This window comes from Cynocephalus volans, chromosome 4 (assembly GCF_027409185.1).
Source record: "Cynocephalus volans isolate mCynVol1 chromosome 4, mCynVol1.pri, whole genome shotgun sequence".
NCBI lineage: Eukaryota > Metazoa > Chordata > Mammalia > Dermoptera > Cynocephalidae > Cynocephalus > Cynocephalus volans.
Genome location: NC_084463.1, coordinates 28,569,716 through 29,057,302, shown reverse-complemented (window position 1 = coordinate 29,057,302; position 487,587 = coordinate 28,569,716). Strand labels below are relative to the sequence as shown.

Here is a 487,587-nt window from a genome sequence, read left to right as displayed (position 1 = left end):
AGCCATGATCTGCATCGAAATCCTTTGGCCAGTGTCTACAGAAGTGCTGCACATGTGAGAGCTAGTTAATCTCGCCTATTCACTTTCATTAGAGAGACCGAGATCCCCCCACCTTCAGCAGTTCAGAAACACAGGGAGGCGTAACACCAGTGGAGCCAAGATCTGTGAGGCTTGGCCAGACTATTCCAGACCCTGCTGCCAGGAAGAAGTTGGGGTATCTGGCAGAAGGGTACACAGAAAGGTGAAGTCAATAATCTTTTCTCAGTTTCGCTGGTACCAGTGGGAAATGACATTTTTCCTTTCCAAATGCTCCTGTCTCTTCCCAGGTGGAACTGACCCCTGAAGACTCATGTACAGTGATTGGACCTCTTTTCTGTTGCTCAATGAATCTTCAGCTACTTATTTAATTCCCAGAATCAATCAGACCAAGTTAGAATCATGTGAATATTATTTTGTATTTAAATTTACCTTTCCTCTTAATTTGTGGCTAGTGGTGAGGTTCAGGGGGTGCAGGCATGAAGGGAAGAGTCTCCAAAACTCTGGTCGATGGGATTTGGGATTGGGATTATTTAATACCACAGTGTTTCAAGCTTTACTGCCTTCCAGAAATAATCAGACCTAAAAGCCTGATCCCTACCTGGACTTTTCATTTTTCCCACATTATGAGGTAAGCTGTCTGGAACACAAGCGGGACACTGGTGGCCGCAGCCAGGGCCTCCTGCAGACATTGAAGATGCAGCCCTGATCGGACCCACCCGATCTTGCTTCTGTGCGAAGGATGACCCTTCTGTTTGTCATCAGAGCACTCCTGCAGAAAGACGCGCCACCCAGGAGGGGTCTACGGTCCGTCCCCCTCCCTGTTCTTCAAACCTGAGCCAGGAGGCTCTGCTGCCTTCTCCCGCTGCAGAAGGAGTGCGACACCAGGTGAGAGGGACACGGAACACTTTTTAATGTCAAGTCAGAGACAACCCCTCCCTCCCCTATCCCCCAACCCCACTTTCCCTCATCACATCCAGGACCCTCCCCGAGCCCTCTCTTCAGGTTCCCAGACTTCAGGGGAGGAAAGAAAAGGTTACCTAAAAACTGCGTTTTCTTCTCTTTCATACACACTCACACAAAGGTGGGAAATTAAATAAAATAAACCAAGAGGACTAAATTCTCCAGTGGTCACAAAGGCATCAGAGATTCCCACAATGGGCTAAAGCAAGTGTTACTGACGGTTTAGTCTGTTCAGTCGCTTGCTGTCTGTTAATGCGCGGGGCGTGCTGGGGAGGCCTGGCCGGTGGCACGGCCTTGCGCTCGGAGAGCCACACCTGGAAAGACGCTGCGCCTGGTATTAGTTTTTTTTTTTTTTTTTCTTTTTCACTTTTTATAAATGTCTCTGACATGTAAATAACCCAAGAAAATAAAAAGGCAGGAGCTGATTACACAATTACCAGTAAACTCTATCATCTTTTAGATCAACACACAGCTAACGCCATATACAGCATGCAGTAATGTCTGAGAGAGGACCCTGCTGAGAAATAAAATGGCTAGAACTCTAACAAAAAAAATATATGTATATATATACTGTATAATATATGTCATCAAAAGAAGGATAGCCAGCAAACCCAAGACACAGTGCAGATCACCCTTCCATCTCTAGACAGCATGTGGATAGCACAGTACCGTCTGCATGAAATGCCAGAACAGGGAGCAACCGTCGTGCTGGTGGAGATGTCAGTTAAATTGGATGTACCGTCTGGTGGAAATGCCAGATCCTCACAGGGCGGTTAATGCCCGGTGTGTGGTCCACCAGTTGTAAACCCAGTTAAGAAGTACACTATTCATTTTTAAGGTTTAACAAACATACTTCTCTTCACCCCTTTCATTTGTGTGTTTTTTAGTTTTGTCTTGTTTTTGCACTAAGTTCTAGACTCATATCAGAAAATATAATTAATAAAATTAATAATGAATCAGAATCCCTTATTATCCATGATGTCCATGTAGTAAAATGAAAAAAAAAAAAAAAAAAAAAAAAGAAGAAGTGTAACAATATCTTTTGTGACTGTCATGTGGGATTGTTGTTGCTGTTGGGCTGTCCTGTTTTGTTTCCTTTTTCTTGCTGTACTTTTTACTTTCACATCTCATAACACACACAATGGTGGCACAGTCTCCCAAGGGCCTGCAGTGGCACCTCTGGGCCCGCACGTCTCACTCTATGTTCATCTCTATTGACTGATTGTATTTGGGATGGACGACTTAAGAATGTTCCGTGGTGGGGGCACTTCAGTGGGCAGGTGGCGGAGCCCTCGCCCACGCTGGCATCAGAGGTCACACAATGCAGCTTGCGGGTTGGTCCAAGCCAGGTGTGCGTTCTTCCCATTTGGGAAAGGAAAGAAAACTCAGCTGTGACTAAATCTCTGCAAGGCAATTTTCAATTTCCTTTTTTAGACTCTTTTTTTCCCCCAAAGTATTCTTGGTTCCCCTCCCTCGAATTTCTGTCCCATTAGGCTTTGTGTCTCCAAATTTCGTTGGAACATGTCGTATTTGTTGCTGTCGGTGTTGCCGTTGCTGTTGTGTGGGTGGTGCGGGGGCGGCAGCTGTCCCCGGTGGGGAAGTGACACTCACATCAAAATTTGAGGAGCAGGTGCAAGACCAGAAGAGGGAGCAGCCAGATGCAGCCCGCCCTCCTCAACGTGCCGTTGCTCACCTCGCTGACCACGCCGGGGCCTGTAGAGAGAACACACTCGTCATGGGCCTCCTGGACAAATGGCCTGGTCTGCTGCCATCAGGCCTTGCCCTGGGGAGGCAGTCCTCTAAGGCGTTTCATCTCCAGCATTAGAAATGAACTTTCTATGGCTTTGATCCAAGGATGCACACTATATAAAGGGAAGCTTCCCCTTGCAAAAAGAGAACATGAGGCTCAGGTCAAAGTGTCCTGGTGGCCATTATCCCTTTACTGCATCCGTAACATGCTAAGGCCATGCTTAGGGTCAAATTCAAGAAGGTGGCAAGCTAATTAATATCCTACATAGAGCCTCAGTAAAGTGAGACCCAGCCTTGTCTGCACGATCACCCAACCACTTCTGAGCACTGCCTGCCTGAAGCCTGCACATAACCCTCCAGCTGCTCAACCTGTTTTTCAGGAAAGGACCTGTTGGACTTAGCAATCTGTCTGCCTGCTGCTACTGCTGCATCAGCTACAGTCCATTTGGTCATTCACTCTATCTCAGGGCAGGGTGCTGGGGTTCCACCTGGAGCACTGGGCTCTTCCCCATCTGGATGAGGTAACAGCAAAGCTCAAGTATCATGTGCCTGAAAGGCCAAAACCAGCCCATGTGAAGTGTAAGGTAGGATCAACTAAAGAAACAGGAGGTCTTGGCTGTGTATGTGGATGTAACTGGAGAGGTACTGGACACTGAGCTGTGGAACCTGCCCCACTGTACATCTGCGGGTAGGAGATAGAGGTGTATTTCCCTGTGAGGCACACAGCAACCTGGCCTGCGAACAGAAACTCTGAGATGGAGCAAAACACAGGAGGCAAGAGAACTACAAGGGCATGAAATTCCCAGCATCTTTCCTATTGTTTTGAAACGAGCTTTCCAGCTACTGCAGCCCTTGTGGCCAAGAACCCCTTAACAGATGGAGATATGATTCACGAACAGTACCTGAGTTTGGATGCCCAGATGAATTAGATACCTAAGGAACCAGGGCACCCTCTCAGATTGGACCTGCTCTGGCATGCTATTTGCATGGAATTTAATGGAGGTATTTAAGACTCGTGGCCTCACTAAGTTCATGTCCACACAAGGTCGGGAATAAAGAACAAAGCCAGAGCCTGCTCGCCTGACTTGGATGCTCAGCATTGGAGACAATTCTAGCTAAAGCAGATTGGAATCAAATCAGGCTTCTTGATCTCATATGGGATTATTCCATCAAGTCCTAGAACTCCTGGCCTGGAGGCACTGTACATATGATTTTATTTCTTAGCCCTCTGGGATACACCTCTGATAGTCACAAGTTTGATATACAACAAGTCGTCCACCCTCATGCTTCTGTGATGTCTGGTTTATAGTCCTTCCAAGGCCAGAATTTCCTGGCAGTGCAAGTCCCTGAGCGGAGAAGCCCCAGGAATAGCTATTCTGCTCCCTACCCTGCAGGGAGGGGACCTGCTGGGCAATACAAAACTGAAGGCATCTATGCTGGGACAAGGGTGACAAAGAAGCATTCCTGTCAGCTACCGAGAATGACATTTCAACTGCAGAGAGGCTTGTCCTTTAGGATCAATTGCTAATTGGTCGTGTCTTCTAGAATCTAACTGCTCTGTTTCTATAAGCCACCATCAGGAGTTCTGCTGTCTATACAGCACATTCTTTGGAACCAAAGGAGAGAAGCTGCTCCCTGGGCCCTTCAAGAGTGAGAGGTTATGTGTCTCTCCTCTGAGGAAGTCCTTCCTGACTGGACCATTCTAAGACCCTTCCTTCCAAGACCCTTCGTGTGCCTGAGGCTGAGGACTCTAACATGCAGGTTGTTTCTGAGTTCCACTGGCCTGCTGGGAGCTGAGTTCCATGCTTCTCCTAGGCAGAGTTAGTGCTCACATTCCATCTGCACGTGTGTGCATTGCACAGGATGATTCCAAAGTCGTCCTGCAACTCACACACTCCGCTCCTGCAGGGCACACAGCTGTCAGCACACAGCTCTTTTTCCCTCTCATCCTGTCGCTACCCTGAACACACACACACACAGCTTTGAAGCCCACACCCCATTCATTCCTACGCCCTCCCACCACCTCCTCCCTGCCTGCTCCCTGTCCCTGGCTAGGAAGATGCCGTGTGGTAAATTCATGGGGAACAAACACCATTCCCTGCATTTGGATGCTCTCTCCTCTCCTGCATTGCTCCTTCCAGGGCTGACCAGCCTGCGGAACTCTCCAGGGAGGACACAGCCAGGTATACAGTCCAGCAGAGGCCTGGCTTGGTCACCATGTGAGAAAAGGCTGGAAACCTTGTTTGCAGGCTGGGGACTGTGCTGCTGGGGAGGCGCCATGAGCTGGCACATGCCTCCTGTGGAGCATCACAATGGCCCAGCGGCTTTGCCAGGTGCTGCTCTGGTAACCCGTGGTAGGTCTCATTGCTATGTCCCTCACAGTTCCTTTGTGGCTCTGCTGCCTGCTGGGAAGCACCACAGAGAGCCTGGAGGGCCGGGTCCCGACCCACTGTGTCAGAAAACTGTTCCTACAGAAGACAGAAGAAGGCCACCGAGAGCCTGACAGCGCATACTCGTGCTTGCAGCATGTCCTAGAACGGCTCAGGGCCTTCTGCTGGGCCTCCTACTCAGGCCCGAGGAGGGGCTGGAATGTCTGCGGGTGACCATGTCCAGCCTGCCTGTTGCCCCCCCGACACACACACACTATCTCGCCTCCCATGACCCCGTCTGTCTCTTCGGCACATCTAGGAAACCTGATCTTGGCAAAGCTGGACAGAAGGAGAAGGAACAGGGATAGCCCCTGAGGCAAGGGACCACCCCCCACTTCTCAAAGGAGACAGCCTGCATCATCTCACTTTTCAGTTCCCAAACAGCTCACAAACTGCACCTTGCCACCGGCAGCCTTGACCCTTTGAATTATTCTTTATGCTTATTCCTGGGTAATGTTCCTACACTTCCAAACTTATCATGCTACTGATCTATTTGAATACTCCATCCTTAACAAAAATCCCAACTTCTTGGTGGAACATGCACTACATTTCACAAGCTGCCTGCTAGCTGCCTCCTAGACTCTTCCTGCTGCACCTTCTCAGTGTCTCCCACCCTGTGTAACACAGGCACGTGCATTCACACAGACACACATGCGCGCATGCAGGCACCCTCTAGCTGTATTCTTTTTCCCCACCCTCACACACTCCACCCCTCTGCCTGAAATGTTCTTCATCCATCTCACTCCCATTCCTTGTTCCAGCTTCTGTTTCAGCCTCAGTCACCTCCTCCAGGCAGCCTTCCTGGACTTGCTCAGGTTTGCTTGCTCAGCACCACACATATCCTGCTATTAAAATACTCATTGCCCTGTATTATAATTCTCTGCATTTGCCTAACGTATGTATTTCCTCCTCTATGCTGGAAGCTCCTTAAGGGCAGCGTCTGTGTCTCCCTGGACCATGGCAGGTGCTTAATAAAAGTTTGTTGAAGGAAGGACGGAACACTGGTTCATGCTGTCATGTCCATGTTTACTTTGTCTTTGTGTTTTTCTTTCTCTTAAGATTATACTTCGCAAAACAAAACAAAACTAAAATAAACCAAACCAAATACAAAACAAAAAAACTCTTCCTACCTTTCCTTCTGCTTTACCTCAATTACCTCTTCCAAATCCCCATCCTCCTTTACTTCAATTACATCTGATAAAAGTCAGTGAAAATTCCTGTGCCTGAGCAGATGTCCCCACAGAAGCCATGTGGATTAGGACTTCAGATAGCGAGTTTGCAGCTGGACAGGTATCACAGCATGTCGGTGGCATTCACGTAGGAAATGAGGACTACTATCTCCCTTTCTCCTATGTGGAAACTTAAGTTCCGAGAGTTTAAGTGACCTTCCCGAGGTCCCTTGACTTCTGTCTCCAAATGCAATTTTCTTCCTCCTACCTCAGAGCTACCTCTTCGTGTAACTCATGCATCTTCAGAGAACAAAGAGAAGAGGCAGCAAGGCCACAGGGCTGCCCCAGCTGGGCACTGGGAAGGTGGGACTGCAGAATGCGGCTGGCCTGCCCCACACGGGCCAGCCCACAATGAGTGCACGCCACGACACGAAGACCTTCTGTCCAGGCAGCCATGATCACAGCGTCCTGGGCACAAGGCCCTCTCAGAGCCGGTCTGGCCAGGGTGACATTTCAGCCCATCTGCCTGGTGACACAGGCCACACAGATGAGTCTCTGTTCCCCCATCCAGCCACGCCTCTGCTCCACATTGGATGCCTTTATTGCCTCCATCTCATCAGAGAGCTGTGGAAGCCTAAAGAGACTAATTACCAGGACAGTTAGGGTCCCAGAGAGCTGTGATGAGTGTCAATTATCCATCGGAAACATCTGGCAGGAATGAAAGCCTCAAATAAGATGCATTTTATTTGTAGTCAAGTGACTCACCCAAGAACCTCCCCTTTCCTCCCAACTCCCCTCCCTCCTGCCACCTCCAGCTCTGAGTTAAAGGAGGGGGGAGAGAGAGAGTGAGATGGGGCAAGCAAAGGCAGCATGCAAGGCCAAAGTCTAGGAAGATCATCTTGTGAGGGCGTCGTGTGCAAGGAGAGAGGCAGCCTGGTGCAGGAGCCCAGAGCTGGGCTATTCTAGGCACTGACAGGTGCTCATTAGTGCCGCCAGCAAAGAGAAGTTAGACTTCTGTAAGTGGAAGCTACCTAGGAGGACGGGATGTCCTTGGGGACAGGGTTAATCTAAATTGACACAGAGACGGCTCAAGGTCAGGGGAGGGATCCCTCTGGGCTGCTTGCTGGGGTTAGCTTAGAAAAGAAGGCATCTTGGAGGAAGGCAAAGAGTTTTACACTGCACATCCCCACCAAGGCAGCAGCTGCTGGAAAATAAACATACCGACCTTTCCAAGGGGTCAGGGCTGTAGTTTTCACTTCTACAAGAAATGAAAAACAAGCCGCCGTTAAGGGAGAAAACAGTCGGAGGCCCTCGCTTTGCCCTCATGCAGTTTCGGGAAGGAGCCTGCTCCTGGCCCAGGAGCATACCTGGGCCTCTTACACTAGTCCCCTCTTGTCCTGACAGCAGACAAATCCTCAGAAGGGACCCTGATGGTTTTCTGGGTCAGCCAGTTGCCACAAAAGCTGAGTTTGGGGCTGGGAGAGGTTATGAATGACTGTCAGACTGCACCACAGACTGATGCAAAGCCTAGTATTGGAAGAACAACTTTTCTCCTTTGGTCCTCAGACTATCTCCTAATTAGTTGTGGAGTCTGTAGGCCTTAAGTATAATTTGGCTAATACAGATGGATTTATACTATAGCCATTTGAATGTCAGTGCCCATGCTATGTCTGAAACAGAGAAGTATGACCTGCATTTAGCTGCACCTTTTAGAAACATGGGTGAGTTGGCTCTCACATGCCAGAGGAGCCCAGGCCTTTGCTCTTTGACTTCTCCTGAAGAGTCAGAAAATAGCAAGCCAGCCCCACAGGGCTTCATCTCTATGGGGCAACCCGAAGCTGCCATGTCACTCTTGCTGGGACTTCCCTGTAGAAATGCTGGGATGCTAGCTCCTCTCCACAGACTAGACCATGTAAGATCCACATTTCACCAGGTTCCAGCTCTCAGAATGATCCGCAGAACCTCCCCACCACTTCTGCTCATAGTAGATGTCTTCTCTGGCCTAAATTTGTAATGACGTCTACTCTTTTGCTTCCCTTGTTAGCTACAGGCCTCTGCAGTTGTTCACCCTGGATACAGACAGAGTGGAAATGTCATTAAAGCCTTTACCACCAAAGTGATACCTCCTTCACAGTCTATGCTGTCTGAGCAAAGGTCATCAACTATAGAAAGAAAGACAATCTAGTTATGACTCATCCTAAACTCAACTGAAACATTCGCTCAAAGTCAGATGAATGCATACCTGTGCATTCAAGCCCTCAACCTGTTCTTGAAAGACACCTGACATATGATGTCCCTCTTGATTTAAGTGGACATTAGCAACCCTAAGGAGCCACCCTGAAGACATAAAAATGTGAGGGACAAATCACACGTTTTGTGCTTGAAGGACGATCTGATGTAAAACCAGAATGGTAGAAAAGAGCTGGCAGCGACGACACCATGCTTCTGTGTGTTCAGCAAGAAGAGTCCCTTGGAGCACTCACTGGGCCCTAGAGACCAATCCAGAAGTTATGGAAGGGCTATCTTCATGAATTGTCGCGTTCAGGTAGCTCTGACTTATGAGTCTCTCTGTGGAAGAAGAAGGGTGATGAAGGGAGGAAGGGCAGTGTGAGGAAAGACTTGGAGAAACAAAGCAGCCATACGACTTTTACCCCAAACCACCAGCAATGCAAATATAAGGGATGTTTGCGGAAGGGTGGTCCACAGAGTGATGGTGGGTGCAGGTTCAGACCACGCTGGAGGAAGGACACTGGGAAGGACTCCATTTGGCAGTTGGGACTGTCAGAAAGACAAGTGCATTGAAAGCACGAGCTCCTGCTCTAGACAGCAGGAGACATATTCTGTAAGACAAAGGTCTGAAAACAACCTCAGCTTAATTGTTCACATCCAGCTATTTTTTTCTCTGAATCTTCAACGGGCAAGAAAGTCAACTCTATGTGTCAGCTCTATGCGTCCACATAGGTAAAGCACAATTTGACATTCATTCCTGAACTTAGCAAGAGCTCTGTGCCGGCCTTTTCTAGGTGCCAGTGTTTCAACCCTTCGGGTTAACTACAGCGTCCTTCCACCCTGCTTTCAATCCACCCTAGTGAGCTGGAATTGCAGCCAACATATTGTTTACATTTACTCTAAACACATCTAGCTGCACCCCAGCCCATCTCATTTGCTTTGGTACTAAGAAGAGATGTAGAAATGTTGACGCTGTCCTTAGCCAGGCCTGACATGCTATTGTCCAGCACGTGTTGGTCCAGCTTCCAGAATAGGCACCTTGCTTAAGCCTCCAAAGCCAGTGCTGCCCATAAGCTCAAGTCTTTGAGTGACACCTTGGCTATCAAAAAAAAAACAAACAACTCCAGAAAATCCAAGCATGCGCTTTCCTCACCAAGACCATCACTGAAATTTAATTGTTCTATTTGTTAATGATATTAACAAGAAGCCAGGCAGAGTGGGAAACTATGCTAAAAAGGAAGAAAAAGAAAAGAAAGGAAAGAAGGGAGTGAAGAAGGAAGGAAGGAAAGAAGAAAGTAAGAAGGGAGGGAGAAAGAAAAGAAAAAGAGGAAAAAAAAAAAAAAAAAAAGAATAGACTCACCCCTATGCCAAGTCTCCAAGACAATGTTCAATGTCTCTGCTTAATCCACAAAGCGATCTTTTTGCCAGCACAACCAATATTTGTAGCTGAATCCAAGCACCCCAGTAAGCACATTGTGGCTGGCAGATTCTAATGGGCAGAGGAGGGCTGGTTTCATGTGAGGATGGATATGCAAACCTTCTAGAAAGAGGGTGAGGACATTTTTTTTTTTTTTTTTTGCACCTTCTCTTATTTAGACACACATATGCCATAGAAACACTTACTGCTGGGTGGTTTGGCCTAATTAACTGTCTTTAATGCTTGGCAGGGAAGAACTGATCATCTCTTCTGCTGCAATTGTTTCTTTTTTATACACACAGTTTACTTTAGTCTCTCGTTCTTTAATAAATTGGTTTCATGGCCACTGTGAGGTTCATAGACATTAATCAGCCAACCTGTCCCAGCTTACTGATACCATCGGATCTGACTTAATGCCTAGGAGATAGAAGACGAAGGGCAGTGGACGGGAAATGAACGGCCATGGAGCTGCTGAGCTTGCCCATGAAGAAGTTCCATGAGGGATGGTGGCACATCCTGAGTCCTTATTTATCACTGCGGGAGTCCTGCACCACCAAATATTAATACGAGAGGGTGACATGCAATCTGTTGTGTTTGCAAAAGGGAAGCAGGAAATACTTCAGTGTAGCAGAAAATGCTGAGGAGGAATGAAATTCTCTTATCGAAATCCTACGAGCCCATCCAGATATTGGTTAGCAAAATAGCTTTGAACTTCTCTTAAAGCCAAGTGTTCCCTGTCAGTGGAAATCCATGCATTTGTATAAATATTTCCTGGTATTTTTGAGATAAGATGAACATAACTTGGGCGTATTCCCTGGGAAAATAGGTAGCTCTCTATTCTGTTGGAGACTAGCAAAGGAGAGAGAAGAGTGAAATCAGATGAATGAGGCAAATGTGCCCAGGTGCAAGGTCTGATCCTCAAAAATATTTCCGGTTGTACAAAAGACTTTAGCAGCTATGCTGCAGACCACATGAATCCAGCTGTCAGAATATTCCAATCTGCAATGCACAACTGCTGCCCTGCCCCAGTCCCCAGCTACCAATGAGAAGGTTGCTGGAGTGATGGGCAAAGCACATCCAGAGAATCAGAGTAGAAAGCTGGCAGAGGGATCCTGTCACCCCATCTCATCAGTTCATAAAAGGGGGAGTGGGGCAGCCCAGCTTTGTCTCAGCAGGTGGAGCCTGACCAGAAAGCCTCCTGCTCCCAGCCCCAGGCCCAGAGACCAGGTGACCTGATCTGCGTGTTTCATTTTGTTTCTGGTTGGTTTTGTTGTTGGCTTTGGTGTGGGAGATGTCCCCTCTATCGGCCGGGTACGCCTTTAATTGAATGCTAGCTTGTTAGAAACTGCTACCTGAGTTGTAAAAGCTCCTATTTCCTCTCAGAGTGAAGATTGCAGCGGTCGGATTTGCTCAGCACCTTCTGAAAGTACCTGCCTACCATCATCTGTCTTAGCTCCGGTCTCTCTCACTTCCCATTACCACCTATGCTGGCCCCCTTCCTCATGCAATCTACTTTAGATCTGTGCCTGCACCTCACAAGGGGTTCAGTAAACACAAGTTGAATCCTATGTCACATCTGAGTACTTCCATTGACTTCACTTTTCCTCTGTTTCTTTGTTTCATGGCTCTTCACCCTGGTACTACACGTCACTAAGGTGAATAATGCAGGCCTGACTCTTCATGATAAAAGTATTACTCCTCGTCTGTCAAATGGCTCGCGGTATAATTCATTGCTTTCTCTCTCCTCCTCCACCTCCCAAGTCGAATGCCACCCTCCGGCGGATGACAGTTTGCACAGCCAGAATGGATGAACAGGACGGCTGTGGGTGAGGTGGGAAGAGGGAGGCCGGGGTTGGGGTAGAAGGTGGGGAAGCCTGTCTCTCACTGTCTCCGCAGCTGCCTTCCTGCTGGGCTGGGGTCTGGCCAGGGCTGTGGCGGGTGCCGTCTGCAGGAGACAGCAGCACACAGGGCACACGTTTCATGCTGTCACTGGGCCCACGTGCTCCATCACGGCCTCAGTGAATCCCTCACACTAGGCTAGTGGATGTCGAGAGACTTGGAAGATGTGCAGAGAGGCCAGAGAGGCCAGAGCTGGGCATGCAAAAGGGCTTGGTGTGGTGGATGCAGAGGTCTGGGGAGCAGGGTTGAGCAATGAGTTTAATGAACCTGTGACATTGCACTGAGAGGAGCCCCTGCCTTTTGGCTCACATCTGGAGATCCAAAATGCACCTAACAGTGTGCAAAGCCTTTTAAACATGCTTTCTCAGCTGGAACGACTCGGTGACGCAGGTAAGGCAGATCAGTTACATTTTATAGAAGAGCAAATGGAGTCTAAGTAAAGTTTAGTGACTTGCCCCTACAGACACCTACCAACCGTCACTCTAAACTAGAACCCAGAGGCGACCCCTCAAGAGCACCGCTGTGGGCAACCTTGCACACCACACAGTGCCTGCCTTCCTCTCTTGGAGCACCCCGTGTGGACCAGTGGATGCATCTGATGGAGACTGTGAGTCATCACTACATGGCGTCTGACTCTGGGGCTGACTCTTGTTATGAAAACTGCTCAGTTGGCTGGAGTTGTCTTCCTGTGGGTTCAGAGTCACTCTCTTAGCCTCTTGTCCTCCTGCTGATCTCTGGGCTTTGAGATTTTAATGACATGTTCTTCTTTCTCCTCCCAGCCTTCCTGGGGAAGTGTGGGCAAGGGACCAACAGAGAAAAGGGAGCTCTCCCTGGAGTTTCACCAGCTCCCAGTGACTGCATTAAATAGCCTTCCACAGAGCAGCCTTCTGCTAAGCAACTTTACAGACAGGAGCCTCCGGTAATGCACAGCGGGGAAAGCAGGGGGAAACAGGGTGCTGGGTTAGAGGAGAGGGGAGGGAAACAGACAGCAAGGAGGATACTGACCTTGCAACAAAGCTGAGCTTGTGGGCTCATTTAGTTCTAAATCGGGTGAGGGACACACAGGAGAGAAAAATGAAAACAAACACATATATTATATACAGTAGCTATATATTTGTCATATATAGTTTGTATACTGCCCCTTACAAACATTGCTGGAGGAATGGATAAATCAAAGAAGACACACAAACGAAAGATGGTAGGATGAGGTGCAGCAAGAGAAACATTAAATGCTTCATGTTTCTGTACTTGGATGCAATGTTAGGAAGTACAGAGGTGGCCACTCCCTACATTTTCCAGTGCAGATGCCTTCACTCTTAGTTTGTGCTGGGCTGGGGTACTGGTCTGATAACCAAGGACAAAATCCCCTTTCCAGATGAGGTGTCACGCTCACATCCCCAATCCTATTGATTCACCTTGGGAGGTGAGGTTCAGGAATTTCTGACCCCATGGCACCGTGGTAGAAACAAGATCCCCTGGAACCACATGAGTCAAGAGTATGGGAACAGAACTCTCAGAGTCTCCTGCAGGTCCTGCAGTCTTAGAGATCAGGTGCTCAGAGCCCTGTTGGTTTGTGATGGGAAGGACTACCCTATCCCTATTTGGCTTAAGTACTCCCAAAGATACTGACCTTGCGAGTCTCCTGCATCAGAATTTCTCAGTTTTTAATGTCTAGGATGCATGGAGAGGGGGTTCAGTTTATGCACAAGTTGATGGCAAAATAATGATAATGGAGCTGGCTTTCTGTAATGCTATAGGACAAAGAAGTTCACCTAGACGTTTGTATATTGACATAAAGTAAACATTGCTTTCCAATCTGCCCTTAATGGAAAATCCCCCAATGAATTTGTATTTGTCAAAAGGCCTCATCGACGGTGAGCCTCTGTAATGAGCTGAGGAGCCACGATAACATCTGGACTAGCCTTGGCTGGAGCCAGTCGGTTGGAAACTCTTGTCTCACACATTGTTGGGATTTTACTAGCTCCACGGAGCTGGGGCACCCGTGCAGCATTTCTGTGATGGGCTTCTCAGGAACGGCCTTTCAACTGAGACTGAATAACTGAACTGGTTTCTGATTGACCACATTTGGAAAATGCTGCAAACTTTATCTCGCTCTTAGAGATTTAGCATGCTAAGGCTCTGAGACCTCCTGCATTAAAGAACATCCCCGCATGAGCTCCACTTAAACTCATTTGAATACATACTATCCCTTTCAGTGTGCTTTGTATTTAGAGTACTCTGGACTGTAGAGAGCTGGCAGGATGCACAGGGTGAATGCTGACATTCCCGGGCGATGGGGAGGGTGGCTGGGGGGAAACGGGAGGTCTAATTGCCATGCCTGGGACTGCTGAAAAGAGCCTATTTATAACACATGCTTCACTGTCACGAACACCAGCTATTTCACTCTTAAAAAAAGTTTTCTGCTTTTCCCTATTCTCCTCTTGAGATGGCTTAAGGGGAAGAGGTCAGGGAATCAGACGGTAGTGACAAAGCTGGTGGCAAAGCCATTTCATGCGTCCAGATCAGAAGAGAGAAGAGGTCAGAGCAGGAGGAAGACTCTGCGACAGGGAGGAGTGTTCTGGGAGGAGGCAGGACTTGGGAGGAGGTGGAGAGGAAGGTGCGGGAGAGCCTGAGGCTTGCGAGGCGAGGGACACGGGGGGCGTTCCTTTCTAGTCCTGGCCCTCTTGTCCTACAGACAGATACCTGCCAGAAAGCCGAAAAGGCCTGATAAATGTGAGGGGCACTTAGAACCATCCCTGAGTGACAGATGCCAGACAGATCAATCACTCTAATCACAGCTCTGCCCCTTCTGAGCTGCCAGCTCCAGGATCAAGGGCAGCCTTCCCCTTCCCAACCTGTCTGGATAAAGCTGGACTTTATTTTATGTGCTGGGCAGAAGGTGGGAGGATGTGATTTGGAAGCAGAGGTGGCACACCGGAGCAGTGCACAACCCTGCATGGAGCAGGGGTGAGGCTGGGGCCCTGGTGGCTGTGGGATTATCTGAGAGTACTCAGAATAAGGGAATTTATGTTCTTGCCAATTGCCTGCCTCATTCTCCCCTGTCCTCCCACCACGTGCAAGAGTGCTTGCTGACATTGGGGACTGGGAGAACTGATTTGAAACATGGTGGGGTATGGAGGGATTTGCCCAAAGGGCAAACAGAAATTAATCCTGTGGCCTCTGATCTGCATCCGCCAAGGGACGGCAGCCATGGATGGATGCCTGGAGTCCCACCTGATGGAACAGTGGGGAACACAGGCTCACAGAGAGGCAGGAGGCTGGGGGTCTGCAAGGGAGCTTGTGTACTTGCTTCTGGCACCAATACTGCAGCCAGATATGTAATAAAGGGATGACGTCTTCATGTCCCAGTAGCTGCAGGAAGTTTCAGAAAAGGGTATATGTTATGCTAAACCAGTGAACAAAGTATTAAAACAGTAAACATCCCTCTTTGGGCTCTTAACTATTTTACCAAATTATAATCCCCATCGTCAGTTTAAGAGATATCACTGAGGAAAAAAAAATAATAAATGTCATTTTCAGCCTCCCAAAGTCCTTTTCTCCAGTCTCAGTATTTTTCCCATTATAGAGTGAAACACGAACAATCTTTTTCATTTTCCTCTCCCCCCCATATCTACTTACTTTCATACACGCACTAGTTTTCTGTCTCTCTGTCCCCCTCGCAGTCCATCTGACTCTCTTCACTTACCCCTGCCTAACTCCCCACCCTCCTCCCAGCTCCTCCCCTCCACGTGACCCGTCCCCTCTTCACACACGCTGTCCCTTCACGGCCCAGCTCAGGACACCGTCTCACCAAATAGTGTGATGCTGGCATTGGTGTGGCCCAACTTGTTGGAGGCCACACAAGTGTAGTTCCCATAGTCGTGTTCAGAGACATTGAAGAAGATAAGTTTCGAGAGGAAAGGTCTATTTTCCACTTTGACCCCCTTCTTTCCTTCAATCAGTCTGAGACAAACGAGAGACAAAAAAGGAGAAAAAAGGGGATGGTTATGTTTCTCTCACAGGAAGACCAGACTGCAATCAAAGGTCTTCTACTTGGCCCCTCCTGACGTCACTATGGCCACTGATTGTCCCACTCCACCGCACCATAAGCTCACACACAATGTCCAGGCTAGCTGTGTTTCTGTTTTTATGAGTGTGCCTAGAGACACCCCGTCCGCATGTGCCATGTCCCCGCACCAGTGCTGAAGTTCTCTGAAGGCAGGTGCAGCCTCTTCTACTGGCTTTGTGGACCTGTCAGTCATACCACAACGGATATACCGTGCCAGCTGTGTGACATTCAGAACAAAATTATTCTCTTAGTTGGTGCTCCCCAGTGTGGACCTGTTTGATTCTGATGATGGTGGTAATGAAGACGGCAATGGTGACAGTGGTGACAACCATGAGAATGCAAACTTGAGCTTCAACGAGAAGGGCAGCCTGAGGGGTTTGGAAAAACAAGGTTTTTCAAGCACCTAGGTAACAAAATTTCTCCTTAAGCATTCTGAAGATGATACTTAATTTTTGAGTACTTGAGGCATTCTACAGATGATACTTAATTTTTTGACTGTGAAAGGAGAAAATAATCAGGGATCATTTTCATATCACGGGACTCTGAAAGGCCAGTCCGGTCTCCCTGAGGAATCCATCAGGGCAGCCCAATATGCCACAAGGGCTCGTGTTGGTCATAGGAGCCACTGAAGAAGTGGCAGAGAGTGGGCAAACGTTAGATATACTTATTAGAGCCATGGATGCTGTTACGAGGCAGAGAGAGGGCAAGGGGAAAGTTGCTGTTGGGGTTGGGAGGGCCATTTGCTCTGACTTAGGAGGTTGCTAGAGCAGTTCCTCTTATAGCTGTGGGTCTAACAGAAATGTGAGGCCAGCTTTCTTCTTCTGAAAACTCTGAAATTTCCTATGTCAGAAAATGAGCTTTAAGTCAACCTTTTACTTTCCCAGAAACAGTTTGTATTCCTTGCCCAGAAGCCGATTCGACCCTATAGGAAAGATACTTATTATTGGGATAAAAAGCCCTTCTTAATGAAGGATCTCAGGGCCTGCTGGAGCAGGACTGGCTGCGAGTAAAGAATGTCAGGGTGGACACGTACTGGAAGAGGCTTGGGGACGTGGATTGGGGCAAGTGGCTGGTGTTGGAGTCACCAAGCCCAGAAAGACAGTATTCGAGGAAGACAGAGAAAGTGGAGCCCAGCAAGACAACGATGAGAAAACGCCTTGTAGACGATCTAATGTTATTCACTATAATGCACCTCTGTGGAGTTAGACACAGAGGGCCCCTGCCTGTCCCCGGGCCACATTGTGTTTCTGGCATCAACGGCAGCTGCTCTGTCATCACCCAATGTCTTTGTCTCAGTGGGTTACGGAGTGATTCTCTCCACTCCCAAATTTACAATAACCTTGATCAGAAGAGAGAGACAGGTCCTGGCTTACATTGTCACCGATGTGTGTCTTCAAGTGTCAGAAGCTGGATGGGAGGGACCTGCCTTATTTCTCATTATGTGGATTTTCCTCTGGGAGCTTTCCTCTCTCAAAGGCTAGGGGCGATACACTGACTGGAGTCCATGGACTTCATTAAAATGCTAACACTGCCTAAACAGGATGAGGCGTCCAGATGTGCAGCCAGAAGCCCCTTTTGTATTTCCAGCTTGTTATGTGAATATTCATCCTCTAGGGGGTGCTCTCCAGAGAAGTCTATACATGCCAGCCACCGGGAGGCTTCTGGGAGCTAGTCAGTGTATTGACCCCATCTGCCCTTCTGAAGACATTCCTGGGATGGGGAGGAAGCCTTCACATCAGAACCATGCTGTGAATTGGATTTCATCTCTGTAGTGGGGAGATACTTACCAGAGGCAGGTTCCTGCTGGACAGATCCAAATATCTTTAGCTAAAAACAGTGGAAGGGGACCAGCAGCTCCTGGAATGACACACCCCCGCATCCTGCACTGCTACTGGGCTTCAGTTTCTTAAAGAAGCTGTAGGCTTTTCATTGGCTAATGTCCCTGCTGGGCATGTGGCCCTTATTAAGCGTAGCATTTCATTTCCTCTCCCCTGGATTGATAAGATACAGCTGCATGCATTGACTGGCATCAGTATGTTGCCAAAAGATTTCTACCCTAAATTTTGAGAAACCTGCCTGTCCCCACCAGGTAGACTCCTTTAATTTGTCATGGAGGTCTGCTCATCTCATGAAGACGGGAGATGGGTTAGAGCTGTCCTCCACCCAGGCAGAGCAATGTGACCCCAGAGACCTGCTTGTCAGAGGTTGCCTGGCAGCCTTGGTGACACATTACATTGTCACCGACGTGACAAGGACCTCAGAGGCAGAGATGTTCTTGTCAAGCCAGGTACCAGGAGAAAAGACAACTCCGCTCAATGGGAGAATGCTGGAAATAAATGAATGAGGTGAAAATGGAAAGCTGACCAAAGTCAATTGAAAGAGGAAAAAAGAAGGAGCCCCGAGAACTCAGACAAAGGAGGCAAGCAGTCTTCCTGAGCCAGGCCCTCTGAAAAGCACCTGGCGACGCGATCTCCCCTTGTCCTGCTGGGGGATGGCAGCACGGATGGCTGCCCTCCTGCCGCAGTGGCTACGCGGGGGAGCATGCCCTTCCCTTCCGCCACCGCTGTCCGCTGTGCTCTACCTTCCTCTGTACATCCTCAGATCCTTCCCCTATAATTTGTTCCTATTTCTGTCCCATGAAGAATTAGGATAACAGGATGTATCGATGACATCTCTAAGACCTAGACGATTCGATTGAAAGCTCAGGAACTGACCCTGCAGCGCTCGATAGTTTTTTTGTTTTGTTGTGGTTTTGGTTTTCTGATGTGGGACCTTCATGCTTCAGTTTTCCTCTTAGTATGATAAGAAGGGCTGGGCAGGGGAAGAAAGGCAAGTTGTCTAAGAAAGGTAACCATGTTTATTTATTGGAAAAATGCCACTTCTTTCTGCTTGATTCTGAATTCTTGAGGGAAGGGCGAACGCCAGATCTATTCCTTATTTCTTTGTCAGTTTGTTTTTCCGCCTTCTGCCTCAGTACTTTCATCTATAAAACGGGCTGGATGAATACAGTACATCTCACCAAACACCGCTGAAATGTGTCCTTAAAAATCAAAAACCACTGCTTCTCATTTGGAAGGCTGATGATAAGACACAATGAATCTGTGACTAAGTGACCTGGTTCTAAGTGCAGGCCAGTTACTGATGCCGAGACTGGAAGAGCTTTTGGTGCCACATGGGAAAGAAGGCAGAGGTTCTGGGGGGTGCGGGCACCAGCTCGCTCCCTCCCGGCCTGGGATTTCTCGCCCCGCTCTCCCTCTTGGAACTGCCCTCTGTCGTTTTCCTTTCTCAGCCTCAGTCATGCCTTCCTCCTCTTCCACCCCATACACCTCCGGGTTTTTCTGCCTCCCCTGCACCCTACCCCCATTTTTATGAAAATGTTATGAACACAGACAGCTCTCGCACATTTATTTGTTGTTCATCCACCTCAAAATAGCTCTTAGATAACAGTAATTGCCGTGTTGCCTGGCTGTGCTGAGCCGCTGCTCCTGCACTGACATGCCACTTGATAACTCCTCGAAATGATCATCTTCAGCAACTCACAACAAATATCCCCATGATGGCTGCAACAAAGGGAAGGAAGGGAAGAGTCCCCTCTCTTTTCTTCTATAGTGAAAGAATAATCTGGACACAAAGGGAGGGCTAAATTGGGTCATGGACTCTTATACACCACTGCAGATCACGTCTGGAAGGATGTGGAGACCCGCCAGCTACAGCTAACTTGTTAGCCACTCCCAGAGCCCCGTGAGCATTTCTAACGCCTTAATGCAAGCCTGAGAATGTGTTAAAAATAGCTTCAGGCAGCACACGTTATTTTCTTGGCCTATAAAAAATTTAGGGGCCTTACAATGCTCCTGGTAGACTTTCCTTTGCAATTTTGCTTACCTAAGGAAATATAATCATTCAGGCCTGTTGATTGGCGAACGATAATTCTGCATGGTGACATTAAAAACCTAGTTGAAATCTATTAATATCAAGGAAAGACCTGTTTGCATATTATTCTCTGGTATAGGTAGGAGGAATTCAGAGGGGATTTTACAGGAGTTCATTTGCAACCATCTAAAGTCAGACACCCAGAGGAAAAGCTTTCTCCTTCTGCAGGTGGGGCGTTTACCTTCTGTCATCCTTGTACCACTGGAATTCTGCCGAGGGAACTGCTGAGGCTTCACACTGCAGTGTCCCCTTTTGTCCCACGGGGACACCTGTACCCTTAGCTTCTGAAATGTACGGTGGATCTGCAGAGAGAGGATGTCCCATAGCATTATAAAATGCACTTTGAAACGAGGGAGGCTGCCTCATGCGCGGAGTTTGGTTTCCACTCCCTGCCCTAGCTCTGCTTGCTTGCACTGTCAAATTGCTATACAAATTGTGCCAGAGAATGAAAATATCTTCAACACAGTTCTGGGGAAATGCTTGGTCTTCCTGGCATGTACCGTTTTTGTTCTTCTCTGTACAGAGGCAGAATGACCAGGTATTCAGGCATATTTCCTGTTTAAACTTTTTAACTTTCATAAGATGATGCCAACCCATCAACTCTACACTTCATGGGTCGACAGTCCACTCCTTTAATCAGCCTTATAGAACTGCTGCACACCAGGTTCTTGCCAAAGCATATAACCCCTAACTATTCAATTCCCATCAAAAGCTCAGTTGCAAGAAATAATATTCATGGAGAATTGCCTGAAGGATACACAGTAAAGATCAGTCATTCTTCCGAGTATTCTAAAATGGGTCCCTGAATCCAGACAGGCTGAACTAGACCTATATACTTGGTCTGCATTCACTTGAAGTCTTCACCAAACCACCCTTGACATCCCAACAGTTTGCATGGAAGGGACTTCTGAAAAACATCAAGTTTGCTGCTCTACTTAATGCAGAAAAATTGTACATGGTGGTGTTGACTGTGTCTCACAGTGCTCTATTTGTGGACACCCTGAAGAGAATTTTCTCTGGGGTCTCAATACCAGGAAAAGCAGTGTTTCTCCCAAGCAATTGATTGGCTTTTATCTTACGGACAACATAAATTTTAAAGCACATGATGTTTTCCATCTTTCCTTTAGCAATGTGAAGCCCAGTTCAGGACCTGCACCTAGCAAACTTGCGGTATGCATTTTATGTGCTGTTTTTTCTCGAGCTTTCACTTGTTTTCCTAAATATATTTTTCCTTTGCTTCCATCTCTTCACTTTTTAGGCTTATCTTCATAAAATGTAAATTATTTTAAGTCCTTTTTAAAAAAAAAACTGTGCAAGGTTAAAGAAAAAAGTGGTAACATTGTTATACCTATTTCCTTGCTTCTTAAAGTGCTTCACACCAACTAGGTTCGTATTATAACAGAAATCAAAACACGAAAGTAACGAGTGTGTGTTTGCCCATACACAATATCCTTCCCTTACCTCCACCCCTACCCAAATTTTGAAAGGGAAAGGCTTCTTGTTGGCTGGTTTAGTTCTTGGGTTCTATTCTGTCATAAGACTTCCTTGAGTGTACACAGCAGAGAAAACCTTCAGAATGTCATAGTGAACTGAGACAATGTACATAATGAAGAACTGGGAGGGAAAGGGTGAAAGAGAGATAGAACATTTGGGTAGGATCAGTGTCTGAGAGCATCAGTGGCCTCCAAACTTTTTGGCTTCTGTACCTGTGGAGTATACTAATATTTATAAAGCAAACATATTTCACAGGGCCTGGTTTCCAAAGCCCTACAGTTTCAGGTATAACCTAACTTTTAAAATTACATATAGAAATGTTAAGCTTTCAAAAGACTGGAAACTTTCCCCAGGCTAAATCTCTGTTGTAGATAAAGAATTGTAACACAGCAAAATTGCTGGCTGAAGGACAGATGCCCTTGGAGCAGGTTAACCTAAAGTTACTTTATTGATATGTAAACATACTGAGGAAACTCCTGTAAGAAAAGACAGTACTTGCTAAGAACAAGCTTTTGTTGGTGGATCAGTTTAACCTTTTGCAAATTGCATTATGGAATGTCACTTTGTTATTTCACTGATGTTATCAGCCACTACTGTTAAACTATACTTAGCCATAACTCCCCCTATGTTCCTTTTCTGTAACTTTCTGGCCTGGAGAATAAATACTGAGACAGAACTCCAGTCCTGTGTTAATTTCCCGAGGAGGAATGCCTCTCTCTTGAGGGTTCCAGGAAATTAACACCTTTGGGGTTTCTCACCACTCAGAAGTAATGGGCTTTGAGTAATCCTTTGCATCTCCGTCACCCAGGGGAAGAGAGGTGACAGAGAGTGCAGCATGTACCTCTATTAGTAAAAGTCAAATTTTAAGATACACCCCCTGATATCTGTATGTGTATCTATTTGTATTTAAATTATGTATGTATACCATGTATATCAACATCTATAATTGCAGAAGGATGAGATACAGTAAACACACCATGAACAGAAGTTCTACTGTTTCCTTCATGCACTCTAGCACATGGTCTGGTTTAGAGAGTATGAGGCCCCAGGACAACTGCATCGTGTGAGCAAGTCATGGAAATGCTGGGACTTAAAGATGCATTTATACAAATTACGCATTAAATGCCATTTAATGATCTCCCAGCCACATAAGTCAATGTTAGTATTGTATTAAGTTACTTTTAGCTTTATTTTATTTTATTTTTTTTTTTTTACTGTAACCATTATACCTTGAGGTGTCAAAAACTAGAGTTTGGAATTGAATAAGGCATGCTGCATTATTTCCTGTCCTGAGCCAGCAGATGGCTCTGCTAACTGGCTCTCTGTTGTGGCCATGCTGGCAGGCTGGCCCCTGTACACAGGAGGGTGTGGCGAGACCACTTACAGTTCACGGTGACCTTCACTCTTCGTACCACTGGCGCGGCCACATCATTGGAGGCGCTGCACTCGTAGTCCCCTGACTGCTCCCGGGTGATGCCTTGGATTTCCAAGTATTCGTCTTCACTCACAAAGCCAACCGCTGCAGGAGAAGCAGAAGGTGTGGGGAAAGAGGAGAAAAAAGACCAAAGGCATAAACTCAGAGCATAAAGTATACAATGGTTATGCCTGTAGAGAACTGTGCTACTTGATGTTCAGATGCTCGGGAACTATGCGGGCTCTCCCCCTCCATCTCTTCTAGCCCTTCCACCGCCAACTTTTCCTTGGCTCCCCAATGGACCAGTGGAATGTTTGCGGTCCTAACTGACCTGAGTGTAATGCCTAGAGAATTACTGGACCTTGATAAGTGATTAATAATTTTGATATTTACACTGCCTGAATCATACTGAGCAGTCCAGCTCTGGGATCTGAGTTAGGCCCCTTAACTCATTCTATCTCAAGGTATCATATACACGGAGCCTTGAATGTCGAGTTGATGACTGCAGCCCTGAAGAGGAATCAAATAAAATGCCACACACACACACACGCACTCAGAAACACATATACGCACCTTCCACAAAGGCAGTGGAAACAGTAATACAATATATGTCGTGTTCTGTTTTTAGATTTAAACAATCATTTGTATAGGCAAAAATCAATTTTCTAAACTTTGATCTGCTAGACCTCTTAGACTGTAAAGACAGCCCAACAATGGGACCCCCACTTGAAGCCTAACCATAAGCACAGCAGAAAGCAAAGACTAAGAAGACATGACTGTGAATCCTACTCTGTCACTTAATCATCCTGAGACTCAACTTCTCTAGTGAAAAATTATGAATAATAATAACAACCCTCTACCTACTGGACTCCATACCTGATGTCTGGCCGTGAGCGTTCAGTTATGGAAAGACAAAAACATTTCAGCCTAGAAGACAGATTTCAGAGTTCTCTCCCAGAGCCACCCTGAGCCTTAGCTTCCTTGCTAACTGCTTTCGTCCTGGGTCTATCCTCCGTCATCTGCTAAATGAGGATGATGGGGATGACAATATCACAAACTGGGATCCTTTTAAGAATAAAAGGGGTACGATTAATAATTATCATGGGACAACAAGCATGTGTTGAGACTGTCCCTAGAAACTGAGATACATTTTCCCAGGCATAATATGTATAGCGTCCCAATACCTCACAGGGTTATTTGGAGCAAATGAAAAAGATATATAGATATAGATATAGATAGATAGATACACACACACACACACACACACACACACACACACACACATATGAGAGCACTTTGAAAACGCTCATCTACAGCACACCAGTTGGTTAAGTTACTAATCCTGTAACCTGCCTGGAGGCACAGATTTGGGTAGAGTGAAGCTGTAATAACCTGAGGGGCCCCAGAAAGGGAAGGAAGGGACATTTCTTTCCAGGTCATAAAACCCTCCATAATGCCACATGTTTCTGTTGATCCAGAGCCAGAAAATGATAACTATAAGAATCTAACATAATGCAAATAATGATACATGTGGTATGTAAGTTAGGGTTGTATTTGTTCCAGTCACCATTTTTGTCAAGATAACAACAGTAACAATAGCAATAGCACCAACCACAAAACTACTGTCTGGTAAAGAAGGGCCACTACCTTGTCCACCTCTGCTGCCACTTCTTGGTCATGATAAGTCTTTGCCACCATCCAATAATAGGTCCAGCCTGAGTATTTCCTCATGTATGTTCATGCCATACAGAGCCTATGCTATCTGTGTTCAGAAACTCTCTTGCCGCTATTACCTACAGAAAAGAACAGCCTATATCTATTGTAACAAGCAAGCAAGAAATAACAAATTCATGAGAAGATACAGAAATGTGTTAATAAGTAGAAAACAGGTCCAAAAGTCCAGGATATAAAGAAGACAATCAACATTAATCCACATAGACTCATAATTCCAACCAGTGAGAAACTTCTAATTGTCGCAGTGGCCTTAATTATTATCGTTACTTTATAAGCATCTTTAGGGGAAAAACGTACTAACTTTGATTCAAGGAAGTGTGGTGGAAATGAGGAGAAAAGGTTTAAATAAAGAATTTGTGGTTCTTCTTATGTTGTCGTTGTTTATTTGCTACCAGCCACAGGCCTACATTTGTCAGATCTTCCTCTCTAGAATGCTATAATTACCATGTACAGCATTTCGGAGACCAATGTCACACTTAATATTCCCATTAATTTTAAATGGTAGTCCTTGGTACATATGTGTGGCAATTGGTGTCATATTTTAATTAGGCTTGCCCTACACCATCTGAAATTAATAATAGCTCGAATTACCAATGTAATTTATAAATTAACAGTGCTGCAGCATTAGGAAATAAATTAGCTCTGGACAGCTGTTTTGGATTGAGCTCCAGTGTTGGAGCAGTGACTGGTAGGACCTTGGGTCTCCTGGGAGGCTGTGTATTACACTGCCAGAGCACAGGAACAAAAAAGACATAGGGTTCTCTGGGTCTCTTGTTCTTCACTCCATCTGAAGTCCATGCATCTGTTTTAATTCTACCATCCAAATATGCTCTTGTGTGGCCACGGTGAGATTTACAGGGACCGACCTTTGATGAGTTTGTTGTATGGACACCCAAATGGAGGAGTGAGTTGGGATTACAGACTGAAATGCAAGCACGCAAAATTAAGGTAACCAAAACCAATAACTCTTCAAGAGTTCTGTGGGGACATTGGTGTACTGAGGTAGGTGTAATCTTGTATAGTCCTGTCAGGTGATCTCCTGTAGGGAAGGAAGTTGGATGATCCAGATTTCTGTCACCAGAGGGAGGGGATTTATATCCAAGTCATCTGCAAAAACCGATGAGGCTTGATCTTACTATCTCTGTTCCCCAGGCCAAGTGTAGAATTATACCACAATGACAGCTTTGCTCACCAGTTATAGTGTTAGATGTATACTTTCTGATTAAACAGGGTAATCTGCGTATAATAAAATGAGCATCTCCTCATTTCATCAGCTTTCGTCTTCATTATTTTTGCCTTTGTCTTCACACACTTGGTTCTCTACTAGAGGAATATGTGGCAAAAGCAGACGGACGACCAGTATGTGCACAGCAAACTAAACTCAGAACCACCAGGTTCTGGTGGTTCCTTCCTACAGGGCTGCTTCAAATAAACAGACAAAAAACAAACCCAATAAAAAAAAAAACTAAACTGATATCTCAATTTCTGGAGTTAATGAATCAAGGAAATGTTTCATTTAACAGCATTTGTGCTCTGGCTATGAAATGATCAATGCGTTATCAGTAGTATGAAGAATTTATGAAGAACATTCAGACAAAAATACCCAGATCAAGTGCTAGAGGAAATTCTTGGTTAAGAGACACCAGTGGGGAAGAGGCAAACCACTTGATAAAACCCAATGAAAAGAAACTCTCCACGGTCCATGGCTTCTCACTTATAAGTCTGCTTTTCTTTTTCTAAAGAAAATGCATCCTTGGGTGGAAATGACACTCATTTTCCTAAAATACCCACTTCATCACGATACTGCTCTTCAGATGCTGAAAATGGCTCCCTATTTTCTGTAACATCAAATGCCAGCTCCACTGTCTTATTATCAAAACCTTCCGCAAAGTAGCCCCCATCTATTCACCCAAGTTCATCTTGCATTAGTGCTGTGGAGAAGGCAACGGATCATCATTGCAAAGAGCAAAAGGTTGGGATCAGATAAATCCAATTCTCTACCTTCTAGCTTCACAACATGGTAAGCTACCTCACTCCTCTGTACCACCATTTCTGCACCTGCATGACTCAGTGTAACATTACCTAATTCTAGGGTTTCTGTGAAATACAACACACGGAACTCAGCGGGCACAGTGAGAGGCACATGGCACATTCTCTGTACGCGTAAGCAACTATAACCATTATTATCATCACTACTGCCATGACCACAACCCATAAGCCAGGCCTAGCTATTTTTCACCTTAGACAAACATGATGATTCCTTCTTCACAGGCTGTTTTTATCACTTAGAAAGCTATGTTTTTTCTGTCAACCTAAGCAAACACCACCTTTTAAAAAAATTTACTTCTCCATGAAGACTCCCTATGATGGGTTAAATAGTGTCCTCCAAAAAAGACATGTTGAGGGCCTAGTCATTAGTACCACAGAATATGACCATATTTGGAAACAGGGTCTTTATAAAGGTAATCAAGTAAAAATGAAGTATTAGGAAGGGCCCTATTCCAATATGACTAGTGTCTTTGTAAAAAGGGACACAGAAATGCACAGAGAGAAGGGAGTGTGAAGACCTACAGGGAGAAGACAGCCACGTGACTGGAGTGATGCACCTACAAGCCAAGAAACGTGAAGGACTGCCAGCAAACAGGAGCTAGGAGAGGCAAGGGAGGACTCTCCCCTACAGTTGTCAGCGATTGTGGACCAACCAACATCTTGATTTTCAACTTCTAGCCTCTGGAGCTGTGAAACAATACATTCTTGTTGTTCTAAGCCACACGGTTTTTTGAAGCTTGTTACAGCAGCTCTGGGGCACTAATACATTCCCTCTACCTCCTAACTCTGGGGACCTCTGGGGATTCCTGTCCGGCACTCTAGGTGCATGCTGCATTCATGTAGTCTTTAAAATAATAAAAGAAATAAACTAAAGAGATTAAAGGGACATGAGTGGTTACATAATTCACAGTTGCTATGCTAGGACATAGTCTGACTGCAGTGAAATTCACTAGAATAATTGCTTATGATTTCTAGGTTTCACCCGTACCTACCAAACTAGAATTTTCTGAGTTGGGGAGTGCTCATAATCCTATCAGGAAATTCTCATGTATAGGCATTTTTTTCAAATTAGCAATTGAGCTGGATCTTCAAATTTTTCGTGTGGGCAACTGAGGCTTAGAGGAGTCTGTGGTCGCACGTCTGGTTAGGGACAGAGCACATCAGGTCTCTCGATGTCCAAACCACTTCTCACGCAATAGTAATAGTGTTTCTAATAGCTGTTTTGTGGTATATGCACTGAAGCCCTTTGACAGCAAGAACAAGGTCTTGGACATCTCTGGTTCTCAAGGCACCTAGGAAAGTAGTTGACATAATTTGAAATTTGTGAACTTCTTACTGATCAACTGATGGACTGACAGACCCAAAACACAAGGTTCAATTCAATCCAAAAAAGTCAGAACCTCCATGCTGCTCACCTTCTATGCTTCTGTTCCCAAAACAATACCACTTTGGTCATGTTTCTTAGCATAATATTTGTATTTCCTGACTTCAAAAAAATATCATCACTATTAGTGTCCTAACAGAAAAGATTTTCTTTAAATATGTGAATTTAAAAGGTTTATTGAATGTTTAATTTAATTTATATTAAGTCTTTGGGCCAATTATTTCCTCAGGGGAATGAATCCTTAATTTAAAAACGTAGATCATGAGGAAGTATGATTTATCTAATGGAAATTTGCTTTACAGCCAACTTTTTAAGAACACAGCCATTTCATTAAGTGGAATATGACAACCAAAGCAGTGAAATGAAGCAAGCTGGATACGTGATTACACCTGCCCCAAATCCCCACAGGATATTTGTATTGGCCATAGTGTTGAACTCAGCAGTTTATAACTAATCAAAGGACAAAAACTACCCTGTGTAAGTAACACGTCTACGGAAGAGACAACCCCACATTTCCGAGTTCATAGATTGGGCATTAAAAATCTTTATTACTGAAAATAATAATAGCCACAATTATCATTTTTATCACACCCAAGGAAAAGCTTGTCAGGAGAACAGCTGTAGCTGTTGGAGAGGAGAGGACACAGCTGTCTCCTTGCTTAATATTTTTATGGCATGTATACCAGCTGAGATAAAAATTACTGGACCTCAGAAACTGAAAAAAAAAAAAAATGCAGAACATAGAATCCCAGAATTTGACAGTTGGAAGGAATAATTTTAAAATTTAGCTGGCTAGTTAGGTCAGTTGGTTAGAGCACAGTCTCATAACACCAAAGGCACAGGTTCAGATCCCTGTACAGGCCAGCAGCAAAAAAAAAAAAAAAAAAAAATTAGCCCGAACACTGTGACTAGCAGTACCAGTTCAGTGCTAGACTAGGACTCTAGCCTCTGTCCCCTCTCTCCCTCTCAGTCTGCATCAGGGCATTTTTGGGAAACCCAGACTGAGCTACAGGGACACCTGTTTGCAGGGCAGGTCAGCTGGTGTCCCTCCCGGTGCCTTTATGATAGCTGATGATCAAGAGATGTTTTGTGTTTTGATTGGAGGAAGGTGTAGTTTTGTTCCTGCTGGGAGATAAGGTGGACCAAACCAACACACTAGAGGTGTGATTACTGTTCCTGAGCACCAGCTCCTGAAGGACTGAAGGACCAGTTTTGAGGTCTGATGAAGAAAGCGCTTAGGGCGAGAAACTAAAGATGTTTTCGTGAAAGACTTTAGAGGTGGATGGTGCTGCTGTGAGATCTGGAGTCAATGCCTGCCAATGAACTGGGGAAGGTCTTTCTCACCCAGGCCACCTGAGGACTCAGTGAAGTCCTGAAACCCTGAGCTCACGGACCAACACCGTTCAAACACAGCCTCATTCCCTCTCTGGCAGCAGAGGCCACGGTGAGGAGCTTCATTGAGGGGGATAACATGAGACGTCTTATATTTAAACCCATAATAGGGACTCTAAGAAATAACGGGAGGAAGCTCTGAGGGAAAGCTGAGGGTCTCCAGGCCAGCAGACAGTCTCTAATAGCCACTGTAACATGGTGTTGGCACAATCCTTGAGCAGCTAGGCTGAATCAGAATGGGGGCAGGTGGGCACATACATCATCCAAACAGCAGTATCTGCTGCAACAGGTGACGCTATCAGTGTTAGAAAGTATTTCCATAGTATGATGTTACTGTTAAGTGATCTGCATAGAATAGCTTCTGAGGGTCTGATATCAGCCAGGAGCAAAACGGTGGAAGCACTGGCGGTGGTCATGAGCTCCACTCCCACGGCTGCACAGTGCGGCAGTGACAAGCTCCAGTCCCCCGCAGCTGCACAGTGCGGCAGTGACGAGCTCCAGTCCCTGCACCTCGGCCCTGGGGACTGTACTGGCTGACATTCCCTTCCCTCTGCCTCATACTCCTCCTCTGTAAAATGGGGAACAGAATTCCACCTTACAGGATTATCGCGAGTACTGAATGAGAAAACATGTGTAAAGTCCTTAGAACATAGTAAGCTCTTTAATAGATGGTAGCTATCATGACCATCATTTTTACTGAAGCCCAACTAATTTGAGCACATTTTAATATACGAGATCCTTAATCCGAGAACATCTCAACTCAGAAATGAAGGAATAATCATATCTCTTCTTTGATAGTAGAAACTTAATAATAAACTTTACAAAGGATTCATCACAGATCCTTTAACTAGAAAGCTCTACTATTCACTTAAAATAGGATTTGATTTACAAGAAATACAATTGCTCATGATCCTTTCTTCTGAAAAAGCAGGTGTAGCTTCGTAACCCAGGTGAGACCTGCTGAGGGCTTCAGAAATGTCTCTAACTCCACAACTAAGAATAAAAGGATATAAAAAGATTGTATGCCCACACTCACACATTTCTCCTTGACTTTCCTTTGGATACAGACAGCATGGATGGAAGAAGGAAAAGTCTGATAATCTCTCTAAGAATGGGCAAAATTAAAAGGTGTCTTTCGTAGAAAAAGTTCTGGAGGGCCCAAACCCACTTTTGCCTGTTCTACCACTTAAGTACACAGCTCAAGCAGTTGATGAGAAAATTACTTTTGGCATCAAACATAGGGACCCTCCTTGGGAAGCGGGACAGGCTGACTTGTTCTAAGCCATTGGTTGCCTTTATCTCAGAGGGTCCTTCCTTAAACAGGTCAGTGCTGGTTTCTGGTGAACAAGAAGCTAAACTTGCAGAGTGGGTGTGTAGTGATGTCCCCACCCCGCCACCTACGTGTCAGGCTCAGATTCCTATCTATTTCATAGGACTTTTCTCATAGCTGGGAAATTTGCCTCATTGTTTCTCTCAGAACGTTCTTTCTGTTGGATACATAAGCACTGCTGTTACTGAGCACCTCGTCTTGCAGCAGCTTCTTTTGCACCACGCCCTACACACAGAGGGAAACAACCTCGACATGCACTACACCCTCTGCGTGGGATAGAAATGCAAACTGATAATTTAAAAATAAATCCATTAACCAGATTCTATCATAAAGCAATAATATAGATCCAATAAAAGTATTACAAACTGGTGCCAACTATAAATTGCATGTACATACACATACTTGCATATATATGTATGTATGCTTAGATATGTGTGTGTGTGTGTGTGTGTGTGTGTGTGTGTGTGTGTGTGTGTGTGTGTGTGTGTGTATCAGCAAAACACTTAGCATAGATCCTGGCATATATTAAGAACTCATTTGATAGTTGGAACTCAATATACATACATGTTTCAATAAGTATCAATATGCATATATAAAATGTAATATTTTATAGATAAATAGAAGGAAAAATTCTCTTCATTTTTTGATTAGGGAATTTTCTGGGAATAATAATTAGTCTCACATTAAAGAGAAATTGCAACCGAAAATGTAATTATATGAAAATGAATACTTTGTACTCTATGGAGCCGGGCCCTATGTATTTCGGAGGCCTATCCCTTCCCTGATGACATGGCACTAGCGTTCTTTGCAGATTAGCCTTCAGAGGCTGCTTGGCCTGGGAGGCCAGTCTCTCCACTGTGTGCCTCCCTGAGGCCTGCCAGCTCAGTTGCGCATGCAGACCCTCTGTTACGGGGGGATAATATCAAAGTCAGAAAGCACACAGCTGGATGTTTGGAGTTTGCAGCTTGATGTCTGGAACCTGGGTATTTGCAGCAGTGCAGCTGATGGCTGCTAAAAAAAATAAAAAATAAATAAGTCAGCTTTTGATTTGTAAACTCAGCCAATCTGATCTGAAAGACATTGATGGGGATAAATATAGAACTCCGCAGTGTCATATTACCTCAGTATCTTGGCTGTTTGCTTTCTCTTTTTCTAAATCTCTAGAGACAGAAGCCAGTATTGAGTGCTAAAAAATGTGAAGGATTTAATTGCTTTGAAATATCTTGGCTAGGTTAATTTAAGGGAATCCTGTCTATTTAAGAGGATCCTAAAGGGTTGAAGTTCTCCTGACACGGTCATGTCCATGCTCAGATAAGAAGTCCACTTCCAGCGAGTCGCCCTAACTACCTGGATCCCAGCAGCCTTAGGGAAGTAGGGCAGTCTGCACACAATCTACGATTTAGCCACGAAGACACTTTGAGAGCAGGGCTTTTAAATCTGAGAACTGTGGAACTCTAACCCCAGGGGCTCTGAACCTCAGGAAATGATATTATGCTTGAGTGTGTGTGTGTTTTCTAAGGAGATAATCTATAGATTTCTGAGAAAGGGTCTGAAAGGAGCCTCGGATACAAAAAGATTGATATCCACTTTGCCATGGTCCTTTGAATCCTCCCCAGTGATGGCACAGAACCGAATCTATGTCAACCCACACCTCCACAGAGAAAAAAAAACTCAAAATACTCATACAGTTAATGATAGGAAGAACAACATACCTATGGGGACAATCACAGCCTTTTGTATGTTTCGTTAAATATTTTGTTAGGATGGGAAGTGAAGTAACTTATAAATAATCCTTCTGAAGAACAGACATGCAGATCTGGGGAGTTCTCTTTTCACTAGAAAACTTAGGTTGCCTTAGGTTGAAAGGCACCGAGTGTGCAGGGCTCTGCCCACTCCCAGGGAGGCTCCCGCCCACCGGGTGTTGAACCACAGGACTTTGTACACAGAGGAAGGAGGGAGGCAAGACTTGCTCTTCACAGCAGCATCCTCAGATGTAGAGCAGAGTGGAGGCTTTCCTGGAGAAGTTCATTTATCAGTGACTGTACCAAGCAAGCACTCAATGACAAGATGACCAAGGGAGAGAGTAGAAAAGTTGGGGTCAGGTCAAATCTGTAGTTAAGATAATTTAATAAATACATTCAGATCAGATCCCAAGAGAAAACTACAAGGTGCCATCGAAACTAGAGATGGAAATACCATCTGTGTATTTCCAGTTGGCATGGAGAGGACATGAACCAGCCCATGTGTGGAAGAGACTAGCTGGAGAAACCTCACAGCAATACCTGCAAAAGAGCAGGAAGCCTGTTGGAGCAAGACAGTTTGGGCCTGAAGAAAAAGGGAGACATGACTGAAAACTTTTATATTTGTCATATTTAATTATAGCCTTCAATGAAAAAAATGGAACCTTTGTAAATAGTTCTTGAAACCTATGCACCACCATAGCTACTTCCTACCAAATTGCACTGCCTGAAACACACGTGTGGGCCCTGCCCGCGTGCCTATGATGCTTCGCCTTGTGTTCTCAGTGCTCTGCTGTACACAGGTGGAATTTCTACCTGCATGGAATTTACAAAGAAAGAGAGTGCAGAAAGGAAAAGAGGAGCAGATTCACTTTCACCGGACACACTACTTCTCTTCAGGACACATAAAGTCTCAGTGTAGCCAGTGCACACCTGGGGTCCTGCACAGGCCGCAATGCATTCAAACAAGACAAGGATGGTGTTTCTCAATCCTGATTATGGCTGTTTCTATTAGGAATTAGGTAACCTTGAGTAAATTACTGAGCCTCAGTTCCATCCCTTGTAAAATGTAAATACATTTTTATTACTCATAGGTTGGATCTGAGAACTTTATGGAGAATTTGTGACAATGCATAGAAGAACGATTGACACGTGGGAGATGCTCAATTAATGTCAGAAGGAACATACTACAGGAGTCGTGTGGGATATTCAACCCTTAAATATCGGCATCTCATAAGGCCTGCTCTGCTAATACTTCCACACCCTCTCCTGGGTTCAGCTAGACTGTTAAATGCCATTCCTACATTGTGAATTCCCAGCTGTGCTCATGATTCCCACATCTGCTTCCCATCCCAGGAGCATGCGCCAAGCTCCAGGCCCATCCCTCCCAACTGATGCTGCATCTGGACACTCTCCAGTCACCTCGTGCTGAGTTCACCATCCTGCCCCCAAATCTGTGTTCAGCCCCTGCCTCTGCTCATCTCTGTTGCTGGCCCTGCCGTCTCCCTGTCCTCCTCAGACAAGAAAGAGAACCGCATTTGGTTGCTCGTTCTCTCGCTCCTCACCTTCAGTCCACAAAAAGGATGTTTCTACCCCGTTTGCGCTTTCAAATCCATTTTATTCTTTTCCTCATCATGGCTACTATCTTAGCTCAGGCCCTCATAATCTACTCTGGATTATTACAATATCCTCTTTACAAGTCACCATGCTTCCAGCCTATTCTTTTAATAAAATATTGCCAAAATAACTGCCAAAAATAAGAGTCAATGTCCCTTCTGCTCAAGTCCTTTTGCGGCTCCACGTTGCCCCTTGGTGTGGCATGTGAAGGCTCTGCACCAGCAGGCTCTTGCCCAACTCTCCAGATGCTTTTGTCACCGACTGTCTTCTCCCACACCAACTGGATGCACCAGCCAGGTTCCTAAAACACTGGACGGTTTATCACCTGTGCCTTTGTAACTTGTCCTCCTTTGTCTGGGATTAACACCCCCTTGGTTCACTTTCACGTGTCTTATGCAGCCTTCAAAACCATCTTAGGTATCATTGCTCTGGGAACCCCTTTTTGACACTCAAACTTCCTTGCCCCTTCCCTATCCAGTTTAACTTTGTGTTTGTTTCTAGTGCTACACTAATCACACTGTACCGTTAGGTATTTACATATATTTACCCCATTGGACTCTAATTTGCAAAAGACAAGGGAGTCCTCTATGATCTATCTCCAATATCTACAGTAGTGCTCAGCACATAGGAGGCAGCAAATAATTACACAGTCAAAGACCAAATAAGGGAACTGGCTGACTATAGTTTTGATGGCCATTCTAGCTATCATAATGAACTATTTAGAACATTCTTTGATGACTCTAAAAATAACAATAGATATCTACCTTTTAAGGTTTTTCTTTCTTTTGTGTGTTTGTGATAAAGGGCTGGACATATAAAGAGATCTCTCAAAATCTCCTAAGGTAGAGAGTTTTATTGCACATTCCCTAAGGGGGATGAAAGAAGCCATCATCAGGCTGGGCCTGGAGTGAATAAGAAAAGAAGCAGGTTTGGCTATCTCCACAAATATCCTTAGTCAAAAGCTCTTGCAGCTGATGTCCCTGCTTCCTCTGGAAGAGTTAGGACGCAGCATGCCCTAATCAGAAGTGTCTCAGAGAGCTTTTTTATGTCATCATCAATTTGGCTGAATTTTTTCCAAGTGGAATCAGCATGGTGATTCAGCTTTGTCTACACGTAATTAGTAGTGGGATGATTGCAGGGGATGTGATTAGGCTCTCTACCTTCCTGGGACAGGCAGGGGAAAATGCTGCCATCAGCACAACACGGGCCTCTACAGAACAAGGGGTGACCTCTGCAGTAGAAATCCCTACGACAAGCAGTACAATAAGCAGCACCAAAGCCAGGGCCTGGGGAGGGGTGCAGACAGCTGCAGCTTCCCATGGGAAGACACGGCACCGGCCCAGCAGGACACCATGCTGCAGTGTCAGCCCCAATCATGAGTGCTCCAGTCACCTGCCTCAAGAGGTTTGGAAACTACAATGCACAGAGACCAAACGGCCAGCTTCTCACACATGTGCTCCTGTGACCTTCCCACCCCTGCTTCCACCACCGACAGCGCCCTGTCCTTTCTGCCTCCACCCACCCACAAGTGCTCTATCCCAACTGCACGAGCCCCACTCCGCTGGTCTTCTTCAAACCCGGAAACTCTCCTTCCCCCGCTATGTCAAGAAACGGGATCAAGGGACATTTTACTTAATTACTACTCAAAATGTTATTGGTCCTTGAAGTGAAAAAACTAACAACCTTAACTGATGGCTCTGAAGTTATTTATTTATTTTTTATTTCTGTTCTAATTCTCAGCTTCAGGAGACTAATTGCCACATCTGAGGCTTGACTAGAACGTCCCAGGAGCCAGAGATGAGAGAGGCAAGAGGACACAGGTGGGTAATAACATTACACGCCAAGCAATGCAGGCAAGCAGGATACAAGTGGCTGCTTAAGGCCATTTACCCAGCTGCTGAGGTAGACCAGAAGCTCACTCCCATGACAGCCGTGTTCTCTTCTGAGCTCAAAGCCATTGCCACCCTCTGGGAGCAGGGAGCCACAAGCATTGCATGTGAAGCCTTTGGGAACAGCTAGCCCGAACAACACTGTAGCTTCCTCTGATGCTGTGAAGACCCCGTGTTAGCTCGGGCAAGCTCTCTCCTCCAAGAGACCATCCTAACCTCTAGAACAGGCTCAGTGAAACCAAATAGTAACTTCTTTAGGCATTGCAGGCTGTGCAGCCTCTGCAGCAACTATGGAACTCTGTCGCCGCAGCACAAAAGCAGCCCTAGAGAAGATGGAAATGAGTGACAGTGGCTGCGTTCCAATAAAGCTTTATTCGTGGATGAAGAAATTTCACTCATATCATTTTAATGTGTTACAAAGCAGTATTCTTCTTCTGATTGAAGTTCAACTATTTAAAAATGTAAAAGGCATTTAGCTTGCAGGCCATACAAAAAGTAGGCAGGAGGCTAAAGTTGGCATGCAGGCTGAAGTCTGGGGAACCCTGCTCTAGAAGCCTAAATCTCTTCAGTCACCTCCTCTTCCCCAGAGTGTCATGTCCCACTGTTCCACACAGCCCTATATCTGGCTCTCTCTCCTCTCAAAATCTGTTCATTCTGCATGCAGGAACCTCTGCTGCGTGAGCAGTGGCTCCCTCATGTCCTCCAGCTCTTCCGGAGAGACACCCCCCCCCACCTCACTATCACACTGACACATGGATAGCACGGATGCCCCTGCAGACCCTCCTGTCATGTGGGGACTACTGGTTTTCAAACACCACACATTTTTCTTGTTAGTTGGTGTCTTTGCTTTTCAATGAAACTTCAAGACTCCACCTTTTTATTTATTTTATTCAAAAATATTTTAACACTTACTCGTACAAATTTGTGGGGTACAGTGTTGTTTCAGTACATGCATATACTACTGCACAAGGATTCACTTCGGGTGGATAGCATAGTTTTGTACCCACTAGTCCACCACTTCTCCCCCCACCCCACCTCCTCACCTTTGGAAATCATTATTTTACTCTATTTCTATGAGAACCACTCATTATTTTTTTTTTTAAGATTCCATGAGTGAGATCACGTGGTATCTGTCTTTCTGTGCCTGACTTTACTTCACTCAGCATGATGGTTATATACCACAGTTCTTTTTGCCCACTCATCCGTTGAGGGACATTTAGGTTGATTCCATCTCTTGGCTATTTTGAATGGTGCTGCAATGAACATGGGAGTGCAGGTGTCTTTTTGATAGATTGATTTCATTTCCTTTGAAATCAATCGTGTAGTGGGATATAGGTGGATTGTAAGGTAGATCTACTTTTAGTTCTCTGAGGAACTAAAAACTCCATACTGTTTTCCATAGTGGCTGCACCAATTCACATTCCCACCAGCAAGTGTAGGAGAGTTCCTTTTTCTCTGCATCCTCGCCAGCATTTGTTATTTTTTGCCTTGTTGATAACAGTCACTTTAACTGGAATGAGATGACATCTCATTGTGGTTTTAATTTGCATATCTCTGATGATTAGTGATGTTGAATGTTTTTTCACTTACCTGTTGGCCATTTATATGTCTTCTTTTGAGAAATGTCTGTTCAGGTCCTTTGCCCATTTTTAGATTGGACAGGTTTTTGTTTGTTTGTTTTTTGCTGCTGAGTTGTTTGAGTTCCTCTTATATTCTGGATGTTGGTCTCTTTTCTGATGTATAGTTTGCAAACACTTTCTCCCATTCTTAAGCTGTCTCTTCACTTTGCGGATAGTGTCCCTTGCTGTGCAGAAGTTTGATGTAGTCCTATTTATGTATTTTTGCTTTAGTTGCCTGTGCCTTTGCAGTCTCACTCAAAAAAGTGCTGCCCACTCCCATTTAGTGTAGCATTTCCGCTACGTTTTCTTCTAGTAGTTTCATAGTTTTGGGTCTTAAATTTAGGTCTTTAATCCATTTTGAGTTGATTTTTGTGTATGGTGAGAGATAGGTGTCTGGTCTAAAACCGTGCACCTTTGAGGCTCATATCATCTAAATAATTACATAGCCCCTTCCTCTTCCATCCTATTTCTGTTCTCCACTGACCTCTGGTCACTTCTTCCCATTCACTGAACACCCTGCTCAGAGTCCTCATCCCCCTCTCAGCTCCTATCATTATACTCAGTGACCTTGTCCAGCAATATAATCTATCAAAAACCTGACTCTCACACTCTTGATCTCCTTATCTCTGTAACTTTTCCCTCTGTTTTCTTCAGGGACCTACTCCACTCTCACTCTGGAACTTGTCAGAAACTGGACCATCTGTGAAGTTATGGATTTGAGCATCCCACTCTACCCGCAAGTTCCTATCTTTCCAAAACTATGGCTCAGTGGCTCAGTGGAAATGATGATTTTACTACACTGAGGCCTCAAGTGCACGGACTCAACTCAACACTTTTCAGTCTTTTCTACTTGCACATCTCTTTTGATAACTTTCATGATCCATCACTGCAGTTTCTCACAGGAGGATACCCTCGACTCCTTCACTCCTGTTCCTGTGCTGCACTCGCTGTGCAGTAGACAACGGTCTACCCCTGCTGTCCAAAAGCCATTGCCTCCTTCACTCTATGCATCCCTTCTCTTCTCACCTCTCGAGGACTCACTCCATCACTTACTCTCCTGTCTCCTGCATCGTCACCTGCTCTTGAGTCCCTGGATCGCCGCATGGATGTTCTTCTCTCACCTTTAAGTGTCTGCTTTCCACCACCCCTGTTTTCACAGCCAAAAGTGCTGTCTCAAATTCTTTACCTCGTACTCCTGCCTCAACCAGTTGCGCCTCTCCACTGAGCCCACTCATACCAAGGTCACTGAATAATTGCCAAGTCTCTAAATTCATTGCTCACATTTTAGTATTTTCTTAAGAGACTTAGCAGCTGCAACATACACAGTTGACAACTAACTCCTTTAAATGATCTTCTCTTGGTTCTATAATGTCATAATCTCCTAATTGTCTATCTATCTCTCCAGATACTCCTTCATAATCTTCTTTACTGGCTTCTCCTATTCTATCCAACTTCTATGTACTAGGATTCTTCAGAGATAGGTCCTAGGCATTGTTTTCTTTCCTCAGTGTTCAATCACGTCCCAGGCAATATCATTTGTTCTGTGGCTTTGAACATCCAGGCACATGGCAATAACACACAAATGTGTATCTCCATCCTATTTCTCTTGCAAGAGCCCTAAATTCGTACATGCAAAGGCCTACCTAACATGGCCACTTGGAAGTCTCATAGGCATCCCAAATTTGACATGTCCAGCATGGAGTGCTTGGTTTTCCTCTTCAAACCCCTTTCTTGAGTTTTTCCTTTATTAATAAATGGCACCTTTATTGACCCCATTTCTCAAACCCACATTCTATAAGTTACTCTTAACACTACCTCTCCCTGACTCCAGTAACACATCCATCACCAAGTCTTACTGATTCTGCCTCTAAAATATGTTGTGAATCTATCCTCTTCTCTTTGTTTCCACCTCTATCATCTTATACTTGAGGGACTGGAACAGCCAGCTGGACTTTCTAATTTACAAAACTTGTTTACAGATATTATCTATTTATATTTTTTCAATAATAATATTAGGTAGGTATCAACATCTGATCTAGTCATCCCCTACTCAGCATAAATTACAAGAAGTCCCATCATGATTGAACCCCTGTTTATTTCTTTATCATTCCTCCTTCGTGTGTCTCCATACTTGGTTCAGGTCTGACTGAAGTAACTTATAATTCCACAAGAATGTCATCTTCTCTTTTTCCCTTGGGTTACTCATACTATCACCAGAAAACACCCTCTCTCTCAGGTTGACTCTTACACTTTTCTTTCAGGATACAGCTTAGATTTTTATCTCTTATGGGAATCTTTTCCTAACCTCTTAGATTCCCTGGGATTAACCGTGCCCCCCTCACTGTACGTCCTAACCACTTCATACATTTTCCTATGGTCTGGTTATTTATCTCTCTCCGCCTTCAGGCTAAAGATTCATTATGATCAGATAATATTTATGTATCTATACTATATAGTTATACACAATAATATATAGTGTTTGAATGAGTAAGTGAATGAATGCATAAAAGTAAAGCTGATATGTTCCCTGCTCTCAATAAATTTCTAGTTTACTAGGTCAAAATTAATTCTCTGTCTGTGCTTTTATAGACAGGGTCTATTAAAGCTATCCATTCAATACCCAAATGCAAATTCCAAAGTTCAAAACTAAGGACACCATCCTTATTAAATTCTGTGATAAGCCATGGCACACATACCTGACTCTGTTTTCCCAATTCCTGTTTCTCCCACTTGCCCTATATCAGTGGTTTACCAAGGGTAGGGTAGCGGAGGATGTCTGATCTCTGACAGGGTTTAAATTGCATGTGTTTGGTGATAATAATAATAAAAAAAATCAGAATGACTTTTAGTCAGTTTTGCTATTATTATTTTTAACTCTCTACAGGACTTGCAGTCACAGTTAAGACAGAGTAAGCACACCTTGTCTCAACTCTCCCACTCATTACAACTGACAAAATATATAAAAAAAAATGATCTGAGGGCTCTGAAAAGTAATAGCAGGCAGATTATGGAGGGAAAGAAAACTTGAAGAAAGAACAATGTAGTGGTAAGTTTCCTGTTTGTTTTTTCCTACTACCTGTCCTGGCTTAAACTCAGAGCTACCAGAATCCTGAAACTGTACAGCAGATGCCAAGAGAAAAGAAAACTCCAAGATAAATTCTTTTTGATTTAAGGAAGGGGAAAGGGAAACCTTGCAAGATGGTGAGCATGGGGGACACACCGTTTGTCTCTTTCTCTTGGGCCTGGCCTGACATAAGCTTCAGTCCTGCAGCAGCAGTGGTAGCAGGTGCAGTGGCCACGCAGACACCTAAAACTTGAAAAAGAGTCTTTCCTCATGATCAGAGGAACTGTGGGAAGGGGTCCCTGTAAAATGTGGAGCAATACCCATTACATTTTCCTCCCCTTTCTTCTCTTCACTTTCCCCTGGATTTGGACTCATTCACAAGAAATTAGTAACATCAAGTTTGGGAGAGGGATGAGACTCTTGCCTTCTAGGCAGAGGGCATGGAGAGTTGAGAGAAGTCACAGAGATCAGGAAGCTCAAGCAAGGTTCTCATAATGCAGTGTGTAAAGTCTCAGGTTCACCCGTGAACATGTGTAGAACTGACCCAAAGAGTATCCCAAAGGGTTTGAGAGTCAACGCTTGTGTATTCCACCACCTGAGTCCTAGTTGGACAACAATGCAAAGACTCTGGAAATGGAACTGGTATCAGAATCACAGCCAGTGGCAGGAGAGTTAGAAACTGTGGCCTGAACCTAACTGGAGTAACTAGCTGCTAAAACAGCCAATTCTACCTCTGGATAAATTCTCAGAAGGTTCTAACAGGATCTAGAGCCTAATAATATAATCTTCAAAATGTGCATGAAATAATCCAAATATATCATACAAAGAACAAGCAGAAGCTAAACAACTCCAGGGGAAAAGACAATTAACAAATACCAACCCTGAGAAGACTAACTAGTAAAACTATGCCCTATGATGTAAAGGTGAACACTCTTGAAATGAAAGTGATTACAGAAATTCTCAGTACAGAACTAGAAGCTGTAAACAAGAAACAAGTAAAAAAAAAAAAAGAATTGAGTTTTAGATATTAATTGGATGGGCATTCATAATAGGAGAAGGGAGATGACAGAATAAAAAGTCAGTGAACTTGCAGATAAATAGAAATGATCCAATCTGAACAAAGTTAAGAGAAAGGTGAGGGTTTGACTACAAAGGGGCAGCAGAAGAACTATTTCAGGGTGATGAAACTGTGTGCATTCCACTCAGTACTAGTGGTATGTACACAGCAATCTATGCATGTGCTAAAACATGCATAAAATTGTGCATTAAAAAAGTAACTAAGTTTACTAGTTAACAGTATACGGTACATCATAGATGCCAACCAAGTTGTGTTTCTATGTCAGAATCTCAGATTTCCCCAAGTTTTACAGCTTCTTAAGGTCTACCTGTCCTTTACTTTTAAGTAAATCTTCTATAGTCTTCAGTGCACTGAGAAACTCTATGTTCCTCCCAATAATTTGGAGCATCTTGGTGAGCTCATATCTGTCTTGGCTCCCCTGGCTCTTGGTTCTGTATTCCACTGGAATCATATTCTCCACTATGTGCCCTGTGCTCTGTGTCCTGTTTCCCCCATACTGGTTGATAGAATAGTCTGCTTCAATCCCCAGAGGAAACACTTATCCTAGGCTCTGTGTACAGCAACTAATGCTAAAGGTTTTGGTCAAAAGAGTTTATATTTCACAAAGCATATAAATTAAAATTTAACTTTTAACCATTCTTGTCTACAGGGAAAATATATATTTTCCCTTTCAGTCACATAAATGTTTACTGAATGAATACCCTCAGTTGTGCCTCAATAGTCTTAAAAATGGACACATACACACCAAACAAATCCTCAGCACACTGTTTTTCCTTTTATTCACACACACCCGTGCACTCTATTCAGACACGGATAGAGACCCAAAATTAAGCTCATTAAATTGTAAGGTTTTTTGAGACACACTCACATGCATGCTCACCCATGCACACATGTTAGCACAATTATTTCTTTCTCTACTTAGCAGAGTACTTAGATTTGCCATTTATTTCAAGTTTAAATCTATTTTTCATATGTTCTATATTGGGAAACATTCATGCAGTCACAAGTTCAGTCTCCCAGATCCCTTTCCCAAGCCTTGTTAGTGTTTTTTCATGTATTCCGCCCCCCCAAGAATTCACAGAACTTCAACCTCAAATGGTGTGACACATCACAGCTCACGGTCCTCTGCTCAGTCACATGCACATTCAGTGGAACACACAGGCCCAGTGCTGAATAAAGGAACGCTCCTCTCAAATCACTAGCAGTAAACGTACCCAGACAGAACATCTGGATCACGAGCTCCATGTTCCTTCCGTTATTCATTCTATGCATACTCCGCTTACCACAATCATGATTCTGATTACAACCATCATTACTTCACCATTATTTGTGCATGAGGAAAGCACTTAGCTCTGCACCCAACAGGACTGACACAGGCCTTACCTAAAAGGCGAAAAATTGGTTAGACAGATCTGACAAGACGTGACTGAGGAGTATTGGATAGCATTCTGTCATCGACAGCCTGAGGGGCCTCAAATGGTCTAGAAAATACTTTGAGGAATAAATATACACTAAGGAAGAATTTATAGGAGGAAGTCCTTGTGAATGTATCAGGGAAAGGAATTTCCACGGTTGAGTCATTTCAACAGACAGAAGTACACAGCACCAAAGAAGAAAAGCATCTCAAAGGAACCATCAACAAGCAGAGGCACCCGGAAAAGTGGAGCAGACCGGGTTCTCCGGGAGCCCGTGAGCAATGGGAGCACTTCCTGAATTGGATGTGCCCCTGTGGTTTGGGTTCCTGCTGGAGACACTGGGTGCATGGTGCTCAGGGGATTCCAGCACTGGTGGGGCTGCCTGCATGGTGCTGCTGTTCAGCATTCCAAGCCTCATCCGCTGGAGGCCAGTAAACCAACAGTGCCCTCGGACACATTCACGTATCCCCTAGCCACGATGCCCCGTTGAGAACCACTGAGTATCAAGGTTCTTCAGGCATAACGATGGAGCATGGAAAGTTCTAGTAGCAACCGCACAGCCAAGAGGCAAAAATAAGGGGGCCAAAATTGTTCACGAGGGTGGTGGTGGTGGGGATGTAAGGTGTGTGTGATTTTGTGTCCTCTCTCTGGCTCTTCCTCTAGTGGCACTTCTGTGTGACTGCACCAGGAAGCTAAATCTTCCTTCGCATCCCCTTCCAACCCTACATCCAAGACCTTCTTCCAAGAAAGGACCAGAAACACAATCCCATTTGAGAAGAACTACTAATAGTTCCAAACACTTCTCTTGAAGTGGCAGCCCGCGGTAACAGACAGAAATAGCGCGTGCTGTCATAGCTAGTTTAAGTTTTAGCTTGTCACTGTGTTATCTTGAGCAAGTTACTTATGTTCCCTTTAAAGTGAGAAGGGAACAGAACTTCATCTACTATGAAGTTTATAGACCAGTGTAAATACTTTAAATACGTGAGAGCATTCTACAAATTGTATTCTACCATGTAGATATGAAAAGCTATTACTTCACAGAAACCAGAGACTCAAACTAAAGGTACTAATGGTCAAATGTCAGCCAGCAGCCAAGTTCTCTCATCCAGTATTTGGGGTGATGGGTCTTCCTTGCTGCTGGAAACTCTCAGGTTGCAGACGTCTGCTGACACTGGCTGCCTAGGAAGCCAGCCCCAAGCATAGCTCCAGTGCCTCATGAGGCAGTGGATAAGCTAGAGTGGTCACATTAACAAGACTACCATCTACAAGAGAGTGGACTATGGCCGCAATTCTAAAGACCCTGGTGCAGAGACTCATCTGTCAAGGCAGGACAGAGGTAGGCCACTTGGGGGTCTGGCAGCAAGTAGGGCTGTAAGGAGAGATGGAGAAGATTCCCTTATTCCCTGAGCAAGAGGGAGTGATGTCAAGATAAATGATCTCTTGTGTGTCCTTTGGTCCCAAGAGCTAAACTTATTTTGCAAATGTGATGTCAGGGGACCACTGTACACATGTCTCAAGGAGAAGCAGAGGTCAGCATGCTGGGTGGTGCCAGGCCATACGGCAAGCTGGGTCACCAGCCTGGCCACATCCAGGTTCTCCTGAGCAGCAGGAGTGTGCCCAGGGCCTACAGGGCCATGGACACGACAGGGCGAGGGGAGAGCCGGCGGGGCTAGGGCTGCCGAGGAGCACAGTCAGGGAAAGGGAGTTGGCCGGGCCAGGAAGCTTCCGTCCCTCTTTCCTGGAGATGGCGTGACAATTTAAAAAAAGAAGCTAGAAGGGAGTGGTGCAGAGAGCGCTCCCGCTGGCGGTGGCCGTGAGTGCACAGGGCGCAGAGGACGGCTGGCGCCGGTCCCTGCGGGCCTCCCCTCCCCTCGGCCTCGCCAGGGCGCGGGCTCCTCACCTGCCCTGGAGCCGAGCTCCGCTCACTACCCACTACCGTTCTCAGCACGAGCCTCCTCACGGCCAGTGGACGGAAGGGTCGTGGGCTCCCCTGGGAGCTGGAGGAGGCAGAGGTGCAGTGACAGCGAGTTAAGGACTGAATTGTGCCCCAATCTCAAGTTCATACGTTGAAGTCCCAACCCCTAGTACCTCGGTGTGGGGCATTTGGAGATGGGGACTTTAAAGAAGCAAGATTAAATGAGGTCATCTAGGTGGGCCTTCGTTCAATATGACTGGTGTCCTATAAGAAGAAGGAATCAGGACACAGACACACACAGAGGAAGGACCACGTGAAGACAGGGGAGAAGACGGCACCTACATGCCAAGGAGACCCTCCAAAGAAATCGACCTTGTCAATACCTTTATCTCAGACTGCCAGCCTCCAGGACTGTAAGGCAACAAGTTCCTGTTGTCCAAGCCCCCAGTCTGCAGCCCGAGCCAGCTGATACACTGAGTGTTCACAGGCTGTTCCTCGGGGAGAGAGAAAGCCAAGAGAAACAGGAGGCCTCGCCTTTTGAGGGCCTACTGTGTGCCAAATATTTCACAGTCATCTTCTGCAGGCCCTGGGAGGTTAAATCAGTCCTGTGGAAGGGGGGCGGGGCTGGTCCCCTGGCTGAGAAGCCATCACTTTCTACCCACACTGGGCACCTGCCCCAAAGAGAGGAAGGAGGGGAAAGGGAGGAGATGATGGAAATGGCATCTCCGGAGTGATGACAGGACAGGGGTTTGCAACAGGATGTGGGCAAGAGCTGAGTGTTTCATTTGCAGCCACATTATTGGCAGGAAAATTTCCACTTTCCCTCAGAAGCCCCTCATTTTACAGGAAAGGTCCTTTTTAGCCTTGCCCATCTTGGCCTCCCCTTCTAGGCCTCTTCACTAAAAGCACTGTCAGTCCCTGAGACCCAGAACAGGCGCTATGAAGAATAGCCTAGAGAAGAGATTTAAGCTACTGCAAGAAGAATTGGATGTTTCTTTTCGTTCTTTCTTTTTTTCATCCTGTAGGAATATAACCATGATGCAAATGTTTTTTAAAATGTCAAATTTTCCACCCAAATTGATACTCAAGCAGTAACAGGCATCACATTTTGCTCATCTTCCAAGCTCTTTGATCTCTGATAAGAACGCTGTCATAATTGCCTTTCTTTACAAAGGCGACAAGGCACTAAGCCCTGCACGAGGACAGTAAATCTGTGTCTCTCCAAAAGGTGGGGCCAATTATCTTCAGCCATTCGCCTAGAATCACATGGCTGGCTAAAATGGGTTACGACTTTACCAACTTGGAAACAATTAGGAATTAAGAATTCACTGGAAGTTTAGCTTATACACTATATAATAGGAATTGCCCCTGGTTAATTTTTTCCAAGTACATAAAATTATATGAACACATGTTGACAGTTATGTAGCAATATATCTATTCAAAAACTCCGTTAAAAATGGCATATAAATTCACACACACACACATATCATTTGTACTTAAGAAGTGAGCATTCAGGCATTCACAGGTAGTAGAAATTCATGTGAGTGTAGATTATATTTCTCTTTTGAATGGCCTAAATTTCAATTTATCATTTTACTTGTCCTAATTATTTTAAACCATCTTTTTCTTTTCACTGTATGCACAAAGAAAAAATTCATTCCAATTGAGTTTAAACCTCCCAAATTTCTAATTAGTCTATTTGGAGTTAATGATGTTTCATTGTTTTGGCAATGAAATGTTTTTTGCAAAACGAGATTCTCAAGATATAAGCTGATCATGAAGCATATTTCTGCTCAGGGAGTTGTTTTAGACAAAAATCCTCTATTTGGGGGTGGGGGTTGGGGCTGTCATCTAAAAGCTCCTAGTGATCAGCATTATCCATCACCATAAAAATGTGTCTTTGTGTAAACTTGGAAACTAAACAATTTATAGCTATTTCAAGTTACCCACTCGCTTCCAGACACAAGCTATTCCCCAAACAGCTCTAGCTCAGCTACTCTGACAAGAGAATTTCTGAAGAATATTTCATGGAGATTTTTAAAAATGTTTACAACAATGCAAATATTGATGTCTCAGACCAGTCAATATCACAATTTATTGTCCTTCAATATAAACATTGAGCCAAGCTCCCTATTGGTCAATATTTGCACTCAGGTAAATAAATCTTTATAGTGACTTTAGCAGATGTCAATAGCTACTTATTCCAGATAAGTAAAAGTAAAAACAGGAAGCATTATTTATTTTTTGAGATAAAATAGCAACTAGTTACATAAAAACCCTGTGGCATTTCTGAAATATCAATATGTAGTTACTTTTGGCAATAAAACATAAGAGTTAAGATGTGGGCTTAAAGCACCCTGGTTGAAATTTTGGAAGTAGGAGTTAATAAAAATAAATTTCATCTATGTTATTAATATCACAACACATGTTTTAAGACTTGAAAGAATTCTCAGATATCTTGTTCTTTTCATCATGTGTGAGATTCATTTTTTATATTACCCACAACTGTGAGAACTCACAGGGCTCTATTCCTGAATGTTTCCTGGATTATGTGATTAACCCTCGTTCCAAACCTAAAAGAAAAATATGGCCATGCTTGACCTGTATGTGATGTGAAACTTACTGTCTAGTCATGCTTTGGGTTTCATGTTTCATGCTTGAGAATCAGACTTCAGGGACTATTTCTGGGCATTGAGCTTCTATATTTCTAGATGTCTACTCTTATAAACTGGGATTCTGTTGATGAAAGAAGGTTCTCCCGCAGTCACTGCCTGTGGGTGGACTAGGACCCCGGTCATCTATTAGCACACAATAAACAGCCCCAGTTGAAGGTAAACAAATGTTTCTGTTATTTGCATTAGTAGAATTGTGAAAAACATATTTTATAAATATATATATATTTAACTCTATTTCTTTTGGGAGGCACATTGTACATCTGTATGCATAGAATTTATTTACCTAGATACTGTCAGATATTTACTTGTAAAAATGATAACGTACTAAGAAGAGTAGCAATGTTATTTCCCTTTAAGAAAAATCCCTGCAACATTCATGCTTATAATTATTCTTCACTCATTGGTGCGTAGACTAACTAAGTGGACTAACAGAAAATTAACCAGTCAACAAGTAAATGTTAAAACAAACACAAAAAAGAAATTCTATCTAAAAAAGAAGTACAAATGGATTTCTAATGTAGGTGGCCGTAAAGTTCTGACAGGGCAGATGTGCATTCAGTAATGTGTCAACTTAAGTATAATTTAAGAATGTCAGCTAAAAAGAAATTAGTTCATAAGTAATGCAGCATAACTGAAGAGCAGTTTTCCCCATAATCATAACTTTTAAGATGGTAACCTTATGAAAGCATCTTTCCTTAGTCTCATTCTTCCAGGTTCTCAAAGCAAAGAGCTATAGTTTATCATGGGCTGCTGTGGTGTCTGCCATGTGCAGATGGGTTGGAGCTGGAGTTAAGAGCATATCAAGAGTAAAGAGATCTGGAGTTAGAAAATAATAACGTTTTGTAATTTGCAAGCATGATAGAAGCTTTTTTAAAGAATCCCACTCATTGCATTGTTGGATTAACCACAGTTCTTTCATCTCTCTATTAATAAAAAAAAAAAGTCTTGCTAATATCCAGAGCATGCTGAATACTCATGGAAAGCTGGTGCAACCAAGCCCTACTGAATCCACCAGTTAAATTATATGTTTACCCATAGACTAAGTTAGTTGTATTAAACCACACAAAATTAAAAAAAAAAAAAAAAAAAAAGCAACCATTGGTCACACTCAGGGTTGTTCCTTTCTAACTGTTGGCAGAACTCAGTTACTAAGCATGTGATACTCAGTGTCAACATGGCACTTGTAAAACAGCATATGTCAGATAAAATTAAATGAAGATGTATGCCCATTATAAAAATGTCTGCAATGCAATAAGGAATGAAAAGAGAAAATGAGGTTTTAAAAAAGATAAAAGCTGCTAATAATGAGAGAATGTTACTTGCCTGTAGTGTGATTTTTCTTCCAAAAGCTTCATAGTCCAACTACCTGCCCTGGGGGCATTGACAGCAGACTTTACAGGATGGCCATAGGAAGAGCTCATGTTTGTTGCTTTGAAATCTGGGTGGGATCTACAACAAGAAGCCAATGGAAGCAATTCCCAGAACCTACGAGGAGAAGACTATGATGCCAGCATGAGGCCTGGGAGATTTCCCAGCTATTCTCTGGGGTGCTCAGGCTAGTGTTGACATGTGTCTGATGGAGAGACCTGGACTTTCATGAGGTTACATTGCTCTTTTTCCTTTGGGATATGCATGTCAACACCCTTCAAGATAAATCAAGGCAGCTTTGCTAGCAAACCTTAAATTTGCTTCCTTAAATTTACGCAAATTCGTAAATAACAATTCCTACTTTATATATACAGAAGGATTTCTCTAATGACCTTAGTTGACATCCACGAAGGGGCGTCTTCTCTCCTCAGCTGTTTAACAGCACTTGGCACCTTCTGTAGTCCATAGTTTATTTATTTAAAAACCAAACACAGATGTTCTGAATACCTGCCATGACCTAGGAAAGGCAATAAGTGAAGTCCTGTTTACATGGCACCCTGCTCCAACAACGACTGGCACATAGCAGTAGTGACTGGTCATTATTCACCATTACAGAGGCAGAGTCCTCACCATTGAGAGGCTTGCAGACTACAGAGAGTTATGTAATACAACTATTATAACACAATGCAGCATTTTATGTTGGAGGTATGTAGAGGAAATAATGTGGAGTGTTAAGTCCACAAATCCACAGTGTTTGTAATTTTGGTGGATATGCATATGTGTGGGGGTGGAGGGTGTTACTTATCAGAGAAATATTCATAGAAAAGGTAGCACTTAAACTTTGATTTTAAAAGGCTAAATACAAACAAATGTTTGGAAAATAAAGGAGAGAGAATTCTAGTCAAGTGGAATAGATGTGCAAAGGCTTGAAGGCATAAAGAAATGTGTTTTCAGAGTTATTTATGTGTAATTTGTTGAGCCTGGGGTTTAAGGTGCAGTAGTGGAAATCATGGTGAGCATTAAGTGTGGACATGTGGGCAGGTATCTAAATGCAACAAACAAAAGGGCATTAGGATATTCCTGAGAATCATGGTGGGCCATTTGCAAGATTTGAGCAAGACAGTAACTTGGACAGATCCATGTGCTGCACAGCGCCCTCTAGCTGCAGAATGGAGGGTGGAGTGGAGAGAAACAAGTCTAAAGAATCACATTAATGTTAAAGATAAATTTTAAAAAGACAAATGGATTAGGAAGAGAAATAGTGCAATGATCCTAGTAGGAGAAGCAGTGGCAGTGCGCATGGAGAGAAATTGATATATTGAAAGAAAGTTTAGAAGAGTTGACTGACAAGACTTGGAAACTGATTGAAAAGATATGTGGGAAGAAAAGAAGAAATCTAGGATCACTCACAATTTCTGTTCGGAGCAAGAGGACAGCGGAGCTGTTCTCTATAATAAGGAATACAGAAAGAATATAACGTGGAGAATGTAGAAAACAAATGACAAATGCCATTTGCATAATGTAAGTCTAAAGTGGCTGTAGAGCATTTGAAAGGGGGTGTCTTGTAAACAGATATTTGTATTTAGAGCTCAGGAGGCAAGTCTGAGCTATACACATCTGCTGTTACACATTAATTGCAGCTACATACTTGTGATAGTTTTGGCTGGGGGCTTAAATGAGATAAAAGGAGAGAGGATAGAGTGAAAAAGAAAAGGATTCATGTCAGAGTCACCCTGGAGATAATTCACACTTGAGCAGCATGTAGAGACAGAGCCCAAACTAGACTTAAGAAGGAAATTTCAGAGAGGGAGAATCATAAAGCAGCATGGTGAGGCTAAGACTGTGTTTCCTAAAGATCTCTGGACATCTCCCATACCACATTGACTTTGACAGTTCTCCCATTGAGAGGCAGCGTCTGTGATCTTTCCCCTTTGTATCTAGGTGGGATTGTAATATAGTTCCCACCTGCTCTAGGAACCCAGCCACCTTGCTATAAAGAAGCCCAAGCAAGGCCATGCAGAGAGACTACCTGGAGAGACCATGAGGGGTATTCTGACTGGCAGACTAGCAGAGGTCTTCGCTGACGGCCATTACAAGCAATCAGGTGAGTGAAGTTACCTCCAGATGATTCCAGCCCCTGTTGTCAACTCACCCCCAGCCTCCAGGTCTTCCCAGCTGAGGCCCTAGACATTGTGGAGCAGAGACAAGCTGATCCTGCTATGTCTGACACAAATTCCTGACCCAAAGTGTCCCTGAGCATGATAAAATGGGTGGTTTACACCCCTACGCTTGATGGTGGTTTCTTACACAGCATTAGCTAAGTGGAACAGGGACCAAGCAAACAGAGCCCTCAGGAAACAGATGGAGTCTGTCTTCAGAGTAAGAGGAGGCAGAGAGTTCAAGTAAAATAAAGTGTCTATTGGATTTGGCAACTAGAAGGTCATGGTCATCCAAGTATCTCAGTGCAGTGGTGGGCTTCAAGGTCAGACTGTAGTGACTTAAGCAGTACATGTGGCCCAAGGACAATGAGACAATAAAAGTATACTGTTTTTTTCTACAAACATTTCTCTTATCTTTCAATGAATGTTTAATGATTTGTCACTACCAATCACTACCTTTTATAATTCTCAATAACCTGTTATAAAATATTAATTGGCAAACATGCTTTTAATTTCTTACAACTGAGAAAATAAAAGTCCCCAAATCAGAATTTAACTTTGTTGCAGAATTCTAGCAAAAGAGATTGATTTTTTAAAAGATTTTTTTTAGTATGATGTACATAGCACACAACTTTTCCGATTATCAATATTCTGACATTCTCATTTTAGTTATTGCTGTTGTTTGCTGAAATATTTTAAAGAAAATCTCATACATAATATTTTACATGGAAAAATTTTGGAATATATCTCTAAAAAGTAATGTTTTTGATATTGTATTACCAAATATAATTATGCCATCCAAAAAATTAATAATAATCCTTAATATTGGCTGACTTTTGATTCAAGTATTCTAAAAAGTTTTATTTTTTGAGCACCTACTATGTTACACATTGGGCTAGGAACTAAAAGATAATATAAGTGAAGAAGGAAAGAGGGAAGTTAAAGGAAAAACTGCAAGAGATGTCAAGTAGTTCTTTAGATACCACAATGTTACCTTTCAGCTCGTTTTATCCTCGTCAGTAAAGACTTTCTCTTTCATCATTAACTGGTTCTTACACAGTATGTATTATGGTCTTATCTCTTGTTTTGGGGGGAATCTGCTCTTAGAAAAATATCAAGCAATGGGAAAGTCATTAAGTTGATAAAATAAATACTAAACTAATAATGAGAGAATGAATGATTTCATCTTAGGCAAAAGATGAAGCAAAAAATGTACACGGTCACCACTTCCAATCAATAGAAGTCCCAACTAGGGCAATAAATCAGGAAACAGAAATAAAAGAGACTACAGATTACGAAGGAAGAAGTAAAACTGTCTTTACTTGGAGATGACATGATTATCTATGAGGGCATTTCAAAAAGTTCACGGGAAAACAGAATTAAAAGATACTATGAATTTTTCCATGAACTTTTTGAAATACTTTCACATGCAGAAAACATAAGAAATTTACAAAGCACTGGTCGGACTCATAAGTGAATGTAGTAAGATCCCAGAATTCAAGGTCAACATACAACACAAAGTCAACTGTATTTCTTTATTATACTAGTAACAACGTATCAGAATAAAATAATTCAATAGTGTGTTAAAGCTTCCTAAGATCACACCCACATTTCAGAGATTCACTAGAAAGACTCAAAGGACTCAGCATATACATAGCATATCTCATGGCCAAGACACATTATAATGGTGTAATAGGGATATACGGCTGGGTCATAAAGGATAATGACACAGAAGTCTAAAGGAATCTATGCACAGGCTTCCCTATGTTCTTTCCCTCACATGTGGGGTCACACAGAGCACACTTTTCCCAACAACAAAAATGCAGCAATACGTGTGTGATGTTCCTGCCCAAAGAAGCCTTAGAGACTCAGTGGGAACTGTTTTAATTGGGGGGTGGTCACATAGGCAGCCTCTGCCCAGTATGTAACAAAAATTCCAGATTCCCAGGAGGAAAGCAGGTGTGTAGCATAAACCACATTATTTGTACAGTCTAAGCACAGTGAGCCAACCTTGTCAATTAGGTAAAGTTTTATGTAAGAGTAGGGAACTGTTTACCAATCAAGCTCCCAGACACCCACTGAAGGGCCAACCTTGCATGCAGTGCTCTCTAGAGACAGCAATCTCAGCTCTACTGTTATCAACTTTTTCAGAACAAATACAAGTAACAACCACGGTAGCTTTTTAAAAAAGAGCTTGACAAACTTACTCTAAAATATATATGTAAAAGTGACATACATTGAATAGGCAAAAAATTAAAAAAGAGGAATCAAGTTGGAGGATTTATACTATTTAATGTAAGGCTTACTATAAAGTTACAGTAATCAACATGTTGTGGTATTATAGACATATAGATTGATGGATAGGAAAAATTAGTGCCCAAATATCCACACATGTATGGTCAATTATTCCTTGACAAGTCACCAATGTAATTCAATTGGTGAAAGGATAGTCTCTTCAACAAATGTTCTGGAATAGCTGGATGTCCATATCACAAAAGTGAAAATCTCAGTCCCTCCTTACATTACATAAAAAATTAACTCAGATGGATTGTATATATATCTAAACATAAAAGCTAAAATTATAAAATATCCTGAAGGCAACATAGAATACCTTCATGACCTTGAGGTAGCCAAAATCCTTATCCTGGCCACAAAAAAAGATAACTACATAACAAAAAATTGATAATTTGGGTTTCATCAAAAGTAAAATTTTTAGTTTTTCAAAAGACAGCTTAAGAAAATGAAAAGGTAAGCCAAACAATGAAAGAAAATATTTGCAATACATATATATCTGGCAAACAACTTGTATCCCCAATATATAATATTCCTGTAACTCATTAATAACAATATGAATTTTATTTAAAAATGGGAAAAATCTTGTATGAGAAAATATACAAATGGCTCATAAAAATATGAAAAGATATTCAACATCATTCATCAACAGAAAAACATAAAGTAACACCACCATGAAATTGGACTGGCTAAAATTTTATTAGACTGACATAGAACACTCCACCCAACAATAGCACTCTACACATCCTTCTGAAGTGTACGTGGCACATTCTCCAAGATATACCATATTCTAGGCTATAAAACAAGCCTCGATAAGTTTAAAAGGATTGAAATCATACAAAGTATGTTCTCTATCCACAATGAATTGAAATTAGAAATAAAAAATATAAAGAAACTTGGAAAATTCATACATATGTGAACATGACAATTAACTCCTAAATAACCACTGGGCTAAAGTGAAATTAGAAAATACATTGAGATAAATGAAAATGAAGATACAATATATTAAAAGTTATGGGATACAGCTAAAATGGTACTTAAAAGGATATTTATAATTGCAAGTGCCTGTATTAAAAAAAAAAAAAAAAAAGAGCAAGGACTCAAATCAATAACCTAAACTTCTAAACTTCCACCTTGACACTGGATAGAGTAAACTAAATCTAAACCAGGCAGAGAAAGAAAGTAATAAATAGTATATAGACATTAATGAAGGAGATAATAGAAACAATACAGAAAATCCAAGAAAATCAAAAGTTGGTTTTTCACAAGCCTTTATCAAGACTGACTGAGGAAAAAACAGAAGAGACATGACTCAAATTATTAAAATCAGGAATCAAAGAGAAAACATTATTGCCAAACTTAGGGGAAGAAAAGATCATAAAAGCACACTGAAATAATTGTATGTCCATAAACTAGATTACTTAGATGAAATGAAAAAATTCACAGAAAGACACAAACTACAGAAAGTAAGGAGAAATAAAAAAAATCTGAATAGACTAATAAAAAATAAATATATTGAATTAATCAAAATTTGATCACAGAGAAAGCCTAGGTCCAGATGGCTTCAATGGTAAATTCTACCAAACGTTTAAAAAGAATTAATACGAATTCTTCACAATTTTAAAAAATAGTAGAGAACTCCTCTCAACTTATTGTATGAGGCCAGTATTACCTTAATTCCAAAACCAGGCAAAGACATTAAAAGAAAAGAAAACTACAGAGCAACATCTCTTACAAATATAGGGTGAAAATCCTCAACAAAGGTACTAGCAAACAAAATCCAGCAACATGTAAAAATGATTATATACTATGACCAAATGGGATTTATATCAGAAATTCAAGATTGGTTCAACATATGAAAATCGACTAATGTAATACACCATTTCAATAGAATAAAGTACATAAACCATATATATATATGATCATCTCAACAGATGCAGAAAAAGCATTTGACAAAATCCAGCATTCCTTCATGATAAAAATACTCAGCAAACTAGGAATAGGAGACAACTTCCTAAATCTGATAAGGGGATCTACAAAAAAACAAAGCAACAAACAAACAAACAAACAAACAAAAACCCCCTGAAAAAAACTCCACACATAGCAATTCCACTCCTAGATATATAATTAAGAGAAATGAAAACATATGTCCACACAAAAACTTGTACACAAATGTTCACAGCAGCATTATTCACAATAGCGAAGAAGTGGAAACAACTCAAAAATGTTCATCAACTGATGAATAAAAGAATGAAACTGGACTTGCACCTCTCTCGATATACCAAAATCAACTCAAAATGGATTAAAGCCTTAAATATAAGACCTGAAACCATAAAATTACCAAAGGAAAACATAGGGGAAACACTCCATGAAATTGGACTGGGCAAAGACTTTATAAATAAGACCCCAAAAACATAAGCAACAAAAGAAAAAATAAACAAATGGGACTATATCAAATTTAAAAACTTCTGCACAGCAAAGGAAACAATCGACAGAGCAGAAAGACAACCTATGGAATGGAAGAAAATATTTGCAAACTATACATCTGACAAGGGATTAATATCCAGAATATATAAAGAACTCAAACAACTGTACAGTCAAAAAAAATAATCTAATTAAAAATTAGGCAAAGGAGATGAATAGACATTTTTCAAAGGAAGAACATACAAAGGGCCAACAGGTACATAAAAAATGCTCAACATCACTAGTCATCAGAGAAATGCAAACCAAAAACACATTGAGATATTATCCAATCCCTGTTAGACTGGTCATTATTAAAAAGACCAAGAACAACAAATGCTGGCAAAGATGTGGGGAAAGGGGAACTCTTCTACACTGTTGGTTGGACGGTAAATTAGCACAGCCATTATGGAAAACAGTATGGAGCTTCCTCAAACAATTACAGATAGAACTACCATATGATCCAGCAATTCCACTGCTGGGCATATATCCAAAGGGATGGAAATCCTCATGTCAAAGGGATACCTGCACTCCCATGTTCACCGCAGTTCTAAATAGCCAAAATATGGAACTAACCTAAGTGGCCATCAATGGACAACTGGATAAGGAAAATGTGGTACATACACACAATGGAATACTACTCAGCTGTAAAAAATAATGAAATACTGAAATTCTGCCATTTTCAGCAATATGGATGAGTCTGGAGAAAATTATGTGAAGTGAAATAAGCCAGACAAGGAAAGAGAAATACTGCATGTTCTCACTTATAACTGGGTGGGGGGGGGGAGAGAAAGTGAGAGAGAGAGAGAGAGAGAGGATCAAAAACAATACGTTGAACTTTCAGAAAACAAACCTAAGGATACTGGAGATGGGAGGAAGTGGGCTGGAGGGTTTGGGGAGGGATAAGTTGGGTAAAGGGCGTAAAGAAAAATCATGATTTGTAATAATAATATGCTTATAATTAAACACTACATACCTGATAGTTTTTCTGTCTTTTAAAAAATGTGTTTATGGGAGTTGTTTATATTTAGATACTAGTACTTTGTTTTATATATACAAATAAAGTATCAAAAAGTGAAACCACCAAAGTACACCACTATCTCAGTCAATAAATGGGAATTTATGTTAAAAAAAATGTGGTATATCCACACAATGGAATATTATTCAGCCATAAAAAGGAACACAGAACTGATATATGCTACAAAAGGAATGAACCTTAAGAACACTATGCTAAGTAAATGAAGGCAGTGGCTAGAGACCCATATTGCATGAAATGTCCCAAACAGGCAATTCTGCAAGGTCAGGAAGTAGATTAGTGGTTTCCTGGGGCTTAGTGAGGGTAATAGCGTGGGAATGAAATAAAAAGAGACTTCCAAAAAGCATATGGATTTCTTTAGGGGATGACATAATTTTTCTAAAATTGACTGTATCACATAGCAAAAAACTGGTAGTTGTACAAGTCTGTAAATATATACCAAAAAGCACTGAATTATTTATTTTCAAATGAGTGAATTATAAGCTACTTTAATCTCAATAATGCTAACAACTGCATTTATTTATTTTCACTTATTAAATTATAATTAAGTAATCAATTAATTAATTGTAACATACACACAAAAACACTCAATTCCAAAGAGCAAGGATGTGGAACAAATGGAAGGCTCATATATTTTTGGTGGTTAACAGGCTCAACCACTTTTGAAAAGTGTCCTGTTATAGCATGTAAAATGTAACATACCCATAACAGGTGACACAGCCATTCCTAATCCTTGGTGTTTACCCAAAATAAATAAAAACGTATATCCATAAAAAGACATGTACACAAATGTTCATTAACAGTTTTATTCATAATAGCCTGTAAGTAGAAATAACCTAAATTTCCTTTGACAAATGGATGGATTGTAAAAATTACGGTGTACTAATGCAATGTAAACTACATGCAACATGATTAAAACTCACAGAAATTATCTAGGTGAAACAAGCCTGTACAATCCTATCTATAGTTATAGAAATCACATCAGTGGTTGCCGGAGCTGGGTGCTAAGGAGAGAGAGTGACTGTGAAGGGGCAGGAAAGAATGTTCTCACTAGATGGCAAGGTTTTACATCTTGATTAAGGTGGTGGTTACATGACTGTATACAATTTGTCAAAAGCCATTAGGCTTAAAATGTTTGAATTTCTTTGCATGTAAATTATAGCTCAGTAAAGTTGATTTAAAAAAACAACAAGTCAACTTGATGAGGTAAATGACACATCTCTTGGATGTGTTTGCAGAGTTGCTTCAGGAGTCATGAGATTTCCAGAACATTTTTAAATTGTTGGCTTGCCAGGACCCTCCAATCACACAGTGACTATGCTTTTCCACCTTCCTGCTCAGCAGCAGTTTTGTGGTCATTCTTAGTAGAGTACCATGCAATGCAGAGGATACTAAATAGGAAGCCAGAGGTTTTAATTCCAATCCTGGCTGCATTGTTTATGGGCTATGCAATTGTGGTATAAATCCTGGCCTGTAAAATACCTATTCTCCAGCCTGTTGCATATAGATCAAAGCACATAAGACCTATATAATCATCTGTCACATTAGACAGGATTGTTATTACTAAGTATTTTATTAACACGAGTCTCCATAGAGAAGTACTATACTCCAGTGAAATATTTGCACTTTTTTTGTGGGGATAGATGGCACAGAGGTCTAGCCCAGCAAGTGTAACATCCAGCCACTTAGAGCTTGTCTCATTCTGTTTCCACTGAAACACAAAGGGAAGATTTGATTACCTTTTGTCACTAATTAAAAAACAAAACACTAGTATTGCCTTCTCCCTCTTTCCCTCCAGATATCGAAATCTGCAATGGAATGTAAGTCTAAATGGAAGACAAATTCCCCAGCACACGAGGCAGACTGTAGTTTTCCCTCATTTTCTTTTCTTGTTCTATTGTATGTCCTTGGCTTTCCTGCTTCAAAGCAACATCATGTCCTTCGTCCTCAGTTTTCTCCTCTGCCTCACACCACAGCCATTCCTACATTTAATTAAACTGGACACATGGAGTCTGCCTGCAGATTCAATTTTATTTTTCTGTCCTCCTTTGTGCCTGCTTTTGCTCTGGAATACAGGGACTAAAGGCATTAGGGGGAGCAGGGATTCAGATGATCCTTGATTATGTCTGAGGATGAGACTTCATGACTGACCACATCTGGGTGATCAGTTGGGTCACTCAGAAACAAGCCATCATCCTCTGACCTGTGACAGACTGCCCACAGAGACCCACCACTCTTTCTCTTCTGCTAGAGACAGCGATGTCAATGTTACTGTCCTCACCACAAACTGAACTTTTCTTTGTTGAGTTACAGAATTAGCATTAGCCCAGCTCTACCTTTAAAAACGATGCAAATTTATTCTAAATTCATTTCTCCATTCCAAACACACACACATACACACACACACACACACGCACAAACACACTTGAATTAGTAATCACACCCATCAGCCAGTCCCAAACATATGGACAGCTTGTTCTCTCACCAAACAAGATCTTATGCCAAACTTCTAAAACAAAAATAAAACAAGATGCAGAAGGTGTTTGATGATTATATGTGTGCTGCTAAATTTTTATTGAACTATTCGTGGAGTCTGAATTCCTCATATGAAAAATAAGGATGATGTCTACTTTGCATGGTTGCGATATAGATTAAAATAAAATAATACTGTATATGTAGCTAGCACAGTGCCTGGAAAAAAGAAACACTTAACACGTTTTTCTTTTTTTAAATTCACACAGACCTGAGGCTGAGACACTATGATTTAAGATTTGAAGATAGTAAGAAAAATGTAGGATTCTAGAAGTTTACCTTTCAAGGCAAACCTTGTGGAACTTGGCTCTGAGTAGTCGGTATAGGCTGGAAGGTGTGAACCAGGCCTTTTCTGTATATGCAGCTCCTACTCCACACGGGCGCACGACTTTGCCCATTTGTAAGTGCTCAATAAATATTTGTTAAATCCATGGTTTCCTAATGCTCTCGGTGTGAACACTTGGGTTAACACTGAGATCCAGTCCCTGACTTCTGAAAGCCTCATGCCTAACAAAAACAAGAACAAAGTGTTTGTGGTGATGTGTTTGACCATCGTTTCTTCATGCTGTTTTTTTCCCCGAATGTTGAAGAAAACACCCAGTTGTACTTCACTGCGGAAGCTTCATAAATAAGGTATGATTTTCAATGTGTTTTTGAGTAAAGAAAAATAGGTATCTGAAAACAGATAGGAAATGTCTAAGATGAGGGCTTGGGTGTAGATTTGAAACCCATTGACTGTGGGTAAAGAAAGTGTGAGAGTGGGATTATGCAAATTCTAGTAGATTCAAAGAGAGTCATGCAACTAAAGAGTGAGAAACGTGTATATCTAAATAATAGCATGTCTGCCAATGAGCTTTACAATATTTCAGCAGCAGCATCTCTGAACAACCAGCTATAATATATAACACTGTGTTTTTCAAATTAATTGATTTTGCACTCGTAGACTGCATTTCTGGTCCTTCATCTATTGAACCTTTGCTAGAAGACTAAATGAGCTCTCAGAAAGAAAACTACTTTGATCCAGCTACTCCAGGGAACGGGAGTACGGTATATATGTGTAACATGTTGTTTGTCCTTATTACAGGGTGCAAGCACCACAAAAGAATGGCAAATAGTGGGTGCCCTTCCGTCTCTCCCCTGGGTTACCTGAGCATCAGTGCTGGTTGTTTTGCAATCTGATATGCCCATCTTCCCTGATGAGGACTAACAGCCTTGCGTGCTCCAGAAAGTATATCTGGTTTCACACAAAACATTCACAGTCTACTAGTGGCCTTCTCTGGTTCAGGTGTTAACTAAGTCATCCACCCATTACATGTGGTTATTCCAAAACAGGTAGCCAAAATCCACGCACACACATACATCCACAGCTTTCTTCTCTGTAACTCTTCCCACCCAACCCAAAATGGTAAACACATATTAGATCTGTATTATCCACAAAAGTCATTAATTCAGAAAGATCTAAGTTACCTGGATTCTCTTTCTCACCACCATGTCTAAAGAGCTGTAAAATCTCATTCAAATCACAGAATCCTTCTAGCTCTCAAGTTCTCTGTCTTTAGAACTTAGATCATGCTACTATCTCAAAGGAAGAGATTACAAGCTTCTCTCTTCATTACACATGGCTTCTGTTTGGCTGAGAACAGAGTGGTCTTCATATAGAACAGTATTTGGTTGGAAGATGTGACTCTGTTTCTGCCTCGCCCCAGGTTGCTCCAGATGCCTACCGTGCGTTTATGCTGCAGTGGCCTCAGTCAAGGCTTGCACTGCTGTGCGGCCACAACAAAAAAGCCTGGGTGAACACTACCGGCACAGACCCAGGAGCCCAGGCTGGCGAGAAGATGGATGGCTCTGTCTGTGCCCTGGCTGGATTCACATCAGGGAGGCTGTGACTGCCTAGGAGACTGAATAACACAGCCAGACATTTGGGGAGTTAATGCCCCTCAGGGTGAGCTTCTAAGAAAAAGAGACCGGAGATGGGGCAAAGACAGTTGACCAATTCTTGTCCCTCTTCCCCACAAGAGACTATCCTGAAGAGCGGTTGTTTCCTATGATTCTCCTGAGTCATCCAGAGACCAAGCAAGCAGGTACGTTACCGTGCACCTGTAACCAGCTCTGGCACGGCGGACCCTTGCACTTGCCTGCTTCTCCTCTGTCTCGCTTCACGCATCCCCTCATTCTTCCTTCCTGGGATTGCACCCCTCCATAAACAGTTAGCAGATACAATTACAGCGTAAGGTCTGTTTTCTAGGAACCCTGAGCCAGGACAGGTGGAGAATCCTGACAGTGTTCTTTGTGGTGAAGAGCCGCAGAAGAGATGAGAATCCCAGCTCTGCCTCTTGCTGGGTGCATTCCTCTGGGCTTTTAACTTTACCCCTCTGTCTCCGTTCCTTCACCTATAAAATGGGGGGAATAATTTTATGTATCTTATTTGGGTTGTTATTAGAACTGAATGAGTGAATGCATGAAATGTTTAGAAAAGTGCCCAATGCACAATTACACTCTATGTCAGTGGCTGGTGTCCTTGTCATTGCTGTTGTCATCATCAGCAGCAGCATCACAATTTTTATTTCTGTGATGTCTTCTTACTGTCCTCCTCAGCTCTCATGTTTCTTGTTTTTGGCCCAGCTTTGCATGAATTCTGTGAGCCCCCAGATTCCTGACAATACATTCCTTTCAGCTTACATGAAAGTCAGCGCTGGTTTTTTGCAAGCAAAGAATCCCAACTGGTACATCACACCTGTTAGTTTGGGGTTCAGGAAGCAATCGAGAGATTGGGTGCTTCATGGAATGAACTCAGAGCAGATCTGATGTGTCTGCTCTGACCCAGGAAAGAACGTTAGCCTGTCAGAGAAGTTAAGTAACTCACCCAAGATCACATAGTCAGAAAAGAGGTAGGTTTGCCCACAAAACCAGGTTTACCTACAAAAATCACCCCCTTTCAACCACACTAGAGGTTTCTGAAGTTTTTTATTTTTATTTTTTGAATAAAAGTGCCTGGCTTTTCTTGAATGTTAATGATATTTAAAATGCTTGAGATGCATAATTTTCTTTAGTTCACAGAACGACCCTAGGAGCCGACAGTAGATTCTCAGGTCATAGTACTTAAAACACAAACACTGTGAGGCACCTGAGCTTTCCTTGCCCAAAGTCTGCAGAGCTAGTACACTGTGGGGCCCAGTTCAGCCCTCAAGACCCAGCTCCTCCCCTCCACGTGGATCATTCGAACACTGAACCTGTTCCCTAGACTTCGGGATGTAGGCAGTGAAGTGCAGGCAACTTGGACTGAGCGGGGAAGAAGTTTCTCCCCTCCCTACTCTCCCATCTCATGTGCTGTCTCTTAGCCACCCACTCAGAGCAGCATTCAGAAACCTCCTGCCACCGCACGCTGCCTTCCATCTTGGGGGCGAAATAGTTAAAAACTGTGAACACCAGGACAAACACTGCCAAGGAGGATCTGTGACCTTCCACAATTAAAGGGGCAGCAGGTGTCTCTGTCCCCCTCCTGCACCTGTGTCTACATGCTAGTGATCTGCCAGGGCACTCTGAGGGGCAGTCAGGCACTGCGGGGCAAGGCTGTGGCCCCAAAGTCACCAACCTAAAGAAGACTGCACATTCCTCCGGGGGTGGAAGCAGAAGGAATGGAGGTAAACACCGGAACAGCTGCTTGACGTTGCCTTTGGCAGAGTCTCTCCCTTGGATACATTGTAAGACCTCAGTAATGAGATAATAAAGATGAAAATATTCGGGAAGTAAAAGTGGTATGTAAATATAAGATACTACTGTCTCCACATGTGACATGCCTGGGAGGAACTCTTCTTATTTTAAGTCATTCTTTTGTTTATACTTTGCCTTTATTTTTTAAGGGATTTAAGATGGATTACAAAAATATACAACACGGTGTATGCTTGTATGCAAGCCTGCCTGTGCAGAACGTGAAATGCCGAAGCTATAAAGGAGAAGATTGACAGATTTTTATTACAGACAAATCTAAAACTGTTGCATGACAAATTGTACTATAAAATAAAGTAAAAGACAAGAGTCTGACTGTGAGGAGTATCTGCAACATTCACAGCAGAGGGTTAACACCTATAATGTATACAGCACTTCCACAGATCAATTTTAAAAATGATAAACACCCCAATAGAAAAATGGATGAACAAGCAATTCACAGAAGAAACACAAATACCCAATAAACATACAAAACAGGAAAATATGTGCATGATAACTTCCCTAGTGACTGGAATACACAAATTAAAATAGGTGCAATTTCCTGCTTATCACCTTGACAGAAATGTAAACTAGTGAGAGTATCTGTTATGGGCCAAGTAGTGTAAAAATTTGCACTCCTGTATGTTGGTGAGATTGCTAATTGGTACTGCCCTTTGGAGGGCAATCCAAATATAAACATTTAAAATAAACATACCCTGTGACCAAGTAATTTCATTGTAGAAATCCATCCTATGGAAATGTAACTTGTATATAAATAGAAATATTTGTACGTCTGAGGCTATTCTAGAAAGTACTCTTTGAAAAAGTAAAACATTAGAAATTATTATGTGTCTACCACAAAGTTTAATAAATTCCAATGTGGCCACATTATGAACTATGTGGCACTAAACCGAACGCCATCTAGCTATGTGAGTGTACACACAGAAAATTATATGATATATTGTTAAATTTAAAACATGTAGTTACAGAAAATTAAATACAATGTAATCCCATTTATGTGATCTAAGACTTACATGTTATATATGTATAAATGTACAGAAAAATTCTTAGGATAGTCATTGAACTATAAATAAGAGTGAATGAGGGTTTTCATTAATTAAAGAAATATTAACTGAGCACTTATTATGTGTCAAATGCTGTACTAGGCATTGGGAATAGAGTAGAGAAACTGGTACTGAGAATTGGGTGATGCTGTAATAAATACCTAAAAATGTGGAAAGATCTTTAGAACTAGGTGAGAGTTAGAGGCTAGAAGAGTTTTAATGTGCATTGTAGAAAACACCAAATATTACCCCAAAGGGACTACTAAAGTCAGGGCAAAAAAAAAAAAAAAAAAAAAAGAGAGCTGGAGAGAAACCTTCCATCTTCTTAGGGAACACATAAATGATCATGTGTATAATGTTGGTGAAGGAATGAATGGCAAAGGTCACTCTGATGAGGTCTCAAAAATGAAGAACATGTTATTAGAAATTAGAGGATAAGCAATCTTTGCCATAAAATGGCAAAGAACCTCATTCAATTGTTTCATGTTCTAGTGTTTTGTGGAAGGAAGAGCTTGTGCAGGATGCAACTGGAAATTGAGCTGAGGATATTTCTAAGAAAAATGTTGAAGGAGCAGACTGGTTCCTCCTGATCGCTTACAGTAAATTGTAAGAAAGGAGAAATGAAATGAAGACACAATTGTTCAGCAAAAAAGAACCAGAAAGTAAAGATTTGAAAAATTCTCAGCTGGTCTATATTACAGAAAGTGAGACAAATTGAGAAAGGACATGGCAGACTAACCTCATGATACAAAGGTTAGTATGGGTTTGAACCACTGACACAGTCATCTACCCCAGCAGGAAAACTGCCAGTGTGAACTGAAGAGGATAAAATAAGGGAAGGTTGTCTGATTTCTTGGATTTTACAGGACAAGAACATAGAGCTGTTTAGTTGTGAATGTGTGCTATTCTTCAAGACAAGGGAGGGATGACCCTAAAGGTGATTCAGAGATCATCTGGTCTGGCTCTTCAGTTTTAAATGAGGGCCAGATGGTGTCCATGAAAATTCTTATAGGTGGGACTGCTCAGGGCCATGGAGGTGCAACTGCTGCCCCGCAGAGCTGTGTGGGAGCAGAACCAGCACCCCACTGCACAAGAGGATTATTCTTAAGCCTTAAGACCTCATGGAATTTACCTTATATCTTGGATTTGCTTGGGACCCATCTCCTTTTTCTTTTGATTTTTCTCTCTCCATGTGAGGATGCAGCAAGAAGGTGGCCACCTGCAAGCTAGGAAGGGCACCCTCTACCAGTCTCTGAATCTGTTGGCACCTTGATCTTGAACTCTGCAACCTCCACAACTGTCAGCAATACATGTTTGATGTTGAAGCCACTCAGTCTATGGTATTTTGTTATAGCAGCCCATGCTAACTCTATCAAATAGTGAACACAACAGAAGGAAGCCTCAGGGAACTTATACCTCAATGGGGTGATAGAAACAAATAAAACAATTAAATCAACATGTAGTATACAGATAGTTGTAAGTGCTTAGTAGGAGAAAAGCAGGAGATAGGCATTGTGGAATGGGAGGATGAATTGCTATCAGAAACTCAGGGAAGTTTCACTGAAGTAATTTTTGAGCAAAAATCTGAAGAAAAGGAGGGAGTGAGCCATGTCTGGGGAAGGAATGTTCCAAGAAGATATAATAAAAGCATGTGCAAAGGCTCCAAGGCAGGAGGCTGCATGGCACATTTGGGGAATGGGCAGGAAGGCAGTGTGGCTGGAGCAGAACATTCAAAGGGAAGAGATGGAGAAAATGAGGTCAGAGAGCACAGGCTTGTTCCATGAGTGAAATGGGAAAGCACTGCAGGACGTTATGCAGTGCAGAAACAAGATCCAGCTTTCATATGATTACTGTGGGTTCTGTGCCACAAACAGGCTGAAGTAGGGCTAGGGTTCAGGAGGGCAAGTTTAATTAGTATGTTATTGCAAAAATCCAGACAAGAAGAAAAAGCGGCTTAGACCACATAGGTATTCAGTAAATATCAGCTCCCCAGCCCTTAAGAGGATATCTTGCTCTCTCTCACTTCATTCTACAGGATCCCTACTGGCCCATGTCACTGTGCTTCTACCACACAATGTAAGAAAACCCTGTTAGAATAAACTCCATCTTCTGATTAGCGGTGGCATCTAGAAGGGGCAGACATGGACTCTGCATTAGCATGAGCCTCTTTTCTGACATGCTGGGATGGGAGGGTGGTAGAGCTGATAAGAGTGACAGACAAGGCCAGGGCAGAAGGGGCACCTCTGGAAGGAGTTTGCAATCACAGGTTAAGTCCCAAAGTAGGGGTGGCAACCTAGGGGACATCCAGATGGAGCAGTGGAAGAATGACAGGAAATGGAGCTTTTGAAGGGGAAAGAACAGCAGCTCTAAAGCTGGGATGCTCTCTGGGCCATCTGGCCACCAGGACTGGGAATGCAGGAAGCAGAGTTATGGCCTCAGCACAGTGATGGACACATGCTGCTTCCCCTGAGGCTTCAGACCAATAGAGAAATCCTAGGGACCAGGCACACAGAGGAGAAGGGGACAAGGGGCCTGGGTAGGTGGTAGATTTGCACATGTGGGGGAAAATCAGGAAGCTGCTTACAAAGACTGCTGCCAGGCTATGGTGGTGGGGCTGCTGCCCTGGAGGGACTCCTGAAGGGAATTATTTCTGAACACTTGGCCAGCAAGGTACCAGCTGCTGGGTGACACTCTGCCCCCAGGGTTCCCTGGGTTCCATATAGGGGCAAGAGGCCACTGAAGTAGATAGCTGAATGCTCATTGCATCATTAGTGGGGTGGGCTTAGATGTGGGGCAGGACCCACCATTTGGAGTCCTCTGCATCCAGCTGGAACCTCGTTAATAGGTGCCCATGGAGCAAGCCCCGGACTGGCAGCTGTCAGTGCACTCAGCCCTGTCACCTGCCTCAGCACTCCAAGTTTGAGTTTTGGTTTAAAGTTCTTGAAAATTTCCTCCACTGTGACTCATCAGACATGATCTGTCTACTTTCTCCCTTCCTCTATTCACAATATTTACACTCATTTCTTTTATCGAGATCTATCTGCTGCTGTTCTGTTAAAACGGCTTGACTGGCAGCTCCTATTCTACCGAGCCTGCAGCCCACTCCTTCCCCGACAATGAGGAACAGGCTTCCCCTCTCTCCTGTGCACCGTGGCTTCAATCTTAAAAGGAACCTCAGAGACGCCTCCATCTCAACTGGCCCCGGAACCAGGGCCGTCTGAACTACCAATTCTGCATTGAACCACTTCTGACCAAAGAAAGAGCTCCCAAATCTTCCCTCTGCCCACTCTTCAAATACAATGACCTGAGCAGAAGGAAAGGGGTGGGGGGCTGGTGTTCCTGCAGTGACAGTGCCCAGCCCAGGTGTGCCAGGGCCCAGGTGTGCCAGGGTCCAGGTGTACTGCCGCCTGCATTACAGTGCAGCCCCAGCACTTCCCCGTCCTCTTACTGCAGTCCTCCTCCCCACTGGGAGGCAGGGTGTCATGACCACCTGATTTTAACAATGAGACCGAGGCTGGAGAGATCAGGTAATAGGTGAAGGCTCTGGAGAGCTTGTTTGGAAGTTCTGGCAGGGAAGGAAGCTACCTGTACTCATTTGGCCAAAGAAAGCTTCTCTCTGTGCAAAGTCCAGGTGAGGAAGGGAGCAGTGGCGCACTGCCGCGGGCCAACCCTAAATGAAATGAATGACCTGTTTCACCTTTACATCTAGATCACAGACGCACCCAACACCAAGCAGCTAAATGAGGAGCAGTGGCCAGCACACCCATGTCTTCTGACTCCTCCGTACCCTCTTCCCTGACACTGCTTGCATAGAAGCTGCAAAGGGCTCCTGCCTTCCTCTGCTAAGGACGTGGGCCTGCAAGTGGTGCTTAGGAGAAAATGACGGCAAGATGCCTATAAACGTTTTTCCAAACTAGGCTGAGGTTTGTGACTTAATGGTTTGGGGTACACTGGAAAAGAAGGTTCCCTGATGTTCCACTGCCAACACCTAAAAATTCAGCGGTGTTTCAGGCCATGCCCTGGGGATGAGGCTTTCTCATCTGGTGGCCCTCTTTTGCTATGGATCTTCAGCTCAAACAAGCCAGTTTGGCCAGATTGTGAATAAAACTATTTTTAAAAATATTTTACAACCTAGTTGTGCAAACTTACAGACAAGTCAAGCCTGAAGACACATATTTGTACTGAATTTTCAGCTTGACAGTGTTGAGTGCCACATTAATGATTTTTTATGAACATTTTTTACTCATCTTCTAGTTTTTCTAGCTTCTAATCCACATTTTGAAGCACCTTTGTCCAAAATAAAACAGCAGAACTTTTAAAATAACAAACAAAAATAAACATCCCCATGGCAATACAAAGAGAGGGCACAATGTTTTAGGAAGGCCATTACAATAAAAGTCAAACTCCCTGGTTTCTGGCCTTGCTTCTGCTACTAATTAGCTCTGTGACTTTGAGAAATTTACTTGACTTCTCTGAACCTGTATTCTCCCATCTTAAAAGAAAAAAAAATTAGGCTATGTGATTTTTTAGAGTACCTTTCAGAGTTAACATAATATTTGATTTACCTATGGACTCCCCTGGTAACTAAAGAAAGAGAGACTGCCTGTTTAACACAGGTTTTAAGTTTGAGTTTAGGGCCAGGCTGAGTTCTATGCTTATAAGAGAGCCATCAAATACAGCCAATGGTAGTCGCACTCCCTCCCTGGTTTCTCATTTACAAAATACCCTACATGTTTTTTGGGGGTACACCTTTCCTGTTCCCCATGGTAAATCCTTTCATCAACTGGTTCTACTCAAAACTTTTAAAACTATTGTAGTTGACTTATTAGTCATCAACTGAAAGACTGTGTGACAGCTTATCCTGCAGCAGCACCACTTTCTGATCTGCCTTTCTACAGTTCCTTTATTTTCTTATGCGCTTCTCTCAAGGTTTCTAGCTCTGCCCCAGGTCTTCTCTACCTTTTAAATTTGTACACTGGAACTTAAGTCTCTTTACTATATTGATGCCATCAAAACTTATATTCATATTTGTAGTGGATTGAATTCTGTCCCCCCAAAACTCATTGAAACTTGAATTGTATCCCACACATTTCATGTATTAGAAACTTAGCCCCCACTGTGACTATTAAGAGGGTGGGAAATCCTATTATGGTAATTGAAAGGTGGAGCCTTGAGAGGTGATTGGACTGTAGGACCATGCAGTAGTAAATGGGTTAAAAATGGTGGTGAGGGGCGTGGTTCTGAGGGCTCTAAAAGAAGAGGAGAGTCTGTCTCTCTCTCTTGCTCTCTCTGCTTCCACCATCTTGCAATGTGAGACCCCTGGGTCACTGTCACTACCACCAGGTGGACTTTGGACTTCACAGCCTCAGAAACTGTAAGCAATAAATGTCATTTTCTTTATAAATCACCCACTTGCAGGTATTTTGTTATAGCAACACAAAATGGAGTAATACAATATTTAAGATGGTAACTATTCTAAAGGCATGATCATACTAGAAAAATCATATACAAGGGCCCTTCAAAAAGTTCACGGAAAGATTTGTACTACATTTTAATTCCATTTTTCCACAAACTTTTTGAAGTACTCTGGTAGTTTGGGGGAGAGAGATTATAGATACGATAGTTGTATATATCATTTGCCTGCCCCCCACCAGCTGCCCTGTATAACAGCAATTCTCAGAACTGGAGGGGTGGGAGGTGGTCAATGTTCATTTTAAATTCACAAAGACATGATTACTATTCCTAGCAGTTAAATCAGGAGAAGCCTACAAACAGAAAACTTATGAATGAAGCACAGAAGACACTTCCAAAGAGAACTATTAGATGTTTACTGAACTGGACCGTTTTGACTGAATTCAGTTTGACTGTCACAGGCATGAAGGGCGTCTGTCACTGTCCTATGGATGCAAGGTCATTCGCTGCAATAATGTGCTTATGGATCTCTGACAGAGTCGTAAGTATTATTCTCTCTCCCGTGTGGCACCCTGTTTGCTTGTGTTGACTGAAGACGGTGGGCAGATGAAAGGCTCATCTGAGGTTGGTGGCCTCCTCACACTGTGGCCCTAGGCCTAGGGTTGTTTGCTCTCCCTTTTATGGCCAACAGTCTTTGGAAGATGGCCAAAGTCATATGAGCCCAAACACTTAAGAACTGTGAAGACAGAGCCCTAGGTTAGCAAATCACACTGCTGTAGCACAAGATGATGGTTACTTGACTGGGACCTACCCAGTTTTTAGAGTTTGCAAAAAGCAAAGACACTGCTTAGGGTGGCACATGCCGGCTGAAATGCAATGGCAGTACAACAACTGTCCAGACACTGGGCAACACTGAACAACCTCCTAGAGGACTATCAGAAAACTTAGCCTTTAAAATCAACGTCCAAAATATTTTATCCATGCCCAATCTAAACTTGAGGACAATGCATAATAACAGAGTATATTAACTCACAGATGAATACACAGAAACAGAAGATGACTAACAACTGAGATGAGGATGGAACGCAGAAAATTTTTCCCCCTTTCCTATGTCCTATGAGAGACCAAATACCCATCCAAGCATTTCCAGCTCCCAGCCCATAAGGCTGAATGTTCTGGCCTGGGTTTTAATTAGAGGTGGTCTGTGGATCACCCCCTCCTGGAAGATAGTAACATGCTGTCCCCAACCCAGATCTCTGCCATAGAAGGGCTGTATGAGAAATGCCCCAGCAGCTATCCATGTGTTGCTCCTGTCAGAAAGTACAAATGTGTCTGGTGGGCAAGGCTCCACAGTGAAACCCACAGCAAATGCCAGCTCCATTAATATGGCAGGTGAGCAATCAATTAGGAAATCGAAGGCCCCTCCCTCATTATAGGAAAATAAATGAGCTGTGTCTCATGGGGAGTAGAGAGACGGAGAAGAAATTCATTTATAAAGGGAGGCAATGTGCTTTGAAATCAGATGGTTGTAGTTTTGAATCCTGGCCCTGCCACATGCAAGTTGGATGGCCACAAGACTTCACTTTAAACTTTTTGAGTTTCCTCATCTGTATTATGGGTAAAAACATGTCCAATCTCATGGAAATGTGAGGATGGAAAGAGATCAAGTGCGAAGAAGAGTCAGGCCAGCAGGTGACCCGCAGTGAGGGTTTGGTAGCTTTAGTTCCACTCCCTTGTCTTGGCCAGTTTCTCCCTGCACTGTTTGGCAGGGTCAGGCCAGGCCCCAGCGTCTCCCCCACCCCATGCTGCTCCAGCTCTCCTCTCCGGAACGCTCCTCCCTCCCTCCCAGCTGAACCTGCCATGCTCTTGCCTCTGGTAGTGCCATGGAACTCAGGCTGTTTCCAAGCCTTTCCAAGTCCTTTTCTCCCTAACTCCCTTTCTACACCCAGGAGTGTTTGAGGATAGAGTCAAACCTTGGAGAGACTTAGACCCACCACAAGTTCTCCTTTCATTATTTCCTTCCTGCAAGGTGAGAGAGGACAACGTCTCAGAATGAAAGATTCTCCTCCATGCCCTCTCTCAGCAGAGGCCCTAATTCATTTTTCATGGCCCCTTGCAGTGACAAAAGCCGCTGCTTTCTTTCTTGTAAGCGTGCTCCATGCAATAAGTCAAAGCTGATGTGCATTTCCCCCCTGGGTGCCAGAGCACGCTTTGATTTAATTTGCCCTGTTGTTTGGCACAGAGCCTTTGCCGGCGAGTTCCTTCACAGACCTGGGGAGGCAGGGCCCTGCCAGCGGTGGGGTGCAGTGACAGATGGGGTTCAGTGGGTAGTGTTTAAATAATTTGCTGCAATGATAAAGGAAATGTTGGAGAGTGACAGATGCTCTTGCAGAAAGGCAAACACACTTCCTCTTGGTAGGAGCTGGGGCCCCTGATGGCGGGTCCATGGAGGGCAGGCCCACTCTCCTTCAGCTGGACTCTGCAGGGGGCACACGTAAGCCTGGGGCTTCAAAGACTGTGGCTGACAAGCTAACGATGGCCCCTCCCATGGGCACCGAACGCCAGCCGTCTGCAGGGCTCTGTGCAGAGGCAGGCATGCACGTGCACCATGTAGCCACTTTCAGTCCACCCCCGGAATGGGCACAGCCCAGAGAGAGATGTTGTGTTCAGCAAACATCTGACTTAAGAATGGCCTGGTGAAAAGTGACCTGGTGAGCGACAAGGGAGAAGACTGGCAACGAGAGTAAGAAGAAGCAGGCAAAGCTGTGTGGCTGAGAGGTGGAGAGCGGACACTGGCTCAGTCGGGGAGGCAAGGACACAGGGCACCACACGCCATCAGCGTGGCTCTGGTGCTGGCCCATGGGTGCCCCTGTAAATCCTGGCCAGCTTTCTCCTCCTGCCCCTTCTGGGATCACCAGAAGAGCCAAGGAAAGTGCCGGGCAAGGGGCGTTTCCCATTCCTGATGCCATAGCCATAGTTACGGTCGGGTAGCAGCACTGTCTTCACAAAAGAAGACACATGGGACAGCCACACTGGGATTTGGGAAACAATATGAAAAGGACGTTTGGCAAGTATGGTGATGGTCATGTTGGCGCCATAGCGTGTGTGTAAGAGAATGTCATGTGGAGAGATGGTTATCGAGAAGTCACCCCACCCGTGGCCTGGACCCGAGAGTCCACATGTGCCTTCTAGGAGGGCCCACGCACAGCTGTGGTGCAGGAGAGAAAGAAGATGGGGGGAGGCTCGTGGAGGGGAAGGCTCACTGGGTATGTCTGTTTGATTTCCTTTATTCTCTGGTTCTGATTTTATTTTTTTTTATTTTTTATTTTTTTTAGCAGATTTAGGAGTGAGATGATGCATTTGTGAGAGAAGCATGGCGAAGATGTGTAACCAGAGACCAGCTTGCTGGCTGCAGAGGTGAGCTGGAGAGAGATCTCAGAAGGAAAGTAAGAAGATGGTGCTGGAATAGGGGAGGGGGAGGCTGCTCGGACCGGAGATAGGCACCCAGGTGGGCTGCGGAGCTGAGCGAAGGCAGAGCAAAGAGGATTGGACTGTCTTCCAGCCAGGAGCTGGCAGCGGAAAGCCGCAGGTGACTGAGGAGGCATGGCGGAGGAGAGGAGCCCCGGTAGAGCCGAGTGTCTTTGCTGGCTCACCTGTTGCGAACTTAACAGCTGTGGATCGCACCACCCCCTTAGCACCCCTTTCCCTGACTGGGCAGTGAGCTTCATTCTGAAAGGTAATTGAGATTTGCCTCCTGGCATTTTCTGGATTTTGTTTTACAGCTAATCAAACAGGCATTAGCCACCTGGGAGCCCAGACGCTGTGTTCCCTGGAGCAGCTGAGTGACATCTTGACCTTTCTGAGGGTACAGAAGGAACACCATCAGAGCCCCTTCTGCAGGAATTATTTAAAGGGCCTCATCAGAGCCATCTTCAGCAGTCTGGGAATCGAGAGTGTCATATTGTCCTGTGAGAAAAGGTCTGGAATATGGTAAAAGAAGGCTAAAGAGAAGACACAGATAAAAAACTAAAAGAAGGGAGAAGAAAAGATAAGAGCAGAGTGAAAGAGAAAAAAATCAAAACGAAAAGGAAAGCTCAAAGCTCAAGTCTTCCAGACAAACACCTGTTTCTGTGCGTCCTCACTGGCCACTCCCCTGACCCCATCGCCTCCTTCCTGCTGTCCTCAGCACCTGGCTCCAGAAGCAAGGTTACAGGCTGTGGCACGGAGCTGTGCTTCCCAGCTGGGAGAGAGTTTGCACTCCAGGGGACATTTAGCAATGTCTGGAGACACTTTCAGTCATCACAACTGGGAGGAAACTGCTACTAGCATTCAGTGACTAGAGACCAGCAGTGCTGCTAAGCATCCCATAGTACCTAGGACAGCCTCCCACAACAAAGACTCATCCAATACAAGATATTAGCAGTGCCAAGAATGAGGAACACCAGTCTAGAGAATCCAAGCAGGTGTCAGAGGATACTGACCCCACTGGAAACCCATTCAAACCCATCCGAAAAAGAAGGCAGTTTCCTTTAACCCGCCAGCCATTATCATCTCCAGGCAATGGGGGTGCTCTGTTTTCCAGTAATAAGGAAAACAAAGTAGGTTAGGAGAGGTAAAGAGACTCCCATACAAAGGCAGAGGGATTGGGGAGAACATGCTGGAGAAGTTCAAACACAGAAAGAGATAAAAGAAAATGAGGCAATTACAAAGTAAAAAACCAAAAAACCCAATTTAAAAGTGGGCAAAGGAGCTGAATAGACATTTTTCTAAGGAAGACATACAAATGGCCAACAGGTACATAAAAAATGCTCAACATCATTAGTCATCAGAGAAATACAAATTAAAACTACATTGAGATATCACCTCACCCCAGTTAGACTGGCTATAATCAAAAAGACAGAGAATAACAAATGCTGGCAAGGATGTGGAGAGAAGGGAATGCTCCTACACTGTTGGTGGGTCTGTAAATTAGCACAACCACTATGGAAAACAGTATGGAGTTTCCTCAAACAACAACAGATAGATCTTCCATATGATCCAGCAATCCCACTGCTGGGTATATACCCAGAGGAATTTCCATTCATCAGTGGAATTTCCATTTTGACATCATCTTGTCAAAGGGATAGATACCTGCACTCCCATGTTTACTGAAGTTCTGTTTACAATAGGCAAGATATAGAATCAACCTAAATTCCATCAGTGGACAACTGGATACGGAAAATGTGGCATATACACACCATGGAATACTACTATGCCATAAAAAGAATGAAATTCTGCCATTCACAACAACATGGATGAGCCTGGAGAAACTTATGTTGAGTGAAATAAGCCAGGCACAGAGGGAAAAATACTGCATGTGCTCACTCATAAGTGGGAGCTAAGAGAGAAAGAAGGAAGGAAAGAAAGACCACAGTGGTGTGTTGGACTTGCAGAGGGAGAGAGGACACCTAGGGATACAAAGTGGAGTGGGGGGAATGGGGTATGGGGAGGGAGGTTGGGGATTAACTGGGTGGGGGACACAGGGTATAACTGCAATTTGTGGTAATGGGCATGTTGCCAGTATTGATCTGGCCATCACATCTTGTGCATGACTGGTGACAGTCAGTTTTATACCACATTAATATTAATAACCAAAAAAAAAAAAAAAAGAAAAGAAAATATGAGAAGAAAGAAAATGAAGCAAAAGTGGCCAAAGGAAGGAAGGTGGTAGAAGTAACTGAGAATGCTGCCAAGGGCAGGAGTGGGAAGAAACACGATCAGATGAACGATGAGCTTAGGAAAGAGAGAAAATCAAGTGTATTGACAGTTTTGTGTCCTAGAGATGTGCAGAAAATAAGACTGGTGTTCTAGGAAACATGGGAAAAGGTGAGATGAAAACAAAACAATGTTCTAGACACAGACACAAGGAAGAGAAAATAACAGGTAAAGCAACTGAGAGACAAGCGCTCACCTAGAAGGAGAATTAAGGAAGCAGAAGCAAAGGAAGGAAGGGGGAAAGATGCTGTGTGGGGCAGGACGAGGCAGGTGATGGCCTCAGTCTGTAGCCCTGGGCCGAGCACACAGCGTCTGTCCATCAGCAGTCTGAAGCTCATATCCAGTCACCCCCTGGAGACCATCGATGCCAATGTGAACACGGTTTCAGAAACAGTGGTGTACACAGACGCTCGACTTGCTTACCCAGCCAAATGTCAGTGACAAAAAGACCCAAGGTCCATATATCCAAGCCCATGAATCCTGTCGATAATTATGAAAGAGTATCCTAAAGCTGTAAGTTGTCTCTCTCTCCTTCTCTCATTCATAACCTCCTACCCACCCACCTCCCTGGCCTCATGTGCCCCATACAGCACCTCCTTCCAGGCTTCTGCGTGGAAAACGGATGCTCTGTGTCTGAGCACAGGCTCTCCTATTCCACCATTCACCCCTGCAGTTTTACTCCTCTCCCACTCCCACCCACTTCCTGGGAAGCCTCTGCTGTCAGGAGAGTGGGAGGTTGGACAGTCAGGGAAATCCAGGAGGACAAACTAGATTCTTGCATGAAGTCCTGACTTCAGCTTGCTGCTTTGCCTGTGGGCTATATCAGGCTCATCAGATTAAGAATTTGTTCCGTGATGCCTGTCAGAAAAAAATGACAAGAACCGAGGAGCAGGGGGAGGTGACAGGGAGATGAGTCGAGGGACTGATTGTAGATAAATTTCCAATTCTTCATAAGATGAGGAACAAATGTTAAAATAGAGATGAAGAAGAGAAGTCCAGAGTATTAGTCTGTTTTCTATCGTGTGTGACAGAATGCCTGAAACTAGGTAATTTGTAAAGAAACAAAATTTATTTCTTACAGTTTGGAGGCTGGGAAGTCCAAGGCCCAGGGGCACATCTGGTGAGGGCCTTCCTCCTGGTGGTGGCTCCCTACAGAGCCCCGTGCAGTGCAGGGTGTCACATGGCAAGGATGGCCTGGGCACTTTCACATGTGCCCCTCAGAAAGCCACCAGTCCCACGTGTGATAACCCACAACTCCATGAATGGATCAGTCCCGTCAAGAGAGCATAGTCCTCACAATCCAATCGCCTCTTAAAGGCCCCACCTTTCCACACTGCCGGACTGGCAATCAAGTTCCAATATGTGAACTTGGAGGGACACATTTAAACCACAGCAGCCTGCCAAGTAGAACAGACACTGAGTGGCCAGCCCTGGCTAAGAGTGGACAGAAGAGGGAGGGAGGCTGAAGGGCTTTGTGTGGCGGGGGAGGGCTCTGAGGAGAAACCTCTTGAAGACATTCCAGTGGGAAGGCCATGGCCCCCTCAGTTCACCTCTCTCTGGACTGGCAGAGTGCAGGGTAAGGCCAGCCCTCAGACTCAGGGGCATTCCTGGCTTTCATGATGCTCTGCTTTGTCACTTTTAACCATAAGTCTTCCTTCTCTTGGGTGGACCCAGAGATAGCAGAGGCCCCATCCCTACTCCTTACCCTAATTTTGCCCATTGGTCCTACCCTCTTTGAGAAGCCAGCCAATTCCAAGTCCGATACAGAAATATCCTTTCATTCCACAGATCACATTCATCTACACTGTCATGATCATGTAAGCTTTGTGATAACTTGTGAGTCTGGCAGCGCAGGCTACTGGTCTCACCATTTCACATCCAAGGAAATTGAAACTCAGAAAGGTACAAACTTTTTACAAAGGCAAATAGCCAGTGAGTGGCAGAGTGGATTCCACATACCCTGATCTTTCCGCATAAGTATACTTATCATCACACAGAGAAGTTTCAGTCTGTGGATGGAAAGGTGATGTGGGTTGTGGGTTAAGAAAAAACTGATCTTATTTCTGGAATGGACAGATTAGGTTATTCAGGTCAGCCCTCCCATTGAAAACTACTAAAAGAACTGGATAAGACATTTTATATCTTTTTTGAAAGCATCAAAGAGCTTCCTTCCTGGTACAGAATTATCAGAACCCAAATTAAAGAGAAAACAGGAACCAAGAGACAACCAGCCCCTGATCTGAGGGTATCTGCTGAGTCAGGAAAATTTGAGCCTTTGTTTGACAAACTCAAAAGACCAGGAGAACAGGAATCAAAGCCCAGGACCTTTTGAAGTGAGAGAGTCTAATAGGAGAACCTTTCTACAATAAGAGGAGACCTCAGAAGGTGGCATTCCTGAGATGAGAGTGAACCAAAAGCTGAACATCCTTTCAAGGAATTGTATTATGGTTCGAGTTACCTCAGCTATCTAGGGAACTATAAGTCCTTAATTTAGTTTAAAGTGGTTCTGAACAGAGAACCCCCACCCACCCTCTGTTATTTTGCAAACACAAACCATTTCTGAAGGAAGGTACTTGCATCCAAATTACTTCAATTAAAGAAAATTCAATGACCAACACAGAGCAAAAAAGTAACCAGGTGCACAAGAAAACAAGATACAAAGAGTGAAAACAACATAAATCGACAAAAAAGAGAAAACAAAAAACAGCTTCACAAATATGTCAGATAATGGAGTCATGAAACACAGACTATAAAACAACTATCTCTATATAAAGAAATAAATTAAAACTTGATAAATCTTCATGGAAAATAAAGCTATAAAGGACAACTAGCATATTTGAGGAAAAAATCGAAATAGAACCTTGTAGAAAAAATACAATGGCTGAGAATTTAAAACATTAGTAGAAAGATTTGAAAGAATATGAGATGTATCTACAGAAAGAATCAATTAACTGTAAGATAAGTACGAAAAAAAAATCCAGTAAGAAGAACGAAGAGACAAAAAAAATGTAGAATGCCAAAGAACGAGTAAGGGGCACAGATAGAGGCAGAAAGTCTAACCCACGTGTAGGAAGGAGCCCTAGAAGGAGAGGAGAGAGAAGGAAGGGAGAGCAGCAATATTTGAAAAAATAATGGCTGAGAATTTTACAGAACTAGTCAAAAATATCAATCCACGGATTCAAGAATACTAACAAATCCTATGAAAAATAAAAAAAAGAAAGAAATCTATACCTAGACAAAGCATAGTGAACTTGCAAAAAGCCAAAGGCAAAGGACAAAAATCTTAAAAGAAAAAGTATTATTGGAGATGGGGGAGAAAGATGCACAGAAGATGCAGACCATCTACTGCTACTCCATGGCCTCTCTCTAGGGCCTGTGGAGAGAAGGTGAGGTTCTTGGAAACCCCCCCAATTTAAGAGATGTAAATGGCCTTTTTTAGGGGTCAACTGTTTCAAATTTAAGGTTAAAGAAACACAGTGAGGTAGCCAGTGGTGGCTAAATTTTCATGGAAACAAAAATAAGATTGACAGCTGACTTCTTAATAACAGCAATGGGACTCAAAAGTTCCTTATGAAACTGGAAGAAAATAACTTCCAACTTAAAATTCTATACCCAGAAAAAGTATCTTTCAGGAATCAGGATGAAATAAGACATTTTAACTAAACAAAAACTGAGAAAATATGCCACCAGCAGAGCTACACTAGAGGGAATCCTAAAGAGGATACTTTAGGGAGAAGGGAATTAATCCCAGATGGAATGTCTGAGGTGCAGCAGGAATAAAGAGCAAAGAGTGTGCTAATTTTGCGATAAATGAAAATTGTATTAAACAACATCTTAAAAATGCATTGTTAGTTAATTAAGCTACATTCCCACAATGGCAAAGAAGTCAGAATGGAGATAGATGAAACTAAAATACCCTGACATCCTTCACTGTCAGAGAAGGCAAAGATATTGATTAAAATGATCCTTTGAAAAGTTAAAGAGAAAACCAAGGAAGTTCACCTGGCCAACGGTCATAACCTCTACCACTGCAGAGCTAGACATTCAGGAGCAAATCCCAGCTCCTGACTTCTCAGCCTCCCTCCTATCCTCACATTTCTATATGGTTTTAGCGATCATTTTCAATGTTTAAGGGAAGGGACAGTTCCAAAGAGAAGGGACTGAAGCAATGGCACCTAGGACTTAAAATCCAACCACCCGAAGGCTGGCTGGTTACTCAGCTGGTTAGAGCGGGGTGCTGATAACACCAAGGTCTAAGATTTCATCCTTGTACTGGCCAGCTGCTTCTTCCTGCTCCCCCCCCCCAAAAAAAAAATCCAACCACCTGACACAAGAGACCAGCTCTCCGAGAACTTCCTGTTGCCACCCGTCCTTTGGGCATCACAGAGAAGGAAACAACTCACTGTATCCAGGATAAAAACTTTGCCTATTTGCTGCAGGTGTGTGTGCCCCCAGCAGACCAGCTGAGCATGGGCAGGAGCTCCCCCTCTAGCTTGCAGCAGGGCTGCGCACCCCGCGAGAGTGGTGCTCTCCATCTCCATGAGGCTGGGACACACCTTCCCACTCACACCACACACTTGTGCACACACACACTATTCTCTAGCCTTTAGCCTTGTTCTGTGCCCAGTCTTTTATTGCCATGATGTCTTCCTTCATGAAGACCATTTAGAATAGGATTGCTTTGCCAATGCCATTTCAGAGGGGGCTCTGGAGAAAGCTTGGAGAGAAAAGACAAAGCCAAAATTGCTTTCAGAGGTACAGGTGCACACAGAACTAAACAGACACAGACACAGGAAATGTACAGAGAATTTTCCAGCAGAGGGATAACTAGCCAGCGCCCCAAACCAGCAGCTGAACATGCATGGCAGGGGCCGCTGTAGAATGTTGGTATGGGAAACACCAGTGTCAGATGCCTCCCTTCTGACTCCTAAAATAGCTGACATTTCCCTTGGGAAAGAAGCCCTGGCCATACTGTCTCATGGGCATTACCCATCCATCTGAGGCAGAGATGCACATGATGGGTGTGATTGGCAGCACAGCTGAGGAAAAGCTGGCACCCCAACAGCTGAACATCTCTGTGCCTGGTGGCTGACGAATGCTCCCCTCCTGGCATCTATGGGCACACTGAATTTACTGCATTCAGCTGAAAATACTTTATTTGGACCTGATGCCTGTTGGACCACTGAGGGCCACCAACTTGATGTGATGGTCATTTCAGAGGTAGGGGCATTTCCAGAGCTTGGCTTCTTACAAAAATGTCTTTGGGGAAAAACAAGGAAAAACACCAATGCTGATTTTTATGGCAGTACGGAAGGGAACTAGGTCTTGGCTTAGAACAGGGGCGAGTCTGGCCCAATCCTCCCTTTGTAAAGCGTGAAGCAGTTTCCCCTGCTCACACAGCCTCCTGGTGCCCCCAGTGAAAGGCCATTTTAAATAACAGTCATGTATTAAAGCAAGTGGAGAAGAAAGGGAAAAAACTGAAGGGCTGTAGCACTGCCACAGTTTTAAATTATAGTGTAGGGGGATAAAAATAAAAAAGAGAGAGAGGAAGACAGAGCAAGGGAAAAAAATTGCCATTGTTTTATGAAGCAGATGGGAAAGTTCAGGGGATCAGAAAAAGACTATTATTATCTCAACTCTGCAGTGACAAGCCAGGAGAAGGATGCACAGCTTCCCTCCATCGCTCCCTGGGAATGGGAACCTGGTGGCATTCATTCTGAATGCAGTGTAAGGGCAGGAGCTCTGAGCAATAAGGAGCAGAATTAAAGATTCTGCAGGCGTGCATATTTTAAGAGCACTTTCTCTTAATTTCTCCATTTTCTCCCATGTTTCAGATGCTTGGGGCTGTGACCATCTACTGCTACTCCATGGCCTCTCTCTAGGGCCTGTGGAGAGAAGGTGAGGTTCTTGGAAAACTCCCCAACTTAAGAGCTGTAAATGGCCTTTTTTAGGGGTCAACCGTTTCAAATTTAAGGTTAAAAAAACACAATGAGGTAGCCAGTGGTGGCTAAATTTTCAGGTCCAATAAATAAAAGGAATCAGAGAATGGAAAAAAGAGAACGGGAGAGAAAGAAGGAGAGACTGAGAGGGAAAGAGGGGGAGGACAGCAGTACAAGTGCGCAGAGGGTTCATCTCTTAGATGCGAGACCAAAGGACGCTCATCCCTAAATCCGGAATCCCTCCAAGTCCCACCTCCTCCTCGAAGACCTTGACCACCCTCGCTCCTGATGATCTTTCCCTTCTGAATCCCCAGTATAATTTGAGTCTGAACCAAACAATTTTGCACTTAATTACATATTTTTCTTATTCATTTATTAACTCAATAAACATTTATTAGAGAGAAGAGACTTTAAGGAGACCAGCATTTACTGAGCACTTATGTTAAGTATCTTTCTCCATTTTCTATTACATATACTTCCTATCTGATTTCTCACAAGCTGCCTCTGAGAAATTTATTATCTCTATCTTAGAGATGAGGAAACTGAGGCCTAAGCAGGTTATCTGGTTCAGCCAGAGTCTCACAGCCCACGAGTGGCAGTGCTGGGGTTGAACTCCAAATCTGTCTGAGGCCAATGCCTGTACTCTCTGGCTCTCAGCTGATGATGTGTTCAAAGATGGATGTTCTAAAGTCCTGCCACACCTCACTGTCTCTTCAGGGAGCTGGACATGCAAACAGATGACAAAGCACAGTGTGAAGAATGTTGGGGCTGAGGTGTGCGCATGTCACATTCATGGGGAGCCCAGGAAGGCTTCCCAAAGGAGAGGCCTTCCAACTGGCTCTGGAAGGCAGCGAGGGTGAGCACCAGGCCAGGGAAGGATAGGGGAGAGGGCAGTGTACTCCTGAACAGCACCTGTAAAAGGCTTAAACGTCTGGAGTCTGGCCCGGGAAGACTGTAGAACAGTGATGAGCCGAGACGGGGTGAAGCTTGGGGCCGGGCAGGGTGGCCAGGCCCGATGAGCAGCACTGCATCATGTTCTCAAGGCATCCAAAGCGATTAAGATGAGTAGGGATGTGATCGGTATGGGGAAGGACAGGCTAAGTAACACACGCTTATATATTTACATAATAAATATAATATAAAATATAAAAGTACCGTAAAACAGATGATTTTGTCCCTGGGTTATAAATGCTTGTGTTTAGGATGTCACTCGTTCACTTACTCATCTCTGACCACTTTACCGTCACAGCCCAGCTCATTTTCAGCTCCTTCCTCCCGACCCACTCCTCTCAGCAGGATTGTGCTTCAGAAACAAAATTATTTGAATATTATCCAAAGCAAAACAATTGGGAACCACACAGAGCAAGTCAAATATCAGTGACTGAGGGAGAGGAAGGATGCACAAGATTCCAAATCAGAACACACGGGGGGCTTCGTCCTGCCTCTACTGAGTTCAGCCCTGTGACCTTGCAGAGACCACTTAACCTCTGCTGTGCCCAGTTCCTTCACCACGTAAGAGGGGATCTCCACGGCTCTTTCACTGGGCTGTTGTGAGCTTTCACCGTAAGTAGCTGAGGTCGTAGACTGTTGGACTTTCGATGTGTGACCTTGTATATACAGGCAGACACGCTCCCTGGGCCCGTGGGCTGGCCTTCGAGGAGCCCCGCCTGGGCGGGGGTGCAGCTGGGCCTCTCTGCCTGAATCAGCGCTTGCGCTCTGGGAAAACAAAGTTGGCGTCTCCCAGGACTGGGATCCTCCTGCAGGGCACAGCCAGCTTCTCTCACAGTTGCTAAGAAGGCTGTGGCCCAAGGCCATGAAGCTCCACTTGCTAGTGCTCCTCTGCCTGCTGGCCTGTCATTGCCCTCCCGCGGGGGGCAGCTCTCTCCCCTAACCCTTACAGGACATGGAACCTGGCCACAGGGAGGAAAGGTCCTGGCACAGCCGCTGGGGTGACTAAGTCCAACAAGGCGCCCCAGATTCCTTCCTGTTTCTACCTCCCACCACTCTAGTGCCTTGGGGTGCTCCTGGCACTCTTGCGAGGACTGAACGTCCCAGCTCTGAAATCGGCCAGTACTGCAACTCCTAAGAAAGAGGAGAGAGGCATTTGGAGGGAAGGGCTAGTGGGAAGGGCTCAGCACAGGTAGGGGCATGGGAGGGAAGCAGAAAAGTAGGTTAGCGGGGCCAGTGGGCAGTAGGCAGCCCTTGTTCTTAGGACAGAGCCCCTGCCACTCCTCGTCTGCAGGCCACCAGCCATGAACACTCTCCTGACTGCTGGCGCCCCAGCCTGCCCATGCAACCCCCCATTGCGCTCTCCCTCCGTGCTTTATTGATGTGTTTAAAAAGGCCTGTGACAAACTATAGAAATGATCCTGCTGTCCCCCATATGTATGTATAATAAAAATAAAATAAAATAAAATAAAAAGGCCTGTGCATAACGTGCTCCTTTCGCTCCTTCTAATAGGATGCCTGACAGCCAGGCTCGTGGGTGCGCCCCCCTCAGGCCAGCTCGCTCCCCTGCAGTCCCCTCCCTCCTCACCCCTGCCACCCACTTCTCTTCCATACTTGAACTTCAGATCCACCTTCTCCTCCTGCTGACAGCTCTCGGTTGGCCCCAAGGTGCATGTTTTCCATTATTCCTGACCCCTCTGCCCTTCAACGCGTGTTGACCCCTCCTCTACCACAGTTCCGAGAGAACTCATGCCACCAAGTCCCACCTATGCCCCAGCAAACCTCTGTCCTCTGCCAGGCCTGGGAGGAGCCAGGGAACCTCTGCTAATCCAGCAGCCATTGCTTCAGTGCACTTAATATTCACGACAGATAGAACATTTCATGGCGAATTGGATGCACATTCAACTGGAAATGAAAATTTTATGACTGTTCTCACTTGGAGCCGCAGATTACACCAGCTGAGAAAACACGGGTGCAAACGTACAACCTGTGAACTGTAAAGTATATTAATAATGAAACCACAGCCTGGGAAATGAAGGCTTTATTCTGTTTATATTCTGCTCCATTAATAGAAGGCACTTCAGCTAGCTCCGCCCCATTAGCCAGCAATCTGTGCAGTGAACAGGCTGGGCTGGGGGCGCTGGGGGCTCCCTCCCAGACCACCGCACCATGCTTGCAGAACTCCCAGAGGTCACTGCTTCCTTCCTGCAACAGCCATGGGCCTGTGCACCTGGGCTGTGCATATAGCTCCATGTACAGAGAGGCTAGTGTGGCTTTAATCAGAAGGAATCTGCATTCCTATTTTAACAGCAAGGTTGAAAAGAGAATGTCCCCACCCCATCCAGAAAGAGGAGGATTAATTAGAGCCTCAGCCAGAGAGAGGTAAAGTGTAATCCAGTGTTCAGTAGTTCTTATAGTGGGGTATTGGATCACCACCCAAGAATAACCTGGGGTACAGGACACCTTAAAATGCAATCTTCTAGACCCTATCCCAGAACTAATGAATCAATCTATTGCATGACTTAACTAAATTTTGGAAGTGCTGTCCCAACTTCATCAAACTCCAGGTAAAATCATAACATCATCTTTCCCATCAGCAGCCTTCAATATCCAAACAGCAATAAAAAAGCTATGGGCAGAGACAGGACCAAAATTCTTCCTGTCAGGGTTGCATTGCCTGAGACCCAGCTGTAGGGTAAGCACGCACATGCAGGGCCATCCTGGGACAGAGCTGGACCCGGCATGGGTGACTGAGTGACCAGGCATGTCTCCCTTCTGTGTCCAAGCACTGACTGGGACACTGCCTTTGGGGCACTTGCTGTGGGGGTGGCAGGAGCCCCGAACTCAGCATGGCAGAGGGCCTGTCTCTCTCCCTGTCAGCCCCAGGCTGGGATGATTTACAGATCTGCAGTGTAATTAGTGACAACTGGAAAGAATTCAAGAATCTGATGAGCCCATCGTGGGAGCCCATGAGATGGGAAGGCAGATGGCAGAGAAAAAAATGAACCTAGGGACCCTTTGGTGAAGGAGGGTCTGAACCCTGGCAGCCTTCTTGTTCCTGTCTCCTGCCTCTGCTCTGGGCCTGGGAGGGCTTTGGGCCACACTGCAGGGCTGGGAGTGGGAGTGGATATGCCAGCTGCATAACTCTCCTCTGGACAAGAGCTTCCTTCTTCGTCTGACCCTCCGCCAGTGACCCAGGAATGATCAAAAATATGGGCAGATGGTCAGTCCTGGGCAGTAGTCAAAACACACTGTCCTAAGGTGCTTAGGTGCATTGGAAGGTCATCTCACTCCATTTTCTGCTTTCTGTTGGACTAAAGGAAGCCAGCAAAGGAAATAAGTTCCAGCTCCCATCCCCTGGTCCTGTGCTGCAATGATGGGCTAAAAGTGTGGGGAAACCCTCCCTGTCTCTATTCCCCTTTGATTTTGATTGTGTCATGGGACTCTGTGTGTGAGGATGGGAACAATTGCTGCAGAGTAACTCTGCTCACCCAGGCCACCCATGCAGAGAATTATGAAGAAATGCAAGAGTAGGGGAGGGACCCACTGGCGTGCAGGGCACACTGAATGCCACCCTCGGCCTCTGATGACGCCAAGCAGCCTGTGTGTGTCTGATAAGCACTTTTTGAATGACAAATTCAAACATTTTTGAAGCACATGGGGTTTGAACCCTTGTTATTTGTGAACTTAAATCCTCCAAGACAAATCAGGGTCTACTGACTTTTTCCCAAGCTCTTGCTGACTTTGCTTTGAATCCTGAACACAGATTTGAGCAGTGACTGGTTGGTAAGTGCCGTTCATTTGCACATGAAGAAATGGGAGCATTGGGAAGGGAGGCGACATGTTCCCCCTAAATTAGAAGCTGTTTACAACTGGATGTGGAGTGAACACCTTTACATCTTGAGGTAAGAACCCTGCAGCGCATCTCCTTAAAATTTGGGGGCACAAATGGATTTTTCTTGAAATTCAGCCCTTGTGTCTGAAGTCAAACTGCTGGAAAGCAATCCCTGTGTGTCTTCTCACATACAGCTGGGCTGCCTCTGCCACCCTCCCTGCCTTGCCAGTGCAAAATGCCACAGTTTATGCAAAGCACATCATGGCAGCTAGAATGAGCTGGAGCTCGATTCCTGTAGCTGAAACAACCTGATGTTGACAGAATGGGGACGCATTTCCAAGCTCAAAATTTTATAATAATACCTCAGGGGAGTCACTGGCAAAGTTTGGCCAAAGTATAATTAGTTTGCACAGCTATTAGAGACTGATAAAAGGTTTTAATTTGTGGAGTGATCTCACGAATCACAGATACTCGTATACGTAGCTGCTCTTGTTTTACGGTTAAACAGGGTTGCTCCTCGGCCACGTGAAACCCACGTCAAAGCCAGCGCAGCCCGACCGACCGCTGGCACGTGAGGGAGGACAACGGGAAGCAGGACGTCTTTGCTCTTTTGATAACCAGGCCGGAGGAAAGGCAAGTGAGACGCTCAAACGACATCCTCTTCTTTTTTGCTATTCTTTCTTTCTCACACTTGTGCCTACCCCCTCTTTTTAAGGAAGCAAAACCTTTTATAAATGTAACGTTTATCTTCACAAATTGAGAAGCCTGGAGAATTTACTCAGGATGACCCTTCATTTCCAGGCAAGCCAAAAGGAAGCTTCAGTCATTTTCTGATATGTTCTTTAATTGCTAAGATGGTGCTTCCTTGAGGGTGGATAAATAAAGGTAACGATGCAAATAAAGAAGGCTTGATTTCCAGAGAGTTCCCCAGGATGGTAAAGGCTGGACTAGTTGATCTGGGGCTAAGGACAAAGAGATCTGCCGACAGCTCCTGAATTCTGCCGATTAGCTGAGAGACAAACACACACGAGAAAAGTAGCCAAGGGGATGGCATCAAACTACCACAATCTCTGGTGCTGCTGCAAAACGTGCTTGAACAAAGGCTGGGATTGCATCTGATAGCATAATACAGCTTTTACCTGCAGCAATTTGCCTGTGAGTGAGGAGAAAACACAGCACACACATGCTGAGACCATCACAACAAAGGCTAGTTTACATTTTTCCCCCCAAAGCTGCTTCTTTACAGAGGATTCTACTGTGTAGGGGCATTTGGGCTTGATGAATGTGCTAGAAGTCAGGGAGCAGGGCGGGAGGGAGCATCCAGGCAGATTGATGGCTGTGAGGCTTATGTACAAACACATGCAAAATAATTGTATGTTTTTTCATGATAGCTTTCATGTAAGGCCCCAAAGATTGTCACCTCTATCACAGATATTCTGAATATTAGGAGTAGGAAACAATTCATTATCAGCCTCATTTTACAGGGCTACAAAGAGTAGGTCACGGCAAGAGGTGAAGACCCCTGGACAGAGCCAGTAACAAAAGGGTGTTGCTCGTGTCTTCAACTTTCAATTACTTTGATCTGTATCCCTGCACAACAGTCGGGACATCCATTAGTTAATGGTACTCACGTAACCAGACATCACTGAATGGTGTTGCTAGGAGGGGATGAGGGCTAAATAATGTTAAACTTAATTATACTTAGTACCCAACACATGGTAACTATTCAATAAAAAAATTAAAAAAAAAAAAAAAGAGCTGGAGGTGCAGCTGTATTGGAGACTCTCAAGAAGAATGTTATAGTCACCATTTCAAAATTATACCCAGTTTATACTCTTAGCTTTCTGCTTTATTTCCTTCTTTTATCTATGACTTAATAAAAATAATTATAGATAATCTTCCCAAAGAAAACGGCTTGCAGGACTGGGGGAAGAAGGAGACAACTAGAATATACCAAATGGTATCACAATATATTATTTATGCATTTACCTCTCCTGTTAAATTATAAAATCCCTGAGGGCAGAAACCATGTCTCATTCCTCTTTACTTTTCCAATCTATTTATTCTTCCAGCTTCACTGGAACCTAGTAGATTCTAAGTAAATGTCTGTGGACGGAAGGATGAGCAACTGAATCAGGAAAGATGTAATGCTCCCAAACCCTACAAATGCTATCCAAACAGTGGTGGGATCGTTTGGTAGACAATGGGAAATTACATTAGTGATGTTGTTTTTCTTTAATTATAATTAAATTTTAAAAGGGAAATTATTGTTATTCTAGTGCTCTAAAGAATGTAACACACACATATGGGCATGCACAAACACACATTATACTTCATATGTATGCCCTGAAATAAAAATAATAATAATAATATGTCTTCAAGATGGATGCCATAAAAAGCTTTGGTATGAAACATGTGCTATAAAAGATAGTTTCAATTTATACTGTCTGCCATTTTCTGTTGCTCCCAAGATTACCTATTAAATCACCAAGACCTTCTCTCTCTCTCTCTCTCTCTCTCTCTCTCAGTAAAATTCAGTGGTGAGGCTTGGGAAGATGGACAGAAGTAAACTGGGACAGGCTTTGAGAAGCATGACAACTCCACTCTTGCTTTTAAAAAAAGAACTCTAGAATTTTCTAGGGAACAATTTTGTTAATTTCTATTCTGATTACATGGACTGGATATATGGGATGATTGCTTAAGTTTCAAATTTATTTAGGCTGTGTAGAGAGATTTTTCAAAATCAGGAAAATAGGTGATTTGGGGAAACTGACAAGTGGTGTAGCAGAGAAGAGATTTCTTTCTAGAGAAGATTAGATTGGGTTTCAAATGTCCAGAGCTATATTCAAGCCCTTTTGGTTCTTTCTCAATTGGTAATATAAAAGTAATTTCTTAGGACACTTCAGGACCACAGTGCTCTCCACCCTAAAAACTGAAAGCACCAATTTATGGCAGTATCCGTGATCTCTATTGTACTTGGGAGATTCTTTCTGAGAATTTTTTTTGTGCCTTGCTCACCCCAGGGCTTGTATGGAGGTAGCCAGCATTTCATGGAGCAAAAGGAACACATTTCCCTTCTCCCAGCTCTGAAACGGAGACTGTGCTGCTGTTTTGTTAGACTGCTCTGAACATGCTCTTGCACAAGCCAGTGCAGACATTTCTTAGAGATGCTGGGCTACTTCTGCTAGAATAGGCAAGTCCTCCCTGCTCATAGTGTGGTGGGACGGTGGATCTGCAGCATCAGCATCCCTTACAGCAGGTTAAAGATGTAGACTTCCAGCCCCACCCCAGACCTGCTGAACCCCAATCTCTTGTACACACACCCATGGGCGTGGCCTCGCTCGCCCTTGCTCCTCTCTCACCTCTCCCCCTCCGCTCCCACTCCTTCTCAAAGGAGGTCTCCCATCCTCACTGATTAAGTGCACATCAAAAACAGTGGCAGATTTACAAGTTTAGAATGATTTAGTGGAGTGCACTGCAGCCAAATTAATGCTGGTGATAATGTAGTTTACCTCATTAAACAATGCGCACCAAGACCCTGGCTGCTGTAAAACAATTGGTCTCTGAAGCCCAGTATTCATCTTCCAGGGTTGCTGGGAGATAATAAATGGGTAATATTCCGGTGATAATGGTAATGGAGTCACGGCTCAGAGCTAATATTATGGCAAAGTAGTAATTATTTCAACAGTAAACAAGGGGACGGTTGAGCTGCCGACAGAATTCAAGCCTGTTGGAATGGTTCAGTTAATTCACTTGCAGCCGAGGCCTGGGACTGGCTGAGAGGGGAGGATGACGTTTTTAACCACTGTTCTGGTGCTCCAAATCTCGCTCTCTGATTCCCTCCGGCTGTAGAGAGGCAGGTCCCCAAGCTTCTACTTGCCCTGCTTCTAATTTTTAGGGAATGAAAGGGCAGTGGCTTCAGGCCTCTGCCTCCAGCTTCCAGAAAGAGAGAATGACACTGGATCCTCCCCATCTGCTCCACAGAGGTGCCCACTGCCCAAGACGTTGAGACTAAGTGGACTTTGCGAGGGAGTGAGAACGCTAACATGGGGCTGCAACACTAGGGACCTTTACAGGGTGAGCTTCTCTAAATTTCTTCCCTTTTGATGAGTTCAATGGCCCAAAGGCAGAGAGAGAGCAATGAGCTAATTTTCAGGACAAAGTTTCAGAGTGCTGTGATTCTGGAAGCCACCTAAAGTCTGATAGAAACTCTGGGCTCACCACGTTACTGAGATCTGAAAGGAAAACTGAGATCAGATTGTAAACTGCAGACACTGGAAAGATCCCTGTGTGACCAAGACCAGTAGGTCTACCTTGTCTTGGGCCAGAGGAAGAACGTGCAGAGAGAAGAAGCCAACATGTGTAGCAAAAGGACAATATGACATCTAAAGGAGCATTTTGTCATTTCCTCATACGATGTGCCAGTGTTCTAGTCATTTATTGCTGAGTAGCAAACCACCCCCGAACAGAGGCTCACAGCAATGTTAGTCATCTTATGTTGCTCGTGAATCTGGGGTTGACTGGACTCAGCCTGACAGATCTCACTGGGCTCATGCATGAGTTTGTGGGTCACTCTGGCTGGGGCTGGGGTCCTCTCCAAGGCTTCTTTATTTACAGACTTCAACAGCTGGCCTCTCCCTCTCTTGGAGGCCTCAGAGTCACTGGATTTCTTACGTGGTGGTCGATGGCCATCCCGTGAGACTGCTGTCAGGAGCTGCGTGGCCTCTTGCGATCTGACCGTGGACATCACACAGCCTCACTGCCACCTCACTCCACTCATCAGGAGGCAGCCACTGACGCCAGGCCATAGTCCAGGGAAGGAGTTAGACTGCAGCTGATGGGAGGGTCTGGAAGATGTCTTGGACGTGTTTGAACATGAGCACAGCCCACTGGCCCAGTCCGACCTCTTCTCTGTCTTTCCACAGCAGTGCCACCACGCCTCTGCCTCTGATTTTGATTCAAACCCTTTTCATTGTTCTGCCCATGCCTAACTTGATTCAAGGTACATAAGTTTCTCTCCCCGTCATCTCATCATCACAACATTAGGCATCATTGCTGCTGTTGATTAAATGCTCCTGTATGTCTACAACTGACATAGAATAGTGACACACTGCTGCTTTTATAGATACATATTATCCCCAATTTACAAATGAAGAAACAGGCTGATACACGTGAAGCAGAGGCCCTAAGATCCAAGCACAGGTCTGTCTAATTCCAAGGTCTGCTTCCCCTACTCTGCATTTTCCTTCTAAGTAAAACTAGTTTCTGTAGGTACCATAACAGCTCATGGAAAATAGCCTCAACATCGATAACTGTGACTTTGGCAAAACCACTGAACCTCTCTGAGCATTCATGCTCTTATTTGTAAAATGAACATTATAACGGTGCTTCTCTCATTATGGCAATTAAATATAATCATAGATGTGGAGCACTCTGCCCATCCTTGTCAGAGAATAAATGCTCAAGAAAAGTTAGCTAATGATTCTTTTTAATAATTTCAATGAGAGCTAAATCATTTTTCAAGCATAGGTTTTATTTTGGAAACAGTCATTTGTATGAAAGTCTCATGAATTAGATGTGTGATAAAGTTAAATTATTATATGTATATAAAATTACATATATAGTTATACACACACACACACACACAAGGGTACTTCAAAAAGTTTGTGGAAAAAATACAACTGAAAGGTAATATGAATCTTTCCATGAAGTACCCTCACATATATGTGTGTGTCAAAAATTTGATGTCTGATTTTTTAAAACCAGCTCTAAGGCATTTCCATAAGATGTATTTCAATCAAGTTCTCAGCAATGGCAAGATCACTGACTCCTGGGGGTATCACTAAGCAGTTCTGATATCTGTTAAAAATACAATATTGTTCAAATAGATAATATATGCAAAAGTGAACATTAATTAGTTTCAAATTTTCCCAAAGGATTCACTTTTTAAAACCCTAACGATGGAATAATAAACAGGCCCATATAGAATTTTGTAGAACTGTCTTGGAAAATCCATCCAACACTTGATTCTGTCAGATGTTGATTCTTCTCGTGGGGACAGTCTCTGAACCCCATTTGGCTCAGCATAAATTACCTGAGCTAATTAATAAAAAAGTCCAAGGGACTCTTGCAGGGCACAAAAGTTCTTTAGTGGTACATAGGAAGAGGAGAAAAAAAAAAAGAAAAGACAGAATTTCATTTTGATAGTTTTTCTGCCCATTTCAGTGCTACCAAAAGCACTAAATTCTAGGCTAGGTGTCTGCTAATTCTCAAATGTCACCACCTCTCAATCCAGTTAACACAGGACGAAGAACCACCAAACTCTGGAGGCTAGAGACACGTGAGAACAAAACACACATACATGCACACACGCACACACACATGCACACCCATGTGCACACAACACAGTGAAAGGTCACAGCCTGGTGGGTGTTTGATAACATGCTCTGCCTCCTGCTGATGCATCATGGGAGGACTCCAGCCCTGTCATCTCCCCAAGGGGTTGGAAGAAGATACTAGATGAAGATGTAAGCTGAGATGACTTATCTCTGCATTAGAAACCCATGTGGGTTGACTTTAGGATCTCAGCTTTGTTCCAGAATTTATCCCATTGACAACTAGGGAGAGTCATGACTCTGATTTCTGCTAAAACTGAGTCATCAGATCATACGGAGCTGCATGAATCACAGAATAAACACAGGCTTTGTCTGAAGGTTAGAGTTAGCCTGAGCTATGGTATGGTTGCTGGTAGTTGACCGAAGGCCTAGTCTTCCTTAATTCAATGTCTTGTCTCTTCCAAGCATATCTTAATGAAGTTTAAAATTGAAAATCTGTTTCTAAAGGTTAAGTTCAGAACTATAAGATTGCTGTAAACACATATTATACATTTTGAAATGTAAAAAAGTTATAAAGAAGAATATAAATGACACCTGCACTTCCAACAGTTAGCAATAACCACTAATTAAATTTTTGATGTAAAAATTGAGACTTAACTTTGGAAAACGAGTGACAGTATTGCAAACTCCGTCTCAATAAAAAAGAAATCTCTATGACAGAATGATCCTTTTCTCATCAAATTATCATTACAATGATATATAAAGTATTTTTTAAACCATGAAATAATAATGATTGGATTCTAAAAGACCTGAAAGACTCTTCATGTAGGAGATACCTGAAGGATTCAAAGGGAACATTTGGGTACAGCTCATTTAGCCATGACCTTCTCGTAAAACGCAGGCCTGCCACCTCTGTTTCACAAACAAACTTAGTGCTACAGAGATATTTCGGACAGAAATAAGGAAAGGGAAGGAAGACGAGGGAGTAGTGCCCGTGATGATCAAATACGGATTTCAAACCAGAAGGGTTAAGGAGTCTGCAATTACATGGAAGTTCCTTATGGGAAGGTGCTGATTAGTGCAAATGTGTCCCTCCCAGGAAGATGCTGTCCACCTTTGAGGCTGCTAGTGAAGGCAGGCTCAGATGCTACCACACATGCCTTACACTACAGCAACTAAACAAAACAAACAAGAACCAGCAGCAACATCCACACGATTTCCTCATAGGTAGAACCAGATTCACCAACAGACCAGCAAGCATGTTTTAAACTGACAAGATCAAAGACCGAGGGCAAGGGCTGGATTTTTGTTAACATCTAGACAAAAGTGACTCCAAAAAGACAAATGGGATATATATGCAACGGTTTAAAAATCAGGGAAGTACTTATCAGGGGCTATGCAGGAAGTCCCTTGTAGCAGAGGGCAAAGGCAAGGGGAGACTGCTGTCAGGCAGAGCCTAGCACCTGTAAGCCAGGGAGGAGCCCTTGAGGAGCAGCCACTCCTGGAAGACAGAGGACATCGTTTCGAATGTGTATGGGAACTACCATAACTGTAACTTCATGGTGATGAGAAAGAGCACCAAGGAATGGAGTATGGATGAAAATAAAAATTTTAATAACAGCAATAGGAGCTTTCCAGAGTCCCTCTTCATGCAGTGCGGGGGTCAGCAAACTTCTCTAAAGGACCAGATGATAAATATTTTAGGCTTTACAGCCATACTATCTACGCAGTTGCAACTACTGAACTCTGGCATTGCAAGACAAAAGCAGCCATAAACACATAGGGTATGGCTGTGTTCTAATCAACATCTATTTAAAGACACTAGCAGTTCTAACTTCAAATAATTTATGCATGCCATGATATATTACTTTTCTTTGATTGTTTTGAACCATTGAAAAATACAAAATTCATGCTGAGCTCACAGACAGCTAGCAGGTTGGGTCAGGTGCAGCCCACCTGTCTTAGTCTGACGATCCCCAGCGTCCTACAATAAGGCAATGGGAGCCAGCACTGGCATTGAGATCCCTTGGAAGTCAAAGATCCTGGCCCAATCCTAAAACTAGCTCTCATTGAAAGGTTCCTTTTGCTCTGTGATTTCTCTTTTGACTTCTGTACTGCACAGTTGTGCCACAGTGTTCTGCTCTTTTAAAACAAGTTCCAGATTCAACTCTTCTCACTCACTGGGACAACATTCTATGTAGCATTTGTGAAATGCTTAGGTGAACTTTCAAATTAATTGCACTGCATAAATGAATGTAAGACTTAAAAGATCATGGGAGCAACTGATAATTGCTGTTGTTATAACAACGGTTATAGACACCAGTCACATTATTTGCTTTTGAGTTTGTGTTGCAAAAGTGTAAAAATGTCTTTGTCTCAGAAGGTTCTCCATATGTAGCGGGTCCACATCTCTTGTACCCACCCTCTTGGCTTTCCCGGCATTGCCTGGAGAACATGCACGATCAATACAGAACTTTTAATAAAGGACAATGCACACAACATGCCCATGTTTACAAAGCACCTGCGATGTATCGTTACTAATCTTTATATTCTGATCCTATTTTACAGATGAGGTAACAGAGGTTCAGAGAGGTTAATTGGTTTGTTAATTGGTTTGTTGGTAATTGGCAGAGCAAAGAGTCAAAACAGTGTTCTACCAAGTGCCCTCCCCTCTCCAGTATTGGCCACCCACCCCACTCATCACATCTGAGCTGGGATGTCAGGTCAAAGTATTTCTTTCCCACAGGAAGACCATAGACAATCAAACTGCATTAGTGGCTCATGGGTCATGTGTCCCGTTCCACCGAGTGCCTCGGTCCGAGTTTCATTCGAGTGCGGGGTGATCCGTTGCCAGCTTCTCAACATGCTCTTTGCTTTCTTTTCTCCTTTTCTTTTTTCCCCCTAATGTTTCCCAATGTGGTGTATATCATCAGATGGTGAAATAACTTACATTCACCCCTCTGAGCACTTGGCAAGCACCTCTCTTCCTTTATTCGCACAGTGGGAAGTTTATAGTCAATATGAATTGTAATAGCTCTAAAGGGCTGGATTCCCAGCACTCTCCAGCTGGAGAAGGCTCCGAGGCGAGACATGGGTAGGGTGACAACAATTCAACGTGAAGTTTTTAATTCCCTTTTGTGTCTGACTTGGATCTGGAGAGAGGCACTGCTGTGAACCTCCTGGCTCTCACTTCGCCTTCCGCTCACTCAGCAGCCACGCAGCCCGGGCAGGGCGGCAGGCCCACTGGGTTGCCCTACTGATTAGCGAGGCAGAGGAGAAAGCCTCAAAGCTGGTGTGTAGGCAGCAGATGAGGACAGCAGGGTCTTGATACCATCAAGGTACATGGACAGCACCAACCCTATTTCCAAGCCCCCTCCCCCTTTTTTTTGGAAGTGGGAATGGGGGAGGCTTCTTATATCAGCAGACGGGTCTCCCAGCTGAATCCCCTTAGTTTAATGTGGTGAGAATGTTGCTTACCCAGAAATGACAAGAACATATCTCAGTTTGACCTCAGATAAAGTACCTTTTTAGACTAGATATAAGAATGTGTCTATTTTATGTTTTGGTTTATTAAAACCTAGATCATAATATTACTTTTAGTTAATTTTCAGTCACTTTCTGTTACCTTAACTAAACTTTCTATCCAAATAAGATGCTAATTGTGAATTTATCTTTTTATGGTAAAAGAAAGGATGCTAAGAAGACGAGCAGTCGGTCATTCACTTTCTCCATTGAATGGACATTAATTATGAGTTTCCAGTACCCACTGGGTGCCTTAGAAGAAGCTATGGTTTTCACTCCAGCAGAAACTGAGACTCTGGGAACGGTTGTTAAAAGGAAATGACAGCCCTTGTTTGTACGAAGAAGTCATGTAAGAATAGCATAGGCCAAACTCTGTAGCAGAGGAAATGGGGTATTGTGGAAAGGCCTTGAGATGCACATTTATATCTTAGCTTATCACACAGGACACTTTGCGCAGTGTTATGGGCAGTGTGTTCATCTTTAGAATTAAGATAAAACATTGTCAAGGACAGATAATTACAAATTCTAGTGCTCACTCTTTGTACCACCTTTGATGTCACCACTCTGATGACATTTATTAAGCATCTATTTTATACCAGGCACAGGGAGTATGTTTACATGTACTACCTCATGTTATCCTCACATGCCCAGAATATGTGCTCTAGCATAGGACTCACTCCACGAATGAGATGACTGAGGCTGGCGGAGGGTGGGCCAGGTGCCCCAGGGCACTGCTTAGAAAGTGGTGCAGTCAGAGCTCACCTCTTGAGGTTCACCACCCTGTGGCCCTGATTCAGCTCCAGGCCCAGGCCTGGAAGCCACTCAATGCCATGAAAGACAACATGCCAATGTCTAGAGACAGATCTGGGAAGCTGGGGCTCAGTGCCAGCACTACCTCTTACTAGCTGCTCAACCTTCAGCTAGCTGAATTTAACATTCCTGTGCCTCGCTTTCCTCATCTGTCAAATATGGATAATAACAATAGATGCCTCACAGGCTGTTCTAAAGATTAAATGTGCTGATATAGGTAAAGTCTGTCACATAACAAGAATGTGATAAGCCTTGGCTACTGTTGTCTATATCATGTTTATCAACTTTGTTGTCATTTCCCCATCAGCTCTTAGGCCTGAGCTTCCTCTGCCTTAAAAACTGTACATTCTTAGAGGCCAGTGTCTAAGTAACCTGTTTGTGTCTAATTGTCATTTTCTGAAAACTAGCATAGACACAGAGCTGGCATTAACCTTCTATTGGGATTCTCCCAGGCAGGTTAAATGACTTGCCCAAAGTAGCACAGGTTCTCTGGTAGGCATGGGACAGAGGATGCTGCTCTCCTGCCTGAATAGTAACAGATGAAAGTAGCTGCTTTAGTAGTGTAGGTTTTAGCCACAGAATAAGGAGGGCCAATGACTACTTGAATGACACTCTAAGACCTGCCATTTATTTATTTTTATTATCATCTTAGATGGTTTGGCCATTCTCCCCAGAGCCAGACTTTGGGCCATGCAATATAATATGGTATGCAGTCAGGCAACACCAGATTCTGAATCTATAGATCACCATGAATTCGGTCCTTGTCTAACACAGTTTGGCAGCCACATTTCCTTGGGAAGCTACAGGCTCTCTGGTCTTTTATCTTCTCATCTGTAAAACAAAGTTAATAGTCATACTAACCTCATATGGTTGTTGGAAAATCAAATTAAAATATGAAAATATTTTAAAACTTAAAAAGTGGTATAAGGATACAAACAATACAGATTGTAGGAAAAAAGATGATCTAATTTAGAAACTACTTCACAAGCTGGGCTGATTCATCTTGATTTTTATTGTTAATGTTAAAATAGGAAAAGTTATGCGTTCGAATCTCCTTGCTAAGTCTTGGCCACATCTCATACTAGTGTGTATCTTTGAGCAAGTTATCTAAGTCAGCTCTCTGGGTCCCAGTTCCCTCATCTGCAAAAGAAGAGTGCTAACACCTACATCATAAGGTTGTCAAGAAGATTAAAGAGTTAATACATGTAAAACACTTAGAGCAGGGCCTGGAACACAGCCAACCTACAGTAAACAGAGTAGATACTGCAGTGACAACGAATAGGAGAGGGAGGCGATGATGGTGACAAGGACAATGGACCTGCTTCTGGTCTTCTCTTTTTCATGTAGACAGACTCTACCCATTTTAGACTATTTCTGCATTTTCTCTAGTTACAGCCACTTGCATTTCCGGTACAGAACCATTAGCTCCTGGCCTAAAATTCCAGGCTTGTCAAAGGTCCCAGGGATCCTCACTGCTGTCTGCACAATGACAATAAAGTAGGGCTCCCATCAAGAGGTCCTCATAACCATGACAACATGAGCAGCACGCTCTGCTGAGAATGCCATCGCCATGACAACACCTGAGTGACCAAAGTCCTGAGGCCCAGGAGAGCACCACGATGCAGAGAGATGACCTGTCAACACACCGGGAAATGTGACTGTTCAAAAGCACACCAGGGACTGGTCAGTGCCTACGCTCGGCAGCAAAGCCAAAGTTAGCAAAATGATGCTGAAGAGGACACTGTGGTCACTCTCACCGAGCTGCTACGAGTTCTCAAGGGCCAGGGGTTCTGTGGAGAAAATAGAGTCGCAGGGAGGGATGGAACCTATTGTCTCCCAGTCCCCGTCTCACCCAATGCTTCATCTAGGGCTTCTCCCTGTCCAGGGTGAGGCGTGCCTCTAGGACAACAGCGGCAACGAGAATGGGTGTGTTTAGGCCTCTGAGGAGAAACATTTTGGATGGATGTTCGGGAATGCACCTGCAAGCCAGGATCAAGTGGGAAAGGTACAGCGGCAGGTGGTGAGCTCATTCAAGCCTGAATGCTGAGATTGTCTGCTCCCTCTGCCCTCCTGACCCGGAGTGAAGGACACTGAGGTGGCAGGGATATCTGCAGGATTCCAGGGCACAGACCTGTGCAGAGCTGAAGTAGTTTCCCTTCCAGAGCCCAACCTCTCCTCCAGGAGCAGGAGGTGGCTGTGTTTGTCCACATTTCTGGGGTGTTTGGTTGGTCTTCACTTTTCACTCCCTTCGGAGCTTTCTTCAGGCAAGGAGGGGACTTCACTTGGATACTCATCTGTGGGCCAGACGGCGTGGCTTCGCAGAACTAACCCGGTTCCTGGTCTGGTTTTGAAGATAAGATGAACTACCCTATCCCTGCTGTGGGGAGTACATGGTCATGGAGAGTTAGATACTGAGGATTTTGAGAACTTCCGTGCTGGGGATGGTGGGGGTGGGGGGGATGAGCAGAAATGACACCACACCCCCATGCCCCTTGTCATCAGGTGCTTCCCACTCCCGGCAGTGCTCCCACACAGCTGCAACAATCAGCCCCCGTGGAATCCTCATTACAGGCAGCAGCAGGTAGTGTCACCTCCAGACCAAGCACCTAGTGTCAGAGATAGGCAGTTGCTTCAGCAACTTGGTGATTTTGGCTCCAAATTCCCAGAGCACCCAAAAGCCACAAAAAAGAAATTTGGGGTCAGTTGGCTGAAGACCAAACTTGTAAGCCACTCAACAAGCAGAGACCGACCTTGGCTAACTCCTTCAGCTGTTTTATGTGAGGAAGTGGGACCGCCAAGAACCCTGACACAGGGCATTACACAGCAATGATGGCCAGGGAAGGACCAAGGGTTTCAAGCTGCAGACTGGCGTTTGGGAGAAGAGTCCTTCTTTGAACTCATGCCCCTCCAACCACTGACCCCACATTTGGCTGCCCTTTACAGCAAAACTTCTCAACGAAGTTTATTATTCTCTCAACTTCTTCCGTCTGTTTTCCCCCATCCCAATTAATCTTCCATCTGCCATCTTTCACCAGAACCATTCTTGCCAGTGTCTCATATCCATTCTTGCCAGTGTCTCATATAAATGCATTTTCCAGTTCTCAGTCCTCCTCTCCCTGGATGTCTCAGCCACACCTGTGCTGGTTGTCACTCCCTCCTTTTCTGAAGCACCTTCCTTCCCTTGGTTTTCAGATTTCCCTCCCATATTTCTTGCCACTTCTTCACAGTTTTTTTTTTTTTTTTTTTTTTTTTTTTTTTTTTTTGCTGGATCTTCCTCCTTTTCCTGATGCCAAAATACTGAAATGCCACTGAGCCCAGGCCACAGAGCTTTCCTCTGTCCCCACGCTGTGGGTGGTGACAGCCAGCCACTGGCTCTAATTACCACCTGTATGCTTATGACTCCTGTGCTTGTCTTCCTGGCTCCTGCACCCTTGTGCAGCCCACTATCTATTCAACATTTCCAATCGTATATCCAGAGCACCAGCTTCCTTACTTCCCTCTACAAGCCTGCTCCTCTTGGAGTTCTTTATGGCTGGAAAAGTGATCACCAGTCACCAGTAGCCTAAGCCACAAATCTTAGAGTCACCCTCAATTCCTAACTTTCTCCCAATCTCCATCTAATCGATCAGTGAACCTTTACTTTCACAATATGTTCCAGATTAAACACAGTCGCATCATCTTCAGTCCTACCACCACAGTCCGTGGTGACCACTACGTCACCATTTCGTGACAAACTAAAGCAGCAGCATCCCAGCTGTTGGCCTCACACCCCTGCTCCCTATCCTTCACTTCAAGCAGTTAAAATGAAGCTTTAAAAACATTTATTAAATTATTTCCCTTCCCTACTTAAATCTTGCTAGCGTTTTGTACTAAAACAAACCCCAAAGTTTGTAACGTGGCTTTCAAGGCACTACAGGAGCAGACTCTTGCCTCTTTTCACAATATCCTACAACTCTTCTATCTGCTGTTCTTATTTATTTATTTTGAAACATAATTGACTGTATCTATCTGTGGGGTGCAGCACTGAATTTCAATATCTGTGTGCAATATGTGATGCTCAAATCAGGATAATTAATATATTCAACATTACACAACGTCATCATTTTTTGTGGCCCTTCACCAATTTCTTGCTAAACACCCCTCCCACCCCCTGCCCCCACTGTTCGTGATACACATCAAACATTCCTGGCTCACGGCCTTGCCATTCGCAGGCACCTCTGCCTGGAACGGCTCTGCTGACAAGTCCTCCTCACCGTCTCATGCCTTCAGGTCTCTAGGTGCCTGCTCTAGCTCTCTGGCAGGACTACAGTAACTCTGTAACACGGTAGCACCTCCTCTCATTCATCACCCCATTTCTGTTTCTTTCTTTTCTGTACCACTCTCTCTCCCTGACATTAAGTTGCATATTTATTTATCGAATATGGCCTGTACTCCCATACCGCAGCCCCATGGGGCAAAGGCTGTGCTTACCACACAATCTGCAGCACCTAGATGTGCACTGTCGTACTTCCGACACTCAATAAATATCTGTTGAATAAAAGATGATTCATTCTGCCTATTTATCATATCTCTGTTGTACTCTATCATTTACGTTCAATCTAATAAATCTCTCTTCTCATTTAAAAAAAAAATGAGTCTAAAGTTGTTACGATAGTATTTGGGGAAAAGGGGCTTCACCTACACAGATTAATAGGCAGAAATAAACAGACACCAGCTACTGCCTAATATCCTACCTACCGCCACACGGGAGAAAAGCCAGACAGAGAACTACTCGTGCCCCCAGGTAGGCAATAAGGGAGGCCAGAGCAGACCCCTGGAGACCCTCCCGGCTTAGCCCCCATCTTCACTCCCATCTCACATCGAACCCATCACCAGGTTCTGGCAATCTGCCCCCTGACATGTCCCTGAACTCCACCCTCTATTCCCCACTCTGCTATCGCAGGATCTCTCACCTTGACCTTTTAATGGCTTCCTAAAGGACAATCTCCCTGCTCTGGACCATAAGAAGCCTTGACCTTAGCAACAGCCACCATGGTCAACATTCGACCTTCAGGCTCAGGAAGAAGAGGTAAATCTACCCTTACCACAGACACAGGTTGCAGCAGAAATCTGTGTGGGGGGATTTCAATGTCTTTCACAGGGGGCCCATCAATTACTGCCATGGTGACCGCAGGACAGGCATGTCCCTGCCCCCACCCCCACCCCCAGCCATGCTCCACAGTCCTTCCATTCCATGGTGTAGAGATTTCTCCCCTCCGCCCAACCTCTCACTCCTCCCCACCTTCCACACCCGCTCTCTGTGCCTCTACAACACCCACCAGAAACCCACTGCTGTTTCCCGTGGCCAGTGCTTCCGCTGTAGCTTTCTCAAGAAATTTCTGGGTTGTTTTGTTTTGGCACTCAGGGATTGGGACACAATCCTCCTCATTCCCCAGGATCACTTGCAGAATCCTCTTCTTTCACTCTTTTATTGAACACCCCTGTCCTCAGGAGCTCTTGTCACCCAGCAATGGTTCCTCTACCCCACCCCTTCCCTGCCACCAGTGACTGATATTCCAAACTCCTTGTGATTCATTGAGGGCTCTGACACTTGGATCACAGCCATGCTTGTCACCAGCCTCGGCCATTACCTGGGGTGACTGCAATGTCTCCTTTGAGGATTCATCAGCCACCTGCACTGTCAGCTACCTGGCCTGATCTTCTCCAAGGGCCATCCCCTCTGTCCCAGCCATAAGCTATTCCTGTCACTGGCCTAAACTTGTCATTCTCTGGAACCTGAAATCACTAATTAAGGGACCACAGTTTCTGATCTGAACCTCCTGGCTTTCCAGCATGCTTGCTCAAGTACTCAAACTATAGCCCAAGTTTACTTTACTCATTAAACAAATTTTACTGGATGTGTAGTGGATTGAATAATGTCCCCCCCAAACTCATTGAAGTTTGAATTGTGTCCCCCAAGTTTTATATATTAGAAACTTAGCCCCCACTGTGCTGTTAAGAGGGTAGGAAATCCTATTATGGTAATTGAAAGGTGGAGCCTTAAAGAGGTGATTAGATTATAGGACCATGCAGTAGTGAGTGGATTAAAAATGGTTGTCAGGGGCGTAGTTCTGAGGGCTTTAAAAGAAGAAGAAAGTCTGTCTCTCTTGCTCCCTCTGCTTCTACCATCTTGCAGTGTGAGACCCCTGGGTCACTGTGACCACTACCAGATGGACTTTGGACTTCCGAGCCTTGGAAACTGTAGGCAAATAAATTTCAATTTCTTTATAAATTACCCAGTTCCACACATTCTGTTATAGCAACATAAATGGACTAATACAGGATGTCTATAATTTGAGAGACAAATTGGTGCTAAACATTGGTACACATGGGGGTAAGCAAAGATAAGTGTGCTCCCTGTTAGGATATGCATGCTCCCCATGAGGATATGCATGACCCCCATGAGGATATGCATGCTCTGTGAGAGGATATGCATGACCCCCACGAGGATATGCATGACCCCAATGAGGATATGCATGCTCTGTGAGAGGATATGCGTGCTCTGTGAGAGGATTTGCATGCTCTGTGAGAGGATTTGCATGCTCCTGTGAGGATATGCATGACCCCCAAGAGGATATGCATACACCCTGTGAGGATAAGCATGCTCCCTGAGAGGATATGTATGCTCCCTACCCTCATGAAGCTTATATTCTAAGCTTCATGAGAGAAGGGAGGGAGGTATTAGATGAATCCTTTGTTGCCACATGGCTTCTTTGATGATCCTTGAGCATGCCAGATGTGTTCTGATTCAGTGCCTTTGTATTCACTGCTAGCGCTGTCAAGAATACTCCTGCTGGAGCTATACAAATGTCTCCTCCCCCAGCTCCTTAATGAATCCATCCCCATCCACTCTATTGAAGACTACCCACCCCAGATACAAACCTGATAATCTCTCTTCCACTTATCCTGTTTATTTTTATAATTCTTATTATAATACCTTACAAAGTTTACCTATCCCAGGGCTTATTTTCTGTTTCTCCCACTAGCACATCAGCTCTATGAGGCCAGGGCTGTAGTCTGTTTTGCCCACTCCTAGAAAAGTTGCCTAACACATATTAGGAGCTCAATAAGCAATCACTGAATAAAGAAATTAATTAATCTCAATTGTTTTACCAACGGGTTTTCCTGGGGATAAAATCCAGACCACCTTCTTTCTTAGATCCTTTTCTGGAACTATGTGTGATGGAATGAGTAAGTCAGTGGAGGAGAAAGCCATTTATCTTTCTCTGTCATGCAGATGACTGGCCAAATATCTCCAACCACAGTGACCTCAGTGAACCATTCCATAAAGGGCGATGCAGTGATGCATGGAATTAGAGGAGGAACACAGGCCTCCAGGGCTGCAGATCAGTTAAACAGGAGGAGTCCTGAATCTATTAGAGAAGTACCATCAAGTCCAAAGTCATTGTTTTAACTCTGTGTTAGAAGAGTGAAGAGGGATTTATTTTTCAGAGTGAGGGGACCAGTGAGCAGAGAAGAATCAGCCACTGTGGGAGAGAAGGAAGCGGCAAAGTTGCACCTCCCAGGGAAGGAAGGGGCCGCATCTTCAAGACTCAAAGTTCCAAGGTGCTGCACAGGCCGTGACGGTGCAGCAGGACATGGAGACCCTGTGCCGTCAAGCCAGGAAGGAGGCAGGAGCCTCGATCCTAAGAGGGACTGAATTGATATTCCGCTCAATCCCTCCCAACTGCCCTGGTTCCGGCAGGAAAAGTGTTTAACGCCGCTAGGAAGATGAAGTATGCCAAATATCACACGTACTTGTAGGGAAACCAAATGAAGTCAGATAATAAAACACACACCCTGGAATCTGGCAATTTCTTTTCATATCTAAAGCTGTTAAAGTGTAAAACAACCTAATAATAACAATCAAAGCAGAAGACAAACCATTGTGTGAGTGAATGATAGTACTCAACCCAAGGGAAAAAATAAATCATGTCCAAGAGCAGCTGCCTCTGTCCTGCAGCCCTGGCCATCCAGGTGGAGGGGCCGGAGAGAGCACGAAACTCTCAAGAGCAGCCTCAGCTGGAAGGAGAACTCATCTGCCCAGGGAGGAGAGGTCCAATCTCCATGCGGGGGCTATGTCCTTCGCTCAGAGATGTGCATCCCAAGATGCAGTGAGAGGAGCCTGGGCTACTGGGCGGATGGAGTCTTGAGGCTGGGCAGAGAGTCCAGTGTACGCACAGGAGTGTGGGTGAACGTGCAAGAAGCTGCGAGGGAGGGGACTACCCGAGGGAGAACCGCAGGCCCAGGCTGGTTGGAAGAAACCAGAGAACAGATATGCCAGGACTCTTCTCCCTGGACAGGTGAGTTCTCTTCTTCCGGCTGACCTGGAAGAAGCAATGGGCCAGGAATCAAGCAGAAAATCAATATGCATTAAGAATATGGATTTTGGAGTCAAAAAGACTTGGACTTGAATTTCATTTGGGCCATGTGGCATTTGTGGGCAAATTGCCCCCCAAGTCTCCATGTCTTTATCTCTAAAATGAAAATAATGCCTAGTTGTTAGGGACTCGTGAGGATTAAGTGATACAATGCATGCAGAGCAGGTTGTCCAGCGCAAAGCACGTGCTGCACAGCCGCGGTTCTCAAACTGGAGTGCACGTCCCAATCGCCTGGAGGAGTTGGTAAAATTCAGGCTTCTGGGCCCCACCTTAGAGCTCTGATTCGGTAAGTCTGGGCATGCGTGAGGTGGTGATGATGCTGCTGGTCTGGGGACTGGCCTCTGAGCACTACACTGTGCAGCACAGCACTCTGGAGACAGACGGCCTAGAGTTGGATCCCAGCTCTGCCACTTGGTGCTGTGTGACCTTGGGCCATCCTCCTAATCTCCCTAAGTCTCATTAAAATGAGAAGACATAGTAAGTTTTCTCATTGGTAAAGTAGGCTAATAACACGACCTCACACAGTTGTCGTGAAGAACAGATACTACTGTGTGTAACTTTAGAAGAGTGCCTAGTGCAATTTTAAGCATCCACAAACTGTTAGCTATTGTTATAGAATCTAGGGGAAACGTTGCCATAGGTCAAGACAAGAGTCAGGATCCAAAAGTAGTTGCTAAGTCAGAACTACACATGTGAAGTCTCAGTGACAAGGACATATTGAATCAAAGCTTTCTCCAAGCTTGGATGGCAGTTCTTGATGGATCCTACACATGGAACTCCTGAAGCCTTTGGCTGGTCTGCAGTAGGGTGATGACATGGAGTCACTCTGGCCGTGGCGGGTAGTGAGAGGCCCCGCCAAGGCCCTTCTTGTACCCCAGTGGCGCTGCACAGTGTAGCGCTTTGGGCACTTGTTCAGAGATGGGGTCTCCTGCCCTGCAGGGGCTGCCATTTTAATGAGACTTGCATCTTAATGAGCCATGGCTGGTTAGCATCTGTGGAGAAGATGAGACAATCTCCTTGCTTTTATGTTTCCTCTTTTTGTTCCATCAAAACAATTCTGCATGGTAACAGTCACCAAGTACAGGCATAAATAGCCTAAGACTCAGGAGAGTGTGGGGGAGGATGCTGTTAGCAGTGTCTGAATTCAGCAGACTTCTGATTCTACAATATTTTTCAAGGGTTTTAAAATAATTGGGTAAAACCACAAACAGTGTCTGTGGTATGCACTCCTGCCCTTGGCTTCTAGACTGAGGCTTGATTTCATATGTTCTCAATTCAGGCACATTGAACTCATTAATTTCCCCACTAGTCTTTTTATGATTTTTCTCTTCTTTGAAGTAGGAAGCTGAACAGCTATAACGTTGCTTTAAACAGATCATAAATATTAAACTTACAAAAACCCTTATTGACACTGGCAAATTTTACTCTAACTATGTCTATCTAGCTATAATTTTACAGTTAAACAGAATTACGGAGTTAAAAGAGTGATCTATATAAATGTCTTTCTCTGCTTTTTTCTTTCCCTTTGCCTGAGTGTCTGTGTTTAAACCATTTGCTTAATGAGTTTATGGATCAAGTTTCTGGATACTTGAGGTTACACCACTGGTTTATCTTTATCATAGTAAATGGTTTTCTCTGTATGAACGGAGCCTAATACCGTGTATTCCACCACTACTCTGAACAGGCAGTCTGCCCTGCCATGTTCTGTTATGATGCAATCATTTTTTCTCCACCATCAATGACCACTGTAATATCTTTTGCAACAGCAATTACTTGGCCCTCCTGGGATAGCTACTTGGTATACTCTGGGAATTTTAATCAAGCACCTACATTAATTGAAAGTGGTAGGGGTGAGGGATGTGCTGATTAAGCACCTGTGAATATCCATCCACTCTGGCAAATGACTGAGTGGGACTTTTGTAAAGATTCAACCTTTTCAGTGAAAAGAACCTGAAATCCCCCGTTCTGTTTGTGTCTCATGGTGGGAGTGGAGGGGAAGGCTGCCGAGCACATGGCAGCTGACATAGCTGGCACCTTCTCTGTGGTGTTGGGGCCAGGCACTTTACACTGGTGAGAGTGTCTAATCTTCATCATACTCATGTTGGGAAGGGTTCACAGATGACAGGTGTGGGGCTTGGTCCTGGTGACAGACCAGGCTAGCAGGGCAGGGGAGGGCCTTTCCTTCTGAACTCCTTTGACTGGTTTGGGAAACATGAGATGACCCACAGTCACAAATGATGTGGAGAGATGAGGCTCCTGTGTCTTACCCTTTGCTCACTAAAATTGACTTTTTAAAAAAATTATGTACCAAAAAGACTTAATTTTAAGACAGGACAGACAAGATTGTATCTGCAGTATCAGAACTTCCTTGTTCACCAGTCACTTACAGGGCCTGCAAGTGTCTGGTGCTGTACCAGGCACTGGGGACAAACAAAACAGCACAGAGACTGTGCCTGGGCGCCGTGATCCCTTAGGTGACAGGGAAGGTCATGGGCCTGTTGGTAACGTTAGAAATGCCGTAATTAGGAATGTGTGCGAAGTGCTGTGGGATCTAAAAGACACGGATGACTCCCGCTGCATGAAGGAAGTCCTCAGAGGCTTTCAAACAGGTCGCATTGGAGCATGGTCTTAAACAAGAGTAGAACTCTACCCAAAAGGAGCAGGAGGATGGTGACCGGAGAGCAGACAGCGTGTGCAAAGGTGAGGACACCCAGTACGTGGAGAATGCCATGCTGTTAGTGTGCTCACGGTGGAGGGACGAATGGGGTCTCGAACCGAATCATTAGAACTCTAAGTGCCATGCCACAAGCGGGAACAACATTAATGAAGAGGGTCATCTTCAGAGAGGCTTATCACCACCCCTGCGCCACCAGCCAGCAAGTAGTGGAAGCGAATTCGAATCCAGCCGGACTTTCCTTCAAAGCCCATCTCTTTCAGACAGACAGACAAATGGATGTGACGGAGATGAAGTCACTGCAGGGAGCCAAAGCCTCAGAGAAGGCATAGATGTTCTATATACTCCATAAAGCTCGGAACACCCAATCCTGAGCCTGAGCAGAAGAATGGAGACAGATCCCACCCTCAGGAAGCAGATAACAGACGCTCACTGGCCATTCCCATGCCCACCAGCTCTGGGATGAAATAACAGAGGGGCCGGCTCCTTCTTCTGATGGCCTCCCCTGGCTTCTAATGCTCTGGCAGAAGAATGGCAGACAGCTGGCAGCTCTAGAGACCCCCGGACAGGGGGCCCACCCTGACAAGTAGTGAAAAGACTACAACCCAAGTCTTCCCTTCTTCCTCGGGACCCTGTTTCTTGGGGACTTAGTGACTTCCTGGTTTCACAGCATAGCCACAGCTGGAGAGTTAATTTAATCATCAAACATCCCCTTGGATTACTACAGAGAAGATGTACAGCCTATATAGATTAATGACAGGGCAACCCAACCAAAGAGAGATGCCAGGAGGTGTCCAGAATGGACATAGACAGATCTTTTATAAACACATTTGTCTCTCTGTTCATTTCTGGTCTTTTCCTGCTGGGTGGCTGTCATCTGGGGTAAGGTGGTGACTTTAGTGCATTTTGTCCTCCTCCTGCCATCCCAGCCCCTCTTCACTGGGGAAGCTTTTCTCATCTGCCACCTAATGGTCTTTGTGCCACATGTGGCCCTGGTGCTGGTGCTGACAGGCTGCTCATTAGTGCCAGGGTGCTGCAGTAAGCCGGTGGCATACCAGAGCTCTGCTCCTGACACTTTTTCACAGAGCTGTCACTGGAGTCATGGCGCCTGCCAGCTCTGGTTGAACTCAAGCTGTGATACCTCAAGTGCCAATTAGTGCTTCCATGTCCTGCCTGGCTGGGGAGAAGGCCTTGTCAGTGCTGACAAATAGGAAAGGATGTGGGCACGAGGCAGGTGCATGGGAGAGGGTCTCTGGGCACTGGCAAGTAGGGTCACTCTGCCCTCACCTCCATGGTGACTTTTAAAACTGAGAAAGAAGGACAGGACAGCCAATTGCCCACAGGGCCTCCTCAAGCACAGCAGGAGAACTCAGGAAGGAAGGGAAGAGATCTGGCAGAAGGAAAAGGTACCGAGCCCTGTGGGCATGGGTGAGGAGAGGCCGCAGGAGCACCCACTCCACACTGCGTGAGAAACTTGGCTTCCGTAATGGCAGCTCAGCTGGGGAACCTAAGGGGCCTGTGGTTTTGCTCTAAGACTGTCCCCAGGGTCATTACGTGACCCCCCCAGGAAAAATGATCAATCTCCACCCCACCTGGATTCACACACTAGGAGGGAGGGAAAGTGAGAGGGGAGAGGGGAGGGAGGAGAGGGAGGGAGGGAGGGAGAGGCAGCAGAGGGAACGAGCTTAAAATAATATTTTTCTTTTTTCTACTAATGTCTTTCTTTTTCTTTTTTAAACCCACAAGGAGCAGCGCATTTTCATATACAGGTGAACTAACCCTCCCTTGCATATCCAGGACTGCTTTAGGAAACCGTAGTTAGGAGCCATTGGGGGTTTAGGCACAGGAGAGTTGGGGACAGGAAGGCAACACAAGGATCAGGTGCCTCCAGAAGGGTCAGATGAAGAGCATATCAGAGAAAGACACATGTCAGGAGAGGACCGCAGCAAGGCTGTGATAAAGGCAGAAGGGAGCTCATTGAAGACCCACCACCAAGTCACCTGTGAGCCTTCTCTGCTCTTGCAAAAGAGAACTTGAAAAGGAGTCTCTCCTTCAAGGAGAAGTCAAGCCCTGCCACAGCAGGTTCCCTTCTGGGGGACTTCAGGAAAGACTGGGAGGTTCTGTGAAGACCAGAGAAAATGTCCTGGAGACTCACCAGGAGACACCTTCAGTGAGAAACACAGCAGGTCTCCACTACAAACATCAAAGTGGAGCAGGACCTCCCCCCGCAGATCTGGGTGAGGTCTTTGGACTGGGAGAAGAGGCATCCCCTTTGGGGCAGTGGCAGATGTCAGTGCTTGATCACCGAATCAACAAATATTTCTTGAACGCTTTCTAGGAGCCAGGCATTGTGCTAGAAGGTGAAGCCCCAAAGATAAGTGAGACATAAGCCCTGGTCTCAAAGAACTCATGGGAGAGCAGGATGCAAATGCATCAGAAATCAGCACATGTCTGTCAACAGCTCACACTGGGCCTTACTGAATCCCCCAATCATTACTTTGGGACCAAGTGTCCTTTAGGTAGCCTGAATGAGCTTTGTATTATCAATGTTTTGTTTGATGAGAGAAATGTAGACGTTGGCACACCAAAGAGGGCACCTCCTTTAGGACACTCAGTGGCCCCTAATTCCAAATGTATAGGGAAACCCACAGACGAGTGCCTGGACTCACTCCTCCACCTGCGTTTCATGTTGGGATCCCAGGAATGTGACAATATAGGAATCCCAGGCTTCTCTCTAAATCTCTTACAATCCAACAGAAACTGGTGACATAAAAGCAGGGCTTTGAGAATACTTTTCTATGAAAAGTGAGGCCCTACATAGCGTCTTTTAGGATGCATTGAAAGAGGTCATATTTCTGTTTACTTAGGGAAGACTCAGAGGAACAAGAGAGCATTAAAGGTATTCTTTTGGAGATAGAAAGCCTAGTTTAAGGACTGTGCTAAAGCATATTCTTGCGTGCCCAGATGAGGACAAAAGGCAAGACAAAGTCACGAATGGGAAACGTGTCTGCATGTGGACTGGTATGCTGACACTCCCGGGGACTGCAGCCAGGGGTCCAGAAATCCCTCATGCAGATAGAGATGGCTGTTCCTTGCAGAACAGTGGGATGGGGCTCTTTCTCCCGAGAAGACCAACATCTGCACACCTCAAAACAGGTGTGCAGAGTCAGGAGAGGTATCTTTAAAAGGCTAGTACACTCTCACCTTGAACTCAGAGAGAGAGAAGTTCATGAGGGGAACTAAAAAGACATCATGTCAGTAATGATACACAGGAAACTACTTCTTACAATCAGTGGCAGTGCCAAGAGGGAGCTTGGCAGTCCTTTCCTCCCTCTGCATCTCAGATATGGACAACGGACATTTCTCCATCTATGTAAAGTGCTACGCTGGCCCCGACCTCCTTTCCCACAGCTGGCCACTCCCCAGCTGCCCTATATCACAGTGCATGAGCCACTCCTAAAACAGTGGTGAACAATTCTATACCCTTTTCCACACAATAGGTGGCCAAGGCTAGAAATACACATTCTACAGAAGCTTATATAAGCTTGTTGCAAGCAGTACCATGTGAGTTAGGAAGAAGGAAACTAGAGTTTTTCAGAAGTGTAGAGAACAACAGATCAGTCTGGAGAGAGAAAACGCAGTGGAGTCCTCCCGGTGCCGAAGTGCTCAGCCCCATCAGACGCTCGTGCGGACCTCTGGGGGTGTGGAAGAATGGTCTTGACTGAAACAGGATCCACCCACAGAGAACAGGACAAAAGATGACAACAGCTGTCTGTCTTCGGAGCCTCTGCTGAGGTGCATATCCTTTTCTCCAAGGAACCCCCAGCTTGTCCTAACTTATTTAAAATAAGCACCTTCTGAAAATATTTAGTGGGCAAAATGAAGGGCTGCCTGCTAAGGGTCTCCAGCTTCAGTTCAGATTTGGCAGTAGCCCAGTGATATCTCTGATCTCCCAATAATCAGTCACTGGGAACACGGCGCCCTGCTGCATTCCGAGGTGATTAATTATTGCTGGGCATGTCTCATCAGTGGGAGTCAGGGATAGCTAATCTGGACCCAGGACCTGGGAAACGCTGTTCATCTAAAATACTGTAATCCGCAGGTAGGTTCTGATTATCCTGCTCGTCTCCTCTTGATCCATCCTGTTTCCATAGCAGCTGAAACCTCAGTAAAATGGGAGCATCTGGCCCAGGCTCAGGTCAAAGTTCCCTGGGGAAATGAATCTACTCAGTGGTCATAAAAGGGGGGGGAAAAGGGACTCTAAGACACAGCAGCATGAACATCAGCCAGGTGAATGGACAGGCTCAAACATTAGAGGGAAGACAACATGGGGGGGAAGAGAGAAAATGTGGAAAGGAATGAAATGAAAGCAAAAGCATTCAGGCGGCTGTGAGAGAAAGGGAAAGCACAGAACAGAAATGGGTAGGGAAGTGTAGACACATGAGGGCAGGACAGAAGCAGGGGGAACCACACAACACCCAGGAATGGACAAAGACCCGGCTGGCCAGAGGAGGGAGTGAGAAAAGACAGCAGACAGGAGACAGATCCTCTTGACATAATGCAGAGGAGGTCCACCCCAGATGATAGATGTTCTGCAGATTCTAAAGGCACAGGCTGCCTTGGCATCCAGTAGCACTGGGGACCCAGCATCGAGCTGTGATGAATGGCGTACACCACAGCTTAGAAAGTCTGTCCATTTGGACGGCCCCTCCTTCAGAATTGCCCTGGGCCATCCCTCCATCACTAATGGTCTCATGCACAGCTGAAGCCTCCTTGCAGATTTCTGGTCAGTCAATATGCAAGGTCATTGCAGATGGAGAGGTTGGCCTAGGCATGCAGAGCTCTCCCAGATCCCTTCCTTCACAGTGACAGTGTCAGGAATGGTGGCACAGGACAGCTCCCAGGAACTCAGGCCAAGCACAAATGGAAGTCTCACACCTTCCCCGAGAACATCTCTCAGGGCAAACTATCACTGGTTCTGAGAGAGGAATTTCAGTATTTGAGGTCCATTCACAGTCCTACCCTGACGTGTTTAGAAGTCCAGGCCGTCAACACAGTGATGCACTGCTTCCTTCAGGAGCAGAGGACTCACGGACAGTGGACGGATGTGCTGCTGGAGGACAGCCCTCAGCTGTCAGCCCCTTGTGGGGACTGCCTCATGGGAAGAGAGACACCTGGCTCAGCTCCACACCCATTCTGCGAACAGCCTAAATTTAGCAACTGCCTGCTATGCTGTTACAAAGGGCCAGACCATCCCCTGAAGAGAGGACGTTTCTGAGTGGACGTCCCAGCTTCAGAACCCACCATTGGGCCAGCTGGGATGCTCTACTGGACTGCCTTGCAACTCACCTTCTCCCTCGCCCAACTTTGCTTCCTGCCCTTCCCTTCCACAGGAAGTGACCCCAAGAGCACCTTCTAATAAGCTTCCTTCACACCAGTCACCTTCCTAGGGTCCACTTTCAGGAGCACCTACTCTGCAACAAGCCAACCACGATGGTTCCTTTGGAATCCTCAAACCTTCACTACTCAGCAACACACATACCTCCTCCCATGAATGCACGCACATATATACAAACACACATGCACAATCACATACATGAATTTCACATTATCCACACTAAGCAATGCAATTCAGGACCTCTGTTCATGTCTCTGCTCAAATGTTGCCTTTCTAGAGCTCTTCTCTGACCAAACCCATCTGCAAACATTCACTGCTCTACTTTCTCATCCTCATCACCACCTGTTATGCTGTGTACTTATTTTTTTTCATCTGTCTCATGAGAATGTGAGCTCCTGAGAGCAGAAGCTTGTCTGTTTTGGTTTATTGCTGTATCCCTCAGTGCCTAGAAGAGAGCCTGCACTATTGTAAGCACTCAGTAAATATTTAATACTGAATGAATTGATATTATGTTACTTGCTCCCAAATAAAAGCTGGCTTAATAATAAATGACATCTTGTCTCAAATTATGAAGGTTTTCACGCTCAATCCATGAAAGCAAATACAACACTTAGTCTGGTCTACATAAAATCTAAACATTTAGACAAAGTGATTTTTGCAACTTAGTCACACATTAAGTTATATTTGTTATATAGGATCAATAAGAGTAAATAACAACAAAACCACTAAAATAACTAATGGCCAGATTTTTGGCAATGCTGAAGAGGCTCAGACTTGAAATTTTCCTTCTAGGAATATAGCCATTTAAAGCTCTCATCCATCACTATGTGTCTGTGTTTTCTCTCTCTTAAAACAACCAGCTGCACAATGCCACCAAAGAAGATCCTTCCATCATCAAACTTGGTGTGAAGTTCACCCAGACCATCTTACCACCATTTCACCCAGACAACTGGGATTAATTTCCAAGAGATTAGAGAGATATTTCAGGTATGATTTCTGAAATCTTAAGAGAATCTGCCTGTTTTGAGGAGAACACCACAATTCCTTGCAAAACAATGAGCAGATTATGATCGGGCTACCGAAAACACAGAACCCATTAGACTAGGTGACAGTACCATAATCTCCTAGCCATGGCCACCGATGCTCCCATTTCCTCTCCTGACACAACACGCAGAACTGCTTTGCTTACCTTTGGGGGAGATGTGTCTCCAGGTAACCGTAGGCTCTGGTCTACCTGTTGCTATGCAGGTGAGGCTGACGTTGTTCCCTTCATTAATGGAGATATCTGAAGAAATCTCTACAATTTTGGGAGATACTGTGGAGAAAAAACAGAAGGAAAATAAAAATGCTGCTGAAACAATTTTTTGTCATCTTAAAATGGTAGTTGATAGAATAGCCTAAAGACTGAAATATATGGTCTATAGTAGTAAATGAAGAAAAGTCAGAGGAATTAACTTAAAAATGTAATATCTTACCTTGAATTTAGCTTCCATTTCCTCCTATTTAAATGCAATGTCAGGGAATCTGAACGGGAATAAATACACTGCAACTCTGCACTAACTAGTTAGCTAGCCTCCACCTTCTCCCTGTCTCCACGCTCCCCACCACCCCCTACCCCCGCAACCTCCGACATGTATCCAGGAGTCACCCTCCACAGGGCATTCAGAGGTGTCTTTGTACAGTGCAATTCTGATCATATTGCACCTCTGCCTAAACAGTGCCAATTGCTTCCTACTGCCTACCTGATCACAACCAGGCTCTTGGTCCAGGCCATTCAGAATCAAGCAATCAACGTGTGTTCCCTCTGACACCCCAGTGATTCCACTTCTACTAAAGCCCTTGTTATTCCCAACACATTGTGCCCTCCCTGGTCTTCATGCATGTGGACCCATTGTCCCTTACATCCTTCATGGAAAACTCCCAGGCAATCTTTAAGGGCCAAATCAAATGACACTCTGTTGTAACCTTGCCTACCGCTATGCCTCTTTGCCCTCCTTAACAACCCAAATTTACTGCTGCTGCTTCATCCGTGTTCCCAGAGCACATTACACACACCTGTTGGGGAATCGGAAGGAACGTCAGTCAGCCGTAATGTACCTGGTCTCTCTCTTTCTCTGTCTCCTAAATTACTCTTCCCAAGGAGGAGAAGAATTCATTCCAATGGGTAAAGCTGAGAGCAGGATCCTCCCACACACTTCACTCAGCCTTCTGTTTTGGAGCCAGGCTTCGTTTGGCTCCTCCTCACGTGTGTTTTACAAGAGCAGCATCCCGCGAGGATGAGATGAGCCCTGCAGCACAGCCAGCCACAGCCTGGGCATGCTAGTCCCACGCTGGGGTCCAGCCGGAGGAGCTCACTGCTGCTGCACACTTGAGCCCACTTCTCCAGCATCCGCTCTGCCACTAGTAAATGTGATATTTGGTTCTCCAGGTGGCCACTCATTTGTCTTATCTGTCAAATGGTTTATAATTAAAGTGAACAAAGGAAGGGTGTCATTTACTGGGCCCCCAAACTCCAATTCCAGACACTCATCCCACCAGACCATGAGCTTTCTGACAGCCTGGACCCTGTCTTACTCGTGTCCATATCCATGGTAAGAGCTCAACAAATATATATAGGATAGAATTAAAGTGGCCATTCAAAGGAAACACCTTCCCGAACTGCTACATGTTCAGAACAACCTGAGTTGGATCATTAGCACATATCACTGGTTTTGACAAATTAGTTCTTGGCAAATTAAGGGGCCCTCCACTCAGACTCTTCTATTTCTTCATGTTACATTCTCTCTTTGAATAAGTACTTCTCAGAGCCCCGCACTGCAGTTCCAGGGCATACCACCCATCCAGCGCACACGGGATCTGGCCTGTTGGAGAACCCGGGGAAGCTGCACGATGACTTCATTGCTTGTTCCAGGCCCAGAGTGGGACACTCAATCAAGCTGAGATCTGATCGGTCTGGAAATGCCAGTGCTGGTCTTCCCTCTACTTGAACCACTACTCGTTCGTTCCTAGTTGTGTTGGATCTTTTCCTCCATGACAAGGGTGTGTTAGGAAGATTCCTTCTCTTAGCCTTCTCTCCTCTCTCTGCTGCTCCAGTATCACCTTCTGCTCACATCCCACCCTCCGCCCGCTGAGCACGTGTGATTAATGAGCACATGCTACACTTCAGCTCCTCACCCCAGCCCTGGCTGCTGTCTTAGTGCTCAGCCTCTTCTCCCTATCTGTACCTACCCAAATTGTTTGAGGCCCAGCTGAATTACCAGCCCTGCCATAAGGCCTCCCAGGTGATCCCCAAGAGGACGTGGCCTCTGCTTTCTGGTAATCCCGCAGAATGGCAGTGCCTCCTTCATGGCAATTTAAACACTCTTAAGTTACTTTTGTCTCGCCTTTGCTTCTGTGCTATAAATTATCTGACTATAGACTATTAAACAAGAGCCTTACTCATCTTTTTTATTTTATGCTGTCCTGAATAGGGTGTCTTGCATAGAGTAAGCACCAATTTATCATTTTTAGATTTAGATCCTCATTGGGCTTCAGATAGAGTCAGTGCATGTATTTGTGCGTGTGTGCACTCTCACAGGTGTTCGGTGGGACAGAAAAAGGCTAAGGGTTGGAGAGAGACCATCGACTCTACAATCCCTGACTTTTAACATACAACATTGCAAATTATGGTTGTATCATTTTAAAAGCTAGATTGGGCCTTCCAGGAGAGAAAGGTAACTGATGAGTTAACAATGATTGAGTGTGTGATTTGCTGACTGCCTGAAGGATACAGATTTCTTAGCTCTAGAATCATTTAAACTGCTCTCTGCATAAAACAAACACTTTGATGTACTTTACTCAGAGTTTTAACTGGGGCGTTCCCCTCTCACGCACTGCCTTCCCAGCCCATGCACTGGCCTCCTCTTGCTCCGGCCCATCCTGGCACCCACACAGCTTCACTGGCTTCTTGGAGGACAGGCTGCCTTCAGAATGCCTGTGCTGTCCTTGCAGACATTGCTCCAACTGTGCAGATGAGTAATTTATTGATCCGTAAAGCACTCTGAGATGCTCTGCTAGGGATTATGTCACACCAACGCCATGCAATAAAATAAAAAATGATGGACTTTGTGAACACAGGGTGATTTAGGGTTTGTAGTTGGAAGTGTGCTTAAAGTACATTTTAAGTGGAAATCAGGCTGAGTAATGAATTACTCGTGCTTTGGAAGGGCTTACTGGGAGTTCATTTTTCCTGGCTTCTTACATGATAGCTAATCTGCTAATCATACACTAGAGAACAATGGACATTCCCCAAGTAGGATAGAAGGTGGTTTGGGCCAGAGCTGTCAGCAGAGTAAGTATATTAAAGAGTCAATTACACCTTGTGCTTGGAAGAATCATCTAGAATTGTCTCTTCCCAATAACAACTGGAAAGTGTCCAACTCATGAAGCAGAAGTTGCTGTCTTTTCAGTTCTCCCTAAGAGTGCAGCCTGAAGGAAGCAAGCTGCCCCTGGATGGATTTGAAAGGCAGACCATTCATGGCACAGAGCTGAGCTGTGTGACCAGAGGTGCAATCCCAATTATCAGAACTAAATTGGCATAAGATGCTAAGGGATTAGAAGTATTGTTTTCCAGGTAGCAACTTCTAGCACATTGTCAATATTCAAAATTAAATTGAATTGAAAAGGACGCACTGTGCTTTTAGCTGACCCATGCTTATAAAAAAGCTTTTGACCAATGTTAAGAAGAGGACTACTTATATTTTTGTATTGTTTCCATGGATACACCGTATCTTACTTCTTCTCACCATGCAGGCTGTTAGAAACATAGTAAGAAGGGTTCGCTTATTTTCATTTATTTGTTCACTCATTCATTCATTCATTCATTCATCAATATTCATTTATTACTTTCCACACACCAACATTGTGCTTAGCACTAGGAACATAAACAAAATAAGACACAGTTCTTCTCCTCAAGGAGTTCATGGTCCAGAGATGTGAAAACTGATACAGAAGTCTAACCCTTTAATGTATTGTAACATAGAAGGATGAATCAGGGGTAGTGGGAACACAGGAGAGACACCTAAACCAGCCTGGAGATAGACCCCAGGGGAGGCTTCCTGGATGTGTGACACCTAAGTTTAGCCCTAGAAGATAAGTAAAGGTTAACCAGATTTGGGAAGGAGAGGAGGAAAGACATTCTATTCAAAGGAGACAACACAAGGAAAGCCTTAAAAGTAAGACTTTTTGTGGTCAGGCATAATCTTTAATGGAAGAAGCCTCCTTCCAGAAGTCATCCAACAAACATTTTGTGCACACCTACTATATACACAATCATGTGCAAGGTATACGAATGGCATGCAAAAGTATACTAATTTTCCTGGCCCTCCATGAACTTACAATCTGTTTGGGGAAACAGTGCATGTCAACATTCCAGAGAATTGAATAATAGAGCAAAATATGTCAAAAAATTGTGTGATTGAACGTGAAATAAATGCTATGAACATTAAGTGCTAAGAGTTAGTGGAGGGGGGATCTCAGTGAGTGGGAGTGTCAGAAATGGCTTCACCTCATATTAGAGTCTAATTTGGATATTGACAAATGAGAAACAGTCGTCTAAGCAGAAAACGTGAAGCTGTTCCAAATGGGATAGAATTACATGGGCACAGATGGGAAGGCAGAGATCCACAAAGTCTATGAAGATACAAAATCTACTTACTAGAAGAGGTAATATGGAGTAGGGTTGACATCCTGGCTCTCCTACATCCTAACTGGGTAACCCAGGCCAAGTCACCACCTTTCTGTGCCTCACCTTTCCATCTGCAAAATGGACCTAATAAGTGTATGGACCCTGCAAGATTCTTTTGAGGATTTAAGGAGTAAGTTTATAAAGTACGCTGAGAGCAGCTTCTGGGAATGTGAAGTGCTCAGTAAGTGAGTTTTACTATTGGACATGCTTGGCAAACACATATGCCGTGTCAACACAGAATGGACAGTCAATAAATTTTAACATGCTCAATGACAAATGAGATATGAGATCAATGAGGTAAGCTAGAGTCAGATTATGGACTAGCCTGAATGGCAAAATCCTGGATTTTAACTCTAGCTTATAGGTAATGGCAAGCATTTGCATTTTTAAAAAAGGGAATGGCATAATCTTTTAAAATTTATTTTAAGAAAAAGTCTGTTATAAATGTGTCAGATGGAGTGGAATAGAGAGAAATTGGAGTCAGAGAAATCAATCTATATGAGTGATGCTCAAAGCCTGGTTTTAACTGTTGGCTCTGTAAAGATGGAAAGAGAGAGACGGATTTGAGAGCAATGCCAAGGAAAATTAATGGGTGCTTAATGATTGCCTAGAAGGGGGAAATAGGGATACCGAGTCAAGCAGGAACCCTACTTTGTTCAACAGCAGCTGAATGGCTACACTAGCAGATCTCTGGATGTTATATGGGGAACTACTCTGGGGGAGAACATTAGTTGGATTAATTCTATTGTAGACATGGTGGTGGTGAGATGAGAACTATCCTGTTAGCAGTTGGAGTTACATGATCGAAGGTCTGCTGCAAGGTCCCAGCCTGAGAATATCACTGAAAAGTAAACTGCAGACAGGCAAGCACTGGAGCCTCAAAAGTACAGTAGACCTGCTAAGAATTGATGGTTCCTTAAAAAGGTCATTGGCTTTTTTCCACAGACATGTATGTAACGTCTGCTGACTTTTGAAGTCTGGATCTAGAAAACATACCAGTTATAGAAACAGAAAAACCAAGAAGTGGTTAGAATATGCTTAGGAAAAAAGACAGAAGCCAAATGAGCCGTACTCTTTGGATACAGTTCCACATTTAATACATTATGTTAAGATTTAATTTGGCTCTTACTGAATTTTAATTCAAATGTGTAAATAATTAAATGAGATAATTATTGAAACAGTATTCTAAGGAACTTCCCCACTCTTGGTTAGCTTCCACTGCCCAGGTATTGGTTTTAATAATTATGTCATTAATAAATAGCAATTTGCTGTTTTTAGCACACAGTGGATATCATATTAAATCCAAATTAAGATGCTTTATGAAGCACTGCACAGCCCTGTGGGGCTGAGAAGGCGCACAGCTGCTTGGACCAGGCTACTCTGCATGGCACACACAGATCTCCGTGTCCCCAGTGGTGTCCTCTGCTGCCAGCAGCCCTGCTGCTTCCGCTCTGTAATGAAGATCTGAGATGGCCACGCCTACCCAGGACGGTTTTCACAGCAAGGGCTGCTTCACTGCTAAGTCCTTAGAACCTTTGTTTTTATAGAATTAAAACGACAAATCTGAAGGGCCCCTCGATCTGCCTGGTTTCCAAGCCCTGCACAGAGACACTCAAGCCTGTATCAACAGCCTGGTGCATAAATGTTCAACCTAGATCACAAAGCTCTTAATGCACATGTTGGTTTGTAAACTAATTCACCTTTTCACACAGGCCACTGGGTACCCAGGCAAAGTCTAGTGTGAGTTCAGTTGCTCAGGTATGGATTTAGGCTGTGGCAAAATATACCTGATTAGGACCTTCCTTCTCTCATCCAGCCTGAACAGAGAGACGAGTCAGTCGTGGAACATGAGGACAAACTCCTTCCATGGCCCTAAAGGCCTTCGTGAACCAGATCCCGCCTCCCTCTCCACACTCATCCCCAGTTTTTGTCTTTTCCTCACTCTGCCAGCCTCCTTCCTCCTGGGCCACCTCAAGCCCTTCCTTGGCTCAGCTCCTGAAGCTTGCCTTTCTCCTGCTCTTCCCGTGGCTCCTCAAAGAGCCTTCCTCTACTGCCCTCTCTAAAGTAGAACCCCATATTGAATTGTGTACTGCAAATTGTCTGCCTCTCCTAAACAAAGCGTAAACTCCACTGATGGCCTGCTCATTGAGGTGCTCAGCACACATACTGCCTGGCATGATTTGTGTTCAACCAGTATTTTTTGAATGAATAAATTACTATGTTTTTACAAGGCTGTATAGAAATGAAAATAAATTGAAATGACTAAATTTCCTCCAAATCTTTAAATAGCCCCCGGGGACTCTTGGTGTATATGATAATGTTGATAAATACTATTTATTAAATACTTGCCTGATAATAGGTGTTTTACATATATAACCTTTATTTTATTTTTCCCAGCATTAACCTCATGAGTAAATGTTATTTCTAAGGTGACCAACTGCCCTGGTTTACCTGGAACTGAAGAGTTTCTGGGACACATAACTTTCAGTGTTGAAGCTGAAAGTGTTCCAGGCAAATGGGGATGCACTGGTCACCCTGATTATTTCCCACATTTTACAGATGAGGATACTGATACTCAGAGGGGCCCAGGAATTTCTTCAAGGACATACAGCTGGTAACTACATTGTGCTTTTTTAAACAAGACATTATACGGCTTAGAAAAATAACAAATGCACTTGAAATCATGGTGCACACACCAAAAATCAGAAACATCAAACCTATATACTAATGGACGCCAACACATTGTACAACTCTGTTGTGCATTAGATACTTAACAGGGAGCGTGAATCCATTACTGGATAATCTTACAAGAATCCTGTGAGAAAGTCCTATTATTATTTGTACTGACCAATGAAGAAACTAAGGATTAGTGAGATTTTAGTAATTCATTCAAGGTCACTCGGCTAATAGGGTCGAAGGTGGGACCTGAATGCCGATTATGTATGACCCCAACTCTCTTCTCTTCGCACAGCATTGGGTCGAGGGGCATGCAGACCCAGCCCACCCACAGCAGGTGCTGTTCCTTTCACATGTCCACAGGAACATCCCCTATGTCCACAGCACAGTCAGCAAGGGAGCCCCCCGACTCCCATCTACAGGTGTTATTTTCTCCCACAAGAGTGGATGGAAGGTTTCATGGGTATGTTTTTGGACCTTCCCACCTTTGCATAAATATCTCATCCTCTTTGCTTTCCCATCACTAGTACGTCCCCCTTATCCTCCTTTCATCCTCCTTCAGTGTGTGCTGAACCAGAGCTGTGGCCTTCAGAACTTGCCTCTGAGGTAGTCTTTGCATCTGCTGCTTGCTGTGTCCCAAGTGTTCATGAGACTAGTATTCTAGATGTCTCTACATGATGACAGAGAAACCTTCAATTAAATCCACTACTGGAGGTATTTATCTGGCCTATTTTGACTTAAATAGGCTAGTCAGACATTCTTTCCTTCCTTTCTTCCAATAAAAAATATTTTTATGATAGAAGACACATTCCAATGTTCTGGAATCTGTGAGGTCTCTTTTGATTCCTAAGCTCCATGTCATAACACCAGGTATTAGGCCCAGCCCAAACAATGACTAACTGTATAAACTCACGTAAATCATTTGACTTCCTGATTGTATTAATTATATTAATACCTATCTTGACTCCTCAAAATAAATGTTCTGTGGATCAGATAAAAATGTGAAAAGCCACACTGTAAAAAGTGTTACTCAAATGGGGTTTATTTGTGTTACTAAAAATGTATACCCTGGAGGCTAACATGGAGAGAAAAAAACTTTGGGAGATTGCTTTGGTTTACAGGTTGGGATGGACACCAGCTTGGTCCCATAAATGGGTGCCCACCACGGATTCAGACGTGCTAATGATGCTGGGGTAAACACATTCTGAAGTGAGGACGCGGGATCCAGCCCAGCATGTGCAACACAACCCCACTCTCCAGCCAGCAACGTGCTGCTGCCTGCCTTGTCAAGAAGGGGCAGGTCAGAGCAAAGATATTCAGAATCCCAAATGAGCATCTGAAAGTGTGGAAAGCTCCTTAATGATACAACCTCAGACGGACTGTTACTTCTTTTAACAGAGCACTTCTGTCAGCTGTTACATCTCATTCTTTCTCTCTCTCTCCATGTTAAACCTTTCACATTTGCAGGAAAATCATGAAGCCCAGGGAGAAAAGCCAGTGATTTATTTGGGATTAGTCATAAACCACTGGTTCTGAAGTTTGGAATTTGTTCCTTTCCGGATCAACTGAAATGTGGAAGGAAGTTTGTATGAGGTCTGCTTCCCGATCCAGTTTAGTCCTTCCTGATGGAGACGTAGAGGAGTAAAGAAAACACCATTCATTCCTCGCTCCATGCTCCCCTGCTCCTGGCATATTAGTGTAAATTGAATTTCACAGCAACCCACCTGTAACCATAAGTGCTCCGTTATATTGGGCAAGAAATTGCTAAGAAGTGTCCCTTCATCAATTGTTTACTGTGGGAACATAAGAGAAGTATTGCTAATCATGACACAGCCCTGCCATCCAGACAGGACTTGCTGTCTTCCAGCTTCTAGTACAACAGCACTTGCTTTGGGTTGAGTGCACATGACTGGCTTTATTGTGCTCCACCACACCGCCCCCCCCCAATGGGACCAGCTTTTTAGGGACCAGTTCATGAAGAGGAGACAGATGAGGTGGGAAGGGAAGGAACACTGAACACCTTCTGTGCCCAGCACCTTGCTGGGTATTTAATATTTGTTGCTTCCTTGAAAATCCTCAGAGTAACTGCTAAGGCATTATCCCCACCATGCAGTAAAGAAACTGAAGCTCGGAGAGGTGAAACAACTAACCAAGATCATCATGCAGGAAGCCAGACACATCGCAGATTCTCTCACAGGGTATACCTAAAAATCAACGGCCCAAACTTACACAGACTGGAGATCCTCAAAAATTAAAATGATGCAGCACCGACAAGGGAATCAATCAACCAGATTCACTGCATGATTTTATGAGAAAGAGCAAAAAAGAACAAACAGAAAAATAATACTTTTTATTTTTATTCCTCATGGTAGAAAACTAATAGTATTTGTTGAACACCCAGTTAGGACTAAATCCCCTATATTTTCCCCTTTAATCCAGGATCGTGAGGCTTTAAATAGCTAATGATGTGCTCAAAGCCACTGAGCTGGAAAGTGGCTGATCTCAGACCCTAGCTCTTTCTACAGCGTTTTTGGGATCAAACGAAATATGTAGTTATAATTGAAAGCACTTAGTGGACTGCTAATCACCCTGGAAATGAATGCCGTTGTGATTGAGATAATGCAGAGTTCAATCACTTAGTGGTAAACAGCAGGATTGTTTGCTGTAAAACCCAACCCTGAATTCTGACAAGGATTTCTTTATAGCGCCTAGCAACATCCTTGGACGTGTATGGTTTCTTCACATTCATCTCAGAGAGGGGCTGGCAAGACATTTCTGATCCCTCCTGTTTCCAATTTCTCCTCACTGGGCGTCGTCTGCTCCTGTCGTTCCCAGCAGCCGTAGCCTCGCCATATCTTTTGAGGTTCAACTGCAAGATCCCTTGAGGCTGTTTCCTTTGTCCTCTTGGCACTGGCAACTCACCAGGGTGCTCTCTCCACAAAGCAAGGATGCAGCTGACTGGTCCATGAAACCCAAGTAACCAGATAAGATAAGCTGTGCAGCAGCGACTGTCACAGTCATCATAGTCCAGACCCCGTCCATTGCTCCCCTCCTCTAGAGGGGCTCTTTGTGCACGCTCCAAATGGTCTTCCTAGGAATGGGAAAAGACCCCGTCAGGCTTCGAGAACTCTGCGGGGCCACTCCTGGCAGCTCCAGCCTCAGCTGGAGGAACCTTATCTAAAGCGTCTAGCATTTCAGTTCTACGACTACAGATCCGTGATGCTACTTCATTTTCAATAGGACCATTCTTCAAATTCAGGAACACATGCACTAGCTTGGCCACTTGGATGTTCTTACTTCTGTTCAGAAGCCCTCTTGTGCAGAGAAAAATGGTCTTTCCGCAATAGTCTGCCATCACCCTATCCCAGCATCAAGTTCATACTTCTACATTTTGATATAATACAAACAAATATGTAAATGTGTATGCACAGGGCACCATAATCTCTTGGAATCCTGGCCATGATTTTCTCTGCTCGTATTCTCTTCCTGCCTTTAAGGGATGCTCAGGTACCAATCACTCCTTTCTCTCCAGCTGCCTTATCCAGGTCATATGGAGGCCAACCAGGTAGAGACTGAGTCCCTGTCCCCAGGCGGTCCCCGCTATGAGAGCTGCAGAGGCCCGCATCGCTGAGCTGTCAGTCTGCTGCCTGCCAACAGTGCCAAGCTCACTTACCTTCTCTGCTGCCTTGATGGCATCATTGGCACTTTAATTCCTAATTGCCTAAAAGCATCGATAGTTATGCACTGAAACACAAGCTATAAAACTGTGCAGAGGGGAATTATGCTGACTGCAGGAGAAAGGAAGTGGTGAGGTCCTCACCACCCCCCACCCCTCGACTGCAGTATGGTTCCAATTATTTCACAGATATTTTTCTTTTCCCTCAAGTACCTGCAAGGTTGAGTTTAAAGAAGGAGGGTAGTTAGTCCTGAGGGGAGTTTCTGCCTCTCTCCAGCAGTGAAATACCGATATTGCTTAGGCCGAAACGAAAACTTGAGTTATACCCACACTCCCTGTGACCGTCTTCTTTGGGAATAATTTAGGCCGGTGGAAGACACATCTCATTATCTGACCTTGAATCCTGAAGCCCGGGAGGTGGCTCCACTGCTGTCCAAGGCAACCTGTCAGTTGGTTTTAAACTGATTTTTACTTCCGAGGCCTTATTGCCACTAAATCCCTCCTAAAGGTTATGGTTGGCGAACAGACAAAGGCGAAGCTTCTTCCCTTTAGCGAGAGGGGTGGAGGGGCAGGCCTGTCTGTTTTAAGCTACAGTGAGAGCGGCAGCTCCGTTAATCCCCCTGTGAAATGTCACAGTGCTGGAGCGAATGAGGGGGTGCAGTTGGGGAAAGAAAAAAGTTTCAACATGACTTTTTGTTAATACAAAGCTTGTCAAACACATCACCTAGAAATACCGAATGTCTTTATTAGATTCTTTGATCTCCCCCCGAGACTGGAGGGACGCAACCAGTTGCTTCTCAGTGGGGATGTCATCATCCAGAAACTAATTAAAGGCTACGCAGGAAGCTGGGTCTCTCACACTCCGGAGAACAAAATGCATTAGCAATCGAAGTAAAAAAAAAAATTACAAGTGAACTTTATATCGAAAAGGGCAAGTTGGGAATTTGACAATAACTCTTCCTTCTCTCTAACCAGCTCACAGCAGGTGAAAGTGGGCCCATCAGGATGTCAACGAATCTTGACATGAGGCCATCTGCTCCCTGGCATCACTCAGGAAGGGATTTCTGGGCTCCTGGCACAGAAGGGTGGAGCCCCCTGAGCGCTTCTGATGGAAAATGATGTATGGTTTCATGCCAGCATCTGCCCCGGCTATTGAGAGCTGCAAAAGACGTGTGTCTCTGAACAACTGTCACTTACCTGCGAAGATCAAAGAGCTTGGCCACTCAGTCCCAAATACGTGTGATTACAGAAAAGCATCTAGAAGCAGACGTTGTGCCTCATGACTGACAAAAACTCAGAACCTAAGTCCCTTGACATCTTTAACCATGGACTAAACCTCTTCCCCATGAATTAGGCGAGCAACTCTATTCTACTGTGCTTGGCAATCACCAGAAATCTCTACGTGAGACATTGCCTCCTTTCTTGGATTCCTCCTGTTGATGTTTTATGATTGTTTATATTTTTTACTGATAGTTATCCATAGAATAAAATTTGAAACCATGCTCTGTCACTCCAGGCCCTCTACCATTTAGCACTGATCCTATAGTCACCCTAGACCATGACCATTCCAGCACAACATCCGCTGCCACTTTCTTGGCTCCCCGCCCTGGTTGACGATGTTCTTCCTGCCTGAGGACTCTTGCTTCTAAGCTCTACTGTCTGACACACTGCTCGTCATCCAGTCGTACGTCAACACACCTGGTCTCCACTCAGCTGTTGATCACTATTGGCTAATAAGTGATAGTGAATGAGCGAATGAATTCAAAAGCTCAAAAGTTTGCTGGCTCCCTCCACCCAGAGAATAAAGCTTACAGTCTTTGGTTGGAGACATCAGGCCACTCCTCCTCCCCCATGTCCCTTTCTGCTCTTCTCTCTAGTTCTTCTTGACCAAATATCACACATTTCTCACCATCTGAATGAATTGATATGACCCAAAGGCCATCTGCAAATCTCCAGAATATCATGGTAGGTGAGAGCTCAGGCTCTAGAGCCAATTAGATTCAAACGCTAATCCTAGATCTACTATCTACTAGCCATATTTATTTTGTTTTCAATTTTTTTTATTGTGGTAAAACACACATAACATAAAATTTACCATTGTAATCATTTTTAAGTGTACACTTCAGTGTATTAAATACATTCATAAAGCCACATATTTTTGTGACAGTTATTTAACCTCTCAGTGTCCTCATCTGCAAAATGCATATATTAATAATACCTAGCAGGGCGGTTATGACAAGTGACTTATATCACTCGCATAGTGCTTAGCACATGTGAAGGGATCCAAAATAGAAGTATGCACACAAACAAACCTGCTCCAACCGGAATCACTTTCCCCAATTTTTAAATCCCCTGTCTTTATTGTTATTTAATCTTCCAGCAGCTTTTGGCTTGGTGAAACCACACCGCCCTTGCCTTCCTGGCCACTCCTTCTCAATGTCCAACACTGAATATCAGAGTGTTCTGTCTCTTCACCACTGGCCCTCTTCTCTAACTCCGTGCCTTTAACTACTGTAAGATGTTCATTGTTCCAGTTCATGTCTTCAGCACTGACCTCTCCTTTGAGCTTCACTTTCCTGTATCAAATTCTCAATTCAACACTTTCCAGCTGTGTAGCCATGGATCTCAGTTTCTCCCCTCTGTAAAAAAGATGATATAATAAGGACCCTTCTCACAGGGCTATCCTGGGGATTGAGTTCACATACATAAAGAACAGTTCTGAGCACACAATGTATTCTCAATAAAAGATAGTGATTTGGTCTATCTTCTTTATTTAACAGTTTGATAGACAAATACACTCACTATGTCCCAGAGTTCAGAATTTCTCCCCGGCCCACCTCAAAACCTGCTCCTCCCCTGCTATATACCCCACCCTAGTGAACCACCCATCGCCTGCCTCCCTAATTGCTCAGGACAAAGAAATAGGAATCATACTTATTTCTCTTCTTCCCTCACTTTTTGCACTCAATTGTTAAGTCCTGCTGGTTTTATCTCAAAAGCAACCCACACCCTGACCAGACATCATTCTTTTCCCTCTTACTACCTAAGTCTATCCTATTGCTATCTCTTTTCTTGTCTTTCTGTTTCATGGTTGTTTATGTGAACATTCCATTATCTGTACCACATACGGAGTAATTTTTAAAAATCACAACAAAACAAACAAAAAACATAAATCACATCATCCCCTGCTTAAAAACCTCCAATGGCACCTGACTGCACTTAGAATGAAATTCGAAGTTCATACCTGTGTCTGTAGGTGCTACCCAGCTGGCCCCTGGAGGAGGGTTCCAATTTTACCTTGGACTGTTTCCCTGATGTGCTCTCTATTCCTTGAAGTGTTGGGCTGCTTCCTCCATCAGGCCTCTGCAGTTTCCTCTCCTGCAGTGCTCTTGCCCCAGGTCTTCACAGGGCTAGTTGTTTATCATGTAGCTCTCATTTCAAATGTCACCTACTCAGCATCCTTCCTGAACAGGCTACCTAAAACAGCTCCCCACCCATCCCCTTACCCTGCTTTAGTTACCTGCATGGCACCTGTCACTCTCTGAACTTCTTGCTCATTTGTTTAGTGTTTGCTGTCTCTTCTCGTCAGACTGGAAGCCCCCACAAGAACCAAACCTTATGTTGTCCATACTCTATCCCTGCCACTTATGTCAGTGCCCAGCACATAGTAGGGGCTCAAGATATTTTGCTTAACACATGAACTCCCCTGGCCAGAATTGATTTGTCCTTTCTTTGTCCTCCAATAGTCCTCTGTTCAAATCACTCTGATAGAGCATGTCACATCTGTCTTAGCAACTATGGGTGTATGTGTCTATCACAGCATATGAGACTTGACAAGGCAGCACCTTTTATGTTTTTATCACTTTTCTGTGCTTCACTGTGTGCCCTCCAGCCTGGAACAGCAATTCTTGCAAATTAGTAGGGGCACCATAAATGATCGTTCATTTATATGTTTGAATAGAATCACACACATTATCTTACTATGGCTTCACGGTATTAAAGGGCGTGTTTCTAGTAAAGGTTTGCATGGCATGACTATTGACACTGGAATGACGGAACTCTTACTGCCACACACACCCCGAAAGCCACGCAGGCGTTGTGTGTGTGTGTGTGTGTGTGTGTGTCCACACATATAACTTGTGAATCAGAGGGCAGGGAACCCATATTTCCTATGGTAGAATTTGCTGTTTTCCAGGAAGCTAGAGAAAATGTCAGCCTGCCTTTGAGAAGTCCAAGTTCAGTTTCTTCTTCTATGGCCCGAGGACATCAATGAAAACAATGGCCCACGGGCTGCTCTTCTCTTACTGAGAAGGTTGTGTCGAGTAACACAGAAAAGCTAAACAAAAAACCTGTCACTGGGCAATAAATTAAACATAGGTCTGTGCCATTGAAGATAAATCAGCAACTTTAATACTTCTCCCCTGAGCTGGGCATCTTCAAGGAACATAGGACAGGTGTCTCCAAGCTGAAGTATTGTTTAAAAAGCTGTCCTTTAAATTACATTTGGGCTATTTCTTCTCTGGCTGGCTATATTTTTTGCGATCTATCTGGAGGCTTAAAAAGACACACAGAAAAATAAATCTCAGTTCCATTAAGCGCACACTATGGACTTGCATATTTGTTCTTATCTGTGGCCTCTCCTCTTTCTATCATCCAGCCCTTCCCAACACTATCAAACATTGGCACTGGAAAATGTTTACGATTACTCCAGACACTGATACTAATCTAATTCCCTGTAATTGCTATTCATCATCATGTAGCCTTCCTTTCTTTTTTATTAAGCCCCAGTGCTCACATCCCACATATCCTATAAGTCCAGATATAAACTCATGTGTGTTTATTTCTAGAGTCCAAATAGTTGGCAAAGGAGTTGGATCCCATCCACACTGTCAGTCACAGAGTCAGGGTCAGTGGAGACAGCCAGGGGGGCACTACTATGGGTCTAGATTAGATTAGCAGAAGTTAATGCACTTGCTTTCATTTTAAATCAGGCACAGGCCCCTGCTGAGATGAATCAATATTTAATAATTGTGAGATACAGTTATGTGCATGTGCGGGGGTCTCCACCGCACCCTCACAGGAGAACTGTTTGCAACAACACTGCACATACAGCATCTCATAATGCCTGGTGTTGGCTCCTCTGGCAATTCCTATTTTTATCAGCAGAAGTACCATCTACTTCCAGAATGCATAATAAAGATAATAAGCTAACCCCCGGAAGAGATGTGCCTAGACCAAAGTGGTTAGGGACTGGCATGAGTTCATCAAGGCAGGCAGTGGAATTTTACTTCCTGCAGAGGTGGGATAAGAAGGGTGCTCTGGAGTCTGGGAGGAGAACGAACAACTTCATTTCTGAGAGTACTTTTCAGAGCAGAATGCAAAAGCAAGCCTGGCAGTTCTAAGGGCACGACCTTGAGAGAGAAAAGACACAGGCTTCTGTCGCTTTATCTCTTCCATCCTCCCCTGTGAGACCCCAGCCAATCACTTTTCCCTGGCCTTCAGCTTTCTCACCCAAAAAGGAAGGGTTTGGGCTAGTCAGAGTTCCTCAACCTTAGCACTATGGACATTTGGGCTAGACGATTCTCGTTGTTTGGGGCTGTCCTGGATGTTTAGCAACGTCCCTCATCTTTACTCACAAGATGCCAGCAGCATCTCCATACCTCCTGCCTCCCCCTGGCACACACACAGTTGGGACAACCACAGATGTCTCCAGACATGGCTAAATGTCCCCCGGAGTGTAAAGTCATACCCTGTAGAACCACTGGAATAGCTAAACCTTAGGATGTCTTCCAGCTCTCTGTGAAGCTATGCCTCAGTTTCCCATTTGGAAGTCGTCTCCATGTAGAGATGTTAGTCCGAAGTGCAGATTGGAATCATTTGGACGTTTCTCTTGCACATCACTCTCCATTTAGTTGCTCAATCCAAGTTCACTTGGATATACACTGTCCAAGAGATATACACTGTCCTGTCCCGAGGCTCACTTCTCAGTCTTAAAAGGTACCTGGAGCCATGTGCGCTGCCACATTCCTCAGCACAGTCCCCCCATCACACATGCCTCAGTCCTGCTCCCAAGGCAGATGCAGTGTCACAGCACTGTCTTGCTGTTACAACCATTCTCCTGCACCTGGAGGTGCCCGAAGTGCTCCCATCTTTGGTGCTCCACTGGCGTCCATTCGGATCCGTCTCGCTGCCCCTCTGCAGGTCGCCAGTGGTGTGGGGTAGCCAGCTGCTGAATGGCTCATTACCCGGAGCAAATTTGTCATAGAGGAGCCTCAGCCTAAGCACCATAATGAATCCTTCAATTGGCTAGAAATGAATGCATTAATCTGGGGCTATTAGAGTCTTTTATCAGGCTGCCTAAAATATACTGCCTTTCCAAAGCATACTGAGCAGGCATTTCACCCTAAAGGGATATGTGGGAGGAGAGCACTATATTGGTGCTAACTAAAACAGAACAGCTAAGAAAAACATGAAGTCGGGGGGCGGGGGCAGCAGGGGTACAGAGAAGCCAGATATGGTGTTGCTGAACATGCTTGTAGACTTTCATCTTGATTTTTCAGGGCACTGAAGCCTAAAAAAACAAAATATCACACCATCTGAGCAACTTCCTTTCCAGTTAGGATGAAGAGAAGAGAAACAAGACTCTGAAGATGTCCTCAAAGCAGTATATTTCCCTGAGGAATTGCCTGGTGAAGTTAGAAAGGCCACAGAAGTGGCTGGGCCCTGTTTCTGTTGTGCACACAGTAGAGACCGCTCGACTATACAGACATGGATTCTGGCATTCAAACATGGACAGTGTTCTCCTCTACACAGAGTCAAGGCAGTGGTCCTCTTCATATACCTGTTGTCACCACCATGCCCTCCTAAAGTCTGACCCCAGGCGCATTCCACGTAGACTCATCAAAGTACCCATACTCGAGTGTTTGAAGGGATCGTAGGGACACCCACCAGGGGGTTCTGATATAGTAGTGGAACGGGCACTGGACCAAGGGCAAAACCACAGGAGACACAGCCCCAGTGCACTTTTGGGCCATGGGTTTAATGTCTTAGGGCTTATTTGCTCCATTTATAAAAAGGAAATCATTACAACTGCTTTGCCTTATAGTCTTCACAACAACCAAGTAAGGCAATTTATGTGAAAGGGTTTTCATATCAGTGAAGAAAAAATTATGAAGAATGTTTGCAATGCCATGGCCTGAAAGCCAGAACATTATTTCAGAACCAAAAAAACAAAAACCAACAAAAATCAATCCAGCTCTGTCCAATGCAGTGGCCATATGCATGCTGAGGTTGTGTCTCTATCTGTTGCTGCTGCCACCATGAACTTCAAGTGACCTGCAGGTTCCACAGAGAGCTGGGACAGCAGACAAACTCCAAATGGGCTGCAGTAGAGACCTGGGACTGGATGGAATGTCCACAGAGGAGATGTGGGCAGTGCAGAATGGATGAGCTGGTTCATGCAGATGTGCTGGCCACTGGCTGCTCCTTTAACTCTGGCCGCTCTCTTTCCGATGCTCATGCCCTTGTTATGATTCACACCCTGGTGAGTAGGACATTGTAATGAGGGGGACTCAGTAAAACCTGGGCTCCTCCAAGAAGGTCCCAGTGATGAGAGAGCTGCCGCAGTGGCTCAGTGGTCAAGCTCCGGTCACCAGAGGCTCCTGCTGGCATTGCTTTCTTTCTATCTTTAGTAAATTTGGAATCAAGTGGTCTTCCCGAAAGCCTGGAACTTATTGATTTCAATCATGCTCTTTACCATCAAAGGCCGAACTCTCTAGATCTGACTTCATTCTTCCCCTAATCTCCCATTTTTAGGGTAGAAATGAGATGAATAGGCAAGGGTGGCAGTTATTTTTGATTAGGATGAATCAAGTCCAGTGCAGCTGTCTGCTCTGAAGTGCCCTGACCCACGATGTGCCTGGGCACAAAGTAGGGTCACCATTAGAAAAACCAAGCCCTGAAAAAAAGTGAAAGTAACTGATGCTACCGAGCTCTGCAGCCCCTCCTGCTCTATCCTGGGCTCACTCCCAGCCTTCAAAAAAGCTATGCTCTTTGAGAACTAACTTCTAACCTTATTCCATGCCAAAGATCTAGAGCCTATTTTAGTAACTGCGACCAGAAGATCTTTTTAAAAATTTATTAATGATTTTTAAAATGATGACTAAATGACCAGATACTCTTTTTTCTTAATAACAGAGATTTTTAAATTATATACAGCAAAGTTAGCAATGCCTAGCCATTTGTTCTGGAGTGGGTTCCATGGCCCATTCATGTAGCTATTGAGGAAGGAAGAAAATAACTATTTGTGGTATAACAAAATCATGTGCAATAGGATAATTGGAAGGCATTAAGTTCTAATTTTGGGCATTGCTTCTCATTAGACAAGCACTGGAAAAAGACTTTGTGTGCATTATAAATGCAGGGCTTATTTCAGAGTGCTGTTCTGATGGAAGAAAACCTCTCTTGAGAAAGAAAAGTGAAAGAGGAGGAGAGCATTGTAGGGAACAAAAAAAGGTTTGATATCTTTTGAAAAATATGTGTGCATACGTCTGTATATATACCTGTGTGTACTCATACAGACATGCACACACATATATGTACACATGCATGTATGTACACGTACATATGCACATATATACACGTACACACATACGTACATACATACATACTGTGTGGGGGTGAGAGAGCAAGACAAGGAGAGAATTTGAGGTTTAATCTTACAATACCCTCCAGCATCAAGGACTAGAGATTTCTGTTTTGTTTTTCATTTTTGCTCAGCAGTTCTCCTATTTCTATAGCACTGAACATAGAAGTGATACTTTATTTAGAGGAAGTGGGAGAATAATAGATCAGATAGCATCATAAGGCTGTCACCATATATAAACAACCTCAGCAAAAGTATCTGGTGGGCTGAGGCAGAATACAATAATAATCCGAATCAACAGAAATTAGAACAACAAAAAAGGTGAGCTGAAAGCAGAAGGCCCAGCCATATGGTTTCATAAAAATGTTGCCTCCTAAATTGCAAATCTAACCCGACGATGCTGTAGCGTAGGTTCACAGTGACACAGTACCTTAATAATGCTGTGCTAACCTGTCTGAAGGTTGACTGCCCAGAAATAAATAAGCTTTTTGCCAGAAAACTTTGTATAGCTAGTTCTTTATCAAATTTGTGTGGTGGAATCACAAATAATCTAAATTTATTTTCAGAAAAACGAAACATTGAAATTTTAGGGGCTAATCCTTCTCTGGACTTTTCTTCCAGGTATAAACAATTGAGGAACAGAGCTAAGCTTCAGGGGGGATCAGAGTGCTTCATCAGCCTTACTGCCAGGACAGGATTGGAGCATGGGGACCTGGAGGGAAATGACTTCTCGTGTCCTTCTGCCTCAACTGAAAAGAAGCAGCTCTCTGCCTGAAGCAATCTGATCTCCTTATGCAGCACTAAGTGGAAACGTCTTAAAAGAGGAAGCGGCACCTCACCTGTGTGTGCAAGTGTCTGTGGAGAGAAGTCTGCTCTGGAGGTAGTCAGTGATCCTTTGGATCAAGTGGATCCACCCAGCCTCACTCCAAGAAAAGAGAGCAAAAGATCAGAGGAAAAAAAGGCAACCTCTTCTCCAGCCTTGGCAAGGAGAGAGGAATTCAGGTGGAATTTCCCTTTTCTGTGGGTGGACATGGGGATGTGGAGCAGGAAGAGCCATGACTCCTAAACCCTGTCATTTCAAGAGAGACCTTCAAAAAACAAAAGTAAAATGATTGAAACACAGAATCCCTCTAATTCCTATTTTAGCTCAACTGTATGCATGGGAGCTGCTTGAATCAAATGATTTTCCACAGTAATAAGAGAGGTAGCATTCACCAAGGAGCTCATAGGTAAGGGCTACAGGCATTGCAGGAGACAGAAAGGATGCAGGTCTCAGATTCTAAAGCAATAATAACTGCAATTTGCTAATGAAGAAACTGAACGCTGTTTGCTCTGGCCATAAGGAAACCAGTGTAATCCTTCGGATCAGTAGAATACAGGAGCTGTGCCTTTGTTGTCACACATTTATTTGTGTATCAGATAATGATTTATAATTTCAAAGTGTCCACTCAATCCTTTACTTTTGAATTAGAGCACAGTGTGGGATGGGAGCAGTTGACACTGCTATTTTCCCAACCCTGGTCTCCAGAACTTAATATTCCACAGGAGTTTTCTGGGTAATGTGGAATATTCTACAAATTGAAAGAAGGCTCATGCAATTTTATAAAATTATTCATTTTTCAATAATTAAGTTTTGTAAGAATTATTTTCTGAAACCAGTTGGTTCCTCTTCTTGTGGATCCCAGTTAAATACCTTACTTTCATCCTAGCAGTGCATTTGTCTTCAAATATTACAAAGACAGTGGTAGTTACTTTTTGGAGGGGGGTCTAAAGTTTCTATGACTTCTTAGATCTAGGAAAAATGTACTTGTGCTGGTGTTTTCAAGGAACATGGAGCTTTTTCAAATGACACCTGTATTTTTAAAGGTAGTAATTTCTGTTTTAGAATATTTTGCTAGGACATGCACAGACCTTTGGCTCTTTCTCTTAATGGTGATTGCAAATTTGGCTCCACAGTCCCATAAATATGATGCCCACTAATCTAGACTTTCTGCTGGAATGAAAATTCTTTCAGAAAAAAAGGACTGTGTCTTCCCGGTACTATGTTGAAGTTTCTAGCAAGGCGTCTGGTGCCAAGCACAAGCTGGAAATGATAAAAGTAGAGCTGCAGGAGTCAAGGGCCCCGATGCTGCACCTGTTCACATCACCGCCAGATGCAGCCAGTGGGACATAGCGAACTCATCTGGAACAGGTTAGCATGCCTCTCCAGGCTTCCGGGTCCTCACAAAGTCATTACAAATGTGTTCATTATTCCTCCAGTTGAATAACCACTCCCTGAGCACCTACTATGTGCTGGTCGAGTGTAACAGAGATGGGAATGCATAAGACAGGAGCATTCCAGGTGGGGTATGCCAGCAGATGTAGGAGTCAACAAGATGTGCAGCCACTACTGCACAGTGCCATGTGAGATGTACATGAGAAATGTGACAGGAACACAGGGAGGGCACCAGGGAGGAAAACGCAGAGAAAGTGGCCATGTGTTTGGGTCTTACAGGAAATGTGGGAGCTCCAAGGCAGCAAAGGAGAGTGTCACAGGAAGCAGAGGCAGCTTGTGTAAAAGCTAGCAGTGAAATCTCTGAAATGCTGGAAATGAGTTGGTCTGTGTTCTTCCACTGAAACGTGGGTGGTAGTATTTGATGGTAGAGAGATAATATGGGGTCCCATTTTGCAGAAATTACATGACTTACTAAAGAGTTTAGATTTCACCTCATATAAAACGGGCATCCATCAAAGCTCTCTAAGCAAATTAGTGTTGAAGATAATGCTGGCAGCAGTATAGACTGCACATTCAAGAGAGTGCTGATTGGAACTAGTTACCACTATTACCACCACCATTATCACCATCTTCCCCACCTTGCCCACCACCACTACCTTTCAGTTGTGATGTTACCTTACCTCTGTTAAGTGCCTTGTGTTTGTGAGCATAAAATATGCTTTAAGCCTGCTGCCTCAATTCATCTTCTCACTAATCCTAGGTGTTGGGCATTATTATTAACTTTACTTTACATATGACATATAGAGAGGTTAGATAATATAGCCGAGGTCACAGAGTTAGGGAGTGGGAAAAGCATGGTCTGGACACGGGTGCTGTGACACTGGAGTCTGCATCTTTCACCAGTGTCTCACTGCTTGAAGGCTTGAAAGTCCTCTGTAAACATGACACAAGGCTAAACTAAGAGGAAAAAGAGCAGAGTGGAAAAGAGGTAAGAAATATTTGGTAGATGGAATTGCGAGGCTTAGTGACTTCAGTGAACAATACCAAGAAGACAGATACGTAACAAGAAGTAAAGGAAACACTGGCAGATAACTCAGAGGTTTCCAGCTTGGTTGATGTGATGTGTCAGTATCATTTGTTGAGACTGAAAATACCAGTTGAAGAGGAGACTTACTCATGAAATATGCAGTGGGCATTTGACATCCTTTTAAGCTACCACCCAGAATCTGAACCCTCTTCCTATATTTAAAAATATCCTAGATAGTGTGAGTCCACTCTGAAATCTAGTAAGACCAAAGACTTGCCTTCCTGTACTCCACTAGCTGGAGAATGGGCATGTCACCTGGCCTCTCTCAACTGGACGCTCTTGCACAGGAATTTGCCTCCACAGTTACTGATGCGAAGAAGCAGGGACAGTCGGAATTCATTCTTGTTGGGATGTCTAGTATTTAGAGGTATCAGAAGGGCCAGAAGAGGCTTCAGGTAGCCAGCAACGGTGCCAACAACAGTGTCACTGTTAAGCTGTAGTTGCTATGGCACCCTAGCAAGTCTCTTCCCACATTGTGATTTTTTTTTTCTGAATATTGACCGCCTTCCCATTGTTGAATCAACTTTCTGTCAATTCTGTGAGTTCTACAATATATTTTGAGTCAATTCCTTTTTTGTGAAGTCAACTTGAATCAATTCCTGTTGATTGAAACCAAGAACCCCATTAGGCACAGAGAATAGTAAGAACAGTTTAGAATATTTTGAGTTCAAGCTGTCTGCAGGACATGCAAGTTCAGATGCTCAGGAGATAACCTGTAATCATTTGGGAATTTAGAAAAAATGATGAAGCAGGACACACCTGGATGACTGCCCCAGTCTTCATGCTACTGCCATGCCTGAGTAGCATCACCTGGTAAAACATGAAGGGAGGAGGCTGATAGATGGACCTGGGGGGGATGCCAGGGATTTGCCAATAAGTAGTTGCTGGTATTCTTAGCACAATAGTTTGACTTCCTTCTGTAACTTATGTTGAGATTCTTAAGTTAAATTAAGTAGCCTTAATTTACAGTGTAGGATAATTGACTTTATCCACATAAAAATGAACCAAATTTATCACTTCTTTCCTCTCCTGTCTCCCACCCCTCTAACCCCGAAGCTTTTTCTAGAAAGGGGCCCAGGCTGTCCCTGGGCTGGAACCAGCAGCAAACAATGGAGAGGAGCCTGATGAGAAAGCCTCTCCAGATTTTCATTTTTCCTCCTCTAAGGACGAGTGAGTGCAGCAGAGGCGGTGAACTGAACTACTCACTGCGATGACTGAACATGTGTCCTGTGCATAGCGTCTGCTAACTCAGGTCCTCACGTTGGTGGAATTTAAGCCCAGCTGCCCAGGACACAAATTGCAGAAAATCCGAGAGGCTGAGAGAATTTTGTGTGGCTTTTCTTGTTTGTCTGCTTGGTGTTTTGTTTTTAGTTGTCCTGGTTTGGAAACCTGTGAGCTTGCAGTTCTGGAATGAAGGGAAGACCAGAACTACTTGTTTATGGGAAGCTTTTCATTTGTATAAAATTTGTTATTTATCCTTTTCTTTTAAAGATCTAACCACTTCTTCTTTCACATTTTCCTTGTTCCTTTGAAGTTGCCTGCTTTACTTCTTAGCTAATTTCTGCCTTTTATAATAATCCATCACTGTTTAGTAGCTTCTTTAAAAGTCATGTTTGACTTAACATGACTGTCAGCTTCTCTCTGCGTTCCGAATGCCCTCATTAATCATCTCCAACAACTCTCTATTGGATTATTTCATCCTCTTTAAGGACGTTCTTATTCTCTTTCATCTTTTCTCAAATTGTGTAATAGTTGATTAGACTGAAAATACATGATACAAACTGAATGTGAAGTCTCATGTTGAATGAATCACCATTCTCTCTATAGCCTATCAGTCCCTCCTGTACATTCCAAAAGCTCTTAAATTGGTGCCCATAGGCCTTTAAAAAGGTTCTAGGAAATAGGTCAGATTTTCCAATAATTTTCTGAAAGTGTATGCAAAATAATATTACTATTATTAGTATTACCATATTATCAAATGAAGAAACTGAGGCACAGAGAAGTTAAGGAACGTGTCAGGGTCAAGCAGCCAGATTTTAAAACAGGAAGGCTGCTCCCAGTGTCCACATGCTAACCCGCCATGCTAGCACATTTCCTGCTCTTCTTCAGTTTCCTCATTCCCAAGTCCCATGGATCCTCGCCGGTGAAGAATCACTCAACTCAACATCTCCGCCATCAGCATGGCTAATTATCTTAATGTAGGTCACCCTCACTTCTCCCCAAAATTACTGTAACAGAGTATGCTACTTTCGTCCCCTCTCCAAACCATCTTCCAAAGTGACTTTGAATAATCTTTTCAGAAATGCAAATCTCATTTGTTTATAATGTTTTAAAGTATCCATTTTCATGCATTTTACCAGCGTGTAAAATCCTTAGCTGGGTACATAAAGCACTGCCCTTCAGGACTGGCCCATTTCCACCTCTCCAACCATATCTTTTGCTATAATGCACCCAAACACTCTCTCACACACACTCAGAGCCTTTGCTTGCCTTTGCCTACCTGTCTTACCACCATTCTCACCTGTTAACTGGGTTAGGATCCTTGTCCTGCCCCTCTGTCCCCAGAATCTGCTCTTAAGCATCCACTCTGGTCCCTTGGATTGGTAGACCCTCAATCTTTCTTGTAATTAATTTTTCTTAGCCCTTTAAATCTAGACTCAAATCTGGACGCCTTCTCTGAAACTCCATTCCACCTTGCACCAGTTCAGGTTTGTTCTCTACTTTGTGTTTTTCTGGCATCTTAACAACACTTCGTTGTATTATATTTTAGTAGAGGGCGCAGCTTCCTGAAAACTCTCTGAGAAAAGCAATTCTCTTTTATGGCTTAATACCCAGACAGAGTGCCTGAATCATAGCAAGTACTCAATAAAAAAAAAAAAAAAAAAAAAAAAAAAAAGGAAAAATACATAAAATCAGGAATAAATTGTGAATCCAGCTTACTTAATTAAAGTAATTGTTTGAACTAATAACTGAAACACCCAAATTTTTCTTTGATTTGAATCCATTAATCCAACTGACAAGTTAAATGCTAAATTCTTATAACCTACATTTTTACTTCATATTTTAAAAACTTTTATTCTGAATAAAGATATTTCCTCTCTTATATGGCCTATATCTACACTAATGAAATTCTTATTCTTTTAAATTTAATTTTTAACTCCCCACATCATGCTTTCTTACTGGATAAATGATAAGCATTTCCTATTTCCCCCAATTTTTCAGATAAGCAAATGATCCATAACCATCAAAAGCACAAGTCATCAATTGTCCAGGTCATATTCAATACAAGATTAAATTATACATAAAAATCTATCAAATTATTCAAATTATTTATATTTCACAATTTTCTTCAACAAATTTGAGGAATCTTACAATGAAAACACAAAATAAAAGAGTAAACACATAAAATAAGGTCCAAGGGAAAAAAAGAATACCTCGTAAGGCAACCATAAATGTCAACTAAATTTTGATATTAGCTTTAAATTTGTTTTTGAGCTTCCTGACAGAATGGCAAAATGGGAATTATGTTTACTTATATAACATTTTGTTTAGTAAGAAGGAAGCATTGTAAGTTTTGTAGATAAAAAAAGGAAAGAGACCCTCCAAACTATGTGTTTATCTCTGTGACCTCAGGCAAGTGATGTGATTCTGAGCAGCCAGAGTCTCCCTATCTATAATAAGACAGGGTTGGACAGCACGTTATCTAAGACCACTATCAGCCTGTGTTCTACAAATATTTTTAATTTAGGCATCAATGTGGATATGTATTCTATAATCCTGTTTAATGTGAGTTATTCAGCAAAACTCCTGAATTACTCCATTATAATTTTCCATCTGTTTTGTCGTGAGTATGAAGAGAAATAAAGTGCTTTGGAACATTTATAATGAATAAATACTAAATAAGGATGCAAACAGTATCCTGGATTGAGGCTGTGTCTTTATTTTAAAAGTTTTGACCAGTTGCCTGAAGCAATTGGGAATTAACTAGAGGTTTCCCCAGTCAGGATAAGTACCTTAGTCATAGCCATTACTGCAGACAGAGATTCTGATCCTCCCAGTATTTTGTCCCATGCCCTGCTGGGGCTTCATTGCTTTCAATAACAAGATTTTCATCAGCTTTAGGCATTTTGTTAATCTGTTTGGTTCACTGCTCAGGTGTGGGATCACTGGACTCAATTATAGTTTCTTGCTTAGTGTTTTAAACTATGGCATCACCAAGAAGTCGCTTGTTAGAAAAAGTTCAAATGTCTTCTGAAATGCTCTGTATTTTGTCCTATTTGTTGTGAAATACGATCCTTATTTTTAGCAATAATAATGATGGTAATGATAATAATAATACATTTTAGAGTCATTCGATTCTGTCCTCTGTTCCACTTTGTGGCAACCTAAGTGCAAAACAATGTATTAATATTCTTGTACCCATCAGCTGGAACTGTTAAAGCCATTATGTGGGATCATATTGCGGCCCCCGGATTGGAGTGTTACTGCTGAGTTATAATATTTACTTGTATAAGGCCAACTGAATTGAAGCGAGAGTTTCAGTCCATGGTGCTGAAAGCAAATAGTCTCCCAGAAGATTTGGCACGGAACAAGTTCAAAGAAACCTCTTATGTTGAATCATGCATGTATTGTAATGTCTCTAATAAATCAATTACTTTTTGGCAGCAAAATGCCATAGCATTTAAAATTCTAATAATCACCTCCACTTTCCTGAGATTTAGATTGTTATAATTCACACAATCTAGCATTCTCCTGGAATGCATCAAGAAGGCTGAATAACAAAGAAACAATAAAAACTTCAGGCATGTGTAGACTAGGATTCCGAGAGGCTAAAATCCTTCCCTATCCCCAGAATACTAAGGAATGCGTGCACACACACACACACACACACACACACACACACACACACACACACACACAAAGGAATATATACACACACACAGAGATATACGTCAAGCCTATTCTGGAGAACATCTACCTATTTGGAAATGTACAGAAAATAACCCCCCAAATATTTACTATTTTTTAAATACAAGCATATGCCTGATATCTTTTGTCACATGTACAATGCAGTTTTATACCCTTCAAATGAAAAGATGTGGCAATATCTTCTACTCATGTTGCAGAAGGGAAAGAAACTGCCTTCAACTTAAAAGTGTTTCATTTCCTATAGGGATGAAAACTCTTTCTGAAACAGATTTTCTTCTCTCCATTTTTTTCCTTGAAAGTTGCTACTATATCTGTAACTGACCAAAATGCCCCAAACCCATCTTTTACACATGCCTACTTTTTTATCACTCAGCCTTGTGCAAACAGTCCCACCCTAGGCACTGCACATGACTACCTCTCCTTCTGGAATGAGTAGCTATATGTCTCTCCCAAGGACAGATGAATGAGCAAATCCCTTGCACACCCCCACAGATTATCTCTATGTCTACAGTTGCACTTAACTAGAAGGAAAATTGGAATTTGCTTTGATCAAACAAAATACTTTCATGGATTCATTCAATGAATCTTTCTTTTGTGTCCAGCATATGTTGGGGCCACACTATATGGTGATGATGAAGAAATAAAACAAACAAACAACCTGGCTCCTGCCCACAATGGATGCAATGAAGGTAAAGGGAACAGCCATGAGATGGATGGTTACAAAATACTGTAAGGAATGCTGCAGTCATGATACAAATAAAGAGCTTTGAGAGTTCAAGAGAGAATCCAGAAACTTTCCTGAGACAGAACAGGGTGAGGGGTGGGAATGTCTAAAGGTGGCTTCTCAAGGAACGCTGTTAATTTCAGTCTTAAAAAATGCGGTAGGATTTTTTTTTTCAGTCTGAGAAGGAAGATGCATAAAATGATAAAATCCCAATGAGAAGTCCTCATTATATCCCCCACAGCAACTCAGACACTCAGTCTTTTAGTCTCCATCTCTGGAGAAGTAGAAAAGTTATTCTTCATTTGCCATATAGGCTATGTTCTGAGGTATTCAAAATTTGCAAAAACTTGGTAGGGATTACTAAATTTGGGGTTCTAATGCTCATGAAGCTGGTGCACAGTGGAGACCAGAAGACAGGTGTGGACTTACATAGGGGATAACAGTGTGGGTGAACTGTGTGAGCTGACAGGGAGACAAAGGCTGAGAATGGTGAGATAACCATTGTAGGGTTCAGAGAAGATCACAGGCTCAAATGGTGAGGGCATGTGCCTTCCACCCACATTGTCACTGAGAACCAAGCATACCCCAAAACTTTAATTAAAATTCCTACATGTATACATTCTGCACTAAATCATTCTTTAGTACTAGAGCTGGGCACTTTTATTACCCACTTTATTTGCAAAGCAGCAGCCTCCCACATCCCAAGACTGAATGCTGCTGAACTCCCTCCAGCACGCTGCAGGGGAAAAGTGAAGGTCCTTGCTCCCCTGGTTCAGAGCAGCCATATCAGATAAATATGAAGTCTTGTTACCCAGAAATATTCATCTAAGACGAGAAGAGAATTTGATTATCTTGAATTCTGCTCCACACTCCTCTTCCTGCCTGACAATAACCTCCCTCTCCAGAGCAACAATAATCTGAACACAAACAGACGTGAAGCTTTTCAAAAAGTAATGAACTCCGAGGCGTTGGAGCCAAGGTGATTGTGGTTTAAATGCACGACTCCAGCAACCCAGAGAGGCCATCAATTATACAGCTCAGCCGTCGAGGAAGCAAAAATAATATTTCAAAGAGTCACTGCTAGAAAGAGAAAGAAGAAGAAAATGCCACAGAAATCACATCATTCAGAGCAAGCAATTCCAAGAGGATGACTGAGCAAAGATGAGTGGCCAAATCCTGCCAAAGGCAGTCCTCTCTACAAACAGGGGACATGCGGACAATGCTTTCTCTCTTAGTCTTAGTCTGTCCTTCATCCCATACACCTGAGTCCATCAAATCACATTTTAGCACCATTTTCTGTTCCCCTGAGGCATGTAGAAATGTGGATTCTTAATTTGCCAACTCATTTGCAAACATTTTTGAGAGCCTAAAAGAAGATATCACATCTGTACAGGGGTTTATTTGTTCATAAAAGCTGTTCACATCCATAATTTAATTTTATTCTTACAATTCTTTGAAGTAAGGAAAGGGGCATTAGTATGTCTATTTTGCAGATGACAGAACTGAGGCCAGGAAGAAACTTGTCCAAGGTCAACCAGTTACTAAGTGTCCAACTAATGGCCTAGAATCAGGAGGCCATCAGTAAACATATTTTTCAAATAAGGAGTGTTGAGACTAAATCGTTAAGTATCATTAAGTCATGAATTTGGTCTTCCAACAGCCAGTTCAGGGCTCTTTTCACTGCTTTCCTGTTGAAGGCAGTCTATTAGGGGCTGGGTAGGACCAAACAGGTTTATAAGACATGGTCCAACCCCAAAGAGCATAAGACATACTCTTTGGCTAAAGAATTCTGACCTGGTTTTTGTTGGTTTGTTTTCCACACTTTTAAGGAAGTGTCCGGTGGAGACAGTCCAATGTTTAAGAAAAAGATTAATTTTGTTTAGGCCGTGATATCTTTAAAAGTAAATGCTTTATTTTATAGAACGGCAAGACAGTGAAAAGAACAGTAGCTCTGTAGCCAGGGGACCTGACTTCTTTTAGTCCTGCTCTCCACTCTTAGGCACAAGTCATATTCTGTGAGCCTCAATTTCTTCACTTAAAACATGGAATTGGTAATACTTGCTCCACTCCATGAACAGGGAAACCATTTTACAAAGCTGGATGCATATGAATATTACAGATGTAATAATTTGAGTAACTTTCCTCCAAGGACCCCAGTGTCACTTTGCAGAAGGACATGCCTAGTCTTCTACACATCAGGCAAAATCAGTAAAATAACAAGAACAGTGGCAGTGATCATAATGCCTGTTCATATTGATATACAGCTTTATGGTCTAAAAACACAAAGGCAACAAAAGAAGACAGTTAAAGTATGGTGTCTGGAGTCAGTCAGAACAGAGGTCCAGAGCCCCATTCACTCCACATTCCCGGACAGGCACAGATTACTTCACTTTCCTAGGTTTGATGGCTTAGTCAAAAAATGGAAATGATAAAGATATTTAACTCATAAGCTTCAATTTAAGTTAGAAATGTGTGTAGAGGACTTAACCAGCACCTGAAAAATACATGGAGCAATTCTAATAATTACTTGTATTATTATGTGTTTTCTCCCGTTTTGCAGTTTTTCCATGCAAAGACAGTTGGATGGACAAAGGACAGTTGTTTCCTTTCTTCCAGATGTCTAGCCTCAGACACTGGCTAACCTGATGGTGTATTGTGAGGATTAACTAATGAATTTGGGTGAAGAACTTAACGTGGTGTTTAGACACTGAGAGTTATAGGATGACATGAGAGCTACATGACTTTTTATACCAATCCTTTGGTATTACAATTGATCTTGCCTGGTTTCCTTCTACATTGATCCATTTGGAATGCTCTCGACACAAATGCTATTTTCTGTGTCCAGCAATCAAATTCACCAATAACACATGGCAAAAGCGATCGAAACAAAGGGCAGAAGTTGTGCTATTTCCAACACAAATGATCAGTTCCTGAGTTTCTGACAGCATCAAATGGAAAAATCAAAATAACCCGAGATAGAAATAGCCTGAAGACCCTGGGTCCTCAAGCCATTTGCAATATTCCTATGTGACCTGGAGCCTCCACTATGTACAAATGGGAAATTATGTTATCTTGCGAGGCTGCATGCTAGAGAGAATTGGGAGTTGGCGTGGTGCATGACTAGCCTTTCCAATAACTGTTCTTGCTTTTAATTATTGATGTTTCAGTAGATTTTAATTGTCTCCTTCTTCCACAGGCCAAAGCATTTCAGGTTAGAGTGATTTCTGGCCACTGAGCCCATTTTCCCCAAGTCCTGTCTCTTGAAAAGAAGACTTCTATGCCCTGGACACATTTTCTGACCATATCTCAAGCAGAGACATATCCTTGGCAATAGACATATCCAGAAAAGGAGTAAGGTAGATGAGATGAATCAGAGGCAAGGCAGAGAAGGTTCAATCAGCCCATCCTTGGTTTTGAACTCATGGACATTACAAAACATCTCTGTATTAGATCTGTCAATTGCTAATACTGTATCCTTAACAACTCCCTAAATTAGCAGAACCCTAAATAGACATAGACAGTATCACATATCATGTGATCTCTATGCTCACCCCAACAATAGCTGATTGGACCAAGGCGGGGTCACCTAACTCAACAGAGAAGAGCCTGGCTCATTTTCCTGCTAACTTGGACTTTAGGCACCAAAACCAAGTCAGTTGGCTGTGACCTATCAAGCTGTTTAAATGAGCGGCACCCAAACAGGCCAAGACGACATGGGAAATAGAGCTAGTGGGGATCAGAGAAACTCTAAGTAGGAGATTCAAGAGACCACCATAGAAGATGTACAGAACAAAGCGCAAATAAGGCCATACAGCATCAGCAAGAGAAGCACAGAGAGGAGCTGTTGAGGCAGCCCATCTCACAGGTGTGGCCGCTCTTCCTGCCCTTGCTTCCACAAGGTCTGCCCCTTCTTCCCAACAGACCCGCTTGAACCATTTAACATGAGTTTCTGTAATCCAAATGGATTTTTAACCATGACAAAGATGGGGTAGAAAAAAATAGTAAAGAGGGCTGACTATTTAGCTCAGTTGGTTAGAATGTGACGCTGATAACACCAAGTTCAAGAGTTTGGATCCCTGTACTGGCCAGCCACCGAAAACAAGACAAAAAAAAGGGCAAAGAAATAGTGAAGAAACCAAAAGGACAATAGAGATATTCAAAGCGGATGACAGAGCTGTGCAATGGACTGAATTCTAGGTCTCTCCAATATTCCTATGTTGAAATCCTAAACCCCAACATGATGATAGTAAGGAGCAGGGCATATGGAAGGGGGTAGGGTCAGGAGGGCAGAGATCTTATGAGTGGGATTAGTGCCTTTACAAAAGAGGCCCACAAGAGACCCCTCACTCCTTTCACCAGGTAAGCAAATAGCCAAAAAGGTAGGTGTCATCTATGAACAAGGGAGTGGGCCTCACCAGACCCCGAATCAACCATCACCTTGATTGTGGACTTCAAGCCTCCTGAACTGTGAAAAATAAATTTCTGTTGTTTATAAGCCACCTGATCTATGGCATTTTTTTATGCCAGCCCCAAGGGACTAAGCCAGAAGATAAGGGATCAGCAGTAGGACATGCAGAGGTGACCAGAGGAAAATCCACACAGTCCTGCATGCTTGGCCTCTGTGAGCTCGTACTGCCTTGGGGAAAAGTCAACCCGAAGACAGAAGTGAAGACACTAGGATCTATCGAAAAAAGAAACATGAAGAATTTAGAAATTCATCCAACAACCAGCCCTTATAAAGAAAATTATGTGACACTCAGCGAATGATTTTTGTCCTTAAAAGTTACATCTTCTGGGTGAGAGAAAATTACAATATAGTGAGGTGAGCACAGTAGAAAGATGTAGGAGAAGCTTGCTCCGTTTGGTCAGGGGAAGGAGAGAAGACTTAAGGGATACAGTAGGTATCTTCACACAGTGCCATCCCCATCAGGAGGTCTGGGACCACTCAACACTCATCTGTCTATTACCAACACTTGCTATAGTGCCTGACACACAACAGGGCTTAGCAAATATTTGTTAAATTGAATTTAAAAACACTGAATGCTTCCCAATGCGAGGTATTTCACCTACTTTTAATGCCCCCTCACAATAAACCGACAAGTGGTTGCACTCCAGCTGTTATAAACGACAAAGCTGAAACTCTGAGAGATTAAATACTGGGTTGAAACATATGCAGCTACCAATATTCAGCCATTTTGACCTATAACTTGTAGACATCTGCACAGATAGTAAAATTCAAAATTCACAGCTCTCAATTAAAAGTCAAGCACTTTTAATTACTACAAAGGATTCAGCTTATTCTATGTGGTTCTAGCAGAAATAACCAAAAGGTAGACATCAGGAGGAGGTGGGTGTTGGTTACAGACACTTATGAATATATGATAGAGCTTTTCTAAAGAGAGTAGGGTCTATATGAATAGAAAGTTAGCTGTCCATCACTGACAGTGTTCAAGTGAGTGGTAGGTGCTACCTACCTACCTTCCCACATACCTGCCTGCCTACCTATTTTGGAAGTAATTCAGGTTTTAGAAATGGAACTGTGGGAAGACATATGACTTGGAAATTTCATGAGCTCCAAAAGAATATGTTTTTCTTTGGAGGCCTAAGGGTATTGGTGACATGAAGAGTTTTGGCAAAAATAGAGTAGACAGTCTCTTCCACCTTGACTTTCACATAGTTTCTGTCAAATATTGCCCAAGAATCATTTTTTCCACAGTACCTACATGGCTGCACAGGCTGTTAGCCTTGGCCCGTACATCTGAAGTTCACATTTGGCAGGTGTCTGCAGCCAGCCTGAGCTAGTTGTGATCCTTTTCCATTCCACAGGGAAAAGTGAATCAAAGTCATTCCTCCCCTTTCTCCTAACCAGAGGCTCTGCAGATCCTGGAGATTTTTTCCTACCACTAGATTTCTGGAGATGCAGGACCTGGTCGGCACTGAGAAAAAAAAAAGGTGAAATAAACTGGAGTCCAGATAGGAAGGTAGGCACAGTTCACGGCAGACTTCCACGTAGACGGCAACATGTCCAGTCCTGCCAGAGCAACTCCATACCATTGCTTCCACTTTTTCTCCTGTTTGTCTGTCAGTGTTGAGCACAGAGGCATGATCCCTTCTGCCTCTCATCTTCAGAATCACCAACCCTGGCCCCAGGCCAGTGAGAGTGCCAGTGTAGGAAGCTATTCAAGGGGTGAAGATTTCAACCTGGAGACCACTCTGGCTGACAAGGCTCGATGGAGATGTTGGGATCTCTCAGAAAGGGTTTCACAAAGTGTGTGGTGGCCCTATCTTGCAATGATGGGGCCACCACTCATCCCCTGTCCCTTAGGGAAAAGAGAGAGGAATTAGGAATGAACCAGGGACCACAGCAAGTGAAAACCTGAAGGCCAGTGTGATTGTAACCTCTGACTCAAATCCTGGGAAAAATAGGGACCAAAAGAAAAGCAGGGTGGGGGGTGGATGGAGAAGGGATTAGATTTAGATTAGATTAGAGGAGCTCTATGATGTCTGATTCTAAAATCCATTCAGCATACCACGTGCCCACTCAACAGTTTTGGTGGTGTGACTCTGAAAGACCTTCCTTGCAGAGCCACCTGCACCCCTGCAAGGACAGGCTGTGTCTGGGCCAGCACAAAGTAAAGACGTGCTCCATACAGCCCAGCCTTGCTTGCAGCACACAGGCAAGGTGAGCTGCTTCCCAGTTCTGGGCTCCTTTCCTTCCCGCAGCCACGTTTCTCATGGGCCCTGGGTTGACTTACAGATTCCCCAGGAGAGCTAGCCTGAAAATCCATTTTAAAAGCCAAAAAAGTGAGGAGAGTGAGATTAAAGTATCAGCCCAGAATTTATGCTCTGGACTTAAGGTTTAATAATGCAACAGAAAATCAATATTTAATAAAGCAAATGATGGAGAAAAACACTGCCCGGGAGATGAGGCTGCTGTACTGTTTTCAAACGTCTCAATCCCAGAGGAGATTGAGTTGCAGGATGGATTGGAGACCAGGCTGACAAGAGAATCTGGCATGCAGACAATCACGGGTCCCATTGATTCCTATTCTGTTATCTCGTGGGTTTGCTGGTCATTTTTATGAAAGGACTAACACAGAATTACAATGGAAGTCATATGAGATACCCAACAGAGTGTGGCAAACAGACCAGGCCAGCCTTCAATTAGCAACCCAGGATTGTCCTGACCCACGCAAGAAGGTCACCACAGTCCACATTCTATTTGGAGAAATGGGAGGGGAAAGAGGGGTCTAGAACTGGACCTCTTTAGATGTATTCCAGACAGGAATTCAGAGAGGAGACATTTGACAAGTTGTACCAGCCTAACTCATCATGAGAGGAGGAACTGCAGAGGAACAGACTGTTCAGCACAGCAGCACCCTCAGCAGTGGCTTGCACTTAGTGGGGATGCAAATTGTCCCTGACTGATCAACGTATCTGGAGAATGCTGAGCCCAGAAATGCAAAATTTCATGGGTTCACTCTAATTAACACGTGGACCAAAAAGCATCTCTGAGCTGCAGAAAAACTGAATTTCATTAGACAGTTCTCTACGTTGCGTCCTTTATAGCAATTTGAATGTTTCCAATTAGTCATTTTTTGTTGGAAGTTATTCGTCCCTTTGGGGGCCAAACAGGCTTCACCTGCCTATTTATTGCTGGTCTAGATATATGGGTCAAGTTCATTTCAGATTCTTATTTGGCTAAAGGGAAGAATAGTTGTAAGATATCCAACAACATCCACCTGGCCAGGAAAGAGGTTTATATGTATTCACCTTGAAGAAGCTCTTTGTGTTTTCTGTTCTTGGAACTACACATGACCACTATATACAATACAAGGCATTCTTTTGAGTTATTGTGTCTTTCCTCCATCTAAGGCTCCCAGCGTAGCAGGGAAGAAGTATAGACTACTGAAGCCAATACAGTGCTCATAACATAACAAGCCTCAGGCAAGGTATGAGACAGGCACTGCTTGAATGGGAATGAACTCATTCGAAACAGAGAAATTGCCTATTCCCATTTGTTTTCTAAAAATAACAAAGAATGAAGACAGCACAGTGTACTGCTCTTGGTTAATGCAGAAACGATTTTAGATATCCTTAATATGACTATAAATTATAAAGAGAATAGATGCTTGAGAAGGAGGCTAGTCAAGATGAATGGAGTGGTGAGGAACTCAAGTTCCAAAAGGAGTAAGGAATGACGTCAGTCTTGCTCATTGCTGTACATGCTGGTCACATAACTGGTATGTAGCAAGTGCTTAGTTAATTTTTATTGAACGAATAGTATAGCATAGCATAGGGTAGAGTAGAGTAGAGTAGAATAGAATAGAATAGAATGTGTTGAAAAGTAGAACGGAAAAGGAACATACTATGGGAAGGTCAAGTTCAGCAGCATGAGTTGAGAGATGTCAAAGAGGCAATTCCAGCTTGCTCATTGGTTTATCCTGTGAATTTTTCAACATGTCACTGAAACCCCATCAATAGACCCCATCACATCTCTTGCTAGTGAGGTGCTATAATATCGGGAGGTAGCACACAGAACCCAAAAAGTAGCTTTGAAGCTAGAAATGATGGTCAGCACCACTGTGACTCTCACCCTACTCCATTAGTTTGGGCTTCACTTCCTTTCAAGACTGACAAAAATTTTGCCTGCATAAGCCTTGCAGCTGAGAGTCCTGAAATCCTGGGTGCCAAATGTGATCAATTCACACCCAGCCCTAGAGTATCCTGGGAGAGGTTTCTGCCACAGACTAATAGAAAATGAGGTCTTACTTAGCATGAGGTGGGCAAAGTGGATTGTCTTGATACAAAACTGACATTATAAATGGGATTCAGAACCTCGCTGATTCAAAAAGGTTAAAGAAACTAGGTCATGTTCTCCAGAATACATTACATGAAACTTCTGCTGAGGTGCTGTCTGTTCTCTTCGGATATAACTACAAGCAGGGTAGAGTAGAAAGGCCAAGGAAAACTTGGGCCATAAAGGGCTTTAGGTGAAATTTTTCAACACTGAGAGTAATTGATACATCTGCTAAATAGCTCAGGGGCTGCTATCAGAACAGCTGTAATAATAATTTTATTTATAAAACTCTCACTTCTTCTGAGATGCTCAGGGCACTATACAATAGCACTAAATAAATTAAATTAAAGCATGAAATATTAGGAAAATGCAATGAAATCAACATTTCTGAGGAGACAGGGAAACCTAAGAAGAAAAAAAGAAAAAAAGACTCTTCTCTGCAAGAAGCAGCATGTAGCAACAGGATGCTTTGGAGAAAGCAGAGACAGAGCTCAGCCTCCTAGGCAGGGGACAGGCACAGTCTTGGGCTTCTTTCAATAACAGATAAGGGTTCAAGTCTATCCTGCATTTGGATCATCTTGAGCAAGACTGTAACCCCTCTAAGCCTCCGTTTCTTCCTGTCCAAAGTGTAGATGTCATACTATTATCTCCTGCCTCTAGTGTTGTGAGATCTAAATCAGGTTCTGTAAGTTGAGCCGAGTACCTGTCACACAGTGAGGGTCCAATAAATGTTTGCTGTTATTATCACTGTGACCACTAGATGCAGTGTGCATGGTGGGGGACAGAGTTAGGTAAAATGGGATACATGCCTGCACCAAGGCAGTGACAGGAAAGAATGAAAGTTATGAATCAGGGACATCTATAAGATTGGGTTATGGATGAGAACTGCTACAGAAAGGGAAAATCAAAAACAACCTCTGGTTCTCTGTCCTGAGCACTTGGTGCTGTTCTTTACAATGGCTAACACAGAAACGGAAGGAATCTAGGGTGGCTATGGAGGTGGCGTAGAATGAGTTGCTCAATTTTGACCATATCGTGGCACTCTGAAGAGGAGATTCCATCAGGCTCTTACAGACATAGCTCTGCTGGTGTCTACAAAGATGTGGCTGTCATGAGCGAGACCACAGCAGGAGAAGCCTTGGACTTGGGCAGGTCATCGGATGTCATGCAGCTCAAGTGAGAAGAACAGAGGCTGAGGTGTGGACCCAACAGGTGAGGGGAAGGTGAGAGGAAAACAGCCTTACAGAAGAGCCTAGGGAGACAAGAGCAGTGTTACATCAGCTAAGGGACAAGATCTTGACAGAGTAAACTGCATTCTATCATGACCTCCTTGTTGGATGGAATTGAAACCAATGGTTAAAAAAGAAAAAAAGAAAATCATGCATCCCGATAGAAATCACTCCGTAGAGAAGAGGCCCAGTTAGTTTATAGAGCAAGTGCTGACGTCATTCCCCAAGATCAGCATCTTTACATCCGCTCTGGCGATGAGATGGGTGACAGAACACAGAGTGCCCCATTCATGGTGGCATGCTAGAGGGGCAACATGGAGACACTAGATATAAATGCCAGTTCTACCCTGGCCCAACCGACGGCCACACCTGCCACCAGGAAATATTCGCAGAGGCTCCACGGGTGACATAAACTTGCTCCGAGTACATTTTAATAACATCTGTCATCTTTGATAAGTTTAAAGTCTAATAAACGCACTCTTATATACTTCTTTTGAAAATTCAAAGTTGATATTACTGATGATTGCCATCTGAAATCATGAGAATGGCTGGTGAGACTGATGTTTAATGAATGGTCCTTTCATATAGTAAAAAAAAAAGAAAAAAAATCACCATATGCTGGGCTAGATTATGACACCCTTTTGTGGTATCTCACATTATCACCTGACAACAACCCTGCCAGACAGGGTTTATTGTTATCCTCATTTTGCAGATGAGAAAACCAAAGAATGGAAGAACAGAGAACGGAAGCCCAAGACTGCCAGCTGTTGCTGTAGCCAGCCCGTGTCCCGGGCCAAGTTCTTACCCCATGCTGTGGCATGTGCTCCTCACACACACAGCAGAGAACTTCCTTCAATCAGGGGCAAGGAAAAGAGCTCAGATCAATCTTCACTACTCCCTTAACCCATGCTGTGTCTTTGGACAAGCCAGTTAATCCCTCAAATTTCGTATTTTCCCATCTGTAAGATAGGACAGTGGTTCTCAGCATGGGTGAACAAGAGAAGCCCCCAGGGTTGTTTTTGCTTTTTTTTTTTTTTTTTAATGATTTCATGGTATTATGCCTAATAAATTGAATCAACATCTCTGGGGAAGGTCTCAACATTGGTGTTTGATAATACCTCAAGTAATTGTAACGTGCAATGGACTTGAGAATCACTGGCTAAGTGGCATCTGAGGGGACTTCTAGTTCTGAAACCAAGCATGCTGTGTCCTGTCATCATGGTGATAATAAGAGCTAGAATTTATTGGGCTCTTACCCATGTGACAGGTTCTAGGCTTAACTTATAGAATCTCATTTAAATCTCACAACAACTACTGAGCCCACGCCCCAGCTTGCAAAGCTTGCTCCTAATGGGACAGTCCTCGGAATTAGATTAATCTGAGCCTTCACTTGTAAAGGGAAGCTCGGTGTCTGAAGTGAGTTCTGTGGAGTCAGAAAGCCTGAGTCAAGATCCGGCTCTGCCACCTACTAATGTGGAACCTTACCTAGGTTAGTCAGCCTCCTCATTCAAAAGTAAGGGTAATGATAGCACCTACTACATAAGGTCGTTTTGATCAGTAAATGAGATAGTATATATAAAGAGCTTTATCTGGTTTCTGGCTGCTCCATAGTAAGGTTTCAATAAGCCATAGCTACAAATATTACTATCATTGCATGATGAAAGTCTGCGTGCTACAGTTTTCCCACAGGTGCCTCTCATAGTTCTGTGGGATGAGAGGCTGTGTTTATAATACCTAGGACTAGCTAGGGGCACCCCAGGGTCACTGCGCCCCAGTGGAAGACCCCAGTCTGGAGCAGAAGAGGTAGGGAGGGAAGATGGTATATGTAAGATTTCTTTGTTGAGACTCAAACATGTTGCATCCTGCACAGTGCAGGGAAAGAATTTCGACTGGGGTTGGATGCGAGCTCCCCAAGGGAAATGATGTATCATGACTGCAACTGCAGCTCAATTTCAAGATGTGCTTATTAGGTGAAATGAAAAATAAATAAATAAAAAGGTGCATCTGATCATCTTATCCTTTCCACAAGAGCAATGGGAGCTCTGAGTGTGGGAGGCGAAACCACAGGTGCGGTTTATAGAACCAGCCCAGTCCCAGGGGTCTGAAGAGATGGCAGAGCCTGCAGGGTGGGGAGTGGGAGGGCGGGGAGCAGAGGATAAAACTGAGGGGTGGCCAAGGACAAGGGGGGACAAGGGAAGCAGTGAAAGGGGAAGAGAAGAGAAGAGGTGGAGAGCAAGGAAGGAGATTGTGACAGATGTGAGTGGACAGCACATGAGCAAAAGAGGGCACCGTCCTGAGGACCGAAGCCAAAATAATGTGCGGTGCTGGTGACACACGAGAGAAAGGAGGATCAGACAAGAGTGTGCCCTGAAGAGGGAAGCACAGCACGATGAAGAAGAAAGAAAAAAGATGAAAAACTGCCACAGGCAGGAGATGACGAGAACACGCAGCAGAAAGAGAGAAGTTGAGAGAGACCAAATGACACACAGCCTCCCAGACACAGGTGGGGAAACACAAACACAAGGACCATGCACCTCTCCACGTGGACTCTGCTGGGCCACGGGACGGGCTCACTGAGGCGGGGCAGAGGCTGCCACGTTCCCCTCACTGCAGGGCGACAGGCTCCCTGAGCTCAGCGCGTGCACCACCTCCGCCTAACCAGGCGTGGGTGAGGGCTGCACCAGAGCAGCGTGATTCACCACTGAGGGCCGGTCTGTCTTTGCTTTGCTCACAGGTACCTCTTTCCAAAACAGACCACGTAAGAAAGCCTCCTGAAGAGGATCTGCTCTCCCTTAATTCAGGTCCCTTTTTGCCCTTAGGAGAAATTCCCAAATCCTCAGCATGGCTGACAAGGCCCCTTGCATTCTGCCTTCTGCTCACCTCTCAGGTTTCACTTCTCACCCCTTCTCTCTCCTCTTAGTGCCCGTGGGGGACAACTTTCCCTTCTCTCAATGGGCCATGTTTCCATTCATTGCCTGGTCCCCACACGTCATCACTGTCCAGGAGACTCCACCTTCCCCCTTCACCTAGTCAATCCTACTCCACTCTCAGCTCAGGGAAGGCTTCCTTTTCCAAGTCCTCTGGGGTTCTCAGAGGTGGGGGCCCCTCGGGGCACAGCCACAGCCTCTGGTGCTTGCCCCCAAACTCTCCCTATATTACAACAAACTATTTCTCTCGCCATCCATTAGCATATCATTTCTCTGAGGGTAGATATGGTGTTTGTGTTCAACAGGAGTCTAGCATGATGCCTGGCTCAAGCAGGAGCTCAATGAATATTTAATTGGTAAAGGAAGGGATTTACATTATAAACACTTCTTTCTTTAACCAGGCCCTGGGCTGAACAGCAACACAGGAGTTTCTGAGTGTCTGGCAGCAGACAAGCTGATCTCTCCAGAGCACCTTGCACTCACCTGCCATGGCCAAGCTTCCCAGGGCTTCCTGTACAGTTGAGTGCCAGGGAATGCCCTCACCAGCTCTTCCCTGGGAGCATGGGCTGTCATCTATGGGGCGGGCTCAGCTTACTCTAATGCTAAGGGAGCTTTTAGCATGGGAAACTCACTTGCCATGGGAGCCCAGAAAAAGGAAAAGGGCATTTCTTGAACACGCCATTAGCAGCACCAAACAGTCAGAACACTCCCTGCCTAGAGAGAGAAAGGGAGTGGCACCATCTCCTAGTGTGTAGCAACAAAAGACGAAAGCTGACAACCCTCTAGAAACTATTGGAAAACGAAGTTGGAGAACACGGAGGAAGACTGTGCTGCCCCACTTAGGTGAGAGGCTCTTTGCATCTCTGCTTCCCATTTTTCATCGGAACGACAGTTAAGCAAGAAGCTCAGGGAGGTGAAGTCACACTAATCAGAAACACTGCACGCTGCTCACCGCGCCTGACACAGCTCCTACCAATGAGCAGGAGCGTCATTTAGGAGTTAATGTGAGAGATGTCCCCAGTTTGATCTTCAGCTGCGTCTGGCCATCAGCTCCCCCAGGCCCCAGACCTGGGATTCCCAAACACACCCACACAAGGTCCCTTCGCCATCTCTGCATGGGCACTTCAGGATGAGTGGGTCTGGAGAGGTCTCCATGCTTCCTTTTTCTCTCCGAGAAGTTCCTCTGGAGGTTCCGAGGCAGGCAGCCGGAGTGGGTGGTCTGACAGGCACTCTGCAGTCGTGCGTTTTTGTATTCTACAGATCTATCCTTCCTCCTACTTCCAGATATCTCCCCTTGTTTAAAAAGCCCTCCTGGTGCCTTACCCTATCTGTCCTTATTTTAAGCTTTACCCTTGGTTCACACAAGCCTCACCTCCTCTCAGTGATGTGATTTCATTCAGTCATCCAAAGGGCGTACTCTCAGAATTTTTTTCCTTATTAGTAAATGCATAAACCTGAAACTTACAAAGGTGTAAACATTCAATTCCACTTACTTTCACTCTCAACAAACCACACATTCAGAGGAATAGGATCATCCAGGGAACTTGGGAGCATTTGGCTACTGGACCCTGCCTGCTCATTTTGTGCGCACCTTCTGGCCACAGGTCAACTGCTCTGAAGAGCCATTTGTCTAGCGCCTCAAGGAGAGAAGGTACCTCTCCAGTTCAGGAACACGGGATAACACAGTATCAACTCTGTTCTCATTCTTTCTCAGTCTATCTGCCTCAAAATTACCCTCCAATCCATCCTCCATTCTGATGCAAAAGGTCTTCCTGAAGAAACACAACACAGGTAATTTCCCTGATCATACCTTCCTCTGGTACCCGATTCCCTCTAAGGTGAAATCCACACCTCCTGGAGTGGCAAAGACACAGTCCTCTCCCACCCTCCGGGCTGTGGGTTTCCCTTCACAGCCCCTGCTTCCAGTCCAGCCTGCCGTATGGAGTTACCCACACTCGGCCTCCCTGTTTTGTTCCTTCACTCTGCAACACTGGCCTCCTCCTTTATCTTGCTGAGAAAAGCCATCCTGCAAAGCTCAGCTTAATGTCACCTGTTCTGAGAACAGGGGGACCAAATCACTTTGATAGAAATAACAGAAGTTCATGGTCTCACACTCGAGCAAAGAAACAGTAAATGCTGGAAAAAAGAATGATCAAGTCCATTTAATAGCAGGCCTTTTTTTCCATCCATGTATTTATTCGACACATATGTTTTGAGTGTCTACTTGGTGCCAGACTCTGTTCTTGGCACTTGGAAATAAGAGTGGACAAAGCAGGCCAAGCCCTCACCCTCATGCTCTAGTGGAGTTCAAACAGATGACGACTCTTAAACACATAAATATACAGAACGCCAGCAGGTAATCTGTGTCCTGAAGAAAAACAAAGCCAGAAGGGTGTGGAAAGTGATCGGGAGGGACAGGGAGCTCTATTTTATACAGGCATCAGGGAGGCCTCTCCCCTAAGGTGGCCTCCGAGCAGAGACCTAAGGAAGAAACGAGTGCACCGAGGACAGCAGCACAGGCACCAGCAGCGGAGGCGGTAAGCCATGAGGCGGGAACCCCACTGCTATATTCCAAGAGCCTCAAGCAGTCGCCGAGGCAGGGTAGGCAAGGCGGAGTGCGTTCAGAGGGAGGGCCCGGGACAGCCAGCAGCCGGACCACGTCAGGCCTTCCAGGCCATGGTGAGGACTTCGCATTCCACCCGCGTGAGCCAGGGAATGCCTGGGAGGTCTGATCGGGGGAATGACGAAGGCCGCAAAGAAATACATTCACCGAGGGTGGAAAACAGATGACAGGGAGCAAGAGTGAGAAAAGAAGATGAGTTAGGAGGACAGAAGTGGATGAGGACTACTCCAGACAGAGACTGTGGCAGCTTGAGGCCAAGCAGTAGAGCTCCCCATGGGAGAAGTGGTAGATCTGCATAAATTTCAAAATTCAGTAACTCTAACAACACATGCTCAAGCTGAGGAAGAGTATGAAAGAAAGAAAAGAGGGAAGATGGACTCAGGCTTTTGACATGAGCTGCTAGAAGAATGGGAGACTACAGGAGGGGCGGCTTTGCAGTTGGGGGGTGAGGGCACAGTTGGAAAGACGGGGGAATTCAGGAGGTCAATCTGTCCATTTTGACTATGAGGTGCCTATGAGACAAACACTAGTTCCTTTCCCAGTTAACAAGAGAACATGTCATGATTTCATCTTCAACTCTAGTCCCACACGCCCAAACCAAATCTCACAGCCCAGTGCTGGGCAACATTATCAGTCTCCTCTCACTAAAATCATATTTGGCTGAGATGCTCTCCCCTGCTCTGCTCCCAGTCCCAAGGGCCCCAGGGACAGAAATTTTCAACCCTCAAAAAGTGTAGTTTTAGCATTGAAATGTGAATTTTTTCATCAACTCCTGTAGATATCCCAGGGACCTTCATCACATCTACATGACAAGGGTGGATCTCCAAAAAGATTCCTTCAAAAAAGAGATAATGAAACAAAGGTGAGTCTTACTTCAACTCTCACAGTGACAAAACTTAACTTTCTCGCAGATCTGGAATATCAATTTGTCTTCCTAGTTCCAGCCATCAGGGATTCAAAATATTGGAGGCCTGGGTATTTATTTCCTGCTGCTGCTGTAACAAATTTCCACAAATCTGGTGCCTTAAAACAACAGAAATGTATTCTCTCACAGTTCTGGAGGCCAGAAGTCCAAAGTCCCTTTCACTGGGCTGAAACCAAGGTGTTAGTAGGGCTGTGCTTCCTCTGGAGGCTCCAGAGGAAAATTTGTTCCTTGATTCTTCCAGCTTCCAGTGGCTGCTGACATTCCTTGGCTCATGGTCACGTCACTGCAGCCTTCAAGGCTGGCACCTCCAAACCTCTCTGCTTGAGTCTTCACATTGCCTTCTCCACTAGGTGTGTCTCTGTGAAATCTCCCTCTGCCTCCCTTTTATAAATACACCTGCGATTACATTTAAGACCCAGGACAATCTCCCTATCTCAAATCCTTAACTTAACCACACCTGCAAAGACTCTACCACATTGGGTAGATTCACTGGTTGCAGGGATTAGAGTCCAATATTTTTGGTTGAACATTATTTAGTCTCCTAAAATTAGTAGTGAACAAAACACAGTAAATCATTTTATTTAATGATTTTACAAAAAGAAACTTCAGATCTATTCATTATCCAACAGAGTCCCTGAGCTCCTATTATGTGCCAGGCACTGGGAATAGAACGCACACACAGACATGCCCCCCTCCCTCAGGAAAACATTCCTCATCCACTCATCACACAAACAAATGCCACATTCCAGCTGTGGCAAGAACCACAAACGGGGGCTGAGCTCTCAACTCTTGCAGGAGGTGGGGTGGCGGGGGTCAGCCTAAGTCAGGCAGGTCTGGGAAAGCAGGGAGAGAATGTTCAAAGGGCTTATAGCCAGAAAGAAGAGGAAAAGTGAAATAAAGTAAAACAAAAATTATGAGGCAGGGGTGTGATATGAACCAGGGGTGGAGGTGCCAAACCCCTTGGATTATTAATTCCTTGACAAAGGAACTGGCTCTCTTGGGCCAAGAAGTCCTTGAGGTGCCACCAGATTCAGGCTTGTAAAGATCACTCTGGCTGCGAGTGCAGGAAGGACGGATGAGGGAAGCAGAGTGGGGATGGGTGGACTAGTTATTTTATTTTCATTCTAACAGTTGGGAGCTAAATGCCAGACCATCCATTTCGGAAGACTTCTATATGTCTAGCCCGGGACAGCAAAGCCTATGTTGGCTCAGGCACCTCTCTCTCAGTGCTGAGGTTCTCGTGAATGGCTCTGTCGCAGGAGCTCCTCCTTTACACTTGAATTGCTGCCTCACCCCTTACACATCCTGATCCAGGGACAGAATCATTCATTTTGTGTCTATTCCAACCCCCACTTCAGTACTTGCCGCATGGTCATCTAATATGAGTGGAAAAAAAAATCAGATTTTCTGATCTTCCTTTCTCAGGGGAGTCAAAGGGCCTGGCCAGCCTGGGTCCTCAGAGTGAGAGACAGTGTCAACACGAGTGCCCCTCTCTGAAGTCCAGGTTTCAGGACTATAAGCCCATCATAACGCATGGCCAAACAGATGGGGAGAATGGGACGGTGGCAAGAGAGCAAGGAAGAGCCCTCGCCAGAGGTGAGAACAGGAGAAACATGGGAGCTCAGAGGAGGGGATCGGCGTGGGGAAGGGGACGCCATCCAGACACGTGGCAAATGTGTGTGCGTTCCCTGTATGGAAGGTTGGGTCTGTTTAAAGGAGCAGAACAGACCAAATAGAAGTGAGAACCTGGACACCTGTATTGCCAGTAAATGATTACAAAATGAAGGGTGTTAGTGTGGAGCTTCCTTGTCTCTATTTGGTGCCTTTCTCCAAATCAGATTATGGGATATATCAAAACATTTCTATAAAGTGTGTCTAATCAGAAATAGCTTAAATAAGTAGGTCATTTTTCCAGGTAATTATTATCAAAATTCAGACTGGAACCCAAGACTCCTAAATTCTGAAATTTACTTCTTTCTGCTAAGCTATTCAATCCCCAAGGGAGCCAATGCCGGGTTCACTCCGCAGACTTCCAATTAATCACAGGAGAAAGCACTACTTGCCAACTGAAAATCCTCTATTTTGAATTCTTAATCCCCCCACCAGCTGAGTTTACCACAAAGACATGAATATATAATTGAGACATAAAGAAAACATGCCACCAAATTAAATTGTCCTAATTTTACATCAATACATTCTTTCTCAAATAACATGAAATGAAGATCTCTCAAAAGAAAAATGTGGTGCTCCAACAACTCCGGGAATATTTCACCATGGAGCCAAATGCCAGCAGAAGCCAATTAGATTCTGTACCAGCATTAGACACTAATTTACCACAGACGATATTCGACGGGAATACATGTCTTAAGATACACTAGGTGGTGACACCTTAAAGCCTAAATTAGCCTGGAGACATCTGAAACATGGAGGCTTCTCCTCATCTGCAATGTGCTGTCAGGTAAGAGGGACAGGTGGCTGTTGGGGACCTTAGGGCTGGGGACCCCTTCCTGCAGCTGTCATTTATCTTTAGTAGTATCCTTACCTGCTACAGCATGATCGTCACAGATGACAGAGCAAAACCCAGACCATGTACTCTATTTGCTAGTAAACAAAGATATTTGAAGAATCTTAAAGAATCAGTATTGTGACTTCAATTGTAAAACATGTATTATAGAGCTTTCAAAAACTGACTTGATGGTAGAAAATTCTTTGGCAAACTTCTCCCTTTATATCTCAACCATGCAAGGGACATAGTTGGTTATGTTCTTTCCTTCCAATACTTCTTTCTTCCTTCCAGGATTTACTGACCCAGGTTCTTGTCATGTTCTGTTCCTCTGTTAGCCTTTTGGATATCTGTACATTGCCCAAACAATCTAATGTACAGTTCCTTGAGGAAGAGAGATAGCATTCTTGCAGAACATCAAGCCTGTGTTGAAAATCGACATGGCTCCATTGAAAACCAAATGCGGCATGCCTTTCTGACCATATGTCCAGTGATTTCTCCCCAGGAACCCTGCCCGTGACAGCTTTAGCATCCTCATTCTTCCTCCAACTTGTCATAAACTTCAGACTTTCAAGCTTTGCACATGCACTGTTCTTGCTTGGGATGCTATCTCCTCCCCAGACCCCCAGAAAAGGCCTACTCAACATTAACACCATCATGAAATGCAACCCTGCAGGTCTGTGCAACCTCATAGATGAATTCAGTTATTCCCTCTCAGTGTGTTCATAGCTTTTATGTGCAGACATCCCAATCCCTGTTACCTTATAAGACAGTTACTTGTTAGTATAGTGGTCTCTTCTGCTAGACAGGGTAGGACCTCTGAGTTTTTGTGTTCCCAGCATCTGACTTCGAAATACTGTTAAATGAAATTGAAAGGTGTCAGTTGACAATCCTCTATCAGACAACAGACAGACTCAGAACCTTCCTCACCAACTTCTCCCCAGGCCCTAAGAAGCTAAGTATTTTAATTTTATCAAAAAGAGAAGAATAGTCAGAGCCTTTTAGTCTTCTGAGTACCTCAGAGGCTTCTTTTAAAAGTCATGTCATTGAGATCAATGATGCTGCCCTTGATAGCACGTTATACACACTATACACTTATATATACTTTATATAGGTGCAACCTGCTGAACCCTTTAGGAATATGGAAAAGAGAGTCTTTGGACATATTTAGAATTAGCCAGATTTATAAAAGTGTGTCACAGGATCATAAGGGCACTTCATCCAACCCTTATTTAAGAATATTTGCTTCAAGTTCAACTTGAATAAATCAGCACTTCTGATATGAGAATAGGAGTCAAAAGGAATGTATCTTGAAAGTCATGCTTATTCAGGTTCTGATGTTTACCCTTTCCCCAAAATGAAATGACAACATTTCTCACTTGGAGGCTGCAGAAGGAGTCAAAATCCAGAAAGAATTAGAGTCACTTTTCTCAATCCTATGGTGTTGGAATCTGAGGCAGTGCAGAGGCAGCTCAGGCTCCCTGGGGAAACCACGTAAGGAATAAGAACTCAGTGATTACTTACAGACCTTCCCCTGGGAGCCCCAACTGCTTACCTGGAGGGTTGCTGCCTGACTCCTGTACGTGTTTGCTCTGAAGCAGTAAGGGTCACCTGAACTTTCTGCTCCACTAGAGCCATAAGTGGTGGGAAGGGCTTGCACAAGGGACCCACTCTTATGTACTGTTTTGAACAGGAAGCACTGGGAGGCAGATGCCAAATTTTCCAAACTGCTTAGAACACATGAAGACCCCTCCCCAGTCATACCAGAAGGCACATAAAATGCCATTATTAGACCAATATGACTTCTATTACAACATTTTGTTGAGATTCCTTTAGTCTTATACAGTTTGCCCTACTTGGTTTAGCAGACAGATGCTGTTTCAAATGGGTTTACTAACATGTTGGCACTGGTCTATCTTTTCTGACAAATTGTGTGCCTCTACTGCTCCAAGAAATTTAAAAAGTCACCAGGCAGAACTGAGTTGGCTCACTGCATGCTGTCTAGGTTTTGTAAATCAATGTCAGGTAAAATGCCTGACTTCCTTGCCATTCTCCAGGGTGCTTTGAGGAGCATTCCAATTTTGTAATAGAATTTAATTTCCTGACTTTTTCAAAGTTCTGCAAATTTAGATTCACAGTCTTATGACCAGACCAAATGTGTATTTTCATCTATTTCTTGATGGAAGAGGAAAAGGAGAAATCATTGGGAAAGCAGTTTGGGACGTCCAGTGTGCCCCTGTCTACCACACAGGGCTGTTCAATCCTGGAGAACGCAGATGTATTCAGAAGGTGACTTCAGCCTATTCAGAATTGGATGGTGATGTTTTCCTCCAGTACGAACTCAGCAAGATGTACTTTGAATGGAAATTGTTGGTGCAAAGGTCCTCTCAGCTCTACGGGAGCTCTGTAGTGCCAGAAGGGCATGTTGCCTTCTGGGTGATGTGTCTGGAGAGACAGAAATCTTTGCTTTCAATGTAAGGATTAGATCACATTATTTCTTTTAATATTTTGTGTTTCAAATTTCCTTTTATTCAGGTTTGGGGTGGGGGGGAGGTCTACGGGGTATAGCTAGAAATTAAAAGTTATTGTTCCTGTTCTCTTAATCATAATAATGAGTTTGGTTTGACAAGGTCAATTAATTATTCAGGATTGGAAAGCAATACAATTGTGTGTAACAGGCATGTAAGAAGAGAGGGTTAGGAACAGGGAGATTTAAGGCAAATGAAGGCTGCTATAGCCAAAGCTCTATTGTTCGCAAGTCACCTGCCTGGGCTGGGTGTCACTCCCGGGAATCCCGCTAACACTGGGAACAGGCAGCAATGTCCCAGCTTCTTTCCCTCGTTGTCATCCCAGTCCATAGGCATTATCACCTCCCCTCCTTCACCTGAGCTTCAGAACTGTTTGACTCCAAGAGCAGGTAATTAACTATCAAACAATAGCAGGGATTTTCAGATTAATTCTGCTTGGAAAGAAATAGAAAAACTCATTTTCACAAAACAAAGGGAGGGGGTGACCAGAGGTTCCAGTGTCAAAAGAGAGACCCGGAAAGTGCCTGGAAAATTGATCAAGAGGTCGAAAGTTTTTTTTATTATTATTATACTAATATCCCTGTTTTCATAAGCTCTGCCTTCTACTGTTCTCTATCATACAAATGTGTCCCTAAGTGACATTAAGGTCCCACAGGCACACCAGTCAAGGCTGAGAAGTCAGTTTTCCATGCTTGGATAAGAAGGACCTTTCTTAATGATCTGCAGAGAACCTCAGCACAGTATTGCTGTGCCATCACTCATGGGTTTTTAGAAATACAAATTGGGCTTTTGAGATGTCTTCCCAAGCTGTCCTTAATTTGGCCAACAATTCAGTCTCACTGAGCATTTTATCCACTCTTTGTTTTCCAAGAAGTGGCTTCATCCACGGGAACAGTGGAGGCAGGGGTATAGCCCCTTAGATGCATGAGCAGTTTGGTTTGGCAGCAGGATCAAGAGGTGAAAAAGCTAAAATATTCAGTTAGACTCCAGAAGCAGCCACTTATTAATTATACTCATAAAGCAGAAAACCCTAAGGTTAAAGGGATGGAAATTATTAGACCTAAACTTTAATAAATTTTAGATGGATCTCCCTCACTCTGGCCTAAAAGGTTACATTCTGGCTGCATAAGTGGACATGCACCTACATGGGGGGTATTCCATACTGTTCACATTTTGAATGGAGCCCTCAAGGCATCTCAAAGTCTAGAAGCCCAAGCATCTGAACTCACTCACTTCTATTGACAAACGTGTGTGATGCTTCAAATGCGGTAGTGTCAACCTCCTCCGTGGCTCCAGGCAGAAATCTGTGTCCTGGTAGATTCATCTCCCTTACTGTTACATTTGACCAGTCCCCGAACTGCTTATTCTCTTTCAGACATATCTTTGGACTCTACACTTCCTTCTCTGTCCTAGCTAACAAAGGAACTCCAGTCCTCCATCTTTTTCAACAATTCTCTCTTGTTTTCAGTGACTTCCATCTTTTCTTATTTTTATCCTCTCTTAAATTTCCAGTCTCCTTTCCATACCACACGTGGCCCTTCAAGTCATGAAAAACCTGCTGGTCCATAATGGTTACCACTTATAGCACTATCCAATAGAACTTTCCATGATGACAGTTCATACAAATGTCCTGTATCTGCACTGTCCAATACAGTTGCCACCAGTCACGTGTGGCTACTGAAGCACTTGAAATGTGGCTAGGGTGACAGAAGAAGTAAATTTTAAATTTTATTTCATTTTTTTTACCTAATTTAAATTTAATTTTAAATAGCCACTGTGGCAAGCAGCTCCTTAGCTCAGTTCTCTTGTCACACAGCCCCCACTTTCTACTGCCTTCTCCACCTCTCTCCCATGCTGGTTCCAGGGTCACCCTTAACCAAAGGATGGCCCTTGCTCCTAGCTTACCCAGGAGACTTGCCCCATGTGGTCACCTGGGCTCTGTCTCCAGCCCTAAGCCTGCTTCTCCCTGACACTGACCCTGGATGATTCAGATAGAAGCACCAGGGCCTTCAGAAACCACCTCCCACCCCCCACCATGGGAAAGGTTCAGGTGAATTTAGGCATCCTCAGAGCTATCTTCCTAATTTTTTTTAAAAAACGCAGTCCAACAGCAGCAGGTGAAAAGAAAAGAAAAATCTCACCACGAGAAAGGACCTGAGCACTTTCCTTTTTCCTTTGCCATGGGGATATGAACTGTTATCTGCAGATTTTAAAAACCCAGAGGGGAAAAAAAAAGATCCGGTAGAATGAAACACAAAACCTGAAGCTTGCCACCAGGAAAGGGTGTCCCGAGGGTGGGGGACTGAAGGTGGTGTGTACACTGAAGGGGGCTTTGGAAAATACGAAGCAAGGAAAACCCCCAGCTCCAGTGCTTGAGCTAAAGAGGGGACCAGTACCCAGCAGCCCTGGGAATCCTGGCTGCCACATACATGAACCAGTCTGACTTTTGTATTGGTCATGTCTGAAAGCTATTAAAATGTCTAACCAGATAACTTGTGAGTAAGAGGACCCATACTTCAGGTGTTGCTGGGAGTGGCTGGAGCAGGGATTCAGCCAACAGCATCTACATTCCCAGAAGCTAAACTCCTGGAGATGATTCGGCCAAGTCCATCTTCTCTGCATGAAAATGAGCTAACTCTTCAAGGGCAGCTGTTCCTGCTACCTTTACGTGTTAAGTGCTAGGCCAGGGAACTAGTTACCAGGGTTGTTTCTCAGTGATCTTGCGCTGTATGAATGAACGAAGGCGTTAGTGATTGCACACACAAAAGGCTCAGGTGGATTCTTAGGCAGATGCAAAGATGGCAGCACGGCTGTCTGTAAGAACTAAGCATGGGAATCGCAAGCACAGAGAAAGAGGGCCCCGTGCAAAGAACCAGCGAGTAGATGAGATATTTGATACTAAGGGGAAAGACACAATCCCAGACCTTAGGCAGCATGCACAATACTGTGAAAATGCCGTCGCCTTCCTTCTGTGTGGATTTATTTATATACGAAACTGACTGACTACATATACATAAATACGCATACTCATGGGCGGAATACCAACTTAGTTCTTTTTTGTTGCTGCTGTTTTTCTTTCTTTTTTTTTTAATGATCATAATACCATTTTGAAAAGTTAATATTTCAACTTTCATTTCAGCACATTCTGCTCAGCGTTGAACAGCAACTTCAAATCCAGACAGTCGTCTTTGCTCCGGGAATTAGGGTTTGTATTCAGTATAATAAACGATTCCAAGATAAATATATTTTCTTTTCTTAATCCTGGATGGTGATGGGTCATCTTTCTGTTACAGAAACAGAAGAATCTGTTTCTATTTAGTTTGTCTGATTGCTTTGAAGAGGGGAGACAGGTTGGCTCTGAAAAAACTATGGCCCTCTTTTCATTAAAGTGTCAATAACACTCAGTCCATGCATATCGATAGCGGATTAGCTTGGGCTGAGTCTGTGTACAAGACCAATGCCTTTTTTAACCCAGCTTGTTTCCAGATCAATATACCCATCAGCATTTGAAAATTAGCCCCAGATGAGATTCCAATACTTGAGGTGGTGTGTCATGCTAAGAGGGCACCTAGCCAAGTCACAGATGTAAACACCTAGCTGGGGATTAGACATTTTCCATTAGTGGATGTGAGAGATTTCTGTAGACTCCATCTTCTCACCCACTCCCACCACACTACCCCCACAAATACTCCACCTTCTCTCTTGGAGCCCATATAAGATCTCTGGGCTATAATTCCAGCCATTTGCTTTAATAAGCATTTATTAAATATTCACTTGTATAAGGCACTTTGCCAGGAGTTCAGGGAAGGTGTGTGTGGGTGTGTGGGAGGGCTGGAGGTGACTTAATAAAAAGAATGACAAAAACATGGTCATTGTTTTAAAGGAGGCTTCAGCACTTTTCACAATTCTTTACATTTTCCAGTTCCATGAAGGTCCTGCTTCCTAAAGCAAATGTCCGTAACAAAAGTTCATAGTTCCTGGTCTCTCGTCAACATTGCTGGGAATTCTGCTCCCAACAGTAAGTGTATGTGGAAGAGCGTGGGTGTGGACATGATGAATGGCTTTAAAAGCACCACCCAGTATAGACTGCAGATGGGGCCAGTGGAGCATTCGCCAAACCTCCCCAGAGAATAGTCCCTCTCCAATTTATTTTTGTTCACCTATCCACAATACAAAATGCACTTTATGTTAAAAATGTACACACACTGAAACAAAAATCTCATATAGAAATTCTTACTCTGCTGTTTGTAATACACGTTGATACCTTCTACTCAGTTCTACTTCCCGTAAAAATGCTGTTTGCACCAGCAGGTTGAAAAATATTCATTAAGAATATTCATTATATAAGAACCAACTTCAGGGAAGAAAGAGTAAGAAAAAAAATAATAAAAACTCGGCATTTGATTATGGTGTACATTGTCACAAGGACATGCTGAGTCTATTTTTAACGCTCCAATCTTGTCTATAGCAATTTTTTTCCAGTATTTTAATAAAATAAAGGTATTTTATAGGGGATACTTGAAACTGGTATTTAAGCTTTAAATGATAGTAATATTGGCATAGAAAGAAAGTAGCACATGTTTTCTGTATCAATTTCTAATGTTTACTACATAGAATTTCCTGTAAAGTATATTTATATACTTTTTCATGAAAATGGAGTTATCAGACATCTGTAACTGCCTCATGTTTTAATGTATCACCTTGCAAATAAATATACACCTTAAAACATGAAGAAAAACAAGTTGGAATGACCAAGCTTTGTGCCCCAGCGTCATCTCGGGCAGAGCTGGGCCCGCACCTCCCTCATTCAGTGTGTCCTCTTCCCATTACTGTTCTGCACGGTTCCGATCCATGATCCCACTCTGACTTCTCCTACCTGCTCACAGCTGGCTTTCCCCCAATTCTTCCAGCTCACTTGAGCTCTTCTTTCTCAAGCTACCTTTACTCCCACTGTTTCTCTAAACAATCATCCCATAATCTGTACCCTTTTCCTGGGCGTGTTGATGAGGGTCGACTCCCAGATCCCTGAGAAGACAAGTTTACTGTCCTGAACCTGCCATTTAGCTGGATGAAGGGAACGTGGTGAATCAGGTTGGGAAAAACTCTGCAGGAGAGGAGCTAGCACTTCACTGCTTGGGACCTTAAGCTTCTGAGATAAGAAAACGAGCTATCTGGTCTACTGTAGAGGTGTTTTAAACAGTTAAGAAATAGCAACAGTATTGAAAATGAAAAGAAAACACAAGAGCTAACACCTAAACAGCACTTTTACATGACATGCTCTTTTCTAAGTGTTTTACACATTCGTATATGGAAAATTTAACCCTCAACCCTGCTCCTCACATTAACTCATTTTACAGAAAGAGACCCCTGAGACACGGTGACAACTTGATCAAGGTCTCACAGCCAGAGAACAGCCAAGTCTGACCCTCAGCTCTTGCTCTCTAACTAGGAATCTGTCCACACCCTGGGACCAGTTTTGCTTCATGGGTAGAGGTGAGCACCATTCCCAGTGTCTGAGCAACAGAGCAAGCAGAACTAAGAGAAACTCAACAAAACAAAACAAACAAACGCACAGGCCTCAAAAGCTGGGGTGGGGGGTGCAGAAGGAGCAGAGGAGAGTGGGGTGCAACCAAAACAAAGAGAAGCAGACGCAGGTATTATAGGCAGATGGGGCGTCAAATGCCTGGGCTGGGAGAGGAGCAAAGGCACAAACTGCTGGAGACAAGGGAATGGCTGGGAGGGATGTATCTGAGGGAAGCGGCCAGGCCTGCTGGCTGGCTCTGCTCTCCTTGAAGGCTGGGCTAGGGTGTGGCACAAGCACAGTGCCAAAAGAGCGTTAAAATGCTAGTCTTAAAATAAAGCAAGCTGGGAGTTGGATGGGACCTAAACAAAAGGCAAATAAACAGACAAACTTAGGGGAGAAAAAAGCCAAGGAGAGCAATTATTAGAAGATAATTTTCCGAGAAATGTATTATTAGAACAAAAGTCAAAAATATCTTAGTTCTACTTGATGAGTAAATTTATTGTAAAATCCAACTTCTAACTGCAAAATGACAACCAGAAAGGTGTCCTGGTTGGATAGAACAAACAGAATTCATCTCTGCTGAGGATCACAGAAAAAGTCCTTAATCCAGGCTCTCCCGGCCTCCCTTCCAGACCTCCCAGCCAAGCCCCACCTACCTTGTACAATGAGGTGGACCCGCGAAGTCTTTGGATGGTTGTCTGTCTGCACAGAGCACGTGTACGGGCCCTCGTCATACACATCCACGTTCTGGATCTCGATGCTGTACTGGGTCTGGGTGTTGCTCAGGAGGACCACACGAGGATCCAGGCACCACTTGTCATTCCCAGCATAGAGGATGGTGCTGCGGTTTAGCCAAGCCACCCGGGTGACCCGGTTGTCAATCGTGCACCTGAAGGGAAGACCAGACAAGTAAGTCAAGAGACTAGAAAGAAAATAGCCATCAGAGTGGAGTCTCCATGGCAAGGCTAGGATGTCTTGTGATGACGCCTTGTCTTTCTCCTTGACTCAACTACACACATATCCATTTCCTTTGATTTGTCATGAGTGGAACTTTCTGGAACTCAGCAGCAGAGGCCTTATGAAATTATAGCCTCAGAACGTTGGGTGTCTCAGACTTCTGGATCCTGAGCAGTTCAGTGCTTCTTAAACCCCCTGAGCACAGGACCACTTCAAATAACCTCTCAGTTGTAATCTGGAGGCAACTGATATACCGGAATGGCTAGACCTCGGGGAACACTGAACCTCCTTTTGTTCACAGAGTTCCATGATGTAGATGAGGGTAATAATCCCTCACACTGCTGTTGAGGCGTTTTCGGTGTACTAAGTTGTTCAATACTTAGAATAACCTTGTGAGAAATGTTCTATGTGAAAAGGAATTGAGAAACAGAGAAACTAAAGAATTCTCCAAGTCACACAGTCAATATGTACTAGAGCGAGACACAGCTTTCAACTACTCCACATAATTCCTCTCATCTCAGAATAGTGAATTCCAACAGAAGGCTATTGAATCAAAACTAAATATGGACCACCCTCGTTGCTATTTATCTCCATTGTACCCAGGGGCAGAAATGTTCAGTTACTGCTAGACTGAAGGCATTTTCCAAAGTCTCAAAACTGTTTGCACATATAAAAATAGATTTTCTTTATTTTTGCATCTGGAGTCCCCAAATTGTAGAAGCTCCCTTCTCTTTTCTACACTTTCAAATAGCCCAGTGACGCTCGCCAAGTCCTCATCCCATCTTTCCATCTGTAGTCATTCCCCTCTCCTGTGACACCAAGAATGTTCTACAGCCCTAGGCTAAATTCACAGGGTGTCCTGATCCTAACTATAATGCTGGAAATAGCAATATAGCATGGTATGAATAATGATGACTCAAATGTATACCTTCTTTTGCAGTGCACAAGGTAGTTTTACATTCTCACTGTCTCATTTGATTCTTGCAACAAATCTGAAAGTTAGATGCTCCTGCCTATTTTCTACTTTAGAGATCAGTTTCTAGGATTCCAAGTGTCTTGGAGACTCATTCAAGGTAAGAGAGCTAAGAGAGGTAGAATCCGACCTCTTGGCCAGGTATTCTAATTCCTGGCCGTGTGTGTATCTTAGGATGTACATGGGTGAATTTTTTCACTGGGGAGGAGTGCTTGCTTCTATTGAATTCACAGAATAGTCTGTGACCACAAAAAAAACCCCCCCAAAACTAGGAACTGCTATTGAGCAGATCAGCTTCCCCAGGCAGTCCCTCTCCACATTCTGTATTGTTCACCCTTTCTGCTGTACTTGGATAAGTGTCACACAGTCATTGCAGGGCCACTTAGGTGCAGATGGATGGCTTGCTAAGAGCTCTTGTGGGGAAAACTGCCCAGCGAGAAACACCTTTGCACTGGTGTCCAACAAGTTTTGTGCTGTTTATTGCATTTTCTTGAAGATCACAGAAAGATGCGGGAGAGATGCAAAGTCTTTCTGGCATCAGTCTGACACAGCATGGAAATGATGGAAGACCTAACTAGGGAAAGGTCAGAGGATTCTTTCTTGAAGTTGGCATGGACCACCTACATCAGGATCACATAAGAGATTTGTTACAGATTCTTAGTCTCATCCCTTGTCCTACTGGTTCAAAAGTTTTAAGAACTCAGAAATATAACTTTAGAACAATATTCCAGTCAGGTCATATATACCCTAAAGTTTGAAAACCAGTGGTGTAGAGCAGTGTATCTAGGACTACCTACATAATTTGGGGGGCCTGGTGCAAAATGAAAACATAGAGTCCTTTGTTCAAGAATTAATAAGAATTTCAAGATGGGAAGAGTGCAGCATTAAAACATGCATAGGTCCCCATGCAAATGAGCACAGCACGAAGCCAGCCTGAACGCATTTCAAAACTTCGCTGTGCTTATCACCTGGGGTGCTATGAGTTGAATGTGTCCTCAAAAGTTTTGTGTATTAGAAAACTAATCCCCACTGTGACAGTGTTAAGAGGGTGAAAAATCCTGTTATGGTAGTTGAAAGGTGGGGCCTTGGAGAGGTGATTAGATTGTGAGAACTGTACCCTTGTGAATGGATTGGTCCATTCATGGAGTAACAGGCATGGTTCTGATGGCTTTAAAAGGAGAGCGAGTGAGCAGATAGCTCTCTCTTGCTCAAGTCATTTGCCATGTGACACCCTGCATTACAGGGAAGAGTCACCCACACCAACATGGCCCAGATGCACCCCCTGAACTGTGGACTTCCCAGTCTCTGAAACTGTAAGCAATAAATATTGTTTCTTTACAAATTAACCAGCTTCAGGTATTTTGTAATAAGCAACAAAGACAGACTAATATATGGGGATCTTGCTGAAATGGAGATTCTAATTTGGTAGGTCTGGGGTGGGCCTGAGATTCTACATTTTTGTAAGCTCTCAGGTGATGACAATGCTGGTGGCCCCCCTGGACCATTCCTCAAGTAGCATATGTCTAGAAGTGAATCATAGGGCTTGAGAAGCACTGAGTTAGCACCTCACTATGCAAATGTGTGATCAGCAAACGGCAGCATTAGTGTCACTGGGGAGCTTGTTAGAGATACAGAATCTCAGGCTGCACCTCAGAGGCCGTGAATTGGATCTACGTTTTAATAAGAACTCCGGGCACCTCAAATGTGCGTGAAGTTCAGAATGGTCTAGAGTGTACTCCGAGCCTTCCCTTTGTCTTTGATGACAATGTCCAGGACACACTCTGAGAATGAAAGAGAGGGCGAAATGTGCGGCCCATGGTGGGGGGGGGGGGGCGGGCACCTGACACTGAGCCTTCCCGACGCTTCCTGCAGACCTGACAATCTGCATTTTGTTCCACCTCACCCAAAACATGATTTGGAACCACATTAGTTTGAAATCCCTCAAGAACGACAACACACTCTACAGCTTGCTTTGCTAGTGATGTACCAGGGACATTGTACTGATAACCTGAAGAGCAGTCACTGCTCTGACCTCTGCTTCAGTCCATGCAGGGAACTGGAGAAATTCACATCCGTGGCCAGTATTTCTTTGAACACATAGTACTACATGCTGAGCGCTTGCAAGCCTATCCTATGCACTATTTTATCATCTCAAAAAGTTTCTTGGGTTCATGCATTGTTTCCAACTTATGAATGAGATTAACTAAGGCTAAGAAACATTATCCACATTGACTAAAATCATACTGATATTAAACTGCAAAACCAAGATTCAAACACAGTTCTGTTGTTTTTGTTTCAAGTTTAGTGTTCTTGGCAATTTTTGTAGAGTCTTTCAAAATAACATCTAAACCAGTGTTTCTCAAATTTGACATGCATTAGAATCACCTGGAAGATGTGATAAAACAGATTGCTGAGCTCCTGCCCCCAGAGTTTCTGATTCAGTAGGTCTGGGTGGAGCCTGAGAATCTGTGCTTTTGATACAGTACCAAGTGACGCTGAAGCTGGAGAGTGCACTTTGAGAACTGCGGATTTGGATAGCTGGCTCCTAGTAAAATGAGAACAGCAGAGTGAATGGGCACCAGGACACGATCCTCATCTGAAACAGTTTTCCATTACCTTACGGAAGAGAACTTTCCTGTAAACCAGTATGTTCTGGGAAGCCAGAAGCAGTCCTTTATTTTTTCCTTCAGCAGCTGAAACGTGACCAGATACCGGGTGAATGGCCGTGGTGCAGGAAATGCTGACCAATAAACACTAAACTGCTTCAATAATTGTTTTCGATGCCCACAGTGGGGGCATCTCACAACCTCCTGATGGATACGCGAGGACTGTCCTGGGCTTCCCTGTGTGCATCTAATTATTGAAAATGGACTGAAATGGAAGCCGTCCCACCACCCACACCACATTACAGGGCCAGAGAGGTTTGTCTGCAGACATGCTAACGCGCCGAAGGCAGCCAATTTCCAGCACGGTTATGCGGCCCTGTGATATACTACATTGAAGAGTTGGCATAGCCTCAGCTGTGGTTTTGAGCACATCCAAGGTCATGTTCAGATGTCCAAACTGTCACTGCTGGGTATCAGTCTTGCTGAGTCTCCACAGAATTAATGCTGGCTTCTGCAGAGACGGATCACAAAGGTAACTCGGCAGCCAACTCCCGTCACCTCCCCATACCTGCCCCCATCTTTCCGTTTCATTTATCCAGTCTCCACAAAAACACAGAGGAGACATTTCTTTCAGGCTTGGAAAAAAAAAAACAAAAGCGAAAATGAGCATAATTGCTCCTTTAGCCAGAGTGAACGCTTTGGTTGGAGGGGAGGGGGGAAATTGAGTCAACAGGCTCCCTCTTTTCCGAGACAGCCCTTAATATAGTTTTTCTACAAAATTACTTTTGAAACACACCGTGGTATTTCACCTCCCTCTGGAAGGTGATTAACTGACTATGTGATTAACTGGGAGTGAGTAAGCTTCAAACTCAACTATCCCTGACTATTCCCGGTGAGCACAGCTGGAGATGGCCATTTGTCAAATACCAGGGAAACAGTCACAGGCTGGCATGACACAGGACAGGAAGAGAGGTGGGAGTGAGAAAGGACAGGAAGTGCCCAGACCAAGCCTTGACAATCTGTCACCTTTTCCCCACATTCTCTGGATACACTGGCCTCCCACCCGTAACATCCTCTCTGCACATCCTGCCACATATACAAAGAACAGAAGAACAGCCTCTGCACACCTAAGGATTCTGGATTGGGCCCTGGGACTCCCAAGTCCCCTCAACTCTGAAAGCTTCCTCCTCCGGCTTCAACACCAGCCCTTCAGAAACTTGCACTCTCCAGCCCTCTGGCCAGTGGCCATTCCGCCTTTGATGACTCTGGAATGACTTTCCCATCCTCCCAGTCCTTAGCCCCTCCCCTAATGCATGTGACCTCTAGGGATAGCCCTGCCCTGGCCTATGGAGAGAATCCAGACGGGGGAGAAAGCTTGGAAGGGACATTCATTTTTACCATTCTGAGGCTGAGCCACAGTGCCCTTCTTAGTCTATGTGTGCCTGTCTGCCCTCATTTCTTCCATGGAGAAGTTTCTTCTTCTAGGAAATAGGGCTGCTCTATCTCAGATGGATTACTGAGGAGGCCACTTCTGCATCTGTCATCAATACATTCTCTTCAGTGGTGAAAAGCCCCATGTGCAGGGGCTGGCCTGTTAGCTCAGTTGGTCAGAGTGCGGTGTTATAACATCAAGGTCAAGGGTTCGGATCCCCATACCAGCCAGCTGCCAAAAAGAAACAAAAGCTCCACGTGTAGTTGGACAGAAGAGGGTCCAGCCACACGTGCACATGCTCATCCATGCACAGAGTATGCTCAGCATGTGGTAGAGAACATTGACACACCTGTAATTTTCTGCAAATGCACCTATTGTTCCAAAGCACTAAAAATGCAGCCCTCTATGTCCTTAATCACTTGCTGATGAATAGTGGTTTATTACACATGTTGCTTTTATATTCGTATGTAGAGGGACAGCAAAAAATGATTAGGCAAGCCCAGGATGTTGAGTTGCAGAAATAAAACCACACAAGTATGGATTCAGGGCCTCAAGCCACTTTTGGATTTAGGATGAGATAGCAGAGAGATAAGAACCTGGGAATTGGAAGAAAAACGGAACAAAAGTGTCTGCTCGGAACTTTCTAAAGACAGGTAAAGTGAGTGTTGAAATACGGAGAAGGATTATTGCAGAAATAGAAAAATCCTGGTTTGGCCCTTCTTAAACATACCTGCCTGGAGATCTGAGGGCGCAGCAGGTCCAGCAGTGCGCACTCTGGCGCTGCCTCCCCAGCAGATGACCCTTTAACTGCCTCTGAAAGGCAGCATGGATCATGGAATGTTTGAGACCCCAGCGAAGTAAGTGCTTCCGCTGTTCACAGCACCTGCTCACAGTCACCTCTTATCACACAGAAATGCTCCAGCTGCCCCAAAGCTGAGCTCTTCTGAGCATTTGGCTTATGCCCCGCTCCTCCCCTCTGGGGAATGGCTCAGAAATACCCACACACCAGTTCCATGGCGTTGGTGATTGCCTCTTCCACAGCTGCTTTTGTGAGAAAGGGCTTTTTGGGGGAAACCAAGAAATGAATGGACCAGGTGCTTCATCTGAAAATTCAGATTTCAGCTAACACCTCAGTTCTTTCTTGTAAGAGAAGGCTTCACTAGTGAGTTGCTAGTGGGTTTTGAGTGTACTGGGTCTTTCTTAGCATCTAAACTCATGGTGATATTTGTGAAATCAGTTTGGGTCATACAGAGACAAAAACACTGGAATTATGCCCAGTTCTCACTGGTCTAACATCTCCCAACCATTACTGTTCTTGTCATACATAAGTAAATGGATGTGTGCTATGAAACCTTTCTCAGCTATGAACATGATGATAAGGCTGGCCAGACCTGGGTAGAGTAAGAGGGCACACTTATGATAGGGATGGAAAGACTAGGGGCAGAACAGAAAAACAAACAAAATGCAACTGCAGACACTCTGCACTGGGAGTGCCCTCAGCTGGTGAACAGCTGTAGTCAGAGCAAGGATCAGGAGGAGGAAGGAGGACAGGGTCTGAAGTCAAACAGCTGGAAGCAAAGGCCAACTCTGCTCTTGCTGCCTCTCAGACCTCTGATATCTTCCCTGAATTTTATTTAAGTCATGTGCAGGGGAAATAACTCTTCCTCCTGCATGGGGTTAATGGGAAGATTAAATGAAACCATGCACGTAAATGCATTGCTTTGTACATAGTGGAAGCCCAACCAATATATTATTACACAGTCTATTACATGTACTGCTTGCTCATCTTAGGTAAGTATGTGTGTCACTTCGCTGATTTGATTGTATGTTCCTGAAAGACAAGGACCACTCCTGATTTATCTTGTGCCTCTAAGAACATTGTATAGAGTATGAATTAAGCACACAATGAATATCTGTCCACTCATTAATTACCTGATGAAAATCTCCCATCTTTCACAAATTCCTGAGGGGTAAAAGACCATAGGGCCCGTGTCCAATAAAGGCCCAGGCTGTGAGAATAAATTACTCTCACTCCACCAACCTGCACTTACAAACACAAATGCACACACCTACCTCTATGCCTGGTCACTATTCATGGGCATCAGTACAAAGTAGGTGGTCCTCTCCCACTCCTCTAATGTCTTGGGGATATATCATGAAGGCTTTGTTTTGTGGCCTCCAGGAAGTCTCTCCAAAAGCACACCTATCCATCTGTTCTTCCTGTCCAAGTCAAATAAAGTAGCATTATCTCAACGTAAACTCTGCTGGTAGGTGGGCCATGACTTTTCTGAAATGAATAGCACAGCATTTTGATTTGTACTCATGACAAAAGCCCAATACTAATCCAAATGCTGAAGGAGGCATGGGATTACTCCACAGGTCATATCACATTTGAAAGTCACAGCTCCCACAAGCCACTGCTTTATTCAGTAACTTTGTTATATTCAGTGGCCAGGGAGAATCTAAACTCTAGCACAAGATAATCTGGGCAATGTGAGGGCATCTCTATCATATCACAGGACCACACACAAAAGCAATGGAAACTTTTTCTATAGGTAACCAAAGCCAGGCCACCTGAAAGCATTTCTTTTTATTCCTTTCTCCAACGTATACAAAACAGTCCAAACATCAATGAGGGTCTTTTGAATTCCTTCATGGAGACCAACGGTTTCCAGGGAAGAGAACCCAAAAGTGCTGAAAGGGAATTCAGTGAAAATTCACCTTGGACTCCATCTACGCTTTGAACTTGGCTCTCGTGAGTGAAGCTTGCAAAGCTCCACCTCACCCTTTCTGATGCTTAATTCTATGTGTCAACTTCACTGGGCTACAGGGTGCCCAGATAGTTGCTAAAGCATTATTTCTGGGTGTGTCTTTGAGAATGTTTCTGGAAGACATTGGCATTTGAATCAGTGGACTGAGTAATGGAGATCCTCCCTTACCAACACAAGCTGGCATCATCCGTTGAGGCCCTAATAGAATAAAAAGGTTAAAGAAGGGAAAATTTGCTCTCTCTGTCTGAGCCAGGACATTCATCTCTTCCTTCCCTTAGACATTGGCTCCCCTGGTTCTCAGGCTTTCATACTCAGATTGAAATTTACACCACAGGTGTGAGCCAGTTCCTATAATCAATCTCTTTCTCTCCCTCCCTCGCCTATTGATTCTGTTTCTCTGCAGAACTCTGACTAACACACCCGCCCACCCCATATTGCTTTGGATATAACATTGGGCTACTTCTCACTACTACCTGAACACTTTGTTCACTTTTGGGATTCGGTGAACCAATGCTTTACTTGAAATACGCTTTCATATTGTTTGTTAGACAAATTCATATCCCCCTACTGAGGCCAAGTTTTATTTAATTTCATTTCATACCCCAACTACCTTTTCTCTGCAAAGGTTGTTATTCCCCGGGAGTGTTCTCCAGACATCCTTTACGTAGTGGTTGCAGTGTGTTCATGCTTTATCTTGTTGTGACATTTGGAGCTCTAAGAAGGCAGGAAGTGCATACTGTTTCTCCATTCCAAGGACCCTCACACAAGGACTCTTGGTTACTTTCAGGACGATTTGGATCCTGGTGAGTGTGTAGGTGGCCGTCGAGGATGGAAGAAGCTTGCTAAACAGAAAAGTGGAGGGTGCATTTCAGGCCGAGGGATGAGCACGAGCAAAGCACAAAGGAGCTGGGAAAAAATGGGTAGAGAGTCTGCAGAAAAATGGAAATGTGCACCCACTGTATGGGAAAGTGACCAGAGACGAAGCCAGCATGTCAGTGCAGTGCTTTCCCTGCGTTCCCCTCACAACCGCTGCAGACTGGCCTGTAGGGATCATATCACAGGCTCCCCTGCCCTCTGACTTCCTGCTGGGCTCAGCTGATGGGAGGCAGTGGCAAGAGACGGGGTGGGGGAGAAAGGAGAGGGGTGTACAGGGGTCTACGTCCCTCCATCAAAGATCACAGCCCCTTGCCAGTGGCCCTCTCCACACAGCCCTCCCTCCCTGGTGGGAGCTGAGACCTCCTCCCCTTAACCCTTCAGGCCTGGAAGAGCTAATGATGTCCTCCTGTTACCAGTTCCAGGGTCCTGACTGTCCCATGTGGTTTTCCTACACCATGGCTGCCTCTTTGTAAATATCCACTTTATTAAACTCTGCTCAAATTCTCAAATTACCCAATTTGAGCATGCCATCTTTTCCCTGCAGTAATCCTGACTATGACAGGTAGGTCATGCAATACACCATGCGAAAGATTTTTCACTTTATCATGAAGACAAAGAGCGGCCAGAGATCCAAAACAAAGAACTCTGCACAGGCTACCTCAAAGAATCACTGACGGTTATAAATGGCTCTCAACTTGAGCTGATCTCCTTCTCCAGGGGTCAGCCTCCCTGGCAGGGAAGAGGCTGGAAGAAGAAACAGGATTCCTGAAAAGGAGACCATCTGTAGCCTCTCCTTCATCTTTGCTTTGTCCCCTGCACTACCTGCAACATGTAAAGCCCACACCCGACACAAGGTGTCATCCAGTTCCTGGATATGTTAGGCCCAGCCTGGGAGGATATTTGTAGGGGGAGCACTACTGATTATTATGCAAACTAGACACATTTTGCAATCACACTGGGTAAACCGGGACTCACTCTGGCAGACTTGGATGGATGGTATATATCAGGCCCATTGTGCCACGTTAGAAAAGGGGTGGAAATACCTTGCACCTGCCACGTGCAGGGCCTGGGGTGGCTGAGAAGCATGCCCCAGCCCAGAGCCCTGGGCATATGCTTGGTCTCTGCTGAAGCCGGCAGAGGCGTCACTCCTGGCCTCACTTCTGGCTAGTTCTATCCCTAATTTCTGGTTGAGATACACGTTAAGCCCCTCCCCCAGGTCTGGACCCTGCCTCCAGCAGCCTCCTATCACCCTGAAACAGTTTATATTTAGGACTTGACTACCATCTGTATGGGGAGAACCTTGCAGCTTAGGATCTCAAAACCACAGCTAAGGCCAAGTGAAGCTGACCTGTCCCTTACAGCAAGCAAGGATAAAGGGCACAAAGATCCTGACCAGGCAGCTACAGCCTGGCATCCACCCCGGTGACCACGTACATGCACAGCCCTGTATGGGGCTTGGGAGGGTCAGAAAGAAGGCAATCCAGTTTAAGGCCAAAACCCCCGCCCCATGCACAGGAAGAGAGTGGCCAACTAACACTAGAACTCTAGAGTGACAAAGGGCACTCCTGGCCTGCGGGGACCTTCTTTGTCCTCTCAGTAAGTGACCTTGGCCACACATCATTTCCCTTCTTGGTGGTGCCACTGTGTCTCAGTGACTGCCCAGGGCCGCGTAGAAGTGATGGGCAGCTGGTGTGTAAGCTGCCATGCTCCCAGGGGAGAGGCTGTTTCCACCCTCTGAGAGGCTGAGACGAAGTCTGGACGGCAGGACAGAGCCGCCATGCAGATGTGCACCGCAGCAGCTCCAGGCTTGCCCATCTTTGTCCGTGTCCCATAAAGCCCTCGGCAGCCTCCCCTCTCTCTGGAGGAAGAGAGGAACGGGTCCCCAGAGTCTGGAGAAACAGCGCTCACTAAGACAAGGGAATGTAAGAATAATTAAGTGCAGAAGAGGTAATTGGATCTCTCTCGATAGTTAATCTAGGTGATGCAATATCTCGCGGGGACAGACGGGTCCCCAGGAAGAGGAAAGCTCCCAGAGGGAGGGAACCATCTCTGCTGCATCCCACAGCCCCTCCTCAGTACTCAGGGAGCCCTTGTCATTTGCTGGATTTCTTCATCTGTCCCCTGTGACACTGGCAGTTTGAAGAACTCCCCCTTGGGGGAGTGCACATCTCTCCAGCCAGTTTGCTGTTGAAAGTGGGTAGGGCCAGCTTCGGCCCCTCTTTCCCTCACCTTCGCCATGGGAAGCTGGCTCTGTGCAGGAGCAGCAGGATGCAGTGCAGTGGCACAGGGAGGCGGGGACCAGATGGTACTCAGCCAACTCCTGCTTTACCTGTCTTACCTAGTAAGGACCATGGAAGGCCTAAGAGTGGAAGTCTCCCAGGTGTGCTCACCTAGCAGAAGGACACAGCTATTGTTCTGCCTCGGTTGCTGACCAAAGGGCAATGCTGGAGGAAAGGGGTCTGCAGGCCATGGCCCCTACTGCAGAGAGGAGGGTGCAGGCCAGCTGGGAGCAGGAGCCAGCGCTGGAAGACCAGAGCTCCCTGAAGGTAGGCAGGGAGCAGGCGGGTTGTGCATCCACTGAACCATCCCGGGCAGGATATGGCAGTAAGTCGGGGGCAGCCCAGCTCCCTCAGCCTCTTATCACCTGTGCCACCACCCAAGTTTCCGTGTGCTCCTGCTTCTAATGGCCCAGGCCTGCTGTTTGGAGGCCTGCCTGTAGGCTTCACACCCCTTTGCACCCTCTCACAGAGCCCAGGAGTTTGCTTCCCACAGCGCAGGCGTGGGGGCCGTCTGTGGGAGCACGGGAGGCCCTGCCACCCTGCTGGGTCTTCGCCTGAAACTGAGCCTCCACTTGGCTTCTCGCCCCGCCCTCCTGCCATACCTCTGCCGTTTCTCCCAGAGCACTTCCCTAAGAAGTCACCAGCAATCAACCACATTTTATATTGACAAAATAAAATTAAAAAAAAAAAAAAAAAAGTCACCTGCACACAAATCCTCATCTCAGGGTCTGCTTCTGGGGAACAGACAAGAGAATCCTGTGTGTAATTCTCACCAACACTTGGTGATTAGAAGGAGAAAGCCTTGAAGAGAGGGAGAGATATTTTAGAGGCTCCAAAGAAGGGCAGGTGCTAGAATTATGCTGGCAGCTCTGCAGCCAGGCACTGGGAGCAGGGGTGGAGTGGGTGTCCCCGGCCCCCAGGAGAAAGGAAAGTAGACTGAGCAGAGCTTGCAGCCAAGAAGAGCAGAGAAAGTAGCAACCACCCTGGCTTAGGAAGAGGTTTGGAGGACCGAGGGCATTTCTGGGTTCTGGGACACTGAAACCAAAAGGGTACAACCCAGCCAGGCTTAAGTACTAAAGAGGGACACCTGGCAGAGATTGCAGCAATTTGGTGGGGGGCAAGGCACGTGGACTGGAAATCTTATGAAGGGGTGAGCCCTGAGCTCAACTTGAATGAAAGACCTACCTGGATGAGTGGAGGACAGGTGATAGGATGTTGTCCCTAGGAAGAATATGGTGTCTGAAGATCTGATGTGGATGTGGGGCATATGTGTAGGGTCTGGTCTGACAGGAATGGGGCTCTTGGAGGATGCACAGGGAGAGCCTGGGAAGGAAGACTAGAGTCAGCTTGCAGAGGCCCTGGGATGCCATGCCCGGGGGCTTGCTCTCATCTGCAGCAGTGAGCTGCTACTCGAGGGGACGGGGGCAGCCAAATGGCATGAGGGAAAGCACATTCGGAAGCAATGAAGCTGCAGGGGGGAGAGCGAAGACAATGGGTCAGGGAAGCCAGTCACTGCCAGAAACCTGGGGAACACCACGGTGTCCCTTCCCAGGGAGACTCCCCTTCCAAAATATGCTTGTTCTCACTTGTGTCATCATATACCTGAACAGATATTCTCTCACGAAGACAGGATCTACCTAAACAGGGCTGGCAGGGCAGACAGAGTTTAGGGGTATTTGTGGCTCAGAGGATCCCTGCCCACTGGTCAGGTTCACTGGATAACCCTTCCTCGCACAGAAGTACCCGGGGCCGTGCTTCTCCTTTATTAGTTATACTTCACCTCAGGTTATCACCAAAGATGTGGATAAACTGAGGTGTATGAGAACACGTTTATTTACCCATTTATTTGAAAATGTTCAGTGAGCACCTACTGTGTGTCATGTTTGTGTTAAGAACTTAAGAGATCCTATACAGAGGTGAGCAAGACAGGCACAGACAGACATTTGACCACGCAGGAGGCAAAGAAAGACAGGATGACAATGAATTGTGCTGTCTCCTGTGGAGGACACTCGGGTGCTGTGCATAAAAGAGACAGGGGTTGGGGGCCCTGGCCTAATGGTTCAGGGGAGGTCTTGTGGAAGTGGTGTTCTTGCTGAGAACTTTACAAATGAGTATAAATTTGGTGCTTGGAGAGACATGAGAGATAACCCACCAAGAGGGAACCTTGAGAGATAACCCACCAAGAGGGAACCTGCAGAGAGGTTAAGTCTATGCAGCTACTTTGTTTATAAGCCTAGGGCTATTTAGCTACTTACTTCAAGGCAGATTTGAGACAAGAGTCTGCATCTCCTCATTCCTTAACCCAAGATAAAATAGTAGTGTTTTCTAGGGTTACCGGATTCTAAAAGAGATTCTATAATGAACATTCGGAAAGCCTGACAACGTGCTGGATGTGACTCAGATTTTAACAAGAACTCTGCCATCTGGAAGCTGCCATGCATTGGTATATTTTACCTGATATCCCCTCGGCCAGCACGTTCCTGTTGGAGAGAGTCAGTGGCCATGCGCGGTGCTTCTGGCCTGATGCCTATGGAGTCCAGGCAGCTGGATGCTTGCTTCCTTATTTCATCCGCTGAGATGGGCCTCGAACCCTCATCTTCCTGTGGCTCAGTTTTCATATGTGTCAACTGGGGGAAAAATGGTCTGCCCACACTGTTCTTACAATGGAACGAGGGTCAGAGTAAGTGCTGAAGGAAGAGCACAGGACTCTGCGAGAGCGGGGGTGTCAGTGTTCTCAGGCCTCCTGTGACACTACAGCTGCCCTCTCTTCAGTGTTATTTTCCGAGTAACTGAATGCATGCCTGCAGCACCATGTTCAACGTTACACATTTATTTATTGTGCTTCTCTGCCTGTGGAGATGCAGTGCTCGTTCTTTCAGAACAAAACACGCTCTTTACTCTATATTTTAGGAGCTTATGATACAAAGAAGATAACAGCTACTTAAATGAAAGAAAGCAGGGGACCTGCACAGGCAATTGAATGGCAAATACTGGAGATACAGAAGTAAGGCCCCATTTTAACCCTCAAGGTGCAATGAACAACCTTGAACCAAAACAGGAAGCCCTTAAGCAAGGGTGGTTTTCCTGCCCTCTGGCTGGCAGAAAGTGGGACACAGAAGGAGGGTGAGGCGGTGGGAGGACAGCTCCCAAAACGGCGGCCAGAGGAACCATTCCTGCGGGCACCAGAGCTGCACCACTAACTCCTTCCCGACCAATTTTCATCAACCAACACAGGCAAATCATTATCCAAGTTCTTTACGGAAACGGTTGGTATCAGTGGTGACATTCTCTATGAACTGGTCTCTGTAGGAAGGAATTCTGGTTGGGGTGTAGGAGAACTAGTTCTTATCCTGCATAAATTCCCCCGATCTTGAGCCTCCAACAGCAAGTTCAAGTCATTCCCTAATCTCACTCAAATCGACCTCTCTGAAGTCCAGGCAGTGGGCGTGGGTGGGAGCAGAAGCCAGTCTCGCCTCACCAGGACAGGCAGGCGAACAGGCTGCACTAGCCTCTCCTGCCAGGCCCCTTGCCTCCAGTCCTAAGCATCTGCGGTACTCCCTCTCTTTCTGAGGGAGGGACCTTTCTAAGAAATCTGTTGGAAACAGACCCACTTGTTCAAAACCTTTCTGTGGTTCCCACTGCCTTCAGAACGAAGCTCCAACGGTTGAGAATCTCACGCCAGGGTCTTGCAGTCTAGGATCCTGCTCATGCCTCAAGTAGATCCCTCGCCTTGCATAGGAGCCATGCTGCATGACGTGTCTGCAGTTTCCTGCAGTTTCCCCACAGCCCCATGCCGGAGCGCCCCGCCCACGTCCTCACACCCACACCCTCCTTCACAAGGCTCCCTGTGACCTCACAAGTCTGCAACTCACACAGCTCCATCAATACCCTGGCAGGCCATGTGGCAGTTGTGAGGGCAGGGCCAGTCCATTTTCCTTATGTTTCTTTGTTTCAACCCTCCAGACCTGTTTTGTCTACATGGTACCTGGGCCATTATCTCTATCAATCAGTGAGTGTCGGGTTCCTGAAGTGAAGGCACATTGTAGCAGGCATCTTCCCTAAACCAGGTGTCACTGAGACAATAGCTGGCTTCACATACAAGCCAAATACTGGAATCTGTCCAACTGTTTGCCATGGTTACTCATGCTGGGCTGCCAGGAGGCTGACATGCCTGCATCTGTAGCACGTGTGAGCCACGCCACTAGAAGTCACAAAGCCACGTTTTGTGCTCCACAAAAACTTGCAAAATGAGAAGAGAGAATGCAGAAGACATTTCATGACAATGTTTTCGTTAATTAACCAGCAAAAGAATAGTTCAAACTTTCCTTGCACATGACAGCATGCAAAACCCCCTCACATATAACTAACATCTCATGGAATCATCCAAACAAAGCTGGAGGCAGGGACACATGTGTGATTGTGAACAAGTCCCTTCATCTCTCGGGGCCTCAGTCTCCTCATTTGTACAAGACAATGATGATGTCCAAGAGTCCTCAGCCATGCAGATCTTTGGTGACTAAGCTCCCTCCCCCTCACTCAGGCGAGACTCATGCAGACCTCACTGCCTCCTGGCCCTGCTGCCAGCACCTCCGTCACACCTCCCCCTCCTCTGACAGGCAAGGCTATCTGAAACCCACAGCTAATCCACGTTTTGCCAAGGTGTACAGAGAGAGGAAAGGTCTAGGAGGTTAGAATAGAAAGTGGAGTGGAACTGGGAAGGCAGGGACACCAATTACTAAAATACGATAAATGCAAACATGCCTTCACTTCTTATGCAAATTCTTGGGAGAAAGAAGGGTGTAAGTGCAAAAGAGCATGTTTTATTTCAGCTCAGCAGAATGCAGAAGAATGAAACAATATTAATTAGGATTTAAATGCATGGAGCAAAATTAGCAACATGATCGCTCCTTTCACTGTAATTATCAAGGGAATCGCAAAAAAGTCGGGGGGGGGACGTGGTGTCTTCCCCTACTTTCCACTTGGGAGACACATTCCACCGTTCTTAGTCTTGTGACTTCATGGGACAAATACTGTATTTCTAGCATCTCCTTAGCAAAGCTAACCAGCTCTCTTTGAGGCTTTGGTTTCCTTTCCCCACACCCCAGTAATCAGCTGATTTCTAGATCCAAGTGGTTCTGTCTGCCAACATGATCTCCTATGACCGATCATCTCTGAGAATATCAGACGATGCTCCTTCCTTCTTCTGAGAATATTTAGTGTAAAAACAAATCTCCTACTCCCAAAGTCCTAACAGACCTGGAATTGGATTCTTCTAATTATGAATAGAATGCACTTTGGTAGTTTTAGCTTCATCAAAATGTGTTAAAAATGTTCAATGCTCAGCAGAACACCCAAAGAGAAGAGAATGGTGATACAGTTATCTGCAGGAGCTGAGACTGTTCTTAATAAAAAGCCTAAGTCAAATTGCACCAGAGAATTCAAGAAAAGGGCAGTAGGTAAAATAGAGAAAAGGGAAAAAGTTAAGGAAATAGTTGGGAGAAGAAAGACAGTTTTAGGGTAGCTTACAAGGTTGAGGTCACATATGTTTGTACCTCCAATACTCTGTATTCCTTTGTAATATAGTCATATGAGCCCATAATTGAAATGATTGCTAGAGGGAGGCAACTATTCCACATGTGCATTGAAGAAAAATAATAGCAATAACAACAATGACAAAAAAACCCCAAACAATTTTCATTTCCTAATAAGTCTTCCTTCCATGACTTTGAAATAGAGCAGACAGCAAGCTGCAGATTAACCAAAGCTGACCTTACTTCTATATCAGCATGTATAACCCACCTGAGGCCTGTCTTTAGGAATTCCATCTCAAAATAAATTTCTCTTATTTTAAAAGCAAGGGTCTAAGTGATTGGGTCAAGTTTACCAGAGTTCTCACTTGGGAATGGCAAATCCTGGACTCGGGCTCCTGGGATCTGCTTACTGCCCCTTAATCTCACTGAGGATAAAACCAGACCCTTTGGATCAATACATACACAAGATGCTGGAAAACTGTCCCCTAGGTTGGTTCTAAAACTGTCATCAAAACTCAGTAATAACAATACTTACACAGCCATATGCATTATACAATACTGCTCTTTCTAGAAATGCAGTTTGGATACCATGTGCCTATACAACCACCTTCAAAATCCTCTTCAAGAATATACAGCCAATAGACCTCACCCACCCACCCCACCCACACATATGTGTTGCTTTTGCAAACTGTGCTTTCCAGGGAGTGTTTTGTAAAGAGAAGTGTTCACATGACAATCTCCCGGGCAATAATACCATCCCAAAGAAAAAGCCCTGCACCATCCACAGTGATCCCTAACCTTCCTGGCTCTCTGTACCTGTGTGATCTCCTGGCAAGCTGAGTTGGTTGGGTGAACTCCTAACCCCACAACTATAGCCCACTGGGAGATGCTTTGTGACTCCTGTTCCCATATGAAGGAAGAAGACAGAAATCTACGCAGCCTGCGGACAGTCCACGATGAGCTGAGGATAACCCATGGAGAGGCAGCATCTGATCTTTTTTTCTCTGAAGTCCCTACGTAGCCTCTACATTCCACAGCTGAGGGAGTAAGCAGGGCTGGTGACAAGTGAGAGCAGCATTTTGCATGCATATTCGAAAGACATTTATTATCTGTAGGACAACGTTCAGCAATTGCTCTACTATTTAATTTGTGATAAATGGTCAGTAAACATGTGTATCAATGTTAAAACACACACACACACACACACACACACACACACACACCACACACACACACAACCTCAAAGAGAGACTTCAATTGGATTTCCATACTTTAATGTCTAGTAACCCGAGAAGCAAACCATCCAGACAGGGCCAGTGCCACGTGCCACGTGTCCCACTTGCCTTGTGCTGCACCTCTGTTCCTGCTTCTCACCCATCCTTCTGCCCTTCATCTGCAGCCCCAGCCAGTCTTCTGCAAAATGCAAACTGATGCTCACAGGGCAGGGAAAAGCAGAGGACACAGGGCGAGGGTGCCCACATACAACAATATCCTTTGTCACAAAAGCCTGAAAAGAGCGTAAACCTTTCAGGGGTCAGTTCCCTCACCAGCATTCTGCTCGGTTCAGTCCCTTGGATGGAGAGGGTGGATCTAAGACCAGAGGTAGGGTCTGGAACTTGCAGACTGTAAACTTAGATATCACTAAGCCTGCGGCATGACATCCTTTCTCCTATTAATAGCAACTTCTTCCATTCTACTCGCCCCAGAAAACAAAATGAATGAGGCTTGGCTGTGAGTGTAGGAGAGAATAAAACCCAGGATGGCAATAAATTGGAGTGCAGAGTGGCAGACACTGTAATCCGCTGGAATGCCGCTCTGGCTCAAGGAAAAGAACCTCTTTCGGGAACCAGTGAAGGGAATCAATGCCCATAAAAGCATCCGAGGCAGCAAGCAACAGCAGAAAAGACAGATACTGTTGACCAGAACATGCGGCAGATTGCAGGTTGTAAAACAAAATAGAAAGTCATTAAAAAGGAGGGCAAAGGGCATGGTTGTGCAATGTGGATGCCACGGGGGACCAGTGTTATAGGGGACTCAGGACTTCCCACCATCTGGAAGGTTAGCACAGCCGAGACCCTCTCTGCATGGCCCTGGGATCCCACACTGCAGATCCGTCTCTAGGCATGAACTGCAGAGAGGTGAGAGACAGTTCGTATTTACTGCCACTTATGTAACAGGTCTATTTGGAAACACATTCTGAGCAGCTTATCAGGATATTAATCCATCACAGGCATATTGAGCTATATTCACCTAGGGTTCGGATTGCTTTAACCAAAGACTTTCTTGGGAAGCATGCCAGGGTACAGTCTCTGGAATGAGTTCCCTTTTCTGGCTCATTCACCACCTTTTGATCCACCAGAGGGCAGAGTCAACCCATAAGACTCAGACTCAGGGACCTTGTGGGGCAGTTTTGCAAGAAGGGGCCAGAAACACAAAGACATGAAAACATCCTTTGTCTTGGAAGTTAGAGTCAAGGAGAGTTTCTGGAACGTTTAGGACAGAAGACTGAATATAGGACCCAAAAGAAGCAAGTTAAAATGTTCTTAATGTGTTGTGCCTCAGTTTCCCAACATGCAAACGGAGCAGGTAATTGAATCATTTCTGATGTACCCTGTAAATAAAACCACGATTTCAGATCACAGAGAGCACCTCTCACAGCAAAGAAGTGGCAGCCGGCAAAGGGACAGGCTGCAAGGTCACAGCCAGCAAAAATAGACAAAAGGCATGCTCTGGAGGCTCCTTCAGAACCTCTGCCTGCTGCCTCCCTCTCCCTTGGCCCCTTGGTAGGTCTTATTCCTTGTGCATTCGGATTTTTACCCTCTTTCTCTTTTTCTTTCTTGTGCTGCCTTGGCTACTCTCTCCAGCTCCTCTCCTCTTGGGAGAAATCAAAGTAAAACGAGAAACAACTCCTAGGGGAGAAACGACAGCAGCTCTTCCTCCCCTCCTCCTGCCCCCACCACGGGAGGTGGCTGCGAAGTCCTGGCACCCTGCCAGCCATGGGGAGAGCTTTGATTTCCAATCTGATCGCCTCATTTTGTCAGCCGCTGCATACCACAAACAGCTCAGCCCCCATTTATCACAGAAAAGAGGGGGTGACAGAAAGAAAAAAGTAGAAGAAATACCTTCCTCTCCACAATAAATAACCAGCACACGTGTCTCTTGTCACCCTGAGCACTGTTCGTGCTGTGCATCTCACGACCTCACCGTTAGGAAGGAACTCGCCACAGCCAGGTTGGAGAGAAACAGTACCTCCCTGCTACTGTTGACGGCACTCTTGTACCCACCATTTCCAACCATCAGACTCTTCTGGAAAGAATTGATGGATTTGGGATCCTCTTGATCTTGGTGGTTTGTATTTCTGCTCCTATCCACACACATTCACTCGCACCCCCAGACAGCCAACCCACACTAACACAGTCTCCCACTCCCCCACGTCTCACAGGGGCGCTTGTGGGGACTCAGGGAGCTTACAGGAGGTGTCATCCTTTTCTGGGCACGGCTCCTTCCTCTGCCAACCACACACATCCCTCCTCACCCGGGGCCCCAATCAATCTCTCTCTCCCTCACATGCACACCACACACACACACACACACCTCAGACCACACTGTACACACAGACCCCCGCCCCCAGATACTGTATTATCTTCTATTTCCCTACACTCTGAGGATGCACGTGATTTAGTCTAACTTGAGTATCATGGTATCATGGAAAACATCCTTTCTTTATATAGTCACTCAGTCACCAATTTTTTTTGCATACCTACTGTGTGCCAGACAGTGTGCTGGGGCTGGGTACACAAAGATGAACAGGACAGGGTACCTGCCCCATCGTGTGGCCAGAGGCAGGACGTGCTTTGGGCAACTAGTGCTTTCCAGCTTGAGACACACATCAGGCATACTTATGGAGCTTTGGAAAAAGCCTGTATTTTATAAATACCGCCCCCCCCCCATGATATTCAAAACAAGTTGTTCTGATGAGCAACTCTGAGAACGATTATTGTGAGTGGCTGATGAACAGAATTTGGGTAGAAGTGGGAAACCAGATGTGCAAGATACCTGGACAGGTGAGCAACGGCATTTTCACAAAGAGCATTTCAAGTTACCTTACAGAATCTGGAATATAAAGGGTAGGCACGGAGAGTTTCAAACAGGGCAGTGCTGAGCTTAGAGCTGTGCTCTGGAGAGACCGACTCTTGCTGTAGGAGCACTTACAAGACCACCCAGCGAGCCACCCCAGCCAGGGTGCTGAACCCGAGGCATGGCAGGCCTCAGTGGCTGGGAGGAAGGGTAGAGGTCAGAGTTGTTAGGAAGTAGAGCCTATGGCCCAGATTGAACATGCGGGGGTGGGAGGGTGATAGTGCAAAGGAAGTAGTATAACGCAATAATCATAATGGCTAACATTTATTGATCACTAGCATGAGCCAGGCACTATGCTAAACTTTACATACATTATCGTATTTGACCCACACAACCACTCTGTGTGGTTGTTATCAAAAAGATCTCCACTTGACATACAGGCAAATGAAAGCCTAATCCATCAACTAAGGTCACCTAGTTAATACAGGGCAGAGCAGGGCTGGAACTCTGGAGGTCTCTCTCCAGGAGACACACACTCTTTGTAGCAAGCTACTGTTCTGTCTCCTGCCTCTGGCTTGGGTAAGAGGACGGATGTGGGGCCCTGGAAGGAGGAGCGGGAACTGAGGGCAGGGTGTGTACATGTAGGGACTGACACGCACGAGGCTCCAATCCATTCCTGTGGGCCGGCCTTACTTGCCCACGTGGGCCATTAATTCCTCAGGATGGGGCCTGCTGTGCTGTGCCTCAGAGGCAGTTATTGCCAGCTGGTCTCATGGCAGGTACGCAGATACCTGGGGGCTGGCTTACCAAATGTGCACACGGCATTGCAATGGGAGGCTCCAGTGGCAGGAGAGTCCCCATCTCTCCCCCAGGAAGAGCAGCTGTAGGTCATGCCCACACCTCTGCCCTTGGCTCCCCTGCACTTGACAGCTCTGATCAGCTTCCTCCGAGGCTCCATATAATGGACCACACAGATACCCCATCACTGACACTGTTACCAACTGTCAGGTCATCTAGTGAGGACTCTTGGGACATGTTTAGAAAAGATGGCAGATTTGTCTCCATGAATACCTTTTTGTGGAAAGCATGCAGGTTTACCTGCCCCCACACCTATTACACAGTCTCTCTTCTGTCCACCCCTACTCCCCAAGCCACTCCCTGTGCCCTTCCAGTCCCTTCTCTGTCCTTGCCATGGAGAGCACATTTTATATGAAGCTGTAAAATTTGATGACAGCTTTCCTTGTCAATGCGGCCCTCACGCCAATCCCTTGGTGATATACAGGACTGACCCTCCGGCAGTCGAGCAGCCTCATTACAGATGAGAAAAAAAAGAGACACTGAGAGAAGCCAAGGGGGGAGCTAAGATCGAGAAACAGCGAGGCTGGCAGGACAGAGCCCAGGAGAGGAGGGAAAAGACCTCCGGGAAGGCTAGATACGGAGAACATAAGAAACACTTTTTAAATGGGGGAGAAAGGAGAAAAAAATAGAGACAGGTTTTTCCATTCCCATTTCCTTTTGTTTCCTATTGGATGAGTGAGTGAGACTGTATGTGTGTGGGGGGCTGCGCGCGCGCATTCCTCAAGGCAACAGAAATTTAGTTCTGGGCAGCACTGTGGCAAGCTCTGAACCTGGAGAAATTCTGAGCAGTGTAAGGTTAAGTATCTTAACTAAGGAGCACATGAGACTGAGTTGGGAGGTGTGAGTCCCAGTGGTCCGGTGGCTTCCCAGGTGATGCTGCTGTGGAAAGGTCTCCGTCTGCTCAGGCCACCCGCAAGTCTCCAAGCCGCCCCTTCCCTTCCTGAAGCTGCACTGCTGATACCTGTACTCCAGTGTGGGAGACCAAAGGAGCAGAGGCAGAGGGGCGTCAGCCCACTTGCAGAGGGGACCCTTGTTCTTTCGCCCCGGGCAGATGAGGCACACATTTAGGCTTCCTTAACCAACTCCTGAAGACTGACAGCGGGCAGCTTTGGTGGAGCTCTGGTTCTCTGTTATAGGCATTCATTGCCATGAAAATCCTGTTGATTTGACTTTAAGGACCCCAGGGGAAGAGGAGTTGCTGACTATGGAGTTGCCTAAATAAAACCAGTTGGAGAGAATCTTACAGAACACTATCATGGAGAAAATCCACATCTGCCTCTCCAGGTGTCCCATACACCAGGACGCACCCCTCTTGGGCCTCTCCTGTTGTTTCTCTCATTCCTGCGTGATGTCCAGATCTCCGGCGGGAATTACCTCTAATACTGACAAGGTTCCTCCATAACCTTGGCAAGACCCTAAAATCCCCAGACCCATATCTCCCTAAATACACTGGCAGTGGCCGTCTATTGCAAGCAAGGGCCCACGGTGAGTGCACAGCTCCTAGCACACTGTTGAGCCGTAGGTTCCCTAAACACTCTCTGCAGCGCCTACAGCACTTTACCTACATTTCAAATTAATAGGCAGTTTAGGTGTTCCTCTTTCAGTTTCCTGCATAGAGACGGAGGCTGCAAAGAATGCCAGCCCATGGTGTCTAGGTTATTAGATATGTCCGCAGAATGCAGGTAATTTGTGTTTCTGCTTTGTGCAATTGGCGCTAATGGCACTTGCATAAAACGGAGCCATCTTCCAAAACACACGTCAAAGGAATATATTTACGAGGCACAAAGGCTAGGAGCAGAAGAATTGAACTCTAATGATAACATGTTTGTAGAAAAGCGATGCACTTAAGTTATTATGTATGAAAACTATTAGCAAAATTGTCAGTCTCGGCTCGTTAGAAAGGGAGGATGAACAGAGGAGAGGGGTGGGTTTGCCGGTTGGAATTGAGGGACGTAGAGCTGTGTGAGGACATGGACTACCAGAGGGAGAAGAAAATAAAGTGAGAATTACAGCTTCTGAGGTAGCATTTAAGAGAAAGACAGGAGGGAATTTCATAGGTCAATGGGAGGCTGGCAAGAACAGAGGTGAGAACAGGATCCTGGAATGGACCAGCTTTTCGTCCATGTTTTCCATGCTTCACAGTCCTTCTGCTGAAACCAGTGCAGGTGGGCATTTCACATCTAGTCCCTCAGCTCCTGCACCCTATCCTGCCTCTTGTGACCCCAGGAGTCCTGTACATCACTCAGATTTTTTTCAGTATTCCACATTAGACTGTGGTACCTACTGATGCTACAACTTCATGCAATTTGGTTTATATTTTATTTTTTACACTTGGACCTTGATGTTGGCTTGCATTTTAAAAGCAGAAAATTAACACCATGACCCTGATTTTATATTCCAAGCAAATGAGGTCCTGGGAAGAAGGGTTTATGGAGGTCACCACACCAGACAAGCTTAGTGATGAAGATGAATTGCACATCCCCCTGCCTTTTGCAACAAAACCCTCCTTCTCTGTCTCTAAAATGGGAATAACACCACTGGACCCTTCTACTTTTCTCCTGTGAACTCAGCACACTTTGAGAAGAGTTTAACCAGAAGAGTGTATAAGGGTGACCATTGGATTTGACAGAGTTTTATAGCAGGGAAGGGCATCAAAATGATTAATGCAAGATACCAGATCATCAAAAATAATGTGTGCACACACACACGTGCATGGACAAAACACATGTGCACATACACAGACACACACACCACAAAAGCTATTTCCATCCTGTCTCTTCCAGTGTAGCTTAGCTTGTAGCAGCCTGTTCAGATTCTACCAAGGGGTGGCTGTGGGGTTTATTTAGGCTACAAATAAACCATAAAGCAGATTCTGAATCTGTGGACAACTGAGGAAAGGATACTACACTTTCTTGTCTTTCTTTCCTCTCTGCTGGCCTGCCTCTCCCCAGGGAGTCCCAAAGACACCATACCTATTAATCCGTTCAGAACCCTAAGCAGGGAGGCACATATTATTATTTGCCTATTACCAGATGAAGAAAGAAAAGAGCCAGTCAATACAGATGATTTTTCCAACATGCTATAGAAATTCTATCGTAAAAAGTAGCCAGAAGTCCTATTTCCTAAATGAAGTGATTAAAAATTTGATCACTGCAGATAGCCTGTTCCCTCTGTCTTTAGAATATGTGCTGCCGAAGCGAGCACCTGTTCCCTCTGTCTTGCCCACAGCTAAGACACCGTGCAGGAGTTACTCTGCAACCTTGGGGCCTCACCTATAGTAGAAAACAAAAGCCAGGGTCTTAAGGGTCTCAGTCCGTTGTTTTTAGGGAGACCTAAATTCAGCAAGGTAAGCTGAGCTTTGCCACATCTCCTCACTCTCATCCTCTTCCCTGTTATTTTCTTCGAATTCCGAGGTCCACCCATTCCTGGGAAGAGTGCAAACACTCTGGTATTCTTTTAAAAATCTTCTCAGTCCCATAGACCAAGAGATCTCCAGAAATGCAACATCTACATTTGAAGATGCCATTAGCTCTGATCAGTTTTAAAGCCAGAGCTGTTCCACATGTGCAGAAAGAAAACAGCAACATAAACGGAGGGGGAAACCAAGATAGGAATTAAAACAATCATCAGCCGAGCTGTAAAACCAAGCTGTGACTGGTTTTACAGGGGGCTCAGGGTGGGGCTGTTCCTGTGGCACAGTAGCACTGTACAGAATCCCTTCCTTCTCAGGAAGGGATTTTTTGGATTTTTAGGAAGTTTGCCATTAACTTCCCTGCTCTGGGGCTCTGATGGGGACTCTTTCCTGGAAACATTCATTCTTCATACAGCATACCCTGAATCTGTGGCTCCTCCTGAGCTGACGCCCAGGCAGCCATGCCTTTCTGACTCCAGCCCTGTGGTAGGGACTTGGTCCATACCAGTCGCATCGCTTTGCCGTCTGAACCTTCACCCAGCATCGCCTGTGCATGGCCAGGGATTCCATTTCCTTTAACAGCTCTGCCCTTCTATAGCCTTGGTGCAGGAGGTCCCCGAGGCCATGAGAGGTGGCTCTTTGGTACAGAGGAGTGATGCTGTGGGATCAGAGGACTGCCAGCTCCCTTCTTTTGTGACCGAAAATCCCATTTCTGCTTAGGATGGCAAAGGCAAGCCATTTAATGCATTAACCTGCACTGACTCCTCACCCAGCTGCTTCCCATCTTGATTGAGGGGTAAGAAGGTTAATTATTCCCAGGCTCATTCCGGACTTCACAGACCATATCATCGCTGCTGGCCGGGGGGCCTGGTCTGGCTGCACCCAGGCTTTTGGAGGCCAGTGGTGGTAATGAAGTTGGCGGCTGTGGCTGCAGCTGCTGCTCAAGCTTGAGTCTTCAGTATTGGAAGGGTCAGTCATGAGGTCAAGCCAGCAAGTCCACGTCTTCAGATCCAGGAGTACAAGAGGCAATGATTTGTGCCACTGCACAGTGTGATTCGGACAATATGACCAACCGTGACAGCACATTAGCCCTCGGTAATGGATGGTTTCAGTAGATACCATACGCTGAGTGAGCACCTTCTCCCTGCAAATCCAGCTTTGCAGCAAGACCACAGAGCTACAGCCCAGGGGAGATACAGCCTCTGGGCATCACCTCCAGACACAATGCGAAGTTGAAGAGACCCGCTGACGCCTACAGGGAGACTGTCTGCTTAGTTAGGCAGCAGGGAAAAGCCACCCATGGATGGGAGAACAACTTTTCATCCCTTGGCAGTTGGAGAATGAGACTGAGAAAGAATGAGGCGGGCTGGGGGAGAGGAGCTTCCACTACAACCTGTCTTCCTCCTCTCCCCTCCCAGCCCCTTCACCCCCTTGAGGACATCATCCTTAAAATATATTTCATTTCACAGCTGCATTATGGTACCACAAAATCCTGGGAATCCAATTTAAGAACAGATTACCTCCTCACTTACTTCATTTGAAGCAATTACATGTTAATTTTCATTGAAACCAGCCTAATGCATACCAATCTGATGCTGCAATCTCATTTGAATACTTAAGGGAACATCCCCGGGTCTGGGGCTCCAGAGATTTATATTTAAAGGGCCACTTCATCATTCGTTTCGTTGGTGGGATCTCATCTATTCCCCACAGCTCTTCAGGACAGAGGTTTTCTCATGGTGAGATCAGATCAGATCGGCTTTCTCCAAAATTGCAAGTAGCTGGGCTCGGAGAGGAAGCCAGTGTTCTGGGGTTTCTATCTTTTCTCTGCCATTCATGTGGTGTGTGGTTGAGATAAAAAACAAAACAAAACAAAACAAAAAACACCTCCAATTTGCTTTGTCTTCCTTGCAAAGTCAAGATTCATCCTCTGCCATCTGCACAGGGGAGTTGTAATGCCAAGTTCCAGCACTTTCTTGGCCTCAATCTATGCTCAACCCTCTTAAATTGTTGATTCCTATCTATTGTATTCCCAGCCATTCACCTAAGGAGGAAATAGCTTTCTAGACAAGCCCCGCACATTGATTTGAGCCAGTGGTAATTAATAATACTCAGGGAATGTGGAATCAGCTGGTATTTTAGTTTTAGAATAAGGAGGTTAAAAAAAAAAAAAGCCTATCTGCTCAGTTTATGCATTTAAACGGAAGAAATTCATGTTTGAAGCTATGATTTAATTAGATTCTAAGACTGTAAAGGACCCAAAAACTATTGTGAAGATGTTATATAAATGTGTTTTATATTGTGTTGTAATTAATCTATGATGATGTGGAGGCAGGCAGATAGGACTGACAAGACTGATTTCATTCAAGTTGGGCCAGAGTCATTTCAAAGCAGCCCAAGTTCTTCGTTTGTTTTGAATTAGATACTCGGGGGTGTACAGACAGGTAAGGAACTGGACAGATACCTATAACTATTGGCTAAGTCTTGCCCTGAAGTAGGACAGGTGTCTGGGATACTTATTATTCTGTAAAAGGCTTATTTATGGAGTACCCACTGTGTGCCTGTCCTTAGATCCAGGAATAGAGCAGTGAATTAAAAATATATGCATATGCAAAGCCCCTGCTCTCATGGAGCTTACACAAACAAAAAGCAAAATAAACAAATACATCAGATAAGTGCAACACAGAGCAGAGCAATGAACCATGTAAGGAGGACAGGAAGGTGGATGGCAGTACTATTTTATTATTATTGTGTTAATTTTATTATTAAAATTGTGTACTATTTTATCATTATCAGCCATGCAGATTTGAGCCCATTGCTTTTTCTTTCTGGGAGGAATCAAAGGGACCAGCGAGTCTGTTTCTTTAGCATCAATTACACCAATGAACAGAATACTTAATGGATCAGGCATTTCAAAGCCCTTTGCCAAGTCACAGCCCTCTGCTTTTGAGAGTAATGACTTGCCACTCTATCTGGCAATAGAAGCTTAGCGTGTAAGAGCCAAAGGATTGTATATGATCCATCAATGAGTCACACAAGGAGGCATGCACCGACCAGGGACAGGGGTCTGAGCTCAGAGTCCCCAGACTGAAGACTGACCCCCTTTCCAACCTTTTCAATCTCTATCGACAATTGAAAGAACAAAAACGCTGCACCCTTCTCTTATGGAGAGCTTGGCAAATGTGCATTTTGTCTTTCTGTAGCAAGACTGAATACCATTTGCATTGTTGGAGGGTTATCTAGGCTGGTAGAATGTAGCTGCAATACAAAGAGACAATCATTTTAAATGAACACTCATGATTTCTAATAGTAATTTTCTAATGCAGAATTAGAAATAAATGTGAGTCATTCGGGAACTTTGGACTTATAACTTTGGTGCAGGCTGGGAAGATTTTGCCCAGATCAACTGATGCCAGAAAATAGTTACACCTACTGAGAAAATATCAGCATAAACTCTGTATTGTCCTTTATGGACACACTTCCTCCCACACTCCTTTAACCTGGCCTCTTCACAGCACATCTCTTTCTTCCCTAAGCATGTACTTCATTCATTCATGTTATTTTAATTAACTGCACTACTTTTCAAGTCTACGAATGAGGATGGCATCAGGGGAAAGGGTTGAGCCATCTGTCTGTTACACGTGGTGAAGAAAGGCCTGTAACTCAGTCACCTACAGCAGAGCTCGCGCTCTTGGCTCGTTCTTAATAGTAATGACTTGCATTTCCACAGCACACTATAACTTCCAAACATATGCACAATTCATTCAGCACCTCTCTGTTCTGGCACTGTGCTAGGTACTTAAGGTGTAAGGAACAATCCTTGCCTTGAAGTAACCCCTAATGACACTGAGAACACAGTATGGTGACTTCTATGAGGGCAGTAAGTACAGGATGCTACAGGGCAGTAAGTCCAGAGAAGTGGCATGCTTATCCACACATTTGTCCGCTGTTCATTTTGCAACCTTTTCTGCCTGCTCTGTGTCCAGTGAACTACATTCCCTACACGTCCCAGGTGTCCTTGCCCTCAGACTTCAGATTCGGCTTGGCCAGTGGAAGGGCAAGAGAAGGCATCAGCCCCACTTCTGTTTGCGTTGCATTGTGGCAGTGCTGGTATCTCCCCAGTGGCTCCAGCCCCTCCCTCCATGGTCCCAGCTGCTGTTTATGGAACTGGCCACTGCGCTCAGACCAGCAGCTAACCTTCTGCCCGCACAGCCCTACGGACGCCTGTGGATGGGGCGTAAAATAGTGTGACCAGCTGTTGTGTTGGTTGCTCACCATCTCCTGGTTGGCTTGTCAGCCCTCCCATCACCAGCATACCCAAGTCAGTCTGTTGTACACCTAGAGTGGTTTCTGGCTGGCACCAGCACCTAATCCAGGGAAAGGGGTAATGCTCAGAGAGGTATGGAGAAGACCACGGCTGAGCTGAATTTCAAAGAAGCTATAGAGATCAACCAAGGGACGAATGGGGCAAGAGTGCTGCAAGAAGGGGAACTGGCGTGCGTGAAGGCATCTATACGTTGCCAGGCTTGTTTGCACACTGCTCCAACAGAGAAAGGACCTTTGCAGACCTACAAGTGGTGAAAGAGCTGAGCTAAACAGCCTCTGTTGGGCGGCATTTGGAAATATCTGCATTTCAAGACTCTGCAAGATTTGAGCTCTAATCAATGAAGGGAGAGGAACGCAATCTCATTGTTTTGTAAATCAAGTAAACACTAAAACAACAAGGGCAAGTGGTCACAGAAACACTGAGTCATGGCTCCTTCGGCAGATCTCAGGCCTAGTGCTGGTTTCTGCAGCTGCCTGGTGTGGCAGTCCCCAACTGCGGTGGAGGGTCACCAACTCCAGACGGGCGGCTGTGCTCCTCTTACACAGAGAATCGTGCTCTGCCCTCAGAAAGGCCTTCTGGAAGTTTGTTCCTGACAGGACAATATGACTTATACCATCCCTTACTTTTTTCTTGCACTAATGTCATAGTCTTTTCCCCCTCTCCCCAGCTTTATTGAGGTATATTTGACAAATAAAAATTGTATATATTTAAGGTGTACAACTTGATGGTTTGATGTATGCCCACAGTGTGAAATGATCCCTACAAATAAGCTAATTAACATGCGATCACTTCACCTAGTTACCATTTTCTTTTTCTTTTTTCTTTTCTTTGTACTGAGAACACTTAAGATATCTCAGCAGATTTCAAGTATACAATACACTATTATTAACGACAGTTACCATCCTGTACATTAGAGCTCCAGAATTATCCTATGTAACTGAAACTTTGTACCCTTCGACCAACATATCCCCATTCCCCCCACCCCACCCCACCTCCACCCAGCTCCTGCTTCTATGAGTCTGACTATTTTAGACTCCACATATAAGTGAGATTCTACGGTATTTGTCTTTCTCGGCCTGGCTTATTTCACTTAGCATAATATCCTCCAGATTCTTCCATGTTGTCAAAAATGAATCAAATAGGATCCAGCAATCTCACTTCTGGGTATATATTCAAAGGTAATTAAGTCACTATCTCAAAGAGATCTCTATACCCCCATGTTCACTGCAGCACTATTCACAATAGCCAGGGTACAGAAACAACCTAAATGTCCGTCAACAGATGACTGGATAAAGAAAGTGTGTGTGTGTGTGTGTGTGTGTGTGTGTGTGTGTGTGTGTGTGTACACTCGTATATATGCAGTGGAATATTATTCAGCTTTAATAAAAATAAGGAAATCGTACCCTTACTTTTAAATACAGGACACTATAACCCAAGGTTGCAAGCACTGAAGTTGACGACCATTAGGTAAAAAGACCGCCGTGTACCTGAACCAAAAGACATTCAGAACATTCTACTGAACAAATTTCAATTAGGGGCCACCACTGATTACTGTGTGACCTTGAGCAAGTCAGACCCCCTTTCTGAACTTAAAGAGGCTAAATTCAATGATCCCCAAGACCCTTCCCCCTGGAAACCATCTGCCCTTCCCAGCCAGGGTTTGAAGAGCAACCACTCATTTCCCACGCTGCGCTCTGTGCACAGGTCGGGCGTGTGCTATGGGCCCATGCAGAGCAGAGGGCGGGGGCAACTGAAAGGGGAGGGTGGCAAGCTGGGGAGCACCGTCAGAGGCTTCACCGTTTCATGACGGTGACCCAAACAGGGCAGCAAGGGACATGCATGAAGGAGGAATTGGGGTCACAGAAAAGGCTTGTGGGGGCAGGAGTGCAGCTCTCACTGCAGGAAGCCACCACCCTGACACAGGCCTCATACAGCACTCACTCTATTTTAAGCATGTTCTAGATGTCATGTCAAAAGCAAGATAAGGCCTTTTCAATAACATTCCATATTTACACCTCTTTTATTTTTAAACAAAAGCTAGTGTCTGAATAGAAATACATCTTCAAAGGAAGCCTTTAAAGAATCCACGGGACAGAGAAGTACGCATTGATGAAGAAACAAGCTTAACTGTACTGTATGAACAAAAAAATCCTTCCACAAGATGAGGAAGAGTGACGGGAAAAGGGACAGACAGACTGGAGGCAGGCGGCCGTGGGAGTGGACAAATGGAGTCATCAGGACGGAGCTGTCATCGGCGGGGCTGAAGTCTTGGGCCTGATGCTTGCTTCGGATTCCTTCTCCGTGTCTGAGTTCTGCCAGCCCTTTGTCCTTCAGTCCACCCAGGCTTGGACAAGAATCCAAAGGATCACATGGTGTTCAGAGTACCACTCTACTCTGAAATGTGACTGCTAAGATGATTTTGGGGGTCTCTCAATTGCTTCCAGATCCCATTGGCTTCACTGCCAACCCAGAAGATGATGTTGTTTACTGCCTGGTGCTGAGCGCACCCCCCGGGGGTGGGGGGCCTCCATGTGTCTCCTGCCTCTCACACCCCAGCCAGTGGCAGGGGCACCACAGCCAGAGCTCCTTGGGACCCAGGGTGATGATGTGGGTGTGAGGTAGAAAACCAAGTGCGTGCCAGAGCTGTCGGGGTGCTAACACCCTAACACAAGCAAATGATTGTTTTGATCAGTAGAGTACACCCATCTGAATGACACGTGTGTACTCTGTGCACAGGGGCGGGCTCTCAGATGAAGAGAATTCAGGTCATGATGCTGAGTTAAGATAGCATTCTTCTTTGTGATCTGTGGATGAAAATACTATTTAAATGCAAATCACAGAGGCATGTATTACATCCATGGTTATGATCCCATCCACAGTTATTTAAAAAGCAAGTTGCTGGTTGAGTATCTTACCAACCACCCAGTGAAGTGCTTCTGAGGCCAGGCACTGGCTGCATGGGCTCGGCACATGGAAAGAGCCCACCCTTATCCTTAACTTGATCAAGGCAATCAGGCAGTTTGCATAATGTACACAAAAAAGAACATACTTTGAGGGATGAGCCCAGAGGTAAGCAGTAATGAGCAAAGGAAGACTGGGAGGAATTGCATTCAGGATCTCACTGGGGTAATGTTCCCTTCTGTCTGAAAACATAAAAGATGGTCCAACAGGCCCAGCAGGAATTCAAGTGTGTTCCAGGGCTTTTCTGCAGGAAACAGAGCCCCCTCTAGATGTTTCCCAACTGTGACCAGGGAAGATTATCTCTGTTATCTCTAAAATAAGAAAACAGAGTTGCTGTGGTTTTCATTCAAAGATAGTCTGAGCAGCAGCCCCGTCCCCTAAGTGTGAGACTGCTGTCATGGAGATGTATGTTATGTGGGGACAAGACAGGCATTCAGGTCCACACCTTGCTATCCAAGGGCCTGGGGACCTTGTGATGAGGGAGCTAGACACTTCCAGCTTTGGAAGGGGCACGAAAGGCCAGGCTCAGCGTTGCCCACAGTCCCTGGCAGCGTTCTCTCTCCTGGTGGGAGTTGGGTTTTCTTGCTGTTGGCTCCAACAGCCATGACCCATACCAAGACCACAACATCATTTTCTGTCAATTCAGAGAAACACAAGAGATTTTCTGAGAAGTCATATTATTTACTAACTGAATGGTTTCTGAAAATGTCTCTCCATTTTTTTTTTTCTTTCTTCTTTTGTACTTTTTCCCCTAGGAGTTTAACTGCGCCCTTCTACACAGCATGTTTTCAAGATGTACAACTAGGCTAAACATTAAGGGACATGAATTTCTTTCACTTACCGTTCAATACCCTATGGTGGACGGGAGCAGTGGTGCAAGGCTGCTTCGACTGTGGTCTGTTTACGATGTACCCATCTGCATAGCACTGGCTCATCCTGGGTCACACGCACAGTGGAATGCATCCCATAAAGAAGGCTATGCATTGGCCAGGAGAAGGATGGGGAGGGGATAGTTTGGCCCCCATTCAGGACAATGGCAGAAGGAAAACGGAGAAGGAAGGAGTGATCTTTTTTAGTTTGGTAGAACAGCTATTCGTAATCTGAGCCATTTCTAGCCTCTGCTGAGAAAATCAAAGTTTCCCTCTTCCTTTGCCAAAATGCCTATGTTAGAATCAAACTGGTTTCCTTCTGCCTCAAGCACGAATCACTGACAACCTAGCCAGAAAATGCAAACTTCCAGTAAAGCATCTTTATTACTAATCATGACTACGGAGACAGACTCCAATCCCAGGTGGTGTTGACTGGCTTGAAGAAATGTGTTCTACTTTACATACTGAAGAATTTAGATAGCCTAATGCTTGTTTTTCCTTAGTTGACTTTGACATTGGGGCATCCACAACTCTTTTTGGAAGTTCAGTTCATTAAACTCTCACTGATCATCCTAAAACAATTCCCATTTTACACATGGGAGATGTGACACTGAGCAGATACTGGCTTGCTTAGGACTGCAGAGGACTGCAGCATTAACAGCTAGAATTTGAGCTCCTAGATTCCTGATGTCTACCCTTGTGTTCAAATCTCTAGACTGTAAGTAATTAAGCTGTATTTAAGCTTATGAAAAGCAGCTCACGATGATATATTCCTTCTGTTCACTTACCTTGCTCTAAAGAATTTTTGGTTTAAAGACTATTTCCTTTATTTTTTTTTTTACAAAATTTTTTCCAACATAAAGAATTGAAAGAAGAAAATGTCAAGAAATCACGACACACACACATACACACACACAGAGAGAGAGAGAACTTTGGGAACTTCCTACCATACATATTGCTGTTAAGGGACTAGTGTATCCTATTTCAAACAGGGATGGAACTTTGGACCACAGGTTTACTTCTCTTATAACAGATAGTGGGAATTCAACATCCTCAATTTTCTCCTCTGGAAGATGATAGGTGAATATATTCTATGTGGATAGAGAAATTCAAGAAACAACTCTACATTTATTCATTGAAATCTTGAAAATATATCTTAAAAAACAATACGTTGAAATGTAATTTTCAAATAAAAAAATTTTAATTCATATTTCTGGCCACACAATTTCAACCAAACATGAATATGTGATTAAAAACATTTGAAGTGAAGCCACTTAGCCAAAAATGGAAAGGCATTAAAACCCACGCCACAGGGAAACATGACATAAGGAACATACTTAGTGCAAACCTACAGTGCACTCAATCACATTGCAGCCACACACTGACAATTCTACTCTCCAGAGAGGTGACTGTCCTTGACAGAGATAAGACACACAGAAACTTTGAAGAGGATATTATTTCCTAGGTTTGTCAGTGCTAGAAAAACCAAAATTATGAGGATAAAGTGCATTATTAATTTATTCCATCAGTCCTTCACTTACCCAGCAATTCTAGTTGAGCATTGAGTTAGGGCCAGACACGGTTCTAGGCCCTGGGGTACAGCACACAAAAGACAAGGCCCTCCTCTCCTGGAGCCTAGATACTTGGAGGAGGGGAGACACTAAGAACAGGTGCAAATGTATGTCAGAAACAATCAGGACTCTAAAGACAACACACAGAGCAGTGGGCTAGAAAACAATGAAAGAGTTGAGCAGAAGGGTGGGGGTTTTGTCATTAAGGAAGTCCATTTTGAGGAGGTAAAACCAGCCCTGAAATCTAAATAGCAAGCAGAAGCCAGTCAAATGAAGATCTGGGGACAGCAGGGGAAAAACCAAGGAAAACGTGCCAAGGGAGGAGAGAATCTGTGTAAGTGCAGGCCAGGAGCCAGAGGAGACCAGTGTGGATGGGCCAAGTGGCCCAGGGTGACACTGCAGAAATCCAAGTCAGAGAGGGGTAGGGGCCAGAACTCATAGGTCCTGACACTTTATCAAGGAGACTGGAGTTCAAGTGTGAGGAGTTTGGCTGAAAGGTTCTAAGAAGGGGAGTAATATCATATATGATTTACGTTTTAAAAAGATGTATTTGACTTCTTTCTGGAGAACAGAGAATAAAGGAAGGATCGAGGTGTCAGGGAGGACAGTTCGGAATCTCAGGTAGCTATTCTCATTTTTGATGAGGAAGGACTGAGCTCAAGGCTGTGGAGATAAAGACAAAAGTATGAATTAGGGATATATTTTGGAAGAAAACTCAACAAAACTTGAAGATGGGTTAGAAACAAGGAAGACGGCAGGGCGGGGCAGAACGATAAAAGAGAAATACAACCAAAGCTTAAACTCTGCATTTTGGCCTGGACAACAGCGTGGAAGGTGGCGACTTTAACTGAGATGGAGTAGGTGTAATTAACAGGGGTTCACAGAAGAATCAGTAATTTGGTTTTACACATGTACATACACATGCACATATATTGGAACCCCCCCTTGAGTTTACGGTAAGCACAATCTCCATATGTTTGTGTGGGACTGTCCATCATAGTTGTTCCTGTGAGTTTGAAGCTCTGGGGAGATGCTGGGGCAAAGATGCACGTCTACGACAGTGATTCTGAGCGTGTGTGTGCAGGCAGGGCACAGTAGAAGACATCGGGTCAAGTCTTTATCATGCCAACATTCAAGATGGTGTATGGGACCAGAAGTGTCCAGGAAAGTAGGGCAAAAAAAACCTAGAGGAGTGATAAGTCACATAAACTAAGGAGTTTAGGAACAAGGAGGACATATCATAGATCGTTCCTACCATAGACTGCTGCACAGTAAGCTGCCTTTAACTCAAGTGGAAAAAGTACAGACGTTTTACTTGAACTATCATTCCACATTGGCGCATTGCAGAGAACAGGAAAGCCTCAAGTTGTCACAAATTCTTGAGAAAAGTTACTTTTGTGTTATGTGAGATGGACTCCAACTGGAGATCAGAAGCAGACTCCATGAAGGGGGCAGTCTACATTGCAATGCCTGTTCACCTTTCTTTGTACCAAGAGGTAACATGAATGAGAACAGGTCTCTATTCCAGCCACAGAGGCTAAAACAGTGCCTGACAACTGAACATTTGTTAATGGGAGTTTTACATGCCTTTTATGGATTTTTTTTATAAAGGACTCTCAAATTGAGAGGAGAACTCAGGAAGTCACTCATTTTATTTTCTGGCCATCACAGAGACCTGTACTAAAATAATCTAGGCGCACGCTTGCTAACCTAGTGTATACATCTACGGGTAAAAAGTCACACTCCCTGTCAGGGAATGAAGCATCCCCATCCAACCACAGCACACCCTGCAGCTAACCACAGTGAAGGAGGGAAGAGTAATCCAAAACATCGGACGGGGGCACTGCCAACACATTTAGGTAAGGATGCCGTGGATGTCTAAGATTCAGCATCACAATCCACTTGGCTGTGGACTTTTCACATTCTAAACAAGTGTGTTCAAACTCTCTGCAGACAGCTTAGAGGTGGACTGTGGGCACAGACAGATGGGATGCCAGAGAGAGAGGAAGCTGCCCAAATGCCAAGTGGCCAGAGCAGTGGCCAACCTGGACACCTTCTGCTGGGCACTTTTGTTTACTAATCTCCTCTTCTTGGCAGCTCCTTTGGCATGGCCACGTGGCTTCTCCACACGGAGCTCCTTAATTGCTGCCAGTGGACAGTCTGACCCCTTTAATCCAGATGGCTCAAATCTCCCTGGCGCTGAGGCTGCTGCCCCTCTCCTGGAGAAAGCCCAGTTGCCTCATTACTTCTGAACGGTCCCCTTCAGATGAACTCTCCAATGACTACCACCTTGGAAAAGCTAAGTTGGAACGTCTTACAAACAGCAGAGGAATAGCAGGGCGGGAGAGAGGGAGCAGAGTCAGTATCACTCCTCTACCCTTATATTTCCCAAATATGAACGTATTTATTTATAACTCAACGTTCAAATTAATTGTTAGCTGAAGGTTTTCAAGTAAAAATGTAGGTCAAGCAATATTACGTGGGATAATGGCAATTGTTTAGGCTTCGGGGATCATGTAAGTAATTGAACCTCACTATTTCACTGACTTATTACAGACCAACATCCACCCTGTTAGCCACAAAGCACATGATTCCAGACCACCCTCAGACTGACTTAATGTGGAGGGTCCTTTGCTGAGCAGGGGCCAGGTTTAGAGCAGGGACTTGGCAGGTTGATGCAGGGAGTACCAAGGTTCTCAATCCTCACCTCCCTTCAAAGCATGCCCAGATGCCATCGAGAATGTCCCCTCTTCCTAGGTCTGGAAAAAAAAAATCTTTAGGGTAAGGAGGAAAGATGGGCAGAGTGGAGGTGGTCTCAAGCCAGTGTCCCCCAGCATGGAGCCATCAGCACAGCACTTGGTGGCCAGCTCATCAAGGCTGTGAGATGACAGAAGCCTGCGGTGACAGCAGTCAACCAGAGAAAACTGACCAGAACCCATACTGGAGGAGTCAACTCATGATAATTAAGGACAATTAGTCATGCAGTCTGGCTGCTGCAGTATCCTGAGTTTCACAGTGACCCTGGAAAGTGAGGGTCACAGCTTCTCTGCTGAGTCCCTTCGTTTTGTCTCTTTCTACCTTTTTCTCTTTCCAGCCCTCTTTCTTAACATGGTCTTCCATGTGCACCCTTCTCCCACCTCTTCCCACGTTCCCACTTCCCAATGCCCTCTTGTTACTGTGCTTCTCTCCCTTTCTTCTGATTTGTCTTCTCCTGTTTCTCTCTGAATCAATGCATCGTAATAGCTCTCCCTTCTGCACTCATACAAATGGGTTCCTGGTCTACCAGTACTTACTAAATTAATAAGCAGACACATTTATTTATTCTGAACTTGCCAGGGCTCCATCCCCTTGGGAGTGTTCTGTGTTCCAAGTCTCTATGCATCCTCTCTAAATGGGGCACAGCTTTAAGAAATGGCATTACATTTTAAGCTGCGCTCAGACTAGCTGTGTGGCTTGCTGGAGCCTTGTATGAGTCCTTCCATAAGCTGGGAGGAAGGTGATGGGAATCTGGGCCAGACTCGGGGAGCTTTCCATGAAATTGATTTTAAAGAACCAGAGTATGTAAATTCTACTATTTTATAAAATGTCCATTATAGAAAAAATGGATGAACAGGAAGGACACAAGGAAGGAAGGACGGAAGGGAGATGGGAAGGGAAGGAAGAAAGAAAGGGCGGGAGGGACGTTAGAGAGTTGATTACCCCATAGTCTGCTCACTCAGAAATGTCTGCCGTAGGGCCGACCCCGTAGCGCACTCGGGAGAGTGAGGCGCTGGGAGCACAGCAGTGCTCCCGCCGCGGGTTCGGATCCTATATAAGGATGGCCGGTGCGCTCACTGGCTGAGCGCGGTACGCCGGTCACAAAAAGACAAAAAAAAAAAAAAAAAGTCTGCCGTACATATTTTGGTATAAAGCCTTGCACACATTCCTAAACAACATACACGAGTGCACAGCATGAAATGGGGTGACACCACTCACACGCTATTCCAGGTTCACAGGCGTGTGGATTTCAGGTCTGCCTGAGGGAAGGCCATTTGGCGGGACAGCAGGGAAGGGGACAGCACTTATGGAGCTCCTGCGGTGTGTCAGGCTCCTGCCAGCTTCACCCACGCCACCTCATTTAACCCTCACGCCAACGCGAAAAGAACTGGAAAGGAGAGGAAATGCGACCTCAGAAAAGTTACATGTCTTGTGTACATTCACATCCAGTCAGTGCTAAAGCTGAGACCCAGATGCAGGAGGAAGATACAAGTCCTGACCTCCCTTAGCTACTGTCGGTACACGTAGAAGCTACAGAAAGCTAGTGATGTGGCAGCTTTCCTTCCATCTTGTCACCCCCTTCCCAGCCACACATAACTGAATTAGGAAGAGGATAACAATATAATCTGAAGCTCATGTAATCTTTTTTGCTTTAAAATAAACTAACCAGACCAACTGTAGGAACGTGGAAAGGCATCTTCACGGCCTGTGAGTACCAAAGTTCCCATGCTCAAGGCTGCATTTGTGTGAGGCGCTCTGCAGCAGCAAAATGCCCGAGACTAGAAATGTCAGCACAGTTGCAAGCAGAAAGCTGGCTGTGCAGCTAAGAATCACATTCCTTCTGTATGTTTCACTTGGAGCCACAATGGACCCCAAAGACAGTGGAAGGGCCTGATTCCAATCTGGCAGGGAAGGTGTGCCAATTGGTATCAGTCTGTCAAATCTGTCTTCTCTAAGCCTGGAGGAAGCGGGTGAGGAGAAGTTGCCTCCTGTGCTAGTGAGCATCTGGGGGTCACCTCCAGAAACATCTGCCACTAATGTTCCACGACAGGCATGATGGGGATGAAATGAAGGCCGGACCTGGCACCGTTTCGCTCTCCTATGGCATCAGTCTGCATCGCAGATACCACAGGCTCCCTGGGGCCCTGGGGAACTTGTGGCCTTTACAGTCCACTTTGGCTCTGTTGTGCTCAGTTTGGAAGGAGAGCTGTACTTGGTCGAATGCCACCTGTGAGGAGCAGGATGCATGCACCCCTGTAGCTGTGGGGGCAGGCTGTGGAGCCAGGGAGGCAAGAGGACAGGCTCCACACAGCCCGCAGGCTTGGGAGTGGGGGGCTATCTCCCACACAGCACGGCAGTGACCCCAGTCAGCGTGGGCTGTGGGGCACTTCTCAAAATGCCTGGCATTCACGCCACTTAGCAAATGTCCTTCAGAAAAGTTAGGGCAATGATGTGATCCTTACTACAAAGTGGGGCAGAGTGAAATTCCATTAGGAAGACCAATGAGAAAACGTGACTTTTTAGTGTATAGGTTACAAAACTCTTGCAGACTATGGAAGGTAACCAGTCTATAACACCTGCATTCTTTAAGATCAGGGAATGATACCTGGTCGCCTCCTTATATGCAGAAGGACCATTTTCCCATCGCTTCTTCCCATTCTGAGAATAAGACTCTCCCTGGCTCTTGTTCGTGGTTCAGCTCTACAGCAAGCTGACGCACCGTGAACATACCCAGTTCGACACAAAGGATGAGCAGCTCTTGGGGTATTCTCTTCTTAGGGATACTTCTTTCCAGGACAACAAACACACCCCAGGTGCCAGGCGTACTGCCTCTCCCTGTCAATAAAACAAAGAAAAATATGCAGCCCCTGTCCCCAGTGGATTTACCCTGTAGTATGAGATAGAGACACACATAAACAAATTGAGACACATATAAATAAAGCAAATTGGCCCCTCAGAAGAAATAAGGAAGACACAGTGAGGTACTGTGGAGGCTGAAAGATGCTTCCTGAGGAGCTGCTGTCTTGAGCACACTCCTGAGGGATGAGAAGTTAGCATCAAGGAGAGAAAGGATGGAAAGGTTACTACAGGCAAAACTAGAGGTGTGAGACGGGGGGTGACAGAGGGGCCTGGAAAGTCCATCTTCCTAGAGCACGAAGTCCTCGTGAGGTGTGTTGGCAAGTGGGATTGAGCAGTGGGAGAAGGGATGAGGTTACAGAAAGCTGTACGTGCTCTGGCAAGGCGCTTGGACGCTAAACACTCAAGGGGCATAGTAAGAGTTTGTGTTTTATGTGAACCAACCTGTCATCTGTGTGTCTATCTTAAGGATAGAAGGGCGGGGTTAGTCAAAACAGGAAGATGAAACTGAATTACTGCAAGAGTTAAGGCAAGAGACAGTGACGAACACAACCATATCCCTGGTGATGGAGAGATTGAGAAGGGGACAATATCGGATTGGAACACTTAGTGAGAAATAAGAACGAAGAAGGTCTTAGGTTTCTGGCCCATGTTACACGGAACAGGCTACATCATAGACATACACATTCAAACACTCAAACACACACACACAGAGAGCTGAGTTCAATGGTCTATCCAAATTCTTTGTGAGCTTGAGAAGGGATATTCATTCATTCAACAGATGTTACTGAGCACTGGCTCTGTGGCTTGTCTTTGTCCCAGGGAGAAGATGGTGCATATAGCTATGGTATTGAGAAGCTGAAGGTCACTGGTATAAGGAGTCTAGTCACAAGGTCAACATGCATGAGACTCAGTGATGTCACAGGGGCAGTACTTAGAAATGGCTGCTGCTCAGCCACCTCTTGTCACCCTGAATTTTCTTTTGTCTAAGTGAGCAGCCTCTCTGCAGTAGAACACAACTGGCAAGATCAATACTAAAATAAAGGGTGGGGAGGGCAAGAGAGGAAGAAAACAGCAACTCAAGTCCATAGAGGTAGGGAAGATTGATCAGTGGCCTCAGGAACAATCCATACTAATTATGGTGATAAAAAGCTGTCAGTCAATACCCTGGATATTAAATTTAGTAGATTGGAGACAACAGGTCTGCTTTCATTTCCCCAACCATTTTATTTATTGAAACACTCAGATACAAATGAGCATTCAGTGCTAAGATTACATTATTGTTTCACCTGCTTTGAACTGCAAATGCTTTGATAACTGGATTGAAAAAGCTGTCAAATTTCCCTCTGTAGTTTCTATGCAGAAGTCTTCCTTCACTCTCTGATGAAATTCCATTTTGTAAAATCTGACAGTGATACTTGTCATTAAATCACAGCTGATGGCCCACCTCACATATCTAAACACAGCTCAGTGTCTATGTATATGCGAGGGGGTGGGGGCGGGGGTAGTGAACATTCACAGAAAAGAAAGGAGAGGGTTCCCTCAGCAGGGAGAGAATGAGCTCTTCCAGGGCAGCAACAGCTGAGAACAGCTTGCTGGGGAACGTTGTGCTTCTGTGAATGCTGCCATTGAAGTAGGCCTGTGCCCAGCTGCCTGGGGCAGAAGGAAATGAGGCAACGGATTCATAAGCTGTTAATAGACTTCACCCGCCCCCCACCCCGATTCTATATCTTGTGATTTAACTGTCACAGAAGCACGTGCTCCTGGGCAGAACTCAAAGGGGTTTGCATAACACAAACTGAATCCGCTGCACTACTTGGAACTACGTATCCTCCAATCTGATTACCTGTCTGCCCATGGCCAGATCATTGTGGGTGCTGGCTAATCACCTTCCAAATCAATTCTCGTTCTGGGACAACCATACCAATTCATATTGTGTCAAAGACGCCACTCAGTACCACAAGAAGGTGCTCAGCAAGCTTTGTGTTGGTCCACAGACGGCTTTGAAGAATGGTAGAGTTACACATGGGTGCGGTGACCATCAGGTGGTTTTCTTTTGGAAAACTTCTCTTGATACATTACAAATATGCAAACAGAGGCATAGAAATTAAGACATGTTTGTCGTGGTGTCCGGGCTTTTTTTTTTTTTTTTTTTGGAATTGTCTTCATGAGAATGACTATTTTGTTGATCATTTTAGTCCAGAAGCTCAGAAGGAATGGCTCGGGTGGAGCTGGGTGGAACTGGATCCAGTCGGTGTGATTTGGGTGAAGGTAGTAAAACAGAGAAGAAGGAACGGGTGAGGCACAGGGTATTTTAAGGTTTTAAGGAGGCACAGCAAGACCAGGTGGTGTGGCGCCCCCTACTGCTGCAGCATGGGAATGCAGGGCAGCACGAAAAGTACCAGGTGTTACTGACACTTTTGAAATGATAAAACACTGACCATCTCCCCAAAGGGCACATCACCTATTACATGGTGCTCAGTCCTGTTATCCTGAATGTAGTAGGGTCCCAAGAGGTCCTGTTTCTTAGGTCCAGATTCGTTTTTCTTCTTGGAGCTGTCCTGCAGTGACAGGGTTTAGTAGACGTCAGGGCACAAAACTTCTGGGAAGGAGTCAGTCGACATGGGTTTAAGAACAATGTCCACACATCTTGGGCACAAGTGGTGACAGTTAGCTCTGTACCTCTTGAATATTCATAACTAATAATAATTATAATAATGAACAATACCCGCTGATGATCTACCTGGGGCAAGTCACTTCACCTCTTTGTCCCTGAGTCCTTCACTTTAAAATTTAGGAATCAGACTAGATCACTGTTTCCCAATCTTCATGTTGTGAATCTGTAGTAGGTCATGAAATCAATCGAATGATTTTTAACCAGCAATTTTAAAAATTAAATAAATAAGATAGAATACAGAAAAGCAGCATATATTGAACACTGAAAGAATAAGTTATGTGTCACGTAATAAAAAATATTTGCACACCACTGGATTAGAAGACCTCCAAGACACCTTGTGAATGGAACAACATAAGTTTTTATTATTCTAAATCTCAGCAGGCTGCCACCGATCAGCATGTAGCCAACCACCAGCAGCTCAAGAGTTTCCATGTTCCGTTCCCTGGTCAGCAGAGTTCTTTCCCCTTTATCTCTCATTTAAAATTTGATTTTACAATGTTGCTACAATTTTGGTTTCGATAACACTGAGTTAATTAAGACATGATCTCTAAGAGGCAGGTGGTTATAAGAAGATAAGCAGCAGCTTCTGCAGGCAGTAAACAGCTGGTGTTCCTGACCAGCTTCTGGGGATTTGCTGCTTTTATAAAGAAGACAAAACTATCATTGCTGATTAAACATGGACATAATGTTCATGCAAATATTTGGCAGATTCCTCAGATATTGCTCTGGCTCTGGTCAAAACAATCCAGGTTGCAGGAAAGCAGGGCGTCCACATGTAGATTGCATAGGTTGTTCGCTACACAAGGGTGCTGGCCTAGGGGACAATCTAGGGATTCATTGCTAACAAAGCTAAAAACCCTGGGTTGGGGCTGCGTCCCCATGGAATTTGCAGAAAGATGCTATAGGTTCATTAAACCTTGGATTTGTGGGGTTATATTTACCCACAGGGAGTAAGTTTTCTGTTTCTTAAAGGTGTCCTATTGGCTAGAGGCCAGACCTGCCTGGAATTGAAACTGAAGATTGAGAAGCAATGGCCTTAAGAGTCAGGACAGGGCCACCATCTGGGAGGAACTGAGGTGTGTGGTCTGGAACATGTCTCAGCAATTCTAGCATCTGGGTAAATAACAACTGTGGCCCACAAAGGGATTTTCTAATAGTCTAGTTCATAATACACAGAAGTGGACCTCTTCACACGCAAAGCACAGACACTAGAAGTTTCAGAACGGATGAATTAATGGAATGGATGTAATGCCAGAGATTCTTCACACAAAAGATTCTCTGTAGGAGTCTTTAAAATAATGGGCACCTTTTTGCATTGAAGACATTATTAGATTTGTCACAAATGAGTCACAACTTGGGGGGGAGAAGAGACTAATTTTATAAAGTACAGCATGTTCTTTCATGCATACAACATTCTTTTGGCTTTGATTTGTATGAAGTGGGCATTATCATTTTTAGTTTTTGGTAAACTACCGATATAACTATTGACGTCTTCACAGTTACTAAATTGAAATCAGTCGACACTTCATAATTAAAGAACACCATAGCTGTTCTAACTTTCCAAATCATGTCACATTTCTTTCTTTCACATTTCTAGGATCCATGGATATTAATAATAAATATTATTACAAAATACCTGGCATACATCTTTATTTGCATTAATTGGACAAAGGCAAAACTGGCAGAGGAAAATTTTAGTTTATCATCAAGTCTATGCAACTGTGTGAAGTTTGACTCAGTTGCAAAATGGGCATAGCAAATGAATTCATTTGTGTCCGAGGACTGGTCTGCTGTCTGCACAGCAGGGGACTCAAAAAGTCTCCTTTCCCTCTAGCTCCTTTGTGGAAGGTGAACCTCACCACAGCCACCCAAGTGAAACAAATGTACAAGACTGGAATTTTTAAAGAGAAAAAGCCTGTGTCATCTACTCACTCATTCTCCTCACAGATGTTTGTAAGTCTCTATATCTTCCATGCTCTATGTTATTAACTCATTATGATGTCTCAGTTGTATGCCAAGACAATATCATAAAAGATATCTGAGGTATCATAAAAGAAGCTCATAGACTTTTTTTTTAAGAACTACAAGAGACAGAAGTCATTTTGTAAGGGTCTGACTCAGGAAGGAATAGATGACATTCTCTGATAATTAAGACCATGAGTCACTGTCCTACATGAGCATCCTGGCCACCAGTGCAACATAGCACGAGTGTGCCCATCATCCTGGCTGATGTAGAGATGACGGCCAAGAGAGGTTGACTCTGGATCAGTGGCCTCCTCTGACTCCAGTGCCACTCAGTCGGGTCAATCCACAAGAGATCCCATTTCCAAACTGTGTTTCCAATACGGGGACCATTAGCAGCAAAGCAACTAGCACACACACAGCTCTCCCCAGAGGGTTGGGTCATTTCTGAACCCTCAGAAGGAATAGGAACATGTACCTTCAGCAGCCCCTCTATAACTAAGTTCTAAGCAGGTCCATTTATGGGAGCATTGGCCTTGCAGATCTACCTGGAGATGAAGTTCAAAACAAATGCTGAAGCTGCACACGAACTGAGACATTTACTGAGCTGATACTTGCACCCTTGTTCACAATCATATTAAGGAAAACTATCATTAATTAAGTGCCTTCTGTGTTCCAGACACTCAGTAAAATGTCCAAGGTCTCATGACCCATAGGAGGCAGGGCATGATCTCTCTAATTCTAGTGGTGAGTAGTGTGTTTACCTAGGAACATGGAGATCCAGTCATTAAAGAATGAAGTCAGCCGTCGAGACTGGGTAAAGTGGCACATACAAGCCCACATGGAAGCACCAGAGAACGTCCTCTGAAACCTGTAGGCTATGCACCTCCTTCTGAGAGCCCCTGCTCTAAGACCCTCCATGTGGTACTCTGTCACCCTGTTGCTCTCACAGTAAGCTGGTCTTTCCAAAAACTGCATGACTCATGGCTTGGTAAATGTCGACTGCCCTCCTGACAGCCCCTAGAAGGAGGCAGGCAGTAAGATGAAGAGTGAGGAGACAGTGGGCAAAGAAATCAGTGCTTCTGCCGGCTGAGCAGGGCCTGATTGCTCCTTGATGGGTCAGTAATTAATTGCTCCAGAGTGGTGGGTCTGAGACTGCACAATTGTGCCTTGTGATAGGCCCTGGAGGGCGGGGGGAGTTACATTGCTTGTAAGGTCATTAAAAGAATATTATAAGTAATACTGCATGACTCCCTCATTAAATACTAAGTGAGTCATTCAATCTTGGGGTTCTATTTCTATTCCCCTTTCTAAATGCAACTTTAATGATTTAAAATCCCTTCAACCCAATTACAGCCCCGTATTCTGATTAGGAACTCTCACCCATTGTGAACAGGAACCATTATCCAGCAGCCTATAGCAAAATTAGCACCTAGAGAGATTGCACTAGGAAATAAATCTTTCCTTGACATTTCAAGACCAATTCCTGGCCAATTACAACACATTCTGCTACTCTGGTAATGTGAAACTGAGTTGCTCCTTGTAATCAAAGGTTGCTGGTCAGAAAAAAGGAAAAAAAAAGAAAAACAAAAGGCCTAAAAAGTGTGGGGGCAAGTCACTGGCAGTGGTATTGAAGGAGGGGCAGTGGTCAGTGAGGTGGATTCTGTCACACAGGCTAGACCGCACTTTGTCAGAGGAGAGCTGAGGAGCCACTGGGCGGTGGGGTGGGGTATGATGTCCTACTTCTCTCACTGTATGGTGAGATGTTGTACTAGATAGGGTAGCAGTGGGTGCTGTAACTAATCAACTCAAACTTCTCAGTGGCTAACACAAGAGAAGAGTCTCTTTGGCTCAGGTATAGACCAATGAGGGTGTTTCTGGTCATTGAACAGGGCTAAGGCTGGCGTAGGCCCTGCTCTGGGCAGTCTTTCAGCAGCCCAGCCTAATGGGTTTCTTCCTTTTTCCACACATGTCCTCTAAGACTGCCCATACACAGCTGGAGGAAAGTCTGCAGGTGGCACATGCAGCTGCATGGGTGAGAACCAGACACTGAGCCCCACCCAGACACAGGATGGCTGGGAAACGAAGTCCTTAGCTTTTCAGACACAAGTGCACAGTATCAAAGAACACACACAGATTGAGACGTGGGTGTCTCTTTGGTTCATGTCTTTTGGGTTCTCTACTCAAATGCCAATCAGAATGAATTCCTTTTAAACTCAGGGACTTCAAGTCTATTTCATTCTATGCCTTTTGTGGTTGAGACACCACTTAGAGCCTAGTGCTTCCTGAACACTGTGGCCACAAATGGTACTTGGGGGCAGCCGGCCAGATCCTCCAGAGCTGCAGTGGAGATGGAGGATGCAAGAATTCCTTTGGAAAGTTTCCTCTGACCTTCTCTTGGTGGCTCAAGATATTAACAAGCTGTTTGATGATTCTGAGAAGAGTCCTGGGCTGGGTTTTCTTCCAACCCTCAAACCAGGTAAAGAATCAGAAAGGCGGTCAGAAGCAAAAGCGCAAGTCTCAGATGAAGAGCTTAAGGACTCGCAGCCTGCAGGCAAGCTGCCTTTGATATGCCCCGTTAATACCGCACGGGGGGCACCCTCAGTGACCCTGCTCCTATGAAAATAAGACGGGAGTGGGAGCCCTGGCTCCATGTTTGAATGACATCTTCTCTGATACTCCTCTGACTCCCATTCTGCGTGTCTCCATCTCTGCCTCCCCTGCCCACACCCCCCACCCCCTGCTACTCATTTGATGGAGCCGTCATCACAAAGATCCCTAACAGCAAAACACTGATAGTTGTCTCCTTGTTAAGCCCGATTGTAAAAAATGTGGTGAATAAACATCATGATTTCCTCTGACCCAGTAGTGTGCTGGGGAATAAAGTGAGGGCAGTGTGCGTGTGCACACACACACTCACTCTAACACACACGCTCTGACACACATGGTCTAACACACACATGCTCTAATACATGCTCTGACACACACTGACACACATACACATGCTCTAACAATTGCTCTGACACACACAAACACTCTGACACACACTGACATACACATGCTCTGACATACACATACGCTCTGACGTGCACTCTGACATGCACATGCTGACACATACCCTGACACACATGCACACACTCTGACATACACACTTGCTCAGACATGCACATGCTCTGACACACTGACACATGCTCTGACATACACACACACTCTGACACACACACATTCTGACGCACACACACACATTCTGACGCGCACACACGCTCTGACACACCATCTTCTTAAGCATATGGGGGCTGTCTCATCACTCTAACCTCCCTGACTTTTTTGTTCTCTCTCTCTAGTTGTTTCCATGGGAACCACAAAAATAACAATAATCATCACAATAAAAGAGGAGGAAAAGCCTGCTGCTCCTTCTGCTGGAAGGGGCTCTTATTTACCAACACCTGGAGTCCAGAGTCCTCAATGGACTGCTAGATTCTAACAAAATCATTCAGCTCTTCCTAACCCAGCCTCCTACTTCTGATTTATGTCACTCTAAGTCACTTTTGGGGACTTCCTAAGAAGAAGGACTAAGATCTTTAAGGGATGAGACTCTGACAGGGAGAGGTGATACAGAAAAAAGCTGCAGTAGCCAGGGAGAGGAAGCCCCGTGCCCACTGAGAATAGCTGGCGCTCCCTGGGGCACAGCAGGAAGTCTGGCGCAGCCCTGCCTCTTCTGAGCCACAGAGAGCATGCTGCTCCAGGGAGAGCACAAGATGTGCACCCAGGGGCCCAGCCTGCTGCTTGCTCTTCCATATTACGATCCAGCTGGCCAACCAGCACATATTTTTTGAGAATCTACCATATTTTTGAGAGTCTACCATAACTAAGAAGCAGTGCTAGTTACTGGCATGATACAACTGTTAAATCGTCATCATCCCAGCCCTCGTGGACCATGTCACCCTGCTGGCAATACAGACCATCAAAGTAGCAATCTATAGTGTGGCCAGTGCCCAGCATGAAGCCTTGCACAAAAGAGGCATTCCACACACGTCTGTCTACTGAAAGAAGCTGCTGTGACGGAGAAACTTCAGGCTACAATGCAATATATAAAAAGAGAGACTTGTGAGTGTGTATGTCTGTGTTGAAGAAAGGTGTGCTGGAGTAGCTGGTGCCTCGGAAGCAGCATGAAGACTGGTAGGAGACAGCCAGGTGAATTGCGCTTGATCCAGTACCTGCTGGATGGGTCGATAAACGAACATACAAATGGAAGAATAGGTAGGCAAGCTGAGTCTGCCTCCAGACCCTGTGCTCTTCCTTGTGTGCAAGCTCTTGGGGCTCAGACAGCATGTGTTACTAGGACGGCCTGCTGATGAGCATCCCAGGCCACAGGAGCAGCCTGGGCAATAGCAGAGATGCAGGAGAGACCATGGAAGGAAACTGGAATCCGTTCAGTACTGCCAAGTAGAATGTGGGCCATGAGGGACACGTGGAGAGGGACCGGGCAGGTAAAGATTTGAGGGCAATGCAGTGGCGGCCCCACAGGGTGTGTGGTTTGCTCTTGGATTGGAAGAATCAACATAGTGAAAATGTTGATACTACCCAAAGTGATATACAAATTCAATGCAATCCCTATCAAAATTCCAATGACATTTTTCTCAAAAATGGAAAGAACTATCCAGACATTTATATGGAATAACAAAGGACCATGCATAGCCAAAGCAACGCTGAGCAAAAAAAAAAAGAGCTGGAGGCATAACACTACCTGACTTTAAACTATACTACAAAGCTATAATAACCAAAACAGTATAGTACTGGCATAAGAACAGACACACTGATCAATGGAATAGAATAGAGAATCCAGAAACCAACCCACACACCTACAGCCATCTGATCTTTGACAAAAGCACCAAGCCTATACACTGGGGAAGAGACTGCCTCTTTAGCAAATGGTGCTGGGAGAACTGGATATCCATATGCAGGAGAATGAAACTAGACTCATACCTTTCACTATACACTAAAGTCAACTCAAAATGGATTAAAGAATTAAATATACACCCTGAAACAATAAAACTTCTTAAAGAAAACATAGGAGAAACACTTCAGGAAGTAGGACTGGACACAGACTTCATGAATATGACCCCAAAAGCACGGGCAACCAAAGGAAAAATAAACAAATGGGATTATATCAAACTAAAGAGCTTCTGCACAGCAAAAGAAACAATTAACAGAGTTAAAAGACAACCAACAGAGTGGGAGAAAATATTTGCAAAATATACATCTGACAAAGGATTAATATCCAGAATATACAAGGAACTCAAACAACTTTACAAGAAAAAAACAAGCAACCCAATTAAAAAATGGGCTAAAGAGCTAAATAGGCATTTCTCAAAGGAAGATATATGAATGGCCAACAGACATATGAAAATATGCTCAACATCACTCAGCATTTGGGAAATGCAAATCAAAACCACACTGAGATACCATCTCACCCCAGTCAGGATGGCTAAAATCCAAAAGACTGTGAACAATAAATGCTGGCGAGGTTGCAGAGAAAAAGGAACTCTCATACATTGTTGGTGGGACTGCAAAATGGTGCAGCCTCTATGGAAAATGGTATGGAGGTTCCTCAAACAATTGCACATAGATCTACCATATGACCCAGCTATCCCACTGCTGGGAATATACCCAGGGGAAAGGAAATCATCAAGTCGAAGGTATACCTGTTCCCCAATGTTCATTGCAGCACTCTTTACAATAGCTAAGAGTTGGAACCAGCCCAAATGTCCATCATTGGATGAGTGGATATGGAAAATGTGGTATATCTACACAATGGAATACTACTCAGCTATAAAAAAGAATGAAATACTGCCATTTGTAACGACATGGATGGACCTAGAGAGAATTATATTAAGTGAAACAAGTCAGGCACAGAAAGAGAAATACCACATGTTCTCACTTATTGGTGGGAGATAAAAATAAATAAATAAATTCACACACACACACACACACACACACACACACACACACACACACACACACACAAACTGGTGGGGGAGAAGAAGACATAACAATTACAATTCCTTGAAGTTGACATGACAAGCAAACAGAAAGGATATTGTTGGGTGGGAGGAGGGAGAGGGAGGAGGGAGGGAGGTTTCGGTAATGGGCCACAATAATCAACCACATTGTATATCGACAAAATAAAATTTAAAAAAAAAAAAGATTTGAGGGTGGAAAGACATGAAGACATTAGATGATGGAAGGCACAGGGCCCCCCAAATTGAGTTAGAGGTGGGACTTCATCCTGAATATAGTGAGAGAACAAGTGAAAAGTTCTAGAAAGTGAAAAGGTGGGGTCATATTTCCACTTCAAAGGCTCTCTCTAGCTGCAGCATGGAGAATGAATTGGATCACGGCCAGCCTGAGGGGGGATGGCCAGCTAGGGGTTGCCACAGGAATCCCAAGGAGAGATCAAGGCAGCCTGAATTACCCAAGGACAGGTAGGGGTAGAGGGAAATGTCCAGTTTTGAGGAAGCACTGGGAAACAGAGATGGAGGGGCTAAGGTGATACCAAGTTTTCCGGCCTTGTTTTCTGAGCGAGGGACACTGCAGTGAGTCTGGGAGGATAATAATATCTTCAGTTTACGCACCTGAGTCGGCAGTGTCTGGGGGGTCTCCATATGGAGACACCTGGAGGACGGTGATTGAGGCTTGGGCAGAAACCAGGCTGGAGCTGTCAATTCAGGAGCCATCAGCATATAGCTAGCACTGGAATCTAGGAGGGGATGGGCTCAACAAGGAACCCCAGTGGGACCCCAACATTTCCACGACTGTCAGAGGCATGAGAGCCCCAAAGAACACTTAGACAAAAAATAACAAATGCTGGTGACATTGTGGAGAAAGGGAAACTCTCACACACTGCTGGTGAAACGTTAATTATTAGTACAGCCATTAGGAAAAACAGTGTGGCAGTTCCTCAAAAAATTAAAAATAAAACTACTTTATTACACAGCAATCCCACTACTGGGTATATATCCAAAGGAAATAAAATCAGTAAAAAGCAAAGACATCTGCATTCCCATGTTTATTGCAGCACTATTAACAATAGCCAAGAGATGAAATCGAAGTAAATGCCCATCACTGCAAGAATACTTTTCAGCAACAAAAAAAAGTGAAATCTTTCCAGTTGCAGCAACACGGATGAACCTGGAGGACATTATATTAAGTGAAATAAGCCAGGCACAGAAAGAAAAATACCACATGATCTAACTTGCATATGGAAGCTAAGAAAGTTTATTTCATGAAGTAGAGAGTAGAATAGTGGTTACCAGAAGGTGGGAAGGACACCAGGGAGGGGGGCCGGGGAGAGGTTAGTCAATGGGTACAAAGTTACAGTTAGATAAGAAGAATAGTTTTTGGTGTTCTAGGGTGACTGTAGCTGATAATACTGTATTGTGTATACTTCATGATTACCAGAAAAGAGGATCTTGAGTGTTATTACCACAAAGAAACGATACCTGTCTAGGTAATGGATATGCTAACTACCCTGACAAGATTGATATACAATGTGCACTGGTATTGAGACCACACACTGTACCTCATAAACATGCACAATTAAAATAATAACAACAAAATGTGTAAATAATACAAGCACTTTTCGTATTCTGCATGCCGGCCACTGGGCTATTTCATACACTATTTTAAAAGCTATTCTAGATGATATTTCAGACAAGTGTTAGTAGATTTATAGAGCTACCCTGACTTTCAAAAGGAGTAGTGATGCGAGTTTGGATGTGTCGTCCCCACCAAAACTCACGTGGAAATTTGATCCCCAATGTGGCAGTGTTGGAAACTGATTGAGTCATGGGGGCGGATCCCTCATGAATGGATTCATGCTCTCCCTGGGGGAGGGGGGATTAATGAGTGAGTTCTCGCTCTATTAGTTCCTGTGAGAGCTGGTTGCTTAAAAAGACCCTGGCACCTTCTCTCTCTTTCTCTTGCTTCCTCTCGCCACGTGATCTGCTTGTACCCACCAGCTGCCTGCCACTTTCCACCATGAGTAGAAGCAGCCTGAGGCCTGTGCCAGATGCAGCTGTCCCAGAATCGTAAGCCAAATAAACTTTTTTTTCTCAAAGATTACCCAGTTTCAGGTATTCTGTTATAGCAACACAAAACGGACTAAGACAAGTAGCGTCTATCCTGTCGTAAGTGAAAGAAGATCTTACTGGAAAGATGCCATGTACACTACTACTGGAACCAGCAACCATGTAGTTTTTATTCATCAGGAAATTAAATGAGGATGGAATGTCATGGGTTTGTTGTTCCTGTGGAGCGTGCATACATAGACTGTGTGTGTGTTCAATTTCCATGCACAAGGCAACTTCCCAATGAGCCACCTTCACTCCCAAATCTCACCATTTTCTGCACCAATCTAAATCCTGCTCAATTTAAAAGCCCAAATCTAGTCCTGCCTTCTGGAATATTCTGGCCAGCAGTATACTCCTCCTCATTCAAGTGACCACAGTATTCACAGCCTATGCCAAACACTTTAGTATCCACTTGCATATTGTTATATGCTTATATTACTTCCTTTACATGAATCTCATCCCCCAACCACATCAAATAGTCCTCAGAACTGGATAAAGGACAGGGGATTTTGCACTAAAGTTTCATATTCTTCCTCTATCTAGCACTGGGCTGGGTCCATATCAGGAAAGCAGGTGCCGTTGCTTAATCAGTTCTCTACACTCCCATTTGCAGGAAGCTACCAACTAGACCTCCATGTGACCTCACGGAAAAACAGTATATGAAACAAGTACGTTCCACAGGTTTCTGAGGTTGAATTCCAAACTAATGACTGTTAGCAAGAGAAGAAATTTCCATGGAGATGCTTTTGAAAAGCTGTCAGGTTAAGTAAGAACCTGCAGTGGGGACTGACCAGCTTACAGGTGGAATAGGTCACCAAAGCTTAAAGGGCTTCCCAGAGCCCCTGGAAATGCAGGGATGAAGTGCAGGTAAAAGGTAAGTGGACAGATGGCTAGAATCACCCGTTGGGCTGACACTCGGCCCCTGGCCCAGCCATTGTAGCAGTGTCCAGCAGTGGGCAAAGCAGTCCATTGGCCTGGAGGACAGGAGCTGCCTTTGTCAAGCAAAGCTGTCAACTCTTGGCTGCCGGGGATTTTGTGCAAATGTTCAAACCCAATGATGATCTTTTTGGCATGGGATTTTGGTACCAAGATAAGCTCTTTCTCCTCTTTGAAAAGCAGTCCAGCTGAGTGGGCCATGTGGGCACAGCTGGTGGATGCCTGCTGCAGTGACTGCACATTTAGTCATTTGGCAAATTAAATGATGTCCTACACAGTCTGTAAGCTCACTCTCAGTTGCTTACCCAATGGGAGGGCCAAGGGCCATTGATTTTTTTTTCAGCATTCGCTCCTGATAAAACTTACCTGAGCCACACAATGACTCTTCAGGATGAGGTTCTGAAGGCTTGGAATTTGAAGGCTATGAATTTGGTTAATTTATGAACAGAAATGTGTGAAACTCTTCCTATTTGACCCCAACCACATTTAACATCAAAATACTCTGTACAGTGTGTTTTTTCCCCACTGAGTCCATATTCGTTTTTATTAATTTACCGGGGCCCATGAGAAAGTACCAAATTTCAAAATAAAAAATCAACTGCAGAAGGATAGGAGATGAAATACTGCCTTAAAAATGGCTGATGTACAAAAATCTTATATCAGTTGACATTAATCCTAGACGGAAAAAAAAAAAATATATATATAGGTATAATGTGACTGCCCAGAAGTTAATGAATTAGAAGACCTTATTAATAGGGGTATAAGATAAAAAACAAAACAAACAAAAAGTATGGTCCCACCCCCACCGTGCCTCAGACCTCATTTAGAACATTGTTCTCAGTTTCAGTGTGTTGGGAAAGTGCAAGCAGAGTAGGAAACAGGTGCATGTCAGGAACTGCTGATCAAATGCAGGTGGTTCGCCCTGGAATGGAGAAGGCATGTCATCCTTCTCTTCAAGTATGTTAAGTGTCTGTCATGTAGAAGACGAGTTAGCCTAACTCCATTTTAGAACTAAAGAGTGTCATTTGCAAGGTAGGAGATTTTGATACAAGAACAGGAAAAATAGGAAAACTTTCTAATTCTAGCTGTTAACAATAGAAATGACTGTACCATAAGATAGTGACTTTCCATCACTGGAACAACAACAGCATCATCAACACCATCATTAACAACAACATTAATAGGACATCAAATGGAAGCACGATTTTGGAAGCATTCAAGAACTTTCCTCATGTATTAGTTTATAAATGTTGATGCTGAGATTTAAACCCAGGTCAGCTGATTCTGAATCCTAAACTCATAGCTATTAAATTGTACTACCCCACACCTCTCTTATAGAGTTCTGATGAGTATTAAGGAAGATGATACAGTAAAGAATTTAGAAAACCCCCATAAGTACTGGCTATTATTATTACTAATATCATTATTTTCATTATTATGTATCACAGATATCACTGGGGGGAAGGATGAGCTAGAACATATATAACTCCAGGTTTTCTGGTTCTCTAACAGAAGCCCATTCCCTCTGAGCCACACTGCTCCTCTCCTTGGGCTCTCTGTCAATCAGGCATTGCTCCCTGCACTGGGTCCGCCCCATGATATGTTGGTCCTACCACCATGCAAGGGTCACATGTGCATCTCTGCAAAGTCAGGTCAGATACCCTTGAGGTTCTGTGTTTAATCCTAAAGTCGGACGTCTCTTTATTCAAATCCCATTCAGAATTGGCACAATTCCATTTGCTGATTCAAAAAGGGGAAAGAGGTTTTGAAAAGGCTTATAACAAAGGCTCATAAGCCTTACAGATCAAACAGCTCTTAAAGAACAACATTTTGATGAGTTAAGTGTAAGAGAACCAGAAACATACGGATTAAATTCCCCTTGAAATTTGAATGCATTTAAAAATTAAAGAGAAAAGCACTTGGCAGAATGCATTGGGGTCTTTTGCTGAATCTAAAACATTTAGAAAAACAGCTCGAGACATCTTGCCCAAATGAGGCGGCTCCCAGTTTCTCTGTGGCTTATTTTAAGTGCTGCTTTTTTTTTTCATGTCTCTTAGGAGACTATTTCAGATTCCCAGTTCCCCTCCGTTTCTTCTCCCTTAACAGCTAATTGCTAATTAGCAAGATATTTGTGTGCTGGGAGAAGCGGCTCATTTTCTGAAATGGCCAGCATCCGCTGCTTAGGTCACCCGGTGGCACTCCCCAAGCCGTCGTGGTAAGTGTGCGGCAGCAGCCGCCTGAGCTACTCCAAGGGAAGCCAACGCCTCCTCTTAGTATGCTCTGACCCCTGTGCCATCAATTTGCTGGGGGACGAAGGCTTGCACCAATAAGTGTGTCAGTTCCCAGTAGCCTGAGCCAGCCTCACCAGGCCATGAGGCCTCATTTGGAATTCTTGGGAAACTAAGCTTCTGTAGACAGGGCTCGGCACAGATATTAAACCGGGTTTACCATGAAGACAAAATATTGTTAGACCCGATGTGTTTGTCTGGCCTGACCAGGTGGTCCAGTGTAGTTGTCTTCACAGGAGACAGTGAGAAGTAGGTGATGACCCCTCATATGGGCAAGAAAATACGAGTTCTTCCATTTTGTTCTGTTTTTTAGCGCATCCTTTCTATGTTTTCATTTTTTGTGAATATTTGATAATTTGCTCAACATTCATTAATATAATGGTACAGGAATTTAGCTTGTCAACAAATACAAACATACTTTAAAAAGTTTGTGAAAAAAGATAATTAAAAGATAATACAAATCTTTCCATGAACTTTTTCAAGACTCTCATGCATATATATTCTGGATGATACTCAAAAGTTTTTCATGTTGTTGTTTGTTTATATGTTTGTTTGTTTTTTCCTATTGGTGGATGTAAGCAATCAAAAAAATGTATAGACCACTCAGATAAACACAGCCTTGGCCTCAGATCAGATCTGGGCTTGAATTCTTCTCTGCTACTTCTCAGCCAGATGGCCTTGGGGAAGACACTCAGTCTCTCTGAGTCTCCCTTTCCTCCTCTGGAAAATGAGAATTTTACTACTTTTGAAGGTTGTGGTAGGTTGTAGTGGGGTTTGGGAAAAAGTTGAATCCAGTGCCCCTAGCACAGTTCCTGACTTACAAGCGCTCAGCAAGAGAGAGCGGCTATTGTCTTTCCTTCTTGCCCGTTCTGCAGGCACGAATTTTCTAAGAACTCTGAACCTTAACTGAAATCTTCCTCCAGTAAGTGGAAGCAGAGTGTACGTTTCATATTTTCATTTCCAATCAGAGAGAGAGTTGAAGACCAGAGAGCTTAATTATCTAAGTTTATCCCTCATCACCTTTACCAGGAGATGTCTATAAAGCTTCCGATAAGCAAGACCCAATTATAAGATTTTTTTTACACTCCTTTTCTGTGTGTCTAACGGGCTCACCTGTGTCTTTTCATGTGTTATCAACAAGTCCGTAGGACCGCTCATGGCGATGGCTGATGCTCTAGCAGGGGGGTAAGGTACAGTGAGGATATGGAACACTGACTGGTTCCTCATGTCAGCTGAATACGACAAAACAGCTTCAGCGTGCCAATGACTTAGAGGCATGCTCTTTTAGGGGACACAAAAGGTGAAGGATTGTAGTCCATGCAGTCTCTTTAAATAATTTCTTATGTTTTGGGGGAAAAACAGGAACTTCCAAGCAAATGTGAGGGACAATGAAGAAAGAAATGGGTGATAAAAACAGCAAGAGCAATATTGACAGGATGTCATGAACTTGGAAGGTGCTTTACTGTTTTACAAAAGACTTCTCACAAATCTTTCAAGGTAACCCTATGAAATAGGTATTGCTATTAATTATTTTCAAATGAGGAAAATGAGGCTGAAAGATTCCTTACAATAATGTTGGTGTCGGACTCAAAAATATAAATTCGTACTCAAAACCCCCTAATTACCACACTACTAATTATGTCCCCCCAAATGTAAGTCTTTATTTTTTTACCAAATTGCCCTTTTTTCCCACAGTACTTAATGCCAACTGAAATTATTTTGTTAATTTATTTACTTATTAGCTTTTTTGCTTCCCACTCCCCCTGAGAATGTTAGCTCCAGAAAAGCAGGAAACCTGACCAGCTTGCCCACCGTGGTGTTAAACCATTCCTTCTGCACAATTGGGCCCCAACAAATCACAGTGGCAATTATGGTTCCTTTCTCCGAACTTGGACCGCCATGGGGGTCAGCAAATACAGCACATGGTCCAAATCCCACCCACCTATTGTTTTAGTAACTGGATTTTCACTGGGACACAGCCACACCTGTTCCAGTATGTAATATCTATGCCTGTTGCAGCACAGTCAGTATGGCCCACAAAGCCTAAAGTAGTTATTATTTGGTCCTTTACAGAAAAAGTTTGTCGACTCATGGTCCACAAGATTCAAGCAAAAGTTACAGATGAAGAAAAGAAATATTTAGCTAGCAGGACTGTTGCTAATTACAGGTTAGGGTTGTAGGACAGCCGCTTCTACAACACGTACTCATTAAGTCGGATTAGTGTAGCTATTTAGCACGAAATGTATGGGGTAATCAATACTAACGTGTTTGCTGTTTAAAAAAATAAATGATGAAACTATGTCACTGACTGCATACCCACCACCGCTATCAACATTTACCTTAGTTCAGGTAAATGCCAGCAAGATAAAGGTTAGCTACTGCATAAGAAGAATTAGATTTTCAGCCAATTCTCAATCACTCTGAGACAGATTAATAAGATCTTTGCTGCATTTTCTTTTCTCTCCTGAATTCTGCCTTGAGGCTGATTCACTTTTTCTTCAGACTTCCAGAAGGGAGGGGAGTGGTAGGAGAGAATGCAAAGAGATATCCTTTAACCCAAGCACTGGTAAACCTTTCTGTAAAAAAGGCTATGTGCAAAACAAACAAACAAAATCTTCAGAGAAAATGAATAAACACTTTATTTTTAGATTTCTGTGTAGATTGCAATTATCTATATTCTCTTGGCTGATAATAACTCAGAGAATACGAGAATCCAGAGCTTTTGGAGCTTTGTGAACCCGAGATCATCAGAAACTCTCTCTTCACTTAGATACACACATGTATAAAACAACGAATAAAAGATAAAACACTTTGCTATCTCTAAAAAGGCAACATCAACCTGGAATCATATCTTGGAAGGTGATTCAGAGCAAATGGATGTGGGACATTTAATGTTGGGCCAACAAATATACTGCTGTACTTCAGTTTTGCAAAATATGTTTTCGCAGTTCAATGTTTATTTTTTGAAATTTTACTTTATTGTAGTAAGGACACTTAACATGAGATCTACCCTCTTAAAAATGTAAGTGTACAATACAGTATTGTTAACTAGAGATACAATGTTGTACAACAGACCTCTACGACTTACTCATTTTGCTTAACTGAAACTTTATGCGGGTTGGTTCACAATTCCCCATTCCTCTTGCCCCCCAGACCCTGATAGCCACCATTCTACTCTTTAATTCTATGAATCTGACTGTTTTAGCTATTTCAAGTGGAATCAGACAGTCTTTGCCCTTCTGTGACTAGCTTATATCCTTAGCATAAGATCCTCAAGGTCCATCCACGTTGTTGCATCTTGCAGGATTTCCTTCTTTTTCAAGGCTGAGTAGTATTCCATTGTACGTATATACCACATTTTCTGTATCCATTCATCTGTCAATGGACATTTAGGTTTTTTCCACATCTTGGCTATTGTGAATACAGCTGGGATTGTGCATATGTGTCTGAATTAGAAATTTATCTTAGAATCTGCATATGCATTTTCCATGGTATCCACCTTTCTTCTTCCTCCAACCCTAAAAAGCTGTTACTAAATCAATAGGCACCTTATAGTCATGACACCTTCAAATCAAGGAAATATATCTTCCTGGGAAACTGAGAGTGGGGAAAATCCATTTTTCATGAAATATCTTCTCTGAAATGAATCCTGGCTGCTGATATAAAAGGACCCAGATGTGAAGACCCATATGTCTTTATAAACCCCAGCTTCTGAAGCAAGTTTCTCTACCCACTTGTCTGCTGAGTCTCCACAAGAACAGGGGTGGCTCCCTGAAGGACAGACACAGCCGAGTCCCTTGCAATCAAGGCCTGTGGTTCTCAGTGCCAAACGGTCTCTAAGTCAGTCATGGGTTTCCTTCCCATGGGCCTTTTGCTTCAAAAAGCCTACCAAGTTCATTCTACAACAAAAAGGCACCCAAGACTGTGTATTGTCTTCCAAACGATCCATTACGCAATGGCCTGTTGCAAAATTAGTTGAGGGAGAATCTGTGCTGAGAGATAAATCTGTCTCTGACATTTCAAGACTCATCCTCAGCCAATTAGAACTGCCATCATGACAGCAGCTGGGTAGCACACATTCCAACCACATCAACCCCCCGAATTTTCTAAAGAGACCCCGTAGTGGACCCACAGTATTCTCTGCAGTCTGAGACTTGATGAGAGAGCAGGTGTGTATGTTGGCTTATGGCCAGATATGAGAGGGAACTGAAGAAAAAGGGATGTACAAGAAACTGCTGACATTAAAAAGCTTTTTACAGGAAGAGTGGCTCCTTAGCCACATCTTTTACGTTGGCCTCCAAATACTACCTAGGGCCACACAGGAGCCTGGAGTAGTATACAGATGAATTAATGGTGCTTTATTTCAAAACAGTATTGACCTTAATGGTTAGTTTGGTGAATTTCACAGTGGAATTTCGGCCTGCCATTTTTAAGGATTGCTCCAGGTCAGGGAACTCTGAATCTCTTCCGTGCTATTTAAGTGGCCCTATATTCCTCAATTACCTTTCTAGAAAGAAGGTGAAGCCATTTCTTCTTTTTCACAATATTCAATGCTTGCCATTTCCGAAGCTCATTTTTATCGGAGGAGCCAGGTACTTTGCAAACTTACTACAGCTGATGTAATGTGCCGTTAGAGCCATCTGCATCTCCCAATCATTACGCAAGTCTTGCTTCATTCCTAAAGATAAGTAAGCACCTCTGCTCCCATTTTTCTGGTGGGATAAACTGAGTCTCAGTGAAGATAACTTCCATGTCCAAGATCTCCAAAGTAAAACAAAATAGTTTATTTTCATTAAATTCCCTCATAAATAGAAAAATTCTCATTCTGGCTCCTTAATTTTCCTACAGAAGGACATGTACTTTGGAAACCCTTAGCCTAGACAGCTGTCAAATTTTGTCTTCTCATGACAATGACACAAAGCCCGAGTGGTCCACAGGACAGGCAGAGCTAGTAAGTCTCTAAGCCAAGGACTCGGTGGCAGTGGCCTGTGTGCAGAAGCACCAGACTTGTAAGCCAGCCTCATTTTTCAGGGATGACACCATCTTCGGATCTGTTCGGATCTGTCTGGATCTGGCCATCGTGTAACTTTCAGAAAGTGTTTGTCAGAAACTTGTTCTCTGAGAAGGTTCTCAAGTGAAAGCCTCTACTCTCAGCAGTAAAATAAAAAGGCCCCCCTCTTCATAATCCACACACTCACCACAGTAACAAGAAATAGCACAAGTAAAAGAAGAACCAGAGACCCGCAGAGACCGTTGTGGATCTCTCCTGGGGAGGTGGCAGGGAGAAGATCTGTGTACGTAGCATTCTGTCCTTGAAATAGGCCTCCTGTCTTCCGTAAAACTAAAAATAAGGGTGATAACAAGAAAGATTTATCTGACTCTGAAAGGAAGTTCTGACATTACCATAATGGCATCTCTCCAAAAAATCTGTTCTTTCCTTTCCATTCACATCTCCACTCAGTATTTCTCTGAAAATGTAGCTAAAGGGAACTGCTCTTTCACCATGGCTCACAAGAGTCAGCTGCCCAAGCTAGCACACACTCCCCCAAACTGGGTTAATGACTCACCAACAGAAATACCAAAGCAACAAATCAGTTTCATGCATACTGTTTGAGAACCCTCATTGTTCCAAGAGACTCCTAATTATATGTTTCCTCTGGTATCTACCCTCTACCCCTCCCTACTTCCCTACGGGAGACTGAGTAAAACAATCAAAGAAGATTCTAAAGAGGCTTGTCATATCCTGGGGTTTACAAGACATGGTATTCAAAAGGCAGAGATGCTAATATTGTTTTACAGTATGCAGGCTGCTCGGGGGCTTTGCAGCCATCTGTGTGTGTTAACCCCTTTCCCAGCCAGGGAAGGGCTGCGGTTGGCTCATCCAGGCAGTTATGCTGCAGCACTGCCACTCTCTTGCTCTACCCAGTCATTGATTTGGGGCCAGCAGGCATCATTTATCAGTGGGGAACACACCTGCTATGATTTGAATGTTTGTCCTCCCCAAAGCTCATGTTGAAATTTAATCCCCAATGTGGGAGTATTGACAGACAGGGCCTTTAGGAGGTGACTGAATAACGAGAGCTATGTCCTCAAATGGATTAATCCGATCATAGATTAATGGCTATCACGGGAGTAAACTGGTGGCTTACAAGGGAGAGGAAGAGAGCATAGGAACACATACACTCTTGCCCTCCTGCCATGTGAGGCCCTGAGCCACCTCAGGACTCTGCAGAGAGTCCCCACCAGAAGGAAGGCCCTCCTCAGATGCGTTCTCTCAACCTTGGACTTCCCAGCCTCCAGAAATGTAAAAAATAGTTTCTTCATAAATTAGCCAATTTCAAATATTATAAGTAATAGAAACCTGACTAAGATAATACCATAGCAGGTTTTCGTAGAATAGGCATCTACTGATTCTGCCCCAGCCAATCCCTATAAGAACCATTGCCAACATTACCTCTGAGTTCTCCAAGAGCCGACTCTAGAATGTCCAGGTGAGTGTGGGTTATGGGTTATGAGCACAGAAGATCTTATTAGATCCATAGTCTGGGACTCTTAGTAAAGGCCTACTGCTACTGATGGATCACCTGGCTACCATAAAAATGAGGTAATATTGTGTTGTATATTAAATGTTAAAAGAGCAAATTTCTTCATGAATTTGATAAAAGCTGTGGACTCTAATTCCAGAAAAAATGTTCTCTCTTTCTTTCTGTCACACACACACACACACACACACACACACACACACACACACACACACACACACACACACACACACACACACACACACACACACACACACACAAACACATATAATTCTGGGAGGGCCATGGACCTCTTGAAGATAATCTGGGTCCACCAGCGCCAGGTTAGGAGATCTTACTTTATTAGAAATTTAACTATTTCTAAATATTTAGTATGCACTTTCCTACATTCCCATTATAACCATGTCTAATGGACTTTAATGACTCTTTGATTTTCTTGTACTTCAATCAAATGGTTTCCTCACTAATATGAGGGCAACAGACTACTTCCACAGTGTTTAATTTAAATCCATACACACGCATCAAAGACTTATTATAGGCAAGCAGTATGGTAGATCTTGTGATGGTCAGTTTTACATGTTAACTTGGCTAAGCTATAATGCCCAGTTATTCAAGCCAATAATAATCTAGTCATTGCTGTGAGGATATTTTGTAGATGTGATTAATGTTCAAAATCAAACTAACTTTAAATAAAGGAGATTATCCTAGATATTATGAGTGGGCCTCATCCAATCAGTTAAAAGGCTTTAAGAGCAGAACTGAGATTTCTGGGAAGAACATGGAATTCCACCTGTGGACAGCAGCTTCAGCCCATACCAGAAAGTTTCAGCCTTCTCTTGTTGATGGCCTGCCCTACTGATTTCAGATTTCCTAAACAGCCCCCACTCCATGATTATGTAAACCAATTCCCTACAATTAAACCCCTCTAGATTTCCCCTACTGTTTCTCTGGTTGTACCCTGACTGATGCAGATTTTGGTACAAGGAAGTGGGGTGTTGCTGAAAAAAAGTACCTGAAAAAGGTACAGCTGGCTTTGGAATGAGACAATGAGTAAAGGTTAGAAGAATTTGTAAGTTCATTGTCGAAAAAGCCTAGATTGTCATTGACAGATTATCTGTAGAGGTACTTCTGGTAAGGTCTCTGAAGAAACTTAGGAACATGTTACTGAAAACTGAAATAAAGTCAATCCTTGTTACCTAGTGGCAGAAAACTTAGCTGAATTGTGCCCTACAATTAGTGGAAAGAAGAAGTTGTAGGCAGTAAATGTGAATATTTAGTGGAGGAGATTTCCAAGCAAAGTGTTAAAAGGTGCAGCCTGGTTTCTTCTTTCTGCTTATAGTAAAATGTAAGAGGGAAGAGATAAATTAAGGAAAGAAAGAACTGTTAAGCAAAAAGGACCCAGCCCTTATGATCTGAGAAATTCTCAGCCTGTTTAAATTGCAACAGATGCTAAAATTAGGAGATACACTGGTAGCAAAATGTGCTCTGGAGAGAAGGCCAAGTGTGTGGCTGGACAATTTTTTGTTAGCACTGAAGAGATTGGCTGTATAACTAATGAATAGCAGCAGAAGTCAGAAATAGAAAAATATCCAGGAAAGTTCTGTAGAAAACCCTCTTGTCTTAAAGAATGGATGCCTATGACATGCATAGGAGACTCAAAAAGTTTTTGAGAATATTATATCAGCATGTAATATATATATTGCCAGCTTGGACTAAAAGGGATGGAAACATGATAAAATAAAAGAAGTCTGTTGGACTCCCCAAATTCTATAGAAACAAAATATGCTGATAAAATTACTAAGTTGCAAGCATGTGCTACCCTTCAAGACAAAGGAAAGGTGACTCTAAGGGCCAAGCCCTGGGCACAGAGGCCAGAACTACAGGGCCAGAAGGCGGAGCTATAGGCCCGCAGGGTAGACATATGAGCCACAGGGGATTATTTCTAGGCCTTACTTACATCTTAATGAAATTTGTCCTGTTGAAGTTTGAAAATGCTTGGGCCTGGTGACCTTTTTCTCTTTCCATTTTATCACTTTTGGAATAGGAGAGTCTACAGCTGTTATCTCATGCTTGCCTAACATTGAATTTTAGAAGCAGATAATGTGTTTTCTAGTTTCACAGGTCCACAGATGCAGAGAAATTTTGCCTAGGGGTGATCATACCCAGAGTGCCACCCATAGCTAATTTAGATTCTGAGATTTGGGACTTTTTGATTTTATCTAATCAAATCTTAGATAAGATTTTGGTTTTAACTTGACACTATAACAGGGGATGTGGGGATAGGGTAAATGTATTTCACGGGCAGGACAAACATGGATCTTTGGCAGCCAGAGGGTGGGCAGTCTGTGGTAGGTTGAGAAATGTTCTCCCAAAGTTATCTACACCCTAATCCCTGAAATCTGTGGATATTAGTTGATACTGCAAAGGAAGGGGAGGATTTTGCAGATGTAATTAAGTTAAAAATCTTGAGAAGGATAGATCATCCTGGTTTATCCAGGAGATTCCTAGATGCAATGCTAAGTATTCACATAAGAGAAAGGCAGAGGGTGATCTGAACGCGTAGAAGAGAATGTGCCGTGGAGATGCAGCAGAGAGAGGTTTGAAAATGGTCTCCTTGAAGATTGGAGTTAAGTGGCCACAAGCCAAGGAATACCAGAAGCCACTAGGAGCTGAAAGAGACAACAAATAGATTCTCCTCTAAAACCCCTGAAGGGAGTGTGGCTCTGCTGGCACCTTGGTTTTGGCCCAGTGAAGTTGATTTTGGATCTCTTGGCTCCAGAACTGTGAGAGAATAAACTTGTGTTGTTTTAAGCACCAAGTTTGTGGTAATCTGTTACAGCAGCCACATAAAAACAATACAGATCTTACAGAAAGCTGAGAAGAAAAGTTATGAATCTCCCTCAAAAAAAGTTATGAATCACCCTGTGGGAGGATCCAGATGAGTACTCAGCTAACTAATACAGGGTTAACTACAATAATGACTTAAACAAAGTGTACATATCTTGGAACAGTTCTTTGAGTGGAGAAAACTGAGAAAAGGACTCACAGGGGACAGAACATGTGAGAGAAATAGAGCCATGGAAAGGACCAGCTTGTTCTGAGAAGAAGACGCTGTTCAAATGCAGGAACCATTAGACTCATGGTGCTGAAAAGGGGAGGAAAGAGATCAGTAATGATCAAGAGATAAAATTAAAATTTTAGAGCATCCATCCTCTTAGTGATTCTCGAACTACTTCATGTGACATGGAGAACTGTAAAAATACAACTAGTCTAGTCTACTCTCCCACCCCCACCCCACTTTACACTGAAAAAAAAAAAAATAGAGACTTACCAAAGACACACATGTATAAGCAAAGAAAGGCAGTATATCATGATAGATAAAACATGGGTGTTGGCATCAGATGGGCTTGGATTCAAATGAGATGATTCCATGTACCCACAGCTAAGTTTCTGAACCTTTCTGAGTTCAATTTGATCAAAGGAGATAAGAGCATGTGTCTCACCCAGTTGTTACAATTAATGTTTATCATACAGCTGTATAGTTCTTCAGCCTTAATTAAGAACTCAATAACCATAAGTAAGCAAGTGGGAAAAGTCAGGAATACAACTTGGAATTTCACATCTTCATTTCTTCCACTATGTGGCTAGCAAAATTAGGTTCCAGTAAGAATGTGGAGTTCTTGAAAAACACACCAAGGGTTTAAACTTTACGATATGAGTTGAAATTCACAGAATGATTGTAAAATATGGAATAACATAACCTTATCTGTGTTCTGCACGAAATTGTTAGGTGGTGGCGGAAAGAATGTGAACAGTCAAAGGTCAGTGAGAAGGCAGCTAGTTTGGAACCTGCTGCAGGAGATTCCAGGAATGAGACAATGAGGCCCTGATTAAGGAAGGTGCAAGGAGCACATTTCAAATACTGTGCCTTTCTGACTTGAGACTATTTTTGAGGAAGCAGAAAAGTGGCCAGCACATGTGGTTGCTCAATGGCAGGAAAATGTTGCGTGTGTGTGGTTAAGAGTTGGGGGCAGCCTAATTGTGCAAGACTCCTCCAAAAAGGACATCTCTTCTGAGAGAGCTGGTGACGAAATGTCACATTGCTCAATGCAGGGAATGCATGCACTGTTTATAAAGCCTGCCTTTCATAATCCCTAACAACTCAGACAGCTAGCTGCATGTTTCTGTGGGAGTCATGCACCCTGCACTATTGTGCACAGACAGGCCAGTGGAAGATGGAATTCCCTAACCTCTTCCTGTGAGAGCAGAGACAAATGTGGTCTTCAAATGGTAGCATACATGCACATCCTTGCAGGTGTGACAGTGAATCCAAAATATTGTACTGAATTTCACGACTCAGCAGAAATACAGAAATACCGTGCAATGAATCCTATTCTGGAAAGCCAGTGAAATGCAGTGGTTTCATGAAATGTTCATCCATCTGAAATAGTGAGCTATGATGTTTTGACCCATAATCCAAGGTGGCAGTCACTTAAGCCAGCCTTACAATGGAAAGTAAAATTGTTAGCTTGAAGAACAATTAAAAAAAGAAAAGAATAAAGAACTGTTAGTCTTCTCAGCCTGCTCCTCTAGCTATTTTTGGTTTGTTTTCTGCACTGTGTGATCCAGGGCATTAGTGAGGCTCATTTTAAATCATCCAAAAACCCATGGCTTCAAATCCTTTCCCTTAAAGAAGTGGTGACATTGCAGGAGGCCTCACCACTAACTCTTCACTCTTGACAATCACCTGGAATTTATCTTTGCTCAGTTCCCTCTCATTATTCACTCTTATGCCTTTCTGGATAATGAGAGACTATATTAGATACCTATGTTGTTTCCATTTGTGTAACATGTACCTAACTTAACTGAAATTCAGCAGTCTCACACCCTCACACACACATGCACACATGCAAATATATGTAACTTTGATAAATTGCAGCTGTTAGAAAATATATTTCTATACAGATATATAGATACAGAAGTATTTCCTAACTCGATGTTCATAGATGGGCTTTTAAATCCCAAATTACATGCGATGTGTATACGTGCTCCTATGCATTTTGTTTTCCAAAGAAAAAAGTCATTTCCTTGCTTATTGTATGTTTAGAAGTAATCTTTCTCTCCTCATCCTTTCTTTCATATTCTCCTTTCCTTGTGTCTTTCCACCTTCTCCTGTCTTCCTCACACAGCTTTTCCAACATTGCTTCCCTCCTCAATCGCCCTCATGTTTTAGTTAGCTTTTGGAGCCACTTGTGTGGTAAGCAACATTCTGCTACTTAAACTTGCATTGCTTTTTAGTCCAAGTTAAGTGAGTTCTAACAGTTTTATTTGGAGAAAGGACTAGAAGTTTAGAGAGGGTGAAGATGGTGACAGGGAAGAGATCGCCAGTGCTATGTTTGTTCCCTTTCTGTAAAGGATGTGAAGTGGGAGACTGACTCCCCTAGAAGATTTCTAACGGTGTCACCTCTCCGGACAAAGCCCAGGGAGGTAGGAGAAAGAAGAGCTCTTCAGTTCCTCACCTGCTCTGGTTTCTAGGGAACTGGGCCAATGCTCAAAGAGAATATGGAGGATGGAGGCATAGAGAGGAGAGAGGCACACGGTCTTAGCCACCATGTACCTGACACCGGGATCAGCACAGAAAGAATTTTCCCTTGAAGCAATAAGGTAGGCAGAGGATCCCCATCAACCCCCATCCTCACCACATAGGCCAGCAGATCCTTTGGCAAGACAAGCCCGGAGCCAAGTGTGGGGAACAGCCTAGAATACAAGCATTGCATCACTCTAGAACACTAACATTAACTGTGTACTCCCCACCTCCACCCTCATGGCCCAAGGTGATGCAGGATAGCACCATCTTGAAACCAGAGCCATTACGGGAAGGTGCTCTGTCCTGGTGCCCAGTAGCCATGGCTCTGCCCTCCTCCCAGTGAACTCACAGGAGAGGCTACAATGCCCTCATCCCAGCAGCTTGTAGCCTGGGCTCATAGCTGCTGTGACTCTAGTTCTACAGTCTGGGAAGCCAACCCTAGTCCTGCTGAATTGATGCACCCCAATGTCCCTAGCCAGAGATCAGACAGAAAGACCTGCCTTAGGTGGGCCACCTCCATTTCTCCTCCTACCCCCAGTACTGTCAGCTGACTGAGTTGGGTGCGCCTGAGCCCGCAAGTTGAAAAAATAGCTCACAGGTCTCTACCCGAATGAGTACACTCTCAGGCCAGTGGAAATAAAGTGCATCTGCCCCACGTGGAGAAGCAGCCAGGCAGTTCCATCCTGAACAGTACCACCTACCAGCCTTGCCTTCAGTCCCAGAAGCAGCTGAACTGGCCCCTCACTGCAAGCCTGCCCAGTGGCCCCTCCCACCACCCAAAAGCAGCTGGACTTGTCACTTCACTACAGGCCTATTTGGTGGCCCTGGCCACTGCCCAGTAGCAGCTGGACTGGTCAATTCACTGCAGGTCTGCCTAGTGCCCGATCCACCACCCTGAAGCAGCTGGATGGGTCACTTCACTACAGACCCTGCCTACCTCCCAGAAGCAGCTGCACTGGCCCCCTCATTGCAGGCCTGCCTAGTGGCCTCAGTCACCAACTGGAAAGCAGTTGGATGGGCCTGCTCACTGAAGCCCCACCTAGTGGTCTTGCCCACTTCCTGAGAATTGGCCGGCCCAGCAGCTCTGCCCTTGGCAGTCCAGCTCCTGAACTTCAGAGGAAAGCATGACCTCACATTGGGCCCCAAGAACTGGCACATGGAAAGGACACCAGAAGATCCACATTCAACTAGCCAAGACAAAGCACACCCACACCCATGGCCCAGAGAAACAGCTCAGCTGTCACACCCCTAGAAGACCCACCACCAAGTCTTTGAGCCATCACACACATATCCAAGTGAGAAACAGCTTGGCCGATGTGCCCCTATCATGTCTTCCCCTGGTCAGAGAAGCAGAATGGTGACTGTGACACTGGTAAACCACCCCCAGCCTGAAAATCAACCCAGCAACCACAACTCCAGTGAGCCAGCTCCTGAGATGACTGACCCACAGGATGCATGTCCACACCCCCAGCCTATGAATCAACCCAGTGATACCTCCTCTGGCAAAGCTATGCCACCACTGCCATAAACCTCCAAAACAGGTCACTAAGTCACTCACTGACATAGCAAAAGTGGATTACAGCTGAAGAAACTACACAGTATACACTACTGCATCCATCCTGAACAAAGCCATTGCACTCTACCCAATCTACAAGCTAGGATGCATTTGCAGGTGAAAATCTCTGCCCATACAAGCTACTCTACTCTACAAAACTCAAAGAGGTGACTGTTCTAATAGATAAACAAAAATCAATGTAAAGAAAGAAGAAACATGAAAAAACAATGTAACATGACATCACACACACACACACAAAAATAATAATGCTCCAGTAAGTGGACCCAAATATTTGGAAATTGCCAAATTGCTGGAATAGGAATTCAAAATAGTGACCATAAGGAAACTCACTTAGATACAAGAGAATACAGACAAACAGTTCAGTGAACTCTAAAAAAAAAAAATCATGATATGAATGAGAAATTCAACAAAGAGGTAGATATCATTTAAAATATCAAGTAGAAATCTTGAAATTTAATAATTCACTGAAAGAAATAAAAATACATATGAGAGTCTCAAGAACAGACTAGATCAAGTAGAAGAAAGAATTTCTGATCTTGAAGATAGCAGTTTTCAAATAACACAGGAAGAAAAATAAAGGAAAAATAATGAACAAAGCTCACAAGATCTATCGGATACTATTAAGCAAACAAATATTCAAATTACGGACATTACAGAAGGACAAGAAAACAAAAAATATATTGAAAACTTATTTAAAGAAATAATACCCGAAAACTTCTCTAGTCTTGAGAAAGATGTGAACATCCAAAACCAGGAAGCTCAAAGGTCCCCAAACAGATTCAACTGTAATAGGTCATCTCCAACACATGCTGTAGTCAAACTATTCAAAGTTAAATACAAAGAGAGAATTATAAAAACAGCAAAAGAAAAACGTCAAGTCATTTATAAAAGAATCCCCAACAGACATCAGATTTCTAGACACTATGAAGTACTGAAAGGAAAAAAAAAAAAGCTTCCATCAAGAATATTATGTCAAGCAAAGCTATCTTTCAGAAATGAAGGGAAATAATGTCTTTCTCAGACAAGTAAAAATTAAGGGAATTCATCACCACTAGACTGGCCTTCCAAGGAATTCTTAGGGGAGTCCCCTATTTAGAAGAGAAGTAATAATAACCATCATGAAAATACCTGGAAATATAAAACTTACTGTTAGAGTAGATACACAAATCAGAAAAAGAAAGGAATCAAATCTTATCAACAGAGAAAACCACCAAACCACAAGGACGAACATTAAGAAAGGATCAAAGGAACAAAGGATACACAAAACAATTGGAAAACAACCAAGATAGTGGCAGGAGTAAGGTTATCAATAATAGCCTTGAATATAAATGGATTAAATGCTCCAATGAGAAGACATAGACTGGCTGAACAGAAAGAAAACATGACCTATTCATATGCTGCCTACAAGAAACACACCTTACCTTTTAAGACACATATAGACTGAAAGTAAAGGGATGGAAAAAGGTATTCCATGCAAATGGAAAACAAACGTGAGCAGGAGTAGCTATACATACATCATATAAAGCAGACTTTAAGTCAAAATCTGTACTAAGAAACAAAGAAGGACATTATGTAATGTTAAAGGGATCAATACAGCAAGAGGATATTACAATTATAAACATATATGCACTCAACACTGGAGTACCCAGATATATAAAGCAAATATTACCAGATCTAAAGGGAGAGATAGACACTCACACAATAATAGTTGGGGACTTTAACACCCTACTCTCAGCATTGGACGGATCATTGAAACTGAAAAATGACAAAAAACCAACAAATTTAAATGGTATCCTAGATCAAATGGACCTAACAGACATATACAGAGCATTTCATCCAACACCTGCAGAATACATATTCTTTTCATTAGCATATGGAACATTCTCTAAGACTGACCATATGTTAGGATACAAAATAACTTTCAACAAGTTCAAAGAAACTGAAATTGTATCAAGTATTTTTTCTGACCTTAATAGAAAAAACTAGGTATCAATAAAAAGAGGAACTTGCAAAACTATGCAAATGCACAGAAATTAACACCATACTCTTGAACAACCAATAGATCAAAGAAGATATTAAGAAGGATATAAAAATGTTTATTGAAATTAATGAAGACAGAAACACAACATACCAAAACCTATGGGATACAGCCAAGGCAGTATTAAGAGGAAAATTTATAGCAATAAACACTTATATCAAAAACTAAAAAGATTTCAAATAAATAGCCTACAATGCACCTCAAGGAAATAAAAAAGAAGAACAAACAAAACCCAAAATAAGCAGAAGAAAAGAAATAATAAAAGTCAGAGCAGAAATAAATGAAATTGAGATTAAAAACACAATACAAAAAATCAATTACAAAAAGCTGATTCTTTGAAAAGATAAAATCAACAAACCATTAGCCAGATGAACCAAGTAGAAATAAGATCCAAACGAATAATAAAATTAGAAATGCAAATGGAGAAATTACAACAGATAGCACCGAAATACAAAGGATCATAACAGACTATTATGAGCAACAATACATGAATAAATATAAAAACCTAGAGGAAATGGACAGATTCCTGGACACGAGATTGAACCAGGAAGAAATAGAAATCACAAGTAATGAGATAGAATCAGTAACCAAAAGTCTCCCAACAAAGAAAATCCCAGTACTAGGTGACTTTACTGCTGAATTCAACCAAACACTTAAAGAAGAGCTAATACCAATACTTCTTAACTATTTCAAAAAATTGAAGTGGATGGAATTCTTCCAAACTCATACTATGAGGCTGGCATTACCACGATACCAAAATCAGACAAAGATGCCACAGAAAAAAGAAAATTACAGGCCAATATCCCTAATGAACACATTGCAAAACTTCTCAATAAAATACTAGCAAAACGAATTCAATTTCACATCAAAAAGATTTTACACCATGATCAAGTGAAATTTAACCCAGAGAGGTAAGGATGGTTCAACATATGCAAATCAATAAGTGTAATACATCACATCAACAAAATCAAAGAAAAAAAACTATATGATCATCCTGATAGACACAAAAAAGCATTTGATAAAGTTCAACATCTCTTCATGATAAAGACTCTCAACAAATTAGGTATGGAAAGAAAGTATCTAATACAATAAAGGCTATATATGACGAAACCTCAGCTAACATCATACTGAACAGGGGAAATCTTTCAGAATTGGAACAAGACAAGGATACCTACCCTCACCACTTCTGTTCAACATAGTACTGGAAGTACTAGCCAGAGCAATTAGGCAAGAGAAAGAAATAAAGGGCATCCAAATTGGAAAGGAGGAAGTCAAGTTGTCCCTGTTTGTAGATGACATGATCTTATAGAAAGAGAAACCTAAAGATTCTACCAAAAAATTCCTAGACCTGACAAACTAATTCAGTAAAGTTGCAGGATACAAAATTAACATTCAAAAATCAATAGCATTTCTACACACCAACAACAAACAGCAGAAAAAGAAATCAAGAAAGCTATCCCATTTAAATGGCAAATATAAAAATAAAATAAAATAACTAGGAATGAATTTAACTGAGGAAGTAAAAGATCTCTACAAAGAAAACTATAAAATACTGATTAAAAAAATTAAAGAAGACATAGAAGAATGGAAAGACATCCCATGCTCATGGACTGGAAGAATCAATATTGTCAAAATGACCATACTACCCAAAGCAATCTACAGATTCAAAACAATCCCCATCAAATTACCAATGACATACTTCACAGAAATAGAAAAAAAAACAATTTGAAAATTTATATGGGACAACAAGAGACCCCGAATAGTTAAAGAAATCCTGAACAAAATGAACAAAGTGGGAGTAGCATATTCTCTGGCTTCAAATTATATTATAAAGCAATAGTAGTCAAAACAGTATGATAATGGCACACAAAAAAGACACACTGAACAAAGTGGGGGTAGCATATTCTCTGGCTTCAAATTATATTATAAAGCAATAGTAGCCAAAACAGTATGATACTGGCACAAAAAAAAGACAAACCGACCAAAGGAATAGAAGAGAGAATTCAGAAATAAATCCACATACCTATAGCCAATTGATTTTTGATAAAGAAACCAAGAACAAACACTGGGGAAAGGAGAGTCTCTTTAATAAATGGTGCTGAGAAAATTGGAGATCCATATGCAGGAAGATAAAACTAGTACCCTATCTCTCACCATATGCCAAAATGAAATCAAAATGGGTTAAGACTTAAGTCTAAGACCTGAAAATATAAAACTTGAAGACGAAAACGGGAAACACTTCTGGACATAGGTCAGGGAAACGGCTTTATGAATAATACTTCAGAAGCACAGGGGAAAAAAGCTAAAGTTAACAAATGGAATTATATTGAAGTAAAAATCTTCTGCACAGGAAAGGAAACAATCAACAGAGCAAAAAGACAACCTGCAGAAAGGGAGAAAATACTTGCAAACTATGCATGCAACAAGGGATTAATATCTATAATATATAAAGTACTGAAACAGCTCAATAGTAAATAGGAAAACAAATAATCCAATTTTAAAAATGGGCAAAGGAACTTAACGGATATTTTTCAAAAGAAAACATACAAATGGCCAACAAGCATATGAAAAAATGCTCAACATTGCTAATCATCAGAGAAATACAAATCAAAACCACAATGAGATATCATTTCACCCCAGTTAGAATGGCTATTATCAAAAAGACAGAGAATAACAAACTGGCAAGGATACAGAGAAAGGGGAACTCTTCTACACTGTTGGTGGGACTGTAAATTAGCACAGCCACTATGAGAAACAGTACGGAGGTTCCTTAAACAACTACAGATAGAACTACCATATGATCCAGTAATCCCACTATGGGGTGTATACCCAAAGGAACGAAAATCAAGAAACCCAAGGGGCATCTGCATTCTCGTATTTATCATGGATCTAGTCACAATAGCCAAGAGTTGGAACCAACTTAAATGTCCTTCCACAGATGATTGGATAAGAAAAATGTGAACTATATACACAATGAAATACTACTCAGCCATAAAAAATAAGGAAATTCTGCAATTTGCAGCAACATGGAAGAGCTTGGAGAAAATTATGTTAACTAAAATAAGCTAGGCACAGAGAGAGAAATATCACATATTCTCACTCATATGCAGAAGCTAAAAAAATTGATCTCATAGAAGTAGACAGTAGAGGGCTGAGCCCGTGGCACACTCGGGAGAGTGCGGCGCTGGGAGCGCAGCGATACTTCCGCTGCGGGTTCGGATCCTATATAGGAATAGCCGGTGCACTCACTGGCTGAGTACCGGTCACGACAAAGACAAAAAAAAAAAAAAAAGAAGTAGACAGTAGAATAATGGTTACTAGAGACTGGTGGGGGGAAGCAGATGGGGTAATGGGGAGAGGGTGGTCAGTGAATATAAAATATCAGAGAGATAGGAAGAATGGGATCTAAGATCCTACAGTATTATAGGGAGACTACAGTTAAAAACAAAGTACTGTGTATCTTTTAATAGCTGGTCAAGATGATATCGAAAGTTCCTAACACAGAGAAGTGTCAAATGTTTGAGTTGATGGATATACTAAGCACCTTGATATGATCATTGCACACAGTATGAGTGCACCCGATTATCACACTGTACTCCATAAATATATACAATTATCATGTGTCAATGAAGAAAAATAAATTTAAAAGAGAGAAATAGAGTAGAATAGCAGTTACCAGAGGCAGGGAAGGGGTATAGGTGTCCTGCGGGGAAAAGTTGGTAGACCAGCACAAAATTACAAAGTTACAGTTAGACAGGAAGAATAAGTTCTGGTGCCCCAGGGTGACAATAGCTAATAATATTGTATTGTATATTTCAAGACAGCCAGAAAAGAGGATCTTGAAGGTTATAAGCACAAAGAAATGATACATGTTTAGATGATAGTTATGCTAACTATTCTGATTAGATCATTATACAATATACACGGGTGTACTGAAACAACAAATTGTATCCCATAAACATGTATGATGCAAAAAACAAAAGAGAATATGGAATTTCTCCTCAGACCTTGCAATATGCAACTCATGTTAAATGGTTAAAGTCCAGCTCTGGAATAACTGAACAAGTAGGGCATGGAGTCGGAGGCAGGCACTTGTTTCCATCAGTTTATCAGGCTGTGCTGGATCGCTACGTCTCTGGACAGGGTGCTGTAAAGCTGGGATCCACCATGGCTTTGATTACTCCTTATCCACTCTGCCCTTGCTGCTTTCTGGCCCTCCACCTTCTCACTGACAGAAGGAATCTCACTAAATGATTTTGCAGGGCCTTCCCTTTTCCAGCCCTTTGGAATTATGGCATCTCTGGCCTTCGTTGACTTATTGTGGTATTCTGGCTTCCCCTTCCCATGGCCACATGTTTCATTCTGTCAAGTTCCAAACTGAGTTTGTCCCTGGATGCTCGTTAAGCCTACTTTGCAACTCCTGCTTACATAGACCTAAGTTTGTGTTCCTTCCAAATTCATATGCTGAAACTTAATCCCCATGGTGGGGTATTTAGAGGTGGAGCTTCCGGGAGGTGATTAGGTCATGAGGGCAGAGCCTTCCTGGAGCCTACCATAAAGGAGGGAGGCATGTCCTTGCCCCTTCTGCCACTTGAGGACACAGGGAGAAGATGGCATCTACAAACTAGGAAGTGGGCCCTCACCAGACATGAAATCCACCAGCACCTTGATCTTGGACTTCCCAGCCCCCAGATCTGTGAGAAAGAAATGTCTGTTGTCTTAAGCTACTCAGTTTATGCTATATTGTTACAGCAGCCTGAGTTGACTAGACACCTACCTTTCTCCTTTCTCCCCTTTCTCCCAAGCCCCTGAGCTTTTCCTTTCCAAAGCCTTTCCCCATCCTGCCTGGCATCCACCCCCACAAATACACAAGAGACTGAGAGAATTAGCCTTATGTTTCTTTGTATAATTCAGTCCACAGAGTTTTTCCTATTCAATAAAGGACTTCATTTCTATTGACTTGCAAAGACCACACATTTCAATTGCAGCCAAAACAAATCAATGTTACATGAGCCAAATAAATCCTTCAAACTACTCCAAAGAGCAAAGGATTCTGAAGTCTTCTCACTGTCTATATTTCGGTTAAGGATGGTTCCATCATATGTGATCACAGGAATACCTACAATATACTAAGTTGCCATGCAAAACATACATACACAAATTACACCAAATTAGGGAAAGAAGACTTTTTGAAAGACCCCCCTATTGCAAATATTCCATTTTCAACTTCTTACTGCTCCAAAGTATGCCAGTCTCTTCAGCCACACTCTTCAGCAACTTGATTCTTAGAAAAACTTCATTTTATAAAGTCAAAATTAGTTAGACATTCAGAGCTGGACCATTAAAAGCAGTTGCTGTAGAATGAGTTTGATGGGTTTTCACTTTGCTGTTTGGAGCTAGCTGGGTTAGCACCTGCCAAATCTATTCTTGGCTCTGGTTTGCATGATTAGTCCTCACTTTCCCAAGCTCAAAAATATAAAAACAAACAGATAAAAATTACTATGTGACACTGCTCCTCTTTCATCCTCTGCTAGAACATCTTGAGGCAGGTTTACTGTTACTGACCTCAGGGTAATTTTTTTGCACCTGGGGTGGTAAATTACTTCCAGGTGAGGCTAAACCAGATGGCCTCAACTTTCCTGGAGTTGATTAAAATGATTGTACCTCCTTCAGAAATCTACCAATCAAACACCAGAGTTTGATTTACCATGGTAACGTCTCAGCCAGTGGCTTCTGCACTGTTAGTGGAACCAATTAAAACTAGCAAATGATACCCCCTATCTGATACACACACACACACACACACACACACGCTCACATCACTTTAACCTAAGTGCTTGCCCAGAGCCAGCTGCTGCTGAACAAAAGGAAAAAAATTTTAAAGTCTTTAAAAAATGGAACTCCTGCTTGGTGACATATAGAATAATAAAGCAGGTTTGTAACACTCCTGGCACAATCTATTGCCACACAAATACAGAAGATGCTTGAACTGTATAATTGCCTGAGGTCTCATGTGACATTCATCTCCACTTGGCAAGGATGCCCAAGAACACAGGAGGAAGGCAGTTTTCCCACTCAATAAGTTATCAAATGTCTCCTAAGGTGGGCATATGAATTCAGTATTCTGTTATTATCAGATGATATTAGATCACCACGCATTTTCACTCTCTGGTTTATAATTCAATACAATTTAATTTCTGTTCAATTCAATTTGATTCCATCTAATTCAACTTAATTCGACGTATTCATTAGCCACATACTGTATTAGGTATAGGCTGCTATGAAAATTAAACACAGCCTCTCCTCACAAGGAACCTAAAATAATTTATCAGCCAGGGTTTGAGGAACCTTTATAGTTGCAACATGAAGGATGCTAAAATCACTGAATGTAACACCTAACGTGTTGATAAAGACATTTAGGTGACTTTGATATACTGGCCATTCTATTAAAATGTACACAGAAAATATGCCAAGGTTAAGCAAAATATTATTTATCTATGACAACAAAATAGCAGATACTGCTGTGAGATGCTTTACTTTTACATTTATTTACTTAGATTATGAACTTATCTTAATGTGTAGCTATCTTGGTTTTTGAATAAAAATTGCAACTCAAATGGGTGTCTTTTTGAAAGACAAAGGAAAAGAAACAGAAAAAAAGCTGGGCTGCAGCACGGCTACATCTTCAATGCAGCATTAACAGCAAAACAAATAAAAATCCAGCAGCATTTTAGTGTGCATTCACAAAATGCCATCTTAAAATCACTTAGATCTTCATTATTTTTTCAACACAGCAAAACTGTTTGCTTTTGCAGATGGCTTAACAGAAACATTCCCATTCCAGACCAATAAAAATAGAAATAGTTTGCAGTTATGACCACTAACACCATTTGTAGGCATGTAAAATCAAAGAAAGATTAATCACACCATACGAAGCAGGCAATACTCTGATTTCTAAATTATTCTGCAACCTCTGGTCTAGACCCTCATGGAAAAAAAACACTAGCAGCCTGCAATTGCACAGAAATTGTCTTTTCCTAAAGAAAGTCAATGTAGTATATTATTTCTGTGACTGGAAGTCAAAGTCTGCCTTGAGTTTCCTCTGTGCCAATGCCACCAATAACATGTGACAAGGTAAAATGTTTTCTGCATTACTCCACATTTCTGTATATAAATCACCAATTTATCAGTAACAAAATGCTGTCTCTATCCACCTTGCATCAATGAAGGACAGAAGTTCCAATATTTCCGTTTCTTTCGGTGCCTGTGTTCCATTAAATGTGGCACAACATCCATGCACAGAACATCAGCATTTAAAACTTAGGAAGCCCTTACTCTAGGGTAGACTTGCTTAAGAAAACAGGAATTCAGAGGACAATGTCTTCCTTTTCTGTGCTTTCTGAGGTCATCGTCCCTGAATGTACCGGGTAAAGTGAGGACCTCCCCAACACACACACACACACACACACACACACACACACACACACACACACACACACACACACACACACACACACACACACACACACACACACACACACACACACACACACACACACACACACAGTTCCACTGCCAGTTCCCTAAGGAGGGGGAGACCTATAATAAGACACTTAGGTGTAGGAAGAACACCAGAGCAGACTGAGAGCCCAAGTTGCTGGATGTACTATAACTTTGGGAAGTTTAACACCAAGGTGTGTCTTTGTGAGAAGCGACATGACTAGGTCTGGGCCTGTGGAGGCAGTTCTGAGGCTGAACGAGGGCAAGATCCCCTTCCTGGATTCATATTGCTAGAGCTGTGGGCCTTTCTGGAGGATGCCTGGAAGAGGGTGTGAGGCTCCTGTCTGAAGACCTTAGATAGCTATAGGTGTCTGGAGAACAGAGGAAGAGTCTCTGACCTGGAAAAAACATGCACTGGCCTCACAATACTGAGGGAGGGGCTGTTGAGAACCCAATGCAGGAAGAGAGCCCATGAGATGCTGTGTGGCTTTGAGCCTGGCTGTGGAAGGGAGTTGGGAATCAGTTGGAAAGGAAGGGAGTGGGAATCCTTGGCATGAATACCCCCGCTCCCAAAAAATAAACCAGGCCTTGATGGTGAGGTAAAGTTCCCAAGGGAGTTGAAAGGGTTACGGTTAGGGGTCCAGCAGGAACCGGTCTCAAAGCAACCCACCCCGGGCATATGTAGGTGCTTGGTTCTAGTCTGGCCCAGTGCCACCAACTTGCTGGGAAAGTCACTCAACATGTCTGGCCTCAGTTTCTCTGACATTCAATCTCTAAGGCCTTGCCCTTCACTCCCGTCCTATGACCTGGAGAAGGTCCACACTGAAACAATATCATTTAGCGGCAGCAAAATGTCTCTAGTGTCTCTTCCTCCTCCGTGGAGGCTAGATTCTCAAGGTGTCAAGTGACAAGTCTCAGGGACAGCCAGAACAGGGCTGGCTGTGAGGAGAAGAGGGTCAGAAGGCTCCATGTCGCCAAGCTGATGAACTACTTGGTCCATGATCCCAACGTACCAGGCCAGCTCTCTTCTACAAAGAGGCAAGAACCGGACAAGGGCCAGTGGACAACCAGAGGCTGATTGTGGCACATACTGACTATGAGGAGGAAGTGGGGAGCCAAGGCATCCTCCCTTCCTGAACCCTCTGCCCCAGCCAAACCTGCTAAAAATAAGAGAAAAGCAACATACTAGGAGCAAGATCTGGAATAATCCCTGAATGGTATAAAGCAGAAAATAGCCCCCACGGCAGTGCCCTTGCCACAAGGCAGATGAAGGTCTAGAGAAGGTCTGAAGCAACATGGCATCAGTCATCCTATTGCAGTGGGAGAAGCCAGGAAGACTAAATCTCTGCACCAAGCAGCAGGACATCGGTTTCTGCCTCAAGGCTACAGAGAGACATTGAGTCCAGCATACATGGTAGAGTTCCCAAGGCAGGTGACGTTGGGAGGATCAAAGATCCACCACAGCTGGGACCAGGCTCTCCCCTATAGCACATTCCAATCCCCCCCTCATATCACCAAAAACAATGGGCATTCCACCAGAAGCAACCTCCTGCCACTTTCTCCACCAGAATGCACAAAGACAGGCACCAGACAGTTGAAGGGGCATTCACTGTTACAAAGATATGTTCAGTCAAGAATCACCAAACATATCACAAAGAGCAACACCACGAGAACCAGATGAAGAAAAGAGGCTCAACAAACAGAACAACTTACATCAGAGGAATCAGAGCTAAAACAGCAATAAGAGCATATACGTTTCATGTCCACAGAAAGATATAGAGAAATGCTGCATTCACAAACAAGAACAGGAGTTACGAAGTAAGCACGCAGGGTCGTGAGAAAAGGCCCAGTTAGAGATCGTGGAAATGAGAAGCCTCTGGGCAATGGTCTTAGGTAATTTGCCAAGTGATCAGGCAATGAGGTGGAGGAACATGATGAGAATCGATTGAATAAACAGTGACAGTGAGAGAAGTCCTGGCTCCTGGACATTTTGCATAAGGGGAAAAAAGAAGCTAAGAAAAAATAGTGGGATTCTAGGCCCACTTTAAAATTAAACTAAAATGTTTATTTAGTATCCACAGTGTGTGCATGGTTGCCCTATACAAAGTAAGCATCAAGAGCATCCCCTCCAGAGCTAATGCAGGAGAAGTCAGGACTGAAGAGGAAACAGGAAGCCCCAGCAGGACACAGACAGGAGAGGAAGAGGTGCCGTGGCACGGGGGAGCCGGGGCGACACATGGCCACTTTGTGCTGGGAGCAGTAGGAGAATGGCAGTCTTTTTTTTTTTTTTTTTTTTAAATATGCTTTCCTAAAAACTGATTGACAATTGAGGAGATGTTACTAAAATTCTTGAAAATGTAAACACACAGTTTAGTTTATTTGGCGAAATATGACAAAGAAACCAAGGTCATGTACTACCATGCAGCATTGCTGAAAACTTGCCAGAAAGTAAAAAGAAATCTACGTTCCTAGAAACCTAAAAAAGACCACATAATTCCAAAATATATCATATATTTTAGACTTAATCTCTGACAATATTTACTACATTGTGTCTGTTTTCTTTCTTTCTTTTTTCTGTTCCTTACAGCTGAACACACAGTCAGATAGCTCGCACGATAACCACTCGTTTGAGGCTAAACATTTGCTCTTTTCTACAAGCCTAATAATTTCCATCTTTGTCTCAATTGTGTTAAGTTTATGAATCCTCTGCTTCTTATCACTGGTATCAGTACTTTCATTTTTCTGTGGGGGCAGAATAGATAAAATATTCAAACAACACACAAACACCACTATACTGACAACTCAGGCGGCACTCCTGGAACCCAGGGGCTGGCAGTGGGTAGCACTACTGGTGACAGCTCACCTGCCAGCGAGGCACGTGGGTCCACGCAGGGCACTCACCGCATGGCTTCAGTGTGTCAGACAGGGGCCTTGTGGGACGTGCAAAGGGTGAGGAGCATCTGGGTAGGTACAAGAACTAGGCTAATGTTCTTAGTGATGACACTGGCATGTCAACAGAAAAAATGACAGAATTTCCTGATTTAAAGAAGGGTTGGAGGGGGGTTGAAAAGAGCAAGACGAGACTGAAAAGTAACATTTCATGGGTCCGAGAGTCTGACTCGCCTCTCCTTGTCTCTCCACTCGTGTTCATTCACTCATTCCGCATCCTCAAGACTACCTGCTGTATGCACTACTGATCTCTGCCCTCATGAGGCTTCCGTGTTAATGGGGAATAGACCCCCGAAGATGATATATGCTGAGCTGCTCCTCCGGGCCAGGGCAGGGTGTGCAGAAGCAGCTCTGGAGTCCAGAGCCCACTCCCAAGGCCACTCATTTTCCCCACCCCACCCTGCCTCCTCTCTCTTCTTTTTAAATTGTCAAAGTTTGGAGCAGCGGTATGTTCTAGTCATACCTCAGTATTTATAGAACAACATGAACATTTCTGATTCCTAATTTTACAAGGGGAGGAGTTCGTGGTGGCCTCTTTTTCCGCCCACTGCAAAAGTGAACATACATAAACTGAAAGCTGCTCTAGATGGTTCCTCTCACCTCACGGCCTTCCCCCTGAAAGTGCACCTGCCTTGAGCCCTGAAACACCGGCACACACACCGTGGCCCTCTTGGAATACTGTCCCACAGAACTGCAGTGAGGACTAGCATTTATTGAGCACCTACTGTGAGCTGGGTCCTGTGCTAGATGCTTAAAATAGATCATCTCACAGAACCCTCACATATAAGCCTGCCAGAGACAGCTTGTGATGGGCTCGTGCAGAGAAGAAGCTACGTCTCGGAGAGGTTAAGGAAAGGGACCAAGGCACACAGTTCCTGGGTGAGAGGGGGTTCGAGCCTAGCTCCACCTGGGTCCTGCTTTCACATGACTGCCTTGCCTCTGTGCCTCTTGGATGTGTCTCTGACTCTCTCACACACACCCACACACACCTCTTTGCTTGGAAATACCCACTCCTGACGGTAGCACTTTGAAAATGCCTGTTTACTTTCTTGTCCTTCCTGCCTGTTGTCCCAAGCTGCAGCTGCTGCTCCTAATGCTGTAGTGTCAGCTGCCAAAAAGCTGTTTTTCTTCCACTCTAATAAACATGTTTCTATTCATTTGTGAGTTGGTGTGTTTGTTTATCTGATGGGCTCCTACTATTTGAGCATGGCCAGATAATGTGTTAACCCCTCCAAGGCCAGACCTCTCCCAGTGCCAGTCCCAGCCCCAGGCGCTCAGGCTTCGCTGTGCTCAGAGGTAGTGCTGGGGGGAGACCAGGTCTTGAGAGATGAGACCCGCAGGTGAGTGGGGTGAGGGGCAGAAACAGAACATCTGCGTTCATTATCCTAAAATGAACTGAGTGCCAATAAAAGGTGTTCAAGTGAGAAGAGCTGAGAATGAAGATTGACAGTCAAAAAAACAGCCATGTTTGATCCAACCTCAGTGTCAGCCCCTCCTTTGCGACATGGCTCACTCCGTTCCAGAGCTCAGCAGGGAGCTGAGACCCTTGCCGATTTAATGTGCTGGTCCTGCCAGCGTTTGTTGATCAAACCCTCATACAGTGCTGACTACATTGTTTTAAGTGGCTTACAAATGTGAGCGCATTTCATCTTCATACCAACCCTATGAGGTACCTATTATTATTCCCCTCTTACAGATGAGGGAACTGAGGCACAGAGATCTTAAACATCTTGGTCGAGGTTACACAGCTAGGCTTTGAACCCACAGAGTTCACTGCAGCGCCATGCTGGTTACTGACCAAAGGACACTTCATTTAGATGTGTGCTGAAACCTGTAAGTCAGTTAATGGGAATTTCACATTCCTTTCTAAATAAATTAATGAGAAAGGGCCTGATGTAGTGGCTGATACCCATGCTCAGGCACTTTCTGCTATGTGACCTTGGATTAGTGACTGAATCTCTAAGAGCTTGGAATTCCTCATCTACAAAGCAGGGCGATGAGAACATGCTGAGTGGGTAGAAGCAGTAATTCAGTTCTGGCCACTGGCAGAGTGACTAGTGCCCTGTAACCCTTATCATGACTGTTCCTGTTAATGGCCATCACCCAGTGTGTAGTAACCTTGACAAGACCTTTGAGAGGACTGACGAGAAACCCAACCAAAAAGAAACAACAATAAACACATGCAACATACTCATTCTGTGTCTGTCCAAAACCACTGCTGTGTCTGCACTGCCAGCAGAAAGCTGAATGCCCAAATGTCCACTGCAGTTCTGTCCCGTGAAAGGCCCATCTCCTAATCCTGGGCAGAGCCCTATGAAGAATGCCCTGCTGCCTTCGCTCCAGCACCTCTAGGGTCTCTTCAGGCTCCATTTCCTGCTCATATCATCCCGACACCTTCCAGGGCATTCCTGCACCATGCCCTTTAATGCCTCACTAGGACACCCTTTTGCTCCTCAACTCCTCCCTTAACCAAGGACAGTTCATTCCAGGCTCCACTCCAAGCAGGAAGGGCATCTGATCGCTTTCCACGTGTCCCATCTCAATTCTATAATCTAAGAGAATTATTTGCTTAAGTGTGTGATATGGGGGTTAGCTTTTGGAAGGCCATCAGTACCACCTGAAGAGATTCATTTTTACCGTTCAAGATGGAAATAATAATGCTTCTAAATATCTAGTTTGTAAGTGAGTGTGTCTACTCCTGTCCCTCCCTCCTTCCTCCTCCTGGGTCTAGGTCGAATATTCTGTATTTAATCTGTTTACCAGCCATCAGTATGATCAAGGAGATGCCAATCTTCCTCCAGCTCTCTGCAAACTAACTGTGCCTCTATCCACTCGCTTCTCCTATCTTAAAGAAACATTTTCCATAGAAACAACATAGAAAGCTGCTCTGAACTCTACAGAGAAAGGATTTTACATCAATGTGCATTCAAAATTATGTGTCCATCCAGTAGCAAGTGTAGACAAATGGCTTTGTAGGTAAATCTACAGTTTTGTTTAAAGAAAAAAAAAAAAGTCAGGACTATAAAGTTCTACTCTCGAGCCTCCTCTGGAGCACACACAGCTTAATGAGGGATCTTCGAAATGGAGAAAGATTCATATTATCTTTTAATTTTGTTTTTCCACAAACTTTTTGAAGTACCCTCGTATATAAAATCCCAGGCCTGCTGTACAGCTGGAAGCTGACGCTACACTGTGGGAATAAAATTTTGTTTTGTTTTGTTTTGGCTGTTTTTTTTGCTGGGTAACCACTATATTTGCTCCTCTAAATAGACCCTAAGATTCGGTGCAGCTACTCTGGTGAGGAACTGACAGCTGGTACCGGAAGGGAACACACCAATTATGGCAATCAGCACAAGGAAAAGAAAAGACACACATTATGTGCTTTCTGTGTTAGGAAGCACCTGGGTGGCTTTAGAGATGATGAATCCTCTATTTGAGCTTTGGAAGCAGCATTTACTTAATTTTTGAGAACTTTACTTGAGAGGTCAGGTGGTGGGGGAGGAGAGAGTAATTCATCTTCAGTTTTCTGTTATTTCACCCTCATAAGTTCTGCCCCTCCCCTCAGTGACCCCCTCCCCACCCCCAATCCCAAGAAAACACCTTTCAGCTTGGTCCAGAAGCCCAGAATCCTTTCCGTTGCATCGGGAGAGAGACAAGAAGGTCCCTATTGGCATTAGTTTGTTTTGGTGACTAGATATTCTTTTTCCTTGGCCTTGACAAGGTAGAAGTCGTAGCTGTAAGAGTTGACGACAACAGAGTCCCCTGCCTGGATCTGTCCTCCATCTGTCTGTGACCTGACAAGCCTGCCTCATTTCCATCACCTGGACAGGGACATTTTACCAGGTCAGGCCCTTGGAGTCAGCCACGCCTTGGATCAAATCTCACCTCCACCACTTGTCAGGTGAGTGACCTTGAACATGCTACTTACCTTCTAAGTCTGTGTCTCTTTATTGGTAAATAAGAACAGTGACAGCTACTGCCTCATAAGGCATCAACTTAATCAAGCACGCCTTGTGTTCAGCTGCTCATTCTTTTTGTTTTGATTGGTATACCGTGGCCATCAGCGATTTTGATCAAATGTAATGCAAATGCCATAGAAAGCTATCAAACACTGAACAAAAAAAAGCAGTATCACTACTATTTTTATTGTTATTATTTTAGCTCTTGCATTAGATCCATTTTAGAGGCGACAAAAGACATCATGAGAAAAGAAATCACAGAGATTCCTCCTTTTACTTGCGTGAAACTTTGAGATACCTCACATAGTTAAGAAATACACACTGAAATATTAGTAAAAGTTGAAATGAGGACTTCACACACACACACACACACATGCACGCACGCACGGCTTGGAAAACAGGATTGTAAAGAGCAAGAATTAATTCTGCTATTCCACCTGCCTCACAGAAGAAAAAAGGGAAAAAAGAAGCCTCCACATGAAATCACATTCCTTTCAGATGTGGAAGTTGGAGTGAATAAGCGATCGACTTTTCCATTTGGTGCTTTAATCCCTGTCCATCAGGTTTCCTGCTGTTTCTTGGCTAGAAATGTTACTATCTGTCTTCTGGAATGAGCAGGACTAGGTACATCTCTGTGAATCTCCCTCTCTCACCCTGATAAGCATGTCAGAGCTGGGGAACTGTTGACAAGATTCACATTTTCAACTGATAAAGTGCCATTTACACTATGAATGCCAAAGAGTGGTGGGTGTGGCTTCCAAACATTGCTCTCCAAGGAGGAAAAGAAACCAGGGCTCCCAAACTCAGAGAGAATGCTGGTGTCCAAAGAAAGAAACAAAGGTAAGGAAGGGAAGGAGGGAGGGAAGATGTAGGGAAGGAAGGCAGGCCAGGGGCTGGGGTGGGTGGGCTTCAGTTAACAGTCATGTCAATTCTTACTGGTGAAGTCTTGGGATCATAGCTTTGTGGATTATAGATTAAGAGCAAATTTGGCTTTATGAATATTCCTCCTCTAGATACGTATCTGTTGAGGATTTAAGAACATTTCTCTAGCCCAGCTGGATATTTTCTTAACATGCAATATTTTTATTTTCCTTTAATATTTAAGTGACCTTTCACATAAAAGTCCTGATTTTTTTTGTTTTTCGTGTATGTTTTTTCTTCTCACATTTTAAGCGTCAAATGCCCGCCATCAATTAATTTAATCAATCCTCTTTGCCTCCAACCTACCCCCAGCCTAATGCAGTCAGCCAGCGAGCCCACTGGTCAGGGCCCATGGTTTAGCCAGCTTCCACAGCACTGGATCCCACCTTCAGGGATCATGGCACAATCAGCAGCCAGCACCAAGGAGGCCCCACATTTGCTTCTGAAACAGACTCGGCACTCAGAGGAGAAGGCTCCTGCATGGCTATGCTTCTCCCGTGCAGATGGAGGCAGCTGGGTGGGCAGTGATGAGCGGCCAAGGCTTACCAGAACTCTTCTGACACCTGCTTTCCTCAGCAGGGGAGGGGGTGCTGGCGTGTTCCAGTCCTGCTGACAGCTTGCCAGCTGGGCCACCATCAGGGGACTGTATGTCCAGACAGTCCAAACCTTCCCCCAGGTTCCTTTGTCCTCACCCCTGGGGGTTAACACAGGGAACCAGCATCACAGGAAATATATGAAATAATATACAAAAGGGATAAGAAGAGAGGATCAGCTCACCGTGGCCAGAAACCTCACTTCCTTTTCTTCTGGTCATTATGGGCCCCAGTATCCCAGAAACTCCAGAACTCACACAGACTGAAGATAATAGAAGACACAGCAGTTGAGATTACAGAATCAGGATCCAGAATTCAAAGATTCCAGGCCTTGGTCTCAATACATATTAGCTGTGTCACAACCTCTCAGTGCCTCAGTTTCCTCCTTTGTAAAATGGGGATAATAACTGTGCCTGCTTCACAGGGTCATTCTGAGGACAATAAGTTAACCTCGGTGAAACACTCAGAACAGTGTCTGGCATAAGAAGTGTCATTATTATGATGATTATTATTTGTGAATGAATAAATGTAGGTATTATCAGTATTTTTCTACCAATTTGACTGAGACTTTGAGAGATTCAAACTGACATATATCTGACTCCAGAGAGAAAGTCCTTAACCACCAAGAAGCAAGACACCTCTTTTGATCAAGGTCAGCCAACCAGCTGGCACCAGGAAGACATCCTTCCCACCCCTGACACACAGCAAGGCTCAGAATTCATCATGTCCTACTTCCTGAGTCCCTACTACAAATCAGGCATAGTTATGCAAAAGAGGAAGGAGACAAAGCAGGTGCTTATTGTGTCCACAGGAGGCGATACACACAAATGTGAGAAGAGAAACAACAGAAGCTGGTAAAGGAAGCCAAAAGAGAAAAGCCACTCACCAGCCCCTGAGAGCTCTGCCTCTGTCACCAGGGGTCCTGCCACACTAGCCTTGCAGGTGTCTCAGCTGCATCTGGCCTGGACACCTGCTTATGAGCAGTTCTGCATCTACTCCTTTACCTAGCACCTCTACAGCCTGTAAGTCTCAGCTGAAATGGCACATCCTCATGGAGCTTCTAGATCCCCCATCTAGACTTTGTCCCCTATAGGCCCTCTCATAGCACACACTCTTTTAAAGCACAGACCTCAATAGCAAGTGATTATTTGTGTAATTATGTGTTTACGCCCATCTCCCCACTTGATAATAAGATCCATGAGGGCAGGGGCAGTTTTTCTCTTGCTCCAACAGGGAGCACAGTGCCAGGTATACAAAATAAATCACTACTGAATGCATTTCCTCCAGGGATAGAACTGCCTACTGGTTTTCCTCCCTTCTTTGCTACAAACCTATTTCAGGAATATTCAGAGCAAGAAAATCCTTGCAGGGGTGGGCTGGCTCACAACAGCTGTGAGGACCAACTGTAGAATGTTCTGTTGCTCCAAGAGGACAGGGGCTAGAAACACAGGCCCTCAGAGCCCTTCCAGCTGCAGATGCAAGGTCTGCATATCTCTCAAAGTTCCTTGACTTGGACAGAGGCTCTCAGCTGCTTGCCCTGGCTGGGTGATTATCAGCCAGCCAGCTGGCCTTGGAACAGTGCACAGTACTCCAGGAGCAGGGAGCCCATGCCCCCTAACCCACCCTCCTTCCCTCCCCACTCTCTTGCCAGTATTTTCTCTCTAAACCCTAAAGTCACCCAACTGTGTCACGCTGCCAGTGGCCTCAGTAAGGTAAGTGCCAGTGAGCAAATTTCCTGTTGCCTTTTGGGATAGCCCAGCTCATAAGTTCAGAAAGGTCAGTGAGAAAGCGAGGGGGGAGATCTGCATCTCCCAGAATCACCTGGTGAGAAGGCTGCAGATCTGTGTGCATCAGAACTGCCGGAGCGCCTCTAGGAGAGACTCTCAGAAACGGGCAGTGTTCCCTAGAAGGCGCAGGTCCTCCGTCAGGTAGAAGGTATACCCAAGAGACAAGAGCTTTAGTGGCTAAAGAGCACCCTGGCTGAACACAGATGAGAGACATCCCATCAGGGACGCCACCACTGCCACAAGTAAGACCTGGCCCCAGGCGAGTGTGAGGGAAGCTATAGGGCCACCAGCAGTGCTGACAGCTCCCAGGCCGCCAGCCACCAGCCAGGGCACCTCCCACTGACGCAGCTGCAAGTGTTTTGACTTCAAAACTGATTGTGAGTGACACCTGATTCTCGCTCACTGCAAGTGTCGCCTCCTGTCTCCTGTTCTTCATAATCTCCATCCTTTTTTTTGTTGTTGTTGGTTTTTTTAAATTTATTAATTTTGTTAATTGACAGGTAATAAGTGTACTATTTATGTGGTACAGTGATATTTCAATGCATGCATACAATGAGTAATAATTAAACCAGGCTTCAGGTATAAGAACTACACATTGCTTCGGATTACTCAGAAATTCCTTTCTGAATATGATGAAGAAAACAAGAAAGTAAGAGCAGATAATCCAGAAAAAAATTTTAAGGTAAGTGTCTAAAAAACAACAAATACGTGGTTAGGAGCTGTGTATATCCATCCAGTTTTCAACTTTGATAAATGAGTATGTGCTGTCATCTACATAATCTTCATCCTTGCCCCAACCCAGCCTTCTTCCCAGGAGGACTCTGGTGTGGACAGAAGAATGGCTCACCTGCTCAGGTGAACCAGCTGCAATAGCAGTGAAGGGGACATGGAATGTCCTCTCGCCTGCCTTTATTCTTGAAAATGCCCTGTGTGCCTATGAGCCCCACCGTCTCTGCACCCACGCATCTGGCGACATCTTCCTCCAGGGCCCACTGGGAGTGATCTTATTGTTTTCAGGCATACTTTACGATCTGATTTTTCTTCTTTCTGTTGGATGTGTCTGAGTTCTTTCGTTTCTTGTCAGTAGTAGCTTTAAAGGCAGGAGGCTACATCACCCTCCAGTTATAATTTCTGTCCATTACATTTCCTATAACCTGGTCATATCTGAAAACCTGAATTTCCTTCCTTCTGGGCTCAAAATTAACAACAAAAAAATCCCCAAAATCCTGAGCAGCAGTGCAGAGTCCTCTGTCTTGGGTAAGTCAGCCTGGAATCTTCTACAGGACAAGGGCTGGCTCTCCAGGCACTTTTGGGTGCAGATAGGTGCTACAGGAAAGAACGCATGACTATTGTGTGTCTCAGCACCCGCTCAAAAGAGAAACAGCTCTTTCCTTCTGGAGTCTATTGTTATATTCATTTTCTTTCTTGTTGCTGTTGCTATTTGGTTTGCTTTGTCTGTTTGGAGGACGGCAGGATGCTAATGCTGTGACCAGAATGACTTCTGCTGGGATTTCTCAGCTCCTGGGTCCCTGAGCCATTGGGTTGCCATCCAGTCCCAACCTTTCACAGACATCAGCCATGCTCACACTGCTTTCTCACACAAAACTTCAGAGGGAGGCTGGAATCAGGACAAGACATGCAGAACTCTTTGTGCACTGAGGGATGAGAAAAGTCTGTTCTTTTTCTGTTTCCAGAGGTGAACAAGCAAAGCTTCGAGGGCCCTCAGGCCTGCCTATTCATCCCCAGAAAGCAATGCTGGCTTTCTATTCTTGGTGCTAAAGACTAGCTTAACAATTTCCCACGCAGGGGCTGGGAACATGTCTGCGGTGTAGACCCAGAGATCTTCGCAAAGCACAAAAGACAGTCTGCTCTTCACCCTTCACAGGAGGCTCTTTTGCTCTGCTGTGGAGCTGGAGGGAGGGAGGCATGTCTGTGGTGGGCGCTATTGTTCAGCAATGTATGCCTTCAGGCTTGGCAGGGAGACGACTCCCATGTACTGGTCAGGCAGCAGTGGGATTCGAGGCTCTCAAGTACACCCTTAGATCCTGGACTCATCCAAAAGGCAGTTAATGAAGGACTGGGGATTTCCTCCTAAAAGTTTAAATGTGGCTGAGCAGGGCAGGCGTGCAAGCATCAAGCGAAGTGCACACACAGCGGGAGAAGGCTCACACTCACTAGAAATGCGGGGCGAAGTCAGCACAGGAAGAAAGGGCTGTGAAGGTATAAAGGAACTCAGCTCTACACCCAAGACATCACCATTGGCCCACCCAAACTGTGACCTCAGTGGGAGGTCTCATAAGGGTCAGAGATGCAGTACAGTCCTCAAGCAGTAGGGGCTTCGTTGGAAGAGCCCCTCAGAGTTCTCTTGTCTGCCTCAGAGTAGTTATGGGGAGAGACGGTGGGGTCCAGGGTGACAGAGGCTTGCAGAGGAGTATGCATGTTGTCCTGCTCAGCCACCACGGTCCAGAATCAAGCTGTGGCTGGGCAGCCAGTGTCTTCTCAGGAACATCAGTAATGACTGGGCCCTGACAGACTCCCTGTTTGCAGACTAAGAAGCCTAGTTTTGGAAATTTGGAATTCACTTCAACATGAACAATGGGGGTTGAGACCAAGCCTCTGAAGGAAGACAGCCTCCGTGTGGAAGCGCTGCTGACCAAAGGCTCAGAGACAGATGTTCACAAGGGATATGATATCAGGATTCAGCATCACGCTGGCCTGGAGACCTTGCTTGAAATTTAACCTCAATGTTAAAGGACTACTTAGGGAATAGGATAAGGTTCTCTTCCTGAACATTCAGTGTCAGAACCCTGCTCATTCTTGTACAATGAGTGACGTCCATGTCAGATCCCAGCCCATGAGAGTACAGGAGACTGGACACAGGCAAAAGAGGTTAGAGCAAAAATTGGGGGGCCAGGCAAACCTACGTTCCAGTTCCAGATCTGTTACTTATTCACCATATGACCACACACGGGAAGCGGTCCGAGCCAAGTATCCATAGGTAAGAATAAGATAATCTTATGAACCTCCTCGGGTTATTATAAGGACTAACCTGGGCAGATCTTAGTGTAATTCCTGACACTCAATACTCAATATGAGGGAATAAACGGCAATTGATAGATCTATGAGAGATGCATAGACAGAGAGGGAGCACTCAGCTGCCCTCTCTGCTTCATACCACAAGGGCCCCTTGCCTTTCTCTAAAGAGTGCCTTATATCCATCCACACGCTGGACAGGAGACAGGGAGAACTCAGGGGAGGGCCGTCTGGGAATGATCTACTATCCGCATTCTGCGTGTTCCAGGAAACCTGTTGTTCCCAGGAGAACAAGTGAAAGCCTGATGCTGTTAGAAAAGTGGGGGAAGCTTTCTGCCTAATTTTTTTTTATTAATGGTATTAAAATTTCTTTGCATAAGTCATTAATCATTAGGTCATATGAAAGGCTTATGTTTATTCAGAGAGTATAATAACTCACAGCAGTAAGGATGCATGAGTTCTCCACTGGCCAGTAGAAGTGCTGTGTTGTTAGGCAAAGGAATTGATTTTTTTTTCTTTTTCCTTTTCTTTACTTTATTTATTTATTTTTATTTAGAACAGTTAGTCCAATTTAGCAAACATTTATTGAAAACCTTCAACAAAAATAAACACAATATGGTCTCTCCAGTGGAAGGCTCAGAATGATAGCAAAAATAACAAAATGTCAAGAACTGTCAACATCTATTTCTTGGGCACTTACTAGGTGCCAGTCTCTGCACTAAGCACTTCATTCACACTATTTTATTTACCTTCTTTAATCTTCAAAACCATCCTGTGAAGTAGCACCATCATCATCTCCATTTTGGAAACATTGAAGCTTGCACATGAGGAGTAACTTACCCAAGATCATACAGTTAGGATGGTTAGAGTCTAGTGTGGAAGAGACAGCTGCACTGATAGAATTCCATTTTAGATTCTTAACTTTACATAAGCAACTACATTTCTATGCATAACCTGTACAGAACCTGGACAGCAGTTATTTGCTCATTTTTAAAATTTTTCCATCCACAACACTGCCATGGATCCTTCAATGGATTTCCAGAGATAGAAGTTCAAAAAACAGCTCAGAAAAAATGGTCACCAGTTCCAGGGTCTCTAAGAGAGTTAGCTGATGAGCCAGGGACACTGAGATGCAGGGGTGCCATGCGCCACAGGAGAGGAGAACATCCCAGAAAGGAAAAGCTCAACCCTACTACTATTGATCGATGTTGAGAATGTGCTTCATGGCAGCCCCTGTTCTTGATCTAGCTGCACTCAAATCTGAGAGTTAAGCACATCCCATTTCTTTCCTATTGAATTATACTTAAGGATAGGGTGGATGATTCATGGAATAGAATATTAAATGGCCATTGATATCATGTGTCTAAAATATAAATACTCTAACAGGAAACCAAAATAGTATGTTTGTAAAAGAAGCTGAACATAAGGGGATACACCAAAGCAATCACTTCAGATATATCTATGTGTAGAATTATAAATGGGAAAAAAAGAAATGTTATTGATTTGAAAGAGCATAGTCTAATTACCAGTGCATTCGTAAGGGCAAGCTCCATTACTCCCGCCCCACCCCGCCCCCATTCTCTCTGTGACTTCTTCCCTCTCCATTTCTCTCTGTCCAGCATCACCTTTTATTCCACCTCCTTTAGACTGCAACTGCCTTGCAGACCCGACAGCACTTAACCATTCAGTGAGTACAGAGATGCTTAACTCCTTATCACAGGAAAGGTGGATCCCCACAAGAGGCAGAACACAACTGACAACCTCATAGGAAACGCTCCAGCTGTTATGATGAAATGAAAAACATCCTGTCCCTTTCATGCCACTGCAGTCTCCCTCCCAGCCAGTGCTGCACGGAGGCATGTTCAGGGAAGCACGGCTGCTGCGGAATGCAACGGTGTTAGAGGGCTGCACTGTCCAGAGTCCTGTTATGGAGACTAGTCTTCCTTGTGCCCAAGGACACACCCGTGACAGCAATGGGACGGCTTTGCTGTTTCACGTTCCCCACGTGTATCCTGTTTCATCATCTTCTCTCATAGTTGGGTCCACCTCAGAAATGTGGCAATGAGGTAATAGCTAGATCCATGAGAATACACACATACAGATACTATTAAATGACAATATTCAGGAGAGGTGTCCTCTCTCTTGAACTGACATGTCTACTCAGTTCTACAATGCACATTTCTTTTGGCCCCAAATTATCTAGTTCTGAAACACAAAGAGTCTTGTAAGTCCTAATTTCCATGTACTGCAACAGGAACGTAAATTTTGACATGTAAATGCCTTATATTTGCATGAAATAAGAGTCACACAGGCAAAGTTATTATCACTTGAATCCTGTTATAAGCAGAAACTATATATGAGACTGAGTGGCCATAAGCCATAGCAGGGTCTCCTGGTAGGACAACAGTACTCCCAGGACAACAGTACTCCCAGACTTTCCCTGAACATCTGATGCTGGACTTGTTTTCCTCTGCCATCTAGCTATGAGGAGAATTGTTGAATCACAGGCTTGAACTGACCCAGATGTAGTGACTAAGGGCCATAATGGGTGACTGCTTTCCAATCCTGTAGAAACTATAAATGAACCCAAATCAACAATTTGTGAAAATTGCCTGAGTCAGGGTCTATGGCTCCATGTAGGGCCATACGTGCTCCTGAGTCCCTTGCTTTGCTCTGTGCTGGACTTCAGTGATTGTACAGCCACAGAGGACGCAGAAAGGGGCTTGGTGAGGTCTTGACAGTGGGCCAAAAGCACCCTCCCTCAATTTGCTGAAATGCAAGTGGTTATTATTTTTTCAAGTGTCCTTTGTTAAGTGACAGGGGTCCTGTCATATAATACTGTGAACAGGTATTTCCTGTGAACAAGTCTGCAAGCTTCTGAAGACAGGACCCATCTCATACTCAGTTTTGTAGTTCCAGCTTTAACCTCAAAGGCTCTTTGTTTAAGAAGTGAAAATCCTTTCTTCTGTTGGGTGGAGACAATGGAAGTGGCCAGCAGTGAGTTGGCAGTCTTTTCTCTGGAAGCGTCCAGGGAAACTTCAGCACAACATTGAAAACATTCATTGAAAAGATTCACGTATGGGAAATCCCAGCATCTGGGACATTGGAAAGACTGGTGGTCACATCAGCTTTTTTTTTTTTTTTTTGGTCAAATTGTTCTTTTTAGCAGGAAGCAACACATGCAGACATCTGGAGACCCTGCAGAGACCTGACCGGCCAGCAGGAAGTTTAAGCTTCCCTTGGGCATTTCTACCTTCGACAGCTATCTTTGTTCTAAAAACATGGCCACTCCTCTGCTAATAAACCAACCATGATTTTCTCCCACAGAATTAGAAAGAGACACATGCTACTTGGCATCTGAGATCAAAGTAAAACACTCCCTCTATGTTCTTACCCAATTACATTCTTCATTTTGAGTCTAGAATAAAATGTGTAGATGTGTATCTGCCATTTGAAGTGTACGAGGGAGATGACATGGTGAGCAATCTACCACTTCCCAGCATTCAAAACATTGCAAAACGGTGAACTGAATGTGGTTGACAGAAAGCCAGACCTCATAGAAATTAGGTTATAATCCTGGTACTCACTCCCCAGATGGGAAACCTGAAGTAACCGCTCAGGAAAACTAACAACAAATCCCATGACCACAGTTAGTGTTCTACAGTTCATTACTCTGCTGACACATGCAACATACCTGATCTTCAGAACACGACATATTCTCCCCATGTCATACGTGAGGAAACTATGCTCAGAGTGGTTTGGTGCCTTTCCCAAAGCCATACCGCTCATACATGGGAGAGCCAGAATTGGGCCTCCTGCCTCCAAATCCACAGTCCCTCTACTGTTTCGGGATTGTCCAGTGACTCAGAAGTGGTGGCAAATGTTCACCCCAGACCCTGGCCTCAGGCATGTTTCTTTTCCCGCTCCCACTTACCACAGAGAAGCAAGACTCTTAAATCTTGGGTTTGCTAATGATTGCACGTTCATACCCACTGAGGAACAGAGATCTATCTTGGGGAATAATAGTTTAATAATCCTACAAGTCAGCACATTAATGCCCAGACACAAAAATAAAATGTATGACTATCTAAATATGCTTCAGGTTATTCTGAATACGTCTGAGGGAATCTGATGAGCAAAAGTCCTTTGCTCTCAGCACTTTCAAGCGAGTCCAGTGACCATCCTTCATTTCCACATTCTCAGCAGCGGCACGGCTCCTCCAGCAGTTCCCTCCCAAGCCCTCACTTACGAATTTGAAAAACAAAAGCAAAACAAAAATGATTTCCCCAAAACACACCACCTCTCTCTCTGTCTCTGTCTCTCTCTCACACACATACACACGCACACTATTAAGAAAAAAGGCAGAGCAAAAATAACAGAGGCAGAGGATGGCGTGTGAGTTTCACACAAAGAAAGGCTCCGATCTAGGTAAATGTAACTGAAATTTCTTTCCTTTTAAATACGAAATATGCAAGACTCTAGCTTGTTTATTTTATGAGCAGAAGGACAAAACTAACATTTACTGGATACCTATTATATGCAAGGAATTGTGTTAGGTACTTCTATATATATTAACTAATTTAATCTTTATAACAACCATGGGGATAGCTATTATACCCTTTTTTTAATACAAATAAAAAATCTGACCACTCAACTGATGTGCTCAGGGTCATATAGCTAGCAAGTGGTATGTTGATATCTGAACTCAACTATGAAACCAAAGCACATACACAGATAAAAATCTGTTTCCTTCTTTTGTGTCCTGATAGATTAATTAGGTCACCTATTGGCAGAAGAAATGATTCCTGTAGAGGCTGAAGAGGAGCAGAACACAGGGAACTTTACTCTCAAATTTTAATGGCTACAGAATTTCATAATGGGCTGCCCCTACTGGAAGGCTTACAGGGAGGCCTGGGGGAAAAGGGTGATGCCTAGGATCTGGGACCAATTATTGGTTCTGATCAATATCCCCAACATTTTCCTAATCTAATGAAATAAGAAATGCCTCCAGGTGTGCTGAGGAGGGCAGAAGCTCTTCTACTGAAAAGTGTTACCAAAACCACCCATGCCGTGGTGCATGCAACTTCCATGCCGACCAACCCTGGGAGTCCCAGCTTTGGGAATATCTAGTCTGCCTCTGGCCTTTCAAGTCAGCTCATCTCACCTATGCTGTTTACATTGGTTGGCTCATAAAAGCATTCCACAGGTAATAAAGGTGATTTACAATCCTTCAGAAACATCCTACTTTCCTCTTGATCTCCATTCTAATGGCCCATTTTGTGGACTGGTAAACTGAGATACAGACAGAAATAATAATAAGCCACTGAGATTTAAACAGTGAGATATAATTTGGAAGTTACTTTCACATGGTAGTCTTAATGGATCCTCACAGAAACCCGATGAGATGACTGTGGTAGACAGCACTGTGACTTGAAGATGAGGAAACTGAGCCGCAGCAGACGAAGCCATTCACTTGGTCACAAATGCAACGTGAGCATGGCACCAGTCCGCACGCTGATGTTTTACTCTCTCACCCCACCATTGACGTTTGCCTCTGCTCCCTTTGGTTCAGGCCCCCTTCGGCACTTTCTGCCCACCAGGCTCCTAGCTCCATCTGGTCCCTCAGTTGTATCTACTCTGACAACCTCTGCTGGGGCTTCTTTGCTCCACATCCTGGCCCTGATGTCCTACTCACTCCAGTCCAGCTGCATACCTGGCTTTGGAGACAAGTGGAGGAATGCAGGCAGAAGCCTGTGGTTAGAATTTCCAAGGGGACTTCCAAACATTGATGAACAAAAGATGCTGCTTTCAAGGAGCCTACAAGCAAGTGGGGAGAAAGAGGCAGCAAACAATTCATAAGACAAATGCACAGACTGTGAGAGGGTGATGGCGGCAATGAAAAAAATAGGGCAGGTGAGAAGAATGGGGTTGGGGGGTGCAGGCTGCTGTCCAGTTGGGTGGGCGGGCAGGCCTGCGAGGTGTGAGCACAGATGTGAAGGAGCGCAGGGCGTAGACTCTGTGATTTCCATGGAAAGAGTGTTCTAGACAGAAGGATTACCTCGAGCAACTGCCCCAGGGAGGCCAGTGGAGCTGCTGTACCCCACTGATGCATACACTCCAAATTACTGCTCAAATGCAGAGCAAGGTTCAGAGAATGGGCCTCAGGAGAGTGAGGTTTAAATATCCAGAAGCACACCAGAAAAAAAAACAACAGAAGGTCTGTCTAGGTGGCGCACCACGGTGGCGGAGTCCACTGACAACATGCAGGAAGAGGGAGATGCTGACTACAGGAGGGACATGGAGGACATAAGAAAGACAGATGTGTGTGACTTCCTTTGGGGCCCCACCTTGCTTGGCCAAAGTGGGCTTTCTTCTTTGGGGCTGATCTCCCACACCTGGAACTTGCCTGAAATCAGTCTTCCCTCTGCTGACAGGGCACCAGGAAGTCATGCCTGGACAGCCAGGATGATGGTGGCATTAAGTGTAGCAACAGCAGCAGCTAGCACTGACTGGCCACCGACCTCGTGACAGTCGGTGCTAAATGCTGCACGCATACACTTGCTCACTCCAGTCCTCCAAATGGTGCTGTCAAGGAAGTCCAGTATCACCCCCAGTTTACAGGGGCTCAAGGAAACTGATGCTCAGAGAGGTTAAGTGTCTTGTTAGATTTCAAATAGCCCTGCTTGACTCAAGACCATGATGTCCTCAGGCACTCACAATTGCCATGTGGGAGAACCAAATGTTCCTCAACTCCACATGTTAGCTTCTCTACAATGAGAAATCTTCATTCTGTATTCAACCTGTAGCCAAGGCAGATCATCTTGGAAATGCCATTGGACAAGGAATGTGTGAGGGTAGCAAGCAGGGTCAAGAAAGGTGAATTGATGGGACTAATCCTTTTCCCCTAGTGAGAACAAATGCAGACTCAAACTGAGTGACTCAGAATTACCAATGTAGGACAGGAATTTGGAGGGACCAGGAAGCCCAGAAGGCGGTACACACCAGAGGCAAGCCCTAGTTCTCTTCCATCATTCACGCAGGTGGAAAACCACTTCCAGTCTGTCCTGCGTATATGCACACACGCACATTATTATATTTTGTTTGCAGATCTGCCTATTTACATAGTTAATTTGGGATCTGTTTGCAAACACAAATTAGTTTCGTGCAAATTACTCTGTGCACGGACATGGAGTTATCTGCTTCAGCAGCTTCCCAGCATCGAGAGTGGCTGCATAGTAGCATATGGCTGTCTATATATAATCACAATATTACCTGCACATACTAGTTACATAGCAGTTACATTATAATTAGTGCCATTTTTAAGCCATTCAAAAGAAAAAAGGGTATTTTAATTAAATCAGCAAGGTGTTTTGATCAGAGAGAAGAGAGAGAGAGTGTTAATGATTCACAGCGTTCCATTGAGGGAAAAGTAATAGGCACACCAGCACCTTGCTGGCTCCCCTGTGGGGAGGAGATTTTCTGATAACAACATTGAACGTTGTCATCCCATGACCTTGAGTTTCTCTGCTTTAACGATGCCATACTGCTTACTGCTTTCTGACTCTCCTCTGCAGGAAGACTTAAAACATGGAGCCAGACGACTGTCAGAGTTGGAAAGGACCTCAGCCATTGTCTGGTCCATCCGATCATTGTCCAGAGAAAGCAACTGAGGCCTAAGCAGGCAGAATAGTAGAGTCCCAATGACACCATTTAGTGGAAAAACTGAGACCAGTACCCAAGTCCCCTGCCTTGCCATCCAGTGCTGACTCCAGCAAGCACCTGCATTACTACATGGCTGTCACACTTTGTAATGGCAACAAAAGAGTCCCATTCAGTCCATTTCCCCAAAGATTAGGAATCCACACATATTAGACATGCTTGGAATGTGAAACGGCATCACACACATCAACTCATAATTAATAAAAGTAAAGGGTAAAGGAGCTTCTCACAGGTCATCCAAGCAAATATGAGGTAATATTCAAATTTCTTCACATGTTTTCTAATCATTATGCTATTGAAAGTGTATTGTTTCCTAATGACAAGAATTCGTTTAAATGTGTTAGAGAGGAAGGAGCCAAGCTGTGTTATTTGAGTTCCAGATATACCATTCGCTTGGTGACACTGGCCAGGTTGCTGAAGCTTCTCACTATTTCTCCATGATACTGAATTACACACTTAAATGCTTTCCTCTCCTTTTTCATTATAAAAAGGAATTTTTCTTCCAACAGGCACTGCGTTAACGTGAGCTTCAAATTACAAGAGCAGGAGGCAGTGACATAATCTTGAGGTTGATATTGCCATCTCATCACCGAGTGGGATGGGTCAGAATATCCCTTACACCCAATTTCCCCCATGCTGCCAAGTGCAATATTCTCTCCATCCGCTCTTATGAAGAAAATGCGAACTTAGAGCCTAGGGGCGGAAAGCCACAGGATGCTGCTATTATCACCAGGCCAATTGAGGAGAACAAATAGCATCGCAGCATAATCAACATCTTATCCCAAATCGTTCTGTCCTTCCTCCCTAGTACACCATTTAACACTCCATGCAGAAGAGACTAAGCATCCTTAGTAGCATAAGACAAGAAACAGACCACAGTAGAACAGGATAAGAGATTGCCGGTGTCCATCAGGAACAAATGACCATGTAATAACTCTGTAATTACATGGTAACTAGAACTGATTGAGCCTGTAAATTATGTCCTTGTCACCCCGGGTAATGATGCAGCTCTATCTCCCATCTACACAGAGCAGCAGCACATGGTCCACAGTCACTGAGAGATAAGGGAATTCTTGGCTGCTAAAGCAGATTTGCTGCTGATGATAGGTGGCAGAGAGACAGGCTGAAATCTGGGATTTAATGATTTTCCAGTTGAGGCATCGCTGCCTTGCCAGCCAGAGCAAGACGTCCATTACCCAGCCAGTGCTCTCCATTCTCAATCAGAGGGATTGCCTACGGTTCCCCAAATTAGAAGTGAAAGGAATAGGCTTCATGCACCCAATAATGTTAGACGTGCACATGGGCACACACACACACGCACACCAACAGCCAATTTACACTCACTGAAACATTTAATCTGCAGACCTTTGAAACATCACTATTATGGCATTTCACGAAATATTTTAATACTGGGAAGGATATTGTCTCGTTTTATGCAACATTCTCTCTGGGACCATTATGCAGAAGCACTAAGAAATTCTGTGTGGTAGATCATTCAGCAAATATTGTTTGACAGCCGACTGTGCATGCAGCATACTGCTAAGTGTTAGAGACGAAACAAAGAGGCATGACACTCAGTCCTCTCCCTCAAGGAACTGAGTCCACTTACACAAATGACATAAATACATAAGAAGTTAAACTATAATGCCACAAGGCAGTATACAATTAACTGCCAAATGACTGTACAGACAATGAGAGCTACAGCAGTAGAGAAAAGAAGGAACTCAATCTGGTGTGGTGTCATCATAAACAGAGCTTCTTACAGATTAAAAAGAACATCTAAGGGAGTCCAAATATCACTTCATTTAAGGTCTGTCAGAAAGGACCTTTCAAATTTCTCTCAGTCCACAGTCCTCTCAGTTCTCCAAAAGCAAACAAAAAAAACAGAAACATTTTTTCATTAATGAAAATCAGAAACCGTGAGGGGAAAAATGTGAGAAATATGAGCATAAGTAAGTTTGAAACGGTACGTAATCAACATGCTAGGAGATCAGAAATATGCTAATAATGGCAATATCCCTCTAGAGTTTGAGCTCTCATAACTTGGGTGTATATGCAGATAATCTGTCCACAGTAGTAGGAACATTTGTTGATAGACACGGGGATTAGCAACTAGTCCAAGACCTGGAAAATTACCATCATCAACTCAGGAAACTACAAAAGCCTTCACCAAAACATTCAGCTGCGGTGCAGTTAAATTGGGGCATAATCCACTGGGGAAGGGTGGGGTCATTTCTCTGAGACTGTGAAGAGAGGAAAAGAAAGCCTGCCCCCTCTCCAGGTCCTTTGCCCCTAAACTCCCAACCTTCTGATGGCTACTCAAAACTAGGTGTCAAGGGAATAGCAACGTGATAGAGTTTCTGTACAGCTATCGTGGAGGGTTCACCAAAATGACCTCTAGGGTTGCGTCTGAATGGAGCATAAACTCATTTGCCATTGTCTATCTGCCCACATGAGCAACCTGCTGGCTGGCTAACCCCCCAGCCACAGAGCTCCAACACCCTGCAAACGTTCTGCACTGCTGTGTGAGGTACCCACTTGGTATAGATCCTGAAGATAGTCACACTGAAGTTCAGGACCCTCCTGAGTCCAGGGTGAAGCAGACCTCCATGAGGTAATCCAGGAGGGGTGGTGCCTAGCAGTACTGGGTCTCTAGGTGAGAAGGAGATGAAAGCACCAGATGGTGTGCATTTATCTACAGAAAGACTATACAAATAAGTGTGCTAGCCTCTGAAACAAGAGACAGTTAGCATTCCCCAAACCCTTAAGTACCTGCAAGATCTCAGTGAAGGTTTTCTTATTCTGAAATAAATTAGTGCTATCCAAAGAACATATCTTTGCATTAATACAATCACCTGAATTTTGGCAAGGTTAAAAAGAGTCACACATTTGAACAATGCCTCCAAAAAAATGTCCTAGTTAACTATAGGACCTTGTATGTTATTCATCTCTGGGTCATCATTTCCTTGCTGATAAACAAAAGGATTAGACAAGGTGATCCTTAAGGTTCTTCCCAAACTGAATAGTCAATGAATTAGAAAGGCTGTAATAACCAGTTCTTCAAAAACTAATGAAGAGTAATCACATCCTCAATCTCCAGCTGTATATAAAGAATAAGAGACTCTTGATTTAACCAACCATTAAGTCTAGGCCCCTAACTTATTTCTGACTCAAACACATTTTTTTTTCTCAAAGAACCAAGCAAGATCCTAGGGACTGTACTACGGCCAGTTATGGCTGAATCTGCAGGATCTTTGTTAGAGTTCACACTTAGGAATTGTATTGGTAATGGTTCTATGCTGAAAACTGTGCTTCTCATGCTGATCTGATTCATATGACACATTCCTACAAGAAAGTAACAGCTTCAGGACCACCGAACTGCTTACAAACAAGTGAGCCTTCAGTTGGCTTCAGAAGGTAGTCCCTTCTCCTTGTCAGATCTCAAAGGAATGACAGGACTGGACTTCTATCTACACCTGCAACTCTCATTTTATTTACAGTGGCCACAGATCCATATCTCCTCCCCCAGAAAAAAAGCTTTCTACTTTGCATTGGAATTTATCTTCAATAGCTGCTGGAAATCATTACCACACAATAATGGTCTATTCACCACTCATGTTATCTCTTCATCTAGGCAGATTGCCAGACATTTGACTGCCTGACACCAAGTCCATTTGGCGCACGACAAAAATAGAACCTTATGTTGCCTGGAAATAACATGAGACACACGAATCATCTAGTCGGGGATGATTGGGCTACTTTCTCTTTCTGAGGAGTTGTCAGAACTCCTGTAAATCATCCAGCGCTGCCTGCCTGCAGCCATGAGCACACTCTCATTATCTGTGTAGAGTGGGCATGAAGGAAAAGCTTTTGAGTTGACCCAAATTATTCTGAATCCCAGAGGTGAAGCGATGAGGTTTAGAAGGCTATGTGGCTATGGCTATATCTGGGCCATGATTACCTTCGGTTGGATTCCTCGACCCAAATGTCATTTCTGTTAAATTCAAAACCGTTTATTGTAATCCTACTAAGTGCCAGATACTAATCGAAATATTTGGGTTACACTGATGAATATAGCATTTTGCCCCAGAGAAGATTAATTTAGAAACTTAGGCAAAAATAAGTACATATAAAGTTAAGGTAACATGATGACACACATGAAGAGGATGTCAGCAGAGTACTGAGGAAGTGCTGAATCCTAGTTATGAGCCCAGAGAAGCCTGCTTAGAGAAGACACCATCTCGTGTCATGGAGACACTGAGTCAGGTGGCTTAAAGAATGAGTAAATGAACACAAAGGATAGGATGGCCCAGAGGACATCCCAACTCAATTCAGAGGTGAACAGTGTTGGGGGGGGGGGGGGACTGGCGAGTGTGGCACCTGTAAGGAGGTCCGCATCCCTACAGCGTAGAGGAAGAGTGAAGGTTCCTATCTCTCCAATCACCAAGGGATGTTTCACGTTGCATATGTTGAAACTGAGGAACCTATTAGACATTGACTTGGATGTGTACAACATGTAGTTGGAAATACTTTCATTACCTTCAAGGGACGGGCCAGGGTCGGAGATGGTGAACGCGCCGCCCCTGCACACAAAGAGCTGTGAAAATCCTGGAAATGAATGAGACCTCCCAGGAGGAGGGCTAAGAGCTGTGGGTCTTGGGCAGACCAGTGGGCAAGGGGTAGCACAGGAGGGAAAGTGCGCACAGGGAGACAGAGCCACAACAGCTGGGAGCAGCATGGAGAAAACCAGGCGAGGAGGGCAGCCTTGAAGAAGCCACAGCGGGGAGGGCTTCAGGAGGGGCCAGTGGTGGGACCACTGGAAGGCAGCAGGGAAATCAGCGCGTCAGAGTGCACTTGGGGCAGGTGCAGTTGGGAAACTCGGTCAGAGCAGATTTAATAAATGTTGCAGTTAGAATACAGATTCCAGTTGATTAAGGAATGAACAGACATAAAAAAAAGTAGGCTATTCTTCAAATATGTCAATTAAAAATGAAAAATATAAGTAGAGAAAGGAAAAGATCAAGGGCTGGGGGTGCTTGAGCATGTCATGTTTTAAAGGGAAAAACTAGTAGAGAACAAGAGGATTTAGAGACTCCCACACATAAGAGATTACATAACAAAATCTCTCTGACTCTAAGTAAAATATTTTCAACATACAAAACAAATACACATCTAACTCTATTACAAACTTTCATTTATCCCCGTCTCCAGCCTGTGACTCTCTCCTGAGCACTAGATTCATACACACAGTGGCCTGCTTGGCATCCCCACTTGAAATCTAAAAGGCATATTAAACCTCACATGATCAAAATAGAGCTATAGATCCCCCACCCCCAGCCCACGAACCTAATCATTGTCCAGTCTTCCCTCCTCATTGTTCCAGGTTTTTCAACTAAGAGGCTTGGAGTCCTCCTTGAACCCTCTCTTCTTGCCATACCCAACATCTGATCTACCAACCAATCCCAATAGCTCTACCTGAAAAAACAGACCCTCAAAAGGACAATTTCACACCATCCCCACTTCTATACATGGTTAAAGCCACTGTCATCTCTCATCTGGAATATGGCAACAATCTCCTTACTGGTCCTCTTGCTTCCAACTTGACCCACAGAGTCTATCCTCTTCATGTTCCCGTAGTTACCTTTTGAAAATGAAAGTCCTTGGCTCGATATTCTTTAATGACTTCCCTTCACACAAAGAGTAAAAATCAGGGAGCACACCCTCCGGCATGTGTGGTACACTGCACTACTGGTCACAGTGCTTTGCTCCTTTCCTCTCTTCTGTGGGTGAAGCAGACTTTGCTACCTGTCTCTGGGGCGTGGCCATGCGACTTGCCTTGGCCTGAAGGGTGTCTGCAGACAGGAATGAGCAGGATTGAGAGCTGCAATGTGCAAGGGTGGCACAGCTGTCCTCCCGTTTGGGGGGTACTGCTGGCTCTTCATCCTGGGTCCCAGGATGAACACAGGTGGAAGGGGCCTGAGCCAATATGCAGTCTGCAGCCACCACAGCCAATCCACAAACCAAAAAGTGAGAAAAAATGCTATTCTCTATGCCCATGAGTTTTTAACGCAGCACTGTTGTGGCACTAACCAACCAATTCAATGATCTCACATCCCACTAGCTCTCAGCTGTCATCCCCTTCTTCCTTGCCTCCCTCTCTCTACCTGAGCTACATCTGACTTTTATTTTTCCTGGCCTCATGCATACTCCGGCCACAGGATCTCTGTACGCACAGTTTCCTCTCCCTACCCCACTTTTGGGAAAACAGAATAATTTAATCAGGCTCCCTCACCTTAGGTCTGGCTGGGGGAGGTGCGACACATTCTTTGTAAATAAGTTGTGTGTGGGTGGGGTTAGTGCGCACGCACAGCGCTGTGACTTGGCTGGCGTTGACTGCCTCAGGGGTCTTCTCAGTGCAGCCATGTTCTCAAACCCACAGCTCCAAGGATCTTTTTGCCGGTTACCTAGCTCATTGACCTGCATGTGAGGGGTCTGGTGACCCAGCCTGGCATGTGAGGGGTCTGGGGACCCAGCCTGGCATGGGAAGGGTTTGTGACCCAGTCTGGACAATGGGCTTGAGGGGTCTGTGAGCTCCAGATCCAACCCTAGCTCAACAACTGGCCCAGTTGGTGCAGGATTACGGGCAGGTAAAAGAGCTCAATACCCACAATGTCAAAATGGTTTCTTTCTTTACTTCCTTCAAGTCTGTAATTAAATATCATCTTAACGAAAAGGCCTGTCATGAGAACCCCTACTTCCAGCCCCCTTTTAACTCCTTGCCCTGGTTTATTCGTCTCCATAGTGCTGCACAGTACAAATGAGAGATTACATTTATTTATTTTTTAGCCTATAGGCCAGAACATTACTTCTGTGCATAAAGTCTGGTTAATAGTTAAACAAACAATAGTTTAAGTTCAGTTCTCCCTATCCTATAGAGCAGTGTTTTTCTAACTGTTGTATGTATACCATGAAGAGATATGTGAGACAATTTTAGAAGATAGGTAGACTACCTTTTATATAAATAAAATGTATTTAATTTTATTTTAGGTTGAGTAGGCGGGGTAGGGGCTTTAAGAGTAGTTGGTGGAAGGGGTGGTAAAGGTAAGCATCAGGAAGCCAGGCAGGTGGCACGCTCAGGTGCCAACGATTCCAGTCACCTCTGGAGCCCTTGAGAGCCCCTCCGCATTATGACAGAGCTGCTCCGTGACGGATATTTACGATAATGACCTACGTACCAAAATAAGATAAATGATGTTCTCTACACTTTGCTCAATAAGACAGAACAATAATATATTTCAGAAAAAGAACTCTATCAAAAAAGGATTGTAATGTTTTAAGTTCAATTTAAAGGATGATAGCTCAGTCATATGACAAATTCATTCATGTGGAACATTGCTGGTGCCTCATAAATAAGACTTTCCTGTATAAACATAAGGATTTCTAATGAATTTGCTGATTATTCTTTCCCCATGAATAATGGACGGAATTGATTTTATACCCACACTTCTTCTCTGACCTCCTCCTCCCTCCTTCATATGGTTTTCTTATTTTCTCTTTTAAAAAGTCTGCTTGTAAAAACAGACAGTAGCAGCGGTAAGTTCGTGTTAACTCTATTTCCCACTTTTCCACCACTAAAGGCCCATATGATTCCTTTTCTGCCTGATGGACTACATGGGCTAAATTTGTTATGTGATAATTATTGGAGCGAGCAACTTCCAGTGTCCAGTCTGGCACCTGAAGAGTCAGAAGTGATCGTTCCCTTCACACAACAACAGCAGAAAGCCGAGCAAACTGAGAATTGACAACTCTTCTTTGACTCCTCAGAGGTGACCGGCGAAGCACTGCTGCGAATCTGGAGACAGACAGGTGGGCACAGAGAATCACAACTCACAGGAATGGAAGCCCAGTAGCAAAACAAGCAAACAAACAAACAAACAAACAAACAAAGCTCTGTGGGAACCAGTACCAGGACAGGAAAACGTAAAGGGGACTTGATGACTTGCTGGAGGCTCAGTGTGCACAAGTCTGAGAGGTAGAAACTCCAGAGGCACCAGATTTAGGGGGACTCCACACTTTATAACTTTTACCTCCAGGGACCCTGCTAGGTTCTCACAGTAAAGATCAAAGAAAAATGCCCTCACACTTCCAGCAGGGGGAGAGGAAAGACAGCCACTTTGAAATATGCCCGGAGCATTCCATTCTTCTGATCAAGACCTGCCCTCAAGAGAAATTATTTTACCAGAGCCTAACCAACCTGGGGAAAGGGAAATACCCAACTTCAGCACCTTTTAGAGGCTTCCTGTCTCTCCAAAGGAGGAAAAGCAAAACAAAATGAGACACACTTGTGAAGGTCACAGTCCAGGAGCACAAGCTCTATAAAATCCTGAGACCCAATCCCAGGACTGTAGTCCGCCCCCTTCCCCCACACTTCACCACCACATCAGCAGGAGTCCTGTATAATAAGGACAGGGAAATGCAAGTGAAGGAACTGCGCGTCTCAGGTGTTATTTAAGGAGGAGTTTCTAGGGAAATCAAAAGACAACAAGGGAAACAAAAGCAAAGACACCAGAGGAAATGTTAGCCTCTGACTTCTGTAGCTACAGCAAACAAGCAGCTCAGCTCAACCCCTAGCCAGAAAAACATGAAACAGGAACTAAAAACCAATTTACTGCAGTTCTTTTTACCAGCTGTATCATGTCTGGCTTTAAACATAAAAGTACAAAACATACTAGAAAACAACAACCCGAACCTGTTTCTGTTGAAGAAACACAGCAGCATCAGAACTGCATGCAGATTGGCAGAGATGTTGGAATTACCAGATTGAGAATTTAAAACAACTATGGTTAATATGCTAAGGGTTACAAAAAATGACTACATTGTGTAATGTTTAATATACTATGGATATTAAACACTGCACCCCACAGATATGTACAATTGATTATTTTTCAATAATTTTTTTTTTTTAAACAGAAGCAGAATGAAGGGATCTGAGTGGTGCAAGGGGTGGGCTATATCAAGAATATCCTGTGTGCTACTAAAAGAATGTTTGAGCAGTGAGGAATGGGAGTCAAAGAAAAAATGCTGAATGCTTCTATCCTCTGGACTGACAGCTTTGAGATGCATTTTATAAAGCTCCTCAGAAGATGCCACAGAGTCAAAACCAGGCACCTACAGCAGTTATACGTGTGTGTGCGTGTGTGTGTGTGTGTGTGTATACACACATACATACATACACACACCAAGGGTCCTAATGGACAAAGGAGACAACATGTAAGACAAATGCATGGTATAAGCAAAAATATGAAAACTGTAAAAAAGCATCGAAAGGAAATAATGCTGAGGATCAAACACGTCATAACAGAAATGAAGAAAGCCACTGACCAATAGACTAGATATGGCCAAGGAAAACCAGTGAACTTGAAGAAATATCACTAGAAACTTCCAAAACTGAAATACAAAGAGAAAAAAGACTGAAAAAAATGGAAAGGAATATCCAAGAACTGTGGCCCAACTACGAAAGGTGTCATATATGTATAATGAGAATACCAGAAGAAAAAGACAGAAAGGAACAGAAGAAATAAAGTAACAAAGACAGAATTTCCCCAAATCAGTGATAGACACCAAACCACAGATTCAGGAAGCTTAGAGAACGCCAAGCAGAACAAATGTCCAAAAAACAACACCACCCCGAGGTATGTGATATTCAAACGTCAGGAGATCAAAGAGAAAATCTTGAAAGAAGCTAGGAGGTGGTGGCAGGTCTTAGCAACAGAGGAGCAAGGATAAGAATTACATTGGACTTCTCTTCACAAACCATGCAAGCAAGAGGAGAGTGGAGTGTACTATTTAAAGTGTTAAAACAAAAGAACCACTAACCTAGTGTTTTAATCAGTTTTGTGTTGCTATAACAGAAATACCTGAAACTGAGTAATTTATAAGGAAAAGAGGTTTATTAGGCTTACAATTCTGGGACAGCTGCATCTAGCACAGGCCTCAGGCTGCTTCTACTCATGGCGGAAAGTGGCAGGGAGCCAGTGGATACAAGCAGATCACATGGCAAGAGGAAGCAATAGAGAGAGAGAAGGTACCAGGGTCTTTTTAAGCAACGAGCTCTCGCGGGAACTAATTGAGCAAGAACTCACTCATTAATCCCCCCTCCCCCAGGGACAGCATTAATCCATTCATGAGGGATCCGCCCCCATGAGTCAGTTTCCAACACTGCCACATTGGAGATCAAATTTCCACATGAGTTTTGGAGGAGACAACACATCCCAATTCTATCACCTAGAATTCTATATCCAGCAAAATTATCCTTCAAAAGTGAAAGGGAAATAAAGACTTTCTCAGACATTAAAAATTGAGGGAATTTGTTACCAGGAGACCTGCCTTGCAAGAAATATTAAAAGAAGTTCTTCAAAGAGAAGGAAAATTATATAGATTGGAATTTCCACATAAAGTGATTATTTTGTTTTCTTACTTATTAGAGACATCTCTAACTATTATCAATCAGAGATTTGGATCAGCACATGACAATGAGCATAAATCCATCAGGTTGATGTAGTTTCTGTCCATAGCAAAGGAACTTGACATTTTGGTTATCATGCATGGCTTCACAAAGGGGAGTAAGAAAGCCATCAGGGTTTTGGAAATAATGACAACTTCAGGGCTGGCACGGGTCTACATAGTAGGGACAACTGGGTAACCCCACCTCTTCTTCCCATGGCCTTAAAGGACATTGTGATAATTCTCAGGATGGGTTTCTTCTGTAAAATTTGTTTCTAATTTGCTATGAATGAATCAGTAGGCAGGAGCATGAACAACGTCTAAGCGATTCAGAAGCTCACATCTTATGATCAGGAAATGGGAGTCAGAACGAACATGCACATAGGGACAATGGTCTTCTAATTGTTAACTGTATCCTAAAATCATCTATACGCTGTTTCTAGCCTGCTTTGTCCAAACCAATCCCGCAACCCTCAATACCGTTCCCTTCCTAAGAAGTGAAAACAGAAAAACAATTGCGTTTCCCCAAGATTCCTCTCTGCAATCAAAGTCCAAGCTAAAACTGAACAAAAGTAAACCACAGCAAAAATAATTGTCTTGTTCTCCACACCAATTGCTGCTGATAATATCTGTGAATTGTCAGCATTGGAACCTAGTAACACTCACTAGAATTTTCTTTAGCACATTTAGCACCACGTGAAAGCACATGCCAAAGCTATTGTAGATAAAAACCTATAGTAGGAAAAAAAAATGCCTCTGATGAAAATACAGGAAAGAACAGATGACCTCTGTATTCTGGGCACTTCCTTAGCCTAAAGCACAGTTTCTTTAACATGATTTGGCAGTGGCCTAACAGTCGAGGACGTCTCACATAAGTGGACCCTGGAATGGTTCCCATACATGACTTCCGGCACTCCCGATGAATGACACTTTCCTGGGAAGTGGAGAGCAATGGGCATTTAACAGCTGCTCAGCAAGACTTCCTGACAATGTGGGGCAAGATGTTAACCCAAAGGACGCACTAAGCTCTCACTGCAAGGGAAATACATTAGTAGTAGCAATATTATTGGTATTAGCAATAATTATAATAATTATGAGCATACACGCAGCACTTCTGTCTCTGTAAAATGCACTGCATTCATCATAATGATTAGCGTTTGTACAGTACTTCGTATTTAACCAAACGCTCTCTGCTCATTAATTAGATAATGCTGGCAACATCTGTGGGCAAGTGTTACTACTCCACTTTTGGAGACACAAGACACAGAGAAATTAATTGGCTTGCCCAAGGCCACGTGATGAGTCACTGACAGAATCAGGATTCCACTTCCACGTTCCCTAATCTTTATTTTGTCTGTACTTTATGCAAAGCTGGGTGGTTGCTTCTGACTGAAAGGAAAAAGCACATAGAGCATGACGACCCATTGCTCCCAGAGCCGCTGGGTGATTGCTGAGTGCACTGTAGCCACATAAAACTCATTTTCCTGGAAAACTTCAGGGGCTAAATACAGTCCTTAAAAATCATTCTACAGCAATCCTTCTCCTTGGTTCAGGCCACACCCCCAGGCCCATTCAGTCTGAATCTCCTGGGTGTGACCCCGCTGTCAGGACTTCTGAAAGCTCTGCAGATGATCCCAGTGGGCAGCCACAATGGAGTGAGAACTGCTGGTCTAAGACAGTGGCTCTCTAACTTTAGGGAGCCTTGGAGGGCTTACTAAAGCACAGACTGCTTGGCCCCACCCCAAGAATTTCTCATACAGTGGATCAGGAGTGGGGCTCAAGAATGTTCATTTCTTTTTTTTTTCTTTTTTTCTTTTTTTTTTTGTCTTTTTCATGACCTGCACTCAGCCAGTGAGTGCACCGGCCATTCCCATATAGGATCCGAACCCACAGCGGGAGCATCGCCGCGCTCCCCGCGCTGCACTCTCCCGAGTGCGCCACGGGCTCGGCCCAAGAATGTGCATTTCTAACAAGCCCCTAAATGGTGTTCATTGCTGGTCCTGGGGCCACACTTTGAAAAACACCAGTCTAAGGTATTCTAGATTCAGAAATAAGAGTTACTAAGCTGCTTCCAAAGATCCCTTCAAGCCTAGGCACTAAGATTTCAATATCTGGACAGACCGTTCATCATCAGCAGTTAAGGTGTGGTAGAGTCTGGCCAGCCGCTCACCAAATCCTGGGCCCTCGGGAAGTCTTCATTCTCCAGTTTCCCATACAGTGAGGCTGATAGCACATGAATGACTATGGGATGTTGGAATCTGGGGAGAAAGGCCACCACTGGGCCTGGCCATGAAGCATCCTGCTCAATCTTCCATGCTACCCCAATGCTGAGCCCCCCAGCCTCTCTCCCCCATCTATGCTGGATGTCATGACTCCAAGGTGGTGGTGCCACACGACAGAAGTCATCAGTGAGCAGAGAGGCACTCTATGGGTCTGTGCAATCTGCTCCAGGCAACAAAGGGAGTAAGAATGAACTTCATTGCATGAAGCTGTTAAGCAATCAGGGCTGGTTTATTTCCACAGAACAGTCCAGCCCGTCCTGACACACATGATGCTCAGTTCCCACTGCTGGTTGTGTGTACCTAACCTTCTGTAAAGATCAGCTAAATCTGACAGACAAGTGAGAAAGAGACCTAAGGCGATACTCAAAAGAAACTGATAGCCACACGCCCCAGAGGCCAAGAAATTGACAGCTTCAGGGAAAGCCTCAAACATACCCACCCCAGCACAGGTGCATCCAGACTGTATCTGAACACCATGGATGTATAAATTTAACAAGGAGAGGGAGCAGCCCCTGTTCACCCTATGCCGGCCTTTAAGACTGAATGGTCAGGAACAGGAGGCAGGAACAGCCAAGAAAGCACACTGACAGTGAAAGGCATGATCTGGTGGCCTTTGGGAACATGCATAGATAAAACAATTTCGAAACCACAAAAACAAATTTACCCTATCCTCCTCCCCTCTCTGTGCCTCTTCTCTTCAACTCCAGTACTCGCAGTGATGTTATTCACTTCAAGAACAACCCACAACAAGCCTGTGGTACAGAGGGGTACTCTTGGTGAGCAGACACCCAGAGTCTGGAAACCCAAAACAAGCTAGACATTGGGTGGAAAGAAGTGCTTCAAAAATGATCAGGAGAGCAAGCCCCTCTGGCTGCCTGTCCGTGGCTCAGTCAGCCCTCCAGCTGGGGGAGACACCTTTGCCAGGGCTTCTGTCCTTCTCACTGGCCCAGCTGTGGCTGGAGGGCCCAGTCTCACAGCCGTTCAGCCTCAAATTGCACTCATGTTTCCCAGCTGCCGTGCCACATTACTTGTGCTTGTTTGCCATCAGCTTTAATAAAGAGAGGTTTAACTTTCCCACATTATTTTGGCTCCTCCCTGCCCCGACACCCACATCCAGAGATTCTGCTGCCTTCTCCCCAGCCTCCACCATGGCAGGTGCCCAGTGACATTGGACGTCTTTCCCACAGCCTCCCATGGGACCTGGCTTGAAGAGGCAGCAGCACGTGACTGGGAGTCTGTGGCTAATGAGTCTTCTCTGCACCCCAGAGCCTCCTCATGAAAGTAAACTTGTCCCTCTGCAAACCCAGGTCCCCCTTCTATTCTCTACAGTACTTTGTTTAAAGTCTTCCCACGAGCTTCCCATGGAGCCAGCCTGAGGAACTCCAACTTCATTCCAATCTGATTATCCAACATGGCCCTATCAGCTCCGATAGCAACATTTATCACATTAATAGGAAGGATAGAAGAAAACTGGGATTCCGTCCAACAGGAGTGCTTTTATCACATGTCGCACTGTCTTACAAATCTAATTATCACCAGCGGAAGGTCTCAACAGCCCTCGAATTGCAGCTTTCAAATCTTAAAGGACCAGGATGCACTTTTTCTTAGATTCCTCCTGCTGTACCTTATCCAGTGCATTTACTGGCATCCAGTCCACATTATAATTTCAGGGCTGAAGCTGCTTGTAGAATGTCTGTCCTGAGTTTAACCTGTGAATTCAGAAGAAGCTTGAATTGGGGACTGTCATTGGACCTTGTTCCACTCAACAAATATGGGCTTATAATTAACTTCATAGCAGAGGTAGTGTCTTAGAAGCCACATGTTAGAACTCTCCCTAGGAGAGTTCACAGCAAAGAACAAAGCGAGGGCTGTGTCTTCTACAAGGTGGCATGTGACTGAAAGTTCACTTGCAAATTCAGGGAGCTGTGATAACAAATATCATGTGGACGCCGAAGAAACATCACCAAAAGCTACAAATATAAATGTCCGAGAACAGTGCTAAATAAAATATAGGGACTTTTGCTATGGTAAAAAAAAAAAAGAGAGAGAGGGAGAGAGAGATTGGAAAATATTCTATCCAATAAAATAGAGTATAAAGCTAACCAAAATTGACAACACCATACGGTGGTGTGTTAACTGAGCAAAGGCACACAACAATCTGAGAAGCATGTATTCTTCTAAAACTGTGGGGACTCTGTGGAGTTCTGACCCACACCCAGCTCGGTCAAGGTGGAGACTCTTCCAAGGAAGGGCAGGTCCTGAGGACCAGCAGCGTGTTGCTCTGGTGATGCTCACACCCAGTAGTGTTGCTGGTAGAAGTAACGCTCTCAAAGGCCAGAGGTGAGGGCCAATGAGAGAAGAGGCTCTGGTCAGGGCTGGGCAAGCATAAACGTGCATGCTTGTACAGCACAGACTGGGAAGTGCTCAAATCGGCCCTCTGCTCCTAGTCGACTCTGAGACTACAAATATGAACAGAAGAGACATGAAAGGCCCCAGGAGAAAGCAAATCCCCAGAGAGACTGGAAAATGGCCTGAACTTTGAATGTGCTTCCCTACCCACACACAAATCTGTCCGTAGAGGACTAACTGGCTCAGGGTGCTTGAGCACAACTCTGTTTAATCGTTGGCTGACAGTACAACTACACAGACCCAGGGCAACCTATGGAAAGCTAGGCTTAAAAATTAAAACAAGGAAGTAAAACAAACAAAAACCTGAGATATTAGTAACTGTACTACACAGCAGAAAGCCAGATTTCACAGATTAGCCTAGTCAGTTTACTAAACAAAGAAAGAAATAAACAAATAAATAGCAAAATACAACCTTTGGGGGTGTGGGGAGGCTATGAATCTGGATCCAGATTTGCTACAATAAAAAAAATATGAGAAGTTCAAAGAAACAGGAAATTGTGACTCCACTCACAAAACAAAGCAGACAACAGAAATTCTCTATCCCCAGATGTTGAATTTAGCAGCCAAAACTTCAAAGCAGTTCTCATAAATATGTTTGAAAAACTAAAGGAAACCATGTTTTCTTTTTTTTCTTTTTATTTAATTAAGGCAATGTATGACAACAATAAATCCATAAATAGAGATTCTCAACAAGGAAACAGAAATTATAAAGAAGAACCAAATGCAAAGTACAATGAGATAATGAAAATTTCACTGGAGGACTCAACAACAGATTTGAGATGACAAAAGAAAGCATCTGTGAATTTAGAAATTGATCAACAGAAATTACCCAATCCAAAAAACAGGGAGAAAAGTAGGAGAAAAATAAACAGAGCCTCAGAGTACCATCATATACAACAATGGGAATCCCACAAAGAGGAGAGATCAAGAGAAAAGGGAAAATTACACTCAAATGAATAATGGTGAAAACTTCTCCAATTTGATTTTAAAAACACTGGTCTACATATCTAAAAAGTTTTACAATTCCAAGGTAGGATACCAACAAAGAGATCCACACGTTGACATGTAATAATCAAACTTTTAGAAAAAAAGAGAAAGAAAATCTTGGCAGTAGTAAGAAAAAAACTATAGGGAGCAGTGATATGGGTAATGGCTGACTTCTCATTTGAAACAATGAAGGTCAAAGCAATGGGATAACATATACAAAATACTGAAAGGAAAAATTACTGTTAAAAAGAATTCTATATCTAGCAGAGCTGCCCTTCAAATACGAAGGTCAAATACAGACATTCCCAGATAAATAATATGGGCTTATAATTTATTTCATAGTCAGCGGGAGGATCTTGAAAGCTAAGAGTTAGAAGGTTGATGCTACTTGACCTCCCTTATAAGTAATACTAAAGAAAGTCCTTCAGGACAAAAAGAAATGACCAGATGGTAGCTTAAACTCACAGGAAGAAATGAAGAGCACAAGAAATGGCAAATATGTGGATTCACATAAAAAGTGTTTATAAATATTTATTTCTCATTTATTCTCATAACATCTTTAAAACATGAAATTCAATAAGCAAAAAATATATTATATTATTGGGCTTATAACATGTATGGATATATCTGACAACAATAGCACAAAGAAGGGAGGAGTAAACAGCCATCCTGAAACAAATTTTGCACAGAATTTAGTTTGCATTAATCTGAAATAGATTGTGATAAGCTAAAATGAACACTCTAATCATTACAGCAACTACTAAAAGAATAACTCAAATATATAAACAAAATGCTAATAGAAGAATTAAAAAGATACACTAAAAATATTTATTTAATATAAAAAAGTCAAGGTAGAAGAAACAGCAGAACGTAAAAGACAGGAGTCACACAGCAAAATGTTAAACATTAAATCCAATCATAAAAATAATTACAATTAAATATGAATGATATAAATACCCCAATCAAAAGGCCGAGATTGTCAAACTGGATAAAAATGTAAGATTCAATTATAAGCTGCCTAAAATAGAAAGTATTTTATCTCAGGTATCTATAACCTGGATTAAAAGCTGCAAATAAATCGAAAATAAAAGGATGAGGAGATATACCTTGCAAACAGTAACCATAAGAAAGAAGTTATCTAGATAGGAAAGGAAGAATTTTAATACCAGACAAAAAACACTTTAAGACGAGAAACATTTGAAAGACAAAGAGGGACATTTCAGACCAGTAACAAGGATTCTATATCAGCAGGAGAAGATATAAATGTTTACACACACAAAAACACAACCTCAAAAAACAGCAAGCAAAAACTGACAAAATTGAAAGAAGAAATAGACTATTCGTTATTGAAAATTAGAGATGCCAAATCCTACCCTTGATAAATGGAAGAACAACCAGAAGTCTTGAGCAACCCTATCAACCAATTTGATCTAACTGATTTATCTGGAATGCTCCAACAAATGCCTGTAGCATACATGTTTGTCTTAAATGCACACAGAATATCCACTGAGGCTCACCAAAGGGTAGGTCAAAATAAGTATCAATATATTTCAAAGGACTAAAATCACGCACATTGTGTTCCCAATAACAACTGAATTTAATTCTAAATCAACAACAGAAAGAAATCTGGGAAATCCCCAGATATCTGTAAATCAAACAACATACTTATAAATAACACATGGGTTAAAGGAGAAATCACAAGAAAAACCAGATAATATTTTGAGCTAAATGGGAACAAAAGCGCAACTTATTCAAAATGCATGGATGCAGTTAAAGCAGTGCTTGAGGGATAGCGTTAACATCTATGTCAGAAAAGATGAACAGTTTCTATCAACAACCTAAACTGCTACCTTAAGAGACTAGAAAGAAAGAGAAAACTAAGTCAATATAAAACGAGAGACATAGTAATGATTAAGAAACTAGAAAAAAAGAGAAAACTAAGTCAAAATAAAACAAGAGATATACAATACTGATTAGAGACAAAAAAATGAATAAGAAAAACTTTAGAGAAAGTCAATGAAACAAAAAGTCAGTTATTCAAAATTTTGTTGAAAAATCAAGTGATTGAAATTAAAGGACACAGAAAAGCCACAATAATTTTGGAAACCAAGATCAAAGTTGGAGGCCTTACATTACCTGGTTTCAAACTTACTATACAGTTATAGTAATCAAGAATGTGTAGTATTGGTGCAAGAATACATATTGAGATCAATGCAATAGAAATGGAATTTGGAAATAAATCCCATTCACAGGAACAAATGAAGAGTTATAAATTCCATTTATGGTCAATTGAATTTTGACAAAAATGCTAAAACAATTCAACGAGAGAAAACACTATTTTCAACATACAGATCCAGAATAGTTGAACACCCACATGAATAAAAACGAACAAAGACTCTTTCCTCACAACAAACACAAAAATAAACTCAAAATGGATCAGAGATCTGAATGTAACAGCTAACACCATGATACTTTTAGGAGAAAATCTTCATGACCTTGGATTGGGCAAAATGTTTTTAGATATGACAGTAAAAGAATGATCTGTAAAAGAAAAAATTAATAAGTTGGACTACATCAAAATTAAGAACTTTTGTGATTCAAAAAGCACCATTAAGGAAATGAAAAGACAAGCCACAGACCGACAGAAAATATTTGCAAATCATAACACCTAGTAAAGGACTTGTATCCAGAATATATAAAGAATTCTTACAACTTAAGAAGATAAACAAAACTAAATTAAGAAATTGACAAAATATTTTAATATAGATGATAGATAGATGAATAGTAATAAGCATTTGAAAAGATCCTCAACATCATTAGTCATTAAGGAAATGCAAATTAAACCATAAGGAGATAACATTATACACGCACTAGAAAAGGCTATAGCCAAGAAGACAATGACATGTATTAGGTAAAGATGTACAGAAGACAGAGTACTCATAATTTGCTGGTGTAAATGTAAAATGTTACAGCCACTTTGGAAAAATGGTTGGCAGGTTCCCTAAAAGTTAAAAATACATTTAACTTATGACCCACCCATTGCACTCCTAGGAATCACCACAAGAGAAATTAAAACATATGTTCACATAAAGACATGTAGGTGAATGTTATGTTCACAGCAGCATTATTCATAATAGTCCAAATCCGGAAACTATCTAAATGTCTAACAACTAGTGAATAAATAAATAAAATGCATTATATTTTTTACAACAGAATACTATTACACAATAAAAAGGAATGAATTACTGATGCATGCTACAACATGAATGAACCTCAAAAACATTATGAAAGAAGCCAGATGCAAAAACAACATACTGTATGATTCCATTACATACTGTATGATTCCATTACAAATGTAATGGAATGACCAGAAAAGGAACATTTACAGATCCAGAAAGCAGATCAGCAGTTGTCAGAGGCTGGGGTAGATGCAGAGGTTAACTGCAAATAGGCACGAGGGAACTTTCTGGAGCAATGGAAATATTCCAAAGCTGGACTGTGATGATGGTCACACAATTCTATAAATTTAATTTTAAAAAATCATTGCATTGTACACTTAAAGTGGATGAATTTTATGGCATGTAAATTATGCCTTAACAAAGCTACTAAAAATATGAAATAGCTGAACTCTAAATCAGATCTGTCCTGAGGTCATGAGCGTGTACAACTATCCCCCCTTCTCCCAGCAGGGGAGATGGTGTTGCCCTGTTCAAGACTAATCTTATTACCAACATTACCAACTCCCCTTGTCTCTTCCAAGTTGTCCACTAGCTACTTCTCTCCGTTGCTAAGATTCTTAAGGAATGGTCTAGGTTGGCATCACCACTTTCTCACTTCTCAGTCCACAGCCAGCTCCTGTCAGGCTTTGTTTCCCACCACGACTACCACCCTGCCATCATCAGTGATGGTCTAAATGCAACATCAGATAGGCTCTTCTCAGTCCTTATTTAATAGATCTCTTCCTAAAAATCTTTCCTTTCAGGCTCCTAGGCACCACTCTGAGCATTTCTCTGATTTCTCCGAATGCTGCTTCTCAAAACTGTTTGATAGATAAACTTCTCTGAACCTTACCTTGAATCATTGGGGCGCCTTCCCTTAGTCTATCTTCTGCTGACTATACACCCCTCCTTAGTAAAATGCATCATTTACCACAAATGCCAATGTAAGCTTCAAATCTGTATGTCACCTGCTCTCTGAATAACTCTAATTAGATCTCTTAAGCACCCCAAACACACTGAGTCTAACATGAAACTCCATATTCTTCCTCACAAATTTCTTTCCCCTGTGTTCCCTAATCTTTTCCAAATAGTCACCTAAACAAGTAACCTGGAAGCGATCCGGCAGTCCTCTCTCTCTCTGATCGCTACACTAGACAGTGCACATGTGTATCCTACCATTTCTAGATCTTTATTCTATCTTCTTTCCACCCCCTCTGCTACTAGCTTTATTATCTTGATTACTGTATCATTTTAGTATTTTTTAAATAGCCACTGCACATCCTCTTTTAAAAAAAAATGAATCATTTGATTAATCAAAAAAAGGACAAGGAAGAATTCAAAGTTCTAAGCAAATGTGCTACAAATTTGGCAAATAAGATCTATATGTTCTTCAATAATTATGGAGGTGCTCATATTGTTAGCACTCATTAAAGATTAAAATATTTAGAAATTTTCTATTTGCCTACTTTATCAATATGTGCTTTCATGGTTACATTCTATCTCATCATGGGTGGTTATTTTTCCAGACTGTGCCAATTTAAAATTCTCTGTAATCTGGAAATGGGTTGGGCCTAAGTCCACTTTTGCATTCACACAAAAAAGTGTTGATTAATTACAGTGGGAATGACAAGACAGCTACTTGACAACATTTTGTTAGCCATTAATTAACTTAACTTTATGTTCTTGAAAGTAATAAAATTGCATTTCTTCTAAAAGGCTTTATAATTAGTCTGAACCACACAATTTAGCACTTAATTATATACTGCCTTCTATTGTTCTTTAATTCCCTCCTTTCTTCCTTTCTCTCTGTCCTCTCTTCCCTGACCTCATCTTCCATGTATGTGTACAGACTGACTACAGTATGCGTTAATTGTTCAAGTCACTCTTGAAGAATTCAAAACGAATCAAAGGGCATCAAATCCACCCTCAAAGAGCTTCCCCTGTGGGAAGGAAGATGAAATTGTAACTATGAATACAAGACTATACTATATGAATGAAAGTAATTAATTACACTAAAGAGTTTGAGATGAAAATCTAAGGTGCTGTGATAATTCACAGAAAGGAGTACTTACTTCCAAACTGACTGAAAACAGGGGTTGAGGATGAGGATGGACACTGTTGGAGATGCAGAAAGGGGAAAAAAAGGCGGCACAGCCTTGGCAACAAGCAGGCACCGACAAAGAGGCAGGAACATTTAGGGCAGAGGTAGAAACCCCTTGTTATGCTAGAAAAAGTACCGGCTCTTGAATCAGATGGGCCTGAGATGAAATAGCCGCTCTACCACTCAACTAGCTGTGTGACCTGGGCCAACTTACTTACACTCTCTGAATCTTAGTTTTCTCAAATTTAAAATGTGTATTATAATATCTATGACTAGAATTGCTAAGACAATTAATTGGGATAATGCTTGTAAAGGTCAGCCATATAGTATGTAATAAAAACGTAAATCACAAGTGCAAATATCCTTTTCTTTCAAGAAAAAAAAAAAAAAAGAAAACCATGTTAAGACATAAACACCCCTGATGAAGAGACTGCAAAACACATGTTTAGTGACCACTCATCCAATTCAAGATAAGGCACTGACTTAATTGACTCCCCTGCCATCACTTGGTTTGCATTTCTTAACAGAGATGCAGAATCCCTTTCATTCCAGAGCACTGCTTGCATTCTGATAACTTCAAAGAGAGGCTGATCTACTGAAATCCATTTAATAATACTTCAAGTTAAATGTTAGAAATAGTACAACTAACTATTGTCAAGGAGCTCCCCATCTCAATTTATTTTTTTTCAAATCGTAGAATTATTACAAAGCAGAGTTTTCACTAGAGGTTTTACTCAGTTCTTCAATCACATATTTACAGAACTAATTTTACAAGTCATACAACTAATTGCTGTGAAGGATGTTGATCATATAAGAAATGGTTCCATGCTTGCTGGGTCTGATAATTAACATGTATACAAACAACTCAGTACCAGAGAATACACATTGTGATAATGCCCATATAAGATCTTTTATATGTCAGTATCAGGCCACTTCCCACTACAGAATTAAGATGAAGGGAGCTTGGTGATTACATATAGAGACAAGTAACTGAGACCAAGAGCAGTCTAAGTGTCTTGTCGAAGAGCTCAAATACAACCTGAGGCACCTGGCACCAGTAAATGATACTTCCATCAGGGAATTCTTAAGAGAGATGACATGTGGCTGTGCCTTGAGAAAATTGTACAATTGACAGGCAAAAATGAAGACTGGAAAAGTTTTACAGGGAAACAGAAAGATATTGGGAAAGTGCACGAGGTCCTTTCATGATAGCTAGCACTAACAGAACCATTCAGTTGCCAAGAAGGTTCACGTGGGAGCCTAGTGAAAGAGATGACACACACACACACACACACACACACACACACACGCACAAATAGAAGTGGGTCACTTAATAAAGAGCTGAATGCCATGATAAGACAGGAATGGCCATTGGAAGGAAAATTCACTGAAGTTTGCTCAAGGAGAGAACAAATGATCAGGCATTCTTCAAGCACAAAGACGTGTACCCAAGCACAGAGCAGACTGGAGCTCGAGCCTGGAAATGAAGAAAAGAGTCAGGAGGCATATTGGCAGCCCCACAGTGAGTCAGGGTACAACTGGGAAGAGCAGCCGGGGATTCTGAAGAAAACCAACCTTTGGACTGTGTCTGTCAATCCCAAAACGTGATGTCTAGGTCCTGAAATGGACAGTCTAACCACAGAGAAACAGAATGCTCACCCTTGTCTCTTTTTGATATCTGAGTAACCAAAGTGCGCTGTAAGTTTAGGGCTGCAGCCTGGCACATATCAGTTGAGTACCACGTGTTCAGTTTTGTGCTCTATATGTTTTATAGGGGGAAAAAGTCACTTCTGAAATATTTAGATCCAAAGAGAGGATAAGTACAAAGCTAATATGAAGCACAAAGCAGATTAGGTGTTATGTGAACAGCCATTGTGAGCATAAGCTTTTGGATTTTCTAAAGATTCCAGAATGACTGATATTGACCTCTACAGTCTAGTCACTGGTTTAAGAAATCAACCCATCATTTTCTTCACTCCTGCTGTGTATGTGTATGTGGTCAGCTCAGTGACCTTTCACAGCAATATGGGCCATGCAGCCAGGAGTGAACTCAGAAAAAAACATCAACCTCTGCGGGGTAAGTTCCTTAAATATCAAAATATGCTCGCTTTCTTCTGTCCTTCTGTTCCTCTGAGAACTGGTGTCATGATCACCTTGCAACAAAACTGAAAAGGCAAAACACACCAATGACGGATTTTTTTAATCACAAATGTAATAACCCATTATGCCTCATGAAAAAGAAAGAGGGCAACAGGGAGGCAATTTGGTCCAGGAGTCTAATAAAAGTATGCTTTCCTCGGAAGGAGCCTGACAATGCCATCTTCCAAGCGTGGTGTGCAAAATGGAGCTTGGGAAAGCAACGCATCAGATCCAGGGCTCCAAAGATGTCACTGGGCACTTGTGCTCCAGCCTCCAGATAATGAGAATGCTCCAGAACTACCCAGACAGTGCAGCCACATGCTAGACTGGGCATGGCCTGGGTGCTGGCCAGGTCTTCCATCCCACATTGCCCTCTGCGTTGGTACTGTATTCTCTTCTTATGTTACACTCTCCTCTTGGCCCCATCTTGCCTTACATCAGCACATGCGTATGGGTCTGACAGACACCTCCATGGGACCTGCTGTTCCAATCCCAAACTGTGCCTGAGTTTAAAGACAGCCAGGTACACAATGAGGAGTAGGTCAGTGAAAGTCAGGGAAAATTGGGGCACTTCCCTGGGCGGCAGGAATTAACTTGCAGGACTCTTGCAGGCACAGGTGAATTTCAGGGGAACACACTGTGTGTTTAAAAACGCTTTATAAAAGCAAGCTTCCAATTGTAGCTTTTGCTAACAAAAGACAGGAGACTTCCGCCAGAGGTAAGGCTTCAGGCTGATGGGCAGAGGGCAGGCCAGGCAGCGAGTCAGCAGGCTGCAGAGCGAACACAGCCACCTTCCCCACAGCACCGATGTGTGTCTGTCCGCCTTTCTTTCAGGATGTGGATTTCTGCCCGGGTGTCCTGCTGGTGAATTCTCTCCAGCTATAAAACATTTTGTTACCTTCACTCACTCTTAATTAAAAAGAGAAAAGAAACTAGGGATCTAATAACAAGAAAAAAGAAAAAAAAAAAAACAAGGAAAGAAAAGGAAAAAGGGAAAGACGGGAAAGAAGAGGGAGAGCTCTTTGAGTTGCTGAAATCAAATGGTCGGAGAACCTGGTGCAGCAAGACAGAAAGGATAAAAAACATGGAACCATTGAAAATGGGTTTAATCTTTCTGAGCAATGTGGATTCTGTGAAACAGACATCTTTTCAGGAGGAAATGGGGGGCATTTGTAACACTGGGGAAGAAACGCGAACGATTCACATATAGAGGCTCATTACCCTCAGCATCTCCATCTGGTTTCCATTCCCCACACTCCTTGGGCTACGCGATGGTTCATTCTCTCAGCAAATATCAATGAAAGGCCTGTCATGGACTCGATAGTATACTAACACTTTAACACTTAGGATGTTAGGAAAAAATACACGTACAGTGAACAATACTGATAGTTTTAATTTCCTAAGACCTATCCGAGGCCAGCTATAATATCACGTACCTGACATTCATGGGCTCTTGGTCCTCACATCAGACCTGCAAGGAAGGCTTATGATCTTCAGCATATGGATAGAATACTGAGGCTCAGAAAGATTAAAATAATGATAACAAAAGTTTTTAAAATGCAAACCTTGCCCAAAGAGATGCATCTAGTAAGTGGCAGGTGGCAGAGTTAGAATTTGATCTTCCATCACCTTGAGACAACAGCCTGAGCTCTCTGCTGTCTCACGACCCTGCATAGTGGAGTCCAGGACAAACGGAGCAGATAGAATCCCAGTCCCTACTTGGCCACACTCAGTACATTCAGGTGTGGTATCTTGCCTTGACTCATTTGATTGCCTTAACAGAGGGCTGGGATTATTTTCCTCAATTTCCTCATTCCAGTACTAAAACCTATTCTAAAATGTAAGCTTGGTCAATTCAATGCTTACTTTTCTACTATCCATATTCCTTCTCTTTGACTCTCTTACATCAAATCTAGCCTCGTCCAGGGTTATTCCCACCATCTACCTGGTACCTCCATTCTCGAGGTACAGAGATTTTTATGTAAAAATGTATCCTTAGTCTTCCCCCTCACTCAGCCCCCAACCACAATGTCAAGCCATGTGTTTTAGCTGACCTAAGATTAAAACGCAGCTCTGCTGGACTCTGTTTGATGTTATGATGTGTCCCAAATTCATAAAAGATACACAGACAAAAACCCAAAATTTACAAAGCAAAGGCAAATCAGGTGGATGATTATTCCTTCACAAAAGGGTTCACCATAGACTTCCTTAAATAGTAAGCTTCTCTGATGCATTTATGATAGGACTTGATTTTTCCCCCAGGGATATATTCTCTGCATAATTAAGCAAAACAGACTGCAACAAAAGGGAGCATCAGAAATATCTGCCTGGACACCTCCCATTGGTCTGTTCTTTTAGCCTTTAGCTGGTGCCAGACCCCAATCACATGTTGTGGTGCTTTATAATGTTTAGGAGTTATGCCCACCTGCCCCTCTTAGTGACCCTGCCCTGCTCTACAGCCTGGCATGGGGTTGCTGGTCTTAATCTGTGTTCACAAGTGATCCTGGGATGAATGATCACCATTCCCTTATTGTCATTTCCCCAAACTACCCTGTAGAATGGTCACCTTCAGAAATAAAGGCCACTGTTGAGAGCCAGGCTTCAATTCCTGATTATTTTTTTTACATTGGAATCAAATATGTTAGTTGATTGTTGATGAAATAGCCAACAACCTGAAAGTCTCAGTGGCTTAAAACAACAAATGTTTATTTCTCACTCACATTAAATATCCATCAGAGATCTGAGGGGAAGGACTGCAGGGAAGGGAGTCTCTTTTCATCCACTTACTCAGGGACACCCCTGATGGGGCAGTCACAACCCTGAAAGACATTGGCTGTGATGACAGAGGAAAGAGATCTGGAAGGCCTCCCACTGAAATGAAACGCTTAGACCACCCACCAAGTGTGCCACATCAGTCATTTCTACTTGCCTCTCATTGGCCAGCACTAGTCACATGATCTTCCCCACAAGAGAGAAAGTACAATCCTACCACAAGAATTGCTCAGGATGCAAGAAGCCCAAAATAGTCAGTGAGTAGCACCAATGATCGCCACAGGCCCACAGTGGTGCCCAAGGCTTTTCTTTGACAACAGAGGACAAGGAGCTTCAGATCCTGGAACTCAGGGGAACAAATGTGTCACAGGAGCTCTGGCTGACCTGGTCTATATTAATTCTTTGGAGGAAAGAGATTCCTAGTCGTACCTCTGATTACACCATCCTCTTACGCCTTATCCCCAAAGTGAATGACCGCTGAGCTCTCCTGAATTCAGGACGGGTGCCTGGTCACACCTGCTTTCTGGGGAGCCTCATCCATGACTGTCTTTATGTGTGAGAATCAGGTTTTATGTGCCTTGCTGAGGTTGCTTGCTGCAGAGACACCTTTGTCCTATGATGTTTTTTCAATAGAGCTTTTAATCTATTTCAAAGGGAAGCTGCCTTCTCACATTCTCTTGGCTCTTCTTGTTGGATATTTTCCTCTTTTTTTAGGTAGACTGAAACATTTTCTGCTTCCTAAAGTCTCCCCCCACCCCCGCTAGCTTTTTCAGAAGGAAGAGAGGGAAAGAAACAAACAAATCAAACTGTCTCTGTTAAATCAATGGCCATCTCTCTCCCCTCAAGATTTCTCACCATTTTGGGTTGAGAGATGCAAGTGCTAGGTCTCTCTGGGTGAAGTGGTTTATTTTCAAGCCACCGGAAGATTGCAAGGTAGATTTTTTGTCAACTCCTACACACCCTTGAATGCTAACACCAAGTGCTCTTATTGAAGGAGTTGTCAAGATGCATTAGCCAAATGGGATAAGGCTTCGGAAAGAAGGGAATGCCTAATCAGATGAGGGAGAGGGAAAGGGGCTGTGTTTCTGACAAGATAATAATGCAGAGATGTCTCACTTATCTACATTAATGGTGGCATGGGGAGAACACTAATAATTGAAATGCACAGATGTGGTTAACACCCCTTATTTTCTATTTCTTCAAAACCTAATTTGATGTTGTTTTAAATTGTTCTAAGAAAAAGAAGCATTCTCTTTAGGGAAACAAAGATTTGCGTTAGAAAGGTTGTTTGCAAATCTAGGTGAACTAATAATGTATGCTAAGGGATCTGCTGTGGGTAGATGCCAGCTAAACAGAAAACGGGAGGAATATGGACTGAGCACCTCTTTCCTCTTTCAGAAAGAGAAAGGGAAGGCAAGAAAAATAAAAACAGTACACAATGAGCGTGCTGGAAAAGGGGAAGATACATGACACGTGATTACTTCATTTAATACACACAAGTATATGACATATCATCCGTATATCCTTTCCTTACAACTTCATTCATCCATTTACTCACTCATTAATTCATTAACTCCAAACCAATTAACTAGGTTCCTACTATCTGCCTGGCCCTATGTACGAACCTCAAGACAAAGAGAAAATAGTCAGAGATCCTGCCTTCAAGTCCTTTGTCATCTAGTAAGAAGATGGTTTAGAAGACAATGACTATAAAACAGGGAAAATGAGACTCAGTCAGAACATGCCTTGCTTGAGATTTCATAGATATTAATCACCCAAGAGAAGATTTATACTCAGGTCTTTTTGACACAATCTGATATGGTTTGGATATGCTCGTCCCCCGCAAAGCCCATGCTGAAATCTGATTCCCAACGTGGCAGTGCTGGGAGCTATTTGGGTCATATGGAGCGGATCTCTCATGAATGGATTAATACCCTCCCTGTGTGGGGGCAGGGTGTAGTGAATGAGTTCTCCCCCTATTAGCTCCCGCAAGAGCTGGATGTTAAAAGGAGCCTCCCACATCCCCTCCCCTCTCTCTCTTGCTTCCTTTTGCCATATGATCCTGCACCCACCAGGTGCCTCCCATGAATGGAAGCAGCCTGAGGCCCATGCCAGATGCAGCTGTCCCAGAGTAGTGAGCCAAATAAACCTCTTTTCTTTATAAATTACCCAGTCTCAAGTATTTCATTATAGCAACACAAAAATGGACTAATACACCATCTAAACTCAAGTTACCCAAATCTGGCCAGCTGTCAGAGTCAGCTGATAGAATACCATCTCTAGATGTGCAGAATCAGAATCTCCAGGCTTGGAGCCTGGAAATCTGCATTTCTTTGAAAGTCCTCTTGCTAGACCTAATCTAATGACCAATTGCCAATTGTATTTTTTCAAAGTGTCCTTCCCTGCTCTTTTAACAGCCCCAGACTACTCCCCAGCCATCAGCTATAGCATTTTAACGTCAGATGCAAAAGAATACTTAAGTCTGCTTCTCCCTAGTATCCTGTTGTCATTCTGCATAGGAAGGTAGAGACATAGCAATTTTTGTGGATGGACTTAGGCATATGTATCACCAATTCTAAATGTGACTATTAAAACTATCTGCATTTCAGGCCATAAACACCTCTCCATGCTTGCTGTTCAGAGGACTACCAATAATGTCATCACTTAAAAGTCCCTTAAAAATGGAGAGCAGTCATTTTAATCTTACCATCCACAGCTACTTGAAAGCTGAATCAATCCCCAAGGTAGCCTGAACTTCATAGTCTCTGAATGACTGTGATCCTACCACAGATATGCTGATGATACAACACACTTATGTACGAGTCGGCGTACTTCTTCAGAACCAAATTGTAATAAAATTTCTGTTAGCCTATTACAGAGGACACTAATCAAGGGAAATCAGGTTTCCAAGCTTACAGTAAAGTAGCACAAACATGCATGATATCAGTGGTCAGGTGAGGTCAAGAGAAGAGAGATCTTCCAAAGATGAGCCATAGCAGGATGGATTTACATAGGGATACGGCCCTAAGCAGGAAAGATATGCTCAAAACCACCCTCCATTTTTTTTTATTTAATAAATGAGATAGAGTTTTGACATATTTAATGAACTTCAAAGGAAGGAGAGGATTTGAAGCAATTCAAAATGGTATCTGTATTCTGAACATACATGCATTTACACAATCTTACAGAGGACAGTTACAATATGAAGTGGAAATCCAAGTTGTCTTTTGCCATGACCCCTACCCCCCACCCACCAAACCCACACACACAATCTCTTTCCTTTCTTTCTTTCCCTCCCCTGTAATTCCCTTTGGTGTAAACATTCTAAATTATTTATATCTAGATTGAAGGCATCCTTTAGTCTAACTGGGGACTAGAGTAATCAAAATATAATTGTGCTATAGATATGCTAATACATTATGCTAATATTTGATTAAGGAGACTATGAGACCTGAAAAATGAAGACAGGCATATTGGGCCAACCAGGGCCTAAAGGATGGTCAAGAAAAAGGTTTGAGGAGAAACCTTGAGCTTTTAGAGAATCTGTGTAGCTGGGTGAGAAATAAATTCTAAACAAAAAACATGTCAGTGAAGCTAGCTCTGTAAGTAGTAAATCCAGGAAAAATAAAGCTCAGCTCAGGGATTTCTCTGTGTAGAATCCAAGGAAGCGATTAAAGTAGGTTTTAGACCCTGTGAAAGAGTGGACTCAACCTGGGACGTAGGATTGATCTAGTGGCAGACCTGCCAGGAAAAGCCTTTTCTTCCTGATGTCCAATATAGCTTTTGTTCTTTTTTCTTTTTTTTTTTTTTTTGACCAACATAGCTTAAAGCTGGCATTCTCAAAGTGTGGTCCCCACACCAGAAGAACTAGTTTCACCTGGGAACTCCTTAAAAATGTGAATGAGCACCCCCCCGCAAACCCACTGAACCAAAGATTCTGGGGGTGGGTCTCATCAATATGGATTTAACCAGCCCTCCAGGTTATTCTGATAAGTGCTAAAAAGAGAACCACTGGCAGAAAGAAATACTTCTGGCTCAGAATGGTGTTGGAGCTAGGGTGAAGTGGGAAATGGAAGTGGAATGGACTGCACAGGTCGATTACATATACAATTGTGGCAGGATGTTTTCTGGGTAGTAATGTATTATTCCCACACCTCCCAACTCTGACCCCACCAGTTCTCTTCCTATCCTGTCTTCCAAGCCAGAAAGCAGCCCTTTGCTCAGGAACTTTGAAAGGATAGACAACAAAAGCTCCTTGAAGACAAAAGCTTTTCATGTCTTCTTTTTGAAAAGAAAGAGCAATTTCTATTTCTAACAGTAAACAGTACTATGGGCTGCTAAAACTGGTTAAGAGTGTTCTGTGTACAGGCATTGGTCTACTTATTTTATATGCGTGAAACATTTAATCCTCAACTTTATGAAGCTGTTACTCGTATTTTCCTCATCTTCCCAGATGAGTTCATTGAGGCACAGAGATTTAAATAACTCGTCCAAGAAGATCACAGAGCAAGAAAGGGACAGAACTTGGATTCAAACTCCGGCCATCTGGTGCCATAAAATTTAATAGATTGACTGAGATTCCTGGGGAGAGGAATGGTTCAGAAGCACAGATATTAAGAGAAAAAGGAAAAACAAAATAAAACAGTAGTCTGTGGACACTAATGGTAGAAAGTTATGCAAGCAATGGGCAGAAGCCTCCTATTCTGGGGACAAACACAAAGGCAGAGGACACTGTTTGCACAGTATTAATTGTATTCCCAAGGAAAACTTGATACTATAGGATTTATCTTGGATCACTGCCACTTAAAACTCCCTTTTTTATCCTCTTCAACCAAAAATTTCTCTTCTTTTTAAAAATTTTTTTAAAAACTTTCCTTTCTTATATCCTCCCTAATTCAGTTATCAGCAAACTCCCATTCCTGAATCCCCATTAGAGTATATGATATCTTACTACAATAACACTCCAAATAACTGAATAATTACTACATTTGATAGCTTTTGTACAATAAAGCTGCCACAAACCACTTGTAAGAGAAGTCTGGCCAATACCATGTTGCTTCCCTACTCAAAACCTCCATGACTCCCCATAGCCAATGGGGAAAAGTCCAATACCCTTAATCTGACATTTGAAGATTGGTCCCAGCCACCATGAACACCCACTGACTCTGCACCCCTGCAAGTCTAATATACTCACTGTCTTCTAATTAAGTTTTGGGTCTTCCTGCCATTACACTTCATTCAAATCTATGTACTCATCCACTCTCCACCCTTCTATATCTTACCCATCCTTCCAAGTCTAGTGCAAGCTCACCTCTTCTGTGTAGTGCTCCTTGGCCATCCATGTCTATTTAATTACTCTCTCCTCTACTTCCGTGTTTGCCCTTAATATCATTTGACAATGACACTTACTCATGTATGGTTTTGTCATCTCACTTTGTTGTCTGCGTTTGTCTGTGTGCACGCATATGTGCACTATACTATAAATCATCTTTTTTTATATGTCTATGCCCTATCTCTGCAACAAAATTTCTGATCCTTAGAAAGATAGTAATAAGATCCTTCTTTGTATCATGTTTGTATATCTGGTATACTATATTGTACACAGCAGGCACTCAAAAACTATTTGCTAACCTGAAGGAACTGTAATGCCCCACACTGATATGGAAACATACAATGGTGCTTTTTTTCTTTAGTAACCTACAATCCACATTTGTATCCTGCAATACAAACACCATTCAAAATCTGATCCGTGAACTAACTCATCTTCAGCTTCTCTTCTGCTCAAGGCCTCTCCCACCTATTCTTCAGCAGGTGGACAAGAATGCCTCAAACAAGCCACGCTGTTTTACATTTCTCAGAATTTCCTGTTGCTTCCTCCACCTGGCATGCCCTTGCCTCATTCTTTTCTCTTGAGGAAAATCCAGGTAAGATTAAAACCCCAGAAAGTCATTTCTTACCCCTAATTCCTCCTTATATATCATTGTATTTTCCACGATGGTTAGCAAGCAATGGATTATATTTTTTCCCGTCCTATTTGTTCATGAATTCCAAGAGGACAGAGACTGTGTCCTATTTACCTCCGTGTCTCCAGGCACCAACATAGGACCCACCACAGAGTCTAGGCTCTGTGTGTTGCCTGAGTGAATAAATGAATGAGTGATTAAGTACAAGACCAAAGCAGACTCACACATTTGTGAAGGAGTCTGTCATTAGCCCAGTGGAGAATGAGATAAAGTTATGCCATACAGTGGGATACAGGGGCATGCTAATATGAAAAATGTACTCGTACAAATTTACCCCAAATGCTTTCCACATTTAAGTCATATCCTCCCTAATTCGTTTGCGTTGCTGAAACCCCTGGGGAAAATTCTTCATGGTAAATAAACTGAAGCAACCTCTAGAGGAAGGATAGCATTGAGATAATGAAAGGAGGAGCAGCAAAGGCCAGGTGGGAAGATGGGAGCTTGCAAAGAGACAGGGAGCTGACGATATGGAAATCCTCGGCTGGCATGGAATTCCACTGGGATTGACCACAGGGTGTAGGATGTGCGCCTGTCTTTGGGAGAAGGCTATTAGGACAGAGCAGTGGGCTCAGCACAGAAATGAGAGACTGTGAGAAGGACACAAGGAGGAAGAGTGGGCTGCAGGGCATGTGGCTGCAGGCCTGCTTCACTTGCAGGTGGACCGAGGGCTTCTCTGAACCTGGGGGTCAGCCACACTGCCACCCATCAGCCCTGCAGATTTAGCTGCTTTGGCTCAGGTTCCCTTATTCCTTAAGAGAAATTTGATTAAGCCAAGTGGAGGGAGGAGAAAGGAAAAAAAAAAGTCATGTTAGGAATCACTCATACGCAGAAGGGGGAGGAGGACAGGAAGAAGAGCGAGATCAACCGTGAAAAAGAAAAAGGGAAATATAGCCAGAGACACATAAAGCCTGTCAAATCTCTCCAAACTGTAACAAAAGCATGAGAGAGATAGTTTCTATTTAATGAATGCTTTGATCAGCACAGTTGATATAATAATTATATAAAACTAGCACAAGACAGAAATAAGATGTGTTTTTCTCCCCTGTAGCCTGTAACCTTTGCGATGAGTTCATTTATTTAAGAAAAGAATAAGGCCCTTCAAAACAGAGGCGTGTGTCTGGAGAGAACCCGTTTTCTCCTCTGACGTGTGCAGGAAATTTGCAGCAAAGCCTGCATCCCTTTTCCTCCCTACCGGAGAAGGGCCAATCTGCCAGTCACAACTCTGAGAGTGACCTAATGGTGCTGAGTTTTCCTTGCATGTATTGTGGTCCTATTTCTCAGACTTATTTTGCCTCTTAATCCACAGCCTGACAGTGCCCACATTCCTTCCTCCCTACTTCAGCGGGCTGTCCCACCAACCTGCATTACTTGGGCATTTCCCAAGTAATAAGATACCTTGTGCTGCTAGAGGCACTGAGCTGGCTCATCTCCAACAAGAGAGGAGTAGGCATCCTTTCTTTCAGAAGGACACTCCCACAGGCACGTGCTCTTTAGAAATAGCAGGGGAGAGAGGTGGTTGCCATGGAAACAGAGGTGGGCACACAGACAGGAGTAGCACATTTCTCCTGAGGGGGCAGGAGTAGAGACTCCTCCTTGCTTCTCCCACCACCAGAGCCTCTCCTGGAAGCTTTCTTCACCTGACAAGGAAGGGAGTCCAAAATGGTGAAGGGCTAGTCCCTTTCTTAACTTCCAAAGGCCAGCTGAAGAGTGATTGATCCTCAGGTTAGCGGCATGGTAATTCAGCTGGGCCTGACTGAGTCCAGGTATGGAGAGAAGGAGAAAGAACACGTCTGCTTCTCCAGTGTCTTGGGAATTCTCTAGACTGATGTCACACTTGCATCCCAGGCTAATACCAAGTTGGTAATGGTGCAAAACAATACCCTAATACCCACGCCCCTAATACCCACGCTGGTTTGGTTCTTTGCCAGGTATAAGCAGTGGGGAATTGGGATGAGTTCAGAGAACATTTCCACTGATTGTTTTGGCCTTCCACTGGACCATCATAGGTGTGTGATGGATATGCCAAGACCACAGCAGGAAGAAGGTGAAGGAAGGAGGGACACACGGGGAGATGGGAGGTGAGGGAATCCCCAGGGAGAAAGCAGATGGTACTCAGGAGGCATGAGTCTGGGTCTCTAATCCAATTATTGAAAAATAAATCAATCTGGTTTGAAAAAAATCGGGTTTATGGAAATAAAAAAAGTCAGCAAGCTATTTGGTAAAATGCATACAAACAGCTGGTTGATTAACTTGTGTTCCTTTTGCAAGGAATGGCTTCAGGGAGCAAGGCGGGCTTGCGGGGGGCGGCCCCAAGCACGGCCTCACCTGTGCGGCAGGACAGCAAGGCCACGGGATGCGGCAGAGCTGCAGGCCTTCCCCCTGCCACATGCTGGATGCTGATTTATTGGGACTGGAACAATTTGTCTAAAGCTGTAATTTTAACTACCTCTGTGCTGCGCAGCCAATCAGTGGCCTCGCCCCACGCAGCTTTTACGAGTCCCCATAAAAGCAGCAAAATGAAAACTCAGGGGCCCTTAAAATATACTCCAAGGGTTTCTGCAGTGCAATTGGAGGCTTTTATGACTCCTGTCAGGACTTTTATGACCCCGTAAAACCAGGCAGCAGCCTGGCCTCAGATGAAAAGTGGCCCCACTGTCTTAAAGTCTAAATGGTCTGTACGTTTACAAGGCCTGGAGGAAAGACAGAGGAAACACCACCGGGGCTTGCCTTGAGCAAAGGCAGGTTGTGGGCTGGAAGGACCGGAATGAGGGGAGGTCAGGGAAGGAAGCTAGGGGAGGTAGGAGGTAGGGAGAGAGGTGCACATGAGCGTGGTGACAGGGTTCTTCAGCGTTTCAGAGCGTCAAAATGCCAAAACCCTGAGACTGTTCACCACACACTATAGGAGGTAAAGATTCAGCATGCGGCTTCATCAGTAACAGAGACTGGGCATGAAGGCACCTTCATGCAAAGATGAAAACTGAAGCCACCAGGGAGTCACAGGCTCCAGAGCACTGGGCATCTTTCCATTATTACAACACCTGCATTCAAGAAGAAAAATAAAAAGAGGGGAAAAGAAAGAAAAAGAAAAGGGGCCAGAAACAGCTCAGAGCACTGTCATAGAGTGCAGAAAAAATTTGGCAATTAGGGTGAGAGCACCTTTCCAGCCAGCCAGTGCATGTGCTGTGCCTGCAGACCCATGACCCTGCCTGCTTCCACTTCTCAGCAGGAACTCTTAGCTTATGCCCATTGAGGACGCTTCCGAGCTCTGACTAACAACCTGTTCCTGTGCCTTGGTGTGAAATCTTATTTCATGCAAAGTTATGAGCCAGAATAGGAGTTCTCCATGTACCCACAGAAAGCCAGCAGTGTCATTCTGCAAAGGTCATGGGCAGAGGGGCTGGAGTCAGGCAGCGTGGCCATTCCCAGTGGAAGCCCACAGAGGGGTGCACTGTCCAGGCAGGGCGAGGGGATGGCTGGGGCAGGCGTGTGGATTCCCTGCAAGTGTAGTCTGGCCCTCAGGCCTCCACGCTCAGAAACTAAGGAGGAAGGAGAAGGGATGGATACTGACTTTAGACCGTAGACAATATCAAGGAAACAGATAACAGTGTGTTAAAATGCCCAGGGTGGAGTCCGGCTGCAGCTGTTCTGTGAGCAGAGGATCCAGACGAGGTGAGGTCACAGTGACGCTGACCCTGTTCATAAAGTGTGATTGATCGTGGAGGCTTCAGGTCGATCAGGTCGGGGATGAGAGAAAGGTGGGGAACCAAGTGCTGCATTTGGATGAGTTACTTTTGTACAGATTCCCTTTTACAGCAGCGGCTCCCTCCACCTAGAGAGAGGGAGTGTGGCATAGCCAGGAAGGAGACTGTGTCAGAGCACCAGCTCAGGAGAGCCCAGGCAGAGCACATGCACGCCGGGTCCCAGGCGACCCCAGGGCTGCAGCAATGACGCACAGCAGCAACGATTCCTTTTCAATCACTCATGTTTTCAGGAACCTTGAAGGGTGGGGAAAATAGGTACAGAGACGATGAGACCCAGCTATAAATCTCAGGACACCACTGTGTGTCACTGGGCAAATCCTCAATCTTTCTGAGCCTCTTTTTCCTCATCTGTAAAGTGGAGATAAAACATTTGCCTCATATGGTTGCACTACGGATTAAACGAGATAAGGTATGTAAGGCGGGATGTGAACAGCATCTTAATGGATGGACAGGAGTCTGCCAGTGCCCACCGAGAGGGGCTGAAACTTCAGGTAGAGGAGACTGTGCAGATGCAGCGGCTGTAAAGGAACAACCCACATTTCAGGTAGTCACACATCTGCTATGCCTAGGGCACCAGTCCTATGAATGTTCACATGTTAATTCACTTACTGGACAGTGTGTCAGGCACAGTGCTGAGTGTGGCAGGTGTAGTGCAGGGGACGGTATCGTGACTGCTTCTCTTGCCTTGCCTGCTTCATCCAATCCGTTCTCCTCACAACACTCACAGCCTTCTTCTTAAGACACAAACTGACCATGCCACTACCCCTTAAAACTTTTCAGGCATTTGCCACAACCCATAAGAGAAGCTCTCAATTCTCTAAGGCCTGCCTGATCTGGCACCCACTGAGCACCAGCTCAGCCTTGGCTCCTCTGCCTGAAGTCCCCCAGAGGCACCTCATCCTGTCCACTTGGATCTTGCCCTGTGGGGTTGTCCCCCCTCCAACTTTACTTGGCTGACTCCTCATCCTCCAGGCCTCAGCCTAAGCACAGCTTCCTCTGAGAAGCTTCTGCGACACGACCATGCCACCCAGACTAACATGGCCCAGCCCTCCAGGCACTTCTTTTCAACATCCTCTAGATTCTCAATTCCCCATTCTGTCCTTGTCATCTGCACTTGATTCCAACACTTGGTCCAGTGCCTGGCAGATAGTATGAAAAAACAAAATTCTGTGAGCTATTGCTGAACAGACCTAAACTGAAGACAGATTAAGAAGGTGTTGCTGACCTGCTAAGTGTTTAGATGGTCTCTGGTCTCCCATACTTAGCACGGAGCCACCAATGACAGAAGCAGCACATGGCCTTACTGGGGAGAGAAAGAGCACAATGGCCATGCTGTGGAGGGTGCAGTAGAGGCTGGGGGAGCTGAGGCAGAGAGCCTGGCTTATTTCAGTAGCACGGGTGAGAAGTGGCAAGTGGCTGAACTACCACAGTGGGACATCAATGCAGATGGCAGATAAAAGTCATTCAAAAATAAACTCCACAGATAACAGGCAATAAGGGAGACAGAGGAGTCTAGCACGGCTCTTGCACAAGGCCTGGAGGATGAGGAGGTCATCTGGTGACCAGGTATATGATAGGTTGAGGAATAGGAATTCTGAATGTGAAGCTGGAGAGTCAGTCTGGTTTGGGCCTTGTTAAACATGAGATGCATGTGAGACTTACGGAGAAATATCCAACAGGCAGTTGGAGAAACTGATCTGGCATCCAAGAAAGGCCAGAAACATAAAGTGGGGAGTTAGAGGCCCAAATGCTAAAATCATCACATGCAATGAAATAGTCCTAGGTGTCTGTGTGCAGCCCGAAAAGACTAGTGGGCTAATGACAAAATTCTTAAAAATACAAGCCTTTGAAAAAGCACAGACGAGGAGTGGCTTTTCTTAACACACCCTTGCCAACACGCCAGTCCACATCAGATGGTCCTGTTTCTGCACTCGCTGATGAGACCACTCATTTTTTGAACCAGCATGTATTTTGTGTTAATTTAATAAATTTTTATTGAGTGACTAGTTGGCTAAGGGTTAGATATCCCTCCTGTGGGTGCCCCTATTCCTCTGTGTATGCCTCCATCAGAGCTTATCACTTTCTCCTATCATCTTTTTACTCGTCTTTCCACTAAATTATGAGGTTCTTGAGCCAGAAATTCTGTTTCTCAGGACTCCCAGCCCCACTCACAGAATATTCATTCAATGAATGCAGGATAAGTTTACCATTAGGTGGGAAAACAGATGTATGCAGGTAATGATAAAGAATAAAACCATTCTCCTCAAGGCCACCATTGACCAGTTACTAGCCAAATCCATTGGGCATGTCTGGCACTAATGTTTTATACTGCTGGCTAATCCTGTCTTCTTCAATATGTTTCTCTACCTTTAGGGACACCAGCCTCCCCTGACTTACATTTCTTCTTCATGGGCTGCTCTTCCCAATCTTCTCACTCCCCTTTAATTTTTTTATGTCTCCAAAATTCATAGACTTCTTTTCTCTGTCCTTAATTACACCAACCCCAGGAAATCTACACACACACATCTTCATCTGTCATTTGCAAACAGTGATTACAGCAATAATTGTCTTCAGCTCAGAATTCCCATATATCTGACTGCTTCCTGGACTTACACAATTAGAGGCCTGTAGGCATGTACAAGATGTCAAAACTCAGCTCATCTTCTACCACAGATCCCATTTCTCCTCCTTTATCAGCTAACTACATCGTGACCCAAGCCAAACATATGGGAGTTGTTCTAGATGTATTCCTTGGCCCCAGATGCAACCTCCTGTTTTACCTTCTAAATATCCCTCCTCCCTATTTGCATTACTCCTGCCTTAGGTAAGACCTTTTATCCCTCCTGGATGAATGTAACAGATTCCTAAGAAGTCACTTCACCCACAGGCTCTCCTTTCCAAAGTATTTGCCAGAGTTTGTGCAAACCTACCCCATGACATTTTCTTTTTCCTTCTTAGGTTTCCTCTCTTCTTTGAGATAAAATCCAAATTCTTTGCAATCTATCTAGGCATCAGAATCATTTACTAAACTTTTAAAATCAGGTTCCCAGGCCCCACCCTACATCTATGAATAAGAATATTTAGTGGGTAAACCCTAGTTTTGGGTATGCTCCCAAAACTCAGAGTTTTAGTACGGCACAGCTTTGTGTGGATTGGCATTTCGGACCACTTATATAATGGGCATTTTTTGTAAAATTTCCAATCTCTTTCTCTGGGGATGTCCAATGCAACCACTCCCCTCTGGTCTCATGGTAATAGAAGAGATGTTCTTATGACACAACTTGCCCCCTGGCCACAGTCAAAGTCATGCAAGTGTTGGTACCAGACCCAAACTGACCAAAGAGATTTCCTTTCAAAGAGAATTGTGAATGGAACACAGAGAAGTATTTAATCTTTCCAAGTGGTGGTACATGTAAGATGCGACCATGGACACTCTCGCTTTCTGTGTTCCATCAAGTAGACTGGAGAAGCAGAAAAAGCAATTCTGCATAATGAGAAGAATGAAGAACCTATGACGAGCACAGCTGAACTGAGGTCCCTGATGCTATTCCTGTGCTTCGTGCCAGTCTATTTTTGAAGCCAAGAAGTAGCCCTGTGTTTGTACTCCAGGAGATCATCCTGTATTTTCAAACACGTTTCCTTTCTTGCCCAAGCTCAATTGAGTTGGTTTCCATACGTACATCCAAAATCATGCAGATCACTAAACATGGACTATAAAAACTTTCTGAATCCGACTTCCACCTTCCTCCAGCCCCCGAGTTCTCCACACTCCACCATACCACCTAACTTGTCATGACTACTCATACCTGCTGTGTCTCTCCTGTCCCTTTGTGCATCCCACAACATGTCTATGATGCCCGTCCTCCTAAGATGCATTTCAAGTACCACCTCCTTTAAAAACCCTTAGCAGGCCCTTTAAGTCTGGAAAATGTATTCCCTGTATCCTAAAACAGCTTGTGTTTATATCTGCCACAGCTTTTGTCACATGGCATTAAAATTGATTGCCTTCTCTGTTTCTCCAGTGCACTTTAAGATGAAGGGTAAGGGCTAGGCTTATAACTTTGGCTCTTTATCATTTAGCACTGTGCTGGGCACATACAACGAAGTTATTAATATTTGTTAAATGAAGAACTGAACTAGTCATTTAATTAATTAATCACCTATTCGTGACTAATTAATCAAAAAAAGGTGTCAAAGGAAGAAAAGGACAAAAAGTAGCTGTTCACGGCCATTAATGATTCAACCTTTGATGTCCAAACAAGACCTTTCTGAAACAGAACTGCAGTTCTCAACTGTACAACATTAAAGATGGATGATTTTTTCTTTTGAGTTTTGTTTTCTTGCAGAGAGAAGAAAGCAGGTCAAATGGAAAAAACCCCTTTTAAATCCTGCTCTCAGAGCATCTACCCAAGATCACATAACTCATCCCTTCAATAAGGACTCCTCAGCAGCTGGAAGGGTGCTGCATCTTCTCCACAGTGCACACTACAGTGCTAAGTGTACAGTAATAATGAACTGAACGGAATGAGTCATTTAGCCCGTTTATAGTGTGGTATTGGCTTTCCTTGTACCTAAAGTCAATGCTCCTGTTCAGGTTACAGAGTATGTATATCACACATATAGAATGAGATTTATCATGTAACTGGGTTCAGACCCCACTCGCTGTAAAACCGGACTAAGATTCAAAATGAAATACTCATTTTTTACAGTAGAACATGAATGTGGAAAATAGTTTATAGAGCTCAGTCCCTGCCTCCTAGCAGATGAAAATGTGATCCTTTGCTAGTTCACACAAAATCCTCCATGCTACATTAGGCTTAATAGCAAATTTTGTACTTGCAAGCTTTTATCAAAACTGTATATCTAAAATCGTAACAATGCAGGAAGGTAGATTGTGTTTCCCCTCTCTGTTCACATTAACATCAACAGAATCAGAACTAATTCCTGATTTGAAACTTAGCAGTTTTAGCAGGACCTATAAAAACATTTTGTTAAGGTCCTGTAGAAGACTAGAGTAACCTGACTTTATACACACACATGTGAACACACATACAGACACATACATATGACAAAATGAGAATCTTAATGCTAAAAATAGTGATCATATCCATGGACAGTGAGAACTACCTTGAATTTCAATATTGGTCCCCTTAAAGAATATGAAATATGTAAATGAAAGTTTAAAAACAAATTCTCCAGAATCTTATACCTGAAACAATTTCATTTTTCATTCTTATTTCTGGCATCACACAGACACTCACATATGTAGCATGGCCATGTTAGGAAGCATACCCAATTTAGATTTAGGTTAGGAAGAGTCAGACTGAGATTACAGTTCAAATCTAGAACTTTCCATGTATCAGCTATAAGACTTGAAAATATACTTAAAAAATTCTTTTTAGCCTTAGGTTTTCTTGTACAAAAAATATAGTAAGTACAATAGGACTTATTCTTCCAAACATACTGGTTGCTTTTGAGGATCAAAATCAGTAAGATTAATTCCTCTACCCCAGATCTCAACATTCCAGCCACACGTAATAACATTATGGGATGTGTTGTTTTATTGTTCCAAATATTTGCAGCTTCTCCCCATGAGAGGATAGTATGATTCACCCCAGTGACATCAGCTTTGGCCATCTGCCTTGCCTCAGCTAATGGAAAAGAAATCTCATGTGCAATGAAAAAAGGGAAGTTTTGAGGGCAGTCTCCCTCTGGAGTAGGACTGCCTGTCCTAAATAGAACCTACTCCCTCAAGTGGTGGTCCAGGAATTAAATAAGTGTGTGTATGTGCATGAATATGCATGGGTATATAACCCACCTTAGTTGTTGTAAGCCACAGGGATATTAGAGCATTTGTTATTGCAGCATGACTTAGCCAGTGCTGACTGACACACATTAGAGCCTCTCAACTAATTTTCACTTAAATATTTCACCAGATCAACTGATGCTATGAGTATTTCCTCTGAAAAACATACTGAAAGCTCATAGTTATTAGACTAACACTTAGTACATTAGCACTTTTTAGATCTCATAAGTGAATAACTACCAAGTATCTGTTTCTTTTATTCCCTGTATAACTATTATTCTAATATCATAATTTAATTCTATGATGAGTAAGTCAAATACCTTGAAATAACTTGATGAGAACAAATCACTAAATAAATTGCTATTGATTTTTAAGAATGATGAAATGCACGTGAAAGTGTTTTATGAATTAAAAATTGCTGTGTTGGTGTATTAGCTGATACTAATTTGTCAATTAGTGTATTTTTGAGCAGCTACATACTCAACAACATATCTCAGTGATTGATCATAGTACCAATAAGTTCTATTTTATCAATCAAAAAAAAAAATCAACTAGTACAGCAGGCTCCAGCCCACAATAGCTGGATTTACATAATACGGAAGATGATGTCTCTCTCTACTTCACTTGGTGTTTATATACCTTAGTTTGTCTGTTCATCCATTTCAAAATAATGCAAACTCATTCATTGAGACTTAGAATAAGGAAATCTAATATTAATGTTTTTGGTCTTGTAAAAGCCCACCTGAATGTGGGGCTCTTATTAGGAGCCTTCTTGTCAGAGGCCTTTTGTGAAAGCTTAGCTGCCTCTGCAGCCATCAATTCATCAGACCCAGAAAACTGTCAAAACAAAGGCACTGTCCAGAAAGCCACACATATCAATTTCTCCAGAGAAGCCCTGATTTAAATGGATGTGGCAATGTTCATTTCCCGACTTGGAGAAAAAGCATGATCTCAGGCAAAAGAGGTGATGACAAAACCCATAAACCTACCTCACCATGTCTACAACCATCATTCACACGGAATGCTTTTACAAAGAAAATCCACCACTGCCAATCAAGATGTCACCAGGCCACAAGGCACAGCTCCATTTTAACTTATAAGTCCCATTTCACGATGGAAGAAAGAAGAGCAAAGCAGTATCCCCAGGATGCCCAGTATACAGCCACGACAGGACACCAGTTCCTCGGGGGCAGTGAATCAGAGCTTCACCAGTGCAAAAGGTTAGTAGCCAAGTCAGCTCATGGAAAGGCTGATATCTTATTAGACAACAACTTTTAAGTGAATTACAAATGCGATGGTCTAAATGTTTTTGTCTCCACTGAAGTCATATGCTGAAACCGAATCACCAAGGTGATGGTATTAGGAAGTAGGGTTTGGGGAGGTGATTAGGTCATGAGGCTAAAGCCCTCATGAATGAGATTAGTGCCCTTATAAAAGAGACCCCTGAGAGCTGCCTTGTTTTTTCCACCATGTGAGCTCCTCACCAGAAACCAAATTTGCCAGTGCCTTAATCTTGGACTTCCCAATGTCTAGACAGTGAGAAATAAATGTTGTTTTCTGTAAGCCACTCGGTCCATGGTATTCTGTTATAGCAGCCTGAACAGACTACAGCAATGAACACGTGCTCCTTTGGGGGAGATGCTGTGCCCGAGTCACCTCCGTGTTTGTAGTCGTGAGCCCACTGCCTGGCATGTCACCAGTGCAAATACTCACTTCCTAAGCAGTGACAAGGACTAATCATTGACTAAGTGGCAAGTGTCTGAATGATCAAAGTGGCACATTTGAGTGTTCTGACTCTTTTTCGGCCTCATCATTGCACACCCAGCATCCAGATTATCAACAAAAGCCTGAATTATATGAGCATTACTGATTGAAAGGACAAAAGGTTTATTAATTGTAAGATTTTCCTTATACTCAAGCCATTACGCAGGGCCTGCCTCACACACTGTCTCCTCAGTAACGTCTTCCCCAGCCCTCAGCACGTGGCCTAGACCTCCAGCTGTTTTCCAAGCCAGGTAATATGACAAACAGCAAAGAGTTTCAAAGTCTGCTTTGCAACCCCTTTCTTTTTATTGCAAACAAAATGGGTCAAAGTCAAATTAAATAACAGAATGGAATGAGAGGAATGGGATGGGATGAAATAGAATTTAAAACAGAATAGAAAAGAAAAGAATAGAAGAGGAGAAAAATATCAGAATGCTTTGCACATAGCAAAGTAAATACTTCAGTACCTGTGGTGGGGGTGGTGTACACACGTGCATGTGTGTCTCCTTGTCCGTACTGTATTACAATTAAAATATGTTTATTTCTATGGGTGGATACAAAAAAGTTTGTGAATCATTGGTATAGATAAAAAAGCCTGACAGACCTGATGAATACCTTGTTTCCACCACTTGCTTGTTAGGACAAATGATTCTGCTTTTTGGAGCATAAATTTCCTATTCTGTAAAATGGGAAACTTACCACTTGTTTTTCAGGACTACTACATTGGCTAAAATAAATGAAGCAATGTAAGCAAAGTCCACTTGGAATAAAAGATCTGCAACAAAAATTATTTCTCTCTTCTTTTCCTTTTTTCATCTTGGTTAACACTGAAACATCCTAAGGTAATTAATACAATCTTTTTTGCCTTATAACTGTGTTGGTGTGTGTCAGATATCCTCAACTAGAATTTAAGCTCCTTACAAACAGGAATAAGAATCATTTATTCATTCAATGGAAACTTACTGAACCCCTTTTATGGTCAGGCAGTGTTTTAGGCAGTGGGAATAGAGCTGTAAACAAAAGCAATAAAGAATCCTGGCCCTCATGGAGCTTGTGTTCCAGGAGAGAAAGGAAAACAAATAAACAAAAAATGAATAAATAAGCCATATGCCAGTAGCCAAAGTGTTAAGAAAAACATTAAATTAGTGCCGTGAGGTAGAAAGTGCTGGATGGAGGGAGCTGTGCTTTTAAATAGGGTGGCTAGGTGTAAATGTGCCCCACATATTCCATGGAATAATGAATGTTTAATTAATTCGTTAGCTGAAAAAATAATACAAGTGGAAGGTATAAGAAGCAAACATTATAAGCAAGTATAGAAATGGAATGGGACAAAATCAATTCCTTTATCCAGTAATTCTGTCTAGAGTCTGCAAAGTGATTTAAACTATGGGGAAAGGAGAATCAATCTGGCATAAAAAGCATGTTTAGAGGCAGGGAAGTTTGCAGAGGGTACACGATCCAGACAACTCTCATCCCCTCTCTGCCACGCTGGCTCATGTGAACAACCAGCACAGACGAGTCCCCAGGGGTTGTATCTTTAGTGGCCAAAGGATCTGTCAGGGTTGATGTCTCAACTCTGAAAAAAGTTTCCAATAGACCAGATGGGGTTCTTTGGAAAATAGTCTAGGTTTCTTGACAGATGTTTCAAATTAGAAAAATCAGACCTAAAGAAATCCAGCATAGTTCATTTCAAAACACGGTCAGATTTCAAAGCTCTCCAATTCAGAGAAGAAATAATAAACATGAATTCAGTTATCACATGTTTATTAAGTGCTTATAGGGCACTTGGGGCTATCGAGAGGGAGGGCTACCACTCACCAAGTACTTCTTAAGTGTTGTGTCCTCAGGATGGGGCCTTTAGAGAGCCAACCTCAATCTCACAACAATCACACATGCGAGGTATTTGTAAGAAAGTTTGGTCACTGTTCAGCAAAACTTGTTCTCTCTGCTTTGTGGGCACCCCCACTGTATGGCATTTTCCAACCTCTGCCATTACATGTGATGCTGTGACTAAATTCTGCCCAGTGGAATGACAGTAGAAGTAATGTCACGACTTCCTAAGCCCAACCCTTTAAAAACCCCTTCATGCGCTGTTCCATGCTCTCCACTTTGGCCAGGGAAGCCGTGACACCCATGCAACCTTGAAAGTCACAAATTGAAGGCAGAAAACCCTACATAACACGACATCCCTGGATAACTGCATGAGCCAAAGCCTGACATCCTTAATAACCAGTAGCATTATACTGAACTGTTACATGGGTGAGAGATGAATATCTATTATTAATCCACACAAATCTTGGAATTTGTTGGGTATGATAACTAGCATGTCCCTAATTAATGTTGAAATTGGTGCCAGGAGTAGGGTTCTGGCATAATTAAACCAAAAATGTGTTAATGGCTTATAGTTGAGCAATGTGCATCAATAAAACAGACAGAAGGGACTAAAAGGCTGGAGATCTCTGTTGTCAAACAAGAAAGCATTTGGTAAAACTGTCATTTGTGGTAACTTCTAAGGCAAACCAAGTGTCTTCTCAACCTATAGATCTAGAGGAAATGAACAGAAATAGCCAAAGTGTTCCTGTGTATTGAGTATTCCTCTCTGTTTACACCAATGAGTCCAAGAAAGAGATGAGTTCAGAACAAAAGTTCCAATTTATAGTCAAAGAGAGAGAACGAGAGAGATTCCAGAAATTTGAGGCCTCCCAGGTTTAGAAAAGCCAACTAAGTCTGGATCCCAAACATTAGGAAAAAGACAGAAAATAGTTCTAAGCATCAAAGGCCCATGCTAAGGGTTAAATTTGTCCCCCAAAAGTTCATGTACTAGAAACTTAATCCCCACTGTTAAGTGGGTGGGGAATCCCATTATAGCAATTAAAAGGTGGGGCCTTTAAAAAGTGATTAGATTGAAGGATTATATCCTAAGGAACAGATTAACCCAGTGACGGTCTAATGGGTGGTGATGGAGGTGTTTCTAACAGCTTTATAAGGAGAGCAAATGAGAAGTTTAGCTCTCTCTTGCTCAGCAATTAACCATGTGACATCCCGCATTGTTGTAGAGAGTCACCACCCATAAGAAGACTTTCACCTGATGCATTCCCTGGACTTAGGACTTCCCAGCCTTCAAAACAGTAAGAAATAAATTTCATTTTCTTATAAATTACCCAGTTTTAGGTATTCTGTTATAAGCAACGGAAACGGACTAACACAGCCCATTAACACATCTCAGTTGGACAAAAGGACTTACCTTTGTGGCAATTATCAAATCAAGGCTATTAACTTCTTTACGAAGCTCTTTCTTTCAGATAATCTCAATGTAGCCACATTAAGTTAAAAAAGAAGGGCATGGAAGCACAAAAAGAAGGAAATAATGTAAGCTTAACAGTTATATCTAATTCTGTCCGATATTTTTCAGGTAGCAAATGGCCTGCCTGGAAAAAAATAGAGCAGAAGCTTATGACACTTTTGAAGGATCCATGTAGCCAAGAAACCATGGTTGTCCTTGAAAAGAGCCTGTGACTGTAAAACAACTGCCAAGCACCCCAACATGCAGAAAATTGGCTACATAAGTCCTTCAGCCCTCCAGAAGGGTGGTGCTCAACAACAACCACTTCAGAGGTGGCCATAGAGGATTCTGAACAAAAAGAACTGTCCAGTGGGTGCAGCTGGGGGCCACAGGGAGCAACACATAAGACATTTCCTCCTGGAGAACAGAATCAGAGTGTAAATAAGGAACTTCTCCAACTGCCAGGACACAAATATCACCACAACTCTGACCCAGTAACTGCTTTATATCTCCAATGCTTCCCTTTTCCAAACTAAATGTTTCATTGTGATAATCCTGTCCTGCTACTCCCTTAAGGAAGATGTGGGGAAAAGGGATGGCAACAGTTTTTTGTTATAGGTCACTTTCCCATGAAAAGCCATGGCTGGTTATAAAGAAAAAGAGTAGATGTTACCAAGTGATCTTTGAGCTGGATGTGACAGTTGGATTGGACATTGAGTTGTCTACCTTGGGGCTGTGTGTGTTCTAAGTATGTGGAAAAGGGTGCAAATGGATATCTGGTGAAGTGCATATTATAGCAATGATTGCTAGCTATACACCAAAATCTATGACCTATTTTTTTCTTGGCTTTAGACTAGATTCTTTTTTCAGGCTCTGCATTCGAGTAAATACAATGACTGCATTTTAGCCAAAAGAATGTGAGAAAAGTGATATGTATCATTATGACCCTTAAAAATCTCCCATGTGTGCTCCTCTGTGCCCTCTCCTCTTCCTTTGGCTGGAAATTAATGCTGATGGAACATTAGATGTCATATGTTCAAGACAGCAAAGGCTTTGTTAGCCTGGATCCCCAAGTGACTGTGTGGAGCAGAGCCTCTCTCCTTGACAACAATCAGAAATACTGATTTTAGACTCTTAAGTGAGCAAGACCTAAACTTATATTGAGTTACCTCAGAGAATTCGTTTTTGTATTGGTAAACACAATATCATATTCTCCATTTTACAGACATGTAAAAATGAGGGTTGGAGAACTTCATTTATGTGATTTTGAGAGACTACGAATGAAGAAGGTTGGGCTCAAACTTATGTCTCCTCAGCTGAAGTACCTCCTTTCACTGTATCATGCTATAATTTGGCAAATGGAGATACAATATGGTCACTGAAAACGGATCTATTGGGGACAAGATGACAACCCAATCTTTTTTCCTGCCTTCACAGATTATGTGAAGTAATACTTCCTTAATGGAGTAGCAGGACAGGATTATCACAATGAAACATTTACTTTTGCCCCTTCTTTAGGTAATAGGTTTTCTTCTATGCAGCATGACTGAAAACTTTTTTTCTTGAATAGCTAAGGAAGCAATCAGGACTCGGTGTGTAGAAACCAAATCTGGGTGTGCTCCGCAAACTAATAAAAGGACACCACCCTTCCCAACTGCTGATTCCACAGGGATTCTTTAGGTAAATGAAAATCATAAGCCATTTGATCCTGAAAATTTTTCTGCAGAAAGGCTAGATCAGGTCCTTTCTTTGTGTTAAATCTTGCCTTGGTTAAATTGGCTTTTTTTCTTAGTGAGTTTCCAAAGCTCTCAGTTACTAACAAGAAAAGGTTTTAATAGGGTCCTAGATTTTAAAGCCATGGGCAACACAGCCTGGGTCCTATATGATGTGTAATGAATAAAAGAACCTAAATCACTGCTTTTTAAAATCATCTGTCTAAGAATTATAATAATTTCTCCCCTTTATTCCACTCTCCCTTCCTTTTCATTTTATATATCCCCAGTGCTGCTTGCTTTAAAGGACATACGCATGCTACAGAAGCAGAAACTCTGCTTTTCACAGGCAATCACTCTGGCTGGAAGGACCCTCTCTCCCCAGTGGCTCCCACACTTTGAGAAGCAGTTGGATCTGCTCCCTCACCCTATCTTCTTCCACACCACACCCCTTCATTCCCCCAGCCCTGCTGCTGATGTCCCTCCCAATCTCCAGCTCCTCTTGTCCTTGTTTTCAGCCTTCTTTCTCTTTACACACTCTCACACCCTGTGCCTTCTCTTGATCATTTTAACAAAGGAACCCCACACTGGGGAGGATAGCACACTCTTCTCCAATCAGGGCAAAAGTTCCTGTGTACAAAACAAGCAAAACAAATGAAGCCTTCCCTTTGCACAGTGACAGCGTGCTGCAGCCTGGAAGCATCGCCACCCTCAGTATGGTTCTCAGAGACTTCTCTTCCCCTTAGGCAGATGGGCAGTCTGGGACATAATTTCAAGCTGCAGCGTTCTTTTTTTTTTTTTTTTCTTTTTTCTTTTTTGGTGATTTTTTGTTTGTTTGCTTTGGTTTTTTCTCCCCTTTCAAGGGCTCTAGAGCACATGCAGGGTGATGTGAATTGAACTAGAGCGGTTTTCAAACCCTACCCTAGCACAGAAATATTGGATATCCTAAGAAGAGGGAAAAAGACTACATGATGTGTGTTCCCTCCAGTCCACTCTTGCCAGAAACACACTACATTGGTGCCAGGGAACCTAGGGTAAGCAGAACATTTCCATAAAAGTGCTGTATTCTAATCACTTAACAGCTTCATGCCAACGAATCTTCCCTCAGTTGAGGAAGAAATGCATGCAGAGATTCATCAAGATGCCTCTAGCCCATGACTGGAGAGAGACAGAAAAAAAACTGCAGGGACATCCTACTGTCACACAGCTAACCAGAAAGCTAAGTGGTCAAACAGCCGCATTGGAGTTCTTAGGTGGGAAAATCGGTGCCTACTTAAAATGTACACAGACTGAAATACAGCATCAGGGCATAATTCTTTCTTCTCCAGTCCTCATCAGGTAGCCTTATACAATTCAGAGTTTCTAAAAAAAATGCAGAGCATTTCTAAATTACCCAAATTGTTCAGGATTTGTCTGCCTTACTCTTAAGGCTGAAGTCACATTTGCTAAACACCTACTATGTGCCAAATCTCACTTCCCTTCCTTACGTCAAAACAAAAAGATCCCAGTAGGAACTAGTGAGGTTGTAAGAGGATTAAGTTATTTAAACTTATTATAAACACACGCACACACACACAACCACACACACACCCTCCACAGGTCTAAAACACAGAAGTATGAAATCAACTTGGAGAACTGACAAGGAGGTAAGTTTGTAGAACAAAGCACTCACTATAAACACTGTGATGTGATTTGAACCTCGAGCACATAGACAGGCACGGGCTTCTCTTGCTCCTCTTTGCCCTCATTGCCTCCCACAACTTGTTCTTACGTCTGCTGTAGAATCAATGAATCTGGACTGTACGTATCTGCTTACCTTCATTTCTACCACCAGACTGGAATGGCTTAAGGCAACATCAAAGCTTTTTCTGTTGATACATCTAGAGTTCAGCATGGTGTTTGTACACCGTATGTGCTCAATAAAACGTTTGTGAATGAAAGAATATATAAGTTAATGGGGTAGTCTCCCACTTACTTTTGGAAGTGTAATGAAAACTCCTTTTCTACACAGAACACTGTAAAATTCAGGTAATTATCCATTTATTTATTTATTTTAAATTCTACAAGCAAGCTATAATGAAACAATTTGGGGAATTTAGGTAGATCAATAGAGATAATTCAATTCAGTTTCCCATCTTAAATTGAATTTTTTATTTTCAAGTGGGTGTTTGGCAAATTGCTGTTGGTTATACCTAGCAGAACAATGGAATAGCAACTACCAGGTCGAATTCCACCTGGTGATAAGATTCTGCATCTTTGGGGTCCTATGCAGAGATAATAAATCGGCCTTATTCTGAATATATCAGATATCACGGCCTTATTCTGAATATATCAGATATCACTTTGCCGAAAGCTGACCTACTTTTTAAGGTCTGGCTACCAATCCAGGAAAAATGACCAATTCCTATTTCAGAAATGTAAAAATGGAAGTAACTAAGGAATTCAAACAGTTAATGATACCTTGAATTTTCTTTTGACATCCATGCCATTTACTTCCCTACAGCTTGCACTCCTCTTCAATTATTTTTAAAACTGTAATCCATGTAGTTTCAAATTAGCAAGCAATTGTTGTGCACCTATAAGGGGCAGTTTGAACATGACTCAGTTTACCCAGCAGCAATAATGTTATAAAGCTACCTTTCTGTCACCCATCTACCTGTCTATATTAATTAATATGTGCAAAGAGCAACGAATTTTTTGTAGAGAATGGCCCTACATATTCAGAAGGGCTATTATCATTAATTGCCATTTATTAATTAGATGTCACCAGTTCCATTATCATATCTATAGTCTTGTGAATACGTGAGCCATAATGTTGGAGCTTAACATATTGTCACATGCAGATGTCAAATGTCTTTCAATGTCATGTCCTCTTCTGGGCAGGGAAAATGGCATCTTAGTGCTGCCTTCTGGGCAATTTTGAGTTAATAATGAGACAAGTGGCTCTCAAACAGCTTCAAACAATAACTTCTTATTGAATTACCAGACAATGAATTAATGGCCACAAAGAGACTGGCTGATCATATCTTAATTAAGCAGGGCAGTTGTGAGGGCTCTGTAACTCCCTTTAATTGCATCTCCACAGCTCATATGAGTTGTACTTCACCTTGGCCAGAGATCTGCCCAATTTTTGAATGCCAACACAGCAAAACATCTTAAATCATTACAAAGGGTTCTGAATGCAAACTAGTTTCTTTAAACCTTAAGAAATTATTCTGCAAATTGCTAATAGTGCTATCACATACTTCCTTTAGTTTAAATCTCAGTCTAAGACTAAAAATTGGACAGCCTTACCTCCTTTAATTCAGCAGGGATAAGATAGGAGGTGCTCAGTTTCCCTGGGCTTGGGTTTCAGGACACACCTCTGGGTTCCCAGCCACTCTCCAAGGTCTCAGGCCGCTCCTCCAGGCCCTCTCCTAGAAGAGAGTTACTGTTTCTTGCTAGACCTATTTTCAGCACCAATACTGGGAAACTGAGACAGCAAGGGGCTGACTTATGTAAATCCCGCATCTGGGCATGCTCAGTAGAGAAGGGTTATATAACTTAGTAGCAGAACTGGAGTTTATCCTTTGAATGACTTTCCACTAGAGGCGCCAAAGAGCACAGACTATTTTTGAGTATGTCTGGTGCTTGTGACAGAACTTGACAGATAAACATGCCCTAAAAAGAGACCAACTGACTATATGCAAGACTGTGTTACATAACTGGTAACCACCCCCTTAGTTGAATATACATTAGACAATATGCACATGTATTAGATAGCGAAACTATAAAAGCTGAATCCTGGCAGAAGGCAGGGTTGTGGCTCACTTTCCTGGAGCCAGCACGCTCTTGGCTCAGGTGTGTATTTCTTTCTTTTTGTATCAAACTTACTTCCAGCAAGTGGCTGCTCAACTCTCTTGAGCCAGCCCGCATTCTGCACTAAACTTTAAGTGTGAATTTCTTATTTTTGTGTTATAAAACTTGGTATGGGCTCTGCTGAGTCTCTGCGCTGAACTCTGTCTGTGCGATCTTTATCTCCTATTCATTACATTAAACTGTTCTCACTTTCTACTGTGACTCTGCTCTTGAATTCTTTCCTGTGGCAGAGTCAAGAACCTGGGAAGAGGACATGGTGGGTTGAAACTGGCTATTGGGCCTCCCAGACCCTCTCCTCCAACATCAGGGAGATGGATTGATTTAACATCCAGTGAGCAGACCAGGGCACAGTAGGGAGAATTATATTTGAGTCTGACTGGGTAACCTTGACATTCTGTGTTTCAATGTACAGCAGGGACAGAACAGACATCATTGCTCCCTGCCTATAGACATATAGAAATATTAAAGAGAATACATAATCTGAAAACCCCCTTAGTTTCATAGACTCATGAGTCTTATATCTGGTTCCTAACTATGCTTCCAAGTATATGGCCCAGAACACATTATCCATAAGCTCTCTGAGCCTCCACATTTCCTTTGAAAAATGAGAGAATTGGGGCCGAGCTCGTGGCGCACTCCGGAGGGTGCGGTGCTGGGAGCGCGGCAACACTCCCGCCGCGGGTTCGGATCCTATATAGGAATGGCCAGTGCACTCACTGGCTGAGTACCGGTCACGAAAAAGACAAAAAAAAAAAAAAAAGAAAGAAAAAAAAAGAAAAATGAGAGAATTATACCACAGCCCAGATAATATTTGTGTTTTCTAAACTGCATTCTAGGGAAGTTGTTTGCCACAGGATGTTAATAGGTGTTTCTGCCAAAGGGTTCCCTGGTCAGGTGCACTCAAGTAACCAGGTGAAAAACCAGGTCAGAACTGAAGGATCCCTCACAGCCTTCCACCTGCTAATGTGTGTGGCTCTCCTCCAAGCTCTGGCTTATATAAGCAGCATCTAACAAACTTACTAAACTAAGAAAACATATTTTGGTAGAATATACGTGGTTCTAGTTTGGGAACTTAAAATTTGGGTTCCTATCCTGTTCCATGGAGCCTGGAGGTTCTGCTGTGGGGACCTCGGAGACAAACACAGGCAGTGAGAGAAAAGCTCCAAACCTCATCATCTCATTAGTCAGAGCAGGTTTCCTTTTTTCCCTTCTAATTTTGTTTTTTTGTTTTAATTTCTTAATAATGGGTACAATCTGTTCAAAAGAAAGGTTCTCTGACCAAAGTAATTGGAAACCCACCAGACTAGACGTTCTAAATTCTCCTCCATTGAAAACATTCAGTAAGTGCTCTACTATGTTTTAAAGAAAAAAAATGTAATAAGATAAAATATTTATATCATTTGTTTCCTTGACTTCTCTAGATGTGATTTGTGATGACCATGCTCCCCATTTTCTAGCCTACACCACTGTTCTGCCCATTGCCAATTCACACTTCATACTCAAGAGCACGAGATACACCTTTATTTTTGAAGCAGCCGCCTTTTTATCTCACCGAATAAATGATGTGTGCTGTCACTGCTAACATTCCATCTAAGCGTACCTGACTTCATGTGGCTTCTTTCTTTCCTTGTGACCATGGAGAGCCCTGAAGAAGGGCTTCCTCTTGGGACATAGCTCAAGCGGCCACACCTGGCATCCTTTTCTGACTTTGTTATTAATCTCAGCAACTTTCTTTTTTTTTTTTTTTTTTTTCTTTAGCTCATGATTGATTTTCTCCATCAATTATTTTGGGCTGTTCTTGCATATCAAAGGCCACGTAAAGAGTCATTGTACTGACTGTTAAAGGCTCCCTGAGAATGGAGATATATTTCCCTTTTTTTCTTAAAGCAACTCACACTGCTTGGGTTACAAAGGTTTCTGCTTCAGATCTTAATTGGACATCAGATTCTTATAGTATCTAGTCAAAAGAAATAAAATCTCCCCTTTCTGACTTTATCTTACAATCCCACCCCTTACCAGGTATACTTACATAAGCCTTTAACCATGCATGTCATACAAGTGCAATGTTCAGAACGCTTTATCCATTCAGGGTTAGGAGTAAATTAGTCAATGAGCTGGCAAGACCTTAAAACCCAAACCCTGGTTTCCTTTTTATGAGGAAAGCAATTGCTCATGAATGCTGTGACTTTTGTTGCCTAGGGCTGAAGAAGCAGCGTGCACCTGAGTAATTCATAGAGCCCAGTCTGAGGACAGCTAAAATGTGCAGAGCTATTTGGCATGGGCAGAATAGCCCTTGCATGACATACACCAGCTCACTGTTCTCACAATAGGAAGAGCAGATGCTCTTGGGAAATTTGGCAATACAACACATGGAGAGACAAAGCACAGCATGGAGGTATGTGGTATGAGAATGGTGAAGCTCAGTTGTTTGGAGTTTTTTTTCCCTTCCATTAAAATGCAGCAAACTATTCTACCATTCCCCAGCTCTACCAAATGGCTTTGGTGACTGGGGTGGCAGAGCGCACTCCACACACATCTGGAGGGATGAGTTCTCAAGCCTCGGTGTGTGATAAGCCAAATATATTTGATTTCCAATATGCATGTATGCATAGAAAGCTTCCAGTGGATGGTGCTGACATTTATCTTCAGCATCTAGGACTGGTGGGGCTGGTCACCCCTGTGCTCATGAGTGAAAGTAAATGTCAGGAAAGATTAGTAGCCGTGTACTACCCACACACAGATATTTTTCATTCTCTGTGTATTCCTCATGCTGCTCTTCATTTAGTTAACAGTTGTGAGAAATTAAATGTACCTATGCTCCAGAGGGAGCAGAATTATGGAAATGAGTTCTGCGTTATCATGTGGGACTTTCGCTGGGATGCTTTTCAATGCAAAACACTACTCACCAGCTTGTTTTTCTCTGCAAATTAGAAACAGGGGCATGAGAAAGACTTTGTATGCTGAGAGTATGCCCTCAACCTATGGATCTTGAAACTCCAGAGAGCATATAGGACTTTGTTATTTCTACTATTAATTGGATCCAATCGTTTGTGAATGTGGTTACTATGAGCTGGGGGCAGCAGGGGGTGGGGAGGAGGAACTGACTCTGAGACCTCCTTCTGACATGTCTCTGTTAAGTAGTGTGCCTGTCTCCTGGTTGAAAAAGATAACAAAAAGGATGAAAGAAAGAATGAAAGAAAACACGAATGTATTAGATGCTTTCTTAGAATAGAAAATGTAAAGAGAACATTGAAAATCCATCAAATGTAGAAGACAACTGAGAAATACGAGGAGCATGACAGTGGTCCAGGAGACAGACCGCCTGTGCTGGGCTACGCAGCAGTGGAGGCAATGAAGGAAGGACAGCCAGCGGGACACTGTCTCCCCACTCACCCACGCCAAGGTCTAAGCCCTCCCATGGCCTTCTCATCACTTCAACTTTACCCCATCAATATACTGAATGCTGAATTAGACCACCTTGAAGAATTTCCAAATTAAAAAGGAAAAAAAGGGAGAGAAAGAGAACGGTGATCAAACTGCACCTGTCACACGTTTACGATGCACTCAAAGGCCACTCCGTTCTTTCTGAAGGGCAGCAGGGCCCCATGGAGGATGGGTGAGGCCTCACCAGGGACACTTCTCTACTGGTACTGGAGCTACTTGATTCTCTGAAGAGGCCTGCAGGTTCCCACCACATCTCTGGTCCTGCACATACAGCATATCACAAAGGTCTCCAAAATAAATGACAGAGAACCCTGGGCAGAACATTTTCCCTTTCCTGATGACCAAAGAGACTTGAAATTCCACTCCCAAAATTCACTCCCCTCATGACCCACTTCCTGTCAGGTGGGACAGCAGTAAGCTGAAGACGCTCAAATCCAACCCCTAGACTCGCTCACAAGAAGGAAGCTTGAGAAAAGACATTCACATTGACTCAGGCTAAAAGGGCACAAAACAAGCACAGTATTAAAAAGGGTGGCAAACAACCCCAACACAGCTGATGGCACATTCACGTAGGGGCCTAACTACTCAAGCGCTAAATGTTTATTTGTTTTCATTTTTTTTCTTAACCTTTTGTGGTTTAGAAACCTAGGTTATTGTGGTCTCATCTATTACCTGAAGATGTAAAAAATAAGAAGAAGGAAGCAGAAAACAAACAGGGAGAACAGGGAGCTGTATTATCTGAATATTTTCTAAGGCACACAATAGATGACATCGTCGGAGGAGCACTCACTGAGAGCGGAAAATGTGTCTGTCATTGCAGGGAGGTCCCTTTAAGGAGTCTGCAAACAGAGTGGGCGCTCAGAGAAAAACACAACACAGGCACAAATAATGTAGAACACTTGTGATATACCTCGCCTCTTCAAAGGTTTAAACCATTCCAGACCGTGTCTTATTTCCTCATCTAAATTTGAAAGTTTTGCAAGTTAGACAGTAAAAACACTAGTACCTAATAATTATGGAGTGCTAAGAATGTGCTAGGCATTGTATACATAGTATCTCATTGAATTTTCACAATAACTCCATGAGGAAAAAAATAATAATATTTTTCAGATGAAAACACTAAGGCAAAGAGCATTTTAGTGACTTACCCAAGGTCATGTCCCTTATAAGTGACAGGGTCAAAATTTGAACCTAGGCACGCAGACCCAAGAAACCATGCTCATACCTTTTAATCTCTTTTCATGATACACACACCTTTTGTGCATCTGTCCAATGCTATACCATGCTCATGGTAGATAATAAATCGATACTTGGTTAACATGAGAGCAAAGAGGCATGAGTTCATAGGTAAATGATCAACATGTACATGCCGATCACTGTCCAAGTTGGCTGCAGGACAAATATCCTGGGATGTTAAACAAGATATGAAGGTTCTTGTCTTAAAAAGTTAAGTTAAATATATTAAATATAAATATATTTATAATATATTTATAATATAAATATAAATATATTTAATATATTTAATATAAATATATTAAATATATTAAAATATAGGTTAAATATATTTTGAGTAAGTAATAAGTCACACACACACAATTTAATCACAATTCATTCATTCATTCATTCATTCATTCACATACATATTAAATCTATTCTGTGCCAGTTACACTCTTAAATAACGTAAGATGTAGTGGAATAAGGCACGTTACTCCTGCCTTTATAGGGCTCACTGTGGAGTAGAGAAATGAGTGTGTATGTGTCACAGGAGAAGCACTAATAAAGGCACATGAGTCTTCCTTTGGAGGGCGAGGAGCTGGACTAATCCACTTGCTGTGTAGTAAGAGCTAAGCAGGAGGCCCCACGTTGAGAATTCTAGACTTTGGAATCCCCAAAGGCCTGAGTTGCTGCAGCAGAGTCTTGCAATCCACTCCCCACTCTGTATCCTACTGGAAGGACTAAATGAACCAAAAGGATTAGAGGGGATATGAGACCTGGCCTTGTTTCTTCCACTTTTCATGTAATCATCCCTGGTGAGATGATTATAGAGAGGGACAGAAGGAAGAGACAGCACTGGTCAGGGGAATTCTTTTGGGAACTTGGAATCCATTCTAATAAAGTTTGAGTTCTTCACAAGCCTGAAGAATGAATCTTTCTTATAGTTAAGTAAACTTCAAGCCCATGGTGTTGATTTTGTTGTTGTTGGTCTGTTGCTTATTTATCTGTCTATTATTTGTTGGCTTCCGTCGTTTCCACTCAGTTACATGGTCCACAGTGACTCGGACCTCTCAGACTGAGATGGGTTCAAAAGCTGACTCACACTCCACAATGAATGATAGCCAGTTTAGTGGATGATACTAGAGAACTGGCTCACAATATAGGGGAAAGCAAAGCGATATCCCTTACCTTTTGTAAGGTTATTTGATATTATGTTAAGGGGGACTTCATCACAATAACCTAAATATGAAAAGTAAAATTATAAAGTGAAAAAAAGAAATTATTTGTTTTAATTGAAAAATGCATACATAAACACACACACACATATGGTCAGATACTATTGTAAGTTTTTTACAAATTGAACTCATTTAATCCCAGTAAAAGCCCTGCAAAGAAGGTAACTTTAATCTATCCATTTTATAGATAGAAAACTGAGGGCCATTACTAAGGGTACATAGCTTAGTGGCCGAGCTAGGATTTGAGCCCAGGCAGTTTGGTTCCAGCATATATACTCTCAGTTACTATATTCTGCTATTCAGTGAAGAGCTCCATTGGCAAAGGTAACAGATGACAAAACAAAAAATAATTTTCTTTTTCAACATCTAAAACTGATAAGTAATTAACATCTAGACTATACCAAGAATTTCTTCCTGCAAATCTATAAGAAGAAGATGGGCAGCTCAATCAGAAAAATCAGAAATGCCAAAGAACCAGCAATACACAGAAGAAAAAGCCCAGAAAGCAAACAAATTCGTGAAGAGCTCAGTAATCAGAGAAATTCAAATGAAAATAACAAGGAGGTATCACTTTACACCCATGACCACGGTTTTAAAAAATAGTACTCAGAAATTAATAAAACTAAGAGCTGCTGAAGAGGTGTGCAGATGGGTACCCTGGCTCTCTGCTGCGGACTGCAGACATGGGAAGCCACATTGAAAGCAAGGTGGCAGCTCTTAACGCACTCAAGCACGCAGAGTGCCATTACCCAGCAATGTCACCACTGGCCATGTTTCCCAGGCAAACTTCACAGGGGCTTATAAGAGGATGTTTGCCATGGAATTGTTTGGGATAGAGAGGAGCTGGAAAGTGAGCCCCGATGAGTCAAAGGAATGGATAAATCAGTGACATATACATGCAATACTTCATCACCTATTATAAATATACCTGCACTTTTTTTTTTTTTGTCTTTTTTTTTTTTGTGACCTGTAAGGGGATTGCAACCCTTGGCTTGGTGTCATCCGCACCGCGCTCAGCCAGTGAGCGCACCGGCCATTCCTATATAGGATCCGAACCCGCGGCGGGAGCGCAGCTGCACTCCCAAGCGCTGCACTCTCCCGAGTGCGCCACGGGGCCGGCCCTATACCTGCACATTTAATGAGATTTACGAAATGCACCTGTGTGAGGAACTATAGAGGAAGGGGACTAGGGGTGGAATGGAGATGAAAGGAGGGAAGTAAGATAGCACTTTTCAGGGATCCATGATCCCTTTGTCAGGAATGATGGTGCACTATGAACTGAGGAGTGTGATTAACTCACCCCTCAACCAGCCTGAACCTGTGCTAAAAATAATGAAGACTAGAGAGTGAGACCAGGGATGGAAAATGGCTTCAGAACCCAGGGATAAGAACTGAAAGCCAGTCACGGTCAGACACGCTGTGAGGCTGAAGGCTGCTGCCTCCCAGAAGCGAGGACGACATCAGCATAATCACTGCTGTCAGGAGCAGATGTGAACCTTCAGCTGGGGGAGGACGAAGTCTCCAGAAGAGGGCTGGTGACATCGGGCTTGACAAATCAATGATAACTGGGGCGACCAAGACAGTCCATGTGGAGTTATAGCCAACCCAGTGCCAAAGTGGTGAGAGGCCCAAGGGCAATGAACTTCTCACCCTAAGCAGGTAGAACATGAAAGCCCGACTGGAAACACACAGTCAAATCTCATGACCATCTCCAGCCAAGTTAAGGTCAACACAGGGAAATCAGAGCCATGATGAGTGGCTTTTAACACTGTCATTCCTGACCCGGATGCATGAGGACAATTATGATTTGGTTGTGATAAGGTGTAAGTTTCTACCTGCATTACTTTCATTGCCTTATATACGAATTATCATCTTTCTTTCCTTATACTAAGATGAAAACATAGAAAGGGGAGAAAGGAGAGTGGGTTACCTGGGGTTAAAGCAAATTTCAGCCTAGAGAGCAGGTTATCATTTTCAAAATTTATAAAGTGTCCATTCTGTGTAGTACTCAAAATCAGACATAACAGGAGAACTTCAAAGAGCTAGAATTGTCCAGTGTCTAAAGTACTCTATTCACTTATATGCCATGAAATGCTGATATCTATTATGTGGCTCTAATCCACACCAAAGGCATGGAGGAGTCACCTGCCTTCCTTTGCTCAGCCCCCAAAGCCAACAGATTAAACGACACTGCTCTCCAGAGCTGATGGACAAACAGCACAGATTATGGAGACAGAGTTCTGAATAATTATAGAAAAACATGGATGAGTACGTGTACCTCATAGATCTCAGGAAGACAGAACATCACAAGAGATCTCTGGAGAACATGGCCTGTCCTCAACCACTCCCTTTTCTCACGGAATCCACCTGGGCAAACTCTCTACACTTTAGATTAAGTTTTCCTACAAGGACTCTGGCTTTTGTACTACTACTCCTTCAGCAGCCTACCACCCAAATGGAAAACAGAGTTAGACCTCTCCTGTTTTTAACCTTGAATTCCATGCTAATTGATTTTTTTTAAATCCCTGCTGCTGTATTGCCCTGAAATTAACTGTTTGATTACAGATGTTTTAGGTATAGAAGCAGCATCTCCTTGCCCACTGACAAATGAATCTGTCAGAAATTTCTTAAACTCTTCAGTTGGTCTTCAGTTGGCATGCAGAGAAAGAGTCAGTGTGGAGACAGTTGAAATAATCATCAGGAGAATTAAGGGGATGTAAGGCTGTTTGCTTTCAGTCACCCAAAAGCCCTATTCAAAATGTCTTTTGGGGAGGATACGTGTGATTCATAAAAATGAAAAAGGAATTACCACCTCTGTGCCTGTTAGAGATAAAATATCCCAGCAATAACCCCCACAGATCAAAAGCCTACTGTGCTCTTACTACGACACGTGGGAGCAGTCCCGCAAGACTCACAAGCAAAGCACATTGAGGCAGGAAGACACAAATCCTGACCAGGCAAGATGGGGTAACTCACAGCTAAGAGGCACACATGTGGGCAGCCCTTTTTATTCCCAGCCATGAGCCCTTGAGCCTACTTCTGATGGGTAAGATTTTTGATGGTGGCAGTCGCCTGCCACTCTTTAACCTTAATATTTTCAAGAAACAGTTGTTGGCATGGCACAGCATTTGGAGGATCGTCAACTTTCCAGTGGCACATAATAGGCCGGAGGATGCCCTAGATGCCAGGGTCCGACATACTCAGTGGCATGGATGCTATGGTTCCAGAAAGGACATGTATGGAAAAGCAGAACTCAGCAGAAAATATTAGATTCTCGGTTCTGTTTCTCTGTGACATGAGCAAGTCACTTGCCTGCCTACGCCTTAGCTTCTTTACTCCCAGTAAAATGCACAGGGGGCATGGGTGTGTAGGAACCCTTCTTACTTCACAGGATCGTTATGAGAGTACACTGTGATAAAGTATAAAAAAGGGGTTTTAAACCATACCCATTTTTCTTGGTAAAATGCTACCTAAAATGTGCTAGGCTCATGGCCTGGTACTTTGCATATGTTATTTCTAATCTCTTCCTATATAAGGTAATATGATTGTGATTATTTAAAAAGCCAAGGGATACTGGGGAGTGGTAACACATCCTTCTTTCTACCAGATTGTATTCAGATCTGATTGTCTCAAAAATTCTCTCCCAGATTCTGCACATGCTAAGCAGTTAATGAGAAGAGAGGGCTCCTCACCCTACACAGTTCAGATAGAAACTGGTTTTCTGAAATACTCAAAACTCCGTCTCTATTTTCCTTCCCTACTGCTGTCAGCTATGCCCCCAGGAAGCAAAGCATTATAAACCATGGCCATGCCTCCAGCAGTTAAAAAAAGAGAGAGCGAGCAAGAAAGAAAACACAAAACCTGTCTTTTCAGGCTTAAATTATGTTTTCTTTTCTATTGATCTGGTGATTTCTGTTTTGAACTGAGTGTATAGAAAATTGGTTTTGCTGTCCTCTCCCTTCTTCCCTGTATCCTTGCCCCCCACCCCCCACCCCACCGGCTCCTCTCCATCCTACTGCCATTGCTGTGGTGTGGCCCTCATTAAGCCTTCACATGGCTGAGCGCACCAGGTCCTGACCGGGCTTCCCCATTCCCCATGACCCTCAGAGTGGCGCCTGTATAAAACAGGCAAACAAAAGCACCAACAAAACATACTCCTATCTTCAAAAAAACCACTGGCTCCCCATCGATCAAGAAATAAAGTTTCAAAGAGTGGGCATGGCATCGGAGATCACCTATGATGTCTGGACCTCTTCTCCATCTGGTGATCTATCCCTTTCAATCCCATGGTTTTAAATATCATATATGTGCTAACGACTCTCCAGTGTAAATCTCCTACCCGGACATCTCCCTTAAGTTCCAGCCTCTTTATAGTCAACTGCCCACTTGACATCTCTACTTTTACGTCGAATAGTCATCTCCTCTTAATGGGCATAAAATAACTCCTGACCTTTTCTAGCAAACTTGCTTCACCCACAATATATACCATTTCAGATATGGGCAAATCGGGCCAAAAACCTTGGAGTTACCCTTGACTCCTTTATTTCTCACACACTCTGCATTTAATCCATCAGCAAGTCTTACTGGCTTTTCCCTCTAAACTCATCCAGAATGTGACCGTGGGCAGCATACACGCTGAAGCCACCATCCTCGCCATCACCTGTGGCTGGATGACGGCAGTGGCTTCCTAACTGGCCACCTGCTACCACACCCATGTAACAGCCAGAGTAATCCTTCTGGAATATTGTACCACCACTCTGCTCAATAACCGCCCGGTGGCTCCCAACTTCTCTTCTTGTGAGATGGACCCCCAACACCCAACCAGATCAAGACTGGTGTCCCCTCACCAACTGCCAACTTCAGCCCATGCACGGCACCCCAACAGCCCCTGACTTCTGGCTGTCCCATGAGCACTCCAGGTTCAGTCTGTTGTAGGGACTTTACATGGCCTGCCCCTCAGCCTGGAATTAATTCCCTATAAAAATGCACTAATCATCTCCTCACCTCTTTCAAGTTATTGCTCAAATGTCACCTTCCTAACTGTTTACCCTAAATATGCTATTTGGACCTGCTCCTGTATCTCTTGGTCTGCTATTCAGTTTTGTTCCCCCACCCAAAAGCATTTATCACCTTTTGCATAATGTATAATTTATGTATCATGTTTATTGTCTGTCTCTCTTCACTAGAATGAGAGCTCTGTGAGGGCAACTGTATTTATCAGTTTTATTCACTGACATATCCTAAGCCCTTTTAGCAGTGCCTATCCACAGTGGGTACTCAATAAACATTTGTTAAATGAATGAATAAATGAGTGAGTGAATGAATCAGGACCCACTCTGTTTTAACAACCTGATCTCCCACTATTTTCTTTTGTCTGGAATCTAGCTAGAGTGAATTATTTGTCATTCTTTTATCACACAAACATAAACCCTACTTTTGATTATGCTACTAACTCAGCCTCCAATATTCTTCCGCCCACCACCATTCCCAGAAAAATGCAATTTATTTTTCTAGATTCAAAGCAAATATCATTCCTTCCCTCCCTTTCTCCCTCCCTCCTTTCTTTTGCTCCCTCTCCACCTAAGCTCCATCTCTTCCTTCTTCCACATTTTAGCATCGTTTATGCAGTATTTATTATGCTAGTCATGGCAGATTTGAAAAATCAGACACAGTCCCCACCTTCGATTAGCTGATAGTCCACTAAAGTTTTCTCCAATGCCTCTGTACGAATAAATCACTCTAATGCTTTGCTCTCTGGGTAGCAGCTTGAGACAGTGAAAAGAGCACCGGCTTCAGACTCATAAGAAACTGAGTGCATATTCTAGATTCACCATTGATCAAAAGTCAGCCTCGTTAAACTTCTATTCTTCTTCTTTAGTATGAGACTAATTATCCGTACCTTAAAGTGGTATTTGATCATTAATCTAAGTAATAATAAATAATTATTTACACTATAATATACAACAATGCCATTAACTGTGAATGAATAATTAAATAATGTTTACATGCCCTTTCAGCATCCAGCTGGCATTCCAGCATTGAAGTCCTTTTCCCTTCCCTCCACGCCCAGCAGTGACCTCCAGTTCTCTGTTTCAGCCCTTATTTTATCCTGCTTCACTCTGTAAGGTATTTAATTGCCTGTTTCCCATGAGAGGATGAGTCTCTTGAGAGCTGCCCACAGTGTGCAGTTTTGCAACTGTAGATGCTGTTCAGGACCTCCTTTCATTTCTGCATGTCACTCCTTTGTCCTCTTTGCTTCTTACGCGTGATCCCTCCGATGTCGTCCCTCTCTGTCACACCCTTTTCCCGCTGCAATTTCATCCTTCTTAAAACTCCTCTCTTTCACTCTCCAGCGCTCCCCTGTCCCACCCCACATGCCGTCCTCTTCTCCTTCCCCAGGTTACAGCACAATCTCCCTGTCCTCTCCTCTTGATCATCACTCTCTGTCAGCCTCCTGTCCATGTGGACCAGCCAGGGGAAGTTTTATTGATCTCTCGGTAATGCCCCAGTGCCTCTGAAGGTTAAGGTCAACAAGAGTAAAGCATCCTGCTGAACCACAAAACCTAAACTCTCCTTCAGTATGAGGGGACATCAATTATTCAGAGCTGTCAGATCACAGGGCACTCTCAATCTAGTGATACTGAGTAGGAAAATGCAGGATGATCAGGTGGAAGGTTAGTGTGGGGAGGACCAGGATCCCCAGGCTGTTACTCACCCCCCAGGGAGCCACCCCAAGGCTGCTGGGAGGCTGACAATGACAGCCAGGCCTAGCCGCTGGTCACAGGAAAACGATGCCTAATAGAATCCCATAACAAAGAGACACCATCGGAGAAGCTATTAATGCCCAAAAAGTCTTCTAGGCTTTTCTTATCTCCCACAACCCCACGTATAGCTCACCTTAATTTCTCTACTTGCTTAATAATTAGGCCTCTGGGGTCTATGAGTTCTACATAAATCAAAATAAATCCAGATGATGGTGGGTTTCGCTTGTCACTTCCACTATGCCCTGGCTTATTTGGCTGACGTTTTAGAGGCTCCTGTTGCATCTCAACAATAAAAGTGTGGAGTATTTTAGTTAAAAATACACAGGGAACAAAGAGCTGTGAATCAGAAGTCGGGTGGAAATCTCACCAACTTACTCATTCCAAAGAAACGTGTGCCTTGGAGAAACTGACTCGTCCAAGCAGATACCATTCTCCTGCGACAGCCCAACTCGCCTCTGGGCCTTTACACAGGCAGTTCCCCTGCCCGACACTCCTCCCCCACCTTCACTTGGTCTCAGGTGTCACTTGCGCTGGGCAGCCCTTCAGTGAGTCTTAGAAACTCCTCCTAGATAGTCCCAGTTCTTCTTATATTATAAAATTACCAAATTTATGATACTGCCTGGTGCTTCCACTAGAAGCAGTATGAGACAGAGTGGTTGGAAGCACAAATTCAAGAAACTTCCCGGGGCTGATCTTGACTCCATCACCGTTCCTCTCAGTCTCCTGATCTGTGGACATGGGGATGCGAGCAACAGTCTCTACCTCAAAGTCTCATGGTGATGCTTAAGTATGCAGGCACACGTCAGTCGCTTAGAAAAGGCCTAGCGCACAGTGAGCCCTGTGTAAGCATAGCCTGTATCCTTACTGTTTTTCCTGCACAAGCTCGGTCAGAGCAGAAACCATCACTATATTATTTATTATAAACCTTCTGCCTAGTCCATAGCCTGGCACATTCCACTTCATAGTTATCCAATCAAGGGATGCTCTCAAGACTGAAGAGGCTGACACAGTCACCTGCCAAGTGTCTCTGGCTAGAATCCCTTTAGCATGGTCTTAGGAGAAATTCTCCATGGGTGTCTTGTATTTCTGCACATATTATAAGCAGAGGACCCGACTATCTTCTCAGAGATGTTTGTAGAGCAAACAACCTAGAAGGTAGGGATAGTGTTCTGAGCAGAGGACATGTTTTCAGTATAATAAAGATAATATCTCCCTCCCACGCAAATGTCTAATAGGTTTGCTTGTAGCCCAGCATAAGAGATTCAGGTTCCCTAAACTCAGAGTTACTCAGCTGTAATGCAAACCCGACTGCACAGCTTCCGCAGTGGCTGCTCTGGGTCATAGCTGTGATTTGGGGAGCGCGGGGAGCTGATGTGAACTGAAGCTTATGCTACTGGCTGTGCCAAAGTAATAACGTCCTTCGTCTCTGACCCAGGAGTCTTGTTTCTTCCTCCAGCATCCATGAAGCAGTGGCAGGTTAATCTGTCAGCTTGAACGTGAGGTAAAATCTCAGATTCTCACAGTTCCCAGCAGGCATGGTGAGGGAAGAGGGGTGCTGATGGAGACACAGCTTTCTGAAAGAGAACAGATGTGGGCTCCACGGCTGTGTTGGGGTATGAAATGGCTCCTTGGGACCCTGGAAATGCTACCGCACACGGCTGGGTGGGGCAGTGAGTAAGCATCTCCACTGTCCTATCTACTAATGGATGTTTGGAGGTCGAGTGATGAGAGGTAGGGCTGGCATGAGCCCCTGAAGGGCAATTTGGTTGTTCTTACACTACTTGGGGTGGGAGGAGGTAGAGGATGTTTTCACAACACTGGGGAGCCCCAGCTGACAATGTGGCTTGTGGCTGCTGAGCCCAGGGGGTGGATGGGGCCCTTCAAGCCAATTCACCGGGCTACTGTTTCTTCCACATCAACAGCAGGAATCGATGTGCTCTATGTTTGTTCTTTCACAGCTCACACATGGCAGAGGAGATTCTCCTGATTAGGCAAAGCCTCACCTAGAGGAGTGCTGCTGGGGCAGACCCTCCTGCCAAGTGCCACCAAGGAAGTCAGGAACTAGCACTCGTGCCTCTACCCTCTGATGTCCAAAGCTTCTGCTCTACAGATGATGTGCTGCTGGTTGGCATGTTAGAAGACTCAGCTTTGATGACCTTGAATGTAACAGTATCACATCTCTGCCAGCAGGGAAGGCTGGCTACTAAGCCCCTACAAAACTGAATGGCCTGTTTGCCAAGAAAGTTTCTTTAGACTATGTGGATATATTTACAATATCCAACCTCCCTAGCAGTCAAGAGAAAATGGCTGTCTCTTCAGCTGCTCACCTCCAAGGTCTAGCACCTTAGTGGACTCTCTGTGTAATGGAGACAGCAGGTGTCTTACTTTGGCATTCGTACTGCTCTTCTGTACTGGCTCACTCTCAAATCTGCTTCCTCTGAGTGGTGCTGGGAGCTCTCTAGCAACTTGTGGCACATTCTCTACCTCTGAGGTCCTGCAACTCTAATGACACCTCTGAGCTACAAGTCTCTGTGACTGATGATTTAGTTGATTGGAGCCTTTGCAAAGAAAGAGAAGCAGCCTCCACCCAGAGATGTACCTTGGAGTTTTGGACTCCACCTACCTGGCATGGCTACCAGATATACCTATTTTGAAAAGCAACTGTTAGGTTGCTACCAGGCTTTTGTCAAAACTGAACATCTGACTCTTGGAGGCCTTGAGATTATGTAGTCTGATATTCCCATTTTAAGGGGACTCAGGACCCAGTGACTGCCAAGTTGGGAATAGTCCAATAAGCCTTACTTGTCCATTGGAAATCGCCTATTCAAGCACGCAGACTGCCTCACTTAGTGGTATTTCAGCTTTACGTAAAGGTGGCAGCCATCTCTCTGAGAAAATTTTACCATCAACTCCATTGCCTGAAACAAAGCTGCTGACTCAGTGGGGACCTCGGTTCACAGAGGTTCCCCTAAATGACTGCACTTGTCCCAACAGTATCCTCTGGACTGGCTGCAGCTTGTCAACCTTAGCACCAACAGAACAGAATCAAAAGTGAGCGTGGTCATCCCACGACTGGGCAGAACTCGAGGTCATTCACACAGTTCTGGCTAACAGTCCCCTTGAGTCTTATTACATATTTACTCATTCTTGGACTGTTGTCACTGGTCTAGCTGCTTGGTCTGCCACTTGGAAAAATACAGACTGGAAGATTAGACACCCCACTACGGTGCTATGAGTCACGGAACAAATCATAGCTGCTAATGAGCCCACCTGGGCCATTCACATAGATGTCCACAAGGACCTGTTCTCCCATGAGACCAACTGGAACTGAGTCGCTGATGGTCCTACCCCACCATGACTGACACCAGTGAAGCCTGGGTCCTTCATCATGCTAGATGTGGTAGCATGCACAGCATCCTAGATTGGGCACACAGGAAACAGAGAGTATGTTTCTAACAGAGGGGCTACAAATGCCTTCAGTTGTGATGACTCCTGCCAAAAGTTGACATCTATGTCTCACAGTGGGAGACTCCACCTGACTCTTAACCCCTCAGGTTTTCTGATGCTGCCTCACTGCTGTGGACAGTTTTTCAGGGCATGGCGTTGCTTTTCCAGTATAATCTGCTCATTCCAGCTACACCATTGTGTCCTTGAAATTCATCTGGTTCATATGTCGGGGTTTCCAGAGCATCTGCAGTCTAGCAGTGCAGCACCTTTCATTACAAAAATGATTCCACAACGGGCTGACAGTTCAGGTATTTGATGGGTTTTCATTCTCCCATCATCCACAGGCATCTCGTACCACTGAGCACTGGAAAACAGCCTCTGAAAAAATAAGTCAAAGAGATTTCTGACTCTATTTCCTCTTGTCCTCCCAGTGCACACACCTTAATAGGGCACTTTGGTCCCTGAATGTGGCTATTCCAAAAAGGAATCATCTTTCAGGCACTTCCTAGATAATAAAGAGGACAGAATAGGGAGATATAAAAACTTTTTCTTAAAATTTCATGATTTCTGCCTGACCATTCCTGGGCATGATGTTCTTTCCTTCCCCTAACATGCCGCATGGTGGGGTCGCTGTTTGGGTGGCAGCCTGGCCAAAAGAAGATCTAGAGGATTCACCTGAATTCTGGTTCAGCCACCTGGATTCTCTTGTTGGACTAACATGGTCCTAGATCAAAAAGATAATGGCCACATAGTTGAGTACACTGTTGTCCAAATCCCCCTACAGTGGCCCACACAGGCCAAAGTGGGGGCTTTAATGCACCTTTGTGAGTTTTACAAAACCATCCTTGACCCTCTTGCACCTGAATCTTCTGGATGGAAGGTCTGGGTTTGAGCAGGACATGATTGGCAAAGTGAAGTTGGAGTTACTGAATGTGACACACCAATTTTGTAGAGGTAGCAAGCAAAGACTCAAGTACCTGGGCAGGAACACTCAGATCCTGGGAGGTACAGGGAGGAATAGAGATGACTGATCTTTTGTCTTTTATAACCACCCTAGGAACCTTCTTCATGAGGAAAGTGACCTAGTACAGATCTCTCAAACTGTTGCGAACACTTTCATTTAACTGACTGCTGGGCCGACCACCCTCTTCCTGACAGCTCTGACCACAGTTTGATTGCCTTCCCCTTAACCTTACTGATCAGTTCATCAGGAACACTAGGGGAAGGACCCAGCTCCTGGAACTCCATCACAAAACACCTGTCAACATCTTCGGTTGTCTTCCTGAACATCTTCCCATATTCATTGCTCCGTTGTTCCATGGGACAGATGAATGCCATCCAGCTAGTGACATGGATCTATAGGGCAGGCAGTCCCTCCAAAAACAGGAACTTGACTCAATTATTCAAACTGAACTTGAAACCCTAGGTACTAACAACCACCCAGGAGACCACACTGCAGGTACTAATAACCTGTGATTCTGGATTGATGGAGGTCCTACTTGGGGGACCTAACAATGATAAACACCATTTTCCATTCAGAGCTACCAGGGGCAATCTTGGGATTGTACTTCTTGTGTGGAAAACAGTCATTAACTTGCCCTCAAACTGTGCTTTTTACACTGCAAGGGTGCTCATAAAGAACCTTCAAGTATTTAAGGAGACACCACCTTCGTCTTGCAAGGCATTTAGGTCAGCCTCACTCCACTGGCCAGGATTGTTATGGATAACAAAACTCCCTAGATTGCCTCCCTGTAAGCCACGGCAGGTGCACAATCTCCAGCACATACTGCACTGATGCCTCCAACAAGTGGAAAGGGCAATATAGAAATTCAGCGAAAACTTTCCCCTTCCTTTCTCAGGTGAACCCTGATCATCAATGGCATTTGTTCATGGGGTTAAGTCTGGGACCCTAGGGGACAAGGTTGAGGTCAAAACTGTAGAACAGCCCATCCTGAAGCCTGGGCTCCTGTTGATAGTAGCCTTAGTAAATGTCACATGAGATAAATCGAATAGAATTGGCACCACCCTCTGTCAGATTAATCAAAGTGGCTGATAAAGTGGTGTACTCGTGAGAAAATTCTTCCAAAGGGAAACAAGGGGTATGTATCATTGGGAGCCAGTTCTTTATGGGTCTATTTTATTTCTGCACATCTTATGAGCACAAGGACAGACTATCTTTTCAAGGATGTTTGTATAGTGAAGAGCCTTAACACAGAGACAGTGTCTCTCTCCATGGCACAGGGCAAGTTTTATATCCAGTATAAAAAAGATAATGCTTCCCTCCCAGGCAAATGTTGGCCAAGTTTGCTGGAAGCTCCTTATAAAAGATTTGGGTTTGCCAAACCTGGGGTTACTCAGCTGTGGTGCAAACCAACCAAGTATACAGCATTTGCGTGGGCCATACACATCACCCTCATGGGACTTGAGGGACAAAAGGGATTGATGGGCATGAAGCTCATGCTCTGGCCTGCAGCATGAGTAATGAAGTCCTTTGTCTCTGATCCTGGAGTCCTGCGTCTTCTGCCAGCCTCCCTGAAACAGTGGCAGGCTAACCCGCCAGCCTGAAAGTAAAGACCCAGACCCTTCACAGGTCTTGAATAGGTCACTGTGATATCTTAGTAGGTGAGAGCTCCTGTTTCTCTTTTGAAAGATGTCTTTCTCCCCGTTATGCTTACCATAAACCTAAAAGAATGCCCACATTAAGTGACAAGAACTCTCCAGAGTGGGACACAATCAGCATAAACAAGTAAGTGATGGGATTCCCCTAAATGCCCACTTTTTACTAGTGTGCTGAGCCCAGTGAGCTGCTTCATTTGTGGGATGCCAAACTTCACATTACAAAATGCAACTTCCACTCAACAACATACACCAAAATGTAGTTTATCTTCTTCCAGGCTCTTTTGTTTCAGATGTAGAAAACAAAAACAAATCGGGGTGGTGGGAGGAGAGAGGGAGAGAGAGAGAGAGAGAGAGAGAGAGAGAGAGAGTGTGTGTGTGTGTGTGTGTGTGTGTGTGTGTGTGTGTCTTATATTAAAGCCATCGATTTCAGGTTGACATACAGTAGTTGTTGATACAAATACATTTTTGTTTTTCTTGAATGTGATAGTCTAATTAAAGACTAGCGTTATATAGGGGAAGTTCTTGAAGTCAGTGCTAAATTATGAAGTAAGATTTAGTACCTGAACTTTCGGTAACCTGTGTGGTATTCTCTGTGGCCAAAGATCTCTTCACTCCTTGCTTTTACCACCCACAAGAGCCTGCAACTCACATCAAAGCATGAGGGTCAGGAAACTCCCCTTCCCACCCCTTGCTCCTTTCCCTGTGGCACTGAGGCACCCAGGATACTTCCTTTTATGTTTCTATGTCTCTAAAGACTGCTAAATTAGGTCGGATGTGTGGGATTAAGCTCACCTCATAAAATTTGCTTGAGAAAATCTCAGATCCATTAATGCTTCATAAAAATTTTACAAGGTTTCTGCTAAAGGAAGGAAAACAAACAGAGGTGGTGTCGGCATCTAGGCGCTCTTTAAATCAAACGTTCTCTCTCTAATGCATTTTTTTTTATGGCACCAATCAGAAAAGCAATCAACCATGAAGCCTGCGGCTTCTTCTGCTTCCATTCCTAGAGCAAAACTTCTAGGATCTTTAAGCATTCTGCGTAAAGCCGCAAGAGAAGCTTCTCTATTAATATTAATATACACACATATATATAGTATACAGTCACCCACATATACACACACATATATATCCATCTATTTATCCATCCATCCATCTCTACAGCTCTTACAAAAATTCCCTGATTCTAAAAAAGTCTATATTGAGATTAAAACCACCCATCCTCCAATTTGAGAGTAAGAGACTAAGATAAAATGATAAATTAATCTTCCCTATTCTGAAATGTTCTTGGGTGGAAGAAGGCTATTTATAAATAGACATTTAAGACTAACAGGATGGCAATTAAAATACTCTTACATTTATTACCTTTATTTTTATTTATATTGTTTGTGGGAATAAATGGCAATAAAATAAATCACAGGTAACAAGTGGGCTCGATGGTTTAAGAGCGCACTAACCCTGCGATGGTGCAGGAGACACTGTAGAATGATCTTAGCACGAGTGAGCTCAGGAAAAAGGGCAGCGGAGCCTGCTCCATTGTGGCCCTGTCCTCTGCAGTCTTGGGCAGTAAAATGGAGAGCGGGCTGTGGCTCCACATCCAGTGGACAAATGGCTCTGGCGGAGGGAGGCTGGAGAGGAAGTAGTTTCCTGGGATGAACAGAGAGACTGTACCAAGCTGTGTTGTCTTCCTTGAAAGCCAGGGCCTTTGGATACTTGCCTCTTCATGACAGGCAAGTGACTAGAACACAGAAGCAATAACAGCACTGCTAAACATTGGTTAGACTTTCTTCTTTGATCTTTCATATATAGTATAATTACCTGATTCTCAGAATAACCCTGTGAAGTAAAACAACTATAAGGAAAGAAAACAAGATTTGCACTAAAAAACTGGTATTTAAATTCTAGCATGGCCACCTAGTAGCTTATACAAACTTAGACCTCTACAAAATTCAGTTACCAATTACGTAAATTTGGGATGACACTCCCTACCCAAAACATGACTTAACAGGATTAAATGAGATAACATACAGGACACAACATAGATGGCACAAAATAGATGCTTGAGGAATGAAGTGTGTTCACTGATCCTTTTGTGCAGTTAGGGAATCCGATTCATGATACAGAACTGTTAGTGATGCAGCCTTGAATTCAATGTATCTTCCAGTTCTGAGCCACTAGCATGGCTTTTGGTTGGCATTGCCCCACACAGGTGGAGGCTGACCTTGGAGAAAAGAGAAAAGCCATTCACTCAAGCCCAGTACCATCAATTAGCAGTGAGATACCTAGCCAGAAGAGAAATGCACAATTTTAAGGGAATGAGAAGGAAGCCAATAAATGTGCATGAAAGAACACTGTCCTGAGCTGAAAGAAGGGGCTCATGTGGACAGCTGCTCTGCACCATCACCAACCCACCTGAGACAGAAAGGAAGATGAACATACATTCTGCAGCAGCCTAAAGCCTAGGAGACTTCCCAAGGTGTCCACATTCCTAAGAGCCTCCCTGCTTAACACAAATGAAAAATGTGGCCAGAGACCCAAAGCAATGATAAAGTATCATAAACTGTCGGGAAAGCCTGCTGAAATCACCTCTGTTGAGAACAAATCAATCTAAACATCAAGCTCGTTGTCTTTTCCCATATCCCGGCAATCCCAAATGTCTTTTTAATGGGGATGGCTCTAATTGTATCTTTAATAACAAGGACTTTCAAATGCTGGAGGTCACTGTTCTGACTTAGATGAGGGGGCACCCATCTTCCCCTGCCATTCAGGTATGGAGGAGGAAAGCAGCGGCAGTCCATCGCAGGTGTGAAATCAGCACGCCACTCCCCACCCTCTCTGCAGGCTCTGGCCAGCTCTCTACAGTGCTGCCTAATGTCGGTCTGTGGCATTTGCGGAGAGGTTCGCTCTAAAGAAAATCAATGGCAGACTCCCTGACACCAGGTATCAGACATCCTAGAGACACTGGTTGCCCTGCCTGGTCCTGGGAGTTCTTGAGCACGCTCGGGAAGGAAGTGCATTCACGCAGTCTCTGCCCCACAGGTTTTGTAAATAATTCAGCAAGACAAGGATGGAGCTATCTTAAGAACAGCCTTGGGGCTGCCTTGCCCCAGGATTCTTAGACGTCACAGAGAGGCCCTCTGGTCATCTTCTGCTGTTATTTTTAAAAGCCAAAGCACGGACTTTATATTTAGGAGAAGGATATTTTGGTATCAGTGAGCCAGAGCAGTGATGTGTCCCTGGTGGGGGACTGGCAGAAAGTCACCCTGTGGAGGGGTGGGGGCATGGGGATGGTGGGAGGGGGGCTTTGCTTCCAGCTTTTCCTGTTGGAAAAGCACAGGACGCTCACCTCATCAGTGGATGTCGTAAGACAATTTTGTTCTTTCATCATTTATGTATCTTTTGAGTTTTTTCTTTCCTAAAAACTATTGTAATTGTCCTCAGTTTGTAGTTTGTCTCTCTGGTCATCTCCATTTTTCCCTTTATATTTTTTGAACACATTCGAGGAGGGATATTTTCTCCCTAATGCTTCTCCAAGGAGAGGGAATGCCTAAAAGCTGCCATCGTGCCACTTTCCAAAGCCTAGCAGAATCTGTGTGTGTGCAGATAATGGGGGAAAATCAGACCAAGTAGCCAATCAGCATGTGGAGAAATTTCAAACACATTACTATTCAAAGAAATGCATTTTAAAACCATGACTTGCCATTTCCATGTATCAAATTAGCAAACCTAAAGACAATGATAAAAGGCAGCATCTACCCAGGTGGCTGGGGAGTGAGTAGGCTGCTCTACTGCCAGGAGGGCACAGAGCACCCATCTGAAGGGCAATTTGACAGCAGGTGTCTAAAAGCACTGGCTGTTTGCATATTCTCTGCCACAACCACTGGAAGAATTTATACTAAGGAAACAATCATGGTTGTGAATAAAGACTTAAGAACGAGGATGTTCATTTAAAAGGTATTTACAACAGCAAGACAATTGGAAACAGTCTAACTTTCCAACCACTGAGGATTATTACTTAAATGCATGATGGTCCATCTATAAAATAGAATATTTTGCAGCAATGAAATGTAACATAAAATATTTAATGATATGTAAAGATATATATATATGAGTGTGTGTATATATGTTATAGGAATAGGTAACAAAAGACATAATATATTCATTCTTGTAAATGAAAAATATAATTAAATATATAACTGTATAAAATAATGACTGAAGCATCTACACCACTATGTTAACAACGATGAACCATGGATGGCGAACTACAGATGGTTGTAATTGTTCTGTTTTGTTTCTCCTTATCACTGCTTCCTAAAACTTTTCACAACAAACATACAATGCTTTCATTAAACAAACAAACAAACAAACAAAACGATCTATTCTATAAAAGTTGACTGAGCACACTCTCTGTGCCAGGCACTATACAGCAAATTGCTTCCAGCAGAGGTGCAGGCTCCTGGGCGGTGCTGATGGGAAGGGAAGAGTCTACACACAATCCTGCTGCAGTGGCATTGGGGCCCTGAGGAACCCAACTTGCTGGCCTAATGTGCACCCCGTGAAGCAGGTAAGGAAACAGATCATCTTCTCCCTCTTGGTGATAGCTTGACCTGCACCCCAGGGCCAGGATGTGAAGGAAACTGAGCCTCAGTGGCAGTCCTCCTGCCACCCAGGCTGGGTCACAGTGGCGGGCTGGGCCTGCTCTCCCACCTCCCCCGGGCCCGCAGAGGCCCCTGCCCTGTCTGGTGAGTGAGGCGCCCTGGGCTGTGTGCGACGCCTGTGTCCAAGTCCCGAAATTGCTGACCTCTGATTCCAGAGAACATCTATTGCCAGAAAGCATCCCGTCAGTCAGGTTGTTATTTTAGGGAAAATGAGGTCGTATCCTAAATCACAGCTCTGTTAGCATCCAGCCCTGGGGGATAGTGTCTGAAGATGCTGCTGCATCTGTCAGATTTAACTTATTTAATTGAAAGCCATTAAAATAAAAGGAATTCACCTGGCCTATCTTACAGATGGATTTGACCATCATCAGAGACAGGAGCAAGGGAAGGGCTGGCTTTCTCCATCTCAGAAGAGGGGCTCAACTCATCAGACTTGTTTCCAAGGTCTACGTTCACTTTGAGGCGCAACATTTACTCTCTTCCTCTTTTTTCTCACCTCCGATCTCATTATCTGTTCTTCTCTTGGTTTATTAAACACTTTTGAGCCTACCAACAATTTTACTTTTTCCTCCTCTTTTCTCCTCCTCCTTTTTCATTAGAAAGTGACTTGGTGCACTACAGAAGCCTGGGTGCCGGTAATGATTTTGTATTTTGTCCAGTGCTGAGCCTCAATCAGATTTAATGCTGCCCAGGCCAGTCATACCAAAGAAAACCAGCCATGTAAAGCCACCAACTCAATGAAATTACTTGCCTAGGGAAAGTTACCCTCCTTTGAACTAGGTCTATTGTCTATTTTCCCAAGGATTTTAATATAATTTTAATAGTACATTTCACTTTACTTCCCGACTCTAAGTAGCTGTAGTGGTTTGCAAAGTTCTTGTTCTCGGCACTGTGTATACATGCTTGCACGCATACACACACACACACACATCATACAAACTTGACTTTTGCCATTCAGAAAGCATTGGAAACCACATCCACCCCTTGTAACCAGGAAGAGGGATCTCAATTTTAGTCCTAAGATGTATTGTAAAAATATCTTATAAAAATATGAAAAAAATGTAGATGTCTCCATTTTTGGAAGGCTTAGCACCTCATTTTCCTTGCTTATTGGAAAATCAAAGAAATGTTGCCACGACAACAGACCATTCAGTCTTTTCCTGATGCATGGAAACCATCCGCTTTCTGACTTCTCTGCCCCATGCTGTCTTCCTCGATGGCAGCTGGGGGAACTTGAACGTGGTGACTTCTACCCAAAAGCTATGATGAGTGACTACCTTCTGATTTTTCAAAATTGATAAAACTGGCCCCAAACAAACAAGCTGGTGTGTGTTTCCGGTGCCTGGGACCTTAAATCTACATGCCACCTCATGATCGGAATGACAACAGAAAATCAGTGTACGTTGTTTTTCCTCCCTGCACTCTTGGGGATCAAGGCCCGATGTGGAAGGATTTGTAGCAAAGGTAGAAAGAGAGAAACGGAGATGAAGCTCCAGCCACCAGTCAGAGCTCTCACAACCTGAGGGCCAGATTTGCTTATTTATAAAGAATAACTACTGCAATAATTATCTTTGTATTAAAGTAATATATGTCCTCTTTTTCAGCAAAAAGTAATTGAGTTTGCTGCTATTGCTTTCTGCCAATTTTTTAGGTGAAAAATGTAGCCACAAAGTCTAGAAGATCTCTGAATCTAACTCCTTAATAACCAGGTACTGAGTATTTACAGTTGATAGAGATACTGACTGTTGACTTCATAATGAGGAATCTGAGGCCACTAAAAGGCATCTGAGAGCGAGAAGGAAATAACCATAAAGCTACAATGCCCATGGTTTTCATGCATTGATTAAAAATTTTTTACTGACTATATGTACATGTATATACATATATGCATATGTGTATGTACACACACAGACACACTATAAATATGGTAAAACTGGTGAAAGGTACATATATGAACAATGGACTCCTGCTCTGAAGGAACCTAGATTCTGGTAGTTAGGCACATGTGAAACATCCGTAATACAAGTTGGAAAGCAGTAAACACAATTAAACATTACATTCAGATTAAGTGTGACGGGTGATCAAAAGTGGGTGAGGTCGCCCGAAGCAGAGAATGAGACTGAGAATCAGAGATGCTTTCATGGGGATAGGGACATTTAGGCTGTCCTTGGATTTGGGGATAGGGAGACAGTATTTCTGCAGGAGGGATCTATAAGGAAGGACACAGATGCAAGAAAACAAGTGTGATCAAGGAGAATTTCCCATCAGATTCATCAGGATCAAGCCCAGGGTAGTGTCACACTTGTGTTGTGAACTTTTACGGGTCATATGCTATCTACTAACACAAATAGTAACTTTTGACCAATCAGAGCAGAAATCACATTATTGTGACTTTGGGTATGTCTTCTGTTGGCATATGGATCTAGAGGGGGACTAGAGAGTGGAAGCTGGAATTTTATCATCAGGACACCACCCCTATCCCCAGAATCTACACAACCATCCCCCAGCCTCTGTCTGTCTCTGTAGAGGGCCCTTCATTCACAGGACCAGGTTAACAGGGTAGAGAGAGAGCATCTGCTTCAAGAAGGCTGTGGAGTGAAAGGCAGTAACACTGTTTCCAAACCAGCTTTTCATAGGCTCTTCCTTATTATTTAATTTGGCTGCAGCGTGTGGAATTAGGCTAATGGCTGTTAAGTGGCTATGGGACAAACATGGTCCATCTGCCGAGAAGGCTCCAGGCCATTGTCTATTTCAAAGGCTAAGGAAAAAAGACGAGTGAGACATACTGTTACACTAAGAGCCTCATCAAATGCCGTTTTATTCCTTCTCTGATCTTCCTTTTTTCAACGCTAGTGATTTTCATGGACTATATAAAAGAACTCAAAATCAGGGCCTTGTTGCTGGGCCATTACTGAGGAGAAGAGAGCCCGTCCTTGCCTAAGCTGCAGGGTGGTGTGATAGAGAGCAGCCTGAGCAGCAACAAGGGATTCGGCCCAGTAGAAACAATATGGAGCAACAGCAAGGTCCAAGGTATTGTGCAGAACACAGGAAAGGATTCCTGACTTCAAGGCGCTTCCCATCCTAGATAGAAGGGAGGACAGATCATGTGCATGCACAAAGAGCTCTCATACCTGGCCAACTCTGTCACCAGTTCCCAGAGAGCTGCCAGGAATGACAGCAACCGTGCCTGGGAGGATCAGAGGAGGTTTCATGGTGGAGAGCTGTTCCTGAGCTGGGCTTTGAAGAGAAGCAGTAGCTCATATTATGGGATGTTTACTCAATGCCAGACATTCTGTATATGGTACCTAATTTAACTCTCACACTATCCTGATAAGGTGAGCGCCATTATTTCCCCAGGGTATATAAGGTGAAGGTGAGTTGTCTGATTTGGCTGAAGCAAGAGGACAGAGGCAGGAGAAGAATGATGGAAGGGAAAGTTGAGGCCAGTGTTTTGGATGACCAGAAAACTAGGCAAGGGAATTTGGATGCTCTTTGGTAGGCAAAAATTTGTGTGCAGTGAAGAAAGGAGGAAGGTGCTTGGACCAGACTTCGGGAACATCCTTCTGGGATCCCTGCTACACAGAGGACACTGCAGGAAAAAGGACAAAATAGGAGGCCACTAGAGCAACCTAGGCAACTGGCACTGAAGACAGATTTAGAAAGGGGTTGGTGTCCTTTTGTAACACTCTTGGGGTGAGGGGTGGAGAGGAAGGGAAAACAAAGTCAAGTCACCAATAAATGTTCAATAAAAATTTTGCCAGGTAGTCAGAACAGGTAGTGATCAAAACAAACAGGGAAACATTTTAATGAGAAAATAGTAACAGGATAATTACAGAAGTAAATAATAGTAAGTGTGAAAAGTGCTGGAAAAGAGAAGTGAGAGTAGCAAGAAGACTCTCAGGGTGGCCAGATAGAGGTTTGGGGCATTACAAGGAATGGGAAGGGTCCATCACACAACAGCAGAGCTTTCTGCTCTCCCAGGAATTCTGAAATGACCTGCAAGGCTGACTGCGCTAGCGCTGAGTAGGCCTGCACCTTCAAATAAAAACAGGCTTGTGAGTTTGGCCTAATACAGGACATTTTTCATAAGTCGTGAAGATGGACCTCAGAGACCAAGGCGAGTCAGAGTTGTAGGTATAGGACCAGTACCCACAGCAGAGCAGACACAAGACCCTAAATCCCCACTGGTGCCAAAGCTGATCACGTCTCCAATCACACTGAGAGTTCCCTTTCACGCACAGGCTCAAACTCAACTGAGATTGCTTTCTGTCTTAGTAAATAATTGAGGACAAAGACACAGGTGCTGGGATCCGAGTCCAAGACAGTGTGTTGGTCTCAACACTGAGGATACGACAGTGAACAACACAGAGCTTCCACCCTCATGCAGCTTAGGTTCTAGCAACAGACAGGTAAATGATATATGGACAAAATACATTAGCACCCCAATGTGCACATAGCACTACTCACAATAGCCAAGACATGGGAACGACCTAAGTGTCCATCAACAGACGAATAGATTTAAAAAAAATGTGGTGAATACATACAACGGAATATTCAGCTTTGAAGAAAAAAAATGAAATCCTGCTATGTGCATATGTGACAACATGGATGGTCCTTGAGGACACTATGCTAAGTGAAATAAGCCAGTCACAGAAGGACAAATACTGCATGATTCCACTGATATGCAATATCAAAAATAACCAAACAGAGAATCAGAAAGGAGATGAGTGGTTCCTGGGGGATAGGGGGTATAAGATGAAGAGTTTCTAATCATCAGGCATAAGGTCTCAGTGACGCAGCATGAATAAGTTCTAGAGATCGCTGTACAACCATGTCCCTATAATTAACAATACCATAGTGTATGCTTAAAAAATTTTCAAGAGGGTAGACCTCATGTTAGGTATTCTGACCACAATAAAATAAAATTTAAAACAATGAAAACATATGGACATGTCTGGTGGTCCTGAGTGCTGAGGAACTGCCCAGAGTCGGAGGGTGATGCTGTTTTATATCCGTGGTCACTGAGTTCTCCCTGATGTGTTGCTATCTTGAAAGAAATGAGAAAAGAAGCCTTTGAGATACCTGGGAAAAGACCTTTCCAGGCAGAAAGAAGAGCAAATACAAAGGTCCTGAGGCTAGCGTGTTCAACAGGAGGCACCAATTCTAGTTCAAGCAGTCATTCTTCCCGCAAGCAAAGCCAGTTATCCTCATGAGTAGCACTGTCTTCTCTGTCAACAAGAATCTGTCATCAGAAGAACAGCTTTGCTTTAGCAAATAAAAATGGCTAAGTGTTGTGGATTTCCCCAAAATACATATACCTAGGATATAATAACGATGGGGCTTAACTTTTATTATAATATTCTGCTCAGTGTTGCACTTATGGCCTTATGGCCAAAGATATAATTGCACGCATCATCTTACCACTTAACAGTAATAAGATAGTAGCAATGATAAGAAAAATGACAGAAATAATATTAGTAAGAGCTAACATTTATTGGGTGCTTACTTTACGTCAGGCTCTGCGGCAAGTGCTTTCAATGCATATTTCATCTGAACATCACTACTAACCGAAGGAGGAAAAATTCAGGCTTAAAGAGGTAAATTAAACCAATCACAAAACCAGTAGGTGATAATGCCATTACCCATATTCAGATCTGACTGACGCCAAAGTCATTGTTACCAGCAGCTGGTGCATTCACTGCCCCCCATAGGTAACTGACCAGTACCCCAGTGTGGCACCAAAAGAAGTGGACAAAGTCAGCCGCAAGGGCAGACCTCAGAGCCTTGCGTCTCACAGACATTCTCCTTGCTCCAAATGCTGCCCCATCCTGGAATCAAGCCTACTCCTCTTCCCTACCTCCCTCCATCAGCCACTTTTCCAGTGCTTATATGTGCCTGGCGCTCAGCAGGTGCTGGGATTCAATGAAGATGAGCAGGCGCAGTCCCATGGCAGTGGTGGGCTGGTAGGAGCACAGAGCCCACACAGATGCTGACTCCACAGCTAAGGGAGCTCCTTGGGTGGGCCCAGAAGCTGTCCCACACTCACTGTGTTGCTTAAAGAGGACGGACAGTAAAAACAGGTAGGTAGAAAACCCAGTTCACCAGTGCCAGCTGGGGTAGAATATAATGCAGGAAGGCATCATGTTGAAAGTAAAAAAAAAAAGTTGAGACCACCATGATCCAAAGGAGCACACTGTTTTGTAGCCAGCTGTGTGGAGTCCAGAGCAGGAGAGAAGCCACAAAGCAGGGCACTGCCGTATGAGCCCCATGGCTTTCTCTGCAGAAGGGCACTTTACCAATATACCAGTAAACTCAAAGAAAGCTCTCTGCGGCTCACCAGACAAATGCCCACCGTCTCAGACAGAGGGAAGCAAGTCTCTGAGGAGACAGAGGGCCACGTGCGTCATCAGGACCATACAGAGGCACCTGCAGGGAGCGGCCTCCCCTCCTTTGGTCCCGCCCTGCCCCCACTATTGCTGCACCTCAGGTGACAATTAGGAGAAATCAGAAAAGGGTTTAATGTGGGGAAGTATCCCTGACAAATATTAAAACAGGTTACAAAACTACAATACTTAAAAGCAACATAGAAGTGGCCTAACAATAGTTCAGTCAATCAATGAAATAAAAGAGTCCAGAATTGGACCCAGATACGTAGAGCCATTGTTATGTAATAAAGATGTCATTTTCAACCAGTGGGGGTAGTTCACTACTTAATAAACAACGCTGGGACTATGAGCTTGTTTATACAGAAGAAAAAAGCTGGATCCCCCTACCTGACCTAAGATAAATTTCAGATGAATCAACAATCTAAACAAAGAATAAATTAAATTATAAAAACCAGTTGAAAAATAATTCATATTGTTTGAAATCCTGGGATGGGGAAGATCTTTCTAAGCATGAGCTTAGATGTCATAAAGTAATTTGACTACATAGAAATTAAACATTTTACATAAAAAATATGTATAATAAACAAAATAAGATTGCAAAAAACAAATTGGAAAGTAATTTGTAACATGCATAACAATGGTCAAATTACCTTAACATATTACACACTTGTTGATCAGTAAGAAAAACAGGTAAATCATGTAAACATGCTACATAAAGAAAATAAAATTAAAATGCCCAGTAAATATGTGAAAAGGTACTAAATTAAAACTTTCTCACCTACCAGTCTGACAAATGTCAAAAGTTTGGAAACACCCACTTCTGGCCAGGTTTTCAGGAAACTTCTGTAGGAATCCATGGGATTGCACATTCAAATAACCTTTTTGTTAGTCAGTCTTACAATATGTCACACTTTTAATTTGTATACCATTAATCTGCACAACTTTATAGCTAGCCAGGAATTTGCTGTCAGAGGCAGTCGCGTGTATACACGAAGGTGTTCATGGTAGCCTATTTGTCAGAGCAGAAGTGAAAATAACTTTCACATAAATTTATAAGAAACCAATGAAATACAGTATGAAACCTTAGAAAATAGAATATTTTTCATCTAGGTAAAAGAAAGGTCAATTATGCATACTGACATGGGAGCTGATATTACTGATACACTGTTTGTAAACAAACAAAAGGCACAGATCAAGATTTACATCGTATGCATTGTGTAGGCTTAGAAATGAGTGTAAAAATACATGTCACCTTGTGGACACCACTGGAGAGGGAAGAAAAATCCCTCTTCAAGGAAACTTTCCCTTTCTACTTAAATACTGAACTCTAGATCTTAACAATGGGCACATTTCCTGTTCTTTCCTGTTCTTTCTTTCTCTTTTTTAAAACATAAGTTTATTTTTCTTTTCTTTTCTTTCTTTCTCTTTTAAGGAGCAACAAAGATCAGAAAATTGCCTGTTTGACCTTTGAGGCAATTTCTTTTACCTGGACGTGTTCTCCTATCAAAAATAAGGGCATTGGTCCAATGCCTGACATCTATTAGAGGAATGTTTGTAGGATTCAGAGAGAAGGTTCTTGTTTAAAAAACACGTATGGCTGCCCAGCCCAAGGGTGCTAAGGCCTCAAGGCGCCGAAGCGCCCATCAGTGCCCACCTCCTCATTCCTCCTCGTCTCCGGCAGCCCTCTCTCATCGCCCCTCTTCCCAGCCTGTTTACAATGTCCATCTGCCTGATTTATCACCCCCTTTACCCCAATTCCCTGGGTCACTTTCTCATTCTCCTTCTGGCCTGAATCTGGCTATAGACTTCTGGGTTCTATCGGTCTTCCTCCTATGTAACTCTCCCCAGTTCATTAGCCGTATACAAAGTACAGATAGAGTCAATCAATCAGCCTGTGCCCTGCTAGGGACTGTGCATGGAATACAGTATCTGCCTGCACCGGGAGACACTTAATAGGCAAGATTGCTTATCGCTGGCAGGAAGCGATCTGCCAGACGCCATCTATTCATTTCAATACTGTGTCTCCTGGAGATTTCAGAATAGATGCATCATAGTGAGCAATTATATCTAGTCTTCCAGGTGGGACTTTGGGAGGGTACCAGCAAAGGTGCAGGAATGTCAGAGAGAGGTCACAGAACAATTCTGATACCATCCCACAGGGGAAATTAACAAGTATTGTATGCAATTTGCCCTTTCTTCTTAACAAACACTGGCTGCCTGATGACTAGGTTCGGGATTACTTCCTTAAATGATTTTGGAAACATGGACAATTGAGGTAAAATCTTGAATGCCTGGTTAACCTTTAGTCTGGATATTTCACTTTCTATTATTTTCAGAGAGGGGTGTGGGCTCACTCTAGATTCCCTCCCTTCAACTTTTAACCTCAAATGGACCAGAAAAGAGGAGGGGGAAATGCCAAGGGGTCAAGAAGCTGCCCCCAAGCACACCTGGTGGTACAAAGAATTCTAGGTAAACCTGAGGCTGTTTATACCCAGAGAGGAGAGGACTTGACAGTTCAGGCATCTCATTCCTGTACTGCTTCAAACTGAACCCCTGGATGCATCTTTAAGGGTTACAGCGTTACAGCTGACCTCTGGGTACGTGTGTGTGTGACTGGAGATGCTAAGGAAATGGGGAAAGAGCCTCTGATTTACACACATAATTAAAAATTTGATTTGTGCCACGTTGTGAATCTCTCTATAAGGAAAATAGTGTAAACCTTTAAAACACATACTGCTGTTTTCCTGGGTTTGTGCTTGGTGAAAGACAAAAACAAAACAAAAACAATGAAATCAAACTACACACCAGTGGGACTGTGTTTAGTTCAAAACTCCAGGCATGAAGCCCAAATAGATCCAGGCTGAGTTTTATCCTTACACAACAGGGAGGGTGATAAAACGACGCAGTTGCTCAGTCTTGCATCATGAGAGCCAAATGATTCCAAACTGAACTAATCCTGTTCTGTCCCAGGAGCACGATGTTGGTTCTCCACGTTACCTATGTCAAAATGGTGATGCCATGGCATGGCACATTTCCACGACACCCCTTCAAGTGTGATTGGACATTTACTCCAACACATAAATGCTCTATTTAGTTGCTTAAATAAATAATTCATGCAACTACAAACACCTATCCCTGAAGCAGCTTCCAACTCTTAAGCACTCTAGCAGTGCTCATACTCATCTTCAGCAGGAGGAGACGGAGTGCAAGCCGCAATTCAGATGGAGGGTGCTGATTCACTGGGGCTGTTTCAAATTAGAGAGGAGTGAGCTACTGATATCAGTGCAGCGGGCAGAATTTTATTTCAAGGGCAAAATGCAGGGATGATGTGCTGATACCACCGTTTCTCATGTGGAAGCAAAGCTGGGAAAGGATGTGGGCATTCAAACTGTGCCTGTGTTCCCATGTCTTGTGCACGGATCAGAGAACTGCCTGAGCTCCCTCCTGCAACACAAGGGCTTCCAAATACAGATCATGAAGAACTCATCTCTCGCCAGCAGCCCCTGCCTCCCGCATCTAATGCAACGGGAGTAGGATTAATAAAGCCCAGAATGGAACTCAACTAGCCCAAGTCAGTGTATAGCGATGTTTTTTTTAACAAATGGAGAATTTTACTCTGTGCCGAGTAATTCTAGATATAAAGCACTTCATATTTTCCAGGCAAATTGTCTGTCTCACACCAGCCAGTAGCATTTATCTGCTACCAAAGGCATATCAGTGTCACACAGGATGTTTTAAAATTACCAGCCCTTTTCTAAGCTCTCACAAAAAAAAAAAAAAAAAAAAAAAAAAAAAAATGTTTCAGAAAAGTTTATGAGCAGGAAGAGCATAATTTCCACACACAAATAATGTCCAAATATGGCTTTTATAAAGTTCCTCTAAAAAAGAATCTTCCTGAAGGAATATCAGTCTAACAGGTAATTTTTTTTTTCCTTGTAGAAAAGTGTGAGTCAGAATTAGAATGTCTGCCAACCTCTAAAGAGAGCAGCTCGGGGCTGTCACACGGATGTGTGAGGGAATGATCAGATGCCGATGCTGTGCTTTTGATTATCTGCATTTTGAGGGATATTCTTGGCTTATTTGTGGCCTAATTTGGCAAGACATTTCTAATGACAAAACTAGCACCTGCAGAGAGAGAGAAAAAAAAAGAAAGTTGCACGTCTAAAATTCTTTGCCCTTGTGGAGCGGGTCAACCTGCCAGGAAGTGAGATGAGAGTGGAAAAGACAGGAGGTGCTCAGAGGACAAGGGGGAAAGACCAGAGCGGTCCCATCCTGCAAGCCTCCTTCACTGTCCCTTGCATTCTGGCTGGGAGGTCCATCCACCTGTGTGCGTCCTCCCACTCTTGTCTATCTTTACATTTATGAGGTACCACAGTAGCACCATGGCTTGCCAAGTGCGGTCCCCGGACAATACACATCACCACTACCTGAACTTATCAGACATGAAAATCCTCAGGCGGCAATGCAGACCGACTGAATCGGAAACTTTGAGGGTGAACCTGGCCAGGAGAATGAGGTTAAAGCCTTGGTCTTCCAACTGTAGAGTGCATCAGAACCACCTGAATGTTTGTTAAATCACAGATTCCTTGGCCTGCCCCCAGAGTGCTGTAGGACGTTAGAGGTGCCTCTGGGCCTCATCTCCAGCCACCCATTCTTTGTTGTGCCACTAGCCCAGAGTGGATGTCTTGGGCATGGCTGAGCCTAGATCATTGTCCACACCTGGGCTGCCAGGAAAGAAGCAAGGTAAGTAGGAAGAGAGCTTCCACATGGAGAGAGGATTTCCAATGGGAGAGGCATCTGGACACGGAGTAACACTGATAGGTATCCATCACAAAGTGCAATTGTGGACAGGAGGGTTGAAAAGAGGACAAGAGGACACAGTGACCACAAAAGGTTGCTTGAGATGCCTCTTCCACCTGATAGCTCCACTCCCCAGACCATGTTCCAAAGACCCACAGTTGCATGCCAACTTCTTGTTAGTCTCTCTGCAGGGATGCCCTGCAACATCCTCACACAGCTAAACCCAACACGTTCTTCCAGCGCTGAGACAAATGGGGCCCCCTCTGCAGTCTTCACCTAGAGGAGAGGGCAATGAGGTCAAGTGAAAACAGAAGAACTGGATTGAAAGCTCAAATCTATTATTTAGTGGGTTTTTTTTTTTTTCAGTTTTGTTTTGACCACTCCAAGTGAATAATACCTGTTCCCAATAACAAGAACCTGTATTTAGTGAGCTGTGTCAGGTGCTTTACAAGCTTGATTCCAATCCTCCTGACACCTCACAGGCTTATGGTTGGAGTCAAATAGAATCCTATCATTCATTTAGCTAGCTTTTGTTCCATAACATGATGGGCCAGGAACCAGGCAAGTCTCTGGAGATAGAGAAATCAAAGACACAACCCCTGTCCTCCAGGCGCTCACAGTCTCAGGGCAGAGAGAGACAAGTAGAGAGAATATGAGAAAATACTTGTTCACTCGGCAAGCACTACACAGATGTAAGGAGCTAAGAAATTAAGTAACTCACCCATGGTCACGCACACACTGTGGAGGGTGAGAAACAGGACACGAATTCCTATTCCAATGGCTCTTGTTCTTGCTATTCTGCCTCCCCCAAAGGGGGTGGGGGCTGGGGTGGGAATGGCAGAGAAGGGCAGAGCAGCCCAAGTACAACTCCAGGCTTTTCACTCCCACTGATAGAACTGCTACAGGTTTCTACTCTGCCATTTTCAGGAAATAAAGCCCCACAAATACAAAATGGAAAAATGCCAGCTGGTGAGTGGTATCCAATCAACAGATCTATGAGTTATTGCCCATTTTTTAAAATTATGTAAATACAAATCGGATGTGGGAGAAATCACCCACTGTACCTCTCCTCCGGCTGTCCTCCAGAGCGGTTTCCCTCTCGCCCAGAACCCTTCTGCATGTTCTGTCCACACCGCCATGTGCACTTGCCCTTCTGGTCAGCAGTCAAACAAGAGGATACCTTGAATGCATGTGGGGAAGGTTTCGCTGTGATAAAATATTGTAGTAATGCATGCCTATACTCAGAAATGGCATTTTAAAAAAAAATATTGTATCAGTTCATAAGCTATGTCATCAAAGCCAGTTTGGTCAATTTATTTAAATAATTATCACATTTCAGGGATGTAACAACATTAGGATAGTGTGCAAGATTCAGCAACAAATCCCTCTTCTAAACTTAATATTCACTGGGTCCATAGTGTGATAGAGCCATGTCTAGTGTCAGATACTCAAATATTTCATTATACCTGAAATCAGAAACAGGACATTCTCACCTCTAAAAACACCTACTGTTATATGAATGCTTTGCGACAATCTCTTGTAACAAAAGTATCTGTAGCTCAGGTTAACTGGTCTACGTCTACAAAGTATTCCCTGCTAGTAGAATGGCAGGCAGTCGCATGCACATTGTGCTTGTAAATTTTCCTGTGTGTATATTTTGTATTATTGGTAAAACCCTGGGGACAACCAAGTAAATACAGGTCTCTTCCAGTAAACTTTAAAATATTTATCCTACAACTTACACCAATTAATGTCTTTGTTCTCCCACACGTTCTCCCCACTCCCCTTCTGTCACAGTCAGACACCTGGGAGTAGTTGACAATATTTTGGTGCTATTCCATTATACCATATAGTAGTGGACCACACACGAGTTGCACATGGTGCTTTGCATTAGGTCAGGAATAAAACAAGAAACCACATTCTGGGGCAGCATCTAGCAAGGTTGGAGATTCAGTGTAGAGACAACCCAGACCTCTGCAGAATCGCCTGTCCCGTGTTAGAACCACATACAAGGAGGCTAAAAATAGAAAGAAAAGCTCTCTGAAGTGAGACGTTCTACACAGAGTTTAAAACAGATTTCTTCTGTAGTATTTTTCTTCTGGTTCAGCTCAGATCTCTTGCACAAAACAACTTGGACAAGGGAGAATATACAGATAAAAGTATTGAGATAATGAAGTGGCCCATGTGAGGTCTCCTCAAATCAAACTTCATGTTATCCTCACACATCTACTGCCACTAACTCGCCTCTCTGCTCTCCTGCATGGCAATCACTCCATCCCTGCTAGAACTTTCTCATCTGTATGCAATCACGCTCTATTTATCCTGTGCCTGAACACACACATGCACACGCACACACAACTACTTCCAACCACCACCATCTTTGTGTTGCTTCCCTTCTCTACTACTCCCCCGGAATCCCTCTTGCCAAGATCACCAAGACTTCATCTTTGCCAATCCCATGGATATTTCTCTCTTCTCACATTCCAAGTTCCTGGCTTTGGCAGCATTCCACAGAATTGGTCACTCCCTCCTTAAAGCATTTTCTTCTCCTGTATTTTTTTTTACACACGCTCTCCTGGTTTTCTTCCCACCTCGCTGGCTGCTGATTCTCTGCATTCTTTGCTGGCTCCTCCTCTCTCCAACCTTTACATCTTGCAGAGCATTGGGACTCCAGTCTGAGACCTGCTCTCTAGCTACTCCTTATCCTTATCTTGGTGATTTTATCCATGTCAAGATTTTAACAAATATAAGCTGAACTCTTCCATATTTATATCCCCAAGTTTCATCTCTTTCCCAAGCTTCACTATAATAAATCCATCTGAAAACTCCTTTTGATTCATTTTAAACTTAGTGTATCTGACACAGTCCTCTTGCTTTCTCCTTCCACCTTTCTCCACCTACTTCTCCAGCCTGTTCATGTTGGTAAAAAGAATCGTAATCCATCAGGGGTTTAAGTTAAATCCTGGAAGTCATTCCTAATTCCTTCTGTTCTCTCATCACAAATTCCAGCATCACGTCCTACAGTTCTCTTAGAAAATATATTTTTTCATTGTTTCTACATCTCTGTATGAGGGGTCTTCAAAAATTTCATGGAAAATGCATATTATGAAAAAATTATGCATGTATTTCAAATATTTTTTGTACCAAAATAAACTTGTACTAGCTTGTCTGAATAGGATCTAGTTTGAGGCAGTAAGAAGGGTAAGAGATCAGTTTGAAAAGGGCCCCTACCATGAATTCTGCTAAAATTAAAGAACAAGTATCAAATGTATGGCGAAGCTTGGATGGAAAAATGGTGAAATCACTGATGCTTTACAAAAAGTTTATGGGGACGATGCCCCAAGGAAATCAGCAGTTTACAAATAGGTAACTTATTTTAAGAAGGGACGAGCAATGTTAAAGATGAAGCCCATAGCGGCAGACCATTCACATAAAATTGCAAGGAAAAAATTAAACTTGTCTGTGCCCTAATTGAAGAGGATCAAAGATTAACAGCAGAAACAATAGCCAACACCATAGACATCTCAATTGGTCCCATTTACACAATTCTGACTGAAAAGTTACAGTTGAGCAAACTTTCCACTCAATGGGTGCCAACACTGTTGTGCCCAGATCAGCTGCAGACAACAGCAGAGCTTTCCATGGAAAATGTAAACAAGTGGGATCAAGATTCTGAAGCATGTTTTCAAAGAATTATAACAGGAGATGAAACATGATTTTTCCAGTACGATCCTGAAGACAAAGCACAATCAAAGCCATGGCTACTGAGAGGTGGAAGTGGTCCAGTCAAAGCAAAAGCAGACCGGACAAGAGCAAAGGTCACAGCAACAGTTTTCTGGGATACTCAAAGCACTTTGCTTGTTGACTTTCTGGAGGGCCAAGGAACGATAACATCTGTTTATCATGAGAGTGTTTTGAGAAAGTGATCCAAAGCTTTAGCAGAAAAACACTGGAGAAAGGTTCCTCCTCCACCAAAACAATGCTCCTGCTCATTTCTCTCATGAAAAAAGGGCAATATTTTGAGAATTCTGATGTGAAATCATTAAGCATCCACCTTACAGTCCTAATTTTGCTCCTTCTGACTTCTTTTTATTTATCAATCTTAAAAAAATCTTTAAAAGGCACCTATCTTTCTTAAGTTAAAAATGTATAAAAGACTGAAAGGACATGGTTAAATTTCCAGGACCCTCAGTTCTTTACGGACGGACTAAATAGCTAATATTATCACTTGCAAAAGTGTCTTGAATTGGATGGAGTTTATGCTGAGAAATAAAGTTTGTGTTTTTTATTTTTATCTTTTAATTCCATGTTTCTGTGAATTTTTGAAGTCCCCTTGTATATTCACTGTCACCCTCTTCATCTAAGCCACTGTCATCATCTCTCAGTGGCACAGCCACAGGAAGCCCCAGGGTAACCTTTTCAGGGCATTATGGAGACACACACAGGACCAAGCCATCCTCTCCTTATGGCTTCGCATCCTTTCCATTGAATCAGAGAGAATGCAAAGTCTTCACGGCCAGCAAGGGCAGGCTCGAGCCGGTCCCTGCCTCCTTCCTGGCCTCGTCTTGCACCCTCTCCCCTGGCACTGTGCTCAGGCACATGACTTCCTTTTTCTTTCCCAAACACCCCAAGATGGTTGCAGCTGCACAAGCTTCATCCTTGTTTCCCTCTCATTAGAATTCTGTACCATGTTCCAGGTCTTTGCATGGCTGGCTCCTGCCCATCCCTCAGGCTCGGTTCAACCATTGCCATCTCCACAGTTCATTCCTGAACACCCTCTCCAGTTATTTTCTACCACATCACCTGCTCCTTTTTCAAGTCCTGTTGTCAAAAACTTCCTTGTTTAATTACATGTGTATCCCTGCTTTTCCCACTAAACTGTGAGCTTCCACAAGGGCAGGGACCTTATCTTGGTCATCTCAGTACCCTGACACCCTAGAATAATGCCCAGCGCACAATAAGCACTCAGTACATGTTAGATGAATGAACAAATGAGTGATTGAACAAATAATCTGTGCTATGTGAATTGATGAAAAGCATGCTTATTATTACCCAGATGGAGCGGACACTATTGTTTTGAAGTATGGCTCAGTAATTGTTATGGTCTGAATGTCTGTTCCCTCCAAAGCTCATGTGGTAGCTTGATTCCCAATGTGGCAGTGTTGAAGGGTGGGGCCTTTAGGAGGAGATTGGATCATGAGAACTATGCTCTCATGAAGGGATTAATCCATTCATGGAGTAATGGGTTAATGGATTAATGGGTTATTACAGGTGTGGACTGGTGGCTTTATAAGGAGAGTGAGTGAGCATATTACATGCTCTCACCCAGCCCTCACCACTTGATGCCTACCTTGCCATGGGACTCTGCAAAGAGCACCCACCAAGAAGGCCCTCATCAGATGCACCCCCTGGACCTTGGACTTCCCAGCCTCCAAAACTATAAGAAATACATGACATTTCTTTATAAATTACCCAGTTTCAGGTTTAGGTTATAAGAAACAGGAAACAAACTAATGCAGTAATCTTATACAAAAAGCAGTCAAGAGCAGGGGACTGACTGTGTGCAGCTTAAATGGATCTCATCTTTTCTCTGTCCTTTGAGACATTTTGCTGAACATCCCTACAAAAGAACTTTAATCCATGCCTCATGTTCTTCATTATAATTCTAACATAGGGGCCATCTCTCTAAATGGAATACTATATAAATTTCTTCTAGATATTAGAAATTATGATTTATTTCTAGAACTAGACCCAGAACCTAATTACCCTGGAATTAAGTGTAAAGTACACCTGTGCCTAGATCAGTCTGTAACTAGAGAAATGGTAATAGACTTGTGATTCCAGAAGTCACTTTCAGATGAAAAATTTTATGTCATATATGAATGCCTTTGCTATTTTATTCACCTCTGCTGAAGAAATTATCCAAAGGACTTCAATCACTTTTGCAGTGATGAGAAGGCATCACAGCATCTCCTGGCCTCTCCCACAACATGAACTGGCTGAATACCCATACCTGTCAGCAGTCCATGCATTATACAGAAAGCTCAATCCACACAGTTCCCGTGTAGCCTACATTTTATCTCCCTGCCATAGCTGTCTAATAGAACAAGAAATAATACACTGAATATTAAAAAAACATTAATAGCTAGAATAAATTATTAATTCAATTAAAGTACGAGTCCAATAACGATTCTGTTTCATTGCATTTATTAAAAGGAATAATTAATTGCTAAGAGGGTATTAAAAAAACACACCTAAACTGCTGACTCTACTTTTCAATGAAAATGCAGAGCTTTTGTTTCTGCAGGAGTAAAGAACAGATGTGCTGGATACAATTACACACCGGGAGCAGTATCCCCTCCTGCTTCTTTCTTTCATATCTTCACAGATAAAAACTAAGGAGTTCAAATAGTAAGTGGGTTAGACTTCTTCCTTTGGAACTAAGGTAAGGATCACCTTTGGGACTGAATAAGAAACTCTGCTGGACTATTTACCAGTCATGTTTCCATGAACATGTTATTTAACATGTTATAACACGTTCTCAGTTATACCACCTGTAAAGTGGGAATAGTGACAGAATCTATCACACAGGGTTGTTATGAGATGCACAGAAGCACTTGGAGCAGATAAGTGACTGATATTCTTGCTATCGGTACAAGTTCTCTGTGCTCCTCAGTTCCATCTGTCGATGTGTCTGTCCTAGGACCTTTTCTCCAGGACAGTGGCTGACCTTGAAAACTAGTTCCCTTTGGCCAGTGGTTTTGATAACCCACCATTTAGTGATACCCAAGGCTTGACTGAAAGGCACAATGTATACATGTACCTTATAAATATGTACAATTACTATGTTAATCATATTAATATTCCTTTCAATAATTTTTTTAAAAAAAAGAACAGATAGAGATTACTCCATTTTTTAAAAAAAAAGCCACCTAAGGAAATAGCACTTTCTTAGAAGACTCTCACAATTTAAGATAGATTTAAAAACACGATACCTCAGTTTTCTGGTATTATATAGAGGAATGTAATGTAGCATATAATGAATTTCAAGATAAACGGAAGTTTAATCCTATCTGTGCCAAAGTTATCATATTAATTTTAACCAACTTTAATGGCAAATTGCTTAAAATAAATGTTGCACATGAATGCCTTGAGAGACTGAGTATGCTGAATCTAATTTAACATATTTTAAAATGTTGATGTCTCTGGTTCATCATTCTGAACATCAATATTTGTACTGATACTCTTACGAGTTAATGAGATATTAAGAATCCTCTTTCTCTCTCTCTCTCTCTCTCTCTCTCTCTTTTCTATATATAGATATGTAAAATTTCCTTAATTCCTCTTTTTATCACTCCTAGTTATTACAATACCTTAGCAAAATTACAGTGCTGGTACTTTAATGCTAAGAACAAAATATCAGTATTAATGATAGTGAATGTCAGTATTTTATTAAAAAGTGAGATTTGTCGCCATCTTCCTCTGCCCATTCCTTGTTCTTTGCTCTACAAGAGACAGGGCTTGAATCCAAGACTAAGATTCCTATGTCATTTCGGTCTAACACTCGGCAGGTAAGAAGACTGGAGGAAAAGGTTCTAATTAAAATATCTTATTCTGTGGACAAGGAAATCAGGCCACAGAAAATGTACTGGCCCTGGGAGTGGGAGGAAGGACTTTAGAGGGAATCTGACAGAGTAGGCCAGGGAACCCCCTACCATCTTCCCTCTGCTTGCCCATTCCCCTATCACACCCTTCTGTTTTCCTCAGTTATCTGTGGTCAGAGTGGATGCAGATACACACACACACACACACACACACACACACACACACACACACACACACACACACCCCTCCAATTCCAAAATCACTCCACCAGGGAATTCTGGACGTGGACATGGACACAAACTTTTCTTGGGTAAAATATTGATGACCAATAAATACAAGAAATCAATCTCAATCTCATAAGTGAAGTAGGAAAAGGGAGTAAAAATTACAAGTAGGCATCCTGAATGGGTTTTAAGTAGGGGGGAAGCACAGTGATGCCTTCTAAACCAGAAGATTCATGTTTGATTCAAAGTTCTAAACTGGCAAACAATTCTGAGTACAACTCAAGATGTACATAGCTCGTTATGTAAATACCACAATAATAATCATACAACAAAAACCCAATACTCTTGTTATTTTAAAACAGAACAGAGCACAAGCATTGCAATCACCACCCCCCATACCAACTTATTAAATCTACCAGCTTGGTTTGCTTAACCACCAAACACATCTGTAAATATCTCTCACTTGTGACTGCCACCACCATTGCCAGCCCTACCGCCTCCCTCACCTGGATCCTGAATCATCCCCAGCAGGTGTCACAGTGTTCACTTCTCAGGCTTATCAACCACTCTCCAAAGGGCCAGCCAGCAGCAGCCTGTTGTAACCCAGTAACTCAGAACATGTTACTGCTCTACATAAAATGCTAAGGTGACTTCCTCTCGCATAAAGAAATGAGGCCCAAACACCTTACCTGTCTGGCAGAGCCCTGCAGGTCTGCCTGCCCCTACCTCTCCCCTTTGTCTACGCTGCTTCACACACATAGTGATCTCTTTCCCTTTCACCCAACTCAGGACACTTGTACCCTGTTCCTGCAACGTTCTATTCCCTGGTCCTCACATGGCCAGCTCATCCTCTCCATTGACATTCAGCTCTCAGAGAGACTTTCACTAAGCCAGTGGCCACCACCTCTGAGTGATACACTTGTATGTGTTTCTTTGTCCCCCATCTCCTCTCACCAGAACATAAGTTCCAGTGAGAACATATGTCCCTCTTACTCACCATGGAACCCATGGCACACGATGTGCACTTAATAAGTATTCCAGTGAATGAATGAATGCAGATTCACTCTGTGCCAGGCACTGCTAAACAGTGTACATGGATTATTTTCTTTAATTACTCTTCTTATGTTACCAACGAGGCTCAGTGCATTTCCCAGATGACTGCAGAGTCCATTCTCCCCATCACTGCCCTATATAGTCTCTGTATTTTACACTATGATATGTTCTAGGAATAATGTCCTCGATGGGTTGCCATGATACTATAAAAAGCTTTTCATATTCATCAGAAAAAGATCAAAGCTGGTTTCCTTAGTTTTTGTATGGGGTTTCTTTTACTGTGTTCTAGCTTCTTAAAAATCGGTAATTTCATACCCAGTGCACACAGTAACTATAAATGGGGAAGACCAGTGCAGTTGTTAAGAGCAGAGGCCTTGGAATTAAATTGTCCAGGATCAATCCTCATTTAACCCTGCACTAGTCATAAAGACTCAGGTTCCTTGGAGTCTCTGTATTTCAGTGACTTCATTCCTGAAATAGGGATGATAAGAGAGCTCTGAGTGTTAAATAAGATAATACGTAAAGCATTTTGAAAGCAACACGCACCCTCAAAAAGAGAACAGTAAATGTCCACTAGAAGTTTTATTATTACTAGATATATTTCTAACTGCTTAATTGCCCCGTATGCCCTTTTCCTCACCAAGCTAGATTACATATATTACTATAACCCAAATTTACTAGCCATGAGATTTTGATATTAAGACAAATCTTCCTCTCCCTATGCTTCTGCTGGGGTGTACCGAGAAGCCTTGAGAGAGAGCTGTTCTGTGAAGAGGGTCCACTAAAGCACTAACTTAATGAAACCTGGTGATTAAACCTGAGAGTTACTGCACAGTCCACAGCCCTTCTCTTATGCTCAGGAGGAAACTAAACCAGAGGAGAGTCTGGCTGCATCACCTTAAAAACTCATCTAGCAACTACAGTAGAAACAATGGGTTTAGTACCTTTGGCCTAGATAAATAAACATCTTATTTAGAAAGAGCAAATCTGCTGGGGGAAACTGAAGGATCAGGGACATGGAACTCCCAGCTAAAATTCGAAGGTGTTTGGAAAACAAAAGTCTTCCTTTCAACTTGGGCAATGGGATGGGCATAAAAATGAGGCATCTTGACAAACTGGCCACATGTACTAGAGAGAGCTGAGCCTGGGACGAAACCCATCGGTGTGGGGAGCAGGGCTCCCAGGCAGGACACGCCCCGGCCTCCCTGCCCTGGTCCCCACATGTCCCCTGACAGTCCCGGGCCCAGGAGCCAACTGGCAGTGGCGGCCACACTTGCAGGAGAAACAGAGTGGCGCTGCCAGCTTTCAGTGACAAAAGGAGTGTTCATGGCAGGCGCACTGACAGCTGTCCGAGTGCCACATTTATTTACAAAATGTTAGTTAAATTACTGACAGTTGGCGCTGTGGAGGAAAAGCTGAGAGAAAAGCTGACATTTCTTGATCTAGTGGCGCTCAGCTCACAGCCCTGGCTCTGCTCCCCTGTCTATTTATTAATTCCATTATTTGCTTGTTAGTTTATCTATTTATGACTTTTGGCATATTCACCGGTCGTTGCTTTTAAGAGGCTTCGGGTGTCCCGGGCAGTTAAACTGCTCCACATGATTCGGTTCCAAAGGCCCTTGGGCTAAGAGTTGCCCTGAGGATCAGCTGTTCCAAGCAGACTCTGTACCTCCTGCAGCTCGACCCAGCACTCGGAAGCATCTGGAAAGTCTCCTGAGGGCAGGGAGCAAATCCCAGGCCCATCCTTTGCAGCGCACACTGAGGATGCACGTCTGCTCGTTAAGGTTTGAGTAATCACCCTCTCCCACCCCTCCTCCGCTGATTGGCGACAGTGTGTCTCTGAGGAAGCTGGGCAAAGTGCTTGCTATTCACTCCTTCTGATGGGGCAATTAAGATAGAGCAAGAAGATCGGGTGATAAACGGAGATCAACATAGTGGCTCTGCAGAGTTTTAGAAACTAAAATACATTGCTGATATGGCTTGTACCATCTCTTTTCCTCAAATGCTGAGAAAAGAATATATTGCCATAAACTGTTGTCTTTAATTTTTTCCCAATGTTTCTTCTTATGTCAAAATAATGTATGTTTTTGTTGACAGTTGAAAATATACAGATAAGTGAAGAATAATGAATGACTGCTTTCACAGACATCCTATTTGGAAGCATAGGCTCCTGCCTCCCGCCCTATCTCCCACTGTCCTCGTTTGTCTCCACAGCACGTGTCATGAGTTAGTACAGTCTGTATCTTATATGTATTTTGTTCACTGTCTGTCTCATCCCACTGGAAGGTGGGTTCCGTGAGGGCAGGGATGTCAGTCTGTTTACTGCTGTCTTCCACACAGCCTAGACAGTGTTTGGCACATGGCCGGCATGCAACGGATATTTGCTGAGTAAAATCGAACCTAATATAGCCACCCAGAGCATGTGCTTCTCAGTCTTTCCTGCCCTAACAGACCCCGGCTGCTCTGGACTCGCCTTGCCGTGGGTGGAGACATGGCCACCGGGGGAAGCATCAGCCCAGGCGGCCCCGAGGGCTGTGGCCCTCTCTCCCTCCAGGAACAGGTAACTCTAGGAAGTGAGCTGCTGCTCCAGCCCGGTGTTATATTTTGGCCCAGCCCAGCCCAGCCACCCTCAGCCCTCACTGACTCAGGCCCCTCCCTGCCATCTCCTCTCCCCCGACTTCCTACTGTCCCTTCTGTGGTCTTCCAACAACTGCCCCTGCCCCATATCCCAGATGACAAGGTGGCCTTCCAGACCAGCAGACATTCCCTTTCGATCTCTTTCTGAGGGCCTTCTGAAGCTTCCCTACCAAGACGGGTCGCAGGCTTGCTGAGGTCGAGAACAGAGCTATCTTTATCCGTAGCCCTGCACCTGCGGGCACCTGTGCAGAAAGTCCCACGACCTACACACTAAAAAAAGTAGCCTACTTTTACTTCTATTAGATTTTATAATACTAATCTAATTATGAAAACCAGAAGTTTAATTTTTAAAAATTTAATAATTAAAGAAAACACAAAAATATCAATGTCACTTGTGATTCCACTACCCATAAACTTTCTGAGCACTACCATGTTGAAGTAAGAGCCCTCCCACTTTTATGTATTATTTTTAGCAGGCTTGTGTGTACATGCGCACATTCACAGAGCATAAACCAGTCTTGACTGATAGGCTCTAGACCAGCTAATTATCTGAAATGACTTAGATAGAGCTCTGCCTTTCTTCGTATTTAGGACTTTATTAATTTCAAATTACTAGAAAATGCATAATGTTAAATAAAAAATATTTGCGGGATAATACATAAAATTATTTTCATATAAAGGAAAAAACAAACAACAATATGTTGTTTAAAAATAATTACATATTTGGTAAAACTCTAAAGAAAAGAAAGAAAGAAGAAACAAAAAAGTCCAGCCCCTCAGAGGAGAAAGGGTATAAAATAGATGGAAATGCAGGAAGTTTCTCAGGTAATGGGTCATTATATTTCTTAGATTGGGTGGAGAGAACATAGGCGATAAATGTTTTAGGATTTTATACATAGATACGATACACACACGCTGATGTATAAAATATCTGATAATAAAAGGAAAAGAATACACATTTGGCTCCCAGTACACATAAAATATTGTGCACCTCAAGTAAGCATTTAATCAAACACTGAATGCTTGTGAGGAGACAGGCCAGTGTGAAGAGCTATCAGGTACGCAGTGAATAGGAAGGAAGCCGGACCAATCACAGGGCAACAGGTAAACCCCATCCACCTGCTGGGACCATAACCTATCAACACTTGTCCTGTTTATTCTCACTTTCTAGTAGGAAAGAACTTGGTGATAAAAATAAAGACTAGAAAAGCTCAAAATGCATTTCTGATGAGATCGATATATTAATATTGCCTTTAATAATAGGGGTATGTTTAATATTTTACCTGCAACTCAGTGTAATTATCAGGAAATACAGACCAAAAAAACAACTGATGTACACTGTATGGTTAACACACAACCCAGCACCAATCAAGGCAATAATATCAAAGGTAAATGAATAGTAATTATCTATTTTTAAAAAACAATGAAAAAGTTTTTAAAATTAAATAAAAAATAAGAATAGCAGTTTATGGCCTCTTTGCTGAAGACTTCATTACACATCATTCTTTCTGGACACTTCTCCAACTTCAACCGTCTTAGGACCATGAGCAGGAGGGGCTGGCAACGTGGCCGAGCCTTTGGTCAAAAACAGCAGTGCAAGTCTAGGGAAAGGCACACTGTCAATGCACCTAGAAAACAAACCAACTTGCACCCTGGGGACTTCACGATCTACCAAGGAAATCTTTTGATGTAGCATTTGGAAGTGGCTTCTTCATACCTTGTGAGTAGGTGTGCCTAACAAAAGAGAGAGGCTCCCAAACAGAGCTTTTTCCTATATTACGGTAAGCGCTAACACGATGGGTAGGACAGGTAATCGTGGGTGCGCAGAGGGGCCTCCGCGTGAGGGCTGTCTCCTGTCAGTGATACTAAGGTGCATATAAAATATAGTCTTTGCTTTTAAAAAATTAAAAAATTTATCAAGGATAGAACACATAAATAAAAATAAGATATAGAAAAATGAAAGAAAAATTGCAAATATACAACAGCCAAAATGGTCAAGCAGTTCCAGTGGTTTTCCATAAGACTAAGAATAAAATCCAAAGTGCCACCACCGCCATATGGCCTGGCCTGGGCTCAGCCCTCATCCCCGCATTCTTCTAAGCCAAGGACGCTTCCACCCCTGCATCTGTATTTGCTTTTGAATGTGCCCTGAACAGCCTCCCCCAAATGTACACAGGCTCAGCCCCTCACTCACTGTATCCCACTCCAAGGCCCCGCTTCAGCAAGACCTCCCTTAACCAGCACCTTCTATCCTGCTTGCTCTCCCCCCCGCCCCAGAGAACTCATCACCACCTGATCTCGCATCACGGAGCCACTTATGTGTTCACTGTCTTCTCATGTCTCAGGGTCTGGAACACTTAGCAGATGGTGGGCAATTATTTCTTAAATAAATAATGGAATGGTTATAAACAACAAACTATGGAACATGAAAGAACAAGAAGTTTATACCCATTGGAAAGATCAAGGAAAGAGTGACATTTAGGCTGTTCACAGGATTTCCACTGAACTCGTGTCTGGGGCAGGAAAGAGAAAGAAAGTAGAGGAAGATACAACCAGGCTAAGCAAGCCACAGATGTGTTCCAGCATTGGAAGAGTGCATTTGTAGTGGGACAAAACATAGATGAGAGACCACAGAAGAGGTCTCCATCTGGAAATTCTGGCATTAGTAAGAACATGGCTGAGAGAACCTATCTTCCATCATCTTCCATCTCTGCTAAATAGTTTTAACTTCTGATTTTTGCTAATTTAATGCATTAGTAACATAATTTATTTAATGCCTCATATATTTATGTCAGGCACAATCCTTGAGATTTTACATGATATCTTATGTAATTATTATAAATTATGATGATTATTAAATGAGCTAACCCATGTAAAGAATTTTTCATGTAATGATAAGTTCTCATTACATGCTGCTGATGATGTTTGTTTTGTTGTTATTATTATCATTATTACAACAACTCTGTCATGTGGGTACTAAGGCATTACTTAGCCCCATTTTACTTATAAGAAAATAAAGGCTAAAGGAGATTAGGTTAGTAATTTCACAGCTCAAGTTAAGTCCCAAATTAAATTTGTCCCAACTGCAAAACACAACTTTTTTCCCAACTACAGAATACATTCTTATTAATATGTTTTATGTACACTTATAAGAGCTGAGCATACAGGTTTAGAATAAATATTTATGTATTATATCAAATCAAGCCATAAAGAAAACTTGCAGGCACCTGGCTATTTGAAGCTAACTAGATGTGAACCAATCTCCAATGCTCCCTTGGAGTACGGTGGTTTTTTCTCTGTGACAGTGTCACAAACTCAATCTTTCTCTCGTTAAAATTCTACACTATTGAGCATCCCCACCTTTGTGTCCTTCCCTCTTTTTAGCTAGTAGGGAAACCGGTGCTATGAATAGGATTTTGAAGGTCTGTTGAAAATCCATGCTTAAAAGAATAGTATGAGCCTCACTGGCAACAATCAAGTGCACTTGGGCTTTTAGGGGAATTCTTTGCTGTGGGTGAAAATTCAAACAAAAAATGATAAAACTCTCATCTAGGCTTAATTCTCTAAGTCTTCCAGTCCCTGCATTCTGAGTGTCAGGCCTGTGTCTCCCAAAGTCTGGAAGGAACTGGAGAAAGGGGTGGGATTTTGTCTCTGACCACTCCCAACCATGTGCTTGGAGGTCGGTGCAGTGTCCCAATGAGGTTCTGGGAACCCAGTGCCAACTACTAATTATATATTAATGGTAACGAGCAAAACAACTACTTTTTCGATACCAAAGGTAACCCTGGGGCAGGGAAATGTCAAACTGAATACTTAATAAAGTTGGTACAAAATGCTCTAGGGGTGCAATGTTAAATTTTCAGACATAAATGGAGATGATCCAAGGAGTAAAGAAAAGGTAAAAACCTTACTTACTTAGCACCCCATGTGTAGGTTTGATTACTGAACACAGATATGAAATATGTGCTAAATAATTCTTCTGAACTGCTCATTAGGCCTAATCCATCTCTGGTTTCTATGAGTCCATTAATTCCAAATATGTGCCTGCTTATACATAACACACATTCACACATGATCGTAAAATGTCAGCTTAATTACACGATGTGATACACTGGAAATGGCAACAGGTAAAACGCCAAATTGGATATTATGCATATGTTAAATGTTTATCATTTTCAGATGTGATAAATGAAAATGGCCGAGAACAGTGGACCCAGGAAAAATGACATTTCAGTTAGAAGGCACTAGACCCCCAGCTGGGTGTGGTGAGCCGGCACAGGGCATCAAGTGCAGGCTTCCACAGCACCACACATTGCGGCAGCCTGGACAGCACCACGACACGACCAGACACCTTGTCAAGCAGAGGATCCGTGCAAGCGCTGCAGGTGTGCATGTGGGATTTCTATTTAATTCTCATCTCCTAAAATCTGGGCTCCCTATCACCATTTGCTCTTCAATGTTGACATCATAACAGTTCTCACAGACACTCCAGACCCACAAACTCCTCTTCTTATACTGCCCGCCCCTCCTTCAGTCCTTCTGCCCTGCTCCTCTTCTACAGGTCATCAAACTTGCTGACCGCTTTGTTGAACACGTTCTTGCCACGGATCCCCGCGGGGCTCCCCGCACTGTTCTTGGCCCTGACCACCCGGCAACCTCCCGCCCCTCCCTGCACACCAAGTTACTCTGTCCTCTTATCCATAATTTGCTTTCTGTCACAATACCTTCTGCCACGTGATTTGTGGTTTGGTCATTTATCAACAGTGGTTTCCTCGAGGTACACTTGTGAGGCCGTGTGCTGTTCGAGGGCACCTGGCTGCGGGGCTGCAGACATGACCAAATGCAGCTGCCCTGCCTTCACCCAACCAGGGGCTGAAGTGAACGACTTCATCAGCCTGGAGGAAGGGCACCTACTCCTACCTGGGCTGTGCCAGTTGTGCCCTTCACTCAGGATGATTCCATGAGAGAGGAATTTAGCACCTAGCACAGGGCCTGGCTCACCCAAGATGCACAGTGAGTGGTACAGAAGTGACACATGAGAGCTCATCCACTCATTCTCCACGGAAACATTAAGCTCTTATCACGTGCCAGGTGCTATGCGACATACATATGAAGGCAACAATGAAAACAAGATCCCTGACCCCTGAATTACAAAACCCTGGACTCCAGTCACCTTAAGTCGCGACATCTCTCTGCATGGCCTCCATTCTTTGCGGATCTCCTCCCATGACTCTGCCTCGCCTCTCCCGTCTTCCTGCCTTCCTTTCTCCTTTGCTCAGATTCTCGTGTGACTCTCCCACCACACGGCTACTCTTCAAAAATCTGACCTCTGACCATGGTTTTCTCTCCTTTCTCTTCAGCATTTTTAAGAACAAGCCTACAAATCATCCCATCTCTCTTTACTGCATGTCAGTTAAAACACTGAATATTAGAATATCTCTAGCACAAAAGGTTACACTATATAAGAAACCTCCAGCCATTAATGAGCAATTTGTCATCTAAGAGATATTTTCACTAATTATAGTATGTCTCGAGTTATACCCATTATGGACATGTGCTAATTTACCTCAAGGTAAAACTTTTCATTGTCACTGGCTTTCACATACTTACAGACTAAAGCAGACATTTTACTCAGTCCAGAGTTGTAAAGAGTCAAGCAATTGAAACATCAAACATTTGGGGCTTCGGTTTGAAAATGTCATGGTTCTCACTTTCAGACACATGCAAAAATCACCAAAAGGCTTGCCAAGAAATTTTAATAAGTGCTTAGGTTTGGGTTAAAAAATATATATCTGTATATTTCGATGTAGTTGAAATAAAAAATTTTGAATTATGATAGTTGAGTGTTGCATTAGATGGGATGATGCTAGCTACTGTAACAAATCAACTTCAAAATCTCAGAAGCCTAAATGGGAGTTTATTTCTCCTTCAGGTAATATCTTACAAGGTTCTGGGTCAGCTGGCAGGATGGGGTGGGAGCCCTGCTCTGTGCAGTCATTCACAAACTTGGCTGACCGAGCATCTGCCTAATAGGACACAGGTTTCCAATGTGATGTGCTGTGATTTGGGATATCAAAATCCAGATGGCATAAGGAGAAGGAGCATGAAGAAGTTCATGTGGGAGGATTTTATGGGCCACTCTACACGTAATGTTTGCTCACATTCCTTTGGGTAGAACTGTCACATGGCCACACCTAAATTCAAGAGAAGCTGGGAAATGCGGTAGGGCCAGGGAGAAGAATAAACCCTGCATATATGCTGTGAACAGCTAACAATGTCTGCCTCAAAAGCAAGAACTGAACCGAGCACTGTGGGCCACGTCCTCCTTTCTCATGTCAGACCTAGGGAAACTGAGGCCTGGGCACATTAATTTTCTGAGCAGCCTCCCATGGTGAGTTGTGACAGAGTCCAGACTTTAAACTTCAGGTTATCTTAGCCCTGGACCACTAGTCACATTCCCAAAACAATGACCTTTGCCAAGACTTTTCAACAAAACAACAACCTTCGCCAAGACTTTTCAAAAACCGTCCCCCACTGAGATGTCTGCGCAGCTGTGGAAGGTTCCCTAGCATCAGCATGGCCCACACTCCACATGCTGAGCTATGTGTTTCCACAAGGCTCCTGGCTGCACAAGATGCAAAGCACCACCATTTGCTTGCTGGGACACATTGCACGCCAGTCCTCCCTGGCCATGTGAAGCCAACACTGGCACACATGAAGTGCCAGGCACTGCTCCACATACTTCACACCTCACCACGGCCCTGCCCCTCATGCACGTCCCCTTACATGAGGACAAACTGAGGCATATGATGTTCACCAAAGGCCACACACCCAGGTGGCTGAGCCAGGTTGCAAACCCAGGGCAGGGTCTGCCTCCAGTCCCTGCCTTGAATCATTATCCTCTACCACCCTAATGCAGAATTCTTTTAATAAAGCTCAAAATAAAATATTGGACATTGAATAATGTGTTAAACTTGAGACTTGTGTCCTGGTTTCTGTCTAACCGCCCCTTCCTTCCTTCCCCCAAGTTTGTTGACCTTGAGCTAGAAACTAATCCTTAGCTTCCAGTGTTTATTAGATCTTCTATTAAACCCCCTCCTCCCCTCCCCAACCTCTGTGAAAGCAGGTATTTAAAGGCCCTTTAGATTGCACACATGTAGACTTTACGAAGTATGTCATGTTGCCCAGACGATTTCCTCAACTTCTCCTTCCTCTCACTGACCTGGAAGACAGCCCCAGGACAGGTCACAGACACTGTCTTTGCACTCTGTTTAATAACACCCAGACCCATGCCAATACACACACAGAACTGAGAGTCCCCTTCCTAGTAAAAGATGAATAATTTTCACTATTAATAGCTTACTATTATTCCTAATAAAAGTTTCATTCACTCAACAAATATCCCTTAATATATCCCATGTTCCAGGCAGTAATTTACTCCCTATAAATGAGAGCAATAAACTCAGTGGCCTGGTGTATCTTACATTTTAGAAGAAGAGGCAATAAATAAGTAACTGGTAAATAAATAGCAGACTTCTGTAAGTGTTAAGGGCTATGAAGAAAATTAAAGCTAGTCAGGGGGATAGAGTGATGTGGGTCTGGGGCCATGGCTATTTCAAACAGTGTGGTCTGCAAAGCCTTCCATGAGGATGGGATATTGGAACAGGCATGGAATTTAACGACGGATCCAGCCACATAAGATTGTAGCGGATCCTGGCAGAGGGAAGAACATTTCCCAAAGTCAAGACCAGACTCAATGGGTTCCAGGATGAGCAGAGAAGTTCAGTGTGCTGCATGCACTCGAGTGAGGCAGGAACGGTGGGGGAGAGGTAGGGGGGAGACAGGCACCGGGTGATTAAAGAGCCTTATATGCCACTGAAGTGCTTGCATTTCATTCTAAGGGTAACTGGAAGCCACGGAAAGGTTTTGAACAGAAAGTCGTACAATTTGATTTATGTTCTTACATGGTAACTAGAACTACTATGTAGGGAACATACTGTGGGAGAGCAGCAGTGGAAACAGCCCCAGTAAGATGCTGCTGGAGAGTTCAGAGAGACAGAGGCAGGGGCTTAGACCAGGGAGGTGGTGCTGGAGATGGGGAAAAGTGATGTGATTCAGGGTATGTCTTAAAAGAAAAGACAAACTGAAATCACTGATGGATCAGATGCAGCACAGGAAAGAAAGAAAAGATCTACTAGATTTTTGGCCCGAGCAGCTGGAGGGTGGCAGTGCCAGTACTTACGATGGGGATCGCCTAAGGGACAAGGAAGTTGGTAGTGGCTGGTGAAGGTCAAAGGGGTTTGTGACAAGAGCAGTAGCTGGGAGGCATCAGGTTTGAAACATGAGCTAGTCAGAACAAGGGGATCTGTAGATTAACAGTAGGACAGACAGTCTGGAGCTCCAGGGTGAGGAGCATGGTCAGAGGGCGAGTAGACTGCAGCAGCCAGATGGGGCGCTGGGCAATCCAGCCTCGCGGCCTGTGCTGCACCATCACTGCAGACTTGGAAAAAGGTGGAAAACAAACGGCAAGAAGCCACAATGAAAGCAAGGAGGCCATCTGTCCAATGTTCAGGCCTCGTGGTAAGCAGGACATAGGAGAAAAACAGATGCTGTTGAGATGACTGTAGGGGTGGAAATAATCCAGGGAAAGGCCAGGTTTCAGCTTGAGAGAAAAAAGAGGAACACTCAAAAGAGAGAGTAGGGACTTACGGGTTTTGCTGGTGACAGATCACGAAGTCCAGAGAGTAGGACGTTTGCAGGTTGCGGAGAGGTTTGCAATTGGATCAGATTATTGGATGTACAAGACTATGTCACGACGAGCATCAAGAAAATGATGTGTGCCTGGGGTGGGTGGGGGGGAGTCTTTGACTTCTGAGGTGGCTGAGATAACTGAGAAGATGCAAGAGGGTTTGTCCTGATGGTCTCGTAGGAAAAAGAGGAAATCAGTTCTAATGACAGCTCTACCCCAGTCAGCCTCTTTGGTGTTTGTAATGAAGAGCCTGGCATCATGCATCATGACTGGGAGAGGAACATGATCCCAAGAGCATTCCCAATTGGGAAGCCTCCTCTGTGACTGCAGTGGCTTTTGTCATGGTGGGGACCGGGTGGCCTAACAAGGCCTGTCCATGGTCCTTTATACGGGATTATTACTATTTAACCAAAATCCTTTCTTTACAGTAGCCAAATGTACCAGTTTCCTAGGGCTGTCATAATAGGGTACCAAAACTGGGTGGCTTGAAACAACAGAAACGTATTGTCTCTCAGTTCTGGAGACTGCAAGTGTGAAATCTGGGTGCTGGCAGAGCCATGCTCCCTCCAAAACCTGTAGGGAAGACTCCTCCCTTGCTCTTCCCAGCCTCAGTAGTTCCCTGGCGGTCTTTGGCATTCCTTGGCTTGCAGGTGCATCACTCCAGCCTCTGCCTTCCTTGTCGCACGACGTTCTCCCTGTGTGTCCTCTGTAGCTCCCCATGGTCATCTTTTCATAAGGACACCAGTCATTTTCAATTAGGGCCCACTCTTACCCAGTATGACTTCATTTTAACTAATTACATCTGCAATGGCACTATTTCCAAATAAGGCCACACTGTGAGGTATGGGATGTCAGGACTTCAACATATCTTTTTCTCTTTTTGTGGAGGGGTAGAAGGCAGCACAACTAAACCCACACAGCACCACACAGTCTTTCTGTTTCCAGTCTTCACATACACAACTGCACTAAATTAAAAATAATTTGCATATATTCCTTTTCTTATGCTTAGGTTCTGACGGGTTAGAATTGTTTTAGATTGAGCTCTCCTGATGAGTAAATTTACCCAAAGATGATTATTCTGAATGCAAGAGCACTTCTCCCCTCATCCATTACAGTACAGCCTACTGGAAAGCCAGAGCAGATCAAGAAATTATTTTCATACAAACACATCTTCCTTTACCTCCATGGGGCCAACAAAGCTTTGTCTGAAGGTTGATTTCAGTTTTATAATTTTCCATCAGTCTGTTGGTTGATGCTGTTTTCATTAAAAATTCTATTATTTTTAAAAAATCCATCAACAAGATTTTAAGGTTAATTCATACGTTCATTTTGTAAGACAAATCTAACCCCCAAAAGCTTTCTAAGCCAAAACGTTTTACACTGACAAGGCAGCAAGTTGGCCAAATAAGCCCAAATAAACCCAAATAACTCAACCATGTAAATAAATGAGATATAGAAAAAACAGACTGTGAAAGACTGAGACTGCTATATATAACAGTTCACTACATTTAAGCTAATTTATGCCCTTTGGCATTGGGCTAAAGTGGAAAGGACTGTTTCTGTGGTCCCATTGGTGAACTCCAAGATCAGTGTCTAATGCCAGAGACACTGGTCTTGCCCTAGACTTGCCCAAAAGAAAAATTACCAAACGCAGACAGGTTTCCTTCTCTATTTTCACCATCACTGTGCAAGCCCTGAGCCTGCCTCCCAACGGTCAGGAGATGTGAAAGAACGGAAAAATTACACCCAGAGGATGTTAAAGCCAGAAGGGCCTTAACACCTCCAACCCCCAAAAGATGCTAATCCAACCTCTGTTTTGCCAGCTGACTTCCGTGGAATTATCATGGAAAAACCAGTTCTCCAAAGAAAAAAGGCCTACCAGTCCTAAATCTGTGCATGAATTCCTGACCCAACTATTTGTTTCAGATAATCTGCTCCACAGAACCTTTTGTGTGGCTTCTTCTGGTGGGAAATTCATCTTCACAACCACGAACTGTCACAACTTTCTACACAACAATCTTGTTATGAAAAATGAAGAAATACCTTTCTTCTCACTCCTTTTCAGAAATAAAATATCCCAAGCAATGATTTGAACTGAAGAAGATCCCTAGGATCTAAACAGATGTGTAGGAAAGGCAACAAAAAATATCACAATTACAGGCATGTGAAGAGGAATTTCTCTATAGAGCAAGGTACAGTGTGTGAATCAAAGTGTAGCTACATGGGTGTTTGACCTACAAAGGTCTACAATGAAAATTGTTGTGTGCGTACATTACATGTACATATATGTACGTATGCACATATACATGCATGTGTATATGTATTTATATGGGAAGATAAAGAAAGTTACAATTTTGCACCAAGTTTTGTGTGTGATATTTCATTTTCACCCAAAACAACACTTTGAGGTAGGTAATAACTGTCCTCTTTAAGCAGAGAGATTAAAATGTTGCCTGCAATCACACAAAAGAAAGAGCCTGAGCCAGAGTGAGCAGATTCCTGTCTCCCAGACCATTTTCTTTCTAGCTGTCATGCCTGCCAGAATATGAGTCAGTAAGGTCTCCTTTGTGGGACACAAACCTTTGTTGGAGACCTTTTTCTTCACCAGTTGTACTCCCATTAAACTTCCCCACTTCCTCTTTCTTTCCTCGACTCACACGTGCAATTTAAAATTGCGTTCTAGACCCAATAAATTCTTGTTTTTTAAAAAAATAGTATTACTTGACCACCTATATGATGTTGAAGGTATTATTTATTTATTATTGGCTATCTATCACATAGTGGAAACTCACTGATTTGGTCCTTAGGAAGCAAAATGACCTCAAACAATACAAGGATAATATTATATTTTGCCCATCAGTGGAAACTTTGAACCCAAAAGAACAAATGTGCTATTAGCATTAATTATGATTTCTTCCAAGATTCCCCAGGAGAGAGGCCAATGGTCCTATTATTAGTACAAAAAAACAAAAAAAAAGGAACCCTTCAGGTCCAGGCCCTACCTATTCTGCCCCCATGCCACGGCATTCAATTGAACTGGCTTGTGGAATCCTCACAGAATTGTGTTTCCACCTAGATTTGTTCAATACCCCATTCCAGAAAAATACATGGAAATTTCCAAGGAATTGGTAACTCTCTGTGAGAGAGTCCAAGATTGCTGGTATCTGAAGCAAAATGTTGATGGGAGAACCTGGAATAAAAGTCTTACTCTGAACAAACTAGGAAAATCCCTGGATTCTGTGAGGAGAAGGGACCTCTAGAGGCTGCTGGTTCTCTCTGCCTCCACAGTGTGGAGGACATAAAGTCTTACACACTCCTCTGCCCCATTCCCAAAACACATCCACAGTGGAGGTACTGGTGCCCCACGACAAGGAGGGACAACCACATTCACTGGACTCCAGGAGGAGAGGAACTTGGCAGTAAAGAAAAGAAGGGACAGAATGGGATGGGCTCTGTGGTACAGAGAGACAGCCCAGAGGCCAGACACAACTGATTCTGAGTCCTGGGATCAGCCACTGTCTGGGTGTGTGATCTGGGAAAATTTCCTGATCTGTAAAACCAAGATAATAACTGAATCACCTCCCAGCGCATCTATGAGGACTAAATAAGATTCGGCTGTGCGGTTCTCAGCACAGGGCCTGACACATGGTGAACCCAGTTGTCCCACATGGAGTCAGAGGTGGAGCATAAGAACACAGGCTTTGGCAGAAGACAAAACCAGCAGCTAGGAGAAAACATGGTGATAAGACAGTTGCACTGGAAGCATCCACGGTCAGCAGGATGCCTTTGCACTTAGTAGGAAAAGTGGCCCTTCCTTCAGCCACATGTGGCCCCAAGCTAGGGCTAACAGCCGGTGACAGAGTCAGCCCCTCTCACACTTCCAGAGGGCATCCTTGTGCGGGACCAGTGATCGGTAAAACCAGGTGGTTGAAGGACCTGGTCTCCGCAATCCTTTCAGACTTAAAAATGCTATGCTGTTTAAGGAGGCAGAAAGGAGAAATTTTTCTACAAAACACCTATGGTGTAGGTGAGGGGTGCTGGAGACCCGGGCTCTCCCTCCGTACCCTCCTCTGGGTTCCAGTGACAACTGGCAGACTCCTAGTCCTCCTGCCCCATGGTTGGTTGAGTTTTTAGTTTTCCCATTTTAGTTTCTGGCTCCTCAACAGGCTGAGTGTGCTTCCAGGAACCTCCCTCAGAGGCCCGTCTGTTCATGCTCCTCTGAGCCATGGCCACCGCCCGGATGCCTGGCAAGCCCCCGAGGTGAGCGCACAGTGGCCGCTCCTGGGAGAGGCAGGGCATGGCAGGGCGGGGCGGGGTGGTCGGAACAGCACGCGCCTCCTCAGTGGCACTGCTATTCTCAGCGCGTGAACTCATAAACAACGGATCAATAGTTACACCAGTAGACTAAAAATAGAGAGAAAGAAGGATGGGCAGCAAGGTGCTTTTCTGTGCTCCTCCTTATCTCTAAAACGCTAATTTCCCTGAGGTCCACCTTGGGTTGAACAAATCATGTCTTCAGACACTCAAGGACTGGGTAGGAAAGTGATCTGGCAGAAAGAAGGCATGTGTCATGGGTGCAGATATGAAATAATGGACAACCAACTCAGCCCATGTGTCCTGGATGGAAAGACACAAGCTCAATGACTTGTATTCGTAACCTGCCCACCAGCACCTCCATGAGAACCACCTCACACGGCTGCATGGTATGTGAGGTGGTTCTCATGGAGGTGTCATTTCTTATAGACAGAAATGACGATGAGCCAGTAACAGGTCCAGGGCAAGGATGACACAAGACAATCCAGGAGAAAGGACAGAGATGGCAAGGTGAAGAAGATGGTAATCTCAGGTATTCATTCCTTCGATCATTCAAGCAACAAACATTTACTGAGAACCTTCTATATGCCAGACACTGGTTCTATGGTGCTGAATAAAGCAGAGAAGCTGCCTATTCTTGAGGAGTTTACAATCCACTTAGGGAAGACAGACCATATGTATTAGTCCATTTCTATTGCATATAACAAAATTACCTGGAACTAGGTGATTTATAAGAAAATTAAGTTTATTGCCACAGTTTCTGAGGCTGGGAAGTCCAAAGTCCAGGGAACACAGTTGGTGAAGGTCTTGGTGGTGGTGACAGTGATGACAGAGTATCACATTGCAAAAGTGGTGGAGCAGAGAGAGTGAGAGACCAACCTCCTCACTGACTGTCCTTTAAAGCCCTCAGAACCACACCCCTGACCACCATTATCAATCCATTCACTACTGCACAGTCCTACAATCGAATCACCTCTTCAAGGCTACACACCTTTGTATTACCATAATAGGATTTCCCACCTTCAACAGTTACAGTGGGAATTAAGTTTTGAGGGGGGACATTCAACCCAGGGCACCATCTATAGATAACCAAATAAATGTATGAGATAACTTCAGATAGAGATGATCGTTCTGAAGAAGAAAATCCAGGATGATATGCCAGTGTAAGATGTGTGACAGTAGTAGAGGATTATTTTGATTTGACTGTTGGGAAAGGCCTCAGTGAGGGGGTTCCATGTGAATTTAGACCAAAATGATAAGAAACAGCTGCCCCCAAAAGATCTGGGGTCGGGGTATTCCGAACAGTGGGGCCCACGAGAGGACAGGCTCTGTAGCTGGAATAAGTTTTGGTGTTCATGAAACAGAAAGCAAGCCACAGTGAAGGGTAGGTGGGAGAACTTCAGACTATAAGCAAACACCACGGGCCAGGTCACGTGTGGGTGACAGGGCGCAAACCTGAAGAAGACATAGTTCTGCCCTCAGAAGCATGGAGCCACTGGGGAGACTCACAGAGAGTCCACCTGTTTGTTCAATGAAATGCTAAGTGCTTTACATGACATGAGAAGAGGGCCGCAGCTTCCTAACCTGGAGGGACGCTCAGGGTCCTCTCTAGTACCACAACCACATTGTTCTATGCTATTCCAAGGAGTTGCCATATCAAAATTTAACTTCAATCTTGTACATTTCTCAGACCTTTCATTCTTAACTCACCCCAGAAAAACAACGTGGCTCAGTTGGAAAGTCTACAGTCTAGACACATGACAGAAGGCACAGTTCAACCTCTGATACTTACCACATGATCCCCACGAAATAATTCACTTTACTAGCTGCTGCCTCATTCGGGGAAATCTCTGAAACATGAAATGCATTTTTCAAAATTGCCGAGTGATGCACTCATGCTCAGTGAAAGCCGTTAAGTGAAAGACATCCACGCAGTCGGGCATCGCAGGCTCCCCTGCTCCTCACTCGTGCCTCAGTTTCCATCCCGGGAGCAAGAGAAGTCCTGCCCATGGAAAGCCTCTGCTCCAACAGAGGGCGCTGTGCGTGTGACTGGACACAGGCTGCCTCACACTGCTGTCACCCCCTGGTCAGGTGTTCTGAGTTGGTCCCCCAAGGGCAAAGTCCACGCCTCATACCTTTTCACACCCCAACACCCAGCTCAGTGCCCTTCCCGAAAGAACCACTCAATGAATCTTTGTTGGCTGACCATAGCTGAATTTTGAAATAAAACGACAGAGAAATATGGTAAGGAGATAAATTGAATATAGGCGAGAGGGTATTTTTGCTTTGTTTTCATCCATCCCATCTATTCGGTAGGCATCCTGAGGGCACGGCACTCATGGCATTACAAGGCACAATCTTGCTTTCCAAGAGCTGCCCTCCAGCCCATGAGGAGAAAGAAGACAGTTAAACAACATTGCAAAACACAGTCTACAGCCAACACGAGCTGGCAGATATTAAGTGCCACTGAGGAATTAGGGGAAAACAGAATTCAATGGGTCTTGAACAGTGCGAGGAAAGCTTGGTGTACAAAGTCAAGGAGCAAAGTCTCAAGTCAGCATTCCAGCTCTGTCACTTGCTACTTGTGTGATTTGGGGTCAGTTCCCCTCTCTGGGCTCAGCTTCCTCATCTGTAAAATGGGGGATAGTTAAGTCTATTTCAGAATAGTGAGGATTAAACACTGCTATGTATATAAAACATTTAACATGGTAACTGACCAGTATTTGATAGTACTGTCTACCCTCTTATTAACATTATTATTACTAGTGCTTTATAATCTGGTTTCAATACTTCCTGGTGGTGCCAACTTAATCAAATGATGCAAACTCTTCATGCTTCCATCTCCTTGTCTGTAAAGTGGAGACAGTACTAACACCTACAACATAGGGTTATTATTTGGGGTAAGTGTTAATGTTATGAGGTTGAATGGTGGGTTAGATACTATAAAAAACAGTAAGACTCTCCCTAACACATAATGAGAGCTCAATAAACTTTGGTTAATAGTATTATTATTATTGCAGATACCATTTTATGTAACTTCACCCTTTCTAAAAATATTCATACAGAATATCAGCAGGAGGGCAGAAAGAGTGGGAGACTGCAAATTATCTGCCATTCTTTTCAGGCTCTCAGTGACATGTTAGGTGAAAGGTTTCCCTACCCTCACAAGAATCTTTAGAGCTAACTGGATAAAATAAAGCAATAAAAAATAGTTTCCTCACATTAAAATCTGCTGCTGAAGCATTTATTCTTTGGGGACTGGAAAAGATCTTCCAAAAAATGATACTGCTGAGAACAAAGCAGAATAAAATGAAATTAGAACAAAAAGTCCTCTGCTGGTTATGAAGAAAACTACAAGCATCACCGTCATCACCCACACAAGGTGGATAGAGTGGCCCTCCAGGGCACAGCAGAGGTGCTATGGCCTCCCCAGTGGTGGTTCCATGTAACTCGGTCATATGATTAGGGAATAAAGCAAAAAAGTGGGGGGGGGGGGAGAAGGAATGAAGGAAAAGAAGGGAGGGGGGAAGGAAAGCAGGAGAAAGGAGAGACCCCACCCATCACCCCCATACACAATAAAAAGCAAAAATAAAATAACCCAGAGCCCTGAACCCCTAGATCATTGCAACCTGGAATCAGGTTATGTGCAAATTTAGCAATTTTTGTGCAAACAAAATACAATCTGAAATTCCTCTTGCCACTCTGCACATAAAATTAGAAAATGCAGAGCCTGTGTTTGAGAGATCCAGGGCTTACACTCCACGAAAGCACACCCCCAGCAAGGCACCCTCTCTTGTTCTAGTGTGCTAGCATCTGAGAAGAATGAGGGCCATCTTGAGAGGCCTGGGCCTCCTCCATACAGGGTGCCTGGTATGCCTGGGGCCCAGTCCACATCCTAAATCAGGCCCATGGCCAATGGTTGGTGTCAGTAGATCCTAGCTCATCTAATCCCTGCCCTGCAGGGCTCCATCAACTCTGAGGGTCTTCCTCCCATATGTCAGGAAGACATTCAGCCCCTGAGGCTGGCACAGAATGGCAGGAGATGTTCCAGGAGGAACATGGCTTGGTTGGGGCCAATTCAAGGGTATAGAGAGGAAGCCCCACTTTATCCCCCTTCCTCTATCTGTACCCAAATGAGACCACTGTGTTGAGAGCATATATGAAAATGCAAACAAACATTATTACTGCCTGAAAGAGACAGGGAGAGGGCCCCCCAGAGTGAGAAAGAAAGAAGCATGGAAGGAAAAACAAAGAGAGAGAAGCCAGCTACTACATGATGATGCAATTTTAAAGAGAAGCTGCTTCTAACCCAGGTCAGTCCCACGGCTCGGGATCTGCTGAATGCAGCCCCTCTCTAGGGAGTCCTGATTCTCCTGAGCCTTGGGGACTATCTTCTGGAGAACAGATCCTGGCCACTCTAATCCCCTCTAATTTTTCCTATAATGTGAGAGTCACTATCTGTCAGGGCCACTTGCTATTTATTTATCTTGAAACCTCTACAGAACTGACCACCTTCCACTTTCTTGTTGAAAAGAAAATCATTCCACTTGTATCTAAAATGTTTCTCATATGAGAATGTCTCTGTTTTGCCCCAGGGAGGCTCCTCCTTGCAGCCAAGGGTTAGGGACGAAGAGGGCATCTGGAGAACATTAACTTGACTATGCTGCTTTAGAGATTCATTTTTGTTTTTCTATTTAAGTGGTCTGAAATCACTGCATATTTGCAACCCCCATGAAATCCCTTTATAAAGCAGATACACAATCATTTTGAAGCGGAGGTAGCTAGACGTTTTACCTTTGTCCAAAATAGTCGCTGAATTGCTCACTGGAAGAGATGGGTTTCACGAACCAGTGAGCAAGTAGGAGTTCACTGGAGCCAGGAGGGGGTCACAGGAGGCTTGCAGCCTTGCCTGGGCCCTTGTGTCACACACTTCCTTTGGCAGTGTCCTGGTAATTCAGCTCTGTGTTGCCAGTGCCCCCTCCTCAACATTTTCTATCCCACAGATATTGGCTTAACTGCACATCTACAAACAATCATCCTGGAAGAGCAGTCATCAAAGGACAAAACAGTGGACACCAGTACCAAGGTAATCTTTACAAGAAACTTCATGTGCAGAGGACAAGAATACTGCCATGTTACCTTGTGGTTAGTTCAGTTGCCCAGTCTGGAAAACTTTAAGAAGGCATAGTAAATCAAAGACAGTCAGGGAAATCGTTCCCATGAACCTTCCACACTTCTACCTCATGCTTACTCTCATAAAACTCCAGAGAGTAAAATTCCCCGTTACAGTCACTGAGTGTGTAGTCCTCCAGTGAGTGGTGTGGTTTATCAACAGTGGAAATCAAGTTAGCGTTTCTTAGGCTAGGTAATCAGCGAGACAGAATAGTCGACCTTACACAAAGCACAGCCAACATTCTTCTTTTCTCCTCCCTCTGGGTCTGCAAGCCTTAACCCCAGAAGCCAATCAGGACCCGACACAACACTGAAATTTAGTTTCTGTTCAGTAGATGAGTTTTGCACAAACTGCTTTAGTGAACACCACCAACAGAGCACAATTCACCAGAGAAAAGACATTTTCCATGGACAAATTAGACTCCATGACTTCACCCTCAGTAAACCACGTTCAGACAAGAGAAAGCATCTCTCCCTGCCCGCCAGCTCAAGGCATGAAGGCACCCCAGGAAAGCCCGGGCACAGTCAGGCCCAAGACAAAACAGCAGCTCTGCCAGAGACCAGGAACCCTGGTTGCAACTCCCCACGGCATGGGTGGAGCCAGGGCATTCACACCGAGCCAGGCCCCTCTTTTGGCACTCGGACTCACTAACTTCAGAGAAGACAGTTCAAGCTGAGCCCCAGCCAGGCCCCCAGTCACTACGGCCACCAGGGTCGCTGCCCTCAATCTCAGTGACTCCTTGGCCCAGCCATCCCTTATCCTCACCAAGTCCCTGAGCCAAGGAAGTCAGCTATGGGGAGACAGCTCACCTCCAGAACCTCTGAGCATTTCCCTATGACCGCCCCATGCCCGAGCCGAGTACCCAGCTCATCCATGAACTGTGCAGCCCAGGGAGCCAACGACCTCTCTGCCAGCCCCTCACGCTCCCGCGCACACAACTGCACCCCTGCCCCGCACCCCCATCCCACACATATCATCTTCAATAAGCAGAAGAATGGCAGCTCCCTACCTGAGGGTGGCGCTCTCCCCCTGCCGGACCGTCACGTTGTCCATGGCTTTGGGGAAGGTGGCATCTCCGCTGCGCACGGGCACTCCTGTGGGTACAAGGAACAGCAGCCTGAGAGACACGACCACGAGGCACTTCCAGGGCAGGAACAGGTACCCACAGACCCCCATCCTCGACAGCCACAACTTCCCAGAACTCCGGCAGCGGCACGGCACACGCCCCCCGGGCGAGCACAGGAAGTGGGTGGGGTGAGGGAGCGCGCGCGGGGACTGAGCGGGGAACTAGCAGCGACCGGCAGGCGCGGGGAGGAGGAGAGCGCGCAGACTCCTCCAAGTCTGCTATTCCTCCCCCAAATCCGGCCTCAGCTTGCCAGCCTCGGAGAACCAGCTTCCACGGAGGACATCCGAAGGGGGCTTTCTCCGCGCTGCTTCGGCCGGGGAGGGTGGCCGAGGAGGGGAAAGCGCCAGGCAGGTGCAAAGGTGTGGGCACGTTCAGGAGCCGCTTCTTCCCATTAACAGTTCAGACATGGCACTTTGGAGAGCAGTGAGCACTTTGGTACCAGAAGGGGACGGGGGTGGGTTCATCCAGCTATCCTGAGGTGGTCTGCAATTCCTCAGTTCGAACCAGGGGAAATCCAGCACTTTCTTTGTAAGTTTCGGAGAAAGGCTCGCCACCAGAAAACACTCGGTAACAATAGCAGATGGAAAGTAGAGCACGCGGGCTGCGGCCGGGGTTGCGCGAGGAGGCGGCGGCTACGCCGGCGTCGTGCGATCCGGGATCGGGGATCCTGCCGCAGCCGCCTCGGTCAACTTCCTCCGAGCCCAAAGCCGCGCTGCAGCCGCCGCGATCCGGCCGGTCTTGGCGGGGCAGTGGCCGCGGCGGCGGCCGGGAGGGAGCGGACCGCGCGGCCCGTCGTTCGCTCGCTCGCGGGTTCGCTGCTGGGGAGGACGAGGCGCAGCCGGCACCGGAGCCGCGCGGACGCCACGCTCAGCGGCCGCCCCCGGCCTCCGCGCCGCCTTCCTCCCGGGAGCAGCCGCGCCGCGCGCGGGCCCCGACCGCCGGGGTTGTCATGGCAGCAGCTCCAGCCCTGACCGCCACTTTCTCCCGGAGCCGACGCCGAGCGGGCGGGCGGGCGGCGCGCTCATCCCGACGGGCGAGCGCGGGGCGCGGGCGCCCACCTTAACCCCCGCCGCGCCGGTCCGGGCGGTGCTGCAGCCCAGCCCACACCAAGAGTTAACCGTTTCCCCCCTTGAAGAGCTGGCACGTCCAAATAGGGAAAGACAAAGTTACCGTGCAATCATAATAAGCCCGAGAAATCTTAATAAGGGTCAGCGACTAATTAACTAGGAAAGGAAGACCCTGCAGCATGCACACATAACACCTTTAAAATGATCAGATTAATTCCATTAGCATTTAGAGTGTTGGGAGGATGTTTTAGAATAATCTCATTTTCATTCAATAGTACAACACCCACCTTACCAGCCCCCGACAAAAGCTACTTAAAACCCCAGAGACTCAACATTCTAAATTGAGATCTTCCATATATAAAACAAATGCAAAATCACAGAAGCCTCTCAGTGTGTGAAACTAGCAAAATCACATCAAAATGTTGGTCAAGTTCGGACACTGCCTTACATTCTTTATTCTTGTTTCGTTGACATTAGAAGATGCTGGCCCTGCAGAAGTGCTCACTGGGATGGATGAGTGTGAGCCACTCGCTGTATTTATACAGCAGACTCCCAAGTTTCCTGGACTTCACCCTCTTGCACAGCTGATCTCATCTTTAAGAGATGTGTGGTTCAAATTCTTGAAACCCAGGAAAAGACTGGTTTTGTCTCAGTTCTTGTCCCTTCTCTCTGGCTTCTCCTGGTCCCTCTGCGCCTCTGTTATTATTTCTCCCATAATTTCGACTCTGATGGAGGGTAGTGGATTTCCCTTCCTGGGCCTGGTCCCTGTGCACAGAGTGGCCCAACATCCACAGTGGTGGTGACACTGATACACTTTCTTCTCAGGGATTCCCAGATCTGGGTTCCCAGAACTGACCCAAATTCTCCCTGGGATAGAGAGGAGGCAATAGTGGCTTTGTTTTTTTCCCCTAGACTTTCTATAAAATCCAAGCAGGAAGGTATTTTTTTTTTAACAACTTTTAACAGAAAAATATTCTTCCCCAAAGTCATACAGCACAAAAGAGACAGAACCATTGCAACTAAATTAGTATAATTATAAGGGCCCCGGTGCCATAAAAGTCCTTGCAACTTTCTAGTAGTATCATTCACTTAAATGTAGATAAAACATTAGAGATGGCACAAATATACCCATCATATCCCGCTTATACTATCTACTTTAGAGCAATAAGTAGACATTGAAGATAGGGAAGTCAAACTCCAGGGTAACAAAGAAGGACTGAGAAAGTTTGCTTTCTATTCCAACAGTTGCCCAGAAAGTTTTCAACAACAAAAAGTTGAGCGACTTTACACTGAAGATCTCTGAATACTTTACATTAATTCATAATTAGGCCAATTTTTCCCTTGTCTCCTCAGCGAAACCCACCTGCTACTTTTGGCTACTGGGGATCATTCGATATATAGCACCAAAAATATCAATTGTCCATTTATGGCTGCAACAAATGACTTTATTACCAGGAAAAAAACAATTGCATGTATGGGGAGAAGAGTTCTGTTTGCATTTTTGGAAGGAAAGGAGGAGAATTAACCTACTTGAGAACCAGTTCATTGTTGCAAGATCCCATTGTATGTCTATATTCAAATGGAAAATTGTGGAAATAGGAAATTGAATATTTCAACAAGTTAAGATGTTACATGATAGCAGCTGTAAAGTGTGAGATTGTTTGCTGACTTTCAGACTGCTGAATTTGGGGTTGTTCCCCAGAAACCAGGGAGTCACCTCTAATAATCCATTCATTCATTTCAACCGTCCTTCGTCCTCTCCTCCCTCCCAACTGCTCTTCTTAAACACATCCACACCACACTAAGTGGAAATAAATGCTAGTCATGGGAAAGGGAGAGGAACTCAATCTGGGCTTTAGAGTCATTTCCCTATAGGCCTTAGAATGGCAGAGATGATTGCTCTCATGATAAATTCTAATCCTTGCTCTTGCATCTAATTTCCAGGTAGGTACAAATGAGCATTAGTTTTGCATCTAGGAATGTGGATAGTGACAACAACAGGCCTCCCCAAGGGGCCTACATATATGATTAACTCTACAGGAAAATACTTAGAAATCCATTTAAGATGGAAGATGCTTTATTAATACATTTTTCCTGCCACCACTTCATTACTATGGCTGGGCAGAGAAATGATTCTTCTTATAGACTGTTTAAGATGTTCAGTTTACACTGGTCTGTGTGCAGCTGGTCTAAGACTGCCAAAGCATCTTCGTCCCTGGTCGAGAAGGGACGGTGCCACACAGCAGTATCCCAGCAGGTGCCTGAAGGAAACCCTGCAGAGCTCAGGTAACTCAGGGTGGACAAAGGAAAGCCACTCACAACCTCGTACCTGCTTTGTGGGTCCAGGGATCCAAACTTTATGCAAAAATGGAAGTTTAAAAAGTGGTAAAATGTCAGGGATGCCTACACAATTAACAAGACAGAATCTATTCTATTCAAGCCGCTGTTGAAGTGTTTTGAAAAGATGAAGATCAAGAATGTATGTCAACTCCCTTCCCATCCCCTAATCCCTTGATATAACCAACATTTACAGGCTTATCTTCTATCCTGTCTCTTGCTTCATAAAAACTGCTGGATTTAGTTTATTTTTCCCAGCATATCTGAGTTAATGAAAAAGGGATGAAAGTCAAAGCAATTTCATTATTTGTGTTCTTTATAGAAACAACTTCCTTTCTGCCTCCTGGAAAGCAGATTCCTAACAAGTGCCCACCACCTCTTTCCCATCCCCCACTCCTTCCTCCCTTCCTTCTTGCGTACACATGTACTGTACACATAAATCAACTTGTCACAGCTTGTCTCTGTGCTGACAGCTATAATTGCTTCAGGTTATAAAAATATCTATAGGACAATGCCTTTCAAGCTCACAGACACACATGTGTGTGCACATACACTCCCTGAGCAAAAGAAAACCATTGCATTCCCTTTAATAATCTTGGGACTCCAAAGGTAGTGGGGGGGGCGTGGAGGAGCTTGCGGTTCAGACTCTGGAGTGCTGGAGACAGGGGAGGGAAAAGGAGAAGATGGAGACTGCAGGCAGCTGTGGCATCTGTACACTGAAGCAGGGCTAGAACAGGGAAGAATTTCCAGTGCAAGGGAAATCAGCTATTGTTTTTGTTTTATTCTGTGTTACCTACAGCAAGTGGGGGTTAGCTAAAGAGCAGTGACTACTCCACACATGCAAGAGACCAAGCGGGGAGCACTAGCTTCAGAAATGCCAGTTCTGCTTCTCCTTTTCTAAAAAGGCTAAAGGCCCCCCTCTCCTGGTGGAGATTTCAAATAGGAGCATAGGCAAGAAGATGAGAGGTGCAGGGCAGTTAGAAAGGCGTGACATCAAGCAGATATTGGAAGATCGAATCAGAAAAGGTAGCATAAATCTGGATAAAGAGATGCCTCTAGGGGAGTAGGGAAGGGCTGGGCTCTGAAAAAATATGTGCTATTTTTTGCTCCTCTATGAATATAGGATCAAAATAACATCTCTGTTCATCTGGGCTGCAGTCCAGCATGTTAGGATTATAGCAGGAAGAGCAAAAGAGCAACTTCAAGAGGGGAAGAGGAATCCAGGGAAAGAAAAAAGGTTGCAAATAAAGAGAATTGAGAAGAAGAATATGAAGACATGACAAAGATGGGCTATCTGTGGACCCTGAAACCCATAAAACATGATAAGAGATGCGTAAAGTAGAGAGATGATCAGTAGACAGTAGAGCAACCAGAGACAGAAAAGTAGGATCAGGATGGACAAGTCGAAATCAAAGTGCCACTGGAACAAAAGGCAGGCGCCTAAGGAAACACCCAAGGGTATGGGGGCTTCGGGACAGAGTATTTCCTGTCTAGGTTTTGGGTCATAGCAAGACACAGGACTCATAAAATAACAAGAGAATATGTACAGGAGGGACCTGGGAAGAAGTTTATTTCATAAGTAAAAGATTGAGCCCCAGGAAGGAGAAGCAGTTATCACAGGGGCATAAAGTTAATAACTGGCCAATCAGGACTAGACCTCAGGACTCCTGACTTCATTCCAGTGTTCTTTCCACTATAGCCTCAGGGAAGGACACTGCTTAAGAGCTAAGTAACAAAATACCACCTTTTGTTGCTACGAGAGAGAGAACCACAGAGGACACGATACTATCACTGTGCAGTATGCCTCTGGGTATCCAATTATTTAGTTGAATTCAATATATTCAATAAACTAGCAAGCAGATTTTGAGCTCCTCGTGTGTACCAGGAACTGTGTGCAGAGATAGGGAGGCAGAGATGAAGGGCATGGCTCTTGCCCTCCGGGAGCCTGTAGTCTAGTGCTACTGGACCTGTTGGTGGTTTTATTTGTTCTAACAGTCATGAACTCCATCCTGCACTTCCCTACAAGCCCTTGAGAACCTTCTCATTGCTGCGAAAAATCAGCTGGGGCCTGCCTACCCCTTGGGAAGATTTTGTCCCATTACGCTTATCCAGATTTCCAGGTACTGACCTTGGTTATCTAGCTTCATATAAAAGAGCATTAGGAGGGAAGGTGCTCTGAGGATTTCTAGATAGAGGGAAGAACTCTATCTACTCAGCAGACATGTATTCGGTGCACACTCAGGGCCACTAGAGCAGTGAATGAGAGAGACCAAACAAAAATATGCAGCTTTGCCCGCATAAACCACACTGCCTAGCAGGAGAGACGGATGTTAAACTAAGAATTTTACAAAATCATGGAAGCAGTTGTGATAAGCACTGGGAGGAAGATGTAGAAGGAGGCATATGACAGAAAGTTCTCATGGAGTCTGGAAAGTCAGAAAATGTTTCCCTGAGGACATGAGGCTAAATGAGACTCAGTAGTGAAGAGGAGGTACGGGCAGGCGGTGTGGGCAGGGAGCTCCTTACAGGCAGACTGTAGACTCAACTGACCTGAGACAGGAAGGAACGTGAGCAGCAGCCGCCTTTTCCAGGCTGGGTTTGTGTTCGTTCAAACTAAGGATGGGGACCTCGGAAGGTCTCTAGGTCTTATTGAAAACCTCTACCTCCTTCAACATTCTGTATTCATTAAGTGCACACTTATTGATTAAGAATGACTGTGGGCAAAAGAATGAGACAGACCAGAAGTCAAATATTCACCCTCTCCATTGCTAGCTGCAGGACCCTGGGGTCCTACTTTAACCTCATTTGTATAGTGGTGGCACTGTGCTTCCTGCCAAGGGCTGGCATGGGGACGTAAGGAGGGAAGAGTTGTAAGGAGTTCAGCACAGGGCCCCGCAATCCCATGCTTCTTGCGCTGGCACTGGAAGGAGCTGCCGTGAGAATGGGCTTCCTGCATTTTGACCGCGACCTTCACTCAGAAAACTCAGATGCAGCCCACAGCGCACAGGCCCTGGGAGCTTCTTGGTGTTGACATGATGAGGCGGGTTCATTTCAGAGATAAGCAGAAACCTCATGCTGAGATGTGGTCAGGAAGGAAGCAGTCTAGTCTTTACACCACCCCGGCAGGAAGAGTGGAGACCCTGCTCCCACCCCCTGTGGCAGCCTCAGGCTTCCCCAGAAGCACAAGAGCACAGGCCTGCAGGAGACAGCCTGAGCCTGGGAATGAGGATTCGACTTTCTCTTCCTGTCCTAGCCTGTGAACTTTCATCTGTCATGTTCCCAGGTGCACTAAAAACATGGCAAGAGACCCTGAAAAATAGACAGGACACTTGCATCCCATCACAGAGTGAGCTGCACCTTTTGACCTCCTTCCATGAATCTTAAAGACCTTCTTTGTGCCCTGCGCCTGGTGGCTGAATCCGAAGCTTCGTCGGATGTGTAAGGCCTGACATGCTCAGGTCTTTATTTTATTTTATTTATTATTTTTTTTTTTGTCTTTTTTGTGACCAGTACTCAGCCAGTGAGTGCACCGGCCATTCCTTTTTAGGATCTGAACCCGCAGCTGGAGCGTCGCTGCGCTCCCAGCACCGCACTCTCCCGAGTGCGCCACAGGCTCGGCCCATCAGGTCTTGATCTTAGACTTGACATTTGATAATTATGCCCTGTGTCTGCCTCCTCTCTCCTAATTTCTACATCCCAGGGCAGTGCTTCAGGATTAGCCTTGTCACCTCTGTGGAAGGGTTAGGTACAGAAGTTCGTCTACATGCATATACAGACACCAGTTCTAATGTCCACGAGAGCCAGTCCAACCAGAGTCAGGAAGTGGCTGCTCAAACACAGAACTATGCTGTCTACCCTAAGTGAATCAGTGTGCAGTATATGCATGTATTGACACAGCACGTGTACCCCACAAATATGTACAAATAAATGTTAATAAAAAAGAACCCTATAAATGGTAATCTTAGCCCCAGACTTGGAGTTTAATACCCCAAATTTACTGTCAGAGGAACTTGGCTTGCCTCTGCCCCCACACCCCATCTCCCTAAAAAAATCCACTGTCACTCACGTTTCCCTTTAACCTTTTCTCCTCATTTTCTTCAGAAGTCTTACTCTTGTTCTCCAGCTGAGAGCATTAGCAGCAGAGGTAAATTTTGAGATAAAAATTTGCTCAATAACATATGGGTTCAATTGTACATTTTATTGGGGGCGACATTTGTGTAAATATCATTTTGCAAATCAGAAGACCTAGGTTTTAGTCTCAACTCAGCCCATCATTTTATCACCTTACATAATCAGTGCTGTTTTGAATTTTTATCTCCTTCATTTGTCAAAAGGACCAACATCTTCTTCATAATCTGTGAGTTATTGAGAAAATCTAATGGCTAATTCACCCAAATGGGCTAGTGCACTTTAGAAGAATTGAAAGAATGATTTCAGAGTAAAATGACAAGTCAGTAGGGAGGCTGGGGGTCAAGAGTCTTGAACTCTAGCCTTGAGTCTGCCATTTACTAGCCTCGTGGAATTGCACAGCGTCCTCCCCTTGCCTTCTAACCGAGGAGCTTGGATTCCATGACTTCCAAGGACCTGCCTGACTCTAATAGTCTATGATTATAATGCTTCTCAGCACTCATGTCTAAAGCAGTTTACCCTTCACGTTCACTTAGCAGTTCCTCCTGTACAGAAACAGCCCTTCTCAGAATGTCGTCTTCTCTTCCCATTCACCAGTTTCCACTTCAGAACGCAGAAAACTGTTGTACAAAGTAATCAGTGAGCTGCCCTGCATCTAAGGCAAGCCTGTAGAAGATTCAAGTTGATGAAAAGTCCTCTGATAAAAGGATTTCTTTAAGGAAAAGAAAATTCCACAACGCAACCAGCAATGTTAATCTTCAATAAATACGCTGTTAATATTTAACTGGCATTTATTTAAACTTACAGTAACTGTCCTATTAAATTTAAATTAATTACCCATTTGGGAATCTTCCCCTAAAGCCTAGCTGGAACATGGCTGTCTAGATCATAGTCTGTGTTAGGCATCCAGCCATAAAGAGAATATTTAAAGCATCCTTGTAAGACTAGACTATTAGAATATCATGGTTGGAAGGGCCTTACAGGTCAACCGGTCTAGTAAATTGAATAACCTTCTCCTTTGACTTTCCGGGGACCTATTTTTTTTTCATCTTTTCAGGAAAGGATTATTCTATTTCCTGAACCCACCTCTCTCCCCTTGTTCTTTTTATTTTCTACCTCCTTCCCTCTCTTTCTCTCTCTTTCTACTTTCTGATGATGATTTTATCTTTTTTCTTTGGGACATCATGTTTTAGACTCATTCTGCTGTGTTTTGTTTCAGTCTGTCCTGGGTTTCTTAAATAAGCCATTTAGGATTCATAGCAAATTCTATACACATACATGTATACATATGTACATATGTGTATATAATTTTATGTCACAAAGAACACTGTATAATAACACGTGTATATAAAGATTAAGAGCTATGAAATAATCCCTGAGTCATGCTGTTTTAGAAGGGGCAGCAAGAGTAATTGGGTAGAACTGATCTTTGCTATCCCTGAAATCAATCAATATTTTTTATTATAAATGTGGTCCTGGCTGAACTCCTGTGATGTTATTTGGTATGATTATAGCACATTTACACTTCTACTTCACACCACACACACACACACACACACACACACACACACACACACTCACTGGTTTCATTAGATCGATTTACTAGTGAGACACGTGGATTTCAAACACCTAGTTAGATAGGTTAGTGTTCAGGCTGAGTTAGCTGTTCGCATCAAGGCTGAACAGAATCTGAACTTTCTTCAAGAAAAGTGGGAACTGTATGAAACTAAAATAATTCACCCTAACGTTTCTAAAGTTAGATTTATGAATGTTCACTCTTTGCCTTGCGGAGCCTGGAGAGGGGGTGGAGTTGGAGTTGTGAATGGGAAAGGGGAAGATTGTCGGCATGGACAAGGAGAAGGTGGGTAGCTGGAAGGCATTTTTTAGAGGACTGAACTTATTCTCAACTGTTTGCTGGTGGAGGGCTTGAATTTGTACGCTGTAGAAGTCAGGCTTCTTCGTATTTCTAACTAAACTAATCCACAAACCGTCCCATTTCCTTTTTCCTCCTTTATTCAGTCACTGGCAAGTTAGACTAAAAACACTACATGATCCTTACAACGTCTTCAATTTTAAAATATCTTTTGTACTCAAAGGATCTTTATTCTTTATTTCATTGACTCTTAGAAATTGAAGTAATAATGAAACGCATTTCTGTATGCTTGCACATCATTCTGGCTTCACCTTGTCTGTCCATCTGTATGCGTTACCACAAGGAGTTCAGGGCCTTTCTCAGCGCAGCAACAAATGCTGCATTGGAGCATTGCAGCCCTGTTGGTCACCCCCAAACCTGGGCGTTGACGTGGGCCTTCCCTCCAGGAAAGCTTGCCAAAAAGCTGCAGGTGGTGCTGCAGGTAGTGAGAAAGTCAGAGCAGCTGGTGAATGTGGCTTGGGACAGTGGACTTGCATGGCACTCAGGGACCTTTGAACCTGGGGAGGGAGCCTGGGAAATGCTGTGAGTGTGGTGGGAATAAGGCACAACACAGGAGGATGGTTCACCTTGGCTTTCAGGACAGTTTTGACAAGTGTCATGATCAAAGATGCCTTTGAAAAAAGTGGGTGATGAGAAGACTACCTTTTATTTTTCCAAAGACAGAGAATTAGCTTAAAGCTAAGACACAAATCAGAGATAGATTGATATGTTCTATGTGGAGAAGTATTAGTACTAGATTCCCCAAGGGACAGTCACAAGGACAAATCACAATTAATATTTTTGCCAATGATTTGTCAAAGGGAATTCTCAGAGAACTCTCCCGAGTTTGTAGAAGACGTTAAGTTTCCTTAAGTAATTAAATCTTCAGCTGACGTCTATAAGCTGCAAATAATCCCCAAATTTATGCAAATATGCAGAAAAGTGGGCAAATGCAATGTAACACATTTTAGGAAAAATAATTTAAAGTGTGTGTGTGAGATGTATTCTGGGTGGTAGAGTAAGAGAGAGTGATGTGGAATGGATTGAGAATGGATGTTGGAGTTAACAGCTTTTACTTTATATCCAAGTTCCACAAATTACCAGCTTGACCTTGGAAAATTGTCTTATCCTCTTAGAGTCACAATTTTCTCCTCTATGAAAAAGGAATATTGCCTACATCATACTTGCTGTGAGGGTTAAATGAGATAATACATGGAAAAAGCACCCAGTGAAGTACCTGGCATGTATTCCTAGCTCCACAAATGGTAGCTAGTGATTATTCTTTTACAATCTAGGAAAAGAACCTTGAAATCAGTCATGGCTAGCAGTTACCAAATTATGATCCTTACAGCAAATTTTGTACTATGATACTGCAGATTATTTTCTACAGATATCAAGACTTTTTGCGAAAAAGAAGTGTTGGGCCAAACATTTAGGTAAGAGATATTAGAAGGATATTGGAAAAAATAGAAACAAAGAAATGTTACTTTTACTAAAAAATTCTTTACAAATAAATTTAATTTATAATTTACTAATACATTCTTTAAATATTGCTTACAATAGTTACCATTGTAGCTGGCAAATAATAATGGAACTTCTTGCACCCCCACCGAATCAGAAATCAAGAGTCACTTTTAACCTCTCCTTCCTCACTACTGCCCCTCCTAACCCAATCCATCGTTCTCTCTCTTGTGTACTTTCCATCCAAAATGTGTTCCACAACCATCCACCTTTCTCAGTCTCCAGTGCTTTACCCTGGCCAAAGTCACCGTCTCTCCTATTCATCTGTGTTCCTGAACCCCCACATGGGCGTCCTTCACCTGCTCTTGCACGTCCATTTAAATGTCCATATCAAAAGGAAGTTTTCCTGAAATCTGACCATGTCACTCTCCTGATTAAATCTTTAGTGGGTCCACACTGCAATTGGAATAAAGTCCCATATCTTTTACATGATTTCTGAACCCTGATGATGAGACCTCTGTGTATTTTCAGCTTTGTCTTCTAGCAATCTTCCATTATGGAGCCACATCAGGTTTTAATTTATTTATTATTATTTTAATTTCTCAAAGGTTCTTCTTTCTCACCTTAGGACCTTTACATATGCCACTCTTCTGCCACAATACTGTCCCCATGTTGTCCTGGCTAAGGTTGTTCATCCCTTTCAGGTCTAACTTCCTCATGCAGGCCCTACTGTGACCATGCCACCCTACAGCAATACATATGCACTGCATCAGAGTGTCGCATAGCATTCCTAATGCTTGGAATAACTTAATTTCCACCTATTTCTCTGTTATATTCCTGAAGCCTAACACAGTTCCTGACACACAACAGGTTTTGATAAATACTTGTTGAATTTAGGTGAATAACATAGCTGGGGGAAATTCAAAATTAAGATAATTTGCTGGCAGGGACTTTCAAATCAAGGAACATAAAAAAGATGAAGACATTTGGTATTCATGAAGTATAAGGATAGAATGAACATATACTTCATAACCTAACTCTAGCTAGAAATAAAAAAAAAAAAAGAACCCTAAGAAATCAGGATAGTAGCTTAGGGACAAAAACAAGCATGTCTGCATAAAAGATTATACAGGCAAAAATAATGTCTAAATAGGATAAGGAAAGGTTTAGATAAATTAATGGGTGATGGACCATACTGGTTTATTAGGTTAGGGGTGTCTGATGTATATCTCTAACCTTTGAAGTATGTATGACTCCCATGGAAAATTGCCACTGTCCAAAACAGGTAACTAGGACATCTGAATTGATGTGACCTTTCTAATGTCATGTTCCCATCTCCCCAGTAATTCTATTGTCTACAATGCTGGGGATAATGGAATTATGCTCACCTTCTCCCCTTGCATACCTGATATTGCGACCCCTGCTAGAATACTCATGTACACCTGGTAAGAGCATTTTTCAAATGCTGCAAGAAAATGCACATGTGGTTTTGTGTGAAAATGACTGCCGTGCGTGGGGCAAGCCCCCCTTAGGCAGATTAGTCGCCCTGCCTTGCATTCCTGTACTTTACTCCCTTGGCTGTGTCCTCCCGTCTGACCCCGACTTCTACACAGCTATGGCAAGGACACATGCTCCACTTTGCAGTCACTGTCTCCTTGGACATCGCCTCCTGATTTAGCCCAGACACGTCTCTCCCTTCACTGGGCTCCCTCCTTGCAAAAGCTCAACTTCTGAAAACTAGAAGAGTTGGATTACAACATGTGTATTCAAACTCTTGGTCTTATGCTCTCTCTTTTCTACCTCATTGCCTCCCTGTGTGAGCTTCCTTTCCAGGGCATGATGGGAAGCAGTCGGTTTTCTATAGAATTCTTCAATTTTCTCTTGTGGAAGAGAATTGTGACAACCATCGCACAGAACAATAGATCATGCATAGGTCTGAGTTCTCAGCTTTAGGCGCCATATGATTCACTTCACTATCACTTCATTTGAGAAAATAAATTGTTGACTTTCATTTCCTAAAGAAACAGCTTCATATTACAAACTATGTATTTGCTCAGTCCCCAACAGGGACTGTCATCCCCTTGGTCCAGTCCCCATAGCTATAGGCACTGGAAGAGACAAACGTTAGAGATAATTGCACAGATAATCAATGAATCACAAGTGGAATCAATATCACAAAGGAGAAATGCATGGTTACAAGAGAACAGAAAAGGGAGAGACAGTGTCTTATTCATAATCACTCTATCTCAGCAGATGATGGGTAAAATATATTCAATAATAAATACATGTAAGAAGGATGAATAAATGAATAAACATGCAAAAAAATCTAGAATCCTGCATCTCAGTATCTTTCCATGAGGCCAGTTGGTTGTACTTCCCCACAAGCAGACATCTGCATCGGCACATTTCTTCCTTCTAAGAGGTAGTCGAATTCTAGGGAGTTGGGGTGCTCTTCCCATGTTATTATTTATCAAAACAAAATAGGGCAGATTTATAAATCAGGTATTATAGAATATTTCCAGTATAGTCATTTTGCTCTTGGGAGAGATAGCTAACCACACTCTCATAACAAACCCACTTTAATCTCAACATCCAACTTATGACTTCCTCACACTCTCTATCCAAGAATAACATTAATAATAATCAGACTATTAGCCAGCATGCTTGGTTTGAATCTGAAAAATTTGAGAAATGATCTCATAAATTATTTTCCAAGGATATCATCTTTAAGCATTAACAGGCACAACTGACTCTGAATTCTGGGAATTGAGCATAATTACATGGAAATTGACACGACACAAATGCCAAGAATTCTGTTAACCTTTAATATCTTTTAAAAACTCTCTCCTTGTAATTATCTCTTTCCTTTGTCTTAAATGTTACTGATGAATATTTAGAGGCTAAGCAAACATGAAAGTGGATGGATTGTAGAATCCTGGTCTTTGTTTGGAATCCTAGAGTTTTCCAGGCATCCATAAATAAAAGGTGATTAATAGAATACTTGGAATTTGACTTATTCTTCAAGTCATTTCCATCTTTGTCTTTTCTGTGCTCAGATTCTTTGCCTATAATTCTCCACATTGAGTGGAAGCTCCTTTGCATTAGTGATTATAATGAAAATGTAGGTGGAAGGCATGGGTGTCTAATGCAATTCCTGACCTGTTCTGTGTCTTTGCAAAAGTCACTGCACCTTTTCTGTGCTTTGGATTTCCTTCCTGTACAGTCAGTGTGATGACATTTAACTCCAACTGCAACAATATTTGCACAGTGCTGTAAACTTTACTGAGGACATTTCCATCCCTTATCTCACTGGTGGATCAGTGTCTCTTGTGTTTTTTCCTCCTTTCCAGACTCTACTGAGACCACCAAGGCACTATTGCTCTTTTGTTTTCTCTCTCTACTATTTCAATTAACTCTTAACTCAAGTCTCTGCCTCTGCCTAACCCAGTGCTTCTCAGCAGGGAAGGGCAGAATGCTTGTGAGGGTGGAAGATGAGTAGAGATTGGTTGCCACCATGACTGGGGAGGTATTGGTGCTATTGCATGCATGTGGGCCGGGAGGCTAGACGCTCAGCCGCACACCACCTATTCATTCCCAATGTCAAATGCCTGCTGGGAGTTTAGATCAGAGAAACTTTTTTTAAAGAATCTAAGCCTAAAATGTACTCCATTTGACATATAAACACAAATATTCTTGCAAGGTTGTAATATTCACTAATTCCTCAGGAATACATCTACACTGTAAGTCAGGGGAAGATTGTGTTCGATTTGTTCAGATCTCTACCAGTAAGTGCTCACTAGTTCGGAAAATCATGCAACCAATAAGAATGCTTCCCGTTGTGTTTGAGTCACCAGTCCTGCCCCCCTGTATCAGTCTGTACTGTGGTTTAGCTGTCACATTCATGGTGCTTCTATATACAAATGCACCATATCCTATGCTGTAGTTGTGTCCAAAGATTTATTTTACATTTATTATCAATCATTTTCTATTTATTTCTCTTTTAGATCCATTTAGGGCATTGCATAGGGTATTTTTTAAAACATCTATATAGAGAGCTTATGATTTCAATGTACTTATTACATAGTAAATCAGCTGAATAGAATATTTTAAATTATTTTTAGATTAGAAAAAGGAAATAATAGTTGATACAAACAATTCTATACGGAAGCCAGCTGTACCTTTCTAAAGCAGAGCTCGAATAATATGACCTGTTCAGAAGTTTCAGGGGCTCCTCCTGCCTATGACATAAAGTCTAAACTCCCAAGTTTGCCAATCAAGAAATGTCCCAAGCTAAGTTAATAGCATTAGTCTTTGTTGGGGCCCCACCTGCACCCTCACCCAGCATCCTACGTCCCCATTAACACAGACCAGTCATCCTTGCTGGAGACTTGCTTTGCATATTACAAACTATATATTTGCTCAGATTTTCACCCTGCCAGAATACCCTTCCTTCCATCCTTCCTTCCACACCTTTCTTTCTTTCTTTCTCTCTTTCTTTTTTCTTTATTTCAGCTTTTTAAAAAACTGAAACATAACTGATTATACATATTTGTGGGGTACAGAGTGGTACATCAATATTTGTATACAATATGTGATAATCAAATCAGGATAGTTGTCACATTCATCATTACAAAACATACTCATTCTTTGTGTCCACAGCTTTCTAAATCCCATTTAGACTTCAAGATCCAGTTCATATTCCACTTCCTCCTTGAAGCATTACTTTAACCAATGCTCCCCACTGGTCCCTCTCCCCCACTGGTTCAAAATCAAATATATGCCACAGTATAGAATTTATATATATATATACATATATATATTTGTATTATAATTGACTGTATAATTGTATTATAGTTGATTTTATATTTGTCTGTCTGATCTTACCTACTAGGCTATAAGCTCTCTGAAGGCAGGTGCCATTTCTGGTTCATTGTTTTAGCTTCCTGAAGCTGAGCAAAGTACACGACCCAGAGTGTGAGTTTAATAAATATTCATTAAATTGAAATGACCTTTCTGTAATCAAGAAAGATAGTCTAGGTACTATTGTCTCTATTTCAAGCATGAGGAAATTCAATCTAAATAAGTTCTGGAAGGTTGTTTTATGAGATGAGGCATGCTGTAGAAGTGGAACATGCTATTACCTCCAGCTCATGCAAGGCTAGATCTACACCTACAAGAGATCTGGAAAGGTTGGCCTACCTTTTTGCTAAAAGAAAACAAAAGTCTTCATTTCTAGATCAGTTTCCAATCAACATGAGGGGTTGGATTTATGTGAGTCTACAGGCCATTGATGATGGCAAATCTTCCACCTCTTAAAACCTTATCACCAAATAAAGCTGAGGGTTTCCTCTTCGTGAGACTACATTCCCAAAACAATTCAGCCAGAAATAAGGTGTGAGTTTCCCAGAAACTTCCTCAGGCCCTCCCGGTGGTGGAAGGGTCAAGCTCCAGCTATGCTCCTTGGCCCAGCGCCAGCCTTGACTAAGCCCATCCATCACAGCCGAAGCCTGCTCTTCTCTCACGCTGCTTGAGTTGGAAATGGAAGTGGCCTTTTAACAGAACATTGTCTTAGGATTGTGTGAGGCAAGGCTGACAGAGAAAGGAAGATTCATTCCTGACACCAATCATACTAATATCTGTCATCAAAATGACATTTTCCCTTTAATGATGAAAAATGCATCAGGAAAGAGGGAGGAGAATGCACAACCTTCACGCGCTGCCCTGGTCTGATAGGGAGGAGGCCTCTGCTGCTGCTGCTGCTGCTGCTGCTGGTTTGCAATTTGGAGGAGGTGAGGGGATGGGTGGTCAGTTGGTGACTGAAAAACACAACTGGTGCTTCATTTGGAAGAGAAGGGTGCAAGCAGATGGAAGCCTGTGGGTTAGGCAATGCCACCCAACAGCTGACTAATTTCTCATTAGGCCCTCTGCCTGGTTTTTCAATAGAACTGCTCCCACTTTTTTTTAGGCCTCAAACAAGGCTCAGGACTGGTTTTCAGGGCTTCCATATGCATATTTTAGCATATCCAGTTTTGCAGAGCTAGTAAACCTCACAGGAGTGCAAAGCTGAGAGCCCCCAAGTCTTCATTCCCATGCTCAGTTGTGTGCTGGGGCTATAGCAGAGAAATCCTGTCTACAATGCAGGCCCCATATGCATATCCAAAGGGAGTCTGTTGGGGGCAATGATCCATGGGTGGGAGAAGGCACCCCCTAAAGTCAAAGCTTTATAGACTGAGCCTGAACACACATAGAGGGGGGACCGTGGAGAAACTGTTTTGCATCTCCTAATTAGCCAAGCAATCACTGACAGCTAGAGAGAAGCCATGCAGCTGCCCCAAGTGCACAGAGAGAGGATGTTTCCCACCAACAGATCTTTATCCAGAAGTCCACTGTTTACAAAGGTGCTCCATGCTGACATCTACATAAAATACCCTGTTCTCCCCTCTTTTCTTTCTTGCAGGCAGAGCCTGCCTCCCCCAACAGAGGCTAAAAATGCCAGGGGCTTGCCTTCCCATCTCTGGCAGCTGTGAATGGCCATATTACACAGTATCAGGACTAGCCATTCCTCCCTAATCCAAAGAAAGCATGCACCCTCTTCCATGTCCCCACAATGTCTGTCTTTGGCGATGGCTGGGTGACGGTGCGAGGGAGGGAAAAAGGCAGCCCCTTCCACTCAAGAAACGAAGGTCAACACGCCGAGCCTGGCGGAGACTGCCTCTGGGGGCCTAGGTCCTGGGGACACTGCTGAGCTTTTGGACACCCCACCTCCAGGCTTCTTTGATGCCTTTATTTTATAAGCCTTTGTTAGTATCTTGATTACTTGCAGCCAAAAACATCCAAAGTATTATATTCTCATTGTATTGGGAAAAAAAAATGGGTTAACGTTGTAAGGATGATACTTTGAGATTCCATTCCTCAGCCATGAACTGGTCCACGTCTCTGTGTCCACATCTCCTGCCTTCTCAGCCAGCTTTCTCTTATGCCCACGCTCTTATTAATACCCAGGCTGGCGAATGCACCGAGAATCATACTCCACCAGGGCACTTCTGTTTTGTGCTTTCACAATTCTTTGCAACATTAATTAACACAACACCCACTCATTAGCCAACCTGTCAGCAAAGCAACCCAGCATCAATATTTTCTTTATGAAGAAGGAAACTGAGTCATTTCTATCCCTGTATTTGCATGAGTGGGCTTCTGCCCCTCCCCCCTGCCATTTGCACCTTCAAACATATTTCAGTCCAGCAGTGACACGACTTCAAAGGGCCTTCACCTCAACAATTGAGCACCCACACTCACTGATACACACACACATATTTTTAAAGCCCCTAGCCCTAGTAATCTCCCCAAGTAATCCAGACCACATTGTCTGCATTAAATTAGAGTTGAATATGCTGTCCTTCTCTGAAGTTCTTGGCCTTTTCTACCTCTTTCTGTGCTTTCAGACAAGCTAGAATCCCCCAACAAGAGCTTGAAGATCCAAAGGACACTCCAAGCTGTGCCTTAGTGGAGAGAAAGGATATGCCAAGGCTGTTCCCAGGGAAGAACCCAGAACAGGAGAATCAGGCCTCCTGTCTGGAAGTTGAGGGCTGAGCGGTCCCTGATGTGGACCACCCGCAATGAGACCTCCAGCCTCACTGTGGATTCTTGTCAGGAGAACCACTCTTGCTCCTGAGGGTGCTGGAGTGGCTTGGGGGCCATCACAGTGCAGCCCAAGAACCGAGCTCCTTCCACTCCTCCTGTCCACGATGTCATATGCTCCTTGGCAGGAGAGCAAGCTGAGCTGATCCTTAAATTTCTTCCACCAACGAAGTCCACTGACAGCAGGGCAGGCATGGTCACACTTCACCACAGCTACACAGCCAAACAGAAGTGTAAGAGCAATCCCTTATTCAGTGGAAAATGTGTAGAGAAAAACAGGTAAAAAAGCACCGCATACCCTAGTTCAGTTCGAAACCGCCAGGGCCTCCTGATAGTGGAGGAAATCGCACACTGCCTGAGAGAGGCCGAGCAGTATCTACACGCGGCTTTAATTCACACGCACTGCCTTCTGCACAGAATGCTTGATAAAGTTTTGAAAATGAGAAAGATCATCTCTCTGTGCACAGCTACGATAATGATAATTAACATCAAAATGTTGGATCTGCCTAATAAATTGCACTTTCTCATGTAATCTAATTCTCCCCAACCCTCCTGTCTAGCGAAACCATGTCCTATCTGACAGATGAGTAAACAAGGACCTGTCCTGGTGGAGGAAGCTGACCAAGTGCCCAGGGTAGAAGGTGGGAGATCTCAGTCTATGATCCAGACCTCTAACTGCAAATCCAGCACTCATTATGCTTGGCTGCAGTTATAAATGCAAGAATCTATCTGGCCCCGCCCCCCCCAGGAATACTCTTCTGCTTTGGCTCATTTGAGAGGAGGAGGAGTACTTAGGATAATAGCCCTAAGGACTCCCTGATTTATGAAGGGCGAAGGAAGACTCCAATTTAGGAGCAGATAGAATGAGAACCAGAACCATTGTCAAGAGGTAGGCCTGGTGAATAAATGTGACACAGAGAATAAAAAGGAAGAGAGTCCAAACTGTCTGAACAATGTCACGAGCCTGCCATTCATCTCAGTGGGTCCCTTCTGAATATCTGCAGACAGCCTCTGTTGTCCACAGAACAATAAGCAGGACTTATAGACACCACCAGGCTCCAGGAGCAGGGACACAGCTCCCCGCTAAAGAGCTCTGTAGGGTGGTGGCCCAGGTGGCCACTGCAGACCTGCAGGGCCTGTTGTCTTGAAGGTGTTTGTCCAGGAAATGATGGCTAGCCTCCTTGATCCCTTGGAAGCATGTGGCCCCCCAAAATACTCTCCTTCTTGAAAGGGCTTCTTTCTTTGGAATTCGAGTCTCCACACCATTCAGATTCCCCATCCTCCTGGATGGCATCCTCCCGAGTTCATCCCCCAACCTGGGAGCTGCCATCATGTGGTACGCCCCCTCTTCCACCCCATCTCCCATCCCAGCTCCACCAATCAAACACATCTCACCGTTCAAGACACACCTCAACCGCCCCTCATCCCAGAGTTTCCTCTGGTCATCTCAGTGAAAAGGGATCTCTTCTGAATTGCTGTATTTTACGTCTCCTGTAGCACATAAAACATACTGCTGTGTATAATAGTTTGGCATAAACCTGTGATATCTTCCCTACAAGAAGATAAACTCATTGTTACTAAGACCATTATCTTTTTATTAGCTCGATATACCTTAGAACTGAAGGGACCCATAGAAGTCATCGGGGTTGATGCTCCCATTTTATAGATGAAGAAGTGGAGGCCCAGAGAGCTTCAAGGTTTAGGTGAGTTTACTTGGTGAGGCCAGAGCAGAGCTCAGTGCATTTGCACCCTGAGCTCAGTGAAGTGCTTGGCTGGAATGAGGCCAGGATGAAAGGCTGAATGAAGGAATGATTGGGACAAATCCCTGAGACTTGCCATCCCAGAGCCAAAAGACATTCAGCTAGAGACGCATGTCATTTGTATAGACTCCTCAAGTCAACCCCACTTGAGATAGGACCATCTCATTTAGCATGTGTTAGGGTGGCAGCTGCAGCAACGCATGATGTCTGTTCCCATCCAAGGGGGTTTTCTTGAGGAGCTCGCTCTGAGCATCTTGATAAGCAATTGGGTAGCTTCAGATAATTCTGCTTTTGTACAGGAAAAAAAAAAAAAGAACAGAAAATCAATCTAGCACTAATAGAAGATGATTGAACCTTGCTAATATCAACCCAGTCATGCAACCTTGCTTTCCAAAAAAGGGGACTGCTATGGATCTCCTTGTCTCCTCCACTGTGAGCACTACACAGTGTTCAGCTTCCAGCACTAGCTCCCCTGCACTCAGCAGGCTGCTGGCAGTTGTTACAGGCAGCCTGCCTTGCAATTAGTGCAGCAATGCCAATTAATTGCAGTAATGAGCAGGCTTCACATTTAAAGAAACTCACAGCCTGGTTCCTAACAGCATTTGTACTCCAAAATGTGTTAAAGAAGTTCTGTCTCCAGGGGTATGGTGTGTGTCTCCACAAAGAGGCTGTGAGTGTCGGGCGGGATGTCTGTGCACACGTGCATGCGTGTGTATGCACATGCATGTATGTGTGCTCTCTTAGAGTAGCCAGGTGCCTTCCTTTAGAGAGAAGAACTGGGTCAGGGAGGCGGGCACTGCTGGAGAGATGAGCTTTGGATGTGCTGAGAAGGAGGAGTCTGTGTGAGCAAGAGAAATACAAGGGATTAGAAAAGGTACTAAAATGTATGCTTAAAAAGGAAGTTTCCAGAGGCAAAGAGAGAGTGTTCCTGCAGAGACATCCATCCTTGCTTTGGGAAACAGTTCATCATGCAAAAGAGGTGTGCTATGATGCGCTGGGCCCCTTGGCTTTCCTTTCCTTCCTGAAGACCCCTGGAAGAGCCTCCCCTGCCCTCCCACTCTGTTTCCCTTTTTCTCTCCTTTCTATTGAATTGTAAGTGATAGGCAGTGAGAATGAAGTCACTGCTTTTTACAGGCGGACCTGGGCTCTGGTGAGTCTGTTGTTTAGAACCATGTAGAAATCCTAACAGAAACCTAAAAAGGAGCACTGTTTCCCCTAGGGACCCTCTAATGTACGTTTTTTAAAAAAAAACAAACAAACAAAAAAAAACATACTGAGCTGTCAAAGTTGCATGCAATGTGACAAAGCAGGTAATTATGTTTCACTTAGCACACACCAAAGGGACGAATGGCCGGAGAGCTGTGTGCGTGTGCACCCATGCATGCCAGCGGGAGGCCAGCCTGGCCCTGGGTGCCAGCTGGGGTGCAGCCATTGAGGTCCAGGCTCACTCTTGGATCCCCTGCCTTAAAAGGAAGGAGGCTGAGAGACTCATTTAAATCTGATAGCTAAAGTGGAATCTGCGGCCTTTCTCTATGTTCCTTTGTTTGGTTTTCATGGAAACCTGTGTTTATGGGGAAACTCTAAGCATGCTTGCTACAGACAGATGTTTTGGATCTCTGTCCCTCGTCATGTTAAGGACGTTCCCTTTGGGAGATGAAATGCCGTTGTTGTTTTTTTTTTTTCCTTCCACCAATGCAGGAGATGGAAATAAATTATCAATACTTCCTAAAATCCAGACGCTTCCTTTGGATGTAGGTGACTCCAAGCAGCCTTTGATAAGGGACTCATTTACCACCTGGTGCTTGCTGCAGCTCGCTGCAAGGTGAGGCAGAGCTAAAGGCACAAATTATGTCCACGGTTCTTGTCACTGCTGAAAAGAGAATTAAAGCTAGATTCTGTGTCACCAAAACAAAGACCAGGCTTCTCCTTCACCCCAGAGGGTCCATATCCCCTCTCCCCTTCTCTCTACTTCCCCCATAGGATGGAAAACTTTGTCACTTTAAAATTTAATTATATGAAATCCTGCTTCCTTTACCCCCTGTGGATGAGCAATTGTTCTGCTATTTCTATAAAACGCCACAGGAAATATGAAAATAGGAGGTAGGATTTGGAGCAAGACTGTTCATGAATGCCTGTGGTTAGCAGCATCAGGGATGGCTGCACAGACCTTACATCTGTGACAGGGAAGGGGAGAGACAGAGAGGAAGAGAGACAGGGAGGGAGTGGGCACCACAAGGGGTATGGTAAGGATGCTACAGTGTTACCCTCCACCTGAAGGAGCTGAACGTGGGGGCTGAACCAAAAAGAGGGCAGCCTGCTTGTGCCACGCTCACTGCTTAAGGCAGGAGAGCTCGGCTGGCAGATGGGTCAAAAATGAGTCATAAGCTGGAGGGGAATGAACGACATATTTCTCTGCAGTATGAGATGCCCTCTCCAAAACAGGGATGGCAATGCCCATGGTTGCATTTATCCTTTAACCAAATATTTTACTGGGAAGTAGTATTGAGTAACCCCTAAAAGAATACGCAAGGTTCCAGTCATGGCTTTTTCACTTGCTAAAGGTATAAACGTGGTGAGGTATTCTTGCCCTGATTTTCTCATCTGTAAAACGGGGATGACGATAAATAGTACCTCCTTCATATAAAGTGCCCAGAACAGTGCTATTATAATTATGTCATAAGTAACTGCAATATAGCAAACACTGTACTAGATATAAGAGCTACGATGGTGTGTAAGATCCTGGGCTTGAGTTCCAGTGGCTCACAACCTAATGGAGGAGACAGACATGTATACAAATTACCAGCAGTGCGATGGGAGCTAAGATAGTGGTATCTAGAAAGTCTGAAAGATGGAGATGAGGACATCTAAGGATCAAAGGAATTGGGAACACTAAGAAGAGATGGTTTTGTAGGTTTTGCAGAATAGGTAGGAAATTTACCAATTGGAGAAGAAGGATCAAGTTACTTCTAGCATAGAGCAGCAAAAACAAGGCAAAGGGCTAGAGATTGTGGCCTCTTAAGTAAGAAACAGTGAGAAATTATTTGTGCCTGAAGAATGCTGGGAAATGAAGCCCAAAAGAAGGACCCCACCAGTCTTGTAGGACAGTTTGGGTTTCATTTTGTTGGAGATAGGGTTTCACTGGAGTTGTGTTTTTGTTTCTTTTTTTTCGAGGTCATCAAAGGCTTTACATTTTTTAGCTTTGTTGAGGTATAATTGACAAAATGTGTGTGTGTGTGTGTGTGTATCCCCCAGGTGTATAACACGATGTTGTGATGTACGTATGCATTGGAAAATGATTGCCACAGTCAAAGTAATTAACATATCCATTGTGTCATGTGGTCACTGTTTTGTAAGGCAGTGAGAACACCTAAGACCTAGCACATTTCAAGTGTTCAATGCATTCTTGTCAACTATTGTCTCCATGCTGCAGATCAGGTCTCCAAAACTTGCTCATTTTACGACTGCAAGTTTGTACCCTTTGACCACCATCTCCCCATTTCACTGGCGCTTTTAAAGAAGGGTGGAGGCGTAATCCAAACTACAGCCACCAGCAAAAGTGTCTTGAGCAGCAATGGGTGGTAGGCAGGTTTCCTGCCGAGAGACCACTGGAGTGAACAGTGTGAGGAGCAGGAAGAGCTCTCGCTCTGAGGACAGCACAGAATGCTAGGTTGGGGTTTCTTCCCAGCCACTCCTTGTCCACCCTAGACAAGTGTGAAGTGGTGGACGACATCTGCGTGTGGTAGTCACTGCACTGCCTAGAATGTACGTTCCAGTCTTCCTAACTCAAGTATCTCTGAGTTGGCTTAGGGCACCAATGGCCCAACTACAAAACTGCCTATCCTAGCTCCTCCTGCAGCCGAGCAGTGGCCCCATTCTGAAGACCTGGCCAGGGATCTGAAAGTAGAAACCTCTTAGGCTTCCTAAGATAGTTTTGCTTTCCTGAATCTAGCACTATTTCTTCCCTCTTCTGACATATCTTCTTTCTACCTGGATGTCAAAATGAGGGTAGAGATGAAGAAACCATCTTTCAACCACACGGACAAGAATCTGACACTAACAATTGCAGAGAGGAAAGATAAGAAGGTTATGGGATGCCAGAGACATCATGGAGCTGCTTGCTCCTCAGCGCTAGCCTGCCTGTCACTTTGCGGCTAAGGCTTGAACTTGGGTTTCTGTTATCTGCAGTGGGATGCAGTCTCTGATACCACGGTGCCCTTGTCGGTAATGCTGGGTGCCTTCTCATTTAATGTGCACAGCTACTGAGACACAGCTGTGACACATCAGAGGCAAACAGGTTTCCCTCTGGGACATGGAAAAAAGGGTCCGTATGTCAACAGATTCCCTACATGTCAGTAACCCACCACCTAAATTCTTATCCATTGTCAGGTGTTAATCATAGATCTCCTAGGCTGTGTAGAAATATGTGCCTATGGCCCAAAAGCTGAGCCACTATTCGGGCTGGCCCCAGAGAGAAGAATGCACGCGTCCATGTTAAAGGACACCTGTCGGCTGTTCAGTATTTGCTGCATCAGTGGGGATGAGGAGGTGTCTCTCACAGGCAGAGGAAAGGTGATGCCCACATGCTATCAGTAGCTCAGAGTCAGGCTGGTAAAAGGGGAGGCAGCCCCCTTGGGCCTGGAGTGGAAGGTTGCTGGAGAGAACGGGGCGGAGGGGGGGAGGTGGTGTCTAGAAGAAGATAGATGCGATCTCAAGCTAAAGTTCTTAAAGGAGAAGTGGATAGAATGCCCCAGACTGGAGACTAAACTGAGACCAATTAATAATAGGCAGGAAGTGGACACAAAGACCCTGATGCAATTGGTGAAAAAATCAGGGTCTTTGGAGTTTTATTAATGTGGGTTTTACTACCGATTTCACCTTAGCAAAGTGTGAAATGGGAATAATAGTGCCCACTTACAGGATTATCACAAGGATTAAATGAGACAGTGTACATGAAAGCCTAATACACAGTAGCCCCTCTAGAAATGAGAGCCCTTAGTATCATCCTAGTAGGGCAGATAAACTACAAGACAAGGAACAACCTCCAGCGAGCCCATCCTCAGGGGTCCGTAGAAACAAGAGCCCAGGGGCCCCACGGGAGCCCCTTCCTCCTTGCTAACATGTATACAAACAGCAGGTATCGAAGTTCTGCTCTGTAGTCTTTTCACGCTCATAGTCAGAGCCTCATAGGAAAGCTCCCTCAAGCTCTCCAACCTCTGCCCCTTTCACCTTTGGGATGCATATCTCACCCAAATCCCCTGCACAGCCCTTCACCCAGGAAGCAGAAGCAAACAGCAATCCCTGCTGAGTGCAAGAAAGCAGGCACCAAATGAAGAGTTTACTCTATAAACCCAAGGGGCATGCCTAGGACCCAGACAGAAAGGATCTTTTCAGAAGTAGAGTACAAATACAAGCAAAAATGACTCAACCCAGGACCAGAGAGTGGTCTGTCAGAACCCAGGCAGGGAGCAGCTGGGAGGCTCCCTTAGCAAGGCCCTGTTCTGGACAGTTTCTCCCCTGTTGCCCACCCGGGCAGAAGGAGAGAGCAAAGCTTCAGGAATTAGAGACAGCCCAGGAGATGTGACAGCCCTTCCAGCCCATGTGGAAAATCTCTCTCCATTGCCAGCTAGAGGTGTGGGGGCTTGGTTTTATTAAAGGGGAGCTGGTGGTTTTCACAGTGTGAACCATGAACACAGACAGATACATGGCAGGGACTGAGAGGAAGGAAGCATCTAACCAGAGCGGAGTGAGATGAACAGGATTCACTGAACCCCATGCCCTGGCTGCACTGAGCCCTGCCTGTACCTGGTTTGCCCTCATGCAGTAGCAAAGTTGGAACTGTGTGGTTGGCAGGGCTGGCATGGGAGAGAGATGTCTCTTGGAGAAACTAGGAGGATGAAGGAGAGACCAGGAGCCAGGTACTTAATCTTCAAGGGAGTAATTCACTCCCTCCCTTCCCCTGGTTCCTGGTAGGAAAGAACCCAAGAACCCTCCCTTGCAGAAGTCAGGGGCCGTACCTCACTCTTCCATCAACCCCATTTCTCGGATCCCCAATGGCCACCATGTTCAGGCCTCCTAAACAGAAGGCTTGCTCACTCTTGTGCTGGAAATAAGGGGTCCTGGGCCCACAGGGAGCACTGTCCCATCAGAGATCTTCTTGTACAGAATTTACCTAATTGTTCCATAATGTAACTGCAGCCAATGTACAAAAAGCTCTTTTCGGTGGTGGCTGATAATGCGAAGAGACCCCATCCCCTCCATGAGCTAATGACGTTTGTGGGGAAATGACAGGTGGGTATAAAAATGGGATTGGATGGAGTTGGGGCAGGCTCTGGCCCCATCCCTTGCTCTTTGCAGTTTCTGTTGCTTAGCTACTGAGGAACAGCATGGCATGCTATCTATTAGTCTGTGTATCAGGACTTTCATCTAATTTCATAATGAAGATGTCACTCCATCAGAAACAGATGATGTGTCAGCACACATGTAGAAGGCCATTTTTATGGGTCAGCCGGCTCTCTGTGGGGGCTCCCACCTGCATGGAATAGTGTAAAAAGTGCTGCTTTGAGGGAATGGCTCCTCCACACCAGACTGGTCACCACAGATGTGCTGGCTCTCTCTTCTTGTTCTTTGTGGCCTGTCACTCTCACACTGGAAGTTCTGTGAGGGCAGGAGCCTTTCTGCCTGTTCATTGCTGAACACCCAGTGCCTGGACCACAGAGGTGGTCAGCTTGGATGGTGAGTAAACCCATCCTCTTGCTTCCCAGGCCATGTATGGTGCTCAGTCTTTGCAGACCTGCTGACTCTCAAAGCCGAGACCTCCATCAACCCTGCTCTACTTCTGAGGACTAGCCAGGACAAGAGATCACACAGCTTAACCCCACTCCATGAGTCTCCACATCAAATCACCTGAGCTGGTACCCAGCTGTAAGTCTGGGCTCATATTCTGCAGTGATCTGTGCCTCAGCTTCCTCTTCTGTATAACAGAGCCTCTCACAGGCCCTGCCGCCTGGTTCATTGGGAAAGTCGAATGGGGCTGTGGACGGCCCCTGGCCCACAGGATGAATGTAATAGCCATTATTATGTTCTAGAAAAGGACCTTATTCTTCTTTCCCTGTATCTGAGTGTTTTGCCCTAGTAACCTACAGGGATATAGCTCCCCCAGGATCAGTCTAATCCATCCATCAAGGGCATAATCCTATTCCCAACTCAAGGTAAACTTGCTAGGGCTCTTTCTCATTCCTCCTTGCCAAGATCTCCCATCCCTGTGATCTCTTCCTGGAGCCCTCTGGGGTTCCCCTTGGACTCCAGTGTTTACCTGTGCTAGACATGAAAATCATTTGCTGGACGAAGGTCACACATTTCACAGGTGACACTTTCTCTAGATGCCCAAAGCTAGATGGGCACCATAGTGTGGGAATCAGGAGCCCTGGTTCCAGAGCCACAAATCTCAGTGCTGTCCTTCTCTAGCTATAAGACCCTGGGAAAATGAAAAACTTCTAATGCTTTAGTTTCCTTATCCGTAAAACAGGGACACTGATGGTATCTAGTTCATAGGATTACTGTGAAGATTAAATGAGTTTATTCCCATGAAGGGCTTAGAGTAAGCTCCTGCCTCATATTAAGTATTCAGTAGAAGTTAAATATTACTATTTGTAGCTACAGTACAGCCAACTCCCTCTTCCAGCACACAGACATGCAGCCATTTAGTTACAAGTCCAGGCATTTCCACATTTTATGTCATCTGGCTATGGACAGCAGGTCATTCCCATGTATAAGCATATACTCCTGTGCTCGCTCTCTCTCTCTCTCTCTCTCTCTCTCTCTCTCTCTCTCTGGAAAAATGAAGTTGACTTTGAAAATCTATCACAGCCAAGCACCTTTGAAAGAGTGAGGGAGAAACAGGCTTCTTTTTGGCACTGGTTTGTCATTTTCTCCCTACCATACTTCTGCTCTAATATTTCAGGCAAAAACTCAGTCCTAATCTTAACTCTGCCACAAATTAGTTGTGTAACACAGAAACAAAATCACTTTTCTACAGACTTCATTTTCTTCTCCTGAACAATGATGTGGCTACACCAGTTGATATTTCTTTTCTTTTCAGCTCAGAAACTATATAAATGTGACCATAACCCCACGTTCTCTGGGAATCTCTCCATGGTCTGGACAGGCTCTGACTCCTGCTGCCTTGAGAGGGAAGGTGTGACGTACCTGGTCACAGGTAGTTGTGATTTCTGTTTGGGTTTGATGGCATCACAGTGGAGAAGCCCACAAGTTTTCTGTCTCCAGCTTTGAAAAGAAGACTGGAGATATCACAACCTTGAATATGAAATATTAATGTTTTGACTTTTCCATTTTAATTATTTGAGATGCTCTGTAATTGACATGAAAAGGCTCTGTGCTGATGCACAAGTCCTAACAGCAGCAAATGGCCAAAGAGAAATCTTTGGTTTTCTCTTCCATGGGGACTATTTGGGCCACTTTCTGGGTGGGAGGCTAAAGAGCAGGTAAGTTTTTCCTTAACCCAGGGGTGCTTTCTTTTCCATCCTCAGAAGGAGGGTGCAGCCGGGATAAGCCACACATTTTATGTCCTGGGAGTGTGGTCATTCATGACTTTACTGAACTGTTTTGGCCCGTTCTCTGTTTTCTCAGGGAAAAAGGAAGAAGGAATAAGATAAACTCTTACCATTTCATTATTATTATTATTATCATTTCATTGCATCAAGCCTAACTTTTCAGCATGGCATTCAAGGCTGTCTATAATCAGGCTAAGAATTGCCTGCCTCGGAACCCATCACTAACTAGCCGAGAATATGCACTCCCTCTCATTTTCCATTCTGCAGATGCATACTTCCAAATCTGACTTGTAAACCAACTTTCCCCTCATTTCCCTCCACCGTGGGAGGCTCCATCTGCACCCACCCTCTTTGTGACACACTCCAGGCCTAAAGTGATCAGCATTGCACGAATGTGATGAAGTAGCTTCTCCATCAGGTTGCGATGGTTGATTTCATGTGTCCACTTGGCTGGGCCACCGTATCCAGAAATTGCATCAGACATTATTCTAGACTTAGCTGTGAAGGTATTTTTTGGATGAGAATAAAATTTAAATCAGTAAAGCAGATTACTCTCTTTAATGTGGGTCGGCCTCATCCTAATAGATGAAGGTTTTAGTAAAAAAAGACTGACCTTCCTGAAGAAGAGAAAGGTTGCCAGCAGACTGCTTTTGGACCTGAGCTGGGACATTAATTCTCCCCTGGGTCTTCAGCCTACTATCCCACCTTGTAGATTTTGTACTTGCCAGCTTCCTCGTGGTGTGAGCCAGTTCCTTAAAACCATTCTTTTTCACACACACACATACACACACACACACACACACGCACGCACGCACGCACGTGCACACTATTGATTCTGTTCTTCTGGAGAACTGTGACTAATACACAGGAGTACTCTAAGTTTTCCTATTCTGATAGGCAAGACATTCTCTCACACACTTTGTTGGAATGTATCCTTCCTCCTGGATTTCACCTAGTTTTCTAAATCCCAATTAATTCATGGCAGGCAAAGAGAAGAAAGCTGTGTGAAATTGTCCCCTGATCATGATACAGATGGGCACAGCACACCATTTGGTTAACCCTGCAATCGTGTGTTCTTCAGAGCCCAGTGCTTGTACTTTGCCTTGAGATTTACATCTCACAGCCCTGTCTCCATAAGTGTGAAGGTGGCTTCTCACTTTCACCTGTTATGTCTTTCCATTACTCCCCAGCAATGAACAATACATAGACAAGGTACTCAGCGACTGGAAATAAATAAATTGTAGGTTGAATATATGACAATCCCAAAGGCTTCGTGGTCCTTCCTAAATAAATGCTGGGATAACCTTTCCCTCCTCTAAACTTCTTTAGTGCATTTCTCAGCTTTTCTTACTGAGGAGGTCAGATGCTACCACATGCTCTTGCTGTTTGTACACATTATCCAATGTGTTCTTAATCCTAGTGTCTGCTACTTACTGGCTGCTTCTCTGTGTCAGAGGCCATATGTGTGTGTGTGTGAGTGTGTGTAATTGAAACCTCACAATTACCTTTTAGGTAGGTTTCATTATCGCCAATCCACAATTCAGCAGAATCAGGTAAATTGGATCGTATAGTTAAAAAGTGACCCATCTGGGATTCGGACTCAGTGCTTTTGCTCCAAATCCATGCACTTACTGCTACCGCAGTGCCTTCTCAACCCATTGTGAGTAAGGCTGTAAAAGGAAAAGTTATATTTGCCTATGTCCATACTGTCTTAACTTGTCATTGTAAGCGCTCAATGCATGTTAATGAGGACGATGGAATGAAAGGCAAATAACAAGCAGTGGAGACCCAGATACAGCTGGACAGCTGAGCAAGTGCCTCCGTCGGAAACCAGTAATGGAACAGGCCTGGAAATTACAGGACATCCGTGTAGGAAGCAGATCATATAGGAATACACTGATTTCTTTCAATAGGAAGGTTCCTGACAAGTTTTATAGAAACACACTTTCAGAAAGTAGTCAGATAATAATTTAAGCAGTAATAATTACTACTGGAATGTTCTTTCTGCTGCTCCTAATATTTTTTAAGCTTCCAACAATGTCAGTCCTCTGCCCACCAAATGTGGCTCACATTTTTCATACATGCACATCTTTGCATATGGGATTAGTACCTGTCAGGTCCTGGCACTAGTTCTCGTGACTTGACTACAGATATCCCCAGACCTGGGGGAAACGGAGGAGAGTAAGACTTGGAATTTGTCTTCCCAGATGCCACAAGGGATTGGACATGAGGAATTTGCTTCCTGAACAGCCAGGCTATAAATTAAGTGCCTGAGGCCAAAGGAGTGTGGGTGCAGGTATTCCTGGGAATCCAGGTAACCACCAGGAAGCTTGGAATTACCCTTGTGACCCTTGAATCTGGCAGGAATTCTTCCCAATGCCTATTATCATGCTTTTGTCCTTGATACCTGGCACTGGACTCTTGGAGTCCAGAGCCGTGGGTAGGAAACACTCTCTGTGTGAGCAGCTTTTCTGCTAATCCCCAGTTTAAACTTTCTGTTCCTCAGCTCCAGGCTAGTGCTCCTCATCCTAGCACCTGCTAAGCAAATGAATCATTTCCTTCTCTCATTTGCATTGTTACCTTGAAGGTATTTATAGCCTGCGATCATCTGCCCCTTGAGTCTCCTTCTTTTCTAGAACATAATTTAGTATTGGACCCAAGTCTAGTAGCCATGGAACTGGGCATGGCCAGGAGTGCTGCTGCCAGCAAGGGCCAGAGCCTCTTTAAGTCTTTAGCAATGGTTCAAAAAGGGAGAGAAAACAATATCATTCTCAGAATTGGTCTTCTTGCTTCTCTTTATTGAGTTTTATGACTTACACGTTGGGTTGGAAGAGATTTAGAGATTTGCCCAGATGGCTGTGTGCACATGTCTGTGTGCATGCGTGCATGTGTGTGTGTGTTGTGCATGTGGGAGAGGGCAGGAAAACAGAATAGAAAGAGGGATGATGATTTGTCTGTGTCCCAGTCGATCTGTCTGTTCCACTGTGGTTCTACTCACTTCACTGTAATTCTTGAAGGTGGCAAAACCAAAAAGCAAACAAAAACCTAAATAAATAAATAAATAAACAAACCACTCATAAACACTTTACACACAAACACAAAAATCCTAAAACATCCCTCTCATAATACAGGTAATTCTTTTAGCCTTTTGGGATTCTAAGACCATAGGCCATTGAAACATAAAGAAAACTATGCATATGGAATCAAGGGAGGGGAAGGAATTGAGGACAACTATTTCAAAGACCTTAAGAGAATGGCGGCAGCTTGAGCCAAGGATCTTTTGGGAAGTTTGTCCATGAGATCTCAAGTAGCTAGATTGAGCCCTTTCTGTGATTCAGAGGTGAAAAATAAAATAAATATTTTTCAAATAAATATTTTTTCAAAAATAAAATTGAGAATATTTTGAATCTGAAGCCAGACGTGTCATTCCTAAGACATTACAATTGTACTAAGCTTATGAGTAAGACTGTTCCCCGCTCTACCTCCCTGAAACCTTCTATCTTGCCTATGTTGCTGAGTTAACCTTGTTAAGCTTACCTACTTCAGTTTAAGAGCAAGTGTGTTGAAGACTGGTGTTTGGGAATGGGGCTGTCATCATCTAGACGACTCCAAATTTAGATTTTTCATGGTGTTTACAGAAAAGTTGTCCACACAATGGAGAAATGTGGCAGGCACTGACTTGACCAAGGAATCAAGTGTGACATCTGCAGGGTGGGACGGGTGGACGTTGCGCTTTCCATTGTGGTGGATGAGCCAGCACGGCCTCATTGCTGTGACATCCCTGCCAAGATGCACTACCTGGGATTGGCTATAAAGAAGGGTATGACAGACCCAGGTCGGGGTCACCCTACAGCACAGAGGATCTGGATACACATGAAGTCTGATAAGGCCACGAGAGACAGAAGACTACGGAACCGTTCTGCATTGAAGGAGACTGTGAGTTATGACAACTAAATTTAATGTGTGTTCCTGGAAAAGATCATGGGCCAGCAAAGAAAAAAGAGCCATTGTTAAAATAGTTGGCCAAATACAAGTTTCATGGATTGGACAGTTGTGTTGGCATCAGTGTTGACTTCCTGACTGGGAGCGTTATATAGTAAGAATATATCACTCTTACTTGGGAAAGGTAAACACTAGAGTACTTACAAGTGATGGGGTCTCATATAAGGCAAAGATCTCCTTCTCTGTCTTTATTTCAAGAGGCTCTGGATCCAGAAGAAAGGAGGAGGAGCCTAACAGGATGCATGAATCCCACCAAGCATGATGGCCAAGTGTGCCCACTGCACTTCACTCCCACTCTGCTATTCCCTCCTGAACCCTCTTCCCGTCTCCTAGCCACGCCCCCACATCCCCCTCACAGGGTGTCTCTTTCTGTTGGTTATTACGTAATCCCCAAAATCACTAATGACAAGTTTTTCTCCTGAGGATATCAGAACTGTAAGAGGGATCACTTCAAAAGGAAATGCCTTCAAGGACCAAAGGATTCTCCAAATACAGAGTTTCTGGCACTGAAGTCGATGATGAAGCCCTGACATGCCCTACATCCCGCGTGTAGTGAGAATATTGGCTGCTGAGAAGAGGCTCGCCTTGGCCTGAGAACATGAGCTGTCCCCAGGCACCTGGAGGGGAGCTGAGATTCTCACCACCCTTCTGTCCCCCTTACTCAAAAGGAGACGATTCCCCTTTGGTGCTAAAAGCAGCTTGATATAGAGGATGGAATCCCTTTAAGTAAAATTCCACAACAGAGCATTAGAAAAATGTGGTAAAATATACACAAATTATTAAATATTGCCATCAAGATGAGAAATAAATCAGACATTTTATGGTTTCTGATTATAAATTCCATTTATTCTGTAAGTGTTTAAAGAAAGAAAAATGGAGACCCAACAGAGATTTAAGCATGCCCGAGATGGACATATTTCATTGTTGCTTTGTGGCTGCTGCTTCCTGAGGGTGAGAGGGAGAACAGAAGAGCCCTCTCAGGGCCAGGAGGTATGAATTGCTGGGTCTCTGGGACTCTGGGACTCTGTGGGTGAGTTAAAACCTTCCTATAAGCTAACCTTAACAGAAGGGCGGCATGACAGGAACCATCCGGAAGAGGGGCTATTGCAGATTGCAGCACAGCAAGCACCAGATCAATGCAAGTTCGGCTTTGTGTTCACCCAGCACTTCACAGTTTACACGCGTCACTTCATTAAGTCTTGCACTGGCCCTCTGGCGTAGCGATTGTTATTTTCACTCTACAGACAGAGAAAATGAAGATGTCTCGCTCATACAACCTGGCCTTTCTCTAGCTGATGTGGCACTGATAGGTAATATCACCTTAAAGGTGACTAGTTTACAAAGAGAAAATGAAATGCAGTCTCCCAGCTTTCCTAGTGGCAGAATTTGACCTGCTTTTGGCTTTGGTATGGCTCATATGATATTCTTCTAGCAGAGTTGTCTAATTATGTTTTGCTTGGGCTAAGATTAAAATTAATTGGTCTTTTCATAATCACACATCGGGAGAGTAATAGGGCCAGGCACCTGAGGACAGGCTGGGGATTAAGGTTGGCTGTGGATAATCCACCAAGCGGAGAGTCTGGCGGTAGTGAGAGGTGAGGGCGGCACGCCGGGTGGCCTCTCTGTGTGCGTCCAGAGCCCGTTGACTCACTGGGATCTTTAGCATGGCCTTCCGTGACCATGTTCAGCCCACGCGGCCACAGCTGCTGCCTCACATGCGTGCACACGCAGCACCCACACAGGCACCCGCACAGATGTGCCTCCTTCTACTACACGCACACCGTTTACTAGGCTCTGAGGGGTGTTGGCTTCCAGAGAAAGACAGATAAATCACTTAGGAAAGGCCAAGAGAAAAGGAAAAGATAACAAAAAAAACCTACTTTCTCCCCCCCTTCAAATGCCACAAGAAAATGTCAAGGAAATTGCTTTACTGGAAATAACAGAGAAGTTCAAAAAAAATTGTCAAGTGTCACTCCCTGGGCCCAGTCCTCCCTTGCACGCGGCTCCTCTCACTGCTGTTAGTGGCCTTGCTGCCTCTGCCCCCCACTCACCCCTCAGGATGACACTGCTCGGTCCTCCAGAGGAGGAGGAACTGAAAACCACCCCTTGGAGAGCCTTTCATGAAAGGGAATAACAGAGAATAAACAAAGGACAAAGAATGAACAGGGAAGAGATCTTTGTCTGCCAGCTGGCCCCTCCTAGCTCCACGACAATGTCCACAAGACACTACAGAAGAGAGGCTTGTCATCATTTTCGATGTCATCATTATCATAGCCCTTATTGAGTGATTCATTGTGCAATGCTATGTACAGGAACTATATAAGGAGACTTTTGCTTTCTCATACCTTGAAATCCATGACATTTCACAATCCTGTAAAAGGGTTCCCTGATTTAGTCAGGTATGTTTTTTTCCTTTTAACTTTATATCAGCCTCTATTGTAACAGCAACCACAACAGTGCTTGGATGAGGGACATGGGACGAGAGGTTTTCTGATTATAGATTCATTCACTTATTTATTCATTCACTCAACATTGCAAAAACAATTCAGAGCCTACTGCATTATATGCCAGGTGCTAAGCCAGGCTGTAAAGACAGCAGTAGACAAATTTCGGATCCTGCTCTCAAAGAACTCATAAACTATTGTAAGCAATGGTGTTCCATCTATGCTTCTTTTCAAATGCGGGAAAACTTCTGTTATGTAAAATGTTTCTAGGAAATCCAGCGTATAAAACCAACACACCAGTGTTTTCCGGTTAAGTGGAGAAGTGTCGATGATGAGAAGAAAACTTTTAAAAGAGAAAGTATTAATCCCATTTTACGTGTGATGAAATAATGGTCAGGGGACTGGTGATTGTTCCAAGGCCCGATGCCCAGGCAGAGTCCAGGACGTGGCACCTTTCTGTGCGAGCTCCAGTCCTGCTCCTGACCTTTGTCCACTGCTGCCCATGGCGTCCTACAACACAAACGGGCAGCAGGACAGGGATCTGTGCCATTGCCTACTGAGTTTATTCTTTGCATAGTTAGCTAATATCAAAGTGCTCTCCAATTATAATTCACGACTAAGTTTCTCATTTCTGCAGACAGAAATCCTGGCACAAAAAATCCAAACTGGATTGAGAATTTAATCCTTTCCCTGGATCAGAAGGAGCTCTTTGGCAACAATGAAGGCACTAGTTGATCATTTGGTGGGTTAGCATTAGACAAACCAAAAAGATCCTAATTATTTCTTACATTTAGATAAACAAGTGGAGTACAATTTAAGGCAGCTTTAGAAGAAATAGAGAAGAATTTATCCAAGAGACAAACTTTATATTAAACTAATTGGAAGACCTTGGCTGAGAATGCACAAGAAACAGTAAAGTAGTAAAGATTTAACCACAACCCTGAAAATCAGGGCCTCTACAATGTGAGTATTAAGATTAGCAAACTTGACCAATTGGAATATATAGAACTCTAGGTCTAAAATTTGCTTTATGTGATGCATAGCAATATTTCTTTAATGGAGAATATCTCATTGTTATTTTCCTGATGCTGCCATTGTTTTTGCTTTTAATAAGAACAATTGGAAAAATCAGGCATCATGATTAAAACAATTCATCTTGAAAGAAATCACTCAAGATCAGGATGAAAAACATCCTGCCTCTATGCAGCATGCCACATGCTGTAGTTTTACAGCTCTCAGTCTACGTCTCGCTGGACTGTCAGTCAAAGTGACTGACACCCTTAGTGTGCAGAAGGAAGTGTGATGGCCCCATTTCCCCAACCTACATGTTCCCAGATTGTGAACTGGGGGAGCTTAGTGAGACCAAGACAGCCTTTATCTCTATTTTCTTTCCACATTGAAGCAACCACCAAGGCTTGGAACTAAACAATCTGTTGCTGGTTTAAAGTGCCCACATTGTCTCCTCGAAATCTGGTCTAATAACCCGCATTATGATCGTATAATTCTTTAATAAAATCCTAATGGTACCAGCTTTTAATATAGGCACTATCAACTGATGGAAGAATATAAATCGCCAAATTGTGTGTGTTCGTAAAATACTACGATTGCATTTTATACTCATTAAACACATCGCCCTCATCCTTCCAACTGCACATGCACACATGCACAGTCCATTGGGCTTTTGCAAAATTTACCAAAATTTGACAGAGAGCCAAAAAATGAAAAGTAACTATATAAATAGGACGGCTGTTGTGAAAAGGAGAAGCAAGGATCATAGATCTGGGCTGAACAAGCCAATATGTGAGGCAGCCACTGGTCCTTCTGGGGAATCAAGACAAATGAAACAGCAAGGTGGAAGGACACCGAGAGATCGAAGAATCTGGGTATTCCTAAGTATGTCAATATCTATTTCTCCTTGTGCATAATTGCTCTGAAACGTCTCACCCAAAAGCCAGATGCTGCTGAGCCACAGTAAAATTTAAGGAAGGACTTCCTCAAGGTTAATTACGGGCTGGCCCAAGCTCTGGAGTTCTGCTTCCTCACCTGTTCGTGAATAGTTTGTGCCAGATCTGCCTGAATCTACTCTATTCTTGCTGGACGACGTCCAGGATTTGGTGAAATTGCACCCAGTAGAGAATAATTTGGTAATAAGATGTCTTAGGTGCACTAAAACATAACCCAGTAGCATGGCAGGATGAATGAGGCTCATGAATGTGCCCAGGGAGTTCAGAATGCCTACACAGTGCGTCTTAATGAAGAGTTTTAAAGCCCTTGAAGGCACTGACAGTTTCTCCAAGTTTTAGGGCTGAAATTGGCTGACGCTCTTCATTCTTAATTGGGAGAAACTGCAGAAGCTGCAGGGAAACAAGAAGACAAGGTCCATGATGAGAAAGGAAAGACCTGGGGGACAATAGTTACAAAGGCAGAGAGACTAGGGTAAAAGGCTTCCAAAGAGAACCCAGACCCGGTGGCCCATGGGAGCAGCGAAGGGTGGATGGGTCTCCGGAGGGGAGAGCGTGGCAAGCAGCTGGAGGGAGCAGTACTGCCACCATGCTTCTCCTCAGATTAATAGGGAGGAAACAAGCCGTAAATGCAAAGTATTCACATTGATAAACAACTTCTGCAAGTTCACATAAATCAATTAATAAACATATGAAGCAGCAATGTATAAACGATATTTCATACCTAATAGCTATAGCATTAGCATCAAAGTATAAAAACACATTATAATAACATTCTGTCCTGCTGCGTCTGCCTGCCTAGGACACCTCCACTTTCTTAGAAGTCACTCATCGCCTCAGCAGCTTTATTTATTTACTCCTGATTTACATTTCACCTGCTTAGAAAAAGGGTCTGAGACAGCTTGAGATGTTAAAATATATATAAAGCAGAATAGCTAAAAATGAACATAGGAAAATAAACCAGTTAAAATGAACAAGGAGAGAAATGTATCCGGCACCACCTGGCTGGGCAACTGAGTGTCACTGAACACGAAATTTAGCTCTGAGCCACCAAGACTAAGAAGGGCCATGTACGTTGATTCTCATGTTCTCGCCGATGAAAACACAGACATATCAGCTCACATGATTATACAAACTCTTTGTTGGTGGTGTTTAGCGTGTGCAGCAACAGATAATAAAGCAACAGTAGCTTCAGCCACGGTTTTATAAAAAGATGCTTTCTGATGGGCTTTCTCACATTTGCTCCCTCTGCATGGCATGGCAGTTTGCAGATTCTGTATTTAGGCCAGGTCAGGTCCTCAAATAGGCCCAATCTCAATACCTGCTACTACACCTAGCATGGTGTTTCTGAAGCAGGGATATTAAAACTATATATCTGACTCTCCATCTCAAATATTCTGAATCATTGGGGGTGGGGGATAGACTGAAGATGTTTTTTTAAAAAAATTAAGTATTGGGTAGTACACATGGGCCGTTTCCTGATTGCAAAATACCACACCCTGTACTGAAAGGGTTTTATTTCCTTCATTGTCTCTCTGAGAACTGGCTTCTAAGTGTTGCAAGTTGGTGTCTTTCTATGGGCACTTTCTCACCTTGAAGGTTCAAGGGAAATAGGATGCCTTGAAACTTGGGCATGATAACGCATCCAATGCCCGAGTGGGAAGGGGAGAGAGAACCTGCTCAAAGATGCAAAGGAGCATTGTATAAAGAGAGAGAGCCCTAACTGTATCAGACCCCAGGCTCGGCTCCAGACAGACAGCCAGGACTGGTGCAGCCACCAAGAAAAGCAAGGGCTTTTGAGCTTTCTACTCGGAGGACAGAAACCATCACTCAAAGAGCACGTCATACTCACCAGGCACCATTGCTAGGCATTGCACACCCAGAACATCAGTCAGTGTGCTACATTTTAAAAAAGTATTATTATTCTATTTTGCTAATAAAGAAACAAAGGCTCAGAAAAGTTAAAATAACCTTCTCAAGATCATACAACAAGTAAACGATAAAACCAGGATTCAATTCAGCTCTGTCTAAATCCAAAGCCCACCCACTCTCATTCTACCATGACTTTGCTGTGGAACTACTTTTCTTTTCCCTAGGGTTTTGCCTTCCCAAGAGTACAGGAAAATGGATTGGTTAAAAGCAAAGGCTCTATAGTCAGAATTCCTGGGCTCGTATTCTAGCTTCATGTCTTGAAGGTTAGGAGCATTAAAGTTACTTAAACTTTCTATATCATTTTTCTCATCCTATAAAATTGGTATCTACTCTGTAGAGTTGTGGCGTCAATTAAATGAGATGACTTTTGCACAGCACATAGTTATCAGCAAATTCTGGCTGACCCAAAGCTACAGCACAATGAAGATCCTAGGGTGTGTGTAGAGAGGCAAGTGGGCTGAGCAGGAGGGCTCCCACACAGCAATGGTTCAGAGTGGGGGATCAGGCTACGGCTGCCAGCCTCCTCCCATCCCAATGACAATTCCAGGAGCTATCTTGGATGAGGAAGGATCGGGGACAAGGTGGAGGGATGTGACGGCAGCAGTTGACCTGAGATCCACAATTAAATGAAGTCCTCCAAATGATCACCAAAGTTTCCTCCTGTTTCTAAACATCTATGCTCTTACTGAGAATAAGATTAAATGAGAGCATAAATTTTTAGAAATAGCATTTGGAACGCTAAAAGCTGGCATTGGCTGAGCCATCTGAAATAATTTTACGTTCTGTATGGGAAAAAAGATGAGCAAGGAGAGGACAAGACAATTTCCCGGGAAGCCAGCGAAATGTTAACAGATGTCAGGGACAGTAGCGCTTTTCAGCTTTGCTTCCAAATCCATCCCAAGAACAAGAGGAAAATCTTCAGACTACAAAAGATAGAAAGAGTAATTTTAGAGTTTCCCAGTGAGTGACCGCTGGAAAGGATCCTTCCTTTGAAGCAGTTGCTTCCTGATAGGCTGTGGGAGAGGGAGGGGCAGTAAGACTGCAGCATCTTCCCTCATCCGGCTGCCAGTGAAGGGAGAGGGCCCAGGGAGTGTAAAAATTTAAAACATTGAAATCTACTCATCGCCACCAGTGCCGTCAGTTCAGAGTTGAGGAAACTGAAGGCAGAGTAGGGTCGTGATCGCCAGTGGTCGTGTAGCTGGTCGGTGGAAAAGACAGTGACCTCTTGTCTCCCATTCTGATGAGATGGACAAAACCACCATAAACTGTCTCAAATTGAAACTAAGCTAAGAAAAAGGTATGTAAGGCCAAATTCTTGTATTCATTTACCCATAAACCTTTATTGATTTTCTATGTACAACAGCTGTGAGAATACAGAAGTGAGTCACCTCCTAGGTAGGGGGATTGGATATGTATGCAGGTGAACATGGTGTCACATGAAAGGAACAGATTACAGCAGAGAGGTCTGGATGAAATGTCTGGAGGAATGAGCACAGGAAATAGATATTTCTAGCTGATGCTATCAGGATGGCTTTGTGGGGAGGGTAGCATGTGAAGGGGCAGGTTGGAGGAGACTGGGACATTTGTAAATAAAATGAAACATTAACAAAGCTATAGAGACAAACACAGCTCCGAGTGTACCTGGGAACTAGCAAGGAGCTCAGTTTGGCTCTTGAAGAGGGAGAGCGAAAGAGGTAACCCAGTGTGGGCTGGAAAGGTGTGTTGTTTCCAGGCTTTGGACTTGATTCAGCAGCTGGCAGTGGACAACTGAGGTGTCTGGGCAGACCCTGATATAATCAGCACCGTGCTGGAAGATTAACCTTGTGGCAGTGTGCAAGATGGATTGGAATGGGAAAAGACTGGAGGCAGAGACCAATTAGGAGACGACGAAATGAGCTCAGGTGTGAGGTAATGAAAGACTTGCTGGAGAGGAAGGCAGAAGAGATGTTTTCGTCAAACTTGGCCAAAAAAAAGAGGAAGGGTTGGAAAGAGTGAGGGAGAGGAAAGCAACAAAGAATTAAATTAAGCTCCATCTTCTCATCTGTAAAACAAAGGGGATGCCTTGTACTCTTTAAGGTTCATCTAAACTATAAAGTTCTTATTCTACATGGGGTGTGGGAGGGCTGGTTATCCCACAATCATACACTGAACTAAAGTGAGGTATTAGTTTCAACCTGCAATTCAATCAACAACTCAAAGCAACTCTGGGTTCTTAGGGAGAAGCAGAACTCTGCAGTATGTTCAGATTTCCTCATTCGCCAGGCTGGTGGGGTGTGGTCTTCCCTAACTCCTCATTCAACGTGATCCTTATTTTTGAGATCCTGGGCAAACCCAATACAGCAGGAACATTCAGCCCGACCTCCTCCAAACTTGTACCTACAGCTCCACCTGCTGGTGGTGGGATCCTGTGGCCAGCTAGTTTTGTGTAAACCAAGTCCTAGCTTTGTGTCCTCAACACCCTCTCCCACATCTCTGCCCCTCATCACACAGACACATTCATACACAGACACAAACATATACACATACAGTTATATATACACAGATACACAGACATGCAGACATACACACACATATACACATAGGCAGACACACAGACACACATGATATATAGAAATGCAGACACGCATAGACACAGACACACACAAACACCCACACACAGTTATACACAGACACAGATACATGGACACAAAGATACACACACAAACATACACACGCAGTTATACGCACAGATACACACATATGCAGGCAGACACACAGACATATACAGACACAGATACACACACACAAAGACATACAGACGCACAGATACAAACACATACATAGGCAGTCACACAGAGACACATGCACAGACAGACAAATATACAGACACACAAAGGAAAATATGCAGACACAGATAATAACACACACAGACACACACACACACACACGGCTTTTTCCCCCTTTGATGCACCTGCTGCAAATGCACGGCCTCTCCCCTCTGGCCTGTGTGGCTCCCTGCTACTCCATCCGCCTCTGCTTTCAGGAGCCCATGAAGCCTGCTGTCTGGCAGGACAGGTGTGCAAGTTGAGCCACGCTATGCCCCTAGCCCTGTGCAAAGTGGTAGGACTGGTAGCAGATTGGCAGGACTGCAGTATTTGAGAGGACAGACATACTGTTGGATGTCTGAAAGCTAATTAGCCGGTTGATTTGCTTTTGTGCTGCTGATACTGCGATTCCATCCTGCCCTCTCCTCCCCTAGTCCAAGAGACCAGGAAGGACAGAGACCAGCCCCTCTTCTCACCCTTCTGCGTCCATTCTCCACCTCAGTATCCAGGCACAGTCCCTGGTTCCTACAAAAACATGTCCTACTAACCTACTTTCCCTAAAGATATCAGTTTGTCTAAAGAATCCTAAGTTCAAATGGATTTTATTTTTAAACCAGAAAAATCACGACACTGGAATGAAAGTAACCACTTTTCTTTTTTAAAACTTTTTAAGAAAAATGCCATTCCCAACCACATCTCTTAATAGCTGCCTCATGGCGGCAGCCTAAATGATGAATCTACCAACGTGTTTAAAATGTAAGGAGGTTATTTCAAAAGTAATCTGACGGTATTTCCGACTGCAAATGCAAATTCCTTTGTCAGCGGTCTCTGGTGCCATGGAGTGCGCAGGTACTTTTACTGCATACGGATTTGCAGGGGGTACACATTCACACACTAAATTAATGTAAGCTGGGCTCTCAGTTCTGTGCATTCATTCCTTTGGGGTTTGGAGCTCTGAAACATGGACAACCTGGCCCTGCAGATGGATGGGTCCAGGTCCCTGGTGCCTGCGATCTGCCCTGTGTGTCTGTGCCAGGCTCTTGGGCCCAGGTGTCCAGACAGAAATGGGCCTCACCTGTCACCACTGACCAGCCCAGCAGTTCCCAAACACCAGATGGCACTGGCTAATGACACTGAAGGCTGCTGTCCCTCGCCCCCAAAAGACATTCCTGTTTTTGTTTTGTTGTTTTTCCTTCTAAATTCGAGACAAGACTGAATAGAGAAAGAAGGGTGGAAAGGCAGAAACGCCTCTGTCTGTGTGAGTGTGCGCGTGTGAAGAGTGTGAGAGTGCGTGTGTGTGAGAGCATGTGTGTTTGTGTGAATGTGTGAGAGTGGGAGTGCGTGTATGCGTGTGTGTGAGTACGTCTGAGGGCACGTATACATGTGCGAGTGCATGTGTGTGAAAGTGTGTGTGCATGTGTGTGAGTGTGAGTGCATGTGTGTGTGAGTGCGTGTGTGTGAGAGAATGTGTGTGTGTATGTGTGTGAGTACAGGACATGAGCTAGCCTCACCATGCCCCGCTGAGCCTGTGCCTCTGACTGTGTACTCAGACTCTTCCACCAGTGTTGTTTGGCGGGTGGTTGGTTTGAGTTCTGGTTTTTAAACCAGCCAACACGTGCAGAGCAGGAGGGAGTTGTAGGCTGGGTAAGCAAAGCATCACTATCTCCTTCAGAATGGCTCTGGTAGGGCCGAGCCGTGGCGCACTCGGGAGGGTGCGGCGCTGGGAGCACAGCAGCACTTCGCGGCGGGTTCGGGTCCTATATGGGGATGGCCCGTGGGCTCACTGGCTCGAGCGCGGTGCAGCCGATCGGGGAAAAAAAAAAAAAAAAAAGCTAAACAGCCACGTAGTCCTGGTCAATATAACACGCTCGGGGCTGTTCTGGACAATCCCAACCTCATACATTGATTTTATAATATACAAGCACATTCTTACTTGGAAAACCCATATGTGTGTGTGTGTATATATACACACACACACATATATATATGTTAGTGTGACACAGTAAAACACGCTTGGGAGCCCAGCAGACACGGGTCTGGACACTGGCTTTTGCTGCTGGTGAGCCCGGGACCTTGCATGGGTCCCTTGGTCTTTCCAAGGCTCAGTGTGCTGACTTGGGAAGGGGCATGCTAATGCCTGCTTCCAGGGTGCCTGTGGTGTGCACTGTCTCGGCAGACACAGGGCAGAGCCTCGGATCCGAGCACCAGCAACACGGAAGGGCACGGAAGGGCTTGATCCGCTGCCCCACGAGAGAGCGCAGTGGAGGGAGAGACGGGCTGTCCTCTCTGCTGGGATCAGTCGCCCTGGGAGAAGTACAAGGCAGAACTGCACTAGCGCATGGAAGCTACGAGCGGCAGGTGCGCACGAGGAGACGCTCTGACGGTGACAGCTGCCCACAAAGGCCCAGGAGGTAACGAGCTCCCTGCCCCCAGGTGTGTTCAAACAGCGCTGGCAATCCCGGTCGGAGGCGGCGTGGGGGAAACTCTTTCATGCCGCAGAAGGTTCCATTACATCAAAATCAAAATCGAGCGTTCTCCTGATGCTAACAGTCTTTGTTTCTGTGAAAGGGAAAGCGGGTACTGCGACTCCTATTTTCCCTTGAAACCTAACACTCCAGAAGTCCCTGGTCCCTGCTGGAGGCAAAGAAATCATAGGAAACCTCCCGCGCACTGGGACCATTAAGCATCTATTTAGAGCAACCAGGAGAGAAGTCAGAAAGTCAAGTTTAAAGTGGTAATTAGCTCTGGTGATAGTCTTAATTGAAACTGGTTAGTCCAGAGAGGGGATCTCTTGGGCCAGCTCTGCCCATAAGCTCTGCAACAGCGGAGCTGATGCCCTCCCATAACAAGCCAGCGCAGCGGGGCGTCCCCTCCTTTCCTGCGGGGGGGTGGGGGGTGGGGTGGGGTCCCGCTGGGTCCCGCCCTGGTCCGCTCTCTCTGTCATCGCGTTGTTTTCTCTTCCTCACTTGCTTTCTTCCCCAACTTTACGAGTCAGGGAGGGTTCACAGCAGCTTCTGCTTACCCAAGGTTTTGCTCTTCGCGGCTTCAGTTATGCACGATCAACAGAGGTCTGAAACTATTACATGGAAAATTCCAGAAGTAAACAATTCATAAGTTTTAAATTAAGGTTAAACCAGGAAATAAGAATGGAAGCTCTCATAGCACGTGGATGCAGTGTCTCCAGGCAGGCCTTGGGGAGACCCGCACAGGAGAGGATGCCTCAGTGCTCGTGGGACCTGCTCTCCTTCCTGCAGGACTGGCCAGCCTCAACACGCGTCATGACAGCATTCCAGTCTCCCTCCTCTTCCAGAATACTATGTACACGAGAAGCATACATTTTTAAAAGGAAGATGCCAGCACGGTACAGAAGAATGATCTCTGCTCTGGATTACCAAGACCCTGGATGAAGATGTGCTGTTCTGGGCCGAACCTGTGGCGCACTCGGGAGAGTGTGGCGCTGGGAGCGCGGCGATGCTCCCGCCGCGGGTTCGGATCCTATATAGGAATGGCCGGTGCACTCACTGGCTGAGTGCCGGTCACGAAAAGGACAAAAAAAAAAAAAAAAAAAAAAAAAGATGTGCTGTTCTATAGTAACTGCTTGAGGAAAGCTGCCTCCTTTTCCTCATTGTAGAAGTGGAAAGCTTGCATGTGATGACCTGATGTACCTTCAGCTCTGAAATTCTAAACTCCTGTATGCATATTTGTGAGGCACGGAGGACAAGAGTTGCAGGTTTCCTTTCTCCTCTCTGGAAGGCCTGAGAGACGGTCCTTATACATTTTAGCTAATTCAGTTAGGTTTATACTTAAACCTGAACACAGACATCCAATAAATCATATTTTGAGGTTTGGAGCCATCTTGCCCTGAAATGAACACCACCAGCAGTTTCATGCAAGCAGAAAAGTCATAGCCTTTGGTATCTGGGGAACATAAAAGTCCTTCAAACCTCCAATGTGAGCCAAGCCCTGAATGTTAGAGTAGATTTTGAAACTAGATACTTAGATGCAGGAACGTCTTTTAAAAAATAGACTTACTCCCATTTAAAAAACCCAGAAAACCCCCATTTCATACATAATAACTAGGCTGTGTGTTTGTTCAGAGTGTGAGCTTGCATTCATGCCCAAGATTAGTACTGTCTATGAGACATCAATAAATATGCAGAATGAACACATACGTGAATGAATAAAGGAGCTTTCTACCTGAAGCATGAACTCCTTGGACAGAAGCTGCCACAGGGTTGCACTGCTCTGAGGAAGACCTCCTCAGAAACCAGGCAGTTACTATCTTGTCTGGTGGTTTGGAGGGGTGGGGGGAGAGAGAAGGTCAGTTGAGAATTACTAACTTAAGTTGGGCTCACATTTGACTTTGTGTTCCCTGTAGGGCTTGGTCCTAGTTATGCCCCCAGAGTGACCCAGAAATGCACGTCTCTCCTCCACAGGGCTGTTCTTTACTGGACAGCTAGAGTGTTGCCAAAATCCAAGAATCTGCCCATCAGTTGAGCACTGGCTCTGCAATTTACAACCCCTGCCCCCCAAAGCCTCTTGTAGATTTACTTCAGAATGACATTTTGTTTACACTGATATTAAACTCAACTTGTGCTCCTCAAGCCCCTATTAAGAGCAGCCAGAGGAAAGTAAGGTGAGCTAGATGCCCCACCTGGGGTTTAAGAACAGGCTCTGGTTCTGCAGAGGGCACAGTGAAGAGCTGACCATCCCCTTGGGTACTTGCAAGTGTGGACACCACCTGATGTGGAGTGGAGGCAGGACTGACTAGTATTTACCAGTCTCAGACCACTTCCTGTGGCAACGATCTGCACCATGCCAGGGACAGGGACACCACAAGCAGCTGTGTGGCCTACACCACCTCTTTTTTTTCTTTTTTTGCACTCTAAGACATATTCATTAGTGAGATATCAGAAACCTCAGGGGCAGCATGTGCTTCTAATTCATTTTCCAATTGTATAATGAGCCAGGAGTGAAATTTTTAGGGTGAATTTAATTGACCTTTACAGCAACATCAGGCAGATTGGCTTAAATGCTATTAAAGCAAAATGTATCCCAGTGAGACTTTCTAGAAGGTTATCGGAAAATCTATCAAGTTGTTTTTTCTTAATTTTCATCAAGAAAAGAAAAGGTAGATAGAGGATATAGGAGGAGGAACAGACAGAGGGACAGAAGGAAAGAGATTTAAAGCAGGAGGGAGATAGAGAAGAGAGAATAAAATGCTGGGGGAGGGAGGGGCAGCTGAAGGCCCTCACTGCTGGGGGATTACCTTTTAATTTAGAAAGGCTGTTTGAAAATGTGCAATTAAGCTACAGGTCACATTGGTCTGAAGTCTTTTTAATACTTGGAGATAGGACTGTGCAGCCTTCCCTTTATTAATATTTTGGTGTTGATGTGTAGGCCTGTTCCAGCTCTGCATAGGAGAGCTCACGTGGAATAGAAAATGATGTTTTCTTTTGGCAGCTGACATAGATTTTCTTTCTCACTCCATTGTCCCCTTCACTGAAAGGCCTGCTCAGTTCTCAGTAGCAAGGCAGCCATGGGAATGCCAGAAAGCCAAGAAAAGGGCTGAAGAAATCCTGGGGTGCTAAGAGCCCACCGTAAGGGAAGGGGCGACAGCCACTGGACAGGGTCCAAAAGCCCATGTCAAATTGGGCTCAACTCCAGGTGTTGTCACATCACAGGGAGACGGCTCAGTATATCAGTTGAGGCCCAGCGGTAGACATCAGAATCACTGGCATTTCATGGCTTCTGGCACCCAGGCCTTTCACGCAAGTATGTAGCCAGTATTGGGACAAACACGTATCCACACAGGATGTGAAAATCAGGGAGAGAATCATCACCTCCACCATGGAGGAGCAGATAAGAATTCAGGAGGTGGCCATCCTAGGACCTGCTGCCCTTAGAAAAGCCTGTGTTCAAGGCTGGCCCTTGGTCAGCCTTGGGGAACTTAGATTTCAGGAGGGCTCCGCTATTCCCTTATGGATAAGGGTGGTTCCCTGGGCCTAGACTGTTTGTGCAAGCATGTAGTTTATGCTGAATACCTATTTTCCCTCTAGGAATCTGGAATTTGGGTCCAGCTCCCACAAGAACCTTGAGTACTGAGTCTCTACTGGGCTTCCCTGTGCAGAAACATCACACACGCAGCTGGGGGAAGAGTGACCTCTGTGTGGCCCCTCATGGGAGGGAGATGCACAAGGAAGCCTGCACAGGGATCCCTCCAGATCCGGCCTCTGTCTTCTGACCCAGCTGTGTATGCCTACGACACCACTGTCACAGGTCATAGCCATGAGCATAACTATGTGCCGAGTGTTTTGAGTCCTTCTGGAGAATCTCCAAACATGAGGTGTCTTGGGAACCCTGACACACCCTCTCTCGGTGAAAGTCCTCTGACTGGTTCTTGTCCTACACTCAGTCCTGATCTCTTGCCTGCTTCTGAGATGTCTTTCTGATATTGACAGAGACTGTGAGCTGTAGACCAATATAGATGCATCATCCCCCAGAAGTGACTAAGCTCTTTCAGCACTCAGAAGACTCTAATAGATATTGGAGTTACTCATATATAAGAAACACATGTTTCTTCCTGCCCAGAAACCTACAGAAGAAGGAGGAGTGGGGAGCAAGTGAGAAAGGGGGAAAAGCTGCCCTTACTAATGAGAACAACATTAAATAGTCTCAGAAAGAGGAAAAAAATAAAAGGGGGGACTTCCAAAATGAAAATACAAAATGTCTCAGAGTCTATTTTTATTATCACAATCAACATCACCAACCTCTTCAACACTGTTTTTTTTTTTAGCACTTACACTTGAATCAGGCATTTGCAAAGCCCTTTACATATATTGATTTCAGCTAACATTCACCATGGGATGCTGGAGGAAACAAGCGACCTTATTGTCTCTGTTTTTCAGATGAGGAAACCGAAGGATAGAGAGGTCACGTAATGTGCTCATGTCAGGAAACTGGCGAGTGGGGGATCCAAGATCCTGTGCAGGTGTGTTCTTCAAGAAGACTGGGGACGGGGACGTCTCAGACAGCAGCACTCCCTCAATGTTGTCGGATGTGTGAAGTATGGTGATTAAGGGGGAAAGATAAAACATCCCCTAAGGGACTATTGGAAAGGGACAAGAGGTAATCTTACTTCTAATTGTCTGTTAACATACCTGAATTCCCAGTAGCAGGTATGGGAAAGCAATTCATACCAGGACTTTCTCTATTAGCTCAAGATTTTCAGTACTCTATACAGTTTTAAAGAAATAAGAGCTCTCTTGAAACCTTAATTTTCAAAAGTTTTATCTTTTCTAGTTATCAGGATTATAGGTTTTTAAAGCACTCTCAAAGATGACACAAAATATTTACTAAATTATGAACTCTATAAACATACCCTGGTATTCTTTGAAACTTATACCTGGTACCAGGCAGGTACCTAATGCATCTGTCGGATGGATGGATGGATGGATGATGGATGGATGGATGTTGAAGGGGAAAATAGACCTTGAGGAATTGAAATGATTTCCTAGGAGCTGAAGTGTGGCAAGCCCCTGACTGGCTGATGTTGTGATCTTTATGTTCCCAGTTTTCTGGGCTGAGAATGAATTAGGTTAGAGAAATGAAAGCGCTCTCTACAGTCCCATCATCTTCCACATTTGAAGTACCTGAGGCACCCCCATGTGGAAGCGGGGGTGAGGAAACGGTGAGCAGAGGGATAGAGTTATCCAGATTCTTGAGAATATCACATGATTTGGGATTTGCAAGGAGAGATTAAGCCCACATGTTATTTTCCAGTCTCTCACTCAGTCCTTGTTCCAGAGGGAGGATTCGAATGAGAGGGTTTCTAGCTGCTGTGACTGCCTACAGAGCCCGCTTCAGCAAAGCCAGTGAGCTATGACGTCCCTTTAGGTGAGAACACAGCCCCTGGTGACTGCCAGCCCATCCCTTGTGGGCCTCTTCTCACTTAATGTGGCTCCCTGTTTATATCCATTTAGCCCAGGAGGGTGTAGGAAACTGCCTTGGTCCTATGCACTCTTGACCATTTATGCATTTGTTAATTTACTCAACAAATAGTGAGCTCCTTACATAGGCCAGGTTCTTTTGTAGATGGTAGAGATACAACTGTGATCCAAAAGCACCCCTGTCTGCTTGACACCCAGCAGGAGAAACAGATAAATAATTCAATGATTGCAAAACAATGGGTTAAAGATATGTGTGGGGGAAGGGGAGTGGGGGAGTGGGGAAAGAGAGAGAGATCTGTTCATCCTGGCTGGTTCAGAGAAACTTCAGCACAGTAACTGGCAGAAGCATGGACAAGGCCAATGGAGAGAAATGAAAAGCTGTACCAGGGAGAAAAGAGAGTGTGGAAAGGTGGGAATTAACATTCCAGGTCAACATAATAGCACGTACGGAAATTGCAAACAGCTATGTATTCCAGAACCTCTAAGGGCTCAGTATGGTCAAACACAGACCGGAGACGAAAGTGAGGGGTAGGGAGAGGGGAAGAGACAGAGCGGAGGGAGAGAGACAGAGATGAGAGGTGTCAAGAACCGGACAATGAAGGGCCCTTTATGCCACATGAAGGAGGTGGGGCTTTGCAGATGATGGGATGCCATTGGAATGACTTGATCAGATTTATTTTTCAGAAAGTTCATTCTAACAGGAGAGAGGAGGATGATGGGAGGTGAGTGAACCAGGTGATAAGGGACTAGTTAGGAGACAATAACACAGACTAGACAAGAAATAACAGGACCATATTAAGCCTTTAGCAATAGAAATAGAAAAGATGTACGAATTTGAGGTGTCATTTAGTGAGGATGAGGGAGGAATCCTGACTGGTTTTCAAATGCCTCTTCTTTTACTGACTGCTCGCCCTGGGGGTGTGGAAAGTACAAGACAGGGTTCTCATCCCCCGGAAAGGACATGTAGACGTGCAAAGATGACCGGCAGCAAGGAGTGATGCTCTTTACTGCCAGATGCAAGTGTAGACTGTAGGGACCATGGAGGAGCAGAGGGAGGATTACTTCCAGCGTGACTCGTTGGAGGAGGCTGGATGTGGAGCTTGAAGGGTGGGAAGGACTGAGGGGGGACAACAAGAAGAGACAATGGCAGGACACAGTATGAGGAAGGATGCAGAAAGGCCTACTCAGAGCAGGGAATAGAATAAGGCAGCAGTCTGACTTTAGAAGAGGATGTCCAGATAGAATAATGGAAGATGAAGAGGGGGAAATCAAGCATAACAGATTTAAATGACAAGTTAAGGAGTTAGAACTTTATTATCTGGGCCAGTCTTGTCCTCAGTCTGTTCAGTGGAAAGCCTGTGTCCCAGGAGATGTTGACCTCTGCTCTGTGAAGTGAGAGGAATGTGGTTATATTACGCTTGGAAAATGCTGGATTAAACTAAGTTAAACAGTTTCCATCACTAATGGACTTCTTAGATACCTTAATATTATACACAAAGATGAAGAATAAAGAGGATCAAGGGCTACAGAGAAATCGAAAGAGAAAGAAAAGGAAACAGCATAGAATTGGAAATCTGTATCTGGGTTCTAGCTCCAGCTTTATCATTGCTTGCATGTGTGACTCTTAGCAAGCCACTAAAAATCGTTCTGGGTTGGCCTTAACGTCTTTGTCCATAAAATGGGCTGTTAGACTAGGTGGATAGCTTGACACCTGGATGCTTCCCCAGTGTAGCAGAGCACTAAAGGTGGTCATGCACACTTCAAATGTCTCAAACATATACATAAAAATACATTTGTCTACAAAGGGACAGTTGAAACTAAGTAAAAAATATATATGTATATTTTTTATTTTGGCTGATATCACAAACTCAGTGTGGGAATAGTGGATATTTCCTACATTAGATCATAAAGTTTATGAGAGAAAGGAATTTCATTTTGGTTCATTATTTAATTTCAAGCATCTAGCACTGGGAGCACAAAACACAATAAATATTTGTTCAGTTTGTGAATGAATAGTGGTCAGTAGCTTTGAATGGTAGATATATATGCCTTTATTTAAAGGAGGAAATGACCTGCTGTTGAATATAAATTTGGGGAGACATTCTTGAAAATAGTGTCTTGGGGATTGAGAAATGAATACTATTTGTTGAAAAATTTGGAGGCTACTTGAATAGATGATCTATAATATACCTTTTAATTATAAATATGATATATGATTTTGAGGCCTATGAAAAAGTCCTTGAATATGATGTTTCTAAGAACATTGCGACATGCTCAGAGATGGCGATTTTGCAGTTGCAGTGAGATGTGGAAAAAATCAACATTGTAAGCTGCTAACGAGTGAAGAATGGATGGTGAGGAAATTGAGACCAGAGATGAAGGATTCTCACTTTATCCACCACTACAAGCACCAGCACCCCTAACACAGTGCTGTCCCCTACAGGGGAATCAACGAATATGCTTTGACTGTCTAATCGGTCCAACAGTTCCTTCTTTCGTTCATTCAACAAACATTTACTGGACACCCATGTTCTGCAGGCATGGGGATCTGGCAGTAAATAGGATAGATAATTGTTTAACCCAATTAAACAACGCTTCGTGAGCATCTGATGTGTGTCAGGCACTAAGCTAGCTACTGAGAATGCAGGGATGAATAAGGCACGGTCCCTACCCAAAGGAGGCCAACACTTATTGAGGGAGGTGAGGGTCTCAAATCTGTAGGGAGTTCAGAGATCTCCCAGTGCTGCAGACAAGACAGAAGGGATCAGAAGAGCAACCCATTGCATTTGATGTTAGGAAATTTTGACCATTCTTGAGAGAGACATTTAAATAGGTTGTTAGGATAAAAGTGAAATGGCATCAATTTGAGGAGTAACAGAAGGAAGGAAATGAAAGCTAGCAAGCGTATACAGCTATTTAAAGTGGGTTGTCAGTAACAGGAAAAGGAAAAAAGGTCTGATAGCGTGAGGAAGAGCAGAGCCAAAAGAAAGATGTGTTTTTTCGTGCATCTTTTGTTTTGTTTGTTAGGATGAGGGCAATCTGAGCTTGTTGGTGGAGAGTGGGGAACTCAAAAATGTGAGAACTATGAGCAAGAGTTACATACAGAGATTTTCAGTCCTCTGTTGCTTCTGAAGTTGGTACGGAGATGCTGTGCTAACTTTCCCTCAAATTAAAATCAAAACATTACAGATGTATGCAAAATAACCTGTTTCCCTTAGCAACTTCTTCCTTTCACTTTCTTTTAACCTCTGTAGACTGTCAGCCTGTGCCATGTCTTGGAGAAACAAGTTTCATGTGCTTGCTGCCTGCTGGATAACGAAGCACTTCATTTTAATTGTTCTAAATTTACCATTTCTAAAGCTGCAATTGGTGCCTCCTCATTCTGATGATCTAGAATTGCCAGAACATCTGTGCTCCCTGCCCAGCGCTGGGCCTCTGGCTGCATTTCCGCCCCTTGCAGGCATGCGGCCCAGCGGCTCTGGCAGCATGGGTCCCACACGGCCACTCCTTGGGCCTCTCGCCCAGACCCAGTGCTTCTCATTGGTTTACACCGCCACATTTCCACCCACTCTTCTACACATTCTCTGCTCAGCAGCTGGGATGATCTCTCAGGAACAGAAATCATGCCACCATCCGGCTAAAATCAGGGAAAACGTTATTTCCCAAGTTACCTGTGACAGCCAGTTTATACCCGTTGTCCAGGTCTAATTATTAAGAGTGCTCTTTCACTTTCAAAAGCATCCCCATTTGGACAATACATTAAATAATTTATCCTACCTACAAACCACCAAAGTCTTTCCATTGCTCTTAATATGAAACCCAAACTCCCTATCATTCCCCCATCTCCCTCCCGGCCTCCCCTGCCCCCTCTCCCCAACTCACTGAGCTCCAGCCACACTCACCTTTCACATGTTTCCTAATACATGGAGCTCATGCTAATGTCAAGACTCAAGCACTTGATGTTTCTTCTGCAGAGAATATAATTCCTCCTGCTTTTTGCAGTACTGGCTTCCTCTCGCTTTCAGTTTTCTACTAAACGTCCTGTCCTCAGAAAGACTGCCTCTTCAAACCATGCGAAGTTACCAATCCCCTCTCCCCCAGCAATCACCTAAATCTCCTTATTATGTCTACAGTGCTCTTGAGCAACAGAAATTTTCTTTTCCTTTTTTTCAATTTGGTGTTATTTATTGGTGTACCTTCTCGCTCTAATGGTAGCTTCCTCAAGAAGGGACCTTGTATGTCCTTTTATAAAAAATGACTGTGCTTTATCTGACCCACAGTTACCATGAAGACAGATAAGAGAGCCTCTTGGCACCTAGGACTAGGAGCTTCCCAGTCTTTATGCATGGGAACACTCTAGAAAATACATGTCTTACTCTGAGATATCGTCAGTTGTGAGATTAAAGAAATTTTTATCAACTTTTTTTTGTGAGGGTAAGAAATAGAATTATCACTGTGTCTGGGTTTGCTTTCCTAACCTATGACAGCTTGGGCAAACTTCTGCTCCAGGACCCTTTACTGTATAATTTGTATTACCGGCTTTCTAGATAATTCTGGCAAAAATAAATATATTATTTATTCGAAATAAGAGTGTATAACGCTTTCAGAAAGAAACTGCAGTTTACGATGACAGCGGTTTCAAAAGAACCTGTTTCAGAATGTCTTAGAAGGGGCAAAGAGTTATTACACCTATTAGTGGATGAAAGGGGTGCAGTTCAGAATGGCTAAATTACTTATTCGAGTCCACTCACTGTCCAAGCTGAGAGGACAACTGTTGGGAAAATAGAATAGTTTGGTCAGGGCCCTCCCCTTGGGTCCAGTTGGGTGTGGTTTTAGCACATCCTTTGTAAGCAAATTGTGTGTGTGTGTGTGTGTGTAGTTAGTGCACATGTGTGCCAATGTATCTTTTTAGTTTTGTTGCTATTCTTGTGTTCTACAGAGAGAGAGAGAGAGAGAGAGGAATTTTGGTGAAGCAGGCAGGCGGGTGTCTGCCTTGGGCGTCCACCTGGCACAGCCATGCTCTCAAACCTACAGCTTCCAAGGATCTTTTGGCTGGTTACCTAGCTCGTAGACCTGTGTGAAGGAGTCTGGTGACCCAGCCTGGCGTATGAAGGGTTTGCGACCCAGTCCGTGAATGGCCTTGAGGGGTCTGGGAGCTCCAGACCCAGCCCTAGCTCAACAATTGGCCCAGTTGGCAGGATTACTGACAACTGGCGTGGTTGAGTAGCTAGACAATCGGAGTCACAAACAGGATTAAGAACTGTACAGTTGATGATGTCGACGGGATTCCAGACATCACCCTTGGCTGCACAATAGCTCACTTCTCTGACTCCTGGCCTGGTTCTTGGAACTGGCTTCACGTATAGGCAATGCAGGCAGTTTTCCAAACATTTGCTCCAAACATAGCAGAGTAAGTACTGTGCAGACTTAATAAAAAAACATTGTAGGACTCTATAAAAATGTAATCTAGAAAGGAAAACAATCGGCCAGGCAGCCCCTACAGAGGTTGGCACTGGTATGGTCTCTCATGCACACTGGCTTTTCCAGGGGGAACATCCGCAGGCCACCAAGTGTGGCGTCTCAGCTTTCTGCTGTTGCCTGAGTGCTTTGACCATCATACCTAATTTATTTATTTATGAGGGTACTTCACAAAGGTTTTGAATATGAGCCTGGAAGACATTACGTTAAGTGAAATGTCAGGCACAGAGAGATAAATACTGCATGTTCTCGCTCATATGTGAGAGCTAAAAACCTTGATCTCACAGAAGTAGAGTAGAATAGTGCTTATTAGATGCTGGTCAGAGGAGGGGTAAGGGGAAAGGGGAGAGGGTGGTTAACAAACAGAACTACAGCCAGAGGGGAAGAATATGTCACAGTATTCTATAGCAGTGCTAGGTATCTATAATTAACAATAATGTCTATTTTCAAATGGCTAGAAAAGATGAGTTCAAATGTTCTCATCACAAAGAAATGGTAAGTGTTTGAGGTGATGGATATGCTAACCAGCCTGATCGGATCATATCACAGTGTATACATGTATCAAAATATTATTCTGAACCCCGTAAATATGTACAATTATTACCTGTCAATTTTTAAATAATTAAAAATTTTAAAAAGGTCATGGAAAGATACATATTATCTTGTAATTCTATTTTTCCACAAACTTTTTGAAGTACACTTCTACTTAAAATTATTATTACTTCAATGAATACACTATCACCATTAACACCTGGCTATAGTTAGCTTATCAAATCAGGTGGTAGGTCACCTAATAAGTTTTTGAGAACCTAAAGACAGAAAAATGCTGATGAGTCAGAAGTCAGAACCAGTTTAGAACAGTGGTTCTCAAACTACGTCAGAATCATCTGGAGAGTTTGTTGAAACACAGATTGCTGTGTCACTGCCAGAGTTTCTGATTCAGGGAGCTGGGGTGGAGCCCTGGAATTTTCATGTCTGACAAATCTCCAGAAGCTGAGGCTTCCTGATAGATGGGGCTGGAGCTGGGAATACTTTGAGACAAATGTTCAGAATCTGAGATGGCGGCAGTAAAGTAACCAATCATCCTGGTTTGCCTGAAGCTGAGGGATTTCCTAAGAAATGAGACTTTAAGTGCTAAAATCAGAAAAGTAACAAAAGAATGGTCTGCTTAGGGGACTCTCCCTATGTAGAACTTACGCTCATTAATGGAAGGACCACAAATTATTCTCTCTTTTTACTACCAGCATCTAGCATTGTTTTGGCATATAACAGGTACTCTAAAAGGTTTGTAGATTGAGTATCTGCCTGAATGTACAGATGAATGAATGAGTAGATGGATGGCTGGCTGGCTGGCTGGATGGATAGATGGGTGGATGGATGGGTGGAGGCAAAATACTCTTTACCAGGTATACTTAAGGTGAGCTTATCCACTCCAGCAATCAAATCAAACCTAAAGATTCTGGGGTGTGTGGATTTATATCCAGGTAGGGGTCAGAAGACATGATCCTGACTGAACAGGCAGTGTCACTCAGAATGATTCCATGAGCACCCTCACAATGGCCACTGAGCTGCCAGGGCAGTGGGAGTGCGTGCAACCTGCTGGCCCAGCTCCTTCCTCAAACACCCTTCACTCCTCTGCTCCCTAGGGAGCCTTCCAAAACCTAGAGAAAGGAACAGTTCAAAGTGAAGTGAAGAAAACAGTTCAAATGGATGGTATTAAAATGTAAGGTTTTCTGTTTCAGAAAAATTAAGGGTGTGGGAGCATCTCTTGTATTAAATTCTCAAAATGTTCAGAAGGTAAATACTGTCAGTGAGCAGGCAGGAGATTAAGGTGACAGGAAGAGCAGATTTGAGACCTGTTAGATATTAATTTCCCATAGATCATCTGTCTGTCCTCTCCTTGTTTGAAGTTCCCAAGGCTGGAGGCTTCAAAGCACACATCGCCTGCCATTTGCACGCAGCTCAGGGCTCCGCAGGGAGCCGCCTCAGCAGGTTCTAACACTCTGTTCCTGCAGGAGCCTCCTCACACTCCCTCTCTGTCACTCTCTGCCTTTCTCTCTATTCCGGAACATCAAGGACAATTCTATCAGCAAGTCCAGCAGCTGGCAATAAAGCCAGCTCATCCCCAACCTGGTGAGCGTCCAGAGCCTGGTTCCAGGCAGGAAAATTGATTGATGAGATAAAACGAAAAGTGACCAAAATCCTTCCTCAGAACTCTTACCAAAACGACTTTTTCCTCCTTGCTTCACTCTCCTTCTTCTCTATCTCACTTCATCCCCCACCTTTTATTTTATCACCGTTTTCTATCTGCCATCCTCTGATCAATCGTTTGGCAGTTATTTTTAATCGTTAAATTATGGACGCTTGGTCCTGGGGATGGTTCCTGCCCTCACGCAGTTCACTGGTGGGACAGACTGACATTATGTACTACAAGCTGCCATAACAAAGATAAGAGCACAGAAGAGGCTGCTGAACCCTGCTGCAAAGGACAGGCGGAAGCTCCATAGAAGAGGAAAGGCTGCATCTGAGTCCACCTTCACCAGGCAGCAGGCATACAACATACATCCCATGCTCTGGCACAGAAGGTTACAGATCAGCTAGAATTTGAAATGGCATTCCTTAGATTTATTGAAGGATGAAAGCCATGTTGAATGGAAATGTTAGCCAAACAACAAAAATAATAAAAAATCTGTTTTCCATTAGGAGGGCTGACTCATGAACAGGGAATCATTTAACCATTTAGGGCTTTCGTTTTGTATCTGTGAAATGCAGGTGCTAGCATATCTTATCCTCCAAGCTCCCTTCTTTGCCCAATTTTTGACAGATCTATGATTCTAAGTCTCTATGTTACCAAAGATTTTGAACATTTGGATCTCCGCTTATTTTTTGCTTTCATTTAATAACTTATTTAGATCATTCGACACCAATAATTATACACTACCTGAACTCACAGTACTTTCCTTTAGACTTTGCAACAAAACCAACTGACTGTAATGAAATTTGGTTCCCCATGGACTAAAGCAAGCATCACTCAGCTTAGATAGGACACTCAGGAGGGCACATGTGCAGCCACTAATAGTCTCAAGACAGCAGTGGTACAGATGACAGTCTGCAAATCTGGGACAAAGATGTGGGCAAAGGGGACATCCCTGTGCACACAGCTCATGTTGATAGATATGTCCATTGAAAGAAGGCTGAGAAATAATCTGCTGCCTATTCCTCTAATCAAGAAATCCTATGGGTCAGTGCCCTCCCCTCAGCCCACACCTGAATTAAAGATGGCGCAGTTTGTTGACAGTAATTTCCTGCCAGGTCATTTATTGATTAAGCAATACCAGCCAAATCTGAAGAAGACAGCACAGCCTGACCTGCTGACCTTGTCGCCACCTCCGTTTGAACATTGATTGTTCTGCTCACCTCATTAGAACATTCTCCACAGCAGCCACTACCTACCCAAAGGAATTTCAGCTAATCCCTCTTTTTTGTTTGTTTCTTGGTTTTCTTTAAGGAAATGGAGGGCAATGACCTCATACTTGGAAGGACAAGCCAAACTTTTCTGTCAAAGAAGGGAAAGCTACAGGCATTCTCCCAGCACACCCTACTCTGTGTCTCCCTAGCAAAAATGCATGCTCCGCAGGGGTTGAGAGCCATCTACAAAGAGAAAGTGTGGTTTCCTAGTAGCACATGGTCAGATTGCTACGCTTAGAACCACATGATGTGCGGAAGGTAAGGAGATAATGCTAGCTTTATTTTCTTTTAGTTACAATGGGTTAATGTCCTGTAATGGCTGGTAGGGTGCAAATTTAACCTAACAAATGGACTAAGTGAATATTCACTGTCTATTATTAGTTGTGTAGCAATCCTTTACTTCAAACAGCTTGATTGCTAACCCAAGCTCTCAAAGCTGTGGCCCTGAATGTGAAGGTGCATTTTACTTGTCATTGGAATGATTTCAAGTGCTGGTATTTACAATTATATTGCAAGCCATTGAAGCTAATCCTGGACATTAGCCTACAGTTGATAGTCTCTGTAACCAACATACACTTAGCATCCTGAGTGCAAATCACATGCTCTAGATTTGAAGTCTCAACTGGCATCCAAAGATGAGTATTAGCTAATCTACAAATGCCTCTGAAACTCTATGCAACATTTTTGTCAGTGGAGACTTTTCAGGGAAGGGCCATTGTCCTCAAAGGTTTCCAAAGTTCTGCTTGACCCAAAACATATTAGGAACAACTGCTCTGAATTATCTTTCCGGAAAATGAGATCTGCATCACTGTCGCCCTCTAATGTCTAGTCCTGGGCTTTGCTTGAAATATACCATTAGTAGACCAAAATGAGGAAGCTTCACACCCTAACCAAAGGAGTTCATTTAGCCTCATATCATCATAATTAGGAGGAACAATTATCCACTTATTTTCCAGATGAGAAAACAAATTTTCTAAGCAGCAAATTGGTTTGTGTAAGAAAAGTCAGTCACTTGGCAAGGAATTTTAAGATGCCCTTTCCTAGAAACATAGAAAAGTAATATAATAAGGTGGTGGCTCAAATATTACAGTCCTTAATTTGTGGGGAAAAAAAGCAGTGTCGAAGCTCCTCAATGCACTGTGATGCAATTAAAAGAGCAGAGACTCAGAGGAGAGGATTTGAGCTTTAGTCCTGGCTCTGGTATTTCCTAAGTGTGTGATCTGGGGCCAGTGTGATGCTGCATTTCCACAGCTAGAATGAGAACCAAGGGTAACAACAGATGTGAAAGCTCTTTCTAAAATGTAAAGACAATCTAAATGTTCGTTATTAGTAGTGTTTTGGGAATGAACATGCACATGACTGCTATTATCAAACGTCAGAGGGAGTGGACCCCTTTAGAGGCATGGAAGAGGAGGCTGCTGTAAAGCGTGAATGTTTCATGGGAGGTGAGTGCTCTCTGTGACAACAGCTATTGTCAGCTTCCCACAGCCTGGTGGGCAGCTGAAGACTATGGGAGGATTGGTACCACCACATCATCAGGAAAGCAACTTTCATGTAGATGAAAAGGATTCCAAATGGCCACAGTTTAACCTTATCAGATGAGAGGGAAAAGGGGTCAACTGCTTAATAAGAATAATCAAGGAAACTCCAACTTGAGACTTACGGCTCCTTGGGGGCTCCATGTTTTCAACTACAGCTATTAAATTGTTTTGATGCAGTCCAAGGGAAAATAGATAAGTGAGTCCTGCATGGAGGAAAGGGAATTTGAGTAAGAGTAAGAAAAAAATATATTCAGGATATAAAAATATCCTGAATATATTTTTTTATGTCCATACAGACTTTATACCTGAAGTTTAGAACTCCTTAACAAAATTCCTTTCAATGACTATGTGATACTTGGCAAACTCCATTACAAAATAATAAAATAAAGAATAGAGAGAATAAGTGTTTCATGCATTCACTAAATATTTTACTAATATATGATAGACATTTCCCATGTGTGGTAGCCAGCCTCCAAGATGGTCCCAATGGGCCCTTTCCCCTCCCTGTTTTCGTCCTTATGCAAATCCTCTGCCCTTCATTGTGGGATTGGTGACTTGATTCTAACAAACAGAATACAGCAAGTGTTGAGATGGCCTCAGTCTCAGAGATTAGGTCATAGAAGACCATGACTTCCATCTTGCTCACGTTCTCTCTCTTGCTGTCTTTACAGCTCATTCTCCTCTGCCATATGGAGAGGTCCGTGTTGCAAGGAACGAGGGCAGCCTCTGGCCAGCAGCCTCAGAGGAACTGAACCTGCCAACAGCTATGTGAGCGAGCTCGAAGGTGGATCCGCCCCTAGCAAAGACTTAAGATGACCATATTACTAACAGATACCTTGATTTCAGCCTTATGATAGATCCAGAGCCTTATGATAGATCCAGAGCCAGAGGACCCAGCTAAGCTATGCCCAGACCCCCGACCCAGAGCAACTATGAGAAAATAAATGTCTGTTGCTTTAAGCCACTGTGTCTTGGAGTAATTTGTTGCACAACAACAATTAATACAGCATGTGCCAGGCACTATACTGAGTGCACGATAAAGTTGTGCAGGCTTATAGACTACTAATTATTTTCTTAACTGATATGGTGTGCTAAAATTGTAGCAAATCTTCTGGAACACACAGATCTGCCAATGGCTTTTTCTTTGCTCAGAACCCACCTAGGGCTCTCTGTCATCCACAGGGTAAAGTCCAAACCCATTAACATGGTACAAAGTTGGCCATGCCAGTCTCCACCTTTTTCTCCAGCTCCATCCCACTCCACTCAAGTGTCATATTTTATGTTCCAGCAACATTGAACTGCCTGTGGTCCCACACATAACAAGAAATGTTTAAAAATCTATGCCTTTGCTCTGAACCTTCTGTCCAGCTGGTTTTCCTCACCCTTTTCCTGACCTCCATCTCTACATGAAGAAAGTTTATGTGTCCATTAGGATCCTGATAGAACATTAACTTCTCCAAGAAGCCTCATAGTATGGGTTAAGTGTCGGTCCTCTGGGTGCCCACACAGCCATGGGCTTATTGGTATCATTACATGAATTTCATTTATAGCAGTTGCAAGTCCATGTGTCTTTCTTTCTACTTAAACTCCACACTCCTTGAGGATGGATCTGTGTCTTACTCATCTATCACAGTGCTTGGCAGAACAAGTGCTGGGGGGTGGGGGGTAGTAAATACAATCCCAAGCAAAGGCATTGAATAAATCCTAAAGCTCATTGCAGGTAATGGTCAGGTCGGGATCATTTTCACAAAGCAGATGAGGTGGTCATTCTCCTACTTGGAACACTGTTAACACCACAGGTTTTCTGTTGGGCCATGGGAGGACTGGTCAGGGATTCCTACTCTGGCATTTTCATTCCAGTAGTTGGCTAACTTGGCTGTTATAGAGAGCCTCAGTCATGGCATTTCTATGGCTTTTATATGGGAGATTTCTATGAACTGGGATCAACAATGACCATGTTGACTTCCCAGTATACAATATTCCCTTACAGACCATAGGTATTAACCGCGTACTGGGAATGCGGCCAACATCCTGACTCATAAGACAAGCAGTAGTGTATTTTCAGAGCTGGAAGCAACCTCTCAAGTGGCATCTAGTCCTCTCTTGTCAGTTTACAGAAGTGACAGTTTAAGCACACTTGTCCGCTACATATGGTAACCTCTCTGTAGAAGCCAACCCAGGCAGGACACAGAGCTCACAGAGCTCACGGAGCTGCCTTTGATGGAAGGCTGCCATTGGCACAGACAACAGCAAAACCCTTGCCTAAAAGATAAGAGAATAGAGGTGAAGTAGGAAAACATCTCCTGCTGAGTGAAAAGGCAATACAAGTAGAAGACATAGTTCAAAATAACTTTAAATCTCATCAACTGTACTGAAATACAGTTAGAGCGAAGGCTCACATTGCTTGTGGCATTTGAAGGATGAGCTAGTGGTGGTGCTGAAGAGAGGGGACCTCCTTACATGCGCAGCATCTCCCTGCAGTTACGGAGCATAAATACTGCTCCCCACCTGCTTATGCTTGTGGTTTTGGTCTCAGCCTTTTCCCTAGTTCCAAGCTCAGAGGCATGACTAGGGGATCAATTCTAGAGCCAAGAAAGGGTTTGTCAATTATGGATTGATTTCTTACCTGATGTTAATGCCACAGCAAATGAGAGAAGAGGGGAGAATATTGCTGGGTTTCAAGCGCATGGAAAACAAAGAGTGACAGTTCTGTACTGTGTGATTGCTGCACGTTCCTTCTGCCTCAAATGAGCCCTCGCTTCCTGACTGTGGCAGGGCTGGCCGCAGGCTGGGTGCCGAGAGCAGGTCCTGTCCTTCCATTTCTATACCTGCTCTCATCTTCTCTCCCAATTTGCCTTAGTATTTTTAGTATTATTATTAGCAATTACAGGCATTCTTATTATACATTTATGTAATTTAAAATAATTTAGTTGTGCAATAATAGCTAATTAATTGAGTTTGCCATCGAATAATCACTACATTTCAGAGACTGGACTGTACACTTTATTATTTAATTTTCACAATAACTCAATATAGTGAAAATTATTATTCCTATTTTATGGAAAACAAACCATGGTCCCTACAACCAAATGAAAGATGTAGAGTTGAAATGAAATCCGCAGTTACAGAACAGACACCCGAACCACCACTTCATGGTCGAGTTCCCACTTGACTGCTTGTATGGCAGCCTCTCAGTACCTAGGCCCTAGGCCTTTCCCAGTGCAGGTTTGACTAAACTGTCTCATTCCTGGTTGCTCCAACTCTGGGCCCATGCCTTGCCCTTTCTTACCCCATCTTCCACCTTCCTGTTATCATCTTTCTCCCCACATGCCTAGGTTTCTATCCCTTATCCCCAAACCAATGACTAAGGCCCAGATCCCACACCTGACAGGTGCTACTGGACCTTCTGCCTCCTCAGCCCAGACCCAGTTCTTTATTCCTTGTCTGCACCTGAGCTCCTCAGAGACCCAGGCTAGACATTTACAGAAATTTGTACCTAACAAATGAGAGAACATACGTTCTTTATAAGTACACTATGGAATACTTACCACAGATTACTATTCTGGCTGCAGAGCAAGTCATAACATATATACACGTTTCAAATCCAAATTTCATTCATACTAAAATTTCAGGTATATGAAATACAAATAAAAATTCAAAAATATTTGGAAATAAATGTTAATGAAATGTTAAAATGTGTAGGATATAGTGAGAACCATACAGTATTTAACAGGAGATTTTTTAAAATATAAGGATTGAAAATTAATGAGCTGAAAATCCACTGATGTCATTAGAGAACAAAGAGTAAACCCAAAGAACATATGAAATAAAGGAAATAATAAAAATAAAAGAAGCTACTGAAATAGAAAACAAAAATCCAAGAGGATTAACGAAGTTGAGAAGTAGTTCTCTAAAAACACCAACAACACTCATAAGCATATATTAATATAGGTTAAGAAACAAATAAGAGAAAAGGCATAAATAAACAATACTAGGAATACAAGAAATTGGTGTATGATAATAAATTCAGCAGTCTTTTAGTTAACAGGAGCAACATTTGCTGGTAAATTTGAAAACCAAACAATATACAAAGAAATTGATTAAAAGGGTGAAAATCAAATTATACATGTGATGCTTACATCAAAATGTTGTCAGAAGTTTAAAAACCTAATAACCACCATTAGACACAGAAGAATTAACAAACAAGTTCTAACAATAATACAAGATACAGATAACTCAAAATTTAAATGAAATGTTTCAGAGAATAAAAATAGGAAATACTCCACAGATAATATATTGAACTAGAATAGTCTTGATTCCAAAACCCAAAGGATAGTACCAAAAGGAAAATTACAGGTCATTCTCACCTATAGAGATGGAAAAATCCTAAGTTAAATATTAGCAAACAAAATTCAAAGGTCTGTTTTTTAAAAATCTAGGAATATCTTTTTTTGGTGTGTGACCAAATTGTTTTATCCCTAAAATGCAAAGTTGGTTTAATTTTAGAAAATGTATTAAATATGTAGATAACATGAATGAATTTCCGTCTGTTATCTGAAGAACCGTGTAGAACAGGGCTTCTCAGACTGTAAGGTGCTTGCAGTGCAGCTGGGATCTAGTTAGATGCAGATTCTGCTGTAGTAGGGCTTGAGGGGTGGGCATTGCATTTCTAACAAGCTCCCTGTGACATGAAGTCCACTATACTTTGAGGCATTGAAGGAGTGGATTTCCATTGTAGTCAGGAGCCCCTTCCCAATCCCATTCTAGAAGATGAATGTAATCCCATTCAATCTCTATTTATTTTTGTCTGAGGTATTTGCCTTGAGCCAGGTTCTGGGTGTAACTAGAAGATTTATTCACTGAACCCCTGGAATGGTTGGTCAACTTTGAAGGAAAAAACAAAACAAAGCATTATTTTTCATTTCAAATAACATAAAACGACTACTTAGTAAAATGTGATACATTCATGATGGAAACTCAGAGCAAACCATGACTATAAGGGACTTATCAGCTTCAAAAAGGGAATTTACCAAAAATACGTGACAAACATTATATTAACTAATTAAGATATTAGAAGCAATCACTTCAACGTCAGGACCAAAGTGAGGACGCACATTCTTACTGCTTCAGTGGTGTGCTGGAGGTCACAGTCAGCACAGTGAGACAAGAGAAAGAAAGAGAGGTAAGAAGAATTAGAAAAGAAAACAATGAACTGCTAAGGACATGATTACCTACGTCGGAAATCCTAGCAAAATGAAGATTAATTAGAATTAATATTTGAGTTTGGAACAGGTGTTGAATATAAGATCAATATAGAAGTGTCAAATTTTAAAACACAAGCTGCACACAAATAAAATATTAATTAAAGGAGACACTATTTACAATGGCAACAAAAATAGGTTTTGTGGGAATAACTGTACAAAACATGTGTAAGAGATTTACAGCAAAAATTATGAAGCTTTATTGAAAACCAAAAAATAAGACCTGAATAAATGGAAGCATATAACATGTTCATAGGCAGAAAAACTCAACATCGTAAATATGTCAATTCACATGAAATAATTCTATAAATTTTATTTAATACAACTTCAGTGAAAATCCCAAGAGAAGTTTGCATGGTGCGAGACATTAATTTTAGGAGGATGAACAAAGGGTTGTGGGTAACCAAGAAGAATTTGAACAGCAAGACGGGAAGACACATTTTACCCGATAGCAAGATGCATCTTAGAGCTATGGTAATTGAGATCGTGCGGTCTGGGTCCAAGAATAGACAAATCGACCAGCAGAACAGGATAAAAGTCCCCAAACTGGACCACACCACGTGGAAACTAGATTTAGGAAAGAAACAACTTTGTAGATTCTAAGAGAATTGATGAATGGTACTAGAACCCCTGTCTGACGTCATACACAAAAATCAATTGCAGATAGATAAAAAAAGCTAAATATGAAAAGCAATACTTTTTCACTTTTAGAATGGAAATGTAAGGGTATTTTTATGTTCTTCAGGTAGAAATTTTTTTTAATGCAAACATCCATGCACACACATACACTAACATTCATAAAGGAAAATATAATTTCAGTTCATTAAAAGAAAAAAAGACTACAAAAAAATCATAAAGTGAAAACATGATTCACAGACTGTGGGAAGAAATTTGCAATTGCTATGTATATGACTAAAAAAAATTAGGAACCAAAGTGTTAAAAAGAAAAAAAAAATCTATAATCAAGAAAGGTAAAAAAGAAAAAAAAAAAAAAAAAGGAAAAATGGGCAGTTAACTAAGAGGAAAGCCAAATGGCCAATAAATATATGAAAAGATGCTCAGCCACACTAGAAATCAGGAAAACACAAATGAAAACACAAATGAAAACAACAATAAGATACCATTACATGTTCAGCAAATTGCCTACTCTCATGCACCTTAGTGAGACTGTAAACTAGTAAAACCATTTTATTAAGCAATTTAGCAATATTTAGAAATTTTGAAGGTATTCTTATCTTACACTCAGTAATTCTCTCTCACAAATGCACAAGGAGCCACACATAAGAATGTTTATTACAGCATTGTTTATGATAGGTGGAAACAGCCCAAATGTCTTGCAACCACAGAGAACCAAATAGTGGTATATTCACAAAATGGAATACTATACTGCAGCTAAAATGAATCTATCTGTCAACCTAAATGGGAATAAATCAAATCTCAGAAACATAAGCCTGCAAAAACAGGGCAAGTAACTGAAGGATGTAACCAGACTGACATCAGTTATAATAGTTCAAAGTCATGGAGGACGATATTATAGTTTATTTGCACGCATACAAATGCCTTAGGAAGGAAACATCTACTATATTTACCACTGCAGAGACTATAAAGGAGCAAGGAGAATGCATTTGGAGAAGAACAGACAGAAGAATTCAGTTTATATGCAATGTATTTTTCTAATAATGAGGTCTGAAGTAAATTTAGCAAAAATGTTAAGTTGTGAGAAAAGTAGGTAATTATAACATTTCTTAATTTATTATTCCTCATGCTTTCCTATATATTTGGAATATTCATATTATAAGTGTTGACAGTTAATAGTGTGTGCCTAAAATGTATTCAAATTTTCTTACTCAATGACTGATATACTCAATCAATGTACTTCTGTTGCAGGGTCTTATAAAAAGGTTAGCCTTGAATTTTTCTCTCTGGATGCCTCAAACAAGCTCATTAGATGATGTCGTTCATCTTTGGGTCACCTCCAGGAGTCAGCAGATTTGTGGACACTGTATTTCATGGGAGACTTCTGCCTCTCGGTGCTCTATTTCCCACACCATATTTTCTGAATGGTAACTGGTGAGAAATAAAGAAACCACACTTTGCAAAGCAGTGCTATGACTCCCAAAACAGATAAACTACCAAACCATGATATATTACACAAACAACCTAAGCTCAAAATGTTTTAATACCAGCTTCTTCAGACCCTTAGGTGCCAAAATAACACAATAGACAAACTGACTTAACAGCAACTTCTCATGGGTTCATGTTGCAACAAAAAGACTGTTCCAGTAGTGACTCAATGAATGGGTTTACAAAATCTAACCAATCCCTGCTCAGTCCCTGCTCACTAACTTCTGCCTCCAAACCATACTATGCTTCATTGCAGCCCCCAGAGCCCTGCAAGTTCCCCTCCCCTGACTTCTGACCCCACTTGAACCCTCTCAAGTTGCCCCTCGCCCATGCTCAGCAAGTTCAGTTAACCCAGTTTTGTATGATCAGCAGGTTTCCTTGGTCTCCTTCAAAAGGGGATGCCACAACAGCGTTGGGATGAATATGGAATTTGCCTGTTCCAATGTGGCTCCTTCCAATGGTTGCTCAGCTGCTCTGGCTAATTTCCTCCTACTTTGTGCCCCCTGGTCTGGCTCTACTGAACCATTCACAGATTTCTGAGTGGGATGTGACCTTCCATCCCTGGATCCTTTGCCACTTCTGCTCCTTCAGTCGTAATGCCTTCCCTCCTCCACTTCCATTTGCTCAGCTCAGGTGGCTCTTTCTCGGGAACTCTCCACTGTCCCCGCTACCTGAGGAGGCAAACCTCAGCTGGGCTCCCCTGCTGCCTGGGCTTCCCTATCTGACAGCATTTATCACACCTATATTTCCATTTTCTGTTTTCTTATCTGTCTCTCCCTCTCGATCCTTGACTGCACATTGGAAACACTGGGAAACATTAAACATTTTGACTTATTGTTACAGGGTATGGCCTGGATATGTGGAATTCTTAAAGTGCCCGAGTGGTTCCAGTGTGGTGTTGGAAATCACTGCACCATGTGGTGAGCTCTTAAATACAGAAGTGATGTTATCTGCCCTTGTAGAACTCACACCTAGTCCAGTGCTGGACACTTAGTAAATGTTTACTGAGCAAATGGAAGGTCAGTATGCAGAACTGCACTCTAATTCTGATGAGAAACACACCACCAGCATGCCATGTGTTTGGCAACAGCCCTCAGCAGTACTTCACAAAACAACAAGTATAACTCAATGACAGAATTATTACAATTTGTTATAGTTACTGGTTTCATGTTTCAGTCTCTTTCTCTGCAGGACCGTGAGTTCTTGGTAGGGAAGGACTATGTCCTTTCCCAATTTTATACCTCCAGAGCCAAGAATGGTGCATGACCTATAAAATGTCTCAAAACGTGTACTGAATCTGCTTAACTAGCCATAAATTGAATGATTTCAGTTCCAGCTAATCATCAAAAGCCTCAAGTGGGCCTTTTGCTACTGGACAATCACTATCCCACTGGCTCATCTGCCACCCTCCCCAAGATGATCATTTCGATCATCCCCCTTCACCTTTTCTCTTCTTCTGCCTCTAACTCCTCTAATGTGACCTCACTTCCTCCTTCACAGTGAAATGAAAACTGTCCAGAAGAGCTTTTCCTTGGACTCTCCTCCCCTGCATGGGCCTGGCAGCATCGGCAGACACACCTGTCACCAGCGAGCACAGCATCTGCTCCTTCTAACCTATGTTGTGAGACATTGTTCTATTCCTGCCTCATGCTGTCCTGCAGGTTATTTTTCCTTCCCCTTTGGATCATTCCTATCCACATGTGAACAGTTGTTGTCTATTCTATTTAAAAAATAAGACTTAAAAAAAAAAACCCAAACCCTTACTTCTGGCTTTAAATAACATCTATAGGCCAACAACATCCAAATGTATATGTCTAGTACAGGCCTGAGTTGCAGGAGTTCATAAACCATATCCTGTTCTCTGAATCCCTCCACGTCTAACAGACACACTAAGTGCACCGTCCTTGAGACTGAACTCCTGACCTGAACTCCCCAACAGGGTCCACGCACAGCCTTGGCCATCTCAACTGATGGCAAGCCCATCCTCCCAGTGGTCCATACCAGATGCCTGGCAGTATACTTGTGTCCTCCCTTTCTCTCATACTCCAAATTCAGTCCATCAGAAAACCACGTGTCTCTACCTTAGAAAATATCCAGGGACTGATGGCTCCCCAGTGGCTTCACTGCTACCACCTGGCCTGGGCACCAGCTCTTTCATGGTCACTGCAAGAGCTTCCTCGCTGTTCTCCCTGCAAGTACATTTGCCCACACCTGCCCAAATCTAGTCTCAACACAGCAGCCAAATAATCCATGATTCTTATCAATTGTAAGTTAGATACTATCGCTGTTCTGTGCAAAACCCTCCAGTGGCAGCCAGTTTCTCTCAGAAAAAAAGCCTATGTCCTCATGATGACCTGTAAGTCCCTCCTTTTCTACTCCTTTTCTAGCATCCTCCTATCTTTGTTGCCTTAACTCCTTCTAATCTCCCTGTCTCGCTTAGTTTCAGCCACACCGGCTACCTTGCTACTCACTGACCAAGCATGCCAGCATGCCCCTTAGGGCTTTTGCACTGGCTGATTCCTATCCTGAACTATTTTTCCCTCGATGTCCACCCAATTCACTTTCTCATTTCTGAACACCTTGAATACCCTGTTAATGTTGCAACCTGCCCCAGCCCTGAAAGCTCCAGTTTCTTAACCCTTTTCTGTTCTTTTTCTTCTACCTAAGCACTTACCTTAAAACATAAAACACGATTTACTCACTTATTATCTTTACCATTTATTGTCTTTCCACTCTCCCCCATGAGAATCTAAACCCAAAGAAGGCAGGAGTATCTGTTTGATTCATAGGCGTATACAAAGCACCTGGAAAAATACTTGGTGTAGTGGATTGAATTATGTCCCCCCAAAACTCATTGAAGCTTGAATTGTGTCCCCCAAGTTTTATGTATTAGAAACTTGGCCCCCACTGTGACTGTTAAGAGGGTGGGAAATCCTATTATGGTAATTGAAGGGTGGAGCCTTGAAGAGGTGATTGGATCATAGGACCCTGCAGTAGTGAATGGATTAAAAATGGTGCTCAGGGGTGTGGTTCTGAGGGCTTTAAAAGAAGAGGAGAGTCTGTCTCTTGCTCTCTCTGCTTCCACCATCTTGCAATGTGATAATCTGTCATCACAGAAGTCAACACCAAAGAAAGCCTTCAACAGATGTGTTTCCTGGACTTTTGGATTCCTAACCTCTGAAACTGTAAGCAATAAATGTTGTTTTTCTTTATTAATCTCCCATTTACAGGTATTTTGTTACAAGCAACAGAAGCAGACTAATACACAAGGTATATAGTAGATGACCAGTAGATAATTGTTGAATAAATAAATAATGAATTTTTTTTTTGCATTCTTGAAAACTCTTCTCAAAACTTAATAAACCCATCTATTTTTTATCCATTGGTTTCAATAGCTTCTATTAGATCAATCTGAGACATATTGTATTGTGCATATGCAGACACATACATACACACACAACCACATATTTTTAACTTTCTTTCCCGTTTCATATTTTCCATTGATCACTTTAACGTTGACCATTGATGCTGGCACTCTGCATACAATATCTCCAACCTTACAACAACATTGAAAGGTAGACATAATTATTTCTATTTTAAAAATGCATAAAATGAAGCTCAGAGAAATTCAGTAAAACAAGGATTTGAATCCATTATTTTCCACCCAAAGCCATTGATATGATCTTTTACCTTCTCCTACCCCAGCAAGAATGCAAAACACAAATGAGGCTGGACACTCGGCTTTGCTATTTTTGTATTTCCACCAGTACTTAGTACAGTACAGGACACTCCTTTAGGGTTATTGTCATGCTAAATGGCTAGGTTCCTGACACAGACGACAGAGCCCTCCTCCTGGATGGGTGGTTACTGAACATGCGTGCCACCCTGTGTGCCCCACCTGCCACCCTGTGCACCCCACCTGCCCACGGCTGCAGCAAGGCAGGCACCAAGTCACCCTTGCCTCTTTCTACCTGATGTAAAAATAAATAAATAACTGTGGAAAAAATCCAATCTCTGTTTGGAGGCACTAAATCCCTTCTCCTTTCCAGATGGCTGGGAGATTTCTCCCAGGTGGTAAATATATTATTAAGAACTCATTTCACCGTGAAATTGACTATTCAAAACACAGACAGAAGTTAATATATTAGGACAACCTGTCTGAAAACTCGCGTTAGAGAAAATTTATTTTTGTTTAATATAAAACCTGATATTATACACAACCCCTTCCTAGTTGAGGCAGTTAAAGTCATCTCCAGTTAGAGCACGTGTTCCAGGGCTGGGGAACATTGCCACCAGGACTCACACCTCCCGGGGAGGGGCCGGCGACCGCTGCTCCACGTGGAGCTTTACATTATCGCAGTAACGATGGTGGGCCGCTTCCAACCTTACATGCAGCCCTTGGCCATCCTGGAGTCGGAGCCACGTTACAGATCCTTATTCGGGCTTCTTCTAAAATGGCCTTCGAGCTGACGATTACGGACCATCCAGGGCAAATGTGATGGAAGAATTATCATTACTCAGGTGTGAACTGTTTCATCATTAGAAACAATATATTAATCACAAATCAGAAAAAGAGCCCTGAGCGAGGAACCAATTGGATGTGAATCTCCTAAATAATAACTCATTCGTGCATCATTGATTCACTCCTCAATAACTGGGCTTTCTTAGATTATAAAGGCAATCGCTGGAGCAGGTCACCATCTATCAGTGAATACCCACATTAATGGAAGAGTGTTTTAGGATTCACACAATACGTTAGAAAAACCCAGCATAAGGAGTCACTAATTACTTAACTGAGGAGGTGGAGGTCGGGGTGGACATGGCAGAGGAGGTGCCTTCTGTGCTTATCTTGAGGAAGGGGTGGACTTGGTGGGGGACTGTATGGAAACACTCATCTATGGGTGGCTCCCATCCACATCGGCCTCGACACTGACATGGTCCCAACAGTATTCCTTCCCCACCAAAGTTTTTTCATATTAATGTGTATGTACTTTCTTCTGTACCTTGACTGTCTTGTTTTCAGTTTTGTCAGTAATCTGAAGTTTAAAGACAACTTGCAAAACAGTTCATAGCTTATATGTAGGAAATACGTGTGTTCTCCTCAGGCCTCACAAGAGACTTTCCTTTGGTTTTAAAAAGGATCCCTTAGTGACAGATTCATTAATAATCACACAATCAGTTTGTTTTACATCACCAGTAGCAAAATCAAACTGACACCTAAATAATGTCTATTAAAGAATTTCTTAATTTAGTCAATTATTTTGATCCAACTAATGACTTGCTTAAATAAGAATTCAAACAACTGCCTAGACTTCTGTTTTTAAAAACAGTTTTAGAGTAATTAGTAAATCAGTAATTAATAATCCCCTAAGGAGTAAAGCCATTTTTCATATATTTAAAGTAAACACAGTATCCTTTATTGACGAACTGACTTCTGCAGCAGCTCAGTAAAGGCCCAACCAGTCATAACATGGAGAGGACCGTGCAGAAGGGAACATCCTTACTGGAAAAACTCTGTAACTGAGCATGGATTTCCAGGCTTAGGTAAATTGTATACTAGTGTAGATACTAAACAAACTTATTAATGTGATTTTGAAAACACTAACTCATCCCTTCATTCATACATCCAGCATTCACTATCTACACACTGTATTCCAGGCATTGCGCTGTGCAATGGCATAGAAAAATGAGAATTTCCCTAATGAATCTTTTAATTTATTCTCTATTTAGGCCCGGAAAGATTTAAGGAAGGTTTACAAGGTGAAAAAGCAAGAATTCTTCGGTGGAGAAACTCTCGAGCTAGTTTAACAGAGTTGGAATCCTTTGGAAATCTTAGAAAACAGGAACGTCCAGTAAATGGAAGATGGTAACTATCCTAATGTCTTTTATGAAAAGTTTTATTAAAATATATCATACATATAAAAAATGGACACATCATAAGTATACAGCTTGATAGATATTTGCAACTGCATTACTTCCACCAGTTAAAGAAGTAGAGCATTACCTGTGCTCAGATACCCCTCTTGCCCTTTCCCCGTCTCTTCTCTCCTATGTGTAGGCTAGTTTTGCCTGTTTTTACATTCTAAACAAACAGAATCACTTGTTGTGAATTCTTCAGTATCTGGCTTCTTTTGCTCAACATTACATTTGTAAAAAATCATTCATGTCATGTAGTGTTTTACAATATTTCCATTGGATGAATATGTCCCAATGCAGATATTCACTTGATTATTTACATTTATGTTGCTTCCAATTTGGGGCTAAATCAAAGAGTGCAGCTGTGAGCATTTTTGTAAGACATTTTTTGGTGCATGCATATATCTATGTTTGGGGAATCTGTGCTGGGAGGAATACTGTGAGATTCTGTAATTAATAGCTCCAAACAAATTTCCAAAGTGTTTGTACCAATTTACACTCCCAGAAGCAAGGAATGAGAGTTCTAGTTGCTTTACATCTTCACCACCACTGAGTTCTGTCAGTCTTTTTAAGTTTAGCCATTCTGATGGATACATAGTAATATACCATTGTGGTTTTAATTTACGTTTTCCTAATGATTAGTGAGGTTGAGCCCCTTTCCAAATTTTTTGGAGTGTGGGTTTAAATCTTTTCTCCATTTCTATTGAATGTCTGTCTTTTTATTTTTGGTTTGTAGGAGTTATTTATGCATTTTAGAAATAAGTATTTTTTGTCATTTATGTGTATTATGAATCTCCTAATTGCTCAGACTAGAAAACTTAAAACCAATCCCCTGCAACATTCTAGATGTCAATATGTGTACAAGACAGAGGATATCAGGATATAAAGGAGACGGTCCTTACGCCAAATTTTCTCCCTCTCTCTACCCCATCCCCAGGCCATGAGGCTACATAAGCTTTCTGGAACTTAGATCATCCGAGGTAGAAAGGTAGAAGACTGTAGAGTGCAGAAGGGAACAAGTGGAGTTCATAGAACTTCTGGGAAAAATTCTTGGAGACGATTAGATAAAAATTTCTGTCACTGGGCAAAATGGAATCTTGAAACAGAAACTGAGTTGTTACAAGAAGAAAATGAAGAAAAAGGAAATTAACTTCTTTTCATAAGAGAATTTGTGCCCTTGAATGTCACACCACCTTATCTTAAGCACGAGGCCAGGAGAAAGGAGACAGAGCCTCTTCCTTTATGTCACAGGGGTTAATGGAAAAGATGGCGGGGTGAGGGAGAGAACCAATTAAGAAGCAACCGTGTGTTCATGCAACTGAATGCTATTTTAAAGGACCTCACGTCATGAAGAATGTCTCATTCAGCCTTGACAGCTACCTTCTGACTCACATGCAAAGCTAGAGATGCCTTCAGTCTTGTGACCAGCTTCACCCATGAGTGCTTGAGGAGTGGCTGTAGTCTCCATTGGCTACCAGAACTCCAGAAGCGCTTACTGTCTTATTTCCCTGGGTTGAACATCTGAGACTGATATTAGCATCTCCTTCTAGTCCTCTTTGGGGTTTTTCTTCCACAGTCCCCACCTCCCCCAGCCTGAGCACCATGCCTGGGCCTGGCTCCTGGAATCACAGATCAAATCAAGGCTCTAGGCACAGCTTACCCAGAAACTGAGTTGTGATGCTGAGAGGGAAGAGCTTTACTGGTAAATAAAGCTATTGGAAAAGTCCTGGAGTTTGAAGCAAGGCACATCTGGGCTGGAATATTGGCTCTACCTTTGGTAATCTGTGGGAGTTGGGCAAGTTTCTTCGTAGTAACCTATTAACTCTCACTTTTATCATTTATAGAATAAATAAAAATTATATCTATTTTATAAAATTGATGTAAAGATCAAAAATGATGTATTTAAAGCACCAAGTAAAGTGCTCTCATGGGGGGTGAGGGTTGCTGGTAGTAGTGATGGCAGTGGCTGAAGTTGTGGTCATAGCACCTTCAGACCTTCTCCTACGATTAGGAGCATGAGTCTGGAATCCACTGGAAACAGAACATCACTCTGTCACTTAATGGCTGTGTGACGTTAAAGAAGTCATATAAAGCTCCCTTTGCTTTATTTTCTTCCCTATAAATAGGGATAAACTTAGTATCTACTTCATTGTGTATGCTGAAGATTCAATGAGATAGTGTGTGTGAAACACACACTTCCTGGAGCATATCAAGTGTCAGCCAGTGTTAGCTATTAACAGCTATAGAAATAGAAAATGAATTAGTCACACTAGACACGACTAGGAAATGCCAGAGCAAGTCACACTCAGCCCTATGTGACTGCACACCCACATCCCTTCCATTGTGCCACAGTTCTTCAATGCAAAAATCAAGAAAGATAGCTAAGGAAAACATGTGAACAGGTATAGTCTCATACACGTGGTAAGAATTACATTTATCAACTCCTGTTCAAAATACAGCCAGTAGGATACATTTTGTGAGCTTAATATCTTCTGGACTACTTACCATCACAGAGAAACACTTTTTAATGGGTATTAACTACAGCTCTAATCTTGCCATCTCATAAATATTTTGTTCACCCTATGAGCAGTAACAAATTAGTCTGTAATTACTAAAGGAAAAATTCCATTACGACAAATACCTTACAACAAAGCAGCCTAAATTGTATTTTAAAATTAGTTTATCATGTGGGTAGAACTTAACAGTTTTCAGAGTGTTCTCGTATATGTATGTATTTACGTGCATGTGTGTGTGTGTTCATGTACATGCATACGTACATACAACTTCCCTCAGTGGATCCCACAGCAATCCTGAATAAATGCTATTACTTTCCTCACCTGACAGCCAAGGAAGCCAAAGCTTAGAAAGCCTTAGTAATTCATCTGAGGCCACACATCTAGTAAGTAATGGACTCAGAACTCCAATGCCAGATCCTGTTCTGGGTTAACCTGCACTAAACTGCCTCATATTCCGGCTGAGGGTGAAGTCAAGGTTAATTTTCATAGGCCAGAGAGATTTATCACAACAAATTGTGTCTTGTATTGGGATTAAAAATTAAGCTCGTAGTAAATTCTTTACTGCTAGTGAGTCTATAGAACCATGATTCCTTTTTACCATCAAAGAACAAATACACAGGCCAAAGCCTCCTCAGGGCATCCAAGGTTTTTTTTCTTAGAAGTGAGCTTCCTTGTAATGATTGCTTTGCCAAACATCACATGCTCAGTCCCCTGGCTGTTGAGTCTGAATTTGCTCTCACAGACTCTGACATTGAGTTAGCAAGTGAAAAAATTACTCTGAACCCATGAGCGAAGACAGAAAGCATCATGCATACATATGACCTCTGCTTTTTTTTTTCCCTCCTCTAACATCCAGAACTTGACCTAAGTATTCACACTCGTGTTTGAGTGTGTGTGTCTTGTTTTGATGGATGATTAGGGAGTTTTGGGTAGATTTTGGAATAAAGTGCTTCCCCTTTGTTCATCCATCTGCATGCAGAAAAATCTTCCTCTGTAGGAGAATTGGTTAATATTGGCTTTTCACATATATATGTACTAGGAAACCAGACTTTTCTGATCACCACCTTTGGGATGTAGATTAATTTGGGGATCATTTATATCTTCAGGAATATTTAAAAGACTCATAAACCCTAAAATAATCTAGACACTGGGCTGGTCTGAGAGTAGTCAAGTCATAATCAATTTCTTTAATTTAGGTCTAGAATCAGAATATCTGCTACCTGATTTTGACTGAAAAGCCACAGCATGCCTACGATCGCAAATGGTGTCCTCTAGAATTTAAGGAGGAGCTTTCCCAGAGAAAGTTCTTGGTTATACAAGCTGTGAAGTCTTCTGAAAAGTTTACAGATTTACAAATTTTGGAGTGGAAAGGTTTTAACAGTGGTCTGAACCCTGCAGAAACCACCCAGAATCCTAACTTTCTGGAGACTTGGAGAAGCCACGAGATGGGGGCTGGGACTCCCATTAGAATTCATCCATGGTCCAGTGTGGGAAACTAAACCTCATATCTGGGCTCTGCTTGGCCATTTGGTGGCTGGGAGGGTTCAGGCACCTCATCTAATCTCATGGCAGAGTTTGCTTATCAGTAACACGGGACACCAGTGCTTTCTTGTGTCCATGCTGCGTCTTCCACAGAAATCGAATTTCTTAATATATTTGTATGCAGCAGCAAACCATAACAATTTAGTAGTTTCTTAGTTTTTTTTAATAGATTTAGTTGTGAAAGGAGCTTTCCAAAGTCTTGAAAGCTACTATTTTCAATTTAAAAAGTGAGTTTCAGAATAGGAAAAGTTTTCCTCTGAGATGATAGAGAAGACTTTTGTTCTAGAAGTTCTTATCTGGATCTAGACTTAGGTAAAGGGGCAGTTAAGGAGGCTGCATGATCTTGAGCTCTGGACTAAGTATGTGTGAGCATGTGAGTGTTTGTGTGTGTGTGAGAGAGAGAGAGAAAGGGGGAGAGAGAGAGAGAGAGATGGTCATAGTAGGGTAGTAGTCATAGAACTAGCAGGAATGTCTTTGCCACCTTTAACATTTTATGATCAATTGCATCGTGATGAGTTTCAAATGTTAAAGTCAGCTTTGTTTGGGAATGGGAGACCTGCGGAGTATCATCACCCGATGATGGTAGGGGTCTGCTTAAAATACAAATGAGCATTATCTTAAGGATGGAAAAAAAATGGTCTTAGAAATTAAGGAGATAACTGTCTATAAAATTTGATCACTTTGTTAGAATGTGACACATGAATTGAGTAATGACACCAGATATCTGTAATTTGCCTACCTGTACCTAACTTGGACTTCAAGATAACCACTCAATGCTGGAATAGATTTTTGATTTTACTCCTAGCTGACTTCCTGGTCTTGGATTATGCTGCGTAATCACTGTGCAGGAGAGTGATAAAGGGGAAAAGGTGTAGTTCCAAGAGTTCAGATTTTGGAGAACACCTGGGCCATTGAAAATGGGCTCCCAAAGGACAAAATGACAAGCAGGTTGTTCTAAATAGCAATAGGATACCCAGAAACTGATATACATGAATTCTGATTTCTCTAACTACCTGCTGTAGGTTGAATGTCCCATTCGAAGTTCATATTGAAGCTTAATCCTCAACATGGTGTTTGAAAGGTGGGGTCTTAAGGAGGTGATTGGACCATGAAGGCTGTGCCCTCATGAATGGATTAATCCATTCATAGATTAATAGGTTAATGGGTTATTTTGAGTTTGAACTGGTGACTTTATAAGGAGAGCACATGAGCACACTCTTGCTCAGCCCCTAGCCATGTGATACCCTGTGTCACAATGGGATTCTGCAGCATCCCCACCAAGAACAAGGCCCTTACCAGATGCATCCCTGTACTTTGGATTTACCAGCCTCCAATAATGTAAGAAATAAATTTCATTTTCTTATAAATTATCGAATTTTAGGTATTCTGTTATAAGCAACAAACACTGACTAATATGCTACCTCACACCTCCCATTTTCCCACTTCTACAATCCCTTATCCACAATACGATCAATGATTCCTTCTCATCCCACTGCATGCAAGCCCACGAGAGCTCCCTGTTGCCCTTTACTCCCTCTGCCAGGATTGCCTGATCCCCAACTCTTTGCATGGCCAGATCCATCTTATTCTTAAAAATCTCAGGCTGTATAGACCAGAAGTGTGTATATACCTGTGTCTCTTCTTTTATTCTTTATCATTGCCTCTTACCGATTTACCTTTATAGCACTTTCCCAACATACAATTACATTTTATGCTTGTTGGTTTTATTTGTTATTTATTTTTCCTTCCCAAGTTGACTTTAGGAACTATGAAGGCAGAAATAGTATTTTTTATTCATCAATGTATACCCAGACTCTGATACAAAGTAGGTACTTAAAAATGCTTTTTTTATGAATAAGGGGAATAATGGATGGATGCGTGAGTGAGTGGAAGAGTGCACTCCCCGGGAGCTTCCACCTCCAGTCGTAACCTAGAGGGACAGATTCTATCAGATTGTCTGCACACAGCCTGGGTGAAATGCCACTGCTCCCATGCCATGAGAGTACACACACTGCACACCTGGATTTGCAACCACACCACTCCTAGAGGCAGAGACTCCAGATTCTGGAGATCACATCACGAAAGCTCCAGAGAGCAAACTCTCTGGCTATCTGGGACTAGCACACATTTCTTACAACCTCCTGGAAGGACTGTTGAGACTGAGCTGCTAACCACCATGGTTCTTGTCCCCATTTTATCTCTGTCAATATCAATAGGAAAAGATCCATCCTCACCCACCCCATCCACCCCTGGCCTTTGCTCCTCTGTTTCCTATTCTTTTCTCATCCACCATGCTTCCACTGTGCCATCTAGAATATTTCCTCCATAGTTTTTTCAGGATGTTATGACCAGTTTCTTGACTTAGCTGACTGTCCAGACCTGCATATCTACTGAGGACACTGCTCTCTTTGCAACCATCGCTTTATATGCTCCTCTGACATCTGCTTCACAGTCTAGAGGGTGGAGGTGTCCTTCCACACTCATTCACCCCCTTCTTAACATTGCTGCTTTGAGGCTCATACCCTTTGTCAGTTCCAACTCCAGCCCTTCTTGTTGTCTTCTTACTAACCTCTTTGTCATTTCCCTATTCACCAAAGACTTTGGAACTTGCATGACTTATCCAAAATTCTGCCTTCTCAGTTCTTGACCTTCTGACTATGAATAACCCTTTCCCCTGCTTCATCTCAAGGATCTACTCCCACAGAGATCAAACTTTTGTCAAAACCTGCAATTGATCTACTTTCAAAATTATTGATTTAAGATTCTACTGTCATGCCATAACTTCCTCACTATCCAATTTTCTTGGATAACTTCCCCTGAAAACATTCCTCAAATTCTCTTATGTCTCAGGCCCTCAATTTTTCCCCAAATCAACATCCACTCTTTCTACATTTTTCTCCTAAATCATTTGGATTCCATGGCACTTCTTATCAATTACAGTATTGCCACTATCTCAAACTACCTTGCCCCTCTATGTTCCCCTGGCACTGCTCTTGCATTTTGGACTGCGTAGGAACCCAAACATATGAACAGCCAAGCATGGCTGGAGATGTCACACAGTAAGGCAGGTTCATACCTGCACTAATTCATCGTCACTAACCTCTAGTGAACTCTCATTAATGCTGGGAAATTCCCCCCTGCTGCCTGTCCACCTTGCATTCCAACCCATCACTCTCTCTCATCCTCTACTTCCTGCTGTTATACTCATGTAATAAGATGCAATAAAGTGCTAAATAGACCTTCACCTATGTTTCCAGACTTATCAGCCACTGCCTACCTCACATTCTCAGTTCAGAGAAATGGCTATTTTGGTTTCAATCATTTCCTTACTAGAAGGTGACCACTCTGCATACCCTCTATGCTGATCTAATAAAGGAAGCTATGAGGGGCATGGAGCTATGTTTTTGAGGAAAGCAGTAATTGTGAGGGAAGGGTGAGAGCAGGGAAGTGTCTCTTGACTCATTCTCTTTTCTGAAGTGGAGGAAGGTTGCTGCAAGAATTACCCATGAAGTTGGTAGATGTCTGTAAGAATAACATGAGTCTTACTGTTGTCACCCAGTTAATAGTCTGTCAAGCTGCAAAGCCTGCTGACCTGACTTGTATTAGTGCAGTGGGGAGATGAGCACTAAAAAGAAATGACCAAGTAGGAGAGCATGAACAATTCTTTTGAGTTCCCAAGAGTCTGGGAAACACACACGATCTATTCAACAGAACTTAGGGGACCCAAGGGAGTGGGAATGGACAGCTGCTGGGTTGGAGCTACTGTGGACTTCAGCACATTGGGCAGAATGTCTAGAGCATCAGCAATGGTGGTGATGATAAGGGGTACCAGCTGAGGGTCAGCTGGAAGAAGAGGTTGAGTCCAGTTGTTAAGGGACTAGTGTTAACTAGAGGAGTTGCTTGGGTATGAGATCCACTAGATGGCTTGTTGCAGTGTCCCCTTGCCCTCCATGAGTTTGCAGATAATAAGCTAGATCAGAAGTGGTGATCTAGAACCACAACTTAGAGTGCAGCCACCTCTTTTGGGGCATACTGTCTTTTTCTGTCTCTCTTCTTTGCACAAACCTCACCCATCCAAGGAAGATGGAAGGGTTTAAAGAGCGAGTGAGCAGACCATAACCACAGCCACATCTGCATACCAGGCCATTCAAACCAATGGCCATGGGGAAAAAGACTTTGAATAAAATATGAAATTATAATACTAAGCCAAACTGGTCAAATTTTCTAAATGAAATTGATTGAAAAATGTTGGAATTGGAATTTTTGAGAATCCCCGCTAGCCACAGAAGGGGATTTTATTTTACAGAAATTTGACAGCAGTTATTAGAAAACCTCTGTGTTTATAGTTAAAATGGGTATACCCACTATTGTACCTGTATTGAAACACATCTTCATTTCATACCTACTGATATGATATAGGAGTTACTGTTCCTCCTAGCTGAACTCTGTCAGTATTTCATGTGTGTCCTATCCTCTCCAGCCTTCTCCAGAACCTGGTAGTGTTGATTTTCCCTTCAGTCATATCAGTAGCTGTTTCCCACATCAACATAAATGTGCTCATCTGTCTATTTGCAAAATCTTTCCCTTGACTCCATAGCCCTCTGCATCCATAGCCCCATTTCTCTTCTTGCTTTCACGCCAAATAACTCACAATAATTATACATATTTTATCTAGTTCCTCTCCGCTAATCTACTCATCTCAATACAATAGCCACTGCTTTAGGCCACCACGCTGAGGATTCATGTTATTGAATCCAATGGGCATCTCTTCTGCTGCATCTCACTTGCTTCAACCATCAATATTTTATGTTGTTACTACACCCCTTTTTGAAATACTTTCTTCCTTGTAATTGCAGGGCTGCTTTTCTCCTACGTCTCTGTCTGCTCCTCTTCTGATTCTCCTGTAGCCTATTGGCCTTTATAATTGGAGTTTATCTAAGCACATTCCTGGCCCTCTCTACTTTATACTACCCTCTCCCTAAGACATGTTGTCCATGTGCACAGTTTAACTTATGAATCAACATATAAAACAATAATTCCCAAAAGTGTATTTCTAGCCCAGACCTCTTTTCTGATCTCCAGATAGCTCCAACAACATACTGAACATCTCCTCTAGGATGTTTAAAACATATTTCAAACTCTGCATAACCAAAACTAAAGTCAAAATTTCCTTTGTTAAATCTGGTCCTGTGTCAGTAAATTATCCTGCCCTCCATCCAGTTGTCATCCTCAGCCCTATTCTCTTCTTACCACCCAAATCCATAGATGGTTTTATTAATTTTTTACCATAAACACCTTCCTAGCCTATTAATTTTTCTCCAGTTGGGTTTTTCTCCATCCTTTTATACCCTAATCATTTCTCATCCAGATGACTGCACACTCACCAGTGATCTGTCCATACCCAAGTTTCCCATAATGAATCATGCAATGCAGAGGCAGGGATACCTTTTGGAAAGCAAATTTGACCCTCTGCTCAAAATTTTAGGATAAAGAGCCAAGTTTCTAACATGACCTATCAGTCCTAAGAGAGCTCAAAGACTTCAAATGGGAGCCCCTTCCCATACTCATCCCATACTGCTAGAAATTGAGTTGTGTTCCCCCACCCGCCAAACTTACGTGCTGAAGTACTAGCCCCCCAACTACCTCAGAATGTGATGATCTTATTTGGAAATAGGGTCACTACAGTTGGTTTAATTAGTTACATTAAGACGAAGTCATACTGAAGTGGGCAGGGTCCCTAATCCAATGTGACTGGTATCTTTATAAAAAAGGAAGATTTGGACACAGATGCACACAGGGAGAAGCCTTGTGAAGATGAAGGCAGAGATCTGGATGGTGTGTCTACAACCAAGAAATACCAAAGATTGCCAGAAAATCAGCAGCAGCTGGTCCAGAGGCATGGAATAGCCCTTGGAGGAAACCAACCCCCCCCCCAGCACCATGATCTCAGACTTCCAGCCTCCAGAGTTGTGAGACAATACTTTTCTGTTGTTCTAGGCCACCCAGTTTGTGGTACTTCATTACGGCAACCCTAGCAAACTGATATACATACCACGTTCCTCCTCTTTGTAAGCTACAGCTATGCCGGCCTTCCCTCTCCTTCAAGAACTTGGATTCTGCCTCCTACAACAGAACTTCGCCCATACCCTCCCTTCTGTCTGGAATACTTTCCCTTCCTCTTTCACTTTGTTAAACTCTTGCTGCTTCCCCAGTTCCACAATGTGAGGAAAATGGGGACAGGCTGATCAGGCTCCCTCGCCTCATATCCAGCTGAGCATGGCTCAGCCTATCTGTTGTAAGTATGTTAATTGTGCATATGCACCCAGGTGTTCCTTGGTTATCTGACTTGCACCCATGTGTTCCTTGTTATCTGACTCTAGTATAAAAGACAATGGCTCTGATTGGCTGGGGGCTGAGCTCACATCCGAATAAAGCATGTCAACCTTGCCAACAGCTCCCAGGATCTTTTTCCAATTACCTAGCTCGTGACCTGCATGTGAGGGGTCTGTGACCCAGTCTGCACTGGATGGGTTTGAAGGGTCTGTGACCCAGCCTGACATATGGCCAAATAAAGAAAGGCATCCCTGAGGAAGACCACAGCCCAAGCAAGACTCATCTATTATTCCACTTGTTTAAGTTTATGATCACGTATCATTCAGGTCGTTCTTCCACCAGTACAATGTCTGCCACAGTGTAGGCAAGCAAAAGGTATTTGCAATTTGAATGAATGAGTGGACGCTCACATAGATACATATTCTGGGCTGACTGGAATGCAAGCCCAGGCAGAGTTAATTGCCAACTCTTCTACATTCTCCTAGTGATTTATGCTTTCCTCTGTCACAGAATTTGCCACATCATCTTCTGTTCATTTATCTCTGTGTCCATAGCACACACTGTGACCTCCTTGAGAGGAGGAGTTATGACTTCTTTGAGCCTTATGTTCCCAAACCCAGCCCTGTGTCTGGAACTTAGTGGGCACTCAGCAAATATTTCTGGAACTGAATTATGGAGAAATCGTAGGACATGAGGGACTGCAGTACGCTGAACAAAAGTAAGGAATAATTACTACCAAATGGCTTGAGTCATTTTCCCTTTAACCCAGGAGGTGTTAAAATTTGCTGCTCCTGGTCCTGTTCAGCCTCAAGCTTTGGTGGAAGAAAATTAAGTGTTTCTTCCTCAGACTCATTTTACAACTCACTCTTCAGCCACTTTGCCTCACAGTGCCTTTTGAGAATTCTTTTCAATTCTCTTTATCCTCTTATCCTCCTCCCTTAGCTGTTTGTAACCCAGGGGAAAACAAACCACTTAAATGCAACTAACACTGCAATCATACACACCTTGAATTGCATGAGGAACTAGCAGAAACAGGAAAATCTTCCACACGCTTGTATGTCTTACTGACTTCAACCCTTGTTTTTGGACACTTTAAATGCTAACATAGGCCAAAGGAACAACTTTTTACTTTGGGGGCTAGCCATTGAAATTCCATTTAGTCCCAGCTTAAATAACATAACCACAATTACTTCTCTAATCCAAAGTTACATATTTTTAAAATTTTTAAGAGATGCACATTGAGGTAATTAGAAGCTATAGAAATCTTATGTAAATATGATAGGAAAATGTTATTTTCAATTAAACAATGATAACATTAATAATAATTTCTGTTTCTGTTTCTTTTTATCTAAGTTGCCCAAGACACTTTTCGAGACTGTATTCTATTATATTAAGGTCAAGGAAGAAGTATTATCTGTAGTCAACAGAGAACAAAAACCAGATACTTATTAATTAGAACTCTTGCCACAGGTCATCCAGATGGTTCGTAGCAAAATCCTCATTCAACCAAAACATAATGTGCATCTCCTGTGGGCCAGGTGAGCTAAATCTGTTTATAATATAGTTTCTCTCACTTTTAATTTCATTCTCACCCAATGCTTTGGTTATTTAATCTTCCCGTGAAGGACAAAACCTAAGCCTCAGATGAATTCAAAGAAGCTGTGAGTGATTAAAGGTGAGAACCTGTTTGGACTTTGCTCTGAACTCAGTGGCCAGGTTTTCTTTTAGCAAATGTTACAAAAGAAAATAACCCTCTAAGAGCTGATGAGGAATTTCCGTGGTCTCTGGGATTGAAAGGGTGAGTTGACACCAGTTGACGATCCACCAGAGAGAGCTCGTTTATTAGGCAGCACACACACATATATATAGGGCTTTAAGGGAAAGCTGATTGGTTTAAAATACAATCCCTATTTAGCATACCGCATGGGGCTTGGGGGGGAGCTGATTGGCGTGCGAATCACGCCGGTGGGAAGGAGAATGCGGAAGAGAAGGGCAACCAGTGCCATGATGGGGTGTGGCCGAGAAGGGCTTATGTGATCAGGGTGTGATCCCTTGGGGCATTTGGGTTCTTACATTCCTCCCTTTTTCTTGTTTTAGGAAAGGGGACGTTGAAGTCATCGAGCTACTTCCTGCTGAACTGGGGCATTGTGGGGGGGGGGGCAAAGGGAGGAAGGTACATAAATACCCATTATGAAACCCCAAAGGAGGGTGGAGAAACAAGTAATTTCAAAAGGGGAGAAGTCCATAAACGTTCCTTGAAGCCACAAGTCGCACATGCACTGGTTCCATTGTTTGTAGTTGGAGACTGGAGGGGGCAACCAGGCGTCAGTGGCGAGGGCGTGTAGGAATGCATTTGTCGGTGGCGAGGGCGTGTAGGAATGTGTTTCCTCTGTAAGGTGGTGTCTCTTCAGCATCGGCTGAGGCGCTCACAAGATGAGGCGAGGGGTTCATCGGTATCTAGGAGCTGGTAGTTTCTAAGTAAAAGCTGGTTAAAGGCCTGATTAGAAATTTTTCCCACTTGGGCTTGAAGAATGATGCAGGACAAGAAAAGGCAGGTTATGAGGAATAACAGCATTCTTCTCCAAGGAAGATGCAAGTACCTCCTTTTTCTGCAGTGAGGAGGTCTAGTGCTCTATGGTTTTGGAGGGTGACCTGAACTAAAGAGGTGATTTGTCTCTGTAGAGAGGAAAGAGATTCGGCAGTGGAAGTTAGAGCCCCTTCAAGTTTAGTATTGATGTCTTTGACTGCCCATAAACTGTGTCCTAAGGCTCCTCCCGACAGGCCGGCTCCGACAGCTGATGTTGTTAGGGAAATACCAACCATGATTGGGAGGAAGGCGGCCCCTTTTTGTTTTGAGGGAGGATGAAGAAGATAGAACAGTTCTGAATTGGAGTACAGAGTGAGTTGAGGGACGATGGTGACAAGAAGGCATGGGACAGTAAGATTAGACTGGATGGAGGTAGAGAGGGTTCCAGTGCACCAGAAGAAAGAGCCTGGTGGGGTGAAGGTGTCGTTATAAATGGTTGAGGAAGGGAAGCATTTAAGGGGATGGCTGCCAGGAGTGGTTGCATGAGAGAAAACAATTTCTGGGAGAGAGAGAAAGATGAGTGTTTCAGAAATGATCTGTTGCCAGGTGTAAATGGGTGACCCTGGGGAGCTAGCAGAGGGGCCTGAAAGCTCCCTGGGTGAAATGAAAAGAACAGGAGAAGGCCAAGGAGAAGGTTCATGTCTCCTGAATTTGGGGTAAGGCTGAGGTCCGGGATAGGTGGAGTTTGAAAGGGTGGGTAGGATGAGGGATACACTTAAAAGAATGGTGTGTTAAGTTCTTTTGCAGCTTGTTATTGGAGTTCTCGGTGGCTGAGGGCAGATCCTGAGTGTAAGGCTTCAGCCTGGAAATATGAATCCATGGAGTAACATGATTACCTGGCAGGGCAAGTTTAGCAGCAGTTGGAGTGCAAATGATGACAGGACATGGGCCTTACCACATAGGGGTTAGGGGGGTTTTGGGTTCCAGGGAAGTGTAGAATACTAATTGGCCTGGGCTGAGTGAAAGGTTATTTTTGGAAAGTGACAGATCTGGAAGTAGCCAGTCCTGGTACTTCCATAATTCGGTGCAAAGGTGGGAGAGCAAGGGTAAGGCCATGGTGGGTGGTATGGGTCCTTCAGTTGCTGTGATCCCCAGGGGTAGGAGGGGCCTACCATACATGACTTCAAAAGGGGAAAGATTGGAGGGCCCTTTTGGGAGAACTCTGGTCTTGAGTAGAGTGAGAGGTAGAAGACGGACCCAATCAAGGTGTAATTCCAGAGACAATTTAGTTAGTATGTCCTTTAAGGTTCTGTTGGTTCTCTCTACCTTTCCAGATGCCTGAGGTCGGTAAGGGCAATGTAGGTGCCAGGGGAGAGAGAGTGACTGGGAAAGTTTTTGTATTATCTGGGTGGTAAATTCAGGTCCATTGTCAGATTGAATGGAAGTGGGCATCCCAAATCGTGGGATGATTTGGGAAAGGAGAGTCTGGGCTATGGTGGAGACCTTTTTATTGGATGTTGGGAATGCCTCTACCCATCCTGAAAAGGTATCAACAAACACCAAGAGGTATTTGAGGTGCCGGACAGAAGGCATGTGTGTCAAATTGACTTGCCAGTCGGCCGCGGGTATGAGACCTCTGGCCTGGTGGGAGGGGTATGGCCCAGGTTTGATAGGGGTGTTAGGATTGGTACGCTGGCAGATTGTGAGGCAAAATGGTCTCGAGCCTGGATTCCCTGGGCTGTGTTATAATCCCAATTAGGTTCCTGTTCTGGGACTGCTTGGGGGCCTGGTGGGTGATTTGGATTGGTACGATGGGTGTCAGTGGCATGGGTTTGGGCTGCATCCCAGACCCTGCGGTGTTCCTCAGGGAGGAGGGTATTGGCTAGGAGCATGAAGATGTCATGATGTTTGAGGCTGTAGGCCTGCAGGATCCATTGGAATTCTTTAATGTAGGTGGTAGGGTCGGTAGAGAAAGATCCTAGTCTTTTCTAATTCTGTAAGGTTAGCTAGGGAAAAGGGAACATGGACCCTAACTACTCCTTCAGCCCCAGCTACCTCACGTAGTGGGGCGATTGTTAAAGGAGTGGGGGGGTCCTCGGGAATGGGTGAAAGGGGGGTTTAGTGGGTCAGGAGTAGGGGAGGGTAAAGACGGAGGAGTGGATGGCGCAGGAGGTGCAGAAGGTGACGCGGATGACGGGGGAGGAGGAGCGGGCGCCAGAGGCACTGGGGGAGGAGGAGGTTGGTAGGGTGGGGGTTCATCAGCAAGGTCGAAAACGAGGGGTGACTGTGAAGATAGTTTTCAGGCTAAAAGGACTTGAGAGGGAGCACAGGAGGAGCAGAGGGTGGGGTTCTGAGCCAAGAGGTAAAAAGCCTCGATGTAGGGGATCTCCTTCCATTTTTTTAGGCACTGGCAGTAGTTAAAGAGGTCTTGTAGAATGTTAGGATCTAGTGTGCCCTCAGGGGGCCATGTGTTTTGATTATCTAAAGGATAATAAGGCATTTGGTGAGGAGTTTGGGCTTAATATCCGGCCTGAGGGAAAGGTTGGTGAGGTTTTTCAGAAGGCATTGAAGTGGAGAGTTCCCTAGGGAGGAGGAGGAAGCGCCCATTCTGGTCTCTTAATGGGAATTTAGACAGAAATCAGACAGAGATTAGTGATAAGACAGATCCTTCGGCTGGTTGGTAAAGGCGGGATCCTAGAGAGCATCCCCAGTAGGTCACGTCAGTCCCGGCAGGTTCAGGTACAAACCAGGAGGAGAGAAGGGAGGTATGGGTCATCACTCAGACCTTCACTTCTCTAGGGCAAAAGCCCAGTGTCTGAAGGAACCTAGCACTAGGAATTTCTGGTCGGGTCCCGGACCCGGGAGGTGGAGAGAAGAGAGTGGTGGACAGGAGGGTGAAAGAGAGAAGGAGAGAACAGAATGGGGCTTTTAACCTCCGAAAATGAAAGTAAAAGTTTACCAGGGAACCTGTTATAGTTTGGGAATTTATGGTGATTGTGAAGACTGTGCTGGGGTGGGGTATGGGCATTAGGGGCTACCGGACGATCACGGCTAGACTCCCTGCGGGAGCCTGAAAAAGGGCTGGTGCCCTTTAGGAAAGGGGGCTTACCTAATGATGAGCCGGTGGTGAGTGGAAGGAGCCAGCGCCGAAAAGAATGGACGAGGGTGGACCGTCAGTGGTGAGCAGTGGAAGGGAGGCCGGTCCTGGCAGGAAGGAGTTCCCGAGGGGCGACTCAAAAAGTGCTGCTGCTGCAATTCGAAAAGTGTTGCCGCTCGAGGGAGCCCTGAGGGGTGACTCAGAAAGTGTTGCCGCTCCGATCCGAAAAGTGTCGCCGCTCCGATCCGAAAAGTGTCGCCGCTCAAGGGGAACTCCGTCCCGGGTTTCGGCACCAAATGAAAGGACGAGTCGACACCAGTTGATGATCCACCAGAGAGAGCTCGTTTATTAGGCAGCACACACACATATATATATATAGGGCTTTAAGGGAAAGCTGATTGGTTTAAAATACAATCCCTATTTAGCATACCGCATGGGGCTTGGGGGGGAGCTGATTGGCGTGCGAATCACGCCGGTGGGAAGGAGAATGCGGAAGAGAAGGGCAACCAGTGCCATGATGGGGTGTGGCCGAGAAGGGCTTATGTGATCAGGGTGTGATCCCTTGGGGCATTTGGGTTCTTCCAAGGATGCCCTGTGTTGATCACCATCGGTGTATCTCACCTCCCAAGCAATACAATTTTCTTCTCCATTCCTAACACTAATTTTGAGATGCTTCTATAGAAGAATAATCCACTGGATTAAAGACTTGGCTCATCTGTATGCTGCCTTTCAGCAAAAAATAAGAGAAGAGAGGGAAGGGAGGGAGATACTACTGCTCTCTGCCTACACGGATTCCTCATTTCAGTCTGTTCATAAAGACAGGGTATTTCTCTGTATGTGGCTTTCCCTTCAGACCTGCCTTTTCTGAGAAGTGAATCAATCCCTGGACATGGAAAATCCACCTCCACTCCCACCTTCGTTTGCATACTTTCCCCTTTCCCTATCCTATGGAATATCATTAAATCAGTGAAAAGGCAATGAGCCCTTCACTCAAACACAGGAACGCGTCTGAACTACCCACGAAAGAAACACATTACAGTGACGCAGTGAAAAATGATTCATTGGAGAGTTTCCTACTTTCCTTCTCTTTATCAGTTGTTCATTCAAGACATCGAAACCAGCTGTTACTAAGGGCTGGTATTTGCTTTACAAAGGAAGAAAAGCTCCCTCTGTACACACATTCTTATCCTTCCTACTGATTCGAGCGTTAATAGTATTTGACAGGTTGGTAATTTTTTTTTTAAACCCATAATTCATTTAGTACCATTCTGCTTTATTATTGCACATTTTACACACTGGTGCATAGAAAACATTGTTGTTTTTAACAATTCTATTCCTTACAGTAATCATTCATTTGAGAGGACTGTGTGACGGTCTTTGGGGACAGGGGGTGAACTGCAGAGGTGCCAGGAGGCTGTGAGAACAGGAAGACACAGGAGGAGAGGGCAGATAGGACAGAAACTAAGACAGGAGGGATAACTGAGTGGGGTGGCAAGTGCACGAGAAACGAGAACTTCCAAGAAGAAGAAGAGGAGGTATGAGCAGCGTGGCTTTCTGCATTCTGACCCCTCGCACCCCTGAAGAGATCGACCTGTGAGGGTGTCTGGGCACTCCTGAGTTTTCATTGAGAGTCGGAGGAGAATGATCCTCACACCCTGACCAAAGTGAAATTACTGGAGAAGCCTCATATATGCAATTGAGAGTTTTGTTCACAAAGAACCTAGTTCTACTAGTCTTCTTGGGGGAAGACTTGGGATAGGCCTAGGAAGGTTCTCTGAAGTCAACCTCCTCCCCAAAACGTTAAGGATCAATCAATGACGTAAGAATCCCCATGTGCTCCAGCCCCAGTATTTGAAGTCCAAACAAAGGGGGGTAGTGGGGACACAGTTGTCCCTCTGAGGAGCCCTTCCTCCATCGGGGCATTTGGGCTGCCCCACACTAACTGTGAAGAGCATGGCATACCTTGTAGAGCTGCTCCCGCTGTCACTAGGCAGCCCATGAGGGCCACGCATTGTGCTTTCTGCTTTGCTTTGTCTCCCTGGTCCTCACAACTTTCCTGCAAGGTAAGTACAGTTATTTTCATTTTACAGACGAGGAAACAGGATCTGAGAAATTGAGTATTTGATTATAGTCACAAATTAGTAAGGGTAAGAACCCAAATTCAAGGGAGACTCTCACTGAAAGGCCCAGGTGTTTGCCAGTGTGACCACCGGACTTGCAGAAGCATCCATGGAAACAGAGGCGAGTCAGCACCAGTCAGCTCAAAGCTCCAGGTCATCAATCATTAGGTCTGTGATGAAGCATCCTGCCTACCAATGGCTCAAGGATGGAAAACAAAGTCACTAAGGAAAGAAGGAGCAAGTTCATTAGAATGGTGGTAACACTTCTTTTCAGCTAAGATACCTTGAATAGTGGTAGACCAAGAACAGAAACTTGGGGGAAGGGGTTTCCTTTTCCCATTGCTGTTGCTTTCCTGGCCAAAGAAAGGGAGAAACCGTTTCTCTGTGCTTACATGTGAAATGGTATTAACACTTTCTAAATTTCATCTTCTTGCACCTTTAAAAGAAAATCCCTTTGGAAGCACCTTGGCTTCACCTACTAGAGTTGACGACGCAGGATCCCTACAACTGAGCAGTTCTACCCCCAGGCTTGTGCCTAAGGAAAGGCTCATGTGTGTGCACAGCAGGTGCAAATTCAGACAGGCATGGTGGTGAAGTCTCAATAGCAGAGTGTGTGGACGCATCCTAAGTGTCCTGTCGCGAGTGGATCAGTAAGTACATCACTGTGATTTACCATATGACCAAAAACAGCACTCGACAGTAAAACTTATCCAGGGGGAGAATGACGCAATAAAACTTTCAGATTGTGGAATATACATGGTATGGTAACATTTTTCTAAGTTTAGGGACATGCCAATACTTTATCTTGTCTAGTGATGCACACATATGTGGAAGAAATGTAAATGAATGCCTGGGAGTGATAGAGAGCAAATTCAGGATGGTGGCCTCCACCGAAAGAGGTGAGCAGATCAGAGAAGGGCGACAGGAGGCCTCACCTGGAGTAGTCACCTGTTTGTTAATCTGGGTAGTAGCTACATTAATGTTCATTTTTTCTCTCCCATTCTCTCTCTTATTTTTGTATGTCTAAAATCCTTCATAATAAATACTTACTCCCCACAACCAGGCACACCTCCAGCACGCCCAAAACATCACCTCCATGTGGGTGGCCCACCACAGCCACCACAATAACCACAGCTGCTGCGAAAGCAGCTAGATGCCACAACCACCACGCAGATGGTCTGCCAGCCACTGGAGTGCATTGACACAAGGAGAGTCAGCAGCAGAGACAAAGAAGATGAGGTCTCTCCCCACAAAGCCCATTTCAGAGTGACAGAAGAAGCATATGCTCTATGATAATATTGGGGGACCTGACCACACCTCTCAGCATTGGACAGATCATCCAGGCAATAAATCAACAGAGTAACCATTATTCTTTCAAAAGGAGAGAAGTAATCTAGGGTAATTAGAGGGGGGCGGGGGGAGAGGGGAATGCAAAGATATTGGACAAGGGGAATAAAGAGTAATTACAATTTGTAAAAATGTATATGCTAGCAATATTGATTTGATCAACATATCTCAATGTTGAACCCCCAAAATATGTATAGTCAATTTTGATTCAATAAAAATGAAAAAAAAAAATGGAAAAGCATATAAACATATAAACATCAAGTGGTGATCATTGGGATGAGTAATTCCAATCCCATCCTCAGAGAGCAGAGGCACAGGGCAGACCCGCTGTCCACAAGGGACCTCAAAGGGCTCCTTTCCTCAAAGGACCACTGTGCTGCTCTGGGTGGTGGGAGAGTGTCCGGAAGCAGAGAGAGATGTTAATGGGGGACAGACAGAGGGAGACAGAGGAGGGAAGATGCAGAGCTGCGGATCTGGCGGACGAGGGAGGGGAGGGGCCCTTGTTAATCTCACCAGGCTGTTGTGGTTGAAAGGACCCACTTTGCTCCCAAGCAGCCGCTTATGTTATTATTTCTCTCAGCGGGTTTCAAGCTGCCTGCAATTCTCTGTTAGTTAATAAGAAAAGTGAGAGATGCAACAATTGCCTTTGCTTGGCTGGCTTGTAAAAGCTTTGTCACTCAGAGATGGAACAAAGGCCCTAATAACACCCTGGGCTGCGAAGGCGAGTGTCAGGGAACAGACCGAAATCAATTATCTGGGTGAAATTCAGAGACGGGAGGAGCAGCACACACATACACAGCAGCATCCCGACCACATAATCCCATTAGCAGGGTGCTGCTGCTCTCGCGGGAGGGCAGGGCAGCACAGGAAAAGTGTAATTAAAAGTATATAAAGGGAAACGAGCCCCTGGTGCCCTCCTGCCATGGCCCTGAACGTGGACATGGTTCCATCCGACGGTGGCAGGGCTGCAGGGTGGCTCCTGTGTGAGGCAGGCTGGGAAACAGGGACGAGCTGCAAGTGTTCCTGGGCATGCTGGCTAATCCTGCTCGTTAGTGATGTTTAGGGACTGGGTAAGGTGTTTGGAAAGGTCTGTGCTGTGCTGAGAGCCTGGCAGAATCTTCCCGACACAGGATATGGACGACTTTGACATTTTTAATATATGTCTCTGTTGCTAAAGTAATATTTGAGGAAATATGTGAAATGTATGAACAGATGAATGAATGAATGAGTGGGCATGGTCATTGGACGTGTGGATTGAGTGGTCCATTCATGTTTTCCCTAAAACCAATAAGGAATCATCTAGGGCATCTTTTAAAAATTCAAATGTCCAGACCTAGTCCCAAAACAAACAAACTAAAATTTCTAGGGATGGAACCCAGGCTGCTGTAGTTTTTCCTGCTCCCTCGGGTGACTCTAAATGTGCAGCCAGTGTTGAGAACAGGTGGGCTAGAGGGTCTCTCAGAGTCTTCTTCATCTGGATTTATAGGTTCTTGTCATGAACCTACAGAGCAGAAAGAGTGGCCAAAGGTGATGGGGACAGGTGGGGTCTGACCTCACCTTTGCCAGCAATTAGCCCTGTGATGTTTGGCATTAAACTAAACTCTCCAAATTGCAGTGATAACTAGATACTTTTGTGATCCCTTTGGGTTTGACAGCTCTGTGACCTTGAAACCCTGTGTCCCAGAACTCATGAAGAACCACCAGCATCAATGTTTACTGAGTGTCTTTTCTGTGTACTGCATCTCTGAGGCGAGGTCAAAGATGTGCCTCTAATGAGAGGCAGAGATGGGACCCTGTAATTCCTGTTATATTCTCCATGGATACTGGGTAGAAGGACAGACCCTCCAGCGACTGGTAAGTGCGTGTAAGCAGTATAACAAGTGCCATGGCAACACCTCTGACGCTATTTCCCTACATTATTTCCAGTTACTGATGATGCCTGACACAGAGGACAGCCAGTAACTATTGGTTGAATGATTAATTGATTGGATGAACGAATGAATGAATGAATGAATGGTACCTCTAATGTGTGAATCGATGTGCGGTTTGTCTTTCAAAACTGAGTATCTCTGCCTTACTGGATGTTAAATATCACCCTCCCCACAGCTTTCCAAGAGGCGAACTGCTGCACTGGACTGTGCTCGGTGGCTTCTAATGTGCCAATCTGGCTATACAAGTTCATGGATTCTATCAAAATGTAAATTTATGGCTTTAGAGCCAAGAGGGATGTGATTCCTCCTCCAGGAAGGATAAGTTTGCACCTAGTGAGATCTTAGACTATGTCACTAGGTAGAGCTCTTTATAACTCCTTATAAAATTGTCTTCTATTTTGTTTAAGCGTGTTTTATCCACTTACCAAAGTCAGTTGGAGAGAGTCTGGGTTGAAACCAGGCAGGCTTGGGATAGTGAAAGCCGACTGAGATAGTAAGAGGATAGAAGAAAGCGATTTTGAATTAATTCCCTGAAAATCCTTGTAAAGGATGCTCTATGGCGTGGTGGTGGGTTCTGAAGCAGGGAGGGAGCGTTCAGGACATTGTCCCTCTCAGACTCCTCCACCTGATGACTGGTGGGTATAAAAAGCTACTAATGTACATAAAATGTGTCCTGTAAACACCCCAGCTCCCCAGCCCATCATCTTCAGTGGTGGTGGTCGTGAAAAATTTGTTTGGAAAAAAGCACAGTCAAGGGGATTTACCCTTATTTACAAAGACAGTAAGTGGTACAATTGAAACCTAGCCATAGCAGCTGGCACCAGCCCTGAGGCCTTCTCAGCTCCTGGGAGGTTTGGAAAATATTGAGAAGCGTTCAGTATAAACCAAAGACACTCAGGGGCAGCAGTGAATCTCAAGTCAGTGCACGCAAGGGCTGATAATTATTAATTGAGTGGTGTAGCCAAGAAGCTGGTGCAGGACGATGTGTTAACTCAGAAAGGCAGGGTCAGAGGGGTGGAGGAGGTGGAACAGAAGGAACCAGCAGCACGGAAGCTCAGCATCCCCTTTCCATTCAACCTTTGTACAGAGCCAGGTGCATGCTGCACTAAGACGCGGAGTATTCCTGGGATATTCAGATTGGCTGTGCTCGCCAATAAATGTGATCGTTGGCTAGGAGATGGCAGGACAGCAGTAAATCTGAGGGTGGCATCTCTGCCGGGGGAGCTGCCACTGGGGTGTCCAGTGAGAGTCAAAGCTACTTTGGGGTCAGGCTGAGGCAAAGACTGAAAGAAGCAATTTTAGGGTCAAGTGTTTGTTTTTAAACATCAGCACCTTCCATTAAATTCTCACTCTCCCTAAGTTCCTAAAGATGATTTTATTTTTAAGCAGATCTGTTCTATGTGAAATAATTCTTAGTCTTATATGTCATGTATATACACTGACGTTGTATTGCTTGGGACACAGTAGTAATGAATCAAATGCACTATTAATACACGAGTACAATGATACTCTTGAGTCTTTCAAGGATGCTGAATATTCAGAACAGCCAGGATGTAAATGCAAAGAAAGGCTGAGTGATTCAGGGAGAGACTCACCTTACTACACTGAAATAAAACATAAAACAAGAGACCCAGCTGAACCAAAATTAGGAGGGGCAGCCCCATGTGCCCTTGGGTTTCAAAATGCCCACATAGCCTATAGCCTGAATCAAAGAAAGGAAGAAAGTAGTTAGAAATCTCAGGCAGTGTTAGGTAAAATATTTGGAAGTTCCAGACACTCAGAAACCCATCAGTACATGCAAACTAGACACCATGAATTTAACATTTACTCAATAAACACGCATTGAGTGCCTCTTTTGTTTTAGGCTATGCTAAGTACAGACCCATGACCTAAAACCTCAAGCCGAAAGGAAGTTCAGATGATGCACAGCCCAATTTAGCTCTGCACAGGGCTCCTACCAAAGACGCAGAGCTATAAAACCCTTAGCCTCTAAAACTTCTAATTTGGTATGACAAAGTATATGTCTGATCTAATTCTAACCCAGTTGGATAGTTACAGAGTTGTACGATTTGGGGACAAGTCTCTAAGACTCAGGTTCTCCAACTGTCGATGATCAGTTGGACTAAATAATCTTTAAATTTCTTTTCCAGCCTTAATATTCAGTGAACTCATTTCCCCATCCAGAAGTCAACTACTTCTGTCTTTAATCCCTATTAACAAAGCCTCTAAGATATGTGGTATCCAAGAAGGGACGTACCCAAGATTTTGTAAAAACATCAACTCTTTTTTCAGGGTTTTTAAGAAACTATTATGCTAGATAATCTAGAGGGTGTCTACTACTTGGGCAGTGCAGGGGACTGAGAGATGGACATTGCACCCCCGGGCCACACTGCATGACACTTGTGACAGCAGCATATTGATCCAGATTGTTGCACCTGAGATGCTTCACGATGAGTGACTGAGGAGTGATGTTTTCCTCCACGGATTCACTTGATGTTGATACAGAATAAATCCTCTTCTACTTATGCAACTCTGGGTTTAGCCTTCGTTATGTAATCCACAAATGCAGAATCTTCCAGCAACTAATGAGAGCAACTCACATTTAGAAATATGAAAGCTTTTAAAATTGAAATTAAAGGAGAAAAGATAATTCAGTTGGGTCCTTAAAATGGTGACATGGAAACAACCGTCGTTTTGCCTGATCTCTCTCCTCATTCCCACCTGTGGGCTTCCCCAGCTCACAAGGCCCCTCAGCCTGCCCAGACTAGTTGAGGCTCCGAGACCCCGCAGCCAGCCTGGCCACACGTGGGAGTGTGCTCCCACCACCGCCACCCGGAAGGAAGCGAGATTAAAGGCAGCTGCTTAATCCTGCCGCAAAGCTTCTTAAGCGTTTCTATCAGAGTCAGCTCAGTCGGTGCTTACTCAACCTGCCTCTGGAAAATACCC

The 487,587-nt window shown here is 43.7% G+C and overlaps 1 protein-coding gene across 5 annotated transcripts; it reads right to left on the bottom strand.

The window, feature by feature from the left end:
* Nucleotides 1-2,611: 2,611 nt before the first annotated feature.
* NTM (neurotrimin) lies at nt 2,612-389,939 on the bottom strand. Of its 5 annotated transcripts, XM_063093469.1 has the most exons (9): nt 389,359-389,525; nt 170,756-170,988; nt 114,554-114,679; nt 22,769-22,903; nt 20,072-20,192; nt 15,703-15,854; nt 12,897-12,932; nt 7,572-7,604; nt 2,612-2,712 (listed from the first exon to the last, which is right to left on the bottom strand). In XM_063093469.1, the coding sequence occupies exons 1-9, from the start codon at nt 389,523-389,525 to the stop codon at nt 2,612-2,614; spliced, it is 1,104 nt and encodes a 367-aa protein (XP_062949539.1). The 5 variants fall into 5 exon arrangements, with proteins under 5 accessions (XP_062949539.1, XP_062949543.1, XP_062949540.1 ...); XM_063093473.1 differs by lacking the exons at nt 7,572-7,604; nt 12,897-12,932 and adding an exon at nt 389,915-389,939 and having other exon boundaries at nt 389,359-389,443; XM_063093470.1 differs by lacking the exon at nt 7,572-7,604.
* Nucleotides 389,940-487,587: the final 97,648 nt, after the last annotated feature.

Excerpts from the sequence above, each read along its gene's own strand:
- NTM (XM_063093469.1), bottom strand. The coding sequence starts at position 389,525 with ATGGGGGTCTGTGGGTACCTGTTCCTGCCCTGGAAGTGCCTCGTGGTC. Across the intron at positions 22,904-114,553 it reads GAGACACATCTCCCCCAAAG|CGGTTGGCTTTGTGAGTGAA; the intron begins GTAAGCAAAGCA and ends CTTCTCCTGCAG. Across the intron at positions 20,193-22,768 it reads AGTGAAGGTCACCGTGAACT|ATCCACCGTACATTTCAGAA; the intron begins GTAAGTGGTCTC and ends CTCTCTCTGCAG.